Source organism: Peromyscus maniculatus, chromosome 14, assembly GCF_049852395.1.
Source record: "Peromyscus maniculatus bairdii isolate BWxNUB_F1_BW_parent chromosome 14, HU_Pman_BW_mat_3.1, whole genome shotgun sequence".
NCBI lineage: Eukaryota > Metazoa > Chordata > Mammalia > Rodentia > Cricetidae > Peromyscus > Peromyscus maniculatus.
The window spans coordinates 89,172,068-89,698,605 of NC_134865.1; the positions used below are offsets into that span (position 1 = coordinate 89,172,068).

The following is a 526,538-nucleotide window of genomic DNA, read 5'->3' on the forward strand; positions in this document are numbered from 1 at the left end:
TAATCACTCAGACACTTATATTACTTATAAACTGTATGGCCGTGGCAGGCTTCTTGCTAACTGTTCTTACATCTTAAATTAACCCATTTCTATAAATCTATACCTTGCCATGTGGCTCGTGGCTTACCGGCATCTTTACATGCAGCTTGTCCTGGCGGTGGCTGGCAGTGTCTCCCCCTCCTTCTTCCTGTTCCCCCAATTCTCCTCTCTCCTTGTCCTGCCTATACTTCCTGCCTGGTCACTGGCCAATCAGTGTTTTATTTATATAGAGCAATATCCACAGCACTTCCCCTTTTCTTCTTTTTTTAAAAAGGAAGGTTTTAACTTTAACATAGTAAAATTACATAAAACAAAACAATTATCGAGCAAGTATTACAGTTACAATATTAAAGAAGATTTCTTATCTATCTTATATTTGTGAGTTTAAAGTTTTATATCTAACTTGTCTTTTATCATAACTGAGGAAATTACAACTATCTAGTCTTCAACCACATCAAAGACCTCAGAAGGATATAATATTACCTGAGAAATGGGAGAAGGATGTAAGCAACTTTCAGGAGTCTTGCAGGGTAGACAGAGACAGCTGGCAGCCTGGATAGTCACCTAATGTTCCTTTGTAAAGTTGGGGCATCTGTCTTCAGCTCACAGGGCTAGAGTCTTTCCGTCATTTTGTTCAGTGTCCTGTAGAATGTCTGGCAGTTTTCTCTGCAAAGCAGGAACCTGAAGGACCATCTTGTGAAGCAAAGTTCATTGGTCATCCTTCCATGGGTCTTGCATGTCCAGTCTATCAAACAGTCCAGGCAAGAACAGTTTCTTGCCTGAATGGCTATCTTTGCCAAGGTGAAGATAAACTTCATATGGAGTGTCTTTGATGCCCATCCTCCTCTCTGAAGTAAATCCAGTGCTGCCAGGAGCAGACATGTCTCACTGTCCAGAACGTCTAAATTTTTAAAACATTTTAAATGCCATATTCTGTAGGTCTTTGAAGTGTTTGAAGATTACCTATCTATCTTAAATATATCTATGTATACCTAGAAGATTTAACTAACATGGCTATAAATATGATTATCATAGATGACTATTCTATTTCTTAATTACCATTGCAATTTTAAATGAGTTACATAGACATAATACCTCAAACAAGAATAGAAATATATATACAGTATAACAAAATTAACTTTAAGTTTGTATCAATAAACTAAAATATAAAATATATAAAATATAAAATATTTATAGCAATGTAAAACATTTTAAACATGAACTAAAATCTATACCAATGTAAAACATTTTAAACAAGTTGTTCTTTAAAAGTAGGTTCATTAATCTACCCTTTTATCTTATCATCTCTATATCCTATATATCTATATCATATCCCCTTTTCTTTTTTAGAAAGAGATCACATTTATAATCAACCTGTTTTAAATAAAAATATTGGTTTTTCTCTGTCCCACACCAGAGGGCTCTTATGATTTGGGACACAAGATCTCTTAACCATTTTTTTTTTTCAGCAATATGTCTGGGTTTAGAGGGGGAGTGAGCCAATTCCACCTCTAAAGCCAGGTTGGTATATTTGGGGATTTGGGCGTAGCTTCTCTTACTACTTTCTGCTGGAGGGGGGCGCTGTATCTTATGGGGACGCAAAGAAATTTCAAGTTTATGGGGTAGTCTGTGAGGCTGTATTGTGTGAGCCAGTTGCCTTGAAACCATTCTGGATGTCAGATTATTGGGGCCCTGGTGTCACCAGGGCCATGGTGTCACCAGAAACCTTTCAGGGGGTCTTGGCTGGTCAAGCTGATGTATCTTAATCTGGAACAAATCCATAGCCTCTGGCTTACTATGGAAACAAAAGCAGAACCTCTTTCCCAAAGCAACATATCCTTACATCCAAATTTTGAATTCAAGGTACCTTTAAAATAAACATATTGGTTTAATTCAACATCTTTTTCGCTCAAATGTTTTTTTGCAGTTAAAAATCCCAAAGACAACACAATCCAGATTCTCTGTGTAATATTCATCTTTATGTGGCTTTTTTCATATTAATTTACCTTTTTTTTTTGTCTCTTTAAAGCCTGCGTATATTTTACACACATTGTAAACTGTTTTATCTGAATCAGTCTTATTGTGAACCTATTGCTTTAAACTGCAGCATTCTAAGACTGAAACTGTGCTGTGGCTGCTGGCTCCACCCACTTCAGCTTCCCAACATGGCGGTGGTACGTTTTCTGCCAGCTCTGTGAGCCATCAAGTCTCTAAGCTTTTATCAAAGTAGCGTGTAGCCCAGAAACTTCTTTTTTATATATACTAGTAAAGACTAAATCTACCATACAGTGTAATGTGCCGCTGGCAGATGCCTCATTCCCACCATACTGCTGCTCAAACGCGCAAGCCAGGAACCTGCCAGTAGTTCAAGCCCGCGTTTTGCAGTGTCTAGCCGCCCATATGAGACATGAAGCAGGAACCTTTGCTGTGGGATGGTCTGTATGTCAAATTGCTCTGATTGGTCAATAAATAAAACACTGATTGGCCAGTGGCCAGGCAGGAAGTAGGTGGGACAAGGAGAGAGGAGAATTCTGGGAAGCAGAAGGCTGAGGCAGAGAGACACTGCAGCCACCGCCAGGACAAACAGCATGTAAAGATGCTGGTAAGCCACCAGCCACGTGGCAAAGTATAGATTTATGGAAATGGATTAATTTAAGATAAAAGAACAGTTAGCAAGAAGCCTGCCACGGCCATACAGTTTGTAAGCAATATAAGTCTCTGTGTCTACTTGGTTGGGTCTGAGCAGCTGTGGGACTGGCGGGTGACAAAGATTTGTCCTGACTGTGGGCAAGGCAGGAAAACTCTAGCTACAAACCTGGTTTTGGCTCTGTTCAGAATTATTTATTAAATATTCTCAGGTTTAAGGGGGAAACTCAAGCCATTGGGCGCCATTTGTTGCTGGAGAATTTCTCTCCAGGTCCCACCAAGCCCCGCAGTCCCACATCCCACGTATAAAATAATCACTCAGATGCTTATATTGCTTATAAACTATATGGCCGTGGCAGGCTTCTTGCTAACTGTTCTTAAATCTTAAATTAACCCATTTCTATAAATCTATACCTTGCCACGTGGCTCATGGCTTACCAGCATCTTCACATGCAGCTTGTCCTGGCGGTGGCTGGCAGTGTCTCCCCCTCCTTCTTCCTGTTTCCCCAATTCTCCTCTCTCCTTGCCCCGCCTATACTTCCTGCCTGGTCACTGGCCAATCAGTGTTTTATTTATATAGAACGATATCCACAGCAAAGCCTGTTTTTTTTTTTTTTCAAAAACTTAGTGCCGTGAGTGGTAACAGCAAACCCTTGTTTAACATGTTGAGCATTCATTATGTGTATTAATTTAATTTTATCAGTTGATATAATTTAATTTCTAATAATAGCTATATCTAATAACCAGCCTACAAAATTCCTAAAAGTCTAGCAATCTGCTCAATGATGTGACATGGATTAGCCCTCCTTCTTCAGGACCTGTGTTGTTTAGGTTTTTTAGTCATCTCAACACAAACTAGTAGTAAACCTCATTTGAAAAACTTCCTTCATCAGATTGGCCTGTAGTCATGTCTGTGGGGCATTTTCTTGATAATGATTGACATAGGAGGGCTCATCCCATGTGGGACATGCCACCCCTGGGCAAGTGGTCCAGGAATGTATGAGAAGGAGAGCTGAATATGAGCCATGAGCGTAGGAGCCAGCCAATCAACAGTGTTCCTCCATCATGTCTGCTTCAGTTCCTGCTTGAGCTCTGACCCTGATTTCCTTCAATGATGAATTTTAGGGTAGGGGATATAAGCCAAATAATCTTTTCCTCTACAAGTTGCTTTGGGTCTGTGTTTTTAAGCAAATTAATCCAAGATCTTACAGCCAGGAGCATGGGCCAGTTCCTCTTCCTGGGACATTGAACTCACTTTGGAAGCTGATAAGTTGTCAGCATTTCAACACTATGGGGCTAAATCCTCCAAGACTTAGGTGATGTATTTTTATGAAATTGTTAACATTCTTGGGGAAATGGTTCAGTATGCTTCTGCATAAGCACAGAAAGTTTACCTAAATGGCATTAGGATGGAGTGGACTGGATTTCCTTAGAAATAAATCCCAGGCACACATGAGCACATAAGCATGCACACACATCTCCCTAAAGATGTCTATCTGTGTGGGGCAGTGGTGGTGCATGCCTTTAATCCCAGCACTCGGGAGGCAGAAGCAGGTGGATCTCTGTGAGTTCGGGGGCAGCCTGGTCTACAAGGTGAGATCCAGGACAGGCACCAAAACTACACAGAGAAAACCTGTCTGGGGGGGCGGGGAGGAAGATGACTACCTGCATGCTCTGAGCCTTGTGAATATGTTCAGTAAGCGCTGAACCTTGCCCCTACAGGCTCACACTTAACTCTATTCCCACTGCTCCGTCCACACCAGAAGCGGCAAACCGACACTGGGCAGGTTTACTTTCAGCCCTGCAACCTGCCAGGGAGCAGATGTTCCAACCTCTGGATGCCCAGTGCCACTCCCAGGCCTGGGCAGCAGCTACGGCCCACCGGAGGCAGAGCCATCCCTCCCTGTGTTTGCCCCATGGCATCAGGACTCTGGGGCCTGGTTGCTCAAGATATGGGAATATTGAGGTGTCTTTGAGAAAGGCAGAAACTTTCTTAGGGAGCTAGGGTCCCAGGAACCACCAAACCAAACTCTGAACCAGTGGCTTACATGTTCTTGTCTCTCAAATTCGAAGACTTCACAGACAACAGAGGGAGAGTCTTAATGAGAGGCTTGTTATAGAGTCGTGGGTGGGAGCTCAGGAAAGAAGGAGGTACTCACTTAGGAGACGGCAAAGACAGAAAACACAGCTCTGCTCTGGCCTCCATCAAGAACATTTCAGAACTGCTGCTTTAGGGTCCCTGCTCTCCCTGAACCAGTTTCTGTTGCTCACACAAGCCCCTGCTGCTGGGCAGAGCATCTTCCTGGAGACTGCCAGCAAATGCTGCAGTTCACAAGACTGCAAAGACCTCTTCAAACCTCTGCAAGTCGCAAGTCAAGAGCCACCGCTAGGATACAGGTTAGGGAGTTCCTTCCTGGAACTCAAGGCTTCAACGGACAGGAAATGTGCTGTCCAGACAGCACCATGGGATTGAAGCGCTGTGCTAGGAGGCTTCGCTTTTGTCTTACAAATTTAATGCTTTTTTAAATTTTTTACTATGTCTTTTGTTTTTGAGATTACAAATAATCACATCATTTTCTCCTTCTCTTCCCTTCCACCCTCCAAGATCTTGCATAGACCCCCTCCTTGCTCCCTTTGAAATTTTAAAAAGCTGACTTGTGCTCCCTCCCCCTCCCCCATCTTCTTGTTCTCATGACTTCTCTTGCATTTAAACACATGCAGAAGCCACCCCGATACTCCCCATGGGAACTGAGAGTAATATTATAGGTAATCTGTGTTTTGTGCTTTATTAATCAAGTAGAACACTAATAAAAAAACTCTTCATAATTAGTGGAATAGGCACTAATTCAAAGATGTTTATTGGAATAGAAAATTAGAATTTGATTACACCTTTGCTCCTGAACAATGGCTGGCTTTCATTTACCTTGGTGTTTGTTTAGAGGTTGGTCTTAGTTATTTATGCTGTTCCATTTATTAAACAAAGCAGATGGTTTGTGTCATTTGTTTTTAGTTGAATGTGTTGATAAAAATGCTACAGAGGTTTCTCTGGACATGTGGCAATTTCCCCACATTCTGGCCTCTGCTCTCTTCCTGGGATGATCTTGGGAACACGTAATCCTGTCACAGCTGGCCACGGATGGGCCAGGAACGTGCACCTTTCAAGCCCACATAGGGACGTGTTCCCTGGAGTGAAGGGACAGGCTGAGATGGAGACCTTCTGCGCCTTCCTCCAGTCTCAGCTGTGCTGGAGCCTGGATGCTGAGCCAAGCCGCTCATGCTGTCAATGCCGGTGGCAGCTGTGGGTGTAGGGCAGTGATGGCTGACAGCTAGTCTCAGAAGATTTACTGGAGAGTTGCTCCTAGGATGCCACCATCACAGGCACTGGGGTATGGAAGGAAGTGGAAGCCTCAGAGGATAGAACTGGCCATTGCTTCTGCCTCTGAGGAAAGGCTGGGCCTCAAGAGAGCCCAGCGGGATCCAAGGAAACAATGCAGGAGCAAGCTGTCTATCACCCCCATCCCGCTGATAGACCCTCACAGCCCGGCCATGGTTCTGCTTCATTTTAAACAGAGGTCCTTAAACCCTGCTGTTTCTGCCCTCCACCCCACCACGGTCATCTGTCTCCCACTTCCACCCTCTAACAAGATGTCAAGGCTGTCCCTGACTCATACTGAAGGGAGCCCTTTACAAAGTCTGGTTTGCTGCTGTAGTTTGCAGGCATGGTGATCCATGCCTCCTGTCCCAGCACTTGGGATGTAGAGGTACGATTAGGAATTCAAAGCCAACCTGGACGTGAAACCCTATCTTAAAAAAAACCAAAAATGTTTTGGTTTAGAATGTTTGAAAGTCTGCCTGCTACTCGTTTGGCCCCAGGATTGGGGTTTCCCCAGGATTGGGGTTTCCTTGATAAAGTTGTGTGCTTGTAACAGCAGTCTTAGAAGTCACAGGTTCCTGCATTGGCCTTAAAAAAATTAAAAAAAAAATTTTTTTTTTTTTTTTTAAAAACACCGTGGCTGAGGCTCTGGTCAGTAGCTATGGTAGTACCTCTGGTCACTACAAAGTGACACCCCTTGGGGGCAGCCCGAACCCATGATTGGTATGTATGGGGTACTGGTCCTTCCCACTATCCTCCTGTGGGCCACCTGATGGAGCTGTCCAGTGCTGAGCTTCCTGTGGGTTGGTGAGGCCCCAAGACTGCACAGTATCTAGAATCTTCCCACCACATTTTCCATTGCCCCTCCCATTGGTCTGAATGCACGTCCCCATAGACTGCCACAACCTGGCCTGAGAAACATGAAGCCTGAACCCCAGTTAGTCCGTTTCTCCAGTGAGTTGACCATGGAGGGCGATGGGGAATCCAGTGGAAGGAAAAGGAGAATGCCTGTAAACTGTGGCCAGCTTAGGACTGTTCCAGTACCTCCCAGAGTGGCTCCAGAGGCCTCAAGAAAGGCAGGGTATGGAGGAGACCCTGGCTCCTGACTCAGTACCTCAGTGATTTTCCATGACTCCCCACGGTCACAGCAATCACAACTTCTGCCCTGAGCCTCCAGCCCACAGCATCCTGACAACCTGCAGCAGTGTGGGAGGGGTTCGGGGGGGGGGGGGGGCATTGCTCCTTCTCCAACCCTTCCTCTCTCCCTCCTCACAGCACTCAGCTCTCCCACCACACTGGCCGGAGACACAGCTCCACACAGCCAGCTGCAGGAGCCTGCATTCTCTTCACTCCAGTCGGGTGAAGCTGGGGTTATTGACTTCACCTCAGAAAAGAACTTCAGGATAAGCCAGCGAGCGTAAAGCAGACCTGAAAAGGAGATTGCATGGGATTAAAATATGAAAGACTCCATGGAAAAGATAAGACCCCTCTGTGAGCATGAGGGTGGCCTTCTTAAGAGAGAGACACTGTATCATCTTTACGGTATCCATATGCAAGATTTTGGTAGCTCTAAAGTTACGTCTCAGGGGTTGACAGGGGTTTGTTTGGTTTTAATGAGGCTATAGTGTGGTTCTGGGGATCTCTTGGAGAGGCTCACTCTGATAAGGAGAAACTTTGGTCACAAAGGTTGCATGGGGGGCGGGGCTAAAAAGTGTCTTTTGTTATGGGGCTTCTTGTGAGATTCTAGAAAACTGTAGGTTTAAGCTTGGAAGGAGAAGGGCCCTACACACTTGGACCTGAGTCCCTCTTCATCGCTGTCTTAACGTTCTCTACACTAAAAGAAAGTTGCCACTGTGCAGGCAACTCCAGAACAAACACTGTTAACTGCTGGAATTCTCCACTCTCAGCTGACAGGGGACTTCAACCAGGCTCCTTCCCTGGTGGCAACAGCCTCTCAGTACCAGCTCTTACCTACAGACACAGGCTGTGCTCTCTCAAGGTGGCCCGTGCAGACTCAGGTGGGGCATGGGGTACCAGGGGTCGGGGTAACCATACCATCAGGTAGTGGTCAGAAAAAGGCAGATCTAGGAGTCTGGGGATAGCAAGGGTTCCTGGATGTGATCACTCACAGAGATCAATATATGGTCTCAGCTTCAGGCCCAGCTTCTCAGGAGAGTGTCTTGAAACTCCAGAATGCCACATGCCCTTCCTGGCCCTTCACCAACTGCCTGGTGCACACACACACCCTTCTCCGTTTTTATCAGTAGAACTGTGGCCTCTTGGAAAACAACGTGGCCTCTGGGGAAAGTGGTCCCGCAGGCCCCCTTCAAGCCCAGATCCCCTCAGGGGCCTCTGACCTGTGCTTTCCAGCTGGGTTACCACTGTCTCCTCTCATCCCCCAGCACCCGGAAGGCCCACTGTTTGCCTGGAAGGAGAGCTGCAGGCAGAGAGGCAGAGGAACCTGTCCAAGACCGCAAAGCCCACGGGAAGCCTGCGTGCTTATCCTTGGGTCCGTCATGGCCAATGAGACAAGCAGATGTGCAATATTCAAAAACTACTCTATAGGGGCTGGAAAGATGGCTCAGAGATTAAGAGCACTGACTGCTCTTCCAGAGGTCCTGAGTTCAATTCCCAGCAACCACATGGTGGCTCACAACCATCTGTGATGAGATCTGGTGCCCTCTTTTGGTCATACATGCTGTATACAAAATAAATAAATAAATCTTTTTAAAAAAAAAACCAAACAAACAAAAACAAACTACTGTATAAAGAAGGCATCGGGACCCTGCTTGGTAGGGAAGGAAGATGCCACATGTCAGATACAAAGTGTGAGGAATGAGGCATCGGATGGCGTGTGTGAGGAAAGCTGGGAGGGCAGTGCACATATGGACTCTCATGAAAGGCCACACCCACACACAGGTGTGAGGAGCTTTAGTACAGAGAAGTGGGAAAACCAAGTCTGCCCATGGACTGATCCTTCCTTAACCTTAGTCTTTTGCCTGCTGTGCATAACTGCATATTTCCACTGACAAAGAAAAGGAGAGGATGAAATACCCAAGAAAAGAGTGAACACCACGGAGAGGGTGTGTGGGGAGTGTAAAGTCCGTATGTCTTCTGTCTGGCTGCGGCTGGCTGGGCAGCTTACCCTGGGGAGGGAATCTTGACACCGGAGTCTCCTTGTGATTCTTTGGGGAATTGTGGGTGTGTGCCTAACTGATGCCTTCAAGCCCCAGGTAGTATCACACATGTCTCTAAAGTCATGTGGAGGTACACACACAAACACACACATGCACATGCTCACACGTGTGTATCCATCCATATCACCCTGAGAATATGACCGACCGTACAAGTGTGTACATGTGTACACATGTATAGTAACTGAAACTGCAAAGACTGATGCTCTCCTGTGCACTGTGTACTTCTAACTCCTGAGTCCTGACTTAGAAATTATGGGAGTCTAAAACTCCTTGGGCTTTATGGGTTAAGATGGCTGCCAAGCCTGATGATCTGAGTTCGACCCTGGAAGAAGAAAACCAGCTCCCAACTTCCTAATATATACTATGGTACATGCATGCATGCAGTGTGCCCACATGCGCACACATGCTCATATGCATGCACACATGCACACACAAATGCATTTTAAAGATTATTTTTAAAGAGCCATCTAGGGGCTGGAGAGGTGGCTCAGTGGTTAAGAGCACTTGTTGCTTACAGAGGACCTGGGTTTGGTTTCCAGCATCACATGGTGGCTCATAACTATAACTCCAGTTCCAGGGGATCTGTACCCCTCTCAGAACATGACCTGTGCAGACACCAGCCAGATATGCACATGGTACACATACATACATGCATATAAAACACTCATACATATAAAATAAATCTTTAAAAAATGTTTTAAAAAGCCATGCTTGGTGGTATACACCTTTAATTCTAGCTTTTAGGAGACAGAGGCAGGCAGATCTCTCTGGGTTTGAGCCCCACATGATCTTCATAGAGAGTTCCAGGCTATCCAGGACTCTACAGTGAGACCCTGTCTCAAAAAAAAAAAAAAAAAAAAAATTAAAGAGGCATTCAGAGCCAGCCACAGTGAGATAAGCAGAGTGCCCTCCGTGGCTGTTCAGGGATTCAGCTCCCAGAGTCCCGTGCTATGAGCATGAGGCCATACTCCACACAAGGGCACCCTTCAGGAAAGGAACTGCGGAGTTTGCAACACGCCATTTGTAATTCAAAGTATCATCTCCTTCCTGGATGGGTTCCCATCCCTGGCTTATTTCCTGAGATCATTGCAAGCGCTATTTAGTAGTAAGTGGCTAGTTCATCAAGAGGCTGGAAGTAGCTTTACCTTCAACAGATGTGCTCCTGCCAAAGCTTATCTGCACCAAACTGCCGTTTTAATAAACCTCGCCACCCAACGGTTGGAATTCTTTCTCTTTTTACTCCCACCAAATCACAGTCGGAAGTCACCCATCCATCCCTGGAGGCGTGGGAGAGTCTCATTCCATAGTCCCTGCCTGCACTGAGCCAATTGTCTGGTGACTCCTGGCCACTCTCCCTGCCTACTTGGGACTCAGCCCTGTCCGTCACTTGTTCATCTCTCCGCCAAACTTCCAATCTGTAAAATGGGGGTTGAGAAGGCTGGAGGCGGGTGTCCTGCTGGGGCTCAAGCCCAGCCACAGGATGGAGGGGATGCACTGGTGACTTCTGGATTATCGTGCCTGCTCCCTGGTATCCCTCCTAGTGATGGAAGAGTAACTAAAGATTGCTGCTAAGTGCAACAGGTCACCGTGGGTAGGGGACAAGTGAGGAGGCCTGGAGAAGAGTCCTCATAGAGGGAGGAGGGACCCGGAAGGAGAAACACTTCACCATAGGAAGCATTGGTAACCAGGGACTTGGGGAGCCAGTCTCTTCCTGCTCTCGACAAAGGGATGACAGGAGAAAGTAGTGAGAAGACAAAACACTTGTCGTTAGCCCAGCAGACACCAGCTGGCAACTTGACCTTACGCTTCCACAACTCACACTGTGAGACAAAAAATGCCTATGGTTTAAGCTCTGAATTGGGCACCTCTGGGTAGTTGAGCTGCCTGGACAGAGCACTTGTTTGGAGCAGGTTGTGTGTCCATCATCCTTCCATATCCCGCCACCTTCACCAGAAATCTGGCTAGAATTAAACCTCTGTCGACGGGCAACTCTGGAGACAGCTGCTGACTTGCAGTAACCGGGCTGGCCAGCCAGCTCATAGTCCCGGGCAGGAACATCAGCTGAGTAATGGGCACAGTGAAGGCCTCCTCCTGCAGACTCACTGACAGCTAGAGCTGGGAAGGAGAGGTATTCAAGGCCCCAAATCCTGTGAAAGGACAGGTCGGGAAGAGCTGCCTAGAACCCAGAGCCGCTGGTGGGAAGGGAGCCTTGAGGGATGCCTAAAATCATACTGGATCTTCTCATCTCAGCTCCCAGGTACAGTGAGATGGGCAGTGATTAGTGTTCTGTCCATGGGGCTCTCATACAAAATGAAGCGGAATGAAGCTTTCTTGATGGCAACAGACTGTTAATCTGTATCAGCACCAAAGGCCCACGATGACGACTGCACCTTAACACAGCTGAATACACTTTGATTTCAACATGTGTACCATGTGCGTATCTGGCTGCTGTCTGCAGAGGTCATGTTCTGAGAGGGGTACAGATCCCCTGGAACTGGAGTTATAGTTATGAGCCACCATGTGGTGCTGGAAACCAAACCCAGGTCCTCTGTATGCAACAAGTGCTCTTAACCACTGAGCCACCTCTCCAGCCCCTGGATGGCTCTTTCAAAATAATTTAAAAAAATACGTTTGTGTGAGCATGTGTGTGCATGTGTGCTTACAGGTCAAACTATTAAATATGGATTTAGCAAAAATAGAAAATCAAAGGCACTGCCTCTGATCTGGATGTGAGTCCAACTCACAAAGCCTTAAACTGTGGTTGGAAACGATCTTTTCACCATCTGGCACACTCCCGTCTCTTCACCCATATGTCCTTCCCACCCTAGGGACATTCAGGTAGGCAGCATATGATCTCAGGGAGACACAGTCACCTCAGGAAGACACGAGTCACCTCAGGGAGACACAGTCACCTCAGGAAGACACAAGTCACCTCAGACAGACATAAGTCACCCCAGGGAAAGACAGGTCACCTCAAGGAGACACAGGTCACCACAGGGAGGGAAAAGTCACCACAGGGAGGGATGCACAGGACACCTCAGGGAGATATGACTCACTGTGGGAAGATACAGATCATAGTTAATGACAGACAGAAACTGCCTGGGAGACGGAGCAGGAGGAGAAATGTGAGATCAGACACGCCCCAGTAGCCATCTGAGGCCAAGGGTCCAAGTAGGCTGATGCAATGACTCCTTCTATAAATTCACACACCTTAGGGATGAGCAAGAATCTGCCACACAGTTCCATCAGGATACAAGATGTCTTCCAAACACAGCAGCCTCTATAGCCCCATACACAGGATGATCAGCAACCCTCCGTCTGCTGGCCAGTGCCCACCTGAGCACATAACACAGCCTCAGAGTAGACCTTCTGAGTTGGCCCACTGATTATTTACTGATCACTCTCAAGCTCACCAAGGTACCTGGGTACAAAAGCTACCATTCGTTAAGAGCCAATCACAGCCGGGCGGTGGTGATGCACGCCTTTAATCCCAGCACTCGGGAGGCAGAGGCAGGTGGATCTCTGGAGGCCCGCCTGGTCTACAGAGTGAGTTCCAGGACAGCCAGAGCTGTTACACAGGGGAAACCCTGTCTTGAAAAACCAAACAGAACACACAACAACAACAAAATCCAACTGCCACAGTGACAGCACCTGTGAAAACCTCAGATTTCATATAAAAGCCAACTGCTAAAATTGTGCGTGTAAGGAAGATCGGGATGACCCCTCACAGCCTGTGAATACGACAACCTGCTGAGAAAGTTTGGGAGGCACGTCACTTGCAGCAGACAAACCCTGGCGGAATGAAGAGAGAGTCACACCCAGCAGAAAATAGACCGGATGCTGTCCGAACCCTAGTCTCTGGAAGAACGAAATTGCACAAGGTGACTTAGGAGGTTTCCATGGGCAGCCTGGCCTTCCTGCATAGAAACCATAGAAACGGGGGAGGAGTGGATGGGGGAGGTGCAGGGGGTGGTGCAGAGGGGTTGGGGAGGAGGAAGGGGAAACTTCGACTGGGATATAAATAATAACAAATCATTAAAAAGTTTTACATGCTTCGCCTTAGGTTTTACGATTAGCCTCCAATTTAGGGACTTTTAGGAGAGGTGAGTATATCCATGTCCATGTGCGCACATATGTGTGGGTGCCAGCTGCCAGTGTTGGGTGTCACCAACTGGCCAATGAGATCCAAGAGGTTCCCCCAGGTGCCTCACCCACCCTGCAGTTACAGATGTGGACCACTCCAAGGTGCCCCACCCTGCAGTTACAGATGTGGACCACTCCCAGGTGCCTCCCCACCCTGCAATTACAGATGTGGACCATTCCCAGGTGCCTCCCCCACCCTGCAGTTACAGATGTGGACCACTCCCAGGTGCCTCCCCACCCTGCAATTACAGATGTGGACCATTCCCAGGTGCCTCCCCCACCCTGCAGTTACAGATGTGGACTGCTCCCAGGTTTTCATCTGGGTGCTTTTCACCTGGGTGCTGGAATCTGCTCAGGTCCTCATGCTTACATCTCGCCTGCATCTCCCAGGTTTGTTTTTCCTTTTAGGCGTTTTGAGACAGAATGCTGCTATATAGCCCGGGTGCTTGAGAACACTTAAACTTTTGAGGACAGAATAGAAGCGGAATACTAATTTTGCTGTTTCACAATTTTACAGATAAGAAAACCTCCAGATCTGTGTCAATGGGAACAGGAAAAAAAACTTCACCTGCTTTCTTAAAAAGTATTTTTGAATTTTAAAAAATATTTTAGTTTAAAATTTTTTAATTTAATTTAATTTAAATTTAAAATATAAAGTTTTTAAAGTAAGTATGGGAAAGAAAGGAAAAAGATACAAGTAACCCAAGAGCCCAGGGGGTCACCTGCAAACAATGCTGTGATAGCTGGGACAAAACAGATGTGTACTAAAGGGAAAATCTCATTCTCTCCCTGCTTTCCCCTCCCTATCCCCGCCCCTTCCTCCTGTATCTGCCCCATGCCTGGCTATTTTAATCTGCAGCATACAACCAGGCTCTGCCATGGAACACTCTGGAAGAAAACAGAATTTGCCCATTAGCTGAGGCCTTGGAAGACTCCAATGTGGCTCCCTCCACATCTTATAGGTTAAGGCACTTGGGACCAGTCACTCCTCAGACAAAAGATGGGAGAGACACCCTGGAGGGAAGAGGCAAGCAGGCCACCTCTACAGACCAGCCCCACCACAACACAGGCGCCTCTTGTCTCCAGTCTCCTCCCTTTTCTGATGGGGTGGGACAGGACACATCAACAGTGGAGCCCACATGCCAGGTGCCCTGCCACCACCCCCCAGGGCCCAAGGTGTTCACAGGCTGCCAATGCCGCCCCTCACTGCAGATGGTGCCAACCTCCCCAGGAAAGAGGCAGCGGCCGGCCATGTAGCAACTGTCCACCCCAGGGAGATAGTGGTCTCAAAGAACTGTTACTCACAGGCCACTTCCCTTCTTGTGTGACAGAGTGAAAGCGTCTTTTGGTTTGGGAATTAAAAGTTGCCTTTCATAAGCACTTGTTTTAGAATCATTAGCTAAAATTAAGCCCTTATTCACCAGCTTTTTTTAGACTGAGTAATTTTTAACTCTACCATGTGATAAATCAGATTAATTTAAAAACTATTTGTTGCTTCTTTGCATGGTGTACTGGCTGGTTTTGTGTGTCACTTGACACAAGCTGGAGTCATCAGAGAGGAGGAAGCCTCAGCTGAGGAAATGCCTCCATGAGATCCAGCAATACGGCATTTTCTCAATCAGTGACCAATGCAGGAGGGCGCAGCCCTGGGCTGGTAGTCCTGGGTTCTATAAGGATGCAGGCTGAACAAGCCAGGGGAAGCAAGCCAGTAAGCAGCTCCCCTCCATGGCCTCTGCATCAGCTCTCGCCTCCAGGTTCCTGCCTTGCTTGAGTTCCTGTCCTGACTTTTTTTTAGTGGTGAACAGCAATGTGGAACTGTGAGCCAAATAAACCCCTTCCTCCCTAACTTGCTGTTTGGTCATGGTGTTTCGTCGCAGCAACAGAAACCTTAAGACACACAGATAAAACTCTTGGTGATGACAGTGGCAGAGTGAGGCTTCTTAGGTGTGCTGGACAATGACCCGAGCAGGTTCTCTGGGTAGAGAGAAGAGACAGGGTAGCCTGGCTGAGAAGCAGACTTGCACACTGACATGGAGAGTACAGTAGACATTAGTGAGGACATCCAACAGTACAGACAAAGAAGCTTCTCCAAAGTTAAAACTCAGCCAGACACACTCAGTTTGTACTGCACCACCAGCCAATTTGACCTAGCCAGCAACCACAGGACACCCCAGCAGTACACAGGGCATATTCAGCAAGCAGACCCCATGGTGGGCCAAAGATCAGTCTTGGCTAAGTTAGAAGTATTTTAATGAGGGTGTTGAGCTTGATGATTTTCAGCACCTGTGGTATCAAATTTAAGACGAAGTAGGTGGCTATACTATGGAGTGACTCCAGGAGACAAGGTCCCTGATGCTCAGAACGGCTAAAAAGGATAGAAGATGGAAGTGAGTGAGCCAGAGCCACCTGAAGGGCCTCTCCTGTGGCTCTGTGATGTCTGGTGACAGACACCAGAACCTCTGTCAATACACCAGCAACCTTGAAAGACAAGACATGTGATTCCTGTTCCATGGGTGGAAAAATATCTGGGAGGGTGACAGTCATCCTCCCTTCATTAACTGTCACAGTTTCCTTCCTTGTTGCTGTGATAAACACTGACTGTGAGAATTAACTTTGTAGGAAGAAAGAAAGAGCATTTAGATCGACCTCGGCCGCTAGAGTAGGCTCTACCTACCTGAGAGGTGGCATCTCCAGATCTGGCTGCCATGACCAAGGCGTGAGACCCAGCAACACAGTGACCACAGTCCCAGAGGATACAGATTAAATGCTCCAAGTTGGAGTTTTTGTCACTAAGGATAGAGAAATGGAAAGGGGGTCTCATTGGGGGTAGAACAGAGGTGTTAGCTGTTTTCTGTAGTGGAATAATCTTTTTTGTACACTGTGAAGATGTGTCACTCAGATTGGTTTAATAAAAAGCTGAGTGGCCAATAGTTAGGCAGGATTCCCAGACAGAGAGGATGCTGGGAAGAAGAAGGCAGAGTCATGATAGACATGGAGGAAGCAGGAAAACAGGTTGGACATTATGGAAATGAGGTAAATGAGCCTCAGGGCAGCACATAGATGAATAGAAATGGGTTAATTTAAGTTATAAGAACTAGCAAAAAACAAGCCTAGGCTATCAGCCCAGCTTTCATAATTAATAAAGTCTCCATGTCATGATTTGGTAGCTGACTGATGGGACCGAGAAAGACTCACTACAGTTTTCCTTAGATAAGCTGTTTTTGAACCTGTGGGGTCTGTTGTCTCTTTGCAACCACTGGGTATCTGTGTCCAGGTTGGCTGCTTTTCCTCTGTGATCCCCAAATAGCTGCCCCACTGGAACTTTGAGCTCAGTTGAGGCCTTAGCTTTTTTGGGGTGGGGGTCTTTTACCAGCCAAAACAACTTGGAGGAAGAAAGTGTTTATTTGGCTTACAGGTTACAGTCCACCATCACATAAGGAAGCCAGGAACCTGGAGGCAGGAACTGATGCCTTGAAGGAACACTGCCTATGGCTTGCACTCCTCCATGGTCCAGCTTGCTATCTTAGATGACCCGGGACCACCTGCCCGAGGGTAGCACCTCTCACAATGGTGTGGGCCCTCCTACATCAATCGTTAATCAAGAAAATGTCGATAGGCGTACCAGCAAGTCAATCTGGTGGAAGCCATTCCTCAACTGAGTTTACCTCTGCACAGGTGATTCTAGTTTGTGTCAAGTTGACAAAAAACTAACTAGCATACTAGCCCTATGTGGTGGCCCTGAGCCAGGCTTCCGTCCCTGTGATCTCAAGGCTCAGATAATGGACCACAGTTTATCTTACATTTTATACTGCAGTAACTATGTTATGGCCTATGGGGCCATTCTCATTCAAATCATCACAACATCCTAAAAGGATTTAACCAAATAGTTACAAGGAAAGATGTTAGGTTAGACACAGAGATGGATAATAGATGGCTATTAGAAGAGCTAAAGATAACCAAGGATAATTTGGCTGTGGATCTACAACATTCCAACTCTCCACAGTTGCTAAAAACAGGAAATGAAAACTGGTTAGACAGGCTTAGGGAAGATCTGTCCCTCCTGCAAAGATGGCAGTCCTAGAGTTGTCTTCATTGTCTAATCAGAAAGGCCAGAAGGGAGCTCTTATCTTCTAAATGAGAACCCCATGCCTGATGCCTACACTTGAAGAATGCATTGAAACTCTGAGCCAGACACTAATTCCCTCTAGAGAACACCTTTAGACTTGGACCTCTGGATTTTTAGGGTAAAAATTAATTATATTGATTCCCAATTCTCACACATTTCCTAAATGATTTTATAATTACCTCAACAGAAGGGAGGGATGTTGCAGTGGCATTGGAGGACCATCAAGAGAAAGTCATGTCCTTATGGTCCAAAAATACTCTATCTGGTCTGAGCGGAGAGCTAACATTCCAAACTATCAAAAACTAAGAGTTAATCCAGTTACACCAATCAGCCACCTAGCTGAGGGACAGCCCCTCAGAAAAGTGGATTCACCTAAAACCGCACTAAAGAAGTGGGAGGAATAATTATCCCTTTAATGAAATGATGTACTTTTCCTTCCCAGAATTCCCACCTCGGTGCAGTCACTTTCAGAGTTACAGCCATGTGATTGAGTTAAGCCTGTTGGCTTTTTTGAATTAGAGAAACACAACTTTTTCTTTTCCTTCTGCTTTATATAATTTTTCCTTCTCTCAGCGGGCAAAGTCTGGACATGCTTTCCCGGACACTCTGGGCTTTCTCACTTTTTTTCTGAGTCATTCCCCAAGCCTCTTCCATCCTGTGACTGCTCACCAGCAGCAATGTTTTCTTTCTTCTGCTGCTTCTTTCTTCCCTTCTCCATCTCTCTCTTCTAGACAACTGCTGAAACCTACAGTTTTTATTTTAAAACTCTGATAAAATTGTCCTCAAGCTTTCTTCTGCACCTGTTCTTAAATTCTTTTATTAAATGGACTAGGACCCTTGAGAAAGAACCCCAATTTCTATGGTAACCCAGATGGGGACCCCCTCTCCCCCCAAGTATCTCCAGTAATAATCACAGAAGTTCTGATTCTGGAAACCTCAGCTCACAAGGAAAATTGTGAAGAACAGCTTTCAGCTGCCAAGTGCCCTCCAAACGGAAGACCTCTGCATCAGCCCCCTGCAAGACTTCTGGATCCTCTCCTTTCCTCGGAGCTTTTTTTTTTTTTTTTTTTTGGCTCACAGATGGTGCCAAATGTGGGGAATGAGCCAGGAAATACACCTGCAGCTTTCCTCCCTCCCTCCCCTCCTTATCCTGGGCTGCTAGAGCTCCAGGCTTTTGAGTAGGTTTTTAGACACAGTAGGGTTGTGAAAATCCCCAAACTGCGTGGCTCAGAGAACTCTGACGCTTATGCAGTTTGTGAGGAGCCATCCCTTCAACTTCTCACAAGCATCTATATGCTGTGGTGGCCTGCATTCCATCCACACCTCACTCTACAGCCAGGAAGAGAGCTAAGAACTGTCTTGAGGCCAGGCCCAGCTGTGACCTGAGGGCTTCCGTTCACTTTCTCATGCCCAGAGATGAACCAAGGGTTCCGAAAGAGGGAAGAGCGGGTCCTCTGTGGCCAGGAGAGGGCCAAGCTGATGAAAGCATACATCTTCTCTGTAGGCTTCAGCACCTCTGTACAGGCCTGCTCAGCCTCCTGCCTCAGCCCAGGGCTGTAGGAGGCTTGCTCTCACACTACACTCTCCCCACTTTTTCCTTTCCCCAGACTTACACATTTAAAAGTTCTTCTACAGTTGCTAAAAAGCCCAAGAAAGTTGACAGTATGATTTACAAAACAAAGCCACGCCATCCATCACAAGGTGCTACTAAACTAGACACCGGCAGGGGCTTTGGGTGCATCTGGGCTCCACAAGGCCTACTACCTCAGGCACGCAATTCATTATTCCTTGGGACCAAAGTCTTGTTTGACCTTCAGTTTCAAACTTTTTTCATCTGGGGCTGTGGAAATGGCTCGGTGGTTAATGGCACTTGCTCCTCTTACAACCTTTCCTTCAACGTAAGCCCACACACACCCTGCCTTGGATACCTGAGCTTTCTCTCTGTGGCTCCCCATCTTCCCATTCTGCAAGCCTCGGGTCCTGGTTGTCCTTCCTCCTGAGTCCCTGTCTCCACCCATGCTCCTCATCCGGGACACTAGGGAGAATTCTGAGGCTTTCTCCTGGTTTTCTGAAGTCACTTCAGTCTCTGCCATTCATAGTCCCAACCCACAGTCACCAGCTCCTCCATAGGCCAGTCTGGTGTTACTTCAACCCACCTGAACTTCTGCTACTGAGATAGGAGCGAGGGCCAGCCACCTTCTTATTGCATATATCTACCCACCAGCTCCACTGGGAGCCGCAGACCCGGACTCTCCATGACTATGCCAGTGACAGCCGAGTTCTCTCTAATTCTAGGGAAACCTGAACTAGCTCACACTTAGGTGTGGCAGCCTCAGCCTCCAGGCCAACATGTTACAAGCACCAAGATCACCAAGATGACCATGCAAATCTCTGGCAGCACTGTCTGGTATCCTGAGGACTCATTTCCAGTCTCCACTCTGCCATGAAAGATGCTAGGGTGTGACATGCTTCTGCCTCCTGATGTCTTCTCAGTCTTGACAGTCAGTAAAGTGGAAGTGTTGGTTTACTGTGCGAGAAAGGTCACGAGGCACGACACAACCCAGTACCAGAGCTTTATTAGGAGGAGGCGGGGAGGGGACAGAAGAGAGTGACGAGGCCTGTGGAGAGCAGAAGAAAGGGGAGGGGTCTGTGTCCGGCTTTTTAAGGATTTCCCTACACATGTGCATATGGGCTTACAGAGCTAGGTCATGCACGCGCTGATCATGTGACCACACCGCTCATATTATGTAATCACGCAGCTCACGGATGATGTAAGATGTAAGACCCTAACTTAGCTACTGAACTGTGCACGTATGGTCATGCTGCTGGAGGAGTGGCAGAATCCTAACAGGCAGAACGTGGGGACCAGCACCCCCTTCCCTCACCAGCACAGGCATTCCACCTTTGTATTATTATTTATATCCCTCCTTGTTCTAGAAGGATCTGAGGCAGCTTTGATCAAAACTTCACAGATTCACTTCCCAGGATTCTTGCATTAGCTAGGAGAGCCAGAGGCTCAAAATTATAAATTCATTCTTTGCATCAACAAATATTCATTCTGTTCTAAGTGCAGGGACAGAAGACTCAGAGTTTCCACACCAAAGTCCTCACCATGCTCAGGAAACCCAGACCTGATTCCAGCAGGGTCAGACAGAAGCCAGAACATCTACTGGGTACGCCGGCAGAGGAAGCCGGGGGACAGGCAATTCTGGCCCATTCTTCGAAGAAGAGCTGCTGAAAGGACTCATCTAGATTATGTCATCTTGTCACCCTGCCTGTGGCCAGTCCTAGCAACATCTTTTCAAAGAGGCATTCCATCCCCACCTCCAACCCCTGTAGCTTTTTAAGAAAAGCCAGCCCACCAGGCGATGGTCGAGGGAGTTTCTACCCTCAGGAGCCGGAGACCCTGGGTGACTCAGGTCACTTCTCTGGGACTCACCCTGGGCGGCAGATGAAAAGAATTGAAATGGTCCTTGCTGCCTCCTGAGACTGTAAATTTTTAAAGAAAACCCCCAGCAGCTGGGGGCAGCAGAGCAACTCTTGGCCTCAAGATGAAGGGAAGGCCATGTCCACCCACAAGTGCCGAGCTGAGGGGTAAGGGCTCAGAGTGGCCTTCCAGGCACTGCTGCTCCAGGCACCGTCACTCCATTCAGTGAGCATGATGAAGGAAATGCTGCCTGCCTGCATCTCACTGTGGTTGGGAGACACAGCCATTGGAGCAAAGGCCCCAGAGAAAGCTGGATGGGGAGGCTGGGGCCAGAGAGGGGCCAGGGAAAGCTGTCAGAGGAGGAAGCCAGCAGGGCCACCACCAGGCAGGAGAGCCTTCCAGATAGAGAGAACAATGGGGTCACACAGGGCCTCACTGAGGAGGGCCCGAGCTGGGAGGATGCTACCCAGGTACTGAGGTAGCCTATGTGGCTGAGATTAGATGCTAGCACAGTGATGTCACCCACAGGCTCACGCATTTGGTCCACAGTTAGTGGCACTGTTTCGGGAAACTATTGTAGCTAGAGTTTTCCTGCCTGGTCCACAGTCAGGACAAATCTGTCACCCGCCAGTCCCACAGCCGCTCAGACCCAACCAAGTAAACACAGAGACTTATATTGCGTACAAACTGTATGGCCGTGGCAGGCTTCTTGCTAACTGTTCTTATAGCTTAAATTAACCCATGTCTATAAATCTATACCTTGCCACGTGGCTCGTGGCTTACTGGCATCTTCACATGCTATTTGTCATGGCAGCAGCTGGCAGTGTCTCCTTCACTCAGCCTTCCACTTCCCAGAATTTTCCTCTCCTTGTCCCACCTACTTCTTGCCTGGTCACTGGCCAATCAGTGTTTTATTTATTGACCAATCAGAGCAATTTGACATACAGACCATCCCACAGCAAGCTATGGAACATTTAGTGTGTGGAGCCTTGTTAGAGGATACTCACAAATAAATAAATAAATAGATAAATAGATAAATAAATAAATAAATAAATAAATAAATAAATAAATAAATAAATAAATGTAATTATAACATTTCAAAGAAGATAACACTGTGGGTACAAAAAGCTGCTTCATGCTAAAATTGTCAGCCTATATTTGCCATTCCCTTCTTGGTTTATACTGTTTTCCATAGGCTCTGTTCTTGAGAAGTCCTTGGGGTTTGGAGGTTTATAGCTTTGCTTCCAGTTCCTGGTTTCTTTCTCTGCTTCCTTTGTGTGGATGAAATGTGATTAGCCAGTTTCCTGCTCCCGCCCCCATGCTTTCCCAATGGAACATGTTCCTCTGGAAACTCAAGCCAGAGTAAACTTTCCTCCTTTTGCTTTGGTCCTGGTGTTTTAACCCAGCAACATAAAAGTAACAAATAGAGGTGCCTTGCTCTAGAACAGTCTGTTTGTATTTGTCCATTTCTGTTACTGGGAGAAAATATCTGTAAAAGGATAACATTACAAAGAAGACAGTTGTGTGTAATCCATAGTCTGGCATCTAAGATTAGCCTCTAATGTAGTAGTGAAGGGTCTAGGAATATAGAAATATAAAATTGTAAACCTAAAAAATAAAAGCTGACAGGCATCAGCCCTAAAGGCTAACTGCTAACAATGGCTGTGTGCTTACAGCAGCTCCTCTGTCCACAGCCAGGGGTTAACTTTTAACCCCCTTGCCCCTTATAGCCAACAACTGCCTGGACCAAAGTTAACTTTTAATCGATGTTTCTAAGTGACTTCTAGCATGTGTCCCATGCTTGATGTTTCTATGTGACTCCTAGCAAGTACCTCATGCCTGATGCTTATTTTAGCTTTAAAAAGGGGGGCCAGAACTCACCTCCATTGCCACAGCCTCAGAATCCTGAACACAGGCTGTTGCCTCAGCTAGCTGATAAGCTTTTGTGCCTCGAGGTAATTTTTTATCCTGGAATAAAGTCTGCATCCATTTTAATAGACTTCACTGGTCTGTCCCCCATTATTGTGTGACCCCAGACCCAACAGGAGCCCATGTAGAAGTGAAAGACAGCGTTCCTACACAGGAAGCCAAGGAACGGAGAGCTAGGATCAGCCTTCCCTTGACTCACTCTGTGAGAGCTCAGGGCCCCACAGGGTAACTTAACCCCTTATGTGGACATACTCCAACCACCTAAGGACTTCCATTACTTCCCATAACACCACACTTGGGGAGCATACCTCCAATACCGGAAGCCGTGGAAGAATACACTCAAATCACATACAAAGCACACACTCACTTCTGCCACCATGGCTACTGCTGCTCCCAACCGTGAGAGAGTATCATCCACCTGGAGCTGAAACAAATGTTTCCCTCTTTCAAAAACAAAAACAACAACCGGGCCGCACTGCAGGAGAGATGGATCAGCCTGCTCCCAAGCCTGAAGAGTGAGTTTCCTCCTCAGGACACAGAAGGGGTGAAGCAACTGTTTCACCACATCCTCTGACCTCCATACAGGCACTGCGGGATGTGTGCATAAGTTCACAGGCACACACACACACACACACACACACACACGCACGCACGCACGCACGCACGCACGCACGCATGCACAATACAAACATTTTTCAAGAACCATGGTGGCTTATTTTTTTTTTAACCAAACTGCTGCTTCATGTAAAAATTTTCATTTTCTCAGCCTGCACTTGCCAATTCTTTCTTCCAGCTTCTACTGTTTTCCACAGAATCTGTACTAGAGAAAAAAAAAACAAAAACAAAAACAAAACAAAACAAAAAAAAAAAAAAAAACCAAAAACAAGCCATGCTTAGCTCCTGTCTCTTCTCTCTCCAGCCTGGTCCTCGTGGTCTGCAATGACACAGGAATAAGGACCAGAGCCCTAAGTCAGGCTTGCTCCTGCTGCTGGGCTCTGCTGGCCCTCACCCTGCCCTCACCCTGCCCTCAGCGGCTTCCCTTTGATTCTTGCTCTTTTATCTTCCCCCCCCAACATGTTTTTTATTGGATATTTGGGAAATTCGCATCATGCACCTGGTCACACTCAGTTCCCATCCTCCCAAGTCCGCGCTCCCACCCTTGTGGCCTCCCCCAGTAAACAAAGTAAGAAGGACAAAAACCCCAAGTCCAAATTGTGTTGCCCATTACTCTCCCTGGGGAGCACGGCCAAACTCCCAGCGGGCAGCCCCTTAAAGAAAACTGAGTCCTTCCCCACTCGCCCACCCACCAGAAGCCATCAGTTGTGGAGAGCTACACTTCAACATCCTTATCACGATTCTTGGGAGTTCTCTTAGATGGTTTCCTGCCTAGGCTGTTACCTTTTGGGGGGTGTGATGGGGTGGGGCGTAGCGGTTGTCACAGAAGCCTTCCATGTTCCCTTTTCTCAACTGTGAGTCTGCAGTCATCAATACCCACTGCAAAAGTCGCTCCTTTGTCCTCTACACTCAACAGGAGCAAGGATCGTGAACTTCCACATGGTTTCTGGCAACAGCCCAGACCACAGACATCCACACAGTCTCCAGTGTTATCATGTGCCACGGACCCCAGCATGATCTCCAGTGGCAGTACAGACCACAGACATCAACATGGCCCTCGGCCGCAGTACCACCTTAGCCCCTAGTGGGAGCACAAGCCAAGGATATCAACATGGCCTCAGGTGGCGGCACAGGCCACTCACCATCAACATGGCCCCCAGCAGCTACATGGCCCATAGACATCAATATGGTTTCAGGTTGCAACACAGACCTCGGAAAACCTCTTGGCCTTTGGTGGTAACAGAGGTCATGGACATCGACATGTCCCCTGGCTGTACCAGGACCACAGACACCAACATGGCCCTTAGTGGCAGCATGGCCCAAGGATATCAATGTGGCTCCAGCACAGGCCACGGACATTTCTCCAGCTCCATATTTTTATCGGGGGGGGGGGGGGGGGAGTGGGGGGTGGGGGGGTGGGGGGGGGTGGGGGGGAGGGTACTTGGCACCCGTAAAGGGGATGCAGAAACATCTGGAAGCATGACTCCCTAGGTCTGATCCTAGTAGGAAAAAGAGCTGACACATGGTCTTCAACACTAGCATAGGAACGGTGCCTTACCTCAAGGGCTGGGACAAACCTGAGCTAAAGTAAGTCGAGACTTGGAGCCAGAAAAGCCTGAACCTGTACCAGGTTTAAGGTGTCCGTGCTGACAGATGTCACCACTGTGAGCTGAGTTAACCACTGAGTCGGCCACTGAGTTAACCCCAGAATCAGCCCTTCCTTCTCCACTTATCTGCTGCCCCTGGTCCTCTGCATGGAGACTCCATAAACTGCAAGATCAGCAAACTGCATGTTGATCCTTAGCAGAGTTTTAAAGCATTTCATCGACTAACAGAGTGGGAGTTAGTTTGGGTGCAGATGGTTTGTCTTGATTTGTTTTCTTTTGTTTTGGTTTGGTTGAGAATATGCAGCATTTTATGAGTCCAGTATCATTGAGGCTCAAAGTAGACATTGCTAGGAAAGAAAGCTGCAGAGCTATCCCTCTCGTGAATATAAAGGCAAAATTTTCTCAGCAGCACACTAGCAGACTGAACCCAGCAAGGTATAGTAAGAATTATGATCAGGACCAAGAAGGATTTGTTCAGGTGCACATGTCAAATCAACAGAGTACACACGTCAAATCAACAGAGTACACACAAAACTCACACAATCATTTCAGTACACACAGAAAAATCTCAACATCATCTTTTCATGATGAAAACATGGAACAACAGTGAGGTGTGGTGGTGCACACCTGTGGTCCCAGCACTCAGAAGGCACAGACAGGAGGATTGCTGCAAGTTCACGGCCATCCTGGTCTATTCAGCATGTCTCCGAGCTGCATAGTGAAACATTATCTCAAAAAAAAAAAAAATTCTAACAAGAGGGAACACCTTCTGCCTCTTCTACCTGCTGAAAGAGATCTATAAAAAAGCCTCAAGTTAACTTAACAGTGATGAAGGCTGAGCATTTCCCATCTTTCTGAAAGAAGACCAGAGTATCTGTGTCACCTGTCAATTCAACAGAAGCCCTATCTAGCAAGTAAGCAAGAAAGGTAAAGAAATGGAAAAGAAAACAAAGTCATGTCAATCTGCAGATGGTAAGAACTCATACACAAAAGATGCCAGGGATCTGCTCTGAGCTAATGCAGGAGCCCAGCAAGAGAGCAGGGCATGAGATCCATACACACAAATCAACGGTGTCTCTACACACTTGCAGGGAATGCTCCAAAGACACAGCAGTTACATCCACAAGAGTACAAAGAAGGATAAAACACTTAGGAATAAGGTTCATAGAAATGGAGAACTTGGACTCTGAATAGCACACCACTTTGTCAAGAGGAACTCAATATCTAAACAGAGACACTGCAGTATGTTCACAGGCATGGAGACATCATCTTGAGGCAATGCTTCCTGGGCAGAGGTATAGTTTCAGCGCACTCTAGGCTCCAATCCTGAGTGGCACCTTTGCAGAAATGGATAAGATGGTTCTTTCTGGAAGGCACATGAGCTAACAAGGATCCAGTGTTGGGGGAATGTCTTTTTGTATGCTGTGAAAATATGTTGCTCTGATTGGTTGATAAATAAAGCTCTTTGGCCAATGATAAGGCAGAATAGGGTTAGGCGGGACATTTTAACTTGAGAGGAGGAAGGAGAAGGACAGAACAGAGAAGACACTGGGAGCCACCACCAGGAGAAGCAAGATGTAACGGTATTGGTAAGTCACAAGCCATGTGGCAAAGTATAGATTTATAGAAATGGGTTAATTTAAGATGTAAGAGCTAACTAGCAAGAGGCCTGCCATAGACCATACAGTTTGTAAGTAATGTAAGCCTCTGTGTGGTTAATTGGGTTTGAGCGGCTGCAGGACTGGGTGGGACATGGGAAAACTTCCAGGTACAATCCAAAATATCCAAAGGAGTTGGTTTGAAGTTTGTGTGATAGAAATCTCCTCTCAGATTACTGGAGGGAGGACATCTGAAGTCAAGGGCAGGGAGGCTCTGCTACTCCAGTAACACTCACATCCAACAGTCCACTGTTTCTGCCCAATGACTTCTGTGTCTGTCTGTATGTCCATACCTTCTCATGACCTTTGAATGAAGACCCCAGTCATTATGTCGGAGCTCACCCTAATGACCCCATCTTACCTTCATCCTATCTGCAAAGGTCATGTTTCTAAATATCACATTCATAGGTCCTAAGATTTTAGGGATAAGCACAGCTTTCAGGGCACAGGTACCCCCAGTGGGCCACAGGGACTTGACCTGGGGGGAGTCATTTGGGGCTAGAGAGATGTCTTACCACTTAAGATCTCCTGTAGCTCTTCCAGAGGACCCAAGTTCAGTTCCCAGCAGCCACAATGGGTGATTCAGAACTATCACAGGAGAATCTGATACCCTCTTCTGGTCTCTATGAGAACAGCACTCACACAAACACATACACCTGCACATGAACTTTGCCTTCTTAGGCTAAGGAAGCATTTCTAAAAGGATGACTCAAATAATGACTTGGGTGTAGAGTGAGGTCACTGTGCTCAAACAGAGCCTTAGGGAGTTATCTTTTGTGCCAGGCTGGTCCAGATCCCCTTGAACAATGGTTTTCAACCTTCCTAATGCTGTGACCTTTGACATAGTTCCTCATGTTGTAGTGATTCCCAACCATAAAAATCATTTTTGTTGCTATTTCATAGCTGTAACTTTGCTACTGTTTTGAATCCTAATGTAAATACCTGATACTCAGGGTATCTGACATGCAACTGCTGTGAAAGGGCCATTGAACCCTCAAAGGGGTCAAGACCCACAGGTTGAGAATCACTGCCCTTGAGGCTCATGCTGGCTTGCAGACACACAGTCCTGTGTTGATCAACTGATGTCAACTTTGGATCTGTTTGTTTGCACCAAAGCTCTGGTCACATAAACACTGAGTGTTCCAAATCCATCTATAAAAAGCTCTTTTGCAAGAACTTTTAGCTTTGTAAGGATTTCGTAAGAATGAAGTCCTGTTGCTAGTCTGTCCAAAGCCAGTGTTGTCAATTCTTGCACACACACACACACACACACACACACACACACACACACACACACACACGACTGTTCAGAATGAACAGAGCTATACACCACACCACTGGACTGGTTGAGTCAGCCAACCCTTACTGCTGCCAACCACTGCTTTCATGTGCAGCCTTCCTCCCCTTTGAGTCCTACATTTGAGCCTCTTGTTTCCATGGGATGGCACCTGACACATATTCATGTACCCCAGCCCAGGACAGGAACCTTTCTGATGGTTTCTCTGTGGAAGGAATAAATAGGGTACGTGCCAATTTGCAGGGCATGTACTGCAGCCTGCGGCAGGAGGGTTGGAGCAAACAAATAATGATACCACCAATGCCCTGTCCAAAACCGCATGGTGCTTTCCTGACTCTGCAGGCTCACCATGGATGCTGAAGCACCTCCGTTTTCCTCAAAACCTAGTCACAACCCCATACCCAGAGAATGGGTTCCTTGGGGTATCAAGACAAGTCCTTCTCTGAATTCTGAGCTCTATCCTTGAGCTCCCATGAGGCTAAATGCCTAACCCTTAGGTGGCCCTAGGTCCCACCTTCCTCTTCCAAGGCTTCAAACCAAGGGCAACACTGAGTCTGACACTGAGAGCAAACCATGAGTCTGTCTCTCCTGAAGATCTCATCTCTGTGCCTAGGCCAGGCTGTCAGTCCCAGGGTGAAGAGGCAAACATAACCTGTGAGGATGTACATCACACCAACATCACCATCCACCCTCATGGCCTCATAGTGAAGGACTTCATGAGTAAAACGAGACAGAGGACAAAGCACCAGCCAAGGCCAGAGGAGACGCACGCCCCAGCTTGACTCGAGGGCTGGGAACAATAGGGGTTTCAACAGCACGAGGTCTGAGAAGGTCATTCCACATCTATCAGTAAGAGAGCAATGTGAATTTCTAAGCAGCGACATCTGGAAGATCAAAACTATCGCACTTCAATCACCAGGAAGCTCTCTGCTCGTTACATGCAATCATACTTAGTTATTAATAGACGCAGGCTCGACACCGGCATTCTGCATGCTCATCCTGAGGTGCGCGAGGGACTCTGCTGGCGTTTAGTTAGTCATTTTCATCAGCATCTTCCACGGATTGACCGATCTGACCCCAAAACCTCACGCTGTCACTCATCATAAGTGAATTTATCAACATGTACGTAATCAGAATACACAGGAGAGCCTGAGCTGTTTGCATATGGAATTACTTCACTCTTCACGCTTCAAAAAAATTCAATTTTGCATAATAAATAATGATAAGGGCCAGTTGACAATTATCTAGATGGGAATATTACGTGGAAATGATTGGAATTTCAATGGGCTGGGGGATCTGTCTGGAGGCTGCCTAAGTAATCAGCCTCCGCGGCTGACTCCCTCCATTGTCGGGCACACAAAGCTCCCACCCTCCTGCTGCAGGCTGCAGTACGCACCCTGCAAATTGGCACGAACCCTATTAGTAATTTCCTCCTGTGACACAGGCTTAGATGCACAGTCAGGCGAATATGAAAATTAATTAGGCTATTATTTTAATGCAGAAGAACAGAAGCTTATCTGGAAAAAAATCGCATACACACACTCACACAAACACACATGCTCACACACCTCCAAACAAATGTGTAACTGGGTCTGCCTCCCCCCAGAAGACCCTGCCACTTACCCCAGGCCCACTCCAAGGCATTGTGTTTCCCCTCAGCTTCTGAGTGACTCAGAAATGGAATAATCACCTCAAAGGGGGGAAAAAGGACAAAGCTCATTCTTGATTTTTCCGAGAGAGCACAGTGCAATGTGGCTTGATTGCAAGGCTTGGTAGGGTATTGTGACTTTCGCTAATTACACTTCATGCTGCATTTTCTAAGCTAGTCATTGTATCCACGGAAGAATGCTGGGAGATAGCACATCTCCCTGCCACTTTGCACCCCGTCAAGATGCAAAGCCACATGGGAGATGTGCACCTGCTTCAGAGGTGTACCTTCTGACCAAGGCTCAGCTCGCGGCCCTGAGACCCAGGCCTTCTGTAGCATCAACAGTCATTTTAAAGGGTTGATGGTCAGAGGGCTTTGTTAATTATGAAACAAATGAAGTTGGGCATGGTGACACAAGGCTAACCTGGGCTACACAGCAAGACCCTGTCTCAAAAGCAAAAAAAAAAAAAAAAAAGAAGAAGAAGAAGAAACACAGGCAGGCGAGATGGTTCCCTGGGTGTGGACACTTGACATGAAGCCTGACAACTTGTTTTTGATCCTTAGGACCCACAGGATGGAAAGAGAAAAGTCAACTCCAAATAGTTGTCCTCTGACCTCCACAGGTGTGCTACAGCACGTGTGTGTCCACACATGTACATATATACATGCACACATAAAATACATATGTGTTTTTTTAAAAACACCAAGTATCAGGGGACCAGACATGCAAACAGAAAATCCTGCAGTTTCCCCCATAAATGTGCCAGTCCTGCAGGCTTTCTGGCCTGGTATGGCTCCCAGGTGCGCACCTCTAGACCTGCATCAGACAGGCCCTGCAAGACTTCCACAACCCTGTGCTCTTCCACGGCAGCTGTCCTCCTACTGTTCCAAGTGAGGACATTAGGAGTCCTCAGCTCCTGATTGGCAGGTTGTCTGGTTCCACCCACTCCCACCATGTTCTGCCTCCTTTACCTTCCTAGTTCAGGGCACCAAGCAAGGTTCAGGCAAGACACTCTCCAGAAAGGGCCAGGGACAGCAGAACAGAATTTATGGCCATCTTAGTTGCAATGGGTGCTAGAAGTGATGGTGTGGCAATGAAGATCCCCACTGGCCTGTTGGAAACTCTTTCCAGAAGAAAGGAAAAAAAAAAAAAAAAAAAAAGCACCTGCCTTCCCCTCTCACTCCACAGAGAGAGAAAGACACAGTGTGACTTCACAGGCTGAGGGGAGTGTGAGCCCAGATAGGCAAGCACAGTGTGAAAGCAAGCTGAGGACACCCAGGTGTGACACAGTCAGCGAGGCCCCAGCACCTGGACAAGCACCTCCTACTGAAGACAGATGACAGCCCCAGTAGAAGGTGGTGCTAAAATGGGAGCCCTCAGAGTGTGGTAACCACTAGGAGGGGTCCAGAAAGGTGCCACTCAGATCCAGAAGCCTCTCTTGGGACCATCCTTCTTCTAGTGGGACCCCTACTTCCTCTAATGACTTTTGACTCCGTTGTTGATGAGGATTAGTGGACAGGGGCTACAGCTACCTCCACCATGTCTTCTGTGTTAATCTGTCATCCCCTACCCCTGATTTACTCATCTGGGAGAGGGCTGCTGGGGACCAGGCCATGGCCTGGACTAGAGGGATCTCTGGTCCCTCTGTTCATGTGCCCTGGCACCCATTGGCGGAGCCATCCGTACTTCATCCAACTTCCGCCACTGGTGAACCTACAGCTTTTCCTGTTTCACACTCTAACGTGGGAAAGGAGGTAAGTGGCCCCATTAATGTCCTCATCATTGGTGAGAGGCCACGACCAAGAGTCCCACAGCAGGAGGAACGCCCACCATGCATGGGGACCATATCCACGAAGCCACAGACGGGGAGGGGCCCGACATCGCATGGCTCCCTGTGACCGTGGAGAGCTCAGGGCTGGAGGGCAAGCAGCCCTGGGCTCTGGAGTGTTCCGGGGACTGCACCATTTGCTTCCTCTCTGTTGGTCCTAGGCTGGTGCATGGATCTTCTGGGAGCCAGGACAGAGGCATCAGCACGGTAGACAGGGGCCAAGGGCAAAATGCAGGGGCGTCCCTCCAGCAGGACGTTCTGAGCTGAATCCCACTCCTGCCCCATATCCGTACCTGTCTGCTTGCTGCTCTGGGTGACCACGGTTGCTTTGGGCTCCTTAGACACACTGTGGACACTTTACAAGGACTCAGCTCCTCCGCCGGAGGTCATTTCTCTTACTGGAGGTGTCCCAGAGCCTCCAGGCTGACTTCAGGGTCAGACAGCTTGTTTGTCCGTGGGTCTAGCCCAGCTCATACCAAGACCCAGGTGTCTCAGCTTCCATCCATTCACAATAGGAACAACAGGAGCAAGATCTGAACCCTGAGTTAAAATCTACACTTCAAGTCCTGTGGTAAAAGACAGGTTTCAGAAGCCTGTCTGCTGACAAGTGCCTAATGTGTGTGAAGTAAGCAGACTTCTCTACAGGTCTTCTGCTGAGACAGAGACAGGGAGAGACATTCCCAGAAGTCAAGAAAGAGAGGAGGGGGAGAGAGAGAGACTGAGAGAAAAAGAGAAAAAGAAAGAAAGGAAGGAAAGAGAGAGAAAAAAGAAAGAAAGAGAGAAAGAAAGAAAGAAAGAAAGAAAGAAAGAAAGAAAGAAAGAAAGAAAGAAAGAAAGAAAGAAAGAAAGAAAAGGAAGGAAGGGGGAGAGAGAGAGAGAGAGAGAGAGAGAGAGAGAGAATAAAAGATAAAAGCAGACAAAGAAAGGGAGGCAGACAGGCATAACAAAGCAGAGAGAGAGAGAGAGACAGAGACAGAGAGAGACAGAGACAGAGAGACAGAGAGAGACAGAGACAGAGACAGAGACACAGAAAGAACAAGAAAGAAACCGACAGGGGAAAGACGGAAAGAAAGAGGCAGCTGAGAGCCCCTGGTCCTGGTGATGTGGCCCAGAGAACAAGGTCACATGGTAAAAACAAGGCAGAACACAGCCAGGTCAGAGACACAAGCTGACAGGACACAGCAGAAGAGCTGACTCGGCCTGTTCTCAATGTCAGTGTCACAAGAGGCAGAAACATAAAGGCTTGGGACCCAACCTAGAAGAAGAATAATGAAGATCCATAAAGGTTATATACAGGGAACCTGTCTTTGATTTTGCAAAGAGCCACGAAGGAAACGATCAAGTCGCCTGCAGATCTTGGTGTGTGTTGTATGTAACTATGTTAAAACTCTGCTTTGGCCAGTTTACAGAGGAAGCTGTCCCCAGGAGAGATCAATCAAAGTGGTCAGGACTATCACCTTGTCTGCATCTCACTCTTAGATTAACCACTGAAGAGTACAGCCAATGTATCATGTGTGATGTTGCACACCTTTAATCCCGATGTTCAGACGGCAAAGGCAGTCGATCTCTGTGACTTCTAGGCCAGCCTAGTCTACATACTAAGTTCCAGGCTATCCAGGTTTAAACAATGAGACCAAGTCCAAAAAAGTGAACACCCACAATGGTAATTCACGCTCACTCACATCACACAGAGATGCACACTCAACAACACATTAGAGAAAGGCAGAATGAAACAGCTATGGTATGGGAGCTTAAGGGTGAGCTGAGAGGTCACAGGTGACAATGAGTGATGAGAGCTGATGGGCATGGCCTGCACTGTGAGGTCACAGGGGACATTGAGGACCTACACTGTGAGGTCAGAGGGGACAGTGAGGGATCAGAGCTGATGGGCGTGGCCTGCACTGTGAGGTCACAGGTGACAGTGACAGGCTGCAGATTGCATGTTTTTGAAACTTTAGGTTTGTACTTTTTTAAAATAAAGGAATGCCAAAGCTTAAAACAGAGGTAATTCAAAGTGAAATAGAAAGAAAGTCCTTCGGCAAGGACTGTAATCTGAGAGGACTGGTCATCACTAGAAATGGGCTTTTCATTTGTTTTTGTGAAACAGGGTTCTCCCGTGTAGCCCAGTCTGGCCCTGAACTCCTGATTCTCCTGCGTTTCTCTCTGGCTATAAGCAAGGGCTAGGAACTTGAGTGTGCAGCACCACACCCAGCTGCCATCTGTAAAACTGTGGTGAGGTGTCTGTCTAGTTCTTTGGCCTATTTTTGTTTGTTTTTGTTTTGTTTTTGAGGAAATATCTTTCTAGGTAGCTCTGGATAGACTTGAACTTGAGGTACTCTTCCTGTCTCAGTTTCCCTAGTGCAGGGATGAGAGACATGAACCACCATGACAGACTAGAATAAGCTTGTAAGCAAAATGGGATTATCTCAGACAGAATTGACAAAGATATGGGTGCACATGCCTGTCTCAAGGCCTTAGCACACTCAGCAGAGGGCTGATCCCACAGCTTACTATAATAGAATGAATAAAAAGAGCAAAGAAAGAAAACATGAGAAACCACAATCATACAGAAAAAATGCACTCGCCCAATACCACAATTAATGTAACAGAACTTATAATCCCAGCTGATCAGAAAGATGCCTGGAGTCCAGGAATTTGAAACCAATCTGGACTACATAGCCCCTCCAAAAAGCAAAAGAAAAACTTTGAATGTGGAAGTAAATTGAAGCCTTAATCTGAAACTTTAATAATTAAAAAAAAAAAAGACAGTTTATAAGAGCACATCTAAAATAAAAGTACTTTTAAAACTTTAAAAAAGAAAAGGGTCTAGAGAGAAGGCTCAGTGGTTAAGAGTACCTACTGCTCTTGCAGAGGATCCAAGCTTGATTAACAACACCTATGTCAGGTGGATCACAATCACCTATAACTCCAGCTCCAGGGGATCTGGCTCCCTCTTCTGGTCTCCACAGACACCTGCACTCACATGAGCATATGTACACACAGATATACATACAGACACATAATTAACAAATAAATAATTTTTTTTTAATATTGGAAGCAATGAGATGCAAAAAATGATTCAAGAACAAGAAAACAGCATCATGCCTGTGAGCTTGGGAAACTATTACTTCCCTCTCCAGACCTTCTGTGTGACAGAAATAAGTTCATAATGCCACAAGACTGGAGCTCAAATCAGACCCAGCTTTAGGCTGAAAAGAAGATCGGTATCCTAAGAAGCAAACAAGACTATTGCCCCATGGCAGCCTTGAACTAGAGTCAGAAAAGCAGTGTCTATGCAGCCAAAGCAAGGGGCTGTGTTGATGAAGACTGCAGCTCTACAGCCTCACACATCCAGAACATGTGACTAGAACTGAACCACCACAGCAGGAAAGCCCCAGGTAGCATGAGCTCTCCAGACTCTAGAGGCTCAGAGGAGACTTCTGAGGGTGTGACTTTGTTAAGACAAGACTTCAAGAAAAGGAAAGCTGTTAAGCAAATCCATGACAGTCTGTTAAAGGGTATCAAGGTTTTATTAAGATGTAAAATGGAGAGAAAGACACTCATGGATACAGAACAAAGTAAACAGCTGTTGTCCTCTGTTCTGCCCAGGGGTGAATGGAACCAGCCATCTGGTCTCCGACCACCCCAAGAGAGAGCAAGTGCATGCCCCCTCCTCAGTTTTAATCAGTCAAATACCCAGAAAAAAAAAAAACACGCCTCTATCAGACCAGATACCCAAGGTCATTGGCAGAGCAAATTCCCATAACACTTTCCTTTTTGTCTAAATAAGAAGGTTCTAAACCTAATATAAAGTTATATACCATAAAAACAATTATCAAGTATTGTCTAGAATAAAGAAAAGGTAATAACATAAACAAAAATGGAACTACAACCATCAAGAACAACATCGAGCAAGAAACATATACTAATTGTCCAGGCCAAAGGTAATTGGCAAATTATAGAGATTACTCCAATAACTGTCCTATCCTGAAGAATCTAAATCATGTACCTGAAATGCTCTTAGTTAAAATAAAATACAAGAGGATTGTAACTCTAACTATCTAGTCTTCAACCCTCTCAAAGACCTGAGAAGGAAAATAATATTACCTGAGTGAGTGGGAAGTGCAAGCAAGCAACTTCCAAAACATGCAAGGTATGACAGAAACAGATGGCTGCCTGGACAGTCACCCCTAATGTTTCTGCAACACTGGGGCATCCATTATTGACTACCAGCCTAGAGTACCTGACAGACCATTTTCAGAAGCAGGATATTTTGAAAGACTGTCTTACCTTGTCTCGGCAAGGTTTGGCAGTTGCTTTTCCTTATGTCCTGCTTGTCTGGATTACTGTCAGCAGTTGAGGCAAGGGTAGTTCTTTGCCCAATAGGCCATTTTTGCCAAGAAGACAAATGTCATAAGGAATGTCTTCGATGCCCAACATCCTCTTGAGAGCAGATCGGTGCTGCCAGGAACAATTGTGTCTCATGTTAACAGAATTCTAAGTTATTAAAACATTTTAAATGACATATTCTCTAGGTCTATGAAGTGTTTGAAGATTATCTATCTATTGACATATATCTCTGTATATCTAGGAAAGCTAACTAACATGACTATAAGCATGACAAGCATGGGTGACTATTAACCTGTAATTTTTACCAACCTAAATAGCTTAAAGACTAAGGTTTAACATTAAAAAAAAAATCTGTAGACACATGTACAGTTTAAGGACAATGACCTTAAATTTGTAACAATATACAAAAATATCTTAATCAGAGGTAGGAATGTATAGTGCAATATGACAGCAATATCCTTAATTTGTATAAATATACAAAATATCTTAAACAGAAGTAGACAAACATACAGTATGACAAATATAATTTTACACTTGTATCAAAGTACAAAAATATTTTAAACAAAAGTAGGAACATATGTACAAAATGACAAATATAATATACAAATTATCTTAAACAGGAATAGAAAAATAATTTTACATTTGTATCAATATACAAGAATCCATACTAATGCAAATTATCTAGAGCTGATAGTTGCTAAATTAGTTTACAAGGAGATACAATAATCTACTTTATTATCCTATCCTCTACTCCCCCCCCTTTTTAAAAAGATTTCTGAGTCTAAACAGAGATTCTTAAATCTAAACTTTATTGTTTTATCCCCAACCCTATTACAAATTATAACCAACCCCTTACAGATGCCTGTGCTGTGTACCTGTGTGTCTATGTGGTGTGTAAGTCTCTGTGTCTGTGTGCATCTTTGTAGTATGTGTGTCTGAGTTGTGTGTATCTGCATACAATGTGTGTCCAGGTGACTGTGTCTAGTTTGTGTGTGTGTGTGTGTGTGTGTGTGTGTGTGTATGAGGTGTGTGTATATGTGAGTGTGTAGCTACATGCAGTGTGTGCCCATGCATCTCTGTGTGTCCACTGTGCTTGAGTACATGCACATTGGAAGGATGAATGGGCACTCCTAGCCTGAGGTGTTGAAGGTCACATGACAGCCCTGGGTCACTGGGAACTGTTGCCCTGAGTTTTTTCACACCTGATCAAACACTGTCGAAAGGCTTTCTCCTGAGTCTGGTGGCTTCAAACCTCACAGACTACCTGGATACAGGGGTCATCTCACCTCCTGTGGGTACCTGCAAGCTCATCCCACCCAAGTCACACTATGCTGGGGACAGATGCTGAGGAGCCCTTCTCCACAAGGCCACAGAGTCCCACGTTGCCTCCCGTCACCTACCTAGGTGGTGGATGCTGGCCTGGTATGAGCTGTCTAGGTGTTACCCCCACCCAAACTCCACCACTCCCTGCTGAGCCCTGATGCCCACAAGCTACTGGTCCCAGCCACAGAGCTTTCCTGCCCACCTGGATCAGGTGATCATACTGTACATTTTCCTTTTTAATATGATCAAAATCAAGTGGTCATTATTCTGGTGGAAGCTCCACCTCAGCCCCTGGTACCCTGGCACCCTGGCATCCATAGACCCAAAGAGTCTGGAATGTTCTGGTGGAAGCCCCACCTCTCTGCCCAGACCCTGCCCCTCAGAAAATCCTGTCAAACATGGCTATTCCCCCAGAGATGCCCAAGACCACTCCCACAGGGTAATTAAACTGCCGCCAACGAAACAGACACGTGGTTTTCAGGTCTCTCGTCCCTGTCTCCTCTCTGGGGGGCCGGAGAATCACCCGGGAACATTTTACCCATTAAGCTGGGGCTTTTTCTAATTTGGTCTGATTTGGTCTGGTTCGGATTGCTGCGTTGGCGGAGAGGCTTATTGGGGTGCAGAAACTTTTCAGTCATGGAAACACGCCCAGCAAGACATAGACCTACCTATGAACAAATAACTGGACTCTGAATCCCTGCCACAGTGACCCGTGCTTATAGCTTCCTTTATGCATAGCTGTCCCTTAGGAAACCTGCCAATTCAAAACCTAACTGCTTCTTCTCCAATTATTCCCTGAGTAAAGCAAGGTGCTCCAAACAATGGAAAAAGTGAAAGGAATTCACTCATTGTCACGGTGCACAGCTTCAAAGACTCCTGATGTGAGGGAGTGAACAACGCCATTGGTAACCCCTGGTGATGTTTGTATGGTGTGGAATGTGTGAAGGCAGGTCCAGAGTGGGAGGCGTGATGGGCTGCGGTGCAGACACATCCTCTGCCTGGCACCGATGATACTGCCAGCCTGGTCTAGCACCTGCAATACCTTTCAGTCAGTAGTCTCATGGTGCAATAGAATTGTGCTGTGCCCAGGACCTGTGTAACCACCGACCATCCCAGACAGCTTCTGAGAGCTGGGAGGCAACCTCCAAGACTCCTCCCACCAGGCCACAGCTCTGTCTCCAAAAGCTCTCATATCCTCCATGCCCTTGCCCCACCCCGGGGACTTCAGTTCAGGATGAAAGCTGAACCCTGGCTTGCCAACAGTCTAGGAAGAGGGTGAAGAATGGGAAAGTTGTGATGATGGGATCAGGTCCCAATGGCTGCTCAGCATGCTTTGCTGGTGCAGGGCTGCCTGGAACAGACATTGCTCTTCTGCCGGAAGACGGCAATCAGAAGGCTGGAAAGGCAAGGAGAGACGATTCAATGAGCAAAGCCCCTGTCTTGCAAACTCAAGGACCTAAGTCAGAACAGTGTGACTCAGGACCCATGCCAGGCATGACTGAACGTTTATAATCCCAGTACTGGGGAGGCAGAGACAGGAGGATCCCTATAACTTCCTGGCCAAGCCTAATTGGTGAGCTCCAGGCCAACAAGAGACACTGTCTCAAAGGAGATGGCAGAATTCCTCAGGATGATACCTAAGGTTATCTTTCAGCCTCCACAACACACACATGTGCACCTTCATAGCTATGAACATACACATCCACAAATGTGTGTGCATGTGCACACACGCACACCCACATTCATTAAAGGGGGGAAAGACAGCAGCAGAAGTGTTGCCCCAAGTTCTAGAAACTTCTAAGAGACACTGGTGCAGCCTCACATCCCTCTTCTTCCCCCTTTCAGCCTGTTCCTGGGGCATGGGTGACCTGTTTGTACCATGGTAACATGCCCACACTTGAGATACAGGCTTCGGGTACCCTCTGAGTGCTCCCTACGGCTTCCTCAGCTCTGCTCAGAGGCTAGGACCATGAAGACAACTCTGATCAATTCCAAGGTCCTCTAGCCTTATGGGATGGTGGGGTGTCCTCCTGAGCTGGCTGTGTCCCCCAGTGGGCATCGCCTGAGTGACTGATTTACCTACTTCCTTCCCCTATGGGTGCAGCCTTGCTAAAGGAAGTGCATCACTGGGGGCAGGCTTTGAGATGAACAAGCCTTACCTACTTAGAGCTTGTCCTTTCTACTTCGTGTTTGTGTTTTAAGATGTAAGCTCTCAGCTTCCTGCTCCCAACTCCTCCATGCCTTCACAGTGCTCCCATCTGGACACCAAGTATTCAAATATATGAGCCTATGGATATTTTATATTTGAGCCAAGCCACCACACCCCCTGTGTTCTGTAAGAGGCACTGCAGACATTCCTAGGCAGCAACAGCCCCCTTGCATCTGGATGCTGGGCCCTTCACAGTCTCAGGGGTCAGGAAGCACAGGGAGAATGCAGTGAGTTACATGTTATGGAGGCTGGGGTTCCACAGAAGGCAAACAAAACAGGAAATCAGAGAGAGGAGGGGAGGGCTGTGGACTTGGGGTGCCCCTTGCAGTCAAGGCTGGTGCCTGGACTGGTGCGCTCCACTGTAGTGTGGGAGATATGCCAATGATGTGAACATTTCCTCTCCCAAAGACCTGCTCCTACTGGGTTCAGGATTCAGGAGAGAAATCGTTACGTCACATACTACCGCCTAGTCCAGTTACTGCCACAGCATTGTGCACAGGGTAAACTCTGCAGATGGGGCCAAGGCAGATTACAGAAGAGCTGGGCTGGGCACAGACAGGCTTTCCCGCCTGGAAGAGAAACAGAGTATGCTGTGGCCGCAGCATGTGTGAACCCACTGGGATCTGTGGTGCTTAATTTTGATTGTCAGCCACACCGGATCTAGAACCATCTAGAAGAAAACCTTTGGGCATATCTGTGAGGGGGGGGGTGGCTTTGGTTTGGTGTAGGAAGACCCAGTCTGAATGTGGGCAGCACCATCTTGTGGGCTGGGGCACCAGACTGAATAAAAAGGAGAAAGCGAGCTGAGCACCAGCGTTCATCTCTCTCTTCACATCCCTCTGGCTGTGGATGGATGCCATGTGACCAGCCAGCTGTCTCACACTCCTACCGCCATGCCTTTCGGGTCGTGATTGACTGCACCCTCAGACGACACACCGAAAGCAACCTTTTCTTTATCAAATATTTTGTCACAACAACAGGAAGAGCAAACAATACAGAAGCCGATCCTGGTAGACTCTGGAGGGCAAACAATACAGAAGCTGATCCTGGTAGACTCTGGAGGATGATGTGCCCCTACCTCTTTGTACCCCTCCCTCAAGTCCATGCCCCTGAGAATAATGACTGGCAATGGCTGGTTCGGAGTCCTCTCTGGGCTCCTGTGGGTTTGACCATGCTCTCCCTGCATTTCCCAGCGACTCTGCTGCATCTGGATTCTGTGTTCTGCATGGTCAGAAGCAGCAAGGATATAAAGCTATACCTGTCGGTAGACATCACCACATGCCCTGTCGTCCAGACTCACCCTCTTGGCTGCTCAGACTCATGGATATCCCTGGACAGCCTCCACAGAAGACAGCTTGCCTGCTGCAGAGGAGCACAAAACACCTCAACCCCTCCCCACCCCCAGCCCAGCATGGTGTAACACTCACCTCCTAATTGGCAGCCTGACAGAAATTCGACCTTCCACTGAGACTGTTGAGTGGAAGCTTGAAGGGCCAGATCTCACATGGCCTCAGCTGAGAACCACTGGGGCTTGCCCTGGGCCTGCTCAGTATTCATGAAATAACACGATTCCTCAACGCTCCTTGGAGGCTCCGAAAGCAGAGGGCCTTTGTCCTTGGATTTAGAGTGAACAGGGAGCTGAGGGAAGAGGGAGGGTGTGGACACAATGCAGGGGTGTGAGCACCAGCTAAGGCAGTTGGGAGTAGCGGCATACTGCAAAGAGGAATAATCTGGTCTCCAGGTGAGAGCAGGTAGTGTGAGAAGCTGCAGCCTCCTCTCCCTCCCCCACAGGCTTTCTCCCTGCCAGGACTCTGCTTGGTGGTTAACATTCAGGATCTGGGGGGTCCCAGGGGCCACCACAGAGATTCTATTTTCCAGTCCTATGGTGGGTGCTTCAGAAGGGTGAGAGGAGGGGAGGGGCGGACTGCCAGGAAGACTGTCAGAATGGCAGAAGGAGGAACCCCGTGGAGGAATCCCCATGGTCAGGGTCAGAGGAAACCTTCAGAAGGAGTTGCTGTGGCCTGTAGAGGAAGGAGCCCCAGCACTAATGCAGTCCTGCTGTTCCTGGGGCTCCCAAGTCAAACCTGGAAGTCACTCCTCCCTAAGAGACAGCCAACAGACAGGAAGCCCCCTGGGAGACTGTCCCAGGCAAGACCACAACAGCAGACCCAGGAGGTGGGGCAGAGGCACAGGCTGCAGGGGACAGACACCAACAATGTCACTGGCCTCATGCTAGGCACTCAGCACAGGCCCTGGAAAAGGGCTTTCTCCTGCAGTAGCAGACTAAACTGAACATGTAATAGGAGACGAATGTGGTCTCTGCCACACGGGTCTGAGAATGACTCAGTATTGCCCTTGTGACAGGAGACTGGTGCCCTTGTTCACCATGCCATCCCCAGAGTGGACGGTGCTGCCACATCTACAAGGAGATCTGGGGTATTGACCCACAGGCCTGCAAGCACACAGGCGGGTATTAGAAATACGGACACACGCAAACCAATGTGTAAGCACAGGTATGTACACACAGACACATGCCAGATGTGCACAGACAGGCAGATTTGTGTGGGATTTGAAGGCAAGAGTTCACTGAACCACTCTGTCCTCACTCAGATACCGCCAGGCTGAGCACCAGGGTAGGAAATTGAATGCTTAGAGACAGCTATAGAAAAAAAAATGCCAAGCAGATGGTATGTGAGGATGCAGACCCATAAGAAATAAGGGTAGAGGGCTGTTCAACAAAGGTACAGGAAAGAATTTTAAAAATCCCCATTTTCCCCACTTACAAAAAGGCAAAGATCTTAAATTGAGCTCAAAATTTCAGGATGCCAGCCATTTGGAGACTACAAAAGAAAAAAAAAACCAGGCCCAGGCCCAGGCATAGACCCAGATGTGCTAGAAGGTCTCAAAAGGAGACAGGAGACCCTGCAGGTTCACAAACAGCTTCTCTAGGAAAAACAGCTTACTTCCCCTTTCTGCCCCTAATGAGACCCCTTCCTCCTCAGCTAAAATAAATAAATAAATAAATAAGTTTAAAGCATAGAGGCTGCGTTCTCTCCAGTTCTGTCTGGGTGATGCTGGGTCCTGCACCCTGACAGTGTGGCCTGACCTTGAGGCTCTTTCTCTCAGGGAGGTAAAGCCTGATCCAGCTGTGGAGCTCAACCTAAATGCTCATTTTTTGTTTGTTTGTCTTGTTTTGTTTTTTGAGAATGGGTTTCTCTGTGTAGTCCCGGCTGTCCTGGCATTCACTCCATAGACCAGGAGTGAACTCCTGGCCTTGAACTCACAGAAATCCACCTGCCTCTGCGTCTTGAGCGCTGGAATTAAAGGCGTGCACCACCACCAAATGCTCACTCTTTATCTCCTCTTACAAATTTAGTTCTTGCAAGAGTGGCCCTGAGGCTGGTTTGGTGGTGCACATCTGTAGTCCTAGCGCCCAAGAGGCAGAAGTAGAAGGGTCTCTGTAGGTTCAAGACCAGCCTGGTCTACATAGCAAGTTCCAGACAAACGGTGCTACACAGAGAGACCTGCCTCTGAATGAGAGAGAGAGAGAGAGAGAGAGAGAGAGAGAGAGAGAGAGAGAGAGAGAGAGAGAGAGAGAGAGAAAGTGGTGGGGGGGGGAGAAAGGGAGAGAAATTCTATTATCTGAAAAATAAGTGAATTTAGAGCCTCAACTGGACATACATCTAGCGCTTAGAAGGCTGAGGCAGGAGAATTCTTGTAAGTTTACGGCCAACTTGGGATAAGAGTAAGACAATTTCAATCACTCAATCGATAAAATCCTTACTTCATGTCATTTCCAAAATTAAACCAATACAGATTTCAAATTTAATTAAAATGTATGTGAATATTTGCCTTTTCTATTAACCGGGGACTTTCCACATATGAAGGCCATGAACACAGATTCCAAGGAAAAGACCAAGATACTTTGCTTCATAAAAATGTAAAATTTCAGACAGGTGGTGGTGGCACACACCTTTAACACCAGCACTCAGGAGGCAGAGGCAGGTGGATCTCTGTGAGTTTGAGGCCAGCCTAGTCTACAGAGTGAGTTCCAGGACAGTCAGGACTACACAGAGAAACCTTGTCTCAAAAAGTTTAAAAATGTAAAATTTCACACAGGAAGTAAAATTAAAATGAGAACCATTGGGGGTGGGGGTTGTTTGGTTGTTTGTTTGCACCTGGGGCTGGAAAGATGCCTCTCGGTGGTTAAGAATGTTAGCTTCTCTCCTGGAGAGCCCAGATTTGGTTCCCAGCACCCACGTGATTCACAACCATCTTCAGCTCTAGGGGATCCAAGGCCTACATCCCTCTAGGTTGTAGAGAGATTTGGTAGAGTCTAGGGGATGGAAGACCCCTGTGGGCACTTCATGCATGTGGTACATATACATACATGCAAGCAAAACACTCATACACATAAAAAATGTCTAAAGTGTTTTAAAATAGTATTTTGTGCCTGCCTGGTCACTTCTCAGTCTTCCACTCCCATCAGCCACCACGTTCACCTTGGGGACCCTTCTAGGATGGCCCATGACCTTGACCATGCTCCAAACATGTTATGTAGTGTCTGAAATTTATTGATGAGCCTTGTAAAGAGAGCAGATGTTACTAGACAACTCTAAACCCCTCACTAATGTCACACACACACACACACACACACACACACAGATACACACACACCACACACACACACACACACACACACACACACACAGAGCACGGATGTAATTATAGTTTTGTTTTTTAAAACGCTATACCCCAGAGCTTGGGCACCGAGAAACTTCCCAGAGGTGCGAGCCTGCTCCTGGTCTGGCTATTAAGGATTCAGAACTTTACACTGCCATGATCAGCGTGGCTGTCAGTAACCGTCTCTCGTGGATCATTTCATGGGGAGGCCCCCGGCGAGATTTCCCACGCTCAGCCTGGGTCTGGCCTTCCAAGTCAGGGAGAGTTGCAGGGGAGTTTCACCCTGACAAGTGCTCCAGGACCCTGCTCCTCTCAGAGTCCAGAGAGGTCTGACGAGGCAGCCCAAAACCCAAACACGTCGTTCTGAGGCTCCGGGAAGGTAAGCCTACGGTACACCGAATTCAGTTCTGGATAAGAATCGGCCCCGGAGTGTCTGGATAAAAGAGATGTTGAAAGCCCTCTTCCTGGTTTGGAAAGAGAAAATGCTGACCAGAAACCCTTCCCCAGTCCTCCACACGAGGTTCAGACCTGCATCCCGGCCCTTCCTCTCCTGAAGGTTATGGTTTCTGTTTTGCTTGAATGAATGGCCGGCCGACGGCGTAAATGATCGGAGGTGTGATGGGCGCGTTTGGCCCAGGGAGTTGAGAATGTGTGACGGCAAATTTGGCCCAGGGAGCTGTTTATTTGATTTCTTGATTTTGTTGCTGGTGTTTCTGTTTTGTCTAGTCCCTGTAAAAAGGAGCTAATTGAAATTCTGTTTTTTGTTTTTGTTTTCGGATTTTGCCAGGAGGTGGCACCCTCTGCATGTTGTTGTCAGCTGTTTGTCTTATTGTCTGCCCCCACCCCACCCCATTCCACAGTCGGGGTTTGTTCCTCCGATTTCCAGCCTGGGCCTGCTTCACGTGCCAAGGTCCGGAACCTAGGCAGGCAGCGGTAATCACGGCGGGAGCCTGGGCGAGCAGGGAGGAGGGGCCCTGGGGAGGGGGCCTGGGGACCTGGGCCTGGGGACCTGAGGTCTGCGCTCCCAGGTGCCTCAGGAGTCCAGTCTCTGGAGACACCGCTCCTCCTAGGGCAATCGGCAAAGATTTAGAGAAAGGGTGTTGTCCTTTCCTGATGTGTTTCTTTTTCTACTTCAGATCTGCATAACTGGATAACCCAGACAGCCCCTTTTATTCTGAGAAGCCCCGAGCCATAACTGCCCTCCTGGTATCCCTCGGTCCCCCGCCCCCTGCTCCCACCACCCCACCCCTCTGACTCTGCTTCAAAGGAAAGGGAACTTAGTGAGGTAGAGGATGGAGAGAACACAGAAAAGCTGCTCACTTTGGGACAGCTCTCCATCCAAAGGCCCTGACCAAGACCCCAGCACAGTACATACGCAGGTTCCCAGGCCTGGACACTTTCCACTTGTGCTTTATAACTGGAATTCAGGGTGCAGTTTGAAAACCCACTAATTTGTCTAAGTCTACTGAGGTTTTTCGGGGAGGGGGAAGTGTTTCTTGAGCTATTACCAAAACAAAACAAAATAAAAAAAAACTTTTGGAATTTACACCCTCTTTAATCCACGGACTCCAGAAAATACTACTCAATTAAATTTGTTTTTTGTCACTTTATCAACTCTAGACATATCTCCCTCCCCAAACTCCAAAAGCTAGAGGGTTTTGCAGCTCATGGAGGTGGCCCGAAGAGTGTGTAAAATGACCTGCACACTGAAGGGCAGAGGCAAGCTGCCATGGCAGGCAGGCAGGCAAAGGTCGTGCTGACTGCCCGCCCGCCACTCTGTCTGAACTCCCCACTGTTCACGTCCAAGGGAGAGATCCTCAAAAACAAACAGACAATAAAAAAAAAATGGGGCCAGTCACCAATAAAAAGATGCCAGTTCAGGGAGCCACAGGCACCATTAAGGACCATCACCTCAACCTAAAAGAACAGCCAGCCTGGACCACAAACAGCTAGCTCCCTCCCCCCAGACTGCCATCCCCATCTGGGCAGAGATCTTAGAAAATTAGGTACCACCATCACCTTCACCCCTCAAGACACTAACATCTCAGTTACATCTGCCTACCAACTCAGCTTGGTGGCCCCTCTGTCCCAAGAATATCTCTAGCTCTCCCAGAGTTCACAACAGAAACAAATCCAGATCCAGAGACCCTACTCCAGGATTTACAACAACGGTCTCCTAAAGTACAGACTAAGGCAAATCACCCAGGCCTGGCAGCTTGCCCTCCAGCTGTGGGAAGCCTCTGTGGTAAGCCACACTGATAACGAACGGTCTTGCAATATCCCACAAACCAAAAGGCTGGACTAAAGATTGCTCCTCGTGTTAAAAGGCTGTGAGAAGCTAACATCCCCACCCCATGCCAATCAGCTTGAAAAACACCTTCCCATATTCTAAATCTGTACACTTTGCTCAGTCTCCTCCTACCAGACCACAAGGTCTACACAACCCTGGATCTTAAGGACGCTGTTGCCTCCATTCTCCTGGTGCTGTTAGCCAGTTCATATTTACCTTCAAATGAACTGATCCCATGTCCAGTGAGACTGAGCCAAGCCAGCTAACGTGGATATGACCACCCCAAGTGTTCAAAAATTCCCCTAGACTCTCTGGGGAGGCGTTATAAAAAGACTTAACCGGATTCAGGGTGTCGTGCCCTGATCAGCTCTGCTCCAGTGTGTAGATGATCTATGGCAGCAGCTGACATTGACACCAGTTAAGAAGACCCAAACATTTTGCTCCAGCTGCTCCAGGCATTGGGATATCATGTCTCCATAAAAAAGGCTCAGCTCTGCCAAACAAAAGCTCACTCCAGGTAGGAGAACTCTCAGAGGTGCTGGGAAAGAAGCCCTCCAGATCCCTGCTCCCCAAATCAAGAAGCAGGGTGTTGGTGGCAGAGCATGCCTTTAATCCCAGCACTTGGGAGGCAGAAGGGACAGATACCTGCCTTTGAGGCCAGCTGGATCTAGAGCAAATTCAAGGACAGCCAGAGCTACACAGAGAAACCCTGTCTCAAACCAAAAGGGGGGGGGAGCGAGCAGGTACCTGGGGGTGGGGAGATAGCCCGGCCCCTTTATTCTGCCTCTGCCGGAGACCAGCCTTTGAAGTGGACTGAAGCAGGGGAGCAGAGCTTCCTGGGAACTGAAGCGGACTCTTACCTAACCAGAGCCCCAGCTTTGGCGTTACCAAAACGTCCCCAAGCCGGTCCACTTCTTCATCCGTGGGACTTGGACATTGCAAAAGGCATTTGGACTCAGCCCCTGGGACCCTTGCAGAGGCCTGCTGCAATCTGTCCAAGCACCTGGCTGTAGCTGCCACAGCTATTCTAGTAAAGGAAGCTGACAGGCTCACCCTTGGCTGGGACCTGACTTTAAAGGCTCCTTATACTGCGGAAACCCTCCTCACAGGGGCAAATGGCGTCACTCAATATCAGTCTGTTGCTCAATTTTACTGCTATAGAATCTCAACCCTGTGACATGGACACCTGATGATGACCCCGAGGTCCCCCTCCGTGACTGTGAGAACCTGCTGGACTTACCTCAAGCCAGCCACCCAGGCCTCCAGGACACTCTCCTGCCTGAGGCAGAGGCCTATTGACTGAAAAAAAAAAAAGTTGTTAAGAAACAAAGACAATTGCTCTCCTTGAAGCAGTCTGGTTCCTAGAGGAGATTCGAACAACCAACACACCTGAAGCCCAAAGAGACTGAAGGGCAGACCCGGCATCCATCAGGCAGCAGAGATGCCTGTCTTGCCCATCGCTTTTCCTGATGCTCACCTCCCTCCTCAACTCATCTACTCCCAGGAAGAAGAAAAGGCTCCTCCTGGGATGTAAAACCGGATGCAGCTGGATGGTGAATATTGACAGACTCGAGAATTATCCTCCATGAAGCCCTCAGACGTCTCTTGGTGCATCATCTGCACCAGACTACCCATCCGTGTGCCACCAGGTGGACTGAGTTACTTTCTTCCGGGTACCAGACTCTGCATCTCCCAGAGATGCCCACCCAGGCTGCCTCTGAATGTCTCTCCCCCAGTGTGAGGTCCTTTCGAGGCAGGTGTCTGTCCTTCTTCCTGAAACTTCTTGATGTTTACTTGGTCCCAGATTGGAATGAATGAGAGGGTACCCAGGAGGGAACTGGATGGGCAACTCGAACCCTAGGATGGGCTGCAGGCTGGACCTGTTGGAGAGATTGGGGATGCTGTAAAAGAGGCTGATGAGTACTTTCCTCAGTGATGGGGTCTCTTAAATGGGCAACAAACGGATAGCCTTCCGAACATGATCTCAAAGGAGGGTGAATCTCATTCTAAGAAGGGCCAAGGGTAAAATGTCAGGTCAATTTTCACAGGTTTCCAAAGTTAATTTAGAGAAGGTGGACTTAATAGTCTGGGTCACGTGTTTGACTTGTCCAGAACTCTGAGGTCAGCAGGCTCAGTGGAACTTCCAGGATACATTTAAGGCCTTATTAACCATTTGACCTATGGACTAAGGAAAGGCAGGTCCATTATCTTATCCAAATGATGGGGCAGCCTAAACCTGTGGGTGAGGACTCAGGGTGCAGTGGGGGGCACCTCACCCTGGGACCCTGGCAGAGGCCTGCTGCAATCTGTCCAAGCACCTGGCTGTAGCTGCCACAGCTATTCTAGTAAAGGAAGCTGACAGGCTCACCCTTGGCCGGGACCTGACTTTAAAGGCTCCTTACTGCGGAAACCCTCCTCACAGGGGCAAATGGCCAACCTGGACAGCCAACTGCTGTCAAGGTTGATGGGACCTCTGCCCAGATTCATCACTCCCCTGCCAAGCCTGTTCCCGACCAGGACCAGAAAAGAACCGTCTCACCTGGACCAGATCCACTCAGAGTAAGAGTCTCACGGATAAGCGTCGTGTTTGGTTGTGTACCTCCTGCTTCCACCTCTTGTAATACTGGTCCTACAGTTACTCTTCACTCAGAAGTGTGTTCCGTTCCCATAGGAACCTGGTCTGTCTGAACCACCAGTCACCTGCTGTAGGACCTCGTTTGTGGTGGGCTTGTACTTCCCAGCGTGTTATTCAGGGATCCCCCGTGGCTGCCCTCTCCTCATTCCAGTGGTGGTAGGAAAGGGGGTGGCAGGGACCGCCATCTGAGTACTACAACCATGATCCAAGGAGAAATGGGTCTGCGACAGAGGAGTCATCAGATAGATGTCGACGTTAGACGCCTTCAGTTCTCCTTTGGTATGTTCATGCTGGGGAAGAGTCTCTAACAAAGGTAGTCCTCCAAAACCAGAGATTTAGAGTTAGTTTCACGTCCCAGGAAGGACTTTGTGTAACCCTGGGAGAGGCTTGTTGCTTCTTTGCTAACAAATCAGGATTTATCAAAGAGACTTTACAAAACGTTAAAGATAATTTAAGTAAATAAGAGCGTGAATCAAATAATTTTGGTGCTGTAAAGTGTTTGATTAAAACCCATGGCTCACAACCCTCCTCCCTGGCCTGGTCACTTTTCAGCCTTTCTCCCTAACAGACACATTCACCTTGGGGACAATCCTGGGACTGTCCATGATCTTGACCATGGTTCAAACATGTCATGTAGTATCTGGAAGATACAGCTGAGTCTTATAAAGAGAGCAGATGTTACTAGGCAACTCTCAACCCATCACTAATGTAAGGTCCCCTAGAGCACTGATGTAATTATGATTTTGTCTTTTAAAATGCTATACCCCGGGCACCAAGAGACTTGCCAGAAGTTCAAACCAGTTCTTGGTCTGACCATTAATAAGGGACTCAAAACTTTTAATTGGCTTGATCTGTGTGGTTGTCAGTAACTATCTCTTGTGGGTCATTTCATAAGGACAAATGATGCTAATAAATAGTTAACGCAAACAGTGCAAGGATGACTCAACATACACAATCAATTTATGTGATAAATCATTGTACATAGCATCAAAATACCACAATTATCTCTATAAATACAGAAAAAGCCTCCGACAGAATCCAGCAACATTTCCTGATAAAGAGCCGCAAAGAGACTTAAGGCTGGAAGAGTCTCACCTCAGCATAAACAAAGGCTGCACACAGGAAACCCAGAGCCAGATGCTCAGTGGGGGAGACCTGAAAGGATTTCTTTTAAGATCAGACACAGGCCAGGGTGTCAGCTCTCTCCATACTTCCTCGAGAAACTGCTTGAATTCTTAGTAATTCAATAATAAAAAAGATCCAAATAGAAAGGCTGGAGAGATGGCTCAGTGTTTAAAAGCACTGGTTGCTCGACAGAGGACCCAAGTTGTATTCCCAGCACACGTGTGGTAGCTCACAACTGTCTGTCTTCTGACCTCCACAGACACCAGGCGCACACATGGTACACATACATGAATGCAGGTAAATACTCATACCATACACAAACATTTTTTTAAAGTTAAAGAGATACACAAACAGGAAAGAAAGGCAACTACCCTCACTACTACACCACCAACACAGGTCACAAAGAGGAAAGGGAAACATCAAATTAGCCCCGTTTGTTGAAGAAGAGATCCTGTACTTAAAATGCCCTGAGGACTCCATCAAAAACTTGTAGATCTGAAAAACGCCCAGCAAAGTAGCAGAATACAAAATCAACAAGCAAAAAAAAAAAAAGTGGCTTTTCTATAAGCCAGTAACAAACTCACCGAGAAAGAAATCCAGACACCCATTACATTCACAAAACCTCAAAAACTACTAATAAAATACCTAGGAACAAACCAAACGAAGGAGACATTTTACATAGCAATTTCCTCTTAATTAAAACATTCCACCTAGGAGAGAAGCTCCTTAAGTTTCCATAAATAAACAAAACTCAGAATTGAAGACTCAGAAAACTCAGGAAGCTCCTGAAACATACAAGTCACAAGCCCCGCCCTCCCCACATAGCAGTGATGGCTGCTTTGAAGAGGAGCTTCCACTGTCCAGCTGCTGCAGATCTCTCAGGGGACTCCAATTGTGTGGCTTTTGTGAGTCATCACTCATGCTGGGGTGGGGCCCTTCCTGGGGGCAGCTGCCTTTGAGTCATTTGGGCTCCTGTAAGTGAAACAGTTGGGTGAGAGTGTCAATCCCCCTGTCTCCCACTGTTCTCCAAGAATGAAATGGGCAGAGTGAAGAATGTTCAACCCAGGAGAAATTTATTAATTCAACTTTAAAAAGGAAAAATAAGTCATGATAGGGAAGTGATAGCTTGAATGAAACAGAAACTTTTGAGCTTGGGTAGTAAGATGCTAGCCAAGAGATGTTTCAAGTGTTACAGCCCCAAGAAGCTTCACAGCCCCGCAGGTCTTGGCTCACACTGGACAACTCAGAAAGGTGAAAGACCAGGAAGATGGAGACATCGGCCACCTCCTCAGCCTCGTTCCGCAAGCTGCTGACTGCACCCTGGAGAATCAGAATGGAGAAAAGTTTAGGAGAGCATGATTCCGAGCCATCACGGCAGCCCCTAAGCACTTCCTCAACCACGCTGAAATGGGGTTTGTGGCACAGGAAGGTAAATGCCACCCCCGTCCCTGAAGTCAGTGGTTGACTCCAGCAGCTCTGTGGACACTGGTGAGTCTCCTGTCAGTGTGTTCAGGATGGAGCAGAGCTCAGCAGGTGACAGGATTATTTCAGATAGAAAGGGATGAAAATATTAACGATGGATTTTACTTTTCTCTATTAACCAGGAAAACACAAATCGCTATTTGTCATGAGTGTGGAGAATGACCCCAACGTTGGCGCTCCTTTGATGCGCTACTTGTAGGGTTCTAATGCTGAGCAGTGACTATTGGATGCAAACCTCCCACTGCTCAGGGAAACGGCCAAGGGGCCAGCATAAGGGCTGTCATCCTCTCACTCAGCAACTCAATTTTAACCTCAGTAACCTGAGCATAATTAAAGTAAGACTAGACAATTTACTTCTGTATGCATGTGTGCGAATGTTCATGTGCATGTGTGTATTGTGAGAATACAAGTGTGTGTGCCTTTGTGAGCATATATGTGGGTACATGTGTACACACATGCATTGTGTGCACATGTATGCAAGTGTATGCAAGTGCCCATGTGTGTGCAAGCAAGATTGTGTGAGCATGTGTATGAACTGTATGTGCATGCATGTGTCTCTGCGTGTGAGCATGCACATATGAGTAGAGGTATTGGTGTGCACAGACACATACATGTGAGCATGTTTGTGTGCATATTCAGTAGCAGATGATCTGTGTGGTGTTGTTATCTTTTGTTGAGGCGCCCTCTTGTGACCGCTGAAAATGTTGCATCAGGAAATTGCTCTGGGAAGAGGATTGCTTTTCTCTGTGAAGTATTTAGATTCTCAGTGTAGAAATAACAATTGTTACACAGCTACATAGACATATGGGGGTTTCTCCCAAAACATTTAACTTGTGTCTGGAAAGCTGGTTTGGAGGTTAAGAGCATGTACTGTTCTGGCAGAAGAATGGATTTCTAATCACAGCACCCATGTTAGTCAGCACTCCATCACCTGCAGGTCCAGCTCCAAGAGATTGATGCTCCCTCTGACCTGTAGGCACCTGTGCGTGTACACACACACAGATACACACACACACACAGACACACACACACAGACACACACACACACACACACACACACACACACACACACACACACACACACACACAAGGTTTGAGGCCAGCCCAGGCAACACAAAACCCCACTTCAAAAAGTATCCATCCTTGGCTTGTGCCAGTGAGATGTTTCAGCAAAGACCCTTGCCACACAAGCCTGACTACCTGAATTTGATCCCCAAAACTTACTCAAGGCGGAAGGGCAGCAAGGCTGGTCTCAAGGTCACACTCCTCCAGCCTCGGCTTCCTGCGGCACACCCTTGCCTGGCTCCTCACATCAGAATTTAGAAAGCACTTTAAAGCGTTTAGCTTCTCTAGCTGGCTGTCATGGTGAATGCCTTTGACTCCAGCACCTGGGAAGAAGAGGCAAGCCTACCTGTCAAGGCCAGCCAGGTCTACATATGGAGTTCCCGGCCAGCCAGCCAGTGAGACAGTGAGACCTTGTCTCGGGAAAAAAAAAAAAAGAGGAAAAGGGAAAAGAAAGACTTTTATCCTCACACATGAGTACCCAACAGCAACACATCCCATAATGTGTTTGTAAGCTGTAAGTTCATGTTTAAATGTAGCTGGAGCAGTTTATCTTTAAAATGTCCAATTATAGATGCCACTGAGGGAACCGGCATGGCTGAGATTTTTCTTCCAGTGTTGCAATTCTTTGAATAATGAAAGCACTGCCTCTAGTGGAGAACAGTTGGTTTGGAATCCAGCTCAGGGTCAGGCTGGAGACCCTCTTCCCCTCCCTGATCTGCCCTTCCGTTGTGGGGACGGTGTAAGAGCGACAGGATTCGCCGTGTGTTTAACGTTGGCTGCAGGTGTTTGATAATCACAGCTGGCTTCCTCGGGGAATTTCTCAACTCTTGGTCCTTCAGGAGCGTCAAGCACACTGGCAAATGGGAAGGTCGCTGCGTGGGTACAGTGCCGCTGCGTGGGTACAGTGCCGCTGAGTGGGTACAGTGCCGCTGCGCGGGTACAGTGCCGCTGCACGGGTACAGTGCCGCTGTGCGAGCAAGAGGACCTGGGTTTGCACTGGCAAGAGCAGCGGAGAATCGCAGGCAGGGCAGCGTATCGGTCACTAAGGGACAGAGACCGGCAGACTCAGAGCGCCCTCCTGCTTAGCCAGTTATGTCAAAAAGGCAAATTCAGTGAGAGACACTGTCTCAAAAGTGATGTGGAGGTGGGTAGAGGAAGGAGGACACGCAAGGTCCACCTCCGGCCTCTGCTGAGGAGAGCACTGTGCACACTCACGTGTACACACACACACACACACAGAACATTATTCATATTGGATTTGTTGCTGTATCATTCATCTTCTATTGTTCCTTTTATTTAATGTGGGTACAAATTGGTACAGAGTAAAAAGGAAGATTTTTTTCTAAGTCTTAAGTTCTAAAAATCTATATACACAAAATCATCAAATTCTGGAATGCATATTCCATCTTGCTTCTTTAAGTCAGTCTTGCTCTTGAAATGACTAGTTTTGTAGTGTGCACCTATATTTCATGTAGCAGTAGAAGTCAGTCATTTAAAAGTCTCTGTCTAAGGGATTTGTGCTAATTCTCACCTAAAGACACACAGAATGCTTCAGAAGACTTCCCTTTGTTTTTTTGTTTGTTTCTTTTTTGGTTTTTTGTTTTGTTTTGTATTTGGTTTTTCAAGACAGGGTTTCTCTGTGTAGCGCCTTTCCTGGATCTCACTCTGTAGACCAGGCTGGCTTTGAACTCACAAAGATCCACCTGCCTCTGCCTTCTGGGTGCTAGGATTAAAGGCGTGCACCACTGTCGCCGCCGCTGCCGCTGCCGCTGCCGCCGCCACCGCCGCCGCCGCCGCCACCACCACCACCACACGGCCAGAAGACTTCCCTTTGTAACTCACTGTTTCCTGCATGTATATCCAGCTTTACACACTCCTGGCCTACTCACTATTTGTTGAGATGCAGTTTCCCAGTTGGCCAACTGAAAATATATAATTTCCATCTGTAAACTAGCCACTCCACCTACATGTACACATACAGGAAATAAACAACTGAATGACAGCTGTCACCCATCTACAGGGTTATACAGGGAGCAGTAGCCCTAATAACTGAATTTTTAGAGCTTTCTTGTCCTATGAAAAGCGATCTAGAATAGGCCCCCCATTAGTGTTCCAGGGGCCCACAGCCAACTGGTCTGAAAATACCAACAACAACAAAAAAATCCCTCCACAAATGTAAACAATTCCATCTTCATTATTAGTTTTTAAATTTGTATTATTTATTTTTTAAACTTTACATGTGGGGATGTTTGGCCTGCATGCATGTCTGTGCCCCATATGTATGCCTGGTGCTCTGGGAGACCAGAAGAGAATGTTGGATCCCTCGAACTGGAGTTCCGGGAGGTTGTGAGCTGCCACGTGGGTGCTGGGAATCAAGCCTGGGTCCTCCGGAGACGCTCCCTGCTTTCAGCTACTGAGCAGCTCCCCAGCCCCCATTTTGTTTTCGGGAGAGGGTGCATGTTCACACTTTCACACTTCCGTTACAGCACATTGTACTTGGTTATTATTGTTAACCTTGGAGACTAGTGTATAAATTAAACTTCATCCAAAATGCGTCCATTAGGAAAACAGTACACAGGAGTCAATCCTCTATGGTCTCAGGCATCCACTGGGGTCTTAGTACATTTGTCCCGTGTGTGGGGACAAAGACTTGCTCTAATTTGTCTTCTGTGGTTTTCTTGTTATTTTTCAGTTCTGGGTTTTGTATCCTAAATAAAACACACTATTATTTGGAGTTGATGTTTGTATTCTGTATCAACCTATTTCTATCATCAATATGTGCTATAGCTTCTGCCACATGAACATATCATACCTTGTAAGAATTGCCAAGTTGTGGGTGACTCCCTGATGCTTAGCTGTTATATGACCAGAAGTCAGAGAACGCCCATCATGTGCTCAACAAAAGCAGCATGATATGTTTTATTTACATGTGTCCTTCCTCTGCAGTGTTGAGACTGTGTGTGTGTGCATGTGAGAGTGGTGTATGAGTGTGTGTGTGTGTGTGTGTGTGTGTGTGTGTGTGTGTGTGAGAGAGAGAGAGAGAGAGAGGTCTGTGAATGTGTGTGTGTACATGTATGTGAGTGTGGTGTGTGAATGTGTGTATATGGTGGTAGTGATGTGTATGTGTGTTCATGTGAGTGTGATGTGTGAATGTGTGATTGTGTGTGTGGTGGTGTGTGTGTGTTGCTGGAAGCTCAATCCAAGGTCTTGCACATGCCAGGCGAGCACAGTACCATGAGCTACATGCCCAGACAGTTACATTTTGAATTAAAATATATTCACTGTGTGTGATGCACACCATCATTTGTTTGTTGTATTTAACAAGAATGCACGATGTCTCTGCTAGTCTCTTGCTCATCCTTGTTCTTTGGTTTTAAATTCATCTACAAAGAGTTATGATGCAGGTAAAGTGGATTGCATGGGGGGGTCCAGTACAATAGCAAGAATCTGGGAGGGTGTTTTCTCATTGTTGGGAAAGATGAGTGAGTGTCTATGACTCTAAATCTGTCTACTGTGACTTCATCTGTCTCCTGTACACTTCTCAGTCTGTCTGTCTCCTGTGTGACTCTGTCTGTCTGTCCCCTGTGTGACTCTGTCCCCTATGTGACTCGTCTGTCTCCTGTGTTTGTCTTGGGGACACTGAATGTCTTCAGAGGGCTCAGTCCTCAGCAAGAGTCTCTGCTGTGCACTGCAGTGGGTTGATTGTTCCCGGGATTGAAGCCCTTCAGTTTAGTCATTTTATGGGAGGTGTTTTCTGTTATGTGCTGAAGAGGCCTCCCTAGAGTCCCCAAACTGGGTCCCATGAGAAAAACTGGGAGGTAAGGAGGGACAGAGTGAGGAGAAATTGACAGAAGAAACCCCTTAGGTCCTACAAAGGAAGGAAAACATGACTCAGAGGCAGTTGAGGCCTTAACAATGGCCTGATGAAAAAAAAATTACAATAATCAGGGAATGTTCAGCGCCAGAGCTTGTGGAATTGGGAAAGATTATTTTAAATAGCAATGGAAGAGTCTGGCTCAGATTGGCTCATGGGGCTTGGAACACTGAGATGGACAGGATCAGTATGAGTACTGTGGGATCAGAGAAACTGGGTAATAACCCACCCCATGATGAGACAAAGGCTACCTAACCTGAAGAAATATGTGGAAAAATCAGTTCCTGTCAGCCTGGCTCAGCTGAGCCACCAAAGACACTTGGCGACCACCAGCTGAGGTCCCTATAACCACGGACTGGAAAGCAGAGAGGGAAGGGGGATAAGAGAGGTCCTGTCTGACGCCCTGCTCACTGGGCCCAGTCAGGGCGGTTCAGGAGAGTAGGGAAGGTTGAAGGCTGCAGGGAGGCGCTGAAGTTAAAAGCACTTGCTGCTCCTGCAGAGGGCCCAGGTTTCCCCAGCTCCACATGGTGCTCACAACCAGGTTTCCCAACTCCACATGGTGCTCACAACCAGGTTTCCCCAGCTCCACATGGTGCTCACAACTCCAGCTCCTGGAGACCAGGCACCCTTCATGCCCACGGCCCAGTAGATGACCCCATACCCATAAGCACATGACAGTACTAGTTGGACTCAGTGGGTTATTCAAAAAAGAAGAGAGAAGACACGAAGATGGAAAGGAGATACATCTGGGGAGTTGAAGGGAGGGGGTAGGGATGGATATAATTGATACACTGTGTATACATATAGAATTTTCAAATAATAAGTAAAAAATGAAATACCAAGAACCAAACTAATCAACTTAAGAAAAAACAAAACAAAACAAAAAAAAAACACCTGAACGGATGAACTGAATACAGCTCTCAATGTAAGAAAACAAATGGACAATGAGTGCTGGTCAACGTATTCAACACCCTTCGCTAACAGAGAAACGCAAATTAAAACTGCTGTGAGAGCCTGTCTCATGAGGGTCCGAATGGCTGCCATCAAGAAAATCAACGGCTGGAAAAGATGTGAATGCTGAATCCTGACGCACAGGTGGTGGGAGTGTGAGCCGGTGCAGCCACTCATTGCAGAAGTCAGTGTGGTGATTTCTCAAAGAAACAAACAAAAAGCCCTAAAAATTGGGGTTAGAGAGACACCTCAGCAGTTAAGAGCAGGGGACCCCAGTTCAGCTCCCAGAACCCACGTGGTGACTCACAGCCCTCTGTAATGGGATCTACCGCCCTCTTTTGGGCACAGCAGGCACTGCATGCATGTGGCGCTTGGAGACAAGCAGGCAGAACACCTATACCCATGAATTAAAGAAAAAAAAAAGACTTAAAAAAATTTAACTCAAACTAGAACTACTGTATGGCCCAGCTGGGCCGCTCCCAGATAGACCAAAGAACTCTTAAGTCCGCACAGTGCAGAGATGCCTATACATCTGTGTTTATGGTTGCACAAGTCTTAAGAGCCAGGAAGTGAAACCAGATGTCCATCAGCACATGAACGGATATGGAGAATGTGCACATATTCATGTGGGGACCTCATATTCAGCTGCAGAGAAAACTAAGTCATGGCATTTGCAGGGATATGGATGGGATTGGAGATCACTATGTGAGGAGAAATGAACCAGTCAGACAAATGCTGTGTTTTCTCTCAAGTAGAATCTAGACTAAAATTAGAGGAGGGAGGGGGGAGAGAGAGGGAGAGGGAGGGAGGGAGGGAGGGAGGGAGGGAGGGAGGGAGGGAGGGAGGGAGAGGGAGTACCTGTAACATGAAGGCAGAAGGGGGAGTGTGTGAGAGGAAAGGGGGCGGGAGGGGATGGAGGGGCCGAGAGGACAGTGGCGGAGGGACAGATTAAGGACTAAGCATGGGGACACACATGTATCCACTTCCGTAATGAACCCCCTTTGCACGGTAACTTAAAAAATAATAAAAAGCAACAATCCCAAAGCCTCATCAATCAAGTCCCACTTTTTCCCTGCCAATTAGCCAGGGGCTGAAGACTGCTTCCCGGGTGTGTATCTGTTTTTATATGATGCTGACAGCCCTGCCAGAGGAAGTATAAATTAATAACATTCTAGAAAAACAAAATTTTGATATCAAGGGTTTAAAATATTCATGTTCTTTAAGCCTCTAACTTCGTGTAAAATTAAACCCTGGCAACAGCCCATGTATGTAAAATAAGGAGTCAGGTTTCACAGAGTACTCCACACACTGCAGCCCATTAGAATCGTGCTTACAATGTGTCCCAGTTAGGTTTACTACTGCTGTGATGAAACACCATGACCCAAAGCAACTTGGGGAGCAAAGGGCTTATGTGGCTTACACTTCCACACCATAGTCCATCACTGAAAGAAGCCAGGACAGGAACTCAAACAGAGCAGGCACCTGGAGGCAGGAGCTGATGCAGAGGTCATGGAGGAGAGCTGCTTACTGGTTTGCTCCCCATGGCTTGTTCAGCCTGCTTCCTGATAGACCCCAGGACCACCATCCCAGGGATGGCATCACCAACAAAGGGTTGGGCCCTCCTCCATCAACCATTAATTATGAAAATGCCCTACAGCTGGATCGTACGGATTTCAGTTTTCTCAACTGAAGTTTTCTCCTTTCGGATGACTCCACTTTGTGTCATTTGACATAAGACTAGCCAGCATGCAGGGTGATCTGTGCATGTAGGGAAGCGGCCTTGGGAGGTGCCACCTGGGTAACTGCTCCCTTCAGCATGAGGTGAAGTCGCAGGAGGATGATTCCTTGGATGGGAATGGCCGTGTGTGCCCCTCTGCTGTTTACATGAGCCTTTCCAACATTCACGTCGTTATCCCCAGGCTTAGGTGAGGGAGATGGCCACTACCACCCAGGACAGAAACACTATTATCTTCACACTTTCAGACTTCAAATCCTTTTTCTCTTTTATATCAGAAAATATACCTCCAGTTCACACTCCAGGTTTATTTATTATCTTGTGTGTATGAGTGTTTTGCCTGTAGGTATCTATGCTTACCACATGCGTGCCTGGTGCCTACAAAGGTCAGAAAAGGGTGTCAGATCCCCCAGGACTGGAGTTGCAGGCAGTTGTGAGCTACAGTGTGGGTGCTCAGGAAGAGCAGCCAATGCTCTCAAGCACTTAGTCATCTCTCCAGCTCCAGTTCACACTCTAAATGTCCTTGCTGTGCTGGGGGGCCACTGCCTGGCTTGACCAGTACAAGAACAGGTTTACCCTAGAATGGTATACAGATATTTACTCAGAATTCACAGAATGTATTAGTCAGGATTTCTATTGTGGGGGGAAAACACCGTGATCAAAAAAACTTGGGGAGGAAAGGGTGTGTTTTGCTTACACTTCCACATCCTAGTCCAACATTAAAGGAAGTCAGAACAGGAACTCAAGGCAGGAACCTGGAAGCAGGAACTGAAGCAGAAGCCATGAAGGAGCTCCAAGTCCTGCTCACAGACCAGGACTTGCTCAGTATGCTTTTTTACATCATCCAGGACCACCAGCTCAGGGGTGATAATGCCCACAGTGGGACAGGCGCTCCCTTATCAAATTTTAATCAATAAAATGACCTCCAGACCTACCCATAGGCCAATCCCGTGGGAGCATTTTCTCAATGGATGTTCCTTCCCCTCAAATGACTCTAGCTTGTGTTAAGTTGACAAAAACGCTAACTAAGGGCACAGGACCACGGCAGGAGTGGTGTATAGAAATGGCATGTCTTCTCGGCTAGAAATCACTCCACCATTTAGAGATTAATAAGGAAAAACTCTTTAATACTAGCCCATGACTGACTCTGCACCAGGGAACCAGCCCCCAACAGAAATTCCATCGGCGTTCAAAGTTTCACAGCCCCAGATTACAATTTTAAGCCATTAAAAATGTTTCATAGGGGCAGAAATGTCAAGATTTGGTTGCTTGGACAACTGGGAAGATTTACGATTTGAAAATACTGTGGTAGTTATCAGGGAACAGACAGGGTACTTTACCAGGCAGCCGTTAACCAAGACTGTCCTTCCTGCCTAGCAGAATGATCCTCTTCCTGATAAGAGAACCAGGGGCACTCCTCTAGCTCACTTCTTTGTGTGACTTAATACTTCCTAAGCAAATTTAGTACATCCTTTATTACATCAATGTATTATTCTCAGCTGTTTTTGATATCTGTGAGATTATTAACCGCCATTGGCACAGAGCTATAATTAGGTTAAGTCTGTAAGGTGCTTGCCACAGAGGCATGGAGACCTGAGTTTGATCCCTGACACATCAGAAAAGTTGGGCATGGCTGCACACACCTGTAATCCCAACCCTGAGAGGGAGAGACAAGCAGATCTCTGGAGCTCATTGGCTAGCCAGCCTCGTCAATCAGGAGCTTGCGATCAGTGAGAGACCCTGTCTCAAAAGATAAGGTGGAGGAGCTGGAGAGATAGCTTAGCTGCTGAGAATACTGATTGCTCTTGCAGAGGACCCATCTGTAACTCCAGTTCCAGGGAATACAATACCCACTTCTGACCTCCGTGGACACCAGGCATGCAAGTAGTACACATACATACATGTAGGCAAAACACTCACACATAAAATAAAAATGAGTAAATATAATAACAAACAAACAAATAATAAATAAATAAAAAGGTAGTGAGCAATTGAGGAAAACACTCAGCATCTACCTTGGGCCTCCAAATACACATGCATACAAATCCATAGGTGCACACATGAATATATAAAAGTACATATATACACACATGCACACCCACCCATAGGTACATACATGAACTTGTGTGTACAAATATGTATCATAAATACCCTTGTTGTTCTCCTTGAAGTCACCGGGAAGAGGGTGGCTCAGCATTGCAACCTTGGGCAGGGCACTTCAGGCTCCGCCTCTGCTTCCTCATCTGTGAAGAGGGAATACAGATGTTGAGATGTGATGAACTATGCAAACCGATTATACCTTGTGTCTTGGCCACAGTACTCCCAGCAATGCCAGCCTATCACTGACCCTGGTTTCGGTTTCGGGGAGCACAGAACATGAGATGGACACAATGCAGACACACCGCACGCTCAGCAAGCTACTGGGGAGAGGAGCACAGTGCTATGCAGAGTCCCCAGCACAGAGCACTGTGGGTCACAGAACATAGATGAGCCAGCAGCCAGTACCTTGCTGAAGAGGATCCTCACAGATTAGTCTCCTGGTGGAGAGCAAGCTTGCAATAAGTTTGCTGGTGAGCAAGAGAAAAACCAGTGTCTCCGGAAAGAGATGTGGGGTGGGCAGGGGCAGGTGAGCAAAGCCACGCCCCTTTGCCCAGCCGGGGGTGGGGGTTGGGGGGGACCGACAGGTTCGCTCTGTAGCGGTACACAGCAGCTCACTCACAATTCACAGGACCTCTGCTGCAGTGGGATTATTAATGACCCCCTTCACCCAGTGTAATTAGGCAAACCGCTGGTGCTTTCTCCAAGTAAATATTTTGACTTTCTTCTTCCTCTCTGTCACAATAAAATTCTAATCTAAGCTCCTTCTCGTGGGGAAGCTGCGCCTGAGAGGAAGCTCCTGGGAGCATGACTCTTCTTCGCCGGCAGATCAATGCCACCGCCTCGCCTTGGTCTTCTACCCTGGCAGGGCCTGAGACAGTCCTCCCATGCTGGTGGCCTGTGTCCTTAGGCCTCTGATGAAGAGGGTCAACGTGGTCCAAAGCTGCCGTACACAGGCCGGTGAGCTGAGCGTTGCCATCCTCTGCAGTGGTCTCTTAGAAGCCGTTGGACCAGTTCTACCACTGAGGCATCTCCACAGAGACTCAGTGACTCGGGAGGTCACATTCCTTTGCCTCCTGCTAAAGACAGCTCCCTCCTTCCATGTAGGGCTCCTTCCACTGATCTCAGGGTCTCAGAAAGTGACCAGCTTCCCCGAGCATCAGGAAAGGGTCCCCCAGGCATCTTTCCTGGGGAGTAAGCAGGAACTCTCTTATAAAGGGATGCACAGCACCTGGGAAGCACCCAGCCTTTGCCTTGTGCACATAGATGTAACAGCAAAGAGCTCATATTTTCTAGAAAAAAAACAGGATTAAATCTGAGCAGCCAAAGAAAACATAAGCAGGTTAGCTGGCCGAGTGGCCTCCCTGGAGACCCGGATCTGTGCTCTCTACTCTTACTTTCCAGATGGTTTCAGTCTCACAAGCCTCTACACAGAGGCCGCCAAGGCATGTGCAGGTATGTATGACAAGTCCTGGGCCTCCATTAACCAGCTTCCCTGTGGCACCCCAGCACTACCACCACACAAATTCTCAGGTCACCAGTGAAGCCCCTGTAGACACTATAACTCCAACCTGTGAGTCTCCTGACTGTCCTGACAAGTTCAATTGTCAGCAACATTGTGGGAAGCTCAAGCAAATGCAGGTGTCAGATGTCCATGGCACCCCACAGAGGTCCTCAAGGCACTTGGAGTTAGAAAGTGGTCCCCGTGTCCAGAACTGGGGTAACTCTGAAGAATAACTCAGCCCATGGTGCCCAGGACCGGCTCCCAGGTGGAATCCTGCCCCTGGGAACGTAATTAAGGCACACACACTGCCTGGGCCATGTGGGCCACAATCTAGCAGGAGAGGGTTGGGGAGGTTATGGGGCCTTGGTGTTAACACAGAAGACAGAACTGTAAGAGAGTCTTTGCGGTGAGGGAGCTCAGACCCCAGAGCAGAGAGCTCGCCAAAGACTCCCTCCTCCCACTGAGCACCCTGAGCAAAAGCCTGCATCCATTCTGCTTCTCAAACTCTCTACCGCTTAGTATTTTCCAGTTAGCCATGGCCCAGGGCTTTTGTAGAACGCAGCCAGCGATGGTTACCTTTTTAGTGACCATGCCCTGGCATGTCACAACTATCCACGGTTCTCGGGATGGCTCAGTGCTCAGCAGCAGTGCTCAAGTGTGTCTGTGTGGCCTGAGGCCAATTCTCAGAGAGACTCAGACCTTCAGTGGGTACAATGACAATCGGTGGACACAGTCATTGAGATTCTAAACATGAGTTTTATTGAATCTTTTGATTGTTGCCATGTGAAGATGATGCTGAGTTGGTGGAATTAAAACACACTTTGGGGGTTGGGAGATGCTAGGCAGGCATGGGAACCTAAGTTAGGATCCTCAGCACCATTTAAAAGGTGCTGTACATACCTGCCGTCCGTCCCAGTGCTTGGGGCAGATATAGGAAGGTTCCTGAGGCTTGCTTGCCAGCCAGCCTGGACAACCAGTGATGTCTGGGTTCAGTAAGAGCCTGTCCTGGCTAGTTTTTTGTCAACTTGATACAAGATAGAGGAAGGGACCTCAGCTGAAAACGTTTCCATAAGATTGGAGACAGGTATCTTGTAGGGCATTTTCTTAGTTAGTGATTGAGGTGAGAGGACCCCACTCCTAAGGGTGGTGCCATCCCTGGGGAGACCAGGTTGAGTTACCTATGAAGAACAAGCCAGTAAGCAGATCTCTTCTGTGGTCTCTCCTGCAATTCCTGCCTCCAGGTTCTGGCGTCAAATTCCTTCCCTGACTTCCCGGATAACGGGCCACGAACTGTAAGATGAAATAAATTTTTTCTCCCTAAGTTGCTTTTCGTCAAGGTGTTTTATCACAGCAATAGAAAAATAACTAAGATGGAGACCCTGCATCAAAAAACGAAGGGGAGACGTGTGCAGTGGGTAAGGTACCTGCTGTGTAAGCGTGAGGATCTGGGTTCAGATCCCCAGACCCCACAGAAAAGCAGAGCATGGTGGCACATGCTTATAATCCCAGTGCTGAGAAACAGGATCCTGGGGACTCACGACGAGCCATTCTAGCTGAAACAACAAGCCCCGAGTTAAGGGAGAGACCTTGTTTGTCTCAAAATACAAGGTTTAAAGTGATAAAGGAAAAGACTTGGTTAACCTCTGATCTCCAAGTGAGCACACCTGCACACATATTGCATACAACACACACACACACACACACACACACACACACACACACACACACACACACACACACACACACACACACCATGCTTTGAATTGAGGAGAGAAAAAGCAAGTGTCATCAACATTCCTTTCCCTGAGATGACCCCAGCCATGGAGATGTTTCAGGAGCCCCATTCTTCACGGTGATCGGCTCTACATTCTCTGGTCCATTTGCAATGTCATGAACCTGTTTCCCTAAGCATGGATCCAGGTTGGCTCACAACCCCGAGAGCAGACAGAAGGACCCATAAGGAAGATGCTGAGAAAGGTCCTAAGTCACAGCTGCTTCAAGATATGGTTACTCACTGTTGATTACAAGGAGACCTCAGGGATGCTGACACCATGGCCATTCTGTTCATTGTGTTCAGGGGAAAGTGCAGCCTCGCTATGAGAAAACTGTTCCCCCTCAAACAAGAGTACTGTAGGCTGTTAACTGTCCATTTTCATGACAGGTAAACTGAGACAGAGGAACAGAATGTCAGCAGCAGTGAAAACATAGGTGACTCTGGGCCGTTGAACAGTGTTCCAAGTGCTGCATTTAACAGCTGGCTACCGGTTGTTTTGTGCAACCTGGGTTGGGGCAAGCCACAGTGCCAGGAAGGGCAGGGCCAGATTACCCCTCCAGTCCAACGTAGTCAGATCAAATAAAAGAACAGTGCAGCCCTCGCAAGAGAACACCGGGTGGTCTTGCTGTAGCTTCACAGCTCAGGAGCTCCTGTAGGGCCTTTCCTTGACATTGAAATGGTCCACCCACTGGGTGTGAGGAGGCACACCTGTGACCCCAGCACTTGGGAGGCTGAGGTATGAAGATTGCAAGTTCCAGAATAGCCTGGGCTACAGAACAACACATCCACCAACTCCCCACTAGGAGTCCAGTGGCTCAGAGATGCTGAAAGAGTATCCTACAGCAAAATAATTCTGCCTTCACTTGATGCTCACTTCATAAATGCCACCAATGCAATCCACCATGCCAGGGACGCAGCAGCCACCCCAGCTCCCCATTTGGAAAGCTTATTTTCTAGCCGCTGTACGAGCTGCACGTGGTCGATTTGGCCATACATACACAAGCACTGTCCAGTGCAGCGGCCTTCACCCACCCTCCTGAGTCTCCTCCCTGCGTCTAGTGCAGGATGCGCCTGCAGCCCTCTCCACTCTCGGCAATGTCTCCACTGTCCAGAGCATCTGGTGAGTGGTCACACACAACAGCTAACAATGCCTGAATACTGTGATGATCTGGTCCCCACAGGCTTCGTTTTGATAACAGAATCGGCCCCTTGAATGAGGCTTTGTTTATCTTACCACGAGCAGCACATTTCCACTACAGCCAAGTGCTCTTCACCCTCCCAGGGAGGCTGGTACAGGTCCTGGTGGCTTCTGCTTGTTTGTGTGTTTTCATGAAAAGAAACTATAAAACCATTTTTTTAAGAATATCATTTTCCTACAGGCCCTGTCGGTGTTAGATGTTCCAGAACAGAACACATTCAAGTTAATCTAACACCTCGAACTGTCAACCTGTCATCTGTCAGCTGCCCACTCCCAGGTGGGTCTTCCACTGCACAGCCTCCGTCACACACAGGGAAGCCGTGTGAGTGTACAAACCAGAAGAAGGGAGGAAGCTGGCTCATATCTTTACCCAGGAAGGGGAATCAACCCCCTGCAGCACCATCCCCCCACAGTGTCATCCCCCCCGCAGCCCCATCCCCCTGCATCCCCATCCCCTGCAGCCCCATCCCCCTGCAGCCCCATCCCCCTGCAGCCCCATCCTCTGCAGCCCCATCCTCCCCCCCCCCCCGCAGCCCCATCCCCTGCAGCCCCATCCACCTGCAGCCCCAGCACCATCCCCCCCCACAGCCCCATCCCCCTGCAGCCCCATCCCCCCCTGCAGCCCCATCCCCCCCTGCAGCCCCATCCCCCTGCAGCCCCATCCCCCTGCAGCCCCATCCCCCTGCAGCCCCATCCCCCTGCAGCACCCCCCCCTCCCCCCCAGCCCCATCCCCTGCAGTGCCATGCTTTGGGCTCCAGGGATGTGGTCCTGGTCACCAGACTAATAAGCTCAGTTCTCTGGACCCAGGCTCAAGAGAGAAGGTCAGGCCCTGAGGGCCTCCCCACCTCTGTTTTGTTGTCTTTCACACTGGAAGGCATAGGGACCCTGAGTGTGAGCTATGACCAGTACTCTAAATCTAAGACCAAAACCTCCATATCACTGACAAGAAAGAGAGAAGAGAGAGAGGGAGAGAGAAACAGAGAGACAGAGAGAGACAGAGACAGAGACACAGAGACACAGAGACACAGAGACAGAGAGAGACGGGGGGGGGGGGGAACTTCACACAAACGTACACTATTCTATTCTGGGAGAGACTGGGAGGCTGTTCCACTAATCCATTACTTAGGACCCTGTGTCTCGGTCTCCGTGCACTGACCCGGCTGCTGTTCAATAAACACTCCCAGATGGGGGCAACAAATGTAATTCTCACCTCAAGTGCTTTTTCTTCGTTCTAGCATGAAGACTCAGCCTCTGAAATAAAGTTCTTTCTCTCCGCTTCCTCCTCCTGACGGCTGTGAGCCCGGGGTGCAGAGAGGGCCTGCTGTGAGGCAGGCAGTAACCAGTACTCCCCATCTCTGCCTGTGCTGGCCCGGCACCTTTTCAGCAAATTGGCTTGTTGTTTTTCAAGCTCTGCGGGTCTCCAAACCAGTGAGTCTCACTTGCTTCCCTCCTAAGGCAGAGAGAGCCTGTCCGTACCTGAATCTCCCAGGCTCTGGTCAGGCTCTGAGTTACAGACACAAGCATGGCTGTCCTGGCTCCGTAGGCACCAGGATGAGACCTGGAGGTGATGTGTGTAGTACGGCCTGTATCCATGGCCCCCCTGTTAGCTTCAGTGGAGTGGGCTGCAGAAAGAGCTGTTCTCAGTCTCTTGAGTGTCCCCAAATCTCTGTGCTCACCCCACCTGTGGTTCTTTTCTTCAATGGTGTAAACTCACCACCGTGCAAAGTGCAGATTTCAGAATAACATTTCCTTTTCCTACATAACATCCTTAGGCAAGTCTATCAAGCTCTTTGACGTGTTGACCCTATGACCTTCTCATGTTCCCTTCCTCTACCCTAATGGGTCCCCCTTCTACCTCCATGTGGTGTGTGTGTGTGTGTGTGTGTGTGTGTGTGTGTGTGTGTGTGTGTGTATGTGTGTGTGTGTGTAAAATCTAGATTCCATGTGTGAGAAAAAAATGTGGTATTTGTCTTTCTGAGTCTGGCTTTCCATTTAGCGAGATAATCTCCAGTCCTAGCCATTTTCTTGCAAACGATACGATTCTTTATGGTTGAATATAACTCCTCACTGTATTTTCTTTTATACATGCACATGCTCATAAACATGTAGGGTATCAGTGCATGCAGAGGTCGACTCTGAGCGTCTTCCTCAGCTACTCTACTTTTTTTAGAAATAGGGTTTCTCATGCACCCTGGAGCTCTTTGATTCTGCTAAGCTCGCCAGCCATCGGGCATTAGGGATCTGCTTGTGTCTACCCTAGCTCTGGATTTACAGACACACTCCACCACAACACGCTTGTATGTAGGCTGAGAGCTGTGCTCAGTCCTCATGCTTCCATCATGGACACTTTACCAGTGGAGCAATCTCTCCACCCCCAGGACCACATTTTTCTCCATCCATTCATCTGCTGATGGACAGCTAAGCTGAGCCCATGACCCGGCGGGTATGGGCATCTCCCTACAGGCATCTCTAGCCTATGCTGACATGTATTCCTTTGGTACATAGTCTCATGAACGGTACAGCTGCATCATACGAAGTTCTGGCTTTGGTTTTGCATTCCTTCCAGCTGTGGATTAGGGTGTCCTTCCCATCGCTGCCAGCATTTGCTGCTGTGGTGGTGACAACCATTCTGATAGGCAGGAAATGCAATCGCTGTGTTCAGTTTGCTGATGTTTCCCCAGGGGATACCGATCCTATGAACATTTTTTTTTCACATATTTATTGGCCGTTTGTACTTATTTTGAGAATCATCTATTCAATTCATTTGCCCACTTATTGACTGGATAATTTGGAGAAGAAAATTTGGTGTTTAATTTTTTAAGGTCTCTATATAGTCTGGATATTTAATCCTTGGTCACATGAATAATTGAAAAGGCTTTCTTTTTTAAGGTTTGTTTAATAAATAATTTATGTGTAAGTGCTCAGGTGTTTTGCCTGCACGTCTGTCTGTGCACCACCTGTGAGTGCCCAGCGCCTGTGGGGGTCAGAAGTGGGCACTGAATCCCCCTAGAACTGGAGTTACAGACAGTTGGGAGCTGCTGTGTGGGTGCTGGGAACCAAAAGCAGGTCCTCTGCCACAGCAGCCAGTGCCCCTAACTGCTAAGCCATCCCTCCAGCTCCTCTTTTCAGTGTTTATGTTCTCTCCCTCCCTCCCTCCCTCCCTCCCTCCCTCCCTCCCTCCCTCCCTCTCTCTCTCTCTCCCTCTCCCTCTCCCCCTCTTCCCCTCTCCCTCCCTCCCTCTTTCTCTCCCTCTCTCCCTCCCTCTCCCCCTCTCCCTCCCTCCCTCTTTCTCTCCCTCTCTCCCTCCCTCTCCCCCTCTCCCTCCCTCTCTCTCTCTCTCCCTCTCTCCCTCCCTCCTTCTCTCTCTCTCTCCCTCCCTCTCTTCCCCTCCCTCTCTCCCTCTCCCTCTCTCCCTCTCCCTCTCCCTCTCCCTCTCTCATATGGATTGACTTTAGTGTCCTCCTCAGTGACTTGTTTTAGAGACGGGGTCTCTCCCTGATCCCGGAGCTCACTGATTCAGTGCCCCGACTGGCTCACCCCTGGGATCCACCTGTTTCCACCCCAGCACCGGCACTTGCCTCACAGCCCCACACCTGGCATCTGTGTGTAGGTGCTGGGGACCTGAACTTAAGAACACACGGTGCGCAGCAAGCATTTTGCCCACTGAACATCTCTCCAGAGCAACCCAAAAACGTCCTCACATTCTCTCGGTTCCCTCCTCACAGTGAAATATCCTGTCAATAGCAACCTTTATCACAGCAACACTGCTACCCATGCTGGAGCCTAGACCTGGAATTGTCACTCAGGGCTGGAACCTCCTCCTGACATCCGCTCTCACTGACACAGTCACTGGATGCCGGAAGGGGAGGAGGTAGAGGAAAGCGCCTCTGTCCTCTGACCCCTGGGTCGGAGCAGTGGGGCAGCACCGTGGCCACCATGCTGACAGCGACACTGCAGTGCAGGCCACTTCTTGCCTTCACCTGGGCAGGCTTCTGTGCACGCAGAAGTCCTGGGCCATCTGGGGTGGAGGCTGGAAAAGTAGGCAATAAATGAGGGGAAGAGACCAGTGCCTGCGCTGTGGCCCCGAGGAGGAGGCCATGGACTTAAGAAATGTCATGTCTAGTGTTTATATTCCATTCTGCCTCTCAGCACAAAGAGAGAAGAGCGAGCATGCCCCCACAGGGTCACAGGCCCAGAGAAAATCCTGCACGGCCCCCAGGACAAGCAGCAGAATCTGGCCAGGCCCTCTGCATGAGAATCAGCACCCTCCTCAGAAGAAGCCACTGCCGGGGGCCGCTGGGGCTTGGACAGCTCTGCTTCAGATTTAAGACGGATTTTTTTTTCCTTAAGAAACCAGAAGAAAAGGGGGTTCTTTGAGCTCATCTGCATTACAGATCAGGCCTCGGAGAGAATCAGCCATCCATAATTCATTACATGTTTCCTGCCGGGGATGGAGACAGCCTGATCCTAGCAACAGAGTCATAGCAACAGGAGCTGAGGCAGAGCTGCTCCGCCCACCGGCGAGAGGACAGGGAGGGGTGAGGGATGGGGGTGAGGTGTGTGGCTCCTGGCTCCTCACATGGGCTGGCAAAGTTCACAGGGGTTACAAAGGAAGATGGGGGCTGAAAGTGGAGGTGGGATTGTGGAAACTGGGGTGATGGAGCAGAAGGAGGGAGAATGGGGAAGGGGGGAGGGGGTCAGAAGGAAGAACATGTGAATTTGAGCTGCGTAAACTCTAGCTAAGGTAGGAGGCCAGTAATGTTTGTAAAGACCTTGCCAGCTGCCACACTGCTTGGTGCGCATCAACTCAGTATACAGACAGGGTCACTGGGGGACCACCTGGTTGTCAATTGTTAACGGAATCACATAGCTCTGAGGAGTGCCTGGCTGCCAGTGTGAAGGAAGTCCATGGGCTCTGAAGGGAGCTTGGTGTGTAAACAGCAACTCTCGGCCCTCACTCGGCACATCAGTGTCACCACCTGGTACCAGTGTGCTCTAGACACACCTGCTGTTTGACCCTCACTATCAAATATGAAGCCCATCTGACGCTGACCACTTGATCTTGGGGTCTTTGGGCCTATGAGGAGAACATGTTCCTTCTATATTTGAAACTGTTGAGGATACTGGAGGAGCCACTGGACACTTGCAGAGCAACCCAGAAAATACCATTAAAGTTCTGTATGGAGGACGCCATCAGAGCCACTGATACCCATGAACTGTGTGGACATGACTACCAGAGCCACTGAAGGCTGAAAAGTCATGTGGAGGTCACCTCCAGAGCTACAGAAACCCAAGGCTATCAGCGCTTGGTCAGGGAATGTGAGCCTTGCCATGTGGATGCTTGGACTTAAACTCAGGTCTTCTGAAGGGACAAGCCAGTGCCCTTAACTGCTAAGCCATCTTTCTAGCTCCCAAGCCTTGCTTCTGAAAGCTTCATTTTTTTTTTCATCCTTTAGAAATGGTCCTTGTCACAGCAGCCACCACATGGTCCCCAACTTCTTAATGGAACCGTGGCTAGATATACAGTACCTAGCCACCCATACAATTCTCTGACCACCCATAAAACAACAGTGTCCTCCAAGCAGCTGAGACTAGCTAAGAGCTCTCAAACATCGCATGCACCCTCTCACCATTGGCTTGAGGGTGTTCAGATGATACTTGTCAACTACAGGCAAAGCAGTGAAGGTCTCTATGCCAGGTGAAGAGAATGTCATTTTGCTAGCCAATATGCCCTACATTCCAAGTCTTCATGGGACAGCCTGCCCTCCTGAGCAACATGCTGGCTGCCGGAACTCATGGGACAGTGACCCTGATCTAGAACAAAGGGCTCATTGGTCTGCCCTGTGTCTGCCCAGGTCCTGAGTGAACACCATTCTGCCTTTGCACTGCCTCTAGAGCCAACGATGAGAAGTCTCAGGAGCCCACTGGTCTCTGCCAGACTGCTGAACTGAAGGTCATCAGGACCCGGGAAAGCATCCAGGACAAACGGAAAATTGTGATGCCCTGCAATCCCTTCCCACCCTGTGTCCCTAAAGCCAAGAGGGGTTCTGGCTAGCACAGTGTTCCCAGTCAGCCTCAGACCAGTGCAGGAGAGTTTCCTCCCTGCCCCTCAACATCGTCAAAACGATCTCATCTGAGCATCTGTGGTATTTTCCTGTGTTTGAAATGTTGGTTTCCCTGAGGCAGTGGTTCTCAACCTTCCTAGTGCTGTGACCCCTTAACACAGTTCCTCATGTTGTGGTGACCCCCAACCATACAATTATCTCCTTGCTACTTCATAACTGTAATTTTGCTACTGTTGTGAATCATAATGTAAATATCTGACCTGTAAGATATCTGACGGGCAATCCCTGTGAAAGGATCACTCAACTTCCAATGGGGCCATGACCCACAGGTTGAGAACCACTACCCTAAGGTCAAATGGAAAAGCTACTGTCTCAGTTAGGGTTTCTATTGCTGTGAAGAGACATCATGACCATGGCAACTCTTATAAGGAAAACATTAATTGGGGTGGCTTACATTTTCAGAGGTTTAGTCCATTATCATCATGGTGTGACATGGTGGCCTGCAGGCAGACATGTGCTGGAGAATGAGCTGAGAGTTGTACATCTTGACCCAAAGGCAACAGGAAGTGGTCTGAGTGTTAGGTTGAGCGAAGCTTGAGCGAAGGAGAGCTCAAAGCCCACCCCCTAGTGACACACTTCCTCTAACAAGACCACACCCATCCAACAAAGCCACACCTCCTAACAGTGCCACTCCCTATGAGCTTAGGGGGGCCAGTTACGTTCAAATTGCCACAGCCACCTTCAGCAATAGGTCATCAGTTTAGAACCACTCATTCTGCAGAGTTCCTGTGGTCCCTTCAAAGCTCCCCAGGCACAGACACAGATGGGAATACTACTGACCACTGTAGGGGGAAGGCAATCAGGAACATCAGCAAACTGAGAACAGGAGATCCGTGTCCTTGTATTTAAAATGATTCAATGACTCCTCCAGTGGGTGTGGTGACACTTTGCCTCGAAGAGTGGACAGGTGGCCATACCTGTAATGCCTCCTTGGCTGAAGCCTCCTCTGAAGGCCCCAAGAACCAGCCCCTGGCTGCTTGGGAGCCACTAACATCACAGCCCAGTCAGTGTCTCTGCTGTCTACCCGGTTTGATAAAAGTCTGTAGCAGGAGTCAAAGCAGATCCACTGTTTTAAAATGTCATAATATGTGTTCCCCTAAAATGGAAAACACAAAGCAAACAGGAGCCCAGGCCCTAGCCAGCCACCTGTCAGGCTCACCTAGGCTGAGAGAACTCCAACACACTTCATTTATGATGGGATGCCGACACTGTGACCATTGAAGGATAACCAGGAACACTGGATACTTAAAACTGCTCATGATCAGCAAGAGGGTTCTTGGCAGGTAAAAGTACCCAGCACCAGCTGTCTAAGCTGAAGGCCTGAGTTCAGTTCCTGGAGCCCACACCCCAGTCACACACAAAAATAATAAACACGGCTATAAAAGCTGTTCCTGTGCAACTGCTTACCGGCGGGCTTGGTGAAGCTTGGTGACACAAAGCTAGTGATCCCTTGTCCATCTCTGGTTATATCTCTGGGACAAAAGCTACTTGTAAGGAGACGCAGCAGCCATGGGTAGTGGAGAAGCAATCCATCTCCATCCTTTCCTATGAGCCTCCTGCCCAATTCTAACATCATCATGGGTGTCTCTCAGATGTGTGTGTATGTGTGTGTGTGTGTACATGTTTGGGTGGTTTCTCTTCATGTTACAATTGCATATGAACTGGCCTGTTATTTTTGCCATGTGACCTGGTTTCTATAATGCTTTTTGCCACTGGCTATTTTATTATTAGCAATATATAACTGCTGCATAAAAAGAGATCCTCTTCCCTGGCTCTTGTGGTTGTTGACCTCTATGTATTTCTTCTGGAACCTGGAGATCTATTTCACATTCGCACCCAAAGAATGGGGCTCTTGTCCACAGAATAGCTCATCAGCTCTGTAGGCGTGGTTGGGGTGACTCTCGAGGACCTGCCAACCACCCACAAGCTCCCCTATTCTTCTTCCTTAGTGACTGCTCCAAACCATGGCTATGATCCCAAACAAAGGGGAAAGAATGGTAGTGAGTGGGGAACCATTGTTCCAGAAGGGGCAGGTGTGCATGACAGACTGGGGTATGGGCACAGGCACTAAAGCTCATTCCTATTCAGCCCAGGAAGTGAAAGTTTTATTCATGCTCAATAGGAACTAAGCCTCTTCCTCCTCTTCCTCCTCCTCCTCTTCCTCCTTCTCCTCTTCCTCCTCCTCCTCCTCTTCCTTCTCCTCTTTCTTCTCTTCCTTCTTCTCCTCCTCTTTGAAAGAAGGTTTCACTGTTCAGCCCTGGCTGACCTGAAACTTGCTATGTACAAAAGGATAGCTTTGATGAATTTAACAGAGACCCACCTGACTCTGCCCAGTCCTGGGATTAAAGACATGTGCTCCCACTCCAGCCCAAGTGGTGACTTTGGAAGAACGCAACAGACAGCCCCTAGAAACAGCAGGTTTATATGCTACCAAGGGAAGAACTAGATATTTTAAATTTTCAAAGTAAACTGCCTTGAATTCCTGGGTTAGTTTTCTCTACTATGTTTGGAACTTTTTCTTGGCAACCATCAAGATCATTTTTTATCAAACTCGGGGACAGAAAGCACTAGCTTCACTGTGAGTTGATACAATTTGGTGTGAAGTTCTGGTCTCAATGCATTTCCTTCTGCCTGGCTGGAAGAGTCCCTATCACCCCCGTAGATGCATTTTACCGAGTTCTTTTATGCCACTTCCAGCCGTAACTCCTCCAAGGTCGTTGCCCTGCTTTAGGTAAGGTGAATGTATACTTCGTCTGCTGTGTGCTGTGGATCCTTGTTTGTGTCTCCAGAACAGCACACCATAACCATAACAGCCCATCAGGCTTGTCTGATCTAACCCTCCCAGCCAGTGACCTCACCGGCACATCCCTCCTCTGGCTCACAAACAGGCACCACCTCACACTCACGCAGCACCTCACACTCATGCCCACAATGCACCATTAGAAGTCAGTGGTGTTGGAATTTGCATATAAGAGGAAAAGCAATCGAGCTGACCAGGGCCTAATTCCTTTTAAATTATTTTATTTATTATTTCGGGGGGGGGGGCACATGCATGCCACAGCACCTATGTGGAGATCTGAGAAACTATGGGGTGTCAGTTCTCTCCTATCACCATGAGGGTTCCAGGGCTTGAATTCAGGTCGTCAGGCTTTTGCAGCAAACACCTGTACTGGCTGAGTCATCACGCCTTGCCTAGGCTAATGTTTCTAAACTAATAGGATGATGGGTGGCACATGCTACTTCCAGCGTGTGCCTTCCCCTCAGAGGGCTCCATGGTCATAAGCAGCATCTACTGGGGTGTGAAAGGGGACCTCCAGGCAGTGCTCAGCAGCAGATCTGTGTGGATATGAAGATCTGTGTGGATCTGAAGAACAGGGAAGGAGGGAGGTGAGGTGGGGTGGGGTGGGGCGGGGCGGGAGAATGTGCCGGAAGTCAGGAACTAACTGGCAGCCAAACACCCGGCATCACGGCTTTCCCTTGACATTAACTGTTATTAAAATCAGACATTGTAACAATAGGAACTGCTCCCTGCTGCTTTACACTGCCCTGGGCCAGTCTCCAGGCTGCTCCCACACAGGTAAGAGGGCAGAAAGTGCAAAATTCCATTGCTCCCTCTTTCCCAGCTGTGACCTCCTGCTGTAGCAGGCGAGCTCTACAGGCCTCCATATCTGGCACCAGCTCCAATTCCAGGGGGAACTCTTAGTTGACCTCCTGTGATGACAGCAGGGGTCAGAGGCAAGGTGAGCCCTGGCTGGACCCAAGCAGTCCGCCATACCTGTCCCCTGGATCTTAAGGTTGCAGCCCTGTCTTTGGCCTCACACATGCATGCTGCACACACATGCATCCATACACAGGGCTCATTTCTCTACCTTCTGAATTTGGTGCCCAAAGACGATTGCCATTCTTCTGATGGGCTAGAGAGAAACCACCAGGGCACATGTCACTAATCAGTGTCTGTGGGCCAATCATAAAACAGACTCATGTCATAGCAGTGTGCTTATATAAGACGTGGTGTGCTCAGCTGGGCAGCAGTGGTGCACGCCTTTAATCCCAGCACTTGGGAGGCAGAGGCAGGAGGATCTCTGTGAGTTCGAGGCCAGCCTGGGCTACAGAGTGAGTTCCAGGAAAGGTACCAAAACTACACAGAGAAACCCTCTCTCAGAAAAAAAAAAAAAAGACCTGGTGGCTCAGTCACATCCTCTCTGGGACTGCAGAGATGGCTCCGTGGTTAAGAGTACTGTCTGCTCTTCTAAAAGAGCCCAGTATCCACGTAGGGTGCTTCACTGTCACCGAACTCCAGCTTCAATGAATCTGATGCCATCTTCTGGCTTCTGGAGGTACACCCCAACACTTGGCAGACACAGACACATACACACATAAAAATAAAAGTAAATATTACTTTTAATGTCCTCTGGGCAAAGATTCACTAGCCAGGAGGGAGCATGTCTATGTTCCTAAACAAGGTTTTTGCTGTTGTATGTTTTTTTACATTTGTTTTTATTTTTAATTATGTGCATGCATATGTGTGTCTATATATACACGTATGTTCACATTCATGTGGATGTCCACAGAGGCCAGAAGAGGGTGTTGGATCTCTCCAAGCTGGAGTTACAGGTTGTTTCAAACCGCCTGGTGTGGGTGGTGATATTCCAACCCAGGCCTTCTGCAAGAACAGCAAGTGCTCTTAATTGCTGAGTCATCTCTCCAGCCCAATTGTTGGGGGATTTTTATTTGTTTGGTTTTTTTTTTGTTTTTTTTTTTTTTTTGAGATGTGGTCTCATGTAGCATCGGCTGGCTTCAAGTTCACTATGTACCCAAGAATACTTGAACTCTTAATTGTTCGACCTCCTACTCCCAAGTGCCAGGATGACGGATGTGTGCCACCAAGTCACCATACCTAGAAAAAATAGCTTTTTGTTTATTTGTTTGGGTCCTAGGGATTTAACTTGTGGCCTTGAGCTTGCCGGGAAAACACATTACAGCTAAACAACTAAATTCCCAGCTCTCAATAAAACTCTCAGAGGGGTTAATTGCCTGAAATACACACACGCACACACACACACACACACACACACACACACACACACACACACACACACTCACACACACAGAAAGAGAGAGAGGAAGATATATATATATATATATATATATATATATATATATATATATATATATATATAGAGAGAGAGAGAGAGAGAGAGAGAGAGAGAGAGAGAGAGGTAGGCTTCAAAGACACGTGCCTATAAGGATTTAGCTTTTGTCTGTCATAAAACATGTCCCCAAAACTGTGTGGGTTGTGAGGGTAGCAGGCGGGACTCCAAGATGTCAGTGGCGTCCTGGGTCAGGCAGGTACTGGTGGCTCTTGAACACCCTTAATCTACCTATATTTTCCAGTTCCTTAGTGAGGGCAATGAGCAGGTGGGAGGAGCTGTAATTCAGGAACCTGACTCCACTAGAAGGTTCTAGAAAACATCACTGTTGGCAGAGACTGAGGCAAAGCTTCTAGATGGGGTTTTCAGAAGAACTAGAAGCCGGGCACAGGTCAGCTTCAGTTGTCTGACTGTCCCTGTGGTCACCATTGGCGGGGAGAGCACCTCACTGACAGGTGCCTCTTCCCTGGAGGCGGCTTTAGAGAGCAGAGCACAAGCAGCTTGGCTCGGTGTCCCTGAGCAGGGTCTGGTAGCAACACCGAGCTGCCTCTTTCCAAAAGGACACGGAGCCAAAGGAAGTGATGTGACGTCTTCCCGCCAAAGGCACAAGGAGCGACCAATACCCAAAGCAGTTCTTCATCGTGCCTCCCTCCTTTCTCCTCTGACCTCTTTTCTCTCCTCTTTCTTGTCTTCCCAATTCAACGCGGACACAGAACGGGATAAGCCCTTCATCTCTGGGCAGGTGACCCGGTCAGTCTCTCCTGAAAGACAGGCAGACACTGTGAGTCTAGAGACTGTTTCCACCCAATTGCGAGGCCGGCCAGCTCAAAGCACACAGCGGGCAGGTCACTGACCTTCCCACGGAGAGCTTTCAGGGGTGTACAAAGGGGGAAGGCAGCCTTTAGTTCTCTCCAGCCAGGGAAGCTGAGAAAATGACCTCTGACTCCTGGCTCTGCAGGGGGGTAAGGTTAGAGAGGGGCCAAGAAGAAAAGCGCTGCTCCTTACACTCTCCCCTGGGGCTGGGAACCAAGGGGAGGGGGAAGCCAGAGGGACCTCAAACCTCTGAAAGACAGGACTTTGTGTCCCTCACCCCGGGAAAAGTGACCCCCACACACAACCCATATTCCTGGAGCCCAGCTGGCTCCAATTGAGCAAGGATGTTTCTAACTCTATAACCTAGAAATCAGAAATAAGAGTGGAAAAATTTAAACCCAAAACCTCAAGGACAAGGGATAGAATCAGGGAGCTTGTGAGCAGGGACAATCAGGACTCAGAGCCACGAATCGTGATGGCTTTGATTAGAGAACAAATTGTATAGCCATCGTCAGCTGCCTCTCTCCTGGCAGCTCAGGACATAATAGAGTGGATTGAGGGGTGACGGGCAGAAGGGACTGCCCCCGCCTTTGAGTGTTTATTTTCCAAAGAATTGCCCTCTACCCACACGTCCTCAGAAGCAAGCAATCTGGGGCCAGTGTAAGAAGCCAAGGACAGGCAAGGAACATACCAGCCTCTGCCCTGACAACTGACCAGTGACCAACTGAAGGACATCAGGGAAGTGCAGGCATTGTCCACAGAATGGAAGCTGTACTTTGTCTACCGCATGGGCGTTTATGAAGATCCCAGGACATCCCCTGTGCATGCTCCACAGCTGGGCTCCAAAGGGTGAAGGATCATCTATAATAACAATACAAAAGAGGAATGGAGCGTCCATTCAGCCCTGGGTGGAGAGCAAACAGCATCTATCCAGCCTAGGGCATGGAGTAGGGGGTACTCATAAGATCCCAGCTGGGGAGCACGGTGGTGTCAAGCCCAGACTTCTCTGGAGCCATTGGTTACCCACGCAGTGTACTGGCTGTTGTGCAGACTGGTTGTGAGACCCTTCCCTGCCAGAGTGCCACTCACCTTTGCATCCCTTGAGGAATCCCTCTTCAGGGTCCCCAGCCTTCTCTAGGACTTCCCAGCACCCCACAATATCACCCACACCATGTCTGCTCCCTGAAGGGATTGGTATTGGCTCAGGACACACCAAGACCAAGTTCTCAACACAAAGGAGGTTGATTTGGCCCAGAGGGACGAAGAGCAGGGAATAAGAGACAAAGACTGGAGACAGAGGACAAGGAGAAGGGGAAGGGGACAAGGGAGAGGGGCCAGGGGTATTTGTCCCAGAGTGGGACAAAGGACTGATTCTGGATAGAGAGGAAACAGATCTAGCCAATAGGCAAATGGTGATTTATAAAGGTAAAGGGGAAAACTTCACGTTAGGATGAGGTGTTAATTGGGCATATTAATTAGGTAAGCTAAAGGGGACTTTTGATTGCTGGACTTCAATACTTTGATAGTTGGACCCTGGTGATCAGCTTCAGGGGGAGGAAGTGGCCAAATAAAGGAATAGTCCTTGGTGGCTAGCTTTAGAAATATAATCTAATGGTTTTCAGCAAGGCAGAGGGAATGGGGGAGAGGCCAAGGCCTGCCAGAGCCACGTTTGCCGAGCTCAGGCTGGCTAGAGTCCCTTCACTATCTGCTCCACCATTCAGGAGTCGGCTGAAGGCTAAACTCTTCTTCCGAGCCAATCAGCACTGCCTTTGGGCCAGTGTACCAGGTACTAAAATGGTGATTGGACCTGGAGCTTTACATACCATAGACCCTCCGGAAGTCCCAGAAGTTTGTGCTGCGTCCATGCACTGAATCATGGAGCCAGCAAGCCACTTCCCACTGATGGGGCTGGAATTCAAATTCCTGTCCTCTGGGATACCCAAGCTGGTCCCAGGAGAGGAGAGCCTGGGCTACCTGAGACTTGTCTCAACAAAACAAAACATAAAAATGGCCCCTCAGGGAAAGAGTGCTCATGTGTCCCTACCTGGAAACATACAGGGGCATCAGCATCTTTTCAGCCGAGAATAAATCCCGACCCTCATTTTTTTCCTTCTTGCAGGGGCCTGTTTGTCAAGAACAGAGTCAAAGATGACACCCACAGGGATAGACTGTGCCCGAGGACAAGGGCCATCGGTTTCTACTTGGAGCCAGGCGGCTCCCTGGCTGGGGACAGCTGTTGGCTCTGGGGCAGAGCCCATTCCTTGAACCCTAGAGTCCACAGCAAGCAAGAGACACTGCTCCAGGGGTGCACACGCTCGCAGGAGGCTCCCCCTGCAGGCTGGGAAGGCTCAGTGCGCCTCTGGTTTCCTGTTCCACAACAGCTTCCCCGTAGTAAATCCTTGTGTCAGTTTCACTGGACACGGAGTGAGAAAAGCGATGCTGGGAGGGGACGGGAATGGCACACACAGCCGCTCCGGAAGACATTAACTCAGAGCCCGATGCACATGAGAGGGTCGCAGGACCTCAAGAGCTGCCCTTTGTCACATTAACACTGATAAATGACAGCCGAGCCCAGGAGAAACGGTGACCGGGCAGTGCGTCTGTCAAGGAGAGTATGATGGATGTGGAGATGCGGCCAGACAGCAGGGTCCACCGTGTAGACACAAAACTTGTTGCTCCACGAACCAGGTCTGTCCTCGGTCCCCAGATCTCTGACACAAGGTTCCCTGTTCATGCAGGCCTTCCTCTTCAACCTGATGTTTTCTTAGAGATGGCTGCCGTGGAAGTACTGAACATCCAGGGAAAAGCAGGAACTAAGAGCCAATCCGGGAGGTGGACCACATATTTAAAGAAGTGAGAATCCACCCTTCCCAGGAACACAGCTCCTACTTGCTGCAGGCAATGAAGGAGATGATTCTGCCCCAACCCCAACCTGTCTGTCAGGCCCTCACATCATACAGCCAATGGCAGGTGGTATTTAATGGGGGGGAGGGTCAGATTGTCAGAACACACAGAGATGCAAGGTAGACCTTGGACAGTGACCAGTACAGCCTGTGGGTGAGGCTGTCTAGTTCTTGAAATGTCATAATAAAATGTCTTATACAATATTAGATGGACCAGCCTTAATATTATACATCCCTGGGGCTCAGGAGAGAGAACTACAAACAGCGAGGACTATTTTTAGGAAATAGAATCTCAGCACACAGAGCTCTTAGTCCAGTCATTTATTCTTCCAAATCTTCTTTGTGCTCCTGTGTCCTGGGAGTCCCGGTATATATTATACACTTACAAGCAGTCATCCCTTGGCAGTGCAAAGCCAGGCTTCCAGGGTCAAATGGAGAGGTGATAAGAATCACATAGAGGGGCAGTAATTGTTAATTATCATTTGCAACCCAAAAGGGAAGTGACTAATGAATTAACTAAAGGTTAAATTCGGGTAATATCTAAGAAGAGGGATCTTGTGTGCTCAACTATAATCTTAAATGTGATTGGTAGAAAATGTTAAGAATCTGTAAGTTGCTAGGTCAATGGGAGAAAATAAAACTGCCTTCTTTTTTCCTGTGGCTTCTATCTGTCCAAGCTATCTGCTATTTTTCTGCAGGGTGGGGGAAAGTGTGCTCGGTCGCTAGGCAACCTGTGTACAGCTAGATGCCTCTGGTGATAGTTAAAGGGAGATCTGGAACTGGAGGTAAGTTTTGGGGAAGGAGGAAGTTAAGCTTAATTGACACATCCGCTAGGCCTTCACAAACAGGTAGTCTGTTCTAGAGAGTACAGAGGAATCTCTGATAAGGGACTTTCCTCCCTCTGGGGATGGACCTGGCCGGATGCTGCCAATGGTGATAATTACAGGGAGGCTTGAACTGGGGTTCTGGCTGTGCATAGCTGTCAGCACAGATTATCTAAATATTCCTTTAGTAGAGGGGAAATGGTGCCCAATAAATGATGGAAAAGCTACAATAGCACACAAAAACTCACAGCAGGAAACGGCTGATAATCAAAAGCCAATATCACCAAGGCTCCTTAAGCTTCAGATTGACCTCTGGAAGGCCCTTGACTTCTTCCAGGAATTAGCTTTGTCATAATCAGCTGAAATTCTACTTTGTGTAATTTTGCGGCTTGTAGCAAAAATGAGTGGTTTAAGGCCATCCTACACCCAGCCCTGGTAGCCTCACACCTGAAGTCAAGGTACCCTCACTACCTCTAGCAGGAAGAGGGCTCTGAAGAGAGCCCCCCCACACACACACTCCTCTTCTAGTTTCTGGTGTTGCCAGAGACTCTTGGAGTCTTTAGCTGGTAGAGGGACCACTCTGGTCTGCTTCTGTCTCCATGTGGCCTCTGTCTCTGTGAGGCCTCCACATGGCTTCCTCCTGTCTCCACGTGGTTCTTTCTCCTTTGTCTCCATGGCTTCCTCCATGTCTCTGTATGGCTCCTCTTCTCTACACAGCTTCTTCCTGTCTCCATACAGCCTTTTCCTCCTCCTCCCCCTCCTTCCCCTCACAACTTCACACAGATGACTTATAAGGAGAGCAGCCACTGGATGCTGGGGCCCCGGCCCTGGGTAGTCTCACCTGAACTGGACTGCACTGTAAAGATCCTTCTCAGGTATTGGTGTAGGGATGACTGCCAGATGTCTTTGGATGGCAAACCCAGCCCATAGCCTTAAACTTCTGATCTTCCTTCTTCCTTCCTAGTACTGGGATGGCAGGCATGTACCACCACACCCTGTTTTATGTGATACTGGAGTCTAACACTGAGCCTTGTGCATATTAAGCAGGCAATGGACCAGCTGAGCTACAACCCAGCCCTTGACCTCCTAGATTCTAAACTACCCTTTGGGACCAGCCAGCAGCTCTGAATCAGCTGTCAGCAGCACAGATGGAGATGGGGAGCGGGAGTTATCCTGAAGACTTTCCACCCTCCATGAGCTAGAGGGTATCACTGGCAAGGACACATCTAAGAACAGCTAAAGTGGCCACGCTTGGGTTGGAGGCTTTCTTCCAATAAAAAGTTTGGCAAAGATAGACCAGTAGCCAGATACAGTATTATGTTGTATGATATTTTGTTTGTGTTCTGACAAATAAAGCTTGCCTAGAGATCATAGGGCAGAGCTAGCCACTAGTTAACCATAGAGGCCAGGCAGTGGTGGCACACACTTTTAATCTTAGCACATGGGAGGAGGAAGCAGGAAGATTGGGAGTGCAAGGCCACCCTGGGCTACACAAGATTGAATCAGTCTAAATGAGAAACAAAGCCTAGTGGTGGTGGTATTATATGCCTTTAATCCCAGCACTAGGGAGGTGGAGACAGGATTATAAAGTGGGTGGAGACAGGATCTCGGGAAGGGGTGGGATGGGGTAGGGATGTAGGGGGGCATTCGATCTGAGATTCCATAGAGGTAAGAACTCTAGTGGCTGGCTGCTCTGCTTCTCTGATTTTTCAGCTTTCACCCTGATATCTGACTCCAGGTTTTTATTGTTAAGACTAATTAGGGCCATGCTTCAATATTATACATCTTTCTTAAAAAAATTATTTATTATGTATACAAGTGTTCTTTCTACCTGCATATATGCCTGCAGGCCAGAAGAGGGCACCAGATCTCACTACAGATGGTTGTGAGCCACCATGTGGTTGCTGGGAATTGAACTCAGGACCTCTGGAAGAGCAGCCACTGCTTTTAACCTCTGAGCCATCTCTCCAGCCCCAATATTATACATCTTAACACCAGCTATTCAAGGCTGGAGTGAGGTGTGAGCATGGAGTCAGAATCCTTTCTCATGTACTGTCTTCGGAAAACCCAGTCTAATCCGTGAGTAGGCTAAAGCTAAGTTCAGCCAGGCCTTGTGGCTCACACCCTTAATCCCAGCACTCAGGAGGCAGAGGCAGGCAGTTATCTGTGAGTTCAAATCCAGCCTTGTCCACATAGTGAGTTCTAGGACAGCCAGGGCTCTGTATAGAGACCCTGTCTCAACAACAACAGCAAAAAGCCGGCTCCAGTTGTCCCTTTCTCACTCAGTGCCCCCAATAGCACAGGGCAGATCATCCCGCTGTAATTGCTCCTTGTTTACAGATGTGACTGGCACCAGCGGTGGGGGCCTGCAGTGCACAGACCCACCAATCTCACCTCCCAGCAGCCCCAGCTTGTCCTGAAAGACCTCAGGTTTAGAATTCTGTTTGCTCATCTTCAGGGATTGTCCCCACCCCAGCAGCTCCCTTGAGGAGGGGTACACTGGAGGGTTGTACTTTGTCCTAAATCCTTGGCTGTGACTCTGGGGTCATGGCAGTGTGACCTGAAGCTCATGTAGCTAGGGCACCTGTAGGCACATGTCCATGCTCGGCATGACACGTGACACAGCCTCTAGGGAGTGGAGGAACTGCTCTCCAGGACCAGCCACCTCTACACACCCACACTAGGCCCTTCTACCAGCGATGGAGCAGCTGGCAGGGTCCCTGGGCCTGCTGAGCCAGCTTGACCTGCTCCCACGCCAGCACCGCCCGCACCGGCGGCCTGCCCCTGGCAGAGGGCTGGCTGCACAGCACCTTCTGCTTGGGAGTCTTCCCTCTGGTGCCCTGCACACATACATTGCTGCTTCCCTGTGCTGCTGGGCTCAGGGCTTCGTATAAAACCTGAGCAGGGCAAGGCTGCTGTTCTTGAAGCAACATCGAAATTCTCAGCTGCTGGGCAGGCTCTGTTGTGTGGGTCGGGTGGATGGGTTTGGAGTCCGTGGAAAGGTCTGCTGTGATTGTGCCGTGAGAAGGTCTGTGTCTATCAGAAGGGTGCTTCCCGGCCTCGGCACAGGCTCTACACCCATGTGTGAGCACGGGTCACCTGTGGGTGAGTGTCTAACTCTGGTCACAGCTACCAGCCACCCAAACCTTGAGTGGTGTGGCTTAACACCTGGAAAGGGGGCGCTTCTCTGAGCGCTTGTTCCTTATACCTGCTCCAAAAACTCCCTCTGCACTGAAAGAAAAGCGTTTTCAACTAAAAAAGATGGTGGAAAAGGAAATTTTCAAACTCTTCCCTTAAGAGTTCCCCATTTGCCACACAGAGCTCAGTGTGAGTCACAGTCGCTGGACAGTGGGCTGCATCTGTGCCGTCGGTCCCCACAGAACGAGATGAAGTCCACGGCCTCTGGGAACTTCTGAAATTGTTGGTAACCATTTTCCTCATTAGTGGCCACAGATGGTGTAGACAAAGGAGCATCGAGCCAAGGCTGTCACTCAGTGCTGGCTGCAATCGGTGACTCCATTCCAGCTTGATCTTTCAATTCAAAGAAGAGTCTTCCTTTTTTTTTTTTTTTTTTTTAAAAAAAACTTGGGCTTTCAATATTGTCTCACATCTACCATTTGGACTCTTTGTAAGTGGTTCCTAAAATTCAAAGAACTGGTTTGTGTCAAGTGCATACCCACTCCTTTGGCAATACTGTATTTTTATTTATCGAATCAGCCTTTGGTAATGTTTTAGACTCAAGTGCCACAGTCTTAATGACAGCTATAATCTACTGCAATTCATATCAAATTTGAAGCTTTCTTATTTTTAGTGTGTGTCCTTGAAAGTGGTAACAAAAGTATCTCTTTTAGAGCAAATATTATTTGATCCAAGGGGGGGTCATATTTTATGATGGCAATTTACTTTTTACAGTTTTGTTTAATGATCTTACATTTGAGCTGTACCCTAATTAGCTCCAACTCTGCCTAAACTGGCTGATAAACAGAGCAAGCACTGAAGAGGAGATGCCAGAGGTGAGGGATCCACAGGAAAGTCTCCTTATGCAGGGAACAGCCTGCCCCTGATGTTAGCATCTGGATGGATACACAACCCTGTTTAAACTACAGAGATGCAAGCCAGCATGCCAGCAACCTCTGGTCTAAGCACCGCTGCCTCCAATTGTGTGAAATCATCCCGGCCTTGAATCTGTCTTGGAGTTAGGCTCTCCAAGGTGTACGGTGCTTAGAGCTAGGTGTTTATCAATGCAGCTAGAAATTAAGGAGCAGGGTGTAAGAGCACCTAAAAAGAGGAGAATGTGAGTCTCCCTCTAGCTGTACCCTTCCTGGTCCCACACCAACCACCGTGTGTGCTGAGCCTGTTCCTGGAGTTACACAGAAAGACGCCGGGGAGTCCACTGCTACTGTCCTACTGTTCTGTGTTGCTACTTCCAGGTCTAACAAGAAACAACCTGAGTTTGTTCCCTGGGACCAAATTGGTGGAAGAGAACCAGGTCTTGGTTATCCACCAATCTCTACACTCCCACTTTGTATACCAGCCCACCATACACACACACACACACACACACACACACACACACACACACACACAAACACACACTAAAATATTCTAAGATTTTGTTATTTTAATAAAAACCTGGGGCTAGGTGTGGTAGCACATGGAAGTAGAGGCAGGTAAATCTCTGAGTTTGAGGGCCAGCCTGGTCTACATAGCAAGTTTCATGCCAGTCAGGGCCACATAATGAAACCCTATATCAAAAAAAGTTTTTTTTTAATGTAATTTAAGTTAAAAATTGAAGGCTGGAGTTAGTCATAGTGTACACACACACAATCCCCAAACTGGAAAAGCATGTCTAGGATTGAGAGTTCAAGGCCTGAGCCACATAAAGAGATTGATAGAAAAGCAAAGGTGAAATCCTGCAGCCGGTCTATGCTGGCTTCTCTCATTTCCTGTGTTGCTGCTGACTCAGTGGGGACAGAGGCAGGAGCTGTGAGTCAACCTCGCGTCTCCTAACTCCTGGTTTGTAGAGTCGTTGCCCCATCATATGAGGGGCTACAACTTTTGGTTGGACTATTTGGGGATTCTCATTTTATGCTGCAGCTCAAGTTTTTCCTGATTTCCAATACATCACAATCTATAGAAATCAGGGATGCAGGTGGCACACACCGGGCTCACTCTGGACAAATCAGGAAGATGGAGACACCCATCTAACACATCAGCCATGTTCCACAGGCTGCTGACTGCACCCTGGAGAATCAGAATCGAGAAAAGTTCAGGAGAGCATGATTCTGAGCTATCATGGCAGCCCCTAAGCACTTCCTCAACCACGCTGAAATCGGGTTTGTGGCACAGGAAGGTAAATGCCACCCCCATCCCTGAAGTCAGTGGTTGACTCCAGCAGCCCTGTGGACACTGTCAGTCTCCTGTCAGTGTGTTCAGGACGGAGCAGAGCTCAGCAGGTAACAGGATTATTTTAGATAGAAAGGGATGAAAATATTAACGATGGATTTTACTTTTCTCTATTAACCAAGAAAACACAAATCGCTATTTGTCACGAGTGTGGAGAATGACCCCAACGTTGGCATTCCTTGTAGGGTTCTAATGCTGAGCAGTGACTGTTGGATGCAAACCTCCCACTGCTCAGGGAAACTGCCAAGGGGCCAGCATAAGGGCTGTCATCCTCTCACTCGGTAACTCAATTTTAACCTCAGTAACCTGAGCATAATTAAAGTAAGACTAAACAATTTACTTCTGTATGCATGTGTGCGAATGTTCACGTGCATGTGTGTATTGTGAGAATACAAGTGTGTGTGCCTTTGTGAGCATATATGTGGGTGCATGTGTACACACATGCATTGTGTGCACATGTATGCAAGTGCATGCAAGTGCCCATGTGTGTGCAAGCAAGATTGTGTGAGCATGTGTGTGAACTGTATGTGCATGCATGCATTTCTGCGTGTGAGCATACACATGTGAGTAGAGGTATTGGTGTGCACAGACACATACTTGAGCATGCTTGCGTGCATTTCAGAAGCAGAGGATCTGTGTGGTGCTGTTATCTTTTGTTGCGGCGCCCTCTTGTGACCGCTGCAAATGTTGCATTAGAAAATTGCTCTGGGATGAGATTTTGGAGTTTTGGAGATGCTAGTACCATGGGATGACAGTCAAGAACAGCAGCAGCAGTGGGGTGGAGCCAGCCGGGGCCTAGAAGACGAGCTGTGTGTGCTGCAGAGGGCAGAGCTGGAGAAATGACCCAGGCCCTTGGAGGAGCCCAGAAGACTGTTAGTGAATCCCAGACAATTGGACGTTGTGTTATTTACAGAGTTTGGTTTTACTTTGATCTGATTGTGACTGTGTCCTGGTTCATCCCTCTTGAAGAAAGTGTTTATCATAATTTTTATTTTATAGGAGCCCACAGCTGAAAGACTTTGACCTTTTGAAAGAGATTTTGGATTTTTTAAGAACTTGAATATTTTAAAAAGACTGAGCATTTAATACGTTTGAATTTGTAAGAACTTTTTAAGTTATTTATGTTTTATATTGATATCAATATTAACATTCCATCTTGGGGATAAATGAGAAAGGAAAGGTTCTAAGTGAAAATTGATGTGTGTGTGTCAAGGGGTGAGTGGTGCTGGCTATCAGTGGTCCGGCGAGATTTATGTCAACTTGACACCAGCTAAAGTCATCAGAGAGGAGACAGCCTCAACTGGGAAATGCCTCCATAAGATTAAGACAGTGACTCTCAGTCTGTGTCCTGTGTGACTCTCAGTCTGTGTCCTGTGTGGCTCTGTCTGTCTGTGTCCTGTGTGACTCTGTCTGTGTTCTGTGTGACTGTCTGTCTGTGTCCTGTGTGACTCTCTGTCTGTCTGTGTCCTGTGTGACTCTCTGTCTGTCTCCTGTGTGACTCTGTCTGTCTGTCTCCTGTGTGACTCTGTCTGTCTGTGTCCTGTGTGATTCTGTCTGTGTCCTGTGTGACTCTCTGTCTGTCTGTCTCCTGTGTGACTCTGTCTGTCTGTCCCCTGTGTGACTCTGTCTGTCTCCTGTGTTTGTCTTGGGGACACTGAATGTCTTCAGAGGGCTCAGTCCTCAGCAAGAGTCTCTGCTGTGCACTGCAGTGGGTTGATTGTTCCCGGGATTGAAGCCCCTTCAGTTTATGGTAATTTCTTCTGTTCTTGTATTCTCCACTGTTCTTCGGTGTGACAGACAGAGGCAGAGGAGGCCCACGGGTGACACACTCAAGCCTTTCAAGTCTTCATTTTCCTCTGGTATGCCTTGTATCTTTTCAAAAAAATAAAAATAAATAAGTTCAAACACCCAAGTACTTTCCTTCCCTAATAGTTCTCCATTTCTGTTTTCTAATCTTAAAAGAGATTTCCAGCCAGGTGTGGCAGCTCATGCCTTTAATCCCAACACTTAGGAGGCAGAGGCAGGTGGATTTTGGTGAATTTCAGGCCAACCTGATCTACACAGTGAGTTCTAGGACATCCAGGGCTATGTAGACACTATCAAACAAACAAAAAGATTTCTGACAACTAGGGCAAAGTAGTGTAATAGTTTAGTGTTTCACCTTAGAATCTTTACCGCTTTGCATTGAATTATATGATAGTTAATTGGACCACCTAGTGGATCCCCAGGGAGCTGGTGTTCTGGTTTGAATGTGCAGTGTACCCTCCAGGCATCTGTTGAAGCACCTGGTCCACAGCTGATGGTCCTCTTTAGGGAGACTGTGAAATCTTTGGGGCTGTGGCCTAATAGACAGAAGTGGGTCAGTCTTGGTGGTCTCGAGAGTGATTTCCGGCTCTTGGTTCCTATTTCCTGTGCTTCCTAACCCAACAAGCTGCTGCCACAGACTGGCTGCTCCAACTGCATGTCTTCCGCCATGATGGACTGTGCTCTCTAAACCATGAGCCCCGACAGACCTCTGTAGCTGTGTGGTCGCTACACGAGTGTGTGGGTTCACGCGGGTCCGTGGAATGAAGACACAGGGGCATCTTAAGAATGAATTTAGCCTATCATGGCTGCAGGGGGGTCCAGCCTGGAAGGACTGAAGCACTAACCCTTTGCCTAGGGCATGTTTATTTACTCCATTTTACAGTTCAGATAGTTAATCTCCATACCTTCAAAGCAAACCAAAAGGAGCTCCCAAAGACCAATTGCCAGGTGCAAATTACTTGATTTATCAGGTACCACGGTTTTCCGGGTTTCCTGGACCAAGTTTTGCATAGGCCTTTGATCCTTGGGGGACTCTCTGATCCTTGACTCTCAAATAAGATTCACATAGTACTATAAGAGAAACAAAAGGTGTGGTTGAACAAAGGAAGGATTAGGGCTAGGTGCTGCTCTCTGGAGCCAAGCCAGGAGCTCAGCAGGAATGCCACTACAGACCTCCCTCCTTTAAGTCGCTCACTCACATCGTGTATTGTTGCCAGGGCTACTACAAAAGTAACTAACACACCCACACTGTTTCTGCATCTGTGAGGGTGCTTCTGGGATGGATAGCCACCCCACTACTGCCACCCCACCATCACCACCATCACCACCATCACCATCACCACCATCACCATCATCACCATCACCAACATCACCAACCTCACCATCATCACCATCACCACCATCCACCATCACCAACCTCACCACCCTCACCATCACCACCCTCACCCTCACCACCATCACTACCATCACCACCCTCACCCTCACCACCATCACCATCACCACCATCATCACCATCACCACCATCACCATCACCACCATCACCACCATCACCATCACCAACCTCATCACCATCACCATCACCACCATCATCACCATCACCCTCACCAACATCACCATCATCACTACCATCACCACCATCACCACCCTCACCATCACCACCAACACCCCATCCTCATCACTGTCACCCCCACTCTGGCCAGTTACCCCACCTCCACCACCCTCAGACAGCCTTCCAACCATCATGTACCTGGCCTGGGTAGAACACAACAGAGGAAGAAAGGGAAACCAGCTCTCTCCCTGGAGCTGGGGTTCCCACCTTCTCCTACCTCAGAGGGCAGAGCACCAGGCTCCTGGATCTTTGGCTTCAGCCAACAACCGCCCCAGCTTCTCAGACCTCCAGGTGCAGGTGAATCACACCACTGGTTTCCATGATACCTCTTGGCCTCCACATGAGTAAGACAATCTCATAATAAATCCTGTCTTATGAATCTACAGCTTTCCTTTCCTCCCCCTCTCCTATTGGTCCATTCCTTGGTTAAGCCCAGATGAATATTCTACATATATTCACAGAAGTTAATATTTGTACTAATAAATTTTTCATAACAAAATTGCCTTAATGTATCTAGTGGATTGTTATGTGATAATCTTTAGAAAACATCTTTGGAACATTTAATGCATTATTAATGAAAAATTATTTTTATTCAGTGGTGACGCTCTTGTGAAAGCACTACACATTCAAGCTGCTATCTCACACTTCACTTAGGTAAAATGATGAGTAGAGAAAACTTGGCAGGACTATAGTACCAAAGGAGGTTCTTCAAAAAGTTAATATATTCACCAATCACGGTTACAGAAAGCATTTGAAAGCAATGCCCAATGCAATAGGAATGTTAATACAGCAAAGTCCAGCCAGCGGTTGTGGTAAGCTTTCTCAAATGTAGTCAGACTTTCCTTTGTGGGACTTCTAGCTCCCCAATAATGACACTGAGACCTAATATTAATTATGAAAACTTAGCCTTAGCTTAGTTTTCATAATTAATATTAGGCTTGTTACCAGCTATCTCTTATAACTTAAATTAACCCGTATTTTTAATCTACATTCTGCCACATAGTTCGTTGTCTGCCTGTACTGCACATCCTGCTTCCCCTGTGTCTCCTGGTGAATCCTCCTTTCATCTTCCCAGAGTTCTCTCTCCACCTGGAAGTCCTGCCTATACTCTCCTACCTAGCTATTGGCCATTCAGCTTTTCATTACACCATCACAACAACACATCTTCACACAGTGTACACATACCCCACAGCAAGGGGTGGTGGTGCATGCCTTTAATCTCAGCACTCAGAAGGCAGAGACAGACAGATTTCTGCGAGTTTGAGGCCAGCTTGGTCTACATAATGAGTTTCAGGACAGCCAGAGCTAGTGAGACCCTGTCTCAGAAAAAAAAAAAAAAAAAAAAAACCAAAACAGACAAACAAAAAAAGTTTTTAAAAAAATCAAAGCCCTTCAATGACAGAGCCAACCATTTATAAGTGGACATTGTGAAACAAACCTGGCAAAATACAACACTTGTCTTCTTTATGGTTCCTGTTGCTGTAAAGAGACACCGTGACCACATCAACTCTTATAAAGGAAAAACATTTAACTGGGGTGGCTTACATTTTCAGAGGTTCAGTCCATTATCACTACGGTGGGACATGGCAGTGTGCAAGCAGACATGGTGCTGGACAGGTAGCTGAGAGTTCTACATCTCGCAGAAAACAGGAAGTGGACTGACTCACTGGGTGTGGCTTGAGCATATGTGAGACCTCTCAAGGCCTGTCTCCACGGTGACGCACTTCCTTCAGCAAGACCACGCCTACTCCAACAAGGCCACATCTCTTAATAGTGCCACTCTCTTTGAGATTATGAGGGCCAATTACATTCAAACTACCACAACACTTCATTTTCTTCTGTTACAATACAATAATTTTGTTAAAACAAGATACCTGAGGCTGGGGCTGGGGCGGGGGCTGGGGGCGGGGGCTGGGGGCGGGTGTGGGGCTGGGCCTGGGGAGTGGGGGCTGGGGCTGGGAGCAGGGGCTGGGGCTGGGTTGTAAAGTGCTTGCCTAGCATGCACGAGGCCCAGGATTTGGTTCCTAACACCCCCAAATAGCAACCCTGACTATACATACTACTATCTTCTTGAAAATTGTTACAATAACATATACTTTTACAGACAACAAAAATACACTTAAAAATACAGCTTTGTGCACTACTGAGCAACTATACTTGTCCCTAATGCTTTGTGGGATATAAGTCCTTAGGTTGTGTCTTTATTAGAGATGAGCTTCCTTTTGTAGATTTACCTTGAGTCTAAAAGAAATTTCAATGAAGCAAGAGAAACATTATGGAAATTGGAAGTTATTGCTAATCCTTGTGACTCTCCTTATAATATACTCTAGATATCAACACATCTCTGGAGCTTGCAAATATGTGGCATCAGGAAGGAACTCCACCAGTGAAGTGAACATGTGTGGCAGGAAAGTCAAGCTACAATCTCATTTTTTCAAGTGTGACTGTGCAGCTGGGGACATGGTTCAGTTGGCAACATGCTTGCCACGCAAGCATGAGTACCTGAGTTCAATCCCCAGTACTCATTTAAGCCTGTGTGCAGTCCTGGCATGCCTGTAGTCTAGTCCCAGGGAGGTGGACACAGGAGGATCTCAGGGGCTCATTGGCCAGCCAGCCCAGCTAAATTGGTGAGCTTCAGGTTCATTGGGAGACACTGACCCAGAGCAACTGGGTCAGATGGAGATGGAGAGCAATGCTTACAAAAGAAAACATTTAACGTGGCTTATGGTTTCAGAGGGCTAGCGTCCATGAGAGTGGAAGAGCTCAACCAAGAGCTCACGTTTTGATCTTCAAGCTAGAGGCTGAAAGAGAGAGGCACACTGAGAATGGCCTTAAAAACCTCAACCAGTGACACACCTCCTCCAATAAGGCCACACCTCCAAATCCTTCCCAAGCAGTGCCGCCAACTGCAGACTGGGTATTCAAATATATGAGCCTCTGGGGCCATTCTCATTCAAACTGCCACACTCAGACCCTGCTGCTTCACTGGCAGGCCACTCAGCAGGTCCCTTCTGGTATAACTGGTCAGCCCCTCATTAGCCTGCTCAGTATCCAGCCATTCTCTGACCTTCCTGGGTTTTGTAAGTGTCCTCTGTCTAGGTATCATCAGAAACATCTGTCATCCTTTGAAGCGCACAGAAGCTCCGTGATCTCTCCTCTCCTTCCTCTCCTTCTTCCTTCTCCCCTTTGTCAAACCCTGCCCAGCAGGCTCAGGTCTCCGGGAAAGTATAGGCAAACTGACTCTGTTTTCAGAGAGCATACTTGCACAGTAACACTTTTCTCTAGACATCTTTCCTTATGGGGTGATCTGTATCCCCCAGTATTCATAAGCCAAAGCAACAATCATCAGTACCTCAGAAGGCATCTATATTGGGAGGTTAACTTGCAATGAGGTCAAGAGAATGGGCCCCAATGCAACATGACTTTTCCTTGGGAGAAGAGAAAAGTTGGGCATAGGCATAGAGAAAGGATGCCATGGGGACATGAAGACAGCCAACTACCAGCTAATGAAAGGTGTCCTTCACTTTGGACTTCTAGCCTCCGGACTGCATGCAATAAATGAGTGTTGCTTACTCCACCTAGTCTGTGGTGTTGTTTTTGGCAGCCCTACAACTATATCTCCATCATTTGGGTTAATTTTGTTCTGACCCATGCAACCGTCAACTAGTAAAAAGGGGACTCCTGAGCATCTAGGACTCCCTCCCAGGCTCTGGATTAGACACAAGCCACACCTCAACACCTGTTTTCACAGGGAGATCCTTTATTAAGTGGGGAAGAAAAGTTAAAATGGCTGCTTTCTGACTCAGGCAGAAAACAGCAGCAAATGATGTTGCAGGTGTCATTCTTAAGAAGAGAAAAAGGGGAGGTCTGTGTCAGAGTGGGTGGGCTAGGATGCTGTGGTAGAGGAGACAGAGGATGAGGGGGAAGGGGACAGGGGATGGGGTATTTGTTCTAGAGGACAAAGGAACTGTCTCTGGATAGAGAGGAGAATGCCGTGACACACAGACAAATGATGGTATATAAAGGTGAAACCCTGAGTTAGGATGAGGTCTTTATTTTTAATTGGGCATGTTAATTGGGTGAGACTAAGGGGGCTTCTGATACCTGGACCTTGGTAGTCAGCTTCAGGAGGAGCAAGTAGCCAAGTAAGGGAGCAGACCTTGGTGGCTGGCTTTAGGGATGTAATCTAACGGTTTTTAGCAAGGCAGTGGGAATGGGGGAGAAGGGCAAGGCCTGCCAGAGCCACACCCTCTAGTTGGCTACTGTCCCTTCAGATATGACAGAAAGAAAACATAAAGAAGGAGAATCTTCCTTGTAGCATCCAGGTGGCTAGTGCAGGACATGTCCTTCGGGAACTACAAAGCAATCTGAAATAGGAAAGACTGAATGGGAGGAATGGCAGGGACTAACAAGACTCTGAAGAGCAGGAGAGGGGCCTGCTGCCTCTCCGTGGCAGAGCGCATGCACCAGGCCCTCGGTTTTCCAGCACCACCCGCCTCCATAAAGGAACAGCAGATGAGGGTGCAACTTAGGAAGACGTTCCCTCAGGGAAGGGAGCAACTTTGCCAGGAACTTGTGTTGGACAGGATGCGGTGGAGGGCCAATAAATGTCAGGGGCACAGGGGCGGGGGGGGGGGAAGCTTGTGATGTCTGCTGGTGCTTTCAGCCAGGAGCCTCTGTCTGCTGGGCTGCAGCTGGAACTGCATGAGAAGCTGAGGCCGGCATACCGCCGGAGGTTGCGGGCAGAGGTGCCTCGTGCTGCTGACCCGCACATGCCTAAGCAGTGCAGCAGTGTTCCCCCCAAATTAGGAGATATTGTGTTGTTGTTGTTGTTTTCATTTCAGGTTCCGACAGGAAACAACACACTTGGAGTAGAGACAGGATCTCACCCCTTCCTTAAATTCCTGAAGCCAGGAAGAAGCAACAAGAATCCAAAGAGGCAGAGCGGTGCCCACTGGGACACCCAGCTGGATCTACAGAGGCAGGTCTCCTGGCTTCCGGCCATCCCTCAGTAAACACTGCTGTGGGGAAGGCAGAGGCAGGCTACCAGTGGCTCCCCACCCTCCACACCCCCCATTCTCACCCAAACTCTAAACAAAGCCCTTTCTCTGTTTTACATATTTTACATTGAGATCTCTTAGTGCGGCCGAATGACTGGACCCAGGCCCTTTGGGGCAGGAACTTAGGTAACAGAATTTGTCAAACATTGAGGGACAACTACAAGCTCACTCGCTCACTGACCCTGAACAAAAGGGGAGAACGAGAGTCGCCCCTGCAGCTTTGAAATCTAGTTTTGTTTGGGGGGGGGGCATTTCTGTGCCAACACGGATGGCCCTTTGCAGTGTGTGATACCACAGGAAAAAATAATAAGTGTTTTGAAAACTATGAGTCCCAAGTCTGTTTCCTGGGTGTCCTCTCAGGGGTGTAATGTCAGGCCCCCTCTTGTGCGTGTGTCCTAGTGCATGCACATGTGTGCACATGTCTATATGTGTGCATGCACACATGTGTGTGTTGTGTGTGTATGTGTGCCTGTGTGTGCCTGTGTACACGCGTGTGTGTGTATGTGCATGCGTGCGTGTCTGTTTGTATTTGAGGATTCCTTTGAGGTAAGTTGGGGATTATTTATTGGGTCAATGTGGGGTTCCCTTTGAACTATCTGAAAAGGAAGTGTGGGTTGTTTTTGGTCTGTGGTGTTCCCACCAAACTGAGTCATCTAACAGGGACCCAGAGGGTTTAGAGAGCCCTGTGGTTGGCATGAGAAGGAACTCCCTAGAGAAAGCATCATGACCCCTGCAGCATGCTGTGTGTCTGAGAGAGTACTCCTATGTGACGGACTGACTGTGTCTCAGAAGCGTCTGGCTGCTGCAGCCACAGAAGTTTGTGACTTTTTGAACTTAAGCTTTCTTCCCCCTGCTGAATTCGCCTTTTTAGGTCTGTGAACTCAGATTTATTTATTTATAAATATGAGATGTAGTTATATTGGTGGATTATTATGACCACTCCATAGTTAAAAGGAAGATTTATTTAGTGGGTAACTTACAAAAAAGGGAAAGGTAGGTTGTGGGGTCTGGGGAAGGTGTATCGAAGTCCAGCGGTGTTCTCTGGAGCTCTGCTCATTCAACCTCCACCGTCTAGGGTTCAGGAACAGAGAGAGAGCTGGCCCATACAGATCTCGGGTCTCTCGGCACCTCCCTTGGCTCTGCCTTGTGGGCATGACAGTTGCCGAAGCCTCAATGGGAGTTAAAATTTCCAGATCAAAGCTAGAATGGCTACCCACTACATAGTTAGTGTATCTTATCTATATTGACATGTAATTTATATGTGTTTGGTTTTGGTTTTGGTGGTTGGAAGTTTTGGCTCCCTATCTGGTTTTTATTCTCTGCTAAAATAATCTGTTTTTCAGTCACTTGGTGAGTTACTCAGCCATTCCAGGCTAGAATAAAAATATCCAAAGAATTAACTCAGCCTGTTTGGAACTAGAAAAAAAGATAAAAGTTGCGGAGTTTTGCTTTGTTTGTTTTATTTTTAAGCCAAATTGTTGTACATAAAATTTTACTATGTTGCTTTGTCTTATGACTGAAATTTAAACTTGAGAAAATCTCTGACAAATGGGTTAATTTAAATGTGTTGGCAAATAAAAGGGATATCTTAACACCTGCCAAAAAAAAGTTAAATATAAGATGTGATAGATATTCATATATATTAGAAATAAAACCTCTGAGTCATTTATAAATATGTTAAAATAGTAAAACATCATTTGTTAAGTATGTACCCAAGTCTTTTGGTGTCTTAAAAATCCATGAGATGAAAATACATTTAGGTCCACTGTGTTTCATAGGATATCAAAACACATTGGGACATAGTATCAAGAAACAGCTATGATGTTTGTAACGGTAAACAGCTATTCCAGATTCCAGAGGAATTATGTATCTCTCGAAATAGAGGCTGTATTTAAAGATCACTTGCATCCAATATAAGCTGGAGCAATGCAGTTTAAAAATAACCGTCATGTTCGTTTGTCGTTCTTAACTACCCTAGCTTTAATAATTAAGCAAGGGCAACTCATTTGCACTTAAGTTGTAAAATACGACCGTCTATTTTAGGTAGCAGTCGATTTTAGAAAAATGTCTTCCTGTTTTCATGTAGAGGCCCATTAGTAAAGACTGCTTTAAACTATTCTAAGAAGAATTAATAACTGAACTCAATTGGCCTCCTAATGAAGCAGGTTCATTTGTCTCCCTGACAGTGATAGACAATAGGGCCCAGAGAGGATTGCCATAAGGGGCTCACCTCTCAGCAGCAGGTAGGTGGCTGCTGTTTTCCTGGGTAGTCCTTTCTTAGATTAGAGATGAAGTCTCTAAAACAATCATCTTCATAATGTACAAAAAACTTGCAAATTTCAAAAACAATAACCTTGAGCTTTTCACCCCCTGTAGATGTTACAGGTTTTTTTTATATTTTATTTTATTTTTTATTTTACAATACTATTCAGTTCTACATAATAGCCACAGATTCCCTTGTTCTCCTCCTTCCTGTCCTCCTCCCCTTCTCCCCAGCCCATCCCCCATTCCCACCTCATCCAGATCAAGGTCTCCCCCGAGGACTGGGATCAACCTGGTAGACTCAGTCCAGGCAGGTCCAGTCCCCTCCTCCCAGACTGAGCCAAGTGTCCCTGCATAAGCCCCAGGTTTCAAACAGCCAACTCATGCAACGAGCCCAGGACCTGGTACGGCTGCCTAGATGCCTCCCAAACAGATCAAGCCAATCCACTGTCTCACCTATTCAGAGGGCCTGATCCAGTTGGGGGCCCCTCAGCCTTTGGTTCATAGTTCATGTATTTCCATTCGTTTGGCTATTTTTTTGCATCAGGTCATTGTTAAGGCCTCAGCTGCATCTGAGTCATGTTTCCCTTCCTTTGTAGGACCTAAGGGGTTTCTTCTGTCAATTTCTCCTCACTCTGTCCCTCCTTACCTCCCAGGTTTTCTCATGGGACCCCAGTTTGGGGACTTTAGGGAGGCCTCTTCAGCACATAACAGAAAAAACCTCCCATAAAATGACTAAACTGAAGGGCTTCAATCCCGGGAACAATCAACCCACGGCAGTGCACAGCAGAGACTCTTGCTGAGGACTGAGCCCTCTGAAGACATTCAGCTTCCCCAAGACAAACACAGGAGACAGACGAGTCACATAGTACTTGAAGTTCTAGCCAGAGTAATAAGACAACATAAGGAGATTAAGGGGATACAAATTGGAAAGGAAGAAGTCAAGCTTTCCCTATTTGCAGATGACATGATAGTATACTTGAGTGACCCCAAAGATTCCACCCAGGAACGGATAAAGCTTGTAAACACCTTCAGCAACATAGCAGGATACAAGATCAACTCAAAAAAATCAGTAGCCCTCCTATATACAATGGACAAAGATGTTACATTTTTAATGAACATGCCACGTTTGCATCAGTAATGGCACAATTGTCTGGAGCACAGATGTAAGCATAAGTAAACATTAACCAGTTAATCAATATTTAGAAGTCCTTAAGTGAAACTATATACTAACTGTAAGCATAGACTAAATTATAAAAAGCTTGTACCTAACTAGTATGCATGACTATCAGAATTCATTTTTAAAGATTTGTTCTATTTTTAATTGTGTGTGTGTGTGTGTGTGTGTGTGTGTGTGTGTGTGGTGTTTGTGTATGTGTGAATACAGATGCCCACAGAATCCAGAAGAGGGTGTTGGATTTCTTGGAGTTGGAGTTACAGGCATTTGTGAGCTGCCCAACATGGGTGCTAGGAATCAAACTCAGGCCCTCTGCAAGAACAGTATATGCTCAGCCACTGAGCCATTTTCCAGCCTCTTATCAGAATTCTTAAACTCAAGAAATATAATTTTGTTTGGTCTTCCTTTCTTTGTCCCAAGCCTAAAGTTGGCCAAGAGAAAAAAAAATTTATTTATTTGTTTTCTTGTTTTGATAGTTCTGAGGATTGGGTGAGTCTTCTGCAGGGCAAGCACTCTTTCACTCAGCTCTCTCCATCCCTGTGACAAATGATTCCAAATATTGATAGTATACATGTGGTTTCTGATTTCTAGAATGGTATTATTTTATAACAATTTAAGGATTAATTTTATTATTAATTTAAGGATTAAATTTTGTTGTAATTAAGAAACTAAGTAAGTTATAGTTCTGACCCATTTTTAGGAGATTTATCAAAGATTAAATGAGAAGATTTATGTTGAGAAGTTGATGACAACAGGCACAAGCTAGAGCCATCTGGAAAGAGGGAACTCAGCTGAGAAAATGCCCCCACCTGACTGCCGTGTGTTGCAGTTGTTAAATTAGTGGTCGATGCGGGAGGGCCCAGCCCTGCACTGATGGTCCTGGATTCTATAAGAAAGCAGACTGAACAAGCCATGAGGAGCAAGCCAGTCAGCAGCTCCCCTCCATGGCCTCTGCATCAGCTCCTGCCTCCGGGTTCCTGTCTAGTCTTCTCTGGATAATGGACTACAAGCTATAAGATGAAATAAACCCTTTCTTCCCCCAAGTTGCTCTTGGCCATGGTGATTTTTATCACTGCAATAAAAACCCTAAGCAAAATAAATTTTATATGCAATTAGACAGCCAGGAAGTTGTTTTTAGAGGGTATAAGGTAAAATTTTAATATGTAGATAAAAAACAACAATCAAGTTGTTTATTTTTAATATAATAAGCCTTCCTTAAAATGTTGGTCTGCTCTTAGTAAAGTTTGCAGAACAACTTCTTATATATGGAGATATTTTCCTGTTAGGGTTTTGTGTGGTTGTTTGTTCATTTGTTTTGCTTTAGGGGATGAAATCTTAAGAGACTTGATGTCTATTTAAGCATCCATTTGCTTTAAAATCTTTGCAGTGATATTTGGTTTACAATGATGGTTAGGTGAGCTGCTGTCCTGCAGTAATCATGTCTGATACGTCCCACTGACACAATTTTATACCCTTTGTGTGGGAAGCCAGCTCCCACCTTTTGAAGGGTTCTTATGAGAGAGAAAATATTAGAGAGAGAGAGACCTGGCTGACAAGAAGAAAGACAGAAACACAGGACAGCTTTGGGAGGGCCTGGATCAATACCCAGTGGCCTCAAAGGTTTACTCAAAAGGCCTTTTATAACATGCCAAGGGGAGAGGCAAAAAATCCCCCCCCCCAGATCAAAGCACAGTGTACAGCCAAGTGTAGACCCTTCCAAACACCTGGTAAACACACCTGTGGTCAAATGATCCCCTTATGCAGCCCTGTTAGGTAAAGCAAGCTCAGATTCTCAGACCCTGAGTAAGTTCTCACTAGGAAATCTCTGTGTGTCTCTACATCTTTTAAAAGTCTGAGGATCCTAATACAATGCTGTCTATTGTGACTGTCTTCTTAATATGCTATAAAAAGAACACACATCAGGCTGCTAAGTCACCGGGCCCTGCTGTATATACTGTTTAGAGTCATTTTAAATAATTTGAGCCACTTGTGTAGTCAATAAGGTTGCTTTATTCGTCCTTATTTCAAAACAAATTTATGATTAAAAGAGTTTAATACAAGATACTTTACTAATACTATTTGAAAGAGGCTTTCAACTGTCCTGTTTATAAACACTTGAAAACTAGGTTATTAGCAGAAGGTACATTTGATAGACAAGCAATAATTCTTATCTCGTGAATTTAAAATCTTTGCAGTTCTCTGCTATCCACCTAAGTGTTGTGATTTGAAAGTGAAATGTCCCCAAACAGGCTCATGTTGAACCCTTGCTCCCTCTTAGGTGGCTCTGTCTGGGGAGGTGGTGGGAGTTTGGGGACGTAGGGCCAGGCTAGGAGAACTAGATCACTGGGGTATGCTTTTTAGGGTCCCTGGTTCCTCTCTGCTTCTGTGTCCACCAGCTACTGAGCTGTTCTGCCTCACTACAGCCCCAGAATCAACACAGCTGCAAGCTGTGGGCTGAAACCTCTGAAATCATGGACAAAAATAAATCCTTCCTCCTTTCAAGATGTTCGGCCATGTGATTTGTCATCGTGGCAGACAACCTAACTAAACTCACTAGGCAAGCCTTTCGACAACTGACCTATCCAATGCCTTCCCAGCTGGGTAAGGGGGTTCTTAAGGGCGTTGGCTTAAAAGCCAATGTCCTGCCACTAGGTGGAGCTACAGGTTAGCTTCTGATGTCTCCCCTTGTCTAGACCGTTTTTCCTCAGCAAGCATCTGTTTCCTTTTACATCGGCTTTCCGTGGCCTTGATGGAATCTATGCAAAATCTGCAGTAGATGGCTAACTAAACAAAACAGCATGCCAAATCCCCACTGAGTAATGGACAGAAAACGGATGTAGTGATGGCCTCCCTAGAAATTGGAATTAGACAAAACAATCGTCCTTTTCAGTCCCAAAGCCACACAGGAAATATGCCAAGGACAGAGACACCTCTCTGGGACCCTTTCCCATGGCTCTAGAAAATGCAACAAGAACCCAAAGGCTGGATTTATGATTTTTATGACTTATCTCCTAGCTCAAGTCACTGGGACCCTCAGCTGAATCCACACATGCAGGTTTCCTGGCTTCTGCCCCATCCCTCCCATAAACTGTGGCACTGTTGTGAGGAAGGAGGAGGCCAGCTGAGAACAGCTCTCCAGTTTGGCCAAAGCTGTGAATCCCTTTTATGCCATTCTTTATCGTGTTTGACAGGGGTCAGAAGAGGACTTCGGATCCACCGGAACTGGAATTAATGATGGTTGTGACACACCGTGTGGTTCTGGGAACAGGACTCAAGCTCTCTGCAAGCACAGGAGGTGCTCTTGACTGCTGAGCCATCGCTCTGGCTCCTGTGGGTGTTTGTTTGTTTGTTTGTTTGTTTGTTTGTTTGTTTGTTTGTTTGTTTTTGAGACAGGGTCTCACATACCCCAGGCTAGTATGGAATTTGTAGTTTATCCAAGGCTGGCCACGAACCCCTGATCTTCAGTCTCCAGACCCCAGGTGTTGGAAGTTATATTTGTGCACCACCGCATTAATACATGATTTAATTATTAAAAAATGGGTCTCACAGACTCAGGACAGACATAGCACGCACTCACTCATAAGTAGATACTAGATGTGAGGGAAGGGATGGCCAGACTGCAACCCACAACTCCAGAGAGGCTAGGTAACAGGAAAAGATCCTAGAAGGGACACATGGATGACCCTGTGAAGGAGAAGTGGATGAGAGCTACATGAGTGGACTGGGTGTGGGGGGGTGGTGGCAGAGGGCAAGGAGTGGGGGATGAAAACAGAAAAATGGGAGAGCTGAGCTGGAACAGGGACAGAGTGGGAGGGCAGGGAGGAAGATACCATGACAGATGAGGACATCATGGGAATAGGAAGAGGCAGGGTACTGGGGAGGCTCTCAGGAATCCACAAGGTTGACCCCACCTTGGTCTGCTGGCAGTGGTCCAGAGGGTGCCTGGACTGTTCTACTCTGGTGACCGATCTAGCAAATAACCTAGTTGTCATCATAGAGCCTTTGTCCAGTGACTGACGGAGGCAGATGCAGAGATCCATGTCCAAGCACCAGGAATCCAACTGGTGAGAGAGAGGAGGGATTCTGCAGGTGAGGGACATTGAGATCATGATGGGAGGATGTGCAGAGATGACCAGCCACACTAGTGGAAGCCCATGAACTGTGGACTGGTGGCTGTGGACCCCCCATGGGACTGGACTAGGCCTCTGGATACGGAAGACAGTTGTTTGGCTTGAACTGTTTGGGGGGCACCCAGGCAGGGGGATCGGGATCTGTCCCTGGTGCATGGGCAGGCTTCTGGAAATCTGGTGCCTGTGGTGTGACACCTTGCACAGCCTTGGTGCAGTGGGAAGGGGCTTGGACCTGCCTAGGCTCAGTGTGCCGGGCTCTGCTGACTCCCCATGGGAGACCTTGATTTGAGGGATGAGGGGATATGGGTTGGCTTGGGAGAGAGGGCTGGGGGAGGGAGGGAGGAGGGAGGATCTGTGGGTGGTATGTGAAGTGAGTAGAAAATTTCTTAATAAAGAAAAATGAAAAAAAAAAACAATTAACAACTTGTAAAAAAAAAATGGGTCTCAGCCATGTGTGGTGGTGCATGCCTTTATTCCCAGCACTTGGAAGGCAGAGGCAGGTGAATTTCCATGAATTCCAAGCCAGCCTGGTCTACATAGCAAGATACAGGACAGCCAGGGTGGTCAAACAGCAATAACAACAAAGTTTAAAAACAAATAAATAAAAAGTAAGGTTTCGTGTATCCCAGGCTAGCCTGTGCAGCCAAGGATGACCTTTCCACACTGTGGGGATTACCGATGTGGCCACCTCGCCTGATTGCACATTGGTGGAGATGGACTTTGTGTCACCTGCTTCCCTATGTTGTTTTCAGCCGATGCCGGAAGCTCTGGGGAAAGGGGCAAAGCAAAAGCATTCCGGGAGATCCCGAAGCCCCTTCCTCCTCTAGGGCTCTCCACATCCTCTATCGACAAGGCTCAAGACTGTGCCCTCTGGCAAGGAAACATTCACAGAGCAGGGCTCTGGCATAACCCAGGACAGCAAAGGGGGAGAAGTTGGAGCTATGAGATAACACATGGCCCATTGACCCCAAGGTGAGCAGTGGATGCATGCTTGGCAAGGCTCTGGAAATGCTTCTTACCTTTTTCTGAGGAAGAGGGGGGAAAATGCACTAAGTACTTAAAGTACTTAAGTACATTATTCCATCACCAGCTCCTTTAGTTCCCTTGGGTTAGATAGGGACGTCTGCTAGAACATTCCCTGAATTTACCAGTAATGCTTTAGTTCCCACAATCAGGATGTCTGAGGAATACTTGCTAGACGATTAACAAAGCTTGCTAAACTGCTCCCTGGTCCCCCACAGCCCCCGAGAAAGGCAAGGTCTCCTGGAATAAGGGGTGAAGCAGGCATTAGATATAGATGGACGAAGGTCTGACGTCACCTCTCTTGACCTGAGGGCAAAGGACATGGCCCTCCTGGACTGCTCTCTCATGACTGGTAGACTCTTGCTGCCCACTGAGCCTGAGACAGGAACTCTGACTTCCAGACTGCAGGGGATGAGAAGGGCCAATGGTTGGGTAAGAGGGGCACATAGTCTGAGATTTCCATGGAGTCTCTCAGAAGGAACTGAATGGATAAAAGGGATCCAACAATGGATGAGTTACATTTAGATTATAAAGAAGCCGCAGAAGAACACACCTGAAAGTGTCTTTGCTTTCCTGAGCAGTGTGTGTTCACGTCAGCTTCCCCTGACTTTCACTAGCATCCAGACATTGTGACCGTCTGCCCCTGATTTCATAATGGGCATGACACAACATACCTGTAACAGCTTAGGGCGACAAGGCACTTCCTATTTATTCACCTGCCATCAAGTGAGATGCCCCTACACTCTGGTCTTCAGTCCTTTGCCTAGGCCATCATGGTACTTCCTAATATTCTGTGTATGGATATAGCTGGGAACTGCATTAGGAGAGACTGTCACCACTGAAAGCATGGCATGGGTTCTGAAGGGAGATACAGACCTTCCATTTCCAGAGAAACAAAGGGAATCCCATACTTGTACATGTCTCAAGGTGTTTGGGAGAGTTCCATACCATGTGACCTTGCCTACCATGCCATGAATCACAAGGCAGTTCAAGGCGGTCTTTAGTCTGGGTATGGAGATGAGGCTGGGCTTGCAGCTTTGGAGCAGGGGATGGAGTGGGGGCACTGAAAGGCCACAGCAGCTTTCCTCATCAACTTTGTGCCAAGGGAGCTGTAGTAGGGACATGGCCTGATTTGGAGGAAAAAAGGGGGGGGGGCAGGCAGAGGATGACCATGACCTGACAAGAAGGAAGGAAAGGAGGAAGAGAAGTCCCAGACAAATGAGAGACTTTGTCACCAATAAATGGTGAAAGAGGCCCGATGATCACACCCATGGCTGTCTACGGACCTCCACAAGCACACCATGCATGCACGTGTACACCAACACCTGGGCCCTCCCCAACAAACTAGAAACATACATTATAAACTTTGCATCATCCCTAAGAAAATTTTCCATGAGGGCATAATGGCAGTCACCAACCCTGGATCTTCTAAGACATGATGATGGTACTGATCTTGGAACACCCCAGAGGTGTGACATCACTTTTGATTTACCATTTTGACAGAGGCGTTGGTCCCAGTAGAATCCACAAGGCCCTTTCAACCATGATAGGCTTTATCCCACAAGTCCAGGACCAGTGTGAAAATCCTGCTGATTACAGAGCTGATTTGCTTACCTACAAATCCAGAGCTTGGCAACAACTGCAGCGGGCGGGAGAGGGGCCGGGTGAGAACAACCCTCAGAGTCCTCCATGAGCTTCCCTGCAGTGACATTTCACATCTCGGGCAATCCATGTCAGTTAAGGGCAGGAACTAACTCTGGGAGATTTTCTTATTTCCCCTTCTCCCATCATTCTTATGATTAGTTCTGGGGAAGCATGGAGAAAATTTTCATACACTAGGATTGCTTGCAAAGTCATTCTAGGACTCTAGTTCTATATGAGAGGTCAAGCATTGCCCTGCAATGACTTGATTTGGGTTTACACCTAAAATTTATAAATTTTTCTTCCATAGACAACCCAAACTGCATTTTATTTGTTTTTTTGTTTGTTTGTTTTTGTTTTTTGAGGCAGGGTTTCTCTGTGTAGCTTTGTGCCTTTCCTGGAACTCACTCTGTAGCTCAGGCTGGCCTTGAACTCACAGAGATCCTCCTGGCTCTGCCTCCCAAGTGCTGGGATTAAAGGTGTGCGCCACCATGGCCCGCCCGGCCCCAAACTGCATTTTAGTTGTCTACTCACTGATTTCCCTTCGGAGAACACCCCAATCAATTACCCACCATGCTATGTCTGTAGTTTGCACTGATTGTGGCCACATTGTGTCTCTTGATTGGATAAGGAGAGCCACCTGGCCTCCACCATGCCAGAATTAAGTTATTCTTCATGAGACCAGGGTCCTCATTCCACCACATGGCTTCTCAAATAGCCCTGTGCAGTTGGCCCATCCCCAACATGTACTTCAAAGATTTCATTCATGACAGTTGTAGGATTAATCATGGAGGTGTATGGACATGTTAGGGAACACTCAGGGGACTGAAAAGCCTGCACAGTCCATTCATTCCTCCATTCTGATTCCCTGAGCATTTGCAGGGAGGCTCACTCTGACTGTAAGTTGCTGTGGTGGGCAGAACAGTTGCTGTGGAATGACGGTTCCTAGTCAGCTGACTTTAGGGTGATTCTCCTGGGAAATGCAGGTAGTCCCAGTATCACCACATCCCTTTAAATAGAGCAGTTGGAAGGAGGAGAACCGGTGTGCCCTCACTAGATCCCACTAACCGTTGCTGATGCCATTGGGAGTCCTGAAGAAGAAATGTGGGTGCGACAGAGGTAAGAAAGTGCTTTCCTTCAGGGTTCCCAAAAAGGGGTATCATCTTGCCAGCACCTCGATTTTAACTCCATGAGATCCATTTCTGGACTTCTGATCTCCAGATCTGGAAACTCAATTTAAGTGGTTTTAAATCACTTTGTGACTATTTGTCACAACAGCAATAGGAAGTTATAGGTTATACACTGATGAACCAACCTGCCTTCATCTTAGGCTTGAAAGCCATTTTATAGTAAAGGCAAACTGAGCTCATTCCCAGTTTATGATTTATGATTAGATCTCTCTTTCTCAAGCATTGGGCTGTGCCCCACCTGTAACCTGAACAACTACTGGTTCTGTACTGCCTGTTCCAGGAAATGGCAACCATGTCTTTGTTTCAAAAAGTAATTATGACCATCTTGCAACCCTACCTTTGTTTCAAAAACTTATTATAATCATCTGTTGTTATGACTACCTTGTGACGACCACCTTGTTATGTTCTGCTTTTATAACTCCACCTATTTACCTGCCAAATCCTCACTTGGAAACCCATATCTTGACCACCTCCAATGCTGACTTATTGAACCCCACCTTAGGGGGAGGCAGCCCGTCTACATGAATTAAAAAGCCTGGCTTAATTAATTGCTTGCTTTAATTACCTTGGCCATGATGATTTGGCTCAATGGTCTTTCTCCTTGCATCCTTGGGATTAACCATACCTACTGTATAATCCAAGTTTTAAATCAATGTCACTCCTAGTTTTTAGGGTTCACATATTAGATTCTAAATCTCAGATGCATTTTCCCATGAAAATAAATTTAGTCTCAGGTATTTAATAGTCAGCTAAAAAAATTTTTTTAAAAAGCCCTGAGCTACAGCACCGGCTGCTGGTTGCTGGTTTCTAACTCGTGAATGTCCTCACTTGTGGCTCACTTCAAGCTATACAAGTAGAGCATGGAATTTGAGGCAACCTAAAATCTGTTCTGTTATGGGAGCATGGCCTCTCAAAATGGCTGCAGAATAAACTATTTTTTATTCCCTTCAAGATGAGTGCTTCAAGATAATTATGGCAACACAACCTGGGACTTCCAGAATGATGGGCTTTTCCTCGGAGGAATCAACTGAGTGGAAGCCACGTAATGTCTGTTACGAATAAAGCTGCTATGACATAGTTGGGCAAGCGTCCTTGTGGTAGGATTGAGCATCCTTTGGGTACATGCCCAAGAGTGGTACAGCTGGTCTTGAGGTAGATTGATTCCCAATGTTCAGGTTACTGATGTGTTGTCCCAGCCCCTGTCTTCATGTCTGCATGGTATTCGGTGCTGCCACCTGTCTGTGTATCCCAGTTGCCCCCTTCCATAAAGCCCACAAATGACATCATATTGACTTAGTGACTTGCAAAGACCCTATTTCCCAGTAACAGCACAATTAAAGATACTGGGACTTGGCTCTTCAACTTCTAGGAAAATATAATTCAGTACATAAATGTGTTGCAAACTCAGGCATAGCAGCTGTTTACTGAGGATCTGACAGCTTCCTAGTGTAGGAACAATCAATTCAGTTTAGCATCATCGTGTATACTTTGGCTGTATTGTACCCTCCTAAAACTAGTTACTAAGAGCTGGCTGGGTTCCTTTTGCTCATTCCAGATAGAAGTCACGAGTAGGAGATGAAAAGTTCTTCCAACACTGGCTACCCCAAGCCCGTGAATGCCCAAGTCCTGTGAGCCAAACTGGCAGATCCAGAGGATTATAACTCCAGATGCTGAGAGCTCAGACCCTACTGCTTCATGCCTTAGAAGCTAGAGACACAGCTCTGAGTACTCAGACTGGACCCGCTGTTCTGGGCTGTAATCTCCAGTGACCTCAGCACTTGGTGGCAGTTGTCGAGAGCCAAGGCAGAGAGCAGCAGAAAGTGGCACCTGCTGGGACTCTACAGCACCAGAACAGGCTTGAGTGCTGGTACTGAGCCCTACCTACAGCAAGCGTTACAGCTCCCCTGTAGCTAGTGGCCCAGTCCTTAGGCCAGTGTTGTCTCTGAAGACCCTGCTCCCATCATGTCTGTTCTGGCTGCTCTCTGAAATTCTTCAGCTGCCTTCTTAAATCTTTTTAAAATTATTTTATGTGTATAGTATTTGACTCCATGTATGTATCTGTGCATCATGTGTGTGTCTGGTACCTGTGAAACACAGAAGAGGGTGTCAGATCACCTGCATGTGGAGTTATAGGTAGTTGTGAGCCACCATGTAAGTGCTGAGTGCTAAACCCAGGTCCTCTTGGGGAGCAGTCAGTGCTCTTAACCACTGAGCCATCTCTCCAAACATGCTCTCATGACAAAAGGTAGGCTGGAAAGGCACTCCGTGGAAGCCTTTTATTGAGCCTAATGTTGCAATAGCTGGGAGACATAGGAGGTATCTCCCAGGGAATTCCAAAAGTGAGCTGAATAGCCCACTTAGGTAGTTAGGAATGAAGAATCAAGGGTGTTTGCTCCAGCAGCCCGGTGCTTCATGCAAATGAAAGACTCTATTTGAACAAATCACAGGTCTTCTTTGGGGCCACTCAGAGGAAAGCCCCCTCCTGCTTCTGGCTGGGGGCAAAAAGGACTGCAGAGTCCCGTAGAGTACACAGGCTTGTGATGGCAAAATGTCTGGTGCAGGCGTTCAAAACAGCAGATACTGGAGTCAAAGAGGATTTCAAAGTTGCTTTTCACTCAAGGCATCTGGAGCGAAAGGGAGGGATCTAACAGCTGTTAACCAGGGAGCAGAACATCCCTGACACCCAGCCTTAGCTTATTTAAGGAAAAATTAAAATTAGATGCAGAGGTTAACGGCTATTGCTAGCAGGGGGGTTAGCAATATCTGGTACTCAAACAAAGTTTAAATACTGTCCCTGCGCCCTCAGGGAGAGGCGGGTCCCTCTAGTCTGTATCATCTGGTCCAAGAATGCTGTGCTGATTACTAACCAGCATATGTGAGTGGCTAAGAAAATGCTTTATGTGCTTGTTCTGTATTAAAAATAAAATCCCTCAACATCGCCTAAATCAGGGATGCGGCATTCGGTTTCCGTGGAAACAGCTTGAGGGCGTGAGCTGGAGTTCTGCTTTCTCCTAGTCTGGTTTGAAGCAGTTCTGAACGGCAGATGTCGCTATTGCCTGCTCCAATTTTTCATGCCCAACAAAGACATCCTGGGCAAAAGCAGCTGAAAACGTGATCCAAGCCCAGACTTGGCAACTGCTCTGTCATTCACTCAACTCTCGTCTACTTGCAATTTTTTCCACTGCAAAATGTGAGGCTGTCTTGGTTAGTCTCTGGGTCCTTTCTCAACCTCCCCCGTTTCCAGTGTGTGCTGGCTCAGGAGACAACTGCTAAGGACCCTGTGATTAGGAATTTAGGGTCAGGGCCGAAATACCGCTCAAGTCTGCATTTCCATGTCCGGGTTGCTTCAGTCTGCACCGATCTCCTCTTGGGGGCGCTGTTGGAACCACCATGTATAACAGTATCTCCAGTGAAGTCGTGGCCAGGCCTTCAAAGAACTTCAGTTTCTAATCTCCTTTTGTTAGGACTAAGGTCTGAATTCCCCACTGAGTCTGCACTTCAAGTTGAATTTCTCCTTTTCAAAGAAAGGTATTCTGTGACAGGAGAAGGTCAAGGAGAGGGTGCAGTTATTCAAATGCCCCTATTCCCACTGTTCCTGCCACACAGCCTGCTGGGCTGGCAAGCGTGCTTGCCCTCATGAGGCATGAGGACTGACAGACGCAAGCCACACCCCTAAGGTCATGGCTCAGATAATAAAGCCCCTCCTTTCTTTTCTCCCCCCTCAAACAGCCCCGCCGGATATCTGAGAACTTACTCTCAGCTGGGGGAAGGATGGGTGGGACCAGAAGAGGAAATGGTATTAGTCTGGGTGAGGACCTTAAAAGTCAACATACAGGGCGGCACCTGTGGGGAGTGGGGGATGGGCCGGACAGAAGGGAAGCGCAGGCCAGGGCCGGCAGCAGCCACCTGTTTCGGTTGTGGGTTGGGGCATGTGCAGCTACAGCCGCTTTTTTCTGTGGTGACCCTCGAGAGCAGATCTGTTCTCATGAACAGGTTACAGTAATGCCAGCCACATGTCCTCACAGGAGGAGGTGGCCTGGGACAGCCCTGGCATCAGTTACTCACACAGATACTGTTATTACTAGAGTTTTCTCAGTTTCATATTTGTTTCACCTGTACTTTTTTCCCATTTGAAGACTATTATGCGATGAATGCCCAGCAAAATATGCCCCAAGTTGTGCTGTTCTAAGTATTTGCAAACAAAATTCGTGTAACTGAAAGGACCCTCATATCATGCTGGACCTGCTGTTACTGTGCACACACCTTAGGAAGCTCTCTGTGTGGATTCAGATGTAGGTCCCCCGGAGCAGGGTAGTGCTTCCTGTTTGAGTCCATTTGGCTGAGAAACAAGTAACAGGCAATTAGCAGGTAGTTCTTATTATCTGGGAGACTTTCCAATCCTTGGCCCCTTTCATTCTCACATGTGTGGAAAGAGAAGCCTACAGAGGTGAGTGAGTCTCATCCAGCCTTTGTACGGAGCAGCTCTTGAGATGGGGACAGAACCTTCCAGCATCTCCCTGGAAAAAGCTAAGCAGGTATCAGGATAGGATGCTCTCTGTCACTGAGGATCCTGGGTGAGCCTGCAAACAGGGACCCACTCAGGAAGTACAAATGACCGTTGGCCAGAGAGAGGTGGTGCTGCCCCCCAAAGGAGCTGCTTGAGGAGGGTGGGAGTACCCACCGCTTGCTGGGTGCACAATGTCTGCGTGAGAGTGGACAGAGGGGACGCAACCATTACGAAAGGGAGGGCACTAGTGTGGGAGAACAGGGAGAGTGGACAGAGGGGACGTGACCATTATGAAAGGGAGGGCACAGTGTGGGAGAACAGGGACAAATGAAGACTGCGTAGGACTTGAGCAAGGGAGTGTGCTGGGTTGAAAAGAAGTGAAAGGATGCCTGAGAGACTGAGGGGTAAACACCCTTGGGAACTAGCGCCAGAGGCAGCAAGCCATCCCCTGGGACAGGGCGGGGGGGGGGGGGGGGGGCACCGCAGAGGGGAAGTTTGAACTGTGAGAGATCATGAGAACCAGAGAACTATCTGTCCCTATACTACCAGAGGGTTGGAACAGGTGACAGGCTGAGGCCACCAGGCCAGGTAAACTCAGAAGTGGAACCAAGGCAAGGACAATGTTCGTGGGGCCTGGTTTGGGACACACCTCTTCAGCCATGTGACTCTCCTCTTCCTGCCCCTCTGCTGCAAGGCCAAGCAGGCAGGCCTGCTCCAGCCATCCAGCTACAGGAGCACCCCACAAGGCCAAGCACCCCACAAGGCCAAGCACCCCACAAGGCCAAGCACCCCACAAGGCCAAGCAGACATGCCTACTCCAGCCATCCAGCTACAGGAGCACCCCACAAGGCCAAGCACCCCACAAGGCCAAGCACCCCACAAAGCCAAGCACCCCACAAGGCCAAGCAGGCAGGCCTACTCCAGCTATCCAGCTACAGGAGCACCCGCAGTGGCACCATTATGACAGATCCTGTCCAGTTAGTTTCCCTAAGTGGCCATTAGAATTAGAATGTTCCGTGAAGGTGAGCATCTTAGTCAGGGTTTCTAGTGCAGTGATAAGCACCATGACCAAAACAACTTAGGGAGAGAAGAAGTATTTATTTGGCTTACGCTTGCACATTGTAGTCCATCGTTGAAGGAAGTCAGGGCAGGAACTCAAACCGGGCAGAAACCTCAAGGCAGGAGCTAATGGCGAGGCCATGGAGGGGTGCTGCTTACTTGCTTGCCCACCATGGCTTGCTCAGCCTGCTTTTTTTACAGTGCTCAGGGCCACCTGTTCAGGGTGGTGTCATCCACAGTGGGCTGGGCCCTCCTACATCAATTAAGAAAATGCCCTACAGGCTTGCCTGCCGCTGGATCTTGTGGAAGCATCTTCTCAACAGAAGTGAGTGCCTCTGTAATCTACATCCACACCAGACTGTCCACAGAACCACCTGAGCTTCCCAGAGCAGAGACAAGATACTCCTCCACTCCTGGACTGTGTTCTGATTGGTTGGCTTGGGGTACACACTGAGCCTCCAGACTTAGATGGACGGCTCAGGTTATCATAATGTGATGCCGAGTCTGACAACGAGTAAACACAGCAGGCTCGCATGTGAGACCATGCTCACATTTCTCTAAGGCTCTGCCTCATCCAAGCCAGGAACTGTGGCTCTGAGACTCAGCTGGGGAACTGTCAGATTCCTTCTGACAAAAAAGCAAACTTCTCCCTAGAGTGGTTGGTGGATGAATCACCTCCAGGCTAGGACTAAGAGTGTGATGGGAAAGTACAACTCTCTAGAGTTGTAATGGAGGCATTAATTCTGTTAAAAATATGTTTAGGACAGAAACTCACTCAGAGCCCCTCAAATGATGCTCCAAGATTAGCTTCTACCCCTTTCGTGCTCTGGTGGTTGGGGAGAAGTGAATGTGTTCTGTGTCCCTTATCCTCACATAGAATAAAAATGCGCAGACACAGGACAGACAGCTCTAGTGATTTCAGGCTGTGAGATGATTTTTCTCCAGATGCCAGAGTGAACAGGGTTGCCTGTGACTCTTCTCCATGGACGATATTGAATTGATTGACAATTCTCCTTAGAAAGGCAAGAGCCTGGTCTCCCAGCTCCTGACTCTGCCAGGACCCTTTGGCCTGTTTTGTTTGGTCATCAAGGGTTCCCTGACGTGGCCGTGTTCTAGGAATCTTTCTGGAATAGGCACTGACACCAGTGAGAGTGGAGGAGAGACGTCACCTGCAGAGACGAGCCAGGACAGCTCCTGAAAGCTTCTGATCCCCGGTCCAGTTTGTACTCGCATTTTATACTCTAAACACAAGGTGGGGCAGGCCAGCAAGCAAGATTTTACAGCAGCCCACATGGCGGTCAGCAGGTTGTTAAGGGCAACAGCCCATTGTTTCAGCTATTTCTCCAGGTCATTCTGTTCCAGGTAGCAAATGAAGCCGTGCAGTACAAGCATGCTTTATGTAAATCAGCAAGCCTGTGTGTAATAATTGGTATTTTCTACTTATTCTACGTCAGTCGCTTCCAGAATAAGCTGGTGCTATTTTAGGTCTCTTCATTTTTTTTTTTTTAAGGAAGAAGGCGGGTGTGATGTAAGCAGTATATTGGTGAGTGATTGAACAGCCATGAGGGTCGCCCCCTCCTGATTCCAGTTTATTCAACTGCTTTTCAAGTCTTTATCTAGAAGAAACTGGTAATGAAGGACTGAAAAGGACCAAAGAGAACAGGCTGGTATGGATGTTGGAGAAGCCTTCTCTCGGGGGATTGCTCCTTGCTTTCCTGACCTCTCTCCTCTGCATGGTGAGTCTTGTTCAGCACTTCCTACAGGATTTCTGGTGTTTCCACAAGCAAGTAGATTTGCAAAAAGCTGACTTGTTGCACAGTGGGACTTCTCAGGACCTTCACAGGAGAGGAGCTCCTATAAGGCTCCAAAGAAATAGCTTCAGCCTGCAGCATTTTCAAACCCCTTTAAGCCCAGATGTCACCACCAAGGTGCGTGTACAAGCACACGACTTTTGTGCTTTTGCTGCATCTGGCAAGGAACTGTCAACCATGACAGTAGGGGCCATCGGATTCTAAGATATAACAATATTGCTCCATCGCCCAGACAGAAGCACAGTTAACCTTTTCCTGTGGGCAGGATGTTTTAAGAGCTAAGCTATGAAAAGTTTCCCTAAAATACATGTCTTGAAGGCTTCATGCCCAGAACAGTGTTCAGAGTGGAGCTTTTAGCAAGTGATCATGTAGGCTCTGACCTAATTGATGGTAGATACATAATCTGGTGCTATTTGAAAGGAGCGGGTTATTTATTGCCAGCATGCCTCGAAAGGATATCCCATGTCCCTGGTGCCTCCTCACTCTCTGCTTCCTGGCCACCATGAAGTGAGCTGCCCGGCTACCCCATGCTCTCTACCATAACAGTCTGTCTCATCACAGCCCACGAACAATGGTTCCAGGTGACCATGGCCTGAAACCTCAGGAACCACGAGCCTTCCTTGAGGTTGTTGGTCCTAGGCATTGCATCATTGTGATGCAGAGTGACGACTGTGTGATGAAGATTGATGGCTGCAATCCCAAGGACTTCCATCCATGTCTGGTCTCCTGCTGGACTTTGCACAGGCAAGTGCAGACGCAGCCTGTTGCTGGGATCCAATGCACCTCATGACCCGTCTATAAACCACTGTAGGTATTTCATAGACCTATTGAGACATCACCCGAGCCAGTCAGAGGAGACTGCCAAGACCTCACTGTCTGGAAGGCAGAGGCATGGAATAGAACCTCTCATTCCCTCTTTCCCATCCTGGTGAAAGCGTCATGGAAGAAAAGAGCCTGGCAGAGCTGCCGGGATGCTCTCGATGAACTAGAGCTGACAGGACAGTATGCTGAGGGCAGATCTGGCAGCTGATGCACAAGATGAACGTGGTTATGTTTCTAAAAGCCTACTCATGGATCATTCCTTGGTGAGATGAGATCAACGGGGATAATCAGTTCAGAGATGCTCCACAGTTCAAAACCACCACGGAAGCATCTCTGGCCTCTTGCCATCTGGAGACTGGCCAGTGAGAAAGTGTTTGGAGAGGATAGTGTAGCTGTTTGCAGCCCCCTAGTCTTTCTTCTGAAGAGCTGCCTTTGGCCTAGTGGGGTCAACCTCACTTGCTTATGAGTAGCCCCCTCCTCCTAATCTAGATCACACTGGCCTATGAGAGCATGGGATACCAGCCCTCTGGCTCCACCCATCACATACCACGTGGTGCTGTGCTATCATGGCTCAGACAAAAAGCCAGGCGTATCCCTTGGGAGAGGTGAATAATTCCTGCGCCCCAATTATTCATCAGCTCTCTGAAATCTAAATTTAACCAGACCTCTTATGATTTGGCTCACAAATCTACTTATACCCCTGTTCCCAAAGCATACCTGCAATGAGTTATGTGAATGAGATGCCTATCTCAAGCTCTACATTGGGAGCCCCCTCAGAAAGGGGGTGTGGTGGCAGGAGAGAGACCATTTGGTAAACTAGAAACTCTGTTCAAAGCTACTTAATGAGGGACCTGCAGGCAGAACTCCGAGGGCCACTTGAGGCCTCACCTTAGGAAACACAGTGCCTTGTCTCCCCAGAGCAGGCTTTTCTGGGAACAGACTTTGAGGGGACCTCATGGCAACAGCTTTTGTGTGACTTAGAAGAAGCGCTTCTTCCCAACCCTGTGGACCACAGGAAACATGCTGCTTTGTTCTGAACACGGTTGACTTTGATCTGAACAGCATCCATTCTCCAGCATTTCCTAGTCTTGCAACACAACCCTCTTGCTCTACACATCGTGTTCATCTTAGTGCCGCTAACGGTAGAGCCTCCAAGTGCAACTCAGCTTGTGGTATAATCTGGCCTTAAAAACAGACCCACATGGGAGCCTCAGGCGTCTGACAAATACTGATGTACTATGTTATAGCGTAGGAGTGCACATCAACCTGAGATCTTTGTATGGTTGGGCCTGATCCTCTCTCTCTCTCTCTCTCTCTCCCTCCACCATATCTCCTCCTTCTCCTTCTCATTATTATCATTATTGTTGTTGTTGTTTTTGAGACAGGGTCTCTCTATGTGGTCCTGGCTGTCCTGGAGTTGCTATGTAGACCAACCTGGCCTGGAATCTCACTGAGATTTTCCTGCCTCTGCCTCCTGAGTGCTGGAATTAAAGGGGTGCACCATTCCACCTGACCCTGGTCTTGATTTCTGATAGCTCTCAGTGGATGCCAAACAGCAAAACAACCTTGTTCATGGAATAGATAGGAGGATTTTATATAGACACACAGGTAACAGCAGAGCTGGTCTTTGTGTGTTGGAGCCCATGCCCTTCACTACTATATCAGGAGAGCAGGGAGATTAAGGAAGTGACTGGGGGTAGGCAGGTAAACACATGAATTGATAGGACACTGGGCCAGGAGACTCAGATCACCTCACGTCACTGCAGGCCACCACTGCATGAGTTTGTAATGTCACCTTGCTTTGACATTGCTGTGAGATGGATGGTAGTGACCCCCTTTATGGGGCTGTGGCCCTGTTCCACGGTGTGAGGCATAGGAAATGCTTAACAGCAAGCCTGTCAGGAAACACCTAGCAATTAGAAACCATCATTAATGTAACCTTAGGGACAACTGTCCTCATGTAGAAAGGCAACACACTGTGAAGGACTTGCTGCATCTTATGAACAAGCAGTTGGCCCTGGGCCAGGCCAGGATGGGAACAAGGGCCTTCCTTCTTCCTGTTTGCTTCCACCCATTGTGGTGTGGCAGCTCCTGTGTCTTTAAGGCGGAGCTTAAATGATTCTGTTCTGGTCCTGCAGCTTCTAGAAGTCTGTGTGGGCATGCTGCAGCTGGCTCCTATTAAAGAGGATAATGGCTTCTAATGGTGGCGGCATCATACTCCAAGCTCAAATGCAGCAGCACCCCCTCCCTGTGCCATCTAAAGGAATGTCATTGCTGGGAAAATAAAGGGGAGCAGCAACCCATTATCAGGATAATCCGTCGGTGTAGACTCTATCCAGGCGGTTCAGCCCCAAGTTCATTTTCCTTCAATAGAGTGAGCAGCTTAACATCTCCATTACCTGCACCCTTGCTGTGACTCTCCTCCTCACTGCCTCCTGCAGACCAGGTCTCCCTGGGGCAAGCTGTAATCGCCCTAAATTTAGTCCATTTTGGCAACAAGGCATTGCCAGTCCCCACCTTGAGCGTAGATCCCCACGTTCTGTCGCCCACGGGCAACGAAAGACACTGCTGCTCTGGATGTGACTAAGCTCTGAGAATGTCACCAGTGCCCCCGGGAAGGGACACTCAAAGCTTTCCAAAGAGACGTGAAGGCTGGGTGTATGGGAAGACTCCACTTTTCGTTTTTAATTGTGGGTGATACGAAACATTCCGTGACATTCGTGTTTCTGTAGGACTGGGAATGGAGTGAACTTGGTTCTGGTTCCTCAGGTACAACTTACGGTCCTCAAAGAAAGCACTTCCTTAGATATGCTACACTAACACTCTTGTCCACAGCAACACTGTATGAAAAAAGGTACCATAGTGACAGACATGCCCTCTGCAGGTGCATGGCTGGCCCCATGTGCCCAGTGTGACTTGGGATAGGATTTTCAATTTTAACTGCCTCTAATTATTTTTAAACATAACATTTAAGTAGCCTCATGAGGCTTGTGGCTGTTATCTTGTGCAGGATAGTTTTGAGTCGAGAACTTCATGCATCAGGTCCTCCAGAGACTTACAGTCAGTGTATGGATGATCCGGGAAGCCTAGTGTCAGCAAGTTAAATATAAAATATTGGCCAACCAGCAAGTGCTTCCCCTACTTGCCTGCTCCATGGGGGGTTATCCACAAGTATAATAATGTAATGAATAAAATCTGTCTTCCTTTCTACTTACCTAGCAGAAAGAATTAGTCGTTGTAGTTCAAGGATTACTAATGAGCAAGGCCGCACACTGTAAACCTCTGTCCACGTAATGGGATTGTCTTCAGGTAGGCAGAGAGAATTCTCAATTGGACTATCCTTCTCTAGCATGAGCATAGTGCTTTGTGTTTCTCCACTCATTCCTTTGTTTCTACCCAGCATCTGCTGCTGTGTCCTCCAGTCATGTCTCTCTCTCATCTCCCCTCTCCCACCCTGGTTTACGATTCCATCCCACTCTTGAAGCAGTTCCGTTTTGAGTGGGAATGGTGGTGATAATATAGCACGATGATTTTTATTCCCCTTGGGTGTATGCAAAGACAGTTCTTTATTTTCTTCATATCAAATCTTCACACTGGTGGGAAGTTTGGTTTCAGATGCTTTGGCAGCCAGCCCAGGAGTAGACTCTCTGAGATCTGCCTTCTCCGCTGAAGTTCTACTATTCCCAGGGTGCACTGGGGAGCTGGGTGGGGCTTCAGGAGCTGAGGGACTTGCTCTCTACTCTACCACAGCTTCCCCTGCCCTTACAGGGTGACCCCCACTCTCTGAGGATCATGTTCCCGAAACCACATCACCTTTGTGCCTGAGAAAACATTCAAATAGCAAGACCCAAGGTATTAGTGATTAGTGGACACATGCGGTTGGTGCTGCTGCCCTGGACAGTGCAGCTGGACCTCCATCTTTCGGGGACATCCTGCTGGTCAGTGCTGTCTAGGCCAGGTCCTGTGGCAATGTTTACATGCATCCATTCGTTTACGTTTCAGGAGGCACGAGAGATAAGTAGTTACATTGCTCTCATTCTAGAGAGGAGCAGACAAACACAGGAAGTTCCAAATTAACTGTTGTGCCCGCATTGTGAGACCCCTGAGCAAGACCACCACAGAGCCAATATCCAATGCAAAACACACAGGGGTTTATTGATTACAAGCTCAGGCTTGGTCCGTATTCCATCACTCCGACACAGCGGGTGGAGGAGGACGGCCCTAAGTTCTCAATATGAGGGGTTTTTAAAGGGAAAAAACACAAGCAGGGTGGTACAAGCCTTACGTCATATGATCGGGTGAGGGTGTGTAACCTTTAAATTTCCTGGTTGGGGGTTACAGTTATCATTTTTGGACAGGCCTGGACAAGTCCCAGGAACTGTCCTTGAGCTGCCATTGGAGGCTGGCTGGCCTCGCACGTTCACATTGACCCACTCACGTAGCTGTAAGTTGGTGAGGAGGGGTCCCAGACACTAAACAACTGACTGAACCTTGAGTGGTCAGAGTACGTGCAGAAAGGGAGCTACCGCAAGGACTGTGTCTTTTGTTCATGGCCCTCCCAAAAACTGCTTGCTCAAGTCTCAGGAAACTGACATGGAGGCCTGGTCTCTGAGAGAAGACTAAGCAGCCCGTTATGGCATCCGCTTGGTCCTTTCAAACCAGCTGGTTAACCAGGAGCCAACTAGGCCTCCAGTCCAGGTCCCTGATGGTGGATCGTAGTGCTCCACTTTGAGAAGGTGCATGCTTCTGAGACGGTGCAGAACATCCTGTGAGAACATCGTGATTAGAGGCCTGAGGTAGGATCTACTGGAGCAATGGCTGCTTATCTGTAAGAACTAGGCTGCAGGAAGGAGCAGGAATCGCTGCTTTGTGAGCCCCAAGTCTCAGTACCACAGGTGTGGGGATCTCTGTTCTCGTTGCCTTAAGCAATCAGAGATAGACCCCAGGTTTCTCAACAACGGTGCTGGTCATGCATCAAGCGGGAGACTGCCCATGAGCAGGCTCAGGTCTTGTCTGCTGCTACAGTGGGGACCCATGGGAGCCCGAATCCTGGCAACCTCTCCCCTCACCTGCAGTCATTCCCAGTGGCCTGAGCTACCCAATGTTCTTAATAAAAGCTGGAGAGGGTGCTGAGCGGGGTTGAGGGGGGTGGGGGGAGAGTGGGGTGGGGTGAAGAGGGAAGGAAGCTTGCTTTGCCCTGTGCTTTTGGAAACCGAAGGGGTCTGCTTCTTCCGAGGTCAGTGTCATGTTCATGGAAATCACAGGCCCAAATAGGAATCATGCAGAGAAAGCAGAAAAGAACAAAGGGAGATTAAAGACTTTTTTTTCCCCGTTGATTACTTTCCTTGCATTTACGCTTGGCATGCTGCACATTGGATTGTACACGGAATATTTTTAAAGGTTTAACTCTTGGTAATGTGCCACAAAGCTATGTAAACAGGATTTTGCCTCAATGTGCGCTTTTGAAAGGGCAAATGCAAGTGAGGATATATTTGCTGGAAAACTAAGAATCCGTGATTTTAACGAGCAAAATGCTTAATGTTTACACAGTAGCCTTCCATTTGCAAAGTACTTTTCCACAGACTGCTTTACTGCTGGTCTGATGGGTGGGCAGGACGATCAGCAGGGCAATGAGAGCTGAGCAGACTCAGAATCTGAGACCTGGATGAAACATGTCGCCTTTCTTAGTATCTGTTTCCTGGGATGTTAGAGGGTATGTGCTTATCAAGGCTGCACACTGGACAACAAATCCGTATTCAAGGTCGTCTGCAGCGGGCAGAGCAGGACACGTAGCAAGAAGCCATCTGGGATCAGCGACTAAAGTTTAGGGCCAGCCCAGTCCTGGCCAGAAGCAGTGAGGAGGAAATGCTGAGTTCAGTGTCAAATACAGAAAGGAAGTTGCTGAGTGTGGCAGGCACACCCTGATGTGACCCCCTGGACACTGAATGGCCACACCCTTCACAGTCTCCTCCCTTTGGGGACACATGGAGCCTGGATCTGCCTCTCATCAACAGAGGATAACAAGGACTGCTATGTCACCCCTTTGGTTGGGTTGTATTATGAGACAAAAGCTGCTAATACTGTTCTGTCTATTAGGTAGATGTCATGCCCTTGATTGGGTCATTTAGCAAGAGAAGGAAGGTTATCCCTGTGTTGATTTGTGGAGATGAGCTGCGATGTATAAGGGGACCCTATGGCAGGGACCTGTGGGTAACCTTTAAGAGCTGAGTGCCAACAGGGTCCTTGGGCACGGTCACTAGGAAAGGAATTCTGCCAATCTCGAGCAAGCTTAGAAGGCGATTCCTCCATTATCAAGTCTCTCAGTGAGAACATGGTCCAGCTGGCCTTGGTATGTCCTCACAGAGCCTGCACAGACAACCCAGCTGGGCTGTGTCTGGATTCCTTCTGCAAAGACTGAGATAAACGGACATTGTTTGAATAACTACATTTCTGGTCATTTGTTTTATAGCAATGGAAAACTAATACACAGAGGCTTGAGGAAGAGTCTCTCTTACCAACTGCCTGAAGGGATGTGAAGATTCAGCTAGTCAAGGGTCGAATGCAATCAGCCAGGCCAGGCACAGGAACATGCCCCAGGAATGCAGTAGGGCCGATGCAGGAATGTGTACAGCTTGTATCTTTGCTCCGGCTGAATGTGACTAGTGGGTCATGCTGTCTGAAAGACAGCAGCTGTTGTTGAATCCATCAACATGCACTCACTGGCTGACAGAGGGATGTCCAGGTACCTGCTCTGAGCACATGGGCCTAGAGAAGCCATATGTTAATCTACAATTGTAAAGTCTCTGTCATCCTTTTAGGGCAAAAACTCACACACCGCCTGTCTGGGAGATGAGCAGACCATGGGACAGAGGTATTCAGAGCTCTACAGCCTAGTAAAGGAATGCTCAGATACTGCAAACAATGCAAAGTTTGCATCTATCTACGGCAACTTTGTTAGCTCCATGGAGCTAGTTAGCAAAACTTCCTACCCTGGAATCTCACCAGCGAAGCTCAAAAACAGCTTACCCTGCACAGAAAACAGTTTTAGCTCTCTTGGATAAACACCAGGGCAAGAGAACCTTGGTGCAGGAGCTCTTCCCGTGTCAGCTGCCACCAGACCATATTAATCCTTGTTGCTGCTCTTGCTGGCCACACAGGAAGCTGAGTCTTGCTGGTTTCCCAGAGAAATCCACAGGACTACACTGGAAGCCTTTAGACTCTAAATAAAACTGATTTTCAGCCTGGGATGTACCTTACAATGTCTTACCAATACTTCAGGGAGTAATACCAGAATATCTATGAGTGGGTGCCAGGCAAAGTGTTGGTTTTTAAACTCCTGTGATTCTAGGGAACAGCCAAGACTGTGACCCATTGAAATAAAGGGTCCTTGGTATATTGTCCTCTCCAGCATGTAAGCCTGAGGTTATTGATGGATCCCTGGATACTCATACACATTTAAATATGCTAAGATGTGTGCATGGAAAGCCATTAAAGAGATAGCTCTATGTCTACATGTTTGCATCTATCGCTTACCTTTTATACGTACGTATTTTTATTGGTCTCTTCAAAGTCTTGGGCACTATGCTAGACATAGAACTGGACCTGCACCAACAGAGGATTCAGTGAATGTTGGCATCACCCAGTGCTAAAGCTCTTTGGCAATCAGTGCATTAATCCACCTGTCTTCTCCCTTTGGAGTAGGTTCTGGGCATGGATACTTTCTAGTAGGGCCTTGGTGGGCTTTTAGCAGTGAAGCATGGCTCTGTTTTCTCTCTATTGCTCATTTGCTGGTGCAGCTATTATAATTCCAGACTGGAACTCAGAACACAGGTGTGCATAGACACTGGGGGATCTGTAGGCTATCACCCAAGAAAAACTGGAGCGATACAGAAACTTTCCACGGGTCTCTACTCTGATTTTGCTTCACAACAGTCTGTGGAGCAAAACCATCTAAAACTGTAGAACTCGAGCTTCATCCCCTAGGTGGTCCTCTGTAGGGCTGGGATCCAGAGAGTGGAACAAACAGCAGTTCAGGTTCTGGAAAAAAAAAAAAAAACAAATGCTATCTCCCGCACAGATGTTTTACAGCTGTATCAGCACGACTGTGGTATGGAAGATGCAGATTCCATGTTCTCGTTCCCATTGCTCAGAGTGTTGGAAGGCAGAGATGGCTTTGGAAATTAACAGACTACACCTGCATCCTGCACAGTTTCTCAGATTTCCTTGATGGTCTCTCTCCCTGTCTGAGTTGTGGTCCTTCTGGATTTGGGTTAAGAGGAAATGTAAAACTTGGGGTATGGCCTCTGGCTTTCTGAAAGTTCAGGTGGGGGCTGGAGGACACAGCCCTCAGACAGAACCATCATTCCCCTCTGGAGATTTCTCCAAGTGCGTGTGAGTGCGTGCATGCGTGTGTGTGTGTGTGTGTGTGTGTGTGTGTGTGTGTGTGTGTGTGTGTGTGTAGTGTAGTGTAGTGTATGTACATGTTTGTGTGCTGGTGTATGTGGGATGACACAGATGTAGCATGTGTGCACATGAGTACGGAGGCCAGAGATTTGTTTTGGGTATCATTTTCTACCTTATATCGTTTGAGCCAGGGTCTATCCACTGTACTCAGAGCTCACCAGCAGGCGAAACTGCCTGGCAGCAAGCTCTGGGGATCTGCCTGTCTCTGCTCCAGCACTAGGATTATAGATGTGCGTGACCTGTCCAGCTTTGACTTGGATTCTGACCTCTGCTCCTCACACTTGTGTAATGGGTTCTGTATCCAATGAGCCATCTGCCCAGCAAATAAAGGTGGTTTTATAATTAGATTCAGCATTGGGCCACTCTATCAAGTTGATATAAACTTTCCAAGCACTGACTCTCAATCTTTGTTGGAACATCATCCTGAACACAGTACATAATTGCCAATCACAGTTTTTCATGCACCTCAAATCTATTAAAGGGATTGCCCCTGGGTGGTGTCTTCCTAAGTACCTGGTTTATGTCAGTGGTAATGCTTTTTTTGGTAGGGAGCTTATTCCATTATTTAGAAGGGCATTCTCTTAAGGTAGTTCTCTCTGGCTGGGCATGGTGGCTCCTTCCAGCAGCCCAGCACTGAGGCAAGAAGAGTGAGTTAAAGACCAACCTTGGCTACATAGTGAGTTTAAGGCCAACCTGGGCTTCAGGGTTATAACCTGTCCCAAAAAGCCAATAAAAACTAAATGGTAATTATCATAAGTGATTAAATGTTTTCCAATTGGACACAAAGCCAGGGACTAGTCTAGTCCTCATAAAGCATCTAATAGTACATATGAGTTACGATATCTGTTGATAGGATGAAAAGAAGAAACTCTGGGGTTCTTGTCAAGCAAATGTGAGGACTGAGCTTAGATCCTCAGACACACACACAGGAGGACGTGGCAGTGAGCGTCTCTAATTGAGGTGCTCCTAAGGGGGGGTGGGTGGTGGAGTCAGAAGTGGCTGAAGCTCACGGGCCAGCTGGTCTGGAAGGTGGAAGGTGAGGGTGACGTGACACCTGAGGGTATCTTCTGAGCACCACATTCACAGTGACACAGGCACTCACACGTGCAAAAGGCACACACAAGCACATGCACATGCATATATACAAATGTTTTTATCTTTTTAAAAGTTTTTCAGATTCCTTATTTTATGTGGATGAGCATTGCCTGTGTGTGTGTGTGTGTGTGTGTGTGTGTGTGTGTCTATGCACCACATGTATGCCCGGTGCCTTTGGAGCCCAGAAGAGGGTGTCAGATCCCCTGAGACTGGAGTTACAAGCGGTCATAAACCACCATGTGAGTTCTGGGAATCGAACCCAAGTTCTCTGGAAGAGAAGCCAGTGTTCTTAACCACAGAGGCATTGCTCCAGCTCTATTGGTTTTGTTCTTGCTGCTGCTGTTGTTTTATTTTTAAGTAGAAACTCTGCTTTTGGAAAGATGGAAAAAGTATGCATCCCTACGAAATGCTAGTTTGGCAGCATCCTCAGAGGAAAGGTGGAGTTTACTTTCTTGTTCACTGTTCTGAGGCGGCAGTTATTTCCTCAAACAATAAAGCGAGTGAGACCCCGAGACCAGGCCTCGAGACTCTCACACAGGGTGAGATTCCTCAGCAGCAACTTGCTCAGAGAGTTCTACAGGGTTCTGCAGATGTTCTGAGAGCAGGCGGTACCTCTGGGAGTCCATTTTCTCTGAACCAAATGCAGAAAAAGTTAAGTTCAGTGCTGAGGAGGGCACAGCCCAGCTGCCCAGAGGCTCCCTCGGGCTCTAGCTCAGTAGTCATTGTGCAAGAACCCCAGCTAGACTCCACGGGAAACCCTCACTTAGGAATTTGAAGAAGGGTTGGAGTGAGCAGGGCTCTTCAGAATTTCTGACCCAACTTAAGATGAAAGGAAGGCCAGTGAAATCATGTGTTAATCCAAACTGTGAATCCTGACCCTGTTCTCACAGACCAGAACTGTCAGTTTAGTATTTTCCCCTTTTACTGAAATAAGGATTAGTTGATGGAATGATGGTTTGGGGCGGGATAGTATTTTAGTTTCAGATACTTTAGACTCAGAAGTTGTTCCCCTTATGTTAATATATTACATGACCATAGAACAGTTAGGAAAACTAAGGGCCGGATAGACGATGGCTCAGTTGGAAAACTGCTTGCTGTGTAAGCGTGAGTACCTGGGTTCAGATCTCCATAACTCATCCTCAGGCTGGAGAAGAGAAAGCAGGAGGATTCCTGGGCTCACTCACCAGCCAGTCTAGCCAATCAGTGAGCTCCGGGTTCAGTGAGAGACCTATTCCCCAAAAGTAAAATGGAGGACGACACTGAACATCTGACCTACACACACACACACACACTCCACCCAGTTCTGCCCACCAGGAAAGAGTGGAAGCATGTCACTCCAGCCTGTGAGGACATGTACTGGTCAGATCATAGCTTCTGTCTGCCCTCTCATTAGGAGGAGGAAAGGCTTCGGAGCGCTGGTTGGTTCTAAGTTTGGAACAGAGAAACCACAAATTGAGCATGAAGTACCTGTGGTGCCAGAAAGTGAAGATGTGATTTAAGAAGAAAAGATGGCAGCACATCAAAGGGGCACTGAGACCACCTGAAGGTGTTACCCAACCTGAAGCAGCTTGAGTGTCGACAGGTGATCAGACAGACTGCAATCAGAAGAATAGGACAAGTGTCCGTGAGTCCACACTGATGCACACCAAATAAGCAAGAGAGTTGACAAGAATTCCAGCGAAAAATGTGGAAGAAATGAAGGAAGCAAAAGTCACCCTCAGGACCGCACAGTGACGATGGCCTGAAGCCAGAGGCAGTCATAGAAAACTAGAGGGGGTTAAGCAGAAACAAAGTCTCCGAGTCTCTCACTCGGTGTTTGATAACTGTAGGGGAAGCAGCAAGTTTATACTGGAGAATCTGGCAACTCCTGTCTTTGCCAAGTGACCCGAGGTTAACGTCACCAGTAGTACACACTGAAACCATGAGGTCCCAGGGGGTTGTCCTGAGATCGGGCCTTTCCCAAACTCCCTAACCTCATTCTAGTGAAGATTCATTGGTTAAACCCAGCCTGAGGGCCATTCTACAAGTAACCAATCAGACATGTGCAAAAAATGCCCACATCATTAAGACAAGGAAAGAATGAGGCATGTCACCAATGAGAGGAAACTGAGGAACCAAGACAACTAAATACAACACAGGATCCTAGAAGAGAAGACATCTGGGAGCGGGGAAGTGGGATGCAAATAAATCCAAAGTTTACATAGTATTATACCAGGGTTAATATTCTCTGTGTGTGCATGCGCGTGCATATGTGTGTGTGTGTGTGACTCACAAAAAGGGGAAGTCTTCTTCCACTGAGTTTATCTGTATGTGTGTACCTTGTGTGTGTACCTGTGAGAATCTACAGAGACTAAAAGGTGTCAGATTCCCTTGAGTTGGAGTTACAAGCAGTTATGAGCTGCCCAAAGTAGATGCCGGGGTCTGAACAATAGTCCTCTGAACGAGAAGCAAGTGCTCCTAACTGCTGAGCCATCTCTCCAGCCCTCTGAAGGTGTATCTTTTATAAAACATGAGTCAATATTGCTATCTCTGACTCCAACCCAGCACCTGAGAGTTCATTCCAGATTTTCTCCTTTCGCTGTGAGTGACTTCCTTCTCCAGCTTTCTGAATGGGTTCAGAAGTGCACTTCCTTGTTCCTCTATGGTATACAAATGATTGTTAACTCCTAACCTGCCTGTCTGTAGAGTCATGCCTTGATAAACTTAAGAACTGTGCTCATGTGCAGCCCTCTGTCTGTAGCCTCATGGCGCCCAATCAAAGCACCTTCCCAAAGTGTTTGCCAGCTTCCATAGGACATAGGATATGCAGTAGATAGGACCAAATGGTAGGTGTGCGTTTCCCTTTTTAACAAGCCGCCAAAGCATCTTCCAAAGTAGTTATAGCAATTTCCCATCCAGCCAGCTTTGCTCCAGCTGCTCCACATTGCACCAGCTCCTGATACCGAAGGCGTTGTGAATAAACTACTTAGCTTCCTTCCCTTGGTATCCTCACTATGAATGAGAGGTAATGGCAGTACTTACTTGTTGAGTTATGTGGAGTTGGAATGAGGCCATATGTATAAAGCAGACAGAATAGGTTGAATAAAATATAGGATACTGGGCTAAATTTGAATTTCATGTTAACAAAATTGCATTGCAAACACATTTCACTCAATATTTGGAACAAGCTTATAACTATGAAAGTTTTGTTTTCTAAATTTTTAATTTAGAAAATAAAAAATGCAGGATGTTCATGCTGTTTGAATTTCAGATAGTTAACAGATACTCTCCAGTATGCAGATGTCCCAATTGTGATGTGAGAAGTTTTTATAGAAGAACTTTCATTTCCCTGCTGCTCTAGGGTTACTTGTTTTCAGGCCTCAGCTTCATTCCAAGATCAGAGTTCATTTGAATACCCATGAAAAAAAATGTAGAAAGAATTCAAAGGTTTTGTGTGAGTAGCGACTGTATATTTCAGTAAGGTATTGTTTTAATTAAAGTTCATATTGACATTGAATGTGTGTGTGCATGTCCATCTAATCTCTGTGCATATTTATCCCAATTTTACAAATGAAAATACTTAGATCCCATCAATCAACATATGATTTACACACACACACACACACACACACACACACACACACACACACACACACACACACACATCATAAGAGCACAGCCAGAATCTAATGCCAGACCATGCTCAGTCTGTTCCTGCTCCCATGTCCCTTCCTGACTTGTGATGCAGTAGGCTCTGTTGGAGCTGGCCAGCCTTTAGGTAGACTGAAGAAATGCAGATTCCTTGGGAGTTTTCTGAGAACTGTCCTTTCATAATGGCTGCTTCCTTGGAGCTTTCTACTTAAGAGTGGGCCATGACCCTTTTGGATAAAATGGGCAGAGGGGCAAGTCTGAACTAAAGGAGTGTTCTGGAGTGCTGAAGAGCTTAATTGATAAGAACCTGTAATTAGATCTCAAGTCTTTTTCAGAGAGCAGGTAACCACAACATCTTCCACCGCATTTATGAGCCAGGCTGTGTGGCTCCAGAGTCTGCACCTCTAACCAGCACACTGTCAAATCCCTCCATGGTTCTGCCCTTAGTTACTTTGTTTCTGGAATGTGTCATGTGTTTCATATAAGCCAGGTCTTGAAATTTGTGCTTTGCTAGACAGTATCAGTTTGCTAAGGTGGCTGCAACAAATGCTAGACTAGGAGGCTTAAACAGCAGATTCCTTTCAGAAGTTCAAGATCAAGATATAGGCAGGCTTTGTTTCCTCAGAGGGCCACAGGGAAGGGTCTGTGCCAGGCTTACAAAGGCTTGTCATTTTGCTGCCTCTTTCCAGCTCATCTGTCACATACCCATATCTGTGTACCTCAGTTTCCACTTCTTGTAAGTATTCCAGTCATACTTATAAGGTGAGATTAGAGTGTACTGCAATGGTTAATTTTTAGCACAGCTGGCACTATCTAGGTCCTAGATTCTATGTCTTTCTGTCCAAATGCAGCAGCCTCTGTGGTACTGGGAATCTGGATGTTATCGTGTGAGTTTAGCAGGGGGCACAGTTCAGCTCAGGCCATGGTACCTGTACTGTTCGTCGGCGTGGCTCACTGGCTGACAGTATTAAAGAGCACACAACTGGACGCAGGTGTCTGAACCAACATGTGAGTTAGTATAGCAAGCCCTCAGTAAGCCCAAGAACAGATGTCCAGACAGCAGTCTGGGGACAGAAAGGGGAAGAGGGGCCAGGGTAATAATCTGAGCTGGGGTCTCCAAACTTCCTGGGGAGGTTCTGGAGCTAATGGAGCACTGAGCTCTTGTTGCAGGTGATAAATCTTCCTAATAGCATTTCAGATACATTGCTCTACATTTAAATATTTTAATATTAATTTATTCTAATGCCACCTCAAGTGGATAATGAACACCACCATCCACTGAATTAAAAAGGAAAAAGAAAAATCATAGGCAAATTCTCATGAATTCTCTGCTCCAGGAGTGAATCCAGGCATGAGTGAAAGCCAGTCCACCCACTCCTTTAAGTTGGTGACAAATGGCAGTAGAAACAACTCCTAAGAGGCTGGTATTGTGAGGAGGGCAACAGCTTAGCTGGCAGTGTCTTTGGGAGTTTGAGCTTGGGCCACCAACATAGCATAATCACGGTAACTATTATCAAATGTTTAACATGCATCTGGTACAGCCCAATACTATACACAGATTATTTTATTTAATGCTTCTAATAGTCCCGGAAGCAGGTGATTGCAATTCTCATTTAACAACCCAAAAGACCGAGGTCCCAATAACACAGGATTTAACTAACTATTGCAAGTTTGAGAACCTGTGCTCTTAACTATGCTCTCTCACAATAACCGCTTGTTTGCACCATCAAGAAAACAGAGCATTCCTGCAGCAGAGATGACAGCAGAGAGCCTATCACGGGCTATAACAGAGCCTGCAAGAGGGCATGTGGCAGAGAGCTCCCAGCAGAACCTGCTGCTCTCACAGTGGGAAGCAGAGCATGTGGGCTAGACCTTCAGAATAATGAACAGTGACAAAGCTAAGAAGGCCATTCGAAGGCTAGACCTGTGCACTCAGGTCAGAGCAGTCTCCTCTCAAGACTGCTTTGGCGGGCTAGAGCTGCAGCTCGGTGAGTGTGGGAAGAGGCCGGGTGCTTGCCAAGCATACACGAGGCCCTAGCTTCAATACCCATCGTCACCAGAACAGAACACAAGGAAACTACTGACATGACCTTCTTCAGAGCTACAGTGCACAGCCAACACCCATGTTGACATCTACATTGGGTGGGACTCAGTTCCTTGAAGTCCAGGGAGAGTATGAACTTCCTCACAGCTGGGTGTGCTGCCTCCCAGGTCCGGATGCACTTTTTATATATGGTCTGGATAAAGAACAGCGTTCTTCTAAAGATTCCTTCTTTAAAATGAACAAGAAAATGTATTGGCCAGGTGTGGTAATGCACATTTATAATCCAGGTAGTCAGGAGGAATAGGCAGGAGAATTACCACACATTCAAGGCCAGCTCGGTATATACGCACAGCAAGTTTCAGGGCCACTGGGGCTACATGGTGAGTCTCTCTCTCTCTCTCTCTCAAGAAAAAATGTATTTTATTTATAATATGTGGATACATACAGTACTGAACAAAAAACAAGCAAGCAGAAGTAATAATCTTTTTCCAGTAGAGGGCACTCTCCCACTGCTGGGGGAAGAGGCTGGGCTCTTCAGCTTCTCCTGGGTGGCCCAGAGATTGGTGGCCCAGGTAGGTGGAAAACCCGTGGAACCTCCACAGCTTCGGGCAGTAACCTCTCTGCAGCTATCCCTAATGAAGACCAGAGCCCCTAGTCCCCTTGCCCACCAGTGGGATCCCACGGTGTGCTCCTGCCACCAGCCAAGGCTGCCCCTCAGCTGGCACTCTTGAAGCTGGCTCCAGATAAGCTCCACAGAAAATCTCTCTGGTCTTGTGTCTGAGCCACTTCCTAACTAATGCTCACCACCAGCCTGAGAGTGCCATGCAGGATCTTATTCTAGGTCAATAATCCTTCTCTCATAGCTAATAATTCATTAAATTAAACTTCTCAAGAAAACAAGTGGAGCCCGAGTGGTACAAACGTCACAGGCCACTACCTGGACATAAATTGTGCTATCTTGGTGGGTAATCTGAGTGAGGACGTAGAGCTTCTTATCTATTCCCTCTAATTTGTTTTCTGCTTTTGAGAGTAGTTTAGATGGGATTCTCTGCAATATAATCTCAGGCCTGATTATATGTCTATGATACGCTTTTGATGGAGATTTGAAAGCAATGCAGCCAACCAGCACCTGTCTTACTTTGTCCTCCATGGCTGTGATAAAGAGCACAGCCAAAAGCAGCTGGCAGGGGGTGGGGGGTGGGGGGGATGGGGGTGGGGGTGTCGCATGGCTCGCAGGTTAGGTAGAGTCAGTCCAACAGGGGAAGCCGAGGTAGGAACTGAAGCCGGGACGAGTGCAGCTTTCTGTCTTGCTCCCCATGGCTTGTTCAAGCTGCTTTCTTATACAACCCAAGACAACCAGCTCAGCGGTGGCACCATCTACAGTGGGCTGGTCCATCCCACCATCAATCACTAATTAAGAACATGCCCCACAGGCTTGCCTATAGGCCATTCTGATGGAGGCATTTTTCTCAACTGAGGTTACTCTTCCCAGATAATTCTAACTTGTGTCAAGTTGGGAAATACAAAAACAAAAACAAAAAAGGAAACAAACCCTACCCAGGACTGTATCCAGGAGGCAAAGGCAGGGGAGTTACAATTTTGAGAACAGTTAGGATGACACAGTGAGAGTCTATCAAAAAGAACAAGAAAAACAAAACAAAAAAGCAAAGAAACAAACGAAACAAAACAGCAAAACCACTAGACAGGAACTCAAAATGAAAAGAGCTTTGCAAAGAAGAGCTCCCTGAGGATGTGGGGCTGCCTTTGAATGAGTGAGCATGGAAGGATGGAGGGCAGGGCTCAGGACTAGAGAGGGCATGGGTTCAAAGGGGACAGCAGTTGAAGAACTGGGCCCAACATGCGGAGTGAGACACAGCCTGCCTGGATTCCTGTGACAGGAATGTGTGGAGAGCTTCAGAACCAGAACTTTTTGTCACATTTTGCCATTTTTGTTGAAATGGGCATTTTCATAATAAGAGGGAAAAATGAAAAGACTTCTTTATTCAGGTCCCATTGTCACGACACCTAACCAGAACCTGGGGCATTGTGTTAACACAAGGGGGTCAAGTTTTAAAAGTGATTCCTTTAGATCTGAACTGAAAAACATGAAGCTGTGTTCAAAACACAAAAGAAACCCAGTGACTGTTTCTGGCCTGTCAGGTGTCCCCAACTTTCTGTGGCTCTACCAGTCACAAAATTAGAGAAGTTTTCAAAATAAACGGGCAATAGTCTAAAACTTGCAAGCTGAAGCCCCATCAATAGACGGGGAGCAAAGTGCTGTGTGGAGGGAGGGATGTCCCACAGCGTTTCATCTGCCAGGATGCTGAGGGTGCTTCTGGGCAAACAACAGAGGTTCAGCACTGGGGCTGCAGGAACGGGGAGGTCGGAGACAGCCCCTCAGTGTGATCTCTCTACTCTGCTGCTTTCTGCTTCAGTGATAGCTTCGTGGTGATACTGGGAACCAGTTCTCCTCAGTCTCAATTTCAGTTGGGTGAGATGTTCTCGGGGCTTTAAACAGCAAGGGCTATAGCTTCAGTGGCTGTAATTTCCAGGAGCAGAGTCTCTGCCTTTAATACAACTTTTCCTATGCGTCTCCTGCAGGATGGCCGTTGAAATGGCATGGCATGATACACAGCACCCTCCATGACTAACTTCTTGGCTATGCTTTTTTATTCGCTTGCTGAATATTCGTTCATATTTTATTCCATTGCTGTTGTGCATTTACCTAATGTGTCCGTCCATGCACACGCATGTATGTGCATGCCTGTGCCTATGGAAGACAGAGGACAATCTTCTATCATTCCTCAGAAGCCATTTACCTTGTTGTTTTTAAAGATATATTCATTTTGTGGGGGACCAGCCCCCACACTTATTTACCCCAGGAACTCTTGAGGAATTAGGGATAAAAGATTTAGTTAGAAATAGCCGGGCGGTGGTGGCGCACGCCTTTAATCCCAGCACTCGGGAGGCAGAGCCAGGCGGATCTTTGTGAGTTCGAGGCCAGCCTGGGCTACCAAGTGAGCTCCAGGAAAGGCGCAAAGCTACACAGAGAAACCCTGTCTCGAAAAACCCCAAAAAAAAAAAAAAAAAAAAAAAAAAAAAAGAAATAGAGAGGAGAGAAACAGAGAGAAAACACAGGTTAGACTCGGGTGGGCCTGGGTCCTTATCCACCAGCCCAGAACGTTATTCCAAAGGTCTGTTTATAACAATGCCAAGGGGTGGAGCAATAGACCTCCCCTTTGCTAAGTTATAGTCACCTGGTACCCGGGCCCGTGGTCCAATCAACCTCTTATGCAGTCCTGCTGGGTACAGCTACTAGGAAACCTAGTGGGCTCCAACATTATTTTATTTTTATTTATATGTATGGGGAATGGGTGTTGGTGGTCAGATCCCCTGGAGCTGGAGTTACAGGTGGTTGTGAGGGAGCCACTTGAAGTGTTAGGAACTGAACTCTGGTCTGCTGCAAGAGCAGTTAATGCTCTTAACTGCTGAACCATCTTTCAAGGCTCCCACTACATTTTTTGAGTATCAGATAAAAAGTACAGGATCTCTTGCTGATGAGTGTGGGAGCCCACAGAGGTTTCCTAGTGAGATCTGAGCTTGCTTTACCAGCAAGGCTGCATAAGAGGTTGATTGGACCATGGGCCTGGGTACCAGGTGTTTGGAACGTCTACACTTGGTTGTATCTAGCAAGGGGGAGCTCTTTTGCCTCACCCCTTGGCATTGTTATAAAACGCCCTTTGAATAAAGTTCTGGGCCGGTGGATAAGGACCCAGGCCCTCCTGAGGCTATCCTGTGTTTCTGTCTTTTTCTCTCCCCTCTATCCTTCTATCTAAATCTCTTATTCCTCACTCCTCAAGAGTACCCAGGAAAAGGTGGGGGCTGGTCCCCCACAGACAAGGAACTGTCCAAGTAGACTAGGCTGGTTGGCAGGGAGTCCTGGGCATGTGTCTGTCTCTGCCTGTCTTAGCACAGGGATTATAAACATGTTTCCCTGCACCCACTTTTCTCCATGGGGTCTGAGGATCAAAACTTGGCCCACTAAGCCACCTTCACAAGCCCTGCTGTTTGCCTCATAACCTAGACTCCTAGACATTAAAGTCCGAGTCAGTCTACCTCTGGGACTGTTCTCCTCATCTCTGTGTCTCTGCTTCTGGTGTTCATATTGCCTGACACGCTTTCCTTTCATTTTGGCTGGCTGGGATCTCCTCATCAGTGTGCTAGTAAATGTATAACCACAGGCTCTCCCAAAGGGAGAGCCTTGATTTTCAGCTTCTCTATGATGCTATCAAGCTAGCCAATGAATGCAGAGTTGGGAAGAGGTGTACGCAATCACTTCTTGCCTGCCAGTCTGCATGGCTTCTGGTTATCCTTGGCTCCACCTCTACTTTAAAATTCCTTAATTGAGCCTGAGATGGTGGCACACACTTTTAATCCCAGCACTCAGAAGGCAGAGGCAGGCGAATCTCTGTGAGTTCAATGCCAGCCTGGTCTACAGAGCAAGCTCCAGGACATCCAGGGTTGCAAAAATTCCTTAATTGCAACTTTCTCTGACCCCTAACACTAGGTTGGGAGCTCCCCTATGTGACATCTTTTTCATTTCTCTGGTGTTGTATTTTAGAACCCTAACTTAGGCCTTTCTGTTTCTTAGACTGTTCTCCATGAAAACAGGATCATGTGCTTGTGTGTGTGTGTGTGTGTGTGTGTGTGTGTGTGTGTGTGTGTGTGTGTGTGTTTGTGAGTTTTGGCTTCTAAACTATGGATAGTCTGGCCTGGCATATAGCTGTCACCTGATAGATGTTTACTGGATGAGTAAGTTTAGTCCTCCCTTGCCAAGATGATGTAACTTTTAGTCTTCAGTTAGATTTCATTGTCTCCTGTTCTTAGAAGTAAGCCTTCTCCAAACAACCCTTCAGAACACGTCATCCAGACATGTTACAAACTGAGCCCCTGACTGGCTGGATGATTGTGGCTATGGGGGAAATGGCTGCAGAGCTGGTTCCTCTAGCTCTTTCTTTGGAGCCCAGATCCCCGAAATGTTGGTGGAAGACAATAGCAACAGCTACGTGTCTTTAACCTCATCTATTTTCTTCTTAGACCGTGTCATTGTCCGGGGCAGATGAGGGCCTTGAAATCAACTCTGCATTTTTTTTAAATAAACTTCAGGTTTACAGGGTGTAAAAGTCTCCCGTATCCCACACCCCAGGCCTGGATACTGCTAGTTGTACTCTCATGAGACACGTGACTTCCTCAGGCGTATTGGTATCAGAAAGATAGATTTTCAGAGAACTGCAAAACTAACTATCCTTTTATATTTTGCAAATAGTGTAAATCAAGGAAGCATGCAGTTTCAGAGTTGAGGTGGGGCCAGCAAGATGACCAAACCTGATAACCTGAGCTGGAACCACAGAACCCACGTAATAAAAGGAGAGAGCCACAGCAGATTCTGATCTTCCTGTGTGTGTGTTGTGGCATGTACACATCTCCCCCAGTAAACACACATGTCAATGCAATTTTGAAAATTTCGAGTTGGGCTGTATTAACCAGTGATAGCAGCTACTCCAGGAATGAATTCCCTAGTCTATGTGGTGGTGCCCAATGGGTCACCCTCTGACATGAACACTCCACTCTCAACATTTCATTGTGGTAGTCATGGGGCACCAGACAGGTGCAGTGACTAATGGCCATGACTATAGCGGAGAGGCACACTGTTGGCCTGTGGCTTTTTACTTAAAGCTGGTTACCTTTCCTGTTTCTTGGTTCCTTATTTATAGCCTGGCTTCAAACCAGAACTCCCTGCAGCTGGTTTTCTGTCTGCACTGGAAGAGTTCTCAGTACAGGAGCCTAACCCAGGACAAACCTAGGACCTCTGTCGGTGGACCCTCTCATTCCCCCAAGAGGACTTAGGTGGCTCAGACTTTTCTTCACATACACCACAGGGCTAGTTGGAGAGTAGCCCTCCCAACCTCAGCCTGACTTGTCAAACTCACCGGGCATAGTTAGAAAATATTTAGAAAAAAAACATATAGCATAGCTGCCTGGCCCACTCCATTCTGAGTCAGCAAGTCAGAAGTGACACCTGTACACATAGGTGTGTGTGTGAGAGAGGGGGGAGGGAGACAGAGACAGAGAGACACACAGAGAGAGTGTCTGGGTAAGGCTCCAATGCCTTAGGAGCTGGCCAGCTGAAGGGCACCAGGCTGCTACCCTGCACTCACCTTTCCCTGTCTGCTTATCATTACTCATCATTATTGCTCTGCATTATCAGCCCCCCTGAACCCTCCTTGGTTAAGCCAGACAATCCCCTGTCTGGCCAGTCCTCACCTCCCAAGCTTGGTGCTGGGACTTCTATTTCACAAATAGCTTTTGTGCCTCAGGGGATTGGACTTTCTTCTCTTATCCACATCATCTCCAACAAACATAAACAAACCTCCCCAACACACTTTTTTTTTTTTTTATTAAGTCACTCTCAAACTAAATAATTACTGTGATTCAGTCAAGAAACAAATTCAGGGACACTCATTGGGGACACAGTGCACACTAGTTGCTGCCAAGGACCTTCACATTAGGAAGAAAATACCATGATAAGAAAGGACAGGTGCCATCTCTATGCTAAGAAGTGCCATTATCTTCCCGTCAGTTTTTAAGGCTGTCTTTCTGGGAATGGAATGTGACAATCTGATTCTATTGAAAGAGGAGTTTCTATAAGCAAACCAGAGACTACATTTTTTCCTTGTCTTCAGAAAACCTAGATTTCAGTAGCTGATCTGGCAGAGCAGAGGACAACTGCTTTAATTGGTCAGATGGTTCTTAACAATGCTCACAAGGCTTGCTAGTTTTGTGTCAACTTGACATGGCTAGTGCCATCTGAGAGACAACTGAGAAGCTGCCTCTGAAAGATCAGGCTGTATGCAAACTTATAGGGCTTTTTCTTTATTAGTGGTTGGCGTGGGAGGGCCCAGACCATTGTGGGTGGTGCCAATCCCTGGGCTGGTGGTCCTGAGTTCTATAAGAAAGCAGGCTGAGCAAGCCATGGGGGGAAAGCCAGTCAGCAGCACCCCTCCATGGCCTCTGCATCAGCATCAGCCTCCAGGTCTCTGTCCTGTTTGAGTGCCTGTCCTGACTTCCTTTGATGATGAACAGTGACGTGGAAGCAGGAGCCAACAACCCTCTCCTCCCCAGGATACTTTGGTCATGGTGTTTCATCACAGCAATACTGACCCTAAGACACTTCTTTAGAAGGTGCACAGGGCAATTTCAAAAGATTAATTTACTCTACTCCACCTTGACTGTGTGGTCTTGGGAAAACAGGATTGCAATTTTCTGTCTCTAAAAACATTTTTTTAAATAATTAGGCAATACTACTTGGGAAAATATATTTACAATGTGTATACCTGACATATGAGAGCAAATATTTCCTTCTATTCAACTACTGATAAATAACAAAAATGATAGTTTTTTTTTAAATTAACAGCAGACTGAAACATACTTTTTGCTAAAGGAAATATCCAAATGCCCAATAATCATATGAAAATATGATCAGCATCTTGGCTCATCCAGGAAATGTCAAATAAAGCAACGCATCCTATTTTCCGGAATGTCTAAAACGAGAAAAACTGACAATTTGGCGTTGGCAAGCAGACAAAGCAGCTGGGATTCTTATGTGTTGCTGTGCACGTTTGCTAATTGGGACAACCCTTTGGAAAATCCACCAAGGCCAACTCTGCGGTCACTCTGTGACCGCCGATGCCACTGCAGCCAGGTACCCCCCTGCCCCGGCTACTAATGTCTCCCTGCAATAAGCCGACTCTTTCTCAGTGCTCTGGGAGGATGAATATTGGCCCTTTAAATGCTTTTCCCTCACCAGCTGGTCCTGAAGCTTGGTCAGCACAGACGGTTGATGCAACTCTGGAGGGAAGAGGCCTGGTTCCCAGTTAGTGTGTGCTCACCAGCCAGAGCCTTCCAGTGCAGCCCCTACAACAGGGGCAGCTGTCCCGAGGACCAGCTCCCGAAGCGCACACAGCCTCTGCGGTTTTCACCTCTGCAGGGCCTGCTCAGCACCATTATTCAGTTTTGTGGTGAGTCTGTCCAGTAAGACACTGTCCTAGGATACTTTCTCAAGCAGGTTGATTTCCAGAAGGTTCTGCCAGTGCAGCACCGTGGTGACTTCTCCGTTCCTCTGTGAGCCATGCCCATACCCTTTCAAATAAGATCAGTATCTCAGCCCCAAGGCGGCTATAGAAGATGATATTCTCTCCTCCCCTGGGTGGGTGACTGCTCTTTGTGTGCCCTTGTTTGATACATCGTATGCATTCTTTAGACTCCTCCTTACTCCTTCCTAGTTGTTTTTTTTTTTTAATTTCTCCTGTTATAAACATTCTTCTCCTTGAACTTTTCATGCTCAAATTATGATGCAGCTTTGTTCTTATATTGGGGCTGATACAATACTCAAGGTGGGGAAGTGTGCGTGTGCATGTGCGTGTGTGTGTGTGTGTGTGTGTGTGTGTGTGTGTGTGTGTGTGTGTGTGTGTTTATAGTATGTATTATGTATAGTATATATACCCAAAAATGCACAGGAGTGTTCATAGACGCTCCATATATAATCGCTGTCTTTGTCACTTGTATGTGACAATGTAACTGAAGAAAGCCACTTAAGGGAGAAAAGGTTTATCTTGGCTCCTTTCCAGGGTACAGTCCATCGTGGCAGAAGGAGCTGGAGGCAGCTGCTCATATTACATCCAGCATTAGTTGATCTGGATAGTTTTATGACAACTTGACACACTAGAGTCATTGGAGAGGAGGAGCCTCGACTGAGAAAATGCCTCCATGAGATCAGGCTGCAGGCAAGCCTGTAAGGCATTTTCTTAATAAGTGATTGATGGGGGAGGGTCCACCCCATGGTGGGTGGTGCCATCCCTGGGCTGGTGGTCCTAGGTTCGATAAGAAAGCAGGTTGAGCAAGCCATGAGGAGCAAGCCAGTAAGCAGTGATCCTCCACGGCCTCTTCATCAGCTCCTGCCCTGGGCTCCTGTCCTGCCTTCCTTTGATGATAGACAGTGCTATGGGAATGCAAGCCAAAACCCTGTCCCCTCTAAATTGCTTTGGTCATGGTGTTTATTCAGAGCAACAGCAACCCTAACTAGGACAGTCAGGACGCAGACAAAGATGAATGCTCATGCTTAGCTCACTTCTCATTTGTGTTTAGTACAGGTCCCCCAGCCCATGGAACAGTGTGGCCCACATTTAAGGTGGGCCTCTTCATCATGGTTAACCTAATCTTAAAGTGTCTCACAGATGTGCCTAAAGTTTGTCTCTGGTGTAATTCTAGATCCTGTCAAGTAGGTAATCAAAATTAACTATCACAATAGTCAAAACTGGGAACCACCCAAATGGCCAGTGGAATACTACTAAGCCATGAAGAAGACAGGGCTGCTTGTGGGTGAATCTTGTGGACAGTGTTGAGGGAAAGAAGCCAGATGCAATAGAGCATATGCTATAAGATTTCACTATGTAAAGTACATGAACAGACAAATCCATCATGACAGAAGTCAGAGGGAGGGAAAGATGCTAAGAAAGAACACAGGGGTGTTTGGGGTATATTTGACATGTTATGTTTTGATCAAGGGTAAGTACATAGGCATACATTTATGTAAGATGGGACATGACTTAGCCATAAAGTGAAGACCCAAGTTTCCTAACATTCATGCAAAAGCCAGACATGACAGCACAGGTCTGAAATCTCAGCACTGGGCAGAAGGAGGAGATAGGCTTATCACTGGGGCTTGCTGACCAGATAGTTCAGCCATACAGTGAGCTCTGGGTTCCGTGAGAATCCCTGGCTCAAATGAGGTGGGGAGAGCTGGAGGAAAACATAGCATGGACCTCTGGCCCACACAAGGACATGCAGAGGTACACACACTTGCACATATGTGCACACACCAAGTGACCAGTGTGTGCATGTTTGCTGTATTTGATAATCTAATAAAAACTGGCTTTAAAAGGCAATGTAAACGAAATTGCTAGAGAAGAGCTGTGGTGGTGAGCTGTGCAGACAGGATCCCATAGCTATTTCCCCTGGTCTGGTCCACATCACAGTGTTGAGCAGTGGACAGAGCAGTTTACATCTCCCCTTGAGGCTGGTGACTGGAACCACGGTCTCTGCACTATGAGTGTGCCACATGTGGGACGGAAGTGATGACAGCCAAGTGATTTTTCCCACATCTTAGTGTTGGTGATGGATACAACTCAGTTGTCTCTTCCTGGCCGGGACACTGTCTGCACATCACGTATTCAGAGGCTCCTTTCAAACCTGTCTGAGATGAGTAATGGAGTGTTTTATAGAACAGGGCAGAGAGTTTCATTTGAGAAAGCCAACAGAGAATGATTCTGAAATAATCCTGTCACAGTTGGTTGGCAGTGACACAAATTTCTCCATCCAGTGTCTTCTTACTGCTGTGCTGAAGACTGCCGGGGAATGATAGCGGGGCACGTGAGCCCTCCAGGCGGCTGTCTGCAATCACTGCACACTCAAACAGAAGAAATACGAAAATCAGAATGCTTCGCTCCTCCCACCAGCCCCCGACTTCTCACTCCTCGTGAACAGGTACCTAGGGAAGCATGATCTGTCGCCAAAGACGGGTGTCGGGATGAGCAACTGGCACCAAATGGAAGAAGCGACTCTCACCTCCAGAGTTCCTCCTGCCTCTTCAGCACCTGAGCAGGTGCGCCCCAGGAGCCGCGGAGACAGCCAGGACCCAGTGCAGGGGAGCATTTGGCTTCTGCTTGGTCACACTGAGTCCCAGGGAGTTAACAGGGGACCCGGTGTAGAGTCTCTCACCTACCTACTCATTTGGAGAAAAGGCAGAGTAAAAGCAATTTGTCTTTCTTCACGCCTTAATCCTTTAACTAATTTTCTCTTGACATGCGTTCCCGGTGTCAGTTTCTCTGCTTGCACCTAGGTGCACCTTTCTGTTCTTTTGGGTCCTGAAGCCTGCGGGTGTCTCCTTTGGTGGCGGCTCCGTGTTGGGCTCTGTCAGTAGAGGGCGCTGCAGGGAGCCCTTAAGCTGCAGAGAAAGGGAGGCGAGTTTTGCTTCTCAGCAAAGGGATGCAGAAGGTCTCGGGTTGGTCGTCTCAGTGGAGACAGGTCTCAGAGAGCTGCGGCCAGCGACCCCCAGGGGTCAGTTACTACTTTCTTGTCAATCTGACCTTCTTTTTGAGGACCAGCCTGCCAGCTATGTTCTCCGCGGAATTTCCCTTCTGCCTTATAAGCGCTAGGCGTTCTCCAGGCAGTCTAGCCAAAAGAGCAGGCTCCAGGTTCAATGACAGACTGTGTCTAAAAACCAAAGTGGAAAACAACGGAGGAAGACACCTGACACCAACCTCTGGCCTCTGTATAGGTGTGCGTGGGTGTGCACACCTGTACACACACAAAAAAATTAAAATAAAATAAAACAAAAATCAATTAGATTTGTATGAAATGCTGCTGCCTAGAATGATGACAGGGAATTAATGATAGACTTTCAAGAATAAAGTGCCATAGATGTAGGAATTCAAGGAAACGGACATTCAGGGAGGAGAGGAGATGCATGATGATGTTCACATACATGTAAATATATAGTAAATATATTGATGCTCCAAAGTTCTGTTCCTTTGGACTCGTATAAAAAATGTATCAATACTTGTATTTTAAATCGTTGGTATTACAACCTGATAGAATTGCTATTTAAACACAAGAAGAGAAACTTTAAATCTCTTCTTCAGTCAAGAAGATGTATAGGTTTCCAAAATCACTTGAGGAGCTATGTGCCTCACTTATGATAAATTATGAAATGATGAAGACAGTCTGAATGAATGAATGAATGAATGAATGAATGAATGAATGAATGAAGCAGCAAGTAAAAGCAAGAAAGGCCTCCTAGGTAAATGACAAGAGCCCCTTGTGTCCCTGTACAGGGACATGATAGGTCCATTGTATAGTTGAGGTTTTTATTCCAGATGTGAGAGAAGAATCAGAGGCATCTGGAAGAGTCCAGAGCAGAGAGAGAAGCAGACTGGACATGGCCAGAGCTAAAGAAGCAGGAGAGTGGGAGAGAATAGCAGAGAGAGTGAGCTAGCAAGAGATAGACGATAGAGCATAGTGAGAGAGATGGAGAGTAAGAGAGTTAGTGAGAGGGGGGAATAAGAGAGAGTTACTGCCAGAGAGAGGGAGAAAGAGAGAGGGAGGGAGGGAGGGGGAAAATAAGAGTTAATATGAGAGAGAGGAGAGGGAATGAGTGAGTGAGTGAGAGAGAGAGAGAGAGAGAGAGAGAGAGAGAGAGAGAGAGAATAAGAGAGTTAATATGAAAGAGAGGAGAGGGAATGAGTGAGAGAGAGAGAGAGAGAGAGAGAGAGAGAGAGAGAATAAGAGAGTTAATATGAGAGACAGAGGGAGAGAGAAAGAGAGAGGGAGAGAGAGAATAAAAGAGAGTTAATGTGAGAGACAGAAAGAGAAAGAGAAGGAAAGAGAGACAGAGACACACACACACACACACAGAGAGAGAGAGAGAGAGAGAGAGAGAGAGAGAGAGAGAGAGAGAGAGAGAGAGAGAGAGAACAGCAGAGGGCCAGGAGGAAACTTGCCTTTATAAAGAGAATAAATGGTGGTATCTGGGAGGAGGGAATCCTGGGGAGGTGAGAAGCCAGAATGCCAGGGTGGAGGCTTTGAGAGGTATAACAGGTACTTGTGATACTGAGGGACCCTGGAAGCCAGCATGGCTTCTGAAATGAAGCCACAGGTATATGACAATGGTGTATGACGATGTCTCTCTGGCAGAGATAAAGGAAATTACCCCTTTTGGCAGATGGGAACTGGTTTCACAAATTCCTTAGGAATGAAAGCTTTTATCTAACTACCAGAATTCCTTCTAGAGTCTAGGTTGAGCTCATTTCTTGATACTTGGACAGTCTGAGTCCTAACATGGCAGACACCAAAAGACCCTTGATGCCAGTGGCTGAGTGAGTCGTCTGTAACGATGCATTCCTTAAGCTCTGTGTGCTTTCCTTTGGTCGTCTGTATAACAGATAATGGAAGTTCTGACTCAGTGGCTGGTGGAATCCTCATCTTACCTTCGGGAAGGAAACAGCTGTGACAGAGAACAACCCCAGATTCTGAGCCAAAAGACCAGGATGGATGTCCTAGATTTGCTTGCAGCCAGTTCCATGTTGACCCAGTGCCCCGTGTGTTCCTCGCCCCTGGTTCCCATCTGTAAAGAGCAGAGAGTGACAAGGGCTTCTGAGCCTCAGATGACGTCATGCACCTCGGGGCAGAGCAGCCCATCGGCAAAGGTTTGGCTGAACCTGAAGGGCTGGTTGGCAAAGTATTTGGGTACATCCATCACTGTGCCTTAAGGCCTCTGGTCACTTTACCATAAATTAAACTAGGTGACCTCTATGGCTGCACACCACCAAACACGGTGTTACCTTAATGCAGGTAGGTAGTACCTTTGCATGTGGCCAAGTTCCCAATCATTCCTGAAAATGTAATCTGTGCTCTTTGGATGACACACAGTTTGTTCCTTTCCTCAGGAAGACATACTTCATCTTTAGAATGGGTTGATGCAATCTCCTTCATGTACGTTTCTGGGGTATTTTATTATCTAAAATACAAAGTCCAGGGACCACAGCTTCTTGTCATACTAAATCTCCTGGCCTCTATGTTTAATCTAGTGGCTCGTTCTGTCCTCTAATCTTCAGGCAAATCTTATTAGGGTACACAATATATCACCACAACTCATGGGGAATGGCCAGAGATGAGTGTCAGCAAAAAGGGTCAACTGTAGCCTTAAAGACCATGGCTGGGAGTTCCTCTGCTTCCAAGAATACCAGAGGGGTGCTGGATGACCAACAGTCACTCCCGTGGGTCCAGGGAAGCGTTTACACTGACTGCAAGGAGGGGACTTACCAGTCATTGCTGGTGCTGGGTGAAGTGCTTGGCAGTCGGTCAGTTGGCAAGTGAGCCTGTTGAGATGGACTGGGTCCAGGTCCCAGTGTGCCTCAGACTGCCGGTGGGCAGGAGAAGCCACCAGGAGAGCCTGCCAGGTCTCAGCACCAATGTAATAGTTTAGCATCAGGAAGGCGACCATGGCGGGCTGGAGCCAAGGGACACCACAAAGTCACACCATGCAACAGAGGTCACATGGGAGGTTAGTTGGGTGGAGGTGAAGAGGTGGTCTCTGAGCTAGAGCAGAAGGAAAGGAGGGAGGGGCAGGAGGGCTTGCCTTTTTTAGGGGATATAGCACATGTGCACATAGGGAGCGTGCTCTACCCAGTGGCTGCTGTAGCTACAGTGTCACGTCTTGGCTGATGATGATGACATGTCCTGCTAGGTTCCTGAGAGCAGGCCAGTGTAAATGCCTGAATGCTAACAATATACTCTTACTGGCCAGGTTCTTCACCCTGGACCATAGCTATGGGATCAGATCTCGGAAGGCAGGAACCAGGCTTCTGGGTCTGTTGGGGCGTTTGTTTGTTTGTTTGTTTGTTTGGAGACACTTTCACTCTCTAGCTCAGGCTAGCCTGGAGATCACTAATGCAGCTCAGGATGGCCCTGAACTCTCTCATAGACCCTTAGCTTCTAGAGTGCTAAGATTAGAGGTGTAAGCTGCCATACCTGGCAGGAGTCTTTTAGATAACTCCCAGGCTCACTGAAGTGTGCATACTGTCACCCAATGGGCCTTTAAATTCCTCTTCATCCCACGTGCAGCCTCATTTTTAAATGATGCCTCATTTGAATGACAGCCACACAGAACCATTCACAACTGACCATTAGCTGCTCTTGTGACTTGCCTCTGTGTTTTAAAATGCCCACAAGGGACCTCTTAGCCCATACTTCATAAATAAAAACAAAGGAGGGAAGAAAAGGAATTATTTACTCATTGATTGATTTTTTAAAAACCCTCCCATGAGCATTTCCAGCTCACCAAGGGGAAAGAAGCTTGACTGCTGAGCAGCCCCAGAGAAGGGAAATGAGGAGAGGTAAGCCATTTGGTGAAATGCCACGCCCCTTCCTCTCCACTCCTCCCTCATTCTACCCTGAGCTGTTTTATTCCCTAGCCCTTGGGCCGTGAGTTAGCAGGGGTTTGGCAGCCTGAAGCTGGTGCCCTGTACTTGCAGCTGGGAGGCTGGACCACTCAGAGGTGGGGATGTCACACAAAGCAGCATCCAAAGGCTGAGGGCCAGAAGCCAGCCTCGGGCTGGGAGGTGTTCTGGAAGATGCAGGCCCTTCCCTCCCTGCCCCTCAGCTGCAGGCCCTGAGAGACGCCAGCTGGAGGTGTGTGTGTGTGTGTGTGGGGGGGGGGGGTTATAGTTTCCTTTGCCCGCAGGCTCTTGCCAGCACCTCATACAGCACCACTGGGCAAGATTAGGGGAGGGTTGGCCCAGCTTGAAGAGTTCAGATGTCAGTGGTCTGACCTGAAGTTCCCAACACAATGGGGTTTCAAAGGAGGAGGAATGGAAGTCTTGCCGAAAGATTTTTGCTTTTGACCTTGCATGACTCAACCCTGCTGTTTTCCCAAGAAAACCCATGCTGCCATCTGCAGAACTGACTGGGGATTTCTGCAGTTGAAACAATATGGAAAGGTTCAGAAGCTCCCTCAGCCCTGCCCAGACAGCCTCAAACTGGTTAGCCCCACCATCTAGACTCCTGAGAAGAACCTGTCAGTGGACACAAGGGCCCCTTTCTCCTGCCTGCCTTCGCTCCATGGGCCTCCGAGAAGCCCGGCCAGCACAGTCAGTGTGGCTCCCTTGTGCCACGTGAGCAGTCCATCCAGTCAGCGGGAAATCCACACCTTACAGGACAGGCTGTGCAACTGTTGGCTGAGTGGGCGTGGCCAGTGTTGCTGTGGGTTCTGCCGTGGGTTTTCCTGTCGGTTTTTATGGGTACGTACCGTGTACACAACACTGCTCATCGGCACCAGGTTTCTAGGCGAAATTCTCAAGTCTCCAGGGGGAACCCACAGACAGCAAGTGTTTGGAAGGGTTTCATTTGCTAGCTGGCAGCAATCCTGAGATAAAAACCTGTTACTCAGAGTCACAAGTAAAATTCTCGTGAGAGGCACAATCCACCCTATTGTTCGGCCTGGGGCCCTCCTGGGCGGATGGGATATGTTATCTGTGGGCTTCCTTGGTGTCTGTAGAGTTCAGCTGCCGGCAATCCTCAGGATGGGTGAGTGTGATTTCCAAAGGCACCTTCCTAAAAGTAGACGAGACTGCATATTTTATCCCCACCCCTCAATAGGCAAAATTGGTGCACATGGGTAGGACAATGATTGAACCAGAGCAGCAAAAACAGCCATTGCCAGTCTTCACTGTGCCTTCCCAGCTGTGCCGCACAGCAGAGGATGGGATAGGGGAACGAAAACAATCAGAGGAGGCCAGCAGAGAGAAGAGTCCAACTGAGCATGCACGGAAGACCAACCTGGACCTTGAGAGGAGAGAGGGGGAGGGAGAGTGAGAGGAGACCCCAACCTGAAGTGGCCTGGGCCAAGAGAGCAGCATGGCCAAGATGGCTGAGTTATGTAGGAATCAGGCTGGGGGAAGCAGAAGCCTGGCCCCTGGGAGGGAGAGGATAAGGGGAGGGGAGGGGTGAGAAGTGCTGGGAGGAGCCACAGGTACTGAGTGATGCTGGGAGAGAGGGGGAGGAGCCACAGGTACTGAGGGATGCTGGGAGGAGCCACAGGTACTGTGTGATGCTTGGGAGAGCTGGCCAGCTTCTGCTTTGATATGTTAATAGAAACCTCAGCCTTTTGTTCTGGGTTTCTGAGACCTAACAATAGGTACAGTTGCCATCCCCTCTAGGTTACTGAGGAATTTAGGCCCACAGATGAGAAGGCTGTCTTTGTCATAGGGTGCGCAGAGCACAGTTGGGATTGGACGCTGTCTCCAGAGACCCAGGCTTTACCCGTGGCCATCGGCTGGGTTTTATTGTGTCACAGGCTCCTGCTTCTGTAGTAGTCCTCTCTGATTGCTGGCAAACTGCTACTTTCTGACTTCCTTGTATTGTAGAGATGTGAGGATGCTAGGAAAGAGGGTCTCAGCACCTCCTGTGAGTTAGTTTGCAGAGTCAGCCTCTCATGTTGGCCAGAGACTCTGCCCCAGGAAGTGGCTAGTGTAAGCAAAAGTCTCTGTCTCACCAGCAACTCCCAAATACCCAGCAGCCACTTCCCAAACAATCACACAGAGGCTTATATTAACTATAGATGCTTGGCAGATGGTTCAGGCTCATTACTAGCTAGCTCTTACATTTAAATTAATCCATATTTCTTATCTATGCTTTGCCATGTGGTTTGTGGCTTGTTACCCCATTTTCTACATGCCTTGCTTCCTCAGCAGCTGGCTGGCATCTGCCCTTCATCTCCGTCTTCATTTTGAATGTACTGCCTAACCTTATTCTGCCTTGCCATTGGCCAAACAGCTTTATTATCCACCAATGAGAGCAACACGTATTCACAGCATACAGAAGGACATCCCACAGCAGGCTAGCCAATGCCAATCCATCGGGGTGGCCTGATATCTTGCCATGGAGGGCTGCTTCCCCTCTCCGAGTCACTGATGTATAACAGCACAAAAGGAGAGTTCGACTGCAGCAATGTAAGAGAAGTTTGCTGTGTGGACTATGGGACTTATGATGCATTCAGTCTGTCACTCCCGGGAAGGCTTTTCCTCCAGTGGCTCCTCTTTCATCTTCCAACTCCTTCCAGCTCAGCTGGGATTTTGAGTTCTCTAATTTTTTTTAAAAATTTACTGTTAGATGGAGAAGTTGTGAGTATGTGCTTAATTAATACCTGTGGAAATCAGAGATTAAGCAAATGAGTGTGTGACTGAATAGTTGTATCAGTCAACCCTGGGTCCTGGACTCCTGAAGACATCATAGAACAGGATGCTTGGACTCTTTCTGGCTTTTTTAAAAAGCAATGTTGCTTGTGGAGCTAGGGAAGGTGTGTCCATTCGGGTCCTTCCAGGAGCAGACATTGGAACAGAATCAAAAGTGGGCTTAGGAGAAGAGACAGGAGAAGCACAGTTGTGAGGAAGCCCACTGAGCAAAAATGAGCCTGCTTTGGGAAAAGCAGAGTCATAGGAGCAAGGAAGGTCAGACCTCCATGGGATATAGTAAGCAGGGACCACTAGCTATTGTGGGTGCTGTGGGAGAGCCATTGCATGTGATAGTGCTTGTTTTTCCTTCTCCACACAACATATGCTCTTCCCACCTTTCTTCATGTGGGGACAATCAGTTTCTTCGACTTCCCTTCCAGAAAGTTTTCCTCCCCGGGATGCATCTCAGCACACAACAAAGCTCTCTTTCCAAATCTCACAAACTCGACCAACCCAGACCTCACTGGAGGACATTTTTCTCTCAAGATCTGGGGCATCACAGATCAAGATCTCTTTCCCGGTTCCCCTGCTAGGGACTCAGGCACTACTATATCCCCTACTGCCATCGTAGTCTTTGGGTGGGAGCCTGCAAGATTCCTGTTCTTCAAGTACCAGCTGCTTCCCAGGCCACCACTGGAACCCACAGGACCCCCTCTCAGCTTCCTGACCTCACACAGGGAAAGCATCCCATTTGGTGTCTGAGTAAACAGCCTCAGTGAAGCTTCCTTATCATCAGGGTGTGGAAAACACCTTTGTTTTCTTGCCTCCTTGCACTAGCAGCTGCGTGCTGTGTAAACAAGTCTGTTGACTTATGTCACTTGTCCCTAGGAAATCCTGGCTCCAACTCCAGAGCCTTTCACCCGGGGTGTGTGTGTGTGAAGATGAAGGCTTTGGTAGTCACTCTCTCTGTTACCATCTCTTCACCTGTGTGGTTGGGTTCAGCTCCATTCCTTCTTTCTGTTTGTTCATCCCTTCATTTGGTTTATTCTTTCAAAATCACTAACTGAGGACATTCACCAAGGAAGCATCCCCTAAGGAAGGGGTTAGGAGCACAGAGTTCTGCAGCCAGGCTGCCTGGCTTCACATCCAAGCTCGAGGCAGTCTAGAACACAGGACTGTCCTTAAATCACTCAGCTTCTTCTCCCTCTCAGTTTTCTCATTGGCAAATGAGGTAATTAGAAGTTAATGGGAATTGCAGTAGTTAAGCAATGTCTGGCGCATACAGTAAATGCAATTAAAGGGATACAAGAGTCAGGAAGAGCAAATCCTTGCTCTCAAGAAAAATCTAGCCTGTGAGAAAAAAGGAAGCATGAACAATGGTGACACAGGCTGGTGGGCTGTGTCTGGGCTGGTGGGCTGTGTCTGGGCTGGTGGGCTGTGTCTGGGCTGGTGGACTATGGCTGGGCTGGTGGGTTGTGGCTGGGCTGGTGGGCTGTGGCTGGGCTGGTGGGCTGTGGCTGGGCTGCTGGGCTATGGCTGGGTTGGGGGGCTGTGCTGGGCTGGGGGGCTGTGTCTGGGCTGCTGGGCTGTGGCTGGGCTGCTGGGCTGTGTCTGGGCTGCTGGGCTGTGGCTGGGCTGGTGGGCTGTGGCTGGGCTGCTGGACTATGACTGGGCTGGGGGGCTGTGGCTGGGCTGGGCTGTGGCTGGGCTGGGGGGGCTGTGGCTGGGCTGCTGGGCTGTGGCTGGGCTGTGGCTGGGCTGCTGGGCTATGGCACATATACATATAGCTAATTAAAAGTCTTTATTGTGTTTGGCTGGGACTACACGCAGGTATTCAGAACCCAAGTGTAGCCCTGAGCATTTAGAGCAAGGTGTTTTCAAAGGCAAAACCCACATCCTATGAACTTGCAGCTACAGGGGGAGGTTTTGCACAAGCAAGCAGCGTAAGAGAAGCTAACATAAGCAGTTAGCAGGAAGAGGATTGCACAAGCAAGCAGTTTAACAGAAGCCAAGCTAAATGAACTGGGGCATCTTGACTTTGGGTTCCTAGAATAAAGTAGGGTAATTTTCCATGGGATTTTCCATCAGGGAGGTCAAATTGTAGTCAAACCTAAAGTGGCCTCAGCAAGAATACCAGACAGAGGTGCTTATGGACTGTCTTGATTACATTTTAGGATTGATACTATTTACAGTTACATTTTAGGATTGATACATTTGGAATTGACACTTTCCTATGAGCTGAAACATTTAAATTGAGAAAATACTCTCTTTCCATGTGATGAATTATTTAATAAATGCAGAGTAAGGCCAGCTGACTAAATGTGTTCTTTAATTTTTTTTAAATTTACTCATGTGTATATGTGTGCCTCCTTAGCTGTATGTGAACCACTTACATGCAATTCCCATGGAAGCCAAAAGAGGGCATTAGATCCTCTGGAACTGGAATTACAGGTGGTTGTGGGTGCTGGAAACCACACCCTGGTCTTCTGCAAGAACGGCTGGTGTTCTTAAGCACTGAGCCATCTCTCCAGGCTCTTGAAGGCTAGTCTTAATTCTCATGCTTTCATACTGAATTATGTCACTATTTCTTCAAATTTCAAAATTATTCTCCAAATAATTTTGCAAGGTATGTCTTTTGTTCCCACACAGTGTGTCTTTATTCAACAAACATTTTATAATGCACAAGTTGTTAGATGATTTCTATTTATGATGACTATTTTTATTGCTTCACTGAGGTCTAGTGTAAGATTGCAGACCGTTTCAATTACACTGCATTTCAGCACAGAATATAAATCAGTCCAATTAAAACAGAGGGACTTCACCCAGATTCTTCCTGAAATCAAGGCATTACATATCTCTGAGCACCCACATTTTAATTCATTTCCTCTTTTGACTTGATAGAGGCAATTTTAACATGTCCTTTGTAAGCTTGTTATAATTGCAATTCATAAAAACCTTCGAAGCCTGAATCTTTTGTAGTCTATTTATTGAATAATTAAAATATTCCAACTAATGTTCACCAAAATGCAAGTAACATTAAAGGGCTTATTCCAACATTATTTGAGTGTATTCCAGGATATGGCAGTGTGTGAGTGTGTGTAGGAGAGGGTTGTTAATAGTTTTTTAACTATTGACTTTGTTCTCAGGCGTGACATTGTATAATTAATATAAAATCTGTCACAAGAATTTTGTGTTTAAATTATTTTGTTTTTGTCTAGACATATTTGTAAATTTTTTGCAATGACACTTACTATTTCCTTGAGTAGCACATCACAGTGGTTTGAGCACAGTTACAAACTCGGTGCACTACAAGCATTTCCAAGTACATTACACCCCGTAGCTTTCTTAATTTAGTTAAAAACACTATTTTCCCATAAATCTGTGCTTCCCTCACAATTTGTGCTCCTGTCATTACCACAAAGTGTATCATATCTTCAGCTTTGAACTTTTGTGTGAATTTAGGACTGCATTCTGAGCAACATCAGACCGTTATTTTTTTCTGAGAATAAATTCCCCTCAGTATTATTTTGACTGCATGAATTGTATGGAAAAATGTCATACCATCAATGTAAGTACCCAATTTTCTATTTCAATCATCTAAGGATTTGTGATGCTTAGCTTTGTCAATTCGACACACAATAGAGTCACCTGACAAGAGGGACTGTTCCCTGGGGAGCAGCTTTCATCGGATTGGCCTGTGGGCAGGTCATTTTCTTGACTAATGGTTGGTGTAGGAAGGTCCAACCCACTGTCAGCTGGGCAGGTGGTTATGGAGTGTGGAAGAAAACAGCCTGAGCAAACCATGGAGATCAAGCCGGTGAGCTGCATTCCCTCTTGGTCTCTCTTCCGCTCCTGCCTTCAGGTCCCTGCCCTCAGGGATGAATTGTGGCAGAGAAGTGTAGCTCTAAGAGCAGAAGTGTAAGCCATTGGAAATCCTTACTTCCTCAAGTTACTTTTGGTCATAGTTTTATCCCAGCAACAGAAAGCAAACTAGAACAGGACTCTAATATAAAAAGGGCTCCATGCAATTCTTTGGCAGTTCTTCTTTTGCTAGTCTAGACCACACTGGTGTAACTATCCTTCGTTCTGTCTATGTGAAAATCTGGATACAAAATGAACAGTATTAATTAGAAGAACTGGTTAATGATTTAAGTGAGAAGCCATGACACACAGTGTGATGTGTGAACTCACCTTCAGCAATTGCTCATGTGAAATTCTTTGTGGTACAAACCTTCTTAAAATTATCTTAATGTGTTTAAAGTAGACATTGATATGGCTTAAGTGTACCTGGTTTTCATGTGGCCATTGATGTAACCAGGCCCCTCCATGATGAACTGTAAATAGTTGTATAAGCTATGTATTCAGCTTTCTTGATATGGAGAAATCCAGCACTTACACTACACACACACACACACACACACACACACACACACACACACACACACACGGATGTTTTGAAGATATGTGTGCCTATGCAAGTCTTGTATGCCTGGTGCTTTCAGAAGCTATAGAAGAGGGCATAAGATCCCCTACAACTGGAGTTACTGATAGTTGTGGGCTGCCATGTGAGTACTGGGATTAAAACTGTGTCCTCTGTAAGAACAGCCATTGCTCTTAGACAGTGAGCCATCTCTTCAGCCACTGTTCATTTAATATGTTTTTGTGTTATTCAGTTGCTGGTAAAACATTTATTGCCAAAAGAAAGATACCAAATAGTAGTGCAATAGGCAGTGTCGCATTCTAAATGAGAAACTGCAGCAGAGCATTCAGACTGCTCATCACCTGAGTTATTGTAGGGCTGTTTGGGCTCCCTTTCCCACTTACTCATTTCCTGACTACACTGGCTACTCTGCCTTGGTGGGCCACTACACTTGCTAAGATGCAACTGTCTGTCAAGTCAAGAGACTAGCAGAAACCGTGGGGTGGAATCTATCTCTTACCACCTTCCAAGGTCAGGAGGATGTATGAGGTTCATTATTAGCAGCAACATGATGGTATCTACCATACATTCTAGTTATCATTAAGAAACACTTAGGAAGAGGCTAGTTATTGCTGCCTCCTCCCCCCCTCCCCCGCCTTTTTTAGATACGAGTGTGTGTTCAGTTGAAAGCCTTATAAACCATAGCTCCTTACACTTGTAGAACAGACCACAGCAGAAGCAGGGAGTACAAAGTGAACATCCACCAAACTTACTTATTTTAATGCACACATCACTAACGATATCCTATTGAAAAAGAAAGACCTGGGGCAGATGGTAAAAACTGCAACCGTAGGTTGTGGGTGTTTTGGGAAGAGCAGGATGAATGGTCTCTCTGGCTGTGAGAGAAGTAAGCATGGCATTAGGAGAGTATAGGACAGCAAGGGAAGAGGGATGCTTGGCAGCTTCTGGGGACAGGAAATACCGGTGCAGACTCTCAAAATTAAGTTAAAGTGGCAAGGGATGGCTCCGTCGGTACAGTACTTGCCATGCGAATGTAAGGATCTGAGTTCAATCCCCAACACACAAAAGCCAGGCATGATTACACATGCTTGTGGCTCCAGCAGCTGAGGAGTTGGAAATAGGAGGATCATTGGGTCTGGCTGGCTAGTAAATCTAACCAAACTGGTGAGCTCCAAGTTCAGTGAAAGGTTCTGCCAAAGATTCAGTGAAGAGTGGCTGAGAAAGACATTTAATTCTGACCTCTGACCTCTACTTGCATGCACATACACACGTCCCAGTACACACTCATCTACATACAGACTCATATATGCATATATGCATACACACACACAAGTGCACAATTGACTAAAGATGGTTAGATAAAACAGAAAGTGCTACACAGCAAAATAAAGTCAGGAAAATGAAAACGCAACTTACATAATTGTATGAAATATTTGCAAACTGTGTGTCTGAAAAAGGGTTAACATCCAAAACTTATAGTGAAAATCCACCTACAGCTAATAGCAAAGAAATATGTGATCTCATTTTTAAATGATCAAAGGAGCAAAATAGGTATTTTTCCAAAGAAGACCTACAAATCACTAACAGGTTTATGAGAAGGTGCTCGATGTCACCAACTAGGGAAATGCAAATTAAAACCAGATGGAGACAACATCTCCTACCAATTAGAATGAATATTATCAGAAAAGCAAAAGACAGTGATGTAGAAAAGAGAACCTTTGTACAATGGTGGCAGGAATATAAATTAGTACAGCCGTTATGGAAAAGAACATGTATGTTTCTCAGAATTAAAAATAGAACTGCCATATGATCTAGCAAATCCACTTCCGGGTGTATATCTAAAGCAAATCAAATTACTATGTCCAAGAGATATCTGCATTTCCATGCTACAGCATGATGTATGATAGCCAGGACACAGACATGCCCACAAGCACGTCCACAGGCACAGAGAACACACTCTATTCAGAGCACAGTACTACATAGCCCTATGAAGACGGTGGTCCTGTGGTCTCTGACAACATGGATAAACCCAGAGGTCCTGATGCTGAGTGAGACAAGCCAGCCACAGAGGGACAAACACCATATGTTCTCACAGATTTGAAGAATCTAAAATCGTCACCCAGGAACAGAGAACTCAGTGCTGGTTGAGAGAGGCTGGGGGAGAAGGAATGAAAGGCATTAGCTAAAGACACTAACAGTCTTTCCTCATGTCAGATGAGCAAGCCCCGGACATCTACTGTACAGCGGTGTGACTTAAAAGGTTCTGAGGAGTAGCTCACTCTTTAGCTGTTTTTTCACACACAGAGAGAAAGAGTGGGGAGAAGCCTTCTGGAGGTGGTGGATGTATCTGTGGCAGAGATTCTGGTGAAGCCTCCACAGATGCATTACCTCCAAACTCACCAAGTTGCATGTTTTAAATATACAGCACTTTTTTTTTATACAATCACACCTCAATGAAGTTATGTTTTTAAAGATGAAAGCAGTAAAAGAAAATGGTAGCTGTGTGTAAGTCTTTTGTACGTGTGGTTTAATCCTCTTTAAAACAGTAGATGGGATATACCACTCTCCATCCATAAAGAAGGGAACTGAGGTTGCAGAAGGGATTCCTCTGTGGCTGTCCACCTTGAAATGTGAGACTGCAGTTCGAACAGGTCTGTGACTCCAGAGTCTAGACGTCTCAGGCAGGCCCGTGAGGTGCACTGGGAGCTGCAGTGTGCTCTGGCTAATTAAGCAGTGGGCAGGCAGGTCTCATGAAGATGTTGCTAGATGCCAGCAGAAACCAGGCTAACTTGCCCTAAAATTAGAGTACTTGGGTCATGCCTTCTGATTCCCCACAAAAGCCTCTCTGCTGAGAGCAGCCTACACAGCCTTTTTTCCCTACTCTTTGTCCCATGTAGCTTTTCACATGTGGTAATATTTTATTTGTGCTATAATAAATAAAGCTTTCATAGAGATTAGAGGAAAAAGCCAGACACATATTAAACATAGAAGTCAGGCAGTGGTAGCACACACCTTTAATCCTAGTATTCGGGAGGCAGAGATTCATCCGGATCTCTGTGAGTTCAAGGCCACACTGGGAACGGAGCCAGGTGTGGTGGCCCTCAGTGCTAGTTAACCATAGAGGTCTGGAGGTCTGTACAGACAGACAGGAAGTGATAGAGCTGGGCAGAAAGAGGAAAGTGATGTAGCTGGGCAGAGAGAGGAAGTGAGATGGAAGACACAGAAAGGCATATAGACGTGAGTACACAGGAAGTAGCTCTCGGGCTGAGGATTTCCTAGGGTAAGAACTTGTGGCTGTGGCTTGTTGGCTTTCACCCCAATATCTGGCTCCAGGTTTTTTATTAATAAGACCGTTTAGCGGTTCATCTTACGTTTGCAGGTGTGGCTAAGTCATGTGACTGTCTCACTGAACATTGTCTCACATGTTTTTTTTTGCAGTTCTATATGGGTAGGTGCATTTGGGTTATAAAGCAAAACGCGAAGCTTCTTCACAGAGTCTGATGTCATTCCGAATTACTTGATAGCTTCGAATTGATGCAGAGCATAAGTGAAACGTTTAGGGGAAGATTTATTGATGAAGGGGGGGTAAGCTTTTGCATTGGACTTAATAGATTTTCTATTTTTTCAAATGCTTAAAAATTAGGAATTGATTTTGAACCTGCCTTAATGTCCCTTTCTGACACTTGGGCAGCGTTGTGAGCTGCTCCCCTGCCCTGGCTCTTAGGTTTCAGCCACACTTCCCGTCTCTTCTGGGGCTGCAGCTATGGGCCTCACTTTCTCGCAGACGTTCAAGGCTGAGTGGGTCCACTGGGCAGCAGAAATTGCCTGATTGACAGTCCCCATGAGTTCGTGTATTAAGTTCCCAATGTTGATGGATCCGGCCACATCTCCTGAAGTCTGGAGCTGTGTTTGCTCCTGGTGACCACCAGCCACTGGGCCTGTTTAAATATTGCTCCTCACTGACAGGAGCAATATTTAAAAGTCAGTTCCTCAGACATACTTGCTTCATTGTAGGTGCGTGGTAGCCACGTGGAACACGTGACTCCCGAGGAATGAGCAGTGCCACTCTGGAATCATACCCTCAGGCTGATTCCCGTTATTGCTCAAAATTTCGTGGGAACACAGATTTAGGGTGAGAGAATATTAAGCACATTAACAAAATCTGGGGCAAAACTCAAATAGTAAAGTGAAGTTTTGAGAGATATCTTTTCTTTCAACTGATATTCACTGTGGTACAGCAAGATTCCCAGGGGCAAACCTGCATCACAACACTTACCATGGGATCATTTTCTTCAGTCTCTGTGACTTCTAAGAAGCCTGTGGGCTCTTCCAAGATAGGAACTCTGGGGCTTGAACTTTCTCTAATTTAGAAAGGGCCCCAAACTGCAAAATTCCTTAGAGGCCTCCCTTAATTTCCTTATTGCTCACTCTAGCTATTAATCTTTAATCATATTCTGAGATCTACCAGTTTGTTGTCTAGCCTTACATTTCCTGAGAATCAAAAGAAAGGAAAAGTTTAAGAATGCCCTGTAAGTCTATCTGAATGGGAATATGGAGGGCTGTGGTGGAGACGCAGAAGGACACGCCCCACATGGGGCCCATGCGGGGTAAGTAGTTTGGAGGTGATGAGGCCTTCCTTTGACTTTTGCATGGCCTTGGCAGGAACCTGCCTGGGACATCATGACTTCCGCTGCCTGCAGGTGTCCTGTCCCTCCGCCTGAGGGAGAGGCGTATTTACGAAAAGGCAGCTTCCTGACCCTTTCCTCTCCCTGACAGGCCCTCTGCCAGAGCTCTGGGATGCTTATCTGGATTCTGCAGATCTTCGGAGTGAGGTCATCCGGGAAGTTGAATCCCTTTGATAAAAATATCTCTGCCTCCGTGGCCTTTTGTTCTGGTGGAGAAGACCCTCCCGCTTCTTCCATGGTTGGAAGGGCCACTGTGAGGCGAATGCCAGCTGCAAGCCCCTGTGTGGATGCACACGCCCTTCCCCAGCTGCCCAGATACAGCTAGTGGATAGAGGTGTGCTCATTGTCCACCCTGAAAACTTCAGTTGCACAGTTGATGAGAAGAGAAAGAATTTGCCCACCCTGCTGTGGCCTCTCTCTTTATCACATGCTGTAGACACACACATTTATCATGACAAAACCCAATGGCTTTCCCTCTCCAATTCATCTTGGTTGACAACCAGCTCAACCAGTCCCAAGGGCTCTCTCTTTCCTGAGGGGTAGGAGAGAGTGATGTTTTGGAGTCTCTCCAGTCCTGAGCCTATCCCCTCACATCTTCCAGCAGAGTCTCCTGAATTGTATGTGTAAACTCTGAAGGAATTTTGTGCAGCAGCCCAGATACCCATAAAGTGTACCCTGTTTCCCATACAAATCTCTCTTCCTTAAAATTGATTTGGCTTAACCTGTCCTTGGGCGTTTTTGAGAAAAAACAAAAACAACCCTGCCGCTCTCCGTTGTTACTAAGAGGGATTATGTGGAAGCCATGTCTGTTCAAATCACCTGGAAACTTGCATGTGAGGTTAACATTTCTTGCACGATAACTCATTCTGGCTGCCATCTATTCTGAGATCCCATCTGTTTACTTTCGCCCACTTCGTATCTTCTATTTTCCAATTGATCATTGGCATGTTCTGTGTTTGCTGGTAGCAGATCTGCAAGACTTGGCGTTTGTTCCCCTGAGATGAGCTGGTGAAGTAAATGGGAGTCCTTTGCTGTCTTGGGGAATTACTGTAAGAGACAAGACTCCTAATGTGCATGTTTTAAAAGTGTAGTTAATGTATATAAACTACGTGGAATTCTAAGCTACCTGGGAACTTGTCTATTAGAAAGTGTGTCTTCTTTTCCATGGGTGAGTCAGGAGGAGGGAGAGATAGCAGTGGGTGAAAATGGGCATGGCCGGTTTGGATGCCTCATATCTACTCTTCATTCCTCTTGATAACAGTTTCCCAACTTTCAGGCAGGTATTGTAAGGTCAAGGTCCAGGGAAGAGTCCACGGGCAGAAGCAGCACAGAGGTTAAATACAGTGGTAAATAGTAATGAGTTTATTACAGAGGTGAGGCTGGGAGAGGTACTTAGTCCATTTAGGCTACTGTAACAATGTTACAGACCTGTCCACCTATTGTTATTTATTAAGTAGTGCAATGTTATTCATTAAGTGGTGCTATTTACCATGTGAGAAAAGCCACGAGGTACAACATAACCCACTGTAAGAGTTGATTAAGGGAAGGGAAGAGAAGGGATTGCTTAGGCCTATGGGAATGATCGTGCAGGAAAAAGCATGGAGGGATAAGTGGGACCCGCTTTTATAGGTTCTGCCCACACATGTGAATATACATAGCTATGCCACCCATGCACATAGATTACTTGATCACGCTGCACGCAAATTACATGATCACACAGCTCACAAATTACTTAGGATATAAGGCCCTGGGATGACTAAGCATCTTGCCTGGCTACTGGACAGTGCATGTGAGGTCATGGAGCTGGGGGAGTGGCTAGGAATTCTAACACTTATTTAAACAACAAGATTTTCTTTCTCACTGTTCCGGAGGGTAGGCATCCAAGACCAAGGCACCAGCCGATTTAGCTTCTAGTGATGGCCTGCTTCTTCATAGATGGCTCTCTTTTCATTCTGACTTTATGAAGAAAGGCAAGGGGTTTCGCTCCCTCCCCCTTCTTTTTAAATAAGAGTATTAATCTCATGCATGACGGCTTTGCCCTCCATGACCTGAACACCTCCAGAGGCCCTTTCTCCAAATACCACCTTCGTGGAGTGAGGATTTAACATCTGAATTTGGGGTGGGACACAAGCATTTAGAACACAGTGAGGGCCCAGCAAGAATGATGGTATGCAAAGGGTCTGGCGAGAGGGGGCCTGTTATCGCCTCCTAACTTGGTAGGATAGGTGGAGAAAGGGGCAAGTGAAATCTGGCAAGACTTGGAAGGGTGTGAAGCCACCCAACAGCAACTGTGGAATAATACAGCCCCTGTGAGAACCATAACAAGGCACCTTCAACTGCTGATGTTCTCTGACCAAATGAACTCGAAGCCGGAGAGAAAGGGCAAAAAAGCAGTGCACTCCAAAGAGAAGGCCTTGGGCACAGAAGAGAGCAGAGGCGAGTCAAGGGCATCATGCCTCTTCTAACAGCGTGCTTGTTCTGCAAGGGGAGATCCCATTCAGAAGGCGCTGCCTGAAGTTCCGATAATTCCAACCCACCGCGCTCCATCACTGGCTTCTTTCAGATCACATGATCCAATTCAGGCCAATGAGTAAAGAGGAAGATACCTAACTTTTCTCCCTGTAGAACATAAACGCGGATACACAGGGTCCTAGGGCTGTTTTTCAAACACAAAAGGAGCCAGTTCTAGGGTAAAACAGGTGAGCTAGAAGGGAAGCTGAGAAGCTGTGCTTCGCAGGCAGCGGTGGTGGCCCACAACTTTAATCCCAGCACTCGGGAGGCAGGGGCAGGTGGGTCTCAGTGAGTTTGAAGCCAGCCTGGTCTGCATAGGGGGACCTCTCAAAAAAAGGAAAAAAGAAAAACCATATGCCTGGTGATGTTCAGTGATAGGGTGCTTGCCTGGCACGTACGGAGCCCTGGTTCAATTAAGAGGCAGAGGGAGAGAGAGAAGAAAAAGAGGAGAAATGCCCTTTTGGTTAAGTATTGTCACTAAAGGTCATATCATCATTGTAGGTTTTTTGTTTTTTGTTTTTTGTTTTTTTATTGTGCCATTGCCATCTTTGTATTATTTGTTCCAATTTAACTTGGAATTTCTATTACTTGTAACCAAAACCATCTTGATAGAAACACCAGACTGGACCTGGAACCAAGTAACACTCTCTAATCCATGCATTCCAGAAGACAGAGTAGACATGATGGGACAAGCTAATGTTTGATGAGATAGTTACAATGTTAGGGATTATGAGATCATTGCAGTGTTAGGGACAGTTACAATGTTAGGGATCGTTAGGATTTAGCAGTAGAACCAATGTTAGGGTTTATGTGACCAAAGTACCTCGGCAGATCCGGGCCAATGAATGCCATAGCAGAGATCATACCACGTAACAGATCTCACGCGAAGTTTATTGGGTAGGTCGGTGAGGGAGCAAAAGGCTATATTGGAGTAGGGGCATCAGAGACAGAGACAGAGGCAGACAGAGAGTCAGAGACAGACAGACAGACAGAGACTAGGAGACAGAGAATGAACAAGAGAGGTCCATGATGTGAGGAGGGACGTTTTAAAGGGAAAATACACAACTCAGTGACAGTGGAAATGTGTCCCATTGTGACAGGTAGTGATGCAGCTTCTGGTGCTAAGTCCCTGAGGGCAGGCTGGCAAAGTGCTTGATTTCTAAGAGGGATGCTATGAGTGTGGCTCTAAAATGCCCAAGTGAAGTGGAGGCTAGAATTAGAGAACCAAGAATTCCTCCTTTGTGTAAGTGATGTGTTGGCTAGTTTAGTGTCAACTCGATACACACTAGAGTTGTTTGGGAAAAGGGAACTTCAATTGAGAAAATGCCCCCTCCAGATTGGCAAGTCTGGGGGGTGTTTTCTTGATTGATGCTTTATGTGGGAGGGCACATCTCACTGTGGGTTGTGTTATCTGTGGGCTGGGTGGTATAAAACAAACAAACAAACCAGGCTGAGCAAGCCATGAGCAGCAAGCCAGTAAGGTGCACTCCTCCTTGGCCTCTGCATCAGTTCCTACATTTAGGTTCCTGTTGTGACTTCCCTAGATGATGGACCACAAGCTGTAAGATGAAATAAACTCTTCCCTCCCCAAGTTGCCTTTGATCACTGTGTTTTATCACAGTGATGAAAGCTAAGACAGGTGAGAATGGGAAAATGCCAATCAACAGGAGATGAGGAATGAGTCATTGTCTGTCTAATGCCCAAGGAAGAACTGAGGCAGGTTGTGCAGGCGGATTCGGATGAGATAATCGCAATCTTTAAGCATCACAATACCACCTTCTCTGTGTTCCTGGAGGATGTGTGGCTGTGGAGACAACACTGGAGAGCTGCACCTTCATTGTGACTGAGGAGAAGCCTTGGGACTCAGCCCTGGTTTCAGTTAGAGTGAAGCCACAGGTCAGGATGAAGGGGAAGAGGTGCTTGGTTTGCTTTCAAATACCTGAATAATGTCTTAGAGGTGGACAATGGTCCAGCAACGCAGAGATCGGTGAACAATGTTTCTCCTTTGTTCAGAATTTAATGAACTTGATCATGAAATTGAAGTTGTTCCCTGGACAGTGCTGGAGTTAGTGAAAAGAGATGGTAGCAATCTAGTCGTGTTTACTGAGTAGATGGTAACAATCCAGTCATGTTTACTGAGTACTTAGCACATGTCTGGCACTATCTGAGGCAGTCTACATGTGCCTTCTCACTTCCTCTTCATCCACATTCCGAGAGAAAATCATTTCTCCCAAAGGTGGAGGGAAATGAGGGGTCTCACAGGCTTAATTTTAAATGCAAGGAAGGATTTGGTCATTTGATTCACCCACTTTATTTAAAAAGCAAAACAAAACAAAACTGCACCACACAATTTGATGCACACCTGTAATCCCACCCTCAGGAGATGGAGGCAGGAGAATTAAGAGTTGCAGGCCAGGGTGGGCTATAGAGCTGGGCCCTAAAACAAAATCAAACACTGGTGTTCTCAGAAGAGGAGGAGGGAATGAAGTTGGGTGTCAGGGACATCTCCCCCTGCCACAACCCCCTCAAGCCCCGCTGCTGGCAGGAGATGATTCCTGAGAGGTGAAGAATGGAATCTGAGACAGAACCATCTTTGCAGGCCCTGGGTCATGCCCTCCAGAGACTGAACTTGTGATTTACTCTCTTTCCACATTAAAGCGAAGTAAAACTCTAGGAAGGGGTTTCCGAATGATGATTCTCATGACAAAGCTTCAGGGCTGGCAACATCGAAATTTCTTGCAAAGTAGCAAAGTACCTGTGACTTTACAATAAGAATGAATTCTATTGGCTGATAAACAGAGCTCAGGGCTAGGAAGGACCAGTGGTAAGCCTGTGGATAGATTCTATCGGTTCTGTTGGTGGAGGATGCAAAGTACACCCGGTCTCTTTTATAGGGATGTGTTCTAGTGGTTGAGAGAGGAAGCTCAGGACATTGGGGCGGGGTTCAGGTGGAGGCTGGCTCCTGATAGAACAGCAAAGGATCACCAGGTTGGTGGCATTCCAGGTGATCAGGTGTCATTCATTTGCTTCTGATGAAGAAAATAAGCCTGCATGATTTACAATCCTGGTTTCTCCAAGTGTTCTTAACTGTTGAGTTATCTTTCCAGCTATAGCTCATTAATTTTTGTATGGTAGTCAATTTGGTTATATACTGGGTGATTTTGTTTTAGGGTTGTTGTATTTGTGTTCATGAATGAGATTTTTCTATTACCTTTTCTACAATTCTTGCCTCACTTTAATACACTTAAGAAATGAGTCCAAACGTTCCTGACTGAGTCTTTGCTAGAACTTACCAATAAAGTGCCGTGGGATGTTCTGTATGTTAAATGTGTTGCTCTGATTAGTTAATAAATAAAACACTGATTGGCCAGTAGCCAGGCAGGAAGTATAGGTGGGACAAGGAGGAAAAGAATTCTGGGAGGTGGAAGGCTGAGGCTGAGAGACGCTGCCAGCCGCCGCTGCGACAAGCAACATGTAAGAATACCGGTAAGCCACGAGCCACGTGGCAACTTATAGATTAATAAAAATGGGTTGATTTAAGATATAAGAACGGTTAACAAAAAGTCTGCTATGGCCATACAGTTTATAAGCAATATAAGTTTCTGTGTGTTTACTTGGTTGGGTCTGAGCGGCTGTGGGACTGGCGGGTGAGAGAGATTTGTCCTAACTGGGCCAGGCAGGAAAATTCTAGCTACAAACCAATGCTTAATTTGTGGGAAGACAGGACCCAAAGCTACTGAGTGAATCGATTTGTAAGGTTGTAAGAATAGGGGCCAGCCTGTCCCTCTCCTGGGCAGCACATATGTCTCCAGGGAAGCTCTGAGCTTCACCACTTTTTAAAATTCATAATTTGTACTATTAATTTTTTTCTTCAGAGGATCTCCTAACAGCTTCTGGGGAGTCGAATTCTGTGTTTATCCAATTATTACTTATTTTCTTTTGTATTTGGGGGAATAGTTGAGATGATCTGGTCTGCCATGTTACCAAATAAAGAGCTTCCTGGACTTCTCCCACAGTCATGTCTTGAAGCCCAGAGGACTGAGTGGCTCACATGTTCCCATAAATAAAACTGTTGAGATTGGACCCCGGGACCCCTCACCACCAGAGCAGGGCTTCACTGCCATGTGGGGCTGGTGTAATGCTGCAGATGTTCCTGTCCTATTTGGTATTCTAACACAGAGAAGACAGAGTGAGGAAAAGCAGCCACTACACAACAACAACCCGTTCGTGTCAGAGCTACACAGATGCAGTGATAGCCATCTGCAAAGGTCATGGCGATGGGTCTGGGAATGCTGGCTGACATCTGCAGTAGCTTTGTCAGGAGTTGCCTCTATTGGTGCCTCTGTAGAAGTCAAATTGAGAGCCATTTTCCTGAGCATTTCTGTTCTAGTCCCAGGCTAGAGGCCACCTGCCATCCCATTCATTCCTGGAGCTCACTTAGGCTGCCTCTTGGGTGATTGTCAGTGGGCATATAAACATTGGTCTCTTGATAATTATAAGAGGACCCAAAAAAAGTTGTATTGTCTCTGATGAGATGATGTAGCTGAAAACAGGACACATTTTTAAGCACAGTGGCTGTTGGAGTGTTCAGAATGCTATGCAAATCAGTTGAAAGCCAAGGAGCTCAGTCAATCAATCAATTTCACTTCATGCCATGCCAACCGACACTTAAAAATAATTTATTTGTCTCATTGAATTGACTGACTTTGGACTTGAACTGACTTAATTGTCTGGTTTCTTGTGATGTATAGCAGACAGTCCTTGCTCTGTTGAGCCATGATCAGATGCAACAGATAATCCTCAGGTTAATAGGAATAAGAATGACAGCCCCATTCGTAGATGCCTTGCTAATTTTTTCCTTGCAAAATACCTTACTTCTGCCAATTTAGCAGTTCACTGGTTTAAATAGCATAGGAACCATGTAGGGGATAGCATTCTAGTTAGTGAGTTACAATTTTAATGTGTCATACCAAATCATCATGTCCTTCAAGTTAGTACAAGCTTCTGATAGATAAGGTTATGATGATTGGAACAGTGAGCTAGTCTAGAATATCCACTTGTGGTCCTTTGCTTTGAAGGTTGCCTTTTGAGAAAGTACTAGACTGTGTTTTCTGATTATATATGTACTATTGAAAGGAATACTTGAAAATCCCTCCTGCACCGAGGTGGCGATGGTCAGTAGTTTGATGTATATACTATGTAGGATGTATAATTTCCTCCAGGCTCCTTCTTACATTTCACTATTTGAGATGATACTGGATCACTTTGTGACTTTTCTCATTTAACAGTTTACATCCTAGTAGTTTGTGTCCTCCCTCCCATTAGGAATGATAACTCAAGTGTCCCCTTATGGCACTCCTAACTTTTGTAGATGTTCTTAATGGGTGCTGTGGATATCACTCTATATAAATAAAACACTGATGGCCAGTGACCAGGCAGGAAGTATAGGTGGGACAAAGAGAGAATTGGGGAAACAGGAAGAAGGAGGAGAGACACTGCAGTCACTGCCAGGAAAAGCAGCATGTAAAGACGCCGGTAAGCCACCAGCCATGTGGCAAGGTATAGATTTATAGAAATGGGTTAATTTAAGATATAAGAACAGTTAGCTACACAGAGAAACCCTGTCTCGAAAAACCAAAAAAAAAAAAAAAAAAAAAAAAAAAAAGAACAGTTAGCAAGAAGCCTGCCATGGCCATACAGTTTGTAAGTAATATAAGCGTCTGAGTGATTATCTTATATGTGGATTGTGGGTCTGAGGGGCTTGGTGGAGCCTGGAGAGAAGCCCTCCAGCAACAAATGGGTCTTTTGGTATTCCATTGATGAATGTGGACCAGTGTGCTGACCAGTTTTATGTCAACTGTCCATAAGCTAATGTCATTTAGGAAGAGTAGATCTCAATTAAAAGAATGGTCCCACCAGATTGACCTGTAGACAAGCCTGTGGTGGATTTTCTTGATTGATGATTGATGTGGGAGGGCCCAACTCACTGTGGGTGGGAGCTACCCATGGCTGGTGGTCCTGGATAGTAAGAGAAAGCAGGCTGAGCAAGCTGGTAAGAAGCACTCACCTGTGACTTCTCTCTTTTTTTTTTTTTTTAAAGATTTATTTATTATGCATACAGTGTTCTGCCTGCAGACCAGAAGAGGGTGCCAGATCTCATTATAGAGGGTTGTGAGCCACCATGTGGTTGCTGGGAATTGAACTCAGGACCTCTGGAAGAACAGCCAGTGCTCTTAACCACTGAGCTATCTCTCCAGTCCTCTCACCTGTGACTTCTGCATCAGGTTCTACCTCCAGGTTCTGGCCTGGAGTGCCTGAAGTCCTTCCCTGACTTCCCGGAATGATGGATGGTAAGATGTAAGATGATATAAACCCTTTCCTCCCCAAACTAAGACAACTGGTTTACTACATTCTCTTGCTAGACAGCTAAGTAGCCTATTGCTATTTATAGATATAAATACCACTCAAGTAAACACCTCTGTGTATTGTGTTTGTCTATATTAAATTAGTGCCTTAAGGTAGTATGTCATTATTAGAGCAGATTATTTAATTAACAATTACAGGTCTATGTTAGTTACTTTTCTCATTGCTGTGACAAAACGTGTGATCGAAGAAACTCAAGGAAGGGCTTACTTTGACTCACAGTGTGGAGGATCAGTCCATCTCCCAGAGGACTTGGCAACAGGAGTGAGCAGCAGCTGCTCACACTGTGTCTTCAGTCAGGAAGCAGAGAGTCACAAATGCTGGTTCTCTTCTCACATCTTCTTTTCTGTCTGTATTCAGCCTGTGAGGGTGCTACTCACATTCAAGATGTGTCTCCCTCTGGGAACACATTCCCAGACATTCCCAGAAGTGTGGTGATTCCAAATCTAGTCAGGTAGACAATAAAGATGAGCTGTCATAAAGTTATCATTAGGCTTTGGGACAAATGCTCAGTTGTTTTCCTAAAGGGATGTCCTTCTTTATATTTAATCTAACATCACAAAGAGGACTTCTCTCCCCATATCCATGTTAGTATGTAGTGTCAGATTTAAGATTTTTGCCATTTGAATACATGAAAATTGTAACTTATTAAGTACAGATTTTTGTCAATGAGTTCCCAGTAAAATCAACTGTGGATCAAAAAAGTTACATTTGTTTTTAATACATTTACCCTTTTTTCCTATTGTCATCATCCTTGAAATAATATGTAAAGCAATGGTTTTCATAACACTTACGTTGTATTAAGTAGTATTAGTTACCCAGAGATCAGAAATCTATGGAAACATGTGTGCAAATTACATGTAAATCTGAGGACACTTTATACAAGGAGCTGCTAATTTGGTGTCCAAGCGGCATCTGGGACTCATCCCCACCAGATGGTCAAAAGTGACTATACTTCTGATTTCATTTTTCAAGGGGGCAGTGAACTTGTTTGCTCAGGCCTTTGCCCACTTATGTAGAAACTGCTTGCCACTTTCCTATAGATGTATATAAAATCTTCTTTTTAAGCAAACTTTTTGTCTATGGCAAATGTCATTTTTAATTTATTCTTTTTTTTTTCTTTTGGTTTCTTGAGACAGAGTTTCTCTATGTAGACCAGGCTGGCCTCAAACTCAGAGATCCACCTACCTCTGCCTCCCTAGTTCATGCATTTTACTCTTATTTTGTGCTTCAGCATAAATAGTCTCTACATTTTGGTTATAGCTATATGACTTTGTTAATATCTTTGTTAATGTTTATAAGTTGGAACCAGAAGAATGAGAAGAAAGTGAAACCAGTCTGCTGTGGGATAATCCTTTTGTATGCTGTAAAGATTTGCCACTCAAATTGGTTTAATAAAACGTTGATTGGTTGGTAGCCAGGCAGGAAGTATAAGTGGGGTGGATCAAATTGAGGATGCTGGGAAGAAGAGTAGAGTCAGAGGAGTCACCAGCAGACACAGAGAGAGCAAGGTGGGCATGCCATATTGAGAAAAGGTACCAAACCAGGTGGCAAAGCATAGATAAGAAATATGGGTTAATTTAACAGTAAGTGTTAGCTAGTAACAAGCCTGAGCTATCTACCGATCATGTGTAATTTATATTAAGACTCCAGATCAGTTATTTGAACTCTGTCTACTCCAGTCATTGTGTCCTTTTAGCAGCATTGTTGAGATATCAGATACATACCATACATTCATTATTTTATATATAAAGTCTAATGAATTTTAGTGGATTTACAGATCTGTACAAAGCTGACAACAATCTATACATGGTTGCTGTTTAGTTTTTGAAACAGGGTCTTATGGTGTAGCCAAAGCTAACCTTATACTCACAGTCCTTCCTCTTATGGTCTGAGATTATAGCCCTGGGTTGGCAGGTGTGTACCTGTAGAATATTATTTTAAGACATGTTACATTTGTTTATGCTCTGGAACATTTGTTTAATGATGCAAAGATGTGTTGTATTCTTTTATGCTGCATTTGTTTTACTCTGTGAAGCTGTGTTACTTTGCCTGTCTAAAATACCTGTTGGTCTAATAAAGAGCTGAATGGCCAACAGCAAAGCAGGAGAAAGGATAGATGGAGCTGGCAGGCAGAGAGAATAAATAGAAGTAGAGAAGGAGTAGCCAGAAAAGGAGGAGGGCACCAGGGGCCAGACACCCAGCTATACAGCCAGCTTCCAAATAAGAGTGAAAATAAGATTACAGAAGTAAGAAGAGAAAAAAAGCCCAGAGGCAAAAGGTAGAAGGGATAATTCAAAGTTAAGAAAAGCGGGCTAGAAACAAGCCAAGTTAAGACCGGGCATTTATAATTAAAAATAAGCCTCTGGGTGTGATTTATTTGGGAGCTAGGTGGCAGGCCCAACAAGGAGCCAAAAAGCCAAGAGTGATAACAAAACAAAACAAAAAACAAAAAACCTAACAACATGTACCACCATGCCCGGCCTTCACAATAATCTCAGAGCACCACTGCCATTGCCAGTGCAGCTTCTGCCCAGTTCAATGCATTTCTACTTCTGCTCAGCCCCTCGGTGGACACAGAGCTGTTCCAGACTCTGGACTTCTGTATTTGGGACATTGATACACACATGGATTCCTATAACACGTGGCCTTTGTAGCCAGCTCTTTTTAGTATATTTTCAAGATTCCTATGGGTATGTTTCAGAACCTCATTCCATCTTTAGTACCAAATAAAAATCTGTTAATGACTGTGTCACATTTTTTTAACCTGATCATTCACTGACAGACATGGAATTGAGTTGTTCCCACTTTTGACTATTGCTACTGTAATTCTCCTTTGAACATTCAAGTGCAAGTCTTCATGCAGACATATATTATTTCCCCTGAGAAAGCACCGAAGAGGAGATTGCTGAGTTATATGGCAATTTTATGCTTCAGTTTTTAGCCAACCATTTTCCGAAGTAGCCTTGGTGTTTTTCACTACCACAGTCACTCCGAGTCCCCACCAGTCATGGAAGCTCTTTCCAACTCCTTCATGTGTTTCTTTGGTTCTACAAAAATTTGAAATAATTTCTCTTTGTCTCTCTTGCTTCTAATGTCTTATTATTACATTAAACTCATATAGAAAAGGTACTTGTATGTTTTTCAATCCAAACATAGCATTTTTACCTGCTCTTCACAAAGCTTTGTATTTTCCCTCAGATATGAGCAAAACAAGCATTTCATAGGGATTTTTGTCACATGAGATGCCATGATAAACCAATGTGGCTGACATTAAATTATTGGTGATTACTTCAAACCTCTGTGGAAAGAGTGGACTACAAGTCCATGAGAAAAAATCATACACATGAGTATGTTTACTGTTCAAGTGTGCATCTTGGGTGTTATTGGCTCAAGCCATCTGGGGAACTGTTCTTTGGGAATCCCCCTGCTGAGTCTCCGCCATGTTATTTTGGCTCTCTTTGGTGATGACAATGTTTATAGCAGGTGAATTTTATTTTTTGAAAGAGCATGAAATAAATCATTTGGGGCCAAACCATCTTAGTAACGTGGCTGATTGAAGTGAACCAGAAATATGGACTACCCAATAGCACACCCATGTGTACCCACATGTACACACAGTGAATTTCTTTTTCTGTGTGTTTTCAGACTAAGTCATGAACTATTTCAAAACTAGTCCATTTTCAGGGGTTCTGGGGCTCAAACCTAGAGCTTTACACATGTTAAACATATGATCTACCACTGAGCTATACCTCTGGGTTCCTATCAATAACTTTTTAGTCATTTTTAAGTTTTTAATGCCTGTGGAGATCAGAGAACAACTCTCAGGAGTCAGCTCTCTTTTTCCACCATGTTAATCCACGATGGACCTTGGTTTTCAGCCTTGTAAGCAAGTAACTTTATCCACTGAGCCATCCTGCTGGCGCAAGCAAACTGTCAACATTTGAAAATGGCAACCCCATTAGCAGTTGAACAAGAAAAGAGTCTTCTATAATAACATCTTTTGAGAACAGTGGCAGGAGAGGTGGACTAGTGTTTAAGAGCACTGGCTGCTCTCCCAAAGGACCTCCATTAATTCCAAGTATCCACATAGTGGCTTGCAACCGTCTATATAACTCCAGGTCCAAAGGATCAGACACTGCATACATGTGGTACACACATATGCAGGCAGAGTACCCACATGCATAAAACGTTAAAAACTTTAAAAGTTAAAAAAAGAAGATAAATAAATTTATAAAAGATGCACAACTTCTGCATACTTGTTTTAAGGCTTAGCCCGCCATCTGATAGTGAGAGTTAATTTCAAACTTAACTTTGATAATTCTCACTCAAGATGCTCCCATGGGATGTTCTCATATTGGATGAAGAGGTCCTTGCTTCAGCACTAGGCTCCCTGCTGAGCACATAATGAGATTCCTGTCTCATTGTCACTGTATGTTGAACTTGATGAGAATCAAGCTCATCCATGCTCATTGGCGGCATCCTCAGAATGTTAATGAGTCGTGTTCCTTACAAAAGTGTTTGAGAGTCTTTTTTTTTTTTTAAATTTTAATTTACTAGAGCACGGCATTTGGGTTCAAAAAGAATGTCGAGTTCACAGTACCGAATCTCTCCCGAGGCTGACATTAACTTGCAGAATTGCATCAGAATATCGATGGAACTTAGCTGTGGACTGAAAGGGACAAGAGACAAACCCCCAGAGAGCCTAACCATGACCCTCTAACAGAGCATAGACAAAGCAGACTTGGTTGTGAGTTCTTTACAAGCTGTGTGGCTCCCAACACTCCCCCATTTTCAGTGTTTCAAACATGAGACAGGCACAACATGAAAAGTGCTTATCTCAGAAGATATGGTTAGGTTGGAATGTGTGTGTCACACATTGAGCATTCAAACAGTAGTCGTGCAATACCACTACCACCTGAATGGATCCGCAGCATCCACCACAAAGCACAGCAAATAGCATTTCTCATCAGCACCATCCTTGTATCACCATCCTTACCCAGCATCTAGCTAGTGCTCAGCAAATTGGGGAAAAAATGGCAAAAAAAAAATTAATTTAACACCATGGTTATCAAACATAGTTGCTTTTGGATATGCAGAAGCATTTTGTGTAACATTATTTTGTGTGCTTGTGGTATATATGCGCGTCTCTGTGTGTGCATGTGTGTTCTCATCCTGTCTGCAGGTGCATGTGCAATGGTGGGCGGCCTGCATGTCTGGAGGATGGAGGTTGGCGTTAGCTGTCTTCCTCAGATGCTTTCAGCATTGTTCTTTTGTAACAGGGTCTCTCACTGTGCCTGGAGATCACTCATTGTCTGGGCTGGCTGGCCAGTGAACTCAAGGACTCTGCTGTCTCTGACTGTTTTCCTGTGCCTCAGTTTGTAAAAGGCAATGCCTTCCCTATGCACTTGTTTTAGGATGAGAAAGTTTATAGATGTAAGCAGCTAGAACAATGCAAGGAAAACAGCACATGCCAGGGAGGAGAACTCTCCCAAAGTGAAGGCAAAGCCTGTCTGCTTGGAGACGCCCTATGTCCTTAAATATTGGAGTACATCTGTAAGGTACACCTGTGATTTGCTTTCTGTTGCTGTGAAAAAACACCATGACTGAAGCAATTTGAGGTGGAAAGGGTTTATTTGGTTTATATGTCCCAATTACAGTCCACGATGACAAGAAATCAAGACAAGAACACAAGGCAGGAACCTAGAGGCAGAAACTGAAAGAGAGGCTGTGGAGGAGTGTTGTTTAAAGGTTGCTCCCATCGCTTTTTTATATGGGCCAGGGTCACCTGTCTATGGGTGGCCCTGCAGTGTGTGTTGAGCCCTTCTACATCAATCATTAACCAAGAAGATGCCTATGGTGATATTTTATTTGTACTAAAATGTTATTTGTATATTAATAAATAAAGTTGCCTGGGGATCAGAGCTATTAGCAAACCATAGCAGAAACTGGGTGGTGGTGGTGCACTTTAAATCCCAGCACTTGGTAGGCAGAGCTAGGTAGATCTCTGTGTGTTCACGGATACAGCCAGCATGGAGACACAAGCCTTTAATCTCAATACCAACCATAGAAGACCTGGAGGTCTGTACAGACAGGCAGTGATGAGGCGGTCATGTGGTTGGGTTTACAACCAATGAGAAGGCAGAACAGAAAGTCTTTATAAAGACAGACACACAGGAAGTAGGTCTCTTTTGGAGAGGTAGGACCACTGCAAGAGGAAGGGTAAGGTTTTTAGCTATTAGCTATTGCTCTGACCTCTTGGCTCTCTTTTTTGCATTGGTTCTGTGTTTCTTATAGAAGAAGATGGTTACTTCTACAGATGCCCCACCTGGACTTGTATGCAGGCCAATCTGATAGAAGCTTTTCTTTCTCGGCTGAGGTTCTTTCTCAATTCCCAGATATCCCTAGCTTATGTCAACCTGCCCAGCACATGCTCCCAGAGGGCGAGGAAATAGCCAATGCTATGTGAGTACTGAGAGCAAAACCCTACATGTTGGTGCCTCTAAGACAACCAGCTTTGTGAGAGAGAGAAAAAGCCCTAATGTGCAGCTTCCCACCTGATTTCCAGGGTGGAACTCACAGGCCACTAGTGCTCAGCCAGTGGAGAAATAAGACCATGTAAGCAGGGATGATGGTACTGACCTCACAGGATGGTCACGAGAACTTAATGGGTACCTGCAGTGGTTCTAAGACAGTGCTTAGCATATAAGAAATGAACAAAAAGAGTCGGCTGTGAAGGGGTTAAGGACCACAGTGAGCAGGAAAGGATGGAGGGAGGAATCCCAAGGTGGAGGGACAGAAAGCAAAAGAGGGAGAGAGAGAAAAGGAAGTTCAAACTGAGGCTCCTGTGTCCTCCACATAGCTGTGGGGATCAGCAACTGTGTTCTCTTTCCTCCTGTCAAGGTCTGGGGTGTGAATCACCCTACTCACCCGGAATAGTCCAAGGTAGCTTCCTGCAAGTCTCCAGCCCTCCTTCCTGCCCAGGCAGGCTCCTGGAAGTGCCATCACTGGAAAGAACAAGTCAAGCCACCTTGGGCTGCAATTCTGAGCAGGCAAGGACAGGGCAGGGGTTTCTGAAGGGCTCTATCCCCTGGAGTCTCAGGTCCAGATTTTAGCATTTGATCATGAAATTTGCCAGTTTAGCATGTCCTGACTTGTGTGTGTGCATGCACACACACACACACACACACACACACACACACACACACACACACACACGTATGTTTAATTTATAGGGTGTACAGAGTTTTACTAAGTGGAGGAGAAAAGCAGTGGTTCAAATTGCAGAACTGGAGTTTCAGACTAAGCATAGGAGAAACTTCCTTCTCAGGTGGATTTGATAAAGCCAGGAATGAACTGTCCAGGGAAATGTTAAAGCCTCTTTGGAAGCTTTTGAAAACAGAATAGATGCTCATGTGCCTCAGAGAGACTGAGCCTAATCCTGTCTGGAGATGGCGGTAGGAGGGAAGAGGAGATCTCTTGTCCACTGAGAGCTACAGACCACATTCCACCTCACTTCTCAGAGCCCTTCAGTATTGCTGCTTTTATCTGATTTCAAAAATCACTAATGTTCAATGCTTAAAATTCAGAGATTATGGAAAATCGGAGAAGTAGAAAAATCAAACAAAATCTCTTAATCCAGAGTAACCCTAGAGTGACTTGCTTTTAGCACACAGGTTTTCCACATTTTTTCTTCATTTGCCAATGAAGAAAATATACTCGGAAACTTGTATCCAAAACCACAAACTTCGGTGATCCAGCTTGTTCACTTCCTGTGCAGTGGGCCCGTTTCCTCGTCAATGACATCACTGTTGCTGGCTAAAGAGTGTCCCTCGGCATGCATGCAGCACAGTGTGTCAGCCAGCTTTGGCCTGTGGAAGATTTGACCTGCTTTCCTGTAAACCCCTGTGCATATGTCCTTGTAGCATTGTCCAATAATTTCCCAGAAACTTACTCTTGGGAGTAAAAGGGCCTTCTTTGGTGGTACATACTGTTTGAAAATTTTGTGGCCTCCTGCTAGCTTCCCCTCCAGAAAGATCACAGCGATTTCTATGATCATCAGTTCAACAGAGCCCATTTTCCCCATTTTCTAAATATCATGGGCTTCTGTCCACTGAAAGCTGCCTGCTTTCAATACACATTTCTCTGAGTCTTAGGAAAGTTGAAGTTTTCAGTAACATGTATCCCTTATGTTATTTGCTTTTAGGGTCCTACACACACACACACACACACACACACACACACACACACACACACACACACAAAGTCCCCTCCCCACACACAGTTATAATCTTTTAACTGTAGTTGTTTTGGATGTGCTGGACAGACATTTGCTCAGGGGTTATTCTTTGGATCGAATTAGCTGTAATTAGACTATCATGATCTCCTGGAAACCAGATGAAGTCTCAAGTTTAGATCGCCGGGAACTGCAGGACTGAGGGTGGACATGGTCACTGTCCAGGCTGTGGAATCCGATCAGGAATTTTGTCACTGAGCAAAGTCAGAGCCACTTGACTGACAGCTAGACAGTGACACCTGGAGCACATGTGGGAGAAGGAGGAGTGGGAGAGGAGCTCCAGGGAGGGAGGGAAGTGGTCCTTCAGGACAGCCCTGTGGTTGTGCTCCATCTGAGAGCAGCAGCAGCTTCGCCCTTTCTGTCCCCTCCCCTCCTGGTGTCCACACAATGGGCCTGTCGTAAAAGGGATGAGCAACCAGGGCCATTGTGTGCTCTCTCTCCCCCCTCCCCTAGGCCAGGAAAAGGGGACCTGGACACTTTACCTACCTGGAGACCTGGCTAGATAGAACCAGTTGTACATGGGCCAAGTGGACAGAGGGGGGAAGAGCTGGGCCTCTCCCTGGGCTGTCAGCTTCTGGACAGAGGATCTACCACAAGAGAGAAAGGGAACTTTGTGGCATGCTGTGTCTCTGGGTGCAGACAGAGCCAGGACCACATCTCAGTTCTTCCAGCCACACGATCTCTCTGCCCATTCCTTATGGCCTTCACTCTTTAATTTTGTGAGCTTTCAAAAACATTATCTAGTTTGTTTCTTTGGGTAAAATCCAGAACCCTCACCTGCCCTACCCGAATCGGCACATCATTCTATTCCAGATTCCCTTATGCCAAAGGCATGCCTGCCCAGGGCTTTTACAACGTGCTGGGTTTTTTCTTCTTTCACAGGGATGCCTTTCCCATACACATCCATACCCAGTGCCTCCTCCTCAGGTCTCTTCCCAATGTTACCTTATCTGAGCACCATGTGGAGATCCCTGGCAGGCAGCTGTGTCCAGGATGTCTGTGGCACAAGGCTGGCTGACAGGAAGGAGATGAACTTGAACTCTAGTGGGAACAAGGGCCAAGCATAGCTCTCACTCAGGAAGCTGACGAGGGGGCTTAGGTCTTCATCTACAATAAATGAGGGTAGCTTCCTTTAATCTGTATGCACGTGCCCACCACAGAGCCAGCTGTACAGAGCAATGTACTTTCTGTGTCCTGTTTCTGTTCTGGGACCTTGCTCAGAGCTCCACTGTGTTGGCCTCTGAGCCTGGGCCTGGCCCTTCTTCCCTACCTCCCTGCTCTCTACATTTCTTCACTGAGATGCATATTCTTTCTCCCTGTCCTAACTCTCACTGACCTGAGAAAGTCTTCTCTTCCAGGTGTATTGCTGGCCTTGATGTGCCTGATTCAGTCAACCCCTCGGCAGCATATCCACTGGCCATGTTTGGGTTCTGGGAGCTAGCTGGGTAGGGACACTGTAGCATTGTAGCTGAAGCCTTAGAAACATGTTCTGAAGCTAGAACATGTAACATTGTAGCATTCAGCCTTAGAAACATTTTCTGAAGCTAGAACATCAATCAGAGCCAATGACAGCCAATGCTGAGCTCACAGTGGACATAGTCTTGTGTAGCAGGACAGGCCAATAGGGTTGAGTAAATTGGCTCAAACTAGTTGCCAAGGGCCTTATGAGACAACCTGGAGTCTGCCTGAGGGCCTAGCAACAGGTGCTGCAGAGTTCCTGATTGTGCCCAACCAATGAAGGACAACCACACAATGCCACCAGATTGGGACACAGCTTGGGTGCTGGGGGGAGTGTATATAAGGCCTTCCCCATTATTGAATAAATGAGTTACTGTTTGCCTTCAACTGATTCCCGGTGTCTGTGTCGTTGACACTGCACCTTCTCATCCCCTCCCCCAAGGGAGCTGTCAGGATCCAGCAACATCAGGAGCTGTCAGGATCCTGCAACGGTCTTGGAAACCCTGTTCTGGTCAGTGGGACTTTTCTCAAGGACCAGAGGTGGTAGTCAGGTGGCTCTAGGTGTGGATGAAAGGACAAGGTAGACAGGAAGACAAGTCACTCTTAATCAAAACAATGCCTATGTGACCTAGAGTGAAGTGTTAGGGACAGATCACTGAGAGCCATGTCACTCTTCTATGTATGAGAACATAGGAAGATAAAGGGTGGACAGAGCAGTTTGGAGAAAGCATGGGGGATTTGTGGTTTCTTCCTAATGGTCCAGAGGCATTTCCTATGTTAGTATCAGGTCCTGCTGTCTGCACTGCCAGAGGGAAGAGAGGCAAAGAGACAGAGACTGTGGGTGGGCAGTGCTTCCTCAGAATGGGGAAATATTATTCTAAATGAAAATGACTATCTGTCTATCTATCTGTCTATCTATCTATCTATCTATCTATCTATCTATCTATCTATCTGGGTGTGTGTGTGTGTGTATAAGATGTCTGTAAAACCTACAAAACATACAATTTGCATAAACAAAGCCTTCAATTACCAGATTTCTGGCTAAAATGTTTCCAGTGAGTGAGTAAGATCTTGCTTTCTCATTAACATACTTGAGGACAAGTTCTAGAAGACACCTGAATAATGTACCTGGGAACTCAGAGCTATGATATAAATTCCCCTAGTACTTTGGGCAGAAGGGCAAAGTAGAGACTAATCATCTAAAACAGTAGTGTCCCATGACCACAACTGACCAGGAAGCACTTGCTGGTGACCAAATTTGATACAGATACGCTGTATGCTATGTCTCATTGCCTCCTAACTATGTTAGATTGACTAGGGTTTTTTGTTGTTTGGTTTGTTTGTTTGTTTTGTTTTTGTTTTTTGTTATTTTTATTTTGGTCTTCATAGAGTGCCATTGAGCCAAGCTCTGGACGTGTTGGTGGGAAGCTGGGTCTTCTCCTAAGGAACCCACTGATCATTTAAGGGGATATTTTTCAGAGAGCAGAAAATTCCCAAGTACAGCATCCACAGAGGCAATTTATGTACTAGGAAGTTAGCAAGGGCAGGGAGACCAGGTACAGGTGCTTCTTCCTCCTGACCTGAAGAGAAAAGACTAATACTATATCATCACCAAGGTATAGCTTATACACCCTTGTATACACACATACACATCCTTGCTTGTTTAATTTGGCTTAAAAAATAGATCCATTTATCCACAATTTATAATCTAATGCCTGTACTGCACATGGAGGTTTTCAGTTTTAATTGAGGGTGTGGCCTGGTGGGTTTTTAAAGGCCTCAAGGTAATTAATGGTTTCACTCCATTTGGTATTTTATGGTCCTGTGTATGCCAGGCATTGTGATGGGTCTATTAGATATAAAATGAAGGTATCATGGACACCGAATGAGGAAGAGCAGTCAATTAAACCAGAAATACAAACTAATAGTGTAGACAGCAATCACAGTGGTTGCTTGAAAGGGGAAATGCCAACCAATCCAACTTGCAGTCATGTTTGCACAAGTCTAGAAATGCAGAATGACTGTGCCTCCTGAATTGGCATAGTGAGATTCATGTTGTGGTTCCTCTGCTCAAAGAGAGTGGCTGGTCTGGAGGAAAGCCTGTTTCAATCGAAAGCTCTGAGTCTCAACACCGGACATCCCAGGTCAGAGTATCTATTCCTCAAGTTTTTTTTAGTAGCAGTTCTCAGCCTTGACTATCTGTTAGGATTACCCATAGAGATGGCCCATAGTTCTGGCTGTACCCAGAACAAATAAGTTTGCATCTCTAACTAGAGGTGGGTGAGGGAAGATCCAGGGACTGCTACTGTCTGAAGTTCCCAGGTGGCGTCCATGTGCAGCTCAGGTTAAGACATACTGAGCTGACTTGTATAGGAGGAGCATGCTCTGAGAGCTTTGAGAAGCTTCAAGGTTATTGCAATGTCCAGAATTACAGAGCACATACCGTGAGCAGTCGCCCCCGTGTAGGGCCTATGAGGAGTCTCACTGAGTTTCTGGAGCCGTTTGTGTAGAAGACACTCACGGTGAAGCTTTGTCCTGTGGAAAACTGGTCTGGAACGGCCACTTGTCCCTTGCTAGAATTTTCTGCCTCCCAATTTGTAGGGCCTCCTCACCTTTGCTTTGAATGTATACCGTGGTCCTCCAGAGCCTTCCTGGGTATATCCTTTTCCTACCCTCTTTGTCCAGGCTGCTGAGATTCTGCCCCTGGATACTGGTAGACCTTGGGTGGGGAATTTGTTGTGCTAATCCTGTAATCCTTATTCATAGGAATCTGAGCAACTCCCTGTAGAGAACACTTGTGTTTTAGTACAGGCTTTTGGAGAGAACTCTTTCCAGCAGACTAGGCAAACACTTCCTTGGCTTAGGACCTTTCTATACTTTGCACTACAGGCAGCCACTAAAAATAGAGTGTGTGGGAGCTGAAGTCTTTTTTTGTCATTCTTGCCTCTGAATAAAGCAAAATGTCTTCTGGCAGATCCAGAGAGCAGCCAAGATAGGGGAAAACAATTTCAATGGGTTCCTGCTATATCCACTGTGGATAGGGCCCTGCCTCCACCATGAGAAAGTAAAATTTAAAACTCAGTTGAGCAATGACCAAGCCAAAGACCAGAAACTACCATAGTACATTTTCCCTGCTCCCTCCTCTGATTTGGAAAGAATTCCTTCTTTTGTAGACCAGACACTGAGTTTCATGCTGAAAACACTGTGTCTGTGTCTGCAGCGTTAACAGACAAAAAAAAAAAAAAAAAAAAACCAACTCTCTCTCCTTCATTCACACCAAGCTAATTTTATACATTAACCTGTCTTTTTTTTTCTCTTAGCCTTATGATTGGGATTTTTCCTGGTCATATAGATCTTTGAGAATTTGGTGACCAACCTGACTCAGACCTCAGAAAATTTTATTTATTTATTTATTTAAGTGTGTGTGTGTGTATGTGCATGTGTGTATGTCCCTGTGGATGCACACATGTCACTCATACATGTGCATGTGTGTACTCCCTGGTTAAGTGCTCATCTTCCTGTTGTATTCTAAAGTTTCCACTGCTCTTTTGCCATTCTTAGAGTTACAAATCAATATCTATACATACACTGTCCCATTATGTACTACGATGCAGCTCTGTGGGTATCAGGCAACAAGCAGACAAGTGCAGGGCTATGCCGTGATGTACATGTGCATATCAGAGGATAACTTTCAGGAGTCAGTTCTTATTGTGGAATATTATTTAAGATGTGTTACATTTGTTTGTGCTCTGGAACATTTGTTTAATGATGCAAAGACATGTTGCATTCTTTTATGTTGCATTGTTTAACTCTGTGAAGCTGTGTTACTTTGCCTGCCTACAACACCTGATGGTCTAACCAAGAGCTGAACAGCCAGTCATGAGGCAGGAGAAAGGATAGGTAGGGCCATGCAGAAAAAAGTAAAGAAAGGTATACAGAGGCAAAGGATAATTTAAGTTAAGAAAAGCTGCCTAGAAATAAGCCAAACTAAGGCCGGTGTTGATAAGTAAAAACAAGACTCAGTGAGTGGTTTATTTGGGAGCTGGGTGGCGGGCCCCAAAGAGTAAAGAGAAGAAAGGGGGGAAGAGCAAAGTGACGACAGCAGCAAGTCCCCGCCTTGCACTTCCCTGAGACAGGGTCTCCCTTATTTCTGCTGTTGCAGGGCCGTCTCCAGGCTGGCTGGCTTTGTGACCTTCTGGCTGATTCTCTTCTCTCTCCTCCCCTCCCGAGACTGTTGCAGGATAGTTGATAGTACTGTGACACTTCCGGACTGTTAATAAAGTTAACCTTGTGGTCAGCACAGTCAAGGACTAGCTGACCAGAATTAGCCACAGAGATTTGAGATAACTCGGGACACGATACAACAGAGAGTCACAGGAACGAGCAGAAAGAGTCTCAGGTCTTTTCCTTCTGGGAAATGTGGAGGGAGAGGGCCAGCTGGTTGTTCCTCCTCCACTTTCTTGATCTATCAGGTTTTTACCCCAATATCTGACTCCTGAGTTTTTATTAAAAAATAGAACAATTTAGATAAATCTGGTGCCCAATGTGGGGCTGTTTAACATTCCTTGGGGCAAGACCCTCCACTGGTATCGTCTAACAGGCTGAGAATTATTGTAAGTGGGCATTGTAAAGTCAACTTTTTCTCTACTCTTGTGAAGGGTCTTGTAAAAGGATAGTAAAACAAAACAAAGCAGTCTTTTAAATCAGTCACTGTAACAGACCATCCTTTAGGTAATGAGGAAGACAAAGGAAGTCCAGGCTCTAAAGAGCCCATTGGCTGGATTACCTTATTTACATCTCTCAGATCTGTTATCATTCTTCATTTTCCAGATTTCTTTTTTTTTTTTTTTTTTTTTTTTTTTTTTTTTTTTTTTTTTGGTTTTTCGAGACAGGGTTTCTCTGCGTAGCTTTGCGCCTTTCCTGGAGCTCACTTGGTAGCCCAGGCTGGCCTCGAACTCACGGAGATCCGCCTGGCTCTGCCTCCCAAGTACTGGGATTAAAGGCGTGCGCCACCACCGCCCGGCCCAGATTTCTTTTTAATGACAAATATAGGAGAATTCCAAGAACTGTTTGATTCTTCAGCATTTAGCTGTTCCTGTACCAGCCATCTTAGTGCCTGTAATTTTTCTGATGTCAAATGCTATTGTTCTACCCAGACAGGTTTGTCAGTTAGCCATTTTAAAGGTAGGCCTGTTGGTACCTTTGAAAGATCAACAGCTGTCGTGCCCTGCTTATGTACAACTGAATGGTCTGTTACTGTTCTTGATAATACCTGTTAGCATTTCTCTCAGAAGCATTCTTTATTTTATGGTTTGTTTATGAGATTGGAGGAATGTTAATCTGTGTTTTCCATTACTATAACAAATTACATCTCCATAAATTCATTGTTATGTTAGCCAACTATGGCTTTATTTTCCTATCTGTCCTTCTGGCCCTATATACTTGGTCCACCTTGTTTTACCCAAGATAAAGTTCCAATCCCTAGAACCTGAATATTTACCTCCTGAAGAGACCAATCTAGATGTTGAGATTTGGGTGAAATTATTGTTACAACCATGCCTTGTCAACCAAACCTTCAATTACAATGCCATTTATTTGTATTTTTAGCTTTGGGCTTTGATCATTTATAAAAGTTTGCCAAAATATCTGTTTTCTGGCCTTTCCTGAAAATTTTGTTTTATCTACTGAAGCTATTCTGTCATTCAGAGCAGTGTGGTTTTTAACAACAGGCATTAAGTCTTTTAATTGCTCTGTGGATGAGTTTCTCCAATGCTGACAGGGAATGATTGAACCAAATTTGATACTGGGGACTATGAGAGGTTCCCCTAAGGCGTTTCCTGATGGCAAAGGGTTACCTTGCCTGTCCCTTGTTGATCTGCATTCATTAATTCAATGCTGGCCTTTGCCACACCTTCTGCATACTCCAGAAGACTGAGGTCTTTTGCTTGGATTATCTCTAGAAAAAAGATTGTTTCTAGGAATGCCTTGCCTATAATCCCTTTTTGGATGACCTTGTTTACCACAATTAAAACATCTAACCTTTTGGTTTTTCTTAAAATTTTTAGAAATCACTTCTCCTATCCAAGTATCATTATAAGCATGAGATCCCATATCAACTATATTTCTAATCCATTCATCTATGGGTGCCAATCTTGCTTGTAAAGGCCTAATCACCCTTTTGCATTCTGAATTAGCATTTTCAAAAGTCAAAGACTCAATATTTGTCTAATTTCAGGATCTGGTATTATTCTATTTACAACTGTAGTCAATTTTTGCAAAAAAATCAGTGAAAGCTTCTTTTGGGCCTGGTATAGTTTTGGTGAATGACTCAGTCCTCTTTCCTGATTCTTCAACCTTGTACCAAGCATTCAAAGCTGCTAGATGACATAGGATGAAGGTATGATCATCAAATTCAAACTGTCTTTGCAAATCAGCATATTGGCCTTCACCAAGAAATTGGTCTTGGGAAATATCAATACTTCTAGCCCTGTTTTGTTGTTCTATGGCCCTAACTTCTATCATGTTCTCCATTGTAACTGAGGATCAGCTTCCAATACTGATGTAGCTAAACCTTTCCAGTCTTGGGGGACAATTTTGTTCTGAGTTGCCCATGAATTTAACATCTGCTTCACATAAATGAATGCATACCATGTGAAATGACCACTTTCTTAAATCTTCTCAAATCTAACATTTCTACAGGATTCCAGTTAACTCCTTCATAGCCTTGGGAGTGCCTAGCATCTGGTGGTCATTCTTGTATGGTAACTGGATAAACGAATGTTGGTTTTCTAATAACCTTGCACTGCTCCTCTTCAGTTTCATCATGCAATGGTATGGTAGGTTCTGCTCTAGACTCTTCTGTCTCTGTGTGAATATTTTTCTTAGTTTCATTAGTAGGTCTTTCTAAGGCTTGTATCTTATCAGTCAATTTTTCATATTTGGCACAGTTATCAAACCACTCTTTTAAGGACATAATATGAATTACCAAACTGATTATTATAATCAACATTATGTCAATCCCAACTAAATTGGTTATCCCTTCATTTATTTTTTTCCATTTTCAAAGCCATCTATTGTAGCACTATACAGAGTCCTAACTCTCTTCATTATAATAATGTTCTCTAGTCTTAATGTGGGAAAGATTTTTTTTAAAAAAATAAAAATAAAAACTAATGCCCTCCTTAAGAATTCCCAGGCATCCCACCAGATCTGCTGACTTTCCGGTTTGTCCACAGTGGTGATGCTGGAGACTGCAGAGCTGCAGTGGCTTCGCACAACTGGAGGAGGCGGCTGTGTGGCTCAGCGGGGTGCCCAGGCAGCCAGGCTGGTGTGGTACTGCTGTGCTGCATGGCCAGGCTGAGGGCACTTGTAGCTGCTCACCTGCAGCCGGGGGCTGAGGGTGCAGGCTGCGGGTATGTGGTGATGGCGGTGGCAGCAGAAGCCCAGGAAGGTGCCAATAGGTATTGAGGTGGCTGAGCTGGCACAGCCTGCAACCTGCAGGTCTGGGGAGCGTGCTGCCGGAGAAGCAGACTTAGGGGGACAGGCAGGAGAAGCCCGCATGACAGGAGGCTACAGCATCATGTGTGAGGGCATAGGACCATCTGAAGGACAGAGCCAGCGGCAGGCAGCTGTGACTGCAGCATTTGGGGCTGAGCTGGGTGGCAGAGGGTGGTCAGCAGCTGGCGACTGCTGGGCTTCTGAGGCTGCAGAAGAAGCATGCCAGAAAGGTGTGTCCGGTAGTGGCAGCAGAAGACGCCATGGGCTAACATAATCTCATGCTGTGTGTTGGACACCAGATGAAGCATTTATCTAAATTGTTCTATTTTTAATAAAAACTCAGGAGTCAGATATTGAGGTAAAAGCCTGATAGGTCAAGTAAGCGGCAGAGGAATGATGAGCTGACCCTCCATCTCCATGTTTCCCGATCAAAAAGACCTGAGAATCTTTCTAAGCCCTCCCTACTGTTTCCTGTGAGTCTCTGTAGTATTTTTTGTTTGTTTGTTTGGTTTGGTTTGGTTTGTTTGTTTGTTTGTTTGTTTGTTTTTTGAGACAGGGTTTCTCTGTGTAGTTTTGGTGACTGTCCTGGATCTCGCTTTGTAGACCAGGCTGGCCTCAAACTCACAGGGATCCTCCTTTCTCTGCCTCTGAGTGCCTGGATTAAAGCGTGCACCACCGCCACCCGGCTCTCTCTGTATGTAGTATCTTATCCTGAGTTCTCCAAAATCTCTATGGCTAATTCTGGTCAGCTAGTCATTGACTCTGCCCCTTGATTCAAGGTTAACTATTGTGGAATGTTGTATGACATTTTGTTTGTATTCTGACAAATAAAGCTTGCCTGGAGATCAGAGGGCAGAGCTAGCCAGTACTTAACCATAGAAGCCAGGTGGTGGTGGCACACACCTTTAATCTCAGAATTTGGGAAGCTCACGACTTTAATACCAGCACATCTGGGAAGTGGAGACAGGATCTCAGCCCCTCCATTTGGTCTGAGGATTTGTAGAGGTAAGACATTTCTAGTGGCTGCTGCTCTGCTTCTCTGATCTTTCAGCTTTCATCCTAATATCTAACTCTGGGTTTTTAACTGTTAAGACTAATTAGGATCGTGCTTCAGTGGAATATTAGTTTAGGATGTGTTGCATTCTTTTCTCCTGTGTTTGTTTAACTATGAAGCTGTGCTACTTTGCCTGCCTAAAACACCTGACTGGTCTAGTAAATAGCCAAATGGGCAATAGTGAGGCAGGAGAAAGGATAGGTGGGGCTGCCAGGCTGAGAGAATAAATAGGAAGAAAAATCTAGTGAAGAGAGGAGTGAGAAAAGGAGATGGAGAGGAGGACACCAGAGCCAGCCACCCAGCCAGCCACAGAGTAAGAAGGAAAAAAAGATACATAGAATAAAGAAAAGTAAAAAGCCCAGAGGCAAAATGTAGTTAAAGAGTAACAGGATAAGTTAAGTTAGAAAAGCTGTCTAGAAACAAGCCAAAGTAAGGCCAGGCATTCTTAAATAAGAATAAATCTCCTTGCATTTTTTGGGAGCTGGGTGGTGGGCCTCCAAAGAGCTAAAAAAAAAAAAAAAAAAAAAAAAAAAAAAAATCAACTGCAGTTAACTTTATCATCAGTCTTGGAGTGTCACTGTATAATCAAATATCCTGAAGCATTTCCCCTCTTTTGTCTAAATAAAAAGGACAAACATTTCACTAGGCAGAAGTGCTGGATTACAGATGTGTGTTACCACACCCAGCCTTTTCCTTGGCTTCCAGGGATCAAATCTGGGTTGTAATGCTTGAAAGGCATTTGCCCTCTGAACCCCCTCCCGGCCTCACTTCTCCTAGCTTAGTGTGGAGAAAAACACTAATGTAGACCAGGCAGTGTGGCAAGTGCCATGAACTTGGAAGGAACTTTCTTTCTCCTCCTTCTGTATGTCTTCTTTGAAAATACTTCTCATTCAAAATCAGCTCAAACCTCTCCACTTCCCAGGGTCATTCATCCTTTTCCTGAATCCCCTGTCTCTCCATCCTTCCAGAATAGAATGGCCCCCATTGTAAATTCCCTCTTGGTTTTTACCTTTGTTAAAGATCATGATGAGTTTTCCAATGACTCTAAAGTAAACACACTGTTAGGAGACATTGCCTGGTTTTTATTATATTCTGAAATAACAAACCTTACTGCTGTGGGATGGTCTGTATGTCAAATGCTCTGATTGGTCAATAAATAAAACATTGATTGGCCAGTGGCCAGGCAGGAAGTATAGGTGGGACTAACAGAGAGGAGAATTGAGAGAACAGGAAGATGGGAGGAGACACTGCCAGCCGCTGCCATGACAAGCAGCATGTGAAGATGCTGGTAAGCCACGAGCCATGTGGCAAGGTATAGATTTATATAAATGGATTAATTTATGCTATAAGAAAAGTTAGCAAGAAGCCTGCCACAGCCATACAGTTTGTAAGCAATATAAGTCTCTGTGCTTACTTGGTTAGGTCTGAGCAGCTGTGGGACTGGCGGGTGACAGAGATTTGTCCTGACTGTGGGCCAGGCAGGAAAACTCTAGCTACACCTTACTGCCCAGTCTCTAGTAGGAGACAACTTTATTTACTGTTGTTCACATTTTAAACTTAGGAATGAATTTTTAAATGGCCACTCACTGGTTTTATCCTCCTACAAGCCATGAGTGGTTCGGCTCAGCAGGCATGTTTCTGGGAATTTATTCAGACTTCTATAGCTCAGTTGGCTGCATTTGGGAGATAGTGAGTGGAAGCAAAAAGTCAATATGATGGTTTAAACCTCATATTCCAGGACCACGCATGAGTGTGCCTGGCCACCTCAACTGCCTGAAACTCCAAAAGAATCATAACACAATCATTTCTACTAAGCAGTGAGACCAGTCACTTCTGTGGGTAGGGGAAGCTGACAGACCAGTGAGCAAACAGACATAAAACTGAGCCTTAAACACCCAGTACAATCTGTCCAGACCTTTTCCTGGGATAAAATGGATACTTTGGAAATTGCCATAAGGATACAGGAACTTGCCTTAAGTAAGGTATAGCCAACTGTCCCCTAATTAGCCTGTCATCTTCTACCTAAACTTTTCTGGTCCATGGTGTGATATCCTATCTGTACAGAACTGGGACATGAGACTCGGGGAGGGAACCATAACAACAATTTTATTTTGTTTTCCCATAGCCCTTTAAATCTGTTCCATGGATTTGTTTTGCTCTGTGCCCAGATGGAAAGTCAGAACAGTACCTGTGTTGGTTACTTTTCCTGTTACTGTAATGAATGCCTCATAAAAGCCGCTTAGAGAAGGACTATTTGGTGTAGCCCAGCACTTTTCTCTGTCCACCCCCCACCCTCCACCCCCGGTTACACAGTCCCACAGCCACTTTTAAAATAGTCACTCTGAGGCTTAATGTTAATTACAAACTGTTTGGCCTGTGACTTTGGCTTCTTGCTAGCTAGCTCTTGCATCTTAAATTAACCCATTTCTATTTTTAATTTTTTAATTTTTCTATTTTAAATTTCTATATTTTGCCACATGGCCATGGTGTTACCAGTCTGTTGGCATCTTGTTCCTTGGGCAGCTGGAAGGCATCTGGTCTGACTCTGCCCTTCTTGTCTCCATGATTGGATTTCCTGCCTGGCTCTTATCCTGCCTTACCATAGGCCAGAGCAGCTTCTTTATTAACCAGTGGTAACCACACACATTCACAGCATACAGAAGGACCATCCCACAGCACTTCCCCTTTTCTGTCTAATCAAAAAGGAAGGTTTTCATTTTAACATAGTAAAATTACATATAACAAAACAGTTATCAAGCAAGAATTACAGTTACAATATCTAGTCTATTTGTATTTGACAAAATTAAAGAAAATATTCCATTATCCATCCTATTTTTATGAGTATAGAGTTTTATATCTAATTTATCTTTTATCATGAATAAGGAAAAGTATAATTATAACTATCTAGTCTTCAATTCCATCAAGGACCCCAGAAGGATATAATATTATCTGTGTTATAAGGAAGTACATTGCAAGCAACTTCCATAATTCTAGAAATGACAGAGACACCTAGCTGCCTGGACAGTCACCCAAAGTTCCTCTGTAACATTGGGGGCATCTATCTTCAGCCTAAAGGCCTAGAGTCTCTGGCAGACTTTTCAGGGAAGCAGTCGCTTTTCTCTGTGTCCTGCAGAATGTCTGGCAGTTTCTTCTGTGAAGCAGGAACTTGAAGGACCATCTCTCCCTGTTTTGGCAAAGTTCAGTAGTCATTTTCCCATGTGTTCTGCATGTCCAGTTTATACAACATACTGTCAAGCAGTCCAGGCAAGAGCAGTTTCTTGCTCAAATGGCTAGCATTTTCCACATTGTAAGCAAACTCCAAAACAAGTTTCTTTGATGCCCATCATCCTCTTTGAAGTAATTGGTGCTGCCAGGAATAGACATGGTGCTAGAGAGGTCATGGTTACTGGAGGAGGATCTACAACCACTAATTTGCTCGACCAGCATAATCTCTAACAACAATCTATACACATTTGTCCTTATAGTCTTCACCCCTCATCAAGGAAGTTTCTCTTTGCAATAGTTAGAGACCACTACAGAAAACCACAACCAATAAAAATGCAGAGTTGTAAAGCCCAGTTTCAATAAGTACAAAACACTCCTACACCCAAGGCTCAGGGAACATTGTGGAAGAGGGGACATAAAGATTGTAAGAGCCAGAGGATAAGGGAATTTTCTGTGAGACTGTGTCTCCTATGAATGTCAGAAGCTACACCCATAAAGTCTTACCAACATGACTGCCCAAATGTGAGCAGAACAAGGTTGACATCAATGGCCATGTCAAAGTTGACAGGGAAGAGCCCATGAGATCTCTGAAGCGTGATCCTAATTAGTTTTAATAATAAAAACCCAGAGTCAGATATCAGGGTAAAAGCTGAAAGATCAGAGAAGCGAAGGAGCAGCCACAGTCACTTCTTACCTCTCTGAATCTTCCTACCGAAAAGGGGCCGAGCTCTGTCTCCACCTCACCTTATCACTTCTTCTCTCCGCCCAGCCATATCACTTCCTGTTTCCTGTCTGTATAGACCTCCAGACCTCTTTGGTTAACTAGTGGCTAGTTCCACCCTCTGATGTTCAGACAAGCTTTATTTGTCAGAACACAAACAAAATATCACAGCAGGTCTCAACTCAACACAAAGAACTATAGGTAACTGAGGAAAATTGGGGGCAGGAGATATACTCATCCCCAGGGAAGAGCCTACCAGCTGGTCGTCCAGTGCCAAGTGGTCAGTATTGAAAACATACATACAAATAACATTATGTGGACTGAACAGGTTGTATTTAGGAGTGTGCAGCTTCCCAGAACTCAGGGTCCATACCTCACATTCCTATCAGAGTTTCCACTTCTTACCTTCAAGACTCACACATCTTGACTCTTCCAGAGAAAGCCACGTCCTGGATGCAATTGTTCACTCTGCTTACACAGGCCGCATGCTAGTCTTTCTGAGTAGGGATTGTTCAAGCTAGGGTAAGTGTAGTGCAGGGAATTTGACTGTCCCCCAAAGAAATTAACTTCAAAGTCCTCCCTTGACTCTTAGTCCTCCTGAGTACTGAGCTGGGATGACTAACCATGAATTGAAAGTGTCTTTGTAACTGTCTCTGTTACAGCTCAGCTTGGCAACAGTAAAACATACAACCTGCAGGTCTCAGTTGAAACTGACAGCTTGGCCTTCATTTCAGGTGTGTCCTAGCTTCCTCCTCTACAATGGATGGCCAAGGGTAAACAGCAATTTATAATTGTAGAACCAAAGTCCTACAATTTGGGTGTTCTGGTCAAATAAGCCAACAGGGATCATCTAATTTGAGGAGGTGAACCTGAACAGAGTAATCCACTGTCTCCAATTTGTGGCGGGGATTCAAGGCAGGGAGTCTCGGTGCTGATGGGGCTTGTGTCTTGTGTGGGGAAGCAAACCAGAGGTACACAAGCAAATGGAGAGGGGCAGTGATGGTTAGATCTGAAGAGTATGAAGCGGGGAGGTCTCCTGGAATCAGGCAGAAGTCGGACATTCTCCCAGTTCTGGTCTGGGTCATCTGTGGTCAACTGCGGCCATCTGGGGTTGGCTTCTGGCTGTTCTGTGTTCATGAGCTTGCTTAGAGCATCTTCCTGCCCCGAGCGCCCCACTCGACCCCTTGGCAGCAGCCTTCAACCTTGTGTATCCTAACTCGCCAACCACAGAGGAGGCAGCTGAAACTCTAGTGTCTTTCCTAAGAGACCCTGAGCTCTTTCTCTGCAGTGTCTCCCCCCGCCCCCCATCGGAGGCATCAACACTACAGCTGTTCTACGTCACTGCTGGAGTGAAAACACAGGGACAGCTGGACTGCCAGGTCAGCCGGCCACGGGCTTGGTGTTCTGTGAAGTGTGAGCGCCGTCTTCCTGGAGAGAGGACAGTGGCTCACAGGCCACCCCATGCTGCTTTGGGTTGTGGCTTGTCAAGTTCGAGGCAGACTTTATGGTATGCAGCAGATGAGCAGCGGCGACTTGCTGACAAGCGCAGAAGAGGAGTTTCGACCTTAGGTGCGTGCGGCAGACTCACCCAACCAGCCTTGGAAACTACCAGTGCTGGGTTCTGCCCAAGCCAATTAAATCTCCAAGTGAGGGTGGAGGTCAGGCTGGGCACCTTTTCAGAGTCCCCCAACTGACTTTAATGTGCTGCCAGCATGGGGATCGCTATTTCAGGGAAAAGGGCGGGAACACTGGGTAAAGAAAACAGGCGCTTGCTGCCAATCACGGTTTATCAGGTGGCTGACAATTTACTGAATGCCAGCTAGTATATGTGCTTCTTTTGTTAATTTTTTAGGGTTGCCATAGCAAAACACCACAGAATAGAAGGTTAAAATAACTCCCTTCAGGAGGCCCCAAGTCCTAGAAACAGTATCAACAGACTCGGTTTCTTCTGAAGCCTCTCCCTTTGGCTTATGTATGGTGTCTTCTCCCAGTGTCTCCTTCTCTGTGCCTGTCTGGGTCTAATCTCCTCTTATAAGGGCGCTAGACGTGTTGGATTAGGGCCCGTTCTATGTCTCCATTTAACGTTCATCTTTAAAAGCCTCATCTCCAAATATAGTCACATTCTGAAGAACTAGGAGTTAGGGCTTCGCACGAACTTAAGAGAAGCATTCAATTATCCTCCCCTGTCAAGTCACTGTTCTAAGAGTTGCTATCTGGGCTGTGGGTGTAGCTTAATGGGACAGGGCTTGCCTAGCATCATGTGGTCCTGAGTTTGAAACCCAGCATCATACACACACCACCACACCACACCCTACCTATGTCTTGACTAATTTCATATTTTTAAATAGTTTTAACAGTCCTCTGAGAAATTATCACCATATTACAAATGAAGGAACTGAGGTACAGAGTGGTCACAAAGATAGTGAACACATGTTCTTTACAAATACATCCTATCACTTTCTAGAAATCCTGGCCACTAGTGGAGTTATTGCACAAAGAAGAAATAACCTCTCTTCTCATAACAAGATTATTTTCATTCTACCTTTTTCTTTAAAGATCCACAAGGGAATGGGAGTGGGCCAAGGGTGAGGTGCACGTTAAGTTCCACACAGTCATTCAGGGGCCTAGGTTGAAGGACGCTTCACTGTTTTGTAAATTACAATATCTGAAAAAGTGTGTCCATCTTCATCCCAGGTCCAAGGAGAAGCTGGAAGGCCATACAGCTTTTCATTAATTCAGCCAGGTGACCAACACATGGCATGTCGGAGTGTTGTGGCTGGGACCCTGAGTAATTGTGGGTGGTTGGAAAATGTAGGGAAGCGATGGCATACTTGCTCATTCAGCACTTTGCCACAGTCCATAAAGTGGTTCTTATTCATGGTTTAAGACACCATCTCAAAGTGATTAAGAAATGCAGCAACAGAAACAGAACTTTTGGAGCTGGGCCTGAGATTCAGGCAATTCCATTGGCACTATATGCTTTCTGCCCGTCTGTGAATGCCTGTAGGCACTGGAGGGTGTGCCATGCACCGCTTAGCATTTATTTATCCTGGAGGGTATCCGCTAAATGCTAAACAGCAACACCAAGCATAAAGTGACACTGGGAATCTCCAGGTTGTAACACAGGTAATTACACTGTTTATGAGGTGTGCTTATTAAACCATTAGGTGAAGTATCTAACACCATCTTGGGAATAGAAAGAATCATGCTTGATGCCTAAAACAGAGTACTGATTGATGCATTATGTGTTGCTAATAATGTATTTTTTTTTTTAAATCGTCTCCCAAGTAGCATAGCTCATGCATCTGTGAACGGCTCTGGTTACACTGTTAATGGCAGTGCTTTGCAGTTTCTGGAACTCTGCCACCGCTTCAGGTAGACAGCTGACAGGTCGGAGGGATGCTGAATTTCTCTCTTTCTGCTCTCTGTGACAATCCTGACCACAGTTGTTTATCGACCCGCAGTGTGAACAAAGTCAACACCCATGGTTGTTCCTGGAACTTGGCAAGTGATGTTTCTCAATTAGACAATTACTTTGCATCTCCACCCTCTTCTTAATTGTGTCTTACAATCCTGGGTCTTTTCCAAATGCTCATGCATATGATTTGATATCATTATGATTGGAATGTTTATGGTCTCCAAGTTTTTATACTGAAACTTAATCACCAATGTAATGAATGGTATCATGGGATAACAAGATGGCTGCACAGGTAAAAGCTCTTGTCACCAAGCCCAAGGACCTGGGTTCAATCCCCTAGACATGCATCCTGGAAGGACACTAACTCTCAGACTCTCACAGGTCCTTTACATATGCATGGTGGCACTCTTCCTCACCCCCACCCCCAAATAAATAAACAAATAGATGTAATCAGGCAGAGGCCTCAAGAATGAAATTCTGCTTGAACAAAAAGGATGCCAGAGAAGTAGCCTGCACCTTCCATCATGTGAGGAAACACCAGAAGACCCTATCTGTGACCCAGGAAGTACACCTGTCTGTGACCCAGGAAATGGGCCTATCTAAGACCTAGGAAGTGGGCCATCTGTGACCCAGGAAGTGGGCTGTCTGTGATACAGGAAGTAGGCTGTCACTACTGAATGTGCCTTGACCTTGGACTTCTCACTTTCAGAAACTGTGAGAAAGAATTGGTGCTATAAGCTGCCCAGAAAGATGAAATGTGCCTAGAATGGGAAGTCTATATATGTGGGGCTGCTTTGCCCTGGTCCCCAGAAAGGACAGGGTTTCAAGGTACCACATGCAAGTTCTTTCCCCTCCATCCTGCACTCGCATGATGTGCCACATTTTTCATACAAACAAAAATGCAATGAAGATGTCCAGCTGTGTAAACACTGACAAATCCATCCTATACCCCACTCTGTCCCCAGGACAGAAACCCCAAAACTGATTGCCTCAATCAGGAGTCTAAGCCAAGAGAACATAGGAAGCACACTAGACCAAATAAAAATAATCAGTGATAAAAATAACCATCTTGAATGAGATTTCCCATGAGCCAGGCACTCTTCTCAGCTCTTTATGTGTTTATCCATTTGATCCCTATGTAACTAGCAGGAATTACTGGTGGTAGTAACTTCTGTACCGTAGTAGTTATTCCTGTCACATAGGAGTAGGTCCCACTGTCATCCTTTTACAGATAAGGTTCCTCAAGGCATAGGGAGAACGGGGAAGCTAAGAACCAGCCTAGAGCCTCCCAGCCAGAAAGTGACAGAGAAACTCATGGCCATCTGTAGAGGGTAGAATGTTGGGACTGGCAACCAGTGAGGAAAACTAAACAGGGTGCATGTGTCCATGACTGACAAGCAGTGAGGAAAACTAAACAGGGTGCATGTGTCCGTGATTGGCAAGCAGTGCCCTACTGTCTATCCCCTTTGCCATGTTTATGGCACTGACTTCTGTAAGGTCCAAGGGAAAAATGAGGTTGCCTTCTCAGAGACCAGATCAGATGCCAGCTACAGATCACAGCACTGTGGTTCTGAAATGAGGCTGATGGTTGAAGACCACTGAGACCTTAGAGATAACTATTCCAGTCCCTCTCCTAGACTCTGGGAAGTCCCATTGCAGTAAAATCTCTCAGGTGTTTATAGTGGCCAGCCAAGTTTTGGAATCCTGACCGCAGCAGAATCAACATGTCTAAGGACACACAGATAAGCCAGTGCCAGCTTTGTGGAAGAAAATGGCCGGAGACAAATGGCCCAGGGCTGCATTTGTACAAGAGAGATGCATCAAGAGCATGCAGCGAGGCTGGCTTTCAAAAGGAGAAAAGTCAGGCTTGAGAAGTGTGTGCTTATCAGTCTTTCTGCAGCCCAAGGGAGGGACTGGGGGCTTCTGAAAACACAGTATTTTCTTTTCGTTTTATTCAATGCCCACCATTATGGAAGGCGCATATCAATGCGATGAAAACACACACACACACACACACACACACACACACACACACACACACACACACACACGTGTGATCTCCACTAATGCTTGAGTAGGAGGAATTGCTCCCTGTAAAGTCGATGTCTCATTTTAGCATAAGCTAGTGACACATCATGTTGCCATCTGTGCATCCCTGGCTGTGCACCAGCCAGCCAGGTGCTTCATTCCTTCTGTGACATGATACTGTCAGAGCTGAGGCCCCTGGTGAAAGTGGGCAGGAGGGTGCAGGTCTGCAGGAGGTTTGGTTTGTAGGAGCTGAGCTCCTAGCTGCCACAGCTCCTCTTCCATTAGCATGCCGTAGCCACTAGTGTCAGTTTTGAATCACAGTGTCCAGCCTTCAAGGATTTAGGGCCTCCTGGCGATCGTGACATGACCAAGGAGGGCGGAACATGGAAAAGTGAGTGCTAAGCCTATCCATCTATCTTGGAATCTTAACTGTGGTCCTGGCAAAGTGGGGGGGGGGACAAGGTGGCTCATAAGGCCATGCTCTATGAACAGGCTATGCAGGTGGTTAGCGCCCACCTTGCTGTAAATCCATCATTGGGACTTGCCTGCTCCTATAGCCTGACTGAGGCCCAACAACGGCTGTCTTCCTACCTCTCTCAGTGTGACATCAATACACATGCCCCATCTTTCTTTTTAATGATCTCTTCCTACAATGCAATTAGCTAGCTTTCGTCAAACCCGAGTTTGTAAGTTTGGAGCACCTAAACAATGGCCATCGCAATAGATTCCCCTTGAAATGGTATTTGTAGTGTACTACAGGGCCTGGACAGTTTCTTCTTAAACGCCAGAGAGTGTGTTTCAGCTTTAAGAGCCATAGGATGTTCATTGCAACTATTAAACTCTGCCATTGTCACGCAGAAGAAGCCACAGATAATGAAGCTAGTGAGGTGTCTCAGCAGTAAAGGCACTTGCCGCCAGGTCTAATAACCTGAGCTCAGTCCCTGGGAGATAATGGGAGGAGAGAACCAGTTCCCTCCTCCGACCGCCACTCGAGTGGGTGTGCACAAACTCACAGTCACACGGTGAATGAATACTTATACTTTAAAAGATTTTTTTTAAAAGCTATATACTTAGAATCCATAGATAGTACTGGAAATGAATAAGCATGGATGTTTCAATCAAACTTTATTGATAAAAATGGACGGCCAGTTTGCCAAACCCCCATTCTATTCAATGACCATAATCGTTAAAACAAATAAACAAACAAAACTTAGTTATTTGATGAAGCATTGAAAGGGAAATCAGGTCAGTTCATAAAATTCTGAGACCTTTCTTTTTCTGCTTTTTAATGACTACCAGGATAATGTTCTCGCCAGAGGTATGCATCTGTGACTCTAGTAGAGAATAAAGATGGAGCAGAATTATCCAAGCTCAGACTAAACTGTCTGCAGAAATTCAAGCAGATGAAGAGTGGAATAGCGGCATTGGTAAATGCTTAAATTTTAGCCTTTTTAAAAAACAGAAAATGCTCTTGGAATAGTAAATTATTTGTACAGGGATACTATAGTTATTTTCTATATCAACTAATTGCACAAATCAAACAACAAAAACAAAAAAAAAGCAAACAAGAACAACAAAAACTCATGGGCTAGAGAGAGATGGCTCAGTGGTTAAGATTGCTGACTGCTCTTCCAGAGGACCGGGGTTCAATCCCTAGCACCCACATGGCAGCTCACAACCATCTGTAACTCCCGTTCCAAGGAGACCTGGTGCACAGAACTCTGTGGGTACTGCAGGCCCGTGGTGCACAGACACACATGCAAGGAAAACACCTACCAGACTAAAAATAAACTTCAAAAAATGCTTAAAGAAAAGAAAAAACACTCTCAGGGATTTTGGGAGATGTCTCGGAGGATAAAGTGCTCATAGTGCAAGCGTGAGAAGCTGAGTTCTGATCGCCAGCACCCACATAAAAGCTCGACACGGTGGTGCACACCTGCCACCCCGGGTTATGAGGACAGGTGGATCCCGGAGTCTTACGTTGCAGCAAACCAGTCTAACCAACCAGTGAGCCCCAGGTTCAATGAGAGACCTTACCTGGAAAGGCACAATGGAGAGCACTTGAAGAGGACCCCCTGCTCTGACTTGGCTCTGCACAGACACATGTAACCACATTCATACATATACACACAATCAAACAAACAAAAAACATAACGCTTTAAAATCACAAACATATTCAGTTCTGGATCCAAGGATCACCCAGGTTATTCTTTTGGTCTAGGTTATTCTTTTGGTGTATCTTCGATGATAGACACACCCGTTCAGTGACTGAGGTGAATACACTGCCAGCAGGATCGACGAGGGTTTTCACAGTGCACAGCCTGCTCTTACTATTGAGTGGACTTGGGTTTTGCCTCTGTCCACCAACAGCCTGTCCAAATCCTTGCAATTTTCCATGTGTGTGCTATTGTGTTCTGTGCTCAGGAAAATATGGATATGAACATTCAAACTGTCAAAAGAGAAATTAGGATGTTACTCCTTGATTGACAAGAATTCCTTTAGTTTTTAATGGAAGATTTGATTGTGAAGTTCCTTAAAACAGTGAGTTCTGTATTCAGCATGTAATTTGCTTTACACAAATTTGACATAAAAATATTCTGGGCCCTCCTAACACATGGAACACTATGCATCCTTATCCCACTGTGGACTCCTGTGTATTGAAAGGATACTCTTGGCTTTGTTTCTCACCACTTTGTATATAGAAAGGGTCAATCTGCAACAATAGTGACTTTATTGTTCTTTTTAGGGAGTAAATCCACATAAGGGCTTGGGGACAAATGTTAGCCACTGGGTCAGAGGCTGTGACTTGTTGCTTCCACTTGGGAGAGACCAGGGTTTTAGAAATGATGAGCCTGTCATGATTTGAATTCCATTGACAGCTGCTGTTGTGGTGATATATTGTATACCCTAATAAACTTTGCCTGAGAACAGAACAAGCCACTAGATTAAACATAGAGACCAGGTAGTGGTGGCACACACCTTTAATCCCAATACTTGGGAGTCACACACCTTTAATCCCAGGACTTGAGATGTCATACCTTTGCTTGGGAAGCACACACACCTTTAATGCCAGGAAATGATGTCTGGGAAGAGAAAGGTATATAAGGCATGAGGAGACAGGAATGAGAGGCTTTATCGGGCTGAGGAGTTGGTGAGGTAAGAGGTGGTAGCTGTGGCTTGCTCTGCTTCTCTGATCTTTCAGCTTTCACCCTGATATCTGGTTCCTGGTTTTTTATTAATAAGACCTTTAGAAATTTGAACAGCACATTGCCTTTGTTAAAGCCCAGCTTTTAACTCTTTTTGGCTCATGTGGTGGGCACCTCTTGTGTCTGCCTGTGCATGGCTCTACCTGTTGAGAAGTGGCTTCTCTGGGTCTTCATTTCCTGTTCTATAAAATGGGCCAATGGTTTCTACATTGTTAGTTGTGCTGTATGGTAAGAATTGATTAAAAAAAAAAAAAAAAAAAAAAAAAAGAACAACAGCCAAAACAAAACAGGGGTTAGTTTAGAGTTAAGGCCCCAACAATGGACTTAGCACCCCTCATTCTGCAAGACTTAATGTTCTGTTCCTCCTACCTTTGTACAGGAAGAGTCCCTCAGACTCTGAATATGCTTCTGAAGACAGCAAGTAAAGGGATGCTTTCTTAGGCGTGATAGCCGAGCATCGGGGGTCCCAGCATGGGTAGCACATGAAGACTTACCTGCTACTTGCACTTAAGCAAACTAGAACTTTTCCTCACAGCAGACCCTGACACATTTGGAAAAAGGAAGATCTCACAAGGTAGGGGAGCCTGGAGCTCAGAGGGAGGACACGGGGTGACACTGAAGGTAAGGCACAACGACAAGACAGAGAGGGCACTGACCACAGACTCGGGAAAGTTCTAGAATCCCATAGATGCTGAATCCTAGGAGAAATCTAGAAATCCAAGAGTAGAGTTGTTGGGAAATTGTACACAAAAATATTGACAAAGCATTGATCCTTGGGTGCCATGAATACATGTATTTTTTCTCCAATACATACTTTTATTTTTCTCCAATTATAAAATTGGCATGAATTCTTTATATCAGCATTTTTTCAATATTTGAGAAAGAGTTTACATTTCAAAGAAAAGAATATAGAGGAAAGACCCGACACTATTGGCTCAAAGCTGGACTGAGATGCTGATATTGTGCAGTACCTCAGAAGGTGTTTTCTACAGGGTGCTTTTATGACTCCAGGCAACAGACCCAGTCGAAAGAAATGTTCCCCTTTCTAAAGCAGACACAGCCTAGACAACGTGTTTTAAAGCTACATGAGATTGAGTCTAAGTTTATTATAGATTCATATCAGCATTGAAGCCCTTACCAGGGCTCATTAGTTGAACTGAGTTCAGTTCCACAAACATTATTATTCAGCACTGGGATGTGGGAAGGATCAAGATGAGGAAGACTTCACTTGATCTTTGTATGAGACTCAAAGCTACATGAAGGAGGCAGCAAAAGAGGTCTCTAGTCTGCTCACTCTGCCACCCCAGTCCAACCCCAGAGACATGAAGATGTTCAGGCAGTTCTTCAGAGGTAAGGTGGTGTATCACTCCGGCTGCTCATCAGCCATCACCACCAGTGCAGACACGATCGATTTCTCATTTCCTGTCCTGGGCTTTTATATCTTGTTCCTCCCTTGCCTATCTTGAGGGGGGTTCACCCTTCAGCATGCTAGAATATTCTGGAATACTTCATATTGTTGAAATCCACCATGTTTTCCTCTTTGCCTCCACCAGGTTTCCATCTCACAAACAGTGTGCTTCCTTCCCAGCAAATGGCGGCTTGATATTCCATACAGCTTTAATGGACCCACCCCGGATTCTCCTGATTGGTGGCTTCCTTCATTTGTTCGTCCTTCTAATCATCCCCCACAGGAAGAGAGGTCCGGATCCAGAAAGTAGTAAGGAAGAGATGAATTCAGGTCAGGAAAGGCTACTAGAAGGGTTCTCAGAAGATTCTCCTGAAGCTGGACCTGGGAAGGTAGGTTGAGATGTCAGAAGGGGAGAGCAGGGCTCGGGAAGGAAGCATCCAGAGAAGGGCAGAGGAAAAGTGGGTCTTCAGTCTGGTGTGTGGTGTGTGTGTGTGGTGTGTGTGTGTGTGTGGTGTGTGTGTGTGTGTGTGTGTGTGTGTGTGTGTGTGTGTGTGTGGTGGGGAGGAGCCGTGGGAGGGATGACTGGCAACTTCCCTGCAGTGTCTTTCAGCCTAAGGACTCTGGCTAGAGACAAGTTAACAAACAACAGCAGCAACAAACCAGCTCATATGGGTTCATCCAACACCCCAAAATCCAAAGGCCAGAGTCCTCCAGGAAGAGGAACCACAATTGAGAAATGCCTCTATTCAATAGACTGTAGTTTGTTTTTTGTTCTTGTTGTTTAGTGATTGACACCGGAGAGCACAGCCCACTGTGGGTGATGCCATCCATGGGTATGTGGTCTTGGTTTGTATGAAAATGCAAGCTGTGCAAGCCATGAAAAGTAAGCTAGTAAGTTGAACTCCTCCATGGTCTCTGCATCTGGAATTCTGCCCTGCTTGAGTTCCTGCCTTGGTTTCCCTCAATGACCAAATGATAGGACATGTAAACCAAATAAGCTGAAGTTGCTTCTTGTCATGATGTTATCACTTCAATAGACAGCAAACAAGGAACCAGATATCCCTCTAAGGCTTTCACATACAGAATGGCTTTTCACATACACATCTTTGTTCTCAGATTCCTCTACAAACCAGCTGGCCTACAGCATGCCCAGGTGAGGTCCACAAGGGCTTCATAATCAGCTAAAGGAGGTCTCCCAGTAACATGTTCCAGCATAAAGAGCTCTTTCCACATCTTCTACTCTGTAGATAAACACTTTGTCTAGGCAGATCTACAGGAGTTCACTGCTAAGCCTCCAGAAATCGAAATGAAGCCTCACTAAAAGTCATTCCATGCACAGTTTAAGCACATGAACCCAAGAACCTACAGGTATCAAAAGAAACATGTGAAAAGGAGATTTTATTTCCTCAGAAAATAGACATAGCATTTACCCTCTGGCCAGCCTCTATCACAGGAATGTTAGTCAGTAGATAGATCAGCTAAAAATGAGGCAGACAGGTAAGTTGGTCTTAGGGAAGAAAACATTAGAAACATAATCCCCCTAGAGTCAGTCTGAAAATTGCCTTTGCTGATCCAGGATAGAGAAAAAAACAAAGTGCATTTGATGAACTCAGCTGAATAAAACCCTTGGAAATTATTTGAATTTAAAAGATTTCCAAGCAGAGCTTAAAAGCATTCAACTATTTTAGAGTTTTTCATCTTTTTTTTTTTTTTTTGAGTTAGGGGAAAGCACACGTCTGCACACACACACACACACACACACACACACACACACACACACACGTAGTGAATGGTGTCTTTTTAAGGGAGTGACACCAATCTATGGAACAATCATTCACTGTTCATTTCCTATATGGAGAGAGAAAGAGAGAGCTATTAAAGTACAAACAGACTTTAGAAACAAGAGAAAATAGGATGATCGTTCTTGCCAGGAAATTCGAGTTCCTTGTTTTTGTTTTTGTTTTAAGTTCAAGGGTTGAATCTTTTGGGTAAGAGTCAAAGGTACATTTTCATGTTTTTATGGTTGCATCTTACCAAGACATCACACATACACTGAGGGGCTCAGAGAGCAGGCAGAAATCCTTCTCTTGTACCTTTTTTCTATTGTGTGTTCTCTGTTCTTGAGACTGGGGCAGGGTCACCTGCTTACCTGTAATCTCCTGCACTTCCAGTAACAGTTCCTGGTCAGTGTGTTCATGGGAACCAGAAGTGGTGGAGACCCTGGCCATTCAATCCACAGATAAGGGTCAAGTGACAAGGCTAATCCAGCCACATGCATCACAGTCTTGGTAATGGCTGCTGCAGCTGAGCAAGAAGCTTGGGGCCAGGAAAATGGGTGAAACATGGAACATCTGAGGAGACAGCTAAGACAGCCTGATGCTGTGAGGAACAAAGATGATCACAGAGTAATTAGTGAGAGCTGTTCTTCTGGCCAGGTTACATGGCACCTTAGGCAAGATGGAAGACTGCAGTATCTATCTCAGTTGGCTGAGTTTCAGGTACAGTGTCCCATCTGAACACTTACACAATGGATGTGATCCAAGAGCGTGGAGATCTGACATCATTTTAAAGATCTGATTAACGTCCTATCTTGCTGTCATGTGGCACCATCAGTTTCTATGTCTAGAACTCCATCAGGCCAGGAGAAGAACAAGCCTAAGAAGCTGTTCCAGTATGTACCACACCACTGGGTTTTTCAGTTTTTTAAAAACTGAACATTTACTAAGTGCTATAGCTTGGATGTACTTAGTCCTTATGTTGAGGCTTAGTCCCTAAGAAAATAGTATTGAGAGGTGGTGGGACCTTTAGGAGGTAGGTTATGGGGGCCCCATGCTCATGAAGGGGTTAGTGGAGTATCAGGAGAGTGGGTTAATTACATAGTGATCAGGTTAACATGGAGTTAGTTTGGCTTCTCTTGTTGGATGCTTTGCTTCTCTGACACACTTGACTTTCTGATCTTTCCACCATGAGGATGAAGCCAGGTGGGCAGATGCTGGTGTAATTACCTTGGATCCCCAGAACAGTGAGCTAAATGGACCTTATTCCCGTAAAAATTACCCAACCTCAGACCTTGAGCGAATGTGGCAGAAAATGATGATGGAAGACACTAAATACTAGGCCTGAAAGAGCAAGACTATAAATGGAGCAGAGTACATGGAGGGGGACCCTCAGCATCTGCTCACTGAGTGGGCCTTACTCCCATGAGTCTTTGCTCCAGGACCACCTTTCTAAGGAGCCTACTTTGAGCATCTGACTTTTACACTTCAGTTTTGTTGGTTCTCTCATCCTTTATTTCCACACATGCTTCATCAACCATCTAACCCACTTAGTCTTCTGCTAGTATTTATGAACAATGTCTTCTCCAGGAATGTAAGCACACAAGGTACACATTCTTGCCTACTGGCTTCCATGTTTTGAACAGTTACACCCCAAGTACTATGGTACAGCTGACAGATAGAATAACTAGAAGTAGAGCCCTGGGTGCCCATGGTCCCTGGATGATGCTAGTTAGGTGCTGAGCCGAGCTCCCACTGAACAGGTGTCTAGAAAGCTCCCAAGCAAGGCTCTCTGTTCTCAAGCTCAGATTGCTCTTCCTTCTTCCCATTTGGTGGAAGGACACCGAGTCCTTGTTAGAAGTTAATAGAGGGATCTGGTATTAAATTACCTCAAATTCTCTTTCCAGGCTGGGAGCAGAGGGTGTTCTTCTTTCTCATTTCTGTCACCCTTGATCATGGTGCTTGGGATTTCTAAGTGATTCTTCAGTGCTGATGGAAATGAAGCCCGGATGGTAATGGGATGTTGTCCTTCCTTCCCCAGCACAGTGCCTAGCACACAGAGCTTCTTGTAGTCACCCAGAACTGGGCTTCCTCCAATTGTGTATCTCTAAACACAACTACGTATGTGGAAAGAGGGTGGAGGTGGTGGTGGAGGCGGCATGGGGTGAGAGGGTGGGTAGTGATTCTCCCTCAGCACCAGTTTTCACTGCAGCGTCTCCCTCTCTAGTTCTGAAAATTCCTCCCTAATGAGTTGCCCACGTCCTTGCAGATGTCCACACTATCCCTGCTATCCATGTCTGGCATCTCTGAGTCAGCCTGAATTTAATCATGCCCCTCCTTACTGATAAAGTCCCAGGTCTCCACTGTCTGAAACAGTATTTACATCTCTCAGCTCTTTTCTAGGCTACCCAAGATAAGCAAAGGATAAAGTCAAAGAGGACACAAGGGCCAAGAGATGCCCGAACAAACTCGAATGGGCTGTTGTTAGGTCTCACTGCACCAAGAGTTGAGTCTTTCTGGAGGGTGCCTGAGCCAGCCTGCAGCCTGGCCACAAGGAAACATCTCAGCGGGAATACTCCACAGCTGCTTGCTTCTGGCAGCTTGGCTGCAGGTGTTTCCATCCACATTTCCTCTCGTCTGGTTTCTAGGAAGTGCACAGAAAGGTGGTGGAACTCCCCAGAATCCCTCTGTGGCTTCAGGAGAAGAAACCCTTTGGACCAATTAAGATCTATTCTGGACAGCAAACGGAGGGTCATAGAGGAGGTGTCTGGTGTGAGTTAGTCCTTTGTCCATTGTTTTAACCAAGACAGCAGAGCCAAAGTATCTAGCTGGATCTGCTGCAGCTGTTCTGCTTCAGAAAGTGTTTTCACAGAGAGCCAGGGCAGATGGGCTGATAGGCACTTTTAGGAAAGCAAGGGATGGAATCAAAGCCCTGGCAGTGGGAGAACATTGCCCTAGAGCAGGATGCCCCCATTTGGGCCTTCCTACTGTGGCCATGGATGTACATTGGTTCTTTGGAGAGTGAATAGCTTTGGAGGCCCATGTCTCTACAGTAACTGGAATCCTTTGAAAGACTGAGAAGACAGCAGAAGGACAAGGGTCTGCACATGGAATGGCTGCTACAGACCCATGTTTTATAGGTTTGGTCCTTGTTGGCAAGACTGTTTCCGAAGGTTATGGAACCTTCCTAATGTGGGTTCTAGCTGGCAGATGGAGTCTGCTAAGGGAAAGCCTTTGAAGATTTCACCCAAGCCCAGTTCTGGTGTAGCTCCCTGATTTCTGATATGATGAGATGGAAAATACTGTCCATCCAGAACAGATGGAGTGACCCCAGCAGCTCCCCATGGTGATGGACTACGCCCCCTGAAACTGTGAGCCATAGTGAACCTTTTCCATTAAGTTGAATCTGTCAGGTCCTGTGCTGCACAAACAAAAGATGTAACTACCACAGTGCCTGATCCAGATGGTAGGTCTGCTGTCCTTTGTTCACATTTGCTACCTTGCCAGAATGTAGCCTATACCTCTGTCATCAGGAAGGGATGAGTGGACATGGGCAGTTTAATTCTTGCCAGGGCCATTGTTCAATTTATCACGGCAATTATAAAAGCCATTGTCACTTTCCAAAGAACAAGGGACAGGCTGAAAATGGAAATGGAAATAAAGAAATGGTGGCTGTTTCTGCAGACGTTCAGCTCTTCGCTGTGTCCAGAAGAGGGGTGTTTAACACTGTTGTTGATGCGCTGGTTGCTGACCTGTGATTTACACTGGCTTATTCATATTTGAATTAATTTTGTGAACATCTTGCATGAAACTATTAAGGGAGACTCCCACCTATGGTATGATAGGAAGTTATAAGTTCCTGCTGTTTCTGGGATGTCTGTAAAATCAAACTAACCCAGGCTTTGCTGTCTTTTAATATCACTGCCAATTTGTAGATCATGATCTCTTCTAAGTCTTTGTTATGGCTCAAATGAACAACACAGCGAGCCCTCAGTTGGTGGAAATCATATCTAAATGCTTTTTATTGCTGTCACCCTGCACTGATCTCCATTCTTAGCCAAGGGGCATTTTTACTGTGGTTTTATTTGGTTCTTTCTATTTTCATACAAAAGAACCAACGTCTTGGTGACTTCTGCTCAGCAGTATTCCTTGTTTGCAATGTCTATTCACACAAGCTCACTAGAGACTATGTCTTAATAACGGTTTTTAAAAGATGATTGAACATGCAGGTGCAGACTGATAGACTAGCTGACAAGCATTTCTGCTCTCATTTCTAAGATGCTCTGACCAGCTTTACCCCAGGGAGTGCCCTGCACAGCCTGAAAAGTGTGAGGGGGAATAAGTCCTATTTCATTTTTTCCCATCCCCTTTGATGGATGCTCCATGACATTATGATCCTTTGAACTAATGTCTGGGAGAAAAAAATAAAAACACTGAGGGATAAATGAAATGTCAGTTAATTCTGTTATGCCATTTATTGACGTGCTGGCTGGGCTCAACCATCCCCAGAGGACTCTCAGGAGAGCACATTTGATGGGAAATATAGATTGTGTGGTACTAACAACCCAACAAGAGTAATCACAGGGCCTGCGGTTGGCAGCAGAGCACGTCAATCTGAGTCAACAGAACTGGAGAGATTCTTCTGCTCTTCTTCTGTTTCCTACATGGTGATCTGAGAAGTCTGTGAAGACTGGGTTGAAGAACTTTCCATTGTATATAACCTGCCTACCAACCATTCCAGGTCAATCCCAGCACAATAATGAAGGTAAAATCTGAATTTACACACACTTGGGGAATTTTGCATAACCCAATGGTTACAGTTACTAACCAAACAGTGTGAAGGAAGATATGTGCTCCTTGATTGTTGCTCACCATTCCCGCCAGCTAGAGGGCTGGCAAATGCATGAGTGAAGCTTCCTTATTTCATCTCAGCACATTTTATAAGGATTTCATATTGATAAGGAGTTTCACAGTCCCACCCTACAATGAATAGGTGTGAGCAGCCAGTAGCTGAGGTGAGGCAATGACCTTGATTTGCAAAAGGCGGCCAGCCTAGAAGGCTATACAGGTCAGCATTGCAGGAAGGTCACATGTGTCTTAGTGATCACAGATCTTCTCTGATTCAGATTAGATTAAGGGCTTGAAGTTGTATGTCTCCGTAAGTACAGAACTCAGAATCCTAGGTTGAGAACTAGTTGGCACAGTACAGATAATTTAAACTCTTACCACTCCAAAGTGTAGGCAGGGGTGGGGATGGGAGTGCCAGCAACCTCACCTGAGCTCTGGACAGAAATCCAGAGTTATAGCTCCTGAGACTGACAGTAGCAACATCCCCAGGACACAGAGAAGCACATTTAAGTTCTGAGTTCTGGGTGTGCTGGTCTCATCCAATCTTCGTGTGTTATAGATGAACTAAATCATAGTAGTCTAAAGGAACTCTTCAAGGACACAAACCAGGTTCCTGGAGAAGCAGTAGCCATCCCAGCTCATAAACTGGGTCTTAGAGACCTGCATTTGAATAGCAGGGAGTTAAGGACCTCCTCCCCAAACCCAAAGTGGCTCCTCCAGGTGAAACTTGCAACAGTGACCTCCCATAGGGCTGATGCAGGGTTGGTTAACTTAAAATTTCAACACTCCTTTTAGTGGATTTGTTCCCTCTCATCAAAGGAGGCCGAGCTTGCCTGGTGGCCGTTGATCCTGACTATTGATGGAGAACTCAGATGCCCTGAAAATGGAACTATTATGTGACAGGGAATAGGAACACAGTTTTTGTACCCACTGTTTGGGCAATGCTCACCGTTGTATTCCTCCCGGGGGCTTCACTGCTGCTCCTGCTCCTCCCGGACTGCCCTTCCCCCACAGTCTCATTGGCAGGCCCCATTTGTCACCTGTCTCTCCCAGAAGCTTCCTTTGGTCACTCAGATTCTCTTCCATTCCCATCCCCCACCCCCACCCCCAACCATAACAGGAAATGAAACCAAGACATACTGAATAACCACTTTCTGAGTGCATGAATATGTACTTTAGAATGAAGTTTGTCATGCTCTTTGCTAAGATAGCCATAAATAAGAAATAATGCTTACTGATTTTAGCAGAATGCTGGATGCAAGTTACATACACATTATTTTATTTAATCTTACTTTTAAATTGATATTTCAAAAACTAAGTGTTAGTGTTTACTGGTCATAGTATCTCCTCTGAAAGGGAGCTCACTGCATGTGGATGTGGCAGTATTGTGTTCTTCAAAATATTGTGCACCCTAATAAACTTATCTGGGGTCAGAGTACAGAACAGCCACTAGATACAGAGGCTAGAAAATGGTGGCACTCACACCTTTAATCCTAGCATTCCAGAGGCAGAAATCCCTCTGGATCTCTGTGAGTTCAAGGCCACATTGGAAACAGCCAGGCATGGTGACACACGCCTTTAATCCCAGGGAGTGATGGCAGAAAGCAGAAAGATATATAAGGCGTGAGGACCAGGAACTAGGCTGGTTCAGCATTCAGGCTTTCAAGAAGCAGTTCAGCTGAGATCCATTCAGATGAGGACTCAGAGGCTTCCAGTCTGAGGAAACAGGATCAGCTGAGGAACTGGTGAGGTGAGGTGGCTGTGGCTTGTTCTGCTTCTCTGATCTTCCAGCATTCACCCCAATAACTGGCCTCAGGTTTGATTTTATTAATAAGACTCCTTAAGATTCGTGCTACACACGCATTAAGTAGCCAGTGCTGTTTGAGCAGCTGAGGACCCAGGCTGCACTGGCTGGACGAGGGAGACGGCTTCCTCCAGGACTGTATTTGGGTCCCTGTGCCAGCCTTCCCCTAATCTCATGACCCGACTTCGGGAGCCAGCTAGGAACGAAATGTCTTGATGCACTTCCCAAAGTGATAATGAAAAAATGATTAACTTGTTCACACCCGCTCCCATGGCCTTTAGCCCTCCATAACAGGACACAGCTTGTGCCTGGAGGATTATGGTGCCGGACCTAGGACAATTCTCATCTACCACCAAGGAAATGAACCCAATCGGCTGGCCAATGGGGAACCCAATCAGGAACATTTTATGTGGCCTGCAGAGGCATGACAAGAAATGCATTTTCCCTCCAGCAGTGATTCAGCATTTCTGCTGTCTTTCCCCGCTCCGCTTAGAATCTAAAGTGCTCCGATTGCATTCCCTCCATTCCACTCCCATCGCTGTTCCCATCAGCCCCGCACATCCGTCCCAAACAGCTGCACAGCTGACTCAGGAGAGCAGGCCCACCATGTGGACAGGAAGCCAGCCAGGGAGGCTCATCTCCAAAGAGAAGCAGGAGGAAGAGGGAACAAGGAGAAGAGCTCTGAGGAACTGTTTAACATTTCAAGTGCTATTATTATTTTTGGCACCACATTGAGTCCATGTCTCTTTTTTTGGCTACTTTTCTAGTACTTTATGTATCTGGAAGGAAGGATTGCAACCAGTTTCAGTCACACTGGGGGAAATGTGCAGTGCCATTACAGGAGGTATTTAAATGCTATTTAAATGTTATCGTGTATGCTCATAAATAAGTGTGTTAAGATGATTCTAAAAAAGACCTGTAATATAATTTGTTTATATGTCATAGGCATAGAAGATGTCATAAGCATTGGTTATTATGAATACAATTATATAACCAAAAACAAAATCCAATAACAATTACTAGTTGACCCCCAATTAACCACTCAATGCAAAAAACAGATGGGTACATAAGTCCGTGGGTGGTCCCTTTAGTCACATGGTTAGTGTCAGGACCTGAGCTTTTGTTATTTGAATAAACATCTTATTTTCCTTTTAATTTCAAATGTACACAAGACTAGGGGTGGGGATGTAGCTCAGTGGTGAAGATCTTGCTTAGCATGTGTCAGGGCCCAACTTCAATGCCTAGGACAAAAAATTACATGTTGAAAAGAAGGGCTGCCTGCCTATCATGCAGCTTCAACAGTTGCCCACCTACTGACCCTGAGTGAGATGGTGAGAGGGAGAGATGATGATTCAAGACTTGCAGCCACTGGAAAGACAAATCAATTGTCTGTCACGTTAAAGGTTGGTCTCTCACAGGTTATCTGTGCTGATGTTTGGAGCGGTAAGCAAAATAAGCAGTTTATAGGTTTAACCTCAACATCCACTCTAAGGCAGTGGGTAAGAAAAATGTATTTATTATTTGCCATGATCCAGTGATGTTCCTGGATATTGTGATGGAAATAGTTATGTTATAATGTTGGAGTTTCTTCGTTTTTCTAGAAACAGGGTCTCCTATAGTCCAGGGTAATCTCAAATTCACTCTGTAGCTGAGAATGACCTTGAACTTCTGATCTTCCTGCTCCATCTTCCACTGGGATTGCAGGCCTACATCAACAGGACCATGTTTGCGATGCTGGAGGATCAAACCCAGGGCTCAGTGTACTAGGCAAGCACTCTACCAGCCCAGCTGCATCCCACCCTATCTAAAAGATATGTACATATCAATGCTTACAGCATTGGTGTTCACAGTAGACTAAAAGTAGAAAAGCTGAAAGTCCATTGACAGACAAATGGCTAGACAACATGTGTAACAGCCTACACATACAGTGGAACATTATGCAGACTTAAAAAATGGAACTCTGGCACATGCTAGACTATGTATGTACCTTGAAGATATATATATATATATATATTTAGAAAAATAAGTTAGGGAGAAAGGAACAAATGCTATATAACACAAATTATATGAAACACCTGCAGTAGTCAACACAGAGTCAGAAAATAGAGTATAGATTAGATTCCTGGAGAACTCACTTTTAGTAGATACAGAGTTTCATTTTGAGAATATGAAAAAGTCCTGAAGATGGATGGTAATGGCAACTTCACAACATAAATGTGGTTAATGCTACTGAACTGTATACCCAAAAGTAGTTAAAATGGTACATTTAATGACATGTGTATCTTACTACATATTTTTTAAAATGAAAAGTAGGTTGTCTTTTCACCCACAAGCAAAGCTATGAGAGTGTTTGGGGGAGTAGTGTTGGGACAGGAGCAGAATTAAGATATTTATGCCCTCACTCAGCCCACCCAGTAAAGTAGCTTTTTTAAAGAATTGTTATTCATTTTAAAATTTTTATGCATGTAGACATGGCCTTTAAGGAGAAAGGCAAGATCCTATAAGCTAGAGACACTGAGAGGGAAAGAAAGATGGGATATTGGGGTTGCTGCCATCTGCACCACCAGACCAAGACCACCACCTTACAAAGGGCAGGTCTCCTATTGGAGACCTTGACATTTAATTCCATGCTACATCTGCAAGTGTACTGATGGGACCTGGATGTGAGGGCTCTTAGTCACTGTTCTCTTGCTGTGAAGAGACACAGTGACCAAGACAACTTTTATACAGAAAGCGTTTGATTGGAGGTCTGCTGATAGTTTTAGAGGGTTAGTCCATGATCATGATGGTAGGGAAGCAGACAGGCATGGTGCTGGAGCAGTAGCTGAGAGCTTTCTATCCTCATCCCCAGACAGCAGGCAGAGAGAGAGAGAGAGAGAGAGAGAGAGAGAGAGAGAGAGACTGGGCCTGGTGTGGGCTTTTGAAACCTCAAAGCCCACCCCCAATGACACATTTCCTCCAACAAGGCCATACCTCCTGATCCTTCCCAAACAGTTCCATTAACTGGGGACCAAACATTCAAATATATAAACTTATGGGAGCCATTCTTTTTCACCACAGGCGTCCCACAGTCTCCCATGGTGTTGGCTGCTCTTTACATCTGCACATGTACTGTTCGGGACCTGGGCATGAAGGCTTGCCCATAGCAATGGCTATTTTCAACCTAAAGAGATCTGAGCACACAAGGAATTCAGTAAATTGTCTTTCAGTTTCAACTGTTTTAAGCATGGAGTCCTCAGGATATTTTAATGAGTTCCATGCTACTTTACTTGCCAAAATAGCACAGATTATGTTCTTCATACACAAAGAATTAGCATCAAATTTATCTAATAACAAGTCTAACACTCTAATAATAGAAAGGGGGCTAGACCTGATTACAAGACCTGCCTTTTAATATCAGCAAAACACAAACCTGCAAGCACATGCTGACAGTGTTACTATTAGAAGCAGCTCATAGGTGTGCCCACATTGTTGAAGGCAGCTCTGCTCTCCATCCCATGATATAAGTAGAAAGGGTGGAGCTGACAGTCGAGCTGTCGTCAGGAATGGTTATTGATTTTAGAACCATCACAGACCCAGGACCTCTCTCCTTAATAAGAGAGCTCTCTGGGCTTTATTACAGTGGGTAGTCACACTAATGGATTTTCCAAAAGATGTCAGTCACCCAGACTGTTTTTGTTACTCTACATTTTGGGTTGTTTTTTGTTTGTTTGTTTGTTTTGTTTTTTGTTTTTAGGGCGGAAAGAAAATGAAGTGCCACACCACGGAGGACAGCAGGTTCTTGTGCTCACAGATAAGCATTAGGGGAACCAGAATGTTGAACACGCAGGGTGGTCTCTTCAAAGGAAGAGATGTTTAACCTGTTTTCTCCCCAGGAGGCTGGGAATGGATGTGGTTAATATCCTGGTGACCTGTGCTATCTGTAGGGCCAGGCTACACCTGATTCACCCAGACTCTTAGGTTTATCCCAGATGCTTCCTTCCTAGACTTTATCTTGAGCATCATTTCTCAGTCAATAGAATCCATCCTTAAGGGAAATGTCACATGTACTTGACAAACGGAACAGTGGTGGTTGACAGCCTGGCCGCCTCTGCTCTATCTATATAGCCAGACCACATCTGGCTCCCCTAAACTTTGGGTTTATCCCCGTCATTCTCCCTAGACCCTTACCTTGAGCATTGTTTCTCAGTCAATAGAACCCATCTTTATGGAGGAGGTCATACATACTTTGAACAGAGTTTCAATGTAATCATGTCTTAAGCCTTGTTGTACCCATGGGGTTGAGTTAATTATCACCAGGAAACTTTTTCAAAAATGTTGCTGTGCTTGAATATGACTAAAATAAATTGCCTGGTGTGACTCTAGAAGTTTGACCCAACACCAGCTACAGTCTTGTTGAATTGGACTTCATTCTTGCCTCACATGAATTGACATTCTGCTGGCCCTGGTGGTTGTAGATACCCCCACATGGCACCAACACATCCAGCTACTATTCTTGTCCTGATTAGACTTCCTGTTTATCTTGTAATGGTTTTAGGTTTTCACAATACAACCATTGCAATTCACTGATCCTCACAGAAACCCTGGAGGTAGGTAAAATATGGACTTTGTGGTATTATTTGTTTGATTAAATTGAGAATCAGAAGATTCTGACTGTCACAGGTCACAGTAACTGGGTAGGGGACCATTGCTTCTCTCTCAGGTTCTTATCTCAGGTCCTTTGGTAAGATTAGGACATTGGTCCATGCTGAACACAGTGATCAAAGGCCAAACCCACTGCACACTAGTGACTTACACAAAGAAACCAACAGTTAACATTTTTTTTTTTGAAAATTTAGTCTCCAGTAACTTTTTCTGCAACTTGGGATAAGGCCATCAACATTAAGTGAACTTTTGAATTAGTAAAGTTCAGGCATGCTAATTAAAAGGCTTTTGTTGCTACATTCTCTCCTCTGCCAGCCAACGTCTTGTGAGTCAGTTCCACCTAAGAGAAAAGATAACTCGCTTGAAAGGTATTAATATCTGGTAGAGGCCACTTGCACCTCTTACAGCTCATTTCGACTGCCTCTTTATTCCCACTTCCCACACACATATGCCTGGTGTGCACATTCTAGCCCTTCTCTTACTCATTCAACTAACAAAGACGTATTGAGCACTTAACATGTAAAGCACTGTCCTGGTCTCTTGGAATATGTTGGTGAACAAGAAAATAGTTTCTGTCCAACAGAATCTTAAACTAGCAATGCAGGGATATTTTGTTTGTGCTCTAACAAATAAAGCTTGCCTGGAGATCAGAGTGTGGAGCTAGCCACCAGTTAACCAAAGAAGACATCAGTGATGGCTCACACTTTTAATCCTAGCATTTGAGATCTCATGCCTTTGATCCCAGTACTTGGGAGGCACACACTTTTAATCCCAGTACCAGGGATGTGGAGACAGAGGAATAAAAGGCAGGAGGAGACAGGAGCTCACCCCTTTCAGGCTGAGGAGTTACTGAGGTAAGAGGTGGCTGTGGCTTGGTCCTTTGTTTCTCTGATCTTTCAGCATTTACCCCTATATCTGACTATGGGTTTTTATTATTAAGACCAAGTAGGATCCAATCTACACAGCAACCCTGAAGGTAATTTACAACCCCACTACCAATGTTATGAAATGCATTGGTTTCTAAGGTAAGGGGTGTTCATTTCTAACCACAGCCTCTCAATGCCCACTTTTACCTTTGCCTCTCTTTAGTCTACTACCTCCATTCATACAGCCCATCTCCTATTTTGTTTTCTAATTATTTTTTTTAAAAAATTGAGATACTGTGAGGAAAAACATGCAATATTTGTCTGTCTTATTTCACTTACATGATAGTCTCCAGTTCCTTCCATTTTCCTGAAAATAACACTATTTAATTCCTCTTTAAAACTTTTGTTGAGACTGAGTGTCTCATAATCACCAGCTAATCTTGAACTCACTGTGTAGCGGAAGATACCCTCGGGTTCTTGATCTTCCTGCTTCTCCTTCTCGAGTGCTAGGTTTACAGGGGCATGCCAACACACTTACTCAGCTTAATTTTTCTATGGCCGAATAAAACTGCATTGTGTGTGTGTAACATATTTTATCTGTGCATCTGTTGATGGGCATCTAGGCCAGTGCCATATCTTGTCTCTCATGAACAGTGCTGCTGTAAGCATGGGTGGACAAGCATCTCTGTGATGTGCTGACTTAGCATCCTTCAGGTACACACTAAGAATGGTACATCTGGGTCACATGATAATTCGAGGTTTCAGTTCTTGCAGAACTTCCACTTTGGTTTCCATCCTGGCCTCAGTAGTTACGTCCCTTCCAAGCAGCTCTTATCTTTTCTCCCTGTATCCTTCGCTATTGTTTGTTTTCTTGATGACAGCTGGTTCTGACTGGAATGGAATCTTACTGAAGTTTTAATGTACATTCCTGATAATTAGAGATGTTTATCATTCCCCCCCCCCATGTATTTATCAAAGCAACACATAATCTTGGCAGACAACGTTAAGAGGAAATAATCCCAAACTCAGCACATGTTTTGAAGGGTCCTATCTCTACCCTCCCTCAGACAGGATACCTGGGAGCCTGATAGAATCTGACAGATAGTAATCCTGAAGCAAATGATCTTCCTGCCATTGAGCAAAAGGGTTAATGTGAAAATGAAGTAACGAAAAGAAGTGATACTTTTCCAAAGAAAGCTTTCTGTGGTGGTTTGAATGAGAATGGCCCCTCCATCCACTCATTCGTTTGAATCTTGAGTCCCAAGTTTGTGGAACTTGGGAAGTTTGGGAAAGACAGTTGTGGCCTTATTGGAGGAGGTGTGTCACTGCGGGGTAGGCTTTGAGGTTTCAAAAGTCATTCCTAATGTGCCTTCTCTGTTTCCTGCTTGCGTGTGAGATGTGAGCTCTCACCTGTTCCTATGGTCATGCCTTGGCTCTGCCATCATGGACTCTAGCCTTCTTCAACTATAAGCCTATTGAAATGCTTTCTCTCTCTCTCTCTCTCTTTAAGTTTTCTTGTTCATGGTGTTTTATCACAGCAGCAGGAGGGTAATTGATACACACCTTCCTTCCCACTCTATACTCAGCACTATGTTAACCATTCATTGTCTAGGAACTTCGGTTGCACACGTCATCTTTCTCTACAGAGCTCAGAAATAATTAAGATTTGCTCTAGGTAGAAATTTACCAGAGTGTGGAGAGAGAGAAAAGGACAGAATAGCTCAGTGGCTTATACAAGTGTCAATGGGCACAAAGGCAGACAGAACTTGTTGTTTCTCATGCTGCCTGCTAACCTACGCCAGTCATTTGGAAACTAATGCAGTTTTGAAACTTTTGAATTAGTTAGTTTCATGTTCCTAGCATAAAATTCCACGAGCAAAAGCAACTTAAGGAAGAGTTTATTTTGGCTTACCATTCCAGAGAGCTAGACGTCCATAATGTCAAGGAAGGCATGATGGCAGGAGCAGGAAGCTGAGAGATCACTTCTCAGCTGTACACAAGAAACAGAGAGAGTGAACAGGAAGCGGAGCATGGCTATAAACCCTTAAATCCTGTCCCCTGTGACATACTTCCTCCATCAAGGCTGCACCTCCTAAAGGCTCCATATCCTCCCCAAACATGTCTGGTACCTCAGAAGACAGAAGAGGGCATCAGATCCTCTGGAACTGGAGTTACAGGCAGTTGTAAGTCATCATGTGGGTGCTGGACTTGATGGTGGTCCAGGCCTGTAATCCCAGATATTTAAGAGGCTGAGGCAGGAGGATGGCAAATCAAGGCTAATTTGCAAGTGAATGAGACCCTGTCTCAAGAAGAAAAAAAAGATGATTGGGGATGTATCTCTGGTAGAGTGCTTGCCCAGGGTGTGCGAGACCCTAGACACAGGTCAGCACAAAAGAAAACAAAGGCTGCTCTTTGGACCTTACCGTCATGGAGAGTTAGTGTTTTATTTGTTTTCTAGAACTTCTGATACTTTGTGACTTTTGAATGTGGTGAGGAATTGACAAATGGTTGATTAAACATGTGGAGGGGCTATGCGGACCTTAGGTTAACTTGGTCTGTGTGCTGGGAGAGAGGCAGAGAAGAGGAGGAACGTTAGCAGCGTAACTGTAAGCAGAAGTCTGTGCTGAGGTGTTCGGTCTGTGCTTGGTTCTGTAGTGGGACTGAGCTGTCCTTTGCTCAGGGTGTGGTGGTGTTCTTGCTGCTTCTGCTCCTGTTAAAATCTAATTAGGATTCATAAAATGGCCTTGTGTGAAAAATCTTCTTGACTCCAAGTCTACCCTAAATATTTTTTTTTTTTTTTTGATTTTTTCGAGACAGGGTTTCTCTGTGTAGCTTTGCGCCTTTCCTGGGACTCACTTGGTAGTCCAGGCTGGCCTCGAACTCACAGAGATCCACCTGGCTCTGCCTCCCGAGTGCTGGGATTAAAGGCGTGCGCCACCACCGCCCGGCTACCCTAAATATTTTTAATGACTGTTATCATACTTATGCATTCTGCATCATTGAAGACATTTTTCCTCTCATGAAACTTCTTGCTTTAATCTTGATGGGCACTTGGATTTAATTAGTGTGCAAAGTCTTTAGCTAGAAGAATTGCTTTTCCCAGATGAAATTTCAGAGAGGTTTTCTTAACCTCTGTCAACTGTAAATGGGAAAGCTTGCTTATTTGTCTATGGTGCTCAAAGGGCTGGCTTGAAGTCACAGAACAGCAAGGCAGAGAGGCGGCTCAGGTTATCTCACTCTTACAATCTTGAATTTTCTGTGTATTTTGGAGGTGAGGAGATGAGACATCAGTTAGGTTAAAAGCTGGCCATGATCTGAAATTCTAGGTCCTTGTATAATTTTTAAGTTCAGGAAACTGAGTTGAAAGAGGTATTGATTGTAAACCAAAACAGTGAAGTTTGGTTCATCAGGAACACAATTAGTAGAATTGCCACAGCCTTGGTCTGAGTCTCCAGGGGCAATTTATCAGGGTGGGGTTCCCCCACTGGACCTCTTATCACCCACTGTTCTCTCCAGCTCCCTTCCTGCTACTGTGATAAAATACTGTACAAAGGCAACTTAGAGGAAGAAAGTGCTTATTTGACTTGTACTTCCAGGTCACAGTTCATCACTGAGGGGAGTTGGCATGAACTCAAACAGTCAAGAACTGGAAGTGGGAACCGTGGAGGAATGCACAGGCTTGTGCTTGGCTGGCTTTCTTAATCAGCCAGACCACCTGCCCAAGGACTAGCACTGCCCACATTGGGGCTTTCCTATATTAACTAATAATCAAGACAGTTCTCCAGACATGCCCATGGGCTGACCTAATCTGGGTAATTCCTGAGTTGAGACTCGGTTCTCAGGTGACTCTGGACTGTGTCCAGTTGATGGTTACAGATAAGGAGGACAAACCTTAACCCTATAGAACAGCCAATTAGATTGCTCCATCCCACCCTACAGTAGATGAAACCTCCTCTTAATTCACCACTGTGATTTCCTCCTCTCAAGGTATTGACCCAAAGATAAATTTGAAGTGCCCTAAAATTTTAGGAGGGGAGGACTCAAGATTAATTTAAACTTTCTGGATCTCTATTTGGAGCCCAACAATTATCAATATCATTAAAAGTGAAGCACCAGTATAAGCAGGCGTGCATAGCTCTGACTTAGCCCATGATTTGTTGCCTATCCTCATTTGGCAAACTATCAAATGTTAAAAGGCATTGTTGCTTTTTTTATATAACAATTTATAAGGCAACATGAATTCCCAAAAGACCCAGGATTAAAGGCCTAAGCTAGGAGACTGTTGATAGTATTTTGAAAGAATAATAAACACAAAGTTGAGTACTCTTCCTTTAAGTCTAGTACAAATCCAGACTGAACACCTGCTCGCCTGGCCCCCAACTGCTGGGAAATTGCATAAGCCAAATGTGCCTTCCTGTGAGAAGCTTTTTGTGGGATAGAAGAACACACTGCCTAAGCAGTTGGATTTTCAGTTGGACCCAGTGGAGCTGATCCAGCAGCTAACACTCCTTTGCTCTCTTTCTTGTCTTTTTAGAGATCCACCTACATGAATCTCCATCAACTGAGAAAGTTCAAAGTCTGTCTTCACCGAAAACCCAACAGAAAAAAATGTACAGTTGGGAATAATGGCTAGCCTCAAATTAACTTGTAGGAAGCAGGTAGTGGAGATGGACACTCTACCTCATGATTAAGCTTGACACAGTGGCTTAGAGAGAATCAGAAGATCCTACTATATAAGGCAGACTTTGGAAAGAAAAGGACTTTCTTTTAATGTGTTACTGATATATTTTAAGATTTTATTTATTATGTAATACAGTGTTCTACCTGCATGTATGCTTGCAGGCCAGAAGAGGGCATCAGATATCATTAAAGATGGTTGTGAGCCACCATGTGTTGCTGGGAATTGAACTCAGGACCTCTGGAAGATCAGCCAGTGCTCTTAACCTCTGAGCCATCTCTCCAGTCCCTGTGTTATTGATAATTACAGAAGGTTAATATACTGTAGGTTCCAACTTCTGCAAGAATGATCCCATGTCATTTATCCAAGCTTTGAAGAGGAATTATAAGTAATGAGCAAGATTTACAAAGCATCACAGATGAACTTTCTTTGTGTGTGTGAGCTTTTTGAGAAAAAGTCACTCTCTCCTCTCCTCTCCTCTCCTCTCCTCTCCTCTCCTCTCCTCTCCTCTCCTCTCCTCTCCTCTCCTCTCCTCTCCTCTCCTCTCCTCTCCTCTCCTCTCCTCTCCTCTCCTCTCCTCTCCTCTCTGCTATAGTCTCACTATGTAGTCCTGGCTGGACTGGAACTCACTCTGCAGACCAGGCTGGCCTCAAACTCACAAAGATCTGCCTGCTTCTGCCTCCCGAGTGCTGAGATTAAAGCCATCCCCTGCCATGTCTGACCTCTGATCTCATTCTAGCCCAGGAAGATCTTGAACTTGAAGCAGTCCTCCTACCTACCTCATCCTCCTTAGTACTGTGATTGCTGACGTGAGATACCATGCTTAGCTACAGAATTTTAGAAACAGAGTTCAGTGAAAAGGCATGAACTGAAACAAGGTTGCCCACACCATATGATATATGCTCACTGTGTTAGCTCCCCATCACTATAACAAAGTATCTGATATAATCAATTTATCCAGAGAACAAGTTTAATTTGGCTTACAGTTTTGGAGACTCCCCTTCATGAAGTATTAGCCTTACTGCTCAGGGGTTTGTTATGTGGCAGCATATCATAGTGGGAACATATGATATGGCAAAACCATTTATCTCGTGGCCAAAAGACAGAAGACCCAAACCTCTCACTAGGCCCCAAGTCTGAAAGTTTCCATAACACCCCCACAATGGTGTCTGGAACTAGGTTTTTAATACATGGACCGTTCAATGCCCCAACCAATAACATACATTAAATATACAAACATGCATCCAATCACACGCCTATTGTGTAAGAATGTACACATCCCAGACACTGCAGAATGTCCTGACAATGGGGAGAAGATGGGAGAATGAGAAAGAGCTGCAGATGAAGTGTCTGAATAAATCAAAATGTTCAGGTATGGACCAGCACAGTGGTGTGCCATAGACTTGGGAGCACTATTCAGTTTCCTCTGTGAACATGTGGGTTAGAAATGAAAGAAGAATAAAAGGAACCTTGTAGTTCCTGGGGAAGGAACTAGTGGACATGTGAGAAGTGAGGACCCTCCACACAGAGAAGGGAAGGGGAACCACTTAGACTGTGGTCATCCACCATACTGTAGACTCCACCAGGACAGAAGAAACTGTGCCTCAAAGCAGAAGCCAGCAAACATTTTCCCCTCTCCCTGTCCCTTCCTTCCCTCCCTCACTGTCTCCCTCCCTCCCTCCCTTCCTCCCTTCCTCCCTCCCTCCCTTCCATTTATTTTTCTTTTGAAACAAGGTATTGCTGTGTGTAGGTCAGGCTAGGTTCCAACTCTCAATCTTGGTTCACATTTTCCAGTACTGGGGATTTCAAAGGTGTGCCACCAAGCCCAGCTTCTTTCTCCTCTTCCTCCTCCTCCTCTTCCTCCTCCTCCTCCTCCTCCTTTCTTTTAAAGCAGAAAGCTGGATTTGGCCTGTGAACTACACTTTGCTGGACCCAGGTGGATACACCTTGCATGGCAGGTTGGTATTGTAGCTCACAGGGTCCAGTGATGAGGTTAGACCACTGGTGTCTTTCTGCCCCCAGCAGCCTGTATAACACTTTTCAGGAAGTTCTCTTGTTGGCTTAAGATTGACTGTGTCCTGAAACTGGGCTTGTTTAAATTCAGAGAAAAGGAGCCTGAGGGCCATAGGGATGTCATGGTAACAGTACCTCAGATGCTCCAAACATTCAATGTGAGGGCAAATAACTGGTGAGCCAGGCTCACTTCACATTTCGTTCCTGAAGTCAAGAGAATGTTCATAAGCAAATGTCAGCGCTCTTCTGAGTTCCTAGCAAGTGGCATGAATTTACACCGTGAGTGTCTCAGCAGAGCTGTATAAGAGGTTTCTGTTCTGCCTTTCTCAGTCATGCTGGCTAAGTCCTAGGTGACTCCTTCCCACAACCCCATGCCAGAGAGGAGGCCACCCAAGCAACCAAACAGATGCTTGCCCCTCACAGTAGGACAGGGGTACAAAGCCTTCCCCACCCCCAAGATCATTTCTGTATGAATAGGCCAATCACGCTCTGCAGATTGGAGCACAGTAATCATCAGTGTGATTCTCAGATATCAAAGGGAAAGCTAAATAAAATCAAGGGCCAGGCCACTGTCACCTCTAGCCTGCTCATGAGCTTCAAGTAGCTAATTGTGGGTTATTGTCTCCGGAGGCACCAGCAATGTCTCAGCCTCTCTCTGGTTACTGAGTACCTGGCTCTTTCCCAGCAGGAAGGCTTCCTGTGGCACAGGAAGGAGCTCCTGTACTCTGATGTGGCTGACATCTTAATTTGGTCCTGTAATAATGCCATTTTTCAGGACCATCCATTTGTTCTGAGTTAGATTCCAAGGCATCCTCGCCTGCATTTCACCCAAGCCTCCACTTTTTTAAGACGGCTTCAAGGCCTCCGGAGCAGAGGCTGTACAGCAGTAAAAGACCCCTTTCTAAGCTTGTATAAATTAGTATCAGTCATAAAACCCACCCATAGGTTTGCCCAGGAGTCTATGGGTTAAAAGAGAGGCGAGGATAAAGTGATTAGGTAAGCAGGCACATCTGTTGGGACCCGTTAAGATTTCAACTCCAGGCTCTGTTCACCCCTGTGATGCAAACACGAGCAAGATCATTAATATTTAATGTCCCCGTGGACACGTTTGGCTATAAATCCAAAATATTGGAATATTGAAACTTGCTTCTGAATGAAATACATTTTGTTAATTTCTTTTTAAGTCAGGGGGAATTGTCCTCAGGGTTAACATACCAGTTTACAAAGTTTATTGTTAAGTGAGTGCTGAAATGTTAATCTAGTTGGTTATTTCCCAGGAAGGAAATGTTATCATGGTAACAATGACCTCGGACATGTCCACCTTAGCATCCTCCTGAAGATCACCTCTGGGGAAGCTGGAGGCACTCGGCAGCAGCCATTGTATTTTCTGTGTTTCACTGAGATGAAAGGAAAGGCTTGGGAGGGAGGGAGGAATCTATAGCCAGTTCATCTGGTTGCTGTGATCTGCCTCATCAACCCTTGTCGTTATCTGTGCAACTTGTACCTTTTTCCCCCAGAAGTGACCACATCTGGACACTTCACACCAGCCTCATATTACCCCCTTCCCCATCGCAATTCTATATTTCCCCAGAGGAGGAAAAACAAGTTTTCTTCCCTCTTTTAGGTGTAGAGTAACAATAACAACAACAACAAAAAAAAAAAATCAAGAAAGGCCCAGATTCCTATGAGAACCCCGGGCATCTTGCTTAAAGAAGTGGTAAAGTGATTTTTTTTTTTTTGAAATAGGCTTTTCTGTATGCTAGGCTGGCTTTGAATTCACCATGTAGCCAAAGATAACCTTGAATTTCTGATCTTTCCTCCTCTACCACACAGTTTAATAAGATCTAGGGATTGAACCTAAGGCCTCACAAGTGCTGGCATTCCCAGCTCCTAACCAACACCACTGACTGCTTAGGCTACATCTTCCATTGTGCCCTTCTTCAAGAACTATTGATTGGATCCATTCTTTAAGTGGGGAAACTGAGGTATGGATAAGTCAAGTGGCTTATTCAGGACAGATAGCTAATAGAGGAGCAGAATGTGGAACTAGGAAGTCCAGAGCCTGATTCCAGACTCCCTTACAGCAGGAAGGAAGCAAAAGGAAGCAGCTTCATCCCCAGCTGGCCAATCTACGAAGCTTCTCAGCCTCCATCATTCAGAGTGGGATTTACTCGGTGAAAATTTAAAATGCCTAGTTGATTAAAAACCCAGCACCATATCACCCTCGAGTTCTCCTTATCATGTAATCAGTCCCTGTCTATTCAGGTAATGAAAATTCAGGTTATTATTAGCTGAGGAATAATTTTGAATATTCAAAATTCATGTATGTAAATAACAAAAGGATTAATACATTTCTCATCTCCATAATCTTCTCTAAAGTGTCCTGATGGAGGGGCATTTTGATGTCCACACCCTAATCTTTTAGAAACAATCAAGTTTTGTTTGCTTGAATTAATTGTGCACAAAAAAAAATTTCAATAAAGACTTGATGCATTTCTGATTTTTTTTTTAATGGGAAATGTTTGTGCTTGGTCTACTGAAAAGATGCCACAAACCTCGTTGTCTATGGGCTGCTTGTTTAGACTAATGTCTTGGTGTCTTTGGGGAACAAACGATGCTGTGTGTATGAAACGACCAAGCTCCGTTAGTCTCAGAAGAGTATCTGGAACAATGCAGGACTGCCTGCTCTGTGTCTAAGCCCCGAGCTGAAGGTGTGGCGTCCACTGGCATTGTTCTCCTGCGGAGGAACGTTCCCAAAGACCCAAAGACAGGCAGGGGAGATGCCTCAGTCAGCGAAGCACTGGCTACACCAGCATCTGGGTTAAGATCCCCAGCACCCAAAAAAAAAGGCAGGTGTGGTGGTGTGCATCTGTGACCCCAGGGCTGGGAGCTGGGACAATCAAATGGCTGGAGCTAGCTGACCAGCCAGCCTCGCCTACTTGGTGAGAGACCCTGCCTTAAACAATGAAGATGGAAAGCAATTGGAGACACAGCACACCAGCTTCTGACTGCCACAGACACTTGCACGCAGATGTACACAAACACAACACACATGAGCTGGAGCCCACGAGCCAGTGTGCGTGCATCTCTCTCTCTCTCTCTCTCTCTCTCTCTCTCTCTCTCTCTCTCTCTCTCTCTCACACACACACACACACACACACACACACACACACACACACACACACGAGGGAGAGAGAGAGAAGACAAATATAAACACTGATGGAATCTCATAACAACAACAGTAGTAAGGTCTGGTCTCTGTTTAGAGCAGCGGTTCTCAACTTCCTAACACTGTGACCCTTTAGCACAGTTCCTAATGTTGTGGTCACTCTCACATAAAAATTTTTTATTGCTACCTCATAACTGCAATTTTGCTACTCTTATGAATGGAAATATAAATATCTGTGTTTTCTGATGGTCTTAGGCAACCCCAGTGAAAGTTGTTTACCCCCCAAAGGGGTCAAGACCCACCGGTTGAGAATCACTGGTTTAAAAGTTTGTGGTAGTCAGGTGATTGCTGAGTAATTACATGTAAGTGGCTCTTCACGGTAATAGTACCAGGCGAGAAAAGCAGAATAGAGAGGCAAATCAAATGGTCAAACAGTGGGACCAAGACTTCAACACAGAACCTGTTGAGTTTCTAGTCCTCTGAACACTTTGATGCCCGGCCAAGTGAGGCAAGTGCAGCCGCTCTGGGGGTGGGGGCTGGGAGGGAGGGGAGGGGTGGAGGGTGGAGGGGTGGGGGTAGCAGGTAATGTAAACAGCAAGGTCAGCGGGTGTGAGACAACAGAAAGTGACATCACAGTAATGAACAGAGGGAGAATGCCCAGGCGAGTAGACCTTCAGATTTGTGAAGAACAGCCCAGATGTGGAGTTCAGTGAGAGATAGCCGGTATCTAAACGGAGCCCAATTTAATAAGCAGGCAGCACGCGGACGGCACACACCTGGGGCCTGCAGGCCGCCGCCGGCGACTCTGCTGCTCTTGTCCCTCCATGCAGTATCTCAGCTGCCGGATCCTCACTCTCAGATGGTCACCGTCCCTCCACGCAGCATCTCAGCTGCCAGATCCTCACTCCCAGATGGTCACCTTAGGGATGAAATGCTCTGCGGTTCCCACTCGTCTTCTCTGATTCCATTTAGGGACATGCTATAAAGAATGGAAGAGCCTGTGTTTCCAACGTCAATTTACTTCACTGAGTGCCAATTGGCCTTTCAGGCTTCGAGTCTCCCTGCTGGGATGGGCGTCTTCTTTGCCTGGGTCTTCAAGACGCTCTCCTATTTTCCTACCACATGTCTGTGTGTTCGTTCTCTCCTCCTCCCTCCTCTGTTGCATATTTCAGTTTCTTGGGAAGAGACCCAAAGCCTTATTAATTACCTCACTCTTCCCATATTCCCCCAAGGCTGAGCTCAGTTCTTACATAGGCTCACCTTTCACATAATTGAGTTAAATACAGAGTTTGCAGCATGGACAAAGAAGGACTTCACTACAGTTAGGAGACAGGCTTGGTTGCACTAATAAGGATCTAGAAGTACAACTGAATTGCTTCTCTAACCCTCAGTTTTCTCGTCCATTAAATGGGAATAATTACCTAGCTATAGGAATCAATTGGCATCTAGTGTAGCCACTGATGCAATCTGTGGAGACCAGCTTTTATAGTAATTGGCGCAACTCCCTCAAGGGGTAGATGTGTTGGTAGGGTCGAGATGTGTTGAACAAGATTGGGGGCCCATTGAAGGTGGACCTTACATTACAGATTGGGGTTATGAAGGACTCACAAAAGACTGCTGTTAAGACAACAGTTGAGCATATATTCTTATTGAACCCAGTTAATATGCATTTTCCTTCATAATAGAAACATGCACATAATAAAATGAGGAATATGAAGGATAATTCTGTTACAGGTTGAATTTTAATCCCTCTCTGAATTCATATGCTGCAGTCCTAACACTTATGAATGTGTTGAAACAATGCTTTAAGAGGTAATGGAGGTTGAATGAGGTCACGTGGGAGGACCCTAATCCAGTCTGACGAGTGTGTGGACATATCTTGCAACATCGAGAAAGCATGCCCAAAGACAAAGGCTGTCTGCAGGCAGAAGAGAGGCCTCAGGAGAAACTAACATGTCGACATCTTAGTTTTGGACCTCTAGACTCTAGAACTGTGGGAGACAAATGTCTTAAGCCACACAGTCTGTGACATTTTGCTATGGATGTCTTAGCCAATGTAGAGGTGGAAAGAACCTATTGCTCTTAGTTCTAGGCCCTGAAACCCCTCTAACAAAAGACCTACCAGCAAGAGAAAACCAGAAATCTTTTTTTTTTAACTTGATTTTAAACTTCATTTGAAAAATTTTAAAAATCAAGTTGATTCAGGAGAACTCATAAGGAAATAGACACCCAAAGAATCAATAAGGGTTGAATGCCTATGTGCTGACTTGGGCAAAGGACAATAAATTATGAAAAAGTGACAAGATGGAGAGGTTTGAGCCAGGGCACTTAACTGTGGAGAAGAAACTCAGGAGATAAGGGTTACTTCACAAGGATTGTTTGTACACATTGTTTTCCATTTATGTTCCCATCACTGATGTCACTTTCCTCCTGCACTGGGAAGAGACCCTCCCATGCACAGATTCTGTCCCTGGCTTTCTGGAAGACAACTGGGAGGGCCAGGGTATCCAGAACTCTTGTATCTGCCGGCTCCTGGGGAGCCTTTACCTCAAAGGAATCCTTATACAGGTTGGAGATTCTGTTCAATGGCTAAAACACCTGCTGCACAAACATGAAGAACTGAGTGTGAACCCCACAACCCATGTAAATCTGGTTGCCGTAACATATACATGTGTGATCTCAGTGCTCCTAACGTGAGCTGGGAAGCTTATGGTCCAGCTAAGCTGGTGTATACAGCTGAGAACAATAGGGACTGTATCAAATAGGTAGAAGGTCGGTAAAGCTTGATGTATCTGGGGGGGGGGGTTGATTCTAAAGAGAGACTACCTGATCCAACTTCTTAGGAACAGTGTTAGTTGTCTGAGCAAGCATCAGGAATAAGATAGTCCTGGGTAAAGCCTCCAGGCAAGCTAGTAAAGCCTCACTGACCACACAATCCCCTTGTGTTCTGCCAGTGTGAGTATTGGTCTCTGCTCCTTCTGGAAAGGTTCAGGCATGGAGGCTGCCTCTGCTGCATCCTTGGTGAATCCTTGTATTGGTGCATAAAACCTAAGAGGCATCTCAGCGTGGGGGTCTTGTAGGCAACACAGAGGGGTCTGTCACCATGGTTTTAATCAGCGTGGTCTTTACCATAGGCCAGAGCTGAAAACTTTGAAGGGCTGGTGTGTAGCCCAGTGGTGACCACAGCTGGATTCTGTCCTCAGCATCATGGACACTAAAAAGCAAACTAAAACAAGTGAAATTTTGTGCCTTGCATACACTGCATGTGCCACGGACAACTTATTTGCCTTCTGCTCATTCACCAGTCAAGAGGAAATAAAAGTGCGTGTTGTTCTATCAGCTCCCCTCTAACAATTCAGAAAGGCTCCCCCTGTGATTAAAGAATTATGGAGGAAAGATTTTTAGATCAGGCCGGGCACATCTACTCCGTGTAAATCCACCGTTACATTTGAAGGGACTTGTTTGAAGTGTGTAATTCTACAGAATGACAAGGATCTTAGTCCTGTCTGTAGTTTATACATGTTTAATAAGATAGTCTCCTAGCAACTGTTAGGGAATTAGTTCTGAGCCAATGCTAAATAAACTGGGAGGCACAAAATGCCTTATTGGGTTTTCCAAAATTTGTTTCCTAAAGTTTTTAATGTTTGGTTTTGTTTCAACAACAACAACAAATGAATTTATTAAGCACCAAATTTGCCACATCTTACTAGTGCTGGCTAGAGTGCTGACCATTCACTGCACTTGGCAGCTTTCATGGCCTGACAATTTGCTTCCTGCCTTGCACCCCATATAATCTTTAGTCGGGGGTGGTTGCTTCCGTGTCTCTCAACGCTTCCCTTCCACCCCAACCTGGACATTTTTGTGGCCTGTGCTGTTTTGTGGTTTATGCTGCCTCCCCAGCATCACCGTTTTCCCCAAGCTGTCCTTCCTGATGTTAATTCTCCACGTTCTGGACAGCTCTGCTTCCTGTTGCTTGGTCAGCCACCTTAATGCCTACCCTCGGCATGCCCCGCCCCAGCTCAGAACTGCCTGCTCTCGGGGGCTCCCCTGCTATCTTCTAATGTTCTTTGCCTGACTTTAAGACCCTCTGAAATCTTGATAACCCTATACATTCAGGCAAATTTTCATTCTCCATCACAGTTTACATTTTCCATGTTCCATGAACAAGCCTCGGTCATCTCTAGGACCAAGAGTTGTTGGTTTGCAGGATATGCTCTGCCAAAGAGCAAAGAACATCACACAGCTTCTCACCTACAGGGCATCCCCTGGTGCGGAGGGACAGGCTGCCTGGTTATTGCCCCCCCCCCCATTGTGTTTTCCCATTCCCTGACTAAATCCTCCTCTTTCAATATGTAGCTTAGCTGGGGTGGCTTCTTCATCTGAAGACTGCCATTGTTCTCTCAAACTCTCACTCAAAACAGCTCCTAGTAAGAACTCTCCTGGCCAGTGGTGGTGGTGGTGGTGGTGGTGGTGGTGGGGCGGTGGCGGCACATGCCTTTAATCACTGCACTCGGGAGGAAGAGGCAGGCAGATCTCTGAGAGTTCAAGGCCAGCCTGGTCTACAGAGAGAGTTCCAGGACAGCCAAGGCTACACAGAGAAACCATATCTTAAAAAAACAAAAAGGAGAAAAAGGAAGAGGAGAAGGAGGAAGAGGAAAAGGAGGAGGAAGAGGAAAAAGAGGAGTAGGAGGAGGAGGAGGGAAAAGAGGAGGAGGAAAAGGGAGAGGGGGAAGAGAAGGGGAGGGGGAGGGGGAAGAGAAAGGGAGGGGGAGGGGGAAGAGAAGGGGAGGGGGGGAAGAGGGTCCAAACCCACATCCTCACTTTACCATCACACATCAGAGCACAATGGAGTTTAGTCACTACTATAGCTTCCTTCTCTTATTTCCTTCCTTCCTCTGTCCTTTCCTTCCTTGCTCCTCCTCCTCTTTGTGTGTATAGTGTATGCTTGCATGTGATTGTGTGCGTGCGGGGTGTGCATGTGAAGGCCACATGGCAACACCAGGTGACTTTTCTCCTATTCCTCTCCATGTTGTTTTTTGAGTCTCTTCAGTGAACCTGGAGCTCAATGTTTCCAACAAACAGCACTCAAGACCTGCCTATCCCACGGCACTGAGGTTGCAGGCATATGCCACTATACCCAGCCTTTTATGGAGGCGTGGGTATATAAACTCAGCAAAGTTTTACCCACTGAACCTTCTCTCCAGTCCCCTTCACCCTGCTTATTTGGGGGGGGGGGTCAGTTGATGTAAGCTCTCAAGTATCTCAGGCTTGTCTCAAACTTACTAGGTGGTTAATAACGATCTTGAATTTCTTTCTGATCCTCCTGCCTCCATCTCCAGAGTGTTGGGATTACAGGTAATAAACCACTATGCCTTTGCCATGCTGAGGATTGAACCACAGCTTTGTATGTGTTAGGTAGATACTCCACCAACACCCCCGCAGCTAGTTTCCTCCCTTTTTGTGTGTGTTATTATTCTGACTCTCCTAATTAGATTTTAGAGAATGGACTCTGTCATCTACATCTGTAGGCACCACAGGACTGAGCATGGTTCTGTACATATTGTTTGATTAGTTAATGGACATGTGCTGTGATTAAATCAGAAAAAAAATGTTGCTATCATCCCTGAGACAAAATGAACATGATATATAGTTTGATTCCAAAGATGTGCAATGTGAACCAATGGTGTAATCTCTGAACCAATGAGCCGCATTCCATGAAGCTACCACAATCCAGACGGAAGACAGAATCAGTCACTTAAAACTGAGGATAATAAAGTAGGTTTCAAACAAGGCAGCTTCAATTATTTAGTCTTTTCAGGGTTATTAATATGCAAACGACAAGGCAGAAAAGCTACAGCTCTGCCCGCTTGTTAGGGATTGAAATTGTCTGAGGATTACCTGTTGTCATGGCAGAGTTATTCCAAGCGCATACCAACCAGTCACTGAGAATCATCATTGAGTAACACAGCTTTGCCGTCCCGTTTGTATCTTCCCTTTTTTGGAGGATCTCCTCTGCCTTAGGTCCACAGAGGCAGCATGGAAACAGAAAATGAAGCGGCCTCCCGAAAACGCCTTCTCTGCTTTCCTGCCCTATGTCTCACATCCAAGCCTGTGGTGATTGTCACTTCCGAGCATTTATGGGATAAAGTGATCTGTTGAATTTCCATTGTTCAGACCCTTCCAGCACAGATGGACACGCAGAGTCTAATTCTTTCCGTTTTCAGATTCTATCTTTCAACCGTGGTGGTGGGAACCTCCTTAGACATCCTCTGAGACAAGAAGCAACCTTTCAAGCTGTGGAGACGCTCATAACAAAGGCCTCTCTGTAGATGGAGCAACAGACTCTGTTCTGTCTCTACACGCTCCATCTAGGAACTTAGGTTCTCCCCTCCCCTTACGATATAGGCCTTATAGATGCTATAGATTTCCTTATTGGATTGCCTACTTTGAAAATCTGATGACGCTCATGTCTCTCCCACCTGCAAAATTCACAGGCATTAAAAAAAAAAAAAACATAACTTCAGGATTTTCCAACTAATTGAAGCTCATGCTCCTCAGGATGGAGTCAACACAGAAAATAATCATTAATATGCTTATATTCCTGACTGTGACAGCATGATTCTACATATAATTCTTAAATTATCTATATTGCACATATTCCTAAATAATTCTACAAGACAGTTCCTATTTTATATTTTGCAAACAAGGCACTGAGGTCAAAGACAATGCTCTGTTCAACTTCCTACCTAGTTAAAGGCAGAGGGAAATTGACTCCAGCCAGCCTGGTCCTCTGAGATGCTTATGTGAAGTTAGAACTCATAAGGGGCAATGCTCAGGAAGGTGTAAGTAAGGTAATACATAGCAATGCTCCCCAACCTTTCCTGTTGTGTGCTTGCTCTGATTTATTTTATCTTCTTTTCTAATGTCTATATTATAAATAGAGACCTAAAAATTATCTTGTCCTTGTATCTTGAGCAAGAGAAGCAAAACTTTACAATAAGCTTTGTTGTTCTCCTTGGTTTCCTTTTTAAGTTAAGTGTCTGACTCCATTGCTATAGGTTTCTGAAAGAATATTTCAAATCTATCTATTAAAAAAAAGTTAAACACTATTAGTTTTGATTGGAATTATAAAATTAGAGTTTGGGGTAATGTTCCCAGTACAGTAAATAATGAGAGTTTTTTGCAATACCCAGAAGGAACGACATTAGTCCCCAGGAAGTTCATAGCTGAGGAGGAATCAACAACAACACTCATGCAGACAGCCCTGTGAGCTCCAGCCAATCATGACTTGCCCCAGCCTGGAGAACTGAGTCAGAGTTGTTGGACTTTGACATTGATGGCTTTGATATTTTGCCAGGAATAAGCAGAAAGTTTATGACTAACAGCTCTTCCCAGTTCTAAACAAATAGACATAAAAAGAGTGTCTGCAGCAGATTAAAAAAATTTACTTAACACCTTGTTAAATCGGAGTTAGGAATGGTCACCCTTTCAGATGCTGTTCTAATAGCCCTGCCTCCCAGGGGACCGGATGGTTCAGGTGAGGGCCACTTTACAAGTTTAAAGAAAATCCTTTACTGCTGCTCGTATCAATAAAACTTCATTAAGTGAGGTTTATTTAGAAATAAAACATTGACACAAGACTTAGTGTTTGCTGGGCTTGGTATAAAGCTCTAGAAAGAAAATAAATAAAAAATAAATCAGAAAGATTACTGAAGCTTGTAAAAATACATGCAACTTTCATGTGAGCAGCAAACAGGCGTATATGCAGGCTTGTGCATATATGTGTTGTGAAGTGCATTTCATCGTCTGAATTAGAGTCCCTGTGGGGTTTTGGTCCCCACCATTTCTGAACATAGGCAAGGTGAGAACTGTTAGCAACTGGCACTCATTCCCATTCTTCCAGTTTACAGGTGTTTTCGCAGCACTGTTGACTTTAGCCTTTAAAACCATCTGCACATTGCCTTTTATTATCCTTACTTTATAGACAAGGAAACAGACAGAGAGGTGAAGTGTGGGGCCAAGGTCAAAGAGTCAGTACCTCGCCCATGGGAGCCTTGACCCGGGTGTCTCCATCCGTGGTCAGGATTACTTTACTCCTCACAGCTGGGTTTGCAGCAGGAGGAGAGGCCAGGAGAGCCCTTCCCGGGCAGCTGGCAGTAAAGAAGGCACTTCAGGAATAACCTGTCTGCAGGTTTGGGGTTTGCCTAGAGCAGGAAGCAAGTGAGGAAAGAAGGGTGATAGGAACCCTAACTCCACACCGTTTGCCCATCAGGTTATGCAGCTTCCCTGGGGCTCTGGGGTAAAAGCAGAGCAGCTCCAGCCACAGAGATACCAAGTGCAGCACCGCTGAGGCTTAGGAGGCACCACACTCCGCATATTTAATCTCTCAACAGCCTGACAGCATTCTTCCATAGAACAGGACATGGACAAGAAACCGAGACAGGAGAAAACCCAAGTAACGCTAGGAGCCGTGATTAGAGAGCAGAAACCCTGGACTTGAAAGGAGGTCCGTCTGACACCCTTCTATCCACTCTGGTTTTGCATTACAGTTTCGTGAAGGGAGCTGAGCAGTGGGGATGCAGAGGGACGTATTAGCCTGTTCTTATCTCCCTTCACTCATTATCACAGATTTTAAAACTATACCTTATAATGGTAGTTCTCAATTATTTGGGGGTCAGTAACCCTTTATATTTTTTTAATTGTATAGGACCCCAAAGAGGTTTTATGTGGTTTCTAGCTATGGACACTTACGATATGAAAGTTTAAAATTAAAAATGAAAAAACCGTTTATTAATTTGTTTAATAAACCAATTGTAAGTTAACATGCAATGTTATATGGGGAAAAAGACAGTGCTTTCTAAAACAAAACTAAATTTAGTGAACACAGTGGCACTGTGTTTATTTTGTTAATTTTTCTAATGCCTGCCTGGATAGATACATCTCCTATCTGTTCCCATGTTCTGTCTGTTGCAACAACTCATACCTGCGGCCTCTGGGAAGCACCTCCTGTACTCAGGAGAAAAGGAGAGCGAAGGGGCAGATGACCTTTGGTATAACAGGAACCGGTTGAGAGCTGGCAGTGTAGTGCAGAGCATTGTCCTGGGTTGTGTAAGTTCCCGGGTTTGTCCTCTAGCATTGCAGAGGGAAAAAGGATAAAGGAAAAAGGGATTGGTCATTGTTTTTCTCCTTCCTTCCTTCCTCCTTCCTCCTTCTTCCTTCCTTCCTCCTTCCTCTTTCCTTCCTTTCTCCTTCCTTCCTTCCTTCCTCCCTCCCTCCCTCCCTCCCTCCCTCCCTCCCTTCCTTCCTTCCTTCCTTCCTTTTTATTGGAGAGTTGTGCTCTTGTCATAGTTTATGAATGGAGGTCCGAGGACAGCTTGGGGTTGGTTCTCTCTCCATCAAGTAGGTTCCTGGGTCACATTCACATCATCAGGTTTAGAAGCATCTTTACCCCCTGAGCTATATTGTCAGCATAACGTTCTTTTTTAAAGACCCACTCAGAGCCCTTCAAAGTGTCCTGAACAACGGTAGTGTGCCTAGACCACACTGAGACTCCTGACCCTTCCTGTGCACCAAGGTTAGTGAAATTACTGTATCTTTGATTAGAAACGATGTCACAGGTCAGCTAGTTCAATCCTCCAGCTGATGAAACACAATCCTTCTGAGCCCACTCTAATCTCCCCATTTGACACGGACAGCCGCCATTCTTGGTTTCAGTAGCACTTTAATGGACACAAAAGACTTTTCCATGTTGAGACAAAGCTTTTTTCCTGTAGTGTCCGCCGGTCTTAACTCTGTATAGGGCGACTTTAATTACCCTTCATCCTATTCATAATATCTGAAAACCACCCCCTTGGGTGCTGCCATCTCTTCCAGCTAAAGAGCTTGAAGACAGCTGTTCCCAATGTTCTCTGGCCCAGATGTATATCTTTTTATCCGGATCTTCACAAGTCAATTGACCTCATATATGATTCCAATATCCTCTGAGATAGGTTTGCTTGGGGCTTATTCTGTGCCTGGCTTTGGTCAGTTTTCACAGACCATGTTCCTGGATCCCCAGTGGATAACTGAAACTATGGATATCATGAGCCCTATGATTATGACATTTTTCTTCTTATGAGAAACTCAACAGAGGAGGCACAGGAAGAGGGCGATAGCAACATACAACAGTCCAAAGTGTCAAGTAAAGTAAGGGTTACTTGAGCACAAGCTCTGTGGTGCAGCGACAGTTCATTTGGTAGCCAAGCATTCCACCTGGGTTGGTCACTTTTCATCATGGTGATGAGATACCTGAATAAGTCAGCTTAAAGGAGGAAGGGATCGTTTTGACTCACAGTGACAGGCTTTTGGTTGACAGCTACCTGGTTCCATTGTTTCTGTTTGTGGTGAGGCAGATACCACGGTGAGGAGAATCTCAAAAGGCTGAGGAGGCTGGCATAATGGTGGCAGAAACCAGAGAGGGGTGTGGGAAGGAGGGAGAGAGACAGACAGACAGACAGACAGACAGTGGATGAAGTTACTGCCCTCACAGACTTGCCGCCTCTCCATACCGTTCCTAGCAGGAGCAAGATTTCACCAAGGCCCTTTAGATGGGAACACTTCCTACGCAAACCACAAGAGGTGTTGGGTGTCTACTCAGTGACATCAGTAGACGAGCAGTGTATCCTGCAGGGAGACGCAGCTAGAATGAAAATGCAGCAGGACAGCATGAGATTTCATCAGGGTGCTTGGTGTATAATTTGACATTTCAAAACTGCTTATTCTGGAATTTGCCATTTCATCTTTTCAGACCATGTAATTGCTAGTAACTGAAACTGTGGAAAATGGGAACTGAGAAGAAATGGAACTGCTGCATTTCACCAGTAGCTTCCACCTCCCCCACCACCACCACCACCACTGGTGCTGGCAGTAAGTCCTGGGCTTTGCACATACAGTAGGTAAATGATAAACCACTGAGCCATGTTCTCAATCCTTCTTTGGTTTTATTAAGACAAGCTTTCACTATACAGCTCAGGCTTGCCTGATACTCATGATCCTCCTGCCTCAGCCTCCTGAGTACTGGGATTACAGATGTACCACACCATGCCCAGCTTAGACTGCTGTATAATTAAATTTGGGGAACAAGGCACAGTGGCACATATCTGTAGTCCTAGTATTTGGGAAGTTAAGGCAGGAGGATTGATGCCAAGCTTGAGGCTAGCCTGGACTGCATAGTGAGTTCAAGGCCATTCCCCTCCCCCCACACACACAAAGGAAGAGAAAGAGAATGAGAAAGACAAAGAGAGACAGAGAGACAGGGAGAAAGAGAGGGACTCTAACAAACAAATAAACAAACAAAAATAATACAAAATAAAAAGGTCTTTAATGTCTGTGTGGCCTGAAGTTGGACTTCCTGTCTCCTTTCCCATTTCCGGATGCCTTTTGCCTCTTCCTTTTCTCTCTTAGCAGAAAGACAGGGCCACAGGTGCAGTGCTCTGGCGTTTGCAGCCTTACAAACATTACCTCACAGAAAGCGCACACAGAACGTACAAATACACGAGAAGCACAGGAACCACTTCTGTTGACTCGATCTTAGGGATTAGTCTTTTAACACTTCATGCCTGGGATCTTGCAGCCTAATTCACTGGCTTTCCAGTGTTTAGCATCTCCCTATGCTAAGGCACTTTATATACTGATGCTAAAATCATCTTCCTTCCCTGCTGATCTGAACATGCCACCATCTGGAGTCCATTTATAGCCTCCCATCACCCTTGGGGTGATGTATTTTCTCACAACCTTAGAGAATCTGCATCTGCCAAGACCTCTGTATTGCCTTCCTTCACTTAGGGCAGCAGTGTAGGTAAATATCAATGTTTTCTGGAGGAAGGATGAGTCCCAAATGGGAACAATAGAGAAGGCTTTCAAGAGGAAGTGCCCTTTGGTGTGTGGAAGGATGCATAAATTTCCTTAAGCAGAGAGGAGAGAGTAGGGACAGGACTGGCCTGGGTTGGTTGCTGTCTAGTGGTTACATTAATTCTTTCATTACTGTCTTGTCATCCTGGGCATTTGATCATGCAAGATGTTCATTCCTTTATTATCTGTTGTTGCAAAAATGCCTACATATGTAAGAGGGCCTGATGACTTTGAACATCTAACTTAAAAAGTTTCCAGGGTGACAGTCATACACAGTGTATGGAAAAGCACAAAGAGATTTTGTTTCAAGGCTATCAGTACAACAATAGAAGATGAACTTATGTGGATGAACATCCATCCTGGCACCTATCCCATTCAGGCACTCTCTTTGACTGGAGCTACTGATGCAAATAGGACATGGAAATGTTATCACCCCCTAGGGGAATATTTGCATGAGGCATAGTGCATGATATACACTTCAAAAATAACAGCACTGTACCACACAGGTTTGTCATGAGCGGTGTGAGGGCAGATAGTTCTATTTGTGACTCTTGAAAACTAAAATAAAGTAAGCCTAACATTTTAGATCTGAAACATGTTTCGTTATTTTGCTACATTTCTCTCAATTGCATATTCATCTCATAAAAACCCACAAAAATAGCATGAGTATCTAGTACACACATGGTTCTCTCTGGCATTCTCAGTAAGGCAGTCTGGGAAATGAGTTTTGTGTGAAGTAATCTGTCTCCTGATCACCTACCTACTCAGCTTTGATCCTCAGAAAGGCCAGGCTCAGATTTGTCTATTTTGGTCATTACAGGCTGGGATGTTGGCCGAGTGAGTAAAAAGAGAAATTATGCATGTTTATTTTTGAAAACTGATAAAACAATATAAACTATTTCAGTGAGGCGAATGTCAAAACTGGCTATGTAAGAAGGATTGCACTACAAAGAAGACATTTCAAAGTCCTGGTAGCTGTGATGTGAAAGGCGTCATGAGCCTGACTGGCATTGTGCCCAAAGACAAGCAGGTGGACAGGGAACAGTGGATACGAGGAATACAAAGGAAACCCATGTATCAACGATGTCCTGGTATTTGTGGTAATCACACAGGACCATATAATCAAATGAGGAAAAGCCAGGAGCATCACTGTCCTGAATTCCACACAACCAGGGATGCAAAGTCATCTGTGGAATGTTCTCTACAAACCCCTGTCCACCCCTACCCAGTCATCATGCTTTTGAACACTGACACATACTTCCATTGTACTTTTGAACTCAAACACACATCTCTAGTCCGTTTTCATAAGTTTCTCCATGTAGTCCTCTCATCGGCTGCATTTTACTCAGGTGCCTCTAACTCAGCTGATGTAAACAAAGCCCACAAACCCATTTGCCCAGTCTTGGTGACTTCTCTAACTATGGTGCCATTAAATTTCTGTTTGATTAGACAAGACACTTTCAATGTGTGTGTGTATGTATGTATGTATATATATGAAAAATCTATCTTTTCTTTCTTTTTGGCCAATTTCAAGAATATTTTTCTCTTGGTGTAGTGATTGAACCAAGGGCTTTGCACACACAGGGTAAACACTGGGTCACTGAACTGTGTCCCTAGCCTTTGAATTTTCTGAGACAGAGTGTTACTATATAGCTCAGGCTGTCTTTGAAATTATAATCCTTCTGCCTAATTGGCTGGCATTACAGACATGTGCCACCACACCAGGCAAGACATTTCTACAGTTACTTTATGCAGGTACCTCCTTCTCAGCAAAGAAATTTCCTCATTTTAATCATACACTGTTTTGCCCATGTGTTTGATCATCTATAGTTATGAAATAAATACTTCTAAACTTAGGGCTTAATACAATGTATTCTTTTACCTCATCATTCAGTGGTTGATGGTGCTCAGCTGGGTAGTTCTTACTTAGGTCTCTCAAGTTTGGTTGCCCTCAAGTGCTGGACTAGCCTGGGCTGGACATCCTAAATGGCTTGTGGATGGTCAACAACTGATAATGCTATCTAATGGGAATTCAGCTGCCAGAACTCTTCCACATAGTGTTTTTCCACATCCCTTGGGCTCCTCACAGCAAGGCCGTTGGCTTCTGAGTGGGCACATTCTAAGAACAAGTGTTCTAAGACAGCAGGAAGTGGATGCTGCCAGGCCGGTAAGGGCTATGTACAGAACTCGTGAAGTCATCCCCGTGAACTCAATGGGCCAATGCATTCCCAAGCCTGTTCCAATGGAAGGAAGGAGAGAAATAGACCCCCTGTCTTCACGGGAGGGTGCCAAGGTCCCACTGTAGACCTGGGGCAGCAGGAGACACTGCCATGGTCACCTTCACAAAACATGGTCTGCTGCACCATGGGAAGTGATTTTGTGTCCTCTTCCCTTTCTGTCCCATCCACCACCTCAGTCATTTTTGTCCCACCCCACAACAGTTCAGCCCTCGTTACAGTGCAGATAGTTCACCGTCTGGGCCACCTTCCAGATCTCCAATTTCTGCTCATTACCAAAAGCCAGTCTAATTTGTGGCTTCTCACTACAGGCATGTCCACAAGTGTCAATGTTGATGATGCCATTTCCAAGGTAAAAATCGTCAGCTCTGGTACCTCCGCCTTTAGAAAAAGTTATAAACTGCTGGCCAGTGGTCTTGTTTGAATGTTGTTGGGTTTGTATATGCAGGACCCACTGTTTTTAAGTTTTCAATAGTACAAAATCAGGTTTTTACATAAAAAGCCAGGTGAAGGCTCTATGTGAAAAACTGAGTTCTCATACATGGAGGCATTCAATTATCCAGTGAATGTGATCTATTGCTAAACATGCCAAATGAAGGAAAAAAACCCCTACTGTTGCAGGGTACGGTTCTAGTTTCAGAGAGGCAGCAAGAAGCTAAACCAGTACAACATATAGAATGGTTATGCCGACTGTGGGGTGGCAACAAGCTCTGTGAAAGGCTGGGAAAGGGCTGCAGTTATATCACACGGTCACGAAAGGCCTCATTGAAATGGTGGCATTTGGATATGAGAAATGAAATGAGCTGGGTGAGAGAAATGGGGATTTCTAGGATGGTACCATATTGGCTAGCCAGTAGCCATATGCTGCTATCTAAATTTATGTAATTTAAATTAAATAAAGTTTAAAATTTAGTTCTTCGGTCACACTTGCCACACTTCAAGTGCTCAGTAACCACAAGTTTCAAAGGACTGGAAAACACAGATCTAGAATATTCCTTTCAGTGCAGCAAGTGCTGTGGCACAGCCTTACAGAAGGCTGGTGTTTCAGGAGGAAGGGACAAGGGCAGGGACGCTAGGGTGGGTTTGACTGAGTTAAATCTCTATTTATAGATTCCTGCCCTTCCAGATAGCTCGTGTGTGTGTGTGTGTGTGTGTGTGTGTGTGTGTGTGCAAATGCACATGTGTGTAAGTGCACATCTGTGTGTGTATGCACATGGAGGCCAGAGGACAACCTTGGATGTCAGTCCTCAGGTACCTTCCATTCTTAACATTTTTTTTTTTTTTTTAATATAGTGTTTCTTACTTGCCTGGAGCTTGCCCCTTTAAATAAGGCTGGCTAGCCAGCAATCACCAGGGACTTACCTGTCCACCTCTCTGGCATCAAAAGAGGATGACAATATGCCCATGCCCTGCCTTTTTTTTTTTTTTTTAACATTGTTTCTTAGGTTCTAGCTCTCATCCTCTGTTTGCAAGGCAATCACATTAGCAACCCAGCTATCTCCTCCATTCCCACCTGCTCACTTTCATGCTTAGGAAACATGGCTTTTATTACTTATTATTTTAACCTAAACCAACTTCTCAAAGGTCCTTATTGATGTTGTGCTTTAGATATATGCCATGTTCTATTCTATAGAATCCATGGCATACAATTCAAACTACGTTAAAATCTGTGTGAACCTGGGCTTTTGTGGTGTGTGTCTGTGATCCTAGCACTTGGAAGATAGAGAAAGGAGAGCCAAGAGTTCAAAGTTACATAGCTACATAGGGTGTTCCCGGCCAGTCTGGGATACAGGAGACTCTGCCTCAAAAAGAAAAAAACAAAAAACAAAAAACAAACCAACTACCAACCAAACAAACCAAAAGCCAAAGGAAGGAAAGCTGCATGAACATGTGTGAAGACCAAGAATGTTAACTAGGAGACAGAACACGTGTTATCTTTTGTAGCCGAGTGAGTTTATAGATAATTCAAATGCTAATTCTTGGGGGTGACACAGCAGACGCACCCACAGATCAGAGTGGATGTTAGTTAGAAGGGTCCTGGAGGGCTTCGGTGACCCAGGTGCCACCCCCTTCAGACTGCATATCACAGGGAGTCTGAGAACTCAAGGCAGTGACTGACCACCCGAGCTTAGGTGTTGTAACATAAATCAAGAGAGTCTGATGTGGTATAGAGATGTGGACGCTCATTCTTGGATGAATCTGTGTCATAGACCTTTGGAAACCATAGCAGACTATAAAGTTCATTACCGAGTCCTTCCCAGTAAACGTACATGGGCCAAGGTGACAAAATTTGAGGCCTCTCTGGTAAGTCACCAACGTAAATTCTATTTCTCCTCCTACTTCTTCCTTCCTCCAACAGGACACATTCTCCACGTCCAATAGGCTCTGTGTGACAGTGCCTGGGAGTTTTTCTTTAATCACAATTTCAGATCTTGCTTGAAGGGCGCTCCCTTTCCCTTCTGTTCAGTGTCTTCTCCACTCAGCCTCAAGGCACAGTGCAGACTTCCTTCCTGGTTTAGGTTGCTCTTCTGGGGAGTTTTCAGAATTCACATTCGCTCAGCAATTAGCAAGAGTTATGGGCGTCACCTGATTCCCCCCAGTATTTATCTACACCTGGCTGAATTTCCCTTTCCTTAAGACAGAACTCACTGATCGCCCCCTCTTTCCCTACCTGACCACATGTCCGTGCACTTGGCCAAGCATCTACTGTGTGAGAGGCACAATAGTAACCCTGACTTCACATCCTTACTTACCATTTTAAATAATTTAAATGGGAACAGCTTTCCCAACTCTTGCCAGTCATAGACAAAAAGCGGGTCCCAGGGTCCTAATGATGAGGGGGTAAAAGACCTTGTTGCAGATCCACTGCCCCTTAGGGCTGAAGACCTTCCTGGAATGGATTTCCACTCAGTGCTCCACAATTCCTACCTCCTGGAATTGTATAAGCAGTGATTCACACCGCACTAAGCCTTTACAGTTTACCAAGCACATTTATTCATCACACGCAGAGCAGAAGGCTTCCAGGGAGGTCAGGTTCCAACACGTTAACAGAGATTCACCTTCGGGCCACCAGACTTGCACTACTTTGCTATAAACACCATCAAACCCAACAAGTTTTCTCCGCTCACCCTTTCACGAGGAGCGTGCCCACGGGACCACCGAAGGGGCAATGCTGTCCCAGGAAGCATTTTGCATAGTCTAGGATAAGGACTCGGCTGTGGGGGTAGGCTGTGCAAAAAGCGCGGGAGGGTGGAGGACCTCTTAGCCTCCTGGGTCTTAGTCCAGGGCAGTCCTGGCTGGGGGCAAAGGGACTTTTTAGTCTGAGGAGGATGGGGGCTGGGAGGAGGAGTCTGGGAATGACGCACCTGTGCAGGCACAGGGCACGGTGCGCTCGCTCGGGGCCTCTTCCGCAGGCGGTGGGAGTGTCCGGGCCGCCCAGAGGTGAGCGGTGGGGCGGGGCGGGGAGCACCTGGGCGGGGCCGGGGCGGTGCGCGGGGCCGAGGCTCCAGGGCCGGGCGCGCGCCAATGGGCAGCGGCTGGCAGCGCGTCCCGCGCCCGAGCCGCAGTCGCGCCCTCTCGCTGCCTGGCGAAGGCGCGGAGGCGAGCGCGGAGGAGAGCAACCATCGGCGCCGCTGCCGCCGTCAGGGCATCAGGATGGCCGTGGGCTCTGTCAAGATGCAGCCACCGTGCGAGAGCCCGGCGCTGGCCTCGGCCGCCCCGGCTGACGGGCCCCTGCGCCGCAGCCCGAGCGCCCGGGAGCCCGAGCGCGAGCCGCCCGCCGCGTCTCTGCGGCCGCGCCTGAGGGACCTGCCTGCGCTGCTGCGGAGCGGGCTCACACTGCGGAGGAAGCGGAGCGCCGCCGGGGCCCGGGTGAGTGGCCCGGGCGCGCACGTGGAGCCCTCGGCCGCCCTGCGGGGCCGCGACGCCACGCTCTGGAAGTTGGGGAGGTGGCGGGACTCCACTGGAGAGGGCCTGGGATAATGAGGTTAGGGGGCGCCCCTCGGGCAGCGCCGGCCACACTTCTCCCCAGATGCACCTGACCGAACCCAGGGGCACCCGGGCATCACCGGAAGAAGGGCTGTTTGCTGCCTCTCAGGGGGAAGCTGCAGGTGTCCGGTGACTGAGTCCAACCAGTCCCGTCCAACGGCAAGTCTCAGGCCCCCAGCGGGTCCCGTTTGCAGGTGGCCTGCGACGTGCATGCTTGTTTTGGAAGGCTCATAGCAATGTCTGGGCATCGGGACTGCCCTGGCAGCCGCCACTGCTGAGGGGGAGACTTACGAGTTGGAAGAGCTTGGATGAGCTTCTAGCTCCCGAGTTCTGGCGCCGACAGCACTCGGTACTCTGGGACGCCCCCTGGAGTGGGAGAGTGTAGGACCCTCGGGAATCTCAAATACCGACTTCCTGATGGTGTGTTCAGATACGACTTCCTGGTGAAGGAGCATTCCTTGTATTCTAAATACATCTCACGACCTGAGCAGGCCAGGCATGTTTTCTCTGTTAAAAGGAGGGTCTGCTTGTCATTCTGGGGATCCGTAAGCCACTCAGGATGCACAAATAGGTCTTCAAGATACCCATAGGCTCTCACAGACTTTCCTACCTCAGTACATCCTACTCATTAAAAAAAAAAAGAATGTTGACCATTATGTAGCATTCACTGAGAAGTTGCAACAATGTAGATGTTTTTCTTTTTTTTTCTTTTCTTTTCTTTTTTTTTTTTTTTTTTTTTTTTTTTTTTTTTTTTTACTAGAAGTCTTAGCTATCTGCCTTGAAAGGAGATCGTAGTTGGAGACTTGTGCTCTTGTGACATTGGTTTGTTTTGGAAACTTGAGTGTTGGGGAAAATATTTGTTTTGTTGTGGCTTTATGTGGATGGGAATGGATGTGAATTGGCACGTCTTCTGCTTCTCCCAGGCTCAGTTTCTCCTTTCCTAGGCATTTTCTTCTTTGGGCCACCTTAAAGGGTTGTTCTTAGGATTCCCTGGTCCTGGTGCAATAAGAAAAATTTTTAAAGTTTCAGAATTGCCCACACAGTAATCTTGATTGTGTGGCATAAAGGATGCTTGCAAAGAAAGCCAGGAAGTATGGCCTCAAGATATGGTGGGTAAATAAACACAAGCTCCAGAGTTATAGACTTTGCAAGAATCCAGGGGAAAATAGGTCAAATTGTGTTCCTATTATCCTTGACAGATGCTTTTGCATGACACAGAATATGGAAGACACGAGGGCAGCTGGGCAATCTGTGACAGAAATTGCCCAAATTTCTGCATAAAGCTGTCTACAGTGTCCATCTACACTGACTCCAGTTTCTCTGTTCCTGGGATGATGACTCTGTGCCTCATTAAAGTGCAGACTCTGTGCAGGATGACCCTGCAAACTACTCAGCATGTGGGTCCTTTAAATAACATGAACTTTAATAACTCTTCTTCGACTATAATACATTGTATTAGTTCTTTGCAAACTCAAATGAATGTCTCTCTTTAATTGGGAGAGTGACAGTCAAGTTTTTCAGTGTCTGAAACTCACGCTTTTCAACAGTTTTACCTTCCTTCTGCTTTGGAGGACACTGTTTCAGTTTGCTTTCTGTTGGTGTGATAAAACACCATCACCAAAAGCAACTCTGGGGAGAAAGGTTTTGTTTCCTCTTATAGCTTACAGCCCATCAACAGGGGGTCAGGGAGGAACTCGAGGCAGCATCCTGGAGGCAGGAACTGATGGAGAGGCCATGGAGGAGTGCAGCATCCTGCCTTGCTCCATGGCCTGCTCAGCCCGCCCAGTGGTGTGAGAGTGGGCAGAGTCCTCCCACATAGATCACCAAATCAAGAAAATGCCCTACAGACTTGCCTTCAGGCCATCTGATGGAGACATTTTCTCAACGGAAAGTCCTCTTCCCAGATGATGATCGCTTGTGTCAGGTTGGAAAATGCTAACTAGGACAACTACTGTTGTGATTTTTGGAACCATCACCAAAGGGCCAGGAAGGAGTTTGAAAGAAGGAAAAACAAAGGGAAATCATGTGTTCCAATGTCAGGCAGCTCAAGCCACTGTTACAAAATGCCCCAGACTGGTGACTTCAAGAGATGTTTATTTTCTCACAGTTTTGAATGCTGGCAAATCCACACTCAGCGTTCAGGCTGATTTTGTTTCTGTACAGGGCTCTGCCTTGCAGGGGGCCATTTTCTTCTACCCATTCCTCTGGCCTTTCTTCAGCAGGGTCAAAGGAGGACCCTGATACATTATAAGACACTGATATATTATAAGGCTACTAAAGGGAGGACCCTGATATAAGGCCACTAATCTTATGATGAGGGCCCCGCCCTCACAACGAAATATAATCTAAATACTGCCGGTCTCCATCACATTTCCCCCCCCCCCCCAAATTTCCATCACAGTAAGGGTTTGGACTTCAACATAAGAAGTGTATGGAAGACATAAACAGTCCATAAGAAGAAGGGGTTTGAGAGGAAGAGACAAATAGAAAATACATCCAGGCTGGTTGGTAGGTGATGGACATCCGAGGTTAACTGGGTAGCCCCCTTGGTTAGGACATTGATGTTAGTGTAAAGGCATCATGGCTCACAATCTCCTGAGAACTGTGAGGCCGTACCTCAAGATTGGAGGTGAGTGACTCAGTTAATAGAAGTTCACCAGTAACAGAGCAGCTCCGAGCGTTGCTCAGTTGTTGGTGAAGAGTTCGAATCATGCTAAGATCTGATTTAGGAGTCTGTGCTGTCCCCCACAAATCTGGACCATCAGACCCTACCTCAGCTTTCTGGGGACTGTTACTCAACCCAGGTACACTGCAGACTATCTCTTTCTGGGACAAATTAACCCGTCATTTGGTTAACACAACACAGTTCCTTCGTTCCTCCATTCAGACATTTCTAACAGTATTGAATTCACTGTGCATTGGCTTGGAAGATTCTGCACATCTTTCGGGACAGGTAGAACGAGAGCTAAGCTTCGCTTTTTGGGAAGACTACGGTCACCTTTCAAACATCAGTGGCAAGACAGGTGCTCTGGAGTCCCACATGTTTCATCAAGCATTTAAATAGAGTTGTATAATAAACCCCCAAATACCAGCAGTTAGTAGCAGTTTTTCCAATCTTGTTCCATTTGTTTTTTTCCTTCCTTTTGTGAGTGGTGGGGGAGGGTTATAATTTAAAGCAAACCTCTAAGTTATCTTACAAAAGTTGCAGCTCCCATCTCTGATGAGGACATTACAGCCACCACCACCCTCCTCTGAGCCGACATGGTGGCTTGTGCTTGCTGGTAGCCAGAAGACTCATCTGTCAGGACAATTGCAAGCTTTGGCTGCAGAGTGAACTTCCGACTCCTGTGTAAAACAAAATAAGTCAAACAAACAAACCTTGTGACTTTTTTTTTTCTTCCTAAGAATGCTGACATTTCTTAGTATAATTCCTATATTCAAGTTCTCCCAAGATGCCTTTCTTGTTGTGAGTATTAGAATCAGGAACTAAATGGTGACACATGTTGATTTTTGTTCTTCGGCTTTTAAATCTATTTTATTTTATAAGACCCCCCCCCCCCCATTTTCTTCTTTTTTTGTAATGGTATTGATTTGCAAGACAAGTTAGATCATTAGTTCAGGACTCTGTCCCACTTTCTGGGCTGATTCTCTGGGTGACAGTTAACTTATTCTTCTGTCCCTGTAACAAGGGAATTCTGTATGGAGGTTTGATTAAATTCAAAAGGAAGTACCCTTTTGGGGTAGTGCTGTGCCAAGTCTGTCATGCCATTTCATGACGTCATAATGTCTGGATGTCTCTTTGAGGAATGAGGATTGATTAGTGGGGTCAGATGGTATCAGCTTACCTTCATTCTACCATTCACCTAATGATTTTAGCCTCATCAATGGATGAAGCCACCTTCCTTAGGAAATGCAAACATATGGACAGTCTAAATCCACCATTCCTCTTGCATTTATTAATTGGAACACTGTCCATTAAGATCTTCCTATCATGAATTATTTGGGTTTTCTGACATTCAGGCTATATAGGGAAAAAGAGGACATCCCATTTTTCCCCATTTATCATTTTTCTAAGTAATACTTTAATGTCCTAACATTAAATCCTCACCAGTAACCAGAGTTGTTCTTTTCTTAAGTATCATTAAGAATTAATGCATCTATTTTAGTCTGCTGTGGCAAGTTCTCTTTTTGACTGTGTCCTTGTCTCCTACATACTTTGCACATGGTCTCAGTACTCAGAAAACTTTTTACTTTCTGGTGTATCATGTCCATTTTCTCCTTCACACATGAAGCTAACCATCTGTTCAAGGAGCACTGATCTTTAAAAAAAATATTATTAAGAATGGTTCATTTTTCCTATGATTTGCTTCTTTTAGTGTCTGGTCTTAACCTTCCACCTTAATTTTTTTAAATTCTTTAAAAATATTTCTAATGAGGCTATTTCCAAGACTAATGTAGAATAGGTATTGATTGTCACTCCATTTTTATACACTGTCAGATGCTGGAAGTGGCTTATTCTGGTCTTTGCTATTGGGGTATTTCCTACAAGGCTCTGAGATGGTCTTTATTGTCTTAAAGTGCTTTCTTTATTTACAGTAGGCAGGTGATTGAGTTGTTCACAGAGGACAGCAATTCCTCTAGTGATCCCCCATCCTTGGCTTTCACAATGGACTCTTCCCACAGTCCTCTAGTGATGCTCAGCCTTTGATTTTCATAATGGACTCTTCCCACAGTCCTCTAGTGATGCTCAGCCTTTGATTTTCATAATGGACTCTTCCCACAGTCCTCTAGTGATGCTCAGCCTTTGGCTTTCACAGTGGAAGCTTTGCCACAGCCCTCTAGCCTTGGACATGTGGCATCTTCCTCCTTGAGCCTCCCAAATGCTGAGATTGTAGGTGTGAGGAATCCCACTGAGCTGATATACTCTTGAAGAGAAACAAAGTGACCCTTCCTCTCTGTTCAAGCTGGAGTGCTGTGGGTATGATGCAATATCCACTTCAGCCAGAAACGTGTCTTTGCTGATTGAGAAATACACACTGCTCCATATTTCCCCAGTATGACCACTTAATACTTGTTTTAAATATGTGCTTTATAAGCTGAGCATATGATTTGTTCTCTGTACTTGTATCAAAATTAGAAGCTTATGCATCATGTACACATTGGTAGAAACCTCCTTCAGTTCTTACAGCAAGCTTTGTGAGTTAGATGTAGCTATGTGCATTCTGTAGATCTGGAAGATGAAACACAGAAGTGGCTTGCTGACAATCTCAGATTGTGTAGGTGGGAAGAGGGAGGGAAGTTTGAATCCAGGCAGCCAGTCCCCACAGGACAATCCTTGCTTTGAGTTTATTGTCTAGCTCTCTCATCCAGAGAGGGCTAAGACTGTTTACAGTAAGTTGCTATAGTTTATGGGACTTGCTGATAGCACCTTGCCACTCTGAGAATGCCCCATAAATTGGTGTGAAGCCAGACCAACTTTTCTTTCCTTTTAGCACAAACAGGCTATCACTGTCCTAGTTGGGTATGGTCCAGGGAGAGTGGGGAGAAGCATTATGGGTATGGGTGAATGGTAACTAGTACTTGCCAAAATTAAAAATAGCAGTCAGAATATCCCAAGCAATCACCAGGCTCACCTTGATAATAAAGGTCATCCAGAAGCCTCATGCACTGGCCAGCTGACTTGGTCTGTTCAAGGTAGCCTATAAGAGAACCAAACCATTAATGGAGGCAAGTGCATTGCAGGCAAGGTGAGTCAGAGCAGATAAGAAGAACATGTGATGAACTTATTTGAGAATCATGACATCCTTGCATTTCCTTGCTGACAAACTGCTAACTTGAACCTAGTATTTTAAAACTCTTATTAACCATGACTTCAGATGAAGTACAGTTAGTCCCCATCATCCAAGGGATGGAGTTCTAAAACTTCCCATAGTTACCAAGTTGCTGATGTTCACATCCCTTATATAAAATGGAACAGTACTTGCATATAACCTACACATGTAACTTCAAATCATTTACATTGTGTATGATATCTAGTGTGATGCTGATGTTGTGTCAATAGTTCTTTTGTTGTATTGTTTAGGAACTCGTGACAAGGAGTAAAAAAGTTTGTATGTGTGGGTCCTCCCACCCCCCAAATATTTTTGATTTGTGGTTGGTGAATTTGCAGATGTGAGCCGCAAGGAAACAAAGGACCAACTCTAAGACTCTGTAGTAACAGCTGGGCATGTGGTTCACATCTATAATCCTAGCACTTGGAACTCTGGGTCAGGAAGACTGCAGAGTCTTGCTTAGGCTACAGAGTTCCAGGTTAGCTTGAGCTACAGAGAGTCCCTGTCTCAGAAACATTAAAAACAAGAACCACCCCTACCACAATAAAATCCTCTATAGTTGTCATTCCCCGAAGTACTTATTTGGGGAAAAAAGGAAACTGTAGATTCATTTATCCTATTTTAATTTCATCAGATTTTAACAAAAGAATGCAATGGCAAGTTAATACTCCATTTACTTTCTTTTTTTGTCTTTCTTATTCCCCAACCCTTGCCATAGACTTTGGTTGTGGAAAGAGAAGGGTATTTGTGAGGTCCCAGACAAACATATGTTTGAATACTTGCTCCCTGTTTGGTGGAACCATTTGGGAAGGAACGGTTGTGGCCTTGTTGGAAGAGGTGTATTACAGGGGGTGGGTTTGAGGTTCCCTGTGTACTCTGTCTTGTGCTTATGGATCAAGGTGTGAGCTCTCAGCTGTTCCTGCCACCATGTCTTTGCTCTGCCATCATGGACTCTAACACTCTGAAACTGTAAGCTCAATTAATTGCTTTCTTTCATGTGTTGCCTTGGCCATGTGGTTTTTATCACAGCAACAGAAAAGTATGAGACAGTGTGAAAGTTCCACCATCCTTCTTGTAGGACTATGCCCTGAAGTGCTGGCGCCTCCAGCCCTTCCTTGGTAAGAAGACACCACATTCCAGGATTCTGGGTGCAGATACAGTGTAGATGAAACACTAGAAACACTGGAGTTGCGACTTTTTCCCCATTCCCTGACTGAATGCTTATTCTGGGCAAATTAGCTCATATAAACGTATTAATGGAAATGTAGGCACAAAAATTTTTACTTTTGTGTGCAATGTCAAATTGCATGTTTTAAAAAAATGTGATACTCTAACATAAAGTGACTATTTTAGGTGATGTCTAAGTCTTGGTAGCATAACAGAATTTCACACTTGCCTTGTCTCTTGAGTTGGCAGTAATTGGTAACTTGTGTAGCTATAAATAGATGGGAAGAGAGGAACTAAATCACTGGTGAAGTCTTGGAGTATTTTTGATTTAAAAAATTATTTTGATTCAATATTGAATAACAGCTCTTATTATGAATACTGGTAATGCCATTATGACATGAGATCTGGAAGCTTTTTGTAAGAAGTTGTAAAATTGTATCTGAATAGTCAAAGTTGATAACTTGGCTTTTCATGTGTGCATGCGTGGCCAATATTATAATGATAAATCATTCATAAATGAGTATACAAAGGTAAAGCACACAGGTGCTGCTGTGGATTGCAATTTCAGTAGTCATTTGAAGAGATGAGACATGCTCGCTCACCTATTAGAAAATTATAGACTTTCCAGTGACTACCCATTCAGGAACAGCAGAGGCGGAATGGAGCCTGTGACTCTGATTCCAATGTGGCCTTTCTCTGGTGTCAAAAAGTCAAGACTTGGAAACTATAACATGAGGCACATTAGATGGTAGCTGCATGAAACATTTCAAGTCTTAGTGTGAAGTACTGGTCGTTTTCTTCCTAATGTCCTCAGAGGTGGCTCTCAGGACGGGGTACTGAATTCTGTGCTTTGAGCTGTCAGTCACCTCATCATCATAATAGCTGTGGCACTAGAAGGTGAAGGTCTGGAGAGACACATTCCAGGAGCTATTCTGTTCTGAGCTTTGTGCCACATTATCCATGTAGAGATTTAGAAAGTAAGCAAGATTCTCTTTTAGGCTATATAAAAATTCAAAGAAGAGGGAAAATGAATTTCTTGTAACCCAGAATTTATGTTAATAATAACAAGCTTGAGACTTAGGAAACTTGAAGATGTATGACACATACCTGTAGTCCCCAGCTGCTGGTGTGGGGGGAGCTGGAGAATGAATTGTTTAAATGCAGGAACTGGAGCTGGAGGTAGTCTAGCCAATATGGCAAGACTCATGTCTCTTCAAAAATAAGAAGACAGAGGAAAGAAAATACAGATTAGAAGATCAGAAGTATGGACATTAGGAAATCAGAAGTCAATGAACCATTTAAAATTAAAATAGCTGAGGATATATGAATATGGTTTAAGGAAATTAAATTTTGCCATGTTTACTTTTTAATGTGGTATGATTATCTAGTGAAAGCCCCTTTTCAGGGAAGATGAGTCCTGGGGCTTTGGAAATCAGAAGAGCTCCGCTGGGGGATAAGGTGGGATTAGAAGTTCAAGGTCATCCTCATCTACATAGAGAGCCCGGCTACTCAGATGCACATGCAGACCTAAATTTGAACGTTGTTTGGAAGCCTTGGCCATTCACAGCCTGGCTTGAAAGTTTTCCTTGAACTTTAGAGGACAGTGCCATGGTTTTATAATTGCTTTGCCCGTTATCTTCCCTTTCTTTAAACATTTGACCCATGTCATTCAGGTGTGAACAAACATTTTTTTAAATATTCTATTATGTGTTGAAGTATTTTATCAGTTTGTTGATTGGAAATTATTCACCTCTATAGCAAATGCTTCAGGGAACCCCAGTAAGCACTACTGATGATGACCATAGGTCATCAAGTCTCCCCCTACTATCTCACAAAGTAGAGTTGTTTGAAGTAATTTAAGAAGAATAACAATTCTAGTAATAGCATCCTGGGACAAAATGTCTTATTGTACAGAGAGAAGCTAAGTAAATTGCCTGCAATCTCGCAGAAAGTAGACGAGACAAAATTTGCACCCAGGAAGTCTAGCTCCATGGGAAGCAGACAACCTACAGGCTTTCTGTACACTCTTTCTAAATAATGCATTTCTTAGTTAATCTCTCTCAGTGTTCTGTTTTAACACTGCAGCTTGTCATTAACATGACCATTTCAAGGAGCAGCTTTACTTCCAGTCATTAGGAAAGTTTCTCCATGGTATAAAATCATATAATAAGGAGCTGTAATAAGCCATATTTTCATTTTTTTAAAAACTGCATGGTTTATAAAATATCAATATGTCACTGCATCAAAGTGCTGCATGGAACTAAATCCACATTTGTAAAAGTATGAAATATAAATATATGTATATAAAGACTCCATTAACAATTCTTTTTTAAAAATGATTTATTCTTATTTTGTATATTGGTGTTTTGCCTGCATGTATGTCTGTTTGTGTGAGGGTATCAAAACCCCTGGAGCTGGAGTTACAGACATTTGTGAGCTGCCGTGTAGGTGCTGAGAATTGAACTTGGGTCCTTTGGAAGAGCAGCCAGTGCACCTAAATGCTGGGCCATCTCTCCAACCTCTCCATTTACAATTCTTAAGGGCATTGAATACTGATATTGCTTAGGTGATGATTTACACTTCAAAGGGGGAATAAATTGAAATTTTCTTATTTAGCAACTAACAGTAGCATTCAAGTTAAAGGTAAACAAAATAAAATTTTAATGAGGGGAATTATAAATGTGTATGTATACGTATGTGTGCAGATATAAACCTAAATTATTATTAGCTTCCTCATAGTTTTTTTTTAATAACTTAAGTATAATTTAAACATTAATCTCTCCCCTCCAAGCTTCTTAAAACTGATTCATTAATACAAAAATGACAGAGATTTAGACTTGCCCTCGTGCTGGTCCCTATAATTTGTGTGGTTACGTCGGAAGGTCTTTCCTGAAGTGACTTGGGATCCTTCCTGTGTTTGTCTGTTCTGTTTATAGGATGCTGGCTTCTTGCTTGTGACATGTTTTTCATTGTGCTCTGTTGCCAATGTCTGTAGAGAAAACATGATTCAGGATTTCCAGTGAGCACACCAGCCCTTAAGTAAAGTTAAAAGGTCCCAGGAACAGCCGTTTTGCATCCTGGCAGTTTTCTGCCTCTACTCTTTCCTAACTGGTTCAGCAACTTCACCTCCAGCCCCATTGGTGGTTCGTTGTTCAGTTGAACACGACCTTGTCAAATCATTTACCTGAAGCTGTTATGAGGCATCGTGCAAATACTTGCGGTTGCCCAACAGATACGGCTTCTGTGCTGATTGTGTGTTCTGCTCTCTTGCTGCCTTTGAAGGAAGTGAATGGCCTGTCACTTAGCTCTAGATGTTGTCACTAATGAACAAACGCTGCCAGTAGTCTGCTCCTCGTATTGTGCTATGGACTTACGTATAGGTATGGGGTTACGTACAGAAGTGTAAACATTGATGAAGATGTGACTTTTAGAAACTCAGAGAAGTTCATCTATCAAAATACAGTTTGGCTGTGGTATAGCAGGAACACATTTCTGTGAGTTGATCACTTATTGGCCACGTGACCTAGATTAGGTCAAACGGCCTGAGTTTCTGTTTGAGGCATACCTATGTTCTATAGGGCAATTAATGATAGGGAGGGAGTTCATTTTTATATTTTGCCCCTTTTCTGACTGAAGTTCAGACAGAAGTCTTTCTACATTAAGACACCAACTCCACCTGCAGAGCTCTTTGGGCACACCTTAGACAAATGGGAAGAGGAGTGTCTAATATGCACCTCATTTCTTGTATAGGGAGGGAAGATAAACACCATCACAGGGAACAATTGAAAGTGAAAGGAATCTGATTAAGTCACTGTCTTGACAAAAGCAACTTGGGGAGGGAAGGGTTTAGTTCAGCTTGTAACTCTCAGGTCACATTTGATCACTGAAGGAAGTCAGGAACTGGAGCAGAAGCCGTGGGGGATTGCTGCTTACTGGCTTGTTCCTTGTGGCTTGCTCAGCCTGTTTATTATTATTATTATTATTTTTTGGACAACCTACGCCCACCTGGGCAGGGTTGGCCTTGCCCACAGTGAGCTGGACTCGCCCACATCAATTGTCAATCAAGAAAATGTACTATAGACTTGTCTACAGGCCAATCTTATGGAGGCACTTTCTCCATTAATATTTCCTCTTCCAGATATGTCTAGGTTTATGTCAAAAACCAACCAGCAGTCGACCCCTTGTCAACTTGATATATAAACACATCAGTTATTAAAGTCTAACCTTTCCTTTCTTGTTCATACTCAAGATCTCATATTAATATCACAAAATAAATATAGCGTAGCTTTTAAAGTCTACAGAATAAAAGTTTCAATACTTAAAAGTCCAAAGTCTCTTTCAAAACTCTGATATTTCTTTAAAAGTTCAAAGTCATTCTAAAATATCCAAAATATCTTAACAGTGGGCTCCCATAAAATTAAAAATAAATTAAATACTTTCCTATTCCAAGAGGGAATAATCAGGGCATAGTCATAATTGAATCAAAGCAAACCCCAAATCTCAACAGTATAAAGCTCAGTGTCAGATTTCTGGGACCCATTCATGATTCTCTGGGCTCTAAAGGGCTTTGGCGACTCTACTTCTGGCCCTGACCACAGCACACATAGCTTGTCCCATAGACTTAGGCCAGTTCCACTCCACAGCTATTGCCACCCTTGGTGACATCTCCAAAACGCTGGGTCTCTGCTGCAGTTGGGCTGCACCTTCACAAAAAACCATCTCTAAAGCTCTCTTCAGGGATTCTGACCCTGCTACATGGTACTTCTCTCCATGACCCCTTCAATCCTGGGCTAGTTAGGGTTTCTAATGCCTTCATAAAATACTATGACCAGAAGCAACTTGGGGAGGAAAGGATTTATTTCATCTTACATTTCCAGGTAACAGTCCATCACTGAGGAAAGTCAGGGCAGGAACTTAAGCAGGGCAGGAACCTGGAGGCTGGTACTGAAGCAAAAGCCATGGAGGGGTACTGCTTAGAGGGTTGCTCCTCATGGATCGCTCAGCCTGCTTTCCTAAGCATCCAAGAATGACCTGCCCAGAGGTGGCATTACTCCCAATGGACTGGGCCTTCCCACATCAATCACTAATTAAGACAGTACCCCACAGACTTATCTACAAGCCAGTCTATGGCAGCATTTTCTCAATTAAGAGTCCCTCTCCCCAGGTATGTCTAGGTTTTGTACAGGTTGACAAAACCCAACCAGCACAGGCATGAACCAGTGAAAATGAAGGAACACATCTCTAAATCTGTTTCTAGAAGACTGTTTTTTTTTGGCCACAAATGAAACTCTACTAGAGATGTCAGAAGAGGACATGGTGGCAGTCCTTTTCTTTGTCCAATGGGGTCCTACAGATGGCATTTTCCTCTTTCTTTAGTGTGTTTGGGTGTGAGTGAGTGTGCATATGGCACATACAGATGTGAGCTGGTATGTATGTATGCCTGTGTGTCCATGGAGGCCAGAGGAGGGCATCAGGTATCCTGCTCTATCACTCTATCCTATTCCTTGAGACAGGGTCTGTGACTGAACTGGGAGCGAGGCTGGTGGCCAGGAAGCCCCAGTGATCTTCCTTCTTGTCTCTACCCACTACAGGTTATAGGTAGCCGCGGCCATACCTATCTTTTTACCTGGCTGCTGGGGATTCAAACTCAGGTCCTTAAGCTTGCACAGCAAGTGTAGTCACCTGAGGATCCATCTTCCCCACTTCAGCAATCTCTTATTGGGAGAAGACACTTGTTGCTTTTCTCAGCTTCAGTTCAGCATCAATGTTTCCTTTCCTCCACCATGTCACACTTACCACATTTCAGGAGTACCTAGTGAAAACTTTTATATTTCCCTCTGTTCTTGGCACATCACCCATTTATGAAAAAGCCTCCTAAACATATTCCAGGCCACCTTACTATCTCAGCCTCCCTGCCTCTGCCTCCTGAGTGCTTGCACCTTTACTGACCTTGCCTTGCTATTTTAAATCACACGATCACTCTGTCAGTGCTTGGGTGCTCACTCTGCTGTGGCGTGTGCAGTACTTTCTAGTTACAGAGTGCTTTCGCATGCATTCTTAGTTTACGTGTGCTCTGTAGTCAGGTATTTCATTTGTAGACTTGTCCGTGGGTTTCTGAGCTGCTCAGTGTGTGGCAGCCTCAGCATGTGTGAGCAGAGCTTATGCCCATCAGTAAGTGTGAGCTGCTGCTTCTCTGGTTGCATTAGTACCATCGCTGCCCAGAATTACAGGACAGAGGGATTCTGTGGTCACTGACTGCCTTTGAAAAACTGAAAGGGATCTTAATGGTTATAGTGGTGAAAATGTTGTAAGAAAGCTGAGGTTTGATTCAACAGCTGGTAGACTGGAGCCCTGGAATGTGCATGTTGGCAAGTTCTGGGTGATTTGGCGCTGCTCATGGGACCACACTCAGGGGGCTCTGGTGGGTGGTTCATCCTGACTGTCTGATGGATTGAGAAGCGATAAGGAAGCCAGTCAAGGTGTAAAAGGTCTTCAGAGAGGATTGACCAAGGGGTAGAATCTGTCCTGAATGTGGGCAACACCATCCACTAGGCTGGGGCAGACGGAACAAAATCAGAAGAAACAGGCAGCTAGCAACGTAGCCTTCTGCTCCTGCTTCCTGGCCACTGCTGTGTGAGCCACTCCGCTCCACCTTGCCTTCCTGCCATGAAGGCCCTGAAGACTCTCGCTACAGTGGGTCATCCTCCATTATGTTGCTCAGGTATTTTGTCAATGGTGGGTTTCTGAGCTGCTCTGTGTGTGGCAGCCTCAGCATCTGCGAGCAGAGCTTGTGCCCATCAGTAAGTGTGAGCTTAACAATGACAACAACATGACTCACACAGCCTTCACCAGGAGGATGTGGTTGAGGCCAGGAGCCCACCAGCTTTTTGTTTACAACTCCACGTCTGCACCAGGATGCCTACTACTGAATTAATAGTACTAAAACACCCCATTATTGATTCCTCCATTGTAACTGGGCCCCAAGGAAACAGGAACAGTGAAAACTCCCCATGCACATCAGGGTCACGGAGGGTCATGGTGGCTGCGATGATCTCTTTCTGCCCATACGTGGACTCAGCTCTTCTGTCTTGTCTACCCCTCTGTGGATTCTCACCAGGCCTGCTTTGCCTCTGGCTTTTCTCTGGGTTCTATCAGTGAGAGAGAAAGAGGGGTCAGTATCTCTTCTTCCTGATTCTCCTTACCGCAGTGACTGACCATCTGTGGCAGCAGCATGTTTGGGGCTGACCCCACTTAAATATTTCAACTCTTTTCAGTGTCTGGGAGAGCCACGTCTCCCTGGGGCCTTCATCCTAGTCCTTGTGGGCTCGACCATGCTCTGGTGAGTGTTTGAATCTAGCTCACATATATTGGATAGGCTTCATTCTGAGAGGAGTTTCGGCTCCTGTATGGGTCCCAGCTGACGGGAAATGTGACAGTGAGAAGGTGTGGCCAGAGCATGAAGAAGCTCATGAATACGGTGGGCACTGGCCATGAAAGGTGAGGCAGGTTTAGAGGGAGTGTGGGGAAAGGGCTCATTCTTTAAATCAGCCACTCCGGGCTTAACCAGGAAGGGTTGTGAGAGGTCTCTGAACCTTTGTCAGGAGACCTTTACTGTGCTGCAGTGTGGACCACTTGCCATCCTGTGTTTCTCACAGGGCTGGGGTTCGGGACCGGGGACACTGTCTGATGAGTGATGTCCGCTTCTCACTGGCAGCTCTTCTGCCCTTGCCTCTTTCCCAGACACCCCAGCACTGTCGGGCCAGGCACAGGAGCTCTGCTACCTTCGTGTGGGGCTTTGATCTTGCTGAATTTTGTCGCCGTGTGTTGAACATGTTCTGAAATGCCTGCCAAAACTACGTTCACAAGGTAACAGGCAGTTGAATAGAGTAATTACACCTTTGGTTCCTTTGCCCATGGGTTCCAGGGATGGGTGTGTCGATGAGATGAAAAATATTTTTTTGGGTTCTGGCTTTCTGCCAAATCATCTTCTTCACCAGCCTCACCACAAGACAGGACCACAATTACCAATTCTGTGTGTTTATAGTTCTTTTATATTAAAATTTCATGTCAAGTTGAAACTAATTCCCAGCTTTTATAAATAATATTGAACAAGTAAAAGCTGGATAGCAACATCTGTATGCCTGGTCCTAGTAAATGGAACATTCAAAGACAAAGTAAGCGCTAATCCTCAAATTTCCTGTTGCTTGTTTCTATCGCTTGCTGCTTTTATTTAAGACAAGGTCTTACTGTGTAGTCCAGGCTACCCTTCAACTCATGACCCCTCTCTTCTCAACCTCTTATGCTAGGATTGTATTATAGGTATGTACATAGGTCTGGCCTCTGTTGCTACAGTTTTGATTTTTTTTTCTTTTGAGAAAAAGGTCTTATGTAGCCCAGGTTGGCCCAGAATTCGGTAGGTAGCTGAGACTGGACCCCTGGTAGTTCTGCTTCTATCTTCCAAGTGCCTGGATTACAGGCAAGTACCACTGTACCTGGATTATTGCTGCAATTTCTAAAACAAAACTTCTCTATGAACACTATCAACTCTGGCATATTTCTCTCTCTTTTTATGAATTTCTGTGTATTTATTTGTAAAAACTGTGGATGTGTGAGGGAGTCTGGGGTAGGATTTCATGCAGTCAAGACAGATAGACATCTAGATCACCGCATGTTGTTCAGTGTGTCCAGCCTCAAGCACAGGGTCCCTGTTGTCTACCTGTTTTCCTTCTTTCTTTTCATCTCTCCAGCAGAGCTTGCTTGCTGGCTGCCCAGAGAAGACAAGCCACTGTAGCACTGGAGAGGGGCTCAGTTCTGCCAGGAAGGGGATGGAGTCCCTGTAGATAATGTCTTCCCAGAAGTGGTCAGGTCTGCTGGAGCAGAGGGGCTCCCATGCAGATGGTAGGGGTGGAAGAGCCTGCTCAGTCTGGTTGAGGACTTCCGGTGAGTGGAGGGAGTGGTTCCTTTCCAGGTTCATAGCCTTGGGTAGAGACGGTTTTCACTAAGATGCCTCGTTTCCACCTTTAACTTGGAGTGAGAATTCCTCCCCTCCATAATTAGGAAAGAGGTCCTTTCTGTGGAGATCCTGGTTGACTTTCTGGTCTCACATCACCCTTCTTGCGATGCCCTGAGGAATCTGTAGTTCGCTTTACCCTGGAGTTAGAAGACTCATCCCCTTCTCACTTCTGGTGGATGAGCTACCCCATTCCAGGCTTGCTTCCCTGGCTCTGTCATCCCTGTTTTCCCAGCTTTTCCCTAAAGGCTTTTCTGGAGACCGCTGTTCTGTCACTTCTTCTGAATCAGCTTCCTGTTGTCTCCATTGCTATTTGCTTGCACAGTGCTCTATTTCTTCACTCCTTGCACAGGCCGTCAGTTCTCCTGGCCCTGCTTAGGGCTGTCCTTCATCTGAGTGAGGGTGCTGGATGCCATTTTCAGGAATTCGAATAACTGACACCTTTGCATGTTGTGATTATTAGAAAAGGACCCACTCAACCCAGAGTCTCTCTTTAAATTTTCTTAGGCTACTTGTGCCCTTAAACTTACACAGCATCCTGAAGAGGAAGGAGGGGATTGTTAAGTGGCTTGAGGGACAACTGTCTCTGGTATACACTAGGGGATGGAGACTCTTCAGATATCTTGGCTGCTCATTCACATTACGTTTTTAAGCCTTCTTGTCTTATATAGACTTTCGCCCTAGATACCGGATACACACAAGAAAGTATTGCTCTAGTGAGAAGTAAAGTTGTAAAAATTCAAAACCAGTTTTGTTTCTTAACGACTGTAATAAACATAGAAGTTTCTCTCTATCCCAGAGCAATTAGCTATGGGAATAAAAGCCAAACATAAGACAAAATAAAAGGGATTGATTTTGTTCATTGTTTTGTTCACTCCAGGTTGGGAGTCCTTTGATGTGGCACCCGTCCCTTGTCCCACTGCCGTCCAACACAGTCGCTTTCTTTGGCCTCTTCCACTGTCCTTTCTTCTTAAGATTCATGTTTGGCTCCTGAGTGTTGCTGTGTCCATCAGGGTGGACAAGGTTTTGCTGTAAACACAGTAAAATTTCCTTCTTGTTTCTAACAAAACACTTTACATGTGGGTTCTCTTGAGGGTAGCTGTCCTCTGTGCCAGTCTTGACTTCTCTCTTAAGACATTTCCATGTCCGTATCTTCCACAGAGAAAGAGAATAGAGAATTGTACATGGCTTTTATTATAGCCTCTACCCAAAGTACCTATGGTTCATATTTCATTGGCCAAAGCTGCGTTCATGGTGCCGCTCATTTAGGACACTGAGAGAGAGTGTCATCATCTCAGGGAGTATAAAACAGAAGAAAAGCAAAAATGTTAGTACTGCCTACAACATTTGAAGCTGAGACTATAGAAATGAGTAAGGCGTGGATCCAGTCTTCAGGGGCTCGCAGCCCAGTGAGGGAGAGAAATGTTGACAGTTGTAAGTCAGTTTTGAAAATTAGTGCACATTACACAATTAGATTGTAATAATTCCAACAAGAAGACAGAGAGTGCCTTGACGGCTCAGAACTCACCTCTCTGTATTCAGTGACTGCAGTAAAATTATAGTGTGGAGGAGAAGTGAGAGGAGGGCTTGGTCTGTTGGAGGGTCTAGGTCTGTGTCACTTTGGTGAAGACGCGGCGTGACTTGTTTATGCACGCGTAACACCTGAAATAATAACTTGTGATCAACTCTAAGAAACAGGCTTGCTTGTTTTTTGAGACCTTAAGAAATAGAAGCAGCCTGTCAGCCATAGAACCAATCTGCTGGTACGTGAAATGTAGCACACTATTGTTTTGATGAAGTCTTGCTAAAAATACTTTACTGAGCAATTATGCTACTGACAGTTCTTTGATCTCAAAAATTAGACTTGCTGTTACAGTGTGAAAAGAACAAAGCCACTTGTAAAATAGCAATCAAAGTTAGTTATTAGGCAACACAGGTTGGAGACAGCTCTCTGGCTTGCCCAGGGTCTGACTTACTTTACATTGTGGATGGAGCTGAGTGCTTGTTAACTTTTTGGAGAATGTACTTTATAAACAGAGGAGACTGTGTCTTCCTTGGGTCCAACACAGCCACATTCTCGTCCTCTTGCACTGTGGTAGTCCTGCTGGCCTTCTTGCCCAACATGGTCAGCATGCCCCAACCCCAGGGACTTTTACTCTGACTTTTAGTCTCAAACTCTCTTTCTTCACCAGCTCTGAGTTGCCCCAAAGCCATTCTTCCAGGGGGCTTCTTGGCCATCCTGTTTAAGATTGTCTTCTACCTCCTGCCATATCTGATGCCTACAGCACCTTCAAGTGTAAGTAGTGGAGACTTAGCTTACTTCTTTGAGGTTTTGCCTCAAGCCTCCTCCTCCAGTTAGTATAACTTATTTCCCACCACCAGAATAAAGTTGCTCTTCACAATGCAGTAGCTTCTGTAGTCGAGTAAATTTAGTTTTATAGGAGGCTTGCAGCACGCTCCTTACTGTGTCTCACGTGAGTGCTTGGGGACCACTTCATCACTGGATGTCCGCGTAGCCCAGCACACGCAACCTTGCTGTCACTGCCCTTAACACGAGCACTTGTCTAGAGAGCCCAGTCTGACTGACTGCTGCGCACAGCGGAGAGCCGAGAGGTTAAGGATGGACGGTCACTCGGGCTCGGTCCTGGTCGTAGGGATGGGCCTGTTCTAAGGGGAGTGAGAGCTTAAAGTCTACTAGGAACATGATGCTAGGATGCAGCGACCGACTCTCTGTTTCTGTCAGCTTCTGTGAATTCCTCTTGAAAGGAATATCACTCAGAAATATTCCAAAGACTCCAGGAGGTTATGGAAGATTGTCTGTGTGAGAAATTGCCTTGGTTGTTGAAGCTTCTTCTGTAATAGAAAGACAAACAATTTTTTTAGGATGACTTTTAAATGACAGTTGCTAAGTTTCAGGTTTTTTGACTCAAATGATTAAGCAGACATCAACTTGTAGCTATTCACTTGTCTGCGTTGTGACTCCAGGCAAATGGAGTTCCCCAACCTTGTCCTCACACCACACCTGTCCAGTGCCAGGCTTCTCTTCTTGATAAGTCCAGTGCCAGCAGCTTCCCAAGCCAGCCTTGGGCTAAGTGGAAGAGATAAGACAGAGGGCAGGGCTTGGGAAGAGAGGCAGCCAGCTGCAGAGAGGAGAGGTGCTATTCCGGAAGGGAACTTCATCCACCCTGACTTTCTACTTCTTAGATTTCTGTGTGTTGAGCACAGGAAATTGCGGTGTGCAGATCTTTGTACCTGCTTTTCACTAGTACGTCTGATGGAATACTGTGGGCTTGGAGGCAGACTCTGCTCCCCGATCTTCTTGAATTGACAAGAACAATTGATTCACTATTTCAATACCAACACGTGTCCCGACCAATCCTTCCTCTCCTGCTGTTTCTCAGGTGACTAGTCTGCTCCCACGGCCTGGTGTAATGGAGGCTCTTTTGTGTGTACACGGTCTTCTTTAGGATTGTATCTGGGATGAGGCAGTTAGGGGAAGCCTTGATTTCAAATCAGAGAAACAAACTGAAAATCCTGGAAGGATGCTGGGCTGCAGGTCAGCATGCAGAGTGATTGGAAGGCTGGCACCAGACTTCAAAGGGGCCAGGAACCAAGTCATGTTCTAGGGACAGGTTGGCACTCAGAAACTCAGCACAAGCCGTGGGGCCAGCCGGCCAGGGCTTCTCTGGCATTCACCAGCTGAATGACTGTGAGCAAGTGGTTCGACTGCTCTGTGCTTCCAAAGACAGCTGTGAGTAACAAATGAGTTTTAGTGTTTGTAGAAAGTGCTAGAACAGTGGTCAGTAAAGAATAGGTGGTCTGTCAGATAACATTGATCAGTGAGCTTGTGTATGTACAGTTGGCCCTGGTTTAGGATGGCTCACCTTATAGGAACATGTGAAAGTAAAACCATATTCAGCAGAAAGCAAAGTTCACATTCTGAACTTGGAGCTCTTCCTGGGCCAGCAATGCAGCATTCGTTGAAATTCTCTTACTGCTGGATACTGGTGCCTCAGCACGCAATTGTCTATGCGATCAGGAGGGGAGCCTGCCCATACTTCTCAGTGCGCCATGTGGGTGCGCTGGGGTGACCAGAAGGTTAGGTACACTGAATGCAGCTTAGACTTAGGATGTTTTCTCTGGGGATGGAGCCCCATGGCCTGGGGAGAAGCCCCTGTATGTGTGAATATTGCCGATGCTGCAGAATCCAGGCCACACATCCCCCAGCTGCAGACACACCCTCCTTGCTACCACCCCTGCTCTGCCCATCTGCCTTTTTCCTAATGGCTCGTTGGATCTTTGTCCAAGGACTTTGGTTCAGTCCTTCATAGTCTCCAGAGTTAGGCTCTTGTTTTCTTCTACTGCTGTATTAGTGAGCTTTCTATTGCTGTGATAATACCATGACCAAAAGCAGTTTGGGGAGGAAATATTTTATTTTGCTTATAGTTTATGATATATTATTGAGGAAGCCAGGGCAGGTGCTCAAGGCGGGAATCTGGAGGCAGAAACTGAAGCAGAGGCCATGGAAGAGTGCTGCTTACTGGCTTGCTTTTCTTGGCTTTCTCAGCTACTCGTCTTGTCCAGGTCAGGACTACCTGCCCAGGGAGAGCATTGCCAACAGTGGGCTGGGCCCTTCCACGTCAGTCAACCAGCAAGAAAACGCCCCACAGACTTGCTCACAGACTGTCTGATGGAGAGAGTTCCTCATGCCCTGACAGTTCCTTCCTTTTCTAAGTGACTTTAGTTCCTGTCAAGTCGACAGAAAGTAGACAGTAAATCTACCTTATGGATAGTGTAGTTAATACCATCTGCCATTTTTGTTTTGTTTTGTTTTGTTTTTCGAGACAGGGTTTCTCTGTGTAGCTTTGCGCCTTTCCTGGAACTCACTTGGTAGCCCAGGCTGGCCTCGAACTCACAGAGATCCGCCTGGCTCTGCCTCCCGAGTGCTGGGATTAAAGGCGTGCGCCACCACCGCCCGGCACCATCTGCCATTTTTATGTTATATTTTTATGATCATTAATGAAATCTCCTCTTTTTTTCTTTTATCCTGCCAGTTTGTGAAACGAGAAACAGCCGTAATGGAAACTCTTATAAGTCAATCATCCCACCTCTAAGGTGTTTAGAAACTTTTGTTGAAAAAATTGAAGCATTAATATTTAGAATTGAAAAAGAACAGGCAGACTTTGCATCACATATCCTTTTGGTTCAAAGAAATTGACATCAGCTCATCCTTTTGTTGTCTGGGCAGTGCTGGGGATTAGACTCTTGATTTTGCACATGATGGTCAAGTGCTCTACCACTGAGCTTCATCTCAGCCCTCTCTGTTCTTTTGATGAGACAGTCTTTACTTGCAGGTAAGGCTGTTAGGATTGCTGGGTGCTCTGGAAATTCCAGAGCACCGTCTATCTATGGAGACACTTTACCCAGACACCAGCAGTGAGTCTACACTGACTATGCTGTCTTGGGTCCTCAGGTTGACTGGTCATTTGATCTCTTTCTCACCTCTTCCCCCTTGTCTCCCTCCCCCTCCCTCTTTCTTCTCTTCCTTGTCCCCTCTTTCTATCTCTTCTTTCCAGACATAGTGACACATATATCTAGGCAACGATGAGCAGCCTGGTTTTAGCTCCAAGTTACTTAAATATATTTCTGTTGAATGTCTTAAATATTCAGAGTAGCTTTGAAAGGTGGAAGCTTTTTTCACTGGCAGTTTAACACAAGAACCGTAGAATTATTCTAATGAAATGTTAACATTTGACATGAGTATTTATTTACATTGAGGATGTAGTGGATGGGTTACCTGGCACACGTGACAGGAAGATGGACATCATTTGTTTCAGCCACTCATGTATATACCTGTAAATGGATGACTGTGTGGCTTTGGTAACATATAAAATATACTCCTTACCGACAGCCACAGCACCTTGCAATGTACCTCTGTGCAGGCACAGGAGAGCGTGAGAAAACCACTGCAAGGGTGACTAAAGGTCTCAGGTATGGCCTGCCGGCTAATAGGACTGTGATTGTGCAGAAGCACTTGTCATCCAGCAGGACTCAAGTGAGGGCTGTGTGAGAGGAATGACCTGCCATGAATCATGGAATTAATTTACCACTGCAACACTTTCAAAATCAAGTTTCCCCAAGGGTGTCAAATCTTGTCAGTACTAAGGGGGGATGGCAGTTGAAAAGTGGACTACTATTGGATCTTTATTTCAGAAATTTGGGTGAGGGAGGGGAGAGGCAAGGTCTATTCTCTGAACTTGGAATGGTCCTCTTTTCCACCTTTATCTGCATGGCTTTGTTTATGCTGAGGACTTTTTGTTGCTTTTGGTACACATAAGAGGGATGTTGGTGTTCACATAGCCCAGCTAACTCCCCAACCTTCATTGGCTCATGAGCCCCTTTCTAGAATTGCCAGCAAAATCTGCCTGAAATGAAGGGGAGGTTTTGGCTGTCATGGTACAAAGCATGGTAACCCACAGGCAACAAGGTAGCACCTTAGAAGATGGCCATCAGCTGGGGTATAAGCCCTGACTTAGCCATGGGTAGCTTTGGAGATTATCATTTTCAAGTAAGTTACAGATTTCAGGATCCATCAAGTGTAGTTCTTCAGTGATTTTGTTTTTAATTACGGTAAGTGTGTGTCTCCAGAAATGCCATTTTCAGTATATGGTTCCACGGCTTTGAAGCATATTGACTCTGTTGCACAACGATCTCTAGCATCATTCATGGCTTTAAAGCTGGCTGGGAATAAAGCCTCGTTGCACATGTGCTTGGAGTCCTAACAATACCTTACTGTCTAAGACTTCCCCTGCTTTCAACAAGTGTCTTCTAACTCACGACTTTTGCAATATGTAATTGACATAGAAGGAAATCCTTGGTCACCTGCTCACTTCTGTCCCCTTTCCAAATACACTTTCTTCCTTCTTGAAAGTTCTTGATCAACTCATTACTTCCTGTAACTATTTTTATTTAAGGAACTCACATAATACCAAGCTGAAGAGGGTGTAGAAACATAAGCCGCCACATGCCACAAATGCTGGTGAGCTGTACATCTCTTAGCAAAAGGAAAAAACTTAAGCTGTTCAGCTTTACATTCCACCCATGAGTTTTGAATCAATTTCCAGTCCAACTTAAAAACTGCTTTAGAAGTGAGAGGGATGGTTCAGAGGTCAAGTGCACTTTCTCTCTTACAGAAGACCCAGCACCCAGAAGGTGGCTTATAACTGTCTGTAACTTCAGTCCTAGAGAATCCAGTGCCTCATTTGGCACTAGCCACATAAGTGGTGCACCAAGATGCAGGCAAAGTACCCACACATTAAATAAAAAATAATAAATAAATATATTTTTTAAGAACCATGACATTTGTATGGAGAAGTTGTCAGTTGTACACATATTTCAAAGCTCTTTATAGCCGCTTTCCCAGCCAGGGGTCCCTCACTAACTGTGCCCCTGTCTGTACACAGACCAGGACACTGTAATCTCTTGTATCAAATGGAGAGTCGGCACTAAGGACTCAGAAAGGGGTGTGATGGACACACAGGGCCATGAGGCAGGGAAGAAGTTTAAGTTCTTGCTGATGGTTCAAAAGAACCAAGTTTAAGCAATTTCTGTTCACTAGTCCAGCTCTACAGAAGGTACCTTTAGAAGAAAACTTCAGTCTAATGAGAAGATTAACTATACCCAAGAGGACACAGTAAATAACATTTAATGATAAGGGGGGGTGGAAATACACCACCACAGCAAAATAACAGGAATTAATAAACACTGCTCAACAATAACTCTCAATATTAATGGTCTTAATTCCTTAGTAAAAAGATTGTATTAGAAAACAGAATTCAGGGCTGGAGAGATGGCTCAGCCATTAAAGGCTAGGCTCACAACCCAAAATATGAGAAAACAGGATCCTTCTTTCTGCTACTTAAGAAATACAACTCACCATCAAGGACAGATATCCCTTTAGGGTAAAAGGATGAAAAAGAGGTCAGCGCATTGTCCAGCATTCATCAGAGAAACTTCTTGCAGTAGGTGATAATTAACACGGAGACCCAGAACGTAACGATGTGCAGAGAGTGAGAGACTTTGAGGCACTGAGCCCTATATGGGATATTTTATCAAATCCTTCCTCTCGAGGCTCAGGCAGAAAGACTGTAAGAGCTAGAGGTGGTGGATAACACCAAAGAAACCCAGTCTTCCATACGAACGTACAGAGACCGTGACAGCAGGCCAAGACCCGCCCAAGTTTATATCAAAGTCCTAGCACTGAGAAGAGGGGGAGGACATAGAGTCTCACCCCTTACCAAGAAACTGCTTGCGTTTGATACCTACTGAGAAAGGGAAATGAGTTTTCTGTGGTGAAGTGACACTGGACGCTATCAGTCACACTCCAGGGCAGGCCCCAGGCCCAGGAGTAGTTGGTCAACACAAAACAGGCTCCATGGCTTTTTCACTGCTTTGCTATATTTTTAATCTTACAGTATTTTTTTTTTTTTGCCAGATGTTTGTTTTGAGTTTTGTTTTTATTTTTTTTAAAAAGAGAGGGACTAGGGAGAACATGAAGTTGTATGGATAGGAAGGTAGAAAGGATCTGGGGGAAGGGAAAGAATATGGTCAAAATATATTCTATAAACATTTTTTAATGGGCTGGAGAGATGGCTCAGTGGTTAAAAGCACTTGTTCTTACAGTAGACCAGGATTTGATTCCTAGCAACTACATGGTGCCTCACACTCATCTGTAATTCACGCTTCAGGGAATCGGACATCCTCTCTGACTTCTGTGGGCGCTAGGAACACATGTGGTACATAGATATACATGTGAGCAAAACACTCACACACATAAAATAGAATCTCAAAAACTGAAAAAAATTAAAAAGAATCCAGTGCTCTATACACAGTGCTCGTGATTAATTTAAAAAAGTGTTTTGCGTATCCAAGAGTGAGTAGTGAATGTAGCACATGGGGAGTTGGAAGGTTAGATTCTACTGGGAATGACCCTGATTTGTGCCATCATATCATGTGTGAGGAGCAGTGGCTTTATCATGCCTCTTATACTCTTCACTTAGAAGCTGAGGCAGAGCTTGATTGTGTACAAATGAAATCACGTCCACACATTACGAACCTAAAACGCCAATCATTGGTATTTAGCTTTGCAATATTTGCTTCCTGAATTGTTTGACTGTTACAGAGCAGTGACAGGAGAGAGTAACTGAGCGCTTCAGCAAATTGGCCACAGAGCAGACATTCTGGGCATTGAGGTTATTAGAACAGGAACTTCGGCAGAACCCAGTTTGGGTCCTTTACTCATGACTGGCCACTTGGAAAGGGGAAGGTTGCCTCGTGTCTTCCTGAGCTGTGGTTTGAATGTCTCTACCAGGTTCCTCTTGTCTCTTTCCTCTCCTGGCTGGCTTCTTCCATTGTTTCATGGTCTCAGCCATGCTCATGTCTGCTTAGGGCAGTCAGGGTCACTGGGCGGACACCACAGAGCAGAAAGGACATGAATAAACACAAACTTCCTGGAAGTGTCTTCAGCCTTGTCTTGCCTTCCTAGCTCTCACCCAGTGAGAGTCTAGTTTCTAGTTTATCTAGTCTTCTTCTCCCGTCCATGGATCTTACGTTTGGATTCCTTCTGACTGGAGACGTGTTCTTTCTGTATAATCCCTTATGTATGACAATTACTGTCTGAATTTATGAACTTTCCTTCATAGGGTTGGAGGTGGGAGAATGGTGGAAATGGAGACTTTATCTTTTTGAAAATTATCATTTTTTATGTGTATGTGCCTGCATGAGTTTGTGTGCACTGTGTGTGTGTAGATGCCAGTGGAGGGCAGAGGGCACTGGATGCCCTGGGACTGGAGTTACGTGCCATACTATGAGCTACATGATGTCGGTGTTGGGAATGAACTCAGGTCTTCTCCAAGAGCAATAAGTGCTCTTAATTGCTGAACCATCTCTCTGGCCCCTGGAGAGTTTGTCTTATTTTGTAGATTTTTATTCTTGAATAATTTCTTTAATAAAAGAAATTTGAAAGTTGGAAAGAAACAAAAATCTACCAAGTAGTCTCTCACAAAAATTCCATTAGCGTTTTGTTATATTCCTTTCTATTTTTATTCTCTGCCAGGGTCATTGTTGCCGAAGCCAGTCTCAGGACGCCTGAGCTCAGGTGATCCCACCACTCCAGGGACATACATCACAGAACTTTTCAGTTTCACCAAATGCTCCCATGCATTACAAGGTCTTTAAAGCACTTGTAACGACTGCATGGTGTTTTCTCATGCACCTAGATCATGCAGGAAGAGAGGGGAGCTGGAAGAGAGTGAGAGCTTTGGAATCACCAGGAGTCAATTTCACTTAGCAGAGGACTCTGCCCACGTGGCTGGCACACATTGCAGTGGCAGAGTCCCTGTCCTCTGCTTTGGGGCTGTAGAACACTTTGTTAGCTTTAGAACTTCTGTTATTGTTAGCTGGTGTGAGGGAGGCCTCCTTTGAACAGTGCGGATTGTCATGTCTCTAGCTGACCTGAATAGAGTTAGAGAAGAAATGAAGCCTGCTTCCTAATTTAATCCAATACAAAGGAGTACAGCTGCAGATGCCCAACGTGTAGTTTAGTTGCAAGTGAAAATTTAGAGCTCTAAAAACAGCCCTTTATGAAGTGTCTCTTACTGCAATTGTGCTTTCAGAGAAGGGTAAACACAAAATGCAGTTGCTTTGGATCACATGCCAGGGTGTGTGTGTGTGTGTGTGTGTGTGTGTGTGTGTGTGTGTGTGTGTAGATAGATAGATGATAAATTGGAATAAGAAAGCGGCTTTCCCGTTAAACAGTGGGGGAAGGAGGAGAGGAGGTGAAGGGTGTGAAGAACTCGAAGGCCCCTGCGTTTGTTTCGGCCTGAGGAGCTGAGTTGGTCTTGGGGTTCCCTTGTTGCTCCTTTTGACTGTATGTCAGGTGCTCTGTTTTGGGCATCTGTTTAGCTTAGCTCCCCAACCGGGACGTAGGAGGCAAGCTCACATCTGAACCTGATTTGTGTGCTGCTGACAAGTCACTGGGTAAGCAGGTTAGAGGGGAGGCTTGGAGGGGGAGAGAATTTCACAGTTGTCTAATGGAGGTGATTCAACAGCTAGACAGCTTTTAAATTCGCTGCCTCCCATTAGCACACGCGTCTTGAGATGGTAAATAATGAATAGGTGTGTTTGGAAATGTTGGATTAAACAGGTTTATTTACTGCAGGGATTCTCTAACACCTTCAATAAGCTTATGTGCAGTTTTTTTTTTTTTTGTTGTTTTTAAACTTGTTTGTTTTCTGAGACAGGGTTTCTCTGTGTAACAACCCTGGCTGCCCTGGCCCTGGAATCACTCTGTAGACCAGGCTGGCCTCAAACTCACAGAGACCCACCTGCCTCTGCCTCCCGAGTTATGGGATTAAAACTGTGAGCCACTATGCCCGTCCTGCAGTTTTATTTTTAAGGAGACTCTAGTAAGCAACATCTTCCACTTGATTTTGCCCATGTAATCCTTGCTGGAGAACCTTTGGTGTTGGGAGGGGGTTGCATTAGAAATGCTTGCTGCAGTCAGTGAGGTTAGTATCTTGGTTGTATGGAGCAGCCTTCCCAGACTTCACTGTGATGTGAATCGCCTGAGCTCTGGTTTCCTTTATCCTTGGGAAGAGTGTCTTGGGCCCAGTGGAGATGGACCATCAGTATGGCACAGAAATACGGGGGGTGAGTGCTGATGACTGTCATTTGGAGATGGGTAGAGATGGCCTGCGGGAAGAAGGCGTTTTCCAGATGGGCTCTGTAGCATTCCAGGAGTCCATTGAGAGGTTCCTAATGAAGGAAGAATAGAGTGGCAGTTGCCGATGCTTGCCACATTTCTCCCGAAGGGGAATTTCTAGGGGAATCCAGAGCACTAGAGATCCCCTCGAATTCCAAGAACGTCTGAGTATACTGCGGTGGCCTGGAGGTTACACAATCTGTTTCTGGCTGGAGAGATCCTGGTTATATTTGCTTGTGCTGCAGTAGAGGGTTTCAGGGAGGAGAGACAAATTGACCAAAGACTGTGATAAGCCTGGTACAGTGGCTCATGCCTCTAGTCACAGCACTGAGACAGAACCTCAAGTTGAAGATTAGCCTGGACTATATGGTGAGTTCAGAGCTAGCCAGCCATGGATAGATAGTGAACCCCTGTCTGAGAAAAAACAAAGAGAGTGATTTACTAGAGAACATAATAAATGTCTAGGCAGAAGATGTAATATAGGAAGTGGACCTAATTAGAGGGCATGCTGTGGTGGAAATAGAAGATATAAACTAGTATCAAAGAGTTGGGAAGGGAAAGGATATGTAGACAGACCCTTACCTGCTACAGACCCACTTGTATTTGGCACAGAGCCACTACTTATGGAGCAGATCATACTTTGAAAATGGAGTTTGGATCATTTCCCAGGTTAGCTTTATGTGGGGTATAGTACTTAAGACTTTGGTCAGTGGCAACTTCCAGTCACCCGTACAACCATGGTAGGACACCAGCACTACAGTGTAGGAGGCCCGTGGTCAGTCAGTTGAATGCATTTCTGTCTTACAATGGTTATCTGGACATAGCTCCATTATAAGCTGAGAAGCATCTCTACTCAGGGCAAGAAAGCCATTAGCGTCAAAGCAGTACAATGCAGATTTGGCACCTCAATGTAAAGAGGGGATCATCATAGATACTGACTGTGGAATCTGATCTTAATAGATGAAGAGAAACCACAGGTGCCATACCTGGAACCGTGAGAAGGAAATACAGCAGACGATGTGCGTAGTGTTCTGATTCATACTTGGAAAAGTAGAAGGAAGTGAAAGAGGCTGATGTGGCTGTCAAGTGAGCATTTGAAGGAAAGGCATGTGCAAGGAGAATGGGTATCATGTGACCCAGAAGAAAGTTTCACATGTCTGCAGGACTCAAGTGCTTGCTAATCAAGGGCTGCAAAGTAAGTGAAGGGCAAGCCAGTTCCCAGCTTTGCCAGTGGCCAGGGCAAAAGAGAAGGAACTCTTGCTCCTCATAGCCCAAGTCAAAGCTGACGGTGAGGGTTACTATTACTGTCTCTGCAAACAATATTTTGTTTTAAACTACAATTGCCCCAAGGCAGTAGAAATAGAGTTCCTTAATGACTTTGGGGAGCCAGAATATGTTGTGTTGTGTGTACTCAAAGTCTACACTTGGAGTCACAATAGAACCCAAGAGTGTACATTGAAAACTTCTAACTTTATAGTTGATCTTTCTGACATAAGTGTTTGTGTGTATAATATTTGAGACAGAACCTCTCTGTATTGCCCAGGCTTGTTAGATTTCTCCTGCCTCAGCCTCCTGCATGCTGGGATTACAGATGTATTACCACCATACCTGGCTCTGGTCCTCTTGAATTCTGAAATAAAATAGTAATTAAAAAGACTTGGTGAACACCAAGGAAGAGACCTAGTCATAAGTAGGAGATAGATTTGGACGACATGGCAGGATTTTTTCATGTCAACATCCAGCTACAACTTTTGTTTATATAAAAATCTGCTGTACTTAGAGTTCAAACAGTGGTGGTGTGGTGACAAAAGCTCATAGAAGTTCCCACCCATTTGGGAGAAGGCCTTGATTCCAACCACACAGCAGCAGCGAGATGAGTCTGGGTAATTCCTCTAGACCCCGAGTATGAGAACTAGACTGACTCATGGGCCGAATGGGTGAACAAAATCACCATGTCTGAAAGATGCTTGATGTTTACATTTTGAGGATGGTATGAGGAGGCTGCTTTCCTCCTCTTATTTTCCTTCTGACCAGGAAGGGTCTTATGATTCTACCTTGACATGTGGGGTATTCTGCTGTGTTCTAGGGATGTGAATGAAAAAGATGAGGTGTCCCTTGAGGAGTTCATAAGCGAGTGAGTGTGTGGGTCCACGTGCCTGTGGGAAAGCTGGCTGAGGGCTGTGCAGCAATGGTGCGTAGAGCAGAGTCATCAGTCAGGCACTGTTCCACGCTGTTGGTGTGATTTAAAGTCTGTGGCCCCACAGCATAGCCTCATGATCTCCTCCAGCATCAGCCCCTCTGAAAACTCATTCAGGTTCTCAGGTTCTGCCCTAAACCCACCAAATATAAAACTGTGTAGGGGTCCAGGGATATTTCATGACACCCCTAAAAACATAATGAGATTTGAAAATCACTATTTTAAATAATTTATTCTTTATAACAACCTTATAAGTAGACTGTATATTACTTACTTAAAGGAGTAGACCCAGTGACGTAACGAAGGTAACTTGTCTAGAATACAACTTTTTAGGGGTGGGCTGTGCTGTGAATGTAAGCATTGTGAATGCAGGGCTCTGTTCTTGTTCCTGAGCACTGTGCATGGCCCCCTCTCAAGAGAAAGTGCGGGGCAGAGGAAGGGGTTGAAAGCGACAGCGCTGAGGGAGGCATTAGAAAAGTTGGGGTTTCCCCTTTACAAATATGTAGTAAGAGTTAAACGTTGGCAATGCATCTTTGGGCACTGGGAGCATCTGGAAGTATAGCACATGGTAGACCACGTCTTTCTGATTTGCATAGTAAGAGGAAGCCAAAACGCAGATGAGTGTCTGAAGTCCAAAGAGCTTTGGAAACACTAAAAGATGTCAGCATACAGGAATGTCTTGTAACATGAACTGTGTGAGTCGTTCCGGGCATAGCTTTGAAACACCGTTTTGTTCTCATCAATCTACTAGTGTTTTTTATAGTTAGTCCTTTTCGTCAGTTTTCTGGAGCCTATACCCCACTGTCCTGCAGCTTCCTCTTTGTTTTGCTTTTTGAGAGAGGTTCTCGTGTATCTCGAGCTGGTCTTGAATTCACTGTGTGACTGCACTCGGTCTTGAATTCCCCATCCTCCTGCCTCTACCTCCCAAGTGCTGGCCTTACAAACCTGCGCCACCTCTCAGGTTTCTTCATCTGTGGCTGTCACAGCCTGTGGGGACATGTAACTATGTGCAAAAGGATGAGAAAAATTTAGGTATCTCTAACAGGTCTCTGAATATGCAGCAACCAAAAATCAGTTCAAAATAAAATGTATACCTAGCAGTGGTGGCGTACATCTTTAATCCCAGCACTCAGGAGGCAGAGCCAGGCGGATCTCTGTGAGTTCGAGGCCAGCCTGTGCTACAGAGTGAGTTCCAGGACAGGCATGAAAACTACACAGAGAAACCCTGTCTCAAAAAACCAATAAACAAACAAACAAACAAATAAAAATAAAACGAAATGTACACCGATGCAAGGCGCTCTCGGTAAGGTGCTTGCCGTACCAGCGTCACTTGCCGTGTGAGCTGCAGAACACGGTTTGGATCCCCAGCACCCACACACAAAGCCAGGCACGGTAGCTTGCTTGCATTAGCCCTCCTCACACTGGCGAAGAAGGCAGTCGGAGGCCTGGGACCCCCTGGCCTGCCAGTCTAGCCTGATCAACGAGTCCTAGCTCATTGAGAGACCGCGGTTTAAAACACCAAGTGGATGGCATCGAGGAACAGCACTGGAGGCTGATCCCTGGCCTTCATACTCATGTGCATACATGTCCCCAGGGCATCACCCTCCCACACTCAGCATACACACATATACATAGCAAGCGTGTAATGAGTCCGAAGAGTTTGTGGTGCCTGTCTGTGCACGTCGGTTTTGAACACACAGAATGTGCACTTTGCACCACACACGCCATCTCACCACGCACACCAACAAACACCGCCTGAAATGACGTGGGTTCAGATTCAAGGCTGCTGGATGTCTTGATGAAAGTGTTCTTACAAAATTTGCTGCTCTTACAGAAACATAATAGTTTACTTATGGCAAACAAAGACAATGTTTTCCTACTGCCATCCTCCAGCACATAGCTAATTAGTAGATCTATGGACTGTGATGTGTGAGGATGTTTGTTTTTTAAAAATGACTATCTGGGTTGCTGACTTGAGTTTCATAAAAAATTGTTCTGTGAGTTTTGCGTTGGGGTTAGGATGGAATTTCCAACAATTTCTGAAGTAGCCCTAAACATAGTACCACCATTTTATACGATATACATATGCAAAGCAGTGTTCTCGGCATTGGCAATTATAAAATCAAAATATCAATCAGTTCTGAAAAACATTGAAGATGTACTACATCCTGCAACATCAAATATCTAGCCAATATTTCAAACTTAAAAAAAAATTGTGTGTATGTGCCATATGTGTTGGGTGTCCATGGAGGCCAGAAGAGGGCATCAAATCTCCTGGAGCTAGACATACTGAGAGTTGTGAGCTGCCCAGTGTAGGTGGTAGGAACCTAACCAGGTCCTCTGGAAGAGCAGGAAGTACTCTTAACCACTGAGCCATCTCTTCAGCTCTTAATTCTTTGCATAAAAATAAACAGCTGCTACAGCCATCTCATTAGTATGGAAATTGGCTTTCATTTTTTAATAAATGATACAATTATATGGATACCAAAGGACTTTTTGTAAAATAAATTTCTTATTTATTATCAATAAATGTGGTTACATTAAAATTTCTTTGGTCAAAAGGGGTAATGAATGGAACAATGTAAGAAGGCCTGGTGTGGTCAGGGAAGGAGTGTACTGACTGGGTCACAGGGAGCATTGTTCAGGAGCACACAGACGGGGTGTAGGGTAGGCTGAAAAACACATGTTTTATTCTTTGTTAAAGATAATGTGTAGGAAGATGTTCAGGGGGTTAACGTAGTGTGTGTGAAATTGACAGGGGGCAGTGGGTCTGCTCGGGCGTGAGGACCGGGCAGTGGATCAGCTCGGGTGTGAGGACCGGGCAGTGGGTCAGCTCGGGTGTGAGGACCGGGCAGTGGATCTGCTCGGGCGTGAGGACCGGGCAGTGGATCAGCTCGGGGGTGAGGACCGGGCAGTGGGTCTGCTCGGGTGTGAGGACCGGGCAGTGGGTCTGCTCGGGTGTGAGGACCGGGCAGTGGATCAGCTCGGGTGTGAGGACCGGGCAGTGGATCTGCTCGGGCGTGAGGACCGGGCAGTGGATCAGCTCGGGTGTGAGGACCGGGCAGTGGGTCTGCTCGGGTGTGAGGACCGGGCAGTGGGTCTGCTCGGGTGTGAGGACCGGGCAGTGGATCAGCTCGGGCGTGAGGACCGGGCAGTGGATCTGCTCGGGTGTGAGGACCGGGCAGTGGATCTGCTCCGGTGAGGACCGGGCAGTGGATCTGCTCGGGCGTGAGGACCGGGCAGTGCGTCTGCTCGGGTGTGAGGACCGGGCAGTGGGTGTGAGGACCGGGCAGTGGATCTGCTCGGGTGTGAGGACCGGGCAGTGGATCTGCTTGGGTGTGAGGACCGGGCAGTGGATGTGAGGACCGGGCAGTGGGTGTGCTCGGGCGTGAGGACCGGGCAGTGGGTCTGCTCGGGTGTGAGGACCGGGCAGTGGATCTGCTCGGGCGTGAGGACCGGGCAGTAGATCTGCTCGGGTGTGAGGACCGGGCAGTGGGTGTGCTCGGGTGTGAGGACCGGGCAGTGGATCTGCTCGGGTGTGAGGACCGGGCAGTGGGTGTGAGGACCGGGCAGTGGGTGTGCTCGGGCGTGAGGACCGGGCAGTGGATCTGCTCGGGTGTGAGGACCGGGCAGTGGGTGTGAGGACCGGGCAGTGGGTGTGCTCGGGCGTGAGGACCGGGCAGTGGATCGGCTCCGGTGTGAGGACCGGGCAGTGGGTCTGCTCGGGTGTGAGGACCGGGCAGTGGGTCTGCTCGGGTGTGAGGACCGGGCAGTGGGTGTGCTCGGGCGTGAGGACCGGGCAGTGGATCTGCTCGGGTGTGAGGACCGGGCAGTGGATCGGCTCGGGTGAGGACCGGGCAGTGGATCGGCTCGGGTGAGGACCGGTTAGTGGATCTGCTCGGGCGTGAGGACCGGGCAGTGGGTCTGCTCGGGCGTGAGGACCGGGCAGTGGGTCTGCTCGGGTGTGAGGACCGGGCAGTGGATCTGCTCGGGTGAGGACCGGGCAGTGGGTGTGAGGACCGGGCAGTGGATCTGCTCGGGCGTGAGGACCGGGCAGTGGATCTGCTCGGGTGTGAGGACCGGGCAGTGGGTGTGAGGACCGGGCAGTGGATCAGCTCGGGTGTGAGGACCGGGCAGTGGATCTGCTCGGGTGAGGACCGGGCAGTGGATCTACTCGGGTGAGGACCGGGCAGTGGATCTGCTCAGGCGTGAGGACCGGGCAGTGGATCTGCTCGGGTGTGAGGACCGGGCAGTGGGTGTGAGAACCGGGCAGTGGATCTGCTCAGGCGTGAGGACTGGGCAGTGGATCTGCTCGGGTGTGAGGACCGGGCAGTGGATCGGCTCCGGTGTGAGGACCGGGCAGTGGATCGGCTCGGGTGTGAGGACCGGGCAGTGGGTCTGCTCGGGCGTGAGGACCGGGCAGTGGGTCTGCTCGGGCGTGAGGACCGGGCAGTGGATCAGCTCGGGTGTGAGGACCGGGCAGTGGATCTGCTCGGGTGTGAGGACCGGGCAGTGGGTGTGAGGACCGGGCAGTGGGTGTGAGGACCGGGCAGTGGATCAGCTCGGGTGTGAGGACCGGGCAGTGGATCGGCTCCGGTGTGAGGACCGGGCAGTGGATCAGCTCGGGTGTGAGGACCGGGCAGTGGGTCTGCTCGGGTGTGAGGACCGGGCAGTGGATCTGCTCGGGTGTGAGGACCGGGCAGTGGATCTGCTCGGGTGTGAGGACCGGCCAGGTCATGTTCAAGGAAGTGCAACTTAATAAATGATGTATTTGGAAACATTTGAATGCTTTCTTGAGTCTGTGCTTGTGGGGAAGAAGGAGACTGCTAACTTTCATTTTGAAATAATTTAGGTCTTGTTGGGTATGGGCAGTTTTGTTTAGTCTTCTCCAATGTTCATTAATTTCTTTTGACTTTTCACAAACTTTAATTTTAGCAGAATACAGACCAGATATTTTAAAGAACAAACTTCCATTTGAAGTTATCTGGTATCCTGTCATGAAATTCAGATATGCATTTTGGTAGAAATACTGCAAAACATGATTTTCTCGGTCCATGCATCAGGGGAGAGATGATGTCATCTTGTCACCTGATAGGTGATTATTTTAAATACGTGACTTGTGATTTTTTTTCACTGTTTTCCTGTGAGCTTATTGTCTTGAGTGGAGATACCTGGACACAATGGCAAGGACCGTGTGTCTTATTTCACTGTGTCCATGCATTTTAGCGTCTACTCATAGGTATCGTCAGCAACCTCTGTCACTGAGGTGTTTGTCTCAGAGTTAGTTTCTGTTTTCTTCTTTTGATTACATTTAATAATTGGAATTATTCTGTGAGGAAGGTGTGTTCTTTCTACCCACACCCACTTGCTTATTGAATTATTTATTGGACTCCTGGATGTGTTATAATTCAGCACTTCCATGATTTATTTGGCTGTTCCAAATGTTCTGCATCTGAGCTGTTCAGTGAGCTGTTTCATTCTGGCTGCTATAGGAAGGGTCTGTTCTGCCTAGGTATGACTAATGGGCTTATGATAGTAAAAGCGGGTAATTCAGAGAGGAGTGGGGTAAGCTTGCTAATTTAACCATTTCCCGGTAACTTGTTACTTGATCTCCAGATTTCGGTTTTCTGTGATCACATTAACTAGGGATGCACACTCTGGTGGGAAAAGCTATTCTGTTGTTTGTGAACATGGCCAAAAATGAAGACATTTTCTCAAAGCTCGAATAAATTCAAGTTGCTGAAGCTTTGGGTTTTGTTTCTGCTGCATCTACTGTAGTTTTCCCTGATCGTCTCAAGTAGGCAAGATTATGAACGGCTTGTGATTCTTAGCAGAACCCACTTCACTTTTCAGCTTTAGCATGTAAGTAGGGAAACATGTTTGTACTCGAATGGAGTCCTTTGGTAACGGGAGGTCAAAACGATGTTTATGCCATTAAGAGGGTATAGCTTCCCGAAGGTATGCGGGCTCTGTGCTCTCTGCAGACATGGGGAGACTGCCTTGGGCTATGTCTAGTGTGGGGTTTACAGAAAGCACATACTCTGCGAGCAGATGCTTCCATTAACTCGCTATTGTGAAGTCATGTTCGGATCTCAGTGCTATTGGCAAGTGGCTTGCCCCCTGCCTTCCTTGGGGTGTGTGACAAGGTGATGTTTGAGGAAAAGTTTCAGATAGTCATGAAGTCACTTATTTATTTTTATTTCTTTATTTTAAATTATGTGTGTAGAAATGCATACATGTGGTTGCAGGTGTTTCTGGAGTCCCCAAGAAGGCACCAGAGACCCTGGAGCTGGAGTTGCAGGTGTTTGTGAACCTGGGAACTGAGCCAGGATTCTCTGGAAGAGCAGCAAATGCTCTGAATCATTGAGCTGTCTTCTTAGTACCAAGTCATTTATTTCTTACAGTTTTATTCAAACCTGGCCACACATTAGAACTAACTTGGGGGGGGGTGGCACACATAGACCTCACTCCTTGAGATTCTAATTCAGTATGCTCGGCATGGAACCATGGTATTTCCCCAAGGACTTCTGTGCCATCCTGGCTTGGGACCCGCTGCATCTAGCAGGTATTATTTGCAAGCCCCCTTCCTCAGCACTGGAGAGTGAACCCAGGACCTGCATGCTAGGCAAATCCTCTACCTCTCAGCGACATCTCCCTGCTCCTTAGTTGACTTCTTGCTGCATTCGCTGAGGAGGTATAAGCAGTGTTTAAAATATTTAATTTCTCTGGGTTCATTTAAAGAACTATTTTCTATGATTCATTAAAATAAAAAGGAGGGGGCTAGAGAGACCAATCAGAGGTTAAGAGCACTGGTTGCCCTTCCAGAGGTTCTGAGTTCAATTCCCAGCAACCACATGGTGGCTCACAACCATCTCTTGTGGGATCTGATGCCACCTTCTGGCATTACATGCAGACAGAGGGCTCATATACATAAAATAAATAAATAAAAGGAAGAAAAAGTTTTAATTAAAGTCCATTTTCATTCATGTTGTTAGTCTGTCTGAGATGCATCAGTGCATCAATAGTAAGTAATTCCTGGCAGTTAGGAATAAGCAGGAAAAGGAATCTTTTCTGTTCATTGTATTCATGAGATAACAATGGTTAAAAGCCTTTTAAAAAAAGGACACTGGGTGGTACACTCCTGTAATCCCAGCACTTGGGAGGCCACAGCAGAAGAATCATGAGTTTGAGGTTGATCTGTCAACAGCCCACATCCAAACCAACCACAGAAAGATAGAGTAGCCACCCGAGATTATAGAACAAACTGAAGGGAAAACCAGGACCAAGGAAGAGAATTCAAGGGTTTAAAGTTTATAGCTTATGTTGTTAGACCCAAAGTTAACCTGTAAGCCCCACCTGCCCAAAGACCAGGCAACTCCCTGGGATTCTGGGAGTTGGAGTTCTTAGAAACTAACAACAAAGCCTCTTGGAAAAGTATGCTGGCTTATGGGTTTTGTCCATATAAGTCCCACCAACACATGTCTCCAGGCCACTTACCTGGAAAGTTTCCAGGTGATGGTCCTGACCAAATTCCATTTTGGTCAGTATTTAAAATTTTTATTAAAAGCTTGCTTAAATTCAGCTAAAATGGTGGAACTGGTTTTTCTGGCAAATTTCAGGACAGACAGTGTCTTCTGGTAAAGAAGTTGTATAAGTCAGGAAGGTTTCTTGTTCTTGGGTTTGTTTCTGGAAGTTTTCACAGTGTCTCACAAGGAACATAGTAAGTCCTTCATGAATGTGAATTGAATAGAAGGAAGCTGCCATATATGTCAAGAGATGAAGTGTGGAACCCGAGTGAAGAAGTGATACTTGAAAGTTGGGATAATAACAGCTAAGTCATAGTTTAGGGACACAATGGTAAAATGGAGGACATCGTTTTCAAGAGTATTCTTGTAGATGCTGGAGGGCGGTCCTCGAGGACTTAACTGTATGGTGGTCCTCACATACAATGAAGAAGCAGGTCTCTCCTGGATTCCTTAAACATGAGGTGGTGAGGGAATAATCCTCATGTTCTTTTTACCTTGTCTTTGTAACTTGTTACTTCTGGTCAGCACTGAACCCCAACAGGAAGTAGTCTCTACAAGAGCAGTTAGGAAAGTTATTTTAAGCTTAACAGGTCAGTACTTCACCGAGATCCACAAAGAGCTCCGTGCACTGCTATCCCAGGTGTTAATGAAACATAGTTCCCCTGGGCCTAGCTAAGAGACAGCATCGCAGGAGGTTCTGACAGTAGGATTGTGTTCTGTGAAAGACAAGTCTTATTATGTCGCTTGCCATTCCCCAGGGACTAGCAGCTTATCCAACACCCTTATCTTTTCAGCATTGAAGAGTCCCATCACGTTACCTGCTCCCCTTACCTGCCTTTAGAAAGGGGCCGTGGGGGAGGGTGGTTCTGTTTAGCTGGATTGTGTGGCTGTAACCCTGAAGGCTGCCTGGTGTAGGGTGGCAGAGGAGAGAAAGGCAAGTGATTTGTTTTCTTTGTGAAAATATTCCTGCCCGGTTTTTCAGAAATTGTTTTTTTACTTAAGGAAGGCTTTTTTCTTGTATTAGCTCATGTGAAGGATTTGTTTTTTCAACTGATTGAAACAGTTCAATGACTGCATGAAGATTGTCAGCTTTGGTCTGCCACAATGAGTTTTTAAAAATTCTCCTTGTTCAGGATAAAAAAATAACTTCTCATGACAACTCATCATCCTAGGAAAAATCTGGTGTGTATGTAAGTTTTAAATTATTCAATATTTCAATAATTGAAGATACTATGTAGACTCAGATGATAGAATGTCTGGGGAGGGCCCCATGAGAGTGTGCATAGACAAGGCCAGCGTGGCAGGCATCAAAACTTCCTTTTTCTTAGCAAGTTGCAAATCTTTAGCAGAGTATTTATTAGCATTTCTGGATAAAGAGTCAATACTTTTATTTGTTTAATCCAAGGATAATTTGTGTGGGGGCTTTCCTACTCTACCATAGGAAAGAGTGAGAACAGGCATTTTCTTTTTAGGTCAAAATTTGGTAGAAGGTTCACATCCACAAGGTGATGACTAGCAGGGAGTGTTGGGTAAACACAGTACTTAGTTATTCTGAGACATGGAGGTGGTGGGCTGAAAACTGGGCTTTCTAAAGCATCAAATCTCAGAGCCCAGGTGTAAAGAGCTTTTAAACACGGGTTGGGAGCTCAGTAAATGTTAGTTTCTCTGTTATTCCTGAACCACAGTGGGACATGATAATCATTCTTCATTGTGCTGAAGCATGTGTGGGTGACAGTGCTGTTTGCTAGATTGTTAGGTGGGAGAAAATTAGTTCCTACTGTTGAAACCATTCAGCAAATACTTAGTGGCTATGTGATATATAAAGAGCTAAATAAATGAATGGAAAACAAACATCTTTATGTAACGTTGTATGCTAGGTGCCATGAAATCAAAGCACCATAAGGAATGCCTTATGTACCCACGATGCGAGGCACCCAAGTTCTGCAGTGTGAATGGCACCAGAACAAAGATCTCCAAAGAGTATCAACCCCCGTTCCCAGGTGGAGCTTCACACAGCAGATAACTATCCAGTCAATGCCCATATCACTCCGAACACACAGGATCTCATCTGGTCTTAGAAGCTAAGCAGAGTCAGGCTTGGTTAGCAGTTGTGTGGGAAGAGTGCAGACTTGGACTCTGAGGTCCCGTGGGTCCATCATGGAAGACAATGGATTTGAACAGAAAATAGTATGAGTAGGTAGTTGCTCTGATATATATGTGTATCTATCTTTGTGGGTGGGTGTACTTTTGTGTGCCTGTGTGCAAACATGTATGTGGAGGTTAGAAGACAGCGTTTGGCGTCATTCTCAGGTGTTAACCACTTTGATTTTTGAGACACGGTCTCTCACCAGCCTGTAGCTTGCCAAGTAGACTAAGTCAGCTGGCCAGTGAGTCTCAAGGATCCACCTGTCTTCACCTTCCTGGTTCTGGGATTGCAAGGTCATGCCACCATGCCCATTTTTTTCTTTAAACATGGGTTATGGGAATCAAATGCAGGCCACATGCTTGCAAGACAAGGACTTTATGGAGTGATCTGTCTCTCTAGTGCCCCGACGCTTAGATCCTCCAAATTCTTTTCTTTATTTTTGTCAGTTTCATGCATGTATACATCATATTATGAACATAATATCTTAGTGAGAAAATCCTTGTGAGGCTGAAGAGAGATAACACACGAAGTGTGAAGAGGCAGAGAGGGGGTGAGGGTTGAGTTGACCCCAGTGACTCACTTTCAGAGGGAGGACATGATTTGGGGAGATTTGTCTGCTGAAGTTTGAAGGACGGTTTTGGGGGAGAGGGTGGAACTGAAGGGCAGGAAGGTCACCTGAGAGGGGAAGCAGCCCTTGAGGTGGAAGTGAGAGGGCTGAATGGGAGTGGTTCAGGAGAAATGGAATCCCAGTCTCATCCGGAGTGAATTGAGGGGGCTGAAGCCACCGCTTTCTGCCTTACTGCTGCGGCTTGTACTCTCTGAGGCAGGAGCCTGATTGGTGTGACAGTGACCAGGTGCTCTGAGGAGAGCATGCGGAGTCTAATCCTGTGTGACCTGTGACGTGAGGTTTATTAAATTAATCTTTTAGTGCGGACGCTTCCTAGACCTGACATTTGCATGTGCTTTGCTTTTTTTTAGTTTAGAGTATGTTTGAGTCTAATTTCCCTCTTTTTTTTTTTTCTTTTAAAATAGACTCTCTCAAGAAGAATCTCCAATCCGTACCTTGAACACACTCCTTCCCAGGTATGAAGTGTGTCTCCTTCCTTCTGTATTTTTGTGATGGTTCGCAGACACTCCAAAGTGGAGAACTTTGCGTTATAGCTGTCTGGCCTCCCGGAGTTTTGCAGGGATTATGCACTCATCACACCGTCTTCCCCACCAGGGAAGACCGGTGAGGAAGTTGTGATTCCATGATCATTGCCGTGACTCATGATGCTCGTGACATGAGAAATAACTGTTTTCCACGTGCTTTGCAATAAGCTATCAATGTGATGGAGTAAATATGCATCCTTCAGTTTTTGTATTGATGGGAACACCAGAGTTTACAAACAGTATACACTGAACACAGATCTTCAGTAAGAGGAGATGTCTGTGTAGTTACCTCTAAGGGCATTGACCTGTGTGCTCACTGATGGGGCATGTTTATTGTGTTGTACTTCCCCATTCTTCAGAACAGGAGACCGAAGGCAAGAACCTTTCCTGCCTTGCTCTTCACTGTGTTGCACACCTGGAACAGAACATGTGCTTGTCAGCTACTCATTAAATGCTTCACGAATGACTTATTGAGTGAACCTTGTAGATGTCAGGACTAGTTAAGCATCAGCTGACTCATGCCTCTGCCTCAGTAACTTTCTGTCATGTAGCTTGTTCAAGATTTGACTTTTAAAAACATGCCAATGGGGAATGATTTCTGGCCCTCTTCTTTTCTCATCAGATTGCATTCAAGTGATGATATTGGGAGGATTAAGTGTGAACACTTACTTTCTAGCACATCATAACCAATATATTATCAGTTTGTTTGCTTTAAAAAGAGATAATATAAAATATTTGTAGGTAAAGAAATAGTTACTAAGAGGGCCTGAGGTATAGTGCACTTATAGCACACTTGCCTTGCTTCACAAGGCCGTGAGTTCAAACCCAGCACAGCCAGAAAAAGGAGTTCCCCAAAAAGCAAATAGGGCTGGAGAGATGGCTCAGCAAGTAAGAGCACTGACCGTTCTTCCAAAAAACTCAGGTTCGATTCCTGGCATCCACATGGTGGCTCACAACCATCTGTAACTCCAGTTCTTCTGACTTCCAGAAGCATCCGGCCCACACATGTACAGCACACATACAAACATAAATGTATGCAGGGAAAAATGCTCATACACATAAAAAGGAATCTGTAGGTCAATAAATTTCACAATATGAAAAGGGGAAACAAATGGAAAGCTGTAAGCATAAAGCAGTGTTCAATGATTTTCATGATCATTAACCTTGTGAAGTTAGCTAATTGCATTTTGCCTCCTTGGCTTGTGAAACAGCCTTGTATAGAAGAAAGTGCAGTTGGAGAAAAGGAGGTAGTTTTAAAAATAGGGCCCAGAGCCCTCCAAGAGGCTCCTTCCCTTCTCTCCAGGGACCAGAGACTCGGATGGAGGAATGAGAAGATTAAGGGAAGAAGTTAAATGAAATCTCTTTCTGAAAGATAGAATTGTGAAGTACTGCAGATGAAATCAGAACATTTGGAATTAGCTGTTGAACTCTGCAGTTGAGTGATGCTTTGGGGAAAGCAGCCTGCTGGGGCATTGCATGCTGCTTTAAGTTATGCACTGAGTGGGGACATACCTTCCGGGGGCTTTTATGTGCGTGGCTCATCAATATGGCCAAGTCAGTAGATTAAATGATTTGCTTGTGATTAATCTACACAGATCAAATGACTCCAGTTTGTTGCAGTGACTGGAACACTATTTTCAAAATGTGGATATCTTACACCGAAAACTTCGTGTTTTAAGACAACATTGCTTATGATTATAGTTAAGAAAAGTCCTTTACATTTGGAAAATAGTTATTATAGTTTAATAGCGTAAGTGGACCAGCAGCTAAAATAAAATAAGGTAATTATAGGCCTGTAGTTTCATAGGCTAAAATGTGTCTGAAGCTTAGGGAATTAGTCATGATTCTTTATATATATAGCATGCTATTGGGAGCTCACAGACTGTCACATTATTGTTCCACATTTACAATGATTGTTTGTCTTTTCTGCTTAGATTTATGGAGAGAATTCTTCTTGCGCAGGCAGAGCGTTAAGGAACATTATCATCGTTCAAGCAGCTGACCTGGTAAAGGACAGAGTGAACCTCAAGGGGTTTTACAGGTAACACAATTTCTTAACACCTTGTCAAAAGTTCTCCTTGAGGGAAGAAAATCCAGCCAGCCTAATTGTAACCTTGAGCGTAGAGTGTTAGGCTGTCTCAGTATTAGCAGTTGAGGGACAGATGTGTTCTGTCTGCTGCGGATCCTAAGGGTGTTTACTTATGGTCATGTTTAGGTTTCTGGGTCTGAAAGGATGTAAAATTCTAATTATAAGAGTTGCCTCTTTTTTCATTCTCCTGAGATGTGGGTTCATGATACACTGGGTACTTCAAGAAACATAGGCCACTCCACACTGGAGACATTGTCAAGTCTCTGGAAAGGCTCAGGCTCATAGGCAGAGAGAGAGAGAGAGAGAGAGAGAGAGAGAGAGAGAGAGAGAGAGAGAGAGAGAGAGAGAGAGAGAGAGAGAGAGAGAGAGAGAGAGAGAGCTGTTCAAATCCTCCAAGTGAGAATGAGCTACACCCCACGCTGCAGCACGGAGTGGCAAGAGGCAATTTGTCTCCCTGGGCCAGTGAGTAAGGGCAGTGGTGTAAACAGTAAGGGCAGGCCAGTCTTAATAAACGGCTGGACCTCCAGTGAGGTCAGTTGGGACACGTTTCATTCTTGTGGAATATTAAAACAAAAGAATATACTATTACCTTTTTATTTTGCTACATGAAGATGGGATAACACTGAATAATACCGAAAGAAAATCATAAAAGTAAAACCAAGAGAAAAAAACCACCACTTAGTGTCACTTTCCTTAAAAAGATGACATTGACATAACAGAACAGGGACAGCCGTCAGGTATCACAATGAAGAGGATGTGTTCTCACAATGAAGGATGCTCCTCTAAGTCATAGAAGTGTAACTTACAAAGGAGGAGGATGTGTTCTCACAATGAAGGATGCTCCTCTAAGTCATAGAAGTGTAACTTACAAAGGAGGAGGATGTGTTCTCACAATGAAGGCTGATGCTCCTCTAAGTCATAGAAGTGTAATTTACAAACAATCATTTTACCCTCCCTGTTGTTTTCATCGGCTGCAGGAAACAGGTGTTTCCATTGGAAACATTTCACCATGGTCCAGATCCTGGGAATAGTGAATCCCAGGTATCTGGACTAAAAAGACTCTTGTTTGAGGTACAATTTATAAAAAAAAAAAAAAAAAGAAAGAAAGAAAGAAAGAAAGAAAGAAAGAAAGAAAGAAAGAAAGAAAGAAAGAAAGAAAGAAAGAAAGAAAGAAAGAGGCACAGATCTTACGTGTATGGCTTAATACATTTTTATTTATACACCTGTGCAGTCATTAATCTGTGTACCTATTATTAAGATACAGAGGATGTTTACATTTTAGAAAGTTCCCTCATGCTTCTTAACAGTAACCAGTTTCTGAAAAAAACAAAACAAAACAAAAACAAAAACAAAGTCTTAATGTTTTATTAGCAATTATCAATTATGCCTGATGGGATTCATACTTGTACACAATGAATGTCACTCATAGTCACCTCCACCCCTGCTGCTGTCATGTCCCAGCTCACACTCTTGTTGGTCTCTTCCTGTCTCCCATGGGCCTCCCTTCTACTGTCATGTCTCTTTTGGAAGTGGGGGTGGTGGGGGGCAGAGACTTTCATTAGGGTTATTTGCATGGGTGTAGTGGAAGTTTGTTTCCAGGAGTAGGGGTACTTTACCAGTACCTCACAACACTGAAGGAAATGACCCCTTTCTTTAGCAACTTTTAGCAATGATAAATCCCCAGGAAGGGGTGCGACCCTACCAGTCCTCCCCTTTCTATGACAAGGTGTTGAGAAGCGCAGTCTTGTGAAGAACTTGAGCTGCTGTGAGTTCAGTAGCACAACAGGCAGCTTAAAGAAGAAAGAGTCCGTGATGGTTTATTGTAGCCGGGGCGGGGGTGGGGTGGGTGTGGGTGGGGGAGAGTCCACGATGGCAAAGGGGGTAGGGGCGGGTAGCAGCAGGTGGATGAGGCAGGAAGCTGAGAGATCACATCTTCAACCACAAGCATGAAGCAGAGAATGAACTGGAAGTGAGGCTGGACTGTCAACTCTCAAAGCCTGTTCTCACCAATGCTTTCCTCCAGCAGGGCTTCGCCTTCTAGAGTTTCTTTCACTTTCCAAACAGTGCCCTCCCCCCACACCCAGTGTTCAAATACATGAGCCTACAAGGGACATTTCTCATTCAAACCTCCGAATCCAGCCACACACACACAAATTAAAATTAAAAACAAAAGTAAATGACATCAAGTATAGTCACATCTGACTCTTTTTAAAACTAACGTATTGTATACGTAAGTCTTCATGTCTAGTTGTAAGCAAGCTCAAAGAATTTATGTCAATCACAGAAGGCTCTGCTGAAGTCCGTGATCTCTGTGGGCATTGATTGAAATGGAGATGTACCCTCCTCAGGTCCAAGGAAAAATGAGCCATCCAATTTAGAGCATATTTAGGATTTTATAGGAGCACAGTGGGGCGGAAGTATGTATTTTGTTGTGATGGGAAAGGAGCTACTTTTCTGTTATAGTCTAAGGACTGATTCATGTTGTAGGATTAAAGATAAAATGCTAATATGGCTGCCTAGGATGTGTGGTGGTAATCTAATTATACTGAAATATGATTTTGATTGTATGTTAATAAATAAAGTTGTCCGGGGGTCAGAGCTATTAGAGCCAAAATCTCACCCTTCCGCCTGCGGTGTCCCAGCTTCCCGAATGAGGGCTCCTTTTCCTGTCTGTTAGTCTATTTAAAGAGACAGAACAAGCCACAGCTATCTCACCTCACCAGTTCCTCAGCTGGTCTTGTTTCCTCAGATTGGAAGCTTCTGTGTCCTCATCCCAATAGCTCTCAGCTGAACTGTGTTGCTCCAAAGCCTGAAAGCTTAACCAGCCAAATGCTTCTAGTTTCTGGTCCTCACGCCTTATATATCTTTTTGCTTTCTACCACCACTCCCTGGGATTAAAGGCTGGCTTTCTGGGATTAAAGGCGTGTGCCACCACCGCCACACTCTTGCTATGGCTCTAATAGCTCTGACCCCCGGACAACTTTATTTATTAACATACAATCAAAATCATATTTCAGTATAATTAGATTACCACCACAAGGATGGATCATTTCAATTTGTCTGGTGGTCAGCTGAGGTAATGTGTTCCCATATGCCATATGAGGATCCACGGTGAAAGCTTTGGAAAGTTCCTATTCAGTTTTTACTATAGAAAAAGCATGTTGGTTGCCGAGACCTTATTTCTTTTTATGTAGATGAATCACTAAATACCACCACCCTATTTATGTTTTAAAGTTTAATATCAGTGTTGCCACAGATTGGTTGCAAACCATAGTGGGAAGAGAGGAAGGGGTCAAGAGATAACAAATTTCCACCCCAGAGATGGGTGAAATTCAGCTGTACACAGGATCACATGGGTCTGTAGCTCGTCACCTCCATATGGCAGTTCTGCTACCTGGTATCACGGCTCTGGTTAGATCTGCATGTACCCTCACAGCTTCTGGATAGAGTACAAGGCTGAAAATACACCACAGCTAGGAGCTGCTGGCAGTGTTTAGATCACTCTGCTCCTGTAGTCTCAGCTCTCATCCTTCCTGCTCTCCTCTGCCCTGTAGATTTAGGTTTTTAACTGGATTGTTGTAGACCTGGTCAATAAGTCAGGGGATTAGGAATTAAATGCATGACAGCTTATCTCATTTTATTTGCTTTAAAGATATTAAGGATAGAGTTTCTCGTTGTCCCTAATGTTTTTCCTGGTCAGATGGATGATAGGAACAGTTTAAAACATAGTGATGAGATTTAGAGAGGGGCAGGAAGGGACCACATGGAATTAAAACAGTAACTTGTTGGGGAGTGGTACCCAGTTTTTCATTAAGGTTGTCATGGCAGTTCTGTGTTTTAGCATATTGGTCCCAAGCTTGTGCCTCAAGCAGGGTGAATCCTTCCCAAGTAGAAAGGGCAGCCAGGGAATCTGGGATTTGTGGTCACCAGCAACACCTAAGGGGTCTGATAGGAGTGGGCATCTCAGTTTCCATGTGGCTTTGATGTATCAGAATCCACAGTGGACAGCATCTGTGCCCTTCTTCCCTGGAACTGCTGAGCACAGTGTTGTTGAAAAGGCCTGGACTAGGAAACTTCTTCATGGCCACCTGTGCTCAGATAGGCACAGCTACCACTTAGCTACATGGTCCAATGTAGAGGTTTGCTTCGTTGAGCAAATGTTGTATTGTGGGCTTCTGTGTTCCAAGCAGACACCCCGAGAAGGCTGATGAGCCTCTGTGTTTTGAAAATGTGAAATAAAAAAGATGACACAGTATTTAACCCACGGACAAAAGTGCTTTCAAAAGCCGAAGGTGCTGACTAATTGAAAGAAGCATTGAGAAATGAGTTAGTTAACACCTCGATCCCTTATCATGAAAATTGTCCTGTAGAATTAGGTTTAGTATTGACCATTTGGTCTAATTGCTTGTTTTCTTGCCACCTGTGTTCTCATTTAAAAGAATCCGTATATCTGAATGCTTATTTTTCTATCGTTTTAATGGTATCCTGCTACTGAACATGTCTGGAATTGGCTTCATTGCCTTGGAGTATCTTTCAAGTAGTGACACTTTACCAAAAATCAAAATGCTTTAACAAAAGCTGGGTTATTTAATCCAGTAGCTCAGTGGAAGTGCAGCACTTCATGGCAAGTCTTATCTGTGTCAGTCACAAGAGCTAGCAAACACATTTCTGTAGTTTAGCAATACAAGACAACGCTACCTTCTCACCCCTTAGAAGTGTCTGTAGAATAAGGGTCAACAGTGTATGACACAGTCCCTCCTCCCTCTTCTTTCTCTCTGTCTTCTTTCTTCTTTTCTTACAACACTCTAATGGCCTTTTTGCATGAGAAAAAGAAAAATTCAGACACCTCTGCAAATGAAAACCTGTATTTCAGAAAGTTTTCTTCTGTCTTCCTGAGGCCCATACAAACTGAAAAGCTGGCTTGATGATACTGCTTGTCGTAGTCTGTGGGATTTGGTGCAGTGTTTCAAATCTGCTTACAGAGATGAATGTGTGTGGTTAGTGGAATCCAGCACACACATCTGGCTTCCTGGTTTTATGATCTAGGCTGCTTAATGAGGTTGCTTTGGTTATATTAAAACGATTAACAGTCAAGTTTATTGTTCTTTGAAATAAGTTTAGGGGTTTGGTCTTCAAAGGAAAGTGAACAAAACTCTGTACTGCAAACTATGGTCCAGTTTTGTTGAACATTTGTGGAATTATTTTGTTACTGAAGGAGCAGGCAACAATCTATAAATGTATGAGTGAAAATTCATCATCACTGATTTGATGTCCAATATTGAGACAGAAGTATTACCTTTACAAAAAGAGCTGCTTAATTTTATTTCTTCATTTGTTCAAACAAGCATGTTTTAAGAACTTAGTATGTGCTGTGAACTCTTCTAATTTCTGGGGATTAGTAAGGTACACAGATTGTCTCAGTATCTAAAAATCATATTCTAGATTAGTGGGAGTAGATATTCATATAGAAAGATACACAATTACTTTATGTCAGGTAGCTTAAAATGTGTAAGCAAATTTTGTTCTTAATCCCAAGGAAGTAATACATAAACATTTACTGGAAGATGAGTAAGAGACAATGTCTTTTTGTTTTTTCCTGGTTTGCTTATTTGAAAACAAGAGCTCATGAAATGAATGGAATCAAGTATTAATTTTTTATCTTCAATATTTCTCATTGCTTATGGCTTTGTTTTGGTCCAGGAGAAGCTGCGTGGGGTCAGAGTTGGTCGACTGGCTTCTAGAACACTGTCCTTTTGTCCAGTGTAGATCTATGGCCATTGGGGTCTGGCAGCTCCTACTGGATATGGGAATTATGTCATCAGGTTAGTGTTCCATACTTTGAAGACACAATCACTGCTTTGTTAAACTGCTAGACTGAAACATACTTGCTCTTCAAGAGAATGTTATATTCTGGATGGAAATTGTTTTTGAAGGTAAATGTTTACATTTCTTATTTTCTGGATGAAAATGGCAGGTCATTTTTGGTTCGTTCGTTTTTGCTACACCTTCTGTGAAAATAGTTGGGCACTTGTTGATTGTAGACTTAAGCCTGTAGAAGGCGTTGCCTTCCTCTCTCTTGTCAGCTCTGCTCATAAACTTCTTTTGTCAGTGATATCTTTTGTTGCTTCAGGTGAACGGTTTATCGTGCTGTATATAATCCGAAACTGATTTATGAGTGTGTGTGTGTGTGTGTGTGTGTGTGTGTGTGTGCCATTTTAATTGAGTAATCACAAACACTTAGATATGTGAACTGTGAAGATTAGTTGTTCAAATGGGAGAGAAAATGATATTTAAGTGGCAGCTAAAATAGATGACAATCTCTTTTTTCTTAGTTGAACCCAGAGAATTGAAGGGGTAGAAGCCAAGCAATTTGTTCTTTATTTATTCGGTCTCTCAGGTGCTAGTTGGTACTGAGAAGCCCTTCTTTCTATGGATGATAAATGTTAAGGACAACTCCTGGTGTCGTTGTGAAAGAATGGTACAGATGGAGACATGTTTGTAATCTTCTTAGTAACACCTAGCCCCTAATACTCTTATTCGGAAAGTCAGTTAACTGTTTGTGAGGAGTGGAGCTGTTATTAGCTCATTGGCTAGCATCAGGCCTCTGGTTGGTGACACATTTTGTATAAATGCTGTTTGGAACCATCTCTAACTTCCAATTCCTTTAAAACAGGGTTTCCCAGCATTAACAGTGTTGACATTTTGAGTGAGGCAATTCTTTGTTGTGGGAAGACTGTCCTGTACAGACATGACTTGTGGCAGCATCCATTTCTGTTTCCTTCTAGATGCCAGGAGCACATCCTTTCTACTAAAAATGTCTCTAAACATCACCAAGTGCCCCCTGAAGCAGGGGCGCAGTCATACCCAGTTGAGAGCCTCCAGTTTTGCTAACCGAAACTTGCTGTCATGCTGTGATTGTGTGGCATTTCTTGCCACCCTCTTTGAGTTGATATTGATTTGACCAGCACTTGTCTGTGAAGCAGAAAACGTGTAAACTATAAGTGAATATACTGGCCAAAGTTTAAGAAGTGAATTTGACTAGCCAATGTGTCCTTTCGTTTTATTGAGAGTGTAAGCATGAATGAAGTTCAAACGCATGTTATCTTACCTTTGGTTTCTCCCTAGTCATTGAACTGTTCTCTTTATTATTTGAATTATGACTCTAAAACATTAACATTTTTGTTTGTTTGCCTCAAACAGTGGACCAACATCTGTACTTTCAAGATAATTACGTTTTCTACCAATTTTCTTCGGATGAATGTAGCTACTTGTACTGTGAATTTGAAAGAGAAGAGGAATGGCAAAATGGAGTGAGGCTTCTGCTGCAGCTTGTGCATCTCATTCCTGCTCGAGCTGGCATCTGTGACCTGTGAGTAGGTGCTTCTGGGTACCACTGTCAACTCTTCTTTCTTAGAGGATAAGTCCTATGTCCTGGGACTGTGCTCTGCTCCTTCACGTCACTGTCTTGTTTGAGTGGTAGGAATACTATTACTAAGTTCAGAAAGGTAGGATGCATTGTTGAAGATTCATCCTAGCTCCTCCATGGCTCCATTGCTATTCTGATCTCCGGCATGCCTGCTCCACCAGCTGCGCCATGATGCTTCTAATTCGCTACTAAATGAGTAGATGATCTAAATTAGGTATAAACATATGATTGGGCTGAAGTTGAATGGTATAATAACTCACATCTTATCCACCATCCAAGTCGTGACTGCGCTAAGAAGGGGCTCAATAGACATCTCTGAAAATAATCTAGAGGCAACGTTTGGCAAATTAAGACATGTGAATCATTATCACATGAAGATAGTGAATCACTGTATGGTTAAAATAATTAGAAGCAGCTTCCTTGAGTCGTGATGTGGGGATTGTGACATGCCTTGTGTGTCTTTGGCAATAGTGACAAGCTTATTTCAGAAAGGAGCTGCAGATTGAAATGCCAGTTGAATCACTCATAGCTGTAGAACTCTTCAAGGATCAGAAGTCCGTCCCGTATTGTTGACTCCTCTCGCTTTTTGATATTAGTAAGGCAAGTAGAACTGACCTTACTTCTCAGATGAGAATATAGCTTTCAGGAGATGCATTCCTCTGGTCATATCAGACATAACTTACTTTTATTAGCTAAAAAGTGACACTACTGAGTACTTAATTCAGACTTTTAGCAAAGGGAAATCTTACATTAGCAATACATTTCTGATAGATAGAAAAGTTGAGTGTCAGGAATATGCTTCACATCAGGTACTGCACTAAACAAATTTCAGAAAGATTCTTTAAGGCGGGCCCTGTTAATTTCCATTTATAAGTGAGGAAACTGAGTCACAGAGTTCAAGTAATCTGGCCAGGGTCACATAAACGGGGGGTGGGGAGGTATAGTTTTAGTGTTTGACTTTACATCTGTCTACCTTTATCACCTCGGCTTTCTGCGCCTGCTGCAATGTGTTCTCAAAAGTTAGGGGATAAGCCGGGTGGTGGTGGCGGCGGCGGCGGCGGCGGCGGCGGCGGCGGCGGCGGCGGCGGCGGCGGCAGCGGCGGCGGCGGTGCACGCCTTTAATCCCAGCACTCGGGAGGCAGAGCCAGGCGGATCGCTGTTGAGTTCCAGGCCAACCTGGGCTACCAAGTGAGCTCCAGGAAAGGCGCAAAACTACGCAGAGAAACCCTGTCTCGAAAAACCACACACACAAAAAAAAAAAAAAAAAAAAAAAAAAAAAAGTTAGGGGATAATCCTCGCATCCCTTCTGAGAACTGTAAGCACAAGTTATGGCATTGTCAGACTGAATTGTGAAGTGATCAAGGGTTTGTCACCACCACTGTTGGTGGAGGACCTCGCAACAGTAGAATAAATGCCAGTGTCACTGCATTAGCATGGCATGGAATATTCTTTATTGTGATGTGTTCATCGTAGAGGTCTGACAGATCTAAGGGAGGTCAAGGCACATGTCAGTGAACTCCTAGGAGCTCTCTAAGAAGAAGGGAGAGGCTTTTTAGTCAGACACAGTCATGATGACTGACGTTAACTCTGAATGAAGGACTGCCCTTCTCTTACAGCTTTCTTCTACCATTTCCTGTCTTGTGTACATGATGGAGGTATGAATCCCCCCCCACACACACACATTCAGATTATGTGGGGCAGGAGGGTAGTGAATAATATTCCAAGTTGTCATGGTTTAACTGGACCCCCCCAATACACACACACCTCCCTAGATAACAAATTGGAATTCCGGTTGGTGAAATAGCCTTATGATGTGTAAATCCTAAACTGCTCTAATTCCTAAAAGTGACAGTTATTTTAAAAATTCAAGCCCTGATATCAATTTCAGATTGATCACAATCTTTTGTCACATTGATTACTCTGGATGCAAAGTCAGGTCCCAGGGTTTGAACCAACTGTAGAATACCATGTTCACCGGCAGGTTTTGTCCATTTCTTGGGAACTTGAGAATTTGGTCACAGTCACTAACTGGTACAAATGGTCACTGGAGAGCGAAGGACTTGCTTATTCTTACTAAAAGTACCCAACATAAAAGAATAAGGTTACTAAACCACAATTCTCTTCAGGATAGAGAAGATATATCCTTCCTGTATTAGAGATGTGAGCTAACTTCTGCGCAACGTAGAATGTTCTTAGATTTCTGAAGACCAGACTTTGAGCTGTCCCACTTGGAATAGAGGACGGTCAGAGAAAAGATGCCCAGGGACACTGTTCTCTTTCAGTTGAATTGCCACAACACCTCCCCGGCTCCTGCTCATATTTTCATCATAAGTCTGGCTTTGACCTAGAAATCTCCATTGTTGCAGTCTGCAGCCCACACTGATTATCTTCTTCTGCCAGTGTTGTGTGCTGTCTGCCTTCTTTCCTTGTTAAATTCTGCCCAACCCTCAAGGGGGAGCCCAAGGCCTGCCTTGCCTGAGAAGTTTTCCTGATGTTGTTAGGCTGTCTTGGACTTGCTTTTGGTAAACCACTGCTCTTGCTCTTGGTAATTTTAAAAGGAAAATCCATTCTTCTGTGTCGTTCTTAGCCTTGTGTTTTTTCACTGTTATTCCTTCTAACTGAAATGCCCTCTGAAGTCCTTTTGATTCTTACGTTTTCCATTTATGAACTAAAACCCCCACCCTGTGGTGCTTTTAATAACCTTTTTGATATTTGAAAGCTATTAAGGTCTACCTACGAAGTTCCACATTAGGTCCCCCTAATTCCCATCCTCTCTAAGTGACTTTAAAATGATGCCAGAAAACCACTTAATGTCCCTCTATAAACACAGATCTGTTCTGTACAAATGTATTTTTAAAAAGAAAAAAAAATAAAGGGGATTTTATATTTTAAAAAAGGATGTCTAGAGCAGAAAGAGAGATGGAACTATGCAAGCTTGCTGCCTAGTTTGAGGAAACACATATCCTGCTCTCTGTGACATAGTTCTTATGCCCCCCTAAAAGAGACAATTTGAAAGGATTGGGTTGGTTGGCAGGTTATAGCCTCGGGGAGAGGCACCAGTTGTAGTGATTCATTCAGACAGAAGCCCAAATTAAGTTTCTCAGAATGAACTTCTTCCCGACTCTCATTTTTTATTTTGGGTGGGAGAAGAGGAAAATGAGTGAAGATGGAGGAAATAACAGTGTCAAGAAAGACAGCCTCGTAATTCCATTAGGACTTACATGATGCTTGTTTCTAATAAGAACCTGCTTGAGAGTTGAGGCTTTGTGAAGCCAAGGTCAGCTCAGCTGCAGTATGGGACCTCTCAGCTTGCAAGGGTGGAGAGGCTGGGCTCTGAGCAGTCTGTCATTGACCCTGAATACATAGAACCATAGCCTTCCAGTTACAGACAGGTGATATTTATACTATTAAAAGACTTGCTGAGGATTGCTAATGCTCAGCTCAGGTGATTCACAGGATATGTAAAGAACAATCTAGTTTTTTGCTACGGGACCTAGTGTGTTATCTACAATAACACCCATCCTTTTGTGTGGCCAGAGAGTCCCTAATTTTGGTCTAATACAGTAAAGTTATTCAAATGCAGTGTCTGCTGCTTTCCCTGCTCTTCCACAGATATTTGATATTTGAAAGGGCTCTTCCACAGATGCCCTGTGGGATATGGTGAGGCGTGGGGTGGGCGGTGCGTTGCTACTTTGAGAAAGGAGAAGTGAAGTCTTTCCTGTCTGAGAGGAGGCTTTCTCCATTTAAAACTTCCTTGTGCTGACTGCAAGCCTACTGTGTTCCCAAATAAAGTGTTGACTGTCAGTCCTAGTCTTCCGGGACAGTCAGCTCTTTGACACTATGACGCTGCTCTTGAAAGCCTGGGATGGCAGCTGTTGACTCTGCCATCTCACTGGTTACTGCTTATGCTTCCTCTATGACTGGGTGGACTCTGTGTTCCAAGGCTGTGCAGTTCAGGGCCTTGCTTGACCCTGAGGAGACGCCCTTCCAAAGGCCTTCGGATAGTAAAGGGCTCGTTTGTGCAAGTCCTTTTCATATGTGGAGTATCAATGCAAAGTCTGCATCTTAGTCTTCTCTTTGGGGCTTTCCACTTGCCCTGAGCACTGCAGGTACCAGGAGACTAGGGACAGCCCCTGTTTCCCAGAGTTAGGTAAAACTATTCAAACTAGCCCTTCTTCAGCCTGTTTAATCCTGCCTCACTTGCTTCCCGTGGGAAACACAGAAAAAGGTTCTTGTCTGTGTTTTCTCTCCCATCTGCCTTGCTGATCCTGGGGCTTCTTCCTCTTGTAGCTCCTTGGTGTGACATGTCTCCTCCTCCTCCTCCTCCTCCTCCTCCTCCTCCTCCTCCTCCTCCTCCTCCTCCTCCTCTTCCTCCTCCTCCTCCTCCTGGGAGCTGTGAGTAACAGATTGCCATTTGCTTTTAACATAGCATTGCTTTTCAGATCTCCTGGCCTCTGACTCTTCAGGTTGGCCACACCTGAATAATAGTAAAACATAGTTTAAAAACCCTTACCTCTCTTTGATTGTCTCCACTTTGCATTCAGCATCAGCTCTACAGAAGTGGCTTCCAAATCCCAGGCCCCAGTGCTGCCTCAGCATCTGGATAACAGCGTTGCCTACATGCTAAGACCCCTTCCTGCCCGCTCACTCTCCTACCCTGCCATAGTTTTTGTCCGACACACATAAGCAGCGCAAGGAATCCTGGTTCCTGAGTAGCATGTGCTTCGTAGCTCTGGCCTGGGAATCCCAAGTTCAGACCTGTCATTCATTCCTGTCCAAATCTGCCCTTTGTCCTTCCGACTTTTCCTAATTAGATTCTCAGGACATTTGGACAGGAAGCAAATACCGTCTGTGTAGACAAATACTTTTTGGGTAGTAATTTTTTTCATAATGGAACTTGGCATGTTTTGCATTCGGATCATAGGTGAAGAGAGTTTCCATTTATCTCTTTAGATTGTCATGAGATTGAACTGGTCCTGTCTTTGTCACTTCTCGTTACCCCACAGCCATGGAGGCCTGAGTTCCCCCCAAGTTTCCGTTGTTCGTAGACAAGGCTTCTTCCAGGTGCTTATCCTTAACAGACCATGTCTATATTTGAGAGTAGTGTGGGGATTCCATCAAAATTTGAACTTTTGTGATTGCTTGTATTAGCATTTGAAATACAGCTGCTCAATTAAGTGGAAGGCACTTATCTTCAAATCCCCAAAATAAAATGTGAAAAAGCGATCCAAGGATACCTGATTTTATTCAGCTTTAGGTTGGTTTTATCGATGTGTACCTGGGCCCAGGAAGCCCCTGACAGTCAGCTTCTTGCTGCTCAGAAGATTTCTTCTGCCAGCATCCCCAGCAGCTGGTGGTGGGAAAATAGCTGCTGGGGAAGCCAGCTTGGACTCAGTATAGTAAGACAAAGTTTAAAAAAATCTTACTTTTCTATCTTACTTTCTTTTCCCATGGGCATTTGCTTTGTTAAATGAGTAGTTCTTTCCAGCACATCAGTGTTCTGTGCCGGGGATGGGAAGATGCTAACTGAAGATCTAGACTTCATTGTAAGAAGAGCAAGCTGTGGGGATCTAATGCGAGCAGTTAGGCTAATTATTACAGACTGTGCAGAAATCAGATCTTGAATAGATTCAATCTTTCCAAGTTATATGATTTTGAACAAAAGATGATTTGAACTTTATCTGTGTGAGGCTGGGAGTCAGTGTGTGAGGAAGGCTCTTATCTGGTTTGCTTTCTGTTGTGATAAAATACTCTGACCAAAATTCACTTGGGGAGGAAAAGGTTTTAGCTTACACTTCCAGGTCACAGTCCATCGCTGAGGGAAGCCAGGGCAGGAAGTCAAGCAGAGACTGGAGCAGAAATCCTGGAGGACACGGCTTACAGGCTTACGCCTAGCTCACTTTGATAGCCTTCTTAGTCATTCATCCAGCCCAGTGATAATGAAGCCCACAGTGGTCCTCCATCAATCATCCATCAGGACTGTGTCTCAAAGACATGGCCACTGGTCGGTTTGACCCATGAACATTCCTCAGTTGAAGTTCCCTGACTCTAGGTTGTGGAAGACTAGGGCCATGCTCTTACTTACATGTTTTCAAGGCCACTCTGGAATCGGGGCTGGGACTGCAGCAATAGTGATGAACATGGTGAGAAGTGGGAAGAATGCCCTGCAGGAAGAACCACGGCATTGCAGGATGGGTACCACATGTTGGCAGTATTAAGCAAATGTGATCGTTATGGCATTCTATTAAAGAGCTAGGCAGGAAATCAAGGGCCAAGTGGCCACAGTGGGGTGGTGGGAGCAGGAGGGGAGCCAGTGTCCCCTCTGCTTTTCTAGCTCTTCCAGCTCCCCACTCTGCCCGTGATCAGGGGTCAATCCTGCTCCCCTGAGCTCCCTTAGGCTCCATGAGATGTACAAAGTTTTCCATGTGGGGAGTTGGGGACCCCCTGAGCAGGGAAGGAAAGGTATCTCTGAACCTCACTGTTCTCAGCAGGCAATGAGGTTACTCTGGGTGGCATCTGGGAACAGCACTCCCAGATAAGGGGTGTAGAACGGGAACCTTGGTGTCTGTAGGAGACTGAACGGAACAAGAGAGACCAGAGCCAATCAAGTGGGTTAAAAGGTGGTTGCAGTTGTGTATCCGGGAGGTCAAAGGCCTGGACCAAAGGAGGCTGCACTGGAGGAAGGGATGTGAGAGGCTGTGATTGGTGGCTGGCCTTGGGTAGTGGGCGCAGAAAGGATGGATGGCCATCGTGTATCAGAACACCGTGAAGGGAGGAGGAGAAAAGAAGCAACGTGGCTTAACTTAATTCATGGGGCCTATCATTCCCGTGTGTGGCTGAAAATCTGGTTACTGGAATTGGCACCCAGAGCCACTTGGAAGGCAGGTGGAGAAACTGGGCATGCTCAATAGGATTCAGAAACAAGAGAGGGGCCTGGTAGCCAGAAGTTTCTTTGGACTTCTCTCTCCCACCCACGTCCCTCAGTCGCTTGGTCCCAAGTAAACACACAGATGTTTTTTTATTATTTATAAACTGTATGGCCTATGGGTCAGGCTTCTTCCTAGCTAGCTCTTATAACTTAATTCAACCCATTTCTATGAAGCTATGTGTTGCCACATGGCCATGGCATTACATGTCTGCTGGCATGTGGCTCCTTTGGTGGCCAGCTGGCGTCTCCTGGACTCCACCCTTCTTCTCTCATTATCTCTCCTGGGTTTCCCCACCTGGCTCCATCCTGCCCTGCCATAGGCCGATGCAGCTTCCTTTATTATCCAGTGGGAGACACACATATTCACAGCATTCAGAAAGACGTCCCACAGCATGGACTAGGGGTTCTAGGAGTGAATCTGTAAAGACCATGGTGGCCGAGGAAGTAAAAGTAGGCTGCAGGTTACAGCCAGCTCCAGGGAGAGCATCACACTCTCGTGTGTGATCTTCAGAAATGTTTCTGCCAAGGCCTGTTTGTGCTGGGAGTCTGAAAGACAGTTCTGCCTTTGAGCAGGGATGGATAGCTCAGCCACTGCTCATGAAATAACCATCGCAGTCGTAGACACATGAGCTTCCCTTGGAATTGCAGTTCCTCTCAGCAGCCTTTGGAAGACAGATTCACAGCTGAGTTTGTGCTAGTGCAAACCGCCCCACGCCAGCTAACTAAACTTTCAGGTGTTGTTTGTGTTAGATTATTTAAGGCAAGCTGCAGAGAGACAGAAGGCGGAGAGAGGAAGAGGCGCCATCTGATCTTACGTGGACTATGTTTATTCATCGTGAGGAGGAACTTGTGCCAGTCATTTGTGCAAAGAGCCAACATGCCTACAGAAGAAGATGGGATATGGCCCCTTATAGAGGCGGAAATGACTTTCACTATGGCCCTATGCCCTCCTTTCCGGAACTGCTTGGCCTGGCTGCAAGGGAAGCTGGGAAGTGTAGTCTTTTATCAGGAAACTGTCAGTTTGGGTCTGAGAGGCCTGAAAGGGCACATGCAGGCATTGCTGTGCAGCAGAGATGGGCAGATGCAGCCACGCAAGCCCCTGTTTGGTGCTGTGCTCTGTGGTGCACTTGGTTCTTAATTTCCTGTCAGATCTGTTCAGTCACCGAGTCAAATCATGGAAGCCGGGTTCAGTGGCTTGAGTTGTATAGTTTTACATCTCTTCTCAGTATAGCCTCCTTTACAAGAGATTATGCAGGTGACTTTTAAAAAGACATGCAAAGGTAAAAATGTTTAGTTTCTGTTGTTTGTTTTTACTCTTGGGGGGGGGGCTGCCACCCAGCTCCCAAATAAATCATACACGGAGGCTTATTCTTAATTATGAATGCCTGGCCTTAGCTTGGCTTGTTTCTTGCCAGCTTTTCTTAGCTTAAATTAATCCTGTCTACCTTTGGCTCCGAGGTTTTCCTTTTCTGTTCCTAAATACCTTTCTTTGTTTCTTACTCCGTGGCTTACTGTGTAGCTGGGCAGCTGGCTATTTCTTCTTTTCCTCCCAGATTTCTCCTTCTGTATATTCTCTCTGCCTGCCAGCCCCTCCTGTCCTTTCTACTGCCTTGCTCTTGGCTGTTCAGTTCTTTATTAGACCATCGGGTGTTTTAGACAGGCACAGTCACAGAGCTTCACAGAGATAAACAAAAACAACATAAACAAAGGTAACACATCTTAAAATACTATTCCACATCAAGTTTCCCCTGCAGATTTTTAGCAAGTGAGCTGTTCACTTAGTGTCTGTACCATTTGGCTGCTACGCTGGCAGTGAGGGCATGGGGCAGCCACGCTGGCCTCTGTAGCTGCATCTTCCTGGTCTTATAAAGACAGTGGCTTGTATTCCCTCCTGAGGTTTGAAGATCATGACTTTCGAGATCATCCTCTCTTACACAGTTGCCGCTTCGTTCTGTGGAGAGCTGGGAGAAGGCCTCCCGCCCTTAGGCGGATGCTTCAGCTGGCTCACCTCAGCTACTGAGGTGTGAGTCAGTCACTGGACTGCGTTCTGATGCTTGGCTCTACAGATCAGTTACCATAAATCTCTCATCACAGGCTGCGCTGAAAGGGATGACTTGTGCAAATACTTCTAGGATATAGTTTTATTCACTTGGTATTAATTCATTTTTTCCTTTTGACTAGACAAGGAAAAAAGGTGATTTATAAGATTTTTTTCTAAGTAGAAACACATTTGTGTAAATAATAAAGGTGTTTTTTCCCCAAACAAAATAATCTTGTACCACTATGTCTCATTAATTACTTAATATTTGCATAACTTTTTTTTCTCTTCACCTGGGCTGTGATTTTTCTGAAAAAGCAAAGTTCTTCTGTATTTTTTGTTTTATTTTATAATTTCCACCATGGGATTAGGCCTAAAATATGCTATTTCATAGTGAATTTGCTTGGGCTGAAACTCAAATGTAGTGGAAAATTGACATTTCATAGCTTTAGAGTTTCATTTAGATTCAGGGGGAATTCAGTACTTAATCACCTTATGTCCATATCCAGTTTTGTTCATATAGATCAGGTATGCTAGGGTTATCCTGTGATGGACTCTGGGGAGTAGCACTTGGTCCCCTGAACTCAGCTGGTGCATTGTGAAGAGGTATTGGATAATTGATTCTACAGAACAACTGGCTGGTAAAGGATTGTGTATCTTTGGCTCTGTCAACACCGTGTTATTGACACTTTTACTCGTGACATAAAGACAGTATCATTTTGCCCCCTTATTTCCCATAATTTAGTAGATAATTTTGAGCAGCCAGTACTAGGAGTAATTTGTTGTTTGTTTTTCAAAGGTCTCATCAGAAAGTAGAAGACTCAGAAGAAAGCAGCGATGAAATTCTTGCTCGGCTAACATCTGCGGTAAGACAATTACCCTACCCGATGGGAGAAATAATAGGACCAGGTCACAGGAGGGTGTGGACTGACGAATCTCTCTTGCCCCCCTGTTCCCAAATAACCAGTCAGAGGCTTAATATTAATTACAAAGTGTTTGGTCCATGGCTCAGGCTTCTTGCTAGCTAGCTCTTTCATTTTAAATTAACCCTTTTCTATTAATTGCAGTGGTATTGTGTTCCCCAAAATATTGTGTACCCTAATAAACTTATCTGGGGTCAGAGACAGAACAGCCACTAGATACAAAGGCTAGAAAATGGTGGCACTCACGCCTTTAATCCTAGCACTCCAGAGGCAGAAATCCCTCTGGATCTCTGTGAGTTCAAGGCCACACTGGAAACAGCCAGGCTTGGTGACACACGCCTTTAATCCCAAGAAGTGAGCCTTTAATCCCAGAGAGTGATGGCAAAAACAGAAAGATATATAAGGCATGAAGACCAGAAACTAGAAGCATTTGGCTGGTTAGGCTTTCAGGTTTTGGAGCAGCAGTTCAGCTGAGATTCATTTTGGATGAGGACTCGGAGGCATCCAATGTGAGGAAACAGGATCAGCTAAGGAACGCGTGAGGTGAGGTTAGCTGTGGCTTGTTCTGCTTCTGTGATCTTCCAGCATTCACCCCAATCCCTGGCCTCGGGTTTGATTTTATTAATAAGAACTTTTTAAGGTTCATGTTACAATTAATCTATGTTTTGCCATGTGGCCGCGGTGTTATGGTCTGCTGGCATGTTGCTCCTTGAGTGGTGGAGTCTCCTCAGACTCCATCCTTCTTTATCTGCACCTTCAGTTTGAATGTACCGCCTGACCTTATTCTGCCTTGCCATTGGCCAAAAAGCTTTATTTATCAACCAGTGAGAGCAGCACGTATCCACAGATTCACAGTGTACAGAAAGACGTCCCACAGCAGGAGGGAGGCAGTTTGGGAATAGCTGCTTATCACTGTAAGGGATCCATGGCGCGGTGCTGGCAGGCTGGTGATGCTGGCAGGCTGGCTGGACTGAACCCCACTGTAGCCCCCGGCCATATCACAGACACTTCTGGTGGACGGTGTACACAGCTTTCCTGCAGTGCCCTTAGCTCCTGGGCTTTGGAATCCAGGGACTCAACCTGGAGACAGTGGTAACTTGCTACACAGAAGGGAAAATATTCTGCTTGTTTAGGCAGAGAAAGGAACCATGTTAGGCAACAAAAGGTGATGGCATATGATATTACAGCATTGTCACTATGTTTTGTAAGGCCGTCAAAAAAGAGTGGTTAGTGGCTTTGCTGGTTCAAGAGCAATTCATGACTTTCTTTGTTGTAAAAGCTGGTTAAATTTATTATATTATATTATATTATATTATATTATATTATATTATATTATATTATATTATATTATATTATATTATATTGTATTATTATATTTTATTTATTTATTTATTTATTTATTTATTTATTTATTTATTTATCTATTTATTTATTTATGTATGTTTGAGAGGGTCTCACTGTGCATCCTTGGCTGGCCCAGAACTCACTGTTTAGACTGGGTGGCCTTGAACTCACAGTGATCTGCTTGCCCCTGCCTCCAGAGTAATGGGATTAAAGGCATGCGCCACCATGCTTGGCCCTGTGGATGTTCATCTTTAAGCTCATTTTTGACAGGCTCTGGAAACCTCAGGTAGTTAAACCTTCATGCATTTGGCTTGGCGGTTTCTGAGAAGCCTCTCTAGCCTCCCCGGAGATTCTTCCCTGCTGCTTTCATACCGTTGTCCTAGTTTGCATCTCTCTCTTTGATCAGCACCACGACTGGAAGCAGCTTGGGGAGGAAAGGGTTGAAGGGTTTATTGTAGCTTACACTCTATAGTCCCTCATCAGGGACAGCCAAGCAGAAGCTCAAGTTGGGAACCTGGTCATAGGGACTGAAGCAGAGACCACAGCGGAACACTGCGCACTGGCTCCACCAGGCTCATGCTCAGTGAGCTTTCTTACATGCCCCAGGCCCTGCCCAGGGCTGACACTACCCACAGTGGTTGAAGCACGTCTACATAAATTAACCATCAACAAACGCCCCACAGACAAGTCACAGATCAATCTGATGGATACAATTCCCCAACTGAGGTTCCTGCTTTCTAAGTATGTCAAGATAATAAGCCAAGATTAGCCCTGACACCCCTTAATAAAATGCTAATTGCAGAAAATCATGCTTGATTGGGTTGTATGGGAATGAAACTGTCTGCATGGAGTGTGATATACCAGGTCTCGACACCTGGACACAACTCAATGGATGAAAGTTCTTTACTACTCAGGAATGGGTTTTGAAAAGTAATTTAAGACTTCATATGGTAAGCTTTGATACAGAACCTTACATGAAAGGAAATCTTGACAGTGTGTTAGGAAAATATTTAACAGCACACTTCTAGGTTAAAATATAAAACAAAAAGGAGTGCTTGTTTTATACAAAACAATAATTACCATCTAAAAACCTCACTAAGTCTGATGCTGTGATAGGTATACCGTCTGTGCATGTGTGTACATACTCTGCTAAGATGCACAATAACACTGTGCAGTAGCTGGCACCATTTCTATTTTATAGGTAGGAAAGCTAGTATAGGTTATTTAACTCCAAACTGTAGTTTGAGCTGAAGAGAAGCAGAAGTAGAATTTCTCTTTTGCATTTTCCCAGGAGAAGAGGCTATTACAACCAGCTACCTAATTACCATAGAGTATCAATTTCTCAACAGCTTCTTTTCCTGTTTGGTGTGTGTGGTGGTTGAATAAGACTCCCTCTTCCCCATAGACTCATATATTTGAATGCTTAGTCATCAGGGAGTGGCACTACTTGAGAGGGATTAAGAGGTGTGGCCTTTTTGGAAGAGGTGTGTCACTGGGAGTGGGCTTTGAGGTTTCAGAAGCCCAAGCTAGGTCCAGGGAAAGCTGCTAACAGGGAGTGGAACCAGCCCAAAAGAGAGAAGTGCATGTTGCTGTTTATTGTTCCAGTTGGTGGCTTGAACCTGGGAGAGTGGGGCCTAAAAATGAAGCAGACTGAAGTCTTATACAACACAAGAGCTTTATAACCTTATTAAGAGCATCAGACAATTTATACTCTGAGTGTTAACAAGGTGTTCAATCACAAGGACAAGCCACACGTGGCAAAAACATGTTTTTCTATAGAGGCCTATGAATAACAACAGCTGAAGTAAACTCACTCCTATCCAGTATTGCCGTGAGGGAGGGGCACAAAAGCTATTCCAAGAACAGTTTTGTGTTTTTGAAGAAACCGAGGCCACAAGACTCATGTCTTGTTTTCTTGGAGTTTCTCACAAGCACTCAGAAATCTCCTTACACAACTCCATTCTTGGACCATGTCTCTACATATTGCAGTCAACAAAGCTGAATGAAGTTGGTGATTTAAAGAGCACCTTGACATTAGACATAGAAATTCAGTGTCTGGAGTTTGTGCTGCTTTGTTTTCAGTCTTGCTTGGGTCCAGTATTTCCTCACCATGCTCCCTTTTCTCCCTTTTGAGATGGTAATGTATAGTTTATGTCATTGTGTGTCAGAAGTGTGTGATCTGCTTTTGCTTTTGCTTTTACAGGGGATGTAGCCAGAGGTTTCTCTGTCCCACCGGGCGCTGTGGTCCCTCAGCCACTTATAAAATAATCACTCAGAGGCTTTTATTACTTACAAACTGTATGGCCTATGGCTTCAGCTTCTTGCTAGCTAGCTCTCTCATCTTAAATTAACCCATTCCTGTTAATCTATAAGTTGCCACATGGCCATGGCATTACCAGTCTGCTGGCATCTTGCTGCTCCTTTGGCAGTGGGCTGGCATTTCTCTGTACTCTTCCCCTTCTCCCTGTATCTCTGCTTGGATTTCCGGCCTGCCTCTAAGCTGCCTTGCCATAGGCCAAAGTAGCTTATTAATTAGCCAACCAGAGCAACATATATTCACACTGTACAGAAAGACATCCCACAGCAGGGGGTTACAGTTAAGAGATTGCCCGGAGTCTCAGAAGAGACTGGACTTTTAAACGTGGTTGAGACTGTCAGAGACTATGGGGACTTCTGAAGTTGGATTGAATGCATTTTTGCATTATGACATGACTCCAAGCCCATGGGGCCAGGGAGTAGAGTGTGGTGGTTAAGCAGGATTCCCCCCTCCGAATAGGCTCATATATTTGAATGCTTAGTTCTCAGGGAGTGGCACTACTTGAGAGGGATCAGGAGGTGCGGCCTTGTTGGAGGAAGTGTGTCACTGGGGGTGGGCTTCGAGGTTTCAGGGCCCAAGCCAGGCCCAGTTTCTCTTCTGGCTGCCTGTGTATCCGGATGTAGAACTCAGCTCCTCCAGCACCATGTCTGCCCGTGTGCCACCATGCTCCCTGCAATGATGAGAATAAACTAAACCTAAGCAAGCCTCAGTTAAATACTTGCCGTTATAAGAGATGCCATGGTCGTGATGTCTCCTCACAGAAATAGAACACTGAATACGACAGTGTCCAAGGCTGTGATGGAGCTCATTCCTAATCAGCTGTGAACTTGTCCTCTCAGGCTTTCCACCATCCTTTCTTGTAAAAAGTTCTCTTATCATGTTCCCTCCACTTGGGATCCTACTTTATAGAGAAAATGATCCAAATTTACCACCATGAACTGGGTCCTGGTTCTCCTAGGTCTCAGTCTGATTTCTCTCCTATGCCTTCTTTTCAACACAGCTCTCTTGGGTGATACTTGTTAGGGAGCCAGCAAGTCCTAATGAGACCCATTGTCTTGTCAGGTAAAGCTGGACACACTGTAAAAGTCCAACACTGCGTCTTCCTGGGGCTCTCTCTTCCTCTGACAGTGCTTGTCCCCGTATTTTCCCATTGCTCATGTACAGGGCCTCTTTCCTTTGCCCCACGTCTTCTTTTATAGGCCTCTCTGTTCCCTTCTTGTCACAAGACGATTAAAATAGCAAGCGTTTCTTTAATCTCTCTTTGATAACTCAACGATTTGCCTTTGAATGTTGGAGACATTCCCTGTCTCAGGGGTACCTGAGCATGGTGGTGATGAGGTTTTTGCTGTCAATTACTGTTTTATTTGGCCTTTGGTGACATCCTCAGCCCAACATGGCCACCTCCTTTATTGGAAATTTCAAGTTTTGTAAAGCCACAGTAGCACAGGGTTTGGATTCTCTAGCTCTTTAAGAAGGCAGAATATTAAAGACCCGTTCAGTGTGTAAGCTAAACCAGCCATGCCTAAAAGTAATTTTCACCAGGGAGGGGCTGGGGAGAGTGAAGGGATCTGTAATATTGAGTGCATAATGAGCACAATCATGTGATCATTTTTAAACACTTTGAGCAATCATCTTAAAATGTAAACACTCATTTCCACTCACCCCTTTCCTGTTGTCTCCCTTTCCTTTCTGGGAAATGGAGAAATGGAATGTAGTTAATCTCCTCCCCTCCTTCTCTCACTGACCTGAGTGGGCTTGTCTATTCAGTGAATAAGAGAAAGCTCCTCCCACCCCACCTGGAATGACTAACCTTCTGTCTGGCCGCCTCAGGATCACACACATTGCATTACCTTATACTTTTTATCTGTGGGAAATATAAAATTCCTATTTGGAATCCTCAGTCTGGCTCTGGCCCTGTCAGTGGTACAAGAGATGCTGTGTGATTTGGGGGAGGGCCAGGGAGATTGAGCACTGAGAGGAGGAGGTATCAGGTGAGGCCCGTGATGCCAGATCTGGTTCCAGGTAATATTAGCATCTGTGGAGCTGGGGTGTAGCACATTCTGGTGTTGTTTCGGTTTTCCTACGAGCCCCAGGGCTTGTTCCTCCTTCCCTCCTCGTGTGTGGGTGCTGCTTCCGTCATGCTAGATGTTCAGAGGCCACGGGTGTGGACTGAAGATCCCTGGGGTCATGTGAAGAGACCGGTAAAGCTCCTTCAGTTCCTCTTAGCTAGGCTTTCTCAGTGACACTTCACGAGCGTGCATAGCTTTCTACGGTATACGTGTTTACATATATACTCTTATGTTGGATGCTTATTGCACACCACCTGTGTTCTCTTCCTGAGAAGAGAGTCCCCCAATCCCATACAGCATATGTAGCTAGAGTTTTCCGGCCTTGCCCACAGTCAGGACAAATCTCTGTCACCCGCCAGTCCCACAGCCGCTCAGACCCAACCAAGTAAACACAGAGACTTATATTTCATACAAACTGTATGGCCGTGGCAGGCTTCTTGTTAACTGTTCTTATATCTTAAAGTAACACATTTCTACAAATCTATACTTTGCCACGTGGCTCGTGGCTTACCAGCATCTTCACATGCTGCTTGTCCTGGCAGTGGCTGGCAGCGTCTCCTTCTGCCTTCCTGTTCTTTTATTTCTCCTCTGTTAGTCCCGCCTATACTTCCTGCCTAGCCACGACCAATCAGGTTTTATTTATTGACCAATCAGAGCAACTTGACATACAGACCATCCCCCAGTACAGCCAAGTGCAGACCATCTCAGACACCTGCACTCAGGCCCATGGTCCCAATCATCCTCTATGCAAACCTGCTGGGTAACGCCACAAGGAACCCAAGAAGGGCTCCCACAGGACATACATTAACATCCCACAGCAAGCATACATCTCAACACACACATTAACAGCTTCAAAAAGTAACTTCCAGGATCAGGAGACAGGAACATAAATGTGCACACACATGCAAGCAGGCAGAACACTTGTACATATATAATAAATAAATTTTTGCAAAATTAAAAGAAAATGAGTTTCTAATTCTAAAGAAAATATCTGAGCCTACCCAGATATGATAATCTAATGAAATTCTACAGCTAAAGACTTGGTCTGTGGGAGCAGTACAATGTATGCTGTTTACCTTACTGTTGTGAGCTCAATGTCCCCATCTTATTTAATCTTTTCCAAGACTTGGTGTATAGTTCAATGATTGAGCACATGCTAAAGGCATGGTGTTCAGTCCCCAACATCTCTGTCACCAGAAAAGGACATACATTCAAGCCAGGCATGGAGGTATGCAGGTAATCCCAATACTTGGGAGGTAGAGACAGGAAGATTAGGAATTTAAGGCCAGCCTCAAACATATACTTCGAGGCAAGTCTAGGCTGTGCAAGATTATCTCAAAAGACAATTAAGAAAAGAAAAAGAAAAAAAAAGAGTAGTGGTTATAATATGTGGTTGTAATCTGTCCAGAATCATGTGACCAATGCTTAGTAATGAGTAAATCCTCCCCCCCCCCAAAAAAAACCCAGAAATATGTAGCATGAATCTTAATTGGTCTTAATAAAAACCTAGAGTCAGATATCAGGATGAAAGCTGAAAGATCAGAGAAGCAGAGCAGCCAGCCATTAGCAAGACTTCTTACCTCTTCTGAATCCTCAGCCTGAAAGAGGCTTGAGTTTCTGTCTCCTCCCGCCTTAAATTTCTTTCTCCACCCAGCTGTATCACTTCCTGTCTCAACCTCCCTAGTGCTGGGATTAAAGGCATGTGTGCCACCACTGCCTGGCTCTGTTTTTCTGTTAGACTGGATCGAGGCCCTGGGTGGCCTTGAACTCACAGAGATCCATCTGCCTCTGCCTCTTGAATGCTGGGATTAAAGGTGTGTGCCACCACTGCTTAGCCTCTAAGACTAGTGGCTTAGCTCTGCACTCTGATCTTCAGGCAAGCTTTATTTGTTAGATCACAAACAAAATATCACCACAGAAATGTATCACTGAGCTCTCAGTTTGGGCATTGATCACAGTGGGTTTGTGAAGTATGCTTCCTGTTTGGTCCTCTCTGGAGAAGTCTGAGGAAATATAAAATGAGGACCATACATAATTTTTTAAAAGTTTTATTTATTTATACAGTGTTCTGCCTGCATGTATGCCTGTGCACCAGAAGAGAGCATTAGATCCCATTGTAGATGGTTGTGAGCCACCATGTGGTTGCTGGGAATTGAACTCAGGACCTCTGGAAGAACAACCAATGTTCTTAACCTCTGCGCCAACTCTCCAGCCCCAACCACACATATTATAGTGGGCTACTTTTCTGTACATTGGTTTAAAAAGAACTTTTTATAGTTGTGTACATGAAATGGAATTTTGCATACATAAGTCAGAGTCACAGCAGTGTATAGTGTGTCCATATATGGAGGAAGGCCAGGAGACATGAAAAAGTAAGACTTATTTAGGTTTCTTTTGGTGATGATGAACTAAGGTAAATTTAAATCTATTTTTGTCTTCTCATATTGCTGCACCAATTAAGAGACAATGATATCTTGTGTATATTTTTGGTAGAAATAATCTAAATTCTTTTCTATGTTTGTGAATGCCAAAATGAGTGTAAATCTAATAGCTACCACACCATGGATTCCCTGTCCTCTACAGTTTCATTTTCATTACCAGATACTTGTATTACTTCACTTGTACATTATGGTCTCATAACTAAAAAAAAAAAATTCTTATTCAAAAGTGCTCAGAAATAACCTACTATTAATACTGAAGTATTTATAATTTACTGGGTTTTTTCTTGTGTGCATATTTCTTAATCAAGAAATCTTTTGGAGAGCTTGTTTGCTGATGGTAATCTATTAGTTTGCTGTTGATTTGTGAAAAGCCAAATGAGAAGCTGGTAAGAGGCAAGAATGGCCAGCATCGATGTGCTCGTTGCTTGTACAAAGATCCAGCTGGTGCTTTCTGTGTGCTGTTGCAGTTCAGCCTCCCCTTGCAGGGAGGGCATGTTATCACAGGAGCATGTTTGAGACGGGCAGTGTTAATCACACAATGAATTAACAAGACACGAAGCTGGGAGTGGTGGTACTCACCTGTAATCCTAGCACCCGGAGGCTAAGGAAGGAGGATCTTGAGTTTGAGGCCAACTATGTTCTGTGTAGTTACATAGCTGCACTAAATACATAAGTATTTAAAGTAAAATAGCAGGCTGCAATGGTAGGTTTTTCTCATTATTCACACTTAGATCACCATGTACTGAATGGTCTAATAGGTGGGGTTTGGGACTCCATTGTGGAATTTTTAAGATTTGACACAACGAGGCCTCTTGAGGAATTTTAAATAGTATTTTCATTTTTAACCTAGTAACATTATTAATATTGGTAGCTGTAGCTGCACAGTTTAGAAGTTAATTCAGATGGTTTATCAGGTATCCTGAGTCTATAGTGTGTGGCTTGGCATATGTGTTGACAGACCCTTACCACCTGTGAGGAGTGTGTGATGAATGCAGAGCTGTGGATGTCACTGGGGAACAAATCAGGGTGGTCAATTAGGATTTTAAATGGGAGGGGCACTAGGTGAACACTGGATATGAGGGACAGGGGAGAGTGACAGAGAGAACAGCACTGTGTTTAGAAATAACAGCAAGAGCATAAAAGTTCAGTGGTGTTTGTTATGTTTAAGGAACAAGCAGGGTGTGCTATGCATATGTAGTGGAAAGCATCCTATATTTAACACGGGCAGAGTGAACTGGCAAATGTCTGGAATTGCAGGAGGAGGGTTGAGATTCTACTTAGGTAAAAATAGGTACTGAATCTCCTGAGAGGATTGCAATGTGTGTAAGAAGCTTTATCTGTTAGATGGATTAGAAAAGGAAGAGAATCAGGCTCTTACGTTAACCCAGGAGACCCTGTTAGCCATCTTGCTTTCATTATTAAGCTAATTTCAATCAACTGAACCAGTTTGCACTGTGTCTCCACATGGTTTACTTGGGTCCAAGTGGCTGCAGGACTGGTGGGTGAGAGAGATTTGTCCAGACCATGGGCCGGGTGGGACACAGGAAAACTTCAGCTACGGCAGTGTGCCTTAGTAGTTAAAGTGCATGCTTCTGTTGAGTGGAACTTTTGGTTTCTTGGAAACATCGTGGTTTGTCTCTTCCAGACAAAGGAAGGAAGAAACCCTGAGAAATTACCTTCTCCTTTTACATATTGTGCTGGCCAGTTATATGTCCACTTGATACAAGCTAGAGACATCTGAAAAGAGGGAACATAAACTGAAAAAATTCCTCCATAAGACTGAGGCTTTAGGTTTGCCCCCCCCCACACACACACACCACTCAATGAGGTAGAGGAAGAGAAGGATGAGCGGAGAAGAGAGGGAGGGATGAGGAAGTTATCATAAAACCTTCAGAAAAACAATTACTAGCGTCTGTGCTTATTAACACAAAAGAATTCCTTCGAAATTATGTTACTAGCTTGTTTCAATTGATAATTTATAGAAGTGTCTGAGCCTAGCTGTGGTGGCACACGCCTTTAATCCCAACATTCCCAGACAGAGGCAGGCGGATCTCTGAGTTGAAGGCCATCTTAATTTATAGACTGAGTTCCAGGAAAACCAGGCTACACAGTGAAACCTTGTCTCATAAACAAAGCAAAGCAAACTGAAACAAACAAACAAAAAGTGTCTGGAGAGGCCAGGTAAAGTTGGGTGTTGTTACTGCTCTGGTTGGCAGCTTAAATCATGGAGAGTGGAGCCTAAAAATGAGACAGACTGAAGTCTCATGCAATAGCCAACTTTATTCAGAGCATCAGGCAGTTTATATTCTGTGGGTATTGTGAGAGTTAAGCAAGGTCTAATGAGGAAAGTTCACATGAGTATAGGCTGTATACGGTCAAGGGAACAGCCCATGCTTGAAAACATGTTTTAATAACAAGAGTAAGCACCAATGTGTGATCTGAAGCAGACCAGATCCTATTTATTACACTGGGGAGGGGCATGGTAGCAGAGGTTATAAGACTTGTTTACTTGGAGTTTTCTTAAAAGCTCTCAGAAATCTCCTCAGACAGCTTCATTCATGGATTTGTGTTCCAACAGGTGTGACAGAAACATGTAAGAGGGATAATGCACTGTATGAATTCAGCTTATGAAGATGTTCTAAATCATCTTCATACACGTTACAGAACATTTTCAAGGGCTCATCTGTACATTTACCGTAACTCAAGTAATATGAAGACAAACCAAGTTCATGGCTATTGGAATAGTGCCCTGGCACATAAGAGGTGTAACAGAAGTGTGCCATTTGTTGTTGCATTATTTCATATTCTGTACTCTGGGTAGGGACCCAAGCCTCTCAATATGGAACTGAACAGGTGATCTAGTGGACAGTTCTGTGATGGATGCCAATCCTTTCTTGAAATCCAGAAACAGGCATGAACTGCCTGTTGGCAATAGACATGCCATTGGCTTTTATAACTTGCACCTGGTAATCAGTATCATGCCCCATCCTGTGAGCTCATTTAGGATAAGCTGTCAAGACACTCTCAGGGTGGTTTTCTCTCTTCTGTTCTACAGCTTCCAAATTTGTAATTAAGCATATATTACTATAAGTAAACTGCACAACAAAAGTACTGAAAAGTTATCTTTTCAAACTAACATAAATATGAAATGTAATAATTTTCAGATCATCTTCAAGGCCAATCTGGGTACAGAGTGAGAGCCTGTCTTAAAAAAAAAAAAAGTTGCAAAAGAACATGTCTTGATCATTAAGGCTAATTCCTTGCATGAAGTGGAATGCCATGTTTTATCTGGATAAAGGGAAGAAAAGAACGTTTATAAGGTTGAGACACTTCAGTGGGTGGAAATAAAGGCAATAACATGAGGTTGGGACTGAAGGCAGAGAGAGAGAATGTGTAAAGAGAAGAATTCAGTGTGATCTGGTGAAGACTTCAGAGCAGGAAAGTCATGTTTCAAACCTGGACTCTATGGCAGGTTGCTGCGAAGCCCCGGAGGGAGTCAGGTGATCTATTCAGGGGAACTCTGGGTACCTCTGTTTTCTCTGATGATAAATCGGTCCCCCAAGTCTGAATGCCCTGCATACCACCTGAACGTGGCTGAAGGTACTTCATAGATATCATTAAGGCTGCACACTTCCTGCACAGAGCCAATGTAATCATAGAAGTCTTTAAAGGCAGGGAACTTGTCCTGTGGAAGCTAGGAAGAACTGTCAGAAGAGCAAGGGAGAGAAACTGGAAGCCTGGGAAGAACTTAGTTTGTCACCGCTGTCATTGAAATGCAGGAGTCCATGTTCAGAGGCCAGTGTAGGCTCCTAAGAGGAAGGGGCAGCAGGAATAGTCTGTCAGAAAGCAGAAGCCCCATCCTATAGGTGCAGGAACTGAATTCAGGTATAATCTGTAAGGAAGCAGGACCCCCTATCCTGTAGATTCAGGAATTGGATTCTGCCCACATCTCCGAGCTTAGGAACACATTCTCCCCTTTGAGGCTTCACTATGAAGTATTGCCCTGAGGATACCTTGAGAGACTCTTAAGTAGAGGACCTGGTTGAGCCATACCTGGACTTTTGGCTCACAGCAAAATGAGATTATATGTGGGTGTCATTTTCAGCCATCAAATCAGTGATTTACTATGGCAGAGACAGAAACTTATTCCACATTCCTTGTGGAATACATGCCTCACAATCCCGTTTCATAATACAGCCGTCCCCCGTGACTGCCAGAGCGTCCAGGCCACAGGTCGTTAAGGTGATGGATACCTCTGAAGTTGCAAAGTGGATTTCTATAATTCAAGTATGTTGTGCATGCATATGTGAAAGCTTCAGACTTCTCCAGAATCTCAAACCTTATTTTTGAGTTAGACGGTGGGAATATAAGCACTTGAAATACGGTTCATTACGTCTTCATATATCATTTTAGCCTTTGCTGCTATTGCACTGGGGTGGGCCAGGTGGGCGGAACTTAACAGTGGAAGCCCTAGTCATTGGTCAGGACTGAGCTGCATAGGCCGGAAGGAGGGGCTTAAGCACTGCAGCTCAAAGATCTTAATTCCGAGGTAAAGACGCCGCTGACAGCTAACGGCTGAATGACACGCCACATCAGGCGCTGGTCCTGATGCTTTTCGCACATTAGCTCATTTAGTCTCAGAGCAATTCCATGAGATAGATGGCGACGATGCCACCCCACTGCCTGAAGTCCTACAACCGCTCTCAAGGCGGCATGAAATAACTGGGGGTTTTCTGCTTTCGCTGTAGATTTTTGCAGCCTGATTTCTGACTCTTGTTCCTTGAGGAGGTCCTTGTTGCTAATGAATTTTGTAGTTGGGAAGGTCCTTAGTTGGTTGGGTTTTATCTTAATATGAGGGTTTTTGTTGTTGTTTGTTTGTTTGTTTTTATGTAAAATCCCAGCAAGGAGGCAGTCTTCAGCTGAGTGAGGTAACTTGGTCTGATGGTGTAGTTAGTTCTGTTGTTTCTACATACCATAACCTTATTTCAAAAAAGTAAATAATCAAGAAAATCATAAATTTTCTGCACAAGGACTGAGATATGTTATGGAATTTTTGAATTTTTTTTTAAAACGATGTTATCGTTTATTTGCTTTAAAATTTCTTTTAAACATTTGTGGTTTTCTTCTGCTCTTTGGACCAAAAAAATTTCAATTTCTCTATAAATGGCTTCCAGCAGTTATATTACATGTTTGTTCGGTGGGTTATTTGTTCGTTACATCTCCAGCTTTTCACATGTAGAGCATGCTGCCACCCTTCCAGATGATGTAAACACCCGCATATGGGTGATGGGGAAGGGAGCTATTCATGAAGCAAATCTCCTGGTCCTGGAGCCTTCCTGTTGTCTTCCTGTATAAAGAGTCACCTCCCAAACCTCACTGTGACTATCTTTACTATGGACGGTTCTGGCCTTCTGAAAATTGACAGATGGAGCTAAAACATGCCTTTTTCCAACTTCTACCTGTTGACCCAAGTGTCACCCTCCACCTTTTATGATTGTATGTTCCCCTTATGTCTTTTCACAAACAGCTATCTCTTAATTTGTGTTTTTAGTTAAAACATATGTCTGGGAACTGTACCGGGAGCCAGAGCCAGACTGATGACAGGAGAGTCCATTGCAGTAGTCTTATGGTCTATAACAGTGCTAGAGACTCCCAGCTGAAGATGGGGTTTCACTAACAGATGCAAAGTGAGGCTATAACAGGTGTAGAATGCTATTGGAATGCCATAGGACCTCACTCAGCTGGGAGAGATGGTTGGTACATCCTTACACATGATGAGGATACATAAATGACAGTCTCACAAAAGTGGAAGTGTGGTGGTGTGAGAGAAAATGACCCCCAAAGGGAGTGGAACTATTAAGAGGTGTGGCTGTATTGGAGTAGATAGGCCCTTGTTGGAGGTACTGCATCACTGTGGAGGCAGGCTTTGAGATCTCATATATGCTCAAGCTTCACTCTGTGTGATACTCAGTCCACTTCCTGTTGCCTGCAAGGTGTGAGACTCTCAGGTATTTCTCCAGTACCATGTCTGCCTGCACACTGCCTTATTCCACCATGATAATAATGGAACCTCTGAGCTGTAAGCCAGCCACCCCAATTAAATGTTTTCCTTTATAAGAATTGCTGTGTTCATGGTGTCTCTTCACAGCAATAGAAACCCTAACTAAAATAGAAGTTGATACCAGGGACTGGGGTGTTGTTTTGATAGGCCTGACCATGTTTTTGTTTGGAGGAATTTGGATTTTGGTACTTTGGGTTAGGAAAACAGTGGAATGCCGTCAGCACTGCTTATTGGGATATATTAGTACAAGCATAGAAGACAGTGGTATTGAGAATGATTTTAACTGTGGGGATCAAAAGGTTTCAGAGGAGAAGAATGTTAGTACATGGCCTAGAGACAAATCCTGTGAGATTTTGGGGAAGAATGTGGCTGCTTTTGGCCCTTATCTGAAGAGTCTGCCCCAGTTTCAGATTAATTCCATTTGCAGAGGAAATCTCAAAACAGCCTAGTATAGACTCTGTCCTGTGGTTATTAGTGTTAATTCTGATGAAGATTTATAATGAAGAGGAGCAAGCTGAGCAAATAAAAATACAAAATGTACAGATTGAAAAAAGGGGCACTAGGAAGTGTAATAGAGCTAAATCCCTTTTAAGGAGGTAAATGAATTAAGAAATGGAATAAAGGGAGTGGTGACCTCAGGGAAAGTTCCCACCTACCTAAGTTTCCACCTTATAATAAGGAATTAAAGAGCTGGGTGTGGTGGTTCAGGCCTTTAATCCCAGCACTCAAGAGGCAGAGGCTGGCAGATCTCTGAGTTTGAGGCCAGCCTGGTCTACAGACCAAATTCAACAACAGCCAAGCTTAGGCAGTGAAGGAGAACAGAAATCTGGTAAAAATGTACTTAAACAAGAGGGCTATGTTACAGCCCCAGCAAGCAGCAGAACTTGGAAGCTTTGGCCATGTGGTTCTGGAGTTAAGGATAGAAGAAAGTTGCGATGGAATTTTCCCTCTAGACTAAGGAAAGTCAGCTAAGGCCAGGCATGTGTCAGGGGTGTCCCTGAATGGAGGCCCAGAGAGGCCATTTTTTGAAGCTGTGAAGTTGAAGTCTGGATTGCCTTGGAGACCCCAAGATGTTAGAGATGCCAGAGCTGTGGGATACCTGCTGAGGAGAGCTTCTAACAGGGATGGAACCAGTCCAGGTTAGAGAAGTGTGCTGCAGTCAACAAAGCTGAAAGGACTTGGAGATCTGAAGAGCATTTTGACATTAGACATGGAGATGCAGTGTTTGGAGTCTGCCCAGCTGGGTTTCAGTCTTGCTTTGGTCCAGCATTTCTTCACCATGCTCCCTTCCCTATGTTATGGAAGGATAATATGTATCCTGTGCCATTATATGTTAGAGGTATGTGATCTGTTCTTTTATTTTAATTTTTGCAGGAGATTATAGTTAAGAGAGTGCCATGAGTCTCAGAAGAGACTTTGGACTCTGAAACAAGTTTGAGACTGTTATAGTCCATGGGGACTTTTGAAGTTGGACTGAATGCATTTTTGCATTATGATATGGCATAGGATATGATATGGCTACAAACGTTGAGGGCCAGAGAGTGGAATGTGGTGGTTTGAAGGAAAATGGCCACAAAAAAGAGCAGCACTATTAGGTGGTGTGGCTTTACTGGAGTAGGTGTGCATTTGTTGGAGGAAGTGTGTCTCTGTGGAGGTGGGCTTTGAGGTCTCACATATGCTCAAGCTTTGGTCAGTGTGATACTCAGTCCACTTCCTGTTGCCTGGAAGATGTAGTGTTGTGAGATATTTGTACGCGGTGAGATGTGTTGCTGTGATTGGTGTAATAAAAAGCTGAATGGCCAATAGCCAGGCAGGAGAGATAGGCAAGACTTCCTGGAAAAAGAGGAACTCAGGATAAATCTAGGCACATGAGGAGACACCATCAAGTCATGGAATGAGTCAGACACATGGAATGGAAAAGAGGTAAAAGCCATGCAGTAGAATGTAGATTAATAAAAATACGGGTTAATTTAAGTTATGAGAGTTAGTGGGACAAGCCTAAGCTAATGGCCAAGCTTTCATAATTAATAAGACTCTGTGTTGTTATTTGGGGCTGGCGGGGAAAGGAAAGTCTGACCACAATGTAGGACTCTCGGCTACTTCTCCAGCACCATGTCTGCCCACATGCTATCATGTCCCACCATGATGATATAGGAGAGAACCTCTGCACTGCATGAGCCACCCCAATTTAAATGTTTTCCTTTATAGGAGTTGCTGTGATTATGGTGTCTCTTCACAGCAATAGAAATCCTAACTAAGATAGGTAGGCATAGAGGTATTCCACACTGAACAGGATGGGGAGAGTCCCAGAAGAAAGAAAGAACATAATCCATTCAGATAACTGCAGCACTGTGTTTTACTAAGGGGAGTGTGGATGCTTATTTATTTACTTATTTATTTGAGAATGAATTTTGAAAGGACTGGGGATAAAGCTATTGAAGACAATAACACAAGAATGTGATGTATGCAGTATGAGAGTGGACTGTGCCATAGTCTCTTGGGAAAGCATTTGAAGAGTTTTCTCAAGAGATAGTAAAACTGATATCTTAGAATGGTTAGTCTACAGAGTAAAGAATAGTATAAGATGAAGCAAGATAATTAGCAAGACTGGTTGAGTGGGAGAAAGTGGTAAACTGGCTAATTCAGGGACGCCTTCTGCCTGCCTGAGGCTGTGTTTGTGGTAGTGCCATTCACTTGTGGAATTATGTGGAACAGAGAGAATGAAAATGCTACAAAAGTGTCTTCACCTTTGGAAATGTTCAGTTTCAGCTACTGAAGTGTTCTAGTCCATACGATGGGAGGATATGGAACGCCAGGGTTCAAAAGAGCTCTGTCTGTGCAGATAAAATTGAAAATGTGAGTTAATGAGAAGAGGGAAGCCCAGAAATATAACAGTATGGAATCCCGACTACTAGAAAGAAAGGTCGTATAACAATGCCACATTTTACAGGGAGGACAAGGTAAATGAGGATGTTGGTGTCCACCAAGTTCGGCTCCAAGGCCCCCATGGTACTACCCATCTCTTAAACAAAGGGTACCCAAACCAAATAAGTTATATGTTGGTCTTTCTGGAGTGATTGTTTTATGTAGACGAATCTCTAAACAGTCTTATTAAATAAGAAACACAGAGCCAAATACAGAGGTAATAGTGGAAGAGATCAGAGCAAATAGCCACAACTAGCCTTAGCTTACCGTCAGCAGTAGCTTTCACACAGGGAGAGTTTCTTCCTGCCTGACCTGTGCTTTTATTGCCTTCCTGTTCTGCCTTCTCATTGGCTCTAAGCCCAGCCACATGACTTCCTCATCACTGCCTGTCTATACAGACCTCCAGGTCTCTATGGTTGGTACTAGGATTAAAGGCTTATGTCACCACGCTTGGCTGTTTCCTTGACCACACAGAGACTCTGCCTGCCATGTGATCAGATTAAGGGTGTGGGCTACCACCGTCTGACTTCTGTTTATGGCTTGCTGACCTCTGATCTCCAGGCAAACTTTTATTTATTAACATACAAATAAAATATCATATTTCAGCACAAATAAAACATCACTACATTTCCCCTTTTTATTCTAATAAAAAGAAAAAGTTATGACTAATATAAGAAAAACTATATACAATAAGTATAAAAACTAAATAAAGTATATACAAGCAATAAATACCTCAACAATGTTTTTGTTTAAGCCTACATTTTACTCCTTTGTTCCTCTCGTCATATTCCTGAAAATATTATTGTCCTTTCTTAGTAATTCCATTTCCATCATTAATTCATATGCTTGTGATAAACTGAAACTATCATATCTTTATAGTTTGAACCTCTGTCAAAGTTGTAAGTGCACATTAAATCCCATTACTTTATTTTGGTACTTTTGGGCCATTTCTCTGTATGTTCATGTTTGAATGGCCAACTGTTGTCTCAGTCATAGCATAATGAAGCATATCTGTTTATATTCAAGTAAATAGTCTACATAAGAGATTCTTAAATATCCCTAATTGTGCTGCAACAGATGAGTAAGCATAAGCATATTTATTTTATCACCCCATCGTACATAAGCTCCTCTTTGATGTGATGGCAGTAACTGGTGGGGAAATAATTCTTGGTTAAATAAACTGGTGGCGTGGAAAACAATAGTGTCTAGACAGATATGCAACTTTCTTAGTTTCTAATTGTTATCTACACTAACAGGCAACGGCAAGATTATGTGTCAGAACTATGATGATATTACCTCTTAAGAATAGAATAATGCACTTAGAAACAGGAACATTAGCCTGTGAGAAACTGAAGAAAAAAAAATGCCAACCAGCCTCCTGAGTGATCCTTCATAGGAGAAAAGTGCTACCACGATCCGTGCTCAATTTTGTTGTGTGATATTTGAACACGTTGTCAAACCCCAAGACTATGTTAATAAAATCAACCCTGGATTGGGGGTGGAGCTAGTAACTAGTTGACAGGAATTAGCCATAGATAGTGTGGAGGAACCAGGAATATGGACAGAGAGACACACAGGAAGGAGTAGGGAGGGGCTTGGAATTTTGCAGTCTTTTGGTTTGGGATGGCTGGAGAGATGTTCTCTTGTTGGGTCTCTGGCCAAAAAGGAAGGTCAGCTGGTTGCTTCTTGGACTCTCTGAGCTAGCAGGTTTTCACCCCAACATCTGACCCCTGAGTCTTTATTGGTAAATAAAACGACAAAGACTTAGTTATAAAGTACATTTGGCAGTCACAGCAGAGCCGGTGCCTACAGGGCCAGCTATCCCACCAGGCCGCGGCCTTAGCAGTGGGTGTTGACTGTGGGGCTGCAGATGCTAAAATATCAGTAGATTCAGGTTCAACTCCTAAGTCAACAGAAAAACAACACAATTTATGTCTGAAAATACCTTAATTAAAGAGGTATATTTTTATCTTTTCCTCAAATTCTTAAAGTCTATACTAGCTTAAGATTTTTTATTTTTTATTTTATTTTATTTCATTTTATTTTATTTTATTTTATTTTAGGATTTGTTATTTTCATATTATGTGTTTGGGGTTTTGCCTGTATGTTAGGATAGGTACCACATGTGTGTATTGTCTGTTGAGGCCAGAAGAGGGCATCAGATCTCCTAGAACTTGAGTTACAGATGGTTGTGTGGCCAAGCAGTTGCTGGGGATAGAATCCTGATCCTCTGCCACCATGATCTTAACCACTGAACCATCCTCCAGTCCTCAGCTTAAGCTTTTATAGTGGTTTAAAACTTAGGATGTTGGGGAATAAAACTCAGAGGATTATTTTTCTTTACATTTAATTTAAGAAATTGAGAAAAACATCCACACATATTTAAGCCACCTGTGTCTTAAAAACATTTCTACTATGGTATCAAAACTTAACTACTTGTGGATTTACTAAAAACCTTTACAAAATTGTTCACTGTTGATTCTGCTTAGATTAGTTTGTAAGGACAGCCCTTTAGTTAGCTGAATACCTTTACCATTGTTCAGTCCTCCCAGAATGACCTTCACTGACCTCTACCTAGCTTCACATGTTGCTTTTCAGAGTTGCTTCTTCCAGAAAACTGGTCCACATTTTAACAGTTACCTTTTCCTGGAGACTAGCTCTTTTGTTTGCATTTAAGGCTTCCTGTTGCTCTCCTGTCTTAACTGCAATGCACAAAAGCTTTGTGAGCATTTGTGATTCCAGGCTGAAGGACTATTAAAGTACCAGGGAGAAAATAGAAACAGTGTTAGAGATAAGACTGGATCTGCCTGTTGATCTGCCAGTGCTGTTTGGGATCGGTCCTGCTAGTTATAGGGGTAGAAAGCCAACCCATTTCATCATGTTCCAGACTCTAGTTTCTGATGGGTAACCAGGAGAGAGAAAAAACTGAGGGCTATGTCTTCTCAGTCCCAGTCAGCCTCTATTTAGATATTCACTAGAGCAACCAATACCTCAACTGCATGTGCTTGGAATATAATAGTAGTTTTTTATGTTGAATAAACTGTATTTTAAACTAAAGTTAAGCTTTATAAAAATCATTCTTTCAGTTTTCTGTGTACTTGAGTGTGTCAGCCTGCTGACATATTAAGTGAGTCTAACCATTTGATTGCATTATAACATTGTTGTTATCTGTAAGACATAGCAAAGACCATGCTCCTTTACAAAGGAGTTAAATTGGGGTAGAGCAAAAGAAAAGTAAAGATTGTTTGCCAGGTGAGATGAGTAAAACATTGAAATATGGAGTTGTAGAGAAAACCATGTGTTACTGAGGAGAGCAATGGGTTACAGCCCTGGGCACAGCATTGAGTAACAGGAGAAGAGACTTGAAGTTACTGAAACTAAATGGAACAATTCATTATCCTTTAAAGGGCCATTTCAACAGCTCACCAGGTGCTTGGGAGACTCTTAGCTGAGTGGTCCTTGCTGGTCTCCTTGGGAAGTTGTGGTCTGAACATTGGCCTCTGCAGCCCTTCCTGGTGCTGGACTGTGGCATTCCTTCTCTAATGCCAGCAGGTCCTTAGTATTAGCAGTATGCAGTTGCCCATTTTCTTTGAATATAAACTTAATGATTTGCAAAGAAGATTAAGTCCTTTCACTATATTCTTAAGGCTCCTTAGCTAGGTAGGGTGGTGCACCTTTAATCCCAGCACTCAGGAGGCAGAGACAGGTGGATCTCTGAGTTACAGTCCAGCCTGATCTTCAGAGTGAGTTCCAGGACAGCCAGGGCTACACGTAAGAATCCTGTCTTAAAAAACAAGAAGAAGATTCCTGCTGGCATAGCTTCTGGCGGGGATACCTTCTCTTTGAATGCTCCTTTTCCTCCCTCAGGTGACTCTTTTTACTCCCTAAGTCTCGGGAGATGCTTTTGTACCCACCCCACTGTCTTTCAGTGAAGGAGCATCCCTTATGCTGGGTAACGTCAGCAAGACATATAGGTTCCTGCCTCAGTGGAGCATCTAGCTCAGAAGACACGCAGCAGCCACATTATTCAAAATAATTAACGAGATAACTGCCAGGTGTTTAGGGACAGACAAGACCTGGGAAGGTGCCGGTGGGATCAGACCTGTTTGTGTCTCGCTTGAGCCACACTTTCCCTTCTGTGCTTCCAGGAAAGAGAAGGGGTTCAGTCAAAACTTTTTCCCTCCTGGCTCAGAACTGAGGAAGCCCTCCCAACCCTGCCATGTGTAGGGCACATGTCCTCTCTGCTGAATTCGGAGAATGTAGTGAGTACAGTGACCTCATCTACTTTATGTGGACAAAAGGGCTAAGCTACTACCAAACTAGCCTGCAGTTCTTTCTCACTGCTCATCTCTCTTCTACCTGCACCTTGTCGTTCGAGTCTTAGATGGTCTTTTAATAAAAAATCCAAAGCCAGATATTGGGGTGAAAGCTGAAACATCAGAGCAGCAGAGCAAGCCACAGCCACCACCTGTTACCTCACCAACTCCATGAATCCTCTGACTGAAATCCTCTGAGTCTTCACCCAAGAGGATCGGCTAAACTGTCTTAGTTCCTGTTTCCTCATGTATCAGGGACTGTGGGGGTCCAGCCCCTTGATAGTCCCCTCCCAGGGTCAGGGAAGAATCTACAACCAGCTGATAATTAATCTTTGATGAGAAGAAATGAATCTATGTACACGAAACTCCTTATCCATATACTTTATTATTCTGTGTCAGTTACAAGCTTATATTCTGCTCTCATATTTAGCTCATTTCTAGCCTGATTTCTCTCTACACTTGTCTGCGGTCCCCTCTAGGGTCTGTCTTAATTCCTTCATCTTGTTCTGCCCCTTCTAGGTTCTCATCCATCTTGTTCCTTCCCATATCATCTCCTCTCCCATCTCCTTCTCTGTCCTGTTCCTTGAAAGTTCTTACCGTCTAGTTCTTCCATACTCTTTTCTCCTCTCTCACTCTCCGTGCCCTGGAAAAAAAAACAGGCTTCCAGGGTCAAACGGAGGAGTGGTAAGAATCACATTGAGAGGCAATAACCATTAATTATCATTTGAAACCCCAAAGGGAGTGACCAATGGGGAAATGAATTAACCAAAGGCTAAATTCGGGTAATATCTAAGAAGAGGGATCTTATGTGCTCAACTATTATCTTAAACGTGATTGGTAGAAAATGTTAAGAATCTATAAGTTGCTAGGTCAATGGGAGAAAATAAAACTGTCTTCTTTTTTCCTGTGGCTCCTATCTGTCCAAACTATCTGCCATTTTTCTGCAGGGTGGGGGAAAGTGTGCTCGGTCGCTAGGCAACCTTTGTACAGCTAGATGCCTCTGGTGATAGTTAAAGGGAGATCTGGAACCAGAGGTAAGGTTTGGGAAAGGAGGAAGTAAAGCTTAATTGGCACATCCGCCAGGCCTTCTCAAACAGGTAGTCTGGATGCTTAAGTCTGTTCTTAGAGAGTACAGAGGTATCTCTGATAAGGTACTTTCCTCCATCTGGGGATGGACCTGGCCGGATGCTGCCAATCATGATAATTACAGGGAGGCTTGAACTGGGGTTCTGGCTGAGCATAGCTGTCAGTGCAGAGAGTTATCTAAATATTCCTAGAAGTGGTTAGATAAGGAGTTAGAGGTCTATAAAGTTAGTAAGGTTGTAAGAAAGGAGAGTCCGAGCTAAATTGTGTAAAGCTATTACTTAATGTCTACCTGACCTAGGTGGTGTCTCCTTGTGGAATTTACCTTAAATCAGGAGACTTGCATGTGGACTGTTATTACTGCTAGTCTTTGAAAGTGGCCAAGGGAGAGATCTAATTCCAGAGAAAGCCTTTCCTGAGGCTGTTCTCCAAATACCTGGAATGTGTATGTCCAGAGAGTGATCAGTCCACACTGTCAGCCCTTCTTAGGGGAAAGTCAATTGGAAAACTGTGAAGGCACACATGATTTTCATAAGACAGCTGATATATAACAAGCCAAGTAACACCAAAAACTCCTTGGGATTTGGCTTCCTCTGGAGGAATTCCCTGCCTCCTCCAGGTAGTGACTTTGCCATAACCAGCTGAGTTCTTATGATATGTTCCTGTGGCCTGCAGCACTCATGCTTATATACCTTTCTCTGCCTTGATGTCACTTCCTGGGATTAAAGGCGTGTGAGCTTCCCAGTACTGGGATTAAAGGTGTGTGCCACCACTGCCTGGCTCTGTTTCCAGTGTGGCCTTGAACTCACAGAGATCCAGACGGATCTCTGCCTCCCAAGTGATAGGATTAAGGGTGTGTGCCACCACTGTCTGGCCTCTATGTCTAATCTAGTGGCTGTTCTGTCCTCTGATCCTCTGGTAAGCTTTACTGGGGTACACAATATATCACCACAACCCCTGCTACTTTTTACTGCTCATCCCGCTGGTTTCCTTCCCACCACATCCTTGGAAACTGTGTGGTGTTATATGGTTAGAATACACTGCTTTCTTTTTTCCTGAGCTATTTTATTTTGAGCATTTTTCTGAGTTAGAGAATGAAGGCTGAAGACCCTGTGGAATACATTTAGGTGTAGAAAGCTAGAGCTGAGGTGGGAAAAGCTGACATTGATTCTCCAGGAGCAAGTTTGGGGATCCAGTTTCTGCACCATTTTCCATCTTTGCTCTTTTCTACCTCCGATTCACAGTGAGGCCTTCTCTGGGAGGTCATAGCCCAGGCAGCCATTGACAGGGTGCCAGGGGGTGTTCATAATCTACGTCTTGGTTCCATTTGCAAAAATTTGTGGCATTGTGAAGGAGGAAAATCCTAAAGCAGATGGCAATGCTACAATAATGAACCGTGTACAGAACGCAAAATGCAAAGCGTTCATCGATTGGTACTTTACTTTGTTGCTTTTTTATTTATTGGAGCAAACACAAGGTGTTTATATAAGTTTTCCTGTGGTCACTCATCAGTTCTTACTTCCTCAGTGTCCTCTCCACCTCATTCTTTCCCCCATAAATCACCTACCTATTCATGAACATTTTCAGACTCCAAACTCCCAAGGTTGGAGAGAAAGAGACCGACTGCCTACTCACTATTGTGTAATTGTCAGGAGAGTCTCGGGCACTGAAGAATCAGCTAAATCAGAGTGTGCACTTTCAAATGACATTTGTGCCAACCCGTAGGGAAAGTGTGTCAGTAAAAACAGCTGAGCAAGCTTCCTTCCTCAGGAAGCCTATGCCTGGGCCACTGGGAAGTAATCCTGGGTGGAGTCTCAGGGTCTAACACATTAGCACTCTTGCCTTCGAGTAAATGAATATAAATTAAATTAATTTGAATGGCAAATCTGCAATTTAACCTTGAACTCCCATGTTTCCCCTTTAAAGTATCATTACCATAATATATTCAGGTACACACACACACACACACACCCACACACACACTTAAGAGGTTGTTCCTTGATGAGAAAAGAACTCACTCACTCACTCACTATATATATATACATATATATGTATATTATATATATATATAATTTTTTTAAATTGCTGCCAAGCATGGATTTCTTCAAGACTGTGTTTATATTATCTTGATAATAAGTATACTTAGACTTATTGTTTTGTATGTTTCTCTTTAACAACTTTTAACATAATTTTTTCTCAGTTCTTTGGGAACATCATGCACCCCAGTCCTACTCATTTCCCATTCCCTCCGTATCTGCACTTTGTAGTGTCCCCTTACCGAGAAAATCTTAAATAATAAAAATAAAACACAAAAAATACAAGTAAGAATGTTAATTAAAAAACAAAAACAAACCTCAAAAGCAAACAAACAAACAAAAAAAAGCAAACAAACAAAAAACAACAAAAAAGCAAACAGACAGACAGCACTTTTCCCTTCCCTCTTTCCCGCCTCTCCACCCCTCTTCCTTTGTCTCGGTGGCACTGGGAGCTGCAGTGTGTCACGCAGTGCACTCTTTTGTCCACACAGCTTTACTGGCAAATGTTCACTGTGTACTCTTTTAGAGGATGGGCTTTCTCGTTCACACTGGGCAGGTCATCAGCATATATGTGCTGAAAGTTTGGAAGATAAACATGGTGAAGGACTCGGGATTTTAACAGTGTTGCCTGTTCTCGCTCTGCCTGCCCTATGACCCGGTGCTACTTGCTTTTACCTTGCATATTATCCAAAGTGGCTCCTGTCACTTGCTCAGCCTTCAGCAAGAGTTCATTGTTTCAGAGCAGAGGTCTATTAATGCAGGACCACCCATTTAGAATTCTAGTGCTTCTAGAATTCCTAATGTAAACCAGCATCCTCAGGAATACGTAATATTTAACTATGCTGTCAGAATATCATTACCAACAGTTCACATCTGTGCTGTTTCTGAGTTATTTTTAACGTACCCATAATGGCATATGTACTTCACAGTGTGCACCTTTTGGCAAATAGCCTTTTAAAAAATTTAAATAAAAAGTTAAATAAAAATCACTCTCTTTAAAAAAGTAAGTCGGTATGATTTCTTCCAGATTTTTGGTCTGAAATGCTGCCGCAGTTTTTCTCACATTCTAAGGAAAGAAAAGAAGGCAGTGAGGGTGGCGAGCTTGAGTCTCCTGCAGCCGCCGCGAATGTGGCCTCAGCTACAAACGAAGTGCTGCCGTGGTGCCTCCATTTTTCTTACTCTAACATGATTTCTTTCCCTAATGTTTTCTTAGGTGCAGAGAGAGCTAGCGGCTGTTATTGCGTTGAAAGCAAGAAAGTCTGGTGAGTAATCTCTCATGGGCTGGAGGGAGATTGTAATCCTTTGGGGGTATTTCACACTTTCACACATCACCTGGCAGTGTGCACTGAGGGTGTCTCAGGCTGCTTGCTATAAAACGTAGAAAAACCTCGTCATGTCCTGAAGCATTTATAGTCCAGTCTAAATAGCGTAGGTTTTATGGAAAGCACTTCAAGGTAACATTTTACTCTTCTCCCCTAACTTACTTATTTTGAGGGAAAACTAAAAATGTTTATAGTTCACTGAAACCAGGAAAGAGATCACAGTCCATTGTGAAACAATTAAATTACTTTACATTATGTAATATAATAACAGAGAACAAGAAATACTATCATGCTATAATGCTTTTGAGAAAGCTCTGACTATATAGCCCTGGGTTCCCTGGAACTCCCTCTGTAGACCAGGCTGGTCTCAAACTCACAGAGATCTGCCCGCTTCTTGGTGTACTTAAAACAACATTTTTTTTTTTTAAATCTCAAAATAACTTGTCTAAAAATAATTTATTCAATGATATTTCATAGTAAACATTTTCCAAGGACTGATTATATAGATGTGTCCTCATATTTGTAAGCTCTAATCTATAGAAATAATATACAAAAAGCAAAAGGAGGCTTCCAAATATGTGTTGGAGAACAAAAGCATTGTCTGCTAAAATCTAGCATGAAATGGAGGCTCAGTGAAGTGAGGAAATGCTTGCTTAGTGTCTTAGGGTTTCTGTTGCTGTGAAGAGGCACCATGACCACGGCAAAGGTTCTAAGGAAAACATTTAATTGTGGTGGTAGCTTACAGTTTCAGAGGTTTAGTCCACTATCATCATGGCGGCAGCATGGCAGTTGGGAGTATGGCGGCATGCAGCCAGACATGGTGCTGGAGAATTCTACATCTTGATCCAAAGGCAACAGGGAGTGTCTCACTGGGTGTGGCTTGAGCAGGTATGAGACCTCAGAGCCTGCCTCCACAGTGACACACTTCCTCTAACAAGGCCACACCTACTCCAACACCTCCCAATTGTGCCACTTCTTTTAGGGGCCATGTTCTTTCAAACCCACCACATTTAGAGAAGGGAGATATTGGAGTCGGCATCTCATGCTGTCCCTCATGTTCAGAGGCTGGAGGCCAGTTCTGAATGCACTGGAACTCAGCAAAGGTGTGACTTGGCTATGGTGCACTAGAAGTTGACTTTTCAGCCAGCAAGATGATGACAAAGGGCATGAACTTGAGGAATAACCAGAGATGAAGTGTGTCGGCATTAACTGAACCTTTATGTGTTTCTTTTTCTAGACACTCTTAAGCTTTGCTTGCTTCTTATTCACTTTTTGAATCAAATACATTGTAGTGCGTGTGTATTTATTATATTCGTGTAACTTTGGTGGCTTTGCATTTTAAAGACACAGAGACCAGATGTTATGAAAGTATTAGAGAGAAGGCTGCAAAGAGCATCATGGAGTATGTGTGAGCTGAGCTGTGGGGAGCAGCATTAGACAGTGGATATGTGCAGAGGAGGAAGCCAAGCTAGAGAAAGGACACAGTTTAATGATTGTAAGAGAGGTCAGAAGTCAAGTGACTGCTTTGATCTTGACCCAGTTGGTAGTAAAGAAGGCAAACTTGAAGTCTGTGTGAGTTGTGGTAGGTGTTACATCTTTGAGTGTGGAATTTGATCTTTTAAAGTTTCAATGTAAGTTTGAGAAGGTAAACATAGAGTGACCATTGCCAGCGAAAGAGCAAGAAAGTACGGAGGAGGCTGAGCATGTGGGCTGACGTGTGCCAGCTGCGTTCTAGGGACAGCAAAGATGCAGAAGGGACTGGAGTGAGTGAGCAAGGGAGAGAGAGGTGGATGTATGGAACAGGAAGCAGGAGCTGTGTATGCACATAAGGAAGGCTTGTCTGAAGTTAGGTGTGTGGCACCTCACCATCTCAGGAGGCTAGGCTGCCTTCCTTCCTAGATCTGTGGAGGTTGGAATCTGAATACAACTTTGCAGCTTTTTAGGTCCAAAAGTGATCCCTCACACACATAAGAATGGGGACCTAAGTTCATGGCTTTTCTGGAAAGTGTTTTGCTGTTGTTTTTGTTTGTCCAAACACAATCTTACTATATAGTCCTGGCTGTCCTGGAACACTCTATGTAGACCAGGCTGGCTTCAGGCTCACAGAGATCTACTTGCCTCTGCCTCTCAAATGTGGGATTAAAGCCATAAAAGCTGGAGAGCAGTTTTTCAGACTATTCTATCATCCCCAATCCCTTGTCCCTGTCATTCTAGGTTGGAGGTCTAGCCACAGGATGTCAGCAGGGATTAAGGGAGAGGGGTATGCATTGATTGCTTTCTCTCTCTCCTGTTTGTAAAGAGTCTCATGTAGCCTAAGCTGGCCTTAAAATCACGATGTTACTAATGATGACCAAACCCAGGGCTCCATGTATGCTAGGTAAGCTCTCTATCAATCCAACTATACCTGCAACCCTTATATCATTTCCTTTAATGGTAAGAAAGTAGAGACAGTCTGCTGTGGAGATAGTTTAGTTGGTAAAGTGCCTACCTTGCAAACATAGACCCGAACTGAGATCCCCAACAACCACTTAAAAAGCTGGATGTGGTAGTTTGTGCCTGTAATCCCAACTTGGGGAGGCAGAGACACACAGATCCCTGGAGGCCACTGGGTTCAGCAAGAGACTCCCTCTCAATAAATGAGGTGGGGAGCAATTGAAGAGGACACCAGACATTGATCTCTATCCTATACACGTACACCCATGTGTGCACACTCCCATGCAAACATGTTCATGTCACACACACACACACACACACACACACACATACACACACGCGCGCACGGAAAAAAAAGAAAAGGTAGAAATAATTCTTAAGTTCTTATCATGGGTTTATGAAGTAAAATATTCAGTGAAATGTGTACAATGGTGTATATTACTTTTCTTTTTCATAATAAAAATACTGTTTTATTTTTCTTACTATTAGAGAATGCTCATTGAAAGAAATTTTATTATATATTCATGCTTGAAGAAGAAATTGAAAAATCTCATATCCTCTCACCAATATCCATATTAATCTTTTGTTGTATATATTTCTACACATTCTTCCACTAACAGGTAAATATTACTACATATTAATATATAGATTTTGAGGTAATTATATATTTATACATATTTGTAATAAACAATGGGTATATCCCAAGCACTTTTAAAAAATATTTTTATTTATTCTACATGTGTGTGTTTTGATGACATCCAGCCCCCACTCCCAGCTCATCCCAGATCCCCCCACCTCACCTCCCTTTCTCACTTTATGTTTTCTTTAAAACCGCTCAGTCCATTTGGTGCAGCTGCTGTGTGCGTGGGTCTCTGGAGTGTGGGCAGCCTGTCTGGGGCTGCATCCCTGAAGGAAACGCATGTCCCTTCTTCCCCCAGCACCAAGTGTTCTTCACGGTGCAGAACCATAGTGAGGAAGACACTGACACACGTCTCCGTCTTCAAGGCTCCCTCATGATCCTCATCGATAACTTCCTGGGTTTTCATCTGTAACCCCCGGGTATCAGCATCTGGTCTCCGTTTCTATTAATCATGTCAAAAATACTGTAGGAATGGAATCAGAATATGTAATCTTTTGGAATTGACTTTTCACGGGTATGGTTTTCTGGAAAATTATGCTGGTTGGACACCAGTGATGTGTTCTCTGCTATTGCTGACTATTATCCCATAGCCACGGTGTATTTTAAGAATTCAGCTATTCAGTGATTTCAGGTTCATTTCCGGTTGGGGGCTATTATGGAGCTGCTAAAAGCACTCATGTACAGTGCAAAGTTTTATGCAGAAATAACATTTTATTTTTCTGGAATAAATGTCTACAATATGATTTCTAAGTTTATGGTGGTTTCATGCTAGGTTTTGTAGATTTGAGAAGTTGGTAAAATATTTCCAGAATGGCTAGGATATTTTTGTTCTCACCAGCAATGTGATCCAGGTTCTTGGTTTGTTTGTTAGTGTTTTTGTTTTAAAGATTGTGATAGGTGTACAGTGATATCTTAAGTTGTTTTAGTTTTTCTCTCCTCAGTGATCACAATAGTGAACTTACTTTCTTGTGCTTTATTTTCCAACAAGTGTCACAGTGAAATGTGTGATCGTGCCATTAACTGTTGTTCCGTTTCCATGTTTCTTGAAATAGCCTGGATATTCGTCCTTTACTAATACTTGGTGACAAATATTTTCTTGAAGTCTTATTCATCCTTTCAGAGAGAAAAGTGTTTAATTTATATAAAGTTCACCTTATTAAGCTGGGTGTAATGTAGATGTCTACAATCCAAGCACTTAGGAGATTGAGGCTGGAGAATAGCCAGCTTGAGGCCAGCCTGGGCTGCATAGTGAAACCTTGTCTCAAGAACCTCCCCCAGAGGGAGAGTATCAGTGTGCTTTAAGCATGTGACCCTCTGATGGGCTGTCAGGCTCCAGTGCATGGCCCTGTCATGCTGGCAGCTTTAAGCGGACTCCATGGGCTTAAAAAGAACTCGGGAAGCGGATGGAAAAGTGATGATGGGGGACTGTGGGAGGAGCTGGGAGAGGGGGAGTTGGGTGGGTTTGATCAAAGCACAAATGCATTATAAAATCATGAAATGTTAGATAAAACCCCCACCCCACTAAAAAAAGGGGGGACTAGAGGGAGGGGAAGAAGAGAGGGAGAGAAAAAACACAAGGAGAAAGAATGGAGTGTATTTCTTTTCTGGGTCATTTTTGGGTAAGTCTATGAACACTTTGCTTAGGACTCAATCCTAAAGATTTTTTTGTGTATCTGCTATTCCCTAAATGTTTTATAATTTTATGTTTTGTGTTTAAGTCTTTGATCTATTCTGGGTTGGTTTGGTTTAATGTGTGAGACTTTTGCTACAGTTTTGTGTGTGTGTGTGTTTTATTTTGTTCCTCTGAAACTTCTAACAGTTGTTGAAAAGATAACTCTACTTTATTGGGCAACTTTTTTATCTTTGTAAGAAACAATTCCTTGGTGCACTTTTGTGTGTATGTGTTTCTAGTTTTTGCACTCCACTAGACAAATGTCCATAGCTATCTATAAATCAGTTTCCATGGGACACTTATATCAATAATATAAACTCAAGCAATCATTTTGATTAACTGAACATACTGTGCAACTTGTTTAAGCCATTCAGTGTGGTTGTTTTTGTTTTTGAGACTGAGTCTTGTGTGTCCTAAGCTGGTGGCAAACTCACTCGTGTGCCAAGGATAACCTTAAACTTGGTATCCTCTGCTTCTACCTTCTGAGTGCCGGAATGACAGGTGTGCAGCACTGTGTATAGTTTCAGAGCATCGTGTGTGCTAGGAAAGCTTTGTACTAAATGAGCTATGTCCCCAAACCTACATTTGAGTGATCCTCCCCCAGTATAAATAATAATAGAAAGATGAAAGCATATATTCTTTTTTGTTGTTGTTGTTTACTTACTTTTTTTGGTTTTTACATCCTGACCTCAGTTTCCCCTCGTTCCCCTCCTTCCAGTCCCTTCCTCCCACTCCCCAAGAAGCATATATTCTTGAATAGATTTTTTTGTCATTATCCTTGTCCAATTATTTTCTTAAATAAGTGACTAAAATTAGACTAGCCAGGCCAGTAGGTTTGGGCACTTCTACAGTTTTGTCTTTCTTGTGCATGGCAGAAAACCACTGAAATTTGTTTCTGTATGTGGTATGAGGTGGAAGTTTAGTTTTATACACACACACACACACACACACACACACACACACACACACACACACACACTCGGGTTTAAGTATTGAAGCTTTATAATAAGGATTCTGGATGAGGGCGCAGTGAGTATTTACTTCCCTTATTCTTAGCATGGTTTTAATTTGTCAAGTTTCATTAAGACCTCTGCAGGCATTCTAACAAGAGAGAACTATTTGGACTGGAGACACAGCTCATTATGAGAGCACTTGCCTTACATGCACAATGCTCTGGGTTGATCTAAAGCACTATTTAAAAAGAAAAAAGCCCCGTGTGCTACACCTGATCATCTCTTCCTCTGGCCTCATGACCACTGCACCCCCGCTCCCCGCTTTCAGCTGTCTGGTGCAGAGTTTTGCCTTTGCTGGTGGTGGGAATTCCACAGTATGTGGCCATTTCTAACTGGCTTCCTCTGCCTAATAGCATGCATTTCAGACTTTTTTTTTTTTTTTTAATGCTGAGCAATGCTCTGTTGTCTGGATTAGCATAGTTTATCCATTTGCCAACTAAAAAGTATCTCAGTTACATTCAAAGTTTAGAAGTTGTAAATGATGCCTCTTAGACATCTCTGTGTTTAAGTTTTCACTCATTTTAGCTGACCGCTAAAAGGTGTGCTTGCTGGGTCCTGTATCAGATCAGGTTTAGTACCACGTGGTCCTCTAACGTGCCTGCACCCACAGTGAGAGCTCCCATTGCCTCGTTCAGCTAGCTCGATGACGTTTTAGATGGGGACCCTCCTTGCGTTGTGAGTTCTCCCTCCTTTCCATTGCCCTTCCTGCCGCTGCCGTCCTTTGCCGTTCTCCACCAAAGGCGAGCATCTGTTCTTGAGCTCGTTGCCACCCATGCGACTTCTTCCGCGTGACGCCCAGTCGGCTCTTCGGCCCATTTTCTAATTGGCTTGTTCTTTTCCTCTCCGCTGAACTTGAGTTCTTTGTCTGATTTAGTAAGAGTTACAATCAAGTATGTCGTTCGCAAATATCTTCTCCCAGTCTGGGGCCTGATTTTTCAATTGCTCAATGGTGCTTTGTATTTTAACGAAGTCCACCTTGCCGATTATTTCTCTCATGGGTCATCCTTCAATGCTGTATCTAAAAATTACTGTCAAGCCAAAGTCTTAGATCTTCTCCGTGTTTCCAGCTGGCAGTTTTATAATTTTGTGTTTTCTCTTTAGAGTTGTGGTCCATTTTGAGTTCTTTTTTGTGATGGGCATAAATAAGGTCAAGATTCACTTTTCAGGTGACTATCCCGGTGTCTCGGCATTGCTTGTTAAGAAGACAGTCTTTCCTTCATGAACGCCTGCTCCTTTGTCCAAGATTCCTGCCCATATTTATGTGGGTCTGTTCTGGGTTTCATTCTGCTCCGTTGGCCTGGGAGTCTGTTCTTTCATTCAGTACCATACCGTCGTGATTACTGTAGATCATTCCATAGTAAATCTTGAGATCAGAAAGTATCAGACCTCCAACGTCGTTCTTTTCCTTCAATATTGTGTGGCCTCTTCTTGGTCCATCCACTCTCCATGTGAAATTTAAAATCAGTTGACCAGCTTTTATATTTTCTATTTCTTCTGGTTGACATGTTTTTATGTGAGAATTCTATGTTTTCCCCAAGTGTTAAACTGAAATTAATTCCAAGTTTCTTTTTAAAAAAAAACATAGGCTCTGTCCATGATGACTGTTGCGTCCTTACTGTTCCAATCAGTGTAACTCTTTATGTCATTAGTCATGGCTCAGTAATACGAAAGTGAGTAATATCCATAAGACTTGAGCAGTGCTGCTTCTATTGTGTTCCTGGCTTTAATTAAATATGATGCTTTCTGATTAGGAAACTAATATGAATGAAGAAGATTGTTTCAGAGAAAAATGAAGGTAATTCTGTTATAGTCCCCCCAACTACAACAAGTTTGGGAAGCAATCAGGAATAAAAACAACCAGTTGTATGTTGTTATAGTCAAGAATCCTGTTGTCTCACTTGACACTTAAAAGTGGCTAAAAAATAGCAAGGATAGGGCTCAGAAAGCTGAAATCTCAGTTGTGTTTCTTTCTCCCCCCCCCCCCCCCGCCCCCGTTTTTTTGAGACAGGGTTTCTCTATGTAGTTTTGGTGCCTGTCCTGGAACTCACTCTGTAGACCAGGCTGGCCTCGAACTCACAGAGATATGCCTGGCCCTGCCTCCTGAGTGCTGGGATTAAAGACGTGAGCCACCACCGCCCGGCCGGTGTTCATTCTTTACCTACTTCTAACCAGGCATCCTGCTGTATGCAGAGACACGGTAAGGCATGAGGAGAGTGAGCAAGAGCGAGGACACATTGTCCCTTTCTGTTTTTAAACCATTGTCTATATTTCATAAATAACGTGTTACTGACTCAATGCCCATCTGATGAAGGCAGCGTTATTATTGTGGAGTTAAGGGGTGATGTTAGAGTTGCAGCTGCAGCCTGGTGCCTTCTACGTGAGCTTCTTGTTCTTTTGTTGGTTATTTTTTAAGTTACACGGAATTTTTATTGTTAAAGGAAAAAGAAGGGGATCTGGCATTTATCTAATGCAAAAACAGTATGAAAATGAAAGTTGGCACCTCGGGGCCTGGGCAGCAGGAACCGACTACCCTCGTAGCTCATGTCCGGCAGTAAAACTACTAATGAGGACTCAGGTGGCCATGCTAGATTTATGTCCGACTGCAAAAGGTTTTTAAAATGAGCATTAGTAGGAAAAGAGGTTTTAGTTGCATCTCACCATACAAACAGAAATAAAAGTAACTGCCAATCAATATAGGTTCCATAAATGATTCAAGGCTGTAGTTAGTAAAAAAATCTATTTTGTTATAATTTTCTAAGAGGCTATTAGCATCTGCTTTTAAGCGGGTTTCTCCTCTAACTGCTTACTGTGGTGATGTTAAGATACTGTAATCTTTGCGAGATTTACAAAATCAGCAGATTTCCTTGCCTTTCTTTCTCCTCATTGGATCACTTGTTCTGGTACTAACCTTAGTTGGTTAGTGTCTTTCTAGGGACTCTGTGGCTGGGGCCGGTTTGTTCTCATCCTTAGAAGTCTGTGTTTGGTTGGCTTCTATTTATGAAGAAGCAGAAAGGTTACATTAGTAAACCTCTTTGGTTTACTCTTTACAGTTTAGCTGTCACTCTGCCTGCTTAGCTAGTCAAGTTATGCAATCAGCACTGTGCACCCACTGCAGGCAGGCTGGGCATTCAGCACTGTGCACACACTGCAGACAGGCTGGGCAGTCAGCACTGTGCACACACTGCAGACAGGCTGGGCAGTCAGCACTGTGTACCCACTGCAGACAGGCTGGGCATTCAGCACTGTGCACACACTGCAGACAGGCTGGGCAGTCAGCACTGTGTACCCACTGCAGACAGGCTGGACAGTCAGCACTGTGCACCCACTGCAGACAGGCTGGGCAGTCAGCACTGTGTACCCACTGCAGACAGGCTGGGCAGTCAGAGCACTGTGTACCCACTGCAGACAGGCTGGGCAGTCAGCACTGTGTACCCACTGCAGACAGGCTGGGCAGTCAGAGCACTGTGTACCCACTGCAGACAGGCTGGGCAGTCAGCACTGTGTACCCACTGCAGACAGGCTGGGCAGTCAGCACTGTGTACCCACTGCAGACAGGCTGGGCAGTCAGAGCACTGTGTACCCACTGCAGACAGGCTGGGCAGTCAGCACTGTGTACCCACTGCAGACAGGCTGGGCAGTCAGAGCACTGTGTACCCACTGCAGACAGGCTGGGCAGTCAGCACTGTGCATATACTGCAGACAGGCTGGGCAGTCAGAGCACTGTGTACCCACTGCAGACAGGCTGGGCAGTGAGAGCACTGTGTACCCACTGCAGACAGGCTGGGCAGTCAGACCACTGTGTACCCACTGCAGACAGGCTGGGCAGTCAGACCACTGTGTACCCACTGCAGATGGGCTGAGCAGTCCGCACTGTGCCCCCACTGCAGACGGGCTGTGCAGTCAGCACTGTGCACACACTGCAGACGGGCTGGGCAGTCAGATCACTGTGTACCCACTGCAGACGGGCTGGGCAGTCCGCACTGTGCCCCCACTGCACATAGGCTGGGCAGTCAGCACTGTGTACCCACTGCAAACAGGCTGGGCAGTCAGCACTGTGTACCCACTGCAGGCAGGCTGGGCAGTCAGCACTGTGTACCCACTGCAAACAGGCTGGGCAGTCAGCACTGTGTACCCACTGCAGACAGGCTGGGCAGTCAGCACTGTGTACCCACTGCAAACAGGCTGGGCAGTCAGCACTGTGTACCCACTGCAGGCAGGTTGGGCAGTCAGCACTGTGCACACACTACAGACTGACTGCTTTTACTGTCTGGATTTCAGGACTCAGAGTCAGGGCCAGGCCTGAAGGAAGTCCCAAAGCTAGATCTTTTGCAGGCAGCCTTGAGTTTTCCCAACCTGGGCTTTGGCACATCAGCTAAACTTCCACTCTTGGCTAGAAAGTTTCAATATTTTGAGGCTAAAGCTGCAATTTGTGAAAAGATTCTAGTTAAACATTTCCTGGGACTAGAAAAGAATAAAGTGGAAACTCATAAGCTGTACAAATCATGGACAGTCCAGTGAGGATGCAGGCATGCAGGTTTTATTATTTCTTTGAATCATAATATAAAAAAGTCTATGAACAGGAGAAGGAAGCCAATATTTTGTTTTGTTTTGTTTTGTTTGAGACAGGGTTTCTCTCTGTAGCTTTGGAGCCTTTCTTGGAACTCACTCTGTAGCCCAGGCTGGCCTCAAACTCACAGAGATCCTCCTGCATCTGCCTCCAGAGTCCTGGGATTAAAGGCATATGCTACCACCACCCAGCTGGAAGCCAATATTTTACATTTGTTAAATTGTTTCTTCTAGCCTTATTTTTTTTTAATTTTATAAATCATCTTTGAACCCTGTGTATAAAGAATATCTTCTGCCATCTTTGAGTCCTGTATTCCAGTTTAAATAGGTATCTCTGACTAACAAGGGTTTTGGCAATCTGGTTGCTGATGATCCCATTTGGCAGTGTGAGTGGTTTTAATAATACAGAGTCCATGTGAAAGTTCAGCTTTGCAGGCCTACTGTTAGCTGCACTCACTGGTTACTAGTAACACGTTTTAGGACAATTTAATCAGTTTTTCTTCCGTGTATGTATATGTAAGATTGGGAAAGTTGCAGGCTGGCAGGATGCTTTGGTGCGGGCTTGAGTTCTGACAGGAGAAGAGTCAGAGTCTGCTGTAGGCACTACAGAGCAAGGAAGAGATTTGTGTTGTTTTGTTGACAATATCCTCTTTTAATACTGCACTGTATTTAATCTAATTCTTTTATAAACATGGAGTTAGTTTGTACTTAGAAGGCTGTGTGACAAAATGGATTTTAGAGTAGATTTTAATAAGTTAAGGGCCAGCACAAAAGTTTTATCTACAGCAAGTTTTATCTTATAACTTCTTGTATCTTTCTGATAGGATGTGGTAATATTTTGTTGAAAAACGGTCTTAAGACAGAAACGTATCCTAATGTTCTCTTGAGCAGCCTTTCCCTTCTAAGTGATCTAATGAAGAATGAATGGATCGTGAGTAGCTATGTAAGCGGTGAGAGGCCAGAGACACTGCTATGCTGTCGCTCCCAGCAGCTAGAAGAGTTTCTCTCATCTTTCAGAGCCCTGGACTCAGGCCCAACGGGGATTTGTAGCTTTGATGAATTAAGAATTTCAGAACTAGACCAGACGTTGTGGTGCACACCTTTCATCCCAGCCCTCAGGAGGCAGAGGCAGGCAGATCTCTGTGAGTTTGAGGCCAACCTGGTCTACAAAGTGAATTCCAGGACAGCCAAGGCTGTTACACAGAGAAAAGCTGTTTTGAACGCCCCCGCCCCAGAGAGAGAGAGAGAGAGAGAGAGAGAGAGAGAGAGAGAGAGAGAGAGAGAGAATTTCAGAACGCGATACTGTGAAGCAGAATTGAGACTTTGTTAAAGATATTTTAGTGCAAAGGTACTCATGAAAAGATTAAGAATACATCCAAGAGTATGGTGTGGCCTCTTAAAGAGGACCAGCATTTCAAGTGTCCCACTGGTGACTGTGTGCAGGATTTTGGAAGCTTTCTGGAATTTCATTGTCAACCAGTTTTGTGGGACCTTACCCCTCCCTGTACAAGCTCCCCCATTTGATGATTGAGATACAGAAGTGCATTGAATGAGATTGCAATCTGCTGAGATAAAGCCCGGAGCCACCAGAGCTGTACGGGACATTCAGGACATGCTCTCCTTGTGAATGGGATCGCTGGTGAGATTCTTAGAAAATTGTAGGTTTACAGTTGAGAAGGGAGAAAAGCTTTAAGAGTTTTTAAGTTTGCTGAAAATGTTCTTGCTGCTGAGGAGTGGCCTCAACCAGACTCCAGGGTGAGGGGATCCTTTTCTGTCTCACATTCCTATTAATAATAATATTAATAATAATAATAATAATAATAATAATTTCCTTCCTTCCTCCCTTCCTCCCTTCCTCCCTTCCTCCCTTCCTCCCTTCCTCCCTTCCTCCCTTCCTCCCTTCCTCCCTTCCTCCCTTCCTCCCTTCCTTCCTTCCTTCCTTCCTTCCTTCTTCAAGACAGGTTTTTTGCTGTATAGCTTTGGAGCCTATTCTGGAACTTGCCTCGCTCTGTAGACAGGCTGGCCTCGAACTCACAGAGATCCTCCTGCCTCTGTCTCCCGAGTGCTGGGATTAAAGGAGTGTATCACCACCACCTGGCAAATTCTACTTCTTTCCATCCCGTTTCAAGTATATGACATCTGTTGGCTGCATTTTAAGTATTCAGAAGATTATGCTACTGTTAGTGATATTTCAACCATGTCAATCTTCCCAAGACTACCGCCGCTCCTCTCAGGGCTGCACCTCTGTCCCCTCAGAGTTGACTTTTCTCCATGGTCAACTCCAAGAAGACTTTGCTTCTTCCCTCCCCCCCTTCCCCCCACCCCTTCTCTCCACCTTCTTGGTTGTGCTTGCCAGAGCCCATCCCTCCGACCTGTGGGTGGACTGGCCTTTCTGAATTGCCTTGTTAACACCACTGAACCACTGAACATGTTTTGGTTTTGTTTTGAGGATGTGGTCTTTGTCAGCGAGGAGAATCTTTCATGGTGTTCATTTGGTCCTAGAATAGTTGATGTAACATTCTTGTCTTCTCCACTGGTGGATTTGCCTGGCACAGTGCTCACTGTGGACTTCCCTTCTCCAGTGCCTAGTTCCCTCTTCTAACTTTTCCAGAGATGGTTCTTCTGTCCCAGGCATGCTTGTAAGATGTCCATTCTCATCTTTACCCTGGACTGGGAAGGCGAACAGTGGTTGAAAGCTTGTCTTTCTTTTTCTTAGTGTCATGAACTCACACTAAGAGGCTTGAAGCAGCGAATCTCAAAGCAGTGTAAAGTTGAAGGATGCTGGAAATGTAAGGCTCTTAAATCAAGAAAACAATAGCACCAACGAAGCCCAGCAATAATTGGAAATTCATGCAGCTGACACTTCGTACTTTTTTTTTAAGCCTCCCACTGGGATACAAAGAAAATTGCCTTTTAAAAAAATCCCATGACACTGTCCTTTGTAATTAGAGCTATTAAGTCGAAATGATAAATAACCATTCAATGGCATACTCTAAAAGAAAATAGCCCTCTGCACTGATCTCTTCAGAATAGCAGGAGACTCGAAGGTATTGAGTACCAGAAGTCGGACTCCTTTAACCCTGAGGATTGTTAAGAATTAACTAAATTACAAAGCAAAACAAGATGCTTTTCTTTACATCTTTCAGTGTGGTCATTTCCACTGAGATAGTAAATGAAACTGATTTGGCAAGGAAGCTAGTAAATAACCGTAACAGTATGTGCTCCAGATGGCAGGTCTTTGAAAGCCTGCTTTAAAACAAACAAACAAACAAACAAACAAACAAACAAACAAACAAACCAAGCACTACAGAGCACCTTGGTGATGATGTGTAACATTTACGGTGCCCAACAGACACAGGTAATTAAATTACTTGAAATGCCAGCTTGTTCCTCTTGTAGAGAACTGGATACTGGAAGAGAGCTGGGCAACTGTGGCCCCTGTCCCCAGAACGCGGAGACCTGTGGAGAAGTTGTTTTCTGGTTTGTGTGGTTCAGAACAATGTTGTGATTGCACGTGTTTTAAACACATAGGTCAAACCTGAGAAACAGTGTCTTGGGGAGAGAGCAGAGAGGTGGGCACAAAGCTGGGGAGAGGCAGCCAAGGGAGAATCAAGTTTTCTGGTTAAAACCTAGGACACAGCTTCTGCGTTGCAGCTCCTGGGAGCGTGTTTTGTGTAATGCACCAAAACGAGTATAATGAGAATGCCCTGTGCATAAATCCATTATTAGTTCTACACCCAAGGTCAAACAAAAGTTAATGACCATTTGCACACCAGAGAGCTTAAACTCCCTTTTTATTTCTTTCACATAATGACAAAAAAGGAGAGCAATTTTATATTTAAATTGACTTAAATTTCAAAGTATAAACACAGAGGTCTCCTGGTACTTTTTTTCTTGTTGTTAGTGAAACTTCCTGCCAAATCTCAACTTTCATAAAAAATTAAGTCCCATCCCTTTCCAGTTCCCCAGTGTGGACAGCTTTTTGTTTTTTGTTGAACAACCCTGTTCTCCCCATGCTGGGTGAGTGATACCAAATCAGACGCCAGCAATGCAATCAGGGCCACTTTGTTTAATGATTTAGTCTTGCATTTGTTGAGCTAATTAGCTGATTGAAGCAACTAATGGGTGTCTTTAATACACTGTTGACTGGGCAGCTTCTCCTTTGCAGCCTGCCAGCTCCTTTGTTCTTGGTACCCTGGGGAGTGGGAGCTGCTTCCCCATGAACACATGATCTATGGCACCCTGCACTGGGAGGCGGGGCCCCAGAGGCCATTATGCTAATTACCAGGTGCCCCAAAGAGGAAGTGCATCCATTTACAACCCTGTGTCTGACTAATTCTGGACATCTAAATAATAACATATTTGGTGGATCGCAGGCCAGGGTGGGGATGAAGATTGTCTGTTAGAATTTATAATTCTGTGACTACGCTTGGTATGCCCCTAAGGTATTGAGTAAAAGCAATCCGCAGATGGTTTAAAATATTAAACATGAAAATCTTTAAGGAACGATTAGAAGAAAATGATCACATAATTAAAAGGAAAGCTATATTACTGCTAACATCATCTCTCTCAGGTACTAAAATATTCCTTAAGAAGAATTCCTGCCATGCGCAGTTTTTCTAGTCATGAAATTCTGTAGTCTAGTAAAACACATTACTTACCAAAATCCTGTAGTTTGGGAGTGTTGTCAGGAAATATGACTGCCACATTAACTGCGTTACCTTCTCCTGGTAGGTTGTCCAGCATCCTTTCTAATAAAAGGAAGAGGTAAGCTTGGCTTAAGACTACAGTACCACGTTAGCCACCAGATACCAGCAAATTCATGTTTCCTAATCATGCATTGTAGTTGACTCGCTACAAATAGGAGAATATTAATTGCAGATAATATAATATCCTCTCCCTACTTTTTCCATTTCATTGACATTTTTCATCATTGAAAATCTGAAGGCCTTTCCCCCTGTACCCCCAGGGCACATTTTCTACTGTCATTTGTATTGACAAGTAAGAGGCATCATGGGAAATCTTTGTCTTGGCCATATGACCCAGCAATTGTCCATCATTCGTCACATTAAAAGTGTAATCGTATAAGTAGCCATGAAAATTGAGCTGTTCTCAGTGGAGCTGAGCTGACATGAACAGTGTGTGATAGCAACAGACATCACTCCCAGAGCCAGCAGCACAGGACGCCCTGCACCTCAGCTGAATTCTACCTCCAGGAGAGAACCTTGCTTCATGCATTAATTCCTATCATTTGTATAACACACAAACACTGGACATTTGAGGGTTTCTAAAGCAGTCTTTTCCTTCATAAGTAGATAAGCGTAGTTTCAGGGGTTTGCATTTCTCAACAGGCTCTGAGAACACTGCTTTAACAGCATCTTACATGTGTGGAGGAAGCTGGTGAGAAGTTCGCCTGCAGCCCCCAAGGACATGCACAATTCAATTGTAGCTTTTGACAAGTAGTTTTTGTTCGGATGTGGAAACAGATGAATAGATACTCGATAAGATAAATCTGTGTCTTTTCCTGAGCAGATGCTTCCAACTTCCTCCTTGACTGAAACATTGTTTTTTTTTTCTCTCTCTCTGAAGCATGGCTCTGAGTTTCAGTTTGCATAACAGTCATCTGCATCACTTGGTTGTGCTGGCACCTGGGTCCTGCCTGTGGGCTGTCATTTAAATGTAGGCAGAGGCCCTGGCACCTGAATTTTAACCAGCCTGTGTTTAGCCCTAGGTGATTCCAGTTCCAGACCTTGATAAATACATGTGAAAGCTGGGTCTGCAGTCTCAGGAAGTAAGCTGGTGTTGATGAAGGGTGTTTTCTGTTGGTCTCATGAACCATGGTCTAAAGAATCAAAAATAAACTTTAAACTACAACTACTAATTGATTTATTGGGGAATTTCCTAGCTTTTCAGTGTTTCTTAGCTGAGTAGAGATTTTCACATGGGAAGGATAACAGAATTGTAGGTCTTTCATGATACTGGCAGTTAAAGTTTTATAAATGAGAATTGTCTCCAGGCCTGGGGGCATCAAGAAGTAAGTACATATTCTGAGCAAAGTTTCTAATTGGAAACTAGTCAGGAAAACTTTTATTGGAGCTGATCTCTATTGGCATGTGTGGAAACAGTTTTTAATTTTTATTTTTAAGAATCTTATATTAAGCACAATGTTTATATCATTCTCCCCCTCTATCCCTTCCCTAATTTTCTCCCATATTCTTTCCATTCCTCAAATTAGTAGTTTCTTATTCTTTAATTATAATTTTATGCATACACACACACACACACACACACACACACACTGTACAACCTGCCGTTGTGTGTTTATAAACACAACCTTCAGAGATCTTTGGTGTTGCTGAGTCCTGACCCCGTAGGTTTGTCTAGCTAAACATGGTGTTTGTATTAGAGAATTCTTGATTATTCTCTCAGCAACCATTAATTGCTTATAGCTCTTTTAGGGGTAAAGTTTTATAATCCCAGAATCCCTTTTTAGACTTGTTTAGGAAGCTGTATTGTTGAGCTGCTGGGCAATGTCCCTGTCACATGAAGAAGACGCTCTTGCAGCAGACACCCCATCCTTGTCCTCTGCCTCTTGCATTTTACCCATCCTTCTTCCACAATGCTGCCTGAGCTGTAAGTGAAGGGTCACATGTCATTTGGGCATGGGCACCGTGCAGTCAGTTGATCTCTGCATTTTGAACAGTTGTGTTTTTCTGGGGGCGAAAACTACACTTTGTAAGATGAATCACTAAACGGTCTTACTAATAAAAAACCCAGAGCCAGATATTGGGGTGAAAACTGAGAGATCAGAGGAATGGGACAAGCCACACCCAACCTCACCTTACCAATCCTCAGCCTCCCGAGAGACCTACTTCCTGTATACCCACACCTATATGCCTTTCTGTCCCTGCCATCTCACTTCCTCTCTCTGTACAGCTACATCACTTCTTCCTTCTGCCCAGCTCTGTTAATTTCTGTCTGTCTGTACAGCCCTCCAGACCTCTATGGTTAACTAGTGCTGGGATTAAAGGCGTGTGCCACCATGCCTGGCTCTGTTCCCAGTGAGGCCTTGAATTCACAGAGATCTGAATGGATCTCTGCCTCCCGAATGCTAGGATTAAAGGCTTGGGCTACCATTGCCTGACTTCTGTGTTTACTGTAGTGGCTGCCTTTTTCCTCTGATCCTCAGATAAGCTTTATTGGGGTGCACAGATAAAATATCACCACAACACTTACCTGTGGGTATAAGGTAAGAAGAAGTGTTTGGAATAGAGTTAGAGATTATACTGGTTCAGTGAAGTGGCCATAGTAAGATCTCTCCCAGGGTCCATGGCCCTGCTAGCCACGGGTAGTGGTCTCAGTTTACAGAACCAGGAACAAATGTCCACCTACTGAGGGTGCCCGAAGCCCCGTTAGACAGCGTTGGTTGCCCTCAGGATGTCAGTGCCACCACTACACCTTTAGGGATGTCCTGCCATTCAGGTCGTTGTTGCTGTTGTCCAAATCTATAGATGTGAGAACTTGGAGGCTACCCTGCGAAGCAAAATAATCCAGGCATGGAAAGATACATCCTGCATGCTCTCATGTATATGTCCAGCAAAAAAGTCAATCTGAAAGAAGTAGATGTACAAGGCAGAGCAGTGGTTAACAGAGACTTGGAGGGTGGGGAGTGAGGAGAATTGGGATAGGATAACTAAATGACACAAAGTTCAGTCAGGCAGAAGAAAAACTGTTACAGACTGGTAACCAGGTTAACTCTCACATACTGGATATTTCAAAATTGCTTAAAGAGCAGATTTTAAGTATTTTTACTGTAAAAATGATAAGTGAGGGGAAGGAATATGTTAGCTTTCTATAATCATTCCACAGTGTCTATGTACCTACAAGTTGTGTTGGTCCTGATAGTCTCCCAACCCACCAGGCTACATGACCAAAGGCACTAGGCTGCATGAAGAAAAGCTCGCCACCTCATCTTCTTTGTTCTCCTTCTAGACAATCGAGACAACCACGCCAACCTTTTCCTGGGGAGGGATACCCCACTTTCTTCCTTTCCCATGCTAGAGGCCTTAAAACAGCCATGTGCCTGTCAGTCATCGCTGTCTTTCCAAATCCAAAGGGAACCCTCTTATCCTTCTGTGGTAAAGAAATCTTTTTTTTTTTTTTTTTTTTTTTTTTGAGACAGGGTTTCTCTGTGTAGCTTTGCGCCTTTCCTGGGACTCACTTGGTAGCCCAGGCTGGGCCTCGAACTCACAGAGATCCACCTGCCTCTGCCTCCCGAGTGCTGGGATTAAAGGCGTGCGCCACCACCGCCCGGCGTAAAGAAATCTTTGTGCTGAGAATTTGGTGTCCAAGTGTGTTCTGTGCTGACGGTGAGGCCCCTTCATTGGAGTTGAGTTCCACATCCAGGATCCAGTCAGTCATAGGCAAAAATATTGTTGATTCAAGAAATTTTCACAAAACGAAACTTGAATTTGCTGCATAGAGGCCAAATCAGTACTGAATCCACGTGAGCCAGGTGATATGTTAGTCTCCTCCCACCTCATAGAAACCCAGTCTTCTCACCTACTCATGATGTTTAGTTAGGCCTACTGTGGCTGTATATGTACCAAACATGATGTGCAGGCATTTCCCTTTATTCTCTGAAGAATAGCTTAGCAGCCGTTTATATTTGCACTGTATTGGTTATTACAGCAGTCCATAAAATCAGAGGAGAGGATCTGTATAGGTTACAAACAAGCAAAACACCATTTTGTAAAATGGCCTTGAACAGCTTCAGATTTAAGGACCAATCCCCTGAAACTAGCAATCGCAGCTATAACAGTGACCGTGTGTAATGTTATGAAATCATTCTGTATGCATGTGTGTACATATGTCAAAATATCACATTTTATCCTACAAATGTATATGGTTGTTCTCAGTTTAATTCAAATTTGCTTTAGATTGATAACCAATGCTGCATCAATTTTTTTCTTCAAATGTGTCAATTTTAAAAGATGACATTTTTCTCTTACGAGCCATTAAGGTTCTCATATTAACTCTGTACGAGGGTAGTGCAAACCCTCAGTCATCCGTGATGAAATGCAGAGGGATATGCTGTGTCTTTAAGTTTTGAGAGCTGCTCCGTGGCCCTCACAGCCTGCCACCCACCATAGTAAGCAATGTGCCGGCTGCTTCTGACTCGCATTCTTTTTGGGGTTTTGGCAAGCAGGCTATTTGGGATGTAACTCCTGCCTGGGGCTGGTCAGATCCCGTTTCCAGATTACTCAGTGCCTGGCATGCAGAGCTTGAAGGATGCAGATGTGGGGGCCATGCCAGCTGTTGCTTTCACAGTGAAGAGAAGGGCTGCTTCCGCTTGCCAGTATCCTGGGCCTTCCTGGCTACCCCACCCACGGCTTATTTTGTTGAGCTCAATCTGTCCCTGCCCCTGTCCCTGAGACATGTGGATGCCTTCCATCCTGAGAAAGAACAACCCCAGAGAATTAAAGTCTACATCCTCACCACCCCAAATTTAGTGCTGCCGATGTTGAGATGCTCCGAGCTGGCCAGAGGCTGAATCTGAGGCAATTGCTGTAGCATGCAGAGCTAATGTCTCTGTGGTCGGTATCCTCCGAGCCGTCTCGCCGGCCTCAGCTCAGGCCCAAGCCCTGCTAGGGCAGAAGGGGCGTCAACTTAAAACTCTCGTCTCCCATCTCTGCTGCCTTTTTTCATGTTCCTCCCCACTGTCCATGAAGCAATATGCAGCAGCTCTGAGCTTTTCCAGCCTGCCATTTTGTGATTTCCTTCCTCATGGAGACAACTTGTTGGCCTTTCAATTACAGGGGAGAAGAGTGTGAGTTCTGGGTTTAGCAGATCTGGTTCTTGATGCATGAAGGAAGGTGATGTCTCTAGAGATGGTCCTTTTAAAATCCTGCTGTATTGATGAAGATTTCTACCTAGATGAGAGGATATGGACACGAGTGACTCTAACTTTCCATGTTTTAGCTTTGACTTCCTTCCAGTGGTAGGTGGATCTGATTAGGAAAAAAGATCCCATTCACAGATGAAAATGCCAAGGAGAAAAGCACATTAGCTCCTTACAAAGTCAGTGCTTTGTAGCCTGCCTTCCACAGTCCATGGTTGCACTGTGTTACTGCCCTCTTTCCCCTTCTGGTGGTGGTGGCATTGGTGCTTGGTGGGTTGACACAGCATAGTAACGATCATGCAGAAGTACTATAGGAATGTTCCTGTTTTCCCCTGATGTGGAGCAAGTGACTTCTCCTTTCTGTTCTAGCAGGAGAGATTTGGGTGAGGCATAAGGAAAAATTTCACATCCCTTTTGGACTCTTCTTAAGCTGTGCATTGCCATTTGTTTGTTTACTTATTGGTCCATATGGTATCATTGCTTATGTTTAAAAGCACAGGGACCTCCATGGAATTATGGGAGTTCTCTGCATGTTTCAAAATTCCACTGTGATATTAGTGGAAAGATTTAGCCATACAGTTATTGACAGTCCAAAATAAAACATGTGGTAGGAATGGCACAAGGGTATTATACTGTAATTTGGGAATATTGATTGTCTGTTCTCAGAAAAGGAACAGTCATGGAGGTAGAATGTTTATACAGTGACGACTATAAAAATCGAAAATAGAAGTTGAAGAAGGCTCTAGAAGATGAAAGGCCTCCAGTGTCAGGGATAGACAATTAATATTGTGAAAATGGCCGTATTACCAAAGATAGTAGTCTACGTATGCAATGTCATCCTAAAAATAATTCCAACTATATTCTTCACATAAATAGAATGGGAAATGGTCTTTTCCAGTTATTCATCTGATAGAGGAGTAATACCTAGAATATTATAAAGAACTAAGAATATCAATTGCAAACAGAACAAACAACCTAATAAATAAATTGGCTAATGAAATATATATATTTATATATATAAATAAAATATAATATATATATATATATAGCCAATAAATACATGAAAAACATTCATCACCTTTACCCATTAGGGAAATGCAACCCACCATCAAAAATACTATCATCAGGAAAACTAAACAACAACTGCTAGCAAGGATGAAGAATGTGTTGGGGAAGGGGTGGAGAAGGGGCCCTGTATACAATACTGGTAAAAGATAAAATACAGCTAGGATGGAAATCAGTTTAGAGGTTCCTACAAAAAAATAAATAACTGAAAGTACAAATCTATCCATGTCAATATATACCATAGAGAATCTGAGGCAGCTTACTAAGGCAATACCTGTACATGTGTTTGTCACTGTATTATTTATAGTAGCCAGATTATGAAACTAGGTTAATGCTCATCAACAGATGAATAAAGAAATGTAAGAACACACACACACACACACACACATTCTTCAACCATAAAGAACAAAATCACATTATGCTCATTGGTGGAATAATAAAATGGCATGACTGTTATGGGAATAATCAGCCACTTTTTGACTGGATTTAATTCCCAGTCCACAAGACTGAACTCATTCCTGCTACCACCATTAAGTTGTCCAAAGCCCATGGCTCAATAATAGGGGAGAACTTAGCATATTATTCTGCTAAATAGACGTAGTAATACAATAAACTGCCCCCTAAATTCTTACCTTTATACCTATAGGTTAGTGCATCTCTCACCCCTCATCAGAAAAGTGTCTTTTTGCCGTGGATGATGACTAATACAGAAGTTCACAACTGCTTAGAATACAGAAAACAAGAGACTGGGATGCTTAGCTGTAAATGTTAACTCTGTAGCATACCCCAACCCTCAAGGATCAGGGACCATTGTGGAAGAGGCAGTGAGTGGGAAGTGGGACTTGCTGTCTGTCTGTGACAGTGCTGTTACACAAGTGAATTCTCTGGCTATGACTGTATGCACACAACCAGCACAAGATGGGCACAAGTCCTAGCACGTGTCGTGGGAGGGCCTCATGAAGTCCCACCCCCTGCCAAGGAGCTGTTGGCAGCTGCTGGCTGCTGGGAGACTATTTGCTTCAATGATGTACCCCATGAAAGGCTGCCATGCTGTAGTAGATGGCCCTACACCCGTGTACATACAGCCTGCGCCAAGTGGATTCAGTGGGTTTTTAAGAAGAGCACATAAAAGTTGGGAGGGAAAGTGGTTGTGGGGATAAGGGAGGAATTGAAGGGGAGGGAAGCGGGGTGGATTTAATCAGAATATGTTATATGCATGTATGAAAACCTCAACAGTAAAAATACTAATAACCAAAAAAGAAAATGCATAAAAGTGGAGGCAATCATGTTGAGAAGGACAGGGGTGACATGTCTTCCTCATATGCAGAATCTAGACATGAAAATAAAAGGGAGACTATTTGAGGAAGGGACCAGAGGGAAGGGAGGAGAGATAAGAAAGGGTAATGGGGAATGAATATTACGTATGATATAAAGTGTGTAAAGTATAATGACGGTTATTTCGTACAATTACTATATGTTAGCGTGGATTATCTACTGCCATCCCTTAGTTTATGAGGGTGTTCCATGGAGAAGTGACCTGCTTTGTTTCCAGCTTACTGTCTTAAAGGCATGATTATGTAGCTGTGAAAAGCAAACCAAGGGACTCCAGCATGACCCTGGGTTAGCCAGGCAGTCTGACTTAGTGGCTTCCAGAGGCTCATTGCTTATTCTGTGAAATGGAACTCATAGCACATGCCCCTGGGCTTGTTGGCAGGGTAAATGAAATGGCATAAAGTACATTGGTTTGTGCTGGCGGAGTTAGGCCTAGAAATCATCTTTCTTGTACCAGCTTAGATAAATCTTTTGGAATTTAATTCCTAGGAGAAATTATACAGAGTAATAGAGTCTTTGGGATCTTTAAAGTGAATGGGCACTTTGCAGTGTCTCAGGATCATATCTGGCCGTCTCCTGCGCCGTGGGATTATAGGAGATTGGCCTCCGTCTGTCCCCTAGCCAGAATGCATCCTTGAAAGACACTTCAAAAGGCCTGAAGTGCTCTGCCTCTCATGAAAAATATAGGAAAGAATTGTAACCAAGGGTTGCTTGCTTTTTGTTCTTTTTGTAAAACTTGAATGAAGCACAAGTCATCTTCGTACCAAAATCAAACCTTTTTTTCCCCTAATACAATTCTGGTAAGCATAGCAAGAAAATAGGTTACTTGCGTGGATCAAGTACAAATGACCTCTTTATTGCCTTGGCTATATATATATATATATATATATATATATATATATATATATATATATATATATATATACCCAATTACATTGTATCAGCTCTCCTCAAGGGCCTGATATGTAATACTCTTTGTTCTAGTGACATTATCATTTTTTTCCTGTTGAATAACTTTTCCATTAACTGAACTTAGTAAATCTTACTTAAAAGTAAACACTGTTAAAAACTTTGTGTGAAGTAAAAGAGAAGGAAGTTTGAAGAGTCTTGGCTGAGAGACAAAGACCTAAGAATTGAAATAGAAACCGTTCTACCTTAGAGCCGGGCCCCCACCAGTCAAGTGTGCCATGTGGATCTCATGCTGGGTCTGCCACCGGCTGCAGGGAACCTGACCTCAGCGTCTTCACTGCCTAGCATTGTCTTGACTGATTCTGATCGACTTCTGTCTACCTGCCCTGGAAAGCCATGCAGCAAAAGTTTCTCTGGTCTGTCTGAATCCATGGTTCAAGAGGCAGCAGGAGGATTGTGGGAAGAGAGTTGGGTAGGGGCACTTAAAAAAAAAGATTAAGAATTTGTGGCTCTAAATTTTAGAACCTAAAGTCTTGGTAGGTAGATGATTCAGGTCCTCTCTTGTTTAGAGCACTAGCAGTAACACACACACACACACACACACACACACACACACACACACACCCTTGCTTCCTTTATTTTTAGCCTCACTCTTGTTCATTTTCAACAATCAAGTTTTTAGAACATTTTGATACAGTGAGACCCGAGTACTTAAGCTGTCTCCTTCGCTGGTCTCCAGTGCCTTTCTAGAACTATTTATCCTCTTTGGGACTCATTTTTTTTTCATCTGCTAGATGAGGGTAATCTTAAGAGTGCTTGGAAACAGACTGAAGGGAGGGCCAGGCCTTCACCTGCCCGAGAACCTCATGGGGATATCAAGAACCCACCAGGCAGCTCCTTCAGCTTGCAGCTCGTTAGTGTGGAGGCGATTAGTGGTCATTATGAAACCAAACCATACATGGACGGTTCCACAGTTTGCTCATGATTGCTGTTCATGTACATAATTTAACTCTTAGTAATGATATCAGAACAAACATGTCATGAGAAGGTACTAGAAGTATGAGAAAATAGTTGCAAGTATAGTTTATCATTTTAATATTTTTAAAGTAAATACTTTTTAAAAGTATTGGCAAAACTACTAAATTAAGTGTCACAAAAAGGGGAAATTGATCAATTCTGAGAGATGATGATATTGACCTTTTTATTAATGGAAACTCAGTTTCCCGCATGCCTACCACATAGATGCTGAGTAGATATTTAATGTGTTGGCACAAAGAGGCATCACATTATTAGCCTGTCACCAGGAGCTAGGCACCTCAGTCAGGCTTTGTAAGGCACATGACAGGGGGATGTGGGAAGATGCAGTGGAAGCCTCCTACAGTGAGAGGTCCTGGTGTCCCAGAAGCAGTAAGTGCTCAAGAGTGGCACATGGTCATTGCAAGGACTGTATTTTACCTCATTTATATTCCTTCACATGCTGTTAAATGACCTCCGTGTTCCTCAGGCCTGTGCCAGTCAGCTTTCCATCACCAAAATTAACTTAGAGAGAGAAAGGACTTATTTGAATCCATGGGTTTTGAAGTTTCAGTCGCGATCGATTGGCCCCATTGCTTTGGGCTTGTAGGGAGATAGCCAATCATGGTGGAAGTATGTGAAATAGTAAAATTACTCACCTCTGGCCAGGAACTAGGAGGGAGAAGGAGGAGGCTGGAGTCCCATTATACCCTTCAAGGGAATGCTGTAGCAGCCTAAATACTGCCCATTCAGCCCCACCTTAGAAAGGTTGCCCTCCTCCCAGATCCCACCAAGAGCAGCACCTTGCTGAGGTTAAGAAGAGGCTGAGGGCAGGGCAAAGGCAGAACATGTGACCCAGGTCTTAGCCTCCTCAGGCCTTATGCAGAGGCAGTACCACAACCCTGCCACAGCCGTCTTTCCACAGGTAAGGTCATATTGTGTAAAATGCAAGGATTCAGTGTGCGATTGGCAATGTGGACCTGGGCCTCACAGGGGAAGGCAGGAATAGAAACCCAGAGTGGTGAATAGCCCGCATTGTGGTGAAAACTGAAACCGCAGGGGCAGATACAATCACTGAGGAAAGCAGCAAAGACAAGAGAGCCCAGGGCCAGCTTGCAGGATGATAAAGGACATGGAAAGCAGCGTTTGTAATGAATAGTACCACCATCAGCTGACAGGCTAACAGAACAGGGCAGAGAGAAAACTTGCTTGGCTACACATGGGTGTGTGATCCCTGGTCAGCATTCAGGTGTATGGGGAGGAATCCAGACTCAAATACCATGACAGGTACAGGCACTAGGCTGCAAACACTGACCCCTAATTTTCAAATTTCAACGCTAAAATAAACATCGTCACTGATGCAGTAAAGGTTTGTGATTGCTTTTCTGTTTTTATGGATAAGAAGGGATTTGAGCCTTGGAACGGCTGTCAGTGTGCTGGCCACACATGGCATGCTGCTGCAGCTGACTACCCTGTGCTGGCCACACATGGCATGCTGCTGCAGCTGACTACCCTGTGCTGGCCACACATGGCATGCTGCTGCAGCTGACTACCCTGTGCTGGCCACACATGGCATGCTGCTGCAGCGGACTACCCTGCCACTTCACATGGAGTTCCTTGCTGAAAGCACAGGGTGTGTTGTGGAGGGGCTTCCTAAAACAATATTATGAGCCCTCTGCAGGATGGTACAAAACAACAGCTGATTGTTTATCTAAAGAGGAACTGGGTCCTGCCTCCTGTGGCTGGAAACTCTGCAGTGTTTTCCTAACATGTTTATGTCCACAGCCCAGAGAACACATAAAGGACCCCCCCATCCATACACATTGTGCTCCCACCTGTGAAAAAGACCAGTTCTAATACATTTTGATCTTAAATGTTTTTTCAGAGTTTTCTGTTACATTCTGTCCTGTTTCACCAAAGAGGGAAAAAACTGAAAAGGAATTCATTCCAGGATTAACATGAATAATAGGTTGTATCACTAGCCAGTAAAACTAGCACTCGGGAAGTGGGGGCAGTAGTCTGAGCTAGTCAGACTATCTCCGGAAAACAAAACGAGCGGACTGGCTCGTCTGCAGTTTGGCTGGCACTGCCTCAGAGACCATGCCACATATGTGGAGGAACCTCTTCTTGCCATGTCTTAAACTCTTTACCAAGTGTTCAGTTAACTGTCTTTCTTAGTAAACTTTGCTGACTGTTCACAAGCAACTGGAAATGCTGGATTTCTATCTGCAGCAAATTTTTTCATGGACTTGTAAGTTCTTTGAGAAAAACCAAACAGGTCGATCGATTTTAAAAAGCAGCATGCCAATTGTGATGCACAACTCTCATGTGTCTAAGTGGCTGAGGACACATTCGGTGAGCATCACGTTATCATCACAGCATCAGCAGGACAGAGCAGGAACGCTGATGTGATTGGGAAGCCAGCCTGGGCAGCATAGTGTACCAGGCTTTCTTTTAGGCCACCAACCAGCTCCCAAATCATGACACAGAGAACTAATATCAGTTATGAATGCTCAGCCTCATCTCAGGCTTGTCCCTCTGGCTCTTGTAACTTAAATTAACCTGTTTCTCTTCATCATTGTGTCTGGCTGGCCCCGGGTGCCTCCCTCTCTTTCTCCCATGTTCTTTTCTCTTTTCTCTTCTCCCTTTCCAGCCTAGATTCCTCCTCCTATTTATTCTGTCTGCCTGCCAGCCCCACTTGCCCCTCTACTGCTTAGCTATTGGCCATTCAGCTTTTTATTAGAACATCTGGTGACTTAGGCAGGCAAGGTAAAACAGCAATATATCTTTACATAGTTAAACAAATGCAACACACCTTTATATAGTTAAAGTAATATTCTACAACAGCCTAGTAAGTATTAGACCAGCTAGGGGACTGTGGCAAGACTTTGTCTCAAACAAAAAATAAACTTTAAAAAATGAAAGGCTACCAGTAACATTTTGGTTTAAGTAATGTTAGTGGAGTCACTGGTGATAAGGTTTTTGCACCCCAATAAGCTTCTCTGCCTACGCAGCAATCCAAATCAGACCAGCTTAGAAAAATCCCTGGTTTAATGGGCAAAGTGTTCCCGGGTGATTCTCTAGCCACCCAGAGAGGAGACAGAGATGAGTGACCAGAAAACCACACATCTGTTTTCTGGGATGCAGTTTAAGTACCCTATGGGAGTGGTCTTGAGCATCTCTGGGGGAGGAGCCATGTTTGGCAGGCCTTGAGGGTGTGGGTTTGGGGAAAGAGATGGGGGAGGGGAGTTGAGGTGGATCTTCCACCAGAACATTCCAGTCTCTTTGGGTATATGGGTGCCAGGGTGCCAGGGGCTGAGGTGGAGCTTCCACCAGAACAACTGGGAGAGTTTCCTTAATGTCCATCATAGTAAGTTGTGAGGAGAGAAAACTTGTTCCGTGCGGCTGGAGAAAGGGCTCAGTAGTTCAAAGTGCTGGCTGCTCTTATGGAGGACACTAGTTGGGTTCCCCAATCCTACATGGTTGCTCACAACTGTCTGTATCCAGTTCTAGGGGATATGACACCCTCTTCTGGCCTCCAAAGGCATCAGACATGCATGTGGTGTGTACATATATGCAGGCAAAACACTCATACATATTAAAAAGCAACCAAAGAAAGAAAGAAAAGAAAGAGGGGGGAGGGAGGGAGGGAGGGAGGGAGGGAGGCAGGGAGGGAGGGAGGGAGGGAGGGAGGAAGGAAGGAAGGAAGGAAGGAAGGAAGGAAGGAAGGAAGGAAGGAAGGAAGGAAGTTGTTCCTGGGGACACAGTACTATCTTTCTGGGCCTGGATTCCCTCACTCAGTACACTACCCTCCAGTTCTCTTTGTTTACTCACAGATTTCATAATTTGGTTTTTCTGTACTGCTGAATAGAATTCTGCTGTGTATTTTTACCACATTTTCATTGACCATTCATCGGTTGAAGGACATTTAGGTTGCTTCCATTTCCTGGATATTTCAAATAGAGCAGCAGTGAATGGCTGAGCAAGTAGCTGTAGAGCAGGATACAGAGTCCTTTGGGCACGCGCCCAGGAGTGGTAGAGCTGAGTCGTAGGGGAGATCTGCTTTTAGTTTTTTGAGAATTTTCCACACTGATCTCCATAATGTCTACACTAGTTTACAATGCCACTAACAATGAATGAAGGGTCCCCTTTCCTCACATCCTCATATAATGAGAACACCAGTCAACATGCCAATGTGGCTGGGGAAAATTTCACAAGTCCCTCCCTACCTAAGATGAAGAGCTGCAGAGAATTAAATGGCTGCTGAGAAAAGGAGAATCAGCTTTCTCTAGGGATGACCCCCAGAAACTTATCTAATCCCAAAGGGTCAGCCATAAACACATAAATACAAGCAACACTAAATGGACTCATAAATTGTGTGTGTGTGTGTGTGTGTGTGTGTGTGTGTGTGTGTAACAATAGTGAAGAGGTCCTGAATTTGAGGAGTTGGAGGGCACGTGGGAGGAGATTGAAGGGGAGTAGGGAAGGGTGAGAATTATGTAAGCACCGTACTTATGCATGAGGTTCTAAAAGAAAAGCTAAAAGGAAGAAATAAAGTGCTATCAAGGCAGGCCCATAGCGCCTTGGAAGCTGTCGGCTCTAGCTCCGGGCTCCCTCCTGGCTAATTTACAAATAGATGCATTTAAACTAAATACTCTTGTGTGAATTGGTGCTAAGTAGTTCACATATACTGTTAGTTCTCATGTGGCCTCTAATGTTCACTATTCAAAGTACATACTCTGAGTCTCATACTTGTGTTTTTGTTATGCTGAAAGTTATTTTTAAAGGCTGTTTCTTGCTTTTAGATTCTGTGTGTGGAGAGATAAGGGGATGGTTTTTGTTGGCAGAAGGTAAGGCTTCTAGCCTCCCTGGTCCCAGAAATGTCATCCCTGTGTACGTGTCCTGCTGGAGGGAACTGTCCCAGAATCAATATTTGCGTAGAAACTCTCCTCCAACCTACCCTTATTTGATCAGATAAGAAAAACTGAACCCAGAGTCTGAACAACTGCCCACCTCTCCCTCCTCTTGCCATTGACCCTACTCTTAGGAGACATGAAGAGAGAAGTTGCCTCCTAACATATTCTTTGACATTAGTGTATATATTATAGGATCAATAGAAAGTTCCAGTTACATATTTCATGTACATGATTTCATGGGTTGAACATAAGTCCTTGAAAATCTAGAACAAGTAAGTTTTGTTCTCTAGAGATACATATGAACCACAGGCTAAATGCACCCTGAGAAAGTTATGATTATTCAGTTTTTTTTTAAAAAAAAAAAACAACTAAGATTATTTATATACTAGATAGGACATTCTCTTTTCTTTATCCTCTGGTATATAGATGTAGATATCCTCTGCCCTTTGGGTAAGCCACTTAATTTGCCTATTTTTCTAACTTCCACTGTTATTTAAGTGTAATACCAGACTGTGAGTATTTGACATCTTTAAAGATGTGAGAATAACTGTGATATTGTTGATAAAGATAAATGGTAGTATAGGCTCAAAGGCCTAAGCTCAAATCCTGGCATGAATGAATGAATGAGTGAATGAATGAATGAATGATGGAATGAATGAGCAAATGAATGCAATATTGCTACTGGGGACAAACTCATCCTTTTTTTTTTGTATGCCCATCTCTTCTTCTTTTGATTCTACTTCTTTGTATTAAGAACTATCTGGAGTTGTGCGTGATGACACACACCTTTAGTCTCAGTATTCAAGAGGCAGAGGTAGGGAGATCTCTGTGAATTCCAGGCCAGCCTGCTTTACGAAGTGAGTTCCAGGACAGCTGGAGCTACACAAAGAAACCTTGTCTCAAACATCCCCCCCATCAAAAAAAAAAAAACAAAACTATTCTCAAGTGTGTGTGTGTGTGTGTGTGTGTGTGTGTGTGTGTGTGTGTGTCTTCCCCCCAGCTCTCTCTCTCTCTCAGACATACATACACACACTTTCTTAAAAAATCAGTATTAACTCTGTCCAACATTAAGAAAAAAATCAGTTGATGTGCATTACCCTAATGTTCTGTATCTTAGTTGAATTAGGTGAGAAAAAAACACCTAGGCCCCAGGACATGGTTTCAGAAAAGCATGACTTCATTGACCAAAATATTTCATTTTATTAATATTTTATTCTCTTTATTATTAATCAAAAGTAAAAGTTTGAAGAATGAAAGAAAATACCTAAATCACAAATTAAGTGCTCACGAATTGCTAGTCCTCTATAATAAGCTTTCTCAAATGCAGTCAGACTTTCTTTTGTGGGACCACCAGCTCCCAAATAATGACACAGAGACTTAATATTAATTATGAAAGCTTGGCCTTAGCTTAGGCTCTTTTTCCAACTAGCTCTTATAACTTAAATCAACCATGTGGCTCAGTTACCTCTGTTCTGGTCCGACTTCTGCGGAGTCTCTGGCAAAATCCACGTACCTAGATTTCTCTTCCTCCTTACTCTGGAAATCCCACCTATTCTCTCCTTCCTAACTATTTGCCATTCAGCTCTTTATTAAACCAATCAGAAGACGCTTTAGGCAGAGACACATCTTTACAGTGTACCCAAATATTCCACAACAATCCTCATGTAAAAGAAGCCTCCATTCATGACTATTAGCTTGCTCACAGGATAAAACTTCATATGGAATTTCATTTGGTTGAATGGACTTGCTTGCTTACAGGGCCTGTTGCCTTTTTAAGAGGAGATGAGGATATTTTTCTAAATTATTTTTCCTTTCCTTGTCTCTCCTAGTGATTTTTTTTTTTCCTTTAAATTCCCTCCTAAGTGGTCTGCAGTAGCAGTAGGGGACCTCTTGAACAAGCATGAATGGGACTTTTTGATGCAAACAGGGGCAGAGCCTCTACTCACTTCCCCTGTCTCTGCTTAGCCCTGGCATGCTCAGCTGGTAGGAGTGGCCCTAGTTATCTGGGTAGTTTAATAGGGGAACTCTCTTCCCTCCTTTCATGAATAGTTAAGAGATGTAGCTTTTTTTTTGTTTTGTTTTGTTTTTGTTTTTTGTTTTTCGAGACAGGGTTTCTCTGCATAGCTTTGCGCCTTTCCTGGAGCTCACTTGGTAGCCCAGGCTGGCCTTGAACTCACAGAGATCCGCCTGGCTCTGCCTCCCGAGTGCTGGGATTAAAGGCGTGCGCCACCACCGCCCCGCCGAGATGTAGCTTTTTATATTATGTAAGTAAGTGGTGTCAAGTAGAGCCATTCTGGCCGCTTGGCAATGCATTCTTCAGCCTGTTCGCTTTCACGGAGCACACTGTACGCAGAGCTCTGGTGGGCTTTGTAGTGAGTGGCACACAGCGGGCACAAAAGTCATACAAAAGCAAAAACATGCGAAACGATATTCTAAAAACTGCCCAGCAGAAAGTATAGTATTTGTAAGTCCACGGTGAGTGAGTCCTTGAGTGCAGTTAGGGTCGGGGTTGTAGGTGGTCGTCCTCCTTTTGATGGAGAGGGCAGAGGGTGAGTGTTATGGTGAGCACAGGGCTCTGCCTAAGACTGCTAATTCTCCATTCAACTCTTCCCTGCACCCCCCCCCCCATACTCAGTTTATTGTCGGGTGGAGTTCACTCTGTCTACAAGGACAGCCCGAGTCCTCCACAGCTATCTTTCTCTTTGCTGCCTCCCTAGCCTAAGTCATCCCACTTCTAAGGAAGGCCACTGCAGCAGTCACCTGACTGGCCTCTCTGTTTCCACTTGCTGCTGTGATATCCTTCATTATCCACAGAGAGGTTGACAGAACTTGAGAACATAGGCATTAAAGGATACAAATTCTTCAGTGGTTCACCATGTTCTCTGGCTCAAGGCTAAATTTTCTGTGGTCTGTACTGTCTCCAGGTCTTTCATGTCTCATTGTGTCCTGCAGTGGGATTAGCTCAGCCTTAAGTCTCGGCACAAATACGATTTTTCAAAGAAGCACCACCCATGTCCTCCTGGCTTGCATGATCTCTATGGGGGTCTGCCGCGTTTTTATAGTTGTTCTTGGATGACTTTTCATCTTATCTCAGTTAAAGATTCTATTGCTATCTTGGGTTTTTTTTTTTTTTTTATTGCTGTGAAAAGACACCATGACCATGGCAACACTTATAAAGTAAAACATTTCATTGAGGTGGCTTGCTTACAGTTTCGGAGGTTCAGTCTGTTATCATCATGGTGGGCAGCATGGTGGCATGCAGACAGATGTGGTGCTGGAGGAATAGCTGAGAGTCCTACATCTTGCAGATAACAAGAGGTCTACTGACTGACACACTGAGGGAAGCTTGAGCAAAAGAGACTGCAAGGCTCACCCCAACGGTGACATGCCTCCTCCAACAAGGGCACACCTCCTAATAGTGCCACTCCCTTTGGGGACCATTTTCTTTCAAACCACCACATTTCACTCCCTGGGCCCCAAAGGCAAAATGCATTTAGTCCAACTTTAAAAGTCCCCATAGTCTATCACAATCACAATAACATATAAAAGTCCAAAGTTCAAAGTCTCTTCTGAGATTCACGCAATCTCTTAACTATAATCCCCTATAAAATCAAAATCAAAAAACAGATCACATACTTTGAACATGTAATGGCACAGGATATACATTACCATCTCCAGAACATAGGGAGGGGGCATGGTAAGGGAGTACTGGACCAAAGCAAGACTGAAAACCAGCTGGGCAAACTCCAAACTCTGCATCTCCATGTCTGATGTCAAAACACTCTTCAGATTTCTAACTCCATTCAGGTTTGACTGCAGCACACTTCTCTCTCTTGGGCTGGTTCCACTCCCTGTTAGCAACTTTCCTTGGCAGGTATCCCACGACTCTGGCATCTCAACTTCACAGCTTCACACAATGGCCTCTCAACTAGGCCTCCATTCCGGGACATCCCTGACACATGCCTGGCCTCAGCGGCTTTATTCCACAATTCCTTTCTTCTATCCTTAACTCTAAAGCCAGAACCATGTGGCCAAAGCTGCCAAGTTCTGCTGCTCACTGGGGTTGGAACATGACCCACTTGTTCAATTGCATCTTCACCAGCATTCTCTTCCACTGCCTAAGCTTGGCTGCTCTGAAACTTGCTGTGTAGACCAGGCTGGCCTCAAACTCAGAGACCTGCCTGCTTCTGCCTTCCAAGGGCTGGGATTAAAGGTGTGCACCCAGCTCTTAGCTTTTCCTCAGTTCCTTTTCACAAGTTGGAAACTTAGCTGGGCAGGATCTTACCCTGAGGCCATCATTCCCTTTATTCCGTTTCTTATTCTGTTTATCTCCTTGAGTAACATTCCACTTTCCGGTGCCCTTTTCTCCTCAAATGTTTTCCCTTGCTCAGCTCGCTCCTTTTCATGGTAAATCTTCATTAGAGTTACTGCTAATATCTACATAACAGAGTCTATACTAGGCTGTTGTGAGATCTTCTGCCAATGGAATTAATCCAACACTCTTCACTTTATTTAGCCTCAGACAGACTCTTTGGACAAGGACAAAAGGCAGCCACTTTCTTCACCAAAATATCACAAGAACAATCTCTAGACAACATACTAAAATTCTTCTCCTCTGAAACCTCTTGAGTGAGCACCTGCATAGTTCAAATAACTCTTAGGACCTCTGTCTTCCATGTTCCTACTAGTATGGTCCATTAAGCAGTGCTTAAAGCATCCCACTGCTTTTCTAACCCAAAGTACCAAAGCCCAAATTCCTCCAAATAAAAACATGACCATGGTCAGGCTTGTCACAACAATACCCCAGTCCCTGGTACCAACTTCTGTCTTAGTGTTGTGATTGCTGTGAAGAGACGCCATGAACACAGCAGCTCTTGTAAAGAAACCATTTAATTGGGGTGGCTCACTTACAGTTTCAGAGGTTCAGTCCACTGTCATCATGATGGGGAGCATGGCAGCCTGCAGGCAGATGTGGTGCTGGAGCTGAGGGTCCTACATCTTGCAGGCAACAGGAAGTTGACTGGCTGACACACTGTGGGAAGCTTGAACAAAAGAGACCTCAAAGCCCACCCCCACAGTGACACACTTCCTCCAACAAGGCCATACCTCCTAATAGTGCCACTCTCTTTGGGGGCCGTTTTGTTTCAAACCACCACAATTACATTGACTTTGGGGTGTGTGTGTGGGGGGTGGGGTGCTTATGACATGGTGTTCATGTGGAAATCAGAAAACAAACAGCAGAAACCACACTCTGGTCCTCAGGTGGCAAGAGACTTTATACAGTTAGTCATCTCCCCAACCTTCACTGCATCTTACATTAATTGTTGTAACTGACTGTTTCCCCGGGTAATATGCGTACTTCCTGGGGCTTCTCTGTCTTGTGTGTGAGCAAAACTCCAATGCCAGGCACACAGTAGGCACTCTCAGCACACACTTCCTTTTAACTGTACAAACAAGTTGTACATCCTGGAAAGCTGTTCCGTGGTCAAGCTTGGATCAGAGTTGCATACATTGTATTTGTGATCGAATGTCTGTGTGAGAGTAGATTCCAAGGAAGCTGGAGAGTGGGAGGAATCCCATCAGTAGTGAGCCGACTTCTGAGATGAGGAATCCACAAGCCAGAGCATGGCGCTTGTATTTATATTTTTTGAGACTGACTACTTTCTAAGTTGCACCATGCTGGATTAAGTAAAGAAGAGTCTGGAGCCAGGACTTCATGTGGGAGGTTGTAACAGGGGGAGGGAAGGGCCACAAAATGCTTGACAAGGAGGCCCAGAGGGGAAGGAGAAGGATGGTTAGGAGTTTTGTGGTGACAGTGCACCCATAAACTGAGCCATAAAGTATTGTTTCCTTGCCACCTAGAATACCACACACACACACACACACACACACACACACACACACACACGCACATGCACACGCACACACGTATGTGTGTGTGCAGAGTTATAGTCCCAGCTACTTGGGAAGTTGAGATAGGAGGATCCAGTGCTCAAGGCTTATCTTGATACCTTAGTGATGACCTGTGAATATAGCTCAGCAGAAGTCCCTGGTTCAGTCCTCCATTAAAATAATACTTTAACGACTCTCAATGAAAATGAGTAGACACCCTTGCCTGTACCCCAGACTTCCTCTGACGTCCTTGCCTGTACCCCAGACTATATCCTTGCCTGTACCCCAGGGTTCCTTTGGTAAAGTAAAACACTAAAAGGATCGTGTCAGGATGGGATGGGATGGAGAGAAGAACTGAAATTAAAATTTCCCACTGTCATTGGTTTAGTATTTGAGAAAATGTACATGACAAACACCCAGTGTGACAGGTAACCTTCCATGCAAATAACAAATGGTGTTGCTGTGTTTTCATTTTATGAGTCTAGCATTATTTTTTTTCCTGACAAGTTGTTATCTGGAAAAAATTACCTGAAACATTTTCTTATGATGCGATGTATGTTTGTCTTTATTTCTCTAAAGCAGTTGAACAAGATGATGAAAATGCCGACAAGCACATAGCTGTGACGGAGGCTAATGACGGTCCCGACCCTCAGGTATGTTGCGGGATCCACAGTGTTGTACGTTCTTGGCTGAGGGTGGTCAGAAGGGGCAGGTGCTCACGAATGAGGCAGGCTTGCCTTATGTGCCTGGTATTGCTCATTTCCATGGGAGTAAACTGCTTAGTTTTGACTTGAAGGCATTTCCCAAGAAAGACCCTAAGTTATCCATACAGAACTTCTCCTGTATCCGGTATTTCAATTACTCACTGTCCAAACGTGTTATGTTAAATAGAAAGGTCCCCCAAATACACAACTCATGGTCTTAAATTGTGTGTCACTCTGAGCAGTTCATCTCCATCTTACTCAGGATGTGAATTTTTTCTTTGTTTAAAGTATCAGTACTGTGTGCACTTCTTTCCATTAGTCACTAGGTAGCTGTTTGGTTATCAGCTCAACAGCCCGGGTGTTGCAGGGCTTCTTCAGTTTGCTCTTCCATAATATCCTGATGTTATAACACAATGCCTACATCACTCATCTCATCCCATAGCTGCTGCATCATCTCACATCACCACTAAAAGGGTGACTATGTTACAAAATTTTGAAAAAGAAAAAGACCATATTCACATAATGCTTACTATAGTATATTGAATTAGTTGTTCTCTCTTGCTATTGGTTACTGTCATTAATCTCTTACATGTCTTAATGTATAAATAGAAGTGCATTGTATGTATGCAAAAAATAGGGAGTTCAGTACTATTTGTAGTTTTAGGAACTCACTGGGGATCTTGGGATGTGTCTTCTTCAGATAAATGGTGACTACTGCATAATGATTGATAGAGGAGATACACTTTCTCTCTTCGTCTCTCCCTCCCTCTATGTATCTATAGACTTATAGGTAGATGATAGATGATAGATAGCAGATAAATAGATAGCAGATAGCTAGGTAGATAGCTAGGTAGATAGCTAGGTAGATAGATAGATAGATAGATAGATAGATAGATAGATAGATAGATAGATAGATAAATGATAGAATCCACTTCTCAAAGAAAGCAAAGAAGTAGAAGTTGATCCTTATGACTGGCCATCTCTTCAATCTGATAGAAGAAAAAGAGCTTGCAAACATGCTGTAGCATGCATCAGCTGCCAGAGATCCTGTGCTGTGGGTCCCTAATAGCTAAATCACAAATCGACAAGATTTTGAATTGGATACCTCAGTGTCAATGACCATTTACTTTATATTAAAATGAAGCATTTGAGGACTCAGTGTGGTTACCCTACTGGCTTTCTCTTTGAAGGTCCAAAATCTATTGATTGTGATTAAAATAATCATATTAAGCTTTTGTCAAACTGTACAGGTTGTAGTATTTTAATAAATTAATATTGTTATAATATGATTGATGCCATAGTTGAGTTTATATTGAAGTTCTATTTCAGGCTTCAAGCATTCAGGAGCTTCCCAGCTCTGCGTTCATTACTCAAAAAGTTATTAGGTCATTCGTTTATTAGTGTAATGTTTGAAAATGTAAGCTGCTGTATTTTTGTTTGTTTTGAACTCATTCTATGGGCAAAAATCTGTTTGAATGTAATTTTATTTCTCAAAAAGGTACATGAATTGTGGTTTTACTCAACAATGATATCACCACTAATACAGCTGTGAATTAGGAGTGGTGTAAGGCCAGGGCAATTTCAGAAGGACGATGGTTATGACCCTCATGTATCTGATAAAGCCTATCCACTGTCATCTAGAACACCCAACTCTATCAGCATGTTCTAGAAACCCATCCATGTGTGTGCATCTCCTGTCTTCATTCTAGAGTATATTTAAAGCAATTGACACCAGTTCCTATTCCTTCTTCCCAGTATATGACAAAATAGGCTACTGTGTAGGGACTGTCCCACAGCTGTTGAAAACTTTGGGCATAAGAAGGAGTAAGATCCACCTATCCGCAGGAGATGGTTATCCGCAGGAGATGGTCTGTGTTGACATCCCTCTCTCTTCTATTAACAATGTCTCTTTCCTCCTGAGACACTCCTTGTTTCGGTGCTGTGTGGTGTAGACAGAGTGAAGAGAACTGGGTTTGTACACAAGTCCTTCTTCCTTAGCGGTTGCCTTTGCGGAGGCCCTTTGCTCTTCTAGAATCTGTAAATTCCTGCAGGGGTAGGAATTTGTCTTGCACAGCCGAGTAGGCATGGTTTTCAGCTCCATAAAATGGAGTGTAGGGGTTTCACAGGGTCAGCATGAAGCAGTGTGGAAAATGCCCGCAGAGGCTGGGGGTGTAGCCCAGAGGTAGTGTGCTTGCCTACCATGAGGCCCTGGGTTCCCTCCCCAGCACTGCAAGAAAACAAAACCAGTCATGGAACCAAACCAAGCAAGTAAACAAAAGCCCAGACACCTGCTGTCCTAGTGTGCAGTGTCAAGCAGCGAGGTTAAGAACTCTGCCTCCGGGGTGGAACATTGGCTCAGCAGCTCAAAGCACACATACTCGGACAGAGGACCTGGGTTCTGTTCCCAGAACCTCCATCAGGAGGATCACAACCTCCTGTAATGCCAGCTCTGGTGTATCAGGTACCCTCTCCTAGCTCTGTACCACCCTGTGCTCATGCGCATATCCACACACACAGATACACATACATAAACTTGATTAAATTTTTTTAATACTAAGAATTCTGCTTTTGTGACAAAACCGCCTGAATTCTTCTAACTGTTTACCTGGGGAAGGTAATTCTCCTGAAGCCCCCATTCCTTCTCTGTGATAGTGTGAGTGTTAAGATCTAAAATCCCAGCTGTGGTGATATTTTTGTGTATGCTCTAACAAATAAAGCTTGTCTGAAGATCAGAGGACAGAGCTAGCCACAGAGCCAGCCACAGAGGTTAGGTGGTGGTGGTGCATGCCTTTATTCCTAGCACTCGGGTGGCAGAGGCAGACAGATCTCTGTGAGTTCAGGCTACCTGGACTATACGAGGTTAATCCAGTCTAAAAGAGAAACAGAGCCAGGCGGTAATGGCTCACACCTTTAATCCTGGTACCCGGGGGAGGTTGAGACAGGAAGTGATATGACTGGTCGGAGAAAGGAATATAAGGCAGGAGGAGACAGGAGTTCAGAGCCCTTTCCGCTGAGGACTCAGGGGCATTCAGTCTGAGGGTTCCTGGAGACAGGATCTTCCCTTTACAGCTGAGGAGTTGGCAAGGTCAGAAGTGGCTGTGGCTTGTTTCCTCTGATCTTTCAGCATTTGCCCCATATCGGGCTCCAGGTTTTTATTATAAGGCCAGTTAGTGTTCGTGCTACACCCAGCGTATACACTGAACCTTTCCTGAGCCCACGTTCATTGTTGTTGTTGTCGTACTGAACCCTCCCGACCAGTTCTACGAGGTCGCAGTCACCACCATTTTACAGGTGAGATGGTGCGTAGTGGGCTGTTCTGACCAAAGCAGCCTGATCCCAAATCCTGCTTTTAACCACTGTGCAAACTGCCTTTCACATTTTATAAAGTGAGGATATGCCCACAGAAATTAGGTGGTGGTTTTGAGTATTAAATGAAGATAGGGAGAAGGGAGGGAGGGGAGGAAGGAAGCCGGGGAGGAAGAAAGCCCGGGAGGAAGGATGAGAATGTAACTGTGTTGCTAGACTGCTTGCCTAGCATCCAGGAAGTCCTGGGTTCAATTTCCAACACAGCATAAACTGATCCCTGATGGTCAATACTCAACACTGGGCAAATGGAGACAGGAGGGTCAGAAGTTCAAGGTCATCCTTGTCTCTACAGCCAGTTTGAAGCTGTTGTGGGGTCCATAGACCTTATCTACAAAAACAAAAACAGAAAGGCAGGAAATGATATAGTGAATTCCTCCTCCAAGTTTAATTTTTAATTACTAAAGTGTATTATGCAGTAATCAGTAAGAGTTTATTTGAGTATACTGAATTTATGTTTAACAGCATTTGAGTACACTGAATTTATTTTCAATAGCATTTGTGTTGTGGTTTGTTATTCCAGATGTGATTCCACAAATGGTAGAAACTTAATTTAACTTCTCTTGATAGCAGTTTTTACACGATGATTTAGAAAAAGTGATTTGTGTGTGTGTGTGTGTGTGTGTGTGTGTGTGTGTGTGTGTGTACACTCACCTGTATGCACATGGAGGCCAGAGAGAAGGTCTTTCATTGAACCCGGAGCTAGGCTGGAATCCAGCAACGCCCAGTGATGGTCCCTCTCCACTCCTCAGTGCTGGGGTCACAGGTGAGCACATGGGCCACGCCTGACTTTTAACAGGAGCACTGGGGACTCCGAGCCTCCTGCCTGTGCAGCAAGTGCTTGCTCTTCCTGCAGAGCCATCTCCCTGGCCCAGAAAAAGTGAATTCCGTGTTAAGGTAAAGCAGTCATTGTTGTCAGATGTGAAAACTGTGTTTTTCACCGTTGTCACAGACAGCATTGCTCATCCGTCCTCCGTATGTCCTTTCCTAAAGGACTCCTGTCCATGCTTTATTCTTAGCCCCAGGGGAGTGGACCCACATTTTATGACTCCATTTACTGAGGAAACAGACTTTTCACTGCATCTGTAACATTGCTCAGACTGAAACCATACGAACAGCTTTAATTATGCATTACAGAGAGTTTTTTCTTCCAGAAGAGACCTTGAAATAGGCTTTTAAATAACTCTTCTGACAGTTACACATTAATCCTTCTCTTTTTCTGGCTGAGCAGTGTTAGGTAAACTGTTTATAATTAATTTCACATAGATAAATTAAATAGACCACAAATATGAAAGTCTAGACCAAGGGCTCTAAGTTATCTTGCCTCTTTTGTCCCTAACAAAGCTCCCAAAATATATTAATAAATTCATGGGTTTCTTGAATTAAATTACTAAATTACAGAGCTGTGAAAGGGACCCCCAGAGAACATCTGGTTTCGGTTTGTATTTCCAAGACTGCTGTCTTATGAACCATGGAGGATTTGTGATATCTCTGGGCTGGAAGTCCTCCCGGGAATAAAGTGCCATCCATAAACTTCTCTGAAAATTTTCTGCCAAGTAGTTATTTTATAAGTAGTGCTGTAGAATTATCCAATGAAAATATTAGTACATCAAAAATTAAATGGAAAGTGGAAAGTCAAGACAGGAATATTCCTTCTTTAATTAGAAAACATGAAATAAGTATAAAAGTTAAATTAATCCAACACATATTTTTAAGTAATAACATTTGTTATTTAAAATGCAAATATTTGATTCATGCATCAATGTGTCTGGTTCAGATAAAACTGTTTTCGTATATTTAAAAAAAAGTCTGTCTTTAGGATCTTCATCAGGACATGAAAAGTTTTTTGAAAATTTGTGTTGTGGAAACCAAGACTATAGCCAGTGCCTCTCATCTCATCCATCTGCTGCTGCTGATGGAAGCAGTTGTTTTCAGAGCGGTGCATGGGACTCACGGTGTCTGAATCAGAGTCCTCGGAGGTTCTGTCCAGTGTGTACAACACAGCGGCTCCCAATGCACACTCAGCTGGGACCAGTCCTGCCTGGCCTCGTTGACACTCATCCCCTCTGATACTCAGAGGGGCACACTGGAAGGAGAGAAGGAAGGGAGAGGGAAGGAAATGGCTTTCTGTCACACAGCTCTATTACCGGCGAGTCTGGCTGAGGTTTTGTGGGATGTCAGCATCTCCTCCACAGCAGGAGACAGAGAATCACTGAGGGTGACATGGAAGTCTCAGGTATGAGCATAGAAGAATTCTCCAGAAATTTACCACTTTAAGAATACAATCTTTAGGGGACTGGAGAGATGGCTCAGTGGTTAAGAGCATTCACTGCTCTTCCGAAGGTCCTGAGTTCAATTCCCAGCACCCACATGGCAGCTCACAACTGTCCGATGCTGTCTTCTGGTGTGCAGATGTACATACAGACAAAATACCCATATACATAAAATTCATAAATAAATAAACCTAAACAAAAGAGTACGATCTTTAAAGAATGCTAATTATTTGCAGGTAGAAATAGCCCCCCCCCCCAGTTTCCTTGTCCTGTCATAAAGGAGGGTACTTAATACCATTTATTCCTTTCTCCCCTCCCTTGTACTGATTAAAAACACAACTTCATGATTGGTCCATATATTTGGCATCATCTCAGATTATAGGGCCCATTCAAATTCTGACAAACAAGAAATGTACTCTTTGGAGGAAGGCTAGGTTGGTAAAAGTATTTCAACGTAAAAGTCAAATGGACCCTCAGTGATGCTCTAGATCAACAGTTGTCAACCTAAAGGCTGTGACCCCTTTGGGGTTGCATATCAGATACTTACATTCCAATTCACAACAGCAGCAAAATTACAGTTATGAAGTAGCAACGAAAATAATTTTGTGATTGGAGGTCACCACAACATGAGGAACTATAATAGTAAAGGGTCACAGCATGAGGAAGGTTGAGAAGCACTGACCTAAAGCATCACTGGATTCCTACAGTCCAGGTTCCTTGTAGGCCAGGAGATGACAACCACAGACCCTGCCTGTGCCTGTACTAAAGCGTTACTGGACATAGCCTATTCCATCTTACCCACCACCCCGTGCTGCTCCAAGGTTTCACCTGCAGAACCAAGTAGTTGTGACACACAATCTGAGATACTTACTGTCTGGCCTGGTATGAAAACTGTGCTAATACTCGCCACTTAGATGTCTGCCATGTGCCTTTGTTTCTTACACCACCAGCATCTTCTTCCAGATTCTTACTTAGTCAATAACTTCTGGGAAAAAGATACCTTCGGAAAAGAATCTCCTGTTCCAGTGGTTGGAACACTGATATTTACATTTCTGTCTAAGGGTAGATTCTTATCTTCTTTTCATACTCAAGGGTATTAATCTTGAAGATGTGTTCACTCACACTCTCTCTCTCCCTCTCTTCCCCTCACCCTTTCTCTCCCTCTCGCATGGTCAAATTTCCTTGTGTAGTACATGATTTCTAACATAGATAAATATGCTGAAGTACCCCTCATCTCAACTCTGTTGAGCCAAAAGAATTCCTGTCCTCATCACTCCTCAGTTGGGGCCAGTCTGCCACATGTCCTTGGGATTCTCTGTTGGCTGTGTGTTAGTGAAACTGTCCCCTAATCGGCTCAAGAGGAGGTTCCTCTCCTCAAAGTCACAGATGATCTTTGTCAAATTGATAGTTATTTGGAAACATCTTATCTGATACTCCAGCAGCATACTGGAGACTTCCCCTCCACCCCACACACATTGAAGCCCTTTAGCCCTCCAGATTTCCCCTGACACTGCTCACTCTTCCTGTCTCCTTTCTGATTCCCTGCATCCTCCCACTTCAAAACACTGCAGTCAGCTCTTTGATTAATATCCCTGCATTCTAACAACCAAAGCAATACCATCTATGCTCTGGATGGCCCCGGCATCCTGCCTCTGCCCTCAGCTTTGCTTCTGAACCTATAGACTCACAAGCAAACCCAATTGGGACTTTGAGTAGACACCTTCCTTCCATACTCCCCCCATATTTACAAATATTTAGGAAACACCCAGATAACATCTGCTGACACTGCTTTGGAAATGCATCTAGATGCCCTCATGTTTTGTCATCTCTTCCATGTAGTGCGAATCTTAAAAGGTCTTATTAATAAAAACAAACCTGGAGCCAGGTATTGGGGTGAATGCTGGAAGATCAGAGAAACAGAACAGGCCACAGCCAGCCTCACCTCACCAATTTCTCAGCTGATCCTGTTTCCTCAAACTGGAAGACTCCAAGTCCTGGTCTGGAATGAATCTCAGCTGAACTGCTGCTAAAAGCCTAAAAGCTTAACAAACCTAAAAAGCCTCTAGTTCCTGATCCTCATGCCTTATATACCTTTCTGCTTCCTGCCATCACTTCCTGGGATTAAAGGCATGTGTCACCATGCCTGGCTGTTTCCAGTGTGGTCTTGAACTCACAGAGATCCAGATGGATCTCTGCCTCTGGAATGCTAGGATTAAAGGTATGTGCTATCACTGCCTAAACTTTTGTTTAATATAGTGGTCGTTCTGTTCTCTGACCCCCAGATAAGTTTACTGAGGTGCACACTATATCAGCCACACTTCCATTGCCTCAAATGGGTGACACATCCTGTGTGAAAACCCATCTTCTTCGTGCTCTTCTAGTTCCAACTACTTCGTCCTTGGCATTGGACTCAGTGGTTCTCTACACTGTAAATTTGTTTGTTATAATTTTCTGCTGAAGCCATTCTAGAAAAATCATCTTGTTCAGAACAAGAATCCAAACTTTTTTTTATAGGAAAAACACTTTCATGTATTTTAATAATATTCATTGTCTTACAGATCAGTTAATACCAAATTTATGTACAACATATTTTATAGCATACCTGATATCATGAGCTCATATCTTAACAAAGAAACGTAATTTTAAGAAGTAACATAGTTCATTTTTATGAAGACTAATTATAATTCTCACTATTAAACTAAAATTTACATTCTATAAATTCTGCATATTTCTGTTTTTGTTTTAACTAAGTGCAATATTGTCCTGTTGATGTAAGCTGCCATGTGTTCAGTACCCAACTTGACTCCTCCAAAAAGCAGAGAATCTTATTCTTCATTTCATTGCTGTGAGGATCTTTATTTTACCTCATTTTAAAATTTGAATTGAATATATTTATCTTTGGCAATACAAAGTATATGCAGCAGGTATGGCTACTATTAGGCAAACTCTTCCACTAAACTAAATATCCAGAATAGCAATGAATTTATTTTTAACTGAAACACATACATATTAGATGCATGCCATGTGATATTTCAGTGTATCTATACATTCTATAAGTTGAAATCAGGCTAAACATGTTTATTTAAACATTTATTTATGACAGAGACTTTAGAAATACATATCCCTTGCTTTGGGAAACATACATTGATTAGTGTCTATAGTCACCTCACAGGGCTATATTTTATATTTAATTTTTTTCTTGAATACAGGCTTTTTGTGTGCACTATATTCTGATTACAGTGCCCCCACTAGCTCCTCCAAGATCCTCTTCACATCCCCTCCCATCTGAATCCACGCCCTTTCTGTCTCTCCTTTAAAAACCAGGCAGCAGTGGCTTATGCCTTTAATCCCAGCACTCAGGAAGCAGAGGCAGGTGGATCTCTATTTGAGACCAGCCTGGTCTACAGAACAACTTCTAGGACAACCAGGGCTCCCCAGAGAAACCCTGTCTCAAAAAAAAATCAAACAGTCATCTAAAGAATAATAATAAAATAATATAAAACAAAACCAGGCAAGCCAGAATAGGACAACACAAACAGAAGAAAAAGCACAAGGAACACATATAGACAGATGCAAAAACACACTCATTTGTGTACACAGGATTCCCATAGAAACTGAAAAGTGGAAGCCATAATTTATGTGCAAATGGCCTGTAATGTTGTTGTTTTTTTTTAATGTCTTAACAAAACATTATAATACAAAGATCCTCCAAAGATGCCATTGAGTTCTTTTTGTGTTGACCATCTACTGCTGGGCATGAGGCCTGCCCTTAAGAGTGGTTTTGTATCTCCAGTAAGACTCCATTGAAAAGAACTACTTCTTCATTTGTAAGTGGTTATCAAATGGAGATAGCTTCTGGGGTAGCGATGGGGGCTGGTGTCCATTTCTCGTAGTGCTGAAACCCCATCTGGTGCAGACGAGTGCTAGCCTGTGCATGCTGCCACAGTCTGTGAGTTCATAGATGCCTCAGTCCTACTGCGTTCAGAATGCCTTGTGTCCTTGCTGCTCTCCATCCCTTGGTTCTTACAGTCTTTCTGCTTCCTCGTCCAGAGTTTCCTAAGCTCTGAGGGAAGGGATTTGATACAGACATCCCATTTAGGACTATAAACTCCTTAGATACCCCAGAAGGAAACTATATGGTTGGATCCTGCACCTCTCTGATCATCTCACCAACTAGCCCCTGACCGGTTCTGTCTTACTGGGATGATATTCTTTTTTGGTCCTTCAGCCTCGGGTCCTTGTTCTTCTGCTTAAAACACTCTTCTTTGGGAATTGACATCATCTCTTCCTTGCTTCTTTTAGGTCGCTATTCAAATGCCTTCTTAGTAGAAAATCTCCTGATGCTGTGGTGACCTCTAATCATTGCTCTGCCCCCTCATGCTTTATTTTTTCTCTCCTGTCACATACCACCTAATATTTCTATTTTTTTAATGTTGTAGAATCTTCTTTCTCGGATGAATGTAAGCTCCAGGGACATGAGGGACGGTGGGGAATTTAATTCTATAGCTGTAGGATTTGTTGTGGGTAGTGATCTACTGAATGAGTGTGTAAGATAAAATAGACAACGAGATATGGATCTGGAGAATATTAAGTGATGTTGCATTAAATATATGTTTAATACCAGAAAGACTGTGTTATTGGATAAGGGATAGCCCTTGTTCCAGTTGCTTTAAAAGGCAATACTATTCTCATGGACTGATATTAAGTAACTTCAAGAGTTATCTGGGGTGATACGGGGCTTTCCAGCAGCTGGGCTGTCCACCATGTACAGGATGTCTTAAGATAAACTGAGATCCTTGTCCAAGGAAACTTAGGAAAGAAAACTAAAAACACCACTTGTGAGGAATGTTACAAACCTCAACCTCACACTTTAGTGGGAGAATTCTGCTTGCTGCCCTCTAGGGGTCTGTGATGGCTATTTGGAGAATTTCTTTTCTTCTGAACCCTTGGGAATAAAGTTGTAGTTGTTGCTTTGCATGTCTGGTTTTATTTCTGTGATGCCATTCGATAGCATGGGTGCCTTTCACACAGCAGCCACTAAGACTGTAAAGCTGGCTGGGTGGCGATGGCACACACCTTTGATCCCAGCACTTGGGAGGCTGAGGCAGATGTACCTCTGTATGTTCAAGGCCAGCCTGGTCTACAGAGTGAGTTCCAGGACAGCCAGAGCAGCGACACAGAGAGATCCTGTCTCTGGTGTGTGTAGGGAGGGGGGACGGGCGGTGGGGAGGGTGGACCATGAAGCTTGAGTGTTCTCAAAAGCCCTGTCGCCATATTTGGTCACATTACTGAGTATATTCAAATCCTGTAGGTTATATTGGGTGAATAAAGATTCAGTGGTTTTGACTAATCCTGCCAAGTTAACTTCAGGTTTCTTTATTAGATCATGCCTTGGTATGTTATGTTTGTGTAAACCATTTAAGAAAGAATTTGAGTAGAAATAGTTTGTAATCTTTGTGTTAGAATAACCTTTTTTTTTTCCTATTCTAAACTCCTAGACTTACCTCTTTCCTATTATTACTACCTAAGACCTTCAGTATATAGAGATACATGATGTTCAGTGGGTTGTTTCTAAATGCTTGTGAATGCTTTTACTCACGTCCTTATAGTAATTTTCCAGTTGTGGAAAAAAAGTTTATCCCATAATCTTCTTGCTAACTGTATTTGTCCATGGAATGATCCACTCGAGCTAAAGAATTAGGAAGTTGTAGACTGTTATTTTTAGGACTCTGTATCACTTCACCCTTTTTGCCAGAGTGGTTCCTGGCTAACTTTCCCATGAATTTTTAACCTTTTGCTGGGCTTTGCTTATGTAACAGGAAACAGGCTGTCAGGAACAAACAAATACCAGCCTATCAGGCGCACACGTAGTAGCAAATGATTTAGTTTGCCCTTCCAGCTCTTAGAGTAGACTGATACATGCTCTCAGTTTGAAGTCTGTGGCATGGTATCTCTACACTAAAATAACACAGATTTAACTTTGGAAAGGCAAAATCTTTTTTACAAAGGCCATGATTTAATTCAGGTCACAGGGAAAATGCACTTCATATAAGGTGAACTTTGTGGTGGTGTCATGTCCTGGGACTGTGGATTTAAGTATATCTTCGCTTTTTCTCCAACTCTTAAGGCTGGGGTGATGTGCAAGCTTCAAGAAAGAGATGATATTGGGCGTATTGAGCTGGTCCAGAAGCTGGCAAGAGAAAACTGTCAGTTTTTACAAACAGACAAAAAAGAACCAGAGAAGTCTGAACAGGTAAGCCCCTTTCCTCTTGGGGATGTGGATTAGAATGGGTGGGAAAATGGTTGAACATATGAAGGCGAGAATCTTTTATTTAGAATTGCTTAGGATTTTACCTCTGCATGCAGTCTTCTCAGTGAAGACGATAGAGGCTCTGAACTCTTCAGCTAGTGGCTTTTGGAACTGGGTTTGTAAGAGAACTCTTCTCAGAAGTAAGCCATATGGAAATTTAGACAGCCATGAATGCATATCTATCATGATTCTGAGTTGATAAGCCTCCCAATCTTACACTGTAAATTTTGTTCCATTAAATAGTACAGAGAACATAGATTTTTGAAAGACTATTCCAATGTACTTTTATGTTTACCTTGGTTGTGGATCTCATTTCCAAAGGAAGGTATCCCAAGTCACTAGAAACAGATAAGGACAGAAAAACAGATTATAGCTGCTCTCACTGAGGGCGGGTCAGATGGAGACTTCCCAGTAGCTTCTGAATGCTGTGTTCCAACAAGAGTGACATTGTGTGGATACAGTGAAAGCTGGGGAAAAGGCCGAGCTGCTTGGTTCCCTGAAAGCAGTTATTCAGCTGGAGCCTTGGAGCTGAGAACGCTGCCCTCAGGCTGGGAAGACAATGTAGCCACTTTCTCTTGCTGTATATTGTGTTCCACTGATTGTTGTTTGTAAGAAGACTTCACTCTTACTGTCCAGGACTGCTCACAAAGGAGAACAGTTCCCTGTCTTTCTCTGGCTATAATTTTTGTTTCACATTTTATTTTCAAACCCTGCCAGGGGAGAAGCTGCTACACGCTTTTTCAGCCCTAAGTCTGTGGATAGAAATGACAGGATTTTACTGAGCCAGAGATGGGTTGGGACTCTCGTGGCTAGCTGTTTAGCTTACTGACATGGGATATTTTCAACAGTTTGGCTTAGCATTTTGACAGTTGTTGTCTCAAGTGGTGAAAATGGTAAGGTAATTTCAGAGCCTTGACCCTGAACTGTTGCATGGCTAGCTGTTGGCTTTAAGGTACAGATGGAAGATTCAGACACCTACCCTTTTGCTGAGTATTGTAGGAAAGTTCAGGTACTTGTTTAAGGTGTTAAAGGCACCCTAGAGCTTGCCTGTGTCATGGCCTAATTCTTACCCCATCATATCCTTAGGATATTTGTACATTTCAATGTGTAGCTTCAACTTCTCAAGGTGCTATTTAGGATTCATTTTAATCGGGAGACCAGTAGCTTTCATTTGCTTTTTGATTTCAAAATGCACTATGAGTCTTAATGGTTGATGGTGTGAAAACATGCTGTAGTTTAATTGAGGGTGTTCTTTCCTAGTTGTCCTTTAAATGACAACTCTATCTTATGGGTGACAGCAATTGAGATGCATTGAACCAGGGGCAACTTGAGATAGGACAGAGTGATTCAAAGGTAAATGGTAAAGTCTCACTCCACAGGAACTAAATGCAGACTTCAGCCATGAAGAGCTCTGTGCTGTTCACAAGACACCTGGGTTGCCTTTGTTTTGTAATTATTTTAATCCAGAATATTATAGTCACTGCTAGTGACATTGTAATTCCCTCCAAACTGTAGAAATCTGAAGTTGGTGCTAGACATTGGGAAGCCTTTTAAAGGAGCCAGAAATTTCAAGTGTGAAGATTTGCAGCTTGGCTTATGATTATTTTCTTTCTTGCCCTTAAACCTTTTAAAGTCCCTAAAATGGAGTTTTTTACAAGTTTTCACAGTAATGCTTTTTAGTTCTTGCATGAATGTCATATGACATTCACAACTCTGAAATGTTTGCATCTAAGTGGAAAGAAGATGCATAAACAAACATTGGAATAATGACTTTTCCCTGTAGACTTTCCCATCGAGCTTAAAGTAAGGAAAAGTGACTGTCAGGGACCTTCCTGTCTCACTGGCAAATGTCAACTCAGCTGCAGTGTGGTCTCCATGTACAGGATAGCACCATTTGAGTCAGTCAGCACCCAGAGCTAACACCGATGTGCTGTTTGATAAAGGAATGGCTATATATCAGGTGCCTATGTGTTCTTACAATCATTATCTAGAAATCCAAGCCTTCTGACCTTATTTTAACTGCTCATATCTTGAGACTCTATTGTAACAATACTTTTGCTAAATACAGTGTTCATGAGCTTCAGTGTCTTTGCGATCTCGGGCCTGTGCTCTTGCTCCTGGAAACTCAGTTGAAGCACACAGCACGGGCAGAGGAAACTGAAACTCACCAATGTAAACCCAAGTCCACTGTGCTTCCTCTTCTAATTTCCACAGTAATGACCCAACCCTGCAATTGTGTACAGATTTCCTTTCTTTCATCGTTTTAAAATCCTTTATCTGCCTCATCTACCTTTCCTGGCTGAAGCTAAGAGTGGCAACATTTAAGTTAGAATCCCAGCTGCCTGTTGGATTATTCTTTTTACTCAGCTCCATTCTCCAGTTGCAGAACATCACGTTCTGTTCCCCTCGTATGCATATGCCCAAACAGGGAGGTAACTTGGAAGGATAACTCCTGGGCATGGCATAGAGTTAGTAAACCAAAGCCCTGTGGCTCTCATTGTCCTATTACAAATTTAAGGTATTAGAGCCTTCTGAGTGGGCATTTCTAGTATTTTCTTAAATTGGCAAATGCGATGATTATAAATTCATGCAATCATAAAAGTGTTTCACTGTGTGCTTGTGCTGAGGTGTTTCAGGAGGGAAAATTAGAAATGTAATTATCATGTTTCTTGGGAATCACTGAGCGTAACTATTTTGTGTTAACTAGCTATAGGCAAAATTGAGCATCGCTCATTTCTAAGTGTTGATAATTAATATGTGAAGACTTAAACAAGAAGACAAAAATGGGACTGTGTCTTCTAAACATTATGATGGGAAAATTAACGTTCAGTCATTAATTCTTTGAAGAAATTAACCTATTATGTAGGCATAGAATTTATAAGTCTTAATTCTGTGGTTATGTCAGGAGCAAGCAGGAATTCTGCACTTGACCTTGGAGAAAGACTGATGTTCAGAGAGAAGGGCCTGGCAGCAAAGAGCATTTTGGGCAGAGGAAGCAGCCATTGGTGATTCATGTGGAATGAAAAAGGGTGGGCTGAAAGGAAGGCTAAAATGTAGTTGTGAAAGACCTAGTAAGCCACCCCAGTGAGTTTAGACTTGTCTTTTTGGCAAAGGAGAGCCATCAAAGAAGACAAGGGATGTGGCTAGTTGTGGGTTTTGTCAGACCTCTCTGGCTTCAGTTCAGAGGAACACTTGGGTGAGGAAGAGGGAAATGTTGGCGAGAATCTTATGAAGCTATTGTAGTCGGTCTGATGAGAGGTGTCAGCCTGTGGGAACTGAGAAGGCGGCAGATGTTAAGAGCTGTATAGGCATGAAATGAGGAACTTGGTGATTGATAATTGGGAATGCAAGTCCTATTTTATATTAAGTACCTTTTGAATGCTGATTGTTTCTTGAATACGGAGTAGAAATAAGAATGCTGTGGTTGGCTTTTTCTTGTTGTTGCTGTTGTTGTGACTCAGGGTGGCTTTGAATTCATGATCCTCCAGTCTTACTTCTCAGAGCGCTGGAATTACAGGTCTGTAACAGCATGCCTGGCCAGGAGTGCTCTGTTTATCACTTTTGTTTAACCCAGAAGGGTTGTTCACTTTGGGGCTTTGTCCCAAATCACATGAGCTTTGTTTCCGTGAGCTGTGCTGAAATTGTCCGGGATCTTAATATATGTCTGGTTTATGAGTTGCTAGTTGGTTAACAGTGTGGACACCAGATAAACTTTTTTTCCCCAAAAACAATTCCCCCTTGAAATATCTTCTTCAAGGAGCATCTCTACTTATCCCTCCTCTTCTGGCTCCAATGCTACCTGCTTTGTTCAGAAGAGGTCTCTATTATGGTCAGGCTCCTTCTTTGGACCTATGTCTTCTGAGTTACTTTGACTAATACTGTTATTCTAGAATGTTCTCTTCATATTCATTCATCCATTAAACTTACCCCTTAGGTTGATACCATAGAGAATTTAGAATAACTGTGCTGGCTCCCGTTCCTCAAGAAGTTAGTCTAGTTGTGAAGAAAAGACGTTGTTGTGATGAATGACAGCCCTGCCGAAGGGATGCGTTGAGAGCCTGCGGAGATTAAAGCTGGGGATACTGGATTCTCTCTATAGCAGAGATAAGATTTGGTGTGGTTTTTAAAGTAAGGTTGGGTTGGATTTAAACAATTCTAACTGAAGACTACCCAGTCTGACGGATTGGAAAGCTGAAGGCGAGGGTGGTTAGGTAGAGCTAGGCTGGGGAACTCCGTCATCAGCACTTGTCATTGGAGGAAGGACACGGAGGAGCTAGGGAGCTCAGGTGACAAGAGGCATGGTATCTCTGAGGAAGAAGAAATGAATGCGACAGGCAGCCCTGGAGAAAGGGGACAGAATGATGGGAGGTGGGGAGGCAGGAAAGGGAAGGCAGGGGTGTTTGGTACTCTGCACATTTTACGTCAGTGAAACAGATACACTGAAGTTTCTGTGAACACGTGGGTGCTTTTTTCTGGAATGCAGGTATAGTATTTATTAACCAGGAAACTGAAACTGTTTCTCTTGAAATATAGCTTATGCTTTGTGTGCATTAGACACACCAGCGGTAGCTCCCGAACTGACTCCCCCAGTTTCCACTTGTAGAAATTGTATGTGAGCAGTTGTTCAGCAGGACTTTCCTGAGGGGCTTCGTCTCCACCCTGCCTCTTCCCACCCAGTTTTCTACGGTTCCTTTGTTAAGTCTGAGGACCCACCCTACTTCCTTCCCCTACTCAAGTTCACTTGTGAGATATGGGTGGGAAGGGGACTTGGCACGGTCTGCTGCCTACCCCAGGGAAAGCTCCCTATCGCTCCCCCTGGACCGGAATTTCCTTTTCCCTGTTTCCTGCAGCCTCATCCTGGAATTCTACAGACGTCAAAGGGGCTCCTTGTTTAAGGACTGCTGAGGAGTGGGTTAGTGGTTCTGGTTGCTGTCGCTCTTATTTTACACACTCAGAGTTTGTTTCTGTGACCTTATTTTACAAGTAGGGCTGAGTGTAAGGTGGCACTCTTTTTACTCCATATAAAACACTCGAAAGTGTTTTGTCATACAGTTTATATTCAAGTTGCATTGTACGTGAAGGTGAGAATAATTTCAAATACTCTCACCAGCATTTAAAGTTTGCCAATAAAATTATTTAAATGAAAAACTTCTTAAAGAGGAATAGAAATTAATAGTATCATTGTCTACACTGAAAGCCAGACTTCAGATGTCATAGTTACTTCTTAAGACTTTACGTTGCCCATCTATTAAAAAAAGAAAAGTCACCACATTGAAATCATGTTACTTTTCTTGATAACAAGATCCTGATTTGGGGGTTGAGTTGGTATGAAAGCTATTTTTTCATAGGAAATAGGCTTCCTTGAGTGAATTATTTTGGTCCATTTTTGAATCAGTATCAATCTGGCCTCAGAGTGACACAAACAGTCTGGCCACAGAGTAATACAAAAAGTAGGAGATGGTAATTTTTGCTCCCAAGAAGTTTACAGTCTAGATTAGATTTTGAACACAAAGAATACAAATTCCTTCAAGAAATTGTTTAGTGAAGTCTCAATAATTCCATTCTGCAGATGTTGAGAATGAGGGGCATAAACCCAGCAAATACATTTCACAACTGCAGTCTTCCATGTTCTCCCACCTGTTCAGGAACAAGGCTTACAAGTCTGATTCACTCTGTGTGCTCCTGGAATCCTAGACTTTGTTTTTCTCTCTCCAAATGGCAGCTAGACTACCAGAGTGTCCAGGGCTGCCTCGTGTTGTCTGGTGGAGCCATCTGCTCATGGACTGTTGTTACAGGTTCTCAGAAGAAGCCCATTGCAAATTCTGCCCCCCCCCCTTAAATTAGCTTCAGTGTTTTTAAGAGAGAAAAATTTGTCAATTTTTTATTATGGTATTTTTTTTTTCTAAATATGTTCAACTTTATTTTGAAAGCCCAGATAAGAAAATGGATCCTGGCTTAGTTAGCTTGATTTGTCAAACTCCTGCTGTCAAGGGATCTTTTTTCAATGCTGTACAAGTGTTCTCTAAGTTTATTAGGTTCTTATATTGTAAAACTAAAGTAGCCATATCATCTCCACCATGGCTAGAAAATAATTAAAACGCTGTATAGGAAACCAGATTACTTTTCTTGGCTATTGTCTCCCTTACCCCCATTCCCATGGTAGCTCTTTCTAGAACCTTGACAATACTATAACGCTTTCCTTCTCTACCTCCATGCATAAGTGTTCTAAACTAATATAACTCCATCAATACTTTATCAGCCATTGTCTGGGCAAGTCACTCTGTAACTCCTTGGCAGATTGATTTTATTTAGATTCCTCGTGGACACTTGAAGACAGACTGCTATGGAAAAGATGCCCAAGCAGATGGAGCCACTATAAGAACCATGTACCAGTGAAGAAAGGAAAAGCAGAGCTATGGAAGAGTAGAGAGATAGAGGCACTAACTCATGGTGTGCCTTGACTCCCAGGAAACTGTCCAGACACAATTACCTTTGTAGAGCAGCTCCACAAGGGAATCCAAGGCTAAGTTCACTTAGTGGGAAGTGAGATTGCAGATGTGTGAACCCTTTGAATAGAGACTTCATATAGTCAAGATACATGTACAACCTTCCCCAAGGAGAAGGCAGACTTAAGAGGGTGGAAGAGTGGAGAGATAAGAAAGACTGGACATTTTAGAGAAAGACAGGCGTGATGGCCTAAGAGGAATGGCAACTGTAGGAGCAGTCAAGTGACCACAGCATTATGTGCCTGGTAGAGACAGGGGCAGGTGACAAAAGCCTGAGGGTATAGGACCTTGTCAGTTTAGCCTAGTGCTGCTGACCTTAGGACACCAAGCTGGGGAAAACACTGAGCTCTTGTGAAGATTTGTGAGTGAGAGCATTGGTTTGAGCATTTGAGATTCCTCTGCTGAAGGGTGGGGATGGGTTTGAGGGTGAAGAATGGGTCACATCCACTCCTTACAAAGCTCACGTTCTGACTCCTTTCCCGTGGTCTTCACTCTTGTTTTGCATGAAACAGTAACCAGCATGCACATTTAAGGTCTGAGGGGAAAGCTCAGCTCTGGGGACTTCAGTTCCAGAGAAGACAGAATATCTACTTATAGCATGGTAGTTTCAATTTATTATCATTTCCCTAAAATATACCACTGCATTGCCACTTAGCTTTAAAGGGTTGACTTGACTTGAACTCAGCCTGGGCTTTGTAGAAACAAGTTGTGAGCATACATACAAACTAGGAAGCTTTTGTTGATGATCATCTGGCATACACTCACTCAAGTGCAGCTTACTCTGTTGTATGTATGCCTCATATGGATTCAGGCAAAGTTTACTCGTCTCAAGTGATTCAGATGCTTGAGTTGAGAAAGAAGAAGAAAAGGAATTTATTAAAGATTTTCATGTAGAATTCGAAAAACCTTTTTCTTCCTGCGGTGGGAAGTGGGTGGGAAGGAAAAATCCCATCTGGTATCTAGCAGCCCTAAATGTTGTGCTAAAATAACAAAAATAGAGGAGTGCTAAAATATCCTAACAGAACATAACAGACTGTGGGCAAGTGTACAGTACACACTTTTCTAATAAGTCATGCTAAATATCCATATTTTTCTTAAAACATGACTATGTTCCTATTTGCCATTACATGAAAATTTTTGTCTTTAACTTTTTGTTTGATTTGTTTTTGTTCCTGTCTTAAAGGAGAGCCTCACGTGTGCTAGGCTGGCTCAACACTCTCTAAGTAGCCAAGGATGACCTTGAACTTTTGCTCCTTCTACCATGATGTCCTCAGTGCTGGGGGTGGAACCAGGGCTTTGTGCATGCTAGGCAGGCACCTTACCAACCAAGCTTCTTCCCCTGGCCATGTCTTTGACTTAAAAACTGTATTCTGTTATTGAAAATGAAAAGATTATTACTTAGATCTTTAGAAGTCAGTGGTGTGGCACTTTGGTTTAGCTAGAACAGATTGTAGGATCTCTTTCCCAATGTTTCCTCCCTATATCAAAAGGTGGAGAAATAAGACATTGCATGTGCGTTCATTTATTATACATTTGTACACAATTAAGTGAACAAAGTCAACAATTCTTTTGATAGTCCTTTATAGCTGTCTTCTCTGGGCAGGTTCCAGGACATGATTAAAGCACGGTGAATCATAATAAAAGATTAGAGGATCTTCAAGATCCAAGAAACAGTTGAAGGGACTAGGGATGATCACAAGACCATAGCAGGAAGTGTCTTCGGGGCAGGGATTTTTAAGGGGCTCAGGAACAGTAAATGAGTCATAAGAGCATATATCCTGTGACCCCAAAGGTTGAGTGGGAGTGGAATTTGCCAAGGTAAAAATTTGACCCTTGTGCCACCAGAGAAGAGGGAGAGTGTCAGATGGTATAGATTTAAACTTTGCATGCGCTTTGCCTTGATCTGAATTTACTGTGATAGTCTTATGAAGAGCGTACTAATGGTCCTCTATTGGTTACACACACCATGAAATCCCAAACTGGATTTATGGTTGCCAAATGCTGTAAGTTTCTGCTCAGTGAACTCACTCTCACTGTTATTACAAATCCGGAGATTGTGATTTTTTTTTCACCGTCAATTGGAGTAGTGGAGTTTTCCTCTGAGAATTCTTTGCTTTGGAAGGAACTTTAGATGCCATGTGTTTTGTGTTAGTAAGAAGCCGTTCCCTTTGTAAACTGGCCCCTGCTAAAATGGGATTTATAAGCAGTCACCTAAAGATGGGTGTTAAGTAAAATATGATTGATTAATTCTTTGGGAGGCTTGTTAATCACAAGAAAATGTTAAAATATTTCCATTGGTTATATTTTCCTAGTAAAGCAGATATCTTTAGCCTCTGTAAACAGAAGAAAAAAAAACTCACTAGTAAAAACACAGCAACTGAAACTCCCGTGGGCTTGGTAGAGAATGTGAGTTTACCCCTAGGTGTTCTTGTATTTGTATATTGTGGAGTCCTGGGTCAAGACTAGCATAATTGAAATGGCCCTTAGCTCCAATAAACTGCTTCTGTTAAGCAAATTTCCCTTCTTTATTAGCAGTTACCCCATCAGAAAATTAGCATCTCATGAAAGCAGAAACCAATAATTTTGTCAGCAAAATATAAATGGGGTCATTCAGTACTTCTCATTAAACACCCATCAGGAAGCACATATCCAAAAATTATCTCAGTATTAAAACAACACTCAGATATATCTGTAAAAACAGGGTGGGAAATAGGGTAATTGAAGCTATGAAGATGATTCTGTCCCCTCTAATAGTAGGTGTGACTGGAATTTTAAAAGATGCAATTGAGTAAAAAGGCAGAGACAGAAGCATGTGTGGCCAAGCTGGCAACAGAACGCTCCTCCCGCAGGCTGAAACCCTGGAGGTGGGGAAGGAAGGTTCTGAGCCTAAATGAAGTAGAATTCAAACCCTGAAACAAAACAGAGGAGATAACTTGGGACTGTGATGTAGCTCAGTGGGAGAGGGCTTGTCGAGCATGTGAAGGACAAAGGACTCCGGATTCCATTGCTAAACACACACACACACACACACACACACACACACACCAATGATATCTTGATTTACATTTAAAGAATGTACTTGAATGCCAGGTGCTTGTACGCAGAAACCTTTGATGACTCCTTGAACTACTAAATGCCATTTTCATTGTAACTTGGCGAGTACACCTGACTTTTTATTTTACAGTAGATCCCATTTCTGTCAGAGTCACTAATAAAATTCCTGATGTTACTCATAATCTTGGCATACTAAGGAAGTTTGCCCGGACCTGAGAAAATTCACCACACCCTGGAGAGATCCTTCTTCCTGGAGATCAGCACAGTTCTAAGTGCATCCACCACCTACAGCTGCTCTGCTTGCCCCCTCCCCCACCTCTGTGGTTTGCCATTTTTGCACCTTAACTCTGATTTACACCTTACATTGTACGCGTGGCTAATTGGGGATCTCTGTGGAGGAATGCAGTGAAGGAGTGTCTGGTTAATCCAAAACCTAAGTTTTGAGATTGCCTCTGTGCAGAATAGAACAATCGAAAATGGTGCCTTCTTCTTCTGAATGCAGAACGACAAGCTGGATGTCTCAGCCTGGTGACGCTGTGGAGGGACCTAAGGGTTGGGTATACACAGACTTCTATGATGAACTGAAGTATTCCTTAGCTGGATGAAGTGGGCCACAGACACTGGGGATTGGGAGCCTTTGGTTATGGAGCTGTCTTCAGGCAGGGCCCTACATGTGGCAGTCATTTACCTACCACACATAAAATTCGCATTGCTGAAGCCCTGCACAGTTTTTAATGTTGGTGGTTTAAACTTCTTTCTTAATGCGTAGAGGCAAGTTTTTTGGAGACCTGGTGATATTGGTTTATTATTGCCCCCGTTCATTGATAGAAACAGTGACTGAGCACTTGTGACCAAGAATGGAGCAATCAAGAGAGAAACAAGCAAGATGTGGTTTGAGCCAGAAGGCACCAACACTTGGTGAAGGAAGGATGAGAAAGCAAAGCAGAGTGGGTAAAGATGGGCAGTGAATGCAGCAGAGAGGACTAGGAGAGACTCCCAGAGGGAAAAGGCTGCACTGTGGTAAGACAGTTGTCTCCAAAACTGCCTTTTCTCGAATGCCCCTAAGACACTGGCACCATCTCTTTCACTTCTTGGTATTGCCCTGTTAGGACACTAATCATAAGTGACAAAGATCCCGTCTTATTGTAGCAGGAATCTTAAAAGGTCTTATTAATAAAAACAAACCCAGGGCCTGGTATTGGGGTGAATGCTGGAAGATCAGAGAAGCAGAACAAGCCACAGCTTCCTCACCTCGCCATTTCCTCAGCTGATCCTGCTTCCTCAGACTGGAAGCCTCTGAGTCCTCATCCCAATGGCTCTCAGCTGAACTGCTGCTCCAAAGCCTGAAGCTTAACCACCTAAAAGCTTCTAGTTTCTGGTCTTCACGCCTTATATATCTTTCTGCTTTCTGCCTCACTCCCTGGGATTAAAGGCTCACTTTCTGGGATTAAAGACGTGTGTCACCATGCCTGGCCATTTCCAATGTAGCCCTGAACTCACAGAGATCCAGAGGGATTTCTACCTCTGGAATGCTAGGATTAAAGGCGTGAGTGCCATCATTTTCTGGCCTCTGTATCTAGTGGCTGTTCTGTCTCTGACCCCAGATAAGTTTATTAGGGTGCACAATATTTTGGGGAACACAATACTACCACAACTTATAGCTAAAGGAGGTGACACATTGTTGCTACTTATCACCATTCCTGACTCCCCAATTTTCTAGCTATAAAAATGCTCCCAAATACCCTTTTGTGTGTCTTAATACAGACCTGGACTTCAGTTAATCAGTCTCAATCTGTTCTGAAAACAAATCCCACCTGGAGGAGATCTAGGGCTGTTTCATAGTGCAGAATCAGGCATAGGGCAACATGTCAGAACTTAAGGCACATTTCTTATTTTTTGGTTGTGAGCCTAGGCTTTAATGGCTGAGCCTTCTCTCCAGCCATTAAGACACATTTCTTAGTGATTGAAAAGTACCAGTTGAAAAAGTCATGTATGAATTTTGTAGGGAATTTAGAAATGATAGACAGCTACAATGAAGTAAGGTAAAGGCTAGTGGCAACTAAGCCCTGCTCCTCTCACCTCCCTGCTACCTCTAGTATGTGCCGGGGACATTTCCTAGAGAGTCCATGACACACTGAGCTTCCTTTCCACTTGGGGGAAGTATGTGTTCCAATTACACAACTGCATTGCCCAGTTCTACAAAGTCTCTACCCATGCTGTAAATAGTACTTTCCTAGAACAGGTACCACTTCCTGGCACACACTGTGGTACCCCCCTTTGTGTTTTGGCTGCTTCCCATCAAAGCGTGTACTAATTTTTACTTAGTCCACAGTACATGGAAGCACTTGTTCCAGAATGTCCTCACTCTTACCTTCACCGAGGATTCTCTAAGGTCTTTGACGAGTTGTTGGTGTGGGTTGGGGAAGAAAAAGAAATACTATCTTGTTCGACTTTACATTACTTTTTTTTTTAGAAAAGTTGAATACTTGTAACTTATATTAATCTATTCTTTCTTCCTAATTAACCCATTGCCTCCGTGGCCCATTTTCCATTCATTGACTTGAATAAATTCTTTATGAAGGCTACAAAATGTTGTAGTATTGGGTACATGTATTCTTTTTTCCCCAGTTCATTTTAAAATTTGCCTTTTAGACCCGAAAGCCCTTCCACTTCCAAGGCCAGATAGATACACAACCTTATTATCTTCTAGAATTGCCTTTTATATTTAGGTCTTTTAACATTTCTCTGATTTATTTTTGTAATGTATAAGTCAGATTTCTTAATTACCTATCACATGTGTAAGTTTATTGCAGTTAATTTATCATTAGTATAAAAACATTTATTACTTTAGAGAAATTGAAAATCTGCTAATCAATCTTCCAAGTTAAATATTTTGACTCTACATTGCACGGTCCCTTTCCCTTGTAAGCCTCATTTCCCCATTATTAAATTAAGATTTAGAGATCTAGGATTTCTTTCGACTCTAAGACCATCCCTCCCCACATATGCACATACAGACTCAGGGCATCCACACTTTGGAGTGTTGCTTTCTTGTGTGTGTGTGGGGGGGGGGGGTTTACATTTAATAATGGCTATCAGTTGATTGCTCAGGAAGCTTCCAGTAGCCTTTTTCCTACTCTAATTGAATATGCCTCTCAATGCCAAGAACCATTCTGTTCTTTTATGTTCTAAAAATAGCTAGAACTTCTAAAAATTTATTGTCAAATGCTGTTGCTATGAGAGGGCTAGCTCCTCTGGCTAACCAGCTAGAATCTGTCTGCCTTATCAGGTTATTAAAGCCATATTTTAAGTCCAGTTGTTAAATATTTGGAATTGTTTTTCTGAGTTCAGAATGTCCTGAAGAAGACAGTGATCTGGAATGCCTAAATCTTGACAAACAGTAGATCTTAACTGAATTCTTGTAAACACCAAGCAAGTAGTCTGGTTATTGCTATCAGCCTGGTTCCTTTACTGACCACTCCACAGCACCACCCCACACTACTGTTGTTCTAAAATACAAATCATCTGTACTCCCAACATGTCAAACTCTCCTATGAAGAAGTTACTCTGTGAGCATGGCCACTCTGTCTTATTTGAACTTCGATCCCCAGTGTGGGGCACTGGGCTTTTTGTCAGTGTGTGGAACTGGATCTGGTAGAGAAGACAACTATGGGTGATATGAAATGTTTCCCAAGTTCAAACACTAAATCAGATCTGTGAAAATTCAAAATTTTATCGGTGCTAGGATTCCAGTTGATTGAAGAGTTCACATTTTAAATAAAAAGTTCGCCGTCTTCCAACGGCGAGATGGCTCAGTTGGCAAAGGCACTTGGGGTGCAAGCCTGGATGCTGGTTACTCTTCTGTTATTGTGATAGAATACTCTGACAAAAGGCAACTTTATGAAGAAAGGGTTTACTTTGGCTTACAGTTCCTGAGGGGTATAGTCCATCATCAGGGGAGGCATGGCAGCGCAGTATGAGGCCAATCAATCACATCTTATCAGCACTCGGGAGGCAGCAAGCAGTGAACAGAAGTGGGACCAATATCAGTTAAGCCTTAAAGCCCACCCCAGAGACACACTTCTCCAGCCAGGCCACACCTCCTTAAATGTCCGTAACCTTTGCCAGCAGCACCACCGACTGGGGACCAAGTGTTCACTCAGCACATGAGCCTTTGGAAGACATTTTTCATTCAAACCACAACTGGTAACCTGAGTTTGATCCTAGAATCCACATAAGGACTGAAAGAGAGAATCAATTCTACAGAATTGTCCTAACGCCCACACATATACCATGGCTCTTGTGCCCACACACATACACTGTGCCTGTAAATATATATACACACACACACACCCCTCTAATTTTTGGTTTTTTTTTTTTTTTAACTAGAGTTTTCTCTCTTAAGAATCAGCCTGGACATGGTAAGCAGAAAGTCAGGAGCCCCATCACTTACAATCTGCAGTTGTGGATAAGGCTTTGCAAGAGTTAGTCATTAGCAAAGAGTAGACACGACAATCGTGGGTTACTTTTGGTTTGAATACAAGGATTTTGGCCTTTGACACCTCTGGCGCATATTAGTGTTCAAGAAAAGAGGCGTTTGATCTGCATTATCGTGTAAATCCATTTCTTTTCAGTCCACTTTTTTCTTCTCTCCATAGCTATCTCCAAATTAGAAAAAGATCAGAGAACTGTTCCTCAGGCATCCAAATGCATCTATTCCTTATTTTAGTCCTTTCTCTTCCCTTATACCTCCTGGCATTTTGGTTTGTTTGCTTGCTTGCTTCCCAGAGCACACCAGGAATATGTCATTGCATTTATAATTCTCTTAATCAGTTTTAATAGCAACTTTGGGTAGTTGCACAGTACACACATAATGGCAAATTGTTTTACTTACTTTTTTTCCAGTCTTGTTTCTAACTGTGAAGTGCAGTTTCTGATATGGTTACTACACAGGCTAAAAGCAAGCGTCTCTAAAAACACCCAGGAATGTACAAAATATGAAAAAAACATGAGTGTTTACTTAGGATGCCTCCTATCGCCTCACACCCATTCCATGTGATCTAGCAGTTGCTATGGTAACTAGGAATTTTTCATTTCATAACTTGCATAAATACTGAGGCTGCCCTTTTATTGCTGCTTTGCCCTCTCTAAAGCTAACATACACACAAAAACACATCCTTGTCCATACAAGGCAAACACAGTGTTTACACACACACACACACACACACACACACACACACACACACACACACACACACCACACACAAGATTTGAAGAGTAATAGAGGTCCCGGCCTTGACAACTTTCCAGTTTTAACATGCTTTACAATTACTTTTCTTGTGTACGTTTGAAGGATGTTTCAGTTTGGTCTCACCAGAGGGAAGAACTAGATTTTTCAAATAATTTAAGTTTATGAATTATGTCTTCAGTCAATTAGGAGGCATTATCAAGGGCTTCTGTGGTTTGGACTCTTTATAGGAGTAATTTGGATGGAGCAGCCAAAGCCATTGGGACCAGTGAGCGTGGACCATTTAATACTGCTCTGAAAATTTATACCATCATCTTGTTACTCAGATTTCATAGGCATCTATAATACTGCTGCTGTGAATTCTTCCAAACCCAGGGTGACAATTATATCTGCAACTAGATTGTAGTTTTTTCCCTCATCTTTGGGATGCTAGTGAAGTATCTGTATTGACATTTTCTCTTTGGAATATCTTTACACACACACACACACACACAGAGAGAGAGAGAGAGAGAGAGAGAGAGAGAGAGAGAGAGAGAGAGAGAGAGAGAGAGAGAGAGAGAGAGAGAGAGAATGAGAGAATGTTATTTGGGAATTCTTGAAAGCTAAAGGGTGTTGTGGTTTGTTTTGGGGCTCTTTTGTGGGGCCACTGCCCAGCTCCCAAATAAATCACACATGGAGGCTTGTTCTTTCTTATGAGTGTCCGGCCTTAGCTTGGTTTCTTTCTTGCCAGCTTTCCTTAACTTATCCCGTCTACCTTTTGCCTCTGGGCTTTTCCTGTTCTCTTCTGTAAATCTTACTCTTACTCCATGGCTTACTGTGTAGCTGGGTGGCTGGCCCCTGGAGTCCTCCACCTTCTCTGGCTCCTCTCTCTTCTTCTCCCTCCACCATCTCCTCTCTTCTATATATTCTCTCTGCCTGCCAGCCCCACCTATCCTTTCTCCTGCCTTGCTATTGGCCAGTTCTTTATTAGACCATCAGGTGTTTTACACAGGCACAGTAACACAGCTTCACAGAGTTAAGGAAATGCAACGTAAACAAAATAACACACCTTAAAATAATATTCTACAACAAAAAGGTTTTTTGTGACATTTATACTTATCCTTTTTGTAAAACCTCCATAGAAACTGTATATCAGATTTATTCATAATTTCCCTTCTTAAAAAATCTTGGTTAGAAATGAATTTATATACATATATATATATATATATATATATATATATATATATATATATATATATGTATTTAGTTCTGTAAGGACATATGAAGAGAGTGGTAGAAATAAGGGCTGCTTTCAGTACTGACCATCTCACTGTTAAAATCCTCAGCATGAAGGAATCCAGAGAACATCATCTGGAGTTAGTATGGGCTGTGGGTTGAATGAGTTCCCAAGTTCCAAGTGTGGATGAATATGAAGTTCTTCTTCAAGGATCTTGGTCATTGACAGTGTTTTCCTCTTCCTCTTTCCCTATGGTAGGACATACTGAAGAATCCAGGGTGGGTCTGAAGTTCTCCCTTTCCTTCTAAATTACCTTCAAATAGGCCTCTAGTAAGGTGTGCATGTGCATCTCTCTCTCTCTCTCTCTCTCTCTCTCTCTCTCTCTCTCTCTCTCTCTCTCTCTCTCTCTCAGTCAATCAATCAATCAATCAATCCAACACACAGAAGCTGCAGCACCCTCACTGGGCCTTTGACAAGATCTTTGAAGGGATGTATGCCAAGATGCTGAAGAGCCCCAGTCCTCTGTGCACAGGTGGACGGTGGCTCAGAGAGTCAAGGCGACTCTAGTGACGACAGCTGACACCAGGTCCGATTGCAGCTGCGTGGCTCTTTGATCCCCACACAGTTCACACTTGAGTTTACTGTTCCCTTGCAGATTGACAGCCCTCCCATCTCCCCCTCTAAAATTCAGGGCATTAACAAACTCCTGAAATTAAAAAAAAAAAAAAATGGAAGAGTCAGAGGCCTGAACTTGCTCATTTGTTAGCGTTTAGTTTCTAGAAGTGAGTGCCTTTGAGCAGTTGGAGGTTGGGGGTACAGCAATTGCCAAAGAGAAACAGCTGGGCTCCAGCAGGATTGTCCCAGCTCATCACCCACAGTCCTCCTCTAGCAGAGGGTGTTTGGGCCTCCTTCTCCCCTTGGCTTAGTGAGCTATGGAACTAACTTCTGGGATGTTCCTCTGTCTGTCAGTGGCTCGTGTAGTACCAAAGGGAGCTACGCCCACCACTGCAGGAGGATGGTATTTGTTGTGTTTCCTTAAATTGCACTGGTATTTAAATATTCATATAGATGGATGAAATTACAGCTAGACGCAGAAAGAGTTTAGTAACACTTAGGTCTTTTTTGGTTTTTCAGGACGGGTTTTCCTTGTATAGTCCTGGCTGTCCTGAACTTCCTCTGTAGACCAAATACAGAGATCCACCCGCCTCTGCCTCCTGAGTGCTGGGATTAAAGGAAGGCACCAGTGCTTCCGAGAAAACACTTAGATCTTAATGTACCGGAATGCCGTGTTGTTCCTATATAGTTTATATGTTTTTCGGCTTTCAGGGTTTTTGTTTTTCTTTTGGTGGAGGCTTTCTCTGTTTCCAACACTTAGCTTGGATTTTTACATATGTATTATCCCATTCAATGCAAGGAAACTAATCCTCAAGGAGATTGAACCACCTAAGCAAAACCCAGCCTTCCAGTAAGTGGTAAATCTAGGATTGCAGCCCAGAAATACCCATTTTTGCCTCGATATGGAGTTAATTGATAAAATTTAATTCAGGCTATAACTTCTTTGAAGAAATGTCATCTTTTATGTGATTAATCATTGATTATTAGCCGTGAAATAAGGAGAGATGGAGCATACCTCTGGTGTGGGTTTAGTGAGAAAGGCTATGGTAAGGAGTGTGGGTTGATAAACACCTTAAACTTACCTAGTCCCTGATGACCGAAAGGTAGTTGAGGTGGGGCTGTGGTATGTCCTTGCATACATTTCCTGTTTTAGTGCCTTTAAATCCATGGAAGGGGGTACTGTCCTTATATTCAAGTGATGCTTTGGAGTTCAGGAAGTATGTTTTCCTTCAGCAACATACCTTGATAGTCCTTGTCAAGACTTGGTTCTGCATTAGGACACGCCCTATAAAGCCCTATCTCCTTAGCACTATTTATCTGCACCCATGATCCTGACTTTTCTCTAAGGACCCCTCTGAGTGACAAAAGGCTCAAGGCACCCCAGAGTCAGAATCCAACTTGGTTTCTGCTCTGCAAAAGCTGTGCCTGTGTCTTGGACTCAGGTTGGGTCCAGCTAGGCAGCTTGGTTCCTAAACACAGGTGAACGAGTCCTTGACTTTCTGTTCTGTGAGCTTCTAACTGGACCCTCTTTTAGTAGTTCCTCTGGAGCTAGCCGTCTGTTCTCTTTGTGGCCTTGACTGGCCTGCCATCCTTCATCTTGAGCTTTTGGATGTGTAGTACCATCACCCAACTCTACTCTGGCTATGGTATGACACAGAGAACTAAACACACTAAGTCCGCGTTCCGCGCAGCTGATGTCTTCATGGAACTGGCTCTCCTATTGTTCCTCTCTCTTCTGCCCCCAATCCTGATTCCCAATTCTGGCCATCAACCAAGAATTTCTATATTGGGACAAGAGGGCCTGCTGGGATGTACTTAACAACATTTAAGCCTCTATGATAGAAACAAAAAACAGTAACACCTGTGTGATTGAGTGACTTCTCAAATGTCACATGGGAGTGGAGTGTGAAGAAAGCTGTAGGCGCTGAATGCAGTAATTAATGTCAGTACTAGACAAGAATTAAGGCAAGCGTGTAGGATTGGAAACACTAGCATACCTACTCCAAAGCTTTCAGATCTTCTAGTTGTTCTCTTGACAGCAGGAAGTGGACGCCGTGGTGACCCTGGTGGCATACTCTGAGTTGGTACATTGACATTGCCTCTGGGGACTGTGAGGTGTGGAACATGCTAGTAGTTGTTTGCTCTCTGCTCACACTCTCTCTTCCATTGCAGCTTTGCTGTGTGTGAGTCCTGCCCCCTGTGGACTGGTCAGTCACCTGCATTCTCTTTCCCTGAATGGGACCAGGTCCGTGGGAGGCGGAGACAGAGCTCAAGGGCTGCAGCCCATTCTGTTCAGCCTCCTTCATGTCTGACTCTCATTTCTGTCTCTGGCTCCAGTGGGATCTGGTATTCAGTCACATAGCTAGTCGGCCCTTTCAGCTGTAGCAATTAACGTTCTTTGTTATCCTGGGATTGTCACATCGTTTTTTTGCATGGTTTCCTCAAACCTGCCCACACATCTGTAAATGGCCGCGTCATTAAATGCCCTCAAACCTGCTGGGTGTGCTTCCCTTTTCTGCAGTGTCCAAGAGGATCCATCAAGCCGACTCATGATGAAGACAGTGACCTTGTATTTCAGGATGTTATAGTTTACCTCCTCTCTCCTGCACCCATCTAACCTGCTAGCATAATAGGCGTGCAAGCTACATTCAGCTCCAGCATCAAATCCCTACACTTGGTCTAGATTTGGGATTCCTAGACACCTTGTTTTATATTACTACTCTTAGAGGCAATAACATCTAATGCAGTTCTTCTGAGCAGCTGTCTACCCTGTTGTGGTTATTGGGTTTCTGTTTGGTCAAGTTCTGTAATACACTTCCTGTTTGCTTTCACTCCTGTGAAAGTCACACCTTTTTTTTTTTATGTTTCATGAATTTGGGGATGATGAATTCAGCTACATGAATCTGATTACATAAACTTTAGTTTGAGTTATTAATTTAATGTGTGTGATGTAAAAGTAAAGAACTAATCATCATTATTTAATTACTCTTCCTCTGCTAGAGCAAACTGTATGAAGAAGGATTTCTTGGGCAGTGCCTTTGAGTTAGAACTCTTTAACCGCTCACCTGAGCCACTGGGCACCTGCTTTTCGGTCTTTTACTCTCCTTTTTCTCTCCTCCTCTCTCTCTCTCCCTCCTTTTTTGTCGTGCTGGGATGAACCCAGAATCTACTTAGTAAGTGGGACCTATGCCACCTCTACCCTTACCTTTGTTGTGATGAGTGTTGTCTTTCAGCGGTATTTTTGTCTTCATACCCCCCCCCCAAAAAAAAAAACCAAATCATGAGATAAGTTGTCAGCAAAATCTGTGGAGTTTGGTCTCAGACAAAGCTCTCTTTGGCCTGAGGAAGGTTCTGTTTTATTTATCCCCCCAACACACACACACACACACACACACACACACACACACACACACACACACACACACCTTGATAAGAACTGTAGTTGTATGGTACCCACATTTATAGTACTCAAACAGATGCGGGCCCTGGTGGTTCAGTTTGCTGAGCTGTGTGTGGATTTCCAGTACAAGATGTGAAGAGATGTCTCACTGCTAAGTCAGGTGCCTTCCTCCTAGTTGAGAAAGCAACACTCTGGACTTGTGGGAGAAGAGTAGAGTCACGGCAAATGAATTGTATAAAACTTTAGCATTGGAAAGAACGAGAAACCTCCCTTCTGACCCAGATCGTCTCCAGGTGCTCTCCGGTCTTGCTGACAGGTCTGACTCAGCTTGGGAGATGTCTCATTGCACCTCTGTCTGTACAGCCTGAAACTGAGCCACACTCGGCGTCTTATGTCTTGCCACCCACAGGTGGAAAATTACCTGCAGCATGTCATTAGTAATCCTGGACTCCCTTGTTCACAAGGCTCAGAAGTTCCAAGTGGAAACAATGCCATGCCTTTGGTTTTCCTCCTATGATCTGTCTTGAACATCCTGGTAGTTGAACCAACCTCCCAAGGCATGTTTCTCAGGCCCCAGTGGCTTACATGACTCCAAGAGTTTGTCAGAACGCCTGTGTGCACAGGCTCATAAATGCACTGTTACTTGTGTTTCCTGGTTTTCACAGTGCCAGGAATTGAACCCAGGACCTTGTGCATGCTAGACAAGCACGGTGCCACTGAGCCACAGCACCAACCTTCACCACCACCACCACCACCACCACCACCCCTTATTTTTTTCTTTTTGAGACAAAGTTTACAAAACAAAATCAACCATTTAAAATGGACAGTGCCCAGTTCTTGATTCTATTAAGGCAAGGCAGCTTTTGTATCAGGAGCCCCCCCACCTCTGTCAGACTCGACCTTCCTGGCTCTGGGTCCACAGGTTGAATAGTCAAAGGTGCCCCAAACTCACTGACTTCCTTTCAGTCCAGTCTTTGCTAAGTGTGACCCTCCTTCTGCTTTGGTCCTTGCCTCAGTTCCTGTCAGCACTCATTCCTCATGCTGTGGCTCCAGCTTCGCCTGACAGCGGTTGGCTGGATTGTGTACTTGCACCATCCTAAGTACTTATCAGCCCTCTTCTCTTGAAATGTAATCCCTCAGGTGGTTTTCCAAAGCCAGCAAGCCACTCAAATGTAAATACTAACTATCTTGGCAGTTTTTAACTTCCGATAAGGCCCGGACACACCTATTGCCTGACTCACAGAGCAGCTCTTAGCACCAGGGTGAATCAAGCTTCTGTGATCTCTCAGAACAGAGAACCAACCATCTTAGTGTTATCTGTGGCTTGACCAAAGACTCTAGAGTACATGGAGCTGTGTTGAGTGTCAGCTTCGTCAGCTTCCCGCTTTGTGTTCCAGCCTGATCAGGTGATATTTTCTCCCGGACCTTCAACCTCTTCCTGTAAACTGTGGCTTTTCGTAGTGTTTACTTTACAGGAGAACTCTAATGATTATGTGAGATAATGTGCATTCAGTCTTTAGCTTTGCTAGCTAAATGGTAAACTCTCAATAAATGTATAGGCTTATCCGCCTGGTCATGGCTGAATCTTCCCTGTTGTCCCATTCTTAAGGGTCTTTTTCTCAGATACAGCAACACCATCTCATTTGTTCTGGTGCTCTGCTTACCTTTACTGCTGTGTAAGCAAATTATGTTAGCCATTTGTGATTTAGTAACTAAAAATTACATGATGTTTCACACATCAAAAAAAACATATCATAAGTTACCTTTAAAAGTGACTGTGTCCCAGGGCTGTCTCCCACTGGTTTCTATACAAGCTTCTCAAGTGAAGACCCCCACATACAATGAGAGTAGGTTATTCTGAGCCCATAAGTGACTCCCAGGCTGTTTGTCAATGATCCAGGTTCACAAGCAGGCCAGTTCTCAGGTTAGCTGGTCTATTTGAATGCCTCATTCCGGTTGATGGTCAAGGTAGCAGAGTGGCTGGTGTCACCCACCACCAGGGTAGCCTGGTGCCCTGCCGAGAGGAATGCCTCCCAGCAGAGTCTCCTACATTACCCACAGCAGAACTCACCACTTTGAGATTTCAGATGTTCTCTCGCCTTTCACTTTGAAATCCACGTTTATCCATCCATCCTTTTTACTCATTAGCTTATTCAGTAAATGTTCAGTGTGTCAAGATAGAACTGGTTGTTAAGGGTGCAAAATAAGGAAAGCGTCTGCTTCAGGAGTGTTTATAGTTTGTGAAGGACAGGGAACTGTATCAGGATGCTAAGTGAGAAAGGTTCCTGTGGTTTGCAGAGACACTCAGGTGGTCAAGGCAGTGGCTTTCTGGAGGAGGTGATTCTTGCTGGGAAAGAGTTAGGCCAGGGCTGCGTGATGAAAGGATGCCCTGCAGGGTGTTGGCTATAAACAACACGCTTTTAAGTTAGTGTCCTGATTGCCCTATCAGAAGCTTGAAGGGAATCAGCACTGGGACATGTGCTCGTCCTAGGACTCGGTGCTGATACTGCCAGCCTAGGTGACCGTGGGGGATTTCCATCTGTAGGTTCTCTCAGGCTGTCCCACATCTGGTATGATTTTAGAGTAGTGGGTCATGTGAGAAGAAATCTGGCGAGGAGGGGAATGGAGTATAAAAAGCCTGCCATTCCACGTGATCATAGCCACCTGCCTCTTTTTGTTGTTCGCATGACATAAGACCTAAGAGACACTGCCGTTAAATGCTCGCTTCACTGATGCTGTGACGCCTAGCCTCTTAGATACTGGTTGCGTAGGAACTTAGTTTGCTAGCACCCCGGCACAGGTAGAGTGGGCACTCTGAACACTTCAAGACATGTCCTGTCACATGCTTAGTGCAGAAGGAAAGTGTCCCGGTGGAGGGAGCGTGGGAACATCACAAGGGTGACCTTGAGCCACATCAGGGAGCTGGAGTCCCTTCACAGGCTTGCTTGTAGATTTGCATGCTCAGTACATCCTTATCAAGTGAACGTCATGTGCCTGGCCCTGACCTGTTCTTTAGGAAAGGGACAGAAGGCACCGTCCTTGTCCTTGGAGCGTCGTCATTTAATGGAGAAGGGCAGACAGCAGATAACCAGAGGTCGTGTAGTCAGATGATGGGTGCTGGAGTAGGATGTTTTTGGACATCTGCATCGAGGGAGCCAGTGCCAGGAGGCTTATCAAAGAAACCAAACCTCCTTAGATGAGTGATAAATCTGAATTCCTGTAGGTAAGAAGGTTTGTACCTTTATCTCAATACACCATCAGACGGTTCTCTAAGCTCTCAAAGCCCATCTCTGAGCCCCACGGTAAGGGCTGTTACAGAGCGTGTGTCCTAGGGGTACCAGGATGTGCTGCCCCTGGAGAAGCCAGGGGCTGCTCTCAAGGACACCTGGGAAGGGAATTAGGAGTAATGGAAAAATCAAGCTAGGCAGCATGACCCTTCCAGCAGGCTGAGAGAGGCATTCCTGACCACTTTTTCTTGGTCATACTGTGATGCACGAAAACACAAATATAACCAGAAACTTGGCTCAGGACAGTAAAATTAAAGCCTGCTAAACTGTGCGCATCACTCTTCTCCTTGCCTTAAAAAAAAAAGTCATCAGTATATTTACAACTCTATATTTTCATTCTGGAGAGGGAAAAAAAGACAATTATCCACGTGAATAAATGAGGAGGAGAACACTAGTTTGATACAGATGAACAAAAGCTAAGCATGATCACGGAAGGTAATCTAAGTCATTGGAAGGTTGTTGCTCAAATTCAGGAGAGAAGTATAGCCAAGCTGAGTAAATACATCAACATTGTTCATCCAGAGAATGGATCAGGCAAAAGGAACTGGGGGACTTAGCAGCCCCCCACACACACACACACACACTGTGTTCTTCCAGAAGGCTCTTTGCAGGAGGTCATGAGTCTCCCAATCCAATTACCCTCTTAGGAGGCAGACTCCCCTGCTGTCAGCTGAGGACTACTTACAACCTGCTTTTGTGTTTGCTCTTCCTCTATCTCCAGTCATGTGCCCATGTGTGGAACTGTGATTAGTCCACTTGGCAAGTTGCTAGAGCTCCTCACCCCACCCTGAAGTGGGAATGAGAACTGGTCTCTGCAGATCTGCGACTAAAGTGTGTGTTAGGGGAAAGGACTTTCTTTGAAGATGTGCATGTTGGGCTCAGCACCATGCACAGAAGTAGAAAAGAGCGTGGTGCCTCCTGGAACTTAAGCCGTTCATACCACCACCCCACCTCCCAAAGCCATGCCTCCCTCAGGGTCCATGCCACTGGCCTGGTCCGCTGGTCCTTACTCTAGGATGCTTGCGGGGGGGGGGGGGGGGGGGGGGCGTTCTTTGGGGGATTCATTGTCTGACTTCTGCCTTCCCATGATGAGCCCCATTTCCTGCTATCACTGACAGGGATGCTTGACTCTGACCACTTTAATGATGAATGCTTCTTTTCTCCATAACTCCATGACTGCCATTTCTTTTCTCACTCCATACCAGTGCCAGGGTAGTATGCAGACCTCATTACCCCATCCGTGCCTTCTAACCAGAGACCACTCCTGCCAGAACCAAACCTGCGGGTGACTGAAGTCGGTTCATTACTGTTGTGTAACGATCTTGAGACTTCATGCTCTTGAGGGGCATCCTGGGGAGAGCGTTACTAGAAGGTTCTCTGAGGACTTGGGGAGAGATCCCAAGGAGTGAGGCTGTGCTCTGGATTACTGTCTAGAAACTAGGGTAATTCTGTGACTAAGTCTTATCCTCTCTTCAGAGAGTACAGAGCATGGCAAGGCTAACACTGTCACTGAAGAAAGAGCAGCATGTAGCAGATAAGGCTTTGGGGGATTTTGTGGGTTGAACAATATTCATTCTTTGTTCAGATGTAATGACTGAATAGCTGTGTTTTTGTTTTTGATCCACCATGATTCTCTGATGACCCTGTCTGATGTTGATTCAGTTCAGTGCCAGGGTCTAAATTGTGTGTGTGGGGGGGGGGGCACTGTGTCTCTTCTCTCTGTCCTCTCACTCAGCTACAGACATGGAACACTTTTGTGACCATGTGCCTGGGGCGGTGGGGTGGTTTCCTTACCAACAAGAAAGATGGTCAGTTCTGCAGTGATCCAAGCCCAGTTATCCACAATTCAACTGGATTCCGACACTGTCTACCGGGGAATCGCATCAGATCCCACAGGCTGAGCGCTGAACTCTATAAGACTGCCCCAGATTTTGTTGCCAATCACAATCTCTGGGTTATTTTACCCATGCTTCTGATCTATTGGCTATAAATTGGAGTTTCCACAACCCTCCCCCTTTGGCTAATTTGATTTTCTAAAGTAACTCCAGAACCCAGGAAAACACATTTACCAGTTTATTGTAAAGAATATTTTAAAGGACACAAATGAAAAGCAAAGAAATATGGAGGACAAGGTTTAGAAGGGCCCCAGGTACAAGAACCCCTTTTCTGTACAGCTGGGATGTGCTGCCCTTCTGGACAGGTAGATGAACTCTTATCCAAGAAACCCTTTGAAAAATCTCTTGGGGATTTTTATGCAGACTTCTTTGTGTAGGCATGATTGATTAATTCATTGGCCATTGGTGACCAGTGAGACCTTTGGAGGTGGGGACAGGGGCTGTGAGTCCCCAACACTCTGAGCAGGTGGTTATTTGGTGATTTTCCCAGTATGACCTCATTAACATAAATTCAGGTGGGTGTGTGGAAAGGGGTACGTCTTAAGTAAATGAAGACTGCCTTCTTCCTTTGTAGCTCTGGACCTACTCAAGCTGCTTTTGGAAATAAGAATGGAAGATTAAATACTCACACTAAAGATGCTGTTAGTGCACTGGCCACTTGGGGACTGTCAGCATTGTAGATGCTGTAAATCTGGAACCTAGGACCCACCCTGAAACACACATGTCACTCCAGGGCCTCTGTTCCCCCCTAGTTTTCACTGCTCAGAACTGTTCCTACTGAACCGTTGCCACCTTGATTCAAGCCTACGCTGTTGGCCCGTGTGCTAGACAGTCAGCACCCCCTCAGTTTTCACAGTTGATCTTCCCCTTCCATAGCCAGGCAGACACTCTGTGATGAAGGGCCATTTTCCTAATGTGCTTGAGCCCTGGGTCCTCTCCCCACCCGCTGATTGCTGTCTCTTACCCGGGATGGGCCTCATCAGTCACTATTTTCCTCTAAGGCTCCTGAGCACTTAAAGCAGAAGGTCATAAAACCACGAACGTATGTGTTTTCTAGCCTCAGCAGTTCATGAAGCTGCCAGGCGATCCTTCTCTTCATAACTGCTTCATTCCCTGCTGCATCCCTGAGGCCACTTTTCCATCCACACCCCACCACACCCCTCCTCCAGAAGCCGCCTCAGTACTAAGATGGAAACCATTTCATGTGATCTCTCCAGCTTCCTTATTTCTATTTCACTGAGCTGGTGGATTCTCTTTGAAAGGAAGAAGTCTGTTTTGTAGCCTGGTCCTACATTTGTGTTCTTTGTTCCTACTCCCCATCCTTATCTGGGGCTCTTCAGGTTGCCCCAGGACTATATATTGGAATTCTCAGGTTGTATCTCCCTCCCACCTTCCTCCTTTACTCAGTACTTCTCTTCATCCTCCCTCCCTCCCTCCCTCCCTCCCTCCCTCCCTCCCCCCTCCTCCTCTTCTCCCTCCTCCCCCACCTATGGATTAAATACACAGCATCAGAGCTTTTCTACCACTGAGCTATAATCTGAGGTCCTTTTCAAAGTTGTAGTCAGTGATTTGGTAAGTGTCCCAGGTTGGCTTGAACATGTGATCCTCCAGCCTCAGCTTCCAGAGCACCCAGGCTGTAGCTTCTTCTTACCTCTTTCCCCAACGTGATGCCAGCCGATCTTTCCCTAGACTTGCCAGTTTGAACTTCGAGGATGGCAGGCCCCTCCGTGGACCTCCTGACACTGCTCTCCTACTTCTCCTTCTGGTTCCTCCGGGCTCTGTTCCTCATCACCTCTGAGTACTTTCCTCGAGACTGTTCCTATCCCTCATCATCTCTTACTCTATTTTTCTCATTAAATCCCATTTCATAGTTTGCCCACTTTCGGTTCTCCCTTAACATTATCAATTGCCAAAATTAGGATTCTTAACAAATTTGTCTCTATCCTTGGCCTTTGTACAGAAAACGGTGTTTTCTTTCCAACTGCCTGGTAGACATCTACAGTACTCTGTCCTGTCAATACTAAGACATCACCTCTTTGATCTGAACATCATTCCTCTGTAGAACCTTGTCCCCTTAACAGCATGCTCAGCCTCTCAGGCCACTTAGTTGACTGCCAAACTCTCCCCTGCACTTAGCAGCACCTTAGGGTAGTGGTTCTCAACCTGTGGGTCGAGACCCTTCTGGGGTCGAATGATCCTTTCAAAAGGGTTGACTAAGACCATCAGAAAACACGGAGATTTACGTTACAATTCATAACAGTAGCAAAGCTGCAGTTATCAAGTAGCAATGAAAGTAATGTTATGGTTGGGGCCACCACAACATGAGGAACTGTATTAAAAGGTCTCAGCATGAGGAAGGTTGAGAAAGAACACTGCTCTAGGGTGTGCACCGAGCTGTACTTGGGTTTTCATGGTGCCAGTTAACTGAGAGTACAGCAAAGCTTGGCTTGTTCATCTTTGCTGGCCATTTAGTGTCCAACAGGGTGTCCTACCCACAGGAGGACCTCATTATTTGTTACATAAATGACTGTCAATTAGAAGCTTCAGTGCTTCTATTTTGTGGACAATCTGTCATTGAACATATTTTCCATCATTAGTCCTGGTACTGAAATAAAATTTTCATACCCACAACCTCAGTGGTTCTATTTCTTCCTCTTTTTGAGGAAGACTAAATTAAAGAAGACTAAATAGAGAAAGGTGCCCACATTAGGAAGCATTAATTTAACCCTCCTTCATGGATGGTTATAATACACAGAATTCCTGTGTTTTCACAGCAGGTTTCCGTGATTTACATCTTCCCTTACTCATTGATTTTTCTGCTTTTTCTCTTCTTTATTTTTAACAGGTTTCAAAATGGAACCTATTACAATGACATAAGATGCTATTGATAGTACATCAATCTGATTCAGCCATTCTCCTGCCCAGTAAAGTATGACTGCTGTGTGCACAGCCATGTAATACATATCACTTACACAGACATTAGAGAAACCCTGCCCATCCATATGTATGTGTGCAGCCTGCAAAAGTTAATAATGCCATATATCATGTGCACATAGGATGTAAACGTACTTCAGAATGACAGCGGCTCATATAAAATGAATATTGGCTTACGATTAGAGGAAGCCAGGGAAAGATTTTGTCTTTTCACATCTGTTCTTTCAAATAATAGAATTATTTGCCTTATTCAGTGTATCTCATCCCAGCCTTCTTCTGTTCCCCTCCCCCTTTGGGGTCCATATATGCCCCTCTCTCCAGCCACGTTAGTTCACTTCAGCCGCACCGATAACAAAAGAACGGCTTTGGAGAAATGAGAGATAGCAATTACACATTGGTATTCATGTTACAGGAGTCACACTGGCCTCCTGGGGGAGTTGAACAATGAATATCCAGCATTAATTGCCACAGACACCATGTGTCTGACCTTGCTGAAACATAATACATCAGTTCTACATTGCAAAATTATTTGCCAGTAAGAGATTTAAAAAGAATGATCATGCAATTATATTGCTGCTTAGAATGACCAATATTGTTTGTTTTTAAGAAAGTCCAGGAAGACTTACATTCTCTTAGAAATTGGGCATCGAGGTCACCGTCGTATGACTAATTTGCTTAGCAGTTATGGTGGTATCAGGGCCTTTCTAGTCTAGTAAGAAGAGAATAAAATGCACTGGTATCCGTGCTGGGTCTATGGGAGCAGTCGTAAGGCGTTTGGACATGGCACTTTTGTCCATGCGGGAGGGCAGGATGTCTCTGTACCTAATTATAGGTAGGGTCTTCTCGGTAGCAGTGTACTAGCACAAGTTCCCTTTGCAAAGAGTTGACATCGTCTTTAGGAGGAAACCTACCTGCTCTCAACTTTTCTTGCTTTTTTTTTTTTTTCCAAGTCATCAGCAACACAGAAGTTGGATTTTCTTATATGCCTCTTACAGTTCTTTTTTTTTTTTTTTTTTCCTGCCAGTCTTCCTGTGGCTGGGCACTGCACACTGGGACTGTCACAGCAAATGCCCTGGAAGTTTGTGTCCATGGCTCAGACTTGGGCCCATACTGCTGGATCAGCAGGGAGCACCCCCTGACTGAGCCAGGGCAGGCCCTGGCTCTGCACTGTGGAAGCTGTGTGTGCAGAAATGAATGATGGTTAAGCTTCTCGCCTTTTTAAAAGGGACAGGCATGAAGACAGTCAGTGCAGGGGCCTGTGGCATCGGGGTTTTAGTCTAGATGAGTTCTAACTAGACGCCCATCTTTGCTTGTACTCCGGTAAAACAAGTGCCTGTGTGTGTGTGTGTGTGTGTGTGTGTGTGTGTGTCCAGGAGAGCTGGCGGGGTTTGACCTGAGTGATTCAATGGCAGCCATTTGCCCACTTTTTAAAGCAAGTCTTTACCCACTATCTTAGTGTTTAATAGTAGTTATGCTGTGGTTTTTTTTTATTTTAATAATGTTTAAGCAACCTTAGCCAGGTAGAAGACAGTAGTACAAATGTAGTTAGTATGCTGCACATTTTGAAACTTTAAACTTCCTATTTTCTAAATAAAATTGTTCTTGAAGGTAGTTTCAAAAATAAACTTTTGAAATCCTAATTCCCTACTCACTCTCTCTCTCTCTCTCTCTCTCTCTCTCTCTCTCTCTCTCTCTCTCTCTCTCTCACACACACACACACACACACACACACACATACACACACACACACACACACACACACACACACACACACACGCACACCACATGCACACGCACACGCACACGCACACTTTACTTTAGCATCTTTATGTCTCTAAGGCTTTTTGTGTTTCCAGAGACCTTGAGCCTAGACTCTGTACTGTTAGGCGCCTGACCACATCCCTAATTCATTCCAGCTCTTTAAAGAAATGAGGTGACGCTAGTTGGCTTCTTTTTAATTTTTCTCTTCCCCTTTCCTTCTCCCATCCATCACTCTGATCTACAATTAAAGCAAGATGATGAAGTGACCACGGTTCAGGTGAAAGAGCAAGGCCAGAGTGTGCTGGTGCTGAAGAAAGTGGCCGGCTGTGGCCCAGCCCCCACCTCGGGGAGTACGGAGAGCGACGCTGCTGCGAGGTGAGGGTCCCGCTGCCCAGGCACGCTCTGGGTCTCCTGCCCTTGGCTGTTTCCTTTCCCGCTCCCTCTCACTCGCTCGCTCGCTCGCTCGCTCCGCTGCTGCCTGCCCTACCCTCCCTCTCTCCCTCCCTCCCTCCCTCCCTCTTTTCTCCCCGCCTCTCCAGCGTTCTAGCTGACTGCAGAGCTCTTAGCAGCCAGATGGACTCAGTTCCCAGGGAAAGGACAAGGATGGCAAGATCTTTTAGCCTTTAGGGGATGCCTTTGTTAGGCACCGTTCACGATGGGCAGCTCCCGCCTGCGGGTCTTTGACCCCCATCTAGAAAGGAAAGATTCCGAGGCGCTCTCTGGGCGTCAGCTGCCCTTGCCTACCTTCGATGTGCCTTATTTCAAATACATCGACGAAGAAGATGAGGACGATGAATGGAGCAGCCGCTCACAGTCTTCCACTGAGGATGACTCAGTGGACTCTCTGCTCTCTGACAGGTACGTGGTGGTGTCCGGGACCCCGGAGAAGATCTTGGAGCACCTTTTGAATGACTTGCACCTGGCGGACGTCCAGCACAAAGAAACAGGTAAGCTGGGGTGGGGTGGGGGGATCAGGGAATGTGGGGGTGGGGGGTCTCCTGCCCTCCAAAGCAGCAGCAGCTGGTACCCTGTCAGTATCCCCAGGGGTGAGGCTCCCACTGTTTGGGAAATCAGGATGGGCTGGAAAAGCATATGCTTTGTGTGGCTTTCCCCAAGCTTTTGCTGTTTGTTTCAATCCAGTAAATGGACACATGTAGTGCTTGAGCAGCTGCCTGGGAAGTAGCTGTGGAGAGAAAATGAGGTGAAGGCAAATGTGTGTGCTTGGTAATTTTTGCCAAATCTCACGTAAAGCCACTTGGCAAGAAGCCAGTATTCAATAGCTCCTGTGCTATGAAAAGCGGCATAAGGGGAGGGGGCTACCAACAGGCTTTCACCTGGTCTGTAGGAAATGCTGCGGGGTGGTGAGAGCAGCTTCCCTGCCCAAATGTAAACAATTTCTGCAACCCGTCCTGGCAACAGCAACTTCTGCCCCGCTCCAAGTGGTTACAAACTGCTTGCCCAGAGTAAGGGTTGGAGTGTCCCATGTGGCACAGCTTCCCTGACCAGAGATAAACCCTTATTGCTCAAACATCTTGTCATTTTATTCAGCTGAAACCAAAAGACAAAGCTTTTAGCTTTGTACACCTTTGGAAACACTGTTACTCTCTGTATAGATGTCACAATGGTAATTTCTTTTCTCACAGAAGGAAGGGTGGTTGCTTCTCTTAACCAGCGTTTGTAGTCTGTTTCAGCCTAGAGCAGTTAACCCAGGGAACAGGTTTCTGGCAGTTGCCTGAAGTTTGCAACTTGATCTGATGACTGCCACACACGGTTTTTTGCTGCTACAAAGGCACCTGGGACCCCCACAGTGCGCAGTTTATTGATTGCATCCAGAAAAGGCAGCTGTAGGTTGTACTAGTGCAGAGAAACTGCTTGGGTTTCACACCCAGAAGAGACTGAAATGCCAGCCCAGGAGCAAGTTCCCTAGTGTCCCAGTAGTTCAGTCTGCCTGTGAGCCGTGCTTTATAAAGACTAAGAGAAGCAATGATGTGTGAAATATGTGAATAGGTTTAAAAAAAATAACTGTATGACCCGCCATGTATCTTATAATATCATTGTTTAATTTAAAAGTCAAGTATTTATTTTGCATATAACTGGGAAAGAGTAAGTTATTGCTTATACACACAAAATAGGCTATTTTCAATAAAATAAATGTATCCTCGTGGCACTCACTGGGTTATTTTGTATGTCTGAAAATTCACACTTTTTTCCTTTGAGCAACATTCCAATGCTCTGCCTACAGATGTCATCACGAGATGAGTTCCCCATATGCTGACTGCCATAGGTTGTTGGGAAGAGAATACAGGAAAGTTGTCACAGAAAGGGCAGGGTGGAGCCATGGAGAGGTGGAATGATTTCCTACTTCTTAACATTGTGAGCACAGAAATTTTTTAATAATAATTTGGTTCCCTTGCACACACTTCTTTATAACTTCACCCAGTCTGTGTATTCCTTCCTTTTAATCTCTTGTGCTTCTCGGGATCAAACCCAGGGCTTCCAGCAAGCTAGGAAGTGCTCCATTGCTGAGTTACACCTGCAACCTGGTCCAGGAACTCACTAACAGGCTCACCATTTGATACTGGAAATGACCTGTCACCTCCATGTCTCTAAGGCCATGAGTCGCCTCCTGTTTGTAATGGAATATGCATGTTATCTAGTGACATTTATTTCTGCTTTCTTCTCAGTTATACTGACCATAGGGTCACATGTGCCTCTTCAGGCAAACACAAAAACAAAGAGGATCAGGATACATTGGATAGACCCTCCAGCCCTAATGTAGGTGGTTCAGGAAGGGGCTTGTCTGGGTCAGCCTCACCTGATTTCTTACTATTTATTCAATTTCGGGGGAGGACCCATGGACACATGTGCTTCTTCAGAGTTTTGTAAAGACATTTGAAAAAAATATAAAGTAATAACTTTTCCTCTCATCAAAGGAGAATTTCGTGAAAATGAAAAAGCCAACTTTGAAGACAGTGATTGATGTGTGTATATGAGAGGATCTTATGGGGAAATGGCATGGCTCTTTGAAACTTCAAGGAGAGAGCTACCATGTGGTTTTTTGTTGATAAGTCTTAAAGATATAAATATAAAATACATGTATTCAAATTGAAGGAAAGTGGTTATGGTTTGTTCTAGTTTGGATACTACATGAATTGGACTTTTAAAGTAATAGTGGTCCCTCGTCACTGGCAGAGGTGAGTGACACCTAGGTCATGTTGGCAAAGCCTCCTATTAGAGACTCATGTATGAGGGCCTAATGGAGGTGCAGAAGCCATATGGAAGACAGATGGAGAGAACGAGAAGGCGCTGCAATAAAAGTATACAGCAGCATTTTTACGTTCTTGAGAGTCTCTCTTAGTGAGATGGAGCCATATGGGGCCCATGTTGCCATATGGTAGCCCCTACACATGGCCCTGGTGGCACTGAGGAGGGAAGAAAGGAATGGAAGTCTCTGGAAGCCTGGGTGAGCTGTTCTGACATTCCTTTATTCCTGTACCCACCAGAGCCTGGAAGAACAACCAAACGAGATAGTTCACATCTTTCTCACAGAACATACTTACTTGTGGAAATGTGTGTACAAGCCCTGACAGAGTAGGCTCCAGTGATCACATGGGACAGATTGGCTTGATTACCTTACCGACTGGTGTTAACATTGAAATGGAAGAAGTTGACGGCATTGAATAGACTAGAAAAGAGAATGCCAAGGCTCTGAGAGAAGGCTTTTATTTCTGTTGTTACTTGAATCAAGAATAGAACAGAAACACTTCAACAATTCATGCAGCATTCTATCACCAAATCAAGCTGAGTTTTAAAATCATAATTTTAGAGATGCTTAGAGGCAACCAACTTAATGATTTTTCTAAATAATTTGATCCTCATATAATCACCAAAGTGATTTCATGATTTGGCATATATTTGCTGTCTGGTGACACCAGGCATAGGAGTCACCCAATGATGTGGTTGGAATGAATGAATGAATGAATGAATGAGTGAGTGAATTAATGAATGGATTTAGTTTTTATACTTTTATCAAAGAAGAATGGAGAATGCTGGTAGGGAACAAGCAAACCTTTAAGCATCCTTTGCAGGCAGCTTTGAAATCTTCGTTAATCTATGATAAACACCCTTCTATTTAGGAATTAATAATAGCACCCAAATAGCAAGCAGCAGTGAAATCCACTGGAAAATAATCTTTAACATTTTTTTCTTTTCACCTACTTCTTTATTCTTTTAGACAGAAAAAAATGCTGAGGGTTAGCCATTGGATATTTGTTTGTGATTGTGGGATGTGATTGAAGCTGTTTTCAAAGATTTTCTTTTCTTTCGCCGTTCAGGTTCCGACTTGAAACATTCAGAAATGTTAGAGAAAAATCCAGCAGTTTCTGCAGCTCTGCCTTTCATCTGCCCAGAAATAGGACAGACATCACTGGGCATTCCCAGCCTGGGAATAAAAAGAAGGAAGGAAAGACAGGAAGCGATGAGTGGAGGAGCTGGGGTGGGGGGAGGGGGGAGGACAGGTGTGAGCCCTGCTGCCCTGCTGCCCTGCTGTGCAGGGGGTGGGGGGGGGCTGCTTCGATTAACCCTTTTCCTCCTGCAGACAATGATGTAATTTTGGCCTGCAGGTGCTTCTGCAGAAACTAATGATTTCTATTTCAAGCAAAGGAAAAAAAAACTGTCTGATGGGTTACTTCCTATTTCCTTGTATTCATTGCCTAGTTCCTTATCCATCCTTCTGAACAAAGTGTGTTTATGATAACAGGTTCTTGGAAAAAGCAAGCAAGCCAAGCAGGCTAATAGGAAAGGGAAAGTCTACCTTGCTTCTCATTAAACCTGACCTGGTTTCTTTAAGCTAAAGCTGCTTTTTCCCCCTTTCGTTTTATGAGGCTGACATTCTGTGTGTTCTGTTAATACACCTCTGTACAGAAGTGACTCTGAGCCTGCCTTGGTCATCATACATGCCTCCATGCTGATGGCTGTAAGCCTGTGGGTGAGGAAACCAGTCCTTTCCTGTTCTTCAGAGGCTACACCTGCTCTGTAGTGTGCGCGCGCGCGCGCGCGCGCGCGCGCGCGCGTGTGTGTGTGTGTGTGTGTGTGTGTGTGTGTGTGTGTGTGCGTGTGCGTGTGCGTGTTGGGGGTGTGTGGCAGGGGTGGGGGTGTATGGTGGGAGGGTGTAGCGGGGGGCAAGTAGAGTCTGAGTATTCTTGGTGCTGAGCCTAGGGCAGTGGTTCTCAACCTGTGGGTCACAGCCCTCTGAGGTTGAATGACCCTTTCACAAGGGTCACCTAAGACTATTGAAAAACATGGATATTTACATTGTGCTTCATAACAGTAGCAAAATGAGTTACGAAGTAGCAGTGAAAATGTTTTTATGGTTGGGGTCATCATAACATGAGGAACTGTATTAAGGGGTCACGGCATGAGGAAGGTTGGGAATGGCTGGCCCAGGGGCTTTGCTGAGCTCTGATAGAACCCTGATTAAGTGAGGGCAGCCCTTGTTTTCTGTGAAATTTTTATCTCCTTCCCTGCCAGCACCAAGTTCATTGTAACCTTGAAAAGGGGTTCTTAGAGGAATGTGAAGAATGCTGGAAAGACAGAACAAAATTTTGTTAAACTTCTTCCTTGCTGAGCTTGCCTTCCCCATCTGGGTCACCAGCCAATAGTGACCTAGCATAGACCCTGTTACAGCTAAACTTTTCGAGGGTAGATAGAGAAGTTTTTAGATACTGTAAGTATTGCTGTGATTTTACATAACTATATGTACATAAACTTATTTTAATAGTTTTTTTCTTTGTAGTTTTTTTTAGCTCATCGGTTTTTGTGCTAAGACTGAACCCAGACATCGTACATACTAGGCAAGCACGCCACTGCTAAGCCACCCCCACAAATCCCTTGTCTTTTATTTTCAATGTCAGGTGACAAGTTGACCAGTGTAGTTTATCTGAGGCTGTGCTTGAGTCCCAGTGAAGTCCCATGCTTACACAAATAGACTCAGACATTGTGATCCAGTGGCTGGAGTTGGGGATTTCATCTTACCTGGGCCTTGACAGGTCCCCAGGGTGTGGTGATATGTGGCTAGGTTCGCAAGCTGCTAAAGTAGGACACTGACTGTGTCTGTCCCACTGCCATTATTTTGAGAACCTTCTAAAGATCTGTTCTGTGTCTTAAACACTTGCCTGTAAGAGTGAAGGCCGTCGCTCTCCCCTCTCTCCGGGGCTCGATGTCTAGCCTCATGGCCTGCCGCCAGCCTCTGCAGTCTCACATGGGCCAGGGTATCAGTTTGAACTGCACTGCTGGACCTTCCCCTACAGTGGTTTTGAGAAAAGGTCACACTCAGAATTGGACACACGGCTACTCAGTTCTCACGCTTGGGATGATGAGGAAGTAATGAGGGAGTGAGCAAAGCCCATTTGGATTTTCACAAAGGTCCTTACACAACAAATCCCTCTGTGTGGTCCTTGGGATTCATGGCTAGGACTGCTTGCTTCTGCGGGAAACTGTGTTTTAAGGCAGGTGAATACCCATCAGTATTGTAGAAAATGTGCTAAAATGAGCTATTAAAGCCTTGAGTCCCAGGCCTGGACTCCATTAGTAAATCAGCTGGAGACATGGAGCAGGCCATAAACGAGATGAGCTCCGAAGCGTCATGTACCACAAGCTCCTTCCCTGAAAGGGAAATGCTCGTCCTTTCCAACATAGACCAAAGAACCATAGAATCCTAGATCTGAGTGAAGCCTGAGGATGCACGTAGGTGACCTCCAGAATTGTCTGGACATCAGAACTGTGAGGTCACCTCATGCTACTGATACTGCTGCTGTGTTTCTAGAACCTTGTGGAACAGAATGTTGATGAGTATGACGCTTGAAATCCAAGGCTCAATGGTTCATATTTGGTGGGGTATTTATATGTTTGTGTACAGCCATCACTGGGAAATTTAAAGTTCCTTTGAGAAATTATACTATAACAACATGTCTAGTGGATAGCTCTGATTTATCAGCTACTAGCAAAATCCATTTGCAGAGTTTTATTACCAAGCCATTTTAGGATATTCAGAAATAGTCTACTGCAGGAGAGGAACTACAGCCCCCCCACACACACACAATGAAATATACTACATTGTATCTTTATACTTGTTACGCTTCTGCATACTCTCAAGTTTTAACTTTACACGTGACTTCCATGTTTTAAGAGATGCACTCTTCATGACTCACCCTCTACACCCATGTGATTTAGTGCCTTTGAAACTTTAATTCTTCTGTCCTCTGTATAAATATCTCTGACTTACTGCTATGTAGGCATTGTTTTATTAGCAGATGCTGTGGACACAACTGAAGAAAACCAGGCTTGTCTTCTAGTGTGGTGACACAAAACGAGGAAAAGCGCCGCCGGTGAGGTGGTGGCTGGTGGGTAATTGGCATTGTTGCCCGATGGTAGCTCCGATGACCGTGATCCACGTCTTCCAAAGCAAGTGCATTGGAAGTGCTTTAATAGATTCAAAGATCTTAAAAATTAACATGAAAGTTTGGAACCCGAAAAAGTAGACTTAATTGAAATGGCAAGGAAATCTGCTGTGTGTATGTTTAGGCTAGATGTTACTGTTACGTTGCTGCTCTGAAAGCTGAAGAATCTGCCTCCCTGGAAATGTTTCATAAGGCTGTCACCTTTAACCCTCTGAAACTGGGAGAGTAACTTTCGCCAAGACAGGGAACAAGGATGCCACTCAAGGCCTTTTGCAGCACTATGGACCTGTCATTTTTTTTTTTTTTTTTTTTGATTTTCGAGACAGGGTTTCTCTGTGTAGCTTTGCGCCTTTCCTGGAACTCACTTGGTAGCCCAGGCTGGCCTCGAACTCACAGAGATCCGCCTGGCTCTGCCTCCCGAGTGCTGGGATTAAAGGCGTGTGCCACCACCGCCCGGCTGGACCTGTCATTTTTAAACATTGGGCTCTCTGCTTATGTGCACACTAATAAAAATAAAGTCAAGGAGAAGCCAAATTCATTAGCACATGCCCCAGGTGCCTCAGGATGCTGAAGAGCACCAGTGATCAGTCAAAGCTTATTTCCCCACAAAGGGCAAAGACGTGGCCCAACTATGCACAGTGACAGCAACCATGTCCCCAGTGGCATCAGAGAAGTCGGAGCAATTGGGCTTCCATAAGGATGTGGCTTCCGTTCTGCTCCAGGCTGCTGCACTGCCATTTTCTGTTTGGTTTGTTTGGGCGGGGCTATTTTCGATGATGTGTTTAGTTTTTGCAATTCCTTTAGCTTCTCACCTAACTGCTAATACAGAGAATGTATTTGTCAACCATAATTGAAGCACTGGGAGACTTTATAAATTCACATTAACTAAGTGATGTGATCATTAGAACTGAGTAGAAATAATTCTTCTCTGTTGTCATATATATACATTTTATATATATATATATATATATATATATATAAACAAAAATAAAACAAAAAACAGGGGCCTTAGAGTACATGAAGCCCGAAGTCCCTGCAGACCTGAAATCCAGGGTTCAAAGGTTACTCAGAATGACAATTCATTTATCCAAACCTTGCCTCATTAGATGGGTCCTTGTGCAGAATCATCATCCTCATTTAATGGACTTCGACATTGAGGTAGAAGTTAATTAAGTTGTGCCAGAGACTGAGTGTACGTTCCAGTCTAGGAATGAGCCCAGGCGTGTACTCCTAGCCTTTTTCCAAAGACTGTTTTTGTTAGAAACTGGAATCATGGGTGAGCAGCAGAACTGAAGTAAACATATAGTTCAACTCAACCTTATTTATATTCACTTGAGACAAACCTCCTCTCCAGCACACATGACCTGCTTCCTGTCTTCCAGGAATGAGAAGGATGGCCCCATGGGCAGCTAACTGAAAATGTTTAAGAGAGAAAGAGGGAGAAGGGAAAGAGGAGGGGAGGGAGAGATGGACAGACAGACCAACCTAGACCTGAACTGTCAGATGAGAAGTGGAGGAGGACCATTTGTCTGGATGTCATCTGGTATGTCCATCGTCTGGGTTGATCACACCACCTTTGATTCTGCGGTTACCTATGGTAGCAAGGGAACTGTTGCCCTTCCATTTCCCGTAGGTTGAGGGTTCTTTCATTGCCCGTTGGTAACGAAGCAAGATGAAGTGTGGTGAGACTGACTAATCACAAGATCTTTAACACACACCGGCTGGCTGTGGAAATGTGGGCGTTTCCATGACAGTGCAACACGTGGGTGAAGTTGTTTAACGGACACGGGTGTAGTGGAGCAGAACACCTGACATGGAAACGGTGCCTATTTAGATGGGCTTGGATCACTGGGATGGTTTTGTCTTATCTTTGAGACAGGCCCTCACATAGCCCAGGCTGGCCTCATAGCCAAGGATAACTTTGAGCTTCTGGTCCTCCTGGCTGTGCCTCTTGAGTGTGAGGAGGACAGGCATGTGCACCATGGTGGTTTTATGTGGTACTGGGGATTGAACCTGGAGCTTTGTGCATGCTCGAGCTACACTCTGCCAGCTGAGCTATGTCCCTAGCCACAAGATGCTTCTTTCTTGAAAACATTCTCATGTTTAGTCCATATTGAGCTACAGTTTATTTCTGAATTATATTTTTAATATTATGAATAGCATCATCAAAGTTAATACAAACTGTTACAGTTTTTCAGTCAGTAAAGTTTTCGATGGAAGGTAACTTATGCAGTGATTAGCCAGTAATAGCAGTCAGCTACATAGAGAGAACATTTCATTAAGCTTTTAAGTTTATGATTTTCTTTCAGTTTCTATCCTTGTTTATTCTATGTCCACTATTGTAATGTGTTTGTGTTTGTATACAGGTTAATAAAGTAGAAGCTAAAACATTCATTAATTTAAAGTGACTATGCAGACAACTTCTATTTGTTTTCTATCAGAGGTTCTCTGGGAAAATGATCTCCACAGAATAGTTTCTTAGTTTTAAGATAACTGTGGTTTTTGGTCTGTCTAGAGCAGTGGTTCTCAACCTGTGGGTCACAACCCTTTTGAGGATCGACTGACACTTTCACAGGGAGTTGCCTAAGACCATGGGAAAACACAGATATTTACATTACAGTTCATAGCAGTAGCAAATTTACAGTTATGAAGGAATGAAAATAATTTTATGGTTGGGATCATCACAGCGTGAGGAACCGTGTTAAAGGGTCACAGCATGGGGAAGGTTGAGAACCACTGTTCTAAATGAAAACTCTGTTTTCACATCTTACAGTTTTTAAACGTTATTTTCTCAGAAAGTCCTGGATATTATATTGGCCTGTTTAATGTTGTCTTTTACTAGAAACACATGGGAGTTGGCCTGAGTCTTGCTGTTTCCATATTCATTTTTATGTGTGATATTTGTCATGCCTTGTGGAGATACTGAAATTCATGAGCCTAGACATTGTCCATAGTGAGCTTGATGTCCCTCCTGTATTCGCTGTAACAGCAGCAGCTGCAGTTATTTGAAGATTTGAGGAGGATAGCTCACTGGCTGTGTGCTTGCCCAAGCATAGATGAGGCCCCAGTTCCTCAAAAACAAAATCGCCTCAATATGTGTTTAAGATAATGTCAAAGGTTGGAAAAATATCTGTCTGTTTATATTTCTTTCCCTGAACCATAGATATGTGCTGTCTTTCCATGGGAGTGATGGATTTAGAGTAAGATTATCAGATTATTTGTCTGAATCTCAAAATGCTTGTGACATCCTCCAAGTAAAATTTACCATCTTACCAGAAAAATGGAAACAGAAAAGTCTCTCCATCTCTGTCTCTATCTTTCTGTCTCTCTGTCTCTGTGTCTCTGTCTCTTTCTGTCTCTGTATCTCTCTGTCTCTGTCTCTTGTCTTTGTCTCTCTGTCTCTGTCTCTCTGTATCTCTCTATCGCTATCTTTCTCTCTGTCTCTGTCTCTCTGTCTCTGAGTGTCTCTGTGTCCATGTCTCTGTCTATGTCCGTCTCTCTGGGTGGGAGGAGGTGCTTAGTCTTGTCAGTGTGAAGGATTGCTGGCTGATGGCACTTCTTTGATTATAATTACTGCATGTTAATCTCTCACAGCATGTTTCAATCAAATTATTGCTTCATTTAAAAGGACACAATGTCACGGAATTGCTGTAGCTGACAAGTACGTATCTAAAAGGAATTGTCTTTGTATGGGAGAATTTTTGCCCTTTTTCTTCCCATAACTCATCTTTTCCTCATTTCTCTTCGGTCCAGCTCACTTTGCCCTTCCCTCCCACTTCCCATTGTCCTGCCGTTCTGTCCTCAGGCTTGCTCGCCTGATGTCTGAAGCCCATCTTTGGCTTCTGTTTGTAGCATTTCAGTTCCTACCAGGCTGCCAATCCTTCCCCAAATCTTAGGAATAAATATGAAATTAGTCACGACTGTCAAATAAGGATGGACAGTGTGAAAAGCAAAACCAAAAATCTTTAGAATGTCTTGTCATCTCTAAATAGTGACAGAAACCCAATTTTCAGGGAAGTTCCTTTTTCTACTCCAGGCCTGGCAGTCTTGCCTGTACTCAACCTGTAAGGACAGTTGGCAAACCCCGACTTTTAAAGGAGTGCCACTCAGTGTGAACGTAAACGTACAAGTTAAAGCAGGCGGGTGTTTGTGCCTGAACACCCAGTCTGAGAGGGAACATAGCTTAGCTCAATGACTGTGTGTGAGCCTCAGCTCTCCTCCCCATGTCCTGCGGGCACATGGGCCACGGTAGTTTCCTCCTGCGTTTCTTCTGGTCTTTCTTGATATTACATACTGTGCTGTTGTATAGCAAGCTTCTAGATCTTAAACCTAGTGTCCAATCGTGGTTTTACTAATGGAAAATATAAGCACGGAAAGTGGCTCCCCAGCAGAACATGTGGGAAGAATGCCCAGGGCCCGTCTCTAGCACAAGAACAAACAAAAACCTGATCATTTCATCCTAAATTTGGATCTTTTCCTCATAATGGTGCATATAAACTATGAATTCTCAGGCCTTGTTTTAGATTGACCTGAACTTGGTAGCTTTGCATGCCAGTTTCCATGAAATGGATAATTCCTGGAATAATTTCAGAACACATGGATTCTGTTAGTGTTGATTGTCATGGCATGTACACCTCAGAATTATGACAGGGTACGCATATGTCTAAGAGCCTCTTAGGAGGTGGGGGTGGGTATCTGTTCTCACTAAACAAGAAGACACATGGGGGAAGTTGCTTCTCGAAATCCATGGTACTGAGGTCAGTCAGGATAAACTCAGAATACTAACAGCTGCTGACATGTTGTCTTACTTAACTGAGAATCCTAAGAACTAGATCATATGTATGATCTTGTCCTTGGGCCTCTGAGAATTTCTGGTATAAGTGTATTATTTGTGATTAGACATGGGTGCATGCTGTAACAAAATCCTAATGATGATTTAAACGTGACATGAATTTCTTTCTCTTTCCTGTGTGAACAAATGTGTTGCAATGCTGCTCAGGCCACTCGGCTGTCCGTGCTAAGGTTCCTTCCAGGTGGCTGTCCCAGTGCACGTGATAGACTTTCATTTCACTTGCATTTCATTTCATACTAGCAAGCCTGGCCCTGCAGCCCCCTGGAGGAGGCCTGAGCACCCCTGTATATCAACATGTATACCACAGCCTTGGTCTTCTTCTCATTGGCCAGAACTTAGTCTCATGGCCACATCCCTAAGCTGGGAATAACCCTGCTTTATTTTATTTTTCATATCTGGAAAACACGGTGCCCAGGGGAAAAAGTAATTATTAAAGAGGAATAAAATAGCTTGTAATTTTTTTAAAAAGATTTATTTTTTTTAATTGGATACACAGTGTTCTGCCTGCATGTATGTCTGAGCCACCATGTGGGTGCTGGGAATTGAACTCGGGACCTCTGGAAGAAGAGCCAGTGCTCTTAACCTCTGAGCCAGCTCTCCAGCCCATAGCTTGTAATTTTGTAAATGGAAGTTTGCATATAAATCTGCTCTCCCCCTCTGTCTGTCTCCCTCCTTCCCTCACTCCCTCACTCCCTGTCTCTCTCCTTCCTTTCTTCCCACCCAGGGGCATATTTCTTGAAACAGAATCACCCTAGCCTTGTACTTGGCAATCTTTCTACTTCAGCATCTCAAGTGCTAGAATCCCGGGATTCTGGGACTATTAGGGTGTGTCACCACACCCAGTTGTTAAGAGACTTGAAGCCACAGTTACACTCCTTCTTCTTCTCCTTCTCCTTCTCCTTCTCCTCCTTCTCCTCCTCCTCCTCCTTCTTCTTCTCCTCCTCCTCCTCCTCCTCCTTCTTTTTTTAAGAAACACAAACACACTATGAGTTAAAGCATTTGAAAAACCTGCAAGTAGTATAGAGTAGATTGGCCCTTATAGTCACCTCAACAGTGAATATTGACTCACAAACACATCCTCTTAGTCTGCATGCTTACTTAGCTGCTGAGTACCTTCCTCATAACTGATATTTGAGAATTATACATCTTTCACTCCAAAAATATTTTAACTATTTTTCATAAGTGAAATTAGATGATAGATAGATAGACGATAGATAGATAGATAGATAGATAGATAGATAGATAGATAGATAGATAGATAGATAGATAGATAGATGATAGAAATATTCCATTGTCTATGGCTTGAAAGTTAACAGTGGCACAAATAAAATTTATGAGGGTTGCTTATAATACACAATTTTATTATCTTGTGACATTTTAGGAAAGACATTGAGGTCTGTCCCCTGGCACAGAGTTCTTGAACCCATGTAATGTCCTGCATGATAGGGGTGATAGGAGCAACTTTCTCAGTATTTGGCTTTAGTTGATGGTTCTTAACAGAAGAAATTCTGAGACCTTTGGATCTCCAGAGTTGTAAGACTAACTTTTGTATGCTAGCAAGATGACTGGTAGCCAAATCCCAAGGTAACTTCAGCATGGAGGCTGGTCACTAGAAGACTAAGACCTCACAAGGCCAATAGGATTTTCATCCCACCACCTTTAAGCATGAAGAGAGAGATTATATTAATTACCAATGTCCCATAATTTATCCAATCATGCCTATATAGTGAGACCTCCCTAGAGCCCTGGTTCACAGGACGTGGGGAGCTTCCTGGTTGTTGAACACATCCATGTGCTGAGGAGGTGGGGGCCACTTGCACAGGGGCGGCGCTTTGAGACCTGGTCCTATTTAGTCCTTCATTCAAAAGACTGTCCGTCCCTGTCTGTTGTGCCAGCCTCTGTAATGAACCAGGAGATATATCCCTGAGTTGAGTCTGTAGAACAAATGATCAAATATGAAGAGGTATTTTGGGGGTGGTGGGGAGGGAATCCCAGTTTATAGCTAGTTAGCAGAAGTACAGGCAACAAGCTGGGACTTGTGACTGGCGTCTGGAAGAAGAGCGCATTTGTGTGACTGAACTCCTAACCTGTACTGATTCTGAACAGTTATTGTCAGGGTTGAACTACAGGGCTCCCAGCTGTTGTACCAAGAGGAGAAAAGATTATTTTATTCTTTAGAGTTTATTCTATGCATTATTGTGTATGTGTTTGATGGGCATGCATGCCATGGTGTGAGTGTGGAGGCGACGCTCAAGTGGGGGCCAGAGGACAACATCATGGAGCCATTTTTTTTCCTTCCACCTTTAAGTGGATTTCAGGGATTAAATCTGTTTTCAGGTTTCTATATCAAACTTTTTTACCCACTGACCCATCTCACTGGCGTTTTTTTATTCTGTTATATTTTCTATTTATGTTGTTGGTGATATATGTAATGTATCACCACCAAGAGCCATGTGATTTCAATATTAAGAGAAAGAGCTACAGATGTTGGTAGATTAAATGGTTCATCCATTTTAGAGCAAAACAAAGCAGGACAGGGAGTGTGGCTCAGTGGTGTTTTGTGTCCTGAGCATATGTTACAACTTGAGTTCTGTCCTCAGCCAAACAACAGAACACAACCATTTCAGATGCAGATGCTTTAGTGTACTTTAAGTATAAGAAGCTAAAAAAGAGAACACTTGTCCTTTAAGATATCTTGTTCAGTGACAGTTGATATGCATTGACATTCTGTTTCCCCAGGTGTTCAGATGGTAGTTCCAGCCATAGCTGAGTTGAACAAATGCCATGGCTTTAACATGGAGTTCAGTTCTTCTGACTTAGAGGAGAGTGAGCAAAACGTAATTGTGATTCATGTTCTTCAGTATCTGCAATGCTTGTGGAGAAGTCTATCTGGAAGGAAAGGTTGATAGTATGATTTGGACTGTGAATATTTTGTTGATTTGGTTGGGTTAGTATGATTTGGACTGTGAATGTTTTGTTGATTTGGTTGGGGTTTTTGTTGTTGTTTGTTTGTTTGTTTATTCATTTGTTTTTTTTTCCTAGACAAGTCTTCACTATATAGCCCAAAGGGACTTTGAACTCATGAACTTCCTGCCTCATTTTCCTGAGTGCTAGGATTACAACATGTACTATCATACCAAGACACGTGATTTGGCTTTTGAAAAAAGCCTTCTGCCTTAACATTTTAAGCTTTGAATGTAAATACAATTCATATGCTTTGATAGCAGTTATGAATTTGTGTCTGAGTCCTTCCATGCGATTGTTGGTTCTACCTTTCTGTGTGTGCACTAGCTTTCTGTCACATGGCCAGGAACAGGTGTAGCCTCAAGTAAACAGGTTTTCTGGGCCTAACACACATGCAGAATGCTGGCAGTGGCCAGGACTTGGGATGTGGAGGCTTATTCACTCACAGTGCTGAGTATCTATCATCCTGGGGCTTAAAGGCTACTTCTGTGGGTCCTTTAATTAGCTCTCCAATCAACTTCCAAAGCCCAGTGAACAGCTTTGCCTTTAACTCAACAGAGAGTATGGTACTCAATCTTGAGTAATAGGAATCCAGTACATGGTTCCCTACCAAACATTTTGTGACCCTAAACCACAAATCTGCCTCTTACCTATATGTGAAGCAAAGCAGTATGCCTTATGGCACTCCAGTGACTGCTGTGGAAACAGGGTACCAGGCATGCCTGGTGTCAGGCACTGAGGGATATCACCATCCTAACAATATTTTAACACGGGCGACACATTCAATCTCATTGGAACTTTTCAGTTTGTATAAGATCTTGTGCTGTAATATATGAAAGATTGGGAGTCGTCTATTAGTAACTATGTAGAATCTTTTTATCTTTCCTATATCTAGCTATCTTGCTAAAACTGCCAAAAGTAACACTTGTCTCTGCATTACTAAACTCTGAGGAAAATAACCTCTCTGGTGGCCCTAACTTGCCAGATACAGAAATAAGTAAATAATAAATACCGTTTCTTTTTCTAAAATTCAATGCTAATGCTTCACAATGACCGGGAAAAGGATTAAAATTCAGAATGGTAGTAGAGTTCAAACTTTGTTAAGAAGCCGTTCATGAAAATTCTTCTTGGTGTGTTAGAGGTACAGACATCACACCAGGACCTGAATTGATTCAAGTATTAGAGTGATTATTAATTGCTTGAAATTGCCATGTCTCAGGCTTCTAATTTAAAATATTATGTTTAAATTAAATTTTTCTTTGTTTCCTGAAGCTGTAGCATGTTTACTTGACAGGCACTTAGGAACACAGCTTGCATCTTTGTGTGATGTTAATCATATGAGCCAGCAGTAGTTCAGTGAGGTCAATGATATTAGACCTAGTGACTCTCAGAACCAGGATGCTAATTTTTATCAGTAGTTGCTGACAAATTGGTATGAAAGGTCTTGTACCCATGACAGTTTCCACAACCTGATCTATGCTGCTAAGTGAAATGTTGTTGCATTGATCATGAAGATATTTTTCCTCCTGGCTCATTTGTGAGAGCCACCGCTGTCCCTAATCAATGAGCCCTACAGCTGGATCACGAGTCTTTGGGGAGCAGCAGCATGGTACAAACTGCAGCAGCAGACGATGAGAATAGCCTTCCTCCTCTCCATCTGCTGGAGTACATCCCTCTGCATAGCAAGGAGCATCTCCCCAGGACCCCAGCCGAGCCCCACCCACACAACCCACCCAGGGGCCTTGAGTGCTCCGCGGATGCACCTCCCAACATCTAACTCAGAAACTGCTTTTCCACCCTCTCCCTTTTTGGTTCTTAGTTTAACTGCTCCCCGTCTCTGTTTCTCTCTTCTTCTCTTGCCTTTTCCTACCATGGCCCACACGTGAAAGCCCACTCGGCTGAACCCTAGACCACAGCTTGTTTTTTCCATGGGCGTGTGGGAGAATTCATACCGGCCTCAGACTTCTTTGCATATGGCTCCTATTACCATAACCCACGCTCTAGTCTTTGATAACCTTTGCCTAATAGCTTTAGTTAGATTACCCTAGGAAATCCAAATACCACATTTGTAGAGGGAAACTCAGCTCCCTCCCCTCACTTTTCCCTCCCCACCATGACAGTCCTGTTGTGGCCAGATCAATCCTTCAGAAACTTCCTTGTCACTTTTTGCCTCAAAAGTCTCCATTTATTCCCTTTTCCCTGTGGAAGGAGCCCTCGGATCCCTAGCCAACTCTCAGAGGCCCACTAGGAATCAGCTCCGACCTACTTTCTCTAGGCTTACTTTGAATTAGACCATACTGTCTTTCTGTTACTATTCACTACTATGCTGTAGATGCAGTCTTACAAACCCACATGTCCACAAAGTGCTATATATAGCCCAGGCTGACCTCAACAATCACATCACGTTTTCAAGTCCTGGAATTATAGGCACGCACCACCACAAGGGGCCCCTGTGCATTTGTGACATTGTCTGAGCCTCCCAGACAGGTTGGACAGCACACACATAAGCCAGATTGTAATTGTGCCCGGATACTGAAAACAGTTAACTGGGCTGGAGCAGCAGCCACACAGAGGGCTCTTCCCCACTCATCACCAGGTGCCCCATGCACAGCCTGCATTGTGTGCCAGTCTGGAGGGGCGGGGGGGGGGGGGGGTCCCTGTGTGCTTTGCTCTGTGGTGCTCCTTCTAGAAACACTCCTAAGGCCATGTGTGGGTCTGACGGCAGCTAAGAACAAAAGAGCAATTATATTCAAGTCATCCCCTCCCAGACGAAGAAAGATGGGATTTCCTAACAGTATTACAACTTAAAAATATACCTGGTTATTTGAAAACCATACCCAAGCCTTGTCTGTAGTAGGTCTCTGTCTTTTATAGGGGTGTGGCTTTTAAGGGTTGCTATATAAACATTATTAAATAAATGAACATTTGTGAGTGTGTGTGTGTGTGTGTGTGTGTGTGTGTGTGTGTGTGTGTGTGTGTGTAACACATACCTAAAATCAAAATTTGGGGGAAATTATAAAACTGCAGGAATTGAGTAGATTTTAAAGCTGTTGAACAATTGTATGTGAAGTCATCAGTATCCTTTCAGAAATGTAATACACTAGAAAAGCGTCCCACTTGCAATGGCATAGCACTATGGTTCAAACTCAGAACATGGTTTTGTTTTGTTTTTTAACTTATGCTTAATCAAATTATAACATGTATTTTGGCAGTACCTCTAAAAAAAAAGAAAAGAAAAAAGAACAGTAACATTTCAGGACGAGAAACAGGGTCTTTCCAATCCAAAGCTTTCCTTGGCTCCCAGAAGTCAAGGGTAAAGTAAGATATATTTCAGGATGCTTTTATATCCCACTGCCCCTGAAGCAGAAACACAGGAGGAACCCAAGTGCTAACAGTACCTGGGAAGGTGAGTCAGTCAGAACACGGGGTGAGGGTGGGGTACTTGTGGTACTTGACTGAAGCAGCTGTGGGCATTTCCTGTCGCGAGCCCCTTGTTCGCTGGCATGGCAACCCACTCCGCAGATAAGTACTCCGTTAGTTGTTGCTGTGCATTCCGCTTCTCAGTCCTGAAGACAACTGAGGTGGATTCTATAATTGTTCCTCAGTAACCCTGTACTCCTGGTGTTAGTCTTCGGGGTGGTTTGGGTTTTGATTTCTTTTATATTTTTTGCAGGCAAAAAGAAAGCTTACCCTTTGGGTCATGTTTCGATCGATTTTGTTAACTCAATTTACATAACAATCCCACTAAAGCCTCTTACCAAACCCCTTACTGTTCCACCCTGATGCAGCTATGAGAGACTCAAAAGAGATTTCTGTTGCCAAAGTAAACTGGTTGCAGTTAACATGAAAATGGAAAACTATTCTCTTTGATACATAAAAGAAAATGTATTCATATAAAATCAAATCAAAGTAGGTAATTGATTTATATGCCTTAATATTTTATTTATTTATTTATTTATTTATTTATTTATTTATTTATTTATTTATTTATTATGTATACAGTGTTCTGCCTGCATGTATGCCTGCCAGAAGAGGGCATCAGATCTCATTACGGATGGCTATGAGCCACCATGTGGGTGCTGGGAATTGAACTCTGGACCTCTGGAAGAGCAGCCAGTACCCTTAAACTCTGTGCCATCTCTCCAGCCCAAAATTTTGTTTTTTAATTGAACATTTTTCCATACTATATATTTTGACAATATTCTCTTCTCCAGTTTTTTCCCAGTTCCTCTGTACCTCCCTACCCACCCAACTTTATGTTCTTTTTTTCTCTCTTTCAGAATGTGCGCGCGCGCGCGCGCGCGCACACACACACACACACACACACACACACAAATAAATCAAACAAGCAAAAGACCAGTAAGAAACAAAAATTGCCCAAACAAGGCAAAATGAAAGAAAAAGTCCACAAAAAAATGCCATTGAGGTTTTTTGTTTTGGTCAACTATACCTGGGCATAGGACGTATCCTGAAGTTTGGTTTCTGTACCCAGTAAGACTCCACTGGAGAAAACTGAATTTTCCTTTGCCATCTGGTATCAGTTGCAAATAGCTTCTTGTGTACGGATGGGACCCCATGTCCACGTCCCTTCCTCAGTGCTGTGAGACCCTGGTTGGCTTGAACCGGTGCATTCCCTGTGCAGTCACACGTGCATCAGTCCTGTTGTGTCCTAAAGACGCTGTTTCCCTGGAGTTGTCCGTCACTCCGGCTCTTAGAATCCTTTGCGTCTTCTTCCACGTAGCTCACTGAGCCTTGAGGAAAGGGCCGGTTGACAATGTTCCGTTTAGGACCGATCTTCTCAGGTCTCTCAGGCTCTGCACCGTGTTAATGTCTGTCTACTGTGAGAACACGCCCCTCTGATGAGGGCTGCACGGTCACTGACCTTAGGCATAGCAGTGCATCATTAGGTGGCATTTTATTGTCACATCTACTTCTTTAGCGGAATAATAGTAGTAGTTTTTCACCTAGGCCCACGACCTCTCCAGTCTCAGAGTTTTGGCCACCTTTTCAATGTCAGGAATGGGGTTCTTTTGTTTATTTGTTTTATTTTATTTATTGGGGGGTGGCAGTTTTTGTTGGTGTTGTTTTGTTTTGTTTTGTTTTTTGAGACAGTATCTTACTACATAGTCTTAGCTGTCCTGGAACTCTCTATGTAGATCAGTCTGGCCTTAAGCTCATAGAGGGCTGCCTGCCTCTGCCTCCTGAGTGCCCAGCTGTACCTTAATTTTTTTTGGGTTTTTTTTTTTTTTTTTTTCCGAGACAGGGTTTCTCTGTGTAGCTTTGCGCCTTTCCTGGAGCTCACTTGGTAGCCCAGGCTGGCCTCGAACTCACAGAGATCCGCCTGCCTCTGCCTCCCAAGTGCTGGGATCAAAGGCGTGCGCCATCACGCCCGGCTCTGTACCTTAATTTTTAAAATATAGTAGTCCGTGATAGGAAAAGCTCTGTGTCATATCAGCAAACCTAATCATAGACCTGGATTTTAGAGCCTTCTGTGGACTTGAGCTGCATATTTATCAAGTTACGTGGTACTTAAAGCCAGAATTCTTTTTGCTTCCAGTGTTAATGATTATTCGAATGTAACTTTTATGCTATGAAAGGAAAGTTAAAGAATTAGCTGGGTGTGGTAGTGAATGTCAGTAGATCCTAGTGCTCGGGAGGTTGCAGTAGGAGATCAGGGCTAGGGTTCTTTCTTCCACAGGTAACTTGAGTTTGACACCAGCCTGGGCCATGTGAGACCCTGTCTCAAAATACAAACAACCACAAAGTCCAAAAGCTGCCTTAGAGGTGCACTTTTGAGGAACGAGGGATGTGGAGGACATACTTAGCATGCACGAGGCCCTAGATTCAGTCCCCAGCACCTAACCTAACAAAAGCATGTTTTGTTCTGGTAGAGGGTAGAGGATATTCCCAAAGTCTGATGAGGAGCCAAGAATTTAGGATTAAATTTAATGACTCAAATTCTAAAAAACAGGGTGGATTTTTTTGTATATTAATACCTAGGAATTCATAGATTTAGAAATCAAAATGAATACATCTCTTTATCAGAATGTGAGTATATAAATTTGTTTAAATGAAAGATGCTTTTATAAATACAAAAGTGCTTTTCTGTCTACATTCTTAAATTACTATTAATTAAGCACTATGTAATAGAATAGATAATCACTGTGCTTTAATATGGATGCTGGCAGATTTGCTAGTCTTTCTAAGTAGCTATTGTTGGCTAATAGTCTTTGGGGAATCATTCATACAGCCATTGTGGCTCTAAAAAAAACCTCTAAATACCAGTGAGACAGACATTTTTGAAGCATGGATGATATAAAATAAAATGCACTTTTATTTGAAGTGCATCATTTTGATTATAGTTTTGTTCATATCACTCAACTACATTCACAATCTTTGCAGCAGAATAAAGGGACGCTTGTTCTGTGAAGGAAAATTTTCAGAGCAATACAGTAGCTTAAAAAAAGGAATCTGATCTATTTACTGGGATTTATAACTGTTCTGTCCATTAGAATTTTATCTGGAGATGTTTCTATGTGGCCTTATTGTTTTTATTTTAATTAATATTTCTATGACAGATAATTAGGTAAAAGCTGTTGAATATTAAATATGGTCGTAGCTTAGGGGGAAATAATCATTTCTGGGTCAAAGCTTTTCACAAAATATTGTGATATGTGAGCTGATTAATTGAATTGAATGCCAAGTGGGTTACCACCATCCACCCAGACTCTCACAGTTACTCAGTTCATTATCTGAGGTTGTTCGGCATGGAATGGCTGCTTATGTCAAAGTTAATAGTGTTCTTTTTAATTTTAGCTACTAATGGAGTAAATCTTGATTAGAAAATAGTTCCTACCTCATTAGATCCAGCTGAGTGTAAGAATATCTCAATCTGTCTGTCACATGAAGCCTTTTTCTTGAAAAAAAAAAATTGAGTTAGCCAAGCGGCGATAGTACATGCCTTTAATCCCAGCACTTAGGAAGCAGAGGCAGGCAGATCTCTGTGAGTTCAAGGCTAGCCTGGTCTACAGAGTGAGTTCCAGGAGAGCCAAGTCTACACAGAGAAACCCTGTCTCAAAAAACAACAAAAACAAACAAACAACAAACAAAAGGGTAACAGCAAGTTGGGCCAATGATTTGCTAGCATGTTGCAGTGTGACAGAACATTGGAAATCTGGACTTACAGTGAATTTTAGGTGCTGTTTGTCATATTAGTTGTTTTGATAAAGAACACTATGGCTTATAAAAAAAAGTCTTCCCTTTAGTGCTGGGGATTGAACTTAGGACTCTGTATAAATATTATAAATATTTTTTGTTAAGAAGTCCAGTATAGTCTTTATTAATTAGTACCTTGGCTCATTTTAATAGCTTCTTGGGATTTGAAGGCAGACTCTGCCTGGGAAGGTGGCTCTGTGGGGAACGGCGCTTGCTACCCACGTGTGTAGGTCTAAGCAAGAATCCCCAGTATCCATGTGAAAGCCAGGCTTAGCTGTGTGTGGACCCGTAACCCCAGCACTGAGGACAGTACCTCGGTCACTGTTCTGCTGCCGTGACATCACACCACGACCACAGCAACTCTCGTAGAAGAAAGCATATTGTTGGGGCTGGCTTACAGTTTCAGAAGTTTAGTTTGTTATCATCATAGTAGAGAACACAGTGGCACACAGGCAGACGTGGTCCTATCCTAGAGAAATAGCTGAGAGTTCTTTATTGGGATCCACAGCAGCAGGAACAGAAAGAACCACTAGGCATGGCTTGGGCCTTTGAAACCTCAAAGCCCACCCCCAGTGACACACTTCTTTCAACAAAGCCACGCCTCTTAATCCTTCTCAAGCAGTACCACTCCCTGATAATTAACCATTCAAATATGTGAGCCTGTGGGGGCCGTCCTGATTCAAACCACCACAGGCAGAGGAGACAGGACTGATGCTGCTGGCTGCCACCCTAGCTCCAGATTCAGCAAGAGACACTGTCTCAAGGGAATAAGGTGGAGAATGATAAAGTAGAACATCTGATGTTTTTCTCTGACCTCTGCAGGCATACACACACACATACACACACCACACACGCATCCCACTTGTACACACACACACATGTACACATATACATACACCACACACACTCACACAACCTTTTGAATATTATTGTCCGCAACCATTGCCTAATGTAGATTAGAATTACCTTACCATTCTGTAACCGAGTCAAAACTGGAAACAACCCTGTGGCTGATAAAGAACTATAGATGTCATTTTATTAGAGTGGGATTTGTGTTTGTAAATACAGCCTTGCTCTTTGCATTCATCATTTGCTTTTTTTTTTTTTTTTTTTTTTTTTTTTTGCTTTTCTTTCAAGAGCAAATGTAGCTAGTTGTATGTAACTAAATTCTGGAATTTTTCTTTTGTTCAGTCTTCACAGAGCTATGTAGTAGACAACTAGTCATACCTAGGCATTTATTAAAGTATAGATCTTGGACAGCATAACCTATTCACTGTCTTAGCTCAACCTTCTCTAATGAAGGCTGGGAGGCTCAAGATCAAGGCACTGCCTGAGTCAGTGTCGGAGGAGGGCTTGACCCCTGCTCAGTTTGTCTCACTGTGCTCTCACATAGCAGACACAGGAAACAGGCACTCCAGACCCCTAAAAGGTCACTCACCCCATTTATAAAGGATACACCCTCTAGACTCCATACAGTCCTAATTACATGTCAAATATTCCACCTTCCAATTCTATCATGTTAAGGGGTAGGTTTCAGTTTATGAAGCTGGAGGAGGTATCAGTCTTCAATCTGTGATAATACATAATTTCATTACTTTCATAGTTTATTAGTCTTTCATACAACTAAAAATGTTCTGTTCACAATGTAAAAGATAAAGAAATTAAAACATGTTGTAAAATGAATGTTAAAGAGACTAGGCAGAGAGACTTATGTGACGCTCCTTTGCATTTTATGTATGATTTCTCTTGCTTTGGAAATTGTGTTGGGGGTCAGAGTTTTCAGCCCCATATCACATATCAACTTTAAAAAAAAAAAAAAAAAAAAACTCCCAAAAGAGGGATATTAGGAGGTTTTAGGATGGGGGACACAGGAAGTAGGGGAACAAAATGAACAAAGTGCAATGACTGGTTTGTATAACAATGTCACACTGAAACCTATTATTTTGTACATTAACAAAAAATGGAATTAGGAAGAAGTGTTTTTTTTTTTTTTTTTTTTTGTTGTTGTTGTTTTTTAGGCTAAAATTTTAGGTTCCTGATTTTTACTGGAGTTGGGTCAGTCTCTCTTCACCATAGTAAGGAAATCCTAAATCCCTTTCCCAACTTTCTTTTTCTGTGGTATTGATACAAACTTAAGGCCTCATGGGTACTAGGCAAGCACTTTATCTACCATTGAACCAACTCCTAACAGATGTGTTGGAAAGGCAAAGGTGAATGGCCTTGGGACCTGGTGTGTGTGTTGTGGGTTTTCTTATCCTTATTCTTGCCCTAAATGAAAACGAATGGCTTTGTAAAGTCTTGCTGTATCAGAACATGAAGGCTTCACTTTCTGTACAACTGGGGTATATACTCAGAAGGCTTAGCAACTTCATATTTTAAAACACATTATTTATGCGCTGGTTTTTCATAAACACCTCTACTCTCAAATATAAGGAATCTCTTAGTAAATGGAATAATAATCACATATTGAGAAAACTTTGTCAGAAGGAAGAAGACTTGAATGTTTGAAGCATTCCATGTAAAGAATTTCTCAAAGTTTATCTTTAATAAATAGTGCATTTATTGGTAGAGTTTCACTCTCGTCCCCGCCAGTCATCATGTTCCTGCAATGGACACTACTCAGGTACCTTTTGGTCCTGTCTTTGCTCACACTGTGTTTGTTTTCTTCCCTTGCAGAGACGCTCCTTGATGACTTCCTTCTCACGTATACAGTATTCATGACAACTGATGACCTGTGCCAGGCGCTGTTAAGACAATATCCTTCATTAACTTCAGGATGCTGTGCAGGCTTCCTCTCAGGCAGACTCCCCGCATTACCACTAACTGCCTTTCTTAATTTACTCAACCCCCAGTGAAGTGTGGGTGTATTAAATATTAATGTAGTGATATCCGAGGTGAAGATGAGATGAGACAGGACACACAGGGGTAGCGGGGAGTGCAGGGCTGCTGTCTTCCCATTCTGTGCTGTGGGCAAAGTGTTCTGTTTATATCATGTTTGCTTTGTATCTGCTTCTCGTGGTTGCTTAGGGAGCTGGAAGTAAGCTCGCCTTCCAGGTAAATCCAAGTGAACAGGTCACGTAGATCAACAATAACAAACAGTAAGTATTTTTATTGGAGAATCAGCAATTTAGAGTTAAACCTCTTGTGTATCCACCCCACCCGTGTGTGTGTGTGTGTGTGTGTGTGTGTGTGTGTGTGTGTGTGTGTGTGTGTGTGTGTGTGATGTCATATTCCTGGGAAAGCATCCCTGGACACCCAAGCTGTTCTTCCCCATAGGAAATTACTCTCACCCCTGGATGCAATTGTCATCTTTTTGGAGTGTTTTCACTCACTGCATACTTTCCTCAAGTGCCAGATGGGATTAGAAGGTTAATCGCCAGCTAAGAAAGCCTTAAAGTTTTACTCAGTAACCAGAGAGATGCTGTATTAAAGGCCATAAGCCCACATAAACTGACGAGAAGTATCCACCAGGGCTTCTTGCCTCACCGTGCTTAGAGAAGATGCCTCAAAAGCAATTAAGTATTTAATAAGTTAATTTAGTTAATTAATTTTATTGCTAATAGTAATAAAATTAGTTATAGCCTTTTAAGCATTTAAGAAAAAAAACTTTACTGCTTTTATTAAACCAAACTAGAGATTCCATTTCAATCTACACAAAATGTTTAGGAAAATAGAAAGCCAAAGATTTTATTAAATCTAGTGATAATGGCCATTTAAGATTCTTTTCCTGTTAAATGATTGTTATATGTCTCCCTACTACACTGCATTTAACCACATAAAAGAATACTTTAAAACTCCATAAAGTGTTTAAAATAAAATATCTCTTAAAAAAGATATGACTAAGTCTGGTCTACAGAGCGAGTTCCAGGACAGCCAAGGCTGCATAGAGAAACCCTGTCTCGAGAAAACACAGACAAAAAAATTTGACTAACCCAGACTTGGTGTCACATAACCGTAATCCCAGCATTCAGAAGGCTGAGTCGGGGAGATCACTGGTTCAGGTCCAGTTGGGCCTGGACACCTGTCTCAGAAGGAAGGCGGGGCTCAGAGGTAGTTCAGTAAAGCTTGAGAATCTGAGTTTAGTCTCCAGAGCCAAGGCAAATGTGCTAAGCACAGCGGCGGGAGCTTGAATCCTGGTGCTAGGGAGGTGGAGACAGGCAGAGCTCACTAGCCAGAGAGTGGAGCCTGGTGGCAGGTCACAGCCTTGTGAAAGACCCCGCCTCAAAAAAAATGGTAGGTATTGCCCAATGAATGTCATTCATGGTTGACCTCTAAACTCACCTCCAGGAGCACACGCGTGAACCTGCACATACACACAAACACGTGTCCACACACAAAACCAGAAGTATTTATATAGATATAGATATATGTCTGAACTAGAAATAACATATATTATACATGTGAACAGTTTTGGAGCTTTACTGACGCCTCTGACTAAGCAAAACTATAGATACTTTGACATTTTCTAAAAACTGACTCGTAAAACTGATCTTAAAATGTTAGTTTTTGAATTTGAAAATTTTCAACAATATACAGATTTTTCTCACAGTTTCCAAGTGGAGTGCTGTTTAAAACAAATCAGCAATTATTATAAGTTTTTAAATTTCTCCTTCAGATGTATTTTGGGGAAAAAAAATCTGTGACCAACCTTCATCTACATTTTAATGCTTACCTACTCTAATGCGGTCAGTGCCCATTAACTATAAGAATTATGTCCTATAGCAAATTATATATGCCTTCAAACAGCTGTCTTCAGCTATGATCCTACTGTTATTTTTATTACCACTTAATAATTTAGTGCCCCTGCAGATGTTTCCAAAGAATGTCTGAGGGTCTCCTTGGGTATTAGTGTTTTTCATTCGTTAAGTAGGACATTCTATACAAAATTTTAGTTATTTCTGCAACCTTCTCATTATTAAAGTCCCCAAATGGAAAACATTTTAAACCACACGTCTTTTTGCATGACTGCTTTTGTTTCTTGCCATCTGTGAAATCACACAAATCACAATCAAAGCTATGACATCCATGTTTAATAACAAGCCATTCTGCTCCTGTCTTCATGAAGACGCCTGTTACATTCCACTACCAAAGAATGATCCAGGTCATTTTTGTTTGTTTGTTTTTCCCCATGATTTTTAAACACTGTTTATAGATTGGAACCATTTTACAGTGCTTGGATATTTTATATGGATATTTTTATTGTAATAGGATCAAATGGCTTTTGGCTTTTATCATAGTAAAGCACATTGTTTAAGCTTATAGCCAGGGCCAGCTAATATTCAGTGCATTACAAAGACCCTGTGGCTCACCCAGTGCCCTTCCCCCACCACTGCATTTATAAATCAGTATAATTAAGCCTGAGCAAAATATAAAAGAGCCTATACCCCAGTACAGTGAAGCATAAGAACAAATGCAAATTTAATCAGTAAGTATTCTAAAAGATATTGCAGAAGAGAGAGATGGCTCAGCAATTAAGAGCACTGACTGATGTTCCAGAGGACCCGGGTTCAATTCCCAGGCCGTCCAGTGTCCGATCACACCAGGATTTAAAAAAAAAAAAGATAGATACATATATTTCAGGGAACATGAAGTATTAATAATGATAAATTGAGAATAATAATTGAATACTCACAGTCCTGAAATTGCTTTATTATGCTGATGTGTGGCTGTGGGACTTAATATGACTAGAAGAGATCGAAGTTGTTGGTGTTTCTCAGCTGGCTACATCCTCCTCCTTGCTAGCCATTGTTGGAAAAGAACACATGTGCAAACAGACATGGCGTATAATTAACCTTTTCAGTTGCTTTTCAAGAGAAAAACTAAAAGAAATAGGCACTTTAACAGGCAATTTTTGTTTGTGTGCATGGCTGACTTTAAAAGTGGCCACAGTGTTTTCTCCCAAGTTAGGGAGAAAGTGACCGAGTCATGTTTTTACGCATTACAGAGTCTGTGAATAGCCCTTTCTGTTTTGCAGCTGTCCATCGGCGTTAACAGATACACGGTCTCGATGAACCATCTCCCAATGCTTTCTGTGTCCTGTTAGACTTTCAACACAATCAGGATCGTCAGGGGCTGGGAATGGTGGTGAGATGCGCACCTGTAATCTCAGTTCTTGGGAGGTGGAGACCAGAGGATGAAAAGTTGAGGCCAGCCTGTGCTACAAGAGACTTTGTCCTGAAACAAAAAGAAAAAAAGAAGGAATGAGGAAAGAAAAACAGAGATGATCATTTTGAGGGAACAGAGAGTAGATGAGCTTAGACAGTGCTGAGCCTAGTCTCATTCCTAGCCATCCAAGCTTGCTACTTTGAAGCTATTTTAATAATTACTTAACACATGGTCATTATACATAAATTAGGAAATGATAATTAGTAAAATGCCTCAGATATTCTCAAATCTTGCTGCATTGAAAAGCCACTGTTATCATCTATATGTCTTTCTAACTAATTAAAATATTCATAGAAGAATTGTTAAAATAGTCATATAAGCATTATTAACCCAAGTAGAAAATGCTGTTGTTTTCTTGATTTTTGTGCTCAACAAAGTACTGTGAATGTTCATTTCCATATATGTATTGACCCCATTTTTATGGCTTCAGAGTCATTTATTTAACGAACATCCAATCATTAATTTAGCTGACTTCTTGCTGGAGCACTTGGCTGTCCCTGGTGTGTTTTAAATTTACTCTAACGAAGGTGACAATCAGCAACCCTTTCTACCGGCGTCCTTGCTCATTCATCTGGTTCTTCCTTCATGTAAATTCTCATTTGAATCAGCTCACAAATTGTGTTCCAGACAGCTGTGCTCATCTGGAACAACTTTAGAAGCTACTGGTTTTATAAAATATAAATTTCTGAAGATCAAAGATTCCCTGGCTTCCTTCTGATGTGCCTCATCGAAATAGTATTCACCTGTGTAGTGAGATGGCATCTTCTTTGGAAGCTGCTCTTGATATCTGTGGGCCACCTCGTGTGGCTTTGAACTGACATTAATCCCACGCTGCCCCTGGGACTCGTCAGCAGCTGCAGTGTGAGGTCCAGCCCTCAGCTGCATGGCCTCCCGCTGGGGATGCTTCCGTCTGTTTCTGGGTTTGCTTTCATGCTTTTCACAGCACACCCTCTGCTCTCCCTGCTCGGGTTCTGTTCTTTCACCTTTATATGGTTCTAAATTCTTTGGAAATTACGCTTTAGCCTATTTTGTAAAAACTAGACCAAATGGGCCTTTTCACATTTTGTATTTCAACAACACAGTGTTCTTTCTTAACCGTTTGCACCTATTCTGCTAAGAAGTATCAAGGGGAAGAAGAAAACTCAGATGTCCCTTGTCGGAAGCGTAAGGTCTTACATCTGGTTTCGCAGTGGATTGCTCTGTACAAAGACTGGCTACACGAAGATGAGCATTCAAAAATGTTTCTAAAGGTATTCCAACACTTTCGGGTATTTTGATGCCAAGTGATTGGTTTTATTTTCAGCTATATGCCTCAAAAAAAAAATCTCATTTTTAGTCATTCAATTTTTGTATGTCAAATTCAGTGAAAGTATAAATTTATTATGACTTCCAAGACCTGTCAATCTATTTAAATAGGAACTTATTTTTTAAATTTTAAATATATTATGAAAAACAATGTGTGAAAATCTTTGTATGCACTAATTTTGGATGATATATTTAAATAATGAGAATTTTTTATTGCAAATTAAATAAATATGATAAACCATAATATACTTTAAAATTTAATGTTAGATTTATGATAATGTTAAAACTAACAACACCTATATAGGCAAACAATACTTAGATAAACATTTAAATATCATCTTAATCATATGTATATTATATCATGATATGAATTTTAAATACATGCTGTATTGGAGAATTATATTTGAGAATAGATATTTGACAATAAACTTTGAAATAGTAACAATCTGAAAGACACTAACCTAGATAAATCAACTTGTCTAAATATTAATAGTTTACAATGTGTATTTACCATGGACAGGTCTCTGGAACAGAGAGTTTAACTTATTTGACCACTGTATTGGATGTGCAAATCAGTACAAAGAAATTACCAAGAAGTCTGCTTTAGAACAGATAAATACCTAAACTAATCCTGCCTGTCATAGAGGAAGTGGCATTGAACATAACATTCACCTAGCCATCCCTCTGCCTTAACTCAGGTTATTTTTCAAACCCACTGGTTATTTTAATGAATATGTTTTCCTCCCAGGTGTTCTGTTTTGATATCTAAACTACTCATGGAAATCTCTCGTAGCCAACTAAGAGATCTGTTTCCAGCATCCCAGACAGGCATCCTTGAAAAGCAGCCTCAGAGCAGTGCCAGGTGGTTAAGTGGCTAACATGAAACTCCTACCTAGTCCTGAATCCCACCTACTTCCTGGAATGAGATAGCCATTACCTGAGCCTTTTATTTTGGTGGTGGTGCTGGGATTGAACTCGAGCTCTGCACATACTAAACGTGTACTGCCACTGAGCTCTGGCTGGCCTTGTCTCCATCTTAGTCCTTACAGAACAGACCGTAAATCTAATGATGCGTTTCCTGTCTCCACCCCCTCCCCAGACCATATACAGGAATGTGCTGGATGACGTCTATGAATACCCAATTCTTGAGAAAGAATTGAAAGAATTTCAGAAGATACTTGGGATGCACCGCCGTCAGTAAGTATTTAGCTTTCCTCCTAGCAGTTAGTGAATACAATAGCAAATGTAAAAGTTTAGGCTGTCATGTACATAAAGTGAATGTTTTTTAACATCTTAACCCCAGATTTATCTTGATTACTTAATATTTCTAGTAGTAAATTGAGTGTTTTTATTTTTTATAAATAAAAATAAAAGAACATTAGTCATACTCATTGACTTTTTTTTAAGTTTTCTATGATAAAAGCAGACTGGGCCATGAGTACAGTCTGAGTACATAAAAACAGTGTTCCTTTATTTTAAGTCACATATTTAGCTTATTATTTAGGGGCTCAGTGCAATCTCTGTGGAATAGGGAAGGAAAGATTTATAAATAGGTTCCAGTGAGTCACAGAGCATTTCATAGACTCAATGTTATGAGATCCCTGAAGTTTCCTTATCTTTTTAGAAAGATTGGAGAAAGCCAATTTCTCAAGTGACTGTTGGCATGCCCAAGTGTCCCATAAGTAGCACTCATAAATCTTTCAGATTGCCAACACCTGGCTTTGCTGGGTTTTAACTGCTTCTCTATTAATTTTGGTAAATGAAAATACTGAGTCATTATTCAGTTCCAAGGTACAGTCTTTGCCAAATTTATCCAATTTGTAGTGTGGTTGCTTATTTTTAGTAGCATGAAGCAAGTACACCATCAAGTTGAAGATGCTTTTAAAACTTCAGCAACAGTGAGTTCATGTCTCAAGAAATACAAGTTCAGGCCTTTGAGATAACTGGTTTAAGATTTAAAGCCTGAGTTACCTGTAGTAAAGAGGCCTCCATTATAATTAAAAGATGTATATAGGGCAATCTCAGTGGCAAACAGACCATGCATAAACCTTTGTTTCAGTTGTCAGAATTGCACGTTTAGAAATTGGGTGCAAGGTAGACAATATTTTAGAAATGACTGCTACAAACTGTGGTGATCACAGTCTGCGTCATATGAATATATGAATAACAATATTGATGTGAAAGTATAATCAGTAAATGAAACAGAAAAGGAAAAAAGATAAACGTTATGACAAAATAGTCTCTCCTTTGGATGTGGCTCTGTACTATAAGACAGAACTGTAACAGTTGGGAAACCTTGATGCCTGGTTTAATACACTTAAATACATTAATCGTATCACTGAAATCTAGTACATCCCATTAAAACTTTACATTATAATGGAACATAGTAAGTTGAAATGAGAAAACTGTATTAAGATATGGTTGGGCTGGAGGTGTGGCTCAGGATTAGCAAACTCAAGCTATGGGTCGTCTCCCACAACACAAGCACACGGAGAAGAGTTGAGGGGCCTTGCTTCTTTGGAATAAGACTATGGAATGTCTTTACATTTTAGGATGAGGCTTGGGCCCCAGTGTTATATGCACTATACTTCCTGAGAATTCAGTGGGTATCTGTAATTAATAGTTCCCCTGTGGTGTTGGAAAACAGCCAGTGCAGCTAGCTTTAAGAGTGGAGATGGCCTTCAGAGGCACAAAGTGATATTCAGTGATCAGTGAGGCACCTGTCATACTGGAAAATGTTCTCAATTCCGCTTCACAGAACAATCCAGAGGTGATGCTAAGCTACTTAGCGATCTAGAAAGTGATTTCACCCCAAATCTATTACTATATGACAATGTGTTTCTTGTTAATACCTATTACCATTCAAATAGGGCTGGGAGAGAAAGAATGTGCATGCCATTTATTGATGTAGACTGTTTCTTCAGGCTGACAAGTCCAGTTTTCCTTCTCTACTTTCTGCAGGCAGAAAGCACAATGCATGTGTCCAATAGGTAGCATTTTTTCCCTTAGTTCATTTGAAACTTGGAGTGAGATGTCAGATATGTTGTACATAGTAGATTAATGACTAGTGTGTTTTATCTTTTTGTTTTGTTTTTGAGATAGGGTCTTACTCTGTGGCCCAGACTGGAACTTGCCATGTAGTCCAGGCAGACCACCATCTTGCCTCTGCTCAGCCTCCTGGGTGTAGGGATTATAGACATGTACCACTATACCAGCACTGTTTTGCCGTTTCATTTTTTTATTTTAATGACATTCATTTATTTATTTGGGTGTGTGTATGGCATGGTATTCTAGTTTGAGTCTCTGTTGCTGTAATAAAACACTAACCAAAAAAAAAAAAAAATATATATATATATATATATATATATATATATATATATATATATATATGAGGAAAGTCTTATTTGGCTTAAGATTGCAGTCCATCATCAAGGAAAATCAAGGCAGGAACTAAAGTAGAGACCTGGAGGGACGCTGCTGACTGGCTTGTTCCCTGTGGCTTGCTCAGTTTGCTTTCTTCTACAACACAAGACTACTTGTCCCTAGCTGGCATCACCCACAGTGAGTTGGGCCTGTCCACATCAAACATTATAAAAACAAAAGCAAAAACAAAAATGCCCCACCAAAATGTCCACAGGCCAGGCTGGTGGAGGCAAATCCTCGTTTGCAGTTCCCTGTTCCCAAGTATCATATTGACAGGGAGGTCAGAAGACAGCTTTCAGAGTCAGACCTCTCATTTCACGGTGTAGATCTTGAGGGTGGAACTCCAATCGTCAGACTGGCATTTAGAACTTTTTCCTGTTTAACATCTCACTGGCTCTGTTTCGTCCTTTTTAAACAATGAAATTCTCTACAGTGTTCCTGAAAGTGAGTCTTTCTTCTGTACGAGTCTCATATCTTACCTTTTCCTTTGTAGCACTGTCGATGAATATTCACCACAAAAGAAGGTAGGTAAATGCTTTTATATCTGCAGTGGAGCGGGGAGGGGATCTGGCTTAGAGAGCTTGCCTTGCCTGACTTGGCATTTTCTTGTAATTAAAGTGAATACTGCCTCAGATCTAACAGGGTGGCATAGGGAAATCCAGGGATGCAGCTGGCCCACACTGTCCTTCCTTGCTGTGTTTCAGGCCTAATTGTATAGGACCCTTGACTTTTTTGACAATGGGCATATTTTGTGATGCATTTTAAAGTCTCAGAACTTCCCTGCTATTGCCAAACTGATGAAATTTTGAATTTTAAACTGCTCATATCCCTCTCTCTAAATCCAAGTAAGAGTCTTAATTGGAGGATTTTTCCTTACCCCAAGAGTCTTTTGAACTATTTCCCACTTTCAATGTGACAGAGACAGTAGCGAGTGTGTTGTGTTTTCACTGAACTTGATGAGGGGGAATGCAGGAGAGGGCATTGGTCGGTGTCTGGCAGAAGGTGGGTAACCGTAGTAACCAGAGGCAGGAGTGTGAAATGACTCCGCAAGGTTCTTCTGTGCAAACTGGAAAAGGCATGAGCTGGGGTTGCTTTAACTGTGTCTCAGAGCTTGTGCTGGGATGCAGAAAGTGTCTTCCTAAAGAATCGTGGGTGTTTGTGGGGTGTCCTCGGCACCAAATAGATCGAGGGGCTTGTTGCCTGCTGCTGGCCTTGGCCAACCTCCATGTGAAGGCTCAGAATCTTCCCATCCACATTTGTTAATTGAAGTAACTCCATCTTTATTTCTCTAAGATTAGATGGGTAGATTTTATATTTAAAAAAAAAAATTGGCTAGCTCTTTGGGAACATGTTGTAAACAGCTGTGACTTTCCAAAGGGCAAGGGGACGTTCATTCATTGTTCTTTCTCCCTTTTCACAGAATAAAGCCCTTTTCCACCAATTCAGTCTTAAGGAGAACTGGCCCCAGCACAGAGGAGCTGTGGCTGAAACAGAGGAAAGTGAGTATGTGTACACAAGAGGGCCACCATCCTCCTACAGGAACCCACTTGCCGGCAACTGTCATTTCTAGCCATTTTTCCTCTTGGACAAGAATGTTACTATCAAGTAGCATGGCTTTTCTTTCTCGGTTTGAGTGTTAGTTTTGTTAGACAATGCAGTGTTCTTTCAAAGACCAGGGATATTCTTAATTTGAGAAGCAAGAACAGAAATGTGTGCACAGAGCCCTCTCGCACTCTCCAAAATACGCTGGAAATTCAGCTTTTGCCTCCCCAAACCTTCCTTCCTGCTCTGGCTACCCATTGCCCATGGTTTGTGATTGACAAGCAGGGCCACCAAAGCCAGTGTGTAGGGACTTGGCTGAACCAGTCCCTGAGATTTAGAAGAGAAAACCTGTAGCAAATAATGAGAGGATGGGTGTGGAAAAATTCATCTGAGGCTGGTCTGTCACACACCCAGAATGTACTCAGTCAGTGATAGGACTCATGACATCCCTTGTGGGTGGAGGCATTCACCAAGTACACGAGGAAAGGCCTCATTAGCAACCTGAAGGTGCTGGTGTGTTTTCCATGAGACCATGTTATAGCAAAGCCTATGAGGTGGCAGAGGTTCCCTGTTTGGGCAGAGGTTGAGTCAACAGCAGGCTGAGAGACAGGAATTGAAATACCTGTGCTACTGTGAAGCTTTCCACTCACCTTTCTCCATGTGCTAAAATTCAAAGTGTCAATGTTTACTATTTGAAATAGAATGTCTTAATGACAAAAAACAAACAAACCTGTCCTGTGGCATTGTGTCTGATGCCTCCGGCAGAAAGGTTTCTGTTGTGTTGTGTTAACTGTCATCTGCCCCAAATGAAAGAGCAAATGCAATTACCTTACCTTCTAATTCGTTAATCGCTGACCTTCCTTGTCCATTTCTCTTATAATTTGATTGTGGAGTTTACTAAACCAAGCTTCAAAGAGGCTCAGCAAGGTCCCCAGCCTCTTCTTGTTCTTCAGTTTATTAAACAAGGATAAACTCAACTTCCATGTAGTAGTTTATAGCCTAGATCTTTACTCAAAATCTCCATTTTTCTATTGAGAGAGTCAAAGGAAGGACTGCCCCCCTTCTCTTTCTCAAGTTTGCTGACAAAATATAGAACAATAATTGGTTGAAAGCTATTGATCTGGTTGCACACTTTTCCAAAGCAAAGACTCGGTTGCCAAGTGTAGGGAGTGTGTGTGAGGCTCTGTGGTAGCAGCTCACACTCTGGCTTGCTGCCTTTGCATTTCTGGAAAACCATCCCTGAGTTTAATTTTGTGATACCATTTAAATAGCATACAAAATTTCCCTAAAAGCTGTAACCCCTGCTTATTTTTGAGAAACTATAGAGCAGAATATCTGAGCATATTGTTGTCCTGTTTAGTCTAAAGAAGCTAGCATTTGCATGCTAAAGGAAGCTGTTGTAAGAAGTAACGTGTCAGTGACTTTCATCACTACTAAAACTATCTACTAAGCAAATCATGAAGAAACTTTTTTCCAACATCTATTCATCCTGACAGGGATAATACCCTACTACTCATTAATAACACTGCAAACAGTAAAAGGAAGTTTTCAAAGGCTAGAAAGATTATGTCCATTTAAAAACTCATTGGCACCAGGATATGGGTCAGGGCTGGAGGCTCATTCTTAAAATGACTGAGAAAGCTGCACACAAAACCCAAGGCAAATGACAGACTTTCAGATAGACATCTGAGAATTCTAATAGCCAGTGTGCAGTTCTTGATTGGGCCACTGAGACTGTCCTGAAATGGAGTGTAAAATAAAAATTTATGCATTAGACATTTTAATATGCTGCTTTAGGAGATCTTAACAACTCTCAAGGAAGAGGTTCCAAAGTATGATCTGTAGAGCATGGCTTCCAGCGTGTTCTGGCCAGACAGTCTGTCACCAGCCCATGCTAATGTGACCCAGGGATCCCTTGCAGGACGGGAAGCCAGTCAACTGCTGCTCCTGCCTGGTCACTGCAAGCGTATGCCAACAGGCTAGACGCTCACATACTCATGTAGTCCTAAATGCATCTGGCTGCACACACTTTTCACGTCAGACAGCAAGATAGACACCTTGACTAGAAAAGTCGGGGACCTCGTGGTCACAATTCCCTGGTTACAAATTCTGCTTTTAACTCCCGCAGTTTTTTGCCATGTGTATATAACGGAGCACTCCTATGTCAGCGTGAGGGCGAAAGTTTCCAGTACAGCCCAGGAAATCCTGAAGGTGGTGGCTGAGAAGCTGCAGCGTGCCGAAGAGGATCTGGCTCTGGTGGCCATCATGTTCTCTGGAGGTAAATTATTTTCTGTCCTGCGAGATTAATCTTTCACTGGATCTCCACCAGGAGGAAGTTGACATTCTGTGGAGCAGGCATGCTGCCTCTCCTTTCTCAGCCTGCAGCTGGATGACCACAGTAGCAATATGAGGTGCCCACCACAGGTGTTTCCATGACAACAGTGGGGTAGTGCTGAGTACTGAATTTCCTCCCTTGCATCGAGGAGGGAGACAGTGCCAGTGTTTTGAAATGTATTAAAGAGCTTTTTGCATTTTTTAATCATTAGATAAGCCTTGTATTTTCATATTTAAATTAACTTCAGAAATTGTTAAAGGATTTAATTACTGTACAGGGAGGGGGTGGCCTTGAACTAGTCTTCTTGCTGGCTGAGAATTTAATATTTAGACTCCATTGGAAGACAGGACACTGTACAGTGAGCCACAGCTCACAGCCGAGCTCTCCCGGGTGCACGTGGTGAGCCGGGCCTTGTCACAGCTTCTGCTGTTGGGCCTTTTTGTCCTCCGAGGAAGCTTTATTGTCGGTCTTGACTAAGACCATGCAGATGACACTGTTGATGTGTGCAGCCTGGACAGACCCCTTGTCTCACTGGAGCCTGTCCGGTCGTAATGTCCCCGGCCTCCTTCTGGGCTTACCGTCTTCATTTACTATCTCATTAACCCTGAGGAAAATTGGAAGAAGGTGACCCAGCGAGCGTCAGCAGTGGAAAGTGGAAGACCCACATTAACTGATCAGCCAGCAGGCGTGGGGGGCGGGAAGCAGATACAAGGCATTCCTGTGTACCCTCAGTAACTGCTCTACAGGGAGAGAGGGACTCGGAATTTACGTGAGGTTAGAGCATTATGTAGCAGAGCGCTGCTGCTGCTACCTTCTTACTCACAGACTGGTCGGTCTGACAAGTCAGTCCATTACACAGGCAAAGAAAAAAAAGAAGCAAAGCCCTTCCCTGTAAGCCTCATGGAGCCCTTCCTTTCCTAGAACTCTCACTGCACAGCCTAGCAAAATGCCACCCAGGGTTGAGGGTGGAGCCCACTGGTAGAACAAAGGTCTTGCATGTAAGAGGTTCTGGGTTGAGTCCCCAGAAAAACCTCTAACCCCAAATTGTCTATGAGAAATAAAAGCAAAAATTTGCAAAGTATGTGAACCCCATGAACTTTAATGAGGACATGGTTTTTGGGGTGGGGGCGGTTGTTTGTTAAGAAGTAGAGATGGGAGCTGGAGAAATAGCTCAGCAAGAGCATCTGCTGCTCTTGCAGAGACCCCAAGTCCAGTTTCTAGCTTACAGCCATCTAAAACACCACATCTAGGGATTCTGACACCTTCTCTGGCCTCCTGAGGTATTACATGTACCTGGTACATTAACATGCATGCAAATAAACATTCATACACATAAAATTAGTAAAAATAAGTGAAATCTTAAAATGGAGAAATGAAATAGAGACAGTTTATTAAGAAAGGAAAATCATTCCCAATGATGGGAATGGCCAGTGATCTGGAGGAACACATGTCCTCAAAAGCTTTGAATTAATAATGTATATCAGGTAGATATATTAAATGTATCATATATTTTAAAAGATCAAATTATTAAATGATTATAAGCAATATTAAACTTCATCAAACCATAATTTGCCTCTCAAGATAGTGCTACTGCAGGAAACAATCACTGAGCCCCGGTTTAGAGAGAAGGTACAAGAAAAGATAGGCAGTCAAGTGAACTCCACAACACAATTGAGGCCCATGTCCCCTTAGGAGCAGACTCAAGCCAGCCCAGAACCATGCGAGAATCTGAAAACTAAAAAGGTGTCTTTTCTTACCACTGCATATCTACCAATGCCTGGGAACTGCCACTTTCATACTCTGTTAGTTTCTTCAGGGTGTGCAGGGATGTTCTGTTGTGTTCAGGTCCTTTGTCGTCACTAGAAATGACAGCTTATTCCAGATTGTCCGCATGTTTGGCAATGCGCCGTCATGTTCCATTCATTGAGTGGGTTTTGTTGGTTGGCTGGTTGGTTAGTCAGTTTTCCAGACTGGTCGGCAGTGTGGTGGTCTATAAAGAACTTCCTTGCCTGCATCTTACTGTCCTTTGAACAATAACGTTTGAATTGGGGGGGGGGGGGCAGGGCTTAAAATAGGCATTGCTCTAGTTACAGATCGTCTCGCAAATAATGTCTTACAAATAATGACATTACAAGTTACAGATCAGCTCACAAATAATGTCTTACAGATAATGACATTACAAATAACACCAAACAACCATGACCTGGGTTTTTTTTTGTTTTTGTTTTTGTTTTTTTCTTTTTGAGAAAAGTTTAAGGAATTTGTTGATGTTTCATGTTTTTTTCCCTAAAAAAAGCACCAACTGTTCTCGAAGCTGCAACAGATTTCTAGATATTTTGTGTCCAAGATGGTATCCTAGCAGCCTACCCATTTTTATTCAGAGGCTAAAATTTAGTCTTAATCTTTGATACTTTGGGAGCCAACTTGAAAGGACTTCAGGGCCCAACTGATTGGGACCATTTACCACTGTGTTAACAACCCACCACTGTAGTACTATTGATCACTATGATGCTGACCTATTGGGAATAGATTGGATGCTCATTTATGTGCTCTGTATTAACCAGAAATGTTCAAAACAAAATTTGGCATTTAAGCTGGTTAAGTTATCTAGAAGAAAGTGTGTTGTCTCCCATGCACACCAGGAACTAAAGTGCCACCCTGGGGGAAGTGGATTGTGTGGCTACAGAATAAATTCTACTGCCACTTTATTCTTGTGTGCACATTTAGTGTGGAGGAAGACATTTATCTCTGAAAAGAGGACTCAACCTGCAGGAAAACCTAGACACAAACATTTTGCAATAAGGAGATAAAATAGCCAATTCAAGAGCATCCAGCCTCACAATTAATGAGAAAGTAACCAAGAATCAGCCTTTTGACTTGTACATAAAGCAGACCATCCAGAAACTATAACAGGTGTTGTCTGGTAGACAAGTTTTACATCTAATTCTAGGGAGATATATTGATTTATTTCTGAAAAAGAGAATTGGTAAGCAGTTCAGCAGTTGGCATCGAAGGCTGTATACATATTCCTTTTCACCCAGTGATTTTATACTGGGAAGTCTCTTTAAAAAGTCCTATGTAAGCAGTAGGGATCTATGTGCAAGGATGTTGACTTCAGCAATACATGTTATGGCTGCTGTAAGAACTGTTTATCAAGATACTACGATGTACCAGGCCCTGTGCTAGAACTTAGCATATATTAATTTATATGACCAAAAAAAGGAAAGCATTAAGTGTTCAGCAGTAGAGGAATGACTAAATGATGGTATAATGGGCTGCTATATAACCAACTAAACATGACATATAAACAATAAGCAGGTAAGTGCTTATAGCGAAATCAAGCTATAAAACCATATGTAGGACTAATTACTAGTGTGAGTGTGTGAACAAGTGTGCACGCACTATAATAACTGCTGATATATGGACTCCTGCGGTTATTTTGGAGAGAGTGGACTATGAGTGAATTTTCCTATCTACCTTAAACTATCCTGTTTAGCTCTAGAGGACTGAACTCTGAGTGCTAGATGGTGATGTTCCTACCACCCCTGGCATTGTGTTAAAATGTGCAAAAATTAACTCACTCAAAGTCCATTTACATATTTTTAAATATTTTTCTTGGGTAGGTTTCACAGGCTTACTTGTGTTTCTAATTACTTTTTTCTTTCTTTCTTTTTTTTTTTTAATAAAGAAAAGCATGAAATTCAGCCAAATGACTTGGCCATTTCCAAATCCCTGGAGGCATCAGGTCGGATATTTGTCTACCGGAAAGATCTGGCAGACACTTTGGTAAGGACTTTTATGCTTGCACTTGAAACTCAAGTGTCAGACTCAATAATATTTTTATGCTTTATTATGAAAAACATTATTAAACTATTTCCTCTTCCAACCATGGGTAGGCTGCAAAGTGACATGTCTTTTGCAAATCAGAGACCTGACTGAACGAATTCTTCACCTTCCCTAAGACCAGTCTTGGTTTTTTTCTGTTATAAAGGATTCAAAATAGTGATTCCCTGTCCCATGGAATCTTGATTTAGTCTCTTCTTTCTTTGCGGGGAGCTATAATGGCACAGGGCTAAGAAATATTCCCAGGTGGATATAGAGGGGAAGAGCCTGTCCTCTAGAATGTTCCGTTTCCTTAAAGAAAAGTGAATTTTCACTCTTCCCTACATGAGATGAATTGGTAACAATAACAGATGCCCTGAAGAGTAAGATTTTGAAAAAAAATGTAAATAGTCTTGCCCTCAAGGTTATTCTTGGTGTAAATTTTGAGACTAGTTATGACTAAGGGGACAGCATAGGTATCTCCCAGCACTTCTTGCCTAAGAAAGAAAATAGTCTAAAATGCAGATATTGTAGGTTCTTTATAAGAAGAACCCACACTCTAGCTGTCCACCATGTCCTTCTCTCTCAGCCACATAGCCACCTGATATAATTCCCCCAGGACTTGCTTATACAGGGCCTCTCAGAGAGTCTTAGGTAGCCGTGAGTGGTGTCCCAGTGGAATAAATGGGTGCCGTGAGCTATGTTCTAAAAGGACAGAGACTCCATCCTGCCATCCAGTGTTTTCTACACCAGCTTTGGACACCACTGCACATGTCCTTGTGGGAAGCAGGTTTAGGATTTCCATCTTCACAGACAGCAGTTGGGGAAGACTAACACATGTGTCTGCTCACTGTACCCACTAACACTGTCACACAGATTAACAGACCTTCCTCAAAATCAAACCGTACAGCCTGGAGGAGTGGAATAGAGAAATACAAAATGCTGCCTGGCCAGGGCCGTGGACAGCCTTGAATAACCAAATAGTAACCAAACTGTGCTTAGGGGCCAATTTGAGGGAGAATACAAGGGAAAAAAGCCCAAGTTAACCTGCGGTTCTGCCGTTAGTCCCCACCCTGGTGTTTTCTCTGAGTCTGTGTCAGTGTCTTGTCCCATCCGAGCAGACAATCCCCTGAGCAACCCTGGCTTCCCCACCTCAGCAACACAGAGTCTGTCAGGGTCTTCTGACACTGGATCCCACACCCTCTGTGGGGGTGGGGAGACAGCTTGTGCTTGGCCACCCTCAAGGCTGTCAACCCCATGGGGAAGGGGGTCTGTGAAGGTCTTCTGTGGTTAGTTTTATTGGTTTGTGTTTTAGCAGGAAACCTTTTCACAAACATTATAAGTTCTAAAGTGACATGTTCCCCATGTCATTTATTTTTGCCATGCTGGGAAGTGACCCCAGGAACCTCATAGATGGTAGGCAAGCATAAACATAGCCAATGCCCATTCTTTTTTTTTTTTTTTTAATCATTAGCTCTTTCACTCTTACCCTTTAAATGAGAAAATGTGTATTTTAATTAAAAAATCAATTATTTTAAGGAAAATACTGAACTGTTTATTTAATAACTTCAAAAGTGATGTTAGTTTTAAGGCTGTGTTAGCAATTTAATAGTCTCATTCCAGATTTTGAAAGAAGTGCTGTTATCAACCTCAGAGTGATTAGCCACCATCTTCATGACGGGGGGAAAAAAAAAACATTTGTTACATAGAATATATTAGCTAGCCACATGCGCTCTAAATAAAATAGCTTTTATTTTTATTTCATGTTAGATTTTTTTCACTTTCCAAGGGCATTGTAATAAAATGTGTAAGCATGTGTCTGAGATGAGCCTAGTAAAGCATGTTTCCTGTAAAAGCCATGTCTGTCTTTATTGAAGTGCTCTATGACATTTCTTTTGTTTGTTTTTATACTAACCCTGCTGGCACATTAATTCATACCAGAAGCCAAAGTGATTCCAGGGCTTTCACTTTCATTATGCTGTCTGTCAGGGCTGTGTTTTATAATCAGATTTGTGGGTGTGTGGATGTGTGTGAGCTTGTGGGGGAGGGGGAGGGGCAGGCTAACTGGATGATGTGTCATTGATCATGGTCTACTGTTCCAGGGCTGTTTCCTACATTGACTGTAACTCACTGACGGTGACCAGAGCAGGGAAAATATTAAGCACACTCAGAAAGGATTACATTTCTAATCTGGGTTTCTAGAGCCTCCCTATGGGCAGCCACTTAACTGTGAAACATTGGGGAACTACTGAAGATCCTTTTGCTTCGGTCTGTCTATTTAGAATCCTTTTGCTTCTGTCTGTCCATTTAGAATCCTTTTGCAGAAAATGAAGAATCACAGCAAAGGTCGATGAGGATTTTGGGAATGAACACTTGGGACCTTGCTCTGGAATTAATGAGCTTTGATTGGAGTCTGTTCAACTCAATCCATGAGGTAAGCAGGGGGTGAAAGGGTGAAGTTGATAATGTTGCTTTAACTTTTAACTGAATGGTTTTGTTGTTGTTGTTGTTGTTGTTGTTGTTTTGAGACATTTGTGTGGTGATATAGTTATGCTAGGATAGGGTGGTCTAAAAGCTCTCTGGAGGAGTTAAAATGTATTGAAAATCTACCTCGTTCTGGGGAAGTCAGAATATGTATCATGCTTTCTTTGTTTCTTGTTCAGTCATGTGCTTGGTGTGAGGTAAGTGTGGACATGCTGGGTTTATATGCACAGACACCTGTAGGGAAGTGTACGATCTGTGGGGATGTGATTGTATAGATTTATACTGATATATGATGCTGTAATGAGATTGAAGAGTAATTTTACCTTGGTGTTAAGATTTCACATGTACATCCATCCTTTTACTTAGGAATATTTCATAAATTTGCCAGGCAGTGGTGGTGTACACCTTTAATCCCAGCACTTGGGAGGCAGAGGTAGACAGATCTGGTCTACAGAGCTGGTCTTAGGACTGCTAAGGCTACCAAAGAAATCTTGTCTTGAAAACCAAAAAAAAAAATAAAATTTTATATTTCATAAATTTTAGAATGTGCTATGAAACTTCCAATCCTATCTTATAAATTTTACATTATTGTGTATGGACGCCTCCCTTGGGGACAGATTATAATGTTTATAAATTACATGCTAGGAGCAAAGTGCTAATGACATCTTGGTGGTAGCAGGTCTCACAGGAACCGGGAGAAAAGAGGCCACAGGTCTGTACCCATGTGGTGCGCTCATCGTGCATGGCCTTTCCTTTTGCAGGGAAACTATGGCTGATTTTTTTTTTCAGCCATAAAGCCTTTCATTCTACAATATCTGTTAAATTTGTTCATATTTTCTCATTGAAACATTTTAGCATTATAATCCGGTTTGCACATGGTATGAACTCGCTCAGGCTGGATGACTTGTGTCTTCAGAAGTGCCAGTCAAGTGGGATCTGCCTCTGCTTGTGCGGGACTCCTGAAGACACATGCACTCAGTTAAAAGCAAACCTCTCCACTTCTCTGTCTGGATTACGCTAAACAGTTACTGGTCGTGGCTTGCATTGGTGAACTTTTGCACTCTGCCCTTATTTCCACTTTATTTCTGCTTATGATCTTATAATGTCTTTAAAACACTGATTCTCAGAGGGCATCTGCTAAGGCCAGAATCGATAGCACCACCGGAGGACTTACTAGAATTACAGACTTCCAGAATCCACGCACAGGCGTGGTGGTGCCCACCTATAGTCCTCTTTACTTGGAAGGCTAAGGCCAGAGGATCAGTAGTCCACAGGTTCAAGATCAACCTGGGCAATGTGGTGAGACCTAGTATCAAAGAATGTTTTGGCCCCTCGTAGAGTACTAATCAGAAATGGGGGAAGAGGTCTAGTAATCTGACCCTTACCAGTGCTCAGGATGCTTCAGAGGACCATTCTAATAATCCGTAATCTGTTGGCTCTGATGTGTGCCAGCAAATGAGTGCCATATTTAGTGGCACCTTTTAAAAGTCCTGTGATTTAGGGATGGAGAGATGGCCCAGAGGTTAAGAGCACCGACTGCTCTTCCAGAGGTCCTGAGTTCAATTCCCAGCAACCACATGGTGGCTCACAACCATCTGTAATGAGATCTGGCGCCTTCTTCTGTATACATAATAAATAAATAAATCTTTAAAAAAAAAAAAAGTCCTGTGATTTAAACTTTATAATGTTCCAGACTTTATACTAGGATGTCTTCCTCACATTCTGAAAAAAAGAAAAAAATTGTGTGTGTCAGGATTCTAGGCAAACATTAGTGAACAAAGTGTAGCTGAAAACTAAAGGTAACCTAGCTTGAACATACTACATAGCTATCTGCTGTATTTTCTGTCAACGCATGAAGAATGTGGGTGTGGCCTCTCGAAACCGCTCATAAACTGATAGAATTTTGCACCAGCTTGACTTGAGCTAAAAATAGACATGTTTCTTTCAGCAAGAGCTGATCTACTTCACGTTCAGCAGACAGGGAAGTGGGGAGCACACAGTCAACCTCAGCCTTCTGCTCCAGAGATGCAACGAGGTCCAGCTCTGGGTGGCCACGGAGATTCTGCTGTGCAGCCAGCTGGGCAAGCGCGTGCAGCTGGTGAAAAAGTTCATCAAGATTGCTGCTCAGTAGGTGTCTAGCGGTGGAAGTAGTGTTGTTTCTCTTGTTTCCTTGAGAAGGTATTGGTGGTGGTTTGGGGTTTTTGTCTTGTTTTGTTTTATTCTTTATAATGATAAAAAAAGGGTTGGAATATAAAAATTTATAGAGTTAAGTGGCCAAATGATTGAAAAGGTCTGTTTTTGAATATTTATGTCTTTGCATTTGAAGTTTTCATATCTTAAAGTAAATGTCAAAATACCAGACTCAAGCTCTGAGCTGTCTGCTTAGTTATAACCAGGCAGTGAGCACTTATACAACATGGCTGGTGGTACTGCCTGAGCGCAAGGAAAATGAAAGATGGCATGTGTGTGGTGGGGTGTCACGGACAATCAGGGGCATGCTAGGATCTCTGTGAGTTCAAGGCCAGCCTGGTGTGCATCGTGAGACCATATCTCAAAAAACATATAAAAGTAAATCAGATAAGACACATCAATTAAGAAGAAAAAGTACCTGGTGCCAACCTCTGGCCTCCACACAACAGAGAACAAAAGAGAACACACACACACACACACACACACACACACACACACACACACACTCAATGAACATGTATATATATACATTATAAATAAATTTAGGATTTTTTTACACATATGTCATTTTGGGAGACATTGAGGGTAGAGTAATTGCTGTTTGTCCCTCCGTTGTTTGAGACATTTAGGATGTGAGTACAGACTCTGAAATTCCCCACTAGTCAAAGAAATCCATTCCCCTGTTAGGTAAGACATGAAGATTCGTCTTTACATAGGTGGAAGTTACTTTCTGATGTGGCCTGCAGCAAGAGACAGAAGCAGCAGGCTTTGGCAGTCTTATTTCCCACGCATCCTTGTCCTGTAAGGAGGCTAGCACGCAACTTTAGTAGAACGGTGCTTCATGGGGGAACTTGTGCTTGAGCCTGGGGTTTACTGCCATGCAAGTATATTGTATGTTTAGCCCATTTTACGTAATAATTCAATCTTTTATAAGTAATTTTTAAAATACACCTGTTTTTGAATATTATTTTTCATTAGACAAACTAAGTTTACTTCAAACTTGTTTTGACTCATTTCAGGCTTGACTTTGACAACATACACAGAAGGCTATATAATGAGGGCTATAAATTGGTCTCTCCCTCCAAGCTTGTATCTGTAAATAAATTATCTTTATATTTAGCATGACTGCCCATTAACTTCTGTATCTTAATTATATTTAACAGTTTACAACGTTACTAACTCTTATAAGATTGGGATTTTATATGAGCCTTAAAAATATATAATTCTTGAATTAAAGATTCTTTAGTGTCGATCTTTAAACTATAAATACAGTCCACAGAGAAAACAAGAACTTCATTTTCCTGATCCTTTTATAACGTTCTTTTACACAATGCCCTTTTTTGTCTTTTGGTTATTTTTATGACTTGGTTTCAGAACAAACCATCTTGTAAGCCTGGTGTTGCTTCCTTGGTCCAATAAAAGGGAGCTGGGATGATTGGCTGAGGGCTCCGTGAGCCTGGTTGTTTCATGGGTGTTGCTTTAGTGTATGTAGACAGCATGGTCACCTTCACAGTGGCAGTGAAGTCACATGGTCTGCTCTTCCTTTAGTCTTAGTGAAGATGGTGGCTGAATCACGTGGTTGTTATTCGCTCCAAGGCGAGCCCATCGGGTGCCCACCCTTTTCCTAAATAAGAGTTGATTTCAAGTTACATACGTGGTATGCTATATCAAATTAATTTTATCTATACATAGACTTTTTAAATCACACTCAATGAACTTTTAAATTCTAAAACACAGAAAGTTAAAGTTTCAACAAAAGCATTAAATAAAATCAGCAAAGTGGGGGGGGGGTAGAGGGGGGATTTAGAGTTAAACACTTTGCCAATTGTAACCGCTGTAGAAATAGTTTCTTTGTTCTCAAGCAGAGTGTCTTTTCCTGGCTGTTCTCACCCCCTGCCTCCCCACTTTTTTTTCCCAAGACAGGATCTGTCTGTGTAGCCCTGGCTGTCCTGGAGCTCACTCTGTAGGCCAGGCTGGCCTCAAATACAGAAATCCTCCTGCCTCTGCCCACCACAGCCCAGCTTGTTCTCCCTGTCAGAAAGTCATTTGGCCTGCCCAACCCTGAACAGAGACTTTGAAGGAAACTTTTAAACAGATATGCTTGGGTCTCAGTACAATAGAACAGCATAAACAATCTTTCCATACCCAAAAGAAGTTTAAATGTCTGTAAGTCTGAACCTAGTGATCTATATATCCATAACCAGTTTGTATGTGTCTGCAGATGAGAGCAGAGAACCCGAAATGAAATGCTTTTACCTCTTAGCTACTAAAGATAAAAGCAGGATTTTCTAGGTTTGGGAAGGCATAAACACAAGTAAAACAGAAGTGTAAGGTAAAAAAGCTCTGTGCTGTCTCTGTTAGGAACAGATACAAGTCTGGAGAATTGGCGGCCAGCAGGCATTCTGGCTCTGGTATGGTTGTAAGTCAGAGCCTTGAGAAAGATTAAAGTGAACTGTGAATTTTATGGGAGAGGGGCCTTGGACCATGCTGCCATTCCTTTCAGCATACGGAGTTAGGTATTGGAAATAGGAAGCTCCAAATCTGGGCCAGCAGTAGCTGCTTGTTCAATGTATATTGAGGCCATATTTTCATTAAAAGGCAGAGCTCTGAGAGTCACCAGGTTCCTAAGTTGAAGCTTCTTAAGTTAGCCCTCAGACAGGCCAAAGGAGTGTCTTTTGGTACAGAAAATATGGAACGCATGACTGGGCTGAGAACCAGGGTACAGACAGGGGCCAATGTCCAGTGGAGTAGAGCATCCCCTACATCTGGAAATGACCAAATGCCCCTGGAACATAAGGGGTGACCCCAACATATACAATCCCAGGGTTAAGGAGCCGTGGGACCAATGGAAAGTTGTCAGAACAAGTGGTCTCCCCGCCAGGAGAAAGCTCCTGTGCCTTACACCAAGTAGGCCCTAAAAAAGTTTCAGTCAGCTGAGCTACAGTGGTCCCCAAAACCTAACTAGGGCACCTCAGAGTTAGGTCCATGGTTAGCAAGTCCCAGTGTTTTTCTGGTTACATGCATGTTCTGGGGGAATGCAGCATGGCCTCTCACCTAGGTCAGACTGTGTCAGGGGAGACATGTGAAAAGAAAAGGCTGCCTGAGAGACTGGTGGCCCTGCTGGGGCTTGAGCTGCTGGTAGGCTGGTCTATCCCATCCTGGGTCCTCAGCACCACTGTGAGGTTATTTTTTAAAGGGAGAGAGAGAAAGAGAGAGAGGGAGGGAGGGAGGGGAGGGAGGGAGGAGAGAGAGAGAGAGAGAGAGAGAGAGAGAGAGAGAGAGAGAGAGTCAGAAAGACAGGGGAGGGAAGAAGGAAAGGGAGGAAGGAAGAAAGGAAGGAAGGAAAAGAGGGAGGAAGGAGGGAGGGAGAGAAGGAAGAAAGGCAGGCAGGCAGGCTCGCTCCATCTGATCTTGGGGGGACCATGTTTATTCATGGTGAGGGGGCATCTTGTCACCCATGTATGTGGATGGCCAAAGTGCCTACAGGGGATGATGGGATGCAGTCACTTACAGGGATGGAAATGGGCAGGAATGACTTTTGTAATCCTCAAGGGAGGCTGGGAAGTTTAGTCCTTCAGCAGGAAACTGTCATTAATACTGAGTTGTTTAGGGCATCAGGAGAAGGAAAATAGCCTCTACAGTTCAGTGTAGATGCAGCCATGTGGGATTAACTACATGGTACCTGATATGGCTAAACCTACAGCTCTGGAACCCATAGGGGGTGAAGGGGGGCCAATGTACATGTCAGCCCGGCTTGTCCGCAAAGTGCAGAGTGATCGCTTACTGTGTGTGTGGATCTGGGTAAGACTTTGTGGGAAATCACGCTTCCAGCTGCAGGGTGCTTCTCTAGCTCCATGGGCGGCTCTGGAGAACAGAACAAGGAAGGGCCTGGTATGGATCTGAGTCTGTCCTGGCCTGGAAGAAGGGGAGGCTGAATCTCAGGAGTGTGGGAATGGAGAGAGGAAACACTGGTGAAAGGAAGAGCGTTCGCTGCTCTCTTAGCGTCCTGGGTAAGGAGATGGGCTTTAGCAGGACATGCAGCCTCTGTGGATGTGATGCACCAGGTGGAGCTGAGAAGGAAGTTGTAGGAAACTGGCTGGCAAAGGCAGGTACGACTAAAAAGGCAGAACGGACCCTTGGAAAGTCTGTGGCCAAGACACTGATAGGCTCTGAGTCGCTTTAGAAAAGCTCGCCTGGAACTGGCCAAGAGACTGAGGAAGCTCCTGTCCGAGGTCCACTGTGATTAGGTGGAGGAGCAGGTTAACGGGTCTATACCCTGGGCTGACACTTTCGTGCTGAGTGAGGTTTTTTGTTAGTGGTTTTTAGTAGCTTTTTGTTGTTTGTTTGCTTGTCTGTTAACTCAGCCAGTGTGTTCTAAAACGGGCTCTGAGATTCCTGACGGTGGATTTTATGGTTCAAAGGTTTCTTAGAACATGAGTTAGAGGGAGAAATAGGACACCCATATTCCAAGAGTAAAGTGGTACCACCCAGCTCCTTCCCCAGTATAAGATTGGATCTAACCTGGGGAAATGAAATATATTCATGTCTTCTCCTTATAGTTCCCTGCTCCTGAATTATTTATGATACTGGTCTCTGTCCTAGCCCATGGAACAGAATGCCAACTGAAACATAAAGTTAAATTCCCTATAATCACACTGTAGGAAGAACCAAGGGAAAACAGCAATTTCCACAATCATGAAGTGTTTTCCCTGCCTAAGGCATCCGATTTACATATTCATGTTTCCCTCCTTCTCACCACCCCCCATCCCCCACCTCTGTGGATTGAGTGGATTTTCTTTCCTCACACAGACAAAGGAATGGTTGCTGGACTGGAATGCTTAGTGTCAGACAGCCTGCTCTTATCTCAGAATGAATGGCCCATGGTAACAGGATTCCAGGCCCAATTGGCATCTAATTTCTGCTCAGAATCAATTTGCCTCATTCGGAAATTGTGTCTATATTAATTTGATTTCTTTTTTTAAAAAACAGATTCAGATGTGTGTGTGTGTGTGAGAGAGAGAGAGAGACAGACAGACAGACAGACAGACAGACAGAGAGAATTTTGTGAATAAAATGAAGCTATGTGGACCAGAAGAAATGGTATGTGAGTGAGAAGGTAACCGATAAAAGATAGAAATCATCTAAAAATGTATATAGATAAATGATGCTGAGTGAAAAGGCTTCATCATGAAAAATAATAACCATTTACCTAAAAGTTCTTGTTTTCAGTTCCAGCACTTGCTCTGTGCATGGCTTGCTGTGCATTAAGCCATTGGATATACACAGTAAAACAAATGAGTAGATATGTGCTCCAGCCTTAATGAGCTTCTTCTCTGGTGGTGGCAGTAGCCTGTAGGGCCTCCCTTGTGTGGGAGGACTCAGGGGTGGGAGGAATCTTCTGGCAGTGGATTGGGACGTTCTCACTGACAGGAGCTCCAGCAGAGGAGCTGGTATTTCAAAATATTACATCAAGAGATGGAGCTAACTCAAGCTTTTCTGGCTGTTGTGAACTGTCTGTAGTGTAGAACGAGGGAAGTGAGCGGCAGAAGAGAAGTGGAGTCAGTACTGAGCCTTGGACAGCAGAGAATCTCAAAATAGTCAGGGCAGGAGGCCTCTTCCTTCAGTGCGCCCGTGGAATGCCATGCAAGGCCTGTTGGGGTTGTGGAAGAGACCAGAGGAAGAATCAGTAAGACTGGTCTCCAAGGGCCTCATACCTCAGATAGGAACTGAGGGCTGTACCGGAACTGGACAGACGTGGGGACCAACCATAGCAGAGGAGGCTTGGTAGGGATGTGCCTGCTGGACACATGTCTCCACATGTCTTGTGCTTCGTGTGTGAGGACAACAGTATCTTTCCAGCTTCTCCCTTCACAGGGAGAGAATTTTCTCCCCACCTTGGAGTCCAGGTACAATTGGACCGGAGCTATGTCTGGTTCACAAGCCTGACAAGACCTGCCAGAACACACAGCCCAGTTCTTATTCACTGCAGTGCCACTAAAATGTCACAGCTTTGGAAGGCAGCATATATCGGAACCTGGAGCTGGCAGACGTGGTGGTACAGCTTCCTAGCACTGTGAAGCTGAAGCCAGTCTGAGCTATATATATAGTAAGTTCCGGGCAGCCTGGGCTACATAATGAGGCTCTGTCTCAAAGCAAACAAAACTAAACAAATAAACCAGAAGTAAAAACACTTCACGTTTATAGCTTTTGTACCATCATGTCATAGCTGGAAGCCCAATGAAAAAAATCACAAGTGAAAAGTTTCATAACAAAGATTCCCATTGCAGTATTCTGTGTAACAGGAAGAATTGAAACTAACAAAGTCTACACTAGGAAAACTAAGTTAAAAAATTATGAAACGTTCTTTTTTTTAAGGCTAGCCTTGAACTCTCATTGTAGTAGAAGGTAATCTTCTTGGACTTCTGAATCCACTGTTCACCCCCAGTGCAGGGATTACAAAAGTGCTCCATTTTATTTTCTTACTTTTATAAATGAGAAATATGGAACACTGTCCCACAATTTATGCCATATACTCAGCTAAATAGATGATAGGTGATTGACAGATAGACAGACGACAGACAGACAGACAGACAGACAGTGTGGTGTCCATTTTGTTGTTAGGAAAGAATGTTATGATGTCTGGATGAATGAAAGAACTTAGACCCGTGAGAGGTGAGAGGGATGCATCAGCCAGATACACAAAAAACACAGAGACTCGAAGCTGAGGAGAGCTGCAGAAACAGTCCATAGTGGGTGCAGAGAAGTGGACACTTCAAAATACGATCGCGGAAATCATGAATGTACACAGATGAATGTTAGAGGGGGAGGGGTCTTCTGCAGTGTCAGGAAGGATTTTCTTGGGGGCAGAGAGGAGCCCAGGCACCGTAAGTTCTTTCTTTTGCATTAGAATCAGTTGAGGCAATCATACCTCTCCGTGGACAGTGACAGGTCTGTGGCTGCAGCTGTGTCCCAGGAGTCTCGGGGTTTATCAGCGACTGCCCACTGTTTGAAGGAACGTTTTCTCAATCCCCACTCTCCTTTATTCACAGCTGCAGAGCTCAGCAGAACCTGAACTCTTTCTTTGCTATCGTGATGGGGCTCAACACTGCCTCCGTCAGCCGGCTGTCCCAGACCTGGGAGGTGAGCCTGGGGCTTCCCGCTGGGAGTTGGGGTGCGGGTGTGGGGCAAAATGAAGCACTCCAGGGGGAACTTGGACTAGAAATAAGTAGATTTAAGTGGTTTAAATGAGACAAATTCTGCTTGACTAAAAGTATTTTTAGTAGGACTGTGACAGAGTGATAGGACCTATTTCTATTAAATGGTCTTTTAAATGATCTTTAACGTGGTTCTCTCAAATATCTGAAAAGGATTTTTGAAAAATTAAATGCTTTAAATTTCTCTTTGCCCTCCTCTGCATTCCCTGAAGGCAGCTCTAGCTCCGTGCTGGCTAGTCATCCTCCAGTGGAGCGAGGTTTGCACAGAGGTGAATGGAGTACTGGCCTGAGTGAGGGGGTGCATACACCGATGAAGTTAGGCTCCAGTGCCCCCCACTTGCAGCCTTGGCCGTCTTCACACTGGCATGCATAGCTTTTCAAAATTGCCAAAGTAGTGTTGCATTCTAATTTTCTTAAGGAGGACTTTCTGTATGTAGAGAAAGCTTAAGGCTTCTGTAGATGCTGAAGGCTGCTTGGGTTATGAGCTGCAGGAGGGCCAGTCTAGTTGACCCATAGCTCTGGATGGTGTGTGAGAAGAACCAAACCAGGAGAGCCAGAACCTAGCCGGAAGCATCAGGCTATCTCTCCTTGGGCCCCATCCCTGCTCTCCATGGGCGTTTGTTCCCCTTGCTCTGCATCCCTGCTGACTGGCTCCCTCACTCTGTGTCCTCTTGCTCTCCCTCATCCTCTCTCTAACACTCCTGTCAGCCTCCTTTGGGCTGTAGCCTGTGTGGTCCACTGTGGTCTCCTTGGCCTGTCCTCGTCCAGCCTCTGTTTGTGTCATTCTCCCTACAGATTCACTCCTTTTGAGTCAGGTGCTGTGCCCAGTGGAATGCACTGTGCTGACCCAGGGGGTGGGGTAGTGCTGTCCTTCAAGGGGATCCAACAAAAAAGAAAAAGAAAAAGAAAGAAAGACATGAAAGGGCTGCCCTCTCTGGTTAAACAAACAAGAACATTCAAGATTAAAGGAGAGAGCAACAGGAAGACAAATGTATAGCAAGGATCTTCACAGAATGGAATTTGAATTAAACCTCAAAAGAAACTTTGATTTGCAGAAATAATTGAATTACATTTAAAAAGCTGAATCAGCATATTGACTACCTACTGTGGTCCACACACTGGAGTCCACACACTGCCTCAGTGCCACACAGAAGATGAATACCCGAGAACGTTGTGATAAAGGACCTTTTAAAGGACCTTCCTCCTGGCCCAGCGGGAGGGAATAGAGATTCTCTTCCTGTGGTCAGAGCAGTGGAGAAGACTAATAAGAAGCCTGGGTGGCAGGGCTCTGGAGGTTGAGGAAGAAGTTGCTGGTAGATGAGGCTGGGCATCCCAGCAGAGGCGACCACGGGTCTCAGAGTCAAAGGAAAGTGATCGTGTTATCAGAGAAAGGAAAGAAGAGTAATCAGAGGTCAGCAGATTTTTAAGCTGAACTGATGATATGGTCTCTATTGCAGAGACTTAACCCTGCCATTATACTGCTACAGCCGTACTTGATGAATGAACGATGGCCATGAGCATGTTCTAGTCGAAGGCTCATGGCTGATCTCTGTCTAAATGTTTGGTTTTAAGCACATTGAGTTTGAGGTGCCACTGGGACGTTCATGAGGATGTCCAACAGACTAGGATATGGCTCAAGGAAAGATGGAAATTTTTACAGAAGTCTGCTTTTTATATTTTATTGATTGGGGAGCAGCCATTTCCAGGTAGATTAAACTACTTACTACAAAGAACTGAGTTAAGAGTCAAAATTATCACATTGAAAAATTAAGTTGTTGTAAACGTATCATCATTGTTTTGATTCAGTTTGGAAACGCAACCTCTCTGGAATATCTTGAACTTCGTTGTTAATGTTAATAGCCGAAATCTGCTAAGCAGCAACTATGGACAGTTGTACATTTATTTCATGGGTTGTTGCTGAAGGCCAAGACCAGAGAAGGTGCAGATTCACACTAAACACACAGCTAGAAAGGGGCATGAGCAGGGGCAGAATTCACAGAGCCTTGGTTAGTCAGCTTTCTACAGCAGGCCACTAAGGCAGTGTGAAAGGCTCTGTGTTTTCTCCTGCTCTTGTTAAAAGCAGTCTGGCACATTGCCAGGTCCCTTCTCATGGCCTGAATTTTCACCTGGGAGGGCGGCACCAGCACACATTCTGTCGTTTTATAACCTCCTGTTGCTCTTCAGATTCAGTGAGTCCGTCCTCTAAAGTGCAAGCTGAATCACCTAAGGTTTTCACCATCTTGTTATCTGGTTTCTGTTGTGCATGCCCTGTTGCCATTTATATAGAAAACATCCCACCAACATTGTTATCTCCCACTTGGTCAGGCTAGTAGAAGGATGAGCACATTCATCAGAGATGTAACACAGGACTGAAACCTGTGCTCACTAAATAACCACCAGTGTGTAGAATGTCTAGCCAGCTGGATTCCTTTGTCTTATGGCTGCCAAGATATTTTTAGCAACATAACTAACGACGGTCATGTTGAGGGGATGATGAAAAATTGCATAATGAGACGAAATCAAGGTAGAGCCCCACGACAGGTGTTTATGCTCAGAAATGTGTCATGAGTAAGCAGAACTCAATGCAGATGTCCCATTGTGCCACTTCTCAGAACAGCTGCCTTCTATGACCTTTGTGGTTGCTGACTATGGTTTTGTTTTGTTTTAAGAAAATCCCTGGGAAGTTTAAGAAACTTTTCTCTGAACTTGAAAGCTTAACGGTAAGTCAATGGGACTCACTCTTCAAACTAATGTTAGTGCTGTTTCCTTCTGTTCTTCATGACATCAACGCCTAAACTGACTGCTTGAATCTAAAAATTACAGTTTTGAGCTGGGTGTGGTGATAGAATCCTAGTGCTTTGGGAGGCTGAGGAGGGAAGATTGCAAGTTCCAGGCCAGCCTGGACTGTGAAATAAGACCCAGTCTTAAAAATAAATGATGCAATAGGCATGATAACATGGAAGAGGGGGAAAAAATCTCATGGGACCCCAACTCTAGACAAAGAACTACAGGCAACTAGAATATACTGCGAGTGGAGAAATAGTCTCCCCAAGGGAAGACCCATTTGGTTGGTTGTCCAATACCAAGTGATCAGCCCTAAAATCATATAGATGCAAGGAACGTTATGCAGCTTGAGCAGGTTATATTTACATTTATATGTTTGGGAATACACACACATATATAAGATGTTTTATACACACACACACACACACACACACACACACACACACACACACACACACATTTTGAAGTAAAAGAGGCCATGAATTTGGGAGAGAACAAGGAGGCAGGTTCAAGAGAAGGGTTGGATAGAGGAAAGGAAAGGAAAGAAAGATAAAATTTCAGAATTTTTTAATTTAAAAATTTAAGGCTAAATAATAGATGGTAAGTAGGTAGGTAGGTGGATAGATGATAGATAGATGGTAGATGTAGGTAAGCAATGAAGTATAATATCCACTGATGCTGCCTCCTCTCCCTGTGAAGCCACATGATATTTTCACAAGGCATTTTCCGTTTCACAACATGAAAGTAGGTGATATAAATTTGGTGAGTAATTAGTGTGCTCTGCATTAATCTTTCCTCCGTTACTTATTGCTTCTTAGGTTTACATATAAGGTCTGTAGCTTGTTTTAGCATTTGGCGTGGTCTTTGTGTTCCAAGGGCAGTTTCTCTTTGCAGTGCACTTTAACAAAAGGCTTTGAGGTTACCTCATGGTAGAAATTATGCAGAGGAAACGGCACTTGAAGAACCTATTTGAGGAAAATGATAGGGCAATCAAAAGGTGCAAGTCTCTCTTACAGTCATCTCCCATTATTGTAAACCAATAACTTGAATTCCACACATTGCCTAGATTTCCTCCCCTAATTAGTGGGTTTATTCTCCAAGGAAACCTTTATCCACCTCATTCTTAGGAAGAACCTATCTGTATCTAATCATGTTCGAATTGTACAGCAGATGTAGATTGAGCATTGCTTCTATAGTGCATTGATTTTTCTTTCTCTGTGTGATCTGCTTTGTTGGCAGGATCCTTCCCTAAACCACAAAGCCTACAGGGATGCATTCAAAAAGATGAAGCCGCCAAAAATCCCTTTCATGCCCTTATTGCTTAAAGGTAATGATTTCCTATCTGTTATGGTATGCAATGTCCTCTTCCAGAAATGTCTCCTTCTAACTACAGCAGACTCTCAGTTAATATCTTATAGTAGCCTCAGCTTTTATACCCTCTATATTTCCATGGAATTGTTTTTCAAATACCCAGTTGTTTTTTAAACGTCTAGAATGTATATTGTACTTGAATAGTGTCAAAGCATTGTCTCTAGAAACTTGTGTGTTTAAACTGCTTTGTTTCTAAGCCCCGCATTGTTTTCTTTAATTCCATGACATACTTAAATAAGAATAAGGCTAGCATACAGAGCCCAAAGGGCTAGCAGTGTCTGTGCACATCCAAGTTTCAGAAACAGCAGTGCACAGTGTACTGATGTGTGAGAAATCCTGTCATCCGACAGAAGCTATGCAGCACATGAAAATTGGTAGAGTGTTTTTTCTGTCTCCAAGAAGTGGAATTTAGCTGGGAAGGTATCTGACAGCCCGTTCACCACTGAGCTCTCTTCCGTAGCACACACACAGTTCATGTGAAACATGCCAGTTAGACTTGCTGACGTCTCAGTGATCTGTCAGACAGGGCATCAGTGGGAGGGAAGGCTACTGAATCTGGCCTGAACTCCTGACCTTCTGTGTACCCCAGGGAAAGGGAATTGGGGGGAAATGTTCCTTGGCTACATTTTAATTGTTCCAAGGGGTTTTGTAGAAAGACGCCTTCATCCAACCTCTGCCTCTCAGAGATGATGTCTACAGAATCAGGTTCCTTTGGCTGGCCTCATCATTGCTGACTGACATGCCTGGCCATCCTCCCCAACTCCTCCCACTTCCATCCCAGCTGAGTTAAGCTGGCATTTCCTCCTCTGCCTGTCCTGGAGGACTACAGTGTCTGTGCCTCTCTGAAGACACACATTAGTCTTCCTCGATTGCTGTGAAACAAGGAACTGATGTTAGGACAATGGAGGGGTACACAACGTAATTTGTGCAGGCTGAGGAATCTTTTCAAAACAAGTGAGTAAAGTAAGGAGAGACTGAAATAACAAAATTCTAGTTTAAAGGTTTATTTGCTTTCTTTTTGTACTTGTGTTAAGATACATTTATACAGGCTCATAGATACTGTTGCAAAGTGCAGTGCTTTCAGCTGGAGGGCAAGTGGTGACAGGTGGAAAGCAATTCTTGAAATTATTTAAACACAAATGGGAACTTAGAACATGAGCAAATGTGTGGGAAAGGAATTGATTTGAATGAGAAAAACCAGAAATAATAAATGCTTGCAAGGCACTGTCTTCCATTAAGTGTCCCTTTAAACTTAGAAAGAAGCAATTCTGTCCCTTAGTGCTTCAGAAACCTCATGCAGTTGAGGCACTCACTCACCTGAGCGTGCATGCCACCTTCTGCTCTGATGAGTCTAGACCATTTGGTGGCAGCAAAACAAATTTGCTTCTGTTCTGTTGAAACTACATTCACTCATTCCAGAAGAAGCAGTAGAAACCTTTTTGAGTTTAAATAAGCACTTATTTTTTTCTTTTATCAGTATTATTATCTTTTATTTAAAGCTTTCATTCTTATCTGGAATAACTTCCAAAGAAAAATAAGATGATGGTTGAGGGTGTAGTTCAGTTGGTAGAGTGCCGGCCTCGAGTGCAGGAGGCATTCAGTCCTCAGCTCTGCATAAACCAGCCATGGTGGTGCAGGTCTAAAATCCCAGCCCTCCCGAGGTGTCACCAGATAGATCAAGAGTTTAAGGTCATCCTCAACTACAGACCCAGTTAGAGACCATCCTGGCTACATGAAACCCCATCTTTAAAAAGAAAAGAAAAATACAAAAATGTGTATCATGGCTACTAGTGGACACTTTAGAAATAAACCACTTTAATTCTTAGGCATTTTAATTGAGTAATTATTTGAACTATTTTAGAGTAACTATCTTAATATTTAGTGACAACTCTTCCTCTCACTTCTGTACCTTCTAATTCAAGTTACTTTCCATTAGAAAATGGGAAGAGAGGGTGAACTCAGGGTCTGTGTGTGCAGGAAGGGTTAGACCTCCCATGGTCCCTGTGGTAAGTGGTAGCTCCCCGTGAGAAACCCTCAGGTGCTGAAGCCTTTCTTCTCCTCGGCTTTCTGTTCACCAGTCCCTTCTGTACTTCTGCTTTCTGCAGCCCACACTAGCATGAGACACACGTGTGCACGTACACACACACACACATGCACTCACACACACTCACACACACTTACACACATGCACTCACACACACACATACACACACACACTCACACACACACACACATGCACTCACACACACTCACACACACTTACACACATGCACTCTTACACACACTTACACACATGCACTCTTACACACACATACACACTCACACATATACACACCCACACACACATGCACTCACATGCACTCACACACACACTTACACACATGCACTCTTACACACACATACACACTCACACATATACACACACACATGTACTCACACACACACACACATGCACTCACACACACACACACACACACACACACACACTCCTGAGTAGAGCACCTATCCCACCTGCTGCCTTCAACAAGCCCTGAGAGCCTGAGGGGAGAGATGAGGTCAAGTGGGAAGACATTCAGGGAAGGATGTGGGAGACAACTTACAAGTTGCAGAGGCGACTGGTGTGGCAGAGGCTCAGCAGGTGGACTCTAACCAGAACTGAGAGACCAAGTCTTTCCACAGCCTGACGCCCATGTCTGAAGGACCCCGCCCTCCCTACCACTGATTCCGGCTCTGCCAATGGCACAAGCACGATTGAGCTGTGACTGTCCCTTGGGCCCTTGTTTCTCTGCTTACTTCCTGCAGCCGCCTTAGAAAGCCTTCGTGCGGACCTAGTGGGTCAATTCATGTAAAATACCTGAAGCTGTGCCTGATAACACTGTCACTGGCCATCGCCATCCTTTGGAGCATGGGGTGGGGCAGGGGGGCACCGGCCGCTAAAAGGAACCGGTGAGGCCAGGCTCCTAGGCTGTGTTTCATGGTGGCTGAGTGAGTGCACAGTAATGTTGCTGGGTACAAAATGTAAAAACGAACTTTGCCAGCTGCTCCTTTTGAAATCTTGTGTTGTGGGAATTTCTGAAGGCGAAACCATGAAAAATAGTAAGCTATTGTGTAATGAGTTGTGAATGGTTCTGTGAGCAGCTGTTTGTAGAAATCTACAAAGGATAAAAATGTCACCACAGCCAGCCATACTGGATGCAGGGACACCTTGGGGACAGGTGTAGCACAGTGTGTGTTGCCTGCCGGGGGCCCTGGGACACAAGCTCGCAATGTTGTGGTCAGGTTTCGGCAGCGCCTGTCTCAACAGCTTTGACTGAATTTGTGTTTCTATGTTTGGTGGTCTGGGTCTGTTGCTGGCGACAGCAGGGGGATTTACATGTCCTGTGAGTTGAATGATTGGTACTGCAGTCCCTGGCCGCAGAGATGCTAACGCTCCCTTATGCACTGCCTCATCCATTTTTGTATGCCAGAAATCCCCAGAGCCCCAGATGCTAGCTTAATATGTCTCGTTCCCAAATCTTCACCTCTTGAAGAGTCGCTCTTTCAGACAAAAGGAGGTTTCTCTTTTAGCATCCTCAGCTACATCTTTGGGACAGTGGGAAGACCCAAGCCCTCACCACTAAATGCAGGCCCAGCCACTGAGCTGGACCCCACCCAGCACCTTGGTCACTTAAAACCTAGTGAATCTCAAACCAGATTTAATTTCCCTTTTCCCAAAAAGCAATCCTTCCTTCTGCTTCCTTTCCTGTTTAATCTTCCTAGCAATGCTGTCTCTCTCCCCAGTCACATCACTTCTGATACACAGGCTTTGGAAACCAAACTTTTTAATTTCTTCATGTTTTTAATGTAAACTTGGAAATCTGAATCTAAACTGTTTTAACTAAAGAAAGTCCCATTTACACTGGCTAAAAGAGGTGTTATGCAAATATATAAATACTAAATCCCTGTTGCTTATGAATATTTATTTATTTTCTGCTCAGTCTTTTGACCTGAAAAACATAATGGATCAATTAAATTATAAAATAACATTAGCTGATATCACCCAAGTTAAAATCAACTCTTCACTGTAAATGCAAAATATTTCAGGAAGGCTATGCTGCCCCCTAAACTTTATTGTTGTACAAGTTTAGTTTCAAGCCACCTTGTCAAATATGTGGCGTAATTCCAAAATGCTTAAGGAAAAAAATCATAAATTGCCTTGTTTCTAAACAACTTTGTTGTTTCAGGATCTCTTCCTAATAGTATATTTTTCTTGTTTTTAACTTTCAGATGTAACATTTATTCATGAAGGAAATAAAACATTCTTGGATAATCTTGTCAACTTTGAAAAGCTGGTATGTAAACTTCATTGCTTCTCCTTTTTCCTCTCTGTAAGGGAAGTGCATGTTTGTCTTTCCTGCTCCAGGAAGCAAATGGTCGGTCGGTCGGGTACCTTTCTCTGCTGTGCACAGAGTGACCTCAGGTCTCTGCTGCATGTGTGACAGTGTCATCACTAGGCTGGCACGACTTTGAGGATCTGCCTTTTATTCTTTTAAGTAGTATCTCGTTAGCTTAGCACCGGTGACTGGGTAAACATCATGGAACCAGGTATAAAGGCATGAAGATGCTGTCAGGAGCAGTTCCCACAGTCACAGCTCAGTGACTGCACAAGCATCCCAGGATGCCCCAGGGTAAACCACTTTAAGTCAAGAAAGTTCTCCCAGATAGCTGTGTCTGTCTCTCAGAACCCCAAGCTTGGATATGCGCCTGAGATTCATGGGTTCTACAGATGAGGGGAAAGGCCGCCTCCTTATTGGCCTCTACGGCAGGACCTCCCCGCTGATGGATGCAGGGACCTGGTCAGGCCTCTTGTGTGCATTCCTGGGAGGTTTCTCCCTAACCACCCTTCCAGGACAGTCACAGTTTATCCTGGGTGGGCCCCTCGACCCTTCTGCCCTTGCACCAAGAAGAAGCTATCTACAGAGCTGAGTGGGTCTGAGTGGGGGCCCCATAGCAGTGCCCCACACTCAGCCTAGTGACCAGAGGAAGGCATTTTTCTGACAGATGACCTTTAGTGTCATAGATGAAATGTTACATCATGGTCAAAGGTGATCCCAGCACTCCTCTCTAGGGATCCTCCTGACCTTTGAGTGACCTTTTCAGTGATGACAGGGAATTTGCATGAGCTCTTTCAGGAGCCATCCCTATGAGACTGGAGTCAGGCTTCAGAGAAGGTCAGTTGAGGCTGAGGCCCCAGACCAAATCCTGTACCAGCTGTTTAGAGAGCATTCAGACTGAAGTCTCCAAATGGTGTCTGGTGTCTGACCTTGCCTTCTTACCTTTCCATTCTAGTCGCAAGGCCCCAGGACACACAGGGGCTGAGGCACACAGGAAGAGTGGAGTTAGCTCCTACCCAGCACCCCAAACCCGAACCACCAGACTCTCTCAAAGATAGACATCCTCCAGCCTCGCTCCGTAGTAGCCCTTAGCAACTCGGAAGGTGGCGGCTTCGGGACAGTTATTTTGGGGAGTTGAGATGCAGATGTGTTTTATTTCAAGTCTCTTTCTTTCTCTCTGCCCTGAATATTTTAGAATCAGAGCTTGGTTGTTTCACATACTACAGTGAAACCAACATGGCCGGCAATGGGAATGTGGAGGGATTTTCATCTTGTTTTGTATTGTTCTCTCATTCCCCAAGGACCCCAGCCTGCCCCTTAGCAACCAAAGTCTCGGTCACTAGAATTCTCAGCCTAAGCAAGTTCATCTCCAGAGTTTGGCATTTATGAATGGTCACAGGGATGTGAAGCTGTTGGTCAGAACTTGCTTTGCCTCCTGTCCGATATGTCTGTTTCAAATCACCAGAAGAGCGTTGTAGGGCATGTGTGAAGATCTGGGATGTACCATGTCACCTGGCCTGGACGTCTTTGTGGGTCTGAGGTGTTTTCCCCTCTGACCCCGTGGGGAGGTAGGAAGGCCATTGCGCTCCTTAAGAGCTGTTACTCTTCAGAGCAGGCTGGGAGCTGACCTTCACCCTAAGGCCAGCAGTGGCCTGGCTCCATTCCTTGTGTTCCTTCTCCTCAGATAATGTCACAGCATGAGAGAACAGTTCCAAACAGGCTCAAACAGAAGAGCCACGAGAGGCTTCAAGCTCTTTCCACCCCCTCCCTTTCTTCATTGTCTGTGGTCTTTTCTTTCCCCCAGCTTCAGTGGAGCCCAACAGTAGGCTGACACAAGGTATAAATACCGACTCCACTACGTCCATAAGAACATTTAAGAAAACAGCATGGAAGCTGAGCCTGAGTCTATAATCTCAGCACTCAGGAAGCTGGACTAGGAGGGTCAGCCTGAGGTACATAGTGAGTTCCAGGCCAGCCTAGGCTACGGGACAAGATGCTACCTCAAACAAGCAAACAAAATACAGCAGATCCTTGGCCACCAGACACCTACTGGCACATCATTCCTTGAATGTATGCATGCGTGCGTGTGTGCATGCAGTGTGTGTGTGTATGTGTGTCCTGGTCTATCACTTTCCACCCCTGAGAGAGGGTCTCTCCCTGAACCTGGAGCTGAGGTGTGACCAGCATGCCTCCCATCTCTACTCCCTGTTCCCGTGGTGCTGAGGTTACAGGCACATGCATGGCCATGATGAGCTCTTTATGTGGGTTCTGGAGAGTTGAATTCAAGCCCTCATGCTTGTACTGTAAATGCTTTTGCTCACTGAGCCGTTTTCCCCAGGCCCTTGTGTATCATTTCCAAAGAGAGGAAACCACAGTAAAGATGGCCTGGTCCTCAAACCACTTGAAGAGCAAGTGGCTCTTCAAACTCAGCATGCCTTGAATTGACCCTCCTATGTGAAAAAGACATGAGATTAGAATTTTTTCTCAGAAACACAAAAATCAATTTCATATCATACTCGGGCCAGGATTCCACTCAGGAGCTGGAGCATCTTTGTAGAGACAGTATTCTTAGAGAGTGTCTCTTAGCAGAGGACAAGGTTTCATTGAAGCTGAAACAGGATCATCTTTCACAATAATAAACCAATGGGACCTAAGTGAATTAGCTTATGAGCAGCCAGTTCCTCATGGTGGACGTTAACTTCAGCCAGTCAGCAGATAACTCGGTGTTGCCTTTATCTGGCTGACACAGGCCTGCACATTAAATCAGACCACATGCAGATCCAGAAGTGCTCATCAGGTGCAATAAGATCCCCATTGTTCCCTGGCTGAGTTCCTTGCTGCCTCAGCAGCTCCAGATGTTTCCACCTCAAGCTATGAAATGTTGAAGGAGCGGAGGGTTCTATCCTCTTCTTTTGTCCCCTGACATTACAAGCATGATCTTTGATCGTGTCTGCCTCCCGTCCTGTCAGAAAACGCAGAGATGGGAATCAGGACTGCGATCTCGTGCTGCACTGAGCCTTATGTCAGCCCAGCCTCTCAGTGCTGCACAAATGTCACAGGATAGGGATCGGCGTGACGCCACAGACTGAAACAACGGAAAATCTGTCCTGGGAATTGGGGTAGAATTTGGGGAAGGAAATGTAACAATGCATTCACACAGACGTGAGTCAGGTCTCATTTCCTCTTCAAATGCCGCCTGGCTGCCCCACTGGACTCTCTGCTATGGAGGAGTATTGAATGAGTCGAACAGTAGCCAGGATAATTTAATCAGACTGTCGAATCCTAATAGCGTTTCTGTCATCTCGTTGGATTTTAAGTGAGGACGTTTTATTGTTAGCATTATTCTGTTAGCAATAACTCACCATTTGTCATCTCTGGGTGCTCCTGTGTCTGACCTGTGCAGGCAGGTTGTGAAGACGGTGCTTGGAGGACCAGATAATGAATTGGTGTTGATCCTTAAATAATGAGATATTTGGGTTTTGATTTGAAACCAAGTAAGGAGTTCCTGTCATTCTCCGGAGAATAGGATCTGCTATGACAATGTTGTTAGAATATTCTGGCAGCTGTGTAGGAGGAACTATCCATAGTGGAAGGTAGTTCTTCTAAAACACTAGGTTTCCCACCATTATGGAAAAGTGAAAATAGCAGAGTGAGCTAAAGGACTATTGTGAAGACACAGGTATGAGGTGAAGGGATCTTGTCCAGGCCTGATGGCGTAGGTCTGTGACCCCAGCTACTCAGGAGGCTGAGGCAGGAAGATTGGGAGTTCTAGGCCAGCTTGGGCAAGCAGGTGAGACACTCTCTAGAAATCTTAAAAATAAAAAATAAAAAAAAAGTCTGGGGCTGAGGTAGCTCAGTGGTAAAACACTTACCTGGTATGCACAAGGCCTAAGCATGGTCTCCTCTTCCAAAGGCTCTGCATTTCAGATAACGTTAGTCTGGGGATCAGTGAGGAACTAAAGGAAGGAAATCAGAATACTAAAGACAGTATGGAAATATAAGTGAGAAACAAAATGGCCTTTGTAAAAATGCTGATGTAGACACTCTTCTTCCACGAGTCCTTCATGTCCCACCATTGTTTGAGCCCTTGAATCCGCAAACTCTCTGCCTCCATTCAGGACATGCATGGGAGCCCATAGATGAGACTCAATTAGTGGAGTTGCCAGCTGAGCATAAAGAGCCCCTGGGGTTGATCCCCAGCCCTGTAACTGGGGCGGTGGCGCACAGGTGAGCCTGTGTCCTGAGTACACAGTCTTCTGGTGGTGCCTGATTCGGAGGAAGGTAAAAGTCCCAGCAGTGACAGTAACTCAGTCAGTGTATGCTGTACTCAGAAGGGGGGTCTCAAAAGGGTTTCACGAGGAGAAGGCAACACCTCACCTTCAAGGAACTCACAAGCAAACGTGGACAGGAAGTTGGGGGCAGCAAAGAAAGCATGTTCTCCTGTGGTTCAGATCGTCTCCACTGTTTGGGAGCCCCTGTTTTTGCTGACACAAACTCTGCTCTTGAATAATCCGAGATTAACATAATCAATTAAAATCGTGTCCAGCTCCAAGCTGAGCTCTTTGCTTTTTCCCCAAAGCGCTAGGCTGCCATCAGGCCCTGCAGGTGTCACTGCCTCCGTGGTCCTTCATTGCCATTCTTTCCCTTCTGTCTTTCAGCACATGATTGCAGACACTGTCCGAACGCTGAGACACTGCAGAAGTAACCAGTTTGGTGAGTGATTGAAACTGGGGTGGAACGCATACTGACTTCTCAGTGATACTGACGGTGGCCGTTCAAGAAATACTTAATGACCCTAAATTCAAACAAATTATGAAGTATATGTATCAGTGTGCACGCTTTATTTGTATTCTAGATTTTTATTGTGCTCCCTCACTTTGGAATGTAGAGTAAGACAAGATGTGGCAGATGATCGCCCCCTTGTGTAAGCAATCAGACAGACAAAAGTTCACCCACCCACCCCATCCCATCCCCACTTTTGCTTGCCTAGCCTCTCAGATTTACTGATGAGTTTAGCAGCATGGCCCTGCCTCTAGCCTCCTTGCTAGGAGACCTTCCTGGAATAGATCTGTGGTTCACTACGGCGCCTGAAGTAGTCTTCCACTGTTTTTCTTCTCTTCAACCCAAACTTCCTATCAGTTGAAAAAGGTTTTTTCTGAGCACTTTTGTAGAATCCTCCCTGAGACGACATATGCAGGGATTTTTTTTTCCATTTTGAATCTCAGTTATATCTACCCTGTGTTTAAATGATGTTAGTGTTTTGCAAGAAGGGAGGAAATTGTCTTGACAAAGTGGCAGGAGATTTTATCTGGACAGCAGGATGCTAGTGAGCAGGCATCCTTTTTTATTATTATTATTATTTTATTAAGAGATTTTTCTACTCATTTTACATACCAACCACAGATTCCCCTGTCCTCCCTCCTCCTGCCCCCCAGCATTCTCCCCCAACCCACCCCCCTTTCCGGCATCCTCCAAGGCAAGGTCTCCCATGGGGGGTCAGGAGAGCCTGGTACATTCAGTTAAGGCAGGTCCCAGGTGAGCAGGCGTCCTTAACCCTTTGGTGCAGAACCCAGAGCCAAGGCTCAGAGAGGCTAATTCATGCAGTCCTGGCTTCTTTCCCAGCCCATTGCTTTGACCTGTGCTGATTCTGCAGGTAGAAATAGTAATTTTAAAAGAGAGAGAGAGAGAGAGAGCCAGCTAGTGGTGGCACACCCCTTTAATCCCAGCACTCGGGAGGCAGAGGCAGGCAAATCTCTGTGAGTTTGAGACCAGCCAGGGCAGTTATACAGAGAAACTCTGGAGACAGAGACAGAGACAGAGAGAGAAGAGCTGGAAAGATGCCTTTGGAAGTTAAGAACACTTGCTGTTCTTGCAGAGGACCATGGTTCAATTCCCAACACCCACGCGGTAATTCACAACCATCTGTAACTCCAGGTCAAGGGGATTTGACATCTCCTGATATCTGAGGGCTCTTACATGTGTATGGTGCACGTACATACACTCAGGCACGCACACATATAGATGAAATAAGATAAATACAGTTCAATTATTATATATCAAAGATGAGCAAGTGGTGGGAGTAGACTTCAAGTAATATATCTTCATTGCAATTTGTTTCAAAAATACTGCATATATAGAGATTCAGAGCCCACCACCAGAGAAAGTACTCCTAACTATTTGGTATGCGTGCTTTAAATGCTTTTTCTATAGTGTACTGCTCATGGATATCACTATAGTGGATAGTATCTCCCAGCAAAGCCAACTGGGAACTGAACCTCCTATATGTGTTATGAAGTGGAAAAGGAGAATTATAAAATACAGGACCTGATTTTCTAAATATTCAATTCAGTGGACACCACTTGAAATGCACTTCTATAAGTTTTCATTAAGCCCATGAGCACAATGCAGTCATAATAGAGTGGCAGTGTGACCCCAAAGGTCCTTCAGATGCCCAGTGCACGTTCACATTTCTTCCATTGGCCTTTGCTTCCAAAGTGATCACCAAATACTCAGCTAAAACTACCAGTCTGATTTATCAAGAAACAGTTTTTGTGTATTCCCAGTATGGGCAAGAGGGTCATGCCAGCTTGGCTGACGGGGCTTGGACCTCCCACTCACCAGAGGACTCTGCATAGCCCCAAGCAAAGGCGAAACTTAGCTGTCAGGTGTGTGTTCTTAAAATTAGGCTGTGACTAAATTATCTGACCTCCTTTTAACAATTTCTTTCTATGAGCCTCATTAAGCAATGCCAGTATGTGGGATAAAGTAAGAAAACATCACTCAAAACAGTTATGAACTATGGAGTGCCACACAAGGGTCAGCATGATTGCTGGGACTGTCCATCAGGGCATCTTTTGAATGCTTGCTATTGACAAACTTATCTGTACAGCCTGGCCAGCGTTTACCAAACTAAAAGCGATCTCCCAATGTCTTCCAGAAAGACATTCCAGAATTATAGCTTATTGGTCATGGTTTCAATGCTGAACTTCCAGTGTTTATTTGCTGGGGCCAGGAAGTCCAAGAGTTAGAAGCTGTCTATGGCGGACAGCTCAAATTATTTTCTTACCAGACATATTCTTCATGGGAGAGGGAGAAACTGTTTTTCCCAGAAGTGCTGCAGTACATGCTCCTTTTCTGAGCCTGCTTCCTCTGAGACTCACCCTGGCTCTGTCAGTCAGTTCTCCTCTTCCCTAATGGGTTCTTTTCTGTTTCTCTTTACCGTGGTATTGGGCCTGCCCCATTGTCGATGCACCTTACCTCAGGATCCTTATGAGAGCTGTCCCCAGTGTGCATCCACATAGTCACAGCTCACTGAAGCCTCTCTTGTGGCCTCTTTGGATTGCCTTATCCTCTTGGGTACTCTTTAGCCCGTGCATACATTTTGTGAGACCACTTTTCTTGTACCCGTTCCTGAGGTTCTATTCTGTGGACACCAAAAAAGTGTACAGAGATCTAAAATAGAAAGAAATAAAGCTGAATAAATAATTGAGTAAGCTTTTGTGTTCAGATGCTCATTCCTAACAATTCCAAGCTGAAGATATACAAACTACAGACCAATGCTTGGGAGTCTGTGCTGGGGAACCACTGGGGCCTGGTTTTGCATCCTAGCTATGGCATTTACTGGCTGCCTGCTGAGTTTCCTCATTTGTAAGGGGGTGACAGTATGACTTCTAAATAGTCTGTTAGGTATGGATGCCTTGCCAGTCGGCCTGCCTGATCTGAGCTGAAGTCAAGTTCATCTCTAGGGACAAGGATGCTGCTTCTAGAACTAACCTACTCTCAACCCTTCGTGTGAGGTTTACTGCATAAAAGTAACGCCACTGCTCCCATGACATTGATTGTTCATTTTCCCTCTAAAAACTAGGAAGTGACATGTCTCCAAAGGAGCAGCAAGAGCTGAAGTCCTATGTCAACCACCTGTATGTCATCGACAGCCAGCAGGCCCTGTTTGAGCTCTCTCACAGGCTGGAGCCCCGGGCCTGAGCCATGCCATTCCGCCCCAGAACCGCAGCATGAAGAGCGAAGGGAAGGCCTCCGTTCAGCATGTTGCTTCCTGTGAGAAAAGAGGTTGCTGAGTTTTATCAGCATACCGTGAGACAAGTGCAGGAAAGCCAGCCAAAGCAAGTTTGGGAAGTGATGTCATCCACCAGAGGCGGGAGAGTGCCCCCCTCCACCTCTGCTGTCAGTGAGAAGACAAAAGGAATCAGAGCATCCTTGGAACAGGGTTTTTCTTATGCTGGTGATTTCAGTCCAGTCCAAGTCTCAGCTTATAGTGTGGCAGCACTAAGAGAAAACATGTCTTGACATACAGCAGCCAGGTGGTGGTTGTTGTTTTCCGTAAGATTGTATGTACAGCAGGAAGGACTGTCACTCCGCCTGCACCACTTGACTGCCTGTGGGCCTTTCAGAGACTGAGAACACCTAAAGACGTCTCCAGTGAGAGCATCTCCAGAGGGCCAGGAGGAGAGGCTTCTGCAGCTAGAAACTGGACATCTCCCTGGCAGGCATGGCCTGCTGTGCAAACAAGAAATGCCTGGCACACACTCCTTTGCTTCCACAATCATTTACTAGTGTCTGTGCAGGTGAAACCGCTTCTGTACCACTGAGGTACTCCTGGAGGCAAGGTAGACAGTTTCTCATCCCGGAAGGAACCTGGCAGCATTCAGTTTCCGGGAACTTTCTTTACATATATTTTTGTTGTTGTCATTGAGTGCAACATGATTTTCAGAAAAACCTGGGGCCCAGATGGTGGGTGCTCAGTGTCCACTTCCTGAGATCACAGAACTGCCAGCCTCTGCATTCTTGTGCCTGATGCAGCCTTGGTGTTTGCAGAACTCCACCAGGCTCCCTGCCCACAGGATGCAGAATGTCAGCCGTGGGGGAGCAGGAGTGAAGCGGAGTGTATATATCGCTTAGCAGTTGGGCTTACCAGTCTTTCAGTGATTGAAAGGTACCCAGAAATGCCTAAAATCTGACTTAACTGGAGAGTTGGAACCCCCACAGTCCACTTCCCAAGTAAAGCCAGAGCCTCTCTGCAATTTGCCTTTTTCCTTTTTATTCTTTTTTATTTTTTTACAAATCGGGCCTCATATACCAAATAACACCTCTTGGAATTCTCAAGGACTGGTCAGGGGAGTTCCCCGAATCCTCAAGTAAGCAAGAGCTTGTGGTTAAATCAAGCCTGCCGTCCCAATAGCTCTCCACTGTGTGCAAGCCCCACCTGATATGTTAGGTGTATGCATTTTCAATCTGAGTATGGGTATGTTTCCCACGCCCCCGAGGGGCTGGCTGGGGAGTGTCCACACAGACCTGCTTCCCGCTCTCTCCAGCACCATCATCTAAGGCATGCCCCTTGCCTCCTGACTCCTTGAGAGCCACGCTGTTTCCTGGTCTTGGGACCACAGTGAGCCTGAGATACTGCTAGAAGAAACTATATGGAAAAATTTTGGGTAGAGCTTTCAAAGAGGTTGCATCCGATCCAGCGTGTAAAATTTCAGTCCTGGAAACTTATGGGACATTGTGGAAACACTCCAGCTAGGACTGGTTCCCTGTGAAAATGTTTCTCGGGGCTGAGAGCCAGCAGTTGAGAGCAGAGCCGCAGAACCAGGGAAAGCAGGCTTTCCTGATGTGTGACCAAGCACAGGCACTCACAACGCCCTTGGCAGTTTCTGAGAGTGCCACAGACTTAGAGCACAAACACTTGTCTTTCCTCCAAGCTAGCAACCAGGACTGGGCTAGTGAAATCGTACCAGGCCATTTGATACTGTCTGTGTTCTGACCTAATGTATTAACATTAGCTCTACATTGCTCCAAGCAGAACCTTCCCTTCAGAACTCATTGTAGGTGGAGATCAGTGTGAGTAGAACTCATCTGTCTAGACACCAGCTCAACTGGGCTGCACAAGCCATACCTGCATCATGCTTAGCATACTTAGAAAATCCTGTAGGACATACATGGGAACAGGCCAGGAGAGTCTGCTTTTCCCAAAGCAAAAGTCAGGTGGGATTTGTTTTTCCATCCTGTCTCCTGAATATCTGAAATCTCTACATCTTCAACCTTAACACCTGTTTCTAGGGATTTCTCAGGCAGCAGATCTAGGGACTTCAGGAGGTTTGCAGAATCTGAAATCTGAAATGAGAGAATACTCCAGAATTGTCAGACCCTGTTTGTTCCACAGGAAGCTCTTCCTAAGGCAGCTGACCCGGTTCCTTCTCCAGAGCCTCCCCTGGGTCTCCCTAGAATCAGTATTGTGCTCCCTGAAGGTGGACTAGGAGATGTCTAGGGTCTCTTCCAATTCTCCTTTGGATTTTTATGATTACATAGATCCCCATCCCTCCCTAAACCCTGTATAATTGGGATCTTCAACAGTGAGTGATACCTGGACCTCTTTCTAAGAGCACAGCCCTCTAGGGGGCCTGTGGGTCTTTGGATTCCATTCCTGCAAAGCAGCCCCGCTTGCTAGTTAGCACAGGAGGCAGAACATGAGTTCATCTAGGGGAAGTCACCAACTTTCCAAATATTTGAAAGAAGTTACACACGCATTTGCAGATGCTCCATAGCCTACAGATTTGAAATTCACTTACAGTCTGCATAATTGCCAAATGGTTGTAGTAGCACATAGGATAACTCACATTCACTCTTTTCTAGTAGTCTTAATTGCATTGAGAATAAATTCCTTTTCCTACTCCAGTATCTACAAGCAAGTAGTGTGGCACATACCTTGAATTTAGAGGCATGAGAATAAAGTCCCACACCTAGTTTGCAGGGACATATTTCCTAGATGCACACTCGCCTGAGTGAAGAGTAAGTGTGTGGACAAGTGGCTGCTTGTGTAGACTTCTGGTCCTGGAGCTGGCCCTTTGACGCTGCCTAGGTCCCAGCCCTGTGGTTTTGCTACAGACAACATGTACACTGCAAACCCTGAACTAAATGGCACAACCCACCCAAGCTTTTCAGAATTGGACCAAATGATTAATGTTTGGAAGACAAGGGCCACCGCAGCTGTCCAGCATAGGAGTTCTTCTCAACTTCAAAGACGTGTCCTTGAAATTTCAGCCTGCTCATTACTGAGTGGGCCAGTTTTGCTCCAGAGAAAACACATTTTGAAAAAATTGCCAAAAAAGTCAGATGAAATGTACTATTGTATAAAGCAAAGCTGTATATACTAAGCATTTTTAGCAGAGTAATATTTATTTGCATAGCCTATTTATTGTATTCGTATTACACTGTTATTAAATACCAGGATGAAATCAATGACCAGAAGCGAGGACTCTTGCCTTTGGATATCTCATTGCTTAGGACTGCTGTGACATTGTCAGCTTGCGATAACAATTAGAAGATAGAAAGCCCACAGTCTGGGCATCTACCTAACTTCTCAGGGACTACACCTCGTAGTTTTCCACCATTCTAAGAGCTGGTAAATATGAAACATTTGTTGAATTACCAGACTGCCATTGACAGTGTTTGCTTTTCATAGTTCATGCTTTCTGCCTCTGTGTATATGACTGTGCTGTGTATTTATCAAAGTAGGAAGCAATAATTTATATGTAAAAATGGCCAAGCAATATAAGGTTAAAACTTATATAAGTAACCATTACCTTATCTTGTATTTTCAAGTGTTTTTTTAACCTGCTTTTCCAAATATAAGACTATGTTAAACATACTGCTCGTGCCTAGACTCTTGTTTCTTGTGGCCATGGGCTGTGGCCTGTGTTCCAGCACCATCTGGTGCTCTGTCTAGAACTCAAGGTTTCTCACTGAAAGAGCTACAAGTAGGTGAAGAGCTACAAGAACCCAGTCACCTACCCTGCTACTGCGCCTAAACACTGCAGAGACCAAACACCACCTATTGGAAATCATAGCTTAATCTGAGCCTTGGAGAATCCCACAGATGCTTCCATCACCCCACTCCACTTGAGTAGAACTGGGAATAAAGAGTAGTACCAGGCCTAGTGATTCCTATGCCAGGACGGGGGAGCTGAGTGGGTGGGCCTGTGGAGGGCTCTGGTGATGATCAGGAAAAGTGGGACCGGTATCTGCCAGCACTGTGTCAGTGTTTCAGGCCTTCTGCATCGCTCTCGGATACACTCAATGTCCCAACTGTCAAATTTAAAAATGGCCTGTGGCATGTGGCATCCCTTCCCCATGGGAATATTATATACCTCACCATGTTGAACTGTAACACAAATCGCTGAATGGTTTTATAAGTGAAATACACGGGAGCCAGGTATTGGGGTGAATTCTGAAAGATCAGAGAAGCAGAACAAGCCACAGCTAACCTCACCTTGCCAACTTCTCAGCCAGTTCTGTTTCCACGAATCCTCAGACTGAAAGCTTCTGAGTTCTCATCCAAATTGATCTTAGTTGAACTGCTGCTAACAGTCTAAAAGCTTAAAAGCCTCTAGTTTCTGGTCCTCACGCCTTATTATACCTTTCTGCTTCCTGCCATCACTTCCCTAGGATTAAAGGTGTGTGTCTTTCCCAAGCAAGACATGAGATCTCAGGTGCTGGAATTAAAGGTGTGTGTCACCTTATGCCTGGCTGTTTCCAGTGTGGCCTTGAACACACAGAGATCCTGCCTGCTAAGTGATAGGATTAAGGGCATGTGCTAACACTGCCTGACTTCTTTGTTTACTTATAATGGCTGGCCTTTTTCCTCTGATCTCCATGCAAGCTTTATTTATTAAAGCACAAATAAAATATCTCCACATTTCAGCACAAATAAAATATTACCACATTGGCCAGGCAGTGGTGGCACACACCTTTAATCCCAGCACTCAGGAGGCAGAGGCAGGCGGATTTCTGTGAGTTCGAGGCCAGCCTGGGCTACAGAGTGAGTTCCAGGAATGGCGCAAAGCTACACAGAGAAACACTGTCTTGAAAAAAAAAAATCACCACATTGAACTTTGAACTCTGGAATGGTCAGGTGTCTTGTTCTGTCTAGTGAAGAGGAGGAGTGACCCATGTGATTTAAGTGTTGGAGGAAACCTGTGCTTTCCACGTCTGTTCCACTAGGGGCTCTGTACTGCTGCAGGTGAAAATGTCCAATCTGAGTCTTGGAGCTAAGGCAAAAATGTCACAAAGCTGCAACTTAAGAACACCTTGAGAACAATATACAGCATTGCCATGGAAGTCTCCCAACGCACTTCTCAATGTACTTCACTTTGCCTTAGAGCAGTGGTTCTCAATCTTCCTAATCCTGCGACCCTTTAATACAGTTCCTCATGTTGGTGACCTCCCCCCAAACCATACAATTATTTTCACTGCTACTTCATAACTATAATTTTGCTACTGTTATGAATTATTGTGTAAATTTCTGATAGTCTTAGGTGACCCCTGTGAAAGGGTCAATCAACCTCAAAATGGTCACGAACCACAGATTGAGAACCTCTACCTTAGGTCATTGACAAGTAATATCAGTTTTGTAGTATCTGATGGATGACATACTATATCTGTGTAATGTATTTTATGTGAGAAAAGGTAAAAATGATCTGAAGACCATTTCCTTAGATTAAAGCCTAATTAAAAGTCACCAGGAATTTGCCCATCTGTACAACAAGGGGAAATGGAGGGAATGTACAAGGGACAGTGTTCTTTGACGGCAGCTTGGAGCAGAGACAGGTGCTCCCTGCACTTTACTGTCTTAACCTGGTCCCATTGTCACCTCATCCTTGGAGACTTCCACATAGGGTCCTCCTGAAATCATGAGCTATACTGGAGATAAGAGTGGGCAGCCCTGAGCTCCAGGTTTGAGATGTAGGCAGTAGATGAGAGGGCAGTGCCAGTTGGAAATGTTCCTACCGGATTTCCTCTGGTTCCAGTTAGAAGGAAGAGGAACTAGAGGAACTAGATTCACATGAGACAGAACCCTGTGCTCTTTCAAGTCAACAGACATCAAAATGAATTTGTGATCCTGGCCTCAGGGACCTAGCTGCAACAATAGATTTCAGGGCAGCAGTCTCAGCACTGGGGCCCATTCTTAGAGGTCTCTAGGACCCCCAATAATCAGTCTCTACTTCCCTTCAGAAGTTACTTGAAACAATTGATATTCCTACAGTTTTAGATTTGCTAAGGATCCTGCAGTGAGGCATCCCTGTTACTGGAGGCTGCTGGAATTTCTCTTACCTAAACAGAACAAGCAGTTGTCTTTCTACAAACAACAAAAGCACATCTGACATGACAGATAGTTACTGTGGAATAATCCTTTTGTGCTCTGTGAAGGTGTGTTGCTCTCATTGTTAATAAAGAGCTGACTGGCTAATAGCTAGGCAGGAAGAGGTTAGGCAGGAGAGCCAAACTGAGAGAATGCTGGGAAGAAGGAGGGTGGAGTCCCCAGCCTGACACAGAGGAAGCAGGAGATGAACATGCCATGCTGAAAAGAGGTACCGCCATGTGGTAGGACATAGGTAGAAATATGGGTTAATTTAAGTTGAAAGAGCTAGTTAGTAACAAGCCTAAGCTATCAGCCAAGTATTTATAATTAATAAGTTCCTGTGTGGTTATTTGGGAGTTAGCAGGCGAGACAAAAAACTCTGCCTATAAATGGTGCAGAGTCAGAGCCAAGGCCTATAACACAGGGCCTCCGGGCAGCATGTTTAGACCCCTACCAGACTCAGAGCTTAGTTCTTGGTTTTGTCTTTCTAATGGTGACTTATGTTTGCTTACAAGAAACAGAGGCTACTACGTTTTACCCCTGTTATGGTCCCTAATTAGCCATCCCTCTTCTAGGGCCTGGGTCTTCCAAGAGTCAGTAGGGTTCCCTGAGTTTAGCTTTGTGAGCACAGGGTCGCTGCACTTACCTCACAGCAGTCCCAGAGTAAGCTCTGAGACCACTTCCTGAACCCACTGCACTCACCCATCTGGAGTGGAAATTTCTAGTTTCTGTCACACTGTACTTTCACAACAGGGTTAAAATAGCTACCACTGCTCACCCACCCCCACCCCCACCCCCAGGAGGGGAACTTTTCAAACTTTCTGTTGCCTAAACACGCCTTGTCACCATTTATTTCCTGCTACTGCCTCACCAAATGGAAGAGGTTGAGGGGCCTGGGAATTCTTTCTGGGAGAGAATAGGTACTGCTGTGGGGTTTCCCAGCATCTTGGGAGTTCCCGGCATGAAGTAGGTACTAGACATGGCAGGCACTCCTGGATAGCTTTTCTTCTCCTGAAAGATTCTGTGAGGCAGTCCCAGATTTGGAGGCCAGCCTGCTATCATGTCCATGAGACGTTCTGATCCACCAGGCCCTTCTGCTCATCCAAGGTGCAGGATCCAAGGTGTCAACATGGCTGGAGTCTAACTTCTTTTCAGAACCTTTGGAGAAAATCCCTGGAGTCGTCACTTTGTTCAGAGTCCTAATGAAGCACAAACACATGACACATGCCAACAATGCAGAAGGACTGAAGTCAACCACAGTCACCCCGAAGGAGAGGCTGGTGCCGTGGCAAGGTTGTTGCTAAGCTCTACACAACAGTGACTCCCAGGTGTCTCAGAGCTCTTAATTCTGAGGTGGTGAGGAGTGCCACAATCCTCCTAAGCCCAATTTGCAGAAATAATCTTGATTCCTCACCTCTGACATCTTTTGTTTGCTGTTTGGGAAGAGAAACTCAGGATGCCCTTGGTAACAGAGATGCCTCACTGCAGGATCCTTGCAAGCCTTAATCTGTAAGAATCTCCCTTGTCCCACGTAACTTTAGACAGACTGCTTATTGGGGATCCCAAAGACCTCAAAGAATAGTATGCAATACTTAGCTAACTGCCCTGAAGACTATTCTTTAGCAAGATCGCTGGGACTAGGATCTCATGTTTGGTTTTGTGGTTTGCTCAACCTGGTCTCTACCAGGGACCCTTCTTCATCCCCACTGGCCATGCTGAGTTCAATCCTCACATAAAAGTCTTCTTGGTAACTCTCTTCCTGGTTCTTCTCAACTATATTTCCCCACTATAACGTTCAAACTGCCTTCATACACCCCAAAATAGTCCTTACCAAAACATGAATCTCATCATGTTTCTCTTGAAACCCACTTCTTTCAGTAGCACTTTGTAGACTGCAAAGCTAAGTCTCAGCTGCAGATTCTGTTCCGTCCTCTATTCCTATCCAAGATCGGATGGATAGACACCCCGGGAGACCAAAGACTTGGTGCTCCTACATGTGGAGATAATGTGGCATGACTCTTATTATTTTAAATACCTACTGTCTTAGGGGTTCTATGGCTGTGACAAAACACCATGACCAAAAGCAGCTTGGGTAGGAAAGGGTTTATTTCCGTTATCATCCAGGGATATCAAGACGGGAACTCAAGGCATGAACCTGGAGATAGGAACTGTCGCAGAGGGAGGCCATGGAGGGATGCCTCTTACTGGCTTGTTCCTCGTTACTTACTCTTCCTGCTCTCTTACAGCAAGCAGGACCACCAGCCCATGGGTGGCACTATCCACAGTGACCTGTGCCCTCCCACATCAAACATCAATGACAAAAATGTACCAGAGGCTTGCCCAAAGGTCAATCTAATGGGGGCATTTTCTCAATTGAGGTTCCCTCTTCTAAAATGACTCTAGCTTATGTCAAACTGACATGAAACTAGCCAGCACACCTATGGAAAATAACATGCACCAAATATTTGTTGAATAGTTGAATATATTTGAATTTACCTGCTATTCAAAGGTATTAAAATGTGTGTGTGTGTGTGTGTGTGTGTGTGTGTGTGTGTGTGTGTGTGTTTGATTTACAGGTATGTGCTACCATACCCTACTCAAGATATTAAATCTTGAAGCCACATTGCTAAGGATGAATGTAGAACAACCTCCCTCCTCCCTCCCTCCCTCTCTCTCTCTCTCTCTCTCTCTCTCTCTCTCTCTCTCTCTCTCTCTCTTTGTGTGTGTGTGTGTGTGTGTGTGTGTGTTTATGTGTGTGCGCACATGTTTGTGTGTCCTGAGACCAACCAGTAGGGATAGTTTTGAGCACAGCTCAGGCAATAGAGGAGGTCTGCACTGGGAGTCATTAAGAGTCCTCGTTGCTGGTGGCTGTTAAGCTGGGGCAGACCTGTGCAAGCTTTTCTAGGTTGGGTTTTGGGGTTTTGTTTTTGTGACTTGGCCACTGTAAGGAATAACTTTATTCCTTTGTATTCAGTTGACCTGTGCCTGGCCTCAGAAGGAGCTGGAAGGGAAAAGGGAAAAGGCTGTGGGAGGAGGCTGGAAAGGAAGGCCTCACCCCTTCCTGCCCTGTGCCCAGTGCTGATTCAGCGTCCCTGCCAGGACATGATCTGCAGTAAATACACAAAGAGCCCGAGGAACCAGCACACCAGGTCCTACTTCCTCAACACCTGGTACGATACAGCAGGGAGGGGAGCAGTCCAGGAAACAAGACCAAGTCTGCAGTGTGGATTTTCAGCAGAGAGACACTAAGGATGCCATGTTCCCAGTGCAGTTTCTATTGGAGGCAATTGCATGGAAAGATACTATACCATCATTAAACCATGTCTACTAAGAATAGAAGGTCTGCTTAACAGATCACCACGGGGAACAGAGACAGGGAAGTGCAGACAGAAAAAGACCTAGGACATAAGCAGTCTACACATCTTAAGGATTAGCTTGCTCCTGCTTCCATGGGGTGGAAACACCTGTTGTACTGACTGCTTCCCTCTGCTCCTGCTGTGCCAAGGGTCAGAGTGCTCTTAGACACAGTGTGTTTCTTTCTCAAACGAGGTTGTTGGCGACTGCTTGGGAACTCCTCCCCTACCTTCTGAAACGGGCTTGGTCCACCTGGATGACGCACCTGACACATAGACCCTGTCCCTTATCTGAGTTCCTAAGGGACACCCCACCCCTCCCTAGCGGAATCAGCCTTCTGTTAGGAAGAGCAGCAGAGATGCTGGCCCCTTTCAGCTGGCTTTGGGCTACTTCTGTGTCTTCTAAATGGAGGTGAAAATGTTCCTCATGTCACAAGGCTATGTGAGGAAGAAAATGAGTTGCTGTGTGCAGTGCCTTGCACAGAGTGCACACCCTGACACACTCACTGTCCTTGTAGGGCACAGCAGAACATGACCCCCATGTCACACCATCATTGGTACAAAGTCTGGGACTTTTCTTGTCGTGTGTGTGTGTGTGTGTGTGTGTGTGTGTGTGTGTGTGTGTGTGTGTGCGCGCGTGTGTGTTCAACTTTGAGTGCCATTTCCCAAGAGCCATCCACCTTTGTGTGTGTGTGTGTGTGTGTGTGTGTGTGTGAGAGAGAGAGAGAGAGAGAGAGAGAGAGAGAGAGAGAGAGAGAGAGAGAGAGAGAGTTTGTATGTGTGTTCATGTGAAAGTTGGGTGTTTTCCTGGATCTCTTGAAACTTCATCTTTGAGACAGGGTCTCTCACCGAACCCAGTACCTTGGGTTATCTAGACTAACAAGCCAATGTGCTCCCTGGATCTGCCATCCCTGTCTACTCCATGCAACACAGTTAAAGCTGGCTGGAGTTCTGTTTGTGGTTTGTTTGTTTGTTTCCTGTGTTCTGGGGATCTGAACTCAGGTCCTCAGCTTATGTGGCAGGCACCTCACTAACTGAGACATCTCTCTCCAGCCTCACTTCATTTTTTGAGCCAGGATCTGCCACTTGGACCTGGGACTCACCAATTAAGAGGGGCTGGCCTTCCAGAAAACTCCAGGCATCTTCCTGTTTCTACCACTGCCAGATTACAAGGGCACAGCACCTTTCCTGGCTTCTCATGTGGGTGCTGGGAATCAAACTCAGACCTTCCTGTTTACCCAGCAAGCACTTAACCAGCCAAGCCTGCTACCCATGCTCCCGATGACTGTTCTTGAAGAGCAAAATAATTGTAACACCTCTGCCATGGGCAGCTATAAGAACAAAATGGGCAATGCACATGATGGCCCTTACTATATATAGACTAACATAGAGTAAACATGAGCAAGTGCCTTTGAAATTCCCACACTCCAAGTAGGGACTGTCTAGATGGCTAGTTTGTTCAAACAAAGATGTCTGCCCCACTGCAATAACACTGATGGCAGTGTGTGTGCTCACCCATTCTGTCCAGTCCCATAACTTCTTTCAAGACTTGGCAAAGTCTTGGTGAAGTGCCCCTGTGGCCACTCCAGCCCTTTCCTCCATGCCCCTCTCCAGGTACCACAGGCCATGAACTCCTGAACAGCAGCTCTCCCAACAAGCCTCAGACTTCTTCTAGGTGGTAACTGGCAGTGTCTCCACGTCTCGTGAAGGCCTGAGACACACAGCCTGCTCTGTTTGCTAGGCCCCATGGCTGGTGAAGTCTCTGGTCACATTTAGAAATCACTCAATGAGCACTAACAGGTTAAGCATGGACACTGATCCCTGAACAGAAAAGCCAGAGGCTAAGGAAGGAGTGGATCCCCCTGGGCCTGATTCCATGAACCAACCAGTAGCTCTCCATATCCTCTTCTATTTGACCTTATAATGTTAGCAACCTGCCATTAACCTGCCCTGGACTGCAGTGTGATCATCCTATGCGTGTTTGTTGGGCATCTACTATGGACCAGGTACCATTATAGGTGAAAGGAAATCAAGCAAAACAAAGACTCCCCTCTTTCACAGAGGTATAATCCTATTGAAAACAAAGACCACAAACACACAAAGCATGTGCTGAGCATTAAATAGTAGGGAGGCTATTATGGTAAACAAAGCTAGAGCAGGGAAGAGAATCACAGGGCCAGGAAGGATGGGTGACATTTCCAGTGGGGTGGCCAAGCAAGGACTTTGTTGTGGCTTGAAGTGTGTCACCCCTGAATTAAGATGTGGAGTCCAAGCCCCAATCTAGGAAGAAGAGCTCTTTTAAAGATAGTCTTTACATACGTAATCAAAATAAGACGGCTGGGTATGGGCCCTAATATAATGGATGTTCTTCTAGCATAGACGTTTGGAAATAGATGTGGGCAGGAAGAAGAGCACAAGAAACTTCTGGAAAGTGGAGGACATGATGCCTCTGCCTGCCGAATTTCACAGCAGAGAGGATTATGACAGCCACATATGACAGAGGACAAGGACATCTAGCTATAGACCCTCAATTCCAATTCTTCATCGCACAGCCAGACCAACTTCCACCCCTACAGAAAGGAAGTACCGAGACAATTTTTTTATGTGTTACCTCCTATGACTGTCCTGGGAAGGCTGGGGATGCAGCTCAGGTGGTAGAGGGCTTTCCTAGCATGCCCAAGCCTTGGGTTCAATTCCCAGCACCACCTAATATGGACATGTTGGCATGGGCCTGTAATCTCAGGTCTTGGGGAATAAAGACAAGATGATCAGAAACACATCATCCTCAGGCTACCCAGGGATTCCCAGCAGCATCAGCATCAGCTACACGAAGCCTTGTGAGGTTTTCTGTGGTTTTTTGTTTTTGTTTTTGTAATTCTTTTAATTTTGAGAGTATAATACATATAATGCCCCTCTTTCCTTTCCTCCCTCCAAATACTCCCATATACACCTCTGTGTTCTCCTTAAAGTCAATGGCCTTTTTTTTCATTAACTGTTAGTGTCTATGTTTGTGTGTGTGTGTGTGTGTGTGTGTGTGTGTGTGTGTGTGTGTGTGTGTGTGTGTGTGTTGGTGTTTTCAGGGCTGACCATTTGGTGTGGAATAACCAACAGGTGTGCTTTTTCTTGAGGAATACTACTTCTGCTCTTGGCATTCCTCAGTGGTCTATAGTTCTGAGGACTGAGTCCCCGGCCCATGTTTAAGCAGGCAGTGATGCTGGTGATACTTTATGGATGGAGCGTCTATCACTCCTAGAAGACAGTCTCACAGCGACTCTCTGATCCTTTGGCTCCTACAGTCTTTCTGCCCTCTTTTCTGCTGTGTTTCCCGAGCCTCACACGTAAGAGTTGTTTTGTAGGTGTAGCCGCTGACACTGGACCCACAACTCTCTATTTTGATCGGTTGTGGGTTTCTGTAGTGGTCTTCGTCTGTTGCAAAGAGAGGTTTTCTTGATGAGGGGTGAGAACTGCATTTCTCTGTGGACAGGAGCAAACACTTAGAGTGCAGTTAGGAATGAGGCTGGGTTAGTGAGGTGGTGGCTGTAGGTTCTCCTCCAAGATCCATGACATCACTAGCCCCAAGAGTGGCCTGGGTTTCCATCAGTAGGCATGGCTTTCCTCTTGTTGGTCACATAGGCTTTTTGCTTTGTTTGTTTGTTTGTTTGTTTGTTTGTTTTTGTTTTTAGAAACAGGGTTTCTCTGTGTACCCTGGCTGTCCTGGAACTTGCTATGTAGACCAGGCCCAAACAAGATCCTTCCAGTTCTGCCTTCCAACCACTGAGATTACAGATGTGTGCCTCGTAACCCAAGCTATCCTCAAACTCACTCTGTAGTTGAAGATAAGTTTGAGTCCCTGATCTTCCTCCTACCACCTCCCAGAGTCTGGGATTAAAGGCCCAGTTTGAGAAAGCTGTAATCTACAATGTATTCACAATGGCACAGGATACTCATTTGCAGGTAACATGCTCTTTGCTCCAATAGTAACTAAGACATTTGCGACATCTGGTGGACGTATGGTGGTCCTGCACACACTTTAAGTAAGAGTGTTCAGAAAGGGCCTGGTTAGATCCAAGGACACAAAGGAGCACTGTTCCAGGAAGCCGGTGCCAGCTTGGTGAGGCAATGGCTCTGCAGTTCTACTTGGATGTGGCCCTGGGGGTTGCTCTCTGTTTTTAGAATGTAGCACACTTCTTTTCTTCTTTGTTACATACTGACGTCTAATGGGTAAGTAGCCCAGCTGGAAAAGGTCGCCTAGGAGTTGTGAGCACAGAGGTCAGGTCCAGCTTCGGCATCTCCCATTGCACCACTCACCCTCTGAAGGTATGAAAACACCTGCTGGGCTCCCTGGAGCTCCATCCGCCTGCATCCTGCCCAAACCTCCCTTCTGGCTGCTCCCTGACTCTACTACGCCCTCCTGAGACACATGCAGTCCCTCCTGGCTGAGCAACTCCACCCATGAGCTACACAATGTCCTATCTCTGTGGCACTGAGTGTAGTGTCACAGGGGTGGCCTTCCCTGTCGCATTCTGTGGCTCTTCGTTGAAATGACTCTTCTTCATGCCCCCAGTTCTCAGTCCCTGGATGCCTGTCATGGACATTTGGACTGTTCTGTCTCCTGACCAGAGTGGACCCCTCCTGACAGCCAAGTGAAGACATCTGATATGGCCAGCTTCCTCCAGACTCCAAACCTGTCTCCATGTGCCCAGATACACACGGTAAGAGTCTGTGTGACTATCGGAAGGGTCATGGTAACTGTCACAGCTCCGGGGAGAGGACACAGTTTTCTGCCCAGTGTGACTCTTTGAGCCAGCATAAAGATAACCCATGACATGCTCAACTGAAGCAAAGAGCCTGTGGGGCTGTTGGGGTGCCATGGGAGCCCTTTCAGACTCTTCCCAGCATCCTGGTGCTTACCTGTCCCCAGAACTAGTGGCGATCACAGCACATTCCTGAACACCATTGTGAAGGTGAATGGAGTCACTTTCCTGGTGGGTTCCCAAAGCCACACCCGAAGTCCAAGGGCACCATTAGCCCCGAAAGGCTTGGGAACAGAGTCCCCACTTAGAGGAGACCAGATGAGGCTCAGAAAGCTGTGCTCAGAGTATACTCTCATGGGCTAGGGTGCTAAGAATCTGTCCTGCTCCACCCTGCCAGAGCAGCCAAGCCAGAAGCACAGATTACACCGGATGAAGGCCTTTCCCCCTTCCTTCTCTCCCCACAAAGTAACCTGACAGCTGGGCTAGAAGGGAGAAAGCCTCAGCTTCCATCCTTCAGGCATCCTAACCAGCCCAGTGTTGGCTCTTCCAGATCATTTGTTCTTTGGAGTAGGTGGGGTTTGTGGCTCTCTCTCTCTCTCTCTCTCTCTCTCTCTCTCTCTCTCTCTCTCTCTCTCTCTTCCTCTCTCTCCCTCTCTCTCCCTCTCTCTCTCTGAGACAGGGTTTCTCTGTGTATCACTGGCTGTCCAGGAATTCACTTTGTAGACCAAGATGGCCTTAAACTCCAAGATCCCCAGCCTCTGCCTCCCGATGCTGGGATTAAAGGCATGGACTACTGCTGTTGGTTGTTTTTACTCTTTGCTCTTTGGGGGGGAGGGTCCTCCACCCAGCTCCCAATAAATCACACACAGGGGCTTATTCTTAATTATAAATAACTGGCCTTAGCTTGGCTTGTTTCTTGCCAGTTTTCCTTAACTTAAATTATCCCATCTACCTTTTGCCTCTGGACTTTTTCCTTTTCTTAGTTCTGTGTATCTTACTTTCACTCTTGCTCTGTGGCTGGCTGTGTGGCTGGCCCCTGGCATCTTCCTCTCCTTGTTCTCTTGCTCTTTCTCCCTCTCCCCCATGATTTCTCTTTCTGTTTATCCTCTCTGCCTGTCAGCCCTGCCTATCCTTTCTCCTGCCTCACCTTTACCATTCAGCTCAGGTGTTATAGACAGGCCATACTTCATAGTTGAACAAACACAACTTCACAGAGTTGAACAAATGCAACATAAAAGAATGCAGCATATCTTTGCATCATTAAACAAATGTTCCACAGCATGAAAAATGTAACACAGGGCTGGAGAGATGGCTCAGAGGTTAAGAACACTGGCTGTTCTTCCAGAGGTCCTGAGTTCAATTCCCAGCACCCACATGGTGGCTCACAACCATCTGTAATGAGATCTGGCTCCCTCTTCTGGCCTGCAGGGATACATGCAAACAGAATATTGTATGCATAATAAATAAATAAATATTTGCCGGGCGGTGGTGGCGCACGCCTTTAATCCCAGCACTCGGGAGGCAGAGGCAGGCGGATCTCTGTGAGTTTGAGGCCAGCCTGGGCTACGAAGTGAGTGCCAGGAAAGGCACAAAGCTACACAGAGAAACCCTGTCTCGAAAAACCAAAAAAAAAAAAAATGTAACACATCTTAAAGTAATATTCAATAACAGATCACCATGCTCTGATATGGCCACACTTTTCAACAAGGCCTCAAGTTCCAATATTACCCAGCCTCCATCTAGAAAAACCTCCATTGTGCCTAAAAGCCACTAAGGACCTAGGACAAAGCAAAAACAGGGCCTGGAAGCCGAGAGACATCCACAAAAATGTGGATAAATAGACATTTGAGAGCAGCAGATAGTGAGTGTGGGGCTCTGTCCCTTCTCTGGCCAGCAGTATCTGAACATTCTGTCTTCAAATAGTTCTTCTATTTTGGAGATGCCAGATTTGTTTGGATCCAAGGTTTGGCTGTTATGTGACCAGCCAAGGTGAGATGGACAGACAGGAAACAAGGCATCCTTCCAAGTGACAGAGGTGGTGGACTTTGTAGCCAGGTGTGGTGGCTTATACCTGTCATCCTGTAACTTGGGGTATGCTAAGGCAGGGGGATTGCTGCTAGTTCAGGTCAGCCTGTGCTACACCATCCCAGACCTGACTGTGTAACAGACTGAGACCCAATCTCAAAAATTAATTAAGTTAACTAAATTAAACTTTCTGCATTTCTTAATTGTACACAAAGCCTTTTCAGTGTGGAGCACATTCCTTTTTGACATGCTATTTCTCTTTTCTTTAAAATAAAAATGAGTTACTGACCTCAGAGATTTCTATTACATTTATTTATTTATTCATTTTGGGTGCATGTTGGGGGTGAGGATGTGGGAGTCAGAGGACAACTTTCAGGAGTGGTTCTCACTCCTTCCACCATTTGGGTTCCAGGAACTGAACTCAGATTGTCAGTCTTTAGCCACAAGTGCCTCACCTGATGAGCCACCTCACTGGCCTGTAGAAAAAAAAAATTTTTAAGTGAGAGAAATCCTGAAGATTCAGAGGTTCTCAGTAACTTCAGCTAAAAACTAAAGATAACCCATCTTCTTTTATTTGCTTTGTTCTTGGTTTTGTCTCATTTTGTTTGTTTTGTCCTTTGTCTGTGAGACAAGATCTCACACTGCAGCCCAGGTTTGGCTGGAACTCACTATGTAGCCCAGGCTAGCCTGGAACTAATAGAGATCCTTCTTCGGCCGCCCGAGTGCTGACATCACAAGCTTGCAGCTCCTAACTCTTCCCTCTGCTCCTCTGATCATGTCACCCAGTACTTCAGCTGAAAGACAGCTGCCTTGTAAGTCAGAAAACTTCAGTTCTGATCCTTGCTAAACCATCTTCTCAGAAGTGCGACCTTGGGACAAATCAAGTCATTTATCCTCTCTGGGCCCAATACATTCTATAACTATGCAGAACCTTAGTCAGGCACCCAGGGCATAGGCTGGTGGGTTCATTCATATTTATCGATGACCTTGTTCGTTCAGTAGTCCATTCACTGGGAATCATGAAAGGCAAGGAGACACAAGGTTTAATAAAACATGGCCCCTGCCTGTGAGCAGGCAGTAAGACATGATGGGAGGTTCTGATTTGGGGGTTGGGGACCACAGCCAGGTCCTAGGCTTGTAGGTTTAGCTGAGTTTTTATTATTTCATAATTTTGTCATCTATATAATGGAATTAATCTATTAATTGATCAACTACCCCAGTTTGCTTAGGTGGAGAGATTTCCTGGGACACAGGAAATTTCCAAGATAAAACTGTGGTAGTTTGAATGTAACTGGCCTCCATAATCTCATAGGGAGTGGTGCTATTAGGAGTTTGGCTTTGCTGGAGTGGGTGTGGCCTTGTTGGAGGAAATGTGTCACTATGAAGACAGGCTTTGAGGTTTCCTATGCTTGGGATACTGCCCAATGTCTCAGTTGACTTCCTGTTGCCTGCAAGATGTAAGATCTCAGTTACTCCTCCAGCACCACGTCTGCCAGCACACATGATGCTCCCCATTATGATGATAATGGACCGAACTTCTGAAACTGTAAGTGAGCCACCCCAATCAAATGTTTCTTTATAAGAGTTGTCATAGTTATGGTGTCTTTTCTTTTTTTTTTTTTTTTTTTTTTTTTTTTTGGTTTTCCGAGACAGGGTTTCTCTTGTGTAGCTTTGCGCCTTTCCTGGATCTCACTTGGTAGCCCAGGCTGGCCTCGAACTCACAGAGATCTGCCTGCCTCTGCCTCCCGAGTGCTGGGATTAAAGGCGTGCGCCACCACCGCCCGGTATGGTGTCTTTTCATAGCAATAAAAACCCTAAGACAAAAACCTAGAAAGTTCCAGGCAAACTAGGATGAGTGGATCACCTAAAGAAAAGATGAAGAGGGGCTGGAGAGATGGCTCAGTGGTTAAGAGCTCTTCCAGATGACCTGCGTTCAATACCCAGCACTCACATGGCAGCTAACAACTGTCTATAACTGCAAGATCTGACACCCTCATACAGACATACATGCAAGCAAAACACCAGTGAACATAAAATGGAAATGAATGAATGAATGAATAAGTAAGTAAGTAAGTAAATAAATAAATGGAAAGAGTTAAAAAAAGATGCACGCAAAGGGCCTAATGCAATGCTGAATCTCAAAGTCACCTTCTAAATTCAGCTCTCCTGCATTATATAGTGTGTACTGCATCTGTGTACACATGCATACACAACTGCTGGTTTTCACACACACACACACACACACACACACACACACACACACACACACACACACACCACTCCTAGCATCATAAAGAGAAAGAACTTTAAGTGAAAATACAGTTTATCTAAGAAGGGAACGAGAGGGTAGGTTCAAGGGAGCTGGGGAAACCTGGGGTGGAGGCGTGAGCTGTATCAAGCGAGGGCTGTAACTCGGGGATATTACATTTGTTCGTTTGTTTATGTTTATTTTACAGAGAAACCGAAACATGCTTGTAGATTATGCTGTTCAGAGTGTCTCAGGAACCAAGTCCTCAGCGTCCTGAAACTGACAGGTTCCGTGTGTTTCAGGTGCCCTCTTGTGGCTAATGTGCTCAAAAGGCCTCGGAGCCGCTTGAGCTTTGCGGGGACAGAGTGGGCGTAAGCGCCCAGCCACCCAACGCTGAGAGCTTGATTTTCCCTTACTCAATCTACTTCTTTCCCTACCAGCTCTGCTCATGTGCATCCGATTCTGCTGTTCACAAACTAGTTCACTGTCTTTTTGACTTTTCATAACCTCAAGAGGAAAACACATCAAAGGCTGTACGAGATCCATTTAAGGAAAACTGAAACCCTGGAATTTCTAATTGCACAGGGTCACAATGTGGGGTCCTTTGCCTGCAGCCCCCTTTTCCTTTGTTCGGTATTGTTTTGCAGGAGACCACAGAGTTGAACTAGATGCCTGCACTAGGCCAAACCCATCCAAACCATTAGCTAAGTTACAGTAAGTGATTTTTATCTAATTGCAGAGGCACAGTAGCTAGTTAACTGAGCTGTAAGAAGCTAGTAAACCTATAACCAATTGATGGGTGGACTGTCTAGGTTGGAGTCAATCAAGTCTTTTCCATGCTTCACTCTGCTCCTGGATATGCTGTCTGACGACGTTTTAGCATTCACAGAACCTGTTCTGGGGTGGAGGGATCCTGATTCTGGGAATCACTGTTACTGTAGGATTTTTCGGATAAACACCATTCAGTTAAACTTGTCAAGATTTCTTGTCGGTTTGCTTGTGTGCAATCATGTTTGTGTATGTGGTGTTAGAGACAGAATCCAGGGCCTCTCAAACAGCAAACTGATGAGTTATAAACCCCAGCCCTAAGGACTTTTTATTTTTATTTTTTATTTCTTAATGTCTGGGAGAGAAAAACATTACTAGAGGCATGGGTGAACCGGGGAGTTTGCATGTGAAATGTGCAGCTGGGCTGGATTCTAGCTTGCTGCTGGAGTAGATGGCCCCCTGCTGTAACTACTGAGGCCAGCTAACAGCTGGCCTGAGGAGCACACTGGGGAGCCAGGGGAGGATTACTGGAGTGCAGTTAGCTCCCCTAGCTTGCCAGGCAATTGCACAGGACACAGGGCAACCGCGGACATCAGCCCAGGCTGCTAGAGTGATCCCATCTGGCACTGAGCAGCTGTCTAGTGGAACAAGTTTTGCAGATGACCTCCACCTCCTTGGTGAGCAGAGTAAATCAGTCTTTTTTTTTTTTCTTTCTCTCTCTCTTTAAGAGAGGGTCTCGACAGGGTCCTATGCTCAGTGCATGAGTTGGCTGTTTGAAACCTGGGGCTTATGCAGGGACGCTTGGCTCAGCCTGGGTGGAGGGGACTGGACCTGCCTGGACTGAGTCTACCAGGTTGATCTCAATCCTCGGGGGAGGCTTTGCCCTGGAGGAGGTGGGAATGGGGGGTGGGCTGGGGGGAAGGGGAGGGGGCCGGGAGGGTGGAGAACAAGGGAATCCGTGGCCGATATGTAGAACTAAATTATATTGTAAAACAAAAATAAAATAAAATAAAAAAAGAGAGGGTCTCATTCTGCAGTCCAGGCTGGTCTGGAACTCACTATTTAGCCCAGGCTAAACTCGGACTTACCATCAGTCTTGTGTCTCAGCCTTCTGAGTGTTGGGATCACAGGCCTCAGAGGTTTGGCTTGCCTGTGCTTTAGGAAGGCTTCGGTCTCCTCTGCAGCAGCTTGGTGCTGAGGCAGGAAAAAGGATTCGTGCCTCTCTGCGCACTAGCATGCACACAAGGAAGCCTTGGAACTACCCAACACCTTTCCTCCTGAAGGACAGAGGTGAGAAAAAAAAGTTACTTACCTGCAGAAATCTGTTCCTGTTCCAAAGTGGAGGCTGTGAGGGTTGAAAAGGGGGAATTTTATTTATTTCCATTCATTTCAGCTGTTTTAATGAACCTTACACACAGAGAGAAACACACACAGGCCATTTGGAGGGTCCAGGTAGATGGTGACTTTGGTAATGGACAAAGATACTTATGACCAGGATAGGCTGGGACAGTCATGGAAGGCAACTGTGTCCTCCACAGAGAGCTTTCAAGATGAGGCAAGCTTCATCAGAGCTGAACACACCATTGCCTCTGGATCCCCCATTTGGTTCCTGTCCAGATCAGAGGTGACCAGAAATGATGGCCATCTGTCCACTATTTCTTAGGCTCCAGCTGGGGCCAAACAGGCCTGGCATGTCCCACCAACCCTGTCTCAACCCTTAGGGCAGAGAGCCATGCTTGCCTGCCTCTCCTTCTCAGGTTGTGGAGGCTGTGTGCAGGATCACTTAAGTAACAGAATCAAGCACTCATTGACAATCTCCAGCAGTAAGCATTGGACTATGGCTCTTTGCATATGGTATCTCAGAGAATCTTACTCAGTGCCGTGGAACAGACTGCCATACTACAGGACTATAAGCCAGGTGGAGACTAGTGAGTATAAGATTTGGAGGTGTGGCAATGCTCTGCTCTCTCTGAAGGCACTCAAGAGGTAGATCTCTCTTGGCTTCATAGAGTTTAGCGTTTAATTCCAGTCTTCAAATGGCATTCTCCCTGAGTGTTTGTCTATCTCCAAATTCCCTTTTTATGAACACATTAGTCGGGCTAAATTAGGGACCCATTGTATTCCAGCAGTGTCATATCTACAGTGACCCTGCAGGGAGACACCGTGGGTCTTGAGAGTTAGGACTCCAACACAGGGTTATTACAGATACTCAACTGAATCAAATAATACCCCCCCACACACCAACTAATAAATAACAGATCTGAAGCCTCAAGGAGTTACATAACCTAGCTGGTCAGAGGCCAAGCTGGCACTGGAACCCAGGGCTGTATGATTCTAGAGTAGAAATCCTTTCAGATCCCAGTGAGCAAGGGGTTCACCTGAGGGCTTGTCAGGTCAGCCTGCCGTGGCCCCGTAGATCTTCAGGAGCGGCTGGTCTCAGGTAGGGCCAGAGCATGTGTGTTTCTGAGAGTTCTGTTGGACAAAGCTGTTGGTCCAAGATGGCACTGCAAACTGCTCCCCCAGTGATGGCCACTGCGAAGAAGTTACCTGAGAGCTTGTTATTTATGCTTTTAAGCAGACACTATAGCTCATTCCCAGGACTTCTGATTTGGTCTGTCTGGGTGGGACCCAGGAATCTACTGTAAACAAGTAGATCCTGAGCCATATGCTCATCAGTCACACTTCCCACAGATGGGGTCCTCTGCCTGTGTCTTGGGATCAACTAGGAAGCTTCCAGGGTGCCCTGCACTGATGCCCGAATCCACCTTCAAGGAGATTCTCATTCTGGGAGGTATGCCGTAAATCATTGTTATTTTATTTGTTTATCTGTTTTAGGTTCTTGTAGGTGCTCAAACCTGTACAAAAATTTGAGATCTCTGACACAATGCCAAGCCTGGTAAAAAGCTTCCAGAGGCCTGCTTGCGGAGAAAGTCAAGTGAATTGGAAGTGCCTTTTCCTTTTGGACAATAGACCTCACTGGTTGCCACTCTGCGGTTCCTGGTATCCGATACCAGCTAGGGGAGGGGCCTGCCTCATGCTTGCTCTGTGTGCTGTGTGCTCTGTCAGTTTGTGTGTGGCTCTTCCTGAGCTTTCCAGCAGTGTAGTACCCTGTAGCTTCGGCAGGTGTCAGTGTGGTCAGGAAAGTGAGCCTGCCACATCCTGGAGCTTAGACAGCCACAGCTTAAGAGAGCAGGAAATAGCTGTAAATAATCATAGTTCCCAACTGGACCAAGATGCAGGTCCTGTAGCTACTTGCCAGGTCTCCCACAGATGCTGTGTGAGAGGCAGAGCCCCCGTTGCCACACAGAGACAGGACCCCAAGCAAATCCTACCACGCAGAGCAGGTCCAGAGCTGGTTCGTCATGAACGTACTGAGATCCAGTGTGTGGATCAGGGAAGGGAGTGATGGTCCATTGTGCCTCCTTGCTTGGCATTTTGATCTAAGTATGCCCAATACTGGTGTGTGTGTGTGTGTGTGTGTGTGTGTGTGTGTGTGTGTGTGTGTGTGTGTGATATGAAGCGGAAATGGGTATGAAAGGCACAAGGCCAGAAGCTAAGTTGTATACAGTGTGCACAATCACCAGAAATGGAATGTGAGCATGGAAAATTTAGTTCTCACTAAAGTCTGGCCAGAAACATTCTATCCTGTCAGGAAATTTAAATCTAAAGAACTCTTAAGAGGTCACCCCAGAGGACAGGCTCAGAGGTGTCTTTAACTTAGCACGTAAGATCACTCACTGCCTTATGTTGAAGTTCACATTTGAAGGAAAAGAAAAAACTTAGAAGTTTTCTCAACTTGACATCAATCCTAACCGTTTATGTGTTATTAAGAATAATGACTTAGAGGTGGGGTGAGTAGAAAGATGGCTCAATGGTTAAGAGCTTCAGGCAGCTAGCTTGCAGGCACCTATAATTCTACCTCCAGAGGTTCTGAAACCTCCAAGAGCACCTGTGTGCATGCACACACACATATATATATATGTGTATATATATATATATATATATATATATATATAATTTTTTAAGAATTTAAAGAATGCTGAATTTTTATTTGATGGCATAAAAATATTATAGAAGAATGTACACTCAAGATATAGGAAACAAAACTAGTGGTGTGTGGATCAGATATTTACTACATATTTATGATTAGCTATCTACCTTCCTATTTTAATAACTAAATATAATTATGTATATATGATGTCAACTATGGACTTGGTTGTGATATTTGTCAGCTCATTTTACATTTTTAAAATGATTGTGATTTCATTTCTCATTTTATAGCCACTTTCATTCTTCCCCCATCCACACATTAAGGTTCTGCCTAAGACGAATGAAATATAAAGTAGCTCCTATAGCCGTGTGTAGCTAGAGTTTTCCTGCCTTGCCCACAGCAGGACAAATCTTTGTCACCCGCCAGTCCCACAGCCGCTCAGACCCAACCAAGTAAACACAGAGACTTATACTGCTTATAAACTGTATGGCCGTGGCAGGCTTCTTGCTAACTGTTCTTATAGCTTAAATTAACCATTTCCATAAATCTATACCTTGCCACGTGGCTGGTGGCTTACCGGCGTCTTCACATGCTGCTGGTCATGGCGGCGGCTGCAGTGTCTCTCCGCCTCAGCCTTCTGCTTCCCAGAATTCTCCTCTCTCCTTGTCCCACCTACTTCCTGCCTGGCCACTGGCCAACCAGTGTTTTATTTATTGACCAATCAGAGCAATTTGACATACAGACCGTCCCACAGCAGCCGTGGTTTTCAACTTGTGGGTCACGACCCCTTTGGAAGTCAAATGACCTTTTCATAGGTGTTGAATATCAGATATCCTGCGTATCAGATCTTTGCATTACAATTTATAATAGCTAATTGCAGTTATGAAGTAGCGATGAAATAGTTTTATGGTTGGGGGATCACTGCAACATGAGGAACTGTATTAGAGAGTTGCAGCATCAGGAAGGTTGAGAACCACTGTCCTATAGGAACTTTCTTGATGAACCATGGACATACATTATGCACTTCCACTAGCTAATCAGCAAGAAAAGGAAGAAAACGCTCAAGAGAGCCAAAGCTGTGGAGAGAAAGAGAGCTGGGGCTGAGCAGGCTAAGTGGGGCGGGAGATGAACTCCCAATGGTCACCAGCTAGAACCAGTAAGCAATGTACAGTCAGACACACAGAGCCTGCGGGAGGATTTTTTAACTCTCTGCTAGTCCTGTCCCCAAGAGCAACAGAAGCATTTGTTTAAATTAAGTCTTGCTTAAATTATAAGAAGATGAGCTAATTTCCAGTGTCAAGAATTCTTGAAACAGAGCCACGAGGCGGGGGAACACTCCCTACAGTACTGTAGGGTGGGAGCGAGTCAAACATTTGGCTACTGGGATTTCTAGGAGGCTGCTGGCATGGCCCCATGTTGAAAACAGTCACTCTCTGAGGTCAGCCACTCGGTCAATATTGCAGAGCCAAGGCCCAGCCCCATGACATATTCAGCATCTTTAAGAGAATCCAATTTTTAAACCCCACAAAAGTAAATGTAAAGAAGAAAAGGTAGGAGCTAGAGGGTTTCTCTGTGAATGGCTTCCTCACTACTCTCTTTTTAATTGTGGCTTTTATAAAGATCTTTGAATTAGAAATCATTTTTTCAAACAAGCCATCTATAAGATTTAAAATATAAGGCGGATATGGTGGCAGTCAATAGGTGGCTGGGGTACAGTCAGAGTTCAAGCTCATCCTAAGCTATGTATGGACTTTGAGGGGAGCCTGGGCTACATGAGATGATGTCTCAAACAAACAAAGCCTAAAAATTAAGACAAAATTGACCCTGCTTATATTGAAGTATCCCAAACAGACAGACACAGATAGAAAATTGGAGTCTCCTGGCATTGGAAACTCGATAGCTAAACTTTTAGATTGATAGCACCGAGTTTACAATGGCCTATCAGAGGAAAGGAAAGGGCAGAGACCACGGTATCTAGTGGTCTGGCCTCCTCCTCTAAAGACTCTCAACTCCTCTGTCCCCTGGAAACAGCTCGTAGGGAGTCTCCAGGCCCTCCCAAGCATCACCAGCCAATTCAAGGTCTGGCTAGATGGCTTCCTTCATACCCACTTGCCCAGCTGTGCTTCTCAAAAAATGCTTAGAGGCTGAGCCAAACCAGATTTTTTTTTTAATTTTAAATTTTTTTTTTTTTTTTTTTTTTTTTTTTTTTTTTTTTTTGGTTTTTCGAGACAGGGTTTCTCTGCGTAGCTTTGCGCCTTTCCTGGAGCTCACTTGGTAGCCCAGGCTGGCCTCGAACTCACAGAGATCCGCCTGGCTCTGCCTCCCGAGTGCTGGGATTAAAGGCGTGCGCCACCACCGCCCGGCTCTAATTTTAAATTTTATTAAGAGGTAAACTGGGAGTTGGAAACCATCCAACTTAACTTTCACAATGCTGTCACTAAGTGGCCACAAGTGATTTCCTGAGAGCACAGCCACCAGATGACAGCGAGCAGAACAGCCTGCCGTGGTCAGCAAAGCTCAGCAGGGCCAGCGATGCAGCCCTGCCGCACAGCCAATCATAGGTGTGCTCTGCTGAACCTTACATGGGAGACCCGAGCGTACAGATTGGCGCCATTTGGGTCGGAACTGCCTGAGCAGCTTCTCGATTGAATTTTCAGGACGAACGTGATCATTGAAAGTTAATGATGATGATGTCTAACAGAAAATCACTTGCCTGTGTTGATCTCAAGTTGGGTCACCTAGTGCCATTGACTATTCAGGGAATCTATCTACCCACCTGTTAGAAAGGGAGGGATGGAGGGACTGACTACACTACGCAGGGCAGGTGAGACCAAAGTGGCTGATGTTGTAAAAGGGCTTTGCAATGCCTCCACAAATGTAATAGAACGTGTCATGCAAATGGAAGATTCTCTACCCCTGGCACTCTGAGACAGCACCTCATTATCACAGGCTAGCCCCAAACTCCTGAGCTCCTGTTACCACCCTGTATTACAGATACACAGCCTCACCTGGATCATTTGTCTTCTTTTGAGACTGGGTCTGGCTATGTAGCCCTGTCTGGCCTGGTACTCACAACATTCCTTCTGCCTTGGCCTCCTCAGTGCTGGAATTACAGGTTTGAGCAACCATGCCTTCAATGTGATGGGTGTGATTCCATTGTTGAAGCAAAAGACAGGAATACTTAAAAAGCCTCTCAGACTAAACGTACTTCACAGCTCTCTTGTTTCTGGCCTGCACCTCAATCAGCTTCTTGCAAAGGCAGAATGGCGCTAAGCATGCAGTAACAGTGCCTGCATGATGGACCAGTGCACACAAATGAATTCCAGAAAATTCTGCCCAGCCTGCAGAGTGCTCATCACCTAAGTTTTCATCCCAATGAAGTCGATCGATATCTAGAGAACATCGCCAACCCAACAAAATGCAAGTCTGCTTCACCTGCAATGGGGCTTTGTCCTGATACACCCCATTGTAAGCTAAAAATATGCTAAACTGGAAATGGGTGAGAAGCAGCTGACCTGAAAAAAAAAACAAAAAAAAAAAAACAGTGCACCTGAGAGGAGGACTGTGTCTCCTGGTGATCATGTGGTCAGCTGGGAGCTGGGGGCGCCTGCTGTTGCTCAGGGTCGTGAAAGATGGTATGACCTGTTGCCAGGCCTTTTTTCCCCACCATCATTAATTCCAACTGCCATCTGGGAGGGACAATCTGTTGTCATTGCTTGCTCTCTGGACAGATATTTTTTCCAGTTTACTGATTTTTTTCTATTGAGTTGTCGTCTAGCCCAATGGTAGTTTTCTGTTTAGTTCTATTGTACCTTACTCTAGTCTTAAACTTTCTAAGCCAATGGGCATCCTTTCTCTCCTTGCAGTTATATTTTTCCTTATTGAAAACAAACAAACAAACAAACAAAAACAAAACAAAGAAAACAACAACAACAAAAATTTCTTCATGGGTGAAATAAGAAAGTAGTTTCCAGGGATAATAAGTAAAACAGCCTCCAAAGCTTCGAGACAGAGAACACAGGGTGATTGGAAAACAGGGGACCCACTGGCTTTGATGCTTCTTAGACCTTTCCGATTATAAAAGTAAGCACACACATTGTAGAAAGCTGATATAAAGCAGACAGAAAGGGAAACCGAGAAGAGACACTGCTCCACATGAACAGGATTTCCCCCAGTTCCTTTTCATAGCTCTAACCATTCTGCCATTGTTGTGTGCCCATGCTGGGTGGGTGTGGCGTAGCAGGTCAGCACTGTCAAGCAGGATGGTGTGGCCTGACTTTGTGTCTGTTTCTTCAGGGTTTCCAGGGGTCTGTTTATTCCACCTCTGTGTCAGAGTGTCTCACAGACATGCCTGACCCTTGTCTCCAGGGCCCTTCCTGCCTGGGTTGTTGGCTGACAAACGTGTGTCTCTCTGAGTCACACAGAAATCTCTATTCCTGTCTTACCATAAAAGCAGGAGTTGGGAGGCAGCTGGGTGGGTGAAGTCTTCCTCCTCGTGCATCAGTTCCTGAGTTTGTTTCCCCATCATAAAAGCTGTGTATCTGTAATTCAAGAGCTGGAGGTAGGAGACAGGTGGATGGTGAGGGACTCACTGGCCAGCCAGTCTAGCTAAAAGGTCAAGCTCTGGGCTCAATGAGACCACCTCAGATAATAAAGTGAGGAACAATGAGAAAAATCACAGGGTGTTGGCATCTAGCCCCTACACCGAATGCAAATGCATGTCACACACACACACACACACACACACACACACACACACACACACACTCAGATATAAGCATATAGTCACCCAAATGTAGCCAGTCAGCAGTGGAGAAAACAATTCCCACTGTCCTGCCCAGCAAGCTCATGTTTTTCCATAAGAAGAGAAGGAGAACATGAGCTGCTCTTCCGATCCTTGTTCCAACGCCATGGAAACATGTTCCCCAGCTTCATTTCTGTGAAAACATGTCTATAGTCTCCTGAGCATGTGCCCAAAGGACTCCATAGCCTACCCCAGAGATACCCGCACATGCATGACTATTGCCACTCAATTCACAATAGCAAGTAGATAGAATCAGTCTGGATATCCATCAACAAATAAATGGCTAATGGAAATGTGGTCCATATGCATAATGGCATTTTGTTCTGCTGTGAAGGAAAACAAAATTGTCAGGGAAACTGATGAAAATAGAAAATATTATATTAAGTGATATAACCCAAGCTCAGAGAGACAATCCCTGCTTGTTTGCTCTCAAAGGTGAATCCTACCTTCTAATTTTAATGTGTGTGTTTATGTGGGTCTGAGTGTGGGTTGAGGTCAGGAAATTAGGAAGGGGTCCTGAAGTGTGATCCCAATTAGTCTTAACAATAAAAACCCAGAGTCAGATATTAGGGTGAAACCTGAAAGATCAGAGAAGCAGAGCAGTCACAGTCACTTCTTACCTCTATGAGTCCTCAGACCGACTGGGGGCCTAGATCCTGTCTCCACCCACCTTATATTCCTGTCTCCACTTCCCCATTGTGCTGGGTTTAAAGGTGTGAGATCCCAAGTGCTGGGATCAAAGGTGTGAGCCACCATTGCCCAGCTCTGTTTCTCTTTTAGACTGGTTCAATCTTGTTTAGCCCAGGGCAACCTTGAACTCCTGATCTTCCTGCTTCCTCCTCCCAAGTGCTGGGATTAAAGGTGTGAGCCACCACTTCCTGGCCTTTATGGTTAACTAGTGGCTAGCTCTGCCCTCTGATCTCCAGGCAAGCTTTATTTGTCAGAAGACAAACAAAATACCACACAACAGGATCCATTCAAGGGACAAAAAGAAGTTGCAAGGGAGGGAGAAAAAGGACTATGTGGTAGTTTGAATAGGAATGGCCTCCATAGGCTCGCGTGTGAATGCTTGGTCGTTAGGGAATGGACTACCTGGGAGGATTTGGGAGGTGTGGTCTTGTTGGAAGAAGTATGTCAGTGGGGGTGGGCTTTAAGGTTTCAAGGACCCAAGCCAGGTCCAGGGCTCTCTCTTGTCCTGCTGCCTACCAACCTAGATGCAGCATTCTCAAATACCTCTCCAGCACCATGTCTGCCTGCATGCCACCATGTCCCACCACGATGATAATGGGCTAAACCTCTAAACTGTAAACAAGCTCCCAGCCAAACGCTTTCCTTTTGCCATGGTCATGTGTCTCTTCACAGTAAGAGAACAAACACTAAGACTGGCCGTCAGAAAGGCACCACCTGAAAGTGGGAAGAGAACTGCTGGGGGTGGAAGGATGCAAGTGGGTGGTGGGGAAGACAGAGATGGGGAAGAGGAAGGCTGACCCACACAAAAGGATGCACAAAGACGCCATAAGGAAGCCTGTCACTGAATGCTAGCTACTACACAAAATGGGCATCTCTGTCATTGAATCAGAGAGAAGGAGAGAGGTTATTATTCCCTCTAAATTTTTCACACCTGAGGGGGCAGGCACAGGACAGACTATAGCATCATTAATATATATTAATAAATATTAATATTAATATTAATAAAATATATAGAATGTAGCAAATACCCAGATCCTACCCAAAAGACACTGAACTTCCCACTGACTTTGGTGGCCTCTCTGCTCACACAGAGGGACCTCCTTTGTCTCCCCTGGTGCCTAGCCCTCCCTTCAGCCCTTTAATAAAATGGTCTAAACACTTGTGCATGGTGGAGCTTTGAGGACAGTGTTCACAGTGGGAAAGGCAGAGCAGTAAATAGCCGGGAAGGGCATGGCGACTACCATCTTAATGCCAGGAAAATTCCTCAAGGTTTCCCAAATTGTGTTAGTATTTTCTGTCCATCTTTTTTTTTCTTCAAAATAAAGGCAAATTTTTAGATCCATGTTTAAAAATAAGTTATGCCTGGTATTTTCCATAATGTGAAAGTCATCGAGCATATGTGTGCAGCTCACATTTTTTTACCATCCTAATGAGGAATCTGCTAAATTTATTGAGAAATTTATTGGCTGCTGTCATTTGTTTTAATTTAAGACAGAAACTCTAAAAATGTTTAAGGCCATTCATCTTTTAAAATATTAAAAACATATTAAGTGAGATAACCCAGGAGATTATTTAAGACAGTAATCTTACAACCTGAGAAGTTACTGGTAATTAAATGTGTGGCTGTGTGAGTATACATATATAATATATTTTATACATATGTATGTAAATGCTATGTAAATATAATTACAAATTTTTCCTTTGGGGAAAATAAATAGATTCTTGGTGTAGCAAGCCTTTGATTAAAAACTTCCTGAGGCATTGGTATAGACGAATTTCTAAACAGTCTTAATAAATAAAAAACACAAATCCAAATATAGGGATGAAAGCCTTAGTGAGATCAGGGAAATAGGGAAAGCCACCAACCAACCTTACCTCACCAACTCTGCAGCTCCCAAAGAGAGCTTCTTCCTGTCTACTCACGTTTATATGCCTTTTCCGTTCTGTTCTCTCATTGGCTCTCTTAGCTGAGCTACATCACTTCCTCTTCCTACACAGCTCTGTCACTTTCTGTCTGTACAGGCCTCCAGAACTCTATGGTTGGTACTGGGATTAAAGGAATGTGTCACCATGCTTGGCTCTGTTACATAGTGTAGCCTTGAACACACAGAAATCCTGCCTGCTAAGTGATAGGACTAAGGGCGTGTGCTACCACTGCCTGACTTCTTTGTTTACTTAAAATGACTTGCTATTTCTTCTGATCTCCAGGAAAACTTCATTTATTAAAGCACAAATAAAATATCACCACATTTTCCCTTTTTTGTCTAATAAAAATAAAAAATAATAAAATATTTATAACTAATATAAGAAAAACTCTATATAATAAGTACAATAACTATATATAATATATATAAGCAATAAATACATCAACAATGTCTATTTTTATCTTTTTCTTGGTAAAAATAGCCATTTGGACAAGAAACTGTTCTTGCCTGGACTGCTTGACAAAATGTTGTATCACTGGACATGCAGGACCCATAGGAAGGTGACCACTGAACTTTGCAAGGCAAAATGGTCCTTCAGGTTTCTGCTTCACAGAAAAAACTGCCAGACATTCTACAGGACACAGGAAGAAGCAACTGAGAGACTCTAGGCCTGTTGGCTGAAGAATGGATGCCACAAAGTTGCAGAGAAATTTTGGGTGACTGTCCAGGCAGCCAGCTGTCTCTGTCATTCTAGATTTTTTGGAAGTTGCTTACAATGCACTTCCTGTTTACTTAGGTAATATTATATCCTTTGATGTAGTTGAAGACTAGACAGTTACAGTTATAATTTTCCTTGGTTATGATAAAAGATAAATTAGATATGAAACCTTAGATTCACAAATTTAGGATAGATAGCGTATCTTCTTTAATTTTGACAAATACAAATAGACTAGATATTATAACTATAATTCTTGCTTGATAACTGTTTTTGTTATATGTAATTTTACTATGTTGAAGTTAAAACCTTTTGAATAGAAAGAAAAGGGGAAATGATGGGGCCTTCTGGTTTTGTAGATCCTTGGCTCTCCTCAGGTGCCTGCCCAGCCCCTGGCAGTGTTTAGAGTGTGTGGTTTCTATTCTCAATGCTCCGTTGGTCCCTTGTGTCCATCTGGAATTGCTGCACCAAAGTCTTCCCGTAGCTTAAAGCGCTTGGGTGCCCTGTGAAAGATAAACAGCGCTGGTTGGCGGCACTGGTTACCGGCAAAAACGTCACAAGCCACAGCCACAATTACTAGAGTTACAGAGAGCTTTATTAGAAGGGAAAGAGGGGGAGAGAGAGGGGAGCCAGGCCTGGGGGTGAGGGGGAACAGAGAGAGAGCAGAGAGATCATGGGATCTGCATCTGGCTTTTTAAGGCATAGGTAGCCACCAGTGCACACTGATGAGGTAAGACTCAAGCCCTTTTGCTTAACTCCTGAACTGCGCATGTGCGGTCATGCAGCTGGAGTAAGGACAGAATCCTAACACCCTGAGCATATTCTGAGCTATCTGAGCGATTGTGGAGAGTCAGCTCACAAGAGTGTCCACATGTGAAAGTTTTGAAGCCGAAAAGGCCAGCAACTGGCTTAGTAACTGTTAAGCAGATTGTAATAATACTTAATAACTGACTGTATTGAAGGGAGTGAGTAAAGCGAATGTGTTTTGTTGACACGGGCCATGCCATGGACCCCAACGCTGGGATGACAAAGTCTTTCCCGAGTGAGGCTCAGAGGCATGGCAGAGCTTTTCTCAGACTGAGTACGAAGGTTGGCAGTGAGTGCAGAGCAGGTCCACCCTAGCTTTCGCCCCTGGAGGTTTGTGACCTGAAGACTGCTCCCTCACAGAGGCAGTGTCTACTGAGGTCAGCTAAACCTGCCTCCTTGTTCAACTCTGTACCATTAACCCTGCTCCTTGGTTATCTGTATGCAACAACTCACCTCATACATATTTGTATGTAGCTATATGTAATAAACAAGCTGTGCACTGGGGCACTGCACCTTCTCTAAGAGCCCAGACTACCTGATCCCAACACCCTGCCCATCCCCAGCCCCCGCTGCCTCTCTCCCTCCTCCCGGTGTGTGTGCGCGTGTGTGCGTGTGCGTGTGCGTGTGCGTGTGTGTGTGTGTGTGTGTGTGTGCGTGTGCGTGCGTGCGTGTGTGTGTGTGTGTGTGTCTGTCTGTCTGTCTGTCTGTCTATCTGTCATGTCTTCATTTCCTCACCATTCCAGTCAGAGTTCCAGTACCCAAGCTGTGTGAGGACTTGGCAATGAATCATGGGACATTCTAGCCAACTTGTTAGCATTGGTAAAACTGTGCCTGTGGCTTCAGGGCAAATGAGGCCTTGGATTTACTTTGTAGGGAGGCAGTGGAGGGCCTGTCTCTCTATCACATGTTGCCTGCTGTGCTGTCCGTGCTCCTGTTATTCTTCTGAAAAGAGAAGCTCCTCTCCTCACCCGCCCCACCCCTTTGGAAGTCCCCCCCCCCCCCCCCCCCCGCAATTCTCTGGGTCCCACTCACCTCTCTCTGTTTTCATCCCAGGCATCAGAACAATTCATTTGGCTTTCTTGTTGATCTCCCCTCTGAATCCATCACAACCATAGTCAATGTCACTCACTATTTATTAAACATGTGTTGATTTATAAGTTAAGCACTCTCCCCTGACCCAGGCATTCCTAACGTAGCATCTCATTGTTTATTGTCTTGTAGAGTTTAATTTCAGCTGTGTTGTGTTCATCTCGGCTGTTCAGCAGAAGGCGCATCTTCTACATCTGAGGCTACAGTTAGATGCATGGTGCCCTGTACAAATTTAAAAAGGTAATTCACTTGATTAAAACTCAGACAGTTCTCAAATATCAGTAATAACAGGATGAATCTTCCTGGCTTCTGGCTGACCCGGGTCCAGTTCAGTGCTTACATTGTAGGTCTAATATAAGGACATATCATCAAATATTTGTTGTAATCTCAGGTATTTGTGTGTGTGGGGGGGGGTTTTGTTGTTGTTGTTGTTTTTATGTGCATGGATAATTTTACCTGCATGCATAGAGACCAGAAGAGGACATCAGATCCCCTGGAACTGGGGGTTACAGATGGTTGGGAGCCACCATGTGGGTGCTGGAAATTGAACCTCGGTCCTCTGGAAGAGCAACCAATGCTCTTAATCATTAAGCCATCTCTCCAGCCCCAAATCTCAGTTTTTACTAGAGTGATAATATAATCTATCTCCCAGGGATAAAATAATCTGTCTGAACATGTGTGAACATTAGAATAGGCACACTCCAGGACAATAAGTGTTTCTAGGACAGTCACAGGCAAACTGAGATGTAGTGTCACCAATAAAAAATAAATAAGAAGTGCTGGATGGTGATGGCACGTGCCTTTGATCCCAGCACTTGGGAGGCAGAAGCAGGCGGGTCTCAGTGAGTTCAAGCTCAGCCTGGTCTACAAAGTGAGTTCCAGGACAGCCAGGACTGTTACACAAAGAAACTCTGTCTCAGAAAACCAAAATAAACAAACAAACAAATAGATAGATAAATGAATGAATGAATGAATAAATAAAAAAGCTTTTGCGCCAACCAATTAAGGTGTCAAGTTGGTGCTACTCTCTAACTACACGGGGAAAGGATGACACACTGCCTCCCAGGGGAAGTCATCTGCAAGGACTGTTTCAGAGTCCACATGGTTAAATTCAGGGTGCTCTTGGGTGGGTCCCAATGGCCACCATGTTTCTGACTTCCCAGCCCTTTAGCATTATTGTGAAGACTTTCCAAAATATGTCTCCCTTTCCCTGTGAGAGGCTGTTGCCTTGCAAATCCTCCCAGCTATGCCTACTTCAGCCCTGACATTCATCACCAGCATTTAATATCCCAGCGCCCACAAAGGGAAGGAACCAGGGCTCACTGGAGAATGGACCCTGGGGAGAGCTAATGCCCTTTTTCATCTTAGGAATAGGCGCTCATCCCCTGGTGGTCGTGTAACAAATACTAGTTGTATATGTGCCTGTGGGATTAGGGTAGGGGACTTCCTTCCACCCCATGAAACTGGCAGGAGACAAGAACTACATGGATTCTAAAACGCCAGTCTTTGAAGCAAAGGAAGATGTTCTACTTTATTATTAACGATCTGGGAAGAAGGGAAGAAAGGCTATCCGTTTCCCGGATGCTTCTTTAAACTCAGATCAAAAAGGTTGTGCTTGACCCCAGTCCTTCGAACAGATGCAAATGTCACAGTAGTCTCCTAATCTATTGGGGACACACTAAAATGTTTTTGAGCCCAAGTCTTTTTAGACTAAAGCAGTCGCATAGGACACAATTGTACAAGGTCCTCTGTGTTTATGCCTATATGTGTATCGTGTCTTTGTGCAAATAGATGCACACAAACACCTTTTATCTCTATAAAGAAAGCTCAGTCTATTCATAGGAAAATAGTTAGGTCAGGCCTTCTGGGTTTTTTGTTTGTGCGCCACGGGGCGCCTAATAGCACCGCAGGGGCAGGCATCCAATGTCACGCCAGCCACCTACAGCATGCAGGGTGCCAGAGGCAGTGATGAGAGCACTAATTAGAGGGTGTCAGAGAGGAGGAGAGAAGGAAGGGACAAAAAAATCCATGAAGATGGGAAATAGAGGGGGGTGGGCTTCCCATTTTTATTTATGGGAATTCTATGCTTTTGGACTGTACTCACTGCACATAGTAGTCTCAGGTTTCACAGTTGGTGGAGAAAAGCCAAACTGGGGAGAATGGACGGGTTTCCAGTGCTGGCCATCTGCTTAAGTGAGCGGTTTCTGTCTATCTTATCCATCCTGCATCATGGCACCTCTTTTCTCTGCCAACCACTGCCAGAACACGGCATGTTCAAGAACCTTCATGAAGGTTCCCTGATGTCATCAAGCCGCCCCACATCACCCAGGCTCTCGGTCTTCCTAAGGGCCATGTGTAGCTCTGCTTCTCACAGACATGGCCCTCCTCATTGACAAAGTAACGGCTTCCTTGCCAGAGCCGTTAGATTATAATGACTCAGGACTTGGAAGGTTCTTGACATTCCATTGGCTTTTCACCCCTGGGCCGGACTCTTCCTGCCCACAGCTGTCCTCTTTTCTTTTTCCAACTCTGTTGAAAAATAAAATTAAACAGAAACTTAAAAAATATCAGCACTAGGGTCCCACTTAGATCAGTACCATCAGAAGCCAGGCAGGGTAACCAGACAGGGGTCCTTTAAACCAACTCCACTCCCCAGCCTGTCCTCAGCAGGTGACACCCGGAGTCACTGTGAGCAGGCTAGCATGTAATGCCTCTTTCTTACTGGAATCCCAGGACTGAAAGACCCACTGTGCAAAGTTCAGAGACTCTCACTCCTGTCTCTCCCTAGTCCTGGCCTACTGGTCATTGGACCTTCAAGGAAGGTCAGTTGTATCCCCTTGGATGGAAACCATTTACCTCCTTGGCTGTCCCCCCCCACCCCCACCCCTGCCAATCTCAAACAGAAATGCTCCATTTTAAGGAAATAGGAGACACCCTTTTAAATTGCCTCCAGAGCTAATTTCAAACATTGTTTTCTCCCCTTTGGAGGCACAATATTTTCACCGGAATACTTGACCTTAATTTGCTTCACTTTTCCAAATGTGTTTCCTCCCACGGAAGACTAAGCCCCCAGTTCTCTTTCTATTTTTGAGAAAATAGCGAGGGCCCTGGAACCACACTGACACCCACAAGCTACCTCTGTGTGGAGATGTGCTAGACTCTTGGAAAGATTCAGTGATAGAATATATTCCACAGGGCTGTTAGGGACCACAGGTGTCACTCTGGGGGAGTGTAGGTGATATCCATCCTCTTCCCTTTAAATACCTGTTTCTAATTACCCATAGCTGTCATGTGACTCTAGAAGTGAATGTTTGGAACTCCTCATGAGCCTGCCCTTCAAACGTACTGCTTCCAAACCTTCCTCCTCTGTCCGGGCCCCTTGCCTGCTTCCTCCCCCACCTACACCAGACCAGAGCCTCAGGAGACATTCTGAACCTTCCCTCTCACTTACTCTTCAGCTAGGCTTTCCAGATCTATACTCTCCATAGTCCTCTGAGCCAGTCCTCAACCTGTGGGTTATGACCCCTTTGGGCGTCGAATGACCCTTTCATAGGGGTCTCATATCAGATATTTACATTACAATTCTTAACAGTAGCAAAATGACAGTTATGAAGTAGTGACAAAATATACGGTTGGCGGTCACCAGAACATGAGGAACTGTGTTAAAGGGTCACGGCATTAGGAAGGTTGAGAACCACCACACTAAGCCGCTTCCTCTTTATAAATAATACCACCTGTTTCCTGAACCTGCCCCTTTTCTCTCATTTCTCGTTGTCTTAAAGGAGCTCCTTCCTTTTGAACCAATTCTGTAACTTTTGTCAGAGTCCTTCTCACCTACTTAATCGTCATTTCAAATAGGAAACACTCTGGATGCTCCAGACAAGGGACTCCCATTTCTGAGATTCAGCACTCCAAATGGGTGACACTCCAGCCATACTCACTGTGACTATGATAGGGCCTCTCTCCCCTTCATGAAACCCTTGCTTCCTTAAGGACCAGAACCACTTTCCATCTCTCTGTGTTCTCCCTAATCTTCAGTAATGAATGACAGCTAGCAGGTTTACTCTGTGTGTGTATGTGTGTGCATGTACATGCACACATGTGTATGTATAAATGCATGTGGGTATCAGAGATGAACTTCAGATGTGTTCCCAGGGGCAATCACCTTGTTTTTATTAATTTTTTTTTTAGATTTTATTTTACATGCATGAGTGTTTTACCAATATGTGTCTGGGTACCACTTACATGCAATGACCATGGAGGCTAGAAGAAGGTGTTGGATCCCCTGGGACTAGAGTTACAGACAGTTGTCAACTGTCTTATGGGTACTAGAAATTGAACTGGGGTCCTCTAGAAATGGAGCCAGTGCTCTTAACTGCTGAGATGTCTCTCCAGCCCCTCACCTTGTTTTTGGGACAGGGTCTATCATCAGCCTGAAACTTGCTGAGTAGGCTGTCTGGCTACCAAGCCCCGGGGATTCACCTCTCTTCCCAACACTGGGATCATGATGTGAGACCATGCCTAGCTGTGCATGAGAAATGGAATTCAAGTCTTCAATGCTTACAAGGCAAGTGTTTTATCAACTGAAGTATCTTCCCAACCTCTACAGAGGATGTTTGTAAGTGGGAGACTACCATGGCAATGGTAAGGACTAAGGACTTTGGAATTACATTGCTGGCAATCACATACACCAGCACCAGCTAGTTACATGAATTCAAGCAAGTTTTTTTCTTCTTTTATTATTTGTGTTGACTTAAGGACCATCTTACGGGATTACTGTGCAAAGAGTGGATGAGCTGGGGCTGGGGAGATGGATCAATGGGAAAAGGCCTGCATTTGGATCCCCAGCATGAATGTAAGAAGTCAGCATGCACCTGTAATCCCAGCACTGGGAGGTGGAGACTGTATGCTCCCAGGGCTCACTGGCCAGTCCATCTAGCCATCTGGCCAATCAATGAGCTCCAGGTTCAACAAGAAACCCTGTCTCAAAAAACAAACAAACAAACAAACAAAAAGATGGAGAACAGTAATGAGAGACATCTGACATGAACCTCTGCCCTTTTCACAGGGGTGCACGTACCCTTACATATGTGCACATATAAGCATCCCCAACCTCTCTCTCTCTCTCTCTCTCTCTCTCTCTCTCTCTCTCTCTCTCTCTCTCTCTCTCTCTCTCTCTCTCTCTCACACACACACACACACACACACACAAAGCAAATGTGTTAAAGTGGGCTGCGGATGAATCTCAGTGGTGGCACACTTGCCTAGCATGTTCAAAACCCTGGATTTGACCTCCAGTGTCCCATCTCAGCAAAGCCTTGTCCATCCTTGGGATTTAAACATTCTATGGAAATGCTCTCTACTCCCACACCCAACAACATGAAGGACTTGGAAATGCTGATGCATGATGGATGCTCAGCCCACATTCACTACTCACTCACTGCATCACTGCTGCTCCGCCATGAGCTCCTTCAACAGCTCCCCCATAGAAAGAGCCAAATAAGGCCCAAGATCTGCGGCCCACGACTGCGACAGGTGTCCCTGCTTCCATGTTCAGCCAGCACCAAGTACCTCGCAGACGCCAATCTTAGACCCCACACTCTGCCAACGTTGCTGTCTTTTATTCAGTAGAATGTGCTCACCCTTCAAGTTGCCTCGCCGACGTTAACTTCTTACTGAAACTTAAAATAAAAATTCTAACTACATGCTCTTACTCTAAATGGCCCGTGAAGTAGCTTCCAACCGCGTCTCTCACCGGCCCCCAACCCTCCCTCCCCCTTCCCTTGCCTGCTGTCCTTTTTTCTCCGCTTGCTCTTCTCCTTTCCCTGTGCTTTCCTTTCGAAGAAAAAGATGCCGTGTGCGAGGCCCCTGATAGCCACAAAACGCACGCATACACCGCTGAGCCAGAGGACAGAGGTGTCTCGGTCGGGAAGGACTCAGGAGGGTCAGAAGTAGAGGGGAAGTAGAGGGTGTTACATCCGTGATCCCACCTGTGTTCTTGGCTTTACCCAGGTCTGTGGAAGCCAACCAGAAGCTTACTTTCCTTGTTAACAGAGCTCAATCACGTGTTTTGTCTTTATTACAGTTTCATTTCTGTTGTGAAAAACTACAACATGAGCAGTTTGGGGAGAAAGCGGTCATTTTGGCTACAATTTCAGACTACAGTCCATATATGCAGAGGAGTCAGGCAATAGGAACTGAAACAGCTAGTCACGTCACTTCCACAGTGGAGACCAGAGAAAAAGAAATGCGTGCATGCTTCATTTTCTACACTTTTAATACAGTTTCTGGACCCAACCCAGGGAATGGTGCCACCCACAAGAGCCTGGGTCTCCTCACATCAATTAGTGCAATCCAGACAAATGCCCCACAGACCAACCTGACCCATACAATCCCTCACTGAGATTCTCTTCCCAGATATTTCTGGAATGTAACAATGAAAACTAACCACCACAGTCTTGGCGGGCAGAGTCATGTCTTAATCACTGTAATAACCCTTCTAGTATAGAAATAATACATTAATAAAAAATTTTCAAATTTTTACCATGTATCCTAGTTAGGAAATACAAATCTCACTTAATTTTGACAATAGAGAGAACATAGTGACCTGTTTTATTATTATTTTATGATCTGGATGTCTCCTCTAAAATGAGGATTCAGTGTCAAGACTCTGCAAAGCAGAGAACTCTGTTCCTCATGTGAGCCAGCAGCTGGCACCACATCCACTTGTATCTCCTCTTATTTTACCGAATTCCCAGTCAGCACAAACCCTGCCGCCTCTTCCCCCAGGAAGTCATCCGTATTCACACACTCGGCCATTCGCTGGGCCAGCTGATTGTAAAGCCTCACTGCTAGACCAGCTTAGGCATTACAGCACAACCAAAGGGCGTGACAGTGTTTACAGTGCAGTACCACTGCAGGCTGTTACACACGTGGAACCCAAGTGTGTTTGAAGCATGTTCACACGAGCCAGAATGCTGGGGCCGACTGTCCCTCACGCCCAGGCTGGTGTGGTGCCAGGAGAGGCTGGTCCAAAGTCCAGGAGCTCTCAGGCCCTCTGGATCCACTTGCATTTGTCCTATGGGGACCACCCATATGAGCATGAAGGGAAGGAGAACTACTTAGAATGTTATTCCAGCTTCCTCCCTGCCTCCGTGTTTCTGCCACGACTCCCATCAAGCTGCTTTTAACATGGCTTCCTCTGGCCTTAGGAAACCCTTCTCCAGCTTACCTGAGGGGCCTAGGGTCGGAAGGACCATTAACTTGTGATCTCCTTTACCTGAAGACATTTTCACAAATAGTCTCGGACTCACACTTAACTCAAATTCTTAAATTTGGGTCTGTCACCTGTTTCCAAAACACCGACTGACTCGAAACCCAGCAAGGTCATTCTGTCTCTATCTCTTGAAGTAATTTATCCATCAAGGTCAAGTAGATGAACAAAAGACACCCAGTCACAGTCACTGAGTTTTTCCAAATTCAGAAATGTTCCAATCAAAGGCCCTATCAGAGCTCTTAAGGAAATATCTGAAGAAGAGAAAAAGTTCTTCTCTGAGTGGCCTCATGAGAAATTGGATTCAGAGAAAAGCTGCTGGTGGATTCCAGAGACACAAATCCGTGTTTGATTGAGAAGACAAAGACACCACAGTAACAGGTACTGAAGAGAAATTGTCCCAAGCAAGTAGCTGGAAGCCAGCAGCACGTGATTCACCAGTAGGGGCTGTCATTCTTCCAGATGGAGTAAGATGGCTACGAAGCGGAGTCTTCGTTCTGACCTTAATTATGTGGCTGAATCTTCATGGACTTTTAGTATAATACGCATGGATACAAAAATTACCCAGCAATCTGGAAGCTTAAAAGAAAAAAAAAAAGGAAAGAAAAAAAAGAAAAGAAAAGAAAAAGATGGCAGTAATTAAATGACAAAAACTATATTCAAATAAAATTAAGGGTTTGACTTAAAGCCATGGGGGGCATCTCCCTTTGTTTCACCCGCTACAGCACTTAAAGGAGAATGAGACAAAGTGAGCATTCTGGAAGAATCTGAACCCTGACAACTGGCCCCGTCCAGACAGGGAGGATGGCCAGTCCAAGGTCCCCTGTGTGCCCAGCGCATCTATTTTGGTGCCATTTTTATACTTCATACAAATGATGCAGGGAAGAGTTTCACGATCTAGGAAGAAAGAACTTAAGAGTTTGGCTGTGTGTTAGTTAGGGTTTCTATCACAGTGAGAAAAAGCAACTTTATAAAAAGAAAGGTTTCTTTTCGGTTTACAGCTCTCAGGTCATACTCCAGTGCTGAGGGAAATCAGGGCAGGCACTGGAGGCAGGCACTGGAGCAGAGGCCATGGAGGACTGGACTTACTGACTTGTTCTTTCATGGCTTATGCCGCCTGCTTTCTTATAGCACCCAGGATCACTAGCCCATGGAGTGGCAACATCCACAGTGAGCTGGGACCTTTTGTATCAATCATTAATCAAGAAAATGGTCCACAGGCTCACCCATGGGCCAATCTGGCAGGGGCATTTTCTCAGTTGATGTTTGCTCTTCCAAAATGACTCTAGGTTTGTGCCAAGTTGACAAAGAACCCACCAGCACAGGCTGTGATGTTTACCCATAGCACCTTTGTAAATTAATTCTTGCGAGATATTTTTCCAGGATTTAACCGTAATGGGGAAATGGTGGGCTGCATGTCATGGGGTCTGCTAATGTCCCTGCCTGCTGCTGCCTTGTCTCCAGAGGAGCTGAATGATTGGCATTCTTTCTATCAGGACCAGATGATATCCAGCCTCTGCCTTGTCAGGGTTTCATACGAGCAAACTTGAAGATTATGCTTATCTATTGATGTCTTTATTTACATCTCTGTGGTTCCTAGTGAGGTCACAAGTTTTGTCAAATGTTTATTTGTAGCAGGCTTTCTCTTGGGCTGCCAACCAGCTCCCAAATCATGACATGGAGACTTATTATTAGTTATGAATGCCCGCCCTTATCTTATGCTTGTCCCACTAGCTTTAATTTAACCTGTTTCTCTTCATCTATGTTTTATCTCAGGGCTTTTTAACCTTTCTTTCATTCTGTATGTCCTACTTTTCCTGCTTCTTCCCTGTCTATCTGTCTGGCAGCTGCCTGGCTGGCTGGCCCCAGGTGCCTCGCATTCTTCCTCCCTCATTCTCTCTTCTCTCTCAAGTCTAGATTCCTCCTTCTATTTATTCATTCTTCCCACCAGCCCTGCCTATCCCTCCTCTGCCTCGCTATTAGCCATTTGGCTTTTTATTAGACCAATAAGGTGCCTTAGGCAGACATGATAAAACAGCAACACATCTTTACATAAATAAACAAATGCAGCATACACAAATGTAATACATCTTTGCTTAGTTAAACAAATACAACATAAACAAATGCAATACCTTTACATAGTTAAAGTAATATTCCACAACATTTCCCCCCTTTCGTCTAAAAAGAAAGGTTTTAACTTTAACATAGTGAAATTATATTCTATTATCAAGTAAGAATTACATTTACAATATCTAGTCCATTTCTATGTGGCAAATTCAGACAAAATACTCCATTATTTATGCTATCTTTGTGAGTCCTAATTTTGTACCCAATATACTTTCTGTTATAACTAAGGAAAACTGTAACTATAACCATCTAGTCTTCCATTCCATCAGAGATCCCAGAAGGATACAATGTTACCTGAGTGAACAGGAAATGCAGAGCTAGCAACTTCCAAAACTATAGAAATGACAAAAACAGCTGTCTGCCTGGACAGTCACCCAAGGTTTCTCTGCACTGTTGGGGCACCCGTCTTCAGTCTGCAGGCCTAGAATATCTGGCAAACTTTTCTATGGAGCAGGAATTTTGAAGGACTGTTTGCCTTGTTTTGGCAAAGTGTGATAGTCTTGTTCCTTTGTGTCCTGCTTGTCCACTTTTTACAGCATACTGTCAGCAGTCAGGGGGCAGTTTCTTGACCAAATGGCTAGCTTTGCCACATTGAAAGCAAACTCCATATGGAGGTTCTTTGATGCCCATCATCCTTTTATGAAGTAGATTTGTGCTGCCAGGAGCAGACATGTCTCACTGTCATGAAAAGCCTTAGGTTACTAAATGCCTTAAATGCCATATTCTGTAGATTTCTGAAGGATTTGAAGAACATCTATGTATCTAAAATATATCTATTTAAACTTGAAAACATACCTAACATGACTACAAGTTTGATTATTATAAATGACTAACTACCTGCATTTCTTAACTATACATTCTAAAAAGAGCTGCATAAGCACAATACCCCAACAAGATTAGAAACATATATACAGTATAACAAAAATAACTTGAAATTTGTATCAATATACCAAAATCCATACCAATGTAAAATATTTGAGGTTAAAAATTATCTTTTTACCCTATATTTTTATATCCCCCCTAAATGAAGACAAACATCCATAATCCACCAAATGACCAAAAACCACCTACCCCACCTCTTGGGAATGTGGGTGTTGTGTTCTTTAGACTGCTTTCTGTTGTCTGAGGGTGATGGCATCTTTATGAGAACCTGAGAAAATTGAGATAATGGTCAAGTCCTGGGAAAACAAGTTGTAACATTTGTTGTCCAGTCTCAGAACCGTTCCCACGCAGAGAGAGCAGAATATACGTCACCTCCCTCATAGTTTTTCTTGGCTTATTTCTTTATGTCTGTAGGCAAGAGTTTCAGGACGTCCCCCCAATTAAACTTGGTCTCTACTAGCCTTGAAGGAATCTACAGCCTTTTATTTCCTGTGGAAACAAAAGCATAACCTCTCCCCCAATGCAATATATTTCCTGAATTCCATTTTAAGGTTAAGACTTTCCTAAAGTATCTCGGCTGGTTTAATTCAGCAGTCCCTCTTACGATCCCATGTCTCTCAGCAGCTGCCATTCACTCATCAGCATTTAAAAAATTCAAACTCAACACAACACCATACAGGTCGAGACTCCCTGTGCATTTCCCATCTTTATGGAACTTTTTTTCTTTTATATTACTTTACTCTCTCTTTAAAAACTTTACTGTTATTTGTAAACTATTTTTTCTATCATCAGCTATACCAATTTTCTTTTCTTTCTTAAGCCTATGCACAGTTCTTAACACACTGTTTGGAGATTTTTTTCCATCTGGACCTGTCTTTACTGCATGTCTCTAGCCTGTTTTGACCACATGAGCTGAATCTTAAACTCCTAAGTGGTATTGAGGCCCTCCATGCAGCTCTGGCGGCTATCTCTACCCTCTCCTCAGGTCTGTGAGAGTCAAGCCGTAAGCCTGTTTAAGCATTTAATTGGGGGCTGTATTTAAGCACCCCAGCTCTGGGAAGCTGGTGCCTGCACAGTGGCAGGCATTGTTACTTAGTTTTTTGTTTCTACTTAACGTGCTGGCTACTCAAGTGCTCACGGTATGGCAGAGCCTCTTATAGGAGCCATACTTTTTTTTTCAGTTACTTTAGGCCTTATGTGGAAATTCAGGCCCCACATTGGAACACCAAACAGAGAAGGCTTTCTCTTGGGCTGCCAACCAGCCCCCAAATCATGACACGGAGACTTATTATTAGTTATGAATGCCCGGCCTTATCTTATGCTTGTCCCACAAGCTCTTATAACTTAATTTAACCTGCTTCTCTTCATCTACACTTTTTATCCCAGGGCTTTTAACCTTTTTTTTTTTTTTTTTTTTCATTCTGTATGTCCTACTTTTCCTGCTTCTTCCCTGTCTGTCTGGCAGCTGCCTGGCTGGTTGGCCCCAGGCACCTCCCTCTCTTCCTCTCTTCTCTCTCAAGTCTAGATTCCTCCTCCTACTTTTCTTTCTTCCCTCCAGCCCTGCCTATCCCTCCTCTGCCTAGCTATTGGCTATTCAACTTTTTATTAGACCAATCAGGTGCCTTAGGCAGACATGATAAAACAGCAACACATCATTACATAATTAAACAAATGCAGCATACACAAATGTAGCAGATCTTTGCTTAGTTAAACGAATGCAACATAAACAAATACAACATACTTTTACATAGTTAAAGTAATATTCTGCAACATAAACAAATATAACACATCTTTACATAGTTAAAGTAATATTCTATAACATTTATTGGCTGTTGAAATCCTTTCTTTTTTTTATATACTCTTGTCTTGGAGATGATGACCCCTTTGTCTTTAAATTGTTCCTCTTTTGCTGGAGGATTTCTTCTGAATTCTCACGCTTTTCAGTTAACTGTATCATATACTTGTGTTAGAAAAAATTGCAGGGTCTAGGTGCCTATTGCTATTATAAATGACCCTTGATTCTAGGGTCAGCACCTGTGGTTATATACATTGTGGTATAATAGATAACAGAGAAAGTTGTGATCCTCTGAATGTAAGTCCTGAGTTACTGAGGAGAGAGACCTTGGGTATACATTAAGAGCAGGAACCTCTGAGACACTGTTGGAGAGGTCAAAGGTCATAAATTAGGGGGAAGCCCAGGAACTTACAGGACAGCAGCAGAAGGGGTTCCAGAAGATGTGTGAGGTGGGTTCTGATGTAGACTCTCTGATGTGTAGGATCACTTCCTGGTAGGGAGGCTTAAATGGATTTCAGGACCTAGGTCACAGGTGACCCCTTGGCTATCAGTCCAGTATCACACATGCAGAGGGTGGAGGAAAGAGAAAGGGCTTGGGGAAGACCTGGCAGTCAGCTGCTCATCTCCACCAGCAGAGTCACTAATGGCTTTGTAGTGATTGTCAGCTTCATTGCCAGTTTGGAGAGCCAGAATCCATCCAGGCTTCTCTGCACCACAGGACAGGCTAAGATGCCAGGCCTCCGATTGGCACCAGATGTCAGTTTGACTTCAGGTCTGTTCTGTGCAGATTGCAACCAGAAAATACTAAAACTGGAGGCTGTGGACTTTGCCCTCTGTGCTTCCACTTCTGCCCCTCCAGTCATCAAGGAGAGGGGAGTAGATGCTTGTAAGACCCTTACTTGTAAGAAGCAGGAAGATAGGCATCCTCAGAATACATGGCTGGCTCCTCAGGGAAGGACTGTTGGGAGCAGTGTTGCAGTGTTGACCCTGTGTTGTGCCATGGGGTGCAACCATCCACCTTGTGTTAACATCCAGAACTAAGTCCAGGCTGCAAAGCAATTAGACATAAGAATTTCTCTCTCCCAAACAAATAGCTCTGGTTTTCAGCTATTTCACATCCAAATAAAACTACCTCATGAGCTCGTTTCGCTTGGGCAGAGAATGAAAGTGAGAAAACTGCATCAAGCCAGGGTCTTAACTGCATCAGTGCAGGAACTAAGAAGCCTCCTGCCTCACTGCCTCGGCTGAGTGCAGCCTTTCCTTGCAAGGTTGTCCCCAGCCTTCTTGAATGTCACTTTCTGTCTTCTTGTTCATGCATGATAGAGCTATGGCCTCACCTGTGTGTAGACAGAGAGCAGGAAGGGTATATTGTGTGGCAAACGTGGCAAAGCATGCAGAACATCTAAGTTAGTATGTTAATAAGTAATGCTGGCCCTAGAGTACTGATTAACTCGGGAACATTCCTCCTCGTATTCTGTCCTTTCCCATGAGAATGGACTCTACCTATCCTCGGAAGAGATTTGGAAAACAACAAAGGCAGATCAGAAAATTCCCAGATTTCCTGTTGGCAGCATCAAATGGCTGTTATCCCAGAGGCAGGAAATGGTGCCAGAGAGGGTCGGGTGTGGGAGGTGGGGTGGGGGGAACCAAATCAGCCTCACGTCACAGGCTGCCAGGAAGTGAATTAACATGTTAGAGGATGTCTCCTCCAGCATTTAGGATAACAGAAAAACCATTTCTTGAGTTAACATGAAATTTCAAACACAGCAAATGCCTAGCTGCCCCCTGACATTCATCTCTGCAATTCTATTAAAGGAGCTTTTGCCAAGAGATTGTTGGGTTTCCAGAAATGAACTGACAATCACCACTGTGTAAATGGATTTACTAAGGGTATTATTTGGTTGTAGTATCTGGAATTCCTCCTTCATTGCAATTTTAAGGAGAATTTAGCTTTGTAACAAATCAAGCTCTGGCCCATTTTAAGCATGTACTTTGGCAGGGGAGGGGGGGCGGGTCAGGAATCTTCAAAAATCCAACTCTCCCTTAGGTTTTCTATTATTTTGATGTGTGCACCCATAAAATGTATCTCCATTTGCCATTTTTCCAGAGTCCTGTGTAGAATCTTATCCCCATTAATAGAACAAAGGTGTGAGGGAGGCAGAGGATCTGCTGGTACCAGTGTGAGAGGAAAGGGCAGGTAATACATGTGTGTAGGGAGAGACTCAGCCATATGCTAGAGTGGTCTGGAGAACTGAAGGATGCTCGAGCCCCACCCTACGCACTCCTTAAACAAGGATGCCACCGTGATGTTCCTGGACCGGCTATGCCAGCGGCACCCGGGGACTGTTAAAAATGCACATCACCAGGCCCCAATATGGTGATATTTTATTTGTACTGAAATGTGATTTTATTTGTATGTTAATAAATAAAGTTGCCTGGGGGTCAGAGCTAATAGCAAGCCATAGGAGAAGCCAGGTAGTGGTGGTACACACCTTTAATCCCAATCACATGACAGACAGATCTCTGTGTGTTCAAAAATACAACCAGCATGGAGACACATGCCTTTAATCTCAATACCAACCATAGAAGACCTGGAGGTCTGTACAGACAGGCAGTGATGAGGAGGTCATGTAGTTGGGCTTACAACCAATGAGAAGGAAGAACAGTAAGTCAATAAAAAGACAGACACACAGGAAGTAGGTCTCCTTCTGAGGGGAAGAACGACAGTGGCAGCCAAGGGTAAGAAAGGGTTTTTAGTATCAGCTCTTAGCTACTGCTCTGACCTCTTGGGCTTTTAACTCTGCATTTGGCTCTGTGTTTCTTATTTAATAAGACTGTTACATCTACACCCCACTAGCTCTATGAATCAGAAACTGGAGGACAGGCCCATCAAAAAGCCTACCAGTTGATTCTGATCATGGTCAAGTTTGAAGGGAAATACCTCTACCACTGATATTCCTACAAATTCTCCAAAGACTCTAATGTTAAGTCTTCCTTTCTCTGTGCAATAACTCTGTTGGGTTCTGTGAAGCAAAGACTAAGTATTTATTTCATTTCTGGCCCTTAATCTCCAACCACAATAGATGATGAAGTCTGGTGCTGGGGCTCTGTCTTAGTTAGGATTTCTATTGCTGTGAAGAGACACCATGACCATGGCAACTCTTATAAAGGAAAAACATTTAATTGGGGCTGGCTTACAGTTCAGAGGTTTAGTCTATTATCATTATGGTGAGACATGACAGCATGCAGGCAGACTTGGTGCTGGAGAAGGAGCTAAGAGTCCTACATCTTGATTGGTAGGCAACAGGAAGTGAACTGAACTAGGTGTAGCTTGAGCACAGGAGATCCCAAAGCTTGCTCTCAGATTGACATACTTTCTCTAACAAGGCCACACCTCCTCATAGTGCCACTCCCTATGAACTTACAGGGGCCAAATACATTCAAATCACAGGCTCTGAAAATCTCAGACTAAACTGTTTCTGGGAAAATCCAGGACCAATCCTTTGAATAAAATAATACCCAATGCAGAGAACTAAGAAGCAGTACTAGGTCTTTGAAGGAAGGGAGACATGTTATTTTGTCAATCCCTATAGCATCAGTCGTATCCTTTTTTGTATTGATACTATTCAGAGTCTTAAGGCAAGTTCCATTTGTTTTATTAAAGATCCAAGTGATTGCCTGATTGCTATTAATCTGTAAATCTCAAGTACAGTGTTACTGATTTAATGTTTGACATAAAATCCTGCAGATAAATAAGTTTTGCATGCAAAATCGTTTCCTCCCATCCCTCAGTATAATCCTCTTCTGTCTCTGCCTTCCTCATTTATCACCCATCACACTACACTCTGAACTTTCACTAGCAAGCCTCCTCCTCCTTTTGGGACAATTGGAGCCAAACTTCCCACCCCAACCCATTAGGACCACATATGTTTTTGAATTTCATACTGCTTTCAATTTTAAAAGAATGTTGTGAATATTATCAGGAACTCTGAAGCAAGACTCATAGATATTCAGGTAAAGTGAAATGAGACTAAGCAGCCATGTGATGGTTATGTTACATGTCAACAGCAAGCGAATGAAAAAGAAAAATGTTCAGGTTTTCAGAGTTCCTTGCATCCCAGCATTTTGAACACAGATATGACGTGTTTTACCCTTGAGCCCAGAAGCCAACCAGTGCAAGCAATATCAAGAAGTACTGAATCAGAATCTTGATATATACAGAGACAAGCTTAAAACTCCTCAAATATACTAACTTTAGATTGTTGACATTTCAATGGAGGAACGTATGAGTAATGTGTAGTATTGATGTTTACAATCTAGACCTCTTGACTAAAGCAGTCAGCCATCCTTCAAAGGCAGCTTGGACCGTGGTCTTGGATGGTCACATGTCCCTTAAGACAGATTGTTAAACAAACCATACTGAGCCAATGGCTAACCATGGTGAATCCCTCACACCCTTCTTAACTATCATTCTAGATGGAACAAAATATGAATATTTTTATATAAATAGAGAACAGAGAACTTTCCAAACATAACAGGACTCCAAAAATCATTAAAGGAGAAGGCTCAGCTTTTAGACACTGGTTCATAACCAAAATGACAAAAGTCAGCAAGAAGGAGAGTTACTAAGTTACCTAAATATCAGAAATTTCCCTAGGGGGAAATCACTACAAAAGAGCCAAAAGTAACAGCAAATACTTGGGAAGCAAATTGGGTAGATATTTATTAAAAAATGCTTTTATATATGAGCGAGGCAGCGACTATGACCCTCATCGAAAGTAGACACTTAGGGGCTGGAGCAATGGCCCTCTGCTTGGGAGCACTTGTCCTCTGTTCTCTCAGAGGACTGGGGTTCAGTTCCCAGCATCAGACAGTGGCTTAAAACCCATCATTCCAGGTCCAGTTGCCCTCTTCTTGTCTTCCTGGGCACTGCATTTACACACATGCAGGGAAAACAGTCATAGAAGACCAAAATAAATAAATCTATTAAGTGAGCAAATAGCCACAGACAAAGAATTGCACATGTTTTTAAAGTATGAAAAGATTTCCCATTTCTTTTTTTAGTTTTGTAAGACTAAATGTGAAAGCAAAAAACAAAAAACAGTTGCCAGATTGGTAAAGATTAAACCATAGAGTAACTGTGGTTTTAGGAGTTTCCTTATAATTATAGTCACACAAATGAAAATATACATTAAAAGGTTTTTCCCACAGTTTTATTTTCAGTAGATTAAAAATGCAAACAAACTATCAGTGGAAGACTGATTAAATAAATGAAAAATGCATCTATAGGGCAAAATAATCTGTAGGTGTTAAAGGAGATATTTCTGCAAGTGCTGACATTGACAAATATACCACTGAGTCTTGATCCCTGGAAAATGCCAGTTTCAGAACAGGGTGTGGGCTGTGATTGTACCTGGGTGTATGTTGTTGTGAGCCAAGAAAATGTCTCCATCAACACACCCTGAATTCCCACCAGTATCCATCCCCTAGAGGAAGCAAACACAGGGAAGGGATAGTTCATAGAATTTTGTGCACTCTTTGATATATTTACAATGAGAATATGTTTAATAATATGCATTTAAAAAGTTGAAATCTGCACACCCTTCTTCAAGTCAAGGGAAGCTTTGAGGTCCTTAGACTTACAAGCGAGCACAGGTGGGATTGAAGAAATGGAAACTCATCCTTTGCACGAGAGCCTTCTTTGCAATGGTCACCTTATTATTCATTTTCAGGATTTCCATTCTTTTTCTTTCTTTTTAAAACAGAATTTGAGAGGGCTGGGTGTCGTGTAGACCAGTCTTGCCTTGTCTTGGTTACTATTCTGTTGCTATGACAAAACACCATCCCCAAAAGCAACTTAGGATTATTTCATCTTCCCATTCCACATCACAATCTATCATCAAAGGAAGTCAGGGCAGGAACTGAAGGTAAGGTGGGAACCTAAAGAAAAGAGCTGAAAATAGAGGACTTGAACAAACACTGCTTACTGGCTTGCTCCTGGTGGTTTAGTAAGCCTGTTTTCTTATACCATGCAGAACCACTCCTCACCCACAGGTGGCGCTGCCCCTCCCGGTAGTATGGACTCACCCCATCAATCACTAATGTGAGTATGATCCACAGGCCAGTTGGGCAGAGGCATTTTCTCAGTGGAGGTTCCCTCTTACCAAATGACTCTAACATGTCAGCCTGATATAACAGTAGCCAGCACAATCGATCTCTTGTCAACTTGACACAGAAACACATTACTGTTAAACAACAGCCTTTATTTTCTTGCTTATCCCAAAGATCTCGTGTTAATATCACAATATAAAGTATAACAACTTTTCAAAGTCCTACAGTCTTTAAAAATTTGAACACCTTAAGGGTTCAATCTCTTTAAAATATCCAAAGTCTCTTTCAAAGTTCCAAGCCTCTCTAAAATATCCAAAGCTCCCTCTCTAAAATGTCCAAACTCTAAAGTCCCAAAACTCTCTAAAATTTCCAAATCTTTTAACTGTGGGCTCCTATAAAATAAAATAAAAAAATTTAAAAAATCTCTACATACTTCTTATTTCCAAAAGGAAGGGCCAGGGCACAGTTACATCAGATCAAAGCAAACCAAAGTCCACTCATACAAAGCTCAGGGTTAGACTTCTGGGACCCATTCATGGTGTGGGCTCCAAAGGACTTAAACTCTTCCAATCACAGCTCTGCTCTCCACAGCACACACAGCTTATGTCACAGGCTCAGGCCAGCTCCACTCCACAGCTGCTGTTCTCGGTAGTCATCCCGTGGTACTGGCATCTCCTAAATGTTGGGGTCTCTGCTACAACTGGCCTGCACCTTCACCATTAACCTCTCCTGGGCTCTTTTCAGGGACTCTAACCCTGACACATGGTACCAAGCCTCAGCTGGTCTCCATGACCCCTTCAAGCCTCAAACTCTAACTTACTGGTCATGAACTCCTGATCTTTCTGCTTCCACTTCCTGAGTCCTATGGTTACAGACATGTAATGAGAACTTGAGCCAATGAGTTCAAGCCTTTTCACAAAAAATTCCAGTCTAAAAATGCTCAAAAGGAGTTTCACCGTGTTCAAATCTTCCTAAGTAGAAGGACCATGCTTCCTTATA

At 44.8% G+C, this 526,538-nt stretch overlaps 1 protein-coding gene and 2 long non-coding RNA genes across 7 annotated transcripts; 2 read left to right on the forward strand and 1 right to left on the reverse strand.

The window, feature by feature from the left end:
• Window positions 1-33,471: 33,471 nt before the first annotated feature.
• On the reverse strand, window positions 33,472-65,717 carry LOC121822519 (uncharacterized). Its single transcript, XR_013044564.1, has 6 exons — window positions 64,036-65,717; window positions 61,408-61,499; window positions 48,929-51,469; window positions 47,630-47,688; window positions 40,844-41,054; window positions 33,472-35,995 (listed from the first exon to the last, which is right to left on the reverse strand). It is a non-coding gene; the product is annotated as an uncharacterized LOC121822519 (long non-coding RNA).
• Window positions 65,718-106,657: 40,940 nt separating this feature from the next.
• Window positions 106,658-114,659, forward strand: LOC143268512 (uncharacterized). Its single transcript, XR_013044565.1, has 2 exons — window positions 106,658-106,878; window positions 114,026-114,659. It is a non-coding gene; the product is annotated as an uncharacterized LOC143268512 (long non-coding RNA).
• Window positions 114,660-240,074: 125,415 nt separating this feature from the next.
• Window positions 240,075-477,692, forward strand: Rapgef5 (Rap guanine nucleotide exchange factor 5). Of its 5 annotated transcripts, none has more exons than XM_076551566.1 (26): window positions 240,075-240,390; window positions 281,178-281,228; window positions 283,232-283,338; window positions 289,087-289,208; window positions 290,587-290,755; window positions 300,578-300,644; window positions 326,507-326,555; window positions 362,548-362,621; window positions 374,436-374,561; window positions 404,785-404,909; window positions 405,393-405,481; window positions 429,699-429,777; window positions 434,293-434,437; window positions 435,592-435,689; window positions 438,409-438,439; window positions 439,336-439,414; window positions 441,586-441,735; window positions 445,481-445,578; window positions 447,926-448,048; window positions 450,047-450,225; window positions 457,338-457,428; window positions 460,172-460,222; window positions 461,526-461,613; window positions 465,924-465,988; window positions 470,689-470,743; window positions 473,895-477,692. In XM_076551566.1, the coding sequence occupies exons 1-26, from the start codon at window positions 240,175-240,177 to the stop codon at window positions 474,011-474,013; spliced, it is 2,646 nt and encodes an 881-aa protein (XP_076407681.1). In that variant the 5' UTR covers window positions 240,075-240,174; the 3' UTR covers window positions 474,014-477,692. The 5 variants fall into 5 exon arrangements, with proteins under 5 accessions (XP_076407681.1, XP_076407683.1, XP_076407685.1 ...); XM_076551568.1 differs by having other exon boundaries at window positions 362,551-362,621; XM_076551570.1 differs by lacking the exons at window positions 240,075-240,390; window positions 281,178-281,228; window positions 283,232-283,338; ... (2 more) ...; window positions 300,578-300,644; window positions 404,785-404,909.
• Window positions 477,693-526,538: the final 48,846 nt, after the last annotated feature.

What these genes read in the sequence shown, in the direction of transcription:
- Rapgef5 (XM_076551566.1), top strand. Translation starts at nt 240,175, where the DNA reads ATGGCCGTGGGCTCTGTCAAGATGCAGCCACCGTGCGAGAGCCCGGCG. An exon ending in TGTTCAACTCAATCCATGAG is followed by an intron (nt 448,049 to 450,046) that starts GTAAGCAGGGGG and finishes TGTTTCTTTCAG; the next exon opens with CAAGAGCTGATCTACTTCAC. An exon ending in CATGCCCTTATTGCTTAAAG is followed by an intron (nt 461,614 to 465,923) that starts GTAATGATTTCC and finishes TTTAACTTTCAG; the next exon opens with ATGTAACATTTATTCATGAA.